Source organism: Gallinula chloropus, assembly GCF_964237585.1.
Source record: "Gallinula chloropus genome assembly, chromosome: 6".
Taxonomy (NCBI): Eukaryota; Metazoa; Chordata; class Aves; order Gruiformes; family Rallidae; genus Gallinula; species Gallinula chloropus.
In genome coordinates, this window is record NC_140091.1 from 25,490,332 (window position 1) to 25,972,732 (window position 482,401).

The following is a 482,401-nucleotide window of genomic DNA, read 5'->3' on the forward strand; positions in this document are numbered from 1 at the left end:
GCGACAGGACAAGGGGCAGTGGGTGCAAGCTGGAGCAGAGGAAGTTCCATGGGAATATAAAGAGGAATTTTTTCACTGTGAGAGTGACAGAGCCCTGGGACAGACTGCACAGAGAGATTCTGGAGTCTTCTCTGGAGACATTCAAACCACACCTGGATGTGTCCCTGTGGGATTTGGTCTGGTGATCCTGCTCTGGCTGGGGAATTGGAGTAGATGATCTTTCAAGGTCTCTTCCAACTCCTCACGTTCTGTGATTTGTTTTGTCTGCCTGAAACAACCTAAATTCATAAGCAGGAATGGCAAAAAGTGCCTTGGTACAAGGGGTAGGTGTGCATGTGACACAGACAGCAGGCAACAGTGCTGTTACAGGCTAACAGCCATGGACCCCTGCAGTCTCAAGGAGCCAGTGAATGGACAGCAGTGGGTGGCATCCAGAGATCCCAGTCATACCATTGCTTTTGGAAGCTTTGCCCAGCCTTTTCCCTCCTGGGCTGAGTACTGATCCCACCATCCCAGCCCTTTCTCCTGGGACGCTGTGTTACCTGCCACGCCGGCGTACGAACCGAGCTCTAACGGAGCCTGATAAAAATCACATGGCGCCTTTCACCGTTGTCTGAGCCAAGTCTCAGGGTGATTAATCGCACTATTCCTGCCTAAGTTTCCCCTCGTTCACAATTTTAATTCCTTTCATTTCACTTCTGGCTGGCGTGTTATGTTGAGCAGCACTGTTCTCATCTGTTAAATGCCTCCGTTTCACCCCAGAAAGTGCTCCCTTCTCCACAGCAAATGAGGTGTTTCCCCCGTGCCTCTTATTTCTTCCCAGGATGGTGGTGGGGATTAATAAGCAAGAATTTGCAAAGCACTTTGTGGTCCTTGGGGTAAAGGGTCTATACAAGGGGGAGGCGTTGCCCTTTATTAAGGGTCTATTTACTAAGGTCTGTTCACCTCGTGCTGGCGACTGGGTCAGACCAAGCTGTACGCGCCTGTCGGGCTGTAAGAGGGTGTGATGTGTCACGAGCACAGAGAGGGGAAGTTCTCTGCATTCCCCAGATGTGGCCCAACCCAGGATTGTCCCACGTGCCTGTGGTGTCAAAGCTTGGCTTGGCTTCCTGAGCCGATGGGGCTCAATCTGAGGGTGGGTGACAAGACAGCTGGGCTCTGTGGTGAGTTCAGGGCTTATGGAACCACTCACTGGGCTTTGCAAGGTGGAGGGAAATCTGCCTGCCTGGTTATGCTGTGAGTGTGACAGCAAAGTGAAGGGGCTCTTGGGGAGTGGGGGAGGAGAAAGAAGAACTCTAAAGAAGCTGGTTTCTACCCCAGGGATCGCTTCCAGCAGAAATGGAAAACAAGCCTTGTCCAAAAGATCCCTCAAACCAAAAAATGCACTGCAGGTACAGCCAGCTCCTGCCCAGGTGCTGTCTCTGCCTTTCAGCGGGTTGAGCTCATCAGGCTTGCACTGAGCAGACAACATGGACTTGGAAAGCAGTGCAGACCCCCAGGCAGCACTCAGGGACTGCTGGCTCCCAGCACCCAGAGCTGCCCTGAGCGGGGAGTTGCTCCCTGGGCTCCTGCACAGCTCTGGGATTGCTGCCAGGAGAGCAGCCCAGGAGAGCATCCATCCCTGTGCCTGTGTGACTCGGGTAACTCTTGGCAGACCTGTCGGAAGCTCTGACTCCTGCCCTGATGAGCTTAGGGTCAGAATAAGAATGACATGACATGCCTAATCTGTACCTATGAATTTGGTTGGGTTTTGAAACTCAGCCTAGCCTTTGCACTGAAGCAGAGCTATGAAAGCAAGTGAGATAGCATCCTGGCTTGTATCAAAAATGGTGTGGCCAGTAGGTCTAGGGCAGTGATTGTGCCCCTGTACTCGGCATTGGTGAGGCCACACCTCCAGTACTGTGTCCAGTTCTGGGCTCCTCACCATAAGAAGGACATTGAGGTCCTTGAATGAGTCCAGTGAAGGGCAACCAGGCTGGAGAAGGGGCTGGAGGGCAAATCCTATGAGGAGTGGCTGAGGGAGCTGGGGATGTTTAGTCTGGAGAAGAGGAGGCTGAGGGGAGACCTTATCACCACCTACAACTACCTGGAGGGAGGTTGTAGAGAGGTGGGTGATGGTTTCTTCAGCCAGGTGACAGGAGATGGGACAAGGGGAAATGGCAAGAAGCTGTGCCAGGGCAGGGGCAGATCAGATATTAGAAAAAAATTTTTTACTGAAAGAGTTGTTGGGGCCTGGAATATGGTTTAGCTTAGGATGGGAATGGTTGGACTTGATCTTTAGAGGTCTTTTCCAGTCTTGTGATTCTGTGAAATCAGTGAAGCCAGCTTTCCTACATCTACCTCCTGGTGACTAATAAAAGCGAGTTTAGCCACCTCCCCTTCACTTGGGGCCCTGGTTTGGATCTCTCTCCCCATGTAAGGATATTATATTGTCATTAATTTACTGCTTCTGAGGCGTCTGCCCCTCTGACCAGACTTCCCAACCTGGTCAAAACTGATGAGCAAACCCATGTAGAGTGTTAGCGCAGTAGTGGGGTTTCCCCCAGAAAATCCATCCAGCCCCCTTCCACCTGCCCTGTTTCAGCTTCGTTTCAGCTCAGCCTTGAAGTCCCTTGGTGAGCAGCAGCTCCCAGGAGTGGCAGAGACCAGCTCTGCCATGTGCAGCCATCACCTGGCACAGGTCTCCAGCCAGCTCGGTGTGTGCTCCAGCTGTCTTCAGTTCGCAAGGCTGTTTTGGGCAGCCACTCCCACCCAATGGAGCCACCCTGTGTCCCCTTCTCACCGCCCAGACCATGACCAACTTGGGGTGAAGTGTGTGAAGTGTTGCGGACGGGTCCCGCCTTTTATCAGGCTGGGTGGGTGGTGCTCCAGGGGCAGCACCAGGAGTCAGGGGTCTAACTCTCACCTTTCAGGGCTAGAGGGCTTTGGGGTTTTGAAGGGGTGTGATGAATCAGAGCAGACTGTAACTTCAGGCCACCTCTCCTCCCTCTGCCAGCTCAGCAGAAAAGCATGCAGAAACACAGGGACAGGCACAGAGGCAGGACAGGGCAGTCTGAGGGACCCTCTTGACCAACAAAGCGCAGCCCATCCTCCCTGGGTGACAGCGTCAGTCATCTCAGCAAAGGAGAAGAGCAGCAGCAGGGGAGATGCCGGTTGAGTCAGACACTTTGCCGAAGGCTGGGAAATCAGAGTGGAAGGCTCAGGGTTTCCAGGACTCCAATTAATTGCAGGGGGTGGGGGGAGTCATGGAAGGGGGAGAGGTCACTTACGCTGTATAATGCCTTGGCTTCAACTTTTCTAGGAAGCTGTGGCCCAGAAGATTTCTTTTCCCTGCCAAGCAAGAGCCGGCACAATGACACCCCCCAGGCCTCCACCCTCTGCAATGCAGCCAATGAAAAGGAAGATGGGGAGGTTTTCTGTGCCACACGTTAACTCTGCAGCTGTCAGAGCGGCATCGCTGTGCTGCACCCGTGCTGCTGCCGCGGGCTGGCAGTGCCGAGAGAGAACGTGCCTGCAGCCTTGGCTCTGCTCCTGCTCCAGGGATGTGGGATCAAGTGAATGGAACAGCATCGTGGCGGCCCCCAAAAAACCACTGCTGTGCTGAAGGCAGCAGCAAAGGGTGGGAGCCGCCTCTCTGCTGCTCACATCCCTGTCCCCTTAGCTCATAGCTGCTGAGCTCTGAGCTTCCACAGAAAGGCCTCTCTGCCTTTTTCTCCATGCTTGTTCCTCCCCTCTTGCCTTCCATGTCCTTTTTATCACTGCAGTGGGTCCAGGCTGCATGGATCAGGCTGGGAATCTGCTCAGAATTAAAACCAACCCGATGGAGGCTGCAGCTCAGCCCTCAGCAAAGCCAGGCTTGTGGGGCAGAGAGGTCTGAATTTCTATCTTAGGGGACTTCCCAAGATGTGAGCCAAGCTCAGCTCTCGGTGACTAGCCCGGGGATCCTGACGGAATGTGGAAGGTCCACCTGCAAGGACCAAAGCCCTGGCAAGGGGGATCCTTGGAGAATCCCACTCTCCTCCTGCCTGGGTAAGGCTGTGGAGAGCAGGGGGGAAAAGGTCCATCTCAGGCACCAGGGAAGCATCAGCTGGAGACACCATGTGTCTTGAATTTCTCCACTCTGTGCTGGTATTCTTTTTGGGAGGTGAATGGCTGGGGGGAGGTTGCTACTCCGCTTCCCTCAGAGATGAGCTGTGCTTGCCGATTCCCGTGTTCTGTTTCAAAGTGAGCTCCTCTCCCGGGTGCTCTTTGGGCACAGGGGAATAACCTAGAGCCCGGAGCAACGGCACAGTGCTCCACAACTACTGTGTGAGCCCTACACAAAGAAATTCGATTCATCTCAGACCACTGCTCCTGCTGAGAGCTCCTGAAAACAGTGCCGGGCTCACACCAGGGCCTCAGAGGCGAAGCGGATGCAATTGTTCACCCTGTGCCCAGAGGCCCTGGGGCAGCGGCTGCACAACCCAACCACTGCCCATTTCGTCACATGTCATCTGTCATGCCAGAGGGACAGGCAGTAATGTCATTGTGGACATCCCTGGCATGTCACAGCCACTGGGACTTCTTCCATGCAGCTTCTCAGGTCCCAGTGCAGGATGGGCAAGGGTGGGAGCCGGCTCTGCAGCTGCTCGTGGCGAGCGATGCTGCTTTCATCATCAAAGCGGGAACTCTGGCAGCATGTGTGGGGATTAGCGTCAGATCCTCCACTTGGACCAGAAGCTTCAAGGCCTCCCAGCTCCATCCTGTCACCCTCACCATCCATGTTTGCCCAAGCTGTGCCACTACTTCCCCGAAGAAAAGGAGGGTGGTCACGGGCTTCCCAGCCACGGCCACCAAGATGCACGAGGGGACGGGGACCCTGTGTGTGTCCCCCCCATCTCCAAGCGGGATGCGCCGGCGGCACGAAAGGGTTAAGCCGTGTTGTTGATTGTCACATGGTGCTGGGAATGCAAAGGGAGCAAGAGGCTGGGGAGCCCGGCGGCATCGGCACATCTTGACTGCACATGTGGCCTCTACCACAAACACTTCAAAGTGCTTCCCTCAGACTGACGGAACAGCCTGACGCCGACTGTAAATGCCCTTGACACGCAGAGTGGAAAATATCAAACGCTTCGGCATTCCCCCCGAAAGGCAGCCTGTTCTCGCTGGGGAAGGCCTTAATGAACCTGCGCGGGAGAGGAGGAGGAGGAGGGAGGACGGGAGGTGTGACGGGTGGTTCTCATTTAGCCCGTGTATGACTATGCGCCAGCCCGGGCAACTGCACTTAATCTGAGGCAAATCCAAGCGCTTGAGGACATTTTCAGAGAGGCCAGGACATCAGCTCCAGGCGGCTCCGTGTCAAGACCCCACCACACCTTCCCCCCCAGCCCCGCTGCCTGCCCCAAACTGCACCAGGAGGAACAAAAGGGTTTCCAGGAGGGAGGTTTCTCCCTTGCCTCGAGGAGCCCCCACCTCCTCCCATCCCTGTGCTGCCTCCACTCCATCGCTCCCAGCCCTGAAATGCCCACCCTGACCAGGTGCTTTCCTGCCACTGAAAACCTCTCAAACCACAGGACAGAGCAAGAGCCAGAAGAAACCTCTTCATGGCCCCCGTCCCCTTTCTTTGAGAAGGAGCAGACCTCTTTGTCCCAGCTGCTCAAAGCAGGACAGGCCTCTCCTGGGACATGGTCCTGCTCTGATGAGTGGAACAAGCCTTGAGAATTGCAAGGAAAGATCTCCATCTCAGGTAGCATCAGAGAGTCACTGGGGGCCCTCTGCTGTAACCCTTCCTGGGGGCAGCATCTTCCCTTGGGCACCCTTGACATACAGTCCTGGTTGGGATGCTCATATCTGGGTTCATCTCATACCTGGGTTCATCTCATATCTGCTGCTTGGGTGATGCCCACCAGGTCACTGCTCTGGGCTTTGCAGGTGGGCTGCCTCCAGCCATGAGAACAGAGGTACATGCCCATCCCATGAGGCCTGATCCACCTTGTGATGGGGGACACCAGGCTTGTGGTTGTGTGAGGAACCTGCTGAGTCATAAAGCCCAGGTAAACTGCAGTGGCTATGCTGTTTTGCTCCCAAAACAACTGATGCCTCCCCCAGGCTGTGCCTTCTCCTGGCCAAGGAAGGAGAGGGGCAGAGACGATGCCACGAAGCAGGGATGGCTGGGTTTGCCACCACTGTTGGGCCAGCAAGTCTCTCCATCCTAATCTCACACAGCCTCAAGATGCAAAAGCAATGCTTACAGTCACTGCAGCAAGATGAGGGATGACCCATCTTTGCTGATGGCTCCAGCTGCTGTGGCAGGGTTGCTGTCATCAGACAAGAGTGCAAGGGAGCAGGGGAGTGTGCCCCAAACCTTTGAGGCCATTTCCCCTGGGTGGAGCAAAGCAGGGACCTGGATCCAGGGAGAAAGCACCATGTTCTCCTTGCTGCATGGAAAATGGTGGGCAGGGGGCGGGTCTCTGCCAGTGTTGGTGGAGAAGACACAGGGTACTGAAGTGTGGCTCTTGGCCAGCAGCTCCTGACCCTGAACCACCTTCAGAACCATCTCCGATGGCCCCTTTTGGGCATGATCCCTCAGACTCAAGGGGAGCATGAGCACAAGCTGTGGCCAGTGGAGCCAACGTAGGCAGGCAGACACAAATCTTCTGCCCAGCCAGATGCAGAAGAGGGGACAGAGAGACAACAGGCCTGTGTGCGGTCTCCAGTGCAACACGCATCACCGGGAGGCTGAACGGGGCTCTGATGACTGTAGGCAGGGATCCATTGGTTATGACACATTTGGCATGAGCAAAATTGCCTCATAAAATACTTCTCAGATCAGCAAGAGCTTGAGGGACGTCAGGGGGGAATTGAAGGAGAGGAAAGTTCAGATGATCAGCAGTGTGATCCCTCCTCGCCTCTTGGAAGCAAAAGCAGACAGGGGAGGGAAGCCACCGAGGGGCAAAGGGTGTACAATGAAGGCAAACCAGAGATGTTTCAGGTCGTGGAGCATCGAGTCTGCTGTCTGAGGGAGCATATGAACTCCACCTCCATCACTTTGGGAGAGCAGCCAATATTCTGGATAGCAAACAAGGTAAAGCAGTTAAGAGGGCTTTAAAGGAGTATCTTTAGGGAACAATATTAAGAGGTAAACAGAAGACATAGGTGCTGCCATAAACTGCTGACTCCTGACAGCATGAACATTAAGAAGCAAACCTAGAAGCCTGGGCAGTAAACATCAGGAGGTGGAAATGGACACCAAAGGCAAAAAAAAAGCACCCTAGAATGACTTAGGATTTCTGAAACCTCATGGGACAGTTTGCCATACCCCCTGTTTGGAAAAGATTCTGTTGCCTTCTTGAGTGTTGCTGGGTTTTTAGAAGGGCGGGAGGTGGGATGCCCACTCTTACAGATCACGGAGGGGACCGTGAGGATGAACCAGCTTAGCCTGCTGGCGGCAAGACATGCTGGGGAGCACGAGGGGACAGTGCCGGAGATGGTGGGACCTCTTGCTCCAGAAGAGTGGGCAGTGAGGGAGATGGGGTCCAGTGCTGGTGAACCCCCCAGGCCCTGCCACAGCTGGCAAGGGATGGCAGGCTGGCACAGCCGGGGTCCTCCTGCGCCGGTCTTTGTGCTGACAGATAAAGATGGATTGATCGCTGAGTTGCAGATTGATGACTGCTGTCAGCTGGTGGCCTGCCTCACCAGCCAGGGAAGGGAAGCAGACTCCATGCCCCATCCTTTTAAAGGCTTTTTGCCTCAGGATATGATTTATTGTTAGAAAACAAAGGATGTTTAAGGAAAAAAGCCAACACAAAATAAAACATCTCAATTGATGAAAGCTGTCTTTGGTCCCCAGTGTCATTCCTCCCCTCTTCTTGAGCCTGAGAGCAGAGGAAGGATACAACTCCCCCCGGCAAATAACCCAAAACCAGCTTCCTCTGCCTTTTAGGTATGCAGCACTCTGGTCTCATGATGGGCAGGGACTCCATAACCTATTCCCAGGCTGCCTCCCTGCCAGTGAGCATGCCACTATGTGCAAACACAGAAGAGCTCTGACCGCTGCTATTTATAAGCGATGAGGGACAGGGTTTCTAGCAGCACAGAGGTACCCAGCTCTAGCCACTGGTTCTGCAAAAAGGAACAGCTTCCCTGGGCTGAAAGTGATTAACAATTAAATGAAAACGAGTTAAATTAAGGAGCAGAGGGAATTATTTAAACAGAATTGAATGGATGATGATTGGGAAGTGTTTTGTGAGATGCTGCAAGGTAGCTGCTGTCCTGGAAGCCTGGATACTCTCCTGCATAAGGAAGCTCAGCTGGGACAGAAGGTGGGAGTGGTTGTTCTGTAGGCTTAGCATGTATATACACTTAGATAAGTAGCATCGTGGGCATAAATGTGCCCATGGGTGTTAATGGTTGGTGTTAATGGTAAATAAAAAAGGAGGAAACTGAGTGGAAATTGGAGAGAACACAACTGGGAAGAGAAGCTAAAGGCAGGAGTGAAAATTCTCTGGCTGTGAGGGTCAGCAATAAAAGGGAATTGTTTGGGTGTATCAAGAGAAGCCATATCCTATAGTGAGGTCCCAGGCAGTGACAGGAGAATATTCGGCTGGCGTGTAGAAGAGGCGAAGTTATTTGTTCTCCATTTATTTGTCTCTTTGGAAAGGAGTAGGATGACACGCTCCTGCGCTGCGGAGATAACAGAGCACTCTGCGTTCTACCAGTGACAGAGCCCAACGCTGAGCAGCAGTGATTAAAGTTAGACGTTCTGCAGGATCAGATAACTCGCATCAAAGGGTAAACAAACTGGCCCCAGAGCTCTCTGAACCATTAGTGTCGGTTTTTAAACAAATCTGGGGACTCTGGGGAAGCTCCACAGGGCTGGGGGGGGGGGGGGGGGGGGGGGTAGGGGGGGTGAAGGGGGTGGGAAAATAATCTAACACCAGACTAATAAGGCAGTAAATAAGAGATGGGCTATGCATGGGCTATGCAAACAAGCGGCGTTTGGCAGGACACGGCTCCAGAAAGACTGATCATAAGAAAAACCTTTGTGGAACGCAGTCCATACGGACTCACAGTATGTCACATAAGTAACATCAGCCAGCTGTGGTTTGCAGAAGACAGAGCCTTGTTACTGTTTGTGATGGGATAGCGACCTGAAGTGACAAGGTGGCATCGTCCCCTCAGGTTTTTAGGTAGTCCTGGGCTTACATCTGCGTGGCATCCCAACAGTCACCCCTGTACAAAAGCCAGTGCAGTTAGGATTGCTTTTACAGCTCTGTAACTGAGCTAGCTGGAAATTAGGGGATGTTGTCTGGTTGGCTTGTTCCTTATGGGACCTTGCAGTGCTCTGATTGATACGAGGGATTGAGCATTGCTGGAGAAATGGGCAGATGTCTGGGGAAGGGTAAAGCTCTACGTGGCCAGACAGGTTGCTTGAGCTCTGTCTATGCAAACCTGTCCTCGTGTCTTGGTCTTCGGCCCTTGCGGGGCAGGGAGTTGTTGTGATGCTCCAGCACTCCCATCTGGGTTTCCTCTGTCTGCATGCCGAGGCTCTGGGGTTGCTGGTACATACCCAATCTGGATTTGGGATGCAGCCAGAGCATGCCTCCAGATCTAAGATTTGGGAAGCATTCTGGGATAACCTCATGTAGACGTGGTCCCTTGGCGCAGAGGACTCCCCTCAGCAGTACGTGTCTTAACCCAGCTGCATGCGGGGGGCAGGTCTTCTATAGTCTGAAGCTTCAGCCACTTGGCACCACCACAGCAAGTCCGTTCAGACCCTCAGAGCAGCATGGCTCCCTGCAGCCTCTCGAGCTTACGAGCAAGGGGAGCCATCAGCCGCAGTGCATGTGATAGCAGGCACTGCACACCGACCCCAGAGCTGCCCCGCAGTTCCAAACCGGCTGTTCCCACTCAGTCAGACCCATTTACTCTTTCAAGTCACAGTAACAGTCATCTCCATTTTGGCATGTGTGACAGTCTGGCTGTTCCCTTCAGCCAAGCTTCCACAGCAGTGGTATTTACAGTCGGATGCTTGGACCCACGAGTGTCGGCTGAAACTCTGGGGCCAATGCTGGTGGAAGCTGAGCCCCCAGAAATTCCAGCTGTGTTGTTTTCAACCTGCTATGTTTTTTGGAGTCCTAAATCTTTTTCTTAGAGACCTCCTTTATAAATTGCTAATTATAATTGCTGAGCACTTTCATTACTTACTCGCTGCAGGAGTAGCTTGTGGTGTCTTGGCGAGGTGGTGGGGCACAGGCCATAGCTACAAAGGGGACTTGCTGACCAGGTGGGGCATGGAGAAGGTCAGGCTAGGAAATAGCTTGGTTTTTACACAGTGCTTTTGAGCCTGGGAGCTTCCAGTGGTTGTAGGAACACCACCCCATGCTTGGCTGGGGTATGTCTGCCAACTCTGAGGAGCAGATGCGTGTGGAAAGTTGGGTAGGCAGAAGGTAACTAACCCAGCACAGCATCTCCCTGGGAGATGACCCCTTTTCCCTGTGAAATGGCCTGGCCAAGGGTGGTGTCATTTGTGGGGCGCTGGTGTCCATGCCCATCCAGCTCTGCAGTGCATTTGTGGGGTCAGCAGGACACGAAACCAAATTCCCTTTCCCTCGGCGAGCTGTGTGCTCCATAACTCAGGAATGCGAACAACCACATGCCTGGCTGAAAAATGATCGTCCTCAGGAAGAGAACAGGTCTGTCATGCTAGAGGAAGGGAACAACTCAAAGCATGATGTGCAGAAATGACACCTCGGGGCTTCAAATTTGTTCCCTGTCAATGCAGAGGAAGAAAACTGACCTAGACACTGTTGAGGTTGACAGGTCTTAAATTTAATCTCCTCTAAAGGCAAGATGTGACCCCGTTCCTGTGTGCTGTAAGGCTGCAGCTGTTTTACGCATTGCCTTTTCCTACTCCTTGGCCACCTCGTAACCTCTCCAGTGGAGTGGAGAAGCATTCCTGTCTGTCAAACATGGACTTCAGCTAGGATCATCGAAACTGAAACCCAGCTCCAAGGAGGGGGCTGGTGCCCGAGGGTACCTTCCATTCTTGGGATGTGGCGGCTCTCTGCTGAGCAGGAGCCTCTCCCCAGTGCTGAGGCTTTCCTGCCGAGCCATCTCAGAGCAAAGCCCCTCCGTTCACTGCCAAACCCCTTGGAAGTGGTCTGGCTGAGCTGGGCTTTTTCAGACCCCTCATTCCCTCCCTCCCGTGCTCAGCCTTACTCAAGGTGGGCACATTCCTTCCCAGTTAATTTTCCTGGAGCCCCCAGGCTGGGGTTTTTTGGGTTGTTTTATCTGCTTTTGCTGCTTTTGCCTTTTTCTCCCTCTTCATTACACATCAACAGGCAATTCTAATTTCAGACCCCGGTTCCTGCAGCCAAAACTGTGCTCTCGACCTGCTCAGAGCTGTGCCAGGGCAGCCTGACCCCCATGGCCCCAGGATGCTCTTGCCTGTGGTCCGTGTGATGCTTAAGCACCTGTGGGCCTAAGACCTGGCTGATGGTCCCATGGGACCCTGCAGTTTGTGGGGGCACAAAGGCTACCTGGATCGCACTTCAGCTCCAGCTGCTGGAATAACCACACAGGGGTGGGTTTTTTTTGTTTTACTGGCAAAGCCAAAGCCCTGAAGAAGAAAAGACCTTGCCAAGTCAGCAGAACACATCCATCTTCCCAGTGAAGTGAACAAAAACGGGTTTCAGGTTAATTGATCTGCCCCAAACGAAGCGTTTCGGTTTTGGCCTTCCCCATCTCCTCCTCCATTCTCCCATTGCGACTGTTTCGATTTAGGATATGCTGGATTCAACCCAAAGCCACAGAGGGGGCCAGTCCACTCAAATTAGTACTTCCCAGCAGACAAAATCCATCTTTGAAAAATTTGTGTGTGCCTTTAGGTTCAATAATTTCCTCCCATCATGAATTCCCTCCTTTGACCTTGGTCCAAACACTTGAGCTCTGCGGGACCTCTGTTTATTTGCATAAGATGCTCCTCTCTTGCAGCGCTGATTGTTCATCAAGGCAAGGACTATATTTAAGCCGTACCCTGTGTTTACGCATTTGGCCGATGTGTTGTTGTGAAACCCTTGATTGAGGCCCGTTGGAAGATGGAGAGCGCTCAGCACAGATGGACTCTGTGCTTCATCCATCTGCCAAACTCCAACCAGCCTCCGCTGCTCCAGAGGCTCGTGATCTGACCGACTTTGGGCGCTGTCACGGGGATGGAGGAAGGTCCGTCTTCTCACTCAAGGGACACTTCTTGCCAAGCCTGGAGGCAGCGCTGCTTCCCAGTAAAATGGTTGCAGTAATGTTTTAACATGGGCAGAAGAAAAATATAAAGAAAGAAAAGGCCTCCCTAAACCTTGTTCAAAGGGCTGGTGGAAATGGAGTCATGGAATTTTTTTGAAAAATACAAAACAAAACACAGCCCAGGGCAGAAACCCAGCATGGAAAATTGGAGCCTTGTTAAAGTCTGGCAGGGTTGTAAGTGGAGAAACTTCTTTTCTATTCTGATCCTAAAAAGCTGCTTGATGTCTTCTCTCTGCTGGGAGGAGAGAGTAGCTACATGGCGGGTACCCACCTTGGTGCACGACTGGAAGGTGTTTGCATTCATCATGCAAATGATGGTAGAAGAGCCCCAGAGAACAGAAGAGCCTGAGATGTTCACCAGGGGTTGAAGGCCTCAGGAAAGAAGTAGGAAATGAAGAAATGCAAAGTCCTGGCCTGATTCAGCCACTGACCCCGTGATACCAAGGGAGATGTCAGAATTCACCTTTCTGTCCTCCCTGCTGACTGTCCTTTGCACGTGAACCAAGCAAAGGACCTTCCTATGTTCCCGAGGCTGGTTTGCAGAGCAGGTGGGCGGGTAGGGTAAGAGGGGGCTTCAAGTATGGCCACAGCCCCCTGTGCCTCCATAACCCCATGCAAACTACACACCTCATCCCCAGCACGTCTTGTAGGGATGGTGGTGGAATTTACTGTGTAGGGGCGGTGGCACAGGGCATCTTCTTATTAAAGCCAGGAGGAAATGTGGCTTGTATCTGTAGGGAGATGGAGGCACCAAGTGATTTTCCCTGCTGGGATCTGTCTGGGCATTGCCATGAGCTCATGGTGAACAGGGAGGGCTGTGAGTTGTGCAGTGCTGGCACTGGCAGGACCTCTGCCTGCCCCAGGCCACGTCCTGCTTTCTCCATCTGGAGCATCCCTGGCTGGTGACTCAGAGGCCCTCAGGAATGCATGTCTGAGCCGCTTCCCCTCGGCCATCTGGGGAGCATCCTCCCCACCAAGAGTCATCTGTGTGAGGCAGAAAGTTGCCCCTTCCTCCACCATCAGTGGACCTCAGCAGCTCTCCTTCAGGCACATTCATGTGTGGCATCATCCCTCTGCTTGCTGTCCCCACAGCTGTGTGTCCGGAGCTCCTGGTGTGTGCCGTATGGACCCTGCCATGAGTGGGCTGCTCCATTGCCCTGATGAAATGAGACTTCTCCTCTCACTGTCCCAAACCTGGGCTTGGCAGGAGTCAGTCACAGGAGGAGACATGGGAGATACATCAAGCTGTGTGGGGCCATGGAATATCCCAACATGTAAAGGCAAGAAACAACAGGACCCCCAAAATTGCCTGGACCAGAGGAGGCTGGGAAGCAGAGAGGACATGGCTTCTGCTCACGGATGCACAAATAGTTCAGAGGAACTGGCCGGCAAGGGGCCAAAATGAACCCAGCTGGAGTTTGTACAAAACTTGATGGATGCCATTTCATATACCATTTGCTTTCAAGTCTCATGTGGAGACATCTGCCATTTGAACTGCTCCGAATGCTGTGGCACATGAAGGTGAAAATGAACTCTCCGTGTCCGGGTTGCTCAGACCCTGGGAACAGCAAGCTTTCAGCAAACAAAAATACTGTTAGGAGCCTTACTTGGAGTCTTGCCTTTTTTGGGGGGGGGATACCAACGTCCACCTCCACAAAGATGTGTCAGAAGTCCATCTCCTGTGGGAACCTTTATGGCCTCCCTTGATCCTGGAATGAGCTCCCACTCCTTTTTTTGTTTGTTTGTTTGCTTGGGACATTAATTCAGCATCATTCTGACCAGAGAACACTCAGCTAGGAGGACTGGGCTGTTTTTTGGTGCTTTATTGACAGAAAAGGTACTCTCTGGATGAAGACGGTGGAGTTTGACTGCAGACATACCAGGGTTGGTCTGTTGTACCTGGTCTGGACGGAAAGGGGACAGACTGCCAGCTAGAGCGCCTGGACAGACACGCTGTGGTTAGAGTAGTCTTGATTTTTAGATGGCAACGGTATTAAATGTGTGTAAAGCAGACAGACTGGTGCTAAAGTACTTACTGGGAACATTAATAAACCATAGACCACCCTTCCTCATCATATGATGTGGTTCTGTCTCTAGGCAAGATATGTAAAAACAATTTAAAATTAATTTAGCTTTTAAACCTTTTAAAAACTTATAAAAACCCCAACCTTTTGATATAGGATTGGGCTGTTTTTCCAAGTGGGAAAATGTTCACATCAGGATTGATTTAAATTTTTTTTTAGGGTTTGGTTTTTTTTTTTCCCCCTTTTAAATCATAAACAGCCCCGGTACAAGAAACAGTAGCTGTTATTGATTAAAAGTTCATTTGCCTTGTCTTTGCTGATGATTGATATTTGGGAAGGAGTGATAGAAGAAGGGAAGGGTGTTGTACTTTTGGAGAGAAAAAGAGAATGTGTCACATGTTACCTGCATCTTAGAATAATGTTAGTGTTGGAAGGCGCACGGGTTGCAAGGAGCAATAATTGGTTTAAGGTTCAGTGGATCCCGCTCCTTTTTTTTTGCCTGTGTTTTAGTGTGTGGGACGCGCCCTCCTTACAAAGGCAGCGTGATGCGGGAGGGGAGCGGGGCAACTGCATTTCCAAATGGGCTTTTTTACGGCCCGTTGAAGGAAAGCAGCGACCCACCGAGCGACGCCGCCCCGTTTCCAGCGGCAGGTTGTCAAGGCCGCCTTTCGTCAGCGCGTGTGCCGCGCTGCGAGCGCGGGATGTGCCGCTGGGATGCTCAGGGGGCCGGCGGGTTCACCCTGGCGCCTCTGAATTTTTATTGTAACCCCAAACTGGTGCATGAGAAACTGCAACAAGTTGGTTGTGCAGGATATAACTGGTGAGCTGCCTGGTCTCGAGCTGGGGCTGCAATGGACTGTGGGGAAAGGGGGTCCCTGCCCCAGGGATGGTGGGTGTGGGTGCACCCCTTGCCCCGGGTTCTGCTCCACGTGTGATAAGCTAGTGGCCAGGTTTTATAACATCTCTGACCTTCCAGTAATCTCTGGTTTCAGACAATTTCCATGGACACCACACCGGGATGCTGGAGGTGGAAGACCCACGTGCTCCTGGGCTTTCAAAGGACTCAGACTCGATGGGGCATGAAGGTATTTCTTGGCCAAAACATTTTCCAGGCAAAAAGGACGGATTCAGAGAAGGTGAAGTTCTGTGAATTCATTTTCATTCCCCAAATTGTTGAAATGGGGAAGAAAGGGGAAAGGGAAACATTTTGTTTAGATGTTTTCAAAGCGGAATGTTTCTGAGTTGTTTTTTTCCTTGACCTACTACTCTCTGGTTTCAGGACCTCCTTCAGTTTCAATAAGAAAAAAAAATAGAATTCTTATAAAAATATTTAAAACATCTGTCAAAACAGCCACTTGTCAGTAGAACCAAAACCTGCTTTTCCCAAGACTTTATAATTTACTGAAAATATTTGTGGCAAATTTTCTTCCTAGCTCGTTCCTGGTGCAAAATGCCTGTGAACTGGCGTTTGCAGACCTCTTGGGCACCTTTTCCCAGCACTTCTCTGAAGGTCCCTCAATGTGTGAAGAAACTGTGGCCAAAAATATCAACCAACCAACCAGCAAATTTCCCAATAAAGGAGTGCTGGGGTTGTATATCACAGACTTTCAGAGCGATTTAATGGAAATTTATTGATTACAAATGGAGATGTGGTATAATGTGAAGGTGGAACTTGTTTCCATCAGATTGACTTGATTTAGAAGTTAGACTTGATGGTGTTGCTGCCTTGAGTGTTCCTGCCCATCCTGAGGTTCTTGTTTTAGGGTGATGGGTGACTTGCCGCTCCTTCCCGTGGAAGCAGGGAGTGGATGCCCACAGAGGATTGATATCTGAGGAGATGGCTCTAGGATGACCCTGTCATGCATTATAGGATGACCCTGTCATGCATTACCCCCCTAAGAAACCCTTCGTTAACCCTGACTTACATCTCGGCGTGACGGAAGTTGACCATGCGTTGATGACACACAGCGAGTAGGCCAGAGTCAGGCTTCCCCATAAAAGGGCAGAGTTTAGGGTACCTTACCCTTAGGCTAAGGTAACTTTGGCTTAAGTTGATTCATTACACGTTCTCTAAAAATTATGATGTCCATAAGGCAGAGGCATCTGGCATTTTATTGCATTTCCCTGTTTTGAATTGATTTAAAAGCAGAAGAAGGGGAAGGCACTCCTCTGTCTGACACGTGTGGATGTTTTCTGGCCTGCTACCTGTGTCAGGGCAGGTTTCTTTACATCCTCCTGATTTTACTGCTGCTTTTCCCATAAACAACGTGCCCTGCCTGCTATTCCCTCACCCTGGGAACCCCACCCCACTCTTCTGAAGGGTTTTGTGGTAGTGAGAAGCAGAAACCCACCTGAGACACAGATCCAGAGCAAAGGTCCCTCCAGGGACCAGGTCTGCCCTCACCCCAGTGGTGCCAGATGAGGGGGCAGATCCTCTGCCATGGAAACTGGCTATTGACAGCGACACAGCCATGCTCATTTATGGGAGTGGGGATTTGGGCACATCAGTTCACCAGCCTGCACCTCTTCCAGTTTAGATGATGCAAAATCCCAGCGCAGAGGGTTCCAGGGTCTGGGATTTTTCAAAGTAGGACAACTTGAACTGAAAGAGATTGGGAAGAGCCCTCTCCTCCCTCATTAAGAACTTGTGTCAGTTACCGTTAACCCTTTACTTGGCCTGATATCACCCCCAGTGCCTTTCATCCCACACCACCAGGATTGTGTCCCATTCCCTTTGCATCCAGGATTGCGTCCACACTGCAGCATCCCTTTGCATCCAGGATCGCATCCTTTGTGTCCACCCACCCAGCCACCCCAAGAGACAGAGCAAAGCAAGGACAAGAGACCCCACCCAGCAGAGCAGCCTCAGTCCTACAAGCAAGCAAGGGGACCTGGGCGGGTGTGACAAGGGACAAATGACACGGGTGAGCCAACCCTTCGGTGAGACATCGGCCCATCGCTGCCCTGCGCCAAAGGGTCTGGCACTAACTCTGACCTGCCGGGACATCAGTCCCCCCAGCTCCCTCCCTTCTCCCTCTCTGGAGGAGATGGAGTTTCAGGCTTTGTAGCACACACACCCGTGCCAAATCCCCTCTCCAATGCAGGCGTTCCTAATCATGCATAAATACGGCGGTGGATATAGCCGTCTGTGTTGCTCCAGAGAGAGCCTTTGATCCTGGATTGAGAGCTCATGTTTCAGGTGTTTGGGCAAATCAAAAGTACAAAATAGAAACTCCAAATTGCCTTGTAATTTTTAAGAGGCAGATCAGGAAGACACTGCTCACTGGATGGGGAACAGATGTCTCTCCACCAATTTCAACGCTGTCCGGAGCCAGGAGGCAGCATGGCTTCCCTTTCCATGGGCTGGGATGGCGGGGAGGGGTGTTGGTGAACGTGACTGGGAGCTTGGCGGATCCTGTCTGGGGAGGGGACAAGTCTGTCTATCTGTCCAAGCACCAGCTTCAGTTCAGAGCTGGCCATGCCCTCCTGCTCCTTTTCACCTATGCATTTTTGGGACTGTAGCACCGGAGGCCCTTGCCCCAGGGACTTCACCAGAGGCTCAAGCCCTCCTGAGGAGTAAATCAACTCCTTGGGAAGCAGGTGGGGTTGGCAACAGGAACGTCTCTGGGCCAGAAACCAGGGAGAGGCTGATGGAACCACCTGAGTGATGCTATAAAAGGGGCGGGAGGAGGGTTTGCCCTCCCTTAGCAGTGGGAGCTGGAGGCAGATGGGGTGGGGAGGGATGCAGCTCAGCTTCCCCAACAGGTGTCTGGGGTTAGTCACCTCCCAGGCCTTGCCCTTCTGGAAGAGGATACAGTGCCCTTGTTCAAAAGCCCTCTTTGCTAGCCAAGGAGGATACAGAAGGGGCATCCCACGGCAGGGGTGGTCTGATGGTGCCTCGAGGATGTGCAGGTATGTGAATTGGGGGTGCACCAACGGGGGCAGCTGGCTGTGTTAGCAGCAGAAAGTGTATGGGGTGGTGTGCCTGGATGCCTTACTGCTTGGGGATTGCCCCTTGTGCCAGCAGTGGTGGCACAGCCTGGTGATCAGACAGTGCCCTGGAGCAAAGCCTGCAGAGCACCCCAGGGTGAGCCTGAGGCTGGCAGCTAGATGGTGCTCCAGCAAGCATGGTGCCTAATTCCCTCTACTCTCAGAGCCTCAGCTGGCTCTCCAAGCCACTTGAGAGGTGCTGGGTCTGGTACCCATTGCTGCCTGAGGCAATGGAGGAGGCAAGCGGGAGCCTTGAGGCCATGGCAGAGCCTGTGAGTCACAGCTGTGGGAGCTGCTGTGACAGAGCCAGGAGCAAAGATGGCTTTTGACAGAAAAGAGGAGAGAGAAAACCTGAGCGGGGCTAGGCCAAGGGGCTTCTTAGGGGACTGGAGGGGACAGTAGTGTTTCCTACCCCCCTGGAGACTTATGACCAAGGGAGGTCTTGTTACCTGAACAGTCCTGAGCTGCTGTGGTGTTGGTGTAGGAAAGGGCTTTCCTTTCCTCCCTGTTGAGCTGCTGCCTTGGACAGGCAGCTGTGTGAAGACCCGCTACAGCCATAGGGCTGGCCCTTGCCCAGGCACAGGAAGCCAAAGTTTTGGAGACAAATGGGATTGTGGGGGAGGATGGTGATTTTTTCCAGCAATAGTGGTTATTTTCTTCCCTTTGCCTGAAACTCTTGGCTGTGCCATGGGAAGTCCAGGTGACTCCACAAGACATGGTTTACACGGAATAACCCAGCATAGATCACTGGTGCCTGAAAGCAGGGACTGGCCTCGCTTGTACCAGGGCTGATGCCATGGAGGGCAAGCGTGACAGTCTGTGTGAAGGTGGTTCAGGGCCAAGAGGTGAGCAAAGGTTGTCCTTGCTGGGGTTGGGTTGTGGGTGGGATGAAGGGAGAAACCAGCTCTTGGGACTGGTGCTTGCGCAAGGAGAGCTGGTGGCTATCAGCACTAGGATCCCTGGGCTGGCTTTAAGGATGTGTTGGGAAGCCAGTGGTGTAGGCTTTGTCCCAAGATATCCCTGATTATATCAAGAGGGGGTCAGATGGGGTTTCCTGAACTAGGCTGGTGAGGAGTACCATCAACCTTGTCCCCAGCATGGTACCCACTGCCTGGTGCTCTGGAGAACTTGGGTCCATCTTGCTGGATTATGGCACAGTCCCCTTCATCACCCAGGGGGACCCTCTCTGCCTACTGCCCTGCAACCCCCCCACCCAATGAGGTGGTGTTGTGTTGCCTGCAGCCCCCAGAGCATGGGGTAGATCTGCTCATGCATTGGCCTTCATCAGCTGTGATTTATGCTCTGGGCAGGAGGCCTGTCACTGAGAGCACAGCTTGGCCACGATCCCTCGGCTGGGAGCAGACTGAGTGTCTCATCCATGCCGAGTCTGACCTCAAACTGACGGATGCCAGTGTCGTGTTTGTGGGACTGGAGTGCTGTGTTCCCCTAAACCCTCCAGAGTGTGGGGAGGGGGGTGTGGGATGTGAGGGGACAGCTGCTGTGAATTAGTCCCCTCAGCTAAATTGCCTCTGAGCCCTTCCCCTTCCCCGAAAGGCAAGCTGCAAACCCCTCTGAGTTTATGATCTGTGAGTTCATGCAGCCTCCATTAATTTTATGAGTAGATTTTCCTATATCTGCTCTCATATATCAGCCACGGGAGCAGGAGGTGGTGGCGGTGGGGGAGCATGACGTCAGCCCCCTCTGAAACACATCACTGCTGGGAGGAGGGCAGGCGAGCACCCGGCCTCAACCTGAGCAGCAGTGCTGGCTCTGCTGGTCTTCCCACCTCCTCCTGCTGATGTGGGGATCCCCATACACAAGGGGATGCTTCTGAATTGCCCACGGTGGAAGGGTGTCTTGTTGCCTGAGGACCCCAGGGAAAGGGCCCCTTGATGCTGTGGGGTGAGGGTCCTCCCTGCTGGTATCTTATCCTGCAGGATGAGGGACTATGGAAACCTCCATTCTTGGTCAAATCAGGATGAGAAATGGGAAATGACTGTGAATTACTACAGAAAGCAATAGAGCAGGGGACACAAAATGCTCCAGGTCCCAGACTGTAGAGTTAAGCCTCTTCTGAGCAGGGCCAGCTTCTGATCAGCAAGAGGGGTGTGACTTGGCCACCCTGTGTTAACCTAGCTTTTCAAAGACCTGAGTTATAATGGGAAGCTGGGAAGATATATTGAACCTGGGATGCTATGGGAGGTGTGAGTTGGGGACCTGCTGTAGGAGTCAGATGGGTGGCCCAGGCTGGTTTACTTTCCTTGGGAAGACTCAGGATGCTTTCCCAGTGGATAATGAGAAGGGGCTGGAAAAAAAGCCTTTTTCTCAGCTGTGTTCTGCCCAGCCTAGGCAGCATAGATGTGTGCAGGGAGTGCTGACCATCCCCAGAGTGGGTGGGGGAAACAGGCTGCAGGGGCAGAATGAGAGGAATATAAGACACCCCCCAGACCCCCCCAATAAACATGCAGGGTAATTGGCAGCATTGTTCTTGCTATGAAACCCAAGGAGGAGCTAAGCCCTCACATGGGGGAAAGCTTTGGGAGGAGGATGTGAGGGAGCCAGTTGGAAGCCCTGGTTGTAGTTTAGGCTTGGGTTCTCCTTTGCTTTCCCCTGGGGACCAGTTGCTTGTTTGTATCCATCCCAGGTGGGACTTGTTCCCCATCTTGGGGAGGAGCAACTGGGTCTGCAGGTGTGGGGAGCTCTGATGTGGGTCTTATGCCCTGACTGCTGCCAAGAAGTCCTTGTCTGGAGCTTTAATTCCTCAAACCACTCCATGTCTGAGCAGACTAATCCACCAGTAAATGCAGGCTTCAGTTTTCTTCTGGTATGTCATGATCTTTGTGTTATTGCATGGGGACTGTCTTGCCATGGGACTGGATGATTTTATGGGGCAGCATCCACAGAGCTGGGAGAAGGCACTTGGTGCTTGTGCCAGCTCCAAGGTGGTGGAGAACCTTCTCCATGCAGCTCAGGCAAAGGGTGTGTGGCTGAGATGAGCCTGGCTTCATCCTGGGTCTGCCAGGGACTTTTTTTTTTCCAGCAGTGCTTTGTTTCCACTGATTACCAGGGTGACATTCTTTGATGATCTGGTCATTCCTCTTGAACAAAACCTGACCATTTTTGTTCATCTTGCCAGCACTTTGTTTCCCGGTTGGCAACGCTTGGGAATTCTGTAGCAACTTTATGTTGAAAGACATTGGGGAAAATTTTTTTTTTCTGCCCCCCAGGATCAGTTTTGCAGTGGAAAAAAATCCCATTTTTCAGCTACCTCTGCCTGAGCACTCTCTCCCAAACCAACAGTAACCAAACCACAAAAATTGTTCTCAAAGAAGCACTGAAAAAAGGAAAGAAAAAGGCACCGACTGGGGACCTCTCCTTCTATATTCTGAGAAAGCATGTGAATTACCCTGCTTCCAATTCTTCCCAGAACACTGTAGTAACGTTACAAATTTAGTCATAAAGCTGTGGTTGAATTATAGTTATCATTGTAAAACAATAATAACTATGCAGATACTTATTATGGTGCATTAAGTTACAATGATAGTAAATCTGTCATAATAACCATGGCAACTCTCTGAGCCGCGCAGTAGGGATCCGGCAACGTGATTGATAAAATCTGCTGAACTCGCCTGTCTTACCCTCCACAGAGCCGCTGTCCTGGTTTATTGGGAATGGTGATTAAATGATGCAAACCATCTCTCCCCTGGCAGTCATTTGTTCCCCTTGCTCGTGTGGAGCCCTAAGAGACCAGGCATTAAATGCTCCCTCGTCTAACACATGGGACCAGCTGTAATTTGCAGACCTTGGGTGAGACTTGCCTCTCTGGGAGAGCAGTTTGTAGGATGGGCTCAGGCTGAAAGGAGTGGGGAGGAGGGTACGTTTGGCTTGCTGAGTGGGTTGGGTTTTTTTTTTGGGGGGGGGGGGGCTGGTGTTTGGCTGGGCTTCATGGGCTTTCTTCCATCTCTGCTGGTTTGAGTGCTGGGGTGGGTTTTGGGGCTGGGTCTGTGGGAAGAGAGGGATGGTGCCTGCACCTCAAACCAGGGAGGTGCCCCCCATGCCCCTTCTCAAAGCAACACAAGTGCAGGCACTTGGTCTGGAAGGTGCTGAGCCTTCCTTCAGACTGGAGATGGTTAATGGTGCTGGGCTGCCGGGGCTGAAGCTGGGATGGTGCTGGAGGCAGGTCAGCAGCGATGGGCTGACTCAGGCTGTGGTTGGGCTTGAGCGCCCTGCACAGAGACTTGCATCGTGTGGCTGCTGCTCTGACATGCTTTATGGTCCTGCACTGTTGTACTCCTGGTCCTGTCCAGCCCTGCCACTGCCAGAGCAGCCCACAAGAAAGGTTGCTCTCATGAAATTTCCTGACTTGTTTTGGGGTGAGGGCAGATCATGCTTCTTTGGATGCCTCTGGGAGCCAAACCACAGTGGCTCCTTCCTAGTTTCCATCGGTCTCATGCATGTGCAGTCTTACACAAATGTGTGGGGCAATGCCAGGGTGGGAATGTGTTTAGCCAGGCAGGGGTGTAATGTAGATGCACAAACAGCTTCCAGCACCTCCCAGTTGCATCAGTCCGGGCTGTGACTGCTCAGAGAACCACCTGCAGTCTGTCCCCTCTCTCCTGTGACAAGGCAGGGCCAGTTTTACCCTAGAACAGCCTGAGGTTTTGTTAACCTGCTTTCCTAAGGACTCTGCCATTGCTGGCTGCTTTCTGAGGCTGATTTTGGATGAGCTGGGGGCTGTATTTGTGGAGATGTGGGGAGCCAGTGAGCTTCTGGAGTGGCGAGAGGCTGCCTTCGTGCAAGGCAGGGGTGTTCCTCAGCTCAGCTTTATTATCCAGGGAGAAGCCAGGCCACTATGCTGGGCTCCACTTGAGCTGCAGCACAGCTGGCCGGAGGCTCTGGCACATGTGGGTTGCCTGGAGCTGGGCACCCAGGGGTGAGGGTGTGCCAGAAAAGAGCCAGGCTGAGACAGGCTCCGTCCTGGCCCCCACCATGCCGAGCTTCACCCCCATCCTCCTCCCTGCCGGCGCTGCTAAAAATGGGCATGTTTTGCCCTTTGTCATTTTTCCATTGTGATGTTTCCTGCTGATGGGGGGTGGGATGAGGGAGGCTAATAATTTATCACCATAATAAGGATTTTTCTGGCTGAAGAAAAGCCCATTAAGGTCTTGCTGAGTATAGGAACCCTGGTTCCGTTGTGAGTGTTTATATTTCCTAATTACTCACAGATTACTCCAATTGTGTCACTGTGCAGCTGGGTATTGGATTCAAAGTGCTAGAAGGTTTCCACCCCATTTGTTTACTGGCTACTTGGCACAAGTCTGACAGGAACTGAAGAGTCTGTTTGGGAAGGGGAGAAGATGCTGGGATGTGTCACCCTTAATGGGCTGCAGGATGCTCTCTGTATTTGCTGCTCTCTAACCACCCTCTTTGCCCCAGGAAGGGACAGTCCAGGATCTGCTGCTCCCTGAGCGTGGCTGGCATAGGTCAGTGATGCTGGAGGGACATGAGGCCACCTCAGCTTTTGCCAGTGGGATCTGGCCCTTCTGAGTAACACCTTGTGAAATGTAGCAATTAAAATTTAAAAAAAAAAATCCTTGAGGAAAAGGTTTTGTTCATTTTTGGGACCCAAGTATTCACACACACACACACACCAGGCTTGACAATAAAGCTAGTGGGGCATTCCCAGTACTTTGGTGATTTTGTTTAATTGTTAATTTGGGGGAAATGTGTCTTGATGAAAAGCAGCTTTCTCCATCCTTACACTGGGGAGTTCCCCAGCCCTATGGGGAACCTGCCTGGATCCTTGTGTGTACCAGCCGAGTCAGTGCACTCAGAAGGAAGGTGCACTGGGGTCACTGGCTGGAGGTGGGAATAGCTCCCATGGGGTGTTGAGATGCTCTCCCCATCTGAGCATCACACCTGCTGTTGCTCATGCTGGTGAGGTCAGCATAAGGCATGTAAGGGCTGGCCAAGGGCAGTCAGGCAGGATGGAGGTTGCACCCTTAGGTTTGTTTTGGCCAAGTCTGCAGACACTGTTTCAAGGGCTTTCAGATCTCAAGGAAACTTTCCACTGCACAGCAAAGGCTTGGAGAGATGTGCCATAGACAGGGGATGCTGCTGTGGAGCATGATGGCCTCATCCTGCCATTGCCACGGGGCCATGGTACGGTTGGGATCATCCTCAACTGAAAGAGTTGTTGGGATGTGGAACAGGCTGCCCAGGGAGGGGGCTGAGTCACTGACCCTGGATGTGTTTAAATTAAAAGATGGGTAGATAAGGTACTTAGAGACATGGTTTAGTAGAGAACAGGAATGGTTGGACTCAATGACCTTAAAGGTCTTTTCCAGTCTTGTGATTCTGAGTCCTTATTGCTCCTGTTGTACAGCTGGTGACTGCCTTCCCTTCTGAGCTGTACCATGCTCTGCTCCCAAAGACCCTCTGCAAATTTTGCTGTTGACTGCTGGGATCCCTTCAGTTCCATGTATGGACTTGTGGGCAGACTTTATCTTTGCTTGTTGCTGATGGGAACTTACCTGTCTGATCACACAAAGGTGTTTTATAGGCTGGGTACGAAATAGCAATTGGGTATTTACTGTAAGTTATGCTGTTACTGTTTAGCATTACAACAAATGCTGGCATAATTACTGACTGAGGGCCACTTCAAATTGCAGACTCCTTATATGTGCTGCTGTGCAATGCTTCTCACTGTAACTGGACTGAGCAAGGGGACCTCAAGTATCCGGGCTGCTTGATCTATTTATGTGGCTTAAAGGCATGATGGATTTCATATGTTGCAAAATCTGAGCTCTTATTTAAAACTAACTGGGTTCTCTGGGTTGTCAGGTCTGCTCAGTAGACTCTTTCCTCCTTACCTTGAGCATCAGGAGCCCCCCGGTAGCCAGCACACCTTTCACAGTGCCTGCACTCAATGAGTGCTTTGTGGTGTTGGGGTTGGGTTTGTTCTGCCCAAGTCTGCAGACAGTTTCAAGGGCTTTCAGCTCTCAAGGCAGCTTTCTGCTGCACAGCAAGGGCATGGAGAGATGTGCCATGGACAGGGGATGCTGCCATGGAGCATGATGGCCTCATCCTCCCATCCAGGGGGCTGTGTTAAGGTTGGGATCATCCTCATGGTGAAATGTGTGAAAGTGGGGGATCACTGTGGTGTGGCAATTCTCCATAGTGGTACCCTTGGAGCAGCCCTGTTGGGATGCTGCTTTCCATCAAGTCTGATGGGGAGGGAGGTCAGGGAAGCTGGAAAGGTTTGGTATGTCAGGAGAGCAGATATTTGGGAGCTTGTTAAATTGGGGAGGGGGGGGATATTGATTTTATAAAAAGGAACTCTAAATTACTCAGGATGTAATAAAAACTCTGTTTCCAGCTGAGTAGATTGGGTTACACTTTGGGTTGCAGAGCTGGGGAGGGGAGATAATAATCCTGTGCCTCTCATTTGGATGTGTGTGCAGGGACGGGGCATGACCTTCTCCTGGGCTCATGAGGGCTTAGAGGGAGATGAGATCTGGGGGCTGGAGCAGGTCTCAGGATCTCTCCTGCTCCATCCGCATGTGGGATGGCAGCAGCGCAGCCTCTGATGGCAGCTTATTAAGGAATGCGCCTTTGATGATATAGGGCACCTGGGAGCACTAAATAATGACTTATAATGGGCCATATAAAAATAAAAACTCATTTTGTTCTGGCCGTGGCTCACAAATGGAAGTTATCATCTCTCCAGGTCTCTGAAGGGCCTGGGAAGCCTTCGCTGTCTTAGTGATATGAAGCCTTGGGTCACAGGATGAGAACTGAGGGGGCTCAGGTCTTTTGTGTACCCGGGCTGCAGTATCTGTTTTGAAAAGCTTTCTTCCTTGCTTAGCTCTCTTGGAAGAAGATGGGTCTTGAGGAAGAGTCACCTGAAGGCCATGCTGAAGTCATCTGGCAGGGACCTGTGGTGGAACAGCTGTTCTGGGAACCTTAGTCACAGCTTCAGCAGCTGTACAGGGCTGCTCTGCTGGGCAGCTTGGGAAAGACACTTCTTGTGGCTTTCCTGGCTGTGGGACAAAGCAGATGACTGAGGCGAGCACCATCCATCCGTTCTGCTCATTAGGACACCTTGCCCCAAAGCCAGGAGGGGGTAAGGACTGAGCCTGTGTGCCGTTACACCACCCAACCCTGGAGCACTCGTCTGCCCTTGCCTAGCAGATACTGTCCCTGTAGGGTTGGCTTCTTTAGGTGGCCATGATAATTGGCTTTGGGCATCCTTGGCCAGCCACAGTGGGCAAGGGCTACGTGGAGAAGAGGCAGCTCGGGGCGGGGGGTGAGGAGGGTAACAGAGGAGCAGCCCTTGCTGTCATGGGAAGGCATCTCCCAAACCTGTGGGTTTAGGAAATCCTCTGGGACCAAATGAAGGGAAAGGTTCAGCACAGCAGTGTCCTGAGGATATCCCTGTGCATCCTGGCCCAGGGAGGGAGCATCCAGCTCCTTCTGCCTCAGGTTTGACTGACCCAAGAAGAATTGAAACCCCAGCTCACTGTGTGTATGCTAGTGCTGGAAACTCAGAGCTCACTGCACCTATCCTGCGTGCCTAGGCTGCTCTCCCAAGAAAATGAGCCTTCTGCAAACAGCCTGGTTTTTCTACCCCATAATTTGCTTCCACGTGTGACCCTCCTGACCGTGAGGGAGAGGTTTAAGGTTCCCATGAGCTCTGTGAGAAATAGGAGGTGGTGAGCAGGGTGATGCTGGGGATGTCCCCACTGAGGACAGGCTGTCATTGGACCTTGGCATCTACCCTCCCCCGAAGCCTGGGAGCTCATGCCCTGTGGCTTCAATCCTTGGGTGCTCCTGGCTGTGAGGGGCTGGGAAGTGATGCTGGGCTGCTCTGCCCTGAGCAAAACACAGCCCAGGGCATCCCTGTGAAGACATGAATGTGTGCTGCTTGTCCTCAAGGTGAAGATAGTGTTAAAGCCGTTCAGAAAAAGCTGCTTCTCTCCACCTTCCTCTCTGGAGAAGCAGTAAGGTGGATGGGGCAGACCTGCTGGCTCACCTGTGGCATGCTGCAGGGTGAGGGCATTGCCTGCCAGCCCTAAGGGCTAGTTAATTGAGTACTTTTTAGACATCTAATAGGACTAAAGAAAGGCAAATAGTCTGTGAGGAGTCTCCCAGACCATACAATATTGAAGTAACAGATGGAAATATTATATTTTTTTGAAACATTCTTGCTGCAGAACCAGTGCTTTGAAGTGCCTTTGAGCAGAACACACCGTGCCAAGAACGGGGGGAGAAATTATTTGTGTCAGCAGAGCTGGGAACTCACGTGTCCCAGATGCTGCAGAGCCCCAGCACGCTGGGTTACTCACCCTTGCCAGGGAAGATGATGAGGGTCTGGCAGGACCTGTGCTCTGCAGGCAAACCCATCAGCTGTGCCCAGGTGAGATGGTGAATATGGGGCTTTCCAGAGATGTTTCTCCCTGAGCGTGGTGCTCAGGGGCTGTGCTTGCTTGCAGTGCTGCCTGGCCAAGATTGTGTTGATGCTCCCCCCACCTGCAATGATGAGTGTCTTTTTGGTGAAGGGAAGGGGAGAGGATTAAAGGTTTGTGGGATCTTTCTCCAAAAAGCATAGGGGCATGGGTTCTCCTCCCACCTCATGCTATTGCTCTGGGCATGAAATGCTTCGTAGTAGATTTGTGGGAAGTAACTGGAGGGAGTGGCCACCCCTGGGGCCTGCCTGCTTGGGGATGCAGCTCTGGACCAGGGGCTGTGAGAAAGAGGTGAAGGATGTCACAGATGGTGACTGTGGCAGGTAGCAAGGAAAGAGTGGGCAGAGAGGTGTTCAGCTGGGGAGGTGTCCCATTGCCCAGCTCCTGCTGGGGTGGTTCTGCAGAGCTGGAGGACACCCAGCACCGAGTGCCTGAGCTCAGCACACAGGGCTCACCCCATCTGCTGGGGCATGGCTCTGCCCAGCTGGCAGGGAGGGGCTTGGGCTGGAAGAAGGGTCCTCCAAAACATTCAAGGAAAGATCAAAACAAGGTCGGGCAGGGTGACAAGGTGTACTCTGCTCTGTTCATGGGGTCCCTTTTGGGTGGAAAAAATGCTGCTTTGGTCTGTGGAAGCTTTTCCAAGCCCTGGCTGTGAAGGAAGGTGGCTCTTGGTGCTGGGCTGCTGATTTGCTTCAGAGGTGCTGCTGTGTGGTGGGACTGGCAAGCTTCCTTGGGAAGCAAGGAGGGCTGAAGCGCTGGGTGGGCTGTGACAGCCTGGTACACAGTGAACCTGAGCTGAAACTAGAGGCACTTTGTTCCTGCTGTCCTGTGGGCATGCTGGAGCAAGGAGAGTTTTGAGGTGCCATCCTTATCCAGCAGATCAGTCCCTGGGAACTGTGGGGTATGTTGAAGGAATTTCAAGGCAGAAGCAGCGCTGATGTTTCGTAGGTTCTGTTATTCCACCCTCTGCCCCTCCTCTCCCTCTGTCTGGGAGGACAGTAGTATATGCTGGGTGTGGGGAAGCTGTATCCCAGCTCAGGCTGGCCAAGTGGGACATCTGCACTCCCAGAAATATCTTCCTCCCTCTGAGCAGGCAGGTGTGACTGCCCTCGGAGCCGACATGCGCTATGGGTAAGTGGACATGTGTGGGTCCTGAAGGATGCTGTGCCTTCCAGGGGCTAGCAGGGGAGGCTGGTTTTGCACTGGTGGGTTCTCTGAGTTGGTCTGGCTGCACAACATCAGGATGAGTGTACACAGGTCCCCTCCAGTCATGCAGCTTCAGCATGTTTTCTCTTCACAGCGTGGAGCGGCACTAGCTGCTGGGGGCTGTCTTGTGACAGCAGGCTGCAATGCCATCCCATACCTGTTTGATCTCATGGTGCAAAGACGTGTGTGTTATGAGCTTGTGATAAAGTTCCTGTGATAAAGCAGTGAAGATGTGACAGCCCCAGACAGGCCCCAGCCCACACTCTGGGATACAGATGTTGGCTGTACCACTCCACATGCTGCTCGGGGGATGTTCCCAGCAGACCTGCACTAAGAACAACACTTAGGGCTTGCTGAGGTATTTGGAAATGTAGTTCCTTTCTGATGGGAAGTGAAGTTTGTGATGCTTTAGGGCTCTTTCTGAAGGGAAGTAGGGCATGGGAGCTGTTTGAGTTGCCTTGGTATGGTGGCCATGAGTCCTGCTCCATCTCATCCTTCCAGGAGCAAGAGTGGGCAGGTTTCCATCTCTGGCCTGGGCTACGGTGCTCATTAGCAAAGCTCCTGCTACTTCAGCAGGGGGATGTTGATTTGGATGAGGCTGCAGAGTGTGTGTTTGCTCAGGGCTTTCTCTTCCAACTCTGGCTCATCTTTTTTCAAGGGGATGGGGAAACTGAGGCATGGACACACTGCCAGCAGGCATGGACCAAGGTCCTTGTGTCCTGCCCTTGGTTCTGTGCAGAGGAGCAGCTGGACATGGCTCTGCTCTGAAGGAGTCCTCGTCTTCCCAGGTGCTCTAGTGAGCTGTTGGGCAGCCAGAGCCGTCTTCACTTCCACTGGCCTGATGGCAGTTCCGCTCCTAATAAGTTAATCTGATGGGTTTTGTCATGAGCAAAACAAGAAATCACGTTTTTAATAATAAAAAGGGGTCCTGCATCTTGTTAACATCTGGAGTTCAATCATTTCTGTGCTCAAAACTGTGGAATGCTTCAGCACAATATAAATCTTGCCACTTGCTGTACATGGGCTCCAGATGGAGAGGGAGAGTTCATATTCACTTGTAACCCATCTGGGTGCTGGCGGCGCTGAACGGAGCCACCACGGCGTGCAGCTCCCCTGGTCCCACGCCAGGGGATAGCTGCAAACCTCCCCAATGGGCTCTGGCAACGTGCTCCTCTGGCACAGCAGGGCTGCATCGTGGCACTCCCGTACCGGTGGCGCCCATCTGGAGAGGGCTGAGGTCTTTCCACTGCCTAAAAGATTGTGATACTGAAGATTTCCCAGCACAATGGGGTGATGGAGCTGCAGACCAACGCTCCCATGGGAAACCAGAGCAAGGGCCTGGCTGGACGTGGCCACTGCACAAACTGGGAGCCGGCAACAAGGCTGGAGCTCTGTCCCTCCAATGACAGCTCACACTTAGGGTGATAGAACCCTCATCCCCCATGGGCTTGTCATCCACAAGTGTTACCACCATGGTTTCCATCCAGATCTCACCCATAAATGTATTAAACCCCAGAGCAGAGCTCTGGGATGTCTGTCCATTAACATCAGGCAGAGAACAGAGGTTTGTCTCCACTGCTCCTTCGCCAGGCCGTAATCCCGACCGGCTCCTTCCCTTTTGCACAGCAGCTATTTCATTTCCTTAATAGTCTCTTGAGGTGGGCTTCTGAAAATCCTTGTGTAGCCATTGCACCACAAACACTTTTAATGAAAGCAAAAGAATTTATTCTCTCTGGAAGTTTTCTTTAATTTTCACTAAAGTTGAAAATTGCATTTTTTGGTTAAAACTGAGACTTTTGCAGCTCAAGGCCAGAACTTGATATTTTTTCTGGGGTTTCTTTTGACATTTCAGACAAGTCAGGCAAACTTCCACAAGAAGAGACTTGTTTGTGTGTGGTAAGTTTTTGTTGGGTTAGTTGTGGGTTTTTTTTTTTTTTGAAAGTTGCCTTTCAGTGAAAAATGACCTGCTAAAACCTGGTGAGATGGAAACTTTTCCAGCAGCTGCAGTCAGGGCAGCAGTGTGAGCAAAGCAGGAGTGGAGCTGCAGGAGGGAGTAGGAAATGTGTGCTCAGGAGGGCTGGGGAAGCTCCGTGCTGCTTGTGGTTTTGTTGGTGTTAGAGGTGGAGCCTGGCAGTTCCGCTTCTCCGTGGTTTTTAGGCATGTCTGGTCAAATAGGTCTGGGGAAAATTAAGATGAGGTGGGTCAAATGCAGCTCTGGGTAAAATCAAGTAGAGGAAGGGAGGCTGCGGGTGATGCACAACGAGCAGGGGTGCATGGCTGTGCTGAAATGGCAGGGCTCTGTGGCTGGGGGTGAGGGGAGATCTGGGGTGTTTTGGGGATGCCTAGAGTGGAAGCATCCTGTTGCATTAATAACTGGATGCTGCAAGGCTTGGCCTGCAGTGAGGCTGGACCTTGAGGGTGGTTTTCTATGATAACATGAAGGTTTCCAAGCCCTGCCACACAACGTTTGTGCCTAAACCTCCTCTCCTCAGGAAAACCACTGGAAGTGTGTTGGTTTATAAAGCACCTGTGTACTTCAAGACCTTATCCACAGAAATGCCTAAGCTCTCCATTAAAAGCCTTCTGTGCCTACGGATTTTGGGAGGCTCTGGGGTTCCCCAGCTGCTGTCTAGGTCTTATCTGTACCTTTAGGCATTTAGATATGGTCAAACTGCCTGGCCCTCAGTTCTCAGTGGCTTCAGAGGAGACTAAAGATGTGCCTGCTGGCTTTCCCAAATAGAGATGCTTTTCTGGACGAGGGCTACATCAGTGTTCTCTGTGTGGCTTTGATGGATGACCTGCTCTGACAGCCCTCTTCTCCCAGGCTCCATTGCTGCCTTATTTATGGGGGAAATAGAGCCTAGGCATATGAAAATAGTTTTTCATTTTTATCAGTTTGGCTGGAAAACTCAATCTACGCCTATGCAGCAGCTGATGTGAGTTCAGTGCTGCTTGTAGGCAGCTCTTGGTCAAGAGGACAGTGGTGAAGTGTGGGTCTTGAGCCTGGATGGGCTCATGTGCTCCATCCTGATGGATGGGACCTCTGCTTTCTTTTTCAGGTGGCCTGGCGAGCATTTTGGGATCTATGTGGGCTGAGATCACTGGTGGGTTTTGAGAGATGTGTTTTCCTGCATCAGGTGAAATTTGCAGGGGAAGTTCTTGAGGTCTGCTTTGAGGCATGGAGCTGGGGTGATGGTAGAGAGAGTGTGGGTGTCCCTGACACGAGTGGAGGGAGGATGCCAGCACCTTGGTATGAGCCTAGCAGAGGTGACTCTGCAGAAGTATGAGAAGGCAGACGCCAGCCAGGCTGGTGTGCTGGTCAAAACTTGGTGTTTGGCTCCTTTTTCTGTGCAAGAAGGCTTGACTTGTGTCAAAATGGCTCCACGTAAAATGTCAGATGTCTTTTTGAGGAGCTCTAGTTTTACCTGGAAAACAAAGATGACAAACTGGAAATGAAAGTATTTGGACTGGAAAACATTAGATTCCCAGAAATATAGTTGAAACCCAGGCCAAATTGTTTTGGTTTCAGTTTTCAGCTTTTTTTTTTCCTGGGAAACAATCTACCCCTCATTTGACAGAAGAAGAAAGAGGCAGGCAAAGTAAATCCATGGCAAGCTCTGCCAAGCTGATCTGGGGGGGAATATCCCTTCCTGGCCCTAAATTCAGAGATTTGGAAGCCCATATACTGGCAGGATGTGCACCCAACCGCTGTGGGTGTTTCCCAGCACTCCAAAGCCCACTTAGCACCTTCGCTAAGACCCCTGGAAAGGGAGAAAAAGGGTTAGAAATCCTCTCCCTCAGATCACAGTACTCTAGTGTCCATCAGGCTGAAGAAACAAAGGTTCAAGTTTTACATGTGGCTCACCCCAGCATGGATTTGTTGTTGCTGACCAGGCTGTGGCTCTTCCATGCACTGACAACCTGGTGAGGAGGAAGGGTCCCAGCTTCTTCCTCAGCTCTCATGTCAGCTCCCTCAGCTTGCCGTTCTCCTTGTCTATGGCTGAGTATGCGTTGATGTTGTTTGCTAAACAAGAGTGCCGGTGGCAGAGGAATTAGAAGAAATCCCTTCTTAATTGGAAACAGTGAGTTTGTGTATTTTTTCAGTTTGTCTATTTTGGGCCTTGTAAAATTAAAGTTATTAACTGTAATGCAGCGGTTTCCAGATTCCCACAGCCCTTTACAATAGCAGGGAAATTCATCCCAGGTCACTGGGAGCCTTTAATGAACGCATTAAGGCTTATTATTAAAATAAAGTATTTGCAGCTTTATGGGAGACATCTGGCAGGGATGCTTGTCTCTCCAAAGGCAGCAAGGCTCCCTGAGTGTCCTCTCCCAGCGTGCACCACGTCCACCCTGGTAGAGGCTTTCGGGAGCGATTCCCCACACAGGGAGTCCTGCAGGCAGGTCTCAGGGACAGAGAGGACTGTTGCTGGTATGTGACAGGGAGTAGCAGTACCAGACATGCCCTGTGATTGCTCTGTTGATGTTTCTAGAGCCGAATGGCCCCTCATTGGTGCTGCAGGTACTGGTGTGAGCCCTGCCAGGATGCTTGTGCTCAGCGGGGCAGTTACACCAGGGTCATGCTGCTTCATTCCCAGGGTAATGTGATCTGCAGGTAGAGCTGTGGTTAGGATAACCTTAGGTAGGAGGAGATGGGGCAGAGACAGCTGACCTGCATGCCAACAGGTCAGCTGGGAGCCAGCTGTTGGCCAGCTGTGCTCACCCAAAGTGCTGAACTAGCATGGTGCTGCATCTGATAAGTGGCTTTGTACCACATAGTGTGAGCTCACTGCTGTGGCTGTGCCCATGCAACATCTCTGTGCTGCACAGATACATCCCAAAACAGCTCCTCAGTGTGGTACAGAAAGCTGGGAGCCAGATCCCTGGGGGCTTAGTGCCATAAAGCTGCCTGAGATCCCTGGCCCGGCACCGATGGGAACAGGTAACTCACAGCCGGGGTGCTCGCGTGCCGATGGGAACAAACCGTGGCTGTGAAGGGGTCTGGAACAGTGTGTGATCTTATCGCTGCTTTATCTCTATCCAGGCTTGATCCCAGCAGAAAGCAGGGCCACGTGGCAGTAATTGTGTTAGGAAAACAAACTAATCTCCAAAGGGACAGAGAGCAGCTGTTGGGCTATCGGCGCTATCGGGGGAAATGGATGTGACCTGCCAACTCGCAGCACGGGGCTGCTTCGCTGCTGGGGCCAGGCAGGGGACGAGGGGGCAGAAGGGGAATAAAATAAGTTTGGGCTGCCAGGAGGGACTGAAGGAGTGTTTGGCATGGTGGGACCTGCCCTGCTTTGCCAAGGAACACTTTGCTTGACAGAAGGTTTGTGAAATGTGGGCTGGTGGGTCAGGTTCCTCTGTCCCTTGTCTAGTTAGGCAGTGCGTTTGCAGACTTTCCTCTTAATGTACTTTGTGAGAGTCTTATCCTGCACCCCAAAACCCACCGCTGACTGCAGCTGAGCCAGAGGGGAGCTGGGTTTACTCCCCTTCCCCACTCCCACCTCTTCAGCCTGCTCTGATGGGCTCCAGGCAAGGTCCCACTGGCAGGGCATCACCATGGGGTGTAAGGGCTTGATGCTGAAGGTCTTCTGGGCAAATGGGAGAGACTTACAGAGACCAGGCTGTAGCAGGAGGGAGACTTCCACCCTAAATTTGCAGTGGTTTGGCTATTTTTGAGTTTCTCCAGTAAAACTGATGGAAAAAATTAATTAGAGCAATCCCTGCCCACATCTCTGTCCCCAAGTCTTCACCTCGTCACCTCTGGCACGGCTGTGCAGTAAAACGCTAACATGGGATGGGGATTATCCACCCACCCACCCACCTACCCACCCTGCTGAAACCTAAGCATGAGCATCTTTGGGGTGGTGGAAGAGGGGAGGGAAGCAGATGGCAGAAGCAGGCCAGACCTACAAGTTACCCAGGAGCCCCCACCCTCAACAAGCCAAATCAAGCTGCTGGCTTAGAATAACCCCAAACTTGGGGAAGGTTAAAATCCAGCCCTGGAGCGTCTGGCTCCAACCCAAGTCAAACATTGTTGTTGTTTCTGGATTATGTAGTTTAACAGAAAAGAAAATCCTATCCTTAAGTAATGCCAACAAGATACACGCTTGTGTCTTGTATTTAGATTATCTGATGAACTCTACCAGGGCTCCAGACTTTAAAAAGGCCCAGGATTACACAGCTCCCAAAAGTTTTCCTGAAAATAATTTTTTGCCATGTTCTTCCCCAGCAGTTAATTAAGACTTCTATTAAATGCTGACAGGCACTTGATAATGTTATATATTGCAACAGGCTCTGTGCGTGGTGTTATAATTATGGCAGTAAAACAGTTTCCATTATAGCCCTTCTTTTCATAAGCTAATAACTTCTGAAAACATTCACTTTTCAGGTTGAAACGTTTGCATGCCTGGCCCATACCCAGTGGGGAATTTTTTTGGAAACTCTGAGCAAAATCCATCTAGTCTTTTTTTGAGTTATGGAATAGAGGGGGAGGGGAAAAACTGAACATTTCTTCAGTGGGAAGATAGGTGGGGGAAAAGGTAAGAGTTCTTCTAAATAGATGGGTAGCAAAAACAGTTGATACCAGGAGCTTGTTTTGGAAATTGATTGGGCAGGCTTTGTAGAGTGCCTGGGGCATGTCCCATCCAAAAAAATTCCTCTCTCTGGCTTAAAAGCTTTGTTGAAGTCAATGGCAGAGCCCTGAGAGAATCCGCTTGTTGCCCATGAGGAGTGACTCTTGGTTGCTGGTTAAAAATAGAGGTTGGTAATTAATAACTCTTTCCTTCTGGCAGCATTTTTGAGGTAGTGACAGGATTTCTCATCTCTCGTGGGGATGAAGAGTCAGTTCTGAAAAATTTTGTGAACTAAGAAACTGAAGGGTAGATCTTTTTAGGTCAATGAAAATATTTTGCTTTGATAATTTCAAGCTTCCTGTTTTGATAGGTTCCCCCCCCCTCCTACAAGCAGCCTAATTCTGAAGAGAAAAGACCTTTTCAAATAAAACCCTGGGATGTGTCACCGAAGGAAATGTAAAAGCCAAACATTTTAACAATTTGGAAACACGTGTCAATTTCTTTCCAAGTTGAAACAACTGTTGGAACTACCCTTGCCTGCGAAAAGTTCAACGGGCACTTTCCCACCAGCACCCCTCCCCTTCCCAAGCCCCTTGCACTGGGAGTTTCCCAGCTGGCCCACATTAGATGGTGGATAAGACAGAGTGATGGGGCAAATGCGATGGAACTGCATTGGCAGGAGCAACTCAAACCACTCTGAATCCTCACTGGACTCTTGATGGGTTTTAATTGTCTAGGGACAAAATCCCCATGTGGCTCTGAGATTCGTGCTTCTTCCATGATCAGGGTCCTTCAGGAGGGACTTCAAAGGCATGTGGGTCCCTCAAGACATTGAAGATAGAGATGAACCTCTACGGCAATGTTCACAAGCATCTAGGATTATTAATAGTTTACCTAGTGATGGGGCCTTTAGCCACACTGGAAAGTGGGATGTAGCCTCTTAAATTGTTTCTGTGGTTTTGAGAAATGCATGTTGTCCTTGTCAGGGCTGGTTCTTCTTGGTCGGTGGCTGCGGTCAAGGAAGGATGCATGGGAGCAGGGTTGGACAGACGTACAGCTGGAGAGCAGTGCCTTTGGAGCATCGTGTTGCTTTGTGTGTCGGGCTGCTTTGCAGGCAGAGTTGAAAGGAGAGGTGTGGATGTGGGCAATGAGTAGAGGCACAGACCTGCCTGAGAGACAAGGGGTTTGTTTCTGAGAGATGGCAAATGAATGTTGGTGATGCTAATGAGTGATAAAGCAGTAGTAAAAGGGCTCCCTTACTCAACCTCTTGTTTTTTAGAAGTGGATGGAGGGGGCACCTAGCACTAAACATTGTAGTTACATGGGTTTTTTCCTTCCTCTGTAAATTGGGGCCCTGACTGCTGAACTCAGTTGCATTCTTCTGTATGGCTTCACCTTCCCCAGTGATGGCTGCAGGGGCTTTCCAAAGACCCATTGCATTTCCTGCAAATCCTCTCCTAACCCGCTATAGAAGAGACAGCTGGTTAGTACAATCTGTGTGGCAGCTGGAGATTGGCCTGCTGTCTGTGCTGTCCCTTGTGAGATGGTTTTCCCCTCCACCATGTCCTTGCGTGAGCATCTGGAGAAACTGATGCTGTTCCTGATGCCCTGTGTGCAGCCCCTGGCTGGCCTGGCTGCTTTCTTTGGCATGGTGGGAGCTCATTTGGCTCTAGCAAAAAGCTCTGCCTTAACACTGATGTAATTGAATTCCAAATATCACTGAAGGAAGCTTATCTCCAAACAAGCCCAGCTCTGGAGCCAGCAGCTCCAGTGCAAACCCACTGCCTGAGGCAATGCCAGGAAGGTTGCATGGCTGGTGTTGAACAGTGGCAGGCAGCAGGGATTCATGGTGCATCCACAATGGAGCATATACACAGTGAGCTGAGGGTTGCACCTGTAGGCCTTTCAGTTTCAAATAGTCCTTACCAGATCAGCCTTCCTAGAATGTGAATTTATTCCTTCATCCTTCCACACCACTCCCTGGCATCACATGCCCTGGGACCCTGTGTATGTAGGGAAGAGGCTGTAGGTATTCCACAGCTGGTGGTGGCACATTGCAAATTTTCAGCTTCTTACCCCAAATTCCCAACAGAGGTGGAGGAAACTTCAACCACTGCTGGTTTTGGTGGGTCTGTATCCCCAGTCTCACTGTGCTCAAAGGGGGCTTGTCGCTGGGTGCTTCCCCCCACAGCAGCATCAGGATGTGGGGAGCTTGCTGGGCATCTCTCAAGTACATTCTGGTGCTGCACCACGTGGTTGGGATCCAACTTCCCCACTCTCCAGCTGAGCTGCTCCTCTGCCCCAATTGTTTTTCCAGACCGCAGCGATAATCGAATGCACAGAGGTAGCAGGGCATGGATCTGTGCCTGAGCCCCGCTCCCCTCCAACACCCTGGCATGCTTTTGGGGGAGGGAAGAGGAGAAGCCAGGGAGTGGAAGGCTTTTATCCCCTTCTGAAAAGCAGGAACATGGGATGTGCATTAGGTTTTCTTCTCCACAGAGTACTTCTGCGTTATGCCTCTCGGAGCCGTCCCTCGACGCGTGCGCACCCCGCACCCCTCCCTGCACATTCCTGCACAAACCCCTTTTGTTCGCTGCCCTCAGCCAATATACAGGCAGCAACAGCAGCCCAGATGTTCCCTATCAAACTCAGAGCCATGCCAACAAACTTTGGCACACATGAAAGTGTGCTGAGGAATGGGCCTCCGCAAATACCATTTATTTTCTCCAGACACCACCCCCCCACACACCCCCTCATCGTGTCCCCCCCACTCCCCACCTCCCCCCACCCTCCCATTCCTGCAAGTATTTTTAAATGTTAATGGCTTCCACGCTGCAGCAGCCGAGGGTGAGGGGGGGGGCTGCCAAGCTGGGCTCCAGGGGCATCCGGCAAATTAGTGGTTTAGGTATCCCCGGCGCCTCGTCGGGGCTGAGCTAACCTCCAGTCTCTGCCCTGCGTTTTCCCTGATGGCTTCCCAAGGACAGAGCTGAGCCAGTGGTGTATTCCCATGGGGAAGGCTGTCTGGAGGCAGTGACCCACAGCCCAGCCTGCAGTGGGAACGCAGATGATGTTTTGGGGGGATTTGCTGTAACTCTGCTCTCCTAGCATGGTTGGAGTGGGTTTGTGGTCACCTGGAAAAGGATGAAGATGCCACGGAGGCTGAGTGGCCCTGTTAGGCTTACTTCTGCCTCACACCTGGCACTTGGTAGGTGCTTGGAAGAGTGAGTTGGATTTTCTGCTGGTGCGGGATGAGGTTTTTCATCGTCTCTTTCCCAACATCTTCCCTGCAGGCAATTCCTGCTGCTGTGCTGCAGTTCTGAGCCCTGGGCTATCGTGCAGATGGGGCCACCGTGCTGCCCAGGAGCGCTGCCAGAGACCGCTGCTGCTGCATACCAGGGTGGACTGAGGAACAGTGTGGCCACGACTTGGCATAACAAATGGGAACTGGGCTGGCTTTGGCCTCGTGCAGGTGGGTGAGTCCAGGAGTGAAAACCTTTGTCTGTATGAGCAACAAATCTACTTCTGCTGAGTAAAATGCCATCTTGAGGCTGTGCATGCGTGTGCTTCAATGGAAGAGTCTATTCTTGTACCCTGGCACATAAACATGGTGAAAAGCTGCTACCAGTGGGAGCTGCCACCTATGTATGTGCTCCTGTGTGGGCTCAGCTCTGGCTCTTGCTGCAGATGTTTTCTCCTCAAGTGAAAGCACCATGTCCTGCTTCTCCATGTCTATCACTGAACCCCATACCACTGTGCCAGATTTGGTACCTGCTACCATAACTCTGGAAGGATGAGCTCAGGCAGGAGATGCCCCCTCACCCAAGTCCCTGTTTGCTGAAGCTAGCAAAGGCCATTTCTGCCTAGAAGATCCATTCTGGTTGAATTTAAACAAGAGAAGCTCATTTGTTTCAGCACCGGAGCTCTTCAAGGAGAGCCCAAACACCTTTTTTTTTCCCCCTCAGCTATAATGGCTGCAGTGTATTTTTTCACTCCTCTCTCACATTGTAAAGGCCAAAGCATTTTTGCTCAAATTTAAAAAAAAAAAAAAAAAAGGTAAAAAAAAAAAAAAATCCCCTCTGGATGAAGACCAGACCTTGCAAAATTTCCACAGAGGGTGGTGAACCTCTCCCCAGCAGTGGGCTTATCTGAGATCATCTCCTCCAGGCTCGTGCCAAGATTTCCATACTGGAAAAAGCCACTTCTTCAAGGGTTCTGCACAAGGTGGGATGGCACGAGCTGTTGCACGGCGGATCGGCTGAGAGAGGAGGAGGCAGGCAAGGTCCCAGGGGAGGGAGCACAGCTCTGTTTCCAGCCTGGAGTTGAACAGAGATGAAGAAATGATTGTGGGGAGGTTCAGAGAAACAACCAGATGTGCAGGCGATAGCCAGGACTGTGGAAGGGAGAGAAAATGGGTTTGCACAATCCAAGCGCGGGAGTCAGCGCTGGCTAAAAAGATGTGCCATGATAGGCAGCAACACCAGCTGCTGTGGAGGGCTCTGACTGGGTGAACTGGGCACGTACTGGGCTGAATGAGAGTGGGGGATGTTTTCAGAGAGACATTCCCCCTGGGCTTGTGCCTCTTGGAGCGGTGACAGTGACCCCCAAAAGACCATGTCAGCTGCACCCTCTATGTGCTGGTCCTGGCCATGGAGCTCTGGAAAATAACTGGCACCTTGGAAAAAAGGTTAAGAGAAAGAGGTAGTGAAAGAGAAGTGGTCTGAGCTGGTGAAAGCCCCCCTTCTCTGGGGGGGAGGGATTTGGGGGAAAGAAGGTTTGTGGTTATGCTTTTACAAAGGATTTGTAGGGACTGTTTCTAGAAAGCAGGAGAAATTGAGCACCATCCCTGGCCCCCTTCATTAAGGAGGGAAGGCAGCAGACTGAATTTGCCATTAAAACACTAATACTACTAACAATAAAACCCCACAGCCCCTAAATTATCCTATTTAAAAATAAAATAAAAAATTAAGAGGTAGTTGCCATTTCACATGTGGTCTGGTTTAAATCCTGGGAGCAACGTGGCCCCTGAGATCTAACCTGTCGGAGCAGATCCCCGCTGTGTTCAAAGGCAATGGCGAACCCTTGGATTTGCTTTCAAACTTGGGCAGGGGTTGCTAAGGTTTTTGAAGCCCTGAGCAAGAGGAAGATCTCTTTTCATGACCAAACAGTCTGTGGGAAAAATATATTGGTAGATTTGCATGAAGGGAACGGTTTGGGATGTGAGGCAAGTCTCTCCAGATGCTTGCTGGATCGTTTTGTGACTTACTCAGAAAGCCTGCAGTCTTTGGGGCTTTATATAAAGCCTGGAGGACAAAGGGTCCTCTCTGTGAGTGCAGACAGAGTCATATTGCCCCAAATGAGGCTGATTTCAACAGTTGATCTTCATTTAATGCTCCCAAGCCAGATGAAAAATTGCAGACTGAATCCAACCACGTGTACTTAAGAGAGTTTTCTAGTTGCTGGTGCGCAGGTGTTGCTGCAGGGAGGATGCAGGCATACCCTGATGTATGCTGGATAAATAACCCTGCTTTTCCAAGCTGGTCAGTCCATACTGGATTAAAAGTTAGTGTTGGCTTGTTCTCAGCTGCAAAACTCAGGATATCTGTCTGTCCTCTTCAGCTCATCTTTGGTTTCTGTTTGTGAGTGCATTGCTACATGAAGTACACGGACAGGGGTTGCCTTTTCTCCTGCTAGGAGCAGAATCTGGAAACAATTACAAGCTGCTCATGCTTAATCACTTGGGTATATCTTAAATGCCTGTCTTAATACTTTGCAGGACTGAAGATGGCATCTGAATTCTTGCGGTGTGCAGGTTACACGGCAGAGCACGCGGGCGTTGGCGGTTTTGCTCTGCGCATGTTTCAGGGGCGGCTGATACTGAGCACCCCATGGGCTCTCTGAAGTTCAGGTACAGTTTCAAAGAAAACCTAAAATGCAATCAACAATAACAACAACAACAAAAAACCAACCCCAAACAAGCCTGATGCTTGTGCAAATTGTTCTTATGAACCTTTGCTGAACCTGACTGTTTGTGGGGGAGAGAGCATTAAATTAGTTGGGGTTTGTGGGAGTTTTTTTTTAAGTCCCCTGTGAAAATAAAGGCAACCAAAATAACTTGCAAATCTGGGCTGAAGTCAGTCAATGACAAGACAAAACAATTGAAGTCTTTTTTTCCTGCCTTAAATATTGAAATGTTTCGCTTCAGCACTTTTAGGCTGAAGCAGTTTGCCTTATTGAAGATCGCTTAGTTTGAAGCCACCTTTTGCTTGTTTGTTTGTTTTCAAATGGACCAAAACTTATACGGAAAAGGGTTGTGGGATTTAGTTTAACTTTACTTTTTTTTTAAGATTAAATAGTCTCCAAGCAAGCCAGTACATTTTGTTACTGGTCAAGAAAATTGTTTTTGGTTTACACAACATGAAATTAGTTTTTCTTATTATATTGAAAGTCTTTCCTTGTCCCACCAGTCATCCTTGTTTTCACCTTAATGTTGGGTCTAATGTTGGTTGCCCCTACTTTAATCAGAGCTTGCTTTATTGACCTATCCATTTATTCTTAGCTGGAATCTGTGTGATACCGGTGTTTGCAGCAAGGGTGTGGTACCTACTGCTCTCCAGCCATCTCAGATACCTCATCAAAATGCTGCTAAGCTTCTATGGCCATCAGCCTGCTGAGTTACAATCTTTATAGCTATGGCTCAAATCCTGTAAGTGACACGGATGCTTGGAAATCTTCATTAGTACCTGGCCCTGGTAAGCCTGGTGGGTGTCAGTTGGGTGGCCAGTCATGGCCATATTCAAGAACTAAGGAGAACCCTCTCCTTCTGGAGAAACTGCTGGGAAACATCAATACCAATATTATGAAAGGCAGCTGCAGACTGATGGGGGTGACTTTCCAAATGTACTCACTAAAGCCTTGGTGAGAGCCAAGCACTTCACACAACCCCTTGAAAACCTCCTCCCAGATCCAGCCTCGGTGAGTAACAGTTCACTAAAAGCACCTATAAACACCTGGGGCTTCACATCTTTTTTTTTTTTTTTTATGCTTGCTGCAGAGAGATAGAATTAACATTTTGTGAACTTTACTGGAGGAAAGATGCAACATTTCATCTTAAAGACTTCCAAATCATAGCACATGTTATCTGTGGGGTGGCTGGTGGCCAAAGCTGCAGGTGGAAGCAGAAGACTGTCTTCTGGAGCTCAGCGAGCGCTCACAACCTGCCTGGGTGCAGATGCTCACAACATGGTGCCGAGGGTAACCTGGCTGACTTGGGCTCCCCAAACCTCTCACCAGGATTGTAGGACAGTACTGGGCAGCTGAGGGGACAGTGAGGTCCTAATCTTGCACATCTGTATTGCAGCTTAAGTGTTTGTATGATGGGGAAGTGAAGCAAGCTGGTGTGTGTCCTGAAGGGCCTGCAGTTTGCTGGTCTTCAAATGGGTTCCTCTACCGTGGGAGACGCGTGGTTGTTCCTCCTTAATGTTTGTGTTATGGGCACCTCCAGGGAACCTGACTGAGGAGGAGATTGCTCTTCTCTGGGCAAGACTCCACAGAGAAATATCTTACTACAAGCATACAGAACAGGTGAGGGGACAGCTTATTTTGCAAACATGTAGGGGTTATCAGGCATCTTCCTTTGGCACTGGGTGCATCACCTGAGCTAGTGTCCCTTTGCCCACCTGTCTTAACTATGGCAGCATTTCTGGGCTACCTTGTGGGGATGCAACAGGATGGGAACAGGGTCCTGCACAATTCCTTGAGTGTTGGACAGCATCATCCAGCACGTGGCTTGTGTAGCTGGAAGGAGACATGTGAACTGGCCCTACCACATGTTGGACCTGGCTGTCACATTGGGGTTATTTGGCACTTTAGGGTAATAAAGTGATTTTCACACCGTATAATACTCTACTGCAAACACATATTACAAGCACTGCTGGCTTTTGGGTTTGGCAATCATCTGTCCTTCTGTCTTGCTATGAAAAGATGGTGATTTCCCGCACAGACTTTTGCAGAGGTGGCAGGAGCTACACAGCTGGCTGGTACCAAAAGAGATATGTGTGTGCTCACAAGAAAAGGGTGATGGGGCTGTAACAGCAGCAGCAAGAGGTGGGAACAGGGTGGGAAGTGTCACTGGAACAAGGCTGGGAGATGCATCAAGAACTGTCCGGTTCTCAGCTGGGCTATCTTGAATGGGCCCACAAAAATGATCCAGCAAAGCAAGGGCAGAAATGTCACACAGCAGCCTGGACCCATGGGTTATCTGCAGGTCCCGCTTCCTCTGGAACCTGTGTGGGGATCCAAACACCCAAAGTCACCAAAAATCACATCTTCCTGTCCCAGGGCTGTGCTGACCTTGCCTCTGCCTTGCCCAGCCAATGCTTACTGTTAAAATACCTGGTGATGGAGACTCTGTGGTCACCTGAAGTCAGTTCTCTCCGTGTTTTGCTGCCTTAACTGGCAAGAAGCCCCTCCTCATCTCCACCCTTGCTCTCGCTCCCTTCTTCACCTCTCCACCAGGGACACTGAAAACACATTGTCATCTCTTTACAGCTGGGTTTTATATGTTTAAAGGCTATTATCATGTCTTCTCTACCACCCAGACTAAACAACTGCAGTTAGTTCACTTTGAGCATGTAATAAGAAGCTTGTTTGATGAAAACTCAATTTGTTTAGCACAGGGGCTCTAATCACTCCTGTGGTGCCAAAGATAACAAACATTTAGCAAATTTCTCTTCAAACCTCTAGTTTTATCAATTGTTTTGACAGTTAGATTACAGTTTTCACACAAATGGTTAGAATTAACACAGTTGCTTTCTAATTTTTCTACATAAACCTTTGAATTAGGACTTAGGTTAAGCAATGCTGTTAAAAAACAATTGAAAGTGTTCAAGAACTGTCATGAAATCAAAGCATTTTTGAAGATACTCAAAACTATTTAGAAAGTATCTAAAGTCATTAGCAGCAAAAATATTTCTTTAGCTACATGAAAATATATAGAAATAACTGGTCATTTCCAGTTGTTTTGCTCAGCTCTGGTTTTGCTGTTCAAAAGTGGTAAACTAATAACTTCCAGGATATTTCTGGTCAAGATAAATTTTCTGTTATTTTACCAGCTTTTTTTCTTAAAGTGCTTTTATTTAGCCAGATTTTAATCCTATTAGAAATAGGTAAGGTTGGATTTTTTTTTAAGGCAAATAATTTAAGATGAGGAATTACTAAGGAATATTTTTGCCTGTATGGAAAATTCATCTTAAAATAGTCTCATGGAGGGAAGAAAGACTCAATGTCAGGAAAAATTACTTTTTATTTTTTAAAAAAAGGAAATGTTGATGTTGCATGCTGAGCTTTCAGCTCAGACTTTGTTTCCTGAAAGCTGAACTTTATATTAAGGGGGAAAAAAAAAATCCCCCAAAACCGAAAGTTGAAACAAGAAACTGTGAGGTAGGGTCCTTAAAAGCCAAGGTGTTTTGAGGCTCGGCTTCAAAGCAAATGTATCACCATGACAAGCAGTGTCCTGGAAAAACAAGCCACTCTCTGCCCCCAGCTCTGCTTGCCACCAGCCCTGCCTGGGATGTGTAGAGGAGTGGGTTTGGCCCTGGTGTGCTGGGGAGTCGGGTCCCTCTCTTCCCCTGCTTTGGCTGCTGAAAGCCCCAGGCACCATTTGGGAGGGGAATTTGCAGCATGCTGGGGTCCGTGACAAAAATCCTACTGATTTGTGTCTTCATGCCCTGTTCCCCCAGCTGTACTGGGACCCTTGGGTTTTTTTTCCATCCAGCCCCATGGGTACTGTAGGTAACCCTGCAGCACCCTGCAAGATACTGGCCAAGAGCACTGCTGGGATGTGTCCACTGCACTGGGATTTGAGAAGCAAACTTTGGACCTTTTAAAGTCGTGAGTTTAAACTGCAGCCTCGGCCCAGGGGTCAAGAGACTACCCCTAAGGGCTCTGTGAAAGGTGGCTCAGAAGAAACAAGGTGACAGCACTGAACTGGCTGCTTGCGAGTCTGCCTCTTCATTAGAAAATGTGAAAAAAAAATAATCCACACATGAAAAGGTTTGAAAACTTACTGTTTTATTAGCTTAAAAAAGCAGATTTCCAATGTGGGGTCGTGTGTCCCCTCCCCCCCCCCCCCACTCTGTAGCTCTCTAGATAAGGGGAGTTGTGTTTCCCTCTAAGAAATTCTCACAATCCAAAAGACTGCCTTGGTCCCAGAAATGAAGGTGCTGACTTAATCCTACCTACAGCTACGGGGAACAGAAACAGAGACTGAACAGAAACTGTAGACTGGCTAATGCTATATTTTTAATGCAGTTTTCTCACCTCGCTCCAGAATGCAAATAACTTATTTTACAGTGGAAACACTATTTCCATCAGCTATACCTGCACTTCTGCATAAACCCTCAAGCCAGCCCATTGCCGTACAGACAGTAACTGCGGGACAGCGTTACAGCTCTGTTCTCGCAGCATTAGGGGGTTTGGATTGCTGGCTGCAGTTTTATATCCAGAATAAAGCAGCCAAGAGGCAGAATAAAGCACACAGCACCCACTCTTCACCTCTTCCAGAGCTGAGATGCTGTAACACTGTAATATTCCACTACCCTCTGAGCCTTACCTAGCCATGGGCTGAGCTCTGGGTTCCTGCTGCGTCCACGGCTTCAAGTACCTGGTTAGGAGCACACTGGTGCTGTGACAGGTATCCTGGAGCTTCCCTGGATGCGCCCAGTACAGCCCAGTTAACAAATGGGGTGTTAGCATGTTGTTGAGGTTAAAGATAGACTTGCACACTGATCTGAATCTGGGCCTGGGGGCCAGGCTCTGCCAGGCTTGTTTCCACCTCAGTTTCTGTCTGGGGTTTGTGCTCAGCCTTTGGGGTGTTTAACCAGTAAGAAAACTCCACTGCACACAGAGACCAGTATTGATACAAGGCTTGAGGCATAATGTAATCCACAGCCCACTGAAAAATGGACAAAACCAGACTGCCTTTAAGTATCTGTAGAGAAGTTACAGCTTTGTACATGGGCAGCCTCAGTGCCTGAAGTGCCCTCTCACTTTCAGTGCCAGGCTACGAAATTAAATTCCTCCTCTCAGGCTTAGAAGCTGCTTGGACTGTTCAGTAGAGAATCAGCAAAAATAAGCTTTCTCAGTGTGGATGGCAAAGGCATCCTTTAAAAGACAAATTAAATATGAGTGACTCTCCAAAGGCAGGACTTGCTCCTCGCTCGCAGAGTGCTGTGGCTTGGCTGGACACAGTGATTCTCCTGAAGCCAGCCAGCATTGTGCTCTGGTAAAAGATGGGGTAGTAGGGACATGGATAGAGTTTGATACACATTAATAAGAAAAATAAACAGATTTAGGAAATTTTTGGCTCTTTCAGGATGGCTTTTTCCCCCAGGCTCTTGAGTTATATGTCCAAGTCCTTGGGAGCTCACATCAGTGCCTGAAAAACAAACAAGCAGAAAGGTAAGTGTCCGTCTCTGTATCTCTGTTTCCCTGAGTTTCCCATCAGAGCTCAGTCTCCTGCTGGGAAAACGTTGCTTTGTGTGTTACTGTGATGGTGTGGAGAGAGCTGAGAAGAGTCAGGTTAAAAATACACGTCTACTTCAGGGAGCCCATTGCTGGAAGAGTTCCCTCAGCTCTGGAAAACCCCCAGAGTTTTCAGAGTGAACTAAACCGACACAAATTGAAGTTATGTCCTGGTACAAATTGTATCTGTCCTGGGTTGAAATGTCATCTGAGGTCTGACCCTGAGGTCTGACCTGGAGAGCACAATTTGCCAGCTATTGATGACATTTCCACAGTGATTTGTGAAACACACAAGAAAGGGGTGTGTTTGGGATCTGTTGGCACCTGCTGCTTGTCGAGCCACCAGACTCCAGGCTGGTTAGACCAACAGAAAAAGGACACAGTGGTCAAGATGCCTCCAGATTTGCTAGCAAGGTAGCAGCTCTTAAAGCACAAAAAGATAGGGGAGTGAAATCCAGCCCCAGATTTAAAAGAAAGGTTTGCCTTCTTGCTTGGGGTGTAGTTCCAGGGGATGGAAAAGGTTTCTATTTTCTCTTCTGCTGGCCTTGTCCAGCAAGGTCGTCTTGGGAAACGCTGTGTTCCTGGGTGGTGAATGCTCAGTGCCACGTATGCTCACAGGACTTGCACCAGCCTCTGTTCTGCTGTCGGTGGCTGCCCTGTGGAACGACTTCACCACGTTCTGACAGCCGTTCCTGGAGAGAGCTGGTAAGGAAACGTTCGGATGGGAACTGCTGAAATGGGTTGTCACTTTGCCTATAGCACTGTAGTTACCAACTCAGAAGTCTTTGTGCCTTTTTCTGTAAAACACAGGGCAGGGGGGAGGGGGGTTGTGCCTGGAATATCTGCAGCAGTAAAGGGAATACGGTGCTTTGGGTTTGTTTGTAGCATTGAAACTTGGAAGAGAAGGAAGAGCTAAGGTTCCAGAACGAGATCTGGCATCCGTACTTTGCAAAGCACATTTGGTCACTATCCATGAGTTTGGTACAGTCCATCAGAGTGATTTACATACCAGGGCAGATGCAGAGTCCTGATTCCTATATAGGCATCTAAAACATGAAATTCCATTCCTGTGCTGGTTTTTCTGGGATAGAATTAATTTTCTTCATAGTAGCCAGTATGGGGCTGTGGTTTGGAGTTGTGCTGAAAACAGATACTGATGACATAGAGATGTTTTTATTACTGCTAAGCAGTCCTTACACAGTCAAGGCATTTTCTGCTCCCCACACCAGCAAGGAGGCTGGGGCTGCACAAGAAGTGGGAAGGGGACACAGCCAGGACAGCTGATCCAAATGAGCAAAGGGATATTCCATACCATAGGGCATCATGCTCAGTATATAAAGCTGGGGGAACAAGTAGGAAGGGGGGGGGGGGGCACACACAGCAGTGGTGTTTTGTCTTCCCAATTCACCATTATACATGATGGAGCCCCGTTTTCCTGGGCACGACTGAACACCTGACACCAGAGAATGAATTCCTGGGTTTGCTTTGCTTGTGCATGCAGCTTTTGCTTTACCTATTGAACTGTCTTTATCTCAACCCATGAGTTTTCTCACTTTTACTCTCCACTTCTACCCCTGTCCCACCTGGGGGAACGAGTGGCTATGTGGGGTTCAGTGGCTGTGTGGGGCTAAACCACAGTGCCTACACCTTATTGTGGGACTGACCGATGCTGGTTCATTGTAAAATTCAAGCTGACACCTGGTTCTGCCCTCTGGACTCTGTGGAGTTTGAGAGCATTTGAGTCAAGGTTGGATTTCCATTCTTGTTTAGATCCTTTCTGTGCTCAGTCATGTTTCCCAGAGGAAGCTGTAATTCCATATGAAGGACCACTCAGCTCCCCTCACCACCTGGGAAGGACCTCCTGGTCAGTACCGACAGGGTTAACCGTGCTCTGCTTGTCCTCCACTAGATGCCTGCGATGCCTGCTCTCAACATCAAGGCCTATGGTTCAGCTGTGGGTGAAAAACGGGGGCACTTCAGTTCCCCAAAGGTGCTGAGCCAAATCCGATCAGGAACACTCAACGCCTGCCAGTGAGAGGCAGCTCAGGACTGCTGCTCCTCTGACCGGGGCTGGTATTTATGGGATGTGTTAGTCACACAGGAGCTGTTAGAAGTGCTGCCGCGATAAATTGTGAAGTCATACGTGGTCATCAAGTTATGAGTTTACTCTGGGAGACAGCAGTACTTTGCAGCTTGACTAATCCCTTACAGATTTGAAATTGGGAGGGATGAGGTTAGGCACTGAAAACGTCCCCGTTTTATTGCTGATGATGTATTATTTAAGCCTCCAGTCCCCTGGATGGCTTCAGCTAAGCTGGGGGCTCGTGCCCTTGTGTTCCAGACGGCTTTCTCCAGGTGGGAGGTAAACTCGTCTGCAAGACTTCCAGTAGGCTTAGAGTGGCCACAAGAATTTGGGCTGGGTGGAAAAAATCCCCACTTGTTTTCATGGCTACTGAGAGAAGGTTGCTGTATGCTTCAGTCTATACCTACGGAGGGGAGCATGTGTGTGTGTCCCTGCACATAATGGTCAAAGCAGACCTTCAGGAACATCAGTACGAGCAAAATAATACTTCGTTTTCCTTGGAAATGTCCTCGCAGTGATGACGCTGTGGCTTACTGGCCTTACCTGCCCCACAGGTCCCCTACTGCCCGGGGCCCCAGGACGTGGGGCAACAGATGCGCCGCAGCGGGTCCCTCACCTGGTCGTGTAACTACCTAACCACAGGCTGTCAATCCCCAGGGGGCAGCGGCGGCGCTCCTTTAAAGCTTGCTTTGTGGGGAAGCGGCTCCTCTTCGCCTGATGAGCCGGGGCTTCCCCAGCGCCTCACGGCACCGCCTCCTTAGGAGCTCCTGGGGCGCGCCCCCGGGCAGGCCCCGCCGGCGAGGGGCGGCTGGTGGCCCGTGGCCCCCGTCACCGCCCCTCAGCGTACCCCATCGGTCTCTAGGGCCCAGCAACCCCCACCAAGGGCCGGTCCCGCTCTCCCCGACCCCAAGGCCGCGGACTGCCCGCCCCTATCCTCTTCCCCTCCCCATCCCCTCCGGGCGCCATGTTCGCCGTCTCAGCAGCGTTGCCATGGAGGCGCGAGGCCCCCCACCCCCCCGGCTCTGCCGGCCGGGGCTGTCCGCGGCGTTCGCCTGCGGCGAGCGGGCGGCGATGGCGGGGCAGCCGCGGGCCCTGCCTGCCGCGGCGCCCCGTCAGCGGAAGGAGGAAGCGCCATGGCCGAGACCTGGGCCGGCTTCTCGCAGGAGGAGCTGCGGCGCCTGCGGTGCCAGCGCCCAGGTACGGACCGCGGGCCGGGCTCTGGCGGGGGCCGGGGCTCGGGGCCAGGCCGGCCGCAGTGCCTGCCCCGGTTAGCGGGGGGCAGCGGGGCCGTGATGGCGCGAAGGAGCCCTGGGCCTCCGACGCCCCGGCAGCTGCACCTCCGTCCGCCCCCCGCCACGCACCCGTCCGCCGCGGCCTTTCTGTGCAGCCCCGCGGCCTGCCCATCCCCCGTGGCTTCCCGCCCCCTTGGCCCTCGCGTTCAGCCGCCCGCGGCCTCCTCGTTCGGCCCCTCTGCCCCCTACATCCGCAACTCCGACCATCACCTCAAATGGCCCCATCCATCACTGCGGCAAAGGCCGCAGCTTCTCCGTGCAGCCCCTCGTTTCCTGCAGCCAGTCCCTCGGCCCCTCCTGACCAGGCTGCATCTCTGCCCCCCCCCGCCCCCCCAGCCAGGTCCTCTGTCTCTCCACCAACAATCTCTCTGTCACATTTCCAAGCTCAGTCCCTTGTCCTGCACCCATGTCTGTCTGTCCTCTACTCCACTTATGTTACCAGCTTCCTTTTTGTCTATCAGTCATCTTGCTCTTCCTCTGTTCTTCAATTCATAAACCCACAGTTTGCCCACCAGACTGCCTGGGATCCTGCAGCCATCTCTCCACGATGCCTCTAGGAGTTGTTTCCCTCATACCTAAGGTTCCTTCGTGAGTCCCAAAGTCCAGACCCCTTATTGCTTCCTCTCCTTGTTTTGGATGCTTAGATCCTCTAAAACTCTTTAGGCTAATGAGACGTTTCTAGGTTCCTCAGTTTCCCCCCAAGCTGCCTTCCCTTAACTCCCTGGTATGTCTTTTCCTGGGTCTTGCACCAGTTTGCTTGCCCGGAATAGCTAATTTACAGACTCTGTCTTTGGTTTTAAGATTTTACTTTAATCCTGTTTCTTTCATCTGTTGGTAGATTTGTATGAACCCTCGGAGCAGCAGCAGCAGCAGCATCGCCCACACACTGCAAGTAAGAGTCGGAAGCAATCCCAACGAGAAAAAGCCCTCCAGCAGCAATGCCAGAAGCTGGGACTGCAGGGTGGAGCAGCATCTGTTCCTCCTGAGCAGTTGCTCTCTGTACCAAAGCACAAGCCTTGTCATCCTCAGCAGCCTGTGCCTCAGCCTCCTTCAGGAGGAGATCAAAGGCAAAGCGACCACCAAGACCGTCAGAAAGAAGTGACACCGGTAGAGCCCTGTAATGGCAGTGACAGTGCCCAGACCCGCCCTGCAAAGCCCAGCTCTAACGTGGAGAAAAAGAAAGTGGAATTGTTAGTAAGTCAGTAAAATCAGGGGATGGGTTTTATGATTCTGTGTTGGTTCATTCGTTTGTGGTCAACTGTTCTATATCAGATAGGAAGGTTTGAGAGATCATGTTTGTTTCCTCTGCATCAAACCTTTGATTTTCATCTCTAGTGAGGTTAAACCTGATTCAGGACCATCATAAAGCGTTGTCTACACCTCTGGTTAGATCTGCCTGTAAGATCTTAGAGGGGACTGAAGGTGTCTGGAGGTGCTTGCCACTGGAGAGGCAGAACTGTAGCAGCCAGCAGCACTTGTGTGGTGAAGCAGCACGTGGCTTCTCTCAAATTCAGAACTCAGAAGGATCTGTGAGGTTCTGTTTTGTGCCTTGAGAGGCTGCAGCTGCTGGCCATGCTGCCTGCTATTTACCTGCCTGGCTCCTGGCTGGGATCACCTGTGTGCAGATAGCTGTCCTTTCACAGGAAGAGCAGCACATTGGAAGAACAGTGCCAAATTCCTCCTGTAGGTGCAGCTTACCTGTAGTACTGGCTATTCAGCTCCTTCCTGGTGGTGAAAAATGCAGGTACTGTTTGACTAGGGAGAAGATTGCCAGAGTTTCACAGGGAAATTTTTCACTCTGTGGGGAGCAAATGACATTTACCTGCAACAACCGCCCCCTGAATCTGCTGAATTCGTTTCAGCTTGTGCACTTGAATTTAAATCTTAATAAAAATCTTGCTCTATATGAGTCTTTAGAAATAGGGTGATATGAGGGGGAGTGTGAAGAGATATTCTTGTGCAGAAATGGTCATTAGGGTTAACATAACTGAGTCACTTGGGTATTTTAAGCTGAGACTTCTTCAGAGAGGGCATGAAGAACACAACAGGGTGAAAAAGTGGCAAAACAGCTTTTATTCCTCCTTAATCCTGCCCAGCTGTGTTGATGCAGGTTGTTGTTGCTCCTCTCAGCTGAGGTCTTGCCTTCCATCCTCTAGGGCTGGGAGTGGATGTAGCCCTTGGTGGATGTAGCCCTGGAAATGGAAATTCTGTGATTCTTTCCCTGGTGGTAAAAGTAAATAATTCTTCCTTGTTTTCATTATCACTTTTACCAGCCTTTCATTTGTATTGGTTTAATTATTTGGGTACTGTACTGTAAAGTGGATGTGTGAAAGGATCTGATTTATAGAAAAGAAAGTTTCCAAAAAAGAGGCTGTGTTGGCAGACTGAGCAGATAGTGCTTCTAGCAGCCAGTCAGAAACCTGAAACTGCATCTATCTAGTGGGAAAGCACATCCTTTGAATGAAAATTTCCACCCAGTTCTGAAGTATGTTCTTTCTTCCAGCAAAGCTGAATTAACCAACAGCTTGCTTGCTTATGAAGATCTTTGTTCTGATCAGCAGATTTCATCTGGAAGTGTTTTATCCGTCTGGATGACTTCTTGCAGATGATTCTTCTTTCCTCAGAACCAAAACCTGTTCGTTGTTCCTTTGATACTTTCAGAGTTTGCTCCAGGAAATAGGCTGGTGCACGTTCGTGTCGTTTGTGGGATGGGCAGGGACGTTATCTTGATGTTAATTTTTGATCTTAATGTCAACAAACAGGCAGGAAAAATCACGCTGGGAAATCCTGCAGCAAGAGCAGCGGCTGATAGAAGAGAAGAATAAACGCAAGAAGGCACTCCTGGCCAGGGCTATTGCTGAGAGGTAAGGGGCTATGCTGCAGCAGGGACTGCAGCTGAGGAAGGGATTACTTTTTATCTGCCACCAGTTACATGTCTTCTCTTTGCATCTCACTTTTTCCTCCTCTCCGTGCTCTGTACGTACTGCTCCACAAATGAGCAGCTGTGATCTGTGTTCCCCTTTGATGACAAGTGCTGGCCAAGAAGCTGTGACTAAACTTTTCACACTTCCAAAGGCTGCAGCTCTCTGCGCAGATGGAAAAGTTATTACACAGTTGGAGAATTAGCTGGAGCCCTTGTGCCTGTCAGTAGGGGCATGTTGGGAAGTTGGGGTGCTCGGATGCTCATCCCCGTTCTGTTCTTGATTTGCTTTCACTGGATTTAAAGGAAGTTTATTTGATTCCTAACATGTGAAGGGAAACTGTAGCTATTTCTGGTTGGGCTTCTGATGCTTTCTTGGCATGTGAAAAGCGTTTAAAAGAGTAGATCATCATTTTTAACAAAGGCCTATTTTGACTGATTAGAAATTATGAAAGTGCACATGTTGTCACAGTTGTTAGCTCTTGCTCTTCAGGTGACCTGACTTGAAGGTATTGTACAGTGCTGTCCACCATGATGGTTTAAGGCTATGGGCAAGGCAAGGTTTGTAGGGAAAGATGTTGAAGGAATGACTAACGCTAGATCAAGGAAGGAGATGTGAAGCTTTCAGGCTCACAGTGCTTGCTCTTACAGATGTGCATTAACCCATCTTCTGCCCAACAGAGTTTTTGGGTAGCACGGATGAAAACAGCCAGTACTGGACAGATTCTGATTGAGGTTCTAAAGATTTTGTTTTCTGTTGTCAGACAGATATAAAGCACAAGTACATTTGGTCTGAGTCGATGTAGGGTGGCAAACGTGGGTGTGACCACCAGGCTGTGTTCTTCCTCCTGGAAACAGAGCATGAGGAGAGAAAGGAAGACTTGGAAGGTGATAGGTAGGAAGGTGATAGGTCTGACATTCAGTGGGCTTCTTCAGGCCCTGAGCAGTACTACAGAAGTCTGTTTCTCTCCACTTGCATCAGCTGATCTATTGAGAGATGGTGGCACATCCTACTATTCTAGGCTTGCTTTCAAGTACCTGCTTAGGGTGTACAGCGGTGGCTGAAAAGCATGGTGGTGATGAACGGCAGCAAAGTGACCTGGTGTAAAAGCTTGTTGAAAGTTACTTAGCTTGCATGGGAGTGAAATCCATCAAAGCTTGCTGCCCTTAGCAACGTTTAGTTTTCAGAACTTAGGAATGAATGGGCTGAGTTGAAAAAGGTTACATAAGGCTTGATTGAAATCCTTTGTGTTTGATGTCAAACTTTCCATTGACTTCATTGGGGTTTGGCTGGGCCGTTTGGGAATAATTTTACAAAATGGAAATCAAGCCTAGGTTAGGTGACTTTTTGGCCCCTACTAACTGGGCTTCTTTGAAAGGGGATATTGGCAGGGCTAAATACCCTTCCCCCTCTCACTCCCCCCCCCAAGCCATTTCCTGTTTCCTTACACTGAGAACTACTTAGATACAGCAGCTTCTTGTGTGTTTCCACAGTGAAGAAACACAATCCATTTTAGGCACTTTGATTATAGTCATTACGTAATTTTGCTGTAGTCCTTTAATAGCAGGCATTTTAGATCCCTGTGGATATTAAAAAAGATCAAAAGTCTTAAACCATAAAGGAGAAACCTTCTGAATAGCTCTTAAAGAAGTTAGTTGCTCTGCAAATGAAATGGGGCCCATTATGTCAGGAAGAGAGTCTTGAAAAGAAAAAAAAAGCCCAAACAGAAAAGCATCTTCCTTTTGCAGATCCAAAAGAACTCAAGCTGAAACAGTGAAACTAAAAAGGATTCAGAAGGAGTTACAAGCTCTGGATGACATGGTATCTGCTGACATTGGCATCTTGCGGAACCGCATTGACCAGGCCAGCTTGGACTACTCCTATGCCCGGTAAGTGACAGACAGGGAGGAGGGGATAGCCCTGCTGGTTCCTGTCACCAAACCAGTAATGGAGTTACATCATTGTAATAACGTGTAGTTAAAGCAGTCACAGTCTGGGGAGCTTTCAAATATTGAGGTAAAAGGGTGCTTTTTATTTCTTAGTTTTTTCCTTGGAAGCTGGAAACTGAAGTAGGTTCTCTGCCTGCAGACTGTGCTTTCCAGCTTGGTGCTGTCACGAGACATACTAGCTGCTTTAACTCTGCAGTTGTCCATAAGCCCTGCTTTATTGTTTCTAAGTTGTTTATTTCTTCTCAAGGGAAAAGAGGTTTGCTTTTTTTTTAAAAAAAGTCCTAAAATGAAAGTCCTTTTCAGGGGTACTTGCTTGTTGATGACAGCTCTGGTCCTGTTGGAATCAATGGGACCAATTAAGCCTAAAACACATAATACTGCTGAAGTGCTTTTGGAACTGGGACCAAAAATTGAAGGAAAAAGCAAGCTTTCACCCTTCACAATGTGCCTTTAATCACTCTGGTTCTGATGAGTTCCTTAAATGCAAGAAATTAATCGGAACACCCTATTAGTTGTGGGCAAACCACAGCATCAGTAGATAAACATCAGCATGTTTATGTAGCCCTTTAATAAAATTGAAGTGTTCGGTTGCGGTTTTTGCTTCACGATTCAATGTGTTAAACGTGTATTTCTCCTTATGACTTCTGCTGTACGTTGACCACAGGCCAATAAACGTGCTAATTAGTCTTTAAAAAGAAAAAAAAAATAGCAGCAGTAGCTAAAAAATAAGGATTTCTTTTGTAATAATTATAATTTGAAATATCTGAGGTTAGCTGTAGTTTCAGTAGCTGAATGCTGAATTTTGTATCCTCAAAAGGAAAAATGTTTCCATGTATCTTAGCTTGAGTCCTGTTCCCCAAGCCAGGAAATGCTCCAGGAAACTTCCTTAGCAAGATTTTGTAATAATGTGTCTATTTGAAATGCTTGATGGCAAAAGATCGTGTAACACACGTGGCTCTGATGCTTGGAAAGCAGTTGTTAATAAAGATAACTGAAGGGGCTTAGCTTTACAAAACACTTGATGACTTTCATGAACTTAGTCTTTCTTTTGGTGAGGCAGCCCTTTGGACATATGAGTAAGTTTCAGTGTTGTAGCTTTTATGCATTATGAGCCAAAGCTAATTTAAGTGGTGTCTTTTAAAACATTTTTTTTTTTAGTTCTTGCCTTATATTTTAGGGCTAAACCACAAAATAATTTCAGTGGGTCAAAAAGTGCAATACTAAATAGTCCTGAGCACATACATAGTTTGGGGCTTTTGACAATTGCTGTGCACTGGACTTTTCATAAATATGTTGTGAAGAATATGTGTGAATTCAGCCCAAAGGTTTAACTGTGAAGAAGTTTCCAGCATAGCATTACTTTTTCCATTTCAGATACCTGGCACAGGGAAATCTTGGCTTTCTTGGGAGGAAAATGTAAGCGGGCATCTTCTGCTCACTGCAGACATTGCCTGTGCAGCTGGGTCAAAGTTTTGCCTTTATTATATAAAGGAACATACTTGGAAAGGCTTTTCTCTGTGTGTTTTCCTTCTGTTTCCCTGAGCAAAGGATCTTTCCTGTCTTTCTGTCACTTTGTTTAACCAGATATTTGAGTCTGGTTTTATAAACCAGCTGGATTCTTTATTCAGCCGCCTTCCTAACGTTAGTTTTACAAAGGCTCTCTAAGGTACCTCGCGTAATCATTCTGCAAAGCCCTTTGTATGTTCTCTTTCCTGGTGGGTGCAAGACTGCATCCATCTTTCTCTGAATTAAATCAGCATTAGTGCTCAGTTTCACCGACTGTACAGAAGATGCATCGCTAATGTAGACACCCACCACTGAAGTGCTACTTAGCCCGGATGTGTTAACCTCAGTAAATGTTTGGAATGTTTCCTTTTCGCTATATTTGTCGTGGCAGGAAGTGCACATTGGCAGGAGGGGTGTGTGTTGGGGGGCTGCTTACAGGAGAATTCTACATCTGCTGCCAAGCAGAAGTCGCGATCACTATTGACGTCATGTGCTGTGTCGATCTGTGCTGGTCCTGATTTTCTCAACCATATCTGTGAAGAGTAGACTTCTAGACCATACGTGTGACTGGCATTGCTGTGATGTCTGGACCAGTTGGGTGGATGGTTGGGTTAGAAAGACCACAACACTGCGTTGCAGCGTTTGGGTTTGCTGGATAGGTGTTCATTAGAAGCGTGAAAACGCTGCAATGTATGTCTGATGGTTTCTTTCTGCTCCTAGTGATGTCTCTCTTAAAACTGGTAGTAAAAATGCTGGTTTGTGATGCAGTCTGTAGACTTCAGATAAGCAAATTAACTCTTGGAATACAGCAGCAGTGGAGGTGAATGTGTCAAAGGGAGATTTCATCAATTCACACTTACTTTCTTCCCTCTTACTAACGCAGCAGCATGTCATGAATATCTTTGCAGAGCACACTGCGTTTCAGGGATGCTTAAAGTATCTGTCTGTGTTTCAGATTGTAAAGTGCTTTGAAAATTAACCCACTAGAAGTGATGATGATGATGATGATTTTGCAGGAAGCGGTACGATAAGGCTGAGTCAGAGTATGTGGCAGCCAAGCTGGACCTCCAGCATAAGACGGAGATTAAGGAGCACCTCACTGAGCACCTGTGCACCATCATACAGCAGAATGAGCTCCGCAAGGCCAAGAAGCTGGAGGAGTTAATGCAGCAGCTGGAAGTGGAGGCAGATGAGGAAAATCTGGAACTTGAGATAGAGGTGGAGCGGATGCTGCAGCAGCAGGAGGCAGAAGCGGGGAGACAAGCCAGCCAGTCACACAGTCATGCTGGGACAGCTAAGGAAAACCCCACTGCCAGTGGTATGGCACGGGAGAGTGAACATGCGAACCGTGCTGTTGCTTCTCCTGCCACCTCTGAACAGTTGGTGCAGTCTCAAAACTCGGGTACCAAATCCCTCTCCAATATGGACAGCCAAACTCAAGCAGTAAATGTGACTCCAGGAGACTCCCCAGCTTCTCCTGCTACATGACTACTGTATTCAGATATGCCAGCTGGTGGTGGGTGATATACTCTCTGTGGGCTTGTGTGCTGTATGTTATCTCTGGGCTTCTGCAGTGCCAGTAATACACACTTCATTTCTCTTTTCTTTTAATACTGTTTTAAAATTTTAAAGGCTTTTTATTTTTTTCCCCCACAAGACTGACGTTTGGCGTTCACCATCTGTCGTCATGATTCTGGTTTAAGTTCATGTTCTAGTGCCCAGCTTTTTGTGAGGCTTTGTACCTTCCTGAAACAGGAAACTTGGAAGCAAACAGCAGGGTTCTTCCAAAGGCTTTCAGCGTATCGATAGCGCAGATACCTGTTCGTAGCAGTGCACAAGAGGTACGTATCTGCAGGAGAGAAGAGCACAGCTTCCTCTGCTTCCGAACACATTCTGTCCCTTGACAACTGCGATAGGATGTTTGTCTTCCTTTGTATCCTTAGGGGATTAGTTTTCAACGGTTCTTAATCCCATGAAACCCAAAGTGCTTACTTTAATTGTCTTCATAGCTGATACTCTTTCCTGTACCTGATTTAAAGGAAATTCGCGTGAGGGCAAATGGCCAAGTCAGGTGTAGTATTTCCTATTTATCACTTCACCTGTTTATTTACAGTGCTCCCAGATCACACAAAGCTACACCTTGATAACATTGTCTATGAAATCACAGCAGCTATGATTTAATGAATACGACAGTTTAAGACGTTGCAAAATGTCTTAAAGTAGAAGTAGAAACACACAAAAAAAAGTGTGTTGCAATTAAAGCGGTTCTATTACAAACCTTTTCCTCTGTTGTAGTTGCCTCAACATTCCAATAGTTAGCCAGGGATCTTGTAATGAGTAATCCCCACGATATATCAGAATTGAGCCCATTTTAGTATGATCAATGCATTTTCTTGCCTGAATAGTGGGTTTGTACCCCACAAGAAGTTCAGCTGGTTTGCTCTGTTGCTGTTGAAAGGCTTTAAAAAGCTACTCCAGGTAGGGAAAGTATCAGGAGTTAAACTTGAGGACATAGAAAAACCTCCCGTGCACCGATGCATCTGCAAACCGTGGGGACAGTGTTCATAGCTGTCTGCTTTGTAACCTAGGAAGGCTGCTTTCCATGTGGAAATGGTTTCTGTAATGCCTGACCCGAATGCGTCGGTTGGAGTTTATGAATGAGTTACTGAATGACACTATCAAGTATATAAATGGGACACCGATTGTCTCTATGGCTTTAATAGTGGAAAAAAATGTCACTACATTTCACTTTTATTCTATTAATAAATCAGTGCATCTTCTACGCAGTGTGTTTACTTTCAGTTGTGATACCTGATACTAATACACGTATCCAAGACTGGTTTTCCACAGGAGGTGATAAATGACAGGATCAGATACGTCCTTTGGCAACTTTCCGCTGTGTGAAAGTAAAACTTCCAACCAGGCTGTTCCAGAATACGAAAAGGTATGAAGCAAAGACACGACAGGATACAGCTTCACAGGGATATTTTCAACCAACTGTGCCACAAGGCAGCAGTGAAAAATCTACTGGTGCCTCCCATACACAGGAGAGAGAGAGGTTAATCTCTAGAGAAGCCATTCATAATCAGGGCTGATTGAAGCTAGAAAACTCCACAGTAACATGTGAGATGGGTATGAGGCATTGCTCTGTTGTTGTTGATACACTGTGTTCCCTGTTGTTTTGCTGGAAGACTTGGTCTAAAAGATGAAGATTTGTTTGTATTGTGAGAAAATTGGGACCGACTTCCTTTGCTCTGTCTGCAGTTGCAGAACAGCTTGTCGCAACCTGATTATGGTTTTCAAAACTGGATACCAGTAAGTGCAATAATAATTTAATTGTACCACTCTTGTTTCCATCCTCTGCAGCTGTCCCCAGTTGCTCCTCAAGAGAATCTTAAGTCCTGGTGGATAGGTCTGTTCCTCATTACTGTTGTATTCAGCTCATCAGGGGACATACAGAAGAGCATCTGACAGAAGAGTTGAATTGCAGTGGTATTTACTGGAAGCACACGCATACCAGTTTGCATGCAGTTTGTGGTTCTCTGGTAGGTGAAGATGTAGTTGGAATAGGTTGAAATAGCCCTACTGATTGCACTTTGGTGTTACAGATAAGATTACTGTTTGAACTTCTCAAACCCAAACCGGCAAAAAGTTCTAAGTCGAAAGATCTTTGTGACAACTACCAAAGAATATGAGTTTCCTAGAAGGGAGTAAATTTATATCCAACAAAATTACTTAAAAGATGAAAAATTTTTATGTGCCATCCTGGTAGTGCTGGTGCTGTTTCTGCCAGACGGGGAAGATGATGTTGTTAGAGTCAGCAGTTTCTGTTCCCTTACAAGTCCCTCATCAAAGTTCTGGCCAGTTCTATCTGTCTTTAACTTCTGAGCTTGCAAAATGAAGTGAACTGGCTGGAAGCCACATGAAACAGCCATATGAAATAACAATAGGCAGCCTAGCATTTGATCACTCCCTTTAGACAGGGAGCTCAAGAGTTAAATTATTTGATCTGAGTTATGAAGCCTTTTGCTGACGCGTGATATAAACCACTACCACGGTGTCAGTTCCACTTTGGAAGTTCGCAAATGTTTTGATGGGTGCCAGTGTGCTGGTTTAACATTCCCCCTATGCCGGAGCCAAGCAGTCCAGTCGTAATTGTAACAACATGTGTGCTGGTCAGAAATGCCAGGAGATGATTCTGGTGCAATAGAAGGGCTGTGTTTTGGTTTTGCTGGCGTTTTTTTACCCCTTCTTTAAAGGAAAGAGAACAGTTGGACTTGAGGCTCTTCAAGTGAAAGCTATTTCTACCTTTGTAGGAGTTATGTATCTTACAGTTTGGCTCTGCTGTCACCAGAGTGCGTTGAAGGCAGGTGTGCTGTCTGCTCAGTTAGTGTGTTGTATCATGAGAAAAGTGGAAAAAATAAACTTCAATGTGAGTTGGGAATGGATTGGATGGGCAGATATTTTTTTCTTGCAGGTAGAGGCTGAAGGCTGAGTGTGAAGCTGAACACCCCTGAGAGGGGAAACAGAGCAACCTGTGATACCTGACAGTAACCCTGTAGGGCTCATTGCTGGGGTCTCGGTTTCTTCTGTGGCAACCAGGCCATTGCTGTGTTGGGCCACCACGTTACCATTATGGAATGAAGTGGGAAACACCAGTATATACCACTGTGAGAATGCTACAAAGCACAGTATAATTGCCCATGTTGCAGTTTGGCCAGGATGTCGGGATTAACACTCCCTTCTCTGTCAAGAAGTGTTTAAATGAGCACAGATGGTCATGGCTCAGCCTGGGGTTCCCATGGATGTGTAGTGCGTGGTGTAAAATACTTGGATGATCCCCAGTCTGATTGTATATCCAGCCAGCTGAAGTTGGGCTCTCAAGAGGTTTCAGTTTAGGGTTAGTTGTCTGGGGCGAGACTGAATTCTCCATCTCTTCTTCCTAATACCTTCTGCAGTGCAGTGGAGTCTTCCTTCTGAGCCTGTATCCCACCTACACAGAATGAGGAAAAAGTAAGAGTGAGAAATGGTGTCTGGCCTAGGGGTTGGCAGTGCTGTGTTTCCTGACTGGCTTTAAGAACATGCTAGAAAGGGTCGTGTGTGGGAACTTCCCCAGAATAGGGGAAGCCCCTAGAAGGGGCAGAGCACTATTGAATTACTTCCTGTGATGGGATTCTCTCTGTTCTGCATTTTCTGCTTAGGAGCTATATAGGCTTTCTGTTCCCAACATGCTTTTTTTCAAGGTTCAAACTTGGATCGAACCCCCTGTGATGCAGATTGTTCCAGCCCATGGCCTGGTACTTTACCATATGCCCCTTGTGTGGGATCTTTGAGCATTTGTGGGTCCAGGTCTGAGTTTGGTACTCTGGTGGGATTCTGCATAGATGTAGTGTCCTGGGTCTCCCTGCTCCAGTCCCGTGCCTGCTGTAGCTGTGTATAAGGGTTCATGCAGTTACTGAGAGCTAGATAAAATTTTCCTGCAGGCCTGAAATGTACGTTTAATACTTGGGTATTAATCATGGTCCTTCTCTAATTCTCTGGATATAAGCAGGTGTGGTGCACCAGGGACAAAGGGGTTTGCCAGTGGCAATGCAAACGGTGCGGAGATGTGGGCTGGTATAATAGAAACCACATGCTTGTTAAGCGCCCTATTTAGGCTTGTCTGCATGGTCCTATTAAAGGGAGTGTTGGCTCCTTTGATGGGGCACGAGACTGGTTTCCTTCATCATTTCCCCTGATTTATGTCCCAGCAGCAAACTTGTTCGTCAGTGGGGAAAGAGCAAGTAACGAGAGAAGTTAGCCAAGCCTCACCCCTTCAGCATGATAGGACATCAGATCCCTCAAATCCTTCCCTTTGGCAGCCTGTTAGTTACAGGGTTTAAATCATGCCTTTTAAGACACAGGTAGAGACACTAAAAAGCTTGGGACTTTCTGAATTAGGGCCTGGATTGTGTAGTTAAGAGTCATTTTCTCAATTAGCTAAACATAAATCAGTATAACGAGGCGCTTGGGAGTGCTGGGCAGGTTTAGTACCTTGTCTCTCCTGCCTCTCTGTCCATACCACTCCCACCTGCTTGTTTGGCCAGTGATTTTATTTTTCCACGCTGCTAGAGCTGAGCAGTGGGTTTTAATGTCTGAACTGGCTTTCACACCTGGCACCTGTGTGCGAGAGGTGAGACCTGGAAGAAATTGCCCTTGCGCAGTAACTGAAGCAGCCCTCGTGCATGGCAGAGGCCCGGCAGCCCCAGCACGCCACACCATGCCATGCCATCCTTCAGAGGACTGAATAGGCAGTGGTGGGTGGTGGCATGCGTGAAGAAAGTCTCGTGGCAGCAGGGGTGCTCCTTGATGTGATATCTGGGACTGGAAAGTGTGGCAGGGGGTACAGGTGCTGCATTTGTACTCTAGAACTGGGTAGCCAACCCATGACTCCCTTTTCCAGGGCGAACCCACGTAAGGGCTGTGCTGTTTTCTGGAGACTGCTGAGTAATTGAGATGGGGCAGGTGGTCCTGCAAGCCCAGTCCTGTGGTGGAGATGGTAGGATAAAAGCTTGGATGTTCCTTACAGCAAAGAATGAAACCTCAAGAGCTGAAATAACCCATTTTGTGCTTTGTGATCCCTCTGGAGTAGATACAATCATGTAATGTGAAAGCTGCTGTGCTAGGAACACCTCTTCAGTCTCTTGCCTCTGAAGAGTGGAGGAGGATGTGGCAAGGTGGCTGAATGAAGGAACAGAACCTCTGTTCACCCAGACCCTGCACAGGCTGAAGCCATGGCCCTCCCCGCCTCTGGTTTCGAGAGTTGGAGCTGAGTAAGACAAAACCACCCAAACCAACCTGAACTGCTGTGTGGATAATAACAGTGATAGACAGGTCATAAATAAATCCCTGGGTGACAGGCCCCTTCAACTTCCCCTACGCAGGGTTTCTTGCTTTTCTCTGAAGCAGTGATGGTGATGTATCTGAACGTATGATATCTGGTGTGATCCTCTCATTATCTGCCCCTTCAGATGGCTCTCTGATGTTTCTTGTCTCTGCAGTGAGCAGTTTGGGTCTTAGCTCTGGTTTGCAGCCGTTCCTTGATGCAAAGCCAAATTGAGCCCGAGATCTCAGTCTGCTTGTTTGATGGGAAGGTTCTGTAGCTGTTCAGGTGATGATTCTTGTTGATGATTTCATTGTCTGTAGGGCTGGTGATGTCCTGAATGTCGTGTCTCTGGCTTCACTATTGTGGGAGCTGCAGCTGGTCCCACGGTTTGGTGGTTAGCTTCGTGGCAGAGATGATGATACTACTTGGCATGAGGATGTGCTCGTAAAGAACCAGGTCCATTCCAGCATTTTTCTAACATGTTTCTCTGATCCTCCAAGTAGAACATCTTGCAGCTGTTTTGAAAAGTCATGCCTTGTTCTCTGCAGGCTTTTCTTCTTGCTTCCAGATCTTCCCCCCACCCCACCCCCCCCGCCGCCCCGTCTGCTAAAATACCAATTGTTTTCTTTTCCCTGTTCCTCAAATCAAAATATTTAGCGATGGACTTTTCTCCATGACATCCCACTGTATTCCCCTAACTACTGTGGAGTGTTCATCAGTCTCATTGACATTAACCAGTTCTCCAGAAACCAGCACTGCCAAGCAGGCAGGCTCCCACTCCTGGGCGTGATCAGCATATCTCGTATTGCCACTGATGGTCCCTCTGATGCGCTCACCAGCAGAACTTGAGGAGCTACTTTTCTTGGCCTGACAGTTGAACCAAGTCATGCCTGGACACTCGTGATGCTCCCTTTTGGCCTTGGCATCCACAAAGATAGATCTGCATTACCTAGAGGGGAGTGACGATTTGCTTTTCAAGGGGCTAGTCCATCTCCTCTGTCCCAACTGCCCGTGACACTGGAGTCTTCATTACTCAAACCCCTCCAAGCCACCAATGCATTTTCTCCTTCTGTCCTTCAACCAGTTTCCCTTCCTCCTTCCAGCAGCTGCCAAAAAACTTCCTGGACCCATCTGTCCTGCAGACTAGGCAAACAACCAGGGCCCCTCAGAGCCAACCGGCTGAGCAGAAAGTGGGTGAGCACAGGATGGTACTCTAAGTGCTTCGATCCACAGAATTATAACTCAGTAGCATTAAACTCACAGCCAGTTCCAGAAGCCCAAGTCCCTGCTGTTCTTCCCCCTTCTCACAGGCTTTGGGGTTTATCTGCATTCACCCTAAACACTTGGAGTCGGAAATCTTTGTTTTCACCGACTGTGTGTGCGACCCCAGAGGTGACTGTTGTGAGGTGGTCACCTCTGGAGAGGTGACAGATGATAACCCATCTGGGCATTCCTGGAGAGAGCCAGAGGGAGACTTCCTGATGGGGGTGAGGCCTGGGGAAGGCATTTGGGATGGCTGCCATCCACAAACACATCAAAGGTGTGAATGGCTTTTATCAAGAGGCAGTAAAACTTTAATCCAAAGACCACTTTAATGTATTTGCCACATATTTAAAAGGGAACTGATTTCAGAAATGCTTTCGAGAGTTTTAAAATTTCTCCTGGACCTGTGTCTTACAACTCTCTCCACTCTGGAAACCTGATGCTTTTGTTTCTGAGATCCCAGATGTTTGGGACTCGTGACTGAAGGGAGAATGGGAACTAAAACCATTTCTAAACCTTTTCTGAAACATGGGCACAACCACCTATTTTTTTTCTAGCTCTAAACCTCTGATAAACTCTTATTTGTTTTTAATCACAGACCATATATAGCAAATACCACCTCCTCTGTCAGAAAGTGATTCATCTTCCCGTTCCATTGTCAGAAATCCCTCATTTCCAGCTCAGCAAGGCAGCAAGACACTGGCCTTTTGACCTGCTGGGGTGCTTGCCTCTAGTCTGGAGCTTTAGGCCAGTCCTATTTTGCTGGAAGAAATCTACCTTTAGTGTGGAAAACGGGAGCAATTCCCTGGCAAGATCAGAGGAACCATAGCCTTTCATTTTTGTTCTTTCTTTTCTTTTTTTTCTGTGGGAGAGTTTAAACATCACTGCTTTAATTTGGAAAGGGCGAGTGACTTTCCCATGCCGTAATACCCAGCAAGTGTTGAGAGAATGTGGTTACATAAAACCATATTTTTAATACAACCGACAGACTGTCTTGAGAGCTAAGTGTTTTTTGACAGTTTTTATGCACCTGTTAATTCAAAGCTCTTAACATGTGCCAGTTAAAAAGAGCCAGGCACTAAAACATCCACCCCGTGGAACGGCAGGAGCTCAGCTGCACACCAGAGCACAGGGAAGCTGTGCAAGGTACAAACTTGGCTTTTCTTCCAGGACCGACTGGTGAGCGACTAGTTCAACTCGGAGTTTTTTGTTCCCCAGTCCTGCTTGGCCTTGAAGATTCCTGCTTCTGCTTTGGACCTGAAGAACAACTGACATTTCTTGGGATTCCTTCTGTGTGCTTTTCCCAGCTGGTGTAGTTATCAGAAAGAAAAGATGCTAAACATCCTGTGGGGGCTGTGTCCCTACAAGAGGTGCACTGGCAATAACTCCCTAGTTTAGTAGGGTTCCTCTACTAAATTTGTACCTCCTCATTTTCAGGATAATGGGGTTGCTCCTTATAATCAGTACCGAGGCAAGCATTGGCAAAGCCTGGATGGAAACCTGCTGTTCACTCCTCCAATGTGTCTGCTCAGGCCACACCATGCTCAGAGGAGGTAGGTGGGCTGTTTAGACACAGCCTTGCTGTACGTAACATAAGGGAAGGCTGGGAAGTCCTTCTCCTCTAACATTTCTTTCCACCCCTTCAGTATTATCAGTCTCTCAATTTAGAGATCTTTTTCTCAGCATTTTAAACCTCCCACACTCAGATCTTCCCTCTTCCTTCTAGGGCTCTCTGCCCATGCCCTATCTGCCCATGTCCCATCTCTGCAGAGTTTTGGCTGACCGTCCATACTGTGAGTCACTTGGTGGCCTTGGAAACCCAGCACACATCCAGCGTAAAGGCTCAAAAAAAACCCCAGAAAGCAGATACAACAAATACAAGAAAGCTTGAGAATTTTAAATACTTGCAGGTGCTGAAACAGGAGTTTCTGTGTTAGGACTGACCAGCTAACCCTGAAACGAGAGGCTGTTCATTTTCTGTGCAAGCCCTAGGCATGTGCAGCCGCGCATTTGGGATGCGTTTGTGACCTTACTGCTGCTTTTCTGCTGTGTTAGCTCAGTCAAGCTGATCACTGCACTGCCTTCGGATGGGGAGGTGGCATCTCTAGACCTCTCATTGGTCTCAAGTCCAAAAGGGGTAATGCCAGTCTCTAGTGTTGTGCCCAGACTTTGGGCTCTGCATCAGGGCAGAGCAGAGAGGTGTTTGAAGAAAGGAACGAACCTCCTATGGGGTTGGAGACATGGGTTGGAGAAGGAAGGGGATTGGAGCATTGGGGAATTTCAGTTCAGCTGTGGCATCCCTTCTGAAGCGGAGGTGAATCCAATGCTGCTGTCCTAGCTGGGTTATGAGCAAGGAGCGGGTTTGCCTGGGGCAGTGGGGTGCCAGGAGTGGCCCTTAACCCAGCTGAAGGGGAAGGTGCTCTCAGAGGACCCAAGAGCATGTACGTGGAGGACTTGGGTGCCTCGGTACATCCTGTGTGTTGGTGAGCCCTGGCTGAGGAGATCACTGCAAGGTGGTCAGTGGAGCTGATGGGACATGGACAGCAGGTGTGATGGGTACAGCCAAAGGTGGGAGAAAGCCCTGCTAGGGCCTAGCCTTGGGCACAGAAGGTGTGCTGGCTTTGCATACTACATCATGTTGATCCTCGGGTTACTGGGGACCTGCCTCAGTTGCCTACAAGTGGGCCAAGAGCAGATCAAGGGCTGTTTGTCTCATCTGCTGCTCAGAGCTGATGGCTGGGACTCTTCTGCTGGGTGTTCTTCTGTAACGGTTCTGAACATCCATGTTTTTTCTTGCATCTCTACTAAGAGGCATAAATCCCTTTCCCTACAAGCTGTGTTTGTAGGCCTGCTTGCTTGGTGGTGGGAAACCACATCATGAATAACTTTGTCAGGATGGTATTAGTATCTCTGAATGCTGCACATGAGTTTCAACCGGCATCAGGGTGGTTTTCTTAAACAGGAAACAGCAGATGAGGGCTTGTCAGCCAAGCATCAGAGGGGGCAATAGATGGGGCTGGGATTCCACATCATTAACACTCAGTCTGCATATTGCAGAATCACCTGGCAGGACAAATATGATCCAGATCAGGTGTGTGCACACTGTTGCTTTGTGTTGAATTAGCTAGAACATGCTATATAGTGTTTATATTGGCTTCATGTTTTACATCGGCTGCAGGAGGACATATGATACCCCATCTGGCATGAATTCTGTTGGACTAAAGTTACCCCATAACAATCCAGAGGGTAAATTTGACTAGGCAGAGTGGTATACACGGCATCAGGGTTTTGCTGTGTGGGGTCACAGCAGTTTTAATCCAGTCCTGGGCACCCTCAAGCAAAAGTTTCTGTCTCAGTATTGCTTAGCTGTGTAGGTATGTGTGATGCTCATGGGGATGTTGCCCTGAAGAAATGAGAGTTCTGTTCCCCCTGAAAGGTTACCTTAGAATTATTTCTTAGGTTCCTACTTCAGGAGCTGCTGTGCATGACTTTGACCTGCAGATGATGTCTTTTCAGGGTGCACCTTACAAACAAGATTAAGGGACAGGTAAAGTGACCTCCTGTCCTGAAATTATAAAACTGGAAATGATCTCAAGATGTCCACTGACTCAAAGCCTCAACCAAATCTACTCTATCTGTCCTGACAGGTAATTGTCTGATAGTTTCTGCACCCTGCAGTGATGGAGAATCTGTCTCTCAGCCGTAGAAGTATACCCCAAGGTCTAACTGCAAACTCTGCTGCTGCACTTTAAACCTGTGTCTTCTTGCCCCATTAACTGTGTTTGAGGAGAAAGGTTCTTTCTCTTCCTGAGGCACAGCCCTTTCTGTGTTACCCTGTAAAGCATTCACACACCAGGCTCTGCAGTGAGACAGGGAGTGAAGTATGCGTGGTGGGAAGCATCCAAAACTTGCTCAGATCCGCACTGAGTTTCCAACACTAATCGAGCCATCTGTGACTCATCTTCATGCTTGTGCATCAGCTCATGTAGATATCCTCAGAGCAAGCAAAGCACTGGATTGCTGCCTGCTCTCATGGACAACAGCACCAGGTTTTGTGGTGGTGGTCCTCATGAGGGGACAGAGCTATGAGGGAGGGTAAGTTGATAAGAAAAGTGTGGTGGTTGTTTTCTGCTGTATTCAAGCTCTGAAGCATGCTCAGTGTGCAGCTAGAAGAAAATGATGGGAGTCATAATCCTTGCTGAGAGCCTAACTACTTTGGAAAACAAGTCATCTCTCTTTCCATCTGATTTAAATTTGAGAGAACCGCACCATGTCCCAAAGCTGAATGATTTTATCACCCCTTCACCAGCCAGAGTATGTGATGACAGTTTTTTTGAACAAACTAAAGAATAACTTTGCTGAAAGATCTCTCAGTTTTCACCCATCTGAGAAGCCCTGATGTTCCCTCAGAATCCGCTCACCCTTTTGCTGCAGAGGTGGCTTGCTCTGAGTGCAAACCAGATCTTTAGGGCTGGAGAGCAAAGGGAGGATGCAAGAGCCTCCAGATCGAGCTCTCAGAGGTAGGAGCTTCATTCATTGTGCTCAAAAGAAGATGTGCAATTTTAAGTGTGCTGACTGCATTCAGCTGGAAGCTGAATCGGTTCTGCTCACGAGCTGAAGTGGTGTAAAGTTCATTTAGGATGCTAAAACAGTTACATTAATTGTGTTACTTAAAAAGGCACCGAGTAAAATAGAATAGGCCTTTTTCTCTGGCTTGCTTTTCTTCAGACAAGGCTCCTTCAGAGCCATTCCTTGGATCAGTGATCGTGAACCATCTCACAGCCAAAAAGCGCTTGGCAGAAAGGTAACGCGAACGTGACCTTCGGCATCAGAAGGCAGCAAAGCGCTTGAACGCTGCTGCGCTTCTCCCAGATGCTGCTGACAAATTAATTTCCAGAGCAGATGCAATAGCAGATCTATCTTGGACAAGGGTTTTCCCTTCCACAGCCACATGCAATAATGAAAACAGCAATTTCCAGTGATACTTTCTCCCCAGAAGAAAGTCTTGCAGGCTTCACATTCCCTCTCTTAAGGTATCTCAGAGTCCAAACTAGACAGCTTGGTTCCCTTGAAAATCAAGTGGCAACTTCAGAGTATGGCTTGTCCTAAGGATCTTGGGCTGGAATTTCTCACCGTCAGCTATAGAGAGAGCTTTGATGAGTAACTCAGATCTGGAAGGGACTTCTGCAGGATAGGAATTGCCTGGTTTGGAGGGAAAACTGAGTAGCCAGAGATGCAGGGAAAGCTGTACCGATCTATGTTTCTGGCCAGCCATGTCCTGAGGTGAATGATTGTGACCTGGGTACATAAAGGATGCTTTGTACTGTGGTCAGACTCAGGTACCTGGGGGAGGGTACCAGAAATGAAGCAATTCTGTTTGTTTTGAACCAAGACAGTCTTAAAAATGGGCGGGGGGAGGGTGTGGAGGTGGAGGGGGGAAGATAAAATAAATCAGAAATACTGAGTCAACCTAGGACACGGTGTTTGATCTGAAACACAATGTTCCATTTTACAGTTTAATTTCTTTTTTTTTTTTTTCTAAAGTTGGGGTTTTCAATAAAACCTCCAAAAGGCTCGTTTCAGAAACACCTACATGAAGTCAACCTCTTTGCTTTGAAAACACTTTGGAATGAAAGGTTTTGAAGTTTAAAAAAGAGCCTCCTGTATTAGGCTTGTTGGTTTTGTTTGTTTTTTTGGCAAAAGGTGCTTGTCAAATTCAGCCCAACTTTGTGAATGGTTTATGTCCCTCCAGAATTAAACTCTGGTCAAAGTTACTGTTCACAGCACAAATTCACCCCCTGTATCTATGAATCCGCCGAGGGCCAAAAACGGAGCCTGTGATTCAACCCTGAGCTGTTCCACCTCCTTGGAACCAGGGAGGAGAACCCAGGGCGTTTTCACAAAGGAAGCGATTCAGCTCTCAGTAATCAAAACCCAGGTCCTGCTTCCTTTCCAAGGGCATCTGGAGTCCCCTTGCTGCAAGTGGCCAAAATTCCCATTGTCTCCCCGAGGTGGCACAGCACATCCTGCCACCACCACATGAAGAAAAGAGAAGAGCACGGGGAGAAGTGGCCCAAACCCCTGTTATTTGTTATTTGTATTTAAAAAAAACACAAGCACAAGACATGAGGTTTCTCTTCAGGCACTTTCTAATGACTCGGATGATCCAAGGAAACAAATGAGAGCAGCCAGGAGAGCGCTCCGCTCCGAAAGGGCAGGGAAATATTTGCCAATGCAGCAGCTCTGCAAATGTGTGAGGCTGTTAAGCTCCTAATCCCATGTCTTATTTTTATGAATTTTCACACTAGTGGGATATAATGAACGCTGAGCCCAAAGACATTAATTACTCAGGTCCTTTTTTTGAGAGGAATTTCGATGGAGTGTAACGTTTTAAATTACAAGGTGTGAAATAAACTCTACAAAACTTACAGCTTTAGTGGAGGAACTCCAAAATCAAATAAAAATGCAAAACTGCTGATGAAGTCCAATTTACTGTAAAATGCCCTGGATCACGGTGTTCCAGTCATTTTTTGAAATTTTTTTCCCCCCCTACATACTTTGGTTAAAATAATTTATATCCGCTGCAGTGTTTATGTACCTTAAGCTTTATTTATTAAAGGATATGTATATTTCAAGCCCAGTTTTAATGAGACATGCTGAAATCTGTAAGGGTACAGAGCGACTTTTGTTCTAATCAGCACTAAATCTCTTCTCTTTACTTTTTCTGTGTTGAAAACACTCGTGTTGGACGGAAAGAGCCGTGTGTGTGTGTGTGTATGGGTACGTATATAAATTTCAGATATGTATAAATGCATATGTAAAGTAATAAGCTAAATTTATTTCTCTCTATCATCAGGGCAAATACTCCATCGCTGTTCAGTCTGAGCACTTAAAATCACGGATGGGTTTTATCCTTAATCCTTAGAATGGGACAATTACTTCTTTTTTTAGGCAAATTGTTTATTTGCCAAAGATTGTGCTTTAGGTTGGCTGAAAATGTTTGTGAATTCACATCAGCTTGACGAACTGTTCTGGCAAAGGAAGAAAAAGAAATTCAAGCCTTTGGCTTTGTTTTCTATTGAAATATTTTGAGATTTCATTTTGAAACAACACCCTTAAACTAAAGTTAACATCAACGGCGGAAAAAAATACTCTGGAAGCTTAGAAACTTCTTAAAACTGGGAATTAAATGGGGCCATAGGGATGTTCCTTGAGGGAGTTGCTTTGAAACTTTCTTCCTGTCCTTTCATTCTTGCAAGGAAATAGAAAATATTTTTTCTTAGATAGATGAATTTGAAAGCTGTAATGTTCCGTGGCCGTTTCATTATGACATTAGGAGTAAGTTCTAACAAGCCTGTTAGGAACTTAATCAAACTTAAGCCATATTTTCAAGATATTGTAGAAAGCCTGGCTTCCACTGACACCTCGGGACAAGATAAAAGGTATTTAACTGCTTAACCTTTACTGATAGTACTGCAATAGGGATGTGAAGCTGGTCAAGCAGAAGTCACTTGTAGTACCTAAGCTGCTCTTGAAAATGATCCTTAGGTTTCTAAACCCCTTTAAATGTAGGACTTAGGATGGATGTCATGGGCAGGAAAGTCACTGTCTTTCCTTACAAAACATTTTTTGATGAAGAAATACAGTTCTGCCAATTTTTGTTTCAATTTAATGAAAGAAGGAAATAGAAAAATCTTTAGTTTGAAGATGCCTGTCACAATGAGGGCAAAATAAAACCTCTTCTATTCTTAGCAAAGTGGAAAATTTCTGTTAAAAATCAGCCTTGCTAGGCTTTTACCCAATTATCTGTGTTTCAGAGGCTATCTGTAAAGTAGAGAAGGTTTCAGGTCTGGTGAGCTTGATCTCCTCCCCTTGCTTTCCTCTGTACGTAGAGCCACTTACTTTTCTGATGAAGTTAAAGACACAAGTTCCCAGCAGGGCGAAGTGAAGTCTGGGGTTAGAAGTAGGGGGAGACTTCCCTCTGTTTCATGGAACGTGTTTGCTTTAGAAGCGAACGCGCTTCTCAGCAGCGAACCCCGGAGCCCAGGAGTGGCTGACCAAGGAATTCAAAGGGAGCCATGCTCCGAGTCGGGGAGCGGAGTAATAAAGCGCAGGTTTGTTCTGTAACAAATTCCAGCGCTTGCGAGACTTTTTTAGACATATGGAAGTCCATTTAGGAGGAAAATTGGTTGCAGGCGCTGATTCAGAACCTATTGGAATCAGTGGAAATGTTTCCATTGTCTTCTGTCCTGAAGAAATGCTGTTTCTGTCCTTCCTTCCATCCCTAGCCTGCGCTCGCTCTCTGGGCCATATGGATTTCATCTCCCTCAAAGACATGTAAGAGAAGAGGGTTTGGCTGTTTAACGGCATGATGTAGCTATGTGGACAGGAATGGTTGATTTCTACTTGATTGGCTACAAATCAGGTACCCAACGCCTCAGTTTTGAGTGGCCGGCTTCAGGGGAGTTATCTGGGTGCATCTGGCTCTCCTATCGTGGAGCCGAATGTGGCTTTAATCACATCAGTGCGCTAATTGTGCCCCTCAAGAAGAGCTTGGAGGAATGAGGGTCTGTGTTTTGACAACCCTCAGATTTCTTTATTGCTGACCATAATTGCTGGGCTGTCCCTGGGAAAGCGCGCTGGCTAATTGCTTATCTGGATAGCAACCCCCTTCAGCTATTTTGGCTCAGAGACATTTCTAGTAATAAACCCCAGAGCCAGGCTGCCTGCGGAGGGTGGTGAACCAAACCCACCTAGAACTGATTGTAAAGGTTCAACCCCTGTTTCTGCAAGGTGGGCTCCCAAAGATGGGGGCATGGGAGGGGACAGATGCTTGCAAGCACTCCCTGTTCTTACAGGGTATCACCTCCAGATGTACTTTTGATCATCTCCACGATCTGCTTGCTACCACTGCGGCCAGGACAAGTTCCCACAGAAGGGCTGACAGCCTGCAGAGCAAGAAATGTTGAAGCTTTTCAGCCTCTAGAAGAAAACAGGGGTATTTTCTGACTGAACCATGAGATAAATGTGAGGTGCAGGACAGAGGTGGATTTCTGCCTTCAAACAACAACTGTTTTACTGGAACCAGTCTGAAAGAAGCCCCTACCAGGTACACCGAGTGTGTCAGCAAGCAGCTGAGTGGGGCTGAGACATGGGTGTGACACACTCCTTGCTGGCAGCAGAGGCAGAAACCTGGGGTTTGTGTTTTCTGGAGGAAATCACAACAAATCCGCAGGCTGAGAATGGAGGGTTGGGGCTCAGCTCCCCGCACCACCCTGGACCTGCCGCATGGCCCAGACAAGTCCCTTCACTGTCCCTCGTTCCCTTTCATCTGCCTCGGCCCTCTGATGCTCCACATCCTTTGGGATGCCTTATGCAGAGGCACCCATCTCCACCTCTTACTTGTAATGACAATCCCAGGGCTGCCGTCATCTCCAGCATAAGTGGATCTGCCAACAAGGAAATCTTCCCTGAAACTGATTCTGGGTATCAGCTGGCTCTGTTCCCATCCTCTCCCCACTGAAGTGCAAGTTTCGTGGTAATCTTCTCTGGGTATTCTGGACAATGAATGTGTTTCTTGCCATGTAATTAAATTATCCACTTTAGAAAGAAAAAGATGTGGTTTTGTTCCCATTACAAAAACAAACAAACAAGGACTGATATTTATTACAGGCCAAGGCTACTCAACAAGTGTTTTCTGGAACTCTAATAAATTGCTGAAGAAAGTTTACAGCTGAGCCCTAAAGATGGTTTAGTTTTCCAAGTGGCTGGAATGTATTTATTTCCCATTTTCTTAACCCACAGCATGGTGAACAACTTAACGTGCTCGTTCCAGGGTTCAGGCAGTGTCAACCCAACCCCATACTCTTCACCCCAAAACAGTTAACCGCTTTTTAATTAAAACCACGCCAATTATTCATTCTCAAGCTTTGCATTTATTTGTCCCCGTTTGCACAGCCTGCTATTTGGGTTTGCTTCCATTTCATTAGAACGGCTTCCAAAAAGAAAAAACACCCAACCCGTAATATAAAACCAAATCTAACCCCCACCCTTAGCCACGCACCCAAACCAAACAACACAACTGTCCAGCAAGGTGTTTTGGGTGCCAAGGACATATCTGAGAATCATAGGATCATAGAATCACAGACTGGTCTGGGTTGGAAGGGACCCCAAGGATCACAGAGTTCCAACCCCCCTGCCACAGGCAGGGACACCAACCTCCAGGCCTGGAGCTACACAAGGTTGCTCAGGGCCACGTCCAACCTGGCCTTGAACACCTCCAGGGATGGGGCATCCACCCCCTCTAAGAAGCAAAGAGCTGTACAGGTTAGTGATGATCCTGCTTTGTAGGGAAGGTCTTGTCCTTCAAACAGGGGCTGTAAAGAAGAGACAGGCTTTGAATGTTAGAAAGCAGCAATGCTGGAAACCCTGAGGGCATCAGTCTCAAGACTGTAGAAGGAGAGAGAGAGAGAGGGAGAGGACGGGTGGCCGTCAGCGAGTGGATCAGGACACCAGCGTGAAGCTGCTGTGGGGTCTCCATTGTGTTGTTGCCCGCGCAGTGAGTCGCTCAGCAGCCAGGCCCGGGGACTCTCATCCTGCAACAGCTCAAACACACTCCTCACTGTAAGCACCTCGTCTGTGCGTGAAGATGAGTGTGGACACATGTCCCCGTGGGAGCGAGGTACTTAAACACAAGTTGGTTGTTAAGCGCATGCTGAAGTATTTGGCTGGATTAGCAGGCTGGTATGGAAACGTTTGCTTTTTGAGAGAGCACCCCCCACCCCCCACACACATTAGAAAATGGACTTTTTTCAGTTCATTACTGGGCCTGCCAGTGACATCATTCGTTTGCAGGATGAGAGAAAGTGTTTAAATGAGATTGGGGGAAAAAAAAAAAAGAAATTAAACAAGATGCAATTTTAACGGCCACTTACGAAGGGGATTTATGGATGTGCAGAAAGCTGCTTTCCATGGAAGAGGGACTAAGCTCTTAACAGTCACCTTCCTTTGGATTCCACACCCCCCCCCCTTCTTGCAATATAATACCCACAAATATTTGTGAGTTGTGACTGTGTTCCAAGGGGTTAGTCGTCTTCCAGAAAGGGGGGTGGAGAGAGAAAAGACGAAAACAGTGGTGCCAATTTGTCTGCCCAGACTCTGATTATGGGAGGGTTGGGTTTTTTTTTTTCCTTTCCTGCAGGGGAGAGAAGCTGGTGGGACGCTTTCTCTCTCCAGGGTTAGGGATATCCGATATCCAGCCCAAAAGCCGTCCAGCAGACTGAACTTTCATCTCCAGCAGTGAGGGATTTAAAAAAAAAAAAAAAACCCCAACAAAACAAACCCAACAACCGAACCTTGTGGATAAACTTCTCAGCTAAATTTGCAGGAGACCTTGGAGTTTCTGCTGGGGAAATTAGGGCCATTTGAACGTCTGGTTGTAAAGAGCAGAGATCTCTGTAATGTGCGTGGAGAAAGGGGGAGAGAGAGAGAGAGAGAGAGGAGATCATCTGGGGGAACGGAGGCGGTTTCAATACGTCTATTTATTTATTTGTGTGCCCTGGGCCCTGCCCTCCTCCTGCCTAGCCTGCTATCCAGTGACCCTCGGTGCTGATTAAAGTTCCCGGGTGACCCCTGAGTGCTTTTGTTACCCTGCCTGGTAATAAAACCCCGGTTAATCGGCTGGCTTATCCAAACCCGCGGCTCTCACACTGCCGGCTCTGGAGCCAGCTCAAGTCTGAGCCCCTGGGAACACGTGGCTTAGCCCTGATTTAGCTTGGCCCTGGGGTGTTCCTGGTGGCCATCAACATTGTAGGTGAGCGGGCAACCTGAAAGGGCCATAGCCTGGTTCCTTACTAGGGCAGAGTCCTGGCTCCTGAGGCAGGTAAGCCCAATGAAATCCTTGAAGGGAACAGGGCAGGCTTAGTGAGATGAAGATGAGCACCATTCACCTGCAAGACCCTGGGCACTGGAGCAAAGCTGTAGTGGGGAGATGTTTGTGCTGATGCTGCTGCAGATTCCTGGTGGGATCTGTTAACACCCATCTTGTATTGCCTTGAGAGGCCATGATGGGTGTCCTCTGCACCTTCCACCTCAGGCATGATGCTGATCCTTGGGATCATCTCAGGGTGGTGCAGACACACGCCTACAGCAGAGGCAGCCTCTGGGGCCAGAGGGAAAGCTGATGGCCACACAGGGACTCCTACCAAGAGCAAAGCCAGGGAAGTGAAGAGCTGAATTCTAGTCCAGATCCAGAGACCATCCAGACTGGAAATGAGGGCATTCCCTTCCTCACAGCCCCTCTTCCATTTGGTGGAAAGTTATAGAAAAAGAAACCAGGAAACTAGTTCTTGCAGTTGCCAGCTGGTGAGTGCGCTTGTCATCCCTTCTGAAAGCTAGGTGGCAACTGTCAAAGCTCAGTCGGGCTTGAAATCTGAAAATTGGGACTTGTACAGACAAACTGGTGAGCGAATTTCCACTCTCCCAGCCCCCTCCTCCAGTTGTGTTTTATAAATGACGAGGCACGGGAAGAGCTCCAGCCCTAACTGCGTGTTGGGAGGTCTGGCCAGAGCAGATTTGAAAAGGTAGGAAGGAGTTCTGCTGGTGCTGCACAGACAGCCCAGCTGCCCCTACCCTGAAAACCAAACCTCTAAGGCTTGGGGGTACTCCCAGGGACTATCCATATGGGACTTGTCAGAAACACTATTCAGGAGAAAATTTCTGGGTGCATTTAGCCCAGGACTCCCTCCCCAACCCTTAGCTGACCATGCCACCAAGCCTGCTGTGTGGTGCCAGTCACGGTGATGGTTCTGTTGCTGTGAGTAACCACACACCTTCCCATCCTTCCTCGCTGCCACCCTCCTGACCAGAGGAGATTGACAGACAGAGGACCCCTTACGTGGTGTCCTGGGGCCACCTCCCTTATTACAGCTGGTACCCAGCAAAAAAAGAAATGTAAGCACATGGCCTCACCTCACCATCCACGTGGGGCTGGAGCTCCACACGTTGTGCATGTGTGCAAGAGCGCTCTCCTGCCTCAGGTTCTAAATCTTGTACAGTGTCAGTGCTGCGATATTCCTAAATAAGTTCCTGAAGCCTTGTATTTATCACCTCCATGAACCAGTAACAAACCACCTCACTGTGACTGGAGAAGTGATAGCACTTCCAGGAATGATTGTGTGTGATGTGAACTCAGCCCCCGGTTCAAAATATTATGCAGAAGAATAATAAATCTCAGTTTTAAATTGCTGCCCCATTTAAGCTTTGATTAGACTCTGATGGTCTGTTCACCCTGGAGCTGCTGGTATTAATCTGCATGCTAAACCCTAATTATAAACCGCTCATGGCATTTCCAGATGATATCAAGATGTTTGGGATTAAAAGAAACCCTGATGGTGAGTTTACAGCTTGAAATGACTGTAGACTACCTGATCCCCACAGATCTAATGACGACCTCTGTGTGGGGAGGAGAGGGGTTAAAGAGGGGTGTTTGGAGGTAGTGGGAGCTTGTGGGGTGGAGGTCTGGCTCCAGACTTGAATGTGTGCATCCATACCCAAAGCCTCACATGCACACCTCTATGTACACATGTGTTCCTGCAGGTGCTCTCTGTCTCCAGCTTGGGGTAGTTCTCAGCCAGCCCTGGGCTGAACAAGTGCAAAGAGGCTCCAGACCAGACATTTCAGTGAATCAGCTGGATGGGGGGGTGGGAGGAAAACTTTCCAGGGCACAAAGAGTTCTGGTTTGGCTCCCCAGCACCTGAGGGGGATATCACTGAGCTGGGCAAGGGACAGGATGTATGGATGCAGCCTGAGAAGTAGCCAGCAGCAGAGAGGTGCTCTGATCCAGTGCTTCTCACCAGCGTGCCCCTAATGAGCTGTGGCACATGTTTTGGGGTGCAAAGGGATGGAGATCTATCTCAGAGCACTCCCTCTGCAAAGTAGCTGCTGCTACGGGCCTAGGAGAGGACTATGCATCAGTTGTGCCCTTGGGAATAATTTATCTAAACAGCTTGCACCCCCTGGGCTTCCTCAGGAGAGCAGTGCTGGAGGGCATCCAGCATGTCTTAGAACAGCTGAGCACCTTGCACAGTTAAGGCCAAGGTGAGGTTTCCTAAAGGCACAGGCTCAGGCAACGGTCCTGGCTGTCAGCTCTCCTCCCTGCTGCCCTCCTGCAACATTAAACTGCTGGGATGAAACAAATTTGGCAGACCAGGAAAGGGCTCTAAGACATTACATGCTGCCAGGTTTAATGAGGTAAGGTAATGTAAGGTGCAGAAGAGGGACCCAAACTGCTTTCCTTCGCTGAGCAAAACGCTTCACCTGAGTGCAATGATGTTAATAGACTGCTGAGAATCCACAGCTGCATGTCACAGGTTATTCTGCCTGGTCTTTGTTGGGTTTGTTTTTTAACTGAGGTTGTTGAGAAGCTATTTAAGGAGTGGGTAGTCTATGCTGGAGCACGTGGGTGATGTGGTTGTTGACTCAGGCTGTGGGAGTAGTGTGAGTGATGACTTGGTGTCTTCCTGTATCCCCCTAATGCCACCTACAAGGAGTGGGAGATGCCCTGGTGATATTACCACTGCTCTGACTGTTTCTTGTTGGCTGTTGGGCCCTTGGGAAGGTTGTCAGCTTGTTTTTTGTACCTGAAAACTGTCAGTGAGACTGTGGTGCTAGGAAGCCCCTATTCAGGGAGATGTGAAGGTGAGGGGGATGCTTTTGAGGGCTCATAACATGCTTGGGTAGCCTATATGCTAGAGCTGGGAACCACAGGAGCTGCCAGAAATGGGTTTCATGGGAGGTTTCACAAGTTGTAGCAAGTTCTCAAGTTAGAGACTTTCTCACTGACACTGCAGGTTGAGCTTGTAACTTTCTATGAGAAAAGAAAGCAGAAGCAAGTGTGCTGGTGATCAGCAGAGGTGGAGGTCTTGGTTTTCCCCTTTGTGATATGCAACTGGGGGAGGGAGAATGGGCGGCTCTGGGGTTTCACCTAACCTTTTCTGAGCATCAGATATGGTTGCAGTGTAGAAGACAGGCTTTGAGACAAGGCTCCAGCTGGTGGCTCTCACTGATACCCTTCAAAATAACTACTTTTGGGAGCAGGAAGGGCCAGACTGAGCTCTGTCTGCAGTGTGAGGCTTGGCCTTGCAGCTGTGGCTGCTTTACCTAGCAGGCTTCTGGTTGTTTCTGGACCTTTGAGTTTTCTCCTTTCTCCTGTGACAGCAGTGGCTCAGATGTCCCTGCCTCACTGAGGGTGGGAGCAGAAGGCAATGGTTTTCTGGGCAGCCTGGGGAGGTTCAGGAATGGGGCTGTAAGCAGCTGCCAGGCAGGCGTGTGTTGGAGAGAAGGGAGATGGGAGGATGGTGGGGAATGGCAGCTACCTGTTCACCTTGACCCTGGGCCAGGAAATAGCTGTCTAGCTAATTAGTTGCTGGCCTGTGGGATGTTGAAATGGTGTGTATGCTTAGTGTCATGGGCTATGTGTGGCATGGGAATCCATTCCGGACCGAGGGTCATGAGAACTTGGGGTATCCTGTCACCTCTGCTTGGGGTTTGATACTGAGGACAAGCTGTCTTTGCACTGATTTTCTCATCTGAAACAGGGGCACATGTGTTGAGATCCTCAGTGTAGCCCATGCTGTAGCTCATTCCTGTCCCATGGCTTTTTATTCTGCAGAAATTCCTGCAGGCCCTAAAATGAGTGTGTGGGCTGGCGGATGCTCACACAGGAAGAAGCTGATGTGTCCAGGATACTCCTTCCTCTTCTGCCTTCACTGCTGGTGACTGGAGAGGGAGAACATGAACATGAGAAGGCAATACCCTTTACCTTTCAGGTAAAGTGATAATCTCTGCCTGTATTCTGCCCTGAATTTTTCTAAAACTTGGAATCAAGTTAAAGGAAACAGTTAACAAAGGCTACTTCATGCTCTTCTTGTAAAGGTAATCCTGGTTTAGTAGCAGCCTGAGTTCTGAAGCTCTATGGGGCTCTTGGCTTGCTCACCCAGGAGCTCAGAGAGCATGTCCTTAATGCCCTGCTCTCTTCATCGTTCTGGTTCTTTCTCTTCTGTTTCTCTCTTGCTCCTGATCTTTGTGGGCTACTTTGTTCCATCACTGTTCATGAGACTTATTTCCTGTATATGACAAGGTCCCTTCACCCATCCCACCTGTTCCCTCACACCTGGGCTGATCCCCAGTACAACTGGATACCCCTGTGCTACAAACAGCCCCTTCCACTACTTTGACCTGGTGGGGTTTTTCCCCACCCTGGTGCTTGCTCTACTTCTGCCTTCCTTAAGGTTCCCACAGGCAAACCATGCTCTCCACAGAGCAGAGTATCATGGATGCTGCACTAATTCTGCCTTCTGGCCCATGCAGAACAGGGCAGCAGTGCTTAGCAGTACTGGCTTGGGCTTAAAGGCACTACAGGTAATCTAGAGAGGCAGTTCATTATCTAAGGTGGCAACACAGTCACCATCCCTTTGAGAGCCTGGGGGCCCCTACCCTGCGTATTGGCACACTGCAGATGTGCCTTGGCCCAAGGCCTGCCTGTTAATAGCAAACGTGAAGAAGAGCTGCAGCCCTGTGTGTGGTGTTCTGTGCAGTCTTGGAGGTCTCTGGCTGTTCCTAACCCTCTTTCTTGTGAGACAGACGGAGCTGGAGGAGGTTCCCTTGGACTGTCCCTCAGCAGAGCTCTCCCAGCCAGTCACAGAAATGCAGTTGTGCTGCAGGAAAGGAAGTGTTCAGGCCACCTCCAGAATGTGAGCCTGGCATCCCATGCTGCTGAGGGTGCTGGATGTAGCAAGCTGGGCTCCTTTTACTGCCTTCCCTTGCAGGGAAGATGCTGCCTTTGTAGCAGATGCACACATGTTGGTGTGGTCACCCACAGCACCCTCGTGCTTTCACCCACCGTGTTTCCAGGGCAACTGTTGGTACTGGGATGCATTCCCAAACTCTGAGGCTGGGGGGAAGGGCTGTCTGAAGGATGCCCTTGGACATGGGAATATTTAAGATGAAATACTTCTTGCCAGGGAGGTCAGTGAGAGAATTGGTGAAGAGTGGCACAGAGAGTTCTTGTTCTGCTTTCTGTGGTTTCTGCTGTCACCCCCATAGCAGAGACTGTTTGGGGCTAAAAGCAGCTCCCCCTGCAGCTTCCCCAGTGGAAAGGGATGTCCTCAGCACCCCCTCAGAACACTAACAGGAGGAGGAGAGTAAAGCCTAGCTCACCAAGCAAGAAGGCAGCCAAATGACTGGGGAAGGCGGAGGAAAGGATTTTTTTCATACACTCTGTACACAGCCCCGTGAGCTACTGACAACTCAGAGCACAGAAGTACATACACACACCCATCCTGCTGTGCCTAAACCTGGAGACCCCAAGAGCCAGGGTATGAGATGCCAGCATGTAAGAGCCAGCCAGGCACAGCCCTGCACGCCCGTGTGAAGACACAGCTCCTTCCCCATCCAACGTGTGGGCATGTCCCACAGGCCATCACACTCAACTGCTCCCTCACGTGCAGAAGAATGGGCTGCACCAGTATGCAGTGAGGGGCACAGAGTGGGTTTTGGGTGTAGATACAGCCACGCATTTCTGTGCACTCATGCAACTGTGCCCCAGAGCTTTTCCTGGCCTTTGCAGCCTGTGCCCCATCAGCTTTACTCACCCCCAGGCCAAGGACTGCAGAGTGCTGCAGCCCTGCCATGCTTATTTGGGTCTTTGAGACTGCAAAGGGTAAACTGGGACTGGGGGGTGGGAGGGTGGCTGAAAGCAAACTAATGATGAAAATGTCTCCTCCATGCCTGTGCCTTAATTAAATGCATGGAGAGGCTTGGGGAAGCACATCTGTTTTCAATCTGGAGCCCTTTGATGGCATCAAATGTTCTTTCCCCAGATCAGGGGGGATGGAAATTCTGGGCTGGCTGTGGCAGCTCCGAGCCCAGGCAGGCTCCAGCCACTGAGATGCAGCGGCCTTTCCTGGCCTGCAGGACCCTGTGCCATTCACTGCCAGCCCTTCTGCCCTTGGGGTCCTCCTGCTCCCAGGGCCCAGGGGTACCTCCCTGTACCTCTACCTGTCCTTGGCCAAACTGCTGGGACCTCTTTACTTGATGGCCTGAGGACCTCTGAGTGCATCCACCTATCCACCTCCTGTCTCTGTCTCTTTGCTGGTTCTCTTTTTGGCTGGGTTTTTTTTTTTTTTTTCCTTTTTCTCTTCTGCTCTTGCTTTTGCTCTCCTTTGGTCTGTCTGCTCAGTCTTAGTTCTCTGTTGCACTTTTTCTTCCCCTTTCACTGTTTTTCCTCTTCCTTTCTTCTCTTTGTGTTTTCTCTTCCATTTCTCTGTCACCTTTCCCTCTGCATTTAGCATTTTCGCTGTTTCTCCCCTCTTGCTCCTCTCCTCTGCCCCAGGACCCCTCCCCAGGGCTGTGCCCACCCTCTCGTCCAGGTGCAGCTCCGGGTGACAAGGGGGGGGAAACAGGACCCCTGGGCCCCTCTCACCCCCTATTCGGGGGCTCTCCCAGCCACCCCCCACGAGGAGCTAATGAGAGCGGCGGGGCCGGCGCTGCCCGCCCTCGTCCCGGGGCGGGTGGGGGGGGGCGCCTGTGCCACGTCCCGGCGGGGCCCCCGCGGGCCGCCCTCCCCCGTGTGCCCGGCGCGGCCGGAGCGCCGCGGAGCCGCCCCCACCGTTTGAAGTGCGGGGCGGAGGGGAGGGGAGGGCAAGGCAACGCAGGGGCGGAGGGAGGGGAGCCGCCGGCAGCGGAGGCGGAGGGACGGGGCGCACCCGCCCCAGCGGCCCCACAGCCACCCTGCGCCTCCCGGCCGGCGGCAGCTCCCCGCACCGGCGCCCCGAGCCGGCCGCGCCGCCTCTTCCCTCCGGCATGTTTTAAGCTCGGCCCTGCCCGCTCCCCTTCGGGCTTCCCCTCCCGCTGCCGCCGTCGGGTCCCGTCCCGTTGCCCCCTCCCTCCTTTCCCGCCCCCCCCTCCGTTTCGGTCCTTGCGCATCCCCCCTCGAAGGGCCGGCGGCTGGGGGGGAGCGGGGGCGGTGGGCGCCCGGGGGGGGGCGAGGGCAGAAAAGCCCCGTTCGACACCATGGCGTCCAGCTATGCCCACGCCATGGAGAGGCAGGCCCTGCTGCCTGCCCGCCTCGACGGCCCCGCCGGCCTGGACAATTTACAAGCCAAGAAGAACTTCTCCGTGAGTCACCTGCTGGACCTGGAAGAAGCGGGTGACATGGTGGCCGCCCAGGCGGACGAAGGCGGCGGAGAGCCCGGCCGGAGCTTGTTGGAGTCCCCCGGGCTGACCAGCGGCAGCGACACCCCGCAGCAGGACAGTAAGTGCCGGGACACCAACCCCCCCCCCCTTCCCTTTCCATCCCCTTCCCGGGCAAGCGGCCGCTCCACGTGCGCTGCGCTCCCGGGGCGGAGCGGTCGGTGCCGGCCCCGAGGGGGGCTCCCGTGGGGAAGCGGCCGGGGGAGCCGCCGACCGGTCCCTGGACCGCCTCGCCCCGCTCCCGAACCACCCTTCCCCGCCGTGCCCCGTGCGGGGAGTCCGCGTCCTCCCAGCCCTCGGCGGGGCCGGCACCCGGCAGCGTACGAAAACGCCCGGTTTCCCCTAGTCGCGTCCCGGGAAACGGGGAGCAGCGAGTTGCCCTTCGTCGCCCTGCCGCGCTCGTCGGGTTCCGCGCCGCGCTGCTCCGTCTGCTTTCGGGGGAGCCGGGGAAGAAGAGTCCGGGGACCCGGGGCGGGCAGGATGGGGCCGGGGAGCTGAGACCCCTTTCCCATTGCTTGGAGAGGGGGTGCTGAACACGGGGTTTGGCAGGACGGAGTGAGGCAGGCGGCTGAACCTCCATCCGTCTGTCACTCCGGCCCGTCGGAGCTTAGACCGGCGCCGTGATTTGCGGGACACCGAGGAGCTCTTCGGGTGGGGGGGGACACAGGGTCTGGATGGGGACCGGACGATTATCCGACGGCCTGCCCCGAGCATCGCAGCTCTCAAAGAGCCCAGGGGTGCCTGCGCGGGTGCGGAGCGGAGCTCCCGAGCCCCGCTTCTCCCAGTGCGGGCCTGATCCAGGTTCTTTGCAGCCCCGGAGGGCAGGGCAGGACGCAGACTTGCGTCCGAACTGCCCGTTCGAACGGGTCCTCACTTGGGAGCGCAAGTAAAACAATAGTCCCGCGGCTGGAGGGCACGGGGATGGGCGCCGGCTTGCGCGGCGTTTTCCAAGCGCCGCTTATGATTCTCCAAGGGCAGGGCGGTCGGAAAGGGCGAGCCACAGCGGAGCGGGGTGAGGTGGGTGTGCAGGGCCAGCGAACCCTCCCTTCCCCTCCCTCTGCTTTCGGTTAAAAAAATAATAATTAAAATGTTGGAGGCCGCGGTCACTGGTCGTGAGTTTCGTTGCGGGTGGGGGCTGGCTGCGGCCGAGCCCTCCGTGTCTCCCGGGGTGTGGGCAGGGGCCACGGCTGCGGGAGCGGGGTCTCTTCCGAGGGAGCCCCCGCGGTGCCCGGCGTGCTGCCCTACGGCTGCCGGCGAAAGGCGGAAACACAGGGAGAAAAAAGAGTAATAAAGCGAACGAAATGTAACGAAAAGCGAACGCAGCTTATTTGTCTTTTGCCGCCGGGAGCTGCCTCTCTTTTCCCCGCCGGTCCGACGTGGCTTTCTCGGTATCCCGAAGGAAACCGGCCTGGGGAAGGGAGGAGCCCTCCAAAAAGCATCTGCTCCTTTCACTACCTACCCGTGGGTTCCCCCAGCTTAAACCCCGTAGGACGTTTCCTCCGGGCGCGGAAGCATCCCCCCGGGGCAGGTTTACTGCGGGAACGCGGTCGGGAAGGCGGCGGGCGGTGCGCGGCTGCCGGAGCGGCTCCTCTCCATCCTTCCCTCCCGGAGAGCCGGGCCGGGGCGCGGCTGAGAGACCGGCCGCCGCTGGGACACTGCTTGGAAAAATTTCACTTCCCAGGACAATGCCATTTCTCACTCAAAAGGTGTATATTTTAGCGGGGAAAGCAGTGATTACTGCTTTTCCGTGGTTCAGCTCTCTGTGCCGCAACGCTGTGGCCAGCGAGCCCCCGAAATATTAACCAACAAGTTACAGGGACAACTCTCCTGTTTCTTTCCCTTCCATTCCTCCCGCCGGCTTCGTTTATCACATTTTATTTGGACCCGATTTACTCCTGATGCTGCCCCTTTGCCAACTGCTGAGCTCTCCAGAGCTCAGTCTGCCGGCCTGGAAAAGAGGGAGTGTGTTTCCCCGACACCCACCCTATTCTTAGAGCGTGAAAAGGATCAAAAATCCTCATCAGAGAGCGTGTCTCCCAGCCAAGATTGCCAAGTAGGGACCAAACTACAGCTTCAAATAAATTAGAAGTTTTCTGAATGCTGTAGAAGTTTTAATGCCGTTGCGCTGAATTGAAACGTGTTAAAAGTATTATGAAGTAAGGAAAAAAAATACCGGGGATAAATTCTCCCAGGTTTATTGGGCAGAGCTGTCATCTGGGCTTTCTGGCTCTTTCACTGATGCATTTAGCAGATCCCATGAGTCTTCGTGCCTCAGTTTCCCCACCCATTGCACGCGTTTTGTGAAGCGTTTTGCAGTCCGTGCGAGGAAAGGACTGAGACAGTTCAGGGAGTGCAGCGGGGGTACGAGCTTTTCTCGCTGAAAAATGAGAGCTGGTTCAGTGGAAAAGCTTAAAAGAGAGCTCGGCTTTTCTCTGTGTTACTAAGGGAGAAAAGATAAAAGCCGTCTGGAGAAATTGTGGACTGTCTCAAGAACACTAAAAAATGGTCTTCCAACTTGGGGAAAGTCAGGTAGTCTGTCACTGATTGCTGTCCCAAGCCGAAGCGAAATTATCAGTGCTATTGTGCCCATCGGTTCCCATTTTGTCCCCAAAATTACGGGGAAAAAGTTTTAACACAGAAGTGACAAAAGGGTTTATGTGAACGTTTGGGATTGAAGGAACTGTTTCACCGCTAGCTCACTTGAAAGAGGTTCAGGAGAAAAGGTTTCTCTTCTTAAAAAAAGAAAAAAACCCACCCCACATCTCTGGGAGTAGCTGTGGCTGTAACCTTTTCAGGGAAAACTGTCAGCGTATCCAGGAGCTGATTTCTCATCGAGTTCAGTTCAACTTTCATCTCTGAAAATCGTACCCTAAAAGCTGATACCAGGAAGACTTTGCAATCCGAGTTCCTCTTCGTGGCAGAACCACCTGTTAAGATGCAAACCAACCCCTCCTTTGGCAGCAGGGCTTTCGCTGTCTCCGGCTAAAACTGGGGTGAAAATGCGGGTCAACGGAGGGGACCCCCTGAGCTTCCCAGCAATCCACTCCTGTTGCTCCTGTGCCCTTTGGGGGTGGCAGAAACCCGTCGGTGGGTCCCCAGAGCTCGTGGCTCTGTCCACGGTTAATTCTCCAAATCCAGAGCTGGTAAACTATCAGCTGGTGGTGGTGGTGGGTTTTTTTAGATGACATTTTTGACCTCTGTGTGTTTTTGTTTGTTTGAGTCTCACTGTTGATGGCTCATAAAATGATGGGGGGAAAGCATGAGAAGCGAAAGAAAAATTAGGCTTAGATTTCTTTTGTGAGGCGTGAGTAAGCCCTGCTTTGCTCCGGCACGCACACGAGCTCCGCGTGTTGCAGTTACTGCCGCCCTTTAATTTCTCCCCGGTGCAAAAGCGACGGCAGCGCCGGGGGCTGCGCATCTCTCCGGGGGCTGCGCATCTCTCCCAGGCCGGCGCATCACTTGGGGCTGTCAGAGCTGGGCTGCAGTTAAAGCTGGGGCGCGGGCTGCCTGCGGGTCCCCGCGATGCCTTCGCTCTCGGCAGGCGTGCTCGGCACTGCTGCTCCCTCCGAAGGAAGCAGAAACCCCGTCGTGGGCGTTAAAGGGGGGTGGGAGGAGGTGAGTTTCTGTGCTGGGTCAAGCAGGGCATCCCCGCCGGCTTCAGCTGCCTCTTCGGAGATCGAGAGGAAAGGCTTCCTCAGCCGGCGCGGTGTTTGGTGATGGAGCTCGTCGCCACAGGATTTGACGGAGACCAGAAATAGAAGCGGTTTCGGGAAAAGAACAAGGGAATTCGGGGAGGAGAGAGGAGCCGAGAGTGGCGATGGCCGGAAGGATGAGCGGGGGCACAGATCGCTCCGTCGCTGCCCGGGCTTGTGCCCTCCGACTCCGTGTCACCGGCGGTCTGAGGCAGGGTTCTGAGCTGAAGGACCTTTGTTCTGCTCCCGCCTGGCTGATGTCGGTGCTTTAGTTGTCTCTTTCTAATCAGAACAAGTGAGGCTGCTGCGGGAGTCAAGGGCTGTGTGTGTAAATAAGGGTTTCTCACTCTTTTTGCTGATCCCGAGGTTGTGTGCGGTCCCCACCCTTCACAAAAACAACCCCCCCAACCCACGCTGCCTTGAAGAGGTGGAAAAGCTCTGCCACTGCTTTGAAATGTGAAAAGCGACCGGGTGAGCTGCTGTGGGCAGGGAGGGTGAACTCACCAGAGGAGCTGCGGGGTTTTCTTTGCAAAGCTTTGCTTTGTCTTGAGGTGCTACCCGGCCCTCTGGCTAGTAAAGCACTGCCCTTACTCCCAGGAGATGCTCAGGCTCTACACCTGAGATGTGCAAAGAATAGAAAATGGGGGAGGGGGGTGTGCGGGAGGAGCGGGGTAAACAGGTATTTTCTTCCTTTCCAGTCCTGAATAGCTGATGGGCAAAGGGAGAGTCTGGAGGAAGCAGCAGCTGGCTGATGATGCTCACAGGTTACTCAGGGTGAGCAGGGAAACCAACCTGTGCCTTTAACCCCACATGCCACGGTGAGCAACCTTACAAGGTACAGAACTAATCTCCCCCTTTCCAGCAACGATGTGGGACAATCGAGGATCCGATCGGTATTGGTTTTAAGGCACTGGCTGTTTATGTCATTCGTGTGAGAAATAGGACAGCTTGGGTTTTTAACTTGCAGGAGTAATCTTTGTGCACACTGTTTGTACTGTGTGTATCTTAGAAAAAGTGTTCATTAAAGGCTGAGTAACAGACAGGTCACTAACAAGGAGCAGTTCAAAGTTTGATTAACTTCTTCCCATTTGCTTTCTTTGGGCACATCTATTTAATTTCAGGCTGGCTGGTGCACGGTTATTCCATCAAGTATCTCGCAGTGTTGAGTTGGGGTTGGGTTTTATATATATACATGTGTAGATCTGAATTTTATATATATATATCTGAATCCTGCAGTTTGAAGTGGAAACACATTTGTGTTTTTCACAGGGAGCTTCTGGATGCAGACAAAAGGTGGACAACATGACTCCAGCACACACCTGGAGTTGTAAATAAATAAAAATAAAGGCACTAAAAACACACACAAAACGGACACCATACTGTTATTAAAGAGGGGAAAGAGCCATGTGGATTTGAAGGAGGGAGCTGACTCTGTTCCTGAGCGCTGGCCTTGCTGCCCTCCTCTTGACGGGTGAAACCCGACTTTTATTTGTTGGTGAATTTCACTTTTTTTGGATGGTAATCAGTTTTGCTTCCTGGTTCTCATGGTCTCCTAATCTGCTGATGGTATTTGTGCTTTCAGTCCATCCGCACGAAGCTTCCAAGTTTTTAATTCGAAAAAGATTTCACTGTAGGTTTTTACTTTTTTTTTTCCCCCCTCCTTTAATGTAATGAAAACATTGCCATGAAAATTAGATTTTGAAATCTCTCATAAAACTTAAAGGTTTTGGTCTGAACTGCTAGAACACTTTTAATGAACATCAGCTTGCTGTCGTCTGCTCCGAGTTTCCACTACTAGCCCAGTCCTTTTTCCATCTCTCTGGTGATGTAGAAAGCGGTGATCGCATGGGAAAATATTATCTCAGGGTTAATTTGTGCAACCCTTACTCACACCAGTCCCTGCATGCGATTCAACGGGCTGCTTATATGTATGCCAGCAGATGAGTGTTAGTGCTTAAAGCCTTGACCAGCAGCCTTGAGTCATACAGAACAGTTCGAGGGGGGTGAGGTGGAATATTTCAGCACGGGCATGAAATAGTTTCACTGTCTGCATCCAGGGGCACGAGCCTTTTGCCTTTCAGCAGAGGTGCGGCGTGCATCAAAACATGTGACGTTAGGAAGCCTGGAAAGAAAGAGCAAGATGCTCGGACAGAATATGAGCAGGAGGGATGGGGAGAGATGAGTGTTTGACAAGGCAGACACAGAATTACAGGGTCATAATTCCTTTGAGGATAAATATATACTTTTCTCTTTTTGTCTCTCCCTCCCCCCCCCCACCCCCGCCTTGGTAACTGAGTATGCTCCTGTGGTTTTTGACATCACTAGAATGGCTTGACGGGATTATAGGTGTTTATTCCTGGTTCCAAGTTGTTTATGATATATTTAATAGTTTTTTGAAACCCATATTAAGTAGCCCCAAGGGAGCTGTGCTCCTGCTGGGCCTCTGTTGCATAATGAAGTACATCACGAGTATTTACCAAGTGTCACAATATTCCAGACTTGGGCCTCTGTTTCTGGGGAGGATGAATCACTACATTGCTGGTTCCCCACCCTACTCGCCTTTCCTAAAGGAGGCTTGGATTTTGGGGCAGGCTCCAGAGATGAGAAGTGAGAATCATCACAGCCTGGCTGGAGGAGCTGTTGTCTGAGGCTCCGATGGGACTTTCTGTTTGAACTGGTTTTGTGGCTCTACACGCAGGGTATGGGTTTTCACCCTGGTTCCCCCAAGAAGATCCTGTTGTATGGTCTCTGCATGTAGAAGGTACCTTCTGAGCCCACTGGCTGCTCTGGTGGGAGAGCAGGCAGCTTAAAGGGGTGTGCGAAGACCCGGTGGGATTTATGGCAGTCCCATGGGGTGTGGAGAAGGATGCTAGCGGTGCCTGCCCTCAATGGGGAGATGCAGCATAAATTCAACTGCTTACTAACCACTGGAGAGTCTCTGCAGAGACTCTGCATTACAGACTCTGTCAGTGGAATCTCACACGTGCATAGACCTGGGTGCCAACGGTCCATGGCACAGGTCTGTACAGCTTTGTCCTTTGTCACCCCATGTTGTGACTGCAGCAGTCTTAGTCAGGGGTCCGGGAGCCCTCCAGTGCCATCCTGCAGTTCTTGCTCCTAGATCTGTCATTCCCACATTGATCTGTACCTGACACACCATTTCCTTTCCATCGCTCTTCCTGCTGGACCCGGCTGGTACCTACAGCATCGCCCTCAGGATGCTGTGAGGTGGGGGTGGGAGCTCTGCAGAGGTGTGCTGTGTGTCTGCTGTGACTGTGGTGGCAGAATTTTGGGAGAGGTTTCTTGCAGACAAGAACATCTGGAGGATGCTGATGGGGGAAGGGAAGGAGCAGCGGCGCCAAAGCTGAGGGCCACCTCCTGCAATGGAAACCCTGGCATCTGCAGGGATGAGTCCATGAGGGCCAAAGCTGGGAAAAGAGGCCTGATGAGCAAGCCAGTGAGCATCCATTTCAGCTTACATAGCTTTCTGGGCTCCTCTCTCACCTCCAGAGGCCGAGAAGAGGTTAGGCCAGTGTTTAAAGCACTGTCCCAGACAGTCTGGGTTTGCCATGCCCATGTGAAGCGAACATTTGCCTTGGAGTGACAGTCCAGGACCTCCTGGTGCCTTGTGTTCCTGGAAGGGAAGGGTAGAGGAGAGGTGAAGGGAGCCAGCTGTGCTGTTAACAAGTCACTACATCCTATTGCAGCGTCTAGTTCAGATTCCACCTAAAATTTCCCCCCATTTCTGGCTAGAGAAATTTTCCTACAGAAGAAACTCCAGCCAGTCAGCAAGACTGCTGGGCAGGGCAGTCGTCCAAAGAGCCGCTCAGTATCTGGCTAGGACCTTCTCCACGTCTTGATGAGCTGCTCAGGCAGCAAAATTGCTTTTGCACCAAGAACTGGAATTCATCAGGAGCCTGGGGACGTTGCTTCCTGCTCTGAGCCCACCAGCGGATGAACTTCTCCTGTGGCCTTGACCAAAGTAAAACCGAAGTGATCCGTGGCCCTGGGCATCTGGGGCAAGGCGGAATTGCCAGCAGGGAAGGAGAATGGCACTGAGCTCCCAAGGGGACTAGAGGCACTGAGAACAAAGCAGGGCGCCTGAGGGTGATGGAGCTGGGTGGGTGGCTGCAGAAGGCAGCGTCCAAGTAGCTTCTAGCCCTCTCTTCTAGCCGGTGTAGGTGCTGGACCTGTCAAGGTTGGGTAGATTTTGAACCCATGGGGGTTCAAACTGCAGACCGCTACCTACAGTAGTTTGCTCTTGGATCTGTTGTGTTTGTGGCAGGTGAGCCAGGCTACCTCAGCAAAGCTGTGAAGACCTGCTCAGCACTTCTGGAGACCATCCTCTTTTTTGGATGCATCACTAAGCCAACATTTGGGGAGGGGGAAAGAAAAAAAATAGTAATAATAATGAAAAAATCACGCTCACAGCTTTCAAAGAGCCGTCACTTCTCCAGGTTAGCTCAGCTGAGTCAGGGCTCTGCGGGGGTGAATTGGACTTTAATAGTGCCTGAGCTGTAACAGTGAAAACAGAGTGTTAATGCTCTGGGCCTGGTGCTGCAGAAAGGGCTGCCCTTGTCGGTGGCTCTGTAGGCAGCTCCTGTGTCCCTGTGAGTTCTGGGCTGGTTTCCGGTAAAGCTTTACAGCGCTCTCCCCACCCTGTGGTGTGTAACGCTGGTAACACTCCATACCCATTATCCTCCTGCCCGTTTCCCCCTGGATGGAAGGTGTTGGGCAGAGGTTTGTGAATGCAGCACCCTGCTTGGGGTGGATGACTCCCGTGCTCACGGTGCTGGAGAAACCTGGTGACGAGTCTGCGTCTCGTTCCCGAGCGTGTTTGCTCCCGTTTGGCACTGGGAAGGCTGTCTCTAGACATGGATCTGGTAGCGCAGCCTGTCCGGTCTTGGGTGCTTGAGGTTGTCAGACCAAATGTATTGGTGATTTTTGCTGTGAGAGAGAGAAACAAAAGCTTTCAAGACCAGTCCCGGGGCCAAGCTTTGCATCCCACTGCCTTCACTCTGAATGCTGACAGGATTCTGTACCTCTCTGTGGATTCAGAGGTGGGGAGCCAAGGTGGTGGTGGGAACCTGGGTCTGGATTTCATGCACTCCCACCCTGCAACTTGCTGGGGAAGGTGTTTGTCTGCTCCGTGTGTTTCCCAGGCAGTGTAGGGCCACTCTGCCCGAGGGTACAGCAGGGCAGGGTTAGTGGGGTACGGTGTTCACTGGTGCTGGGAGCAGCCTGCCCAGCAAAGGCTTGCACCCCAAATCTAAATCAAACGGTGGGGCTTTATTGGGGGCTCTTTTTTTGTCTCCAGACGTCAGCAGAGGTGGTCCAGGAGGATGGCCCAGCCTGTCTTTTACTGCCTCAGAATGCCTTAGTGCCTCGGCCACTGAGCCTTGAGGTCAGGTTTTATTTCTCTATACTTGCTGCCATAGCTTGGCCGAGGTCACCTTGCCCGTGCCTCAGTTTTCCTGCCCATAGGGCTGGGTCTGATCCTGGCCTCTAATGAGAGCCTTTGAAATCTGCTGGATGTGTGTTGTGTAAGATCTTGGATCTAACAGCAATCTAGAAGGATTCTCCCTCCTCTGCATCACCCCCAGCTAATTGCTATTTCATCTGTGTCTGTAATCAACCACCTGCTGTGTTAATTAACTGATTAGCATTGAGGAGATCCCCTTCCACCAACTGGAGCAGCTTCCAGCAAGTTTGCTCCTGCCCGGAACCTGCCTTCTGCTTGGGCTCACCTGAGTGCACCCCCATGCCCTTGGGGCGAGTCATGAACCCCTCCACGGGGTGAAGCAACTTTTGGTGGCAAAATCTTGCACGTGGACTCAGATCTCCTGAATATCTTGAGATGCTTGGGCTCTCCATACACCCAAAGGATGCAAAGAGCAGCATGTGCCGGTAGGTCCCTGTAGCATTTGGCAGCAGGCAGTGAAATTCCCAGCGGCTGGTTGGGGCGGTCATGGTCTTTTTCTTGGTTAAAGCCTGGTCTTGGAGGGTTTGGCCAAAAAGATTGTCACTTGAACGTTTTGTTTCATTTGGACAACTGCTGATCATGGAAATTAGGGGAGCTGCTCTGGGAAGAAGCGTTTGCATTGCATTGTTTGTTTGTGATTTGGTTTTCATTGTTTCTTCTTTAAAAAAAAAAAAAAAGAAAAAAACCCAACCCAAACACAACCCAAAACTCAGCTAATCAGTAAAAAGAAACAATCACCTGTGATTTAGGAGAGGGATCTCTCATTGTAAATAATAAATTAGTGTCCAGAGACCGAGCAGACAGAATGGTTGATGAATATCCCGCAGGCTGAAAGTTGTTTATCAAGCCTGTTTGAAGACTTATGACTAACAAGCTCATTTGCAGAGTTTGGAGTGTGTTCATGAGCCGTTCCCCAGCTGGGAGGATGTGGGAATCATCAGAAAATGTATTCACAAGTTACTCGATCATTTAAAAAAAAAACGATCAAACAAACAAAGACTAGTTTTTTGGAAGAGAACTGTAAATTCCTCTTTCCCCCCTGCTGGGTTTTCCGAGGCATTCCCCTTAGGAAAACGAGGGGCCTGGAGAAGAATGAAGAACCCCACGTCACTTGCTAATGACCTATTTTGGTGCTAACCCTTCCTCTGAATGTCCCGCCGCTGGCCAAGCCCTCCAGCTGTGGGAGAGCCATGGGATGTGCTCTGCGAGGTCCGGACATGGGTGTCTGATGGGACAGATCCATCTTGTCTCCACCAGTGATTCCCAGTGGGGAAACTGGGCTTGCTGGGGGAAGTGGCTGGTTTCGTTCCCCTGACGAGCTTATGGAGCAGATCTCCTGCGTGTTACAGCCTGGTGCATTTCTGCATGGTGCCCTGTAACGGAGGGCAGCAGAGGACCCACTGTTACTGATCTGTCTATAGCTGGGGATGAATTTGGTGTAAGGAGCCTATGCTGGAGCACTGTGGCTCCATGCCCTTTAAAAATCTGCTTGCCTGGCCTTGAACCAACTCAATGCAAAATGCTGTATCTTTATGAGGAGAGACAGGTGTTTTCCACCCCCAGTATCTCCTGTAGTTCTGCCTCGTTTGTGGGACATCCCCTACTTGGCCATAGAGAAGGCTCCAGGTGGGCTCCCCTTCAGCATAAACTGAGTCAAAAAAAGTCCAGAGAAGAAAAGTACTAAGAACTACTCCAGCATCCAGTTTGGGAGGAAAGAAGAGGTGCTTAAGGTCAGGAAGAGGAGGTTATAAACTGATCTCCAAGCCCACCTAGTTCTGTTGTAGCACGGGAGATGTGAGACAGTAGGGACATCTTCCCAGGTCTAGTGAGGGTAGGGAAACACTAGAAAAGGTGGTGTGAGGATGCTGTGGAGACCCCAAATGCAGATCTGATGGAGACAAACACAGGAACAGTGTAGAGCTGGTCCTGTCTTGGGATGGGTCTCTTGGACATCCTTTCCCCAGGTTTCAGTGACTGGATGACTTAATTGGGAACATGTCTGTGTGTTTAACCCTGTGTTCTTTGCTCCTGGGCAGCACAATGATGCTGCCTCCAGTTTCCCCTCACTTTCCAAGCAGGTTGCCGTGCTGTGCTCAACTGGAGTGCCTGTGGGGCAAGCGGGACCCCTCCGGCTGAGGGAAAGCATGTGGGTGGGGAAGGGACACGCTCACCACGGTGACCCACTGCTGGGAAACGTGGCAACAGGTTTCCTAGACCTGCCTTTTGGGCTTGGGCATTGCGGGCTGGATGTAGCTGGTGAGATGGAAAAGACAGACTGGTCTGTGCTTAGACAGAACACCCCCCAAAAAGCTGTCCTTCATCTGTCTGGGGAGGCTTGCACCAGCCTTTGTGAAACCCGTGTGCTCCTGCAGCCAGACGGTTGGTGGCCAGAGCAGGTTGCAGTGTGCAGGCAAAGGGTTTTTTGCTGAGTGCTGAATCCTGATTTTCTCATCAGAAATGGTGCCAGGCTTCCCAGTCCTCCTTGCTACACACATGGTGCTGCCCTCCAGGCTTCCTCAGATGGGCTTTGCTCTCTGCTCCACTTCCCCATGTCTCCGCTGCGACTGGGAGCTGTTTTGCTCATGGATGTGTGCGGTCTCTCTTGGGCCACGCAATGCCAGGAGGTGTTTGAGACACTTGTGATGATAGATTTGAATCCTCATTTCTGTGACACTCTGGGAAGGGGTCTCTTCTCCCACTCCTCCCTTTAATCCATCACAGAAAGGTAGAACAAGGGCCAGTGGCCAGGAGCAAAAGCCAGGCACGCATTCAAAGGAGGTAGAAAACATGGATTTATTTTATTTTAACTATGGGATGCTATGTAATCATTAGAAATAACTCTGAAGGAGAGTTTTGGCTTCTCCAGCTGTGAATGCCTGGAAGCCCTTGTGGAAGAGCTGCCTTGGTCAGCCGTGAGCCGTTGGGCTTGCTCACGGGGGTAGCTGGGTGAAGCGCTACGGCTGGGTCTCGCGCAGAAGCCGGCGAGCCGGCGAGCTGGGCTCCGGCCGCGGGCCGGCCGGCCGCGCAGCAGCATTCCCCTGCAATCTGATGTCAGGGATATTCCTGCCAGGAAATTGGATCACAGGGCCAGATGGAGAACGCAGATCCACTCGGTGCGAGTCTGTTTACAGGTCTGAACCAAAACACAGCGAGAAACAAAAAAGGAAAGCAATGTCCTCATCTCTGATCCTATCTCAGGCTCTTATGTGAACCAGCTGCCACACTCGTTTATGGGACAATCTCCTCTCCAAAATCCCGCTCTTAAGAACAGCAGAGAGAGGAAAACCTCTGTGGAGCTATGAAGGGAGAACATCAGACACAGAAATAGCCCGACTGGCTCTCGTATTTCGGGATCTCTTCCGAGCTTACCGCGGCTCTGAAGAAAGCAGGCTGCTGCTGCTGGAGATTTCTGGTATTTCTGGCCAGGCTGAGGGTCCGTGTGAACCGTGTCTCCTGTAATCGTAACCCCGTCAGCTTTGGGTGGAATGAGGAAAACAGGGAGAGCTGCAAATCTAATCAATGGTGTGGAGGGGGGTTAAGCATACTTGGCATCCCCGCAGGGAAGAGGTGGTCCGTATTGGGCAGGCGGGCTCCCTGGGAAGGTCCGAGATGGCCGTGCAGGGCTGGCACCAAGGAACAGGAGCAAAAGGGTTTGCAGGGCTGTGATGGTGAGAGGCACCACTTGCTGCCTCTGTCTGCACCCCGTTTTGCTTTGTTCACTTGTCACCAGATGGGGAGGTGCCTGCTGGATTCGGGAACAGCCAAAGAACCACGTAAAGGTGGCTTTCCCTGGTATCATTTCTAGCACAAAACCCTCTTGGCTGGTCCTCTGCCACTGAACCCACGGGGACAGGAGCCTTCCTCCACCCCAGCAGGCTGGGCAATGCCCAGCACCGATGCTCAATGCTCAAGGCAGTGTGCTCGTGGACATGCCGTTGGCCAAGGAGGTTGGACTCAATGACCTCTTGAGGTCCTTTCTAACCCCTATAATTGTGAGGCATGGAAGTTTCCAGATGTATTCCAGCCCTAGAAGGGCTGTTAAATAAAAAGTGTGCTGAGGAATGATTCGGCAAATGGCTTTGTTTGGAGGAATTACGCTTTGCTTTGGTATAATTAATAGTAGGGATGGGGGAAAGATTGAAATAATTAAGCTCCTCTTAAAATTTTGCTGAGCTAAGCCATGTTCAAAACTCAGTCCCAGGTGTGATAAGTCAGAAGGTCTCTGAGTTTGTCCCAGAATGACTCCGGGCAGGATTCAGGCTTCTGAAAAGCTCCTGGTGCCTCCATGAGCACATTAAAACTCCTCCAGGCACAGCCGCAGCTTCAGCTCCGGGGTGTTTGGTGTCACTATGCAATGCTCAGCTACACCTCATCATTCTGAGCTGGGGGAGTCCTGTCTGTACTGCAGAGAGCGTCCCTGGAGACCACCATCATCTTTGCCCAGGTCCTCCTTCAGAAAACATGGCTATCCACTGCTGGAATCAGGAGGTACCGTGAGGCATGGATGTGGGTAGGGTCATCTTAAACTAGGCTGGATTTTGCTCCAGGCTGTGTCCTGGCTGATAATCCTGCTTTAGGGCAACTTCTCTGTAAAGAGAAAAATCCCTACAGGCCTGGTGTGTGTGAGAGAGAGAGGCTGGTACCTCCTGGGGGAAATGCCCACCCTGTCCAGAGCTGGTCCTGTTGTGTGTTTGGAGGGAGTTGAGAGGATGCTCAGCCCACTGGGCTGAAGGATGTGGTCATTAGCTGATACCACAAGCTGCTTGGGGAGAAGTATTAGACTTTTCATCTAACGTTGTTGACAGTCACAACGGCCAAAGAGAAGGGAACCTTATGCCTAAAAATGTAGCCAGGCACTTTTGGGGTGAATTTCTTACACACTGAGAAATGCGGGTGCTGTTCCACTGCAGCAGGCAGGAAATTTCTGTTGGTTCCAGCAGGAGAGGAGGGAAACCTCCAAATTAAAGCAATTAGGGAGAAAGCAGATGCTTTGATTCTGGTTTTTATTTAAAAGGGACTTCTATGTTGTGAGGAAAGTGAAGATTTTATAAGCCTCAAAGTAGAAAGAAGCCACTTGGACTTTTTGTTTTCTTTTTCTCTCATGAATTTCTTTGCTAAACCTTTTAGAAGTCCTGTTAGAGGTCATTTCCAAACAGGCTTTTAACATAGAGAGCTGAAAGTCGTTGGTGGGTGCCAGTGCCCCGTGCCCAGCGGTGTTTGGGGTGACACTGCGGAGGATTTGGGGAGAGGCGAGGGCAGAACGGAAGGGCTTTTCTGTAATTCTGGTGCCATCTACTGGTCTCAGCCCACAGAATCGTCTGTGGCAGCGGGGAAGGGGAGGGAAACAGGTGAGTGGATGAGGTGCCCCAGGAGTAGGTCTGCTCTCACCTCTTGTGCGGGGCACATGGATGGGGTCGGTGCTGTGCTCCCCACTGCCTTGGTCTCTGCTTTCTCTTGATTTAATAGTTAAAAAGATGGGTGCACCTCCAGTCTGGGATGTCTGAGGAGCAGAGGGCTGAGCTCTGCTGGGGTTTCTCTTTGCTTTGTCAGAGCAGCAACGGGCTCTGATCTGGATTCTAGAGGGTGTTGTGAGGGTGCTGTAAGTTGTTGGGCTCACTTGGCAGCTTTGTGTCTGGCTTTGGTTACTACCAGTAGTAATTTTTTTAACATCCTTGAGTTTCAAGCCTTGAAATTTCCCAGGTTTGTTTTCTGCAACAATTTGAGAGAAGTCAAAACCCTTCCTCTGTGAAAACTGGAGGCATGGCAGGGTTTTTGGTGATGGGTTTTGGCTGGAGAGGCTGGTGCTTGGGTACCAGAGACTGCCAGGCAGGAGAGGATACTCCAGAGCCACCCAGGCAGCTGCAGGGGTTCCACACGAGCATTTTTAATACATTTAGTGTTTTATTACTTCTGTGCATGGGTGATAGATCCAATAAAACAGCTAGAGCAACTGCAAAACAAATGCCCGAGCAAGAGACAGGGTTTGTGGGAGAAGCCTCACACAGCCTGGGCTCAGCAAGCAGGAGGACCGGGTGTAAATGGGGGTCTTTGGGAGCGCTTTTGTCTCCCTCTTCATGTAAGGTGAGACCAGAGTGCTGTTAGCCAGAGTGAAATGCAATATTTGCTTTAATAACCCATCCACCCTTCATCAGGGATGAATTCTCCAGCTTAAAAGGAGCTTTTAATCTCCAGCTCCTGCAATCCTTCCAGTGCTGGAAACGGATTTGGCCGAAATACTTCTTGGACTTAATTTATGTTAAGACTCGGGTTTTTCTTCCTCCCGCTTTCACTTCAGGGAAGCGTCTCTATTCATCAGGGGCACTTAAACTATCTGTGGAGTAAAAGCAGCGTCTGAGCTGGGAGCGGTCCCTGCGTCCGCTCTGAGCTGGGAGCGGTCCCTGCGTCCGCTCTGAGCTGGGCAGGCACTCACTCCGCAACGAGCCCGCGGCCGCAGGTGCCGTGTGGTTTGATGCTCTTCTTCCCGTCAGATGTTGGGAAGTAAAACACGATTCCGATACAATCGCTTGGTAACATTGGGCCCCTGGTGAGTCTCCGGGTAAGGAGCGTAAATTTAAAAGGCCTTTTTGTTCCCCCAGCAGAAAGATGGGAGGCGGCTGCCGGTGCTGCCCTGTGGGAACTGCTGCCTGGCCTCTGGAGTGGGAGGCGGTCGAGGTTTTCTGTGCGGCCACCTCGAGTTGGGCATTTCAGCCCATACTTAGTGCCTGACTGCAAGTGGCATGAGCATCAAAGTACTCTGCAGAGGGGCTCGGCTGTCACACTTGGGCGTTTAAAATGAGGCCAGCTGGCTAACTAATGACAGAGCACTGCTACCAGGATGCCAGCTTTCGCCTGGCTCCGTAACACTGTGCCTGAAGCCTTTCTGGGAGGGCTGCCACTTACCACCAGACCGAAGCCCAGACCTTGCTGTGACTCCCTGAAGGACAGAGGGTCTTCATTCTTTGGGTTTTGGTGGGTTTGGGTTTTATTAAGTTCCAGATTCTGGGCTCACGTGAGAACCTGTGGTGAAAGAAAAGTACATCTCTGGCAATGTATAAGTCAGAGGGTTGAGCCTCAGCCAGCTTCAAAGTTAAAAGAAGCAGAGAGTGCACCAAGAGAAGGCACAGTCTGTCCTGAGCCTGTCTTGACGCTGGGCTGCTGTGGAGGCGATGGTGCGATTCCGGGACGGTCCAGCTTAGGGACTGCGAATATTTAGGTTGGTCCCATTGGCAGCTGCTGCTGCAGTGTGTGAGCAGCACAGGATGGCACGGCCAGGGCAAGGCCAGGCCCTCTCCCCCAGCCTGGCAAGGCACCACACACACGCCCAGCCAAGTGATGATGTGGAGGGTGCGCCGGAGCAGGATTCACTCTGAGGCTGCAGATGCTGTGCAGGCACCTGGGTGTTACGAGTACTGGAGCAGCATGTGCGAATGTGGGGCAGGCTGCTGGCAGGAAGTCTCCTTTTCCCCCTTTCATTTCTGTCGTTGTGGCTGCACGAGTCCCATGGATGGTTAAATACCCTTCCAGGGCAAGGTAAACTGAGGGTCTTTACCCAATAACCCCCCCCTTGTTTGTAGGCCTGCTCTAGCTGTGCCTCTCTGACGTGGGCTGGGGAAGGAAGTAGGAAAGTTCTTGCGGAGCGCAGGGACACGGGAGCATTGTGCAGCTCGCTGAGCAGATGCCTTGCAGGTTTGAGGCAGGGAAACCTGGCTCAGGCTGACCTCTCGGAGAGCCAAGGCAGTGATTTTCTGGACTGAGAATCTCCTTCCAGGTTTAACTTGAGGTAGCGCTGGCCACTGCTGCAGGGGTCCAGGTGGTGGTCCTTCCCTTCCCCCGGCATACATGCTCTCTGCAGAGCATGTCAGCATGCACTCCTGCACGGACACCCTGCTCACCCCAAGTGAACACCAGGAAGGTTTCCCAAGTCTGAGCTTTCCTCTGGCAAACCGAAGTGGAAAGAGGTTGGAGGGCCTGGGGAGTTTGCTGGCAGAGCTCTTCCCTCCTCTCGGAAGGGTGGGAATAGTCCTGAGGGACAGAGACAGCATAGCTGTCTCTCATCCTGGGATGTAACTGAGCTGTGTGGGATCAGGAATTGATGGAGCTCCCAAATCACCACCTTGGGACAGGTAATGCACCCACTAGTTTCCATGCCCGGCTGACCCATCCATGCTTTTGGGTTCAGTCTGTCCCAGCTGAACGTCCAGCTCAGAGGAATGAGACACTTCCCTCTTACTCCCCTGTAGCGCTAATGAGCTGTAGGGCTAACGAGCCCAGGGTATATTGCTCCAAATCAAGCTCCAATGGCTCGGAGCTTCTTTGCAGCCTGGCTAGAGCCCTCGCAGAAAGCCACTTGCCATGTCTCTGTGGCTGAGCTTGGCAGCCACGTGAGCCAGAGGATCGGGAAGAGGGGCGTCACCAGTCCTAAACCATGAGGCAGCCCCCCTGAGAAGGGGCAGGAAGCGCTGAGTCCCCAGTCCCCCCAGTGAACTGGCAGCTCGCACCGAGCATTGTAGCTGAGCCTGTTTCCAGCGTTTTATGGGGCATAATCTGTTGTCATCGAAGCCGATGGCAAATTCCGTACTTTCTGCAGCTGACGCTAAATAGGTCTTTTGAAGGTTGTAATTTCTCGTTCAACTGATGCCAGTTGCACATACTTTGTGCTGAGGAATAACCCCTTAGCGCCAAATAAAACACAGTGGAAGTCTGTGGCATGTTTTTCAGCGTATTGTTAGTTACATCCCTCCTGACAGAGCACATTCTATGCTGAAGATAAATGCTTGGGAGCCTCTTGCCAATTTATGTCCAAAAGGGCTTTTCTTGGATGTCCTCTCTTCTGTGGAAAATGCTTTTCTGTTTTTCCAGCAAACATTTAATGAACTGTGCTTAGAAGAAAAAGAGGACCTATTTCAGGACCAAACCATTCTGCTTTAGTTCTCTGTGAGCTGGTCTGTGGCTCTTTGGGTGCTCCGGTTCTCATTACGGCACATTGCAATATGCATGTTCCTGGACCCCCACGAGGGATGTGTCAGTCTGCCCAGCACTGCCCTTGTCTTGTCCCCCGTGCCCAAAGTTGAAGGGTATTCCCACCTCAGAACATCCAGGCTCCAACCAGGCTGCAGGTACAGTTGCCAGCATATGAGGACACACCCTGGGATCTTGGTCTTCCCGTCTGTGACCAAGGGGGAGCCTGGAGAGCTGGTGTAAGTGCTCTGGGGCTGGTCAGAGGGATGTGCCCATGGGGAGGTGGGCTGGCAGTGGTCTGTGGCCAGGAGCTTCACTTCTGGCTGATCACCAGACTCAGCTTGGCAGTGCTGTCAGCATTTCCAGCGCCTGAGAGGGACATCAGTGGGGCTGTCAGGAGACAGCTTTCAGCCTAACCCATGGCAACCATCCCTGGTACTCCTTTCCAGGAGATGTACAGAGCTGCATGAGGAGGAGGGAGGAAGCCCACCTCTTCTAAGGGGTCACCTGCACATTCACTGATAACTTTACTCCTGTGACCAAAGAGGTTGCTGGACATCTCCCCAGTGAAGTCAAAGTCTCTTAGGGTTTCTGTGGGCAGGCAGGAGCAGCTGAGCTTTCTTCCCTAGGGATGAGATGATTTCAGAAGTCCCCTCATGGAATGCCATTGGTGCAGACGAGTAGAAATCACATCCCATGACCACTTCTGCCTAAACCAACCCAGACATCCAGGCCCCGGGATGATGGTTTGGTAGGCGGATGAGGCAGAGGGAGGCACTGCACTGCAGCAGTGGGGGGATTTGGGGTCCCAGGTGGGTGATGCTCAGTGCTCACCCACCATCACACGGCTGCAGCTGACCCAGAGTGGACTGAGCCTGAGCTTCAGGAGCTGTGTGCTGCCCTGGCTTGGGAAAGTCCCAATACAGGCACATGCCCATCAGCTGTTGGGGTGCCTTTAAACCTTGCTGTGGAGCTCTGTTAATCTGAAATAAATCCATCTGCCTTTATTTATGAATCTCAACCGGCAGCTTTCCTTCAAAGGGTTAAACACAGAGCCAGCATCGATGGGGAGCCTCACTGTTAGTGCAGATGATGGCTGGAAAACGTGGTCTGCAATGGGATACGAATACACCAGCTATTTCAGAAATGAAGTAGCTGCTGTCCACCTTTATACCATATGCTGAAAGCGTTTTAATTACTCACTGTTAATTTATTTTCTGCGCTGTGAAGCTGAACAGCATGAATGGCCCCACTGCAGTGCGAACGCATCCCACTCCTGGTTTGTTTTGAAGTGATCTGCTCTTTGCCTACACCCCTGTAAGTACAGGACTGGACTACCAGATGTGTTAGGAACAGGGAGAGTGGCACAGTGTGTCCTCCAAGAATGGGCTGTCTGAACAGATGGGCGAGGTGAAGCAGCGAAGGAAGTGGAGGAGCAGACTCGCTTGCTCACGGTCATTGGGAAAGCTGGAGCTGGGGAGTTTCCCTGGCTGCCTAATCCCACCCTGCTCCTCTACCTGCAGTCCCCAGCTCGGCTTTTGTGCTGGTTTTGTTGCCATCTCCCAAAGCACTTACCCGAAATTACAGCTTCACCAAGAGCTGGGAGCGTGGTGTGGGCTTCAGGGACATGATGCTGGCAGAGACCCGATGAAGTCATGTCAGTCCACCTTTCCCCAGGGCAAGATCAAATCACAATGCTGTTTGACTTATGCCAGTCCTGACACTGTGTTCCTGTAGCTTGTTTGAAGGACCTCTGATGATGAACTTGAATCTGGTGGAAGGTCATTTACTGATTTCAGGAGGGCTTTGGTCCCTCATCTGTGAGGGACTGGAGAGGGATGGTTTTAAAATGTCCCTTTCCATACGGTGTTGAATGTGGCCCTGAGCCTAGGCATGCTTTAAATGTCCTCAAGTGGTTTTCTAGTGGAGAAACATCACCTGGCTCCCACAGGTTTTGTTCAGTAGTTGGGGCTGGTTTTGAGAACTGTTTATTTCCAGCTTTTCCATTTCAGTTAACGTTCAAATATCAGTGTTTCTTGGCTTAATACTCCTTTGTACTTGTTTTATTTTTACTTTGTTAGTAAAAATGGACTTAATGAAATAACCAGCACATGATTTTGCCAGAGGCTTGATTAAAAAAAAAAAAAAGTATAAGATGTTTTCCACAGGGGGAATGGTGTGGTGCATGGAAATCCTGTTTAACAGTTTCTCAGTTAACATAATTGGCATTTATGGACATGACTGACACTAGGAAGTTTGAAAAAATGCTCATGCTCGTGGGCTGGGGGACAGGAGTTAGCTGAATTTGACACGCTGGATACAAGAAGGATGCAGTGCTGCAAACGCGGCAGCGTGGCTTTGCCAATGTGTCTAGACAGCCCATCTCCACGGGGGAAGAGAGGAGCTTATTGCTTGGACCCGCTCCATCTGTGGCTGCTCCGATGAGACCGGACCACTTACTGGTTTCCTTTATGGATGGAGATTCTGCGTCCCAGGCTTTGGGGTTATGTTTGAGCTTGCTCAACCCTTGTTGCATCGTGACCGGTTGTTTGCATGAACATCCACGGCTGGTGGGATGCGGCGGTGGGAGCAGGGGGACGGGGCGCCGCATGGGCTCGTCATCCTTTTCCTCTCACTGTGCTACCATCAAACCTGCTCCTGGTTTTGAGACCCTCCTGTGCGAGGTGAGGACATGCCTAGTCTGGCAATGGGTATGATGTGTTAGCTGTAGCCTTTAAAACCCCCTAAATTCTGTTAAAATTGTGCTGGAAGGGCAGCATTTAGCCAGCTAGCCCTGTGCTAGAGGGATGGCAGTGCCGGGTGGCTGAGAGACCCCACATCTCCCTTCACATCACCTAAATTGTCTGATCCTCCAGGCTGACATACCTGATGGTGCAGCCAGATTAAGGCCAGCAATGGGCAGATATCCTATAATATATTCATCACCCGGGGGCAAAGGTTATTGCTCCGTGTTAGGGGTTGTCATTTGCCCCAGTTTGTGGGAGCTCTGACAGCCATTACTCTGTCTCCTCTGCTGGGAGTTGTGCTTCTCAAGCTGCAGGGAACGTGGTGGAAATGCAGCAGTTCCCATTTTTTGGTCTTTTGATTTAAAAATCTCTAGATGATTGTTCAGCTCTGGCAGGGAACCATCCAAAATACATTCCAAAATATTCATCATTCCAGCAGGCTAAGAAACATAAGATGTAGCAATTTATTAGCTAATGCGAAATGCATTCGCCGGCCAGAAGAGGCTGAGGATGGAGGTGGATCTGAGCCTGATTTCCCTTCCTAACCCGCAGAGCTGGGGCGCGGAGCGCGCTGGAGCCTGTGGTCCATCCTGTCTCCCCCCGATTTCACTGGATGTTCCTGCATCCAGCGCCAAAGCCCAGCAGCTGCCCTGTCCCTCCTCCCTGGCTTTACAAGCCCAGGTTTTCACTACGGACCTGGGGAGGAGAAAGAGCAGTTTTGAAATGGCCCGTGACCTCCAGTAGTGACGCGGGATGTGAAGGCCCTTTATCCCCCATCAGAGAAACATGCTCCCAGTCGGGACACTCAGCCCTTGGAAGCGGCAGGTGGGCAGGATGCTGATAGCTGGGTTCAGGTTCTGTTATTTCTGGATCTCGGATGCCATCATTTTTCCAGTTGTGATCAGGAGGGACCCATAAAATGCGTCAGCGCTCAGAATCTGGATTTCTGAGCAAAGCTCTGCAGCAGCTCCAGGCCAGTTTGCTTGGTAAGGGGCGATGGCTGCGGTGGTCTGATTTGGTTGAAACACATTTCTTCTTGGATGCTAACAAAAGGGAAGCATGTTTCCATGTCCTCGCTGTCATTTGCACTTCCCCTTTTCCCGGCCTGTGGCACTCTGCGGTCCCGGCATGGTTGTCCTGTGCTATGCAGTTGGCAGCCCTGGATATTTCGGCACTAAACAGATGAAATATCCATCAAGGATAGCGTTCCTGCCCACTGGTGGGGCCAGCTGGCACGTGCATCCCACCGGCCGTTGTTCCCTCTGCTCGCGAAGGTCCCACATACCAAAAAAACCCCCAAAACCCCTCATGTCCAGGTGAATTTCCAGATCCAGTCAGGATGGGCCTGTTTAATAAGGGCACTTCTGAGCAGCGTGGCAGGTCTCTGCTGGGATCTGGACAAGTGGAGGCGTTCATGGAGGTGCTCAGCTGGAGTCGGGCTCTCCCTGCGCCGGCAGCAGATCGCGGGGTAACCTTCCCTGGCTCCCTCCGCTGCCACGGCGTTTGGAAACCAGCCGGTTCCAAGGCCCAAAATGCCAAGTGGTTCCTCTGCAACGTGGAGAAAAACCTCCACAATGCCCTTCAAAGCAGCCTTTTGCTGTCCCGGCAACTTTTTGGGGTTGTTTTTTCCTTTTTCCCTTTTTTCTTTTTTTTTTTTCTTTTTGGTCCCCTTTCTTTTTTATTCCTGGTTTGGGTTTTTTTTTCCCTCCTTTTACTCACTTCCCAGCTTCTTGCAAAAATATATCTCGTTTTCCCCAGTAGAAACTTATACTAGTGCTTTCTTCTCTTTTTTTTTGCCACTTTTTATAATTAGAAGGGAAAATTTTATAATTAAAGGGGAAAAATAATACATTTAATACATTTAATTTTTTAATTTAAAATAAAACATTTTTATTAAAATTTAAAATTTGATAAATTCTATAAATTTAATAAAAGCAGTGATGCCCAGAGTTGAGGTGGACAGCTCAACTCGGGACATCACTGCAGTGCCCCTCCCTTCATGGCTTTTGGCTGATGCATCCCTTCTATGTAAGTGCTTTCAGGGATGCTCAACCTTCTGAATCTGTGGCCATCAGAAGAGGGTAGACATGGTTTCCATCTATTTCTGTCTATTTCTATCTATTTAGATAGACAACAACTCTAGAGTGCTGGAGAGACCTTGAAAAGACTGAAGTGTGTCATCCCAAAGGGCTGGAGCAAGCACAGTACTGTCTGTGTTGTGCTCCTGCCTCCAATACACCCTTTAAGCACCAGCACTGCGTTGTTTCTGCTGTCTCTGAGGGACTCCTTCCTATGGAAGGAATCAAAATCCACCCCACACTTGGTCTGTGCAGTGGGACACTGGCCCTAATGCATCCTATATATTTATTTTAAAGTCTTGTCCCAGCAGCTTAGCAACAAAGGGCGTGTTGATCCCTGAAACCTGTGGCATGGGTGACGCCTGCTTGTGGTAGCTCTAGGTCTGTAGGTAAAGAGAAGAGGGGCACCAGGTAATTCCAACCATCAAACAGGTGGAAATACTACTTGTGTAGTAATGCGGGGCCCTGTGGAGCTCGCTGCGGATGGATACGAGTGAGGAAAATAGGTTAATAACTTGTCTTTTTCTAATTAGCTTGATGGTTTGTGGTCACTGCCTTTGAGGCAGCTGGTAGTATCCTGGTGGAAATGGATACTGGGCTTCCTGGTGCACCAGTCTGCTCCAGCACGGGAAGGTCTCACAGCATGGTCAAGCTGAAGGTAACTCTCAAGAAGAATACTGTTGTGCTGGTTTGGGTGTACATCCTGTGCATGTCAGAGTTAGAAGGGACAGTGTTACATGGCTTTTCAGGCCTCCGAAGAGAGGAGAAGAAAGGGTGCTGGAGAAGAGAGGAGAAATATGTTATCTGGAATGAACTGCAAGGGCAGGGATGCGGCCAAGAGCATAGAGAGGCAGCTTTGGAAATGAGAAAATACCGATGGAGCAGGGTGTAGATTAGGAAGTTTGATCTTGGCTGCATGATTGCCATTCCTAAGATGAAACATCAGGACACACGGCTTGGGAAGGAGAGCTGATGGGAAGAGGATGTGGGTGTTGGAAGTCATACCCCTGACTTTGCAAGGGCGTGACTTCGCACGTGTGTAGCCCTGCCAAAGGTGCTGATCCTGGGTCTTAACCAAAAGTGAGAAAGGGGCTGTGAAGGCTGAGGTGCTTCAGGGAAGGTCTGGTGGTCACACTGACACCAGTATCAGGACCTCATTGTGACTTAGGGCCATGCAGACCTGTTTGGGATGTGATACCTTTGGGTATGGTGGTGGGTTTGGCCGCTGGAGCTGCGCGATTGCATTTCTGCTCCTCTGTCACAGGCCCAATGCCTTTGCGGCGCATCAGGCTACCCTAACGAGGGATGCGGGGGGGACTGCAGGCCCCTTGGATCCTGTCCCCTCCCGAGCCTGGTAAATCCAACCCGCTGGATTGCTGCCACGGTCTGGTGGTTTGGTCTCTTTGTCAGTTACAAAGTGCAGCCTCACAGAACATGATTTGCCGCTGGCAGGCTTTTAAAATATGTGTTTGCTTTTGATTATTTTTTTTTTTTAAATTAATTTTCCGAGGATCAATGTGGTAATGCGTATAAAAATTACAATATGTAAAACAAAGTATAAAAGCATACAAGGAATTCCAAACACATAACACACTGTGCCTTGGAGCTTATGAGATCCATACAGCGCTTATTGTATTATGGGAACACTCTGACCCCAAGACCCAGCGGAAAGGCTTGTTAGGAGAGCAGGGCTGAGCCGTGCGCCTTATGAACCGTAGGATGCCCAGAAGGAAAACCCTAGTGAATATAAAAGCAGAGCTGTTACAGCACTCAGGCTGGTCTGTGGGATCTAGGGGGACTTTCAGTGGCTTTGTACCAATTTCTGGAGAGGGATGTATATACTTTTGCCCCCGCAAATATTGTTCTGCCAGTAATTAGCACTTGACGTCATGTCTGTCCAGGGAGACTCGCTGGATTTCCATTGGACCACAGTTACTTTTTTCCTTTCCCTCCAAACATCATTGCTTTTGTCAACTCCAGCAAGCGGGACCATTGACGCGGTTAGTGAGGACGCGCATCTCAGCCACTGTAACTGCCCATGTGCTCTGCAGGTTCCCACAAGATGCGAGGCAGGGCACCAATGCAGGAACCACCCTGAAAGGAGTTTTGTCTTATTCTTGGCACAGAGTAGGGCTCTTAGCTGCGACAGAGGAGCTCGTGCTGCCCTGGCTGTAGGTCAGGAGCAGAGAAGGTTGCGGTTGTGGGGGGGAACCCAATCCCCAGCTCTGCAGACCCCCAAAAGTGCAGAGCATTACGCAGGGGATGCCTATCCCAGCAACACCCCGTAAGTACAGGCGAAGGCTGTTTATGTGCTGGAAAACTAATCTTCAGGAGTTTGGAGGGGTCTACAGGCTCTCCACCAGGAAGGTGACAACCCCAAGACCACCTTCCTGATGGGCGAGAGTCACAAGCTGGTGCAGTGCCTTGAAGCCCACCTGGAAATGTCCCCTTTGGCCATGATGCAGGCGGGAGGTCCCTCCACTCGAGCGCCTGTCCTGGCAGGAAGGGATTCACCATCGGTGCTGGTGAAGCCGGGGTTGTGCAGGACCTCAGTGAGTTCCCCGAGTCTGGCAGGCGGAGCTGGGTGCAACGGGAGACCGTAGGCACGCTATCCATGCGAAAGCTATTCGCAGCTCTGTAATGATATGTAATTGTTTGTATGCGGTCAGCTAAAAATTACCCTGATAGGTTCCACATTGCAGACACTTCGGAGACGAGCTGCCATCGTCCCGTGGGTAATGCTGAAAATACACATGCTTTTCCATTTAATATATAAAACTCAGGTTTTGTAGGAAAAATTCAGTATCACCTTCCTGAAGTCCCGTGCTTGTGTGCAAAATCACTTATTTTTTTACTTGCAAAAATGGAACCAAATTATTTTATGAGATTATCAAAAGTGGAGGCTCTTAAAAAAACAAACAAAAAAAAGCATCTGTTTCTTTGTTGTTTGGGGGGTTTTTTTTCAGTGTTCTCAGTGATCTTACCAAGACTGGAACTTGAAATACTTGACTTTTCTGTGTAATTGAAGTAATTTGATGTCTTGTGCACAGATGGTGCAGAAATAAAACAAATAAACAGCGAAGCTTAGAAAAAAAAGCCCAGCCCATGTCATGTAATGGGAGGAAAATGATGGTTCAGACATCTCCATAGTCTGACCTGCGATCGCAAACGCAAAGCTGCTGTTACCGTGGTGCAGATGGGCTTGATATCACGGCTCTTGCTGGGCTTGCTTTCAGTGTGTTCCCTCATTCCTTATTGCCTGCATTTGTGATGGCTGGTGTAGGGTAATTCTCACTTCCCTGCGTAGCATTTGTGTACCCTGGTGTTTAACCTGATTTCCATTAGAAAATACTTTTTGTGCACGGGCGTACCTATAAACTGGGGTTTGTTCTCTGCTGGGAGCTTTTAGAAAGATACTCACAGCATCTCTGAGCATGAAATCTTACCCGTGTGGGTCCCCTCGTCCCTCTCCTGTCTTTGCTCACATCTGGCGAAGGTGACAGATGCTGCTGGGCGATGGGCTCCTGCTGCCAAGAGGAGCGGGGTCCTTCCAGGAGATGTTTGAGAAGGGAAGTTACAAAACCAGCAATGGACCTGGGTGTCCAGCCTGGTCAAAGGTGTGGAAAAACAAAATGAGGGCAAACAGAGGTGCCAAACCATGTTTTCAGGCTAGAAAGTGACTTTTCATGTGGAGATTGTCTCGTTTAGGGTGAACCTTGCTCCTTCTGGGCTCAGTGTTGGTGTCTGTCGGCTGGTTTAGATGGGATGCAATCACATGTTTGCATGAGTGATGGTGGTGGGACCCCCTGCCCCCAGGCAGCCCAGCTCTGCAGCGCGCTGACTCGGCTCCAGCACCCCACATGAATGAAAAATCACTTGAGACACAAATCAGATGGACTTTGTATGACCCTCTCCCTGCTTCCCACTCCCCGTCCTGGTGCCTTGTTTTAGCTTTCGTTAAACCTTTTGGGTTAGGGGTTTGTTTTTCCATGATAGGAGTTGACAAAACCGCCCTGTGCCCAAAGATTTGCAGTGTCTTGGAGGGATACAGTGAATCGAAAGCAAAGCAGAGCGCGAATAAAACTGGAACGTGAGTCCGCAGAGGGCTCTGACGGGTGATGTTGAGGAGAGGAGTCTGCCCAGAGCCAGGCAGCGGGGGGACCCACAGAAATATTTCTACTCAAGCTTCTTAAAGTTTAAACCCAATAAAAACCCCATTCCTCTCCCTTCTATTCTCCTTTTTCCTTTCTTTCTCCACCACTCTCTATAAAACTTTCTCCTCTTCTTTTTTTTGGCTTTCTGGGTTTGGGTTTTTTAGTTTAAGAGTTTTTAGTTGCTATGCTTTGCATTTCTAGATTTATGGTTTGTTTTTTTTTTCCAGTGAAATAATTTGTCTTTTACTTTTCTTTAATCTGGGTTCAAACTTCAGTGGTAAGTGCTTCTTCTGAAGGCTGTGATTATTGTGTGATTCCTTATTTGCTTCTTGGAATCCTTTCTCAGTTTACAGTTTATATAACTGATGTGACAAATCTTTCCTGCCTTACCGTATATGATACTGTGGTTAAATGTCTCTGTCCCTCACTTAATTAAATCCAATTGTTTGCTTTCAATTCGGATCCAATTAATGTGCTATAATAGCTGGTTCTGGACTTAATAGAACTGGTCAAAACTTTTCAAAAACTGCCCACACAATGTAAATCCCATCTGGAAATTCGTTTTTGTTCGGACCTGGAATGAAAGCAAGTATGCACAAGCATTCCTGCAAACTGGAAATCCAAAGTATGTTGCGGTTGCAAGTATTGGTGGAAAAAAAGACCCTGATCTTGTAACTTAGATGGAGGCATTTAGTTCTCAAGCCTGTTTTGCTTTATAATGTGTCGCGTTTTCAATGTGGCATCCCAACAGGAGCCGCCTGATGGTACCCCAGTGATCGTCACCGGCGCTAGGACAGCCGCTGTGTTGTAAGGGACGTAGATCAAAATGTCTTCAAGCGTGGATCTGCCTCCTTGTGAGGGGAGACAGGATGAGCAAGGGAAATAAAAGTAGGACGTTTCATAATGTATCAGTTAGGAGCAATCAAAAATGCCTTGGTGCATCTGAGAAGCGTGTTTTTGTGTTTGACACCAGGATTTGCCTGTCGTGGGCGAGTGTAGAAATAACACAGGGAAACACAACTGTGGATACAGGAAACAAAATCCCCCAGCCCAACATGAAAGGTTGGGATTTTGAAATGAAATTCCCAGATTTTCCAGCATCGGGTTCCGGAGAGGAGAACGTGCGTTTGGGTCTCTCTGGGGGATGCATTTGCAAGCAGCTCAGCGTTTGAGAACGCTGCTTTGTAATAAAATATTTCTGATTAAGAGAATGTTGATGAAAGACTCGTGACCCATCTAAAAAACTCGAGAGCTGTTTTCCTCTTCTCTCCGATTCTGCTGACTCCAGTCACTAGCGCTGTCAGCACCGTTTAGGAATACCATTTTTCAGTGTTCACCCTCGTTTCCTGATAAAGAAATAATGGCAGGAAGAAAGGGGGGAAAAAAATCCCAGCTGACATGTTGAAGGCAGCGGGTGCCTGCAGCGAGCAAGGTGACACTTGCAGGTACCTGGGGTTTAGGTGTCTGCAGTCCCTCGTTAGCAGTTTGTAATCAACATATGGCAGGTGTGCATGGCAAAATGCAAGGAGCGAGCAGCACAGCAGCACTCTGGGCTAATACAGCGATTATTAGTTGATTTTTTTTTTTCCCCTGCTACCCAAGTAATGCCTGTCCACGTTTGGATCTTGCTGTGGTGTGCTGTTCCAGGGGTGAAAGAAGATCTCAAAATCCCACCACCCACCTCCCCCCCCCACCCCCGTCATAGGTTGTACTTCTCTGTCGAGCCACCTCCATCCTGGAAAAGGGGGTGACTCATGTCCCCACTCTGTGCCAGCCGATGTTGGAGGTGCCTTGGCCAGCAATGACCCGACCGTGAGTCACTGCAGCACGGCCACTTGCCTGCAACTTTCCGTTTCTTGGCCCTGCTATTTTTGGGCCCGGTAATTACGAGGTGAGCTGTGAATCACCGGTGTCTCACTTGACGCCGGGAGGAAACCAGGCAAAGTGTGTTAACGTGCTTGGCAGGAGGGATTCTTGTTCTTCAGTGTTTTACGGGCTTTGGCCCTTCTTCTTGCTCCCCGGAGTGATGTGCTCACCCTTCCTCATGTGTAACTGTCACGCAGGATTGCAGCAATGGCCAGACAGCCTTGGGCTCATATTCCTTCATCTTCTGGGCAGGAACTGATGCTTCAGAGGCCTGGAAGGAATTCCCAAGGGGTGCCAGAGGCTTTTTATTGATTTGTTCACCCAGTCCATGTTGGCGGGGTTTAGATTAGGAAATAGCATCAAATGGATAGCTCAGAAGGTGGCCAGACACCCGTGTTGACGTTGGCCTCTGTGGCATCCTGTCTTGTGGCGTCGTTTCTGCCATTCAGGGGGATGATTGTGCCCTGAGGCTTGTTCTTTGCTGCCGCGTGGTGTGGTGCACAGCAGTGCAACTACATCAGAGCTCGCCAGTGGAGCCAGGGGGGAATCGCTGACCCTTTTTGTGAAGGCTTCGGTGGTGAGGCAAGAGGGGAGCACGCGGGACAGCAGACCCTGTGACAGCTGGTAGAAATGCACGTGTGGTGTTCAGCAGGTAAATCCCATCCCATCAGATGCACACGTAGCCTTGTTCTAATGCCCCAGGATGTGTTTGTTTCTCTTGCGTGCCCCAGCCTGTGCCAGCCCCTTCCCAGCTCAGCTTTATGGTTCAACATGCCACTTAAAAACTGGTCCCCGATACAAAAATAAAACCCCAAAGCCCAACAGAAAAATCGAGGGCATACTTTTGCATCCAGGAATCCGCAGGCTGGAAAGGAGTCTGCTGGGGATCAACAGGCTGTTGGAGAAGGACTGGGGACAGAAGAGCTGGAAACCTGCAGGGATTTGAGAAACCTACTTTAATTTAAGAGGAATGTCCTTTTGTTCCCAAATGGATGGGACTGGCTCCAAAGGCATTCAGGTGCAGTAACTGTTACCAGATGGGATGTGAAAAGCAACACAAACAGGTGGTGAGGACAACAACCGTAGACTTTAATTTCCTTGTCAGCTTCTCCCTGTGCCTTACATACCCCCTTGAGAACAGGAGGATGAGGGAAGCTGTCATAGCCGTATCTGGCAAGAGGAATGACTGTCGAGGGGATGTTCTGCAACTGTATACAACAGGTTGAGCCCTTGGACTCTCAGTGGTGGACTGTCATCCAGGCCAAGGCATGCAGTGATTAAATATGGTTTGCTAGCACATGCGTTTGTGTAGATACGATAGTCAATGTATTTTAGTGTGTGCTGATGTGTGTATTGGCTCAGATCCTCCCCGGTGTGTCTGCTGTTCTTCCACACCAGACAGCAGAGCCATGTGGACATTGCCCGGCCAGGGCTCTGCCCACTGTGCTAGGGAGCATTGAGGGCTGAGGCTGCAGGAGCCTGAGAAGCCTTGGTGGTTTTGGTGGGACCCCACACGTGCTGGAGCACTTGAAGAGGGACAGGTACAAGGTGATGGCATACCAGTCCTCCAGCCTCAAGAGAGCTGTTGTATGGAGGTGTTTTTGCCATTGAAATCATCTCCACAGGGAAGTGGTGGATTCCCCAGCCAGCATTGGACGCTTTTAGGAATCGGCTGGACGGGGTGCTGGACTATCTTGTCTAGATGGAGCTTTTGCCAAGACAGGCTGGACCAGATGATCCTCGAGATCCCTTCCAACCTGGTATTCCCAGTGGCCTCCTACTCCTGTGGGCTGGGGACTTGCTTTCCATGTCCTTCAGTGTGGCTTCCCACAGTAACTGGAGTGTTGGCTGTGCTGTGCCTGCTGTGATGAATGAACATACTTTGGTACAGGGAGGGTAGAAGCAAAACCAGTGCCACAGCCTCCAGCTTTGTCCTCATGAAGAGCACTCAACCCTCTGGAGCCGTTGCTCACTGCGTGCCAGTACCCGTGAGTGCCTGTGCATCACTGCTGCTGCATTGGCATGTGCAACAGCACTGGGTACAGGAGAGGTGACGTGGAGCAGATATAAGAAAAGCCATTTCCTTGCTATCCCAGCACCCACCAATGTTGCTCCAGTGACCGTAGGCATAGGCAGTAGTGGTTAGTCTGACTCCAGACATATAGATGCACTGATTTATTGCTGGGGTCAAAACAAACCCAGCACAAAACAGTATGTGCTCTTGTGGGATGCACAGTTTGTTGCTCTGGGCAAGGTTAAGGGAGGTGCTGGAGAATGTGCTACTGCTCTTCAGTCAGCAGCATCCAACACGCATATGCTCCATCTCCCTTACTGGGTTTGTGCTTCCTAGTTGCAATCCTGTCTGTGTCTGCAGTGGCATGCCCTTGGCTTTGCAGGTGTAGAAGTGAAAGTGGTTGTTGTTCATGTCTCTTGTGCAGGCCCTTGCTCAGTTGTGCTTCTATTCCACCGACACCTCTTTGCTTGCAGCTCCCCGTCTCTGCTTCTCGGTCTGGATTTGGGGAGGATAAGGGAATGCAGCCCTCACTTAAGCCAAATGGAGCTACGTACAGAGAAGAGCATTACCATGGCTGTGGTCAAGCCCAGAATAGTCGCCGTTTACTTGACTTTTCCTTACTCGGACACGGGCCTCGCAGTCAGTAGGAGCTGGTGCAGGACCCATGCTCACCCTGGAGAGCTGTATTATGTCCAAGTCAGGGCAGTCCTTGGAAATTTGAAGCAGAGGGAATGAGTGTTCATGATTCTTTATGGTCAGAAAAGGTTTCTAGGAATGTCAGGATTGGGGAGATGCATTTTGGCCTTTTTTGTTTCTTTTTAGGGGTGAGGAAGCTGAGGCATAGCATCACTTGTGAGAGCTGGTTCAAGTCTTATGCAGTTGAGCTGGGAAATAAATGCTTGGGGTCAATGCGCTTTCCACCTCCTTTTTATGTGGGGGCTAACACTGCATGGTTAAGGTGTAGTGTTGGAATTGTGCAGGTCCCTTCCTAAGCTCTTTCCATCTTGAAACTGTTGAGGTTATTCACCCTGTTGCTGTGGGCTCTTAGCTTTTACATCTCCAACTGTCTCTCCTAGATGATCAGCTGAATTCAGAAGAGAAGAAGAAGAGAAAGCAGAGAAGGAACAGGACTACCTTCAACAGCAGCCAGCTCCAGGCATTAGAGAGGGTCTTTGAGAGGACACACTACCCCGATGCCTTTGTACGGGAAGACCTTGCACGCAGAGTCAACCTCACTGAAGCCAGAGTTCAGGTAATCACCACAGCTTGTATTAAGACACACCTCATGTGGAGGGCAGTAGAAATCCTCAAGGTCTGCATGGCACACTAGGGTCCCCAGGCTTCTGGGTCATGCTGTATGTCAGTCCCAAGCATGCTGTGCCTTGAGGACTGCCAAGCCTGATCTACCTCCATACTTACCACATGCCCACTTAGATGGTCCGTTCAAGGCCAGGAGGTTGGATATCTTGTGCTCAAGGCTGCTTACGTTATCTCCAGTTGCTCAGCTCTTAACTTGCAAGCCTGTGCTTTCTGAAGAACAAAGCAGACCATGGAACATGATGACTTGTGCAGCATTCCCAGGCCTGGGAATGGCCCCACAGGGACCTACCCCACTGAGCCACTTCCTCACACGAGGGCTTCTCCAGGGCACACGTACGGATTGTCTTGCTGTTAGAGCTTCCAGTGACAGGCATGCCAGAGCAGCAGAGCTGGTTGTGATGGTTGGTGGGTATGTGCTCTTCCTTCCCCAGGTGTGGTTCCAGAACCGGAGAGCCAAGTTTCGCCGGAACGAGAGGGCGATGCTGGCCAGCAAGAATGCCTCTCTGCTCAAATCCTACTCAGGGGACGTGACCGCCGTGGAGCAGCCCATAGTACCTCGCCCAGCTCCAAGACCCACTGACTATCTCTCCTGGGGTACTGCCTCGCCTTACAGGTGAGTGAGCGACACCAGTTTCTGGCACAGTATGGATCCACCTGGGTGTGGCCCTCGGACAGCTCTAATGAGCTGTTTATATTTGCGTGGGACAACTGGAGGATACAGCATTTGACCACCCCACTGGTTTTCCTTACCTGTTGCCACACACCCCTTCTGGCTGCCAGGCCTGCAAAGTGGACTTGGTTGAGCATCCTCTTTGCTCTCCAGGCGTTGGGTTCATGGAAGGTCTGCAGATTTTTTGGTTATCTTTCTCTGCAGTTCAGAAAGTTTCAGAAGAGGTTCAGGTGTAAGGACATGAAGGCAGAAAGGGTTCCACTTGCTTCCCCAGTGCACCCAATTTAAAGCAAAGAGGAAACCTTTCCATGGGATGCAGATCCAGCTGCGGGGATGGCAGGGTGCTTGGGAAGGCTCAGCTACACATAGTGGCCAGAAGAGGGAGTTGTGTGGCTGTGCCATGGTAGTCACTGGGTGGGATGCCAGGAGGGGCTGGGAACAAGCTCCATGCACGCTGCTTCCAGCCCTCCCTCTCAATGGTCAGCACTGGTGAGCAGGTTTTTTCTAATTGCAAGAGCAGAAGCGTGAGCATGAAGGAGCTCTTGCCATCGTGTGGTGCTGTGGGTCCCCTGCAGTAAGGACCAGGTGTCTCTGGGTGGCTGACTGGTGTTCAGTGTCCATCTCCCATGGCCAGCACTGCTTAATGGGTGGCAGGAAAGAAGTGCAGATGTGACAGCCCCAGTCTGCTCAAAGGACCTGGGATGTCCATGCATGTCATAGGCGTCCCTGTCCTACTCTGTGACATCCAGTCCGGCAGGAGCTGGGTGTGGGTGCAATGATCCACAGGATTTGTTGGTCTGTGGGAAGCCAGCTGGCTTGTAGGCAGTTAAAAATTAGCTTGGTGGGTATTTTTTAGTGTAGTGACTTTGTTGTTGATCAGAACTTTGAAACCTTTGGCTGTATTTCTTCCTACACATATGGTGTGAACACAGCCAGCTTCCTGCTAGCTTCCAGGAGTTGCACCAGGCCCAGGACCTCTCTTCCTTGGTCACCTTGACCCCCTTCTTGCACCCCAGACATTGTTTGCTTAGTTAGGTCTGCAAACACGTGGATTCTCTGCTATGCTTCAGTGTCATAGGGTCTTCCTCATCCACCCTATAGCTCCAGAAGAACAAGTCATAGGTTCAGCCGCTTCAGATGCTGCTTAGGATGCTTTTGATGACAACCAGTTTTGTCTCAGAAATGGCCCTTATCCTTTGGATTTTATCTGAGGACTGCTGTCTGGCTAAATCCCACTTCTGGGGTTTAAAACATCTCTCTGTGAAGATCTCAGTGTTGTATCCTAGGGAGGAGTTTGGGTGGGTGAGTCCAAGGAAGAGAAGCACAGGTCCTTCTCCCTAAAGGAAAGCCTTGGAGATGGTTCTCTCCCCCTGAGGTCCAGACCTGGCTGTGCCTGTCCATGGTGTGAAGATGCATCCTCACTGTTTTGATGTCTTGTGTCCTTGACTTAAGTCAAGGCATTTCAGCAGAGATATTTGCAGGTTACAGCTGATATGCCAAACCAGGGTGGACTGTCACCCTCCCACTGCTCTGCAGAGGAGTAGGAGTGGTTGGCAGAGGAGCACAGCAGCTGGTTTCTGCAGTGTGAAGTGGTCAGGGCCCTGAGACACTTTATGCTCTCCAGGCTTTCTAACCCTGTTGGGCACCTCTTAGCGATCCCATTCATCTTAGTGGGCACCCCAGGCCAGGTTGTCACAGCTTTGTGAAGGCTTTGAACTGAGTAGGATTATTCAAGAATTGGAGACCTGGTGAAAAAGAGCCGTGCAGAGTGTTTGCATGGCCCTCTGCCCCCTCCCCATCTTCCCAGCTCCAATGTACCAGCCCCTGATTAACGGCTGCTCCGGGGAGAGGTCTGAGCTGCACTGGCCGGCGCTGTTCTGGCTCTTAGATCTGGGGAAAGTTTTCAATCAGGGTGTTTATTCTCCAAATACATTCAGCCGCAGGTCAACCAAAGCTATTTGCAGCTCTGTGTCACATAGATCGCCAAGTGGAGACTATTATTTTTTTGAAGTTGAAATGTTTTCCTTCGACATTTTTTAGCGTAGGTTCCTAAGAAAACAAGACTTGCAGCCGCGCTGTCAGCCGGCAATTCCCACTCCAACAACCTTTGACTCCGTGGGCCATTGAGAACCGTATTCGAAAGAAGGATTTTAGGTCTCAGAAACATGATGTTCCTCTGTGTTTCATGAAAGAGAGTAGAGGAAGGAGACTCCTTCTGTGCCTGAATGGAGCAGTGGGGTGACTTCAACCCTTTTTAGACCCTGGAGAGTTTCTGGAGCAGCTTTCAAGCTATACCAATGTTTTGAGAGAGCCTTCTTGCACTCTGATCCTTGTGGAATAACTTGCTAAGAGAGTGTTTCTAGAAATGTTTGGCTTAGCAGAGATTTTTCTGGGCAGCAAGAATTCCACCACCACCACCTCTGGGGAGCTGAGAGCAGGAGGTTCTTTGGAGTTTTAGACCAGACTTAGGCAGCAGTCTGGTTTTGAATGGAGACAGTTCACACCCAAGACTGAAAACTCCTGGTTTATCTAATCTAGAGTACCCTTGAGGCTCTTCTCATTTCTTCCAGCACAGAAACATGGTGGAGATGCACCCTGTGAAGTGGGTGGGAATAGGTGTGTAAGTAGCCACCAGCCACTCACCTTCTGGTTCTCACATTGCTGCTGACATACAGGCGAGGAGGAGGGTAAAGTCACCAACTTAGCCATGGAGAGGGAACTGAGGGGTATCTGCAGCGGGCTGGTGAGGGCTTCAGGCATGCCAATCCATCATGTCCTGGGCTCCATGGAAATGCAGCCGATGCACCCCAAGTTGGGGAGAGCTGAGCCTGTACTTCCATGTGTGTATTGGATTGTCCATCCTCCATGGGTGTTAGAGATCCTTGAAGTATCCTGAATGTTTGTGTTTCTGGGGAAAATTTTCCATGCTTCTCCCTGGACAGGTGTAAGTAGCTTTATGCCTACGGGTCTCACCTGTCCTTCCCACGTGTGTGAGCTGTTGTGTTTCCACTGGCCCTTATTGCAAAGATCACAGTTGCTCCACAAAGAAGTTCTTTTCTCTGATTTTAAAGTGAGAAATAGGAGCCATTTGGCCCGGGATGCCTGGGCAGAATCTCTAGGAAACTGAGGATTCGGACAGTGTGGAATTGCATTTAAACTCCTGGCAGGTCTCAGCTCTGCCCTGGGAAGTCAGAGATACCCCAGCATGCACACCCATGGCCAGGGTCTGTGTGTGCAGCAAACACACGCTTCCCTTGAAGGAATGGCTATTGCAAAGGCTCTTCCAGTTGTGGAGATCAGTGCTGGAACGAGGGGAAAAAAAGGAAAAGACAAAAAAAAAAAAAGAAAAAAAGCAAGCTATTGTATTCCTTGGGCTGTAGGAGATCATTTCCCAGAGCCTGAGACATGAGCCACCCAGGCAGGCAGTTGGGAAGGGTCAGCACCAGACCTGAGCTTGCCTCTGGGAAGAGCATTTATGGCTTCCTCCTGAACACACTGGCTGCCTTGAACAGGCATCTTGAGCTCACTCAGTGTTTTTCAACTCAGTGTTTTTATCTGTGGGCACAGATATGGGAAGTGCCACAGGTTAGATAGCTTGCTGGTTTTTGGGGTGGGGCAGAGTAGGGCCCATGCATTGAACAACTACAAATGTTGGGTAGGAAAGAAAGGAATTGGGATATCTTCTTTAGCCTCTGCTGACAAAAATGATGTTTTTCATGATTGGAAGGGAGCAAAAAAAAGGTGGGGTTTTCTTCCTTTCAGCCTCTAAGGCATGTTTTACATGATCAGCTGAAGTTTTGAGGGACAAAGTGTGGTAGTTTTCGGTCCCAAAGGCTGAAACTAAAAAAGCATCACAATTGTTGAAATGGGGCTTCCCCAGCGTGTTTCTTGAGTGTAACGTGCTTCAGAAGTGATGTGATTTCACAAGTGGTAAAACCAGCAAATTGCTCTCATCAAAAAGATGATTCCAATGGGAATACTTTTAAGGACCACGGTCTAACTGTCAGGTTGGGTGCCCTGACCTCACTGTAAACCTTTTGGGTTAGGAAATGGAAAAGTGCCCTATTGATTTCAAGCAACTTTGGTGTTGGCTGTCCCTGGGTAAGTGAACTGCAGAGGAGAGATTTTCAGGGGCGTTAAATAAAAAGCAGGGGTAATTCCCTGCTTCTGTAAGAGATACATCCCACAGGTATGGAAACCCTGGGGCTTCACCTCAGTGTGATGCACATCTGCTCTCCATGTGGTGTGAAGACCACGTCTTGATGTGACATTTCTCTCTCTTTCTGCCCCACAGCGCCATGGCCACCTACTCCGCCACGTGTACCAATGCCAGCCCAGCACAGGGCATGAACATGGCCAACAGTATTGCCAACCTGAGACTGAAGGCAAAGGAATATAGTTTACAGAGGAATCAAGTGCCCACAGTCAATTAACGACCGGAGGCAGCTTGCAGAAGGAGAACATACGACAGCACCCGTCCTGCTTTGCAATTTGTGCTGAAAAAAGAAAAAAAAAAAAAAAAAAGAAGAAAAAAAACCCCACACCAAAAAAAAAACCCACCAAAAAAAAAAAAGATTAAAAAAGAAGAAAAAATGCCAACCCTAACCCAGAACTGAACGTGGGGTCCAAACTGAACCGCTCGTGAGTGACAAGGTTCCTCCTTCCTTTTGGGATAATGCCACCGTTTGTTTTTTCTTTCTTGTTATTGTCAGGTTTATTGCTTCTGCTCATTATACTACGAGCTTCTTCAGTAAAGGACAGTCTCACCCTTGTTGGTTTCCATTTTTTGAATGGGACTGCAAAAAGACACCTGTGTGCCGATCTCAGCCCACGGACGTGTCCCACCTGCCATCGTGCTGAGATGCAAAGCTTGCTCCTCTCCCACCCGCCCCAGCTCACCCTAGAAGAAGTTGTTTGGCCACCGCTTTCCCATGTTATCCACCTGACCCTTCATCCCTCAAGTCCCTTGTGCCAGAGAGGCAGCGCTGTGACCCTTCAATCTGTGAGAAGCCCGCTAGTACAACGAGTTGGGGTCACCTGGACCAGTTTGAGATCTGAGGAATTGCCTCCTTGGGCTTCACGGCGCTTCGTTGCTTCTTGAATATTCCTGGCATTGCCGCCTCGAAAAGCCAAAAAGCCAAAGAAGAGAGGAAAGCCAGTGTGGGGGTGTGAGCGGGGGGGACAGAGTGAGAGGGGCTGCTCTGTAGTGCCAAGAATAGGACTGTTAGGACACTCCTTTCTATGCCTTACAGTTTGCGACACGGGGAAAGGTGTTGTCCAGATGCCTTTGTTTTATATATACTGTATATATTTATATATATAAGATATACATGCAAGCTTGGTTGGTGTTTTTTATTAAACAAAATAAAATTCCTTGAAAAGTGAGTGGGATGTTTGTGCTGTTCCTGGGGCCACACGTTGAAATTCCAGCCACAGCCTCCCTCACCCTTGGTCAGAGTTCTTCCCAGTAGCCTCCAGCAGCACTTGAACTGGTTGGCTCACCCCTTCCCATGAGAAACCCCGAAGAAGTGGAGCTGGAGGGAGCCACACTCCTTTGCAGATTTTCCCCGTGGGCATTTGTATTTTCATAAATAAGATGAGGATCTCTTCTCCAATCAGAGAGGTTTGTGTGGCTCTTGGGAATGTCCTCATGGCAAGCCTCTGAGGGTGGGTAATGTTTAAGCAAGGAGTATCCTACGTGTAGACCATATCTCCCCCTGGTTCCCATAACATTGCCCAGTAAGACTTGTTCTGTAGCCTTAACCACTCTCCTTTGGTCTCCCTACCTGCTGCCCTCGCTCCCCTGTGGTCTGGAGAGTTACTTGGGAGCTAATTTCCTTCCTTCCATGAAGAGCAGAGGAGTTGCAGTCCAAAAGAGGTTTCTTCCGTGCAAGCACCCCAAGGAAACTGGGATCTTTCATGTTGCTGGTGATGCTTCTCACAAATTTTGGCAGAGGAGGGGGGTTTATTTATGGCAAGTAGTGCTTGTGCAGGAGAGCTGCCCCGAGCAGGTGGGACCTCACAGTGGAATAGTCCCACTGAAGGTAGCAGAGCTACTCTGTGGCCCAGGGAAGGAGAATGAAGCTCAGTCATGAGGGTTATTTATGGTAGAGTGGATTAGGTCTCCATCTTTGTGTTTGCTGCAGACGTGCTGGGCACGTGTAGATGTCTGATAGTGGGCTTTGATGTGCTAAACTAGCACGTTGGAGGAAATGAAAAATAAATCTCTTTAAAGTGAAGGTGAAAATTAAACTGGCGGAGGGCGAATGGAAATCCAGCCAAAGTATTAGAGGTAACGCTGGGGAAAAAGCCCCACATCCAGGTTGGGGTAAGTTGTGCTGGTGATGGTGTGTGGTGCTGTTGGAACTTTTTTTCTCCCTGGATGTTGAGGGGGGGAAAAAACATCTTTATTGTGCTCAGGACAAAAAGCTAGCAGTGGCAGGTGACGCTTGCAGACAGAACACCAGTGGGAAAAGTGAGGCTGGACAACACTGCGATTTAAGAAATGCATGATGTTCTGTTTGATCCCTTTTCTTGGCCTTGCCTTCTGTAGTCTGGAGACGCTAACATCTCTAAATCAAAATATTTCTATCGTGAGGAGTGTGGTTCCAGCTCCTGGAGCCAAACAATCATGCTGGAAATCTCAACCTTCACTTAGAAACTCGCTCTTGGTTCCCGTGCCTACACAAACAAACTGTTCAAGAACATGTCCTGCACGATCAGAAAGAAAAAGGACCCGGTGCAATGTACCATTACTCAGAGGTTGAACTGGTCATGGAGTGCCTTAGCCTGGTGCCCTCCCCTCTCCTCTGCAGACCAACAAGGTCCCAGCAGTGACAGCAGCCTGAATGTACTCCTCTGTGGTGGCCCTAAGCTGCCACAATGTCCTCATTGGAGATTTCAGCTGTTTCCTTCATCATCTTGGTGGCCTGTGGCTTTCCTCTAGTCTTTGCTCACCTTTTCTGCAGTAAAGACATCACCTCGAGCAGCTTGCTTTGATGTCTGTCTGTGTACAAGCACCCACTGCTGAAACCAGTAAGGAGAGAGGTCAGAGACAGTGAACCTCTGGGTACCCCATTACCCATCTGTGGGTAACCAACATACCCATCCCTACTCACACACTGTGACATTTGCACCTTTCACACAAATGTCTGTGCAAACCCTTGTTCACCCCCCTCGCTTCATTCACGTGAGGAGCTGTGTTGGCTCCCATGGCAAGGCTGTGTCAGCTTCTACCCTTCAGTTTTAGTTGGGTTTTGCCTTCTGTTGGGCTGCTTGGCTGGGGATGCCATCACAGCGAGCTGGGCTGTCGCCAGTTGCGATGAGACCTTTACATCACCTTCGAGCTGGGTGACATCAAGATGTAAACCAGAGCATCTGAGATAATATTGTTTCATTTACATGGATTTGCTGGAGTCCAGATGGATGAGTGAACAGGTTTTGCTGTTTGTTTCTTAATTGCTGCTGCCCTCAGCTAACACGCAAAGCCGAGTTGTCTATCAAGCCAAAGTGGCATATGATTCCATATGCTTAATCAGTATTCTATTGAAACATGTAAATATATGTGCAAACTAAGAGCCTTATCCTGAAAGCATGGAGTTCTCCAGGGTTTTATTGGATTTTAGTCACAGCTCCTAGGAAGTTGCCATGGCTACCCTGGTTATCAGTAAGTTTGGGGAGAAAACGGTCCTGAGGCACCTTCCTCTCTCCTGCTCTGTAGGAACACTGTTGTCTCAGGCCTCCCCTTTCCCACCACAGAGAGGTGGCTGGTTCCCTCCAAGTGAGATTTTTCAGCACGACAGGGATGGGTGATCGGTGAGGCTGGTGGAGCTCGATGTGTGAAGCCAAAGGATGGATTACCAGGTGGAAATATATCCTGTAAATTATCTCTTGCTTTGTGATGTAAAATGTACAGTGTTTGCACTAGACTAGAAATGATAATTTTCAATAAAAGGGGGAAAAGGCTCCCCAGTCCTTTCTATGAGCTGCCACATACGTGTTGCGTGTTGCTGACCTGAGGTGTCCGACAGCATTGGCTGGGGCTGGGAACATTCCAGAACCTTTGGGGAGGGTGCAGGGAGACCAGGGCCAGTGGAGCAGGGGTCAGGGCTGCCCTGCCCATCAGGCTTATCCTGGTGATGCCTTGCAGCTGCCTGGGAGACCACAGAGAGACCCCAGCAGAGATGGGGACCCCACTACAGCACATACTGTGCGAGCCAGATGGTGAGTCAGGCAGAGGTGGATGCTGTGTCCAGACCCCTGCCTGCACCACAGGATCCTTCTGGCAGCTGCAAACAGCAGCAGGACCATAAGGCAGGAAGCACCCATGAAGAATTCTCCCAAGAGATGGTTTTCAGGAAGAGATGAGGTGAACCCATGGCTTTGCCACTGGCTCCCTCCTCTGCACCAGGCTGGTGAGACACCAGTGTGAGGGATGAAAATGGGGCAGGAGAGGTATGAGGGGAACCTCCCTTCAAAAAGGGGAAGGGAAGCTGGGTATCCTGAGGGCTGGGGCAGAAGGATAAAGCATAAAGGGGCAGAAGGAGGAAAGCCACAAGTGAGAAGAAAAAGGTTGAGTCCCACCACCTGTATAGGGAGCAAAAAGAGGTGGGTTAAGAAGAGGAAATAGTCCACTGAAGAGCAAGGGGGATGAATGGTCAGAAGGAGCTCAGGGGCTGATGAGAGTTAATTAGTGCAGGCTATTAAAGGGGTGGGGCAGGTACTAGGGAGGAGTTTTTCCCTGGGGAAGGTGCTGAGCTGGGCTGGAGTTGGTGAGTTGTGATTGAGAGAGTAGGTCCCTGGGGGGAACTGTGGGGTGGTGTATGTGTGTGGGCACGTGAACATGCACAAGATGTTGGGGGACTGGTGGCTTTCTGTGACTTCATTTCTTAGTCTGAAGCGTTTTGTTCAGGTTTGAGCCAAAATCTGGGAACTCTGAGCATGTCTGTATTGGGTTCCTGTTTCCCTGCTGGTCTGGCTCCTCATCCTCCACGAGCAGCATGTGCAAGGGTTGGTAACCAGGGGTACTGCTGAATGTGAGGGGCAGGTAGGTAATGGTCAGCATCCCAGCCTGTGGGGAGACCCTGTGAAGGGGTGATGGGTATCTCTGCAAAGCCCTTAGCAGTCAGCTGAGCTTGTGTTCCCTGCAAAGCTGATTATTCACCCCTCTGAAGCTGAAATAACACCAGCCTCTTGCTTATTATTTTCTGGTTGCCAAAACAAGTAGACTTGCAAATGGCATAGCTTCCAAGGTTTTCTTTGAGACTGGAGTGGCTTGGACTGAGTTGAAACAAGCCTTGGATGCCCATCCAGACCTGCAGCCAGCTCATCTGAGCTCCTTCCGGGCAGGTCTCCATCCCCCTACCTGTTGCTACTGTGCTGTGACTTCTGATGGCTCAGTCACTGATGCACCAGGAGTTACCATCTCACAGAGCTCCAGCTCCCGGTTTGGTCTGGATTTCCCAGCAGGAACCATAAAAACTATGGCAAAAGTGTGGAAAGCAGTTAATGCTGTGTGCAGGGAGGTTGTCCCGTGCTGCTTCTTCAAGTATTTGCCGAACATCTAGCCATACACTATACCCATGTAACATTTCTCCTGTCCCTCATTGGAGCAGATACCAAATTCATTTGCACTTCATCTCTCTAGGAAAGTCACATTTCCTGCTTACCACTTACTGCTAAGGAGTGACACTGCTTATCTTTGTTACAACCTGCCTTTGGGATCAGGAGGAGATCCAGCCCTTCTTCCTCTGATTGTCTTAGGTGTCAGGCTACTCTTCAGCTAGGAAGTCTTGATGACAAACATGTGGATGCAGGGCCTGAATGAGGCTTCTGCATTGAGGTTTCCTCCCAGCAAGAACCCAACAGCCATGGGAATGCTGGAAAAGGGACTCACCTGGCTGGCATAGCTTTGAGCTTGCCCTTTGCAGTGTGCTGAAAGGAGCTGAGGCTGTCAGGTGAGGTCATGGGGGCCCTTCACCCTCTTGGCTTTCTCTGCAGCACCCTTTGCTGCTTCCAGGAATGTTTGGAAGTGATGCAGCTAATCCCTGCGGCTGTCTGTCAGATTCCTCATCCACCCCACAGAGATACCCTGCCTCTTCCCATGGAGGGCTTTCTTCTTGACCCCATGGCTGGTCACAGCTCAGAGGTGACAGACCTGCAATGTAGATGAAGCTGCATCACCTTGAAAACAGAGGCTGACCCACAGTGCTGCCCTCCCTCTCTGCCCTTAGGTGGTGGGAAAGAACAAGATGCTGCTGTGCCCAAACCCCCTTCCACACCCTGCAGTGCCTGTTGTGGGGCAGGAGGACATCTGTGAGGCTGCTGGGACTGGAGTGCCCCAAGTGAGGGGAACCCCAGCAAGACTGTGGTATCATCTAAGAGCCAAGTGTTGATTTTTGAATGAAGCTGAAAAAATAAGGGATGGTCCCCTACCAAGGAAGAGGCCAGGAGGTGGCTGGACCTTACCCTGTGCTCCCCTGCAGCCTCCCAGCCCACATGCTGGGATTCTGGGGTCAATACTGGGATGGGGCCCTGAGGCCTCTGGCTGTGAAGATGAAGCTCAAATGACTTTGGGGCAGGAGGGGTAGACATCTCTTCATGGCTGGCAGAGGTGTGGTGGGAGTTAACAGCAGGCTGAAGGATGACAAATGGCAACCAGCGTCTTATAATGTCTCATCCTTTTTTAATAATGTTTTTGAGATTAGACTTACTCTTTCCAGTGCCTTGGCCAAATTCCTCTCTCTGTCTAGCTGGAGTCCCTCGGCAGCCTCGGACAGATGCTGTTTTCCTTTGCTTCCTGCCTCTGCCTGGCCGAGTGATGCCAGATGTTGTCTTACAGCTGCTATTTTCCAGCCCAGAGGTAGTTTCAATGTGGGGCTGGGTGGGGCCCTCCTTGTGAATGGGAGGTGCTAAAATTAGCCAGGCTATAAACACATTTCAGATCCCACCTGCCCAAAAGAAGATGATTGCTCCTCCATGGCTTACTCCAACGAGAGGAGGAGAAGGTGAGCTCTCTTTCCCAGGAAGGTGAGTGCAGGTGAAGAGCCATCCTCCCTGGGAGATGCTGCACGGAGTGGGCCAGGAGGACAAACCAAGTCCATGCCACAGCGGAAGGGGGTGACTTCCTTGACTCCTGAGGCAGGGGCTTTGCCTGTGGGACTGCAGCCCACAAACCCACACCCGCTGTTATAGCGGTGTGGGTAGGAAAGGTTTCTGGATGAGCTGTGTTGGGGGTTCTTTAGCAGATGTGTGGGTTATGGTGGCTGAGCTGAGGCTGGTCCTTGTGTAGAGCTGGGAATGGAGCTTCTTCCAAGCCAGCTCCATCATCTCCTCCCCTGCCTTAGCAACAAGATGTGAGTCTTGGAGATAAGGGACCCTTGGGGAACATGGCTGCCTTGGAGGGAAGCATGGGGAGATAGCGGGGCTCTCCACTCCTCTGGCTGGGACAAGGAGCCAGAGATCTCCTTGCTGTTGCATCTCACCAGAGAAGCAGCCTCCTGTGGGAAGCTTCAGCCCATCCTTAGAGGGGTGGGACAGCAGCACCTCCCTAGTCTGGCTGGGGAACAAAGACCTTCTGGACCATGTTAGACCCTTATCTGGGAGGCGAGTGCAGCTCTCCAGGCTGGCAGAAGATTTATCGCTGTGGCTGAAGGCCGTATCTAAAGCTGATTGACAAATGGAGTTTCTTTTCCTGTGGCAGCTTCCAAGATTTCACATATTTGACTTCATCCCAAATCAGGCCAAGGAGTGGAAATCTCTAAAAATACTGTAAGGAAAATGCAAACATGCTCAGGCATGGCAGGAGCACTGACTGGATAGATTTTTCCAGCCTTGCTGAAGCAGAACATGTTGAGCCTTTGGAATGCAAACTCCAAGAAATCTCCTGTATTTCTGCTGTGTCTTCATGGCCCAGGTGAGATGTCCAAGCAGAATGCTTCAAGCCCTGAGTTTAGTGGGATGTAGACTGTTCTCTCTAATGTATCTGCTGTGGGTGTCTCCTCCAACTGCATGACAAGCCCTGTAGTCAGGCTGGGTGGCTGGATCTCACCCGTCATCTCTACAATCATGGTATGTGCAGACAAAACCCATGCTAGAGGTTTCCAGGAGACCCTGGGAGCTTGTTCCTTTCCCATCATCCACCTTGCTTAAGGCTTTGTGACCCCACAGTGCTGTCCAGATTGAGATGCAGGGCAGGAAGAGCAGAAGCCCAGGAGAACAGGCTGCCCAAGGTCACAGGGACCAGGGCTGGGAGTTTATGCTGGTCACTCACCAGTTATTTTGTCAATCTGTGATACTTGAGTTTTTTTCCCTTTACAAGCTGTTGGTGAAGGTGGGGTTCCACTGGTGGAGCACAAGTGTCCAAGGAGGTTTTCAGAGGTGAATAAGGGGAACCCTTCCTTGCCTCTTGCACGAGATGACGTATGAAGCTCCTAAGAGGTGTTGAGTACGTGCAGCAGTAACACATCCCTTGTGGCATAAGGTGACTTCTCTCTCCTGTATCTGTAGGAGGCAGCTGTAGCCATCCTCGCTTTACCAAGGAGAGCTGGCTAGCCAAACGTGGCAGCTTTTAATAAATAATAATAATAATCTGTCTTTAATTTCCCCTCCTTCTTTTTGGTGATGAATAGCTCCCATTGCAGTGTGTGGAAGAGAAGCAGCTGTTGATGGGGAACAGGGTGGCTTCTCTGGGGTTTATTGTTTTAATCATGGCCTGAGTGAAAGTGACAGCCCGAAGATGAAATATCTGCTGAAAGGAAATCATAACTCTGGGTGACTCCACTTAGCTCCATGACTATTAAGAACGTATTTTTGTTGGACACGGAGGAACGTGATTTCAACTGGCTAGGCACTTAGTGCAGACAGAAACAGCATTTAATGCAAATGGGCTTGCAAAGCCTCTGGTGCCCTGGTTGGGAGCTCTTAGATGTACCTGGAGCCTCTTGTCTGAGCCTCCCCAGTCTCCACCAGTCTGGATTTTCAGATGGATCTGTGCTGTGTTGAAGAAGGGAAGCCACAGGCCTTTATAATCCCGGAAGGGGAATGGTGGCAAAGACAATGGGCATGGGGTCTGCTCCTTGGTCAGGAGGAAGGACCTGAAGGATGCCAGCAAAGGGGGAAAAATGCATTAGGTGACACCTGATCAACTTGCACCCACCTGGTGACCATCCTCACCAGCCTCCTCTCACTCTGCCCTGGTTCTCCTGTCCCCCTCCACATATTTGCAGTGCTCAGCACAACCAGACTCTGCTGCTGGGCTGGAGCCATCACCAAAAGGTGCATTTTGAGGCTGGATGGTGGGGCACAGAGCATTGTGCCATGTCCTGATGGTGATAGTCTTGGTGGTGGGTACTGCAAAGCTGTAAATTGATGGGCAGCAGGGAAACCCACCCACAATGAGCACGGTGATCCCACCACCCAGCTGCTAGGCTGGCACTTGTCATGCCTCCTCCGTGGCACAGAGGGAGTTAAATGGCACATGCTGCTGCAACATGTTTAAACTGGCGCATCTTTCCTACAGGCACCATAAATATGGGGGGGGAACAGTTAAAAATAACATCATCTTTGGTTGTGAAAAAATGTTCTCATGTGCTCGGCTGGCTGCAGCCACTGTTATGAAACAAAATATTTCCCATTGATGGCATCACAGCCCAGACACGAGGGCTTATGACTGTTTATTGCAATAAGAGCTGTGAACGGAACAGGATTAGAATAGAAGAGGCAGCAAAGTCAGTATTTTTCCTAATTAAAACAGCGCATCCTAGACCACTAATGATGCCAGGGCGTTTGCTCCCCTTCCATGGGGTTGGAGCTCTGGCAGACCTGCTGTTGCTGTGGTCAGCCTTCAGCCCCTGCTGTCCCAGCGCAGGGGGTCGAGGTGGCACAGGGAGGTTCTCAGTGTGAGCACACACACGTGTGTGCCCATGCACATGGCCTGTGGAAGCTGCACGTGCAAAGGTGGGTCCCAGTCAATACTATTCCTGGGAGGCAACGGTGTTGCTGTGTGTGTGTGACCTCAAGCTGACTGTGGCTTTGCTGGAAGCCCCTGGGAAGGAAGCGCGGGCTGAACGGCGGTGGGAAGGTGCTTGTGCCAGGAAGTGTGTGTCTGGAGAGTGCATTGTGTGTGCTCCAGGCTACTGCTGTTTGCATGTGCTGTGCTAATGACTGCAGGTACTTCCTGAGCTGTGGCTGGAGTTGGGGCAGCAGTGGTGGGATGTGGTTTGTTTGGTTAGCCTATCTGCCCTCTGGTAGGCTCTCATCCTGCCTGGAGGAGCCCTAATTGGACCTTGCCTGAGAATACTAGACAGTGTGGGCAATGGCCTCAAGTTGGAGCACGGGAAGCTCCACACCAATATGCGGAATAACTTCTTCCCAGTGAGGGTGACAGAGCCCTGGGACAGGCTGCCCAAGGGGGTGTGGAGTCTCCTTTTCCTGAGATATTCCAGACCTGCCTGAACCCTGACCTGTGCAACCTGTCCTAGGGAACCTGCTTTGGCAGGGGGCTTGGACTTGATCTCTGGAGGTCCGTTCCAGTCCCTACGATTCTGTGATCCCTCAGCAGAGCACGGGGCCATGCCATGCACCTTGTGTTGCTGCATGGGGGACAGTTTGCATGTGGACCTGCAACAGAGCTGTAACGTTTCCTCCAATGCCTGTGGTTGCCCTCTGAGGATCCAGGCTCTTTTCTCCTATGTGTCCTTTTCTTCATCAAACACTCACAGGTAGCGTGGCTCTGCTGGGGCAGCAAAAGGAGGAAGGGAAAAGAGAAAGTGATGGAGTGGTGGGGAGGTCCTGGGGTGGGATGTGGTGAGTGTGAGCAAAGCATGGAGAGAGGGTCTGCTGTGTACTGATGTTAGGACTGTGCAAGGGCTGGGGGACCCGTTAGAGAGAGCTGGGATGAGTCCTGCTATCCCTGCTCCTAGCTGTCGCACTGGGGCTTTGGTCCCACATGGTCATCTTCTGGAAGGGTGGAAAGGAGGGTTTGTGTTGTTAGTGTGGCTGAAAAGCTGCTTTCATTCTGTGGGTTTTGTTCACCTTTCCTGGTCGGGTTTTTTTGCTGGTTTGCTTTTTTTAAAAGAGCTGGAGGGACTTGTTTAAAAAATATTAAACAAATATTTTTCCTGGCCAGAACACAGTGAACAAACAAATCCCAAATCTTTCAAGAGAAGGCTGAGAAGGTGAAACCTCCAAAGCTCTTATGCACTCAGATGTCGTAGCTTTAATGAAACTTAACATCCAGGGTTTATTTGACACTGGGTGACTCTGCCTACGCTTATTTTTCCTGGGATACCTTCAAGGTATGGGTCATTAACCAAACACTGCTTGAAGAAGCTGGCTGGGATGGCAGCACGGTCATCCGTGTCTCATTATGAATGAGTAACGGGGACACGTACACTGGGTGATTAACAGCAATTCCCACACTAACAACAGAAGCCATTGAGCTGGAAGGAACTGTGTTTCAAAGCGTGGTGTCCCAGCTTGCTAACCTGGGGAGCGTTGGCTCCTTCTGGTGCTGGAGCCTGCTCAGAGCAGTTCATCAAGAATTGAAGGAGTTTTTATCTTTTTTGATACCCTTTCATGATTTTTGTGGTCATTCCTAGAAGGTGTAAGTTGCTTTACTCAATCTCTCAGCATCTCAGGTTTGGACATATCCATCCTGATATTGTATGGATGTGTCCAACCATGCAAAAGGTTTCTTTCCTCCCAGCTGAGCTCTGGAGATCAGTGGAGGGTCTGGACAATTCTGCAATTAGTAAATGCTACCCTTGAGCTGGATGGAGCAGCTGAAGGAGGTCCTGGTCTCCTTTTGATGGGACTGAAGAAGTTATGGTGCTGCCAGACACAGTGTCCTTAGAGGAAATTCAGTGCCTCTGTTTGCAGAAGTCCAAAACTGCCAGGAGTAAAACAACATCTCAAGTTATTTAATTGTCACCAAACCTGACCTGTTTCATGCTGGCACCGTGAGAGCTCACAAGTAAAGATGATGTGGCTCCCAGCATTGTGGTCAATCAGCTCAGCAGCTCCAAGACTCTGCTCCGAAGCCCCATTTCTCCCTCCAGCACCTGCTTCTTGCAAAACAAATCAGTTCATTACACTTATTCTAATCATATGGATGTTGCTGATGATGTATGTCTAGGCTGAGACCCAGCAGGGAACAATTTCAGCCCAAAGAAATTTGCCTTGGGAAGTACATCAGCTGTTCAGATGCAAAGAAGAGTGATGCTCTCGAGCTCCTGGGATCCAGCTGAGCCTCTTGCAGCTCTATCATGCTTTGAGATGTTTTCAGACTTTGCCAGCTCTCCTAGACAAAGGGGAAAAAAAATATCTTTCCTTCCATCTCCCTTCTACTTCCAAGGATTTCTTTGGTTTGATTTCTGGCAGGGAACCCCTGACAGGGAGGTTAAAAATGCACCAGTCAAACCTCTTGCAATCAAAAGCCAGTGGGTAGGCTGTCCCAGCAGAGAAAGATCTCCTGACCTTGCTAGTGATGAGGATCTGTTTCCTAGCCAGCATCCCCTGGGAAAGCCCAGACACAGGCTCTGTCATACCAGGAGTGCTCTGGGAAGCCACCTGCAGCACTGAAGGAGGAATGTCTGTAACACAGCTTGCCATAACTCACGTGGCTTGCACTTAAATGCCAGTCTTGTGAAATGTTTGGTTTGGGGCATGACTGGGAGCTGTGGTCCTTCTCCATCTCTTGGAAGAGGATGTCCCATAGGCTCATTGATGCCTCCCAGGCTTCATCTCTGCTCCAGGCATGCTGCTGCCGCCTCCAGCCCCTCGACAACAGCTAGATGTGACCCTTTGGAGGGCTGAAGCATGGTCACCTCTGGCATCTTCCCAGAGAGAATAGGAGCTCAGGTCTCTCTCCTGGGCGCTGGGTCACGGTGGGTGCCCCACTGCCCTTCCTCACCTGTCCCAGTGCTGGAAGAAAGGAAGCACATTACAAAATCCTTTCCATCACCAGGCAGCTCCCTTAGCCTGTGCTGAGTTTTATTAAGAAAAGACATTAGCAGAGCAGTATGTCAGCAGGCTGCAGTGCTCCAGGACTTGGTTTCTCTGAGGAATTGCCCACAAGCAGCATGACACTGGGCTCTTGGTGCATCTCAGACAGCTCCTCCTGCAACCCTATCTCTGACAGACCCTATACATCCCTCTTGGATTGGCAGAAGTGTCTCCCAAAACTTGGTGCTTTTTGCTGTTTATTCAGCAAAATATCCACGGCTCTCAAGTTAAATGAGTCAAGGCAGCTACTTAACTGTTCCCCAATGTTAGCTCATGAAAATGCAGGTGAGGAGCACACGAGGAGCAGCACAGAGGAGATGTTTTTCTGAGCAGCTGTTTGTACAAGAAGCCATAAACAGGTCTAAGGCTTTTGGCTGTGCCTTAGATTTCCAGGAATGGCGATACGGCCAGGAAGAGCGGATTTGGGAGGGTCTGTTCCCACGGAGGATGTTGGGGCACCGGCCCAATTGCTGGGGTAAGGACCATTTTCCTGCTGCAGCCAGATGGTGCTATGGTATTTGCAGTTTCCACTTCTCGGGGAAAGGAAAGGGGGTGGGGGGGGAGGTCCCTGGCGGGCAACAGAGATACGCATGCACAAGGAGGGCTTATGGGAACTGGGCAGCTCAAAAACCCTACCCCCAAACCCTAATGACCTTAACCCTAACCCTATGTGCCAAATTAAATACCGTGTGCTATCATGGCTAAGAAATAATGGAGCTTTTTGACAGCTTGGGTGAGGAAAAAAGAAGCCCTGCCTTTCTGTGCTGTACTTTTGCATCCCAGGATGCAAACAGATCCCCATCTCAAACTGGAGCAGAGTCCTTAGTAGCAGTGCCCAGGCTGGAAATCATGGATCCACCCACATAGTTGCAGCAGGCATCTCCATAACAGGGAGGATTGAAAGCATCTTGTTCCTGTTACCCTCTCCCTCAGCTGGAGAGCTCCTTTGCATTCTGCTTTTTCTCACAGAGGCTGGTTTTTGCCCCTGAAGTGCAGGTGAAATCGTTATTCTGCATCAGCCTTTCAACCCACCATCACCCATGATGGTGTCCCAGGGGGCCTGGCAGGCACCGGTGGGCGGTGGCAGAGACTCTCAGGACCCAGTCCTTCTGCAGGTGCTGGAAACAGAGCCAGGACCGCCGAGTCTCTTTGCACAACCAGCCAGAGTGATCTCCCCACAGGAAAATGAATCAAGCCCGTCGCCAACTAGGACAACCCAATTATGTGTTGTTTGCTTGAGGTCAGGGGCTAAGGAAGGGAAGATTTAAAACCCCTTCTTTCCAGGACATGAAGCCTCCTGATTTGGCCGCTCTGGCGACTGCTACAGCCCACGAGAGTGTGAAATGTCAGCACAGTTGCTCTGTGAGGCCTGTTTGAACCGGTGACGTGGGAGCGTCGCATGGGCGGGCGCCTGAGTCAGCACCCAGCACTGGGAACGTGCCCAGGGTTTATGTAAACCCTGAACTGTGTATGGCCGCCGAGCTGAGCTATAAATCTCCCACAAAGTAGCTCTCACAAAGATGCTGGGCTTTGCAGGAGGAGCTGGAACTAGAGGGATAATAAACTTTCCTGCCATTCGTCACTACGTGGACCTGGATGGAGCAACCTCCTGGGGGGATGCCCAAGGTGATGCTGCCCTTGGAGAGTCTCCAGGGCTGTGCTCAGGACTGGTCCAAATGCTCCCTCAGGATGCCTTGGGGCAGAAAGCAGCATCCTATTAGGACTCAAGCTACCCCAGCCCCAAAAGGCTGGGATTGCTAAGGGAACGCTTGCACATGCAAGCCATCAAAGCCAACAAATATTTTCATCACCAACAATGCTGTGCTTACCTCAACAACAAAACAAAACCAACAAAACAAAAGAACCCCAAATTATTGCAACATGATTGGAAAAGCTCAGGAAGTCAACCCATCAGTTAACCCCACTCAGCGTGTCCAAAATATGGAGGACCAGGTGAGTGAAACAGCTTGTGAGCTCTCTTGGTGCATGCAGCCCCTCTGAATGCTTCAAAGTTTAAAAAGGACTTTTTTTTTTCTATGGGGGGAAAAAAAAAACCAAACCACAAGAACTGCTGGTAACTTGTTTGTAGGGTCCCATCTGTTGCCTCACATCCTCTTTTAAAGACTCTTTAAAAATTGTAATAAAACAGCAAAACATCTTGCGAGTGCCCTGAGAGCATTAGGAAACTGTTTTCAAAAGGAAGTGTCTCCTGGGAGGCAATGTCCTCAAAAATCAATTGCTTTTGAAAGTGGGAGTTTGTCATATGTGGAAGACTGTCAAATAGCAGTTGTAAAACCACCACCACAGTCCTGAAAGTGTGTTAAAAGGAGATACACAGCATAATGTCACTTACGTAGACCAGACCTATGGTCCCAGTCTCCTGGGCTGCACCATCTTACCAATGCTCACCCTGACTGCGCCCTGTGGACAAGAAGCTCTTGTGCTTTGTCTAGTAAAATTGCCCAACAGAGCTGCCAGCTAGGTGACCCGTGCCCAAAATCTAAGCAACAGTCTCAGGCATGAGCTGCTCTGTGGTGTTGGAAGGAGAGGCACCACCATCCCCAGTGGGGGTAGAGAGAGCAAGTGGGTCCAGACTTGTATTCACAAGTGCAGGAAAAATGCAGCCTAGGGGATGTCATAAAATTAACAAACCAAGCAGTTCCTCCTCAAAAAAAAAAGCTCTGCTGGCTTCTTCCTGTCCAGCTGGGCTTTACTCTGTGGGCTTGACCCCTTTCCTCAGGGCTGGAGTCCAAGTGACCTACATCTAATTTCTCACCGCCTTCTGATAAGTGTTTTTGTAACACTTTTTTTCCTTCCCAGCTCTGGGGACCTGCCAGAGCTCAGCCAGGGCTGAAATCCTTCTGCTCTTTGACATCTAATTTTGTTCTCCATGGGATATTTCCTGGAGGGCTCATTGGAGTCTTGGGAGAGGCCACCCGGCCCCGTGGTGGGAGGAATTGGTGCCGACTGGGATCGCAGTGATGCTTTTGTGGTCTTTCAGATGGTTGGCAAGTGCCAGGACTGCCTCAGGCCCATGCCAGGGTAACACTGTGCACCTCTACGTCTGATCGCCGCCTGGCAGTGATGCAGAGGATCTGGAGTGCCTGACGTGCAAGAAGGGAAGAACATGGGCAGGAGTGTGGGAGGGTAGTGCAACTCTTGCCCAGCCAAGTCCTCTCCTCCTCTGGCAGTGGGTGACCCCTGGGATTTAATGCAGGATCATGGGCCAGTGCCCGTGCATGGACCTGGGGTGCTTGAGGCTGGTCCTGCGGCCCCAGCTCTGCCTTGATCCAGAAGGATCAAGAGCTTTTAGCCCAACAGTCACCCAAGAGCTGCTAACAGCATGAAATCACCACAGGTTTAGGCTTATTTAACCCAATCTGGGTTGCTTTGTGCTTTTTCCCTCTCCTACTAGCTCTTGTGGTATGTTTGGAGGCATTGTGGCAGAGATGGAGCCCTCTGAGCCTCTCATGCTGCCTGAAGCTCTGGAGATATGAAGAACTTTGCTCCACCATTGGCACAGTAGGAAGCCCATCCCTTACAGCCTGTTCATTGCCCATCAGTTGTTTTGTGGGTCGGGGAAACTGTCCTGTGTGCTCTGGACCCAGGAGCTGTTCATTTGGAAATGCCTCTGGTCCATGCACATGGAGATGAGCCATCTTTTGGTTCCTCTGCTCATTAGACATCTCCACAGTCATTCCTTTTGCGTACAAGAGTCTGAGCCTGTGCCAACAGCCCTGCACTTTGACATGGAAGCGGCCAAACTCCATTTTTGGTGTCTTTGGTTCTCTTTGATGTGTTGCCTTGCTGCCCCAAGCTTATGCACCCCAACCCATGCTATTCCCTGAGGTGGACCCCTCTTTCATAACAGCCATGAGAAACATCCTCCTTGCGGTGTTTCCAAAAGGAAAAATGTGTCCTTGGTGGCTGTAAATAGCGCAGGGAAATGAATTCTCATGATCTTGCTAGGACCAGTGTTTCTGTTGCTGGAGCCTCATAAGCTCCCTGGGCAAATGTCAGTGGAGAGCCCTTCTCACCACTCTGTGGCTGAGCCCTTCCCATGCGGTGACTTCACACAGGCTTTTAGGAGCCTCTGGGGATCCAGGACCCTGACTGTCCCAGGTACTGTGAGAAACAGCCCTTTCCTATGGGAAGTCCAGCCCTGCAAAGGGATGTTGAACATACATGTGCCAAGCAAAGCTTGGAGACCCTCATTGAACTTAAGTTGCCTGGTAATTAGGTGTTGAACCTGCAGGTATGAGTCTGGGATCCTTTCATATGGATAGTAACCAACATCTCTGATTGTCTGTCCTATGATAGGTTTCTCAAGATGTTCAGCCCTGAGATGTCTGTGTCTGGGTGAGATGATCTCATCCCACTTGGGTATGTTACAATGCTTACAGTGTGACTGCCCCATGTTACCATGGGTTTCTTACACCCCAGACTGTGTCCTATCCACATACTGGGAACGGTGGGGAGGGAAAATAAAACAAACCTGTCTCACCCTTTCTGGGCCCATTTCTAGCCTTGTGCAGAAGCTCTACACCTGCAGCCCAGAGAAGGTTTCCCAGGCAAAGGTCGTGGATGCTGCTCCGCTCTTGTGATTAACTCCAGTCTCATCCCCTTTCTGAAGGTACAGGCTGAGCCGGGGAAGGCTGAAGACAGCATCTTTTTACTGCCGTGGTGACTATGGTGAAACAGCATCTTCCAGCCACCCATGTGGCCACCGGCAGAACAGACTGTCCCAAATTCATACCCTGGGGCTCGTGCTGTGCAGCAATACAGCAGCAAGTCACAAGGCTCAGAGGTACAGCTGGCCTGGCCAAGGAAAGCACATCGATTAAGGGAGCCATCGCTCTCTCCATGGAAGGGCATTCCCATCTGAAGGTAACAGCAATGTGTCCCCAGAGCACCCCAGACACAGGCTGGTCCCCAGACAAGTCCCATGCAGTGTGTTCCTCATGTCTGAGGTTGCCCTGTGCATCACTCGCAGGCTGGCACAGAGAGAAAGCTGGCCAGGGAAAGAAAAGGGGGTATTTCCCATACAGAAATGTGCCCATATGTAGGGAGCTCTGCTCCCAGCTCCCATGCCACTACGAATCACCTGCTTCCCAGCCCCCTGGGGGAAGCGACGCCAGAGGCAAACCTGGCATATGGAAATTTCAAGCCCTTAATTCAAATATTATTTCAAAGCTAATGACAAACAACATCTATTTTTGCAGTGGTCTCACTTAAAATATTTCCCCTTAATCCTCTTGCAGTGGCGGTAATTGAAAGCGGTTCCTGGGGATACCAGTGCAGCTTGCTTTGATTACGCCCCACGCTGCCTGTTTCCAATGAAAGGGCTCTATCTGTTTGCACTTACTGGCCTTATGAAAACCAGGCTCGGGCCCAAGTCAGCAGGAACCAAAATAAGAAACATTTCCCTTCAGAGGCATCGTTTGAGCTAATTAACTTTAATCAGCCCAGTAACATCTCCTTGAGATTTCTTACCCCACCTCTGAGCTGGTGCGCATCCAAGCAGCCCCATGGGTGAAGGCTGGCAGGTCAGTGTCCTGCCCTTTGTCCCTGCATCCCCAGGTGACAGGCACTGTGGTGGACCCACATAGCCTTAGGGAGATGCTGACCATGGCTGCAAATTCGTAGCTTGATGGAAGGGAAAGGGAAACCCTTTTCTGGAGCAAAAACTTGGGGCTTTGCAGGCAGTGTGAGTGGGATGGAGCTGCCCACCTGCAGTGGGAAAGAGTGTTTTTACAAACTGGCACTGGTGATGTTACAAAGAAGGAACAATGAGCCACTGGCCAGAGCCACTGTCATCTTTCGGGGGTGAGGGCCTGGCCTTCAGGAGAGGGAGTTTTCTGGGTGGGGAGCTGCCACACTGCGTTGCCAGTGCATGAGCCAGAACATTGCCTGTGGGTTGATGTTTGAAAGCCCAGGCAGCAAGAGGGGAGCAGGTAAAAGCAAGTGCCCTGGGCTGGCACACAAGCCAGAGGGCTGCTCCAAGTTCTGCACAGGCTGCTTGTTGCAGCAGGGGTAAAACAGCACCCATAGTTGATTATAAAGAGCATCACTGTGCCTAAATCTTTGTGCTTTCACTCCTCTCTTTCAGTGGAGAAGGTGGGATCGTGGTGATGCTGTCACGCCGGGGCATGCGGGGCTGCCCCCGCTTTACTGGGTGATGGCTTCGGGTGCGCTGCTGGTGGGGTGGGGGGCGAGGTGGCTGCGTTCGGTCCTCCCGCCTCAGCACAAACCCGGGGTCGACAGCTCCGTGCCGGACCAGGGGCAGCTCCGCTAAAAGCCGGAGCTCGGCGGTGCCGGAGCCGCCTCTCCACGGCCCGCAGAGGGAGCCGAGCGCCCGCGGCTGCCGCGATGCCTCCGGCTCCAGCCCGGCCCCCGCCCCCTGAGCAAGGGGCAGGCTGAAAGCCAAACCCACTCGAGTTAGGTACCGCCCGATCTCCCCGCGCGGGCTGCGGGGATGCTGAGGTACCGGTGCGGTTGCGGATGCTGCGGGAGGTGGTACCCGCAGCGCAGAGCTGGGTTCCTGCAGGCGAAGGAAGGAGGGGAGAGGCAGGGGTACCCCTCACGTGTTTTCCACCCACCCGTGTTTGGTGCCCAGGCTGTGTGTGGGGTGGAGCTGCTGGGTTCCCCCATGGCCTGTACCTGGCCTGGGCTCACTCAAGACCCTGGCTGTGGGCACTGGGGGGACTGGACGTGCCCCAGCAGGCTGTATCTGTCCCAGACAGAGCCTGGGGTTGATAACCCTTCCAGCCATAACAATCTCTTGCCTCACCTCAGTCGTTTTGGCCAGGAGCTGGATTAATTTCAAATTTCACCAAAATGTTTCTTACCTGCACCACAGTTAAGCCTGAGGAAGGAACTGACCTCATTAGCCTGAGTGCTGAAGCCCCGAGGCCTTTCAAGAGCTTTAATTGACCCAAGAAGTTTCACCTGAGACACCCCACCCCCCCAATCCACTATCGGGGGCCTCATTAAAGCTCAGGCTCAGACACTTCCCTCCTTCTCCAGCATTTTTTTTAGACCTACAGTGACTTATGAGAATGGAAGATCTAGTTTTGATACCCTTCCTACTGGGCTTGGGGTTTTTCTTTGGTTAGGATGCATCCCTAACCAGTGGCAGTAAACTGTGATTTTTGACTAAATTCAGGCAAAGTGGCACCTAGAAGGCTCCTGCTAGGGTGGGTGTATGCTCCAGCGCTCTCCTGGCCAAGCCTGAATGCCTGCAGACCCAGCAAAGAGCTGTGCTAACCTGAAAAGCAACCGGCAGACCTTGCTGTCCCATTGCATGTCCCTGAGCTGACCCAGGCAGAGGCAGTGTGAGAAGAGCAACCCATGAAGGGCAACCTCTGTGCCACCTGTAGAAGCCTCCAGGCTGTTTCGGGGTCTTAAAAATTCAACGGGTAAGTTAATTGGTAACTTAATGCAAACGAACTCAGCCTTACAGGCAACATCTTCCACCAGCTCCTTAAAGCCCTGGAGGGGATGGGCTCTTAGTCCCACGAGCACAGATGTTGGTGTTACAGAGTTGCCCTGCGTGGTGCTGACTGCAGGCTCCCTGGGACAGCCAAGTGCTCAGGGCCAGCAGCGTGAGCGATGGCTTGTAACGTTACCAGAGGCTTCAGAAGGGGATTCTTGATTTATTTTTTAACTTTTTAGGGTGGTTTGGGGTTTTTTTTTGCAAGCTGCCAGAGATTATAAAGGATTCCCTGGGAAGGAGCTTTGGGAGTGGGAGATGCTGCAGCAGCCCAGTGAGTCCCAGCACAAACTGGGTCCTAGGCACAGTGTTACAGGTGCCCAGCAGGCAGCGTTTGGGCTGGCAGCAGCCTGCTTTGAGACTGGGGGCTTTTCTGCCCTGGGTACCCAAATATCTTAAGGCTGCTTCAGTTAGGGTGCCTAGCTCTGTCTCCCAGGCTGGTGATCCAGGGAAATCCAAGGACAGGAGATGTTGGCTGTGAAAAGAAAGGTGTGGTACAGGAAAAAAATGGGGGAAATATTCTTTGTCATCTTGTTTGCTGGGGCATTTAAAAATAGTTCCAGGAGAAGAAATGAGCGATTGCTCACTTTGCTGCCTGCTCCCTGCGTACTTGGAGAGATTTATTGACTGGCAGCAGCAGATCAGATTCAGATCCCCCTGTTCCAGACTGCCTGTGCAACTGAGAGCTAATTATGGTTAACGGTTGTACTGAAGTGGGTAATTTTTTTCCTAGCCTGACAGCAAGAATAATGTGATTTAGCAACATCCCTACAGCAAAAAGGGCTAGAAACTGTTGTGAGGTTATTTCTGCAAGGTTTGCACAACAGCCAGAGAAATGGCAAGAAGACAATGGGAAAGGGCATTGGCATGGGAGGCCATCAGCCCCACCAATCCAGGGCTTAGGATGGATTTAGCCAAGAGAGCTGCTCATCTGTCTGGGTACAGCGAAACTTTTGGGGCAGGAAGCCACGGGGGAACAGCCTCAGCGATGTTTTGTCATATGGAGATGTTTTTCTCCAGCTTCCTAGGCTGCAAGGGGCTTAGGAGTGTGTGGAGGAGACAGGAGTCTGCTTTTGGGGAGGTGCATATGGAGAGTGATGGCCACCAGCCCTCTCCACCTGAAAGCTGCCAGCTCCTGCTCAGTAGACATGTGGTGGAGAAGAAGAGGACAGAAGTACATAACTGCATGAAAGCTCAGGTCCCAAAGAACAAGGGGGTTGTGTTTCATCTGTTGCTGGTCAAAGTCTTTCACTTCATACTGTGAGGAACTGGGCCTTTTCACTTCAAAACCATCCTGGTCATCAGGGCTGTCTGGGGGTGCAGGTGGGCTGCAGGTGCAAAGATGAACAGAATAAATAATGCAGACATGAAGACACCTTGGCAGTAGGGATATTGCTTTTGGATCTGTGATATGGGCAAGTTATAAAGCACATAAATACATACAGTGGCTCACAGATGTAAATAAAATGTGAGGCAGCTCCTTCAGGCTGCCTGCCCCAGGGCAGCATTGATTTAGCATCCTGAAAGGGCAGAGGTAGCTGGAATTGGAGTGGGGATATGAAAACCCGGGATGCCAGGGGGGTTGTTATGTGACATCTGGATTTTGAATGGAAAAGGCAGCAGGATTTCACCTATTGAATCAGTTTGTCCCAGTTTCATCGGACAAGTTGGATCGTGGGTGTGATGCCAATGCCCATTTCAGCATCTGGGCCCGGGCTGCTGTATAAGCATGTTATGTAATTCCGGTGTGATTGGGGACTATGAATATTCCCCTAGTGACAGTAGGATGCCACTTAGTAAAGCTTTATCCAGCCCAGGTTTAGAGCAGCCTGTGCACAAGAGTCGCAGGAGGGAGCTAGCGAGGACCTTCGGGCTTTTCCTTACGGTCTGCGAGGGTCCTTTTTTTCCTTCATAAGAGGCAGAAATCTCTGCTGTAAGGAAAGCTGACATTCCTCTCTAATTGAGGAGCTTTGCCTGAGGCAGCAGGGCTGTCTCTTGCCAGAGCTATTTTCCATGGCTTGAGCTCTCTCTTCCCTCCTAGTACAAAAATCTCCTGCAAACAAAGCTCTAATTACCTGCCTGGCAGAGATTAAGGTTTGTGGGCTGGTTTTGAAGGTAACCTGCTTCCCCTGGCTCCTGCTCCAAGCAGCTCTTGAGGCTGCACAGCATTTCCATCAGCTGGGTCAGGAGCTCTGGGTGTGGGGAAAACCCCTTTACCCTTCTCAGTGGTGGATCTGCACCTTGATGCTTGATCTATCCCCAGACTTGGAGGGGGGAACTTGGACATGATCCCACTAGCATCCCTCTGTTCCCTTCTAGGAGGGTTTGTGTGACTTCTTCCTTGGTGGGCCTCACAAATGACCAAGCCCATGACAAATTTGTGCAGAGGGAGGAGAAATCCAGAAATAATCCCAGCCTATAGGTCGGGTGGGTGCTGTGGAGTTGGGCTGCTGCACCCAGAGACCATCTCCTGAGCACGTACTCGTGCCTGGAGCAGCCTTCCAAAGAGGATATGGTCTGCTCCAGGTGAGGTTCTTTTAGCTGGCAATTAGCATAAAAACCATAACGAGGAAACTTGACTCCCTGCTACTGGGGAGCAGTGGTGGCCTGAGGAAAGGGAACTTGCGCTGTGTCCCAGGAGGGACAAGCATGAGGACCTGGATGGATGTTCTGCTCCACCTCGGAAGCAGCAGCCAGGTTAGTGTTGAAGATGTTCAGCTTGCAAGAGCCCATCTCCTCTGGCTCCTGAGCACCACCTCTTTCTCCCAGCCCTGGGCAGTGGCAGCATCATAGGGAGAGCTTGCAGGCTGTGGGTTTGCACCACCCCGCACCTTGGGATTTGCGATCTCCACTGGAGGAGGTGGGACAAAAGCTGCCCGCTTGGAAATGCAGCCCTGGAGGTGCTGGGCTCATCAAGCCTTCCTTCTTTTGCAGCCTTCATCTCACCAAGCATCCTAAACCTCTGGCAAATTTCCTCCACAGAAGCAAGGAGGGGATCCTTGCCTTTCCAAGAGGCATCTGAATGAAGTGCAGTGGTTGATCCCACATGTGGCAACTTGCAACTCATCCATGCCCCTGGGGCTGGAAGGCAGGAGGTGAGTACCAGCATATGCCTGCAGAGGTTTGCTCTGGTGCCTTCCAGCTCCAGGGTAGTTAAACCAGACACTTTCTGCTGGGTCTCTCTCCTGAGGACAAAAGGGAAAACAAGGTTAATTAGCAGGAATTACGTGATTGTTAAATTCACAAAGCCTGTTCCAGGCAGGTGCAGTCACCTGGAACAGTTTTGTGCTGAGACCTGAGCTGCTGGTGTCCTGTTCACTGAACAAAGGCTGTGTTTGTCCCTTCTCCAGTGGGGCTGAGCAGAAAAACAGCTCAGTCCTTTCCACCCCAGACTGGGACCTCACCAAGACTTGGGGCTCTGAGCAAGGCTTGCACATTTGTGATGGAGGACAGCCCTTCCCCTGGGGATGTCCCTGCCAAAAGACTGCAGCAGGAGGAAGGGGTTTTGTGAGCAAGGAGTAACCCTTGGGATGATTCCCATGTTTGGGAGCAGATCCTATGGGCTGCCTGTGTCCATAGCACCTCTGGCCCCAGGCGAGCCGCAGCAGTGGCTGCATGGCAAGAGCTGTGTCTCCCCAGCTGGAGTAGCACTTTGCCTGGGTTGCGGCGAAGGCATTTGGCACACGTGTACTGGTGGGATGCCATTCCTGCCTGCCAGGTTATGTAAGGCTTGGAGCAGAGCAGAAGCCGAGCAAACACTTGGGTCCCTTCGTGCCAGGTGATTGCCCAAGCAAAGGACAATCCTGTGTGAGGGCCAGGTCCCACTGAGCAGGTTATGTATGCTGCAGTAGGGGCAGCGGTGGCTTCCCGTGAGGTTTTGCCTGATGCTCTCAGCAGTTTCTTAGAGCTCTCAGCTCTAAGAGATCCTGCCTGCATCCAGACAGAAAATAGCACATGAGTAGGGTTAAAAATGAGGGTGGACAGAGGGAGGCTATGCCTAAGGGTGAATCACAGGGTGGGCATGGAGATGGACTGGAGGTCTGCAGGGCACCAAGGTCCAAGGCTGGGCAGTAATGTAGGAGGAAAGAGTTTAAAGAAGTGTCTCTGAGATAGGTGCAGTGAAATGTGTTATCCTGATGTTCCTGCTGTACCTAAAAAAAGACTTAATGAGAGGCACAATGAGGTTTTTTTGCTGAGGACAAGTGATGCCCTCAGAGCTCCCACCTCTGCTGAAAGGTTGCAGAGCAGAACAGCTCCCCAGGGAACAGCAAACCCAATTTTCAGCACTGATGGGAGGGTTAAGGAGAGCGAAGAGATGCTGTTAGATTTGTTCCCATTAGCGTTCCTTGGGGATGGTCCATCTGCCAACCCTGAATCAAATGGGCACAGTCCTGCAGCCCTTTCCTGGAAGGATTTTTAAAACAGGGAAGAGGGGTGTGGAAAAGCAGATGAAAAATGTAACTTTAGCCACATCCAAGAAAAACAAGAGCTGGCCTGAGAAGCTCTCGGATGCAGCTAGCAAAGAGCAAACAGGAGGTGAACACTCTTGTTTATTGCCTTACTTCATGTAGCTCCAGCTGCAGATTTATTTTCCCCCAACCAGCCTGGCTGCTGGCTGCTCCCAAGGGCTCTACCCAGCCTCCCGTCTGGTCTGGGGTGTTTCTCATTTCACACTTCAAAGATAGTTGAACAATGTGTCTGCACATCAAAGAGCCATGTAGACTAGGGGAGGGGGGGGATGTTTGAGGACAAGAGGATCCCTAATCCCACAGGAGTCACAGGGGCCTGGGGGGTGTGGGGTCCTGCTGCTCCCCAGCTTGGCCAGCAGCCCTTCTGGCAACTCCAGTTCAGCTCTGCAGTTGTGCTGGGAGCCATGCTCTGGCCAAGATCAGAGGTGTCCCTCAGGATGTGCCCTCTGTGAGGCCAAAGGCTGCTCCTGGCCAGTGTGGTGGCTGATTGCAGCCATCAAGGCACAGCACTGGGGCTTGCTCCCCTTCTGTATGCCCAGGGACCTTCCTCTACTTGGCTGTTGCAACTGAAATGCTCCTCCTCGGGGAAGCACCTGGCTCTTGCTGCAGGTGTTGTGCTGGATCCAGCAGTGCAGAGCTTGCTCCAGCTGCAGTAGAGCAGCACTGTGCGTGGGCAAGCCGCTGCCTGGCCTTGCAGGGTCTGTGCCAAGCACCCCTCCAGCTGCTCTCTTGGGGAGCCTTTGCACGTGGCCGAGGGGTCAAAACTGGAGGATCTCCCACCCCCTGCTTTGCTGCCACTACCAGCAGGAGGGTTGAGAGTGGCTGCATGGAGACTGGCTGTGATGGCCAGTGACCCCTACCCGCTATCCGCACCGGCCTGGGGTTAATGAATACGTGTCCCCCTTGGTGCAGCCGGAGACTGGGGTCAGGGTCACGGTATGCACCAAGGCAAGCTGTGCCGTCAGCCTCTCATGGCTCCTGTCACTGCAGGATGCCCCAGGAGGATCCCTGTTGTCACGCTGTGACCCCCTCTGAGCATTGCAGGATAATACCTTTAGCCTCAGCCATCCCACCGGTGCCAGGCAGCTCTGACCTGGAAGAAGGCAAGTTCCTGTAGGAAAGACTGCTTTTCCCCAACTGTCCTTGCTCCTTTTGGAGGGTAGGAGCCCTCTTCTCTTCCTTTCCTGTAGCATATGCTAAAAAGTCAAACAGGAGTTTGCAAATGTTGGGCAGAGCTACTTCTTTTTGCCTTCCCACACCTGCAGTTCTCCTTCCCTTTCCTTTTCCTTTTTAGAAAGGGAAGGAAAAATGTCCAAAATATTTTCTTCTTTTTTTTTTTTTCTTTTTAGAAAAATGGCAGTTGGGAAATGATGAGTCAAGAAGCCCATGGCCTTTTCATCTTTCAGATGACAGCTGTGTCACCCCAGGTAAATGATTGACTGTTCCTGCACCTTTGTTCCTCTCCCTCTGCCTTGGGTTGATCTTTCCTGTACCAGCGCCAGGAGCAGGCATACTCTCTCCCACTGTGCATTGCTCCTGAGTGTCACTTCTGTGAGTGAAAACACTTCTCAAAGTCCTCCTTCTTCAGACCATGTTCTGCAGGGAAGATCAACACCTCTATCTATCCAGCTTGGTAGTTTATTTGCGTTAAGTCAAATTAACCACGACTCCAAAGCTGATCCCTTGGAAAATCCAACCAGTTCCAGAGAGTGGGAAAATCAGCCATGTCCTACTTCTTTACTTTGGTTGTTCAATCATTTTTTTCCTGGGCATTCTCTGCTCTGTCTTATTTCAAGTCACTTTTGTGTGAATTAACATCCCAGCTTAGCTTTAGAGGCTCCAGTGCCGGCATGCTGCTGGTTTCAGGCCGGCGCATTCCCAGCTGAACGCTTGTTGCCCAGGACTTGTCCACACACAGGGATTTGATGGACAAGCTCATGCAGTGACACTTAGATGGATTGTGCAGAGATGGATTTGGATCTGCAAACAGACTCCTCTGTGCTTGTCGTGCTCTGTCCTTCCTTGCAGATGTCCTCTGAAACACGCCATCCCCTCTTATTAGAAGGGGGGAAAGCAGTTAGGGGTTAAAGGATGAGGTGAGGTTAGGCAGCCTGGTCCTACCTGCTGCTCTCGATGACATGGGCAATGCTGTGTCATTTTGGAGAGGGTTGTGTGAGACATGCCACTCATCCCCAGGGGCCAGAGGTGGCTGCCACTGCTCAGTGACCCTGGGCTTATTGCTGTAACTTCAGTCCAAAGCTTTATTTCCTAATTTAGGAGCTCTGTGCCCACAGCTGCTCCTCACATTACATTTTCAGGGTTACTAAAGTCCAAACGACGCAAAGCTCATTGAAACAACCCCCCAGTGCTGGCCCTGCCTCCTGCGCAACGCCGCGTAAGAGAGCTTTGCTCTTTTTGAGGAGTTCCTCCCAAAACACAACTCCTCTCAGCACGAGAGCTGCTGGGCACCAGGGGAAGTTCTTCTACCCTGTCCAAACCTCTTAGGCTTGTACCTGGGGGCTGCCGGGGAAGCAGGTGAGCCACGATCAGCAAGAAACCCCTTGGGTTATTCAAGGAGCCACTGTGCTGGGGAGGAGGTGCCTTCCTCCTGCAGGGCATTGCTGGGACCTGCAGACCCACCTGGGCCCAGCTGGTCTCCACCACAACCGCGTTTGCCCACAGGTAGGACGGCATGGTGCGGCGTGTGGCGGTGGTGGGCGCCGGCGTCAGCGGGCTGGCAGCCACCAAGTGCTGCCTGGAAGAGGGGCTGGAGCCCACCTGCTTTGAGCAGAGCCAGGACATTGGGGGACTCTGGCACTACACGGTGAGTGGCTGCGGCTGCCTGGCTTTGCAGGTGGCTGGGGAAAGCTGGGTCCCTGGGGCTGGGTGTCTGCACCCGCTTGCTCTGCTGCATGTGGGAGGGCTCAGCTGCTTACATGCAGGTCCCTGTGTCTACTCCCTTACCCTAGGGACAACCTGGTTGTCCCTTGGCTTGCTGAGTAAAGTCCCCTGAGAACTGCCAACGCCTCCCCTTTGGGGACAGAGGGACCTGCCAGCTTCTCCCCAGCTAAGGGGCTGCAAACTCCTTGGGACTGCACTGTAGACATGGTTCTGCTCCCTTCAAAGCTCATGGAGACAGGGATTGCTCTAAAATGTGAGTCTTCAGGCTGTGCTAACATCACCCTGTGGGGCTGTCAGCAGTCACCACCCCGGGGAGCATTCGCTGCTGCTCAGGGTAGCTCTTAGCATGCCTTTTGCATCACGGCCATGCACCATGGAGCCAAAAAGGAGCTCAAAATAATAATTACAGAGTTGGACCCAGAGCTATCTTGTGCCATGTGCCCACTTGAGGCAGGCTGGGGCCGAGAGGAAGGTTTGGGGTGTGATCACAGCCACGGGAGCAGCTCAGGGTGCTGTTACAGAAAAAGGAATTGAGCCTGTGTGAGTTAAACCCCAGGACAGAGGGGGAAGGTGGAGAGCTTGTTCCAGGTGATCTGAAACATTTGATTTATCTCAAAACATGGAGCACATGTTTTCTGTCTGTTCTGGGGAGGGCTCCAGGAAATTCTTCCAGAAAGTTTGGCAATACTTTTTGATAAGTATAATGCAGAATTTCAGAACAGAGTACCACTATCAAGGGGAAAAGCAAAAGAGAAAAAAACACTTCAACTCCTTATCTGTTTAGGTCTTTTATTGAAAGTCAGTAACCACTTGGCCAACTCAAACGTCAATTTTTCCATCACAGAAACCTTGCTGTGTTTTTCCCAGCTCTGTCCTGACACTAAAGCCATCAGGGAGAGAGAAATGCCTAGCCCATGTTTTGTGCTGATACGTGCCAAGCATCAGAGCAGGCGTAGCAGAGGGTCCTCCCCTGGTGGGACGGGGTAATGCCTGGGGTTGGCCTCTTCAGGCACAACCAGCCCAGGCCAGTCCAGGTTGGTCTTGTGGATTTTGGCAGATCCCACGTGTCACAGGCTTCTTGATGTCAGCAGGGTGCTGGCCAGCACAGATGTTGCTGGGCAGTAGACACGAGTCTCTGTCCCTGTCCCTGGACAGACTTGCCCTTCAGTTGCATAAAGGACAGGCGGCTGAGCTGCTGCACCAAAGCAAACATGCCTGACTGGGCTTCTGCCTTTGCTTGTGCAGTTGCCAAGACTGTGTGCTCACAGGAGTAATGCCCAGGAGCGCCCACAGGAGTTTGGAAGCTTTACAGGCAGACCAGGAGGAAGCTGTACACTGGGAGGTCCCATGTTATATGTTCTGTGTGATATTTTGTGTGTACGAGGGGTACCTATGTCACACTTGACCTCCTGAGGCTTTCTGAACATGCAGTGGAGAGGTTCCAGCATGGTCCTTCCACAGCACTCCCTTCCCCTGAGGTTTCTGCCTTCCCTGGCAGAGGTGCATGTAACCAGCTCCTAAATGCCTCCGGGGATGCAGACCCCTCTCCTGCCTGTTAGGACACTTCTGTTCTCAGAGGGGTTACTTGGTTACTTCACTTGATGGCTTCTGTAGTTTTTCCCTGGCTCCAGCTTGAAGGTGGAGGCTGGGGGCTGATGGTATCTGGAGGAGCTGGTGTAGGGCTCCGGGACAGGCAAGCATCACAGGCATCCCCACTAACGGGACAGGTTCACACTCCTTTCCCTCCAGGACCAGGTGGAGGAAGGCAGAGCCAGCATCTACCGCACTGTCTTCACCAACTCCTGCAAAGAGATGATGTGTTACTCTGACTTCCCCTTCCCCGATGACCACCCCAACTACATGCACAATGCCAGACTCCAGCACTACATCTGCAAGTACGCTGAGCACTTCAACCTGCGCCGGCACGTGCAGTTCAAGGTAAAAAGCCTGGAGTGGAGAGAGACAGCAAGGAGGAAGCAGACCTGGGCAGGAGGGACAACAGCAGGGAGCAAGGGCACCTGGGCAGGAAGGACATCTCAGTGCCTGGGGTTTCCTGCTGCAGGGAAATCCCTGGGAAAGAACATTCTGTTGAGAATCAATCCTGGTTTTACAGAATCACAGGTTTTATTAAAGCAGGTCCCATCAGTTCTCTTTACGCGCTCCCAGAGCTGCCAGCCGAAAAATCACAGGGAGAAACTTCCCCTGGGCTCCCCAGAACCTCCAAACCCCACGGATTCCCTCAACCTCTCGGTGTGCTCCACGGACACCCACTGATGTCTGTCTTTGTTTCCTTTAAGACCCTGGTCACCAAGGTTAGAAAGCGCCCTGACTTCTCTGTGACGGGGCAATGGGAGGTGGTGACCCGGAGAGACGGGAAGGAAGAGACAGCGGTTTTTGATGCTGTTATGGTGTGTTCTGGGCATCACGTCTACCCAAACCTCCCTCTCGACGACTTCCCAGGTAAGCTGCATCTCTTGGGACTCAGCCAGGCAAGTACTTTCCATCGCAACACTCTTCCCTGGAAAAATGCCTTTTTTAGTGTTAAAAGGAGAGCGATGTTTTTTGGGGATGAGCTTCTGAACAGAAGCAATAAAAACCTGTGGGGTTTTGGGGGTGTGGTGTGGTGTGGTGGGTTTTGGGTTTCTTTTAAGAAAAAGCTTGGTATGAAAACTGTATCAAGCCAGGGACAATGCTAATCCTCCCCTCAAAAAAATACATTGACCTATTTCATTTACCAGAAGATTTTGATTAAAAGGATTTTGCAAAGCATTTGTGGGGGGGGGGAAGGCTGTTTTGCCATGATTATTAGTACAAATATCATCTTTGTCACCCATCCTTTGCCTCTCGGTGAACAAGCACATTACTGGGGAAAAACTTTCTCTCTGGCCAGAAATATTTGGTGCTGGGGGTCTGTTTGGAGTACATGGACATGAGGCACCAGCTGGCCAGGAAAACTTCCTTCAGGTCCTTTGCCATCTTCTCTTTTGAAAACAAAAGCCACGTCCCTGTGGCTCACTATCACAAGGGTGAAAAGCCACACCAGTGAAGCTGTCCAGATACCTTGGGGCAATGTCAGGGCTGCAGTAGTACCCTTTTGGGATACAGAAGCACCGTGCAAAGGTTTTCTGTGGTTGCACACTCTTTCTGTTTGAATATCAAATGAAGCTAGAGACAGATCTCATCCAACCACTGGTTCACAGCATCCCAGGAGACACCTACTACTGTGAGAAGGTCACTGGGAAGGGGAGATCCCAAGGTCAGCATAGCCTCCCCTTTTCATTCCTGGAGTGAATTATGACTCTTTCTACTCTTCTCACCAGGAATTCATAAGTTTAAAGGCTGCTACTTCCACAGCCGAGACTACAAGGAGCCAGAGAAGTTCAGAGGGAAGAAGGTGCTGGTCATAGGCTTGGGCAACTCTGGCTCTGACATTGCTGTGGAGCTCAGCACCGTGGCATCACAGGTACAGGGACCTATACCAGAGCTACTGGGGAAGGGAGTTGGTGGGGTCCCCATCTACTCGAGCGTGTGCCACCAGCTCTGTGAGACATCCCTGGGGACCTGCAGCCATTACAGGGCAGCTCACCCACACCTGGCCATCCCCCCAGGTCTACCTGAGCTCCCGAAGTGGGTCCTGGGTGATGAGCCGTGTCTGGGACAATGGCTACCCCTGGGACATGCTGGTCATCACTCGTTTCCGGACCTGGCTGGGGAACATCCTTCCAACAGCACTCAGTGACTGGCTGTATGTGAGAGGCATGAACCGGTCCTTCAAGCACGAGAACTTTGGCCTTATGCCACTGAACAGGTAAGCACGGGGCCATCCATCCTCAAACCCCCCAGGGGATGCTGTTTCTGGATGTGCCTGGCCCATGCCTATCCTGGGTCCGCAGCAGCAGCCACCTCTGTGACAGCCCCACCACCTTTGCCCTTGCAGAACTTCCCGCAAGGAGCCAGTGTTCAATGACGACCTCCCGAGCCGCATCGCCTGCGGTGTGGTAGTGATGAAGCCAAACGTGAAGGAGTTCAGAGAAACGTCTGTCTTGTTCCAAGATGGGACCGTGCAGGATGATGTTGATGTAGTAGTCTTTGCTACTGGTTACAGTTACGCCTACCCTTTCATGGAGGATGATTCCATCATCAAAAGCAGGGATAATCAGGTCACCCTCTACAAAGGCATCCTCCCTCCTCATCTTGAGAAACCAACCATGGCAGTCATTGGGCTGGTCCAGTCCCTTGGGCCCATCATCCCAACAGCTGATCTCCAGTGCCGCTGGGCAGTCAAGGTGCTTCAGGGTAGGTGGATGGACACGTGCTGGAAGAAGGTCTATTTTCTGTTAATGGGAAGTAGCATTTCCCAGGAGCAGTGGGCAGTCCCAAACTGCACATCAGGGAAGGGCCCGAGTGCTGAGGAACACAACGGGGTTTCACCAGAAATACCAATAAATGGGTTCTCTGTGTGATGGGGGTGCTTTCCACTGTGGGAGCAAGTCACTTTTCAGCCCATGGCATATATCAGTGAAGTCCCTGTGGTGGGGTTGAAGAGTATCTTGGGCATCACTGCACAGCTTTAAGGACAGGGGAGCCAGTGTTGTCACATCCTCAATACCTGAGCTGGACCCAAGCCCAGCTCTTAACGCCAGAGGGGGGAAAGAGGGGCACCCAAGAGCTCAGCTGATCCTTGCAAACACCATTTGCTGCAGGATGCATCTCCTGGGCATCACTTCCCTTTGCTCTTTCTGGTTTTCAGGACAATGCATACTCCCTCCAGTCAGTGAGATGATGGATGACATTGATGAGAAGATGGGGAAGAAGCTCAAATGGTAAGTGCAACTCGTGGGACTCCCTGAGCTGGTAGAAGAGCCCCACCATCACCTCAGCCCCAAGTGGGTTGGATAGAGGCACCACAGAGACCTGACTCAGAAGAGTGTGGGTAGAAAACTCAGGATGGAAAGATTTCCTGCCTGAAAACACTTGTTTGCTATCACTGTTACCAGGCTAAGAAAGCATTCCTCATTCCCTCACAATCAGGGTGAGGTTCCAGCAGAAATAGAACATTTCCAACATTATTCTTCAAAGTGTGGCTTTCTTGTTTCATGAAGTCAGTGGAAGCGCCTCGCTTTCCCTGTCTCTCGGTGCACCTGATGTTATACTGGAGTGACCCTTTAAAAATACGACTATAACAGTGAAAGCTGAACCTGGCCCAAGCAATGTTTTCTTTGGTTTTTAGAAACTGTTGCACTGTAGGAAGTTTCAACATCCAATGTACTTTTGTGGGCCAGATTCCTCTGCTCACAACAGCAATGATGCACGTCCCCTGGAGCTGTGCCTCCCCAGACCCCCAGACAACTCCACTCACTGGGTTTGATGGGGGAGAGCAGAGGACACACTTTGCCTTCACTGTGCTTAAAAAGGAAAAAAAAAAAAAAACAACCCAAAACTTAAAAACACATTAAAGGGGCTGGGGATGATGACCTAAAGCAGCCCCTCTTTTCTTCCCCTCTCTCCCCTGAAGGTTTGGGAACAGCACCACGCTGCAGACAGATTACATCACCTACATGGACGAGCTGGCCTCAGCCATCGGCGTGAAGCCCAGGATGCTGAAGCTCCTGCTGACAGACCCACAGCTGGCCCTGAAGGTCATCTTTGGCCCCTGTACCCCCTACCAATTTCGGCTGACGGGCCCAGGGAGGTGGAGTGGGGCCAGAAGGGCCATCCTCACCCAGTGGGACCGCACGCTGCAGGCCACGCGGACGCGCATCACCCCCGCTGCCCCCATCACATTCCCCTACCTGGCTGTGCTGGGGGTGCTCTTCATTCCACTCTTCCTCCTTCTCCTCGCCACCTTCTACTACTAGGACCTCCCTGGGGGATGCGGTGAGGATGGGGAGGGATGCAGCAGTACTGACTGATACGTGCTTGGGCTGTTTTCTCCCACTGGGCAATGTGTTCTGCTGCCTTGCTTCTTACCCCCCCCCCCCCCCCCCCAAAAAAAAATAATCAAGAGCTCCCTAAAGAGTGGCAGTGATGAATCAGGTGCTGTCTTAATGCCTGGTAAATTTGGGAGGTTTCTCAGCTGGGGCTATGAAAGAATTGGAAGTACCAGTCCCAGTAAGTAACGCTGGTTATTTTATCCCTCTAAATGTGTGATACATCACTACATGTTTTTAAATCTCCCTCTCTACTGTTGGTTTTCCTGGTGGAAAACTGGGGTCACTGTGTGTGGTTTTTGAGAGGAGCTTTGGTGTTGCCCTTGTGCCCTCGCTAAAATGAGCTTGTGTGAATTGGCCCTTTTGAAAACTAATTTTCATAACAAGAAAAGAAAAACACCCCAGTCTTTCTCCAGTGGTAAAAGGTGCCCAAATGGAAAAAGTGCAGATTAAAAAAGCAAGAGGAACACTCTGGCATGTAAATAAATGACCCACCCCCTCTCAGAACAACATCTGGACTTTGCTGGATGGTGTGAAGTCCAAAACCTGAGATGAACCATGTCTGGCAGCCAAAATGCCCAGCAAGGGCTGTGTAACCCAGCCAGGGCGAGAGCATCCTCAGAGCAATCCCTCTCTGAGCTCCTTGGTTTTCTCCTGGGCCCTGCTGCAACAGCTTGGATGGACACCCGCTGCCTTGGCTCACCCCTCTCTGCAGCCTGAGGTTTGTCTGGTGGTTATGGGGATGTTGCCACCTGCCCACCCACAGCAGGGGAGGCAAAGCCTCCAAGATTCCCCCTCACCTGAGCAAGTGGGGAGGAACTGGACTGACCCTGATTTGGCTAAATCCTGTGGCTTTTTCCTTTGCATCCATCTGTTGGGGGTGGAACCAGCCCATGGCATCATTTTGGTGTTCCTATGACTGTGATCTGACTTGGGAGATCTCAGAGCCCTCCCCTGTCTGAAATGCAAATAAAAATATCATGGCCTCATCTGATCAGTTCTTTAAAATCCTTTTGCATTTACCCAGCTGTGTGCAGTGTGGTGCTGTGATTTTTCTCTCTGGCTACTGCTGACAGCCTTTTTAACTGGCTCGGGAGGGGAGATGCTGCTGCATACCTTGTGCTGAGCTCATGGGGTGCTGCAAAAACCCATAATAAAGGCAATGGGGGCTGGGAGACCTTACCTTTCAGAAGGGGAGGACAAGAGGCAGCTGTTGGTGCTGGGAGCTGTGGGATGCACTGGGGAGGGGTTGGGGTGCCAATGGGGCGAGCGGAACTGATGTCAGGGAATGAATGAAGAGGGTTTGTGAGGTGCTGGCTGGACAGCCCCCCTTCCCCAGCTACGGTCAGTATATGGATGTGAGCCAAGCTGTCACAAGGGCTCTCTGGGGCTGGGTTACGTCTGCAGAATGGGTTGAATGACCTCATCGTTATCAGACGTGAGGTCACAGACTCTGTCTGCACTGCCAGCTGCGATCTTCTCCAGCAGCTTGCAGCACATTACTGGTGGCCGGGGAGGATCGTGGGGAAGATGTACCTGGCTTTTGGATTCCTCTGTTCTGCAGCTGGTGTCCTCTGGGCTGAGCCCCCAACCCCAGCAGCGTCTCTCCAAATGTGTCCCATGTTCCCTTTTTACACCAGGTTCCCCTTTTCTCTGCTATTCAAACAATTACTTAACAGGTGCAGAAGCAGTAGCCACCCATGAGACTTTCAGCCATTTCCAGTCTGCTCTGAACAGCCAGAATTTTACCCTGCGTTTCACGCCAGCGCTACTGTGATAGGCCTTGGGGATGCCAACACCGGGACTGGCTGCTGGGTGAAGATCAAGTGAACCGTTATTTTTGCTTTCCTGGGGAAATGGTCCGCCTAGAAAGGACTGGTTTTCCAGCCCAGCCTGCATCCCATGGCCCAGGGATGGCTGGAATGGTGGGATGTAACAGCGAAGGCGCTGGGGAGTGCCTGTGCAGCATGCCATCAGGGTCAGGGGCTCTGTCCCTGCGTGAGTCAGTAAATGCTTTTTTTCCCAGAAACCCCCCCCACCAGTTCAAGGGGGCTGGGGTGGGAGGCCCCAAGCTATCCCATCACTCACAGCTCTTTTAAGATATTTGAAAGTGAGTGTGGATGTGAAGCGCAGCTGAGCACCCAGCTCTGCCTGCTTCACATCGGCATCGCATGGGGACCTGTGTGTTGCATTTGCTACGGTTTCCTTTCAGCCTTACAGTCACTGGGATGCAAATAACTAAATGCCAGGACTTCCAAACCACCTGCCAGCAGGTTGTTGTCACCGCAACTAACGGGAAGGAGGAACCAGCTAGTTTTGATGCTGTGGTGATTGTGGTGCCAGTCACCATGTACGTCTGTCTGTGTGTCCTGCTGGAGTCCATCCGAAGCAACAGCTGTTTATAGAGTGCTGCTGTAGACACATGGCTAGGAGCACATCTAGGGTTAACAAGCACATATGTACCAGCTGGGGAAGCTATCTGCGGGACAACCGAGGCTGAGCAGCTAAGGTGGGAAGCCAGGGAAGCAGCTGGCCTGTTGGCAGGGCTGCTAGTGCCTGGGACCCAGCCTATACCCCACCGGAGGAGCTGAAACCTAAGGCTTTGGCCTGCCTTTGGCTGGAAGCAAGGGGAGATTCACTACAAAACCGGAAAGACAGCATCCCACACGGTCTGGGGAAAAGCAGAGGAACAGCCCAAACCCTCAGCCAGCACCGTCTCCTTCCAACACCTTTGTGCTGCATCCAATACCACGGGGCTACAGCCGGGCTGTGGCAGCTCTACTTGACTGTTAACAGAAAAGCTGCGTGGCACGAGGGGAATGATTCACCCCTCTTGGATTATTCCTTCCTTATGCCTTGCAAAACGAGACTTGGACCTTCGCAAACACATTGCATCTGTCTGTGCTTGTTTTTCTGGTTCCGTTGGTTAAAGCCCAGCACTGACGAGATTCTTGGAGACCATGTGGCCGTCACTGGGAGGCCAGGCCAGGCCCTGCAGCAGGCAGGCGCTGCAGACTCATCGTCCCCAAATGCTCTCACGCTTCTCCAGAAAAGCCCACCTAAGCCTTGAAGGGGCAGCAACGTAAAGAGGCTGCTGCAGCCGCTTTACCCTCTTTCTTGCCAGCTCAACCCTGGCTGTGACCTGTTGTCAGAGATGCTGGTGAAGTCCCAGCCAGTGGTCAGGACAGGAGGCACCATCTGGATTTACTGCAAAAAGGCTGTTTGCAATCCAAGCTGGTTTTTTTCCACACGTATCCCTGCCATTCTGCAGCGGTAGTGCTGCGCGAGTCCCACGGGTCGCACTGGGAAACGGGGTGCCAGGAGTTGGTTTTGGAGCTTGAGGTCTTTATGGTCTTCTTGGAAGAGGAGGGTGGTGAGGACCAGTATGTTTCTGAGCTGGTCCCATCACCACGTGATGTGGCATTTTACAGGAGAGCTGCTGGGGACGAGCATGTGTTTCTGGTTCTCCTCCTCCAGCCAGTTTTTAGATGTCTGCCAAAAACTGTCGTGGCTCTTTTGCAATACCCAGCAAGCAGCAGTTCCCATTTGTGCTGCCTCAGCAGCAAGATGACATTTCAGTAGTTCTCACAGGCCATTTACACGCTTTCCTGAAAACTCACATTTACTGTGTTCATTCCTTTCTCACAGCTCCCTGTTTTTCAAGGATGGATGTGTTTCTCATGAACCACCTGAGCTCGGGCAAAGGCAGCTCTGTAACGCAGTGGTCCTGAAGCCAGCAATGAAATGGACCCCTAAACCCAGCTCTGGCTTCACCCACCTTTCCTCTGTCTCCTGACAGAATACATATAATCTGCCATGTCACCACCACCAAAGCCCAGGTCCCGGTACCCTGGTGTTTTAGGTTGTACCCAAAGTTGTGCTGAATATTGCTGTTCAAGGCAGCTGGAGCCCTGGGCACTCCCTTCCATCTCTTCTCCTTGCAGATGTTGAGAAGTTCAAAGGCCAGTATTTCCACGAGACCCCCAAGGAATGTGAAGGGAAGACCATTTTGGCTTTTAGTGAGGGGGATTTGGGGTTGGACAAGGGCATGGAGCTCTCAGCAGAGACCAAGGAGAAGATGGACCCCTCCAGAGCAGAGGGGTCCAGTCAGTCCCAGCCAGTCCCAATGGTGCCCTTCCATATGCACTATGGTTACCTCCCAGGGCTCATGTTTTGCAAGGCTGCTATCTCTAAAAATGTCTTCAAGAAAAACAGGCACAACAGTGATTATCAGAATTACTGTGACACACAGAGCATGATAATGCTGGGGTTTGTGTCCTGCAGATCAACACCGTTTCAGGCAGCATAGTCTCTTTAGATAAAAGGAAAAATATTGTTATTATGCATTTGCCATCATGAATTTTGTTGCTCTTTGTGATCAAGGTGTTACAGACATGCTTTCACCTCAAGGACCATGTCCCAGTCCCACGCTGCAGCTATTCCTGAGTGCGGGGGGCGGAGGAGGTCCTCCCTAGGAAGACAGGAATGGAGAGAAGTCTTGTCTCCAGATCTGACCAGCCCATGATTTACTCTCTGGACAAAAAAAGTTCATTCCAGACAAAAGAAGTTCTGTAGTTGTTGTCATATTGTGGATTTGATTAAGTATTTTGCAGCCCCAACATTACCACGGGGGTCCTTCAGCAAGCGTGAAGACAGGGTCATTGGGAAGAAGCACTGGAGAGCCAGTATTGATTTATAAGAGGCAGATAGGAGGTGTCTGGTCTCAGGTTTTGCCTGTCCTGGGTCTGATTCAGATCAAGATACTCATTACAAGCAGCCATTGACAGGTTATTCACAGATCCATGTTGTAGGGATTAAACTGGAGGTCTCAGGCTCTTTTCTTTCCATCTCCAAGGTCAGTGTGTCCCTTTTCCATCCAGCCAGAGGGAACAAAAGGAGCACAGCTTGGCTCACAAGCTCCTCCAGCAGCATCACACCCCTGTGCTGTTTGTCCTCCTGCCACTCACACCCCTCACGCCATCAGTCTGTTTTCTTATTGTCTGGCTCCCTCAGCCACAATGGTCCAACCTCTCCCAACCCTGATCTTGTAAGATGTGTGAAACTCTCAAATAAATAACCCAACACTGTGACCCCTGCAGAACAACTTCTTCATAAAGGATGATTTCCAGAATATAAATAGGAAACACCAGTCAGGGGGGCTAATCCTCAGTGGTGGAGGGCAGCCCCAAAACCTCAAGACCATCTGCGAGTGCTCAGCAGCTTCTCAGGCTAATTAGCAAACCAAGGGTGAGCCAGGCAGAGCCCCTCTATCAACTTCATCTGAAGTGTTCCCACTTAAACTGATTAAGAGGCAGTGCTGCTGAATATCTCAATTATCTCCTAATGTCAGATAACAGCTTCTCTCTGCTGTGGAGATAAGAGGAAACTTGACAGCCACTCCAAAAGCAAAGTTGTGTGGGAGGTGCTGGAATCTCTATCACCAGAGATTTTTAAAACAGGTGAAGGAAACAAGGTGGTAAAAGTCAGTTAGAGCTGCTTTTGGAGAAGAAGATGGGTGAGATGTTTCTGAGATCCCTTCCCATCCTGTCTCATAATGTCTGGTGAAGCCATTGGAGGTGAAAGATCTGCTAGCTGATGGTGAGCTAACACAGCTCCATAGTGCCTGTGTTTGTGGGGGGTTTTGTCCTCTTATAAAATTAATTTCTGGGAAATTTATGTGTGAAAGAACTTCTAGCTGGGAAGCTGGGGTGGTGCAGGATCTTGTCTCTGTCTGAATTAGGAGTCCTGCTGTGTCCTCATGCTGGGGTACAGGAATGTCAGCCATGGGCACACCTCTGCTGGAGATGTCCTTGGAGAGGCTGCAGGAATTGAAAGTATTTGAATTGCCTGGCCTGGGAGCACGGTCAATATTTACAGAAAGGGGTCAACTGATTTTTTGAAAACACCTGAAGGGTGATGGAGGATGTCTTCACCTGGTGCTGGTGGTGGTAGGAAGGCGCCTACTAGTCGGGCTGTGTGTGTCTTAACCACGTGCTGTCCAAGCAGCTTTTCCTCAGGTTTATTTGTGACAAGTTACTTCATCTGCACTCCTGGTTACTCTGACAGTCTCTTCAGTAGTTACATTTTATTATCTGTGGAATGACAGACCCCTTAACTCAGGTTTAGCTGAGCTGAGCAGGGTCTAAAGCCCTTCCTAGAGCATGTTGTTTATGTGCATCTCCCATAGCCCTTGTGTTTATCTGCTCTGGGCCCTGGTACAAAGACATGGTGAGCAAGGGAGGGTGGATGCATCAGTCAGAGTTGTTCTTGTGAAGTTTTTTGGGTAGTTATGTGGGGAAACTCTTAACTGTGCAGTTTAAAACCTCCAAATCCAAGAAGTTAAAGCCTGCAGGTCTCCAGAGGCTGTTAACATAATGGGCTTAACAAGGGCAGCAGTTTCCTCTTGACAAATTCCACAAGTTACATGCCTGGAAAGCACAGTGACTTATTAAGTCATATTAAACATTACCAAGTACGTTGGGGTAAAATGCTTGTGCCCTCCACGCAGGGACCTCCTCACCTAGAGAACAAATCCCTCTCCCCTAGTAGCTACTGCAGCCCATGTCTGCTCCAGCACATACTTTGGGTCTCCTTAATAGTGATGCCTCTTGAGAGGTTTCCTGAGGAGTTCAGGACACTGAACATGCCCAGCTATGATTAAAAAGAAATGTAAGTGTGTGTCCCTGTCAGTGTGCTCTGTGTGCTGAGAACTGGAAGCAGGGAAACAGCCCCTGCAGCTTGGGGTAGAGGTTCTGTGCTGGGTTTGGGGGTTTTGAAGCAGAAAAGTTGCACTGGGGCCAGAGCCTTAGCAATTTTTTTTCCCCCCCAGAGACAAAATCCAGGCTCTAAGAAAGGGGGAGGAAAATGTGTTGTCCCATCAGCAGCCGTTTGCAGCCTCTGTTCACCCTGCAGATGGATCACCCAGCAGCTTTGTGAGGAGCAGTGGGAGGTGATAGCTGCCTCTGGGGCAGCCCCACCTCCACCTGCAGCCAAGGAATGGTGATTGAAGCCCTCTGGTCAGTGAGGATATTAGAGAGGGGAAAATGAAGCATTTAACTGATGAGCCCAGACCCCACATCCCATCAGCTCCTGAGCATGAGTGGCAGCAGTGGCTGCTTGCTGGTGAGCACCCTGCTTTGCCTAGAGTCTGGTTTAACAAGAAATTCCACTTTTCCTTTTTTTTTTTTAAATTTTTCTTGTCCCCCTTCACCATGACACAGGCCAAAAGCTGCTGACACAAAGAAACAGCAAAGCTGGCTGTGCTAAGGCTTGTCTGTACATGGACTTGCCCCTCCTAAAATAACACAGGGTTACTTTAACCAGAGATGATAAAACTGGTGCTGGAGGTTTGCAGAGAAGGTGCTTTTACCATCTGATTAAGACTATTTGGATACATTGAGTTTCTCCTCCTCTCTCCTTTAAGGACAGAAAGCCCAGCTCGTGCCAGAGTGCCAAGGAGCTTTGCTCTTCAAGGGGAGAAGGGGCTCACCAGCAGGCAGGGGCATGGGCATCCCATTCCCTGTGCTACCCCTAAGCTACCACCAGTTATTTATGACTCCTGGCTTTCCCCATGGACCCCTGTAACTGGTACATGCCCAGCATCTAACAAGGTTTGTGTCCCAGCATGTGAGGATGTGGAAAAACCCATCTGCTTGGTGTTCCAGCCCTGGGCAGGGGCAAGGTGGTAAAATAATTCCCCAAGTTATGTGTGTGTGATGGTAGCAGGGTGCCCCTCTTTCCCTGACAGGGTGGCAGCAGATCTCACTTGCTCAGAAAGGGGGACAGGGACCTCTGCAAGGTGGCTGCTTCTGCCCTCACAAGGACAGAAATTCAGGGGGACCTTCCCACCAAGGGATGCTGTGCTTGAACACCAGGCCACAAAGGCTTTTTTTCAGCCTTGAGAACGTATTTTATCCAACCCCCACATGCTTGTTCTTCTCTATTCTGCAGACTGTCCCTGGAGAGATGGGTCCCAGGTGTCCCTGCCAGGGGATGGCAGAGCACAGGGTAGGATGCCATCCCCTGTCATCGCAGCAGCAGGGGTTAGTAAAGCAACCAGAATTTCACTGCATGTTTCCAAGGATTTTTGAGTGCCCTGGGCATGTACATGCATAGTTGCAATAATTACCTCCCTGCTATCACACTGTCCATCTCCACTGCTGCTTTGTTCTGCATAGCTGGCCATCACAGGAGTATTTGTGGGGGAGCATGCTGCAGACCTGAGGCAGATCACAGGAAACTGAGTTTTAATCCCACAGTATGGTGGCTTTGGAAGTGTTTTTACCCTAGAGTCATGTGGTACCATTCACTGCATCTCATCCTGCACCTCCAGATCAAATCCCCCACCACGGATGGACAAAACCACGGCTGCTCTAACAGCTGCAGCAAAGGTATCTGGCCCTAATTTCGTGCCAGCAGCTCATCTACACAAAAATGCAACTTGCTTTTTTAGAAAGTTTCCCTGAACTGCCCTCCTAAAAGCGCTACCAGTGCTCCCAGGAAGTTGCCACAGCATCTCTCCAACTGCAAGTCACTGGGATCCCTGCTGGTAAACTCAGAAAAGCAGGAGCAGGTAAGGAACAAAATGTTTGCCTTCCTGGATTTCCTACTGTCTTGCTGAGTACTGGCAGGTGCCTGTGCCGGTGTAAAATTTAATGCATCTGGAGAAGAGTCCAGTGGGAAGCAGGGCTGGGAGATGTAACCTCTGCAAACCCCAACAGCATGGATGGCACAGCTGGCTCCAATCCCAGCGTGTGCTCCGAGCCCTATGGGGCCAAACCCAGGAGCAGAAACCCTGGATTGATGGCTCCTCATGGTGCTGCAGATGGGTGGCAGCCAAGGTAATGAATCCTGTCCCTCTGCAAACCAATCATGCTTTGTTCAAGTGCTTGGGTCTGCCACAAAGCTCGGCAGACTTTTCATGTGGCTCATTACCTTCCTCATTACCAAGGTGCAATCTTATTTCCACTTTTAGTTTCAATTCCCAGCTACGGGCCCACCTCGTGCCCGTGCAGCTTTGAAGACAGGCCTTTGAGCAGACATCTCTCTTGGATGGAGCTGATTTATTTACCACCCTCTCTGCTCTGCAGGCCTGGAGTGGATTTTCTCCCCCTCCCACGCACCCTCCTTGGCTACTCAAACAGCAAAAAGAGCTGATGGCAAATTTTGGATCGTTTGCCCTTGGATGGGTGCTGTGCCCTGTACTGATGCTTCAGCTGACGCTTCCACATGCTTTGTGTTTGGAGGTGTTTCTCCCCTAGACTGGTGTGGGTGCCACTGGCTGCATCTTGCCCTGCACCTCCAGGTAGCTACACTGGTGTTCGTGGCCATTCCATGCTCTCCCAGTTTGCACAGGGACTCTCCTGCCTGCCATCCCTGCAGCCGATGGCACGACAGCCTCTGCGAGCACTGCCCACAAATCCAGCTTGCTCTTTTTTTCCTGTTTAAATTATTCTTGGAAGGTGCCCTGGGTGCAAAGTCCTGCCGAAACCCTGCTGTCCATCAGCCGCTTCGGCTCCCTTTTGGTAGGCAGCCAAGAGGCAAGCGCCAACACCCCACAGTGGGAGCTGCCTCCATGCACACAAGTCCTCCTGCACGGATGCAGGATGCATCTGGATCAGTCCAGGCTCTCACACCTATTTGATCCCCTTTAGGGATCACCAGCTGAGCGCTCCAGCTCACCCCGCAGGAGAGCAGGAGCGTCCGGCCGCCCCTCCCACTGCAAGCCCTGGTTGTGCAACCGCCGTGGGAGTGGGGTGGCCGTGTCGGGGCGGAGGGGGAGAGCACACCCGCCCTCCCCTGCCTCTGCCAAAGCTGAGAGGCAAGACTGTGTCTTGCCTATAAATCAGGAGCAGGAGGGAATCTCCCTGCGGCAGCGGTGGGACAGAGCACGGGCAGCTGAGGTTAGGAGGTAAGTGTCCCCAGAGGGGTACTAAGCCTCCCCATCCCTCCCTGCCCCATGCAGATGCCCCACAGCGTCAGACTTCTGAGATTAGTTGTTACCCAGGTTTGCAGGGACAGTGCGGGAAGTATGGCAGCAAGAGGCATGGGGTGGCCGAGACAGGGATTCCCTGGGTGTTGTTCCTTGCTTCTCTGCAAAAGGGGAGGGGGATGTTTGTGATACAACTCCCACCATGCACAGGAACCCCACCCAGAAGAGGGGAAACAATAGACAGCTCAGGCTGGCGCTTTCCTCAGTTAAAAAGGAAAACTCCAGTTTTCATTTCAACCTTGGGAAGCAGAGTGTTTGTCAGGTGCTGCCTTCCTCCTCAAAGCTGAAACTGTTCATGGGGAATTTGGTGTTTTGTAGGAAAAAAAACCTGCCCCGACCTCATTCTTCTACTGAGGACTTCTTTTTTTTTCTTTTTAATTTCCTCCTTCTCCCCCCCACTCCTCCCCAGGCAAATACACCAGCCCCTGTGCATGGTGGAAGCTGAAGGTTCTCAGGGCAGAGAAGCTGGTGCCACCCTGCCATAGTGCTGTCCCAGTGTGACAGTTAATAACTCAGCCAAGCAGGGTGCTGCCTGCTGGCACTGGGGTTAAACCAGGGGTTGCTACAGCCCCCTGGGGTACCTGCATGGAGGACCTCTCCCCTCCAGCAATGTCCAGCCTGAGCTATGGCTTGTGGCCACCATCCCTTGTTTCATTGCCTGGCTCTATCAGGTAGGGTTTGGGTCCACCATCCTCAAGGCAGCACCCCAAAGGGCTAGATGCCAGCTCGGGAGGGCTGCTGCCTTTTGTGCTCTGGTGCTGAGGGGTTTGCAGCCCTGCACCAGACTATCTGTCTAGCTTGGAGCTCCACAGAGAACTGAGGAGACTCATCACAGCAGTGACGGCTGTGGGAGACTGACACAAAACTGTTCCTAAATCCAAGGTGTGCTACATCTGCAGCCACTCCACCACCCTCAGCAGCTGTGTCTGTTGGCAGCATCTTCCCCAGGGATGCGGGATGGGAAACAGCACCCAGTCAGCTACGCAGAGTCCGAACAGTCAGGGTGCATGTTTTGTTTCTGCTAAGAAAAGCAAGGGCAGATCTCCAAAGATGAAATACAAATATTTGCAAGGCTGATAAGGAGAGATAGTTTAAACACAATTTGTAAATATAATCTGGCAGAGATTTGTGGCTTAACCACATACTTTCAAATTGAGTTTCCAGGGCAACTGCAGGTTTTGAAAGCAGCCTGGCAAGTGTGCTGCAGAGATGGGTGGTTTTATTTTACCAAAAAAAAAAAAGATTTAGAGTCACTTAATCTACTTGTAAATTAAGAGCCCAGATTGCTGGTAAAGGGCATGAAGGTTTGGGGACGGCAGACAGAGAAATCCCCTATGGGATGGCTATGCTGGCAGCTGAGATCCGAGGGGTGGTGGTGACTCTCTGCAGGGTTTCTTCCAGATTCGCAGCCCGGGTGCCTGGCAGACAGCAGGGATGAGAGTGGCAGTGGTGGGTGCGGGTGTCAGTGGGCTGACAGCCACCAAGTGCTGCCTGGATGAGGGGCTGGAGCCTGTCTGCTTCGAGCAGAGCCAGGACATCGGTGGACTCTGGCGCTACACGGTGAGTGGGCAACATCTGTCCGTCCCATGGGAGCTGCAGCTTGCAGGCAGGGGGAAGGGGTGTGAGAACTTACTGGGTGCTGACCTCCCCCAGCTGTGCTTCCCAAGACCAGGGGAAGGGGAGTAGGGAGACAGCCCCCACCCCAGGACACAGAGCTGATGTTCCCTGGGGTGCCATGCTAGGAGCATATCGAGGCTGGCCGACCAAGCCTCTACCCATCAGTCATCAGCAACACCTCGAAGGAGATGTCAGCGTTCTCCGATTTTCCCTACCCTGAGGATTTCCCAGTGTTCCTGCCCAACGCCCGGCTCCTGGACTACCTCCGGCGCTACGCCGAGCGCTTCGGACTCCTGAAACACATCAGGTTTGGGGTGAGTGATGGGTGCCCTGGCGCCGCCCTGCTCCCTGAGCACGCTGGGTGCTGGCAGTAACTCTGCTTCACTTCTACTGTTTCAGACCACCGTTGTCAGTGTCAGAAAAGGCCCTGAATTTGCCAGCACAGGCCAGTGGAATGTGATTACAGAAATGGATGGGAAGCAGACACTGCATGAGTTCGATGCTGTTATGGTTTGCAGCGGCAATTTCTCTGAGCCATCCCTCCCCCTGCACTGTTTTCCTGGTACGAATCACAGCTACCTGTGGCTACCTGCTTCCAGGGCCTGGGAGGAGAAGGATTAGCTGTTCCGCAGCCAAAACGCTTCCTTCCTCTCCTTGCTTCTGTTTTTCAACCCTGCTGGCATGCACAGCAAAACATCCCTGTGCTTCAGTAGCTTTGTCCTTGCAGACACTGGTCGCTTCAGAGCAAGCTTCCAAGGTAGGATGGTTTAGCTGTAGAGAAACTGTTGCACAGTATGCGAGATGGGATAAGGTCTGCCCAGCAAAGCTCTGTTATCTATGGTGGGGCTGTATTCATCACTGCTGTGATGAATCTCCTCAGGTCTCAGCATAGAGGGGCTTGCCTTGTCATCTGTGTTATCAGGTGCTTCCAAAGCTGCTTGCAGGACAGGAAATCTGCAGGCTTTCCTCAACCTCTGCATCTCCATCTTGTAGAGGCTGAACCTTGAGGCTGCTCCAGCTCAGCTCTTGCACGTAACTGTCTTCCAAGTCCCACCCAGCACATGTGTCCCTGCTTGCTGCTGGGCAGGCACGTGTGAGACCCCGTTTTGGAGAGGAAGCACCAAGTCTGCGTGCGTGGGATGGAGAGCTGGACCTCCCCAGGTCCCCAGTGGCCACCAAATGTGCTTCCTTGCTCTTGCCATCTGGATTGTTTCTACACCAGTTCTCCCAGCAAAACCCACAAGTGTTCAAGTAATTAAAAGCTTTGTTTCTTTTTCCCCCAAGGCATTGAGGAGTTTCAAGGCCAGTACTTCCACAGCCGGCAGTACAAGTGTCCCGACGTGTTTCAGGGGAAGCGCGTCCTCGTAGTCGGCATGGGCAATTCGGGAGTGGACATTGCAGTGGAGGCCAGCCGCGTAGCTGCCAAGGTATCACCACCCAGCCACCCCAGAGGCGTGGGGAGGGTGATGCTGGGGGCAAATTCGTCACCCCCATCGTTAATTCTCCCCTCTCTCCCAGGTGACTATTTCGACTGGCCGAGGTGCCTGGGTGCTCAGCCGTGTGTTTGACCATGGCTACCCATGGGACATGGTTTTCAACACTCGCCTGATGAGCTTGATAAGAAACATCCTTCCCGGACCCCTTTCGCGGGGGCTGATTAACTACAGGGTGAACCAGTGGTTCAAGCATGAAAACTATGGCCTTCAGCCAGAGAAGAGGTACTTCTTGGTGGCTCCCATCCCATAAGGGGTACTATGGGGTTGGGGGGGGAGGGGAAAGATCTCCAGCAACCAACATTGAGAAATGCAGAAAATGGGACCTGGACTGGGGTGATCTTCAGCAGGGAGTCTGTAGCCCAAAAGAAGATAAGCTGTAGCCCCCTTTGGTGGTGTGAGATGGAACACCTTCCTGGAAAAGCCCAGGAAGGACCAGAGGAGTTTTCTTCATGAGGCTCCCTGGGAAAAAAGGAGGAGGGGGGCTTAAAGTATGGATCAGCTCTGAAAGAAAATGGTTTGAAGAGTAGCTGAGTGAATGGAGGAAGAAGGCAGGAGATGTCCACAAGTTGCTCAGGCTGTGGGACAGGGTAGTATTGCTGCAGGGGTGAAATGCGTGTCTATTTGGAGAGGGGGAGGCAGGGCTGTTTACTCAGATCAAATGACACCAGGAGGTCTCAGGGCTGGAGGTCCCAGTGGAAGGCAAGGGGGCACTGGCAGGGCTTGTTCATGATCTCCAACCTTAAGAGCCTCTCGGCTCTCCGCAGCTGCTTGGTGCGTGAGCCTGTGCTGAACGATGACCTTCCAAGCTACATCCTGACAGGGAGGATCACCATCAAGCCAGGCGTGAAAGAGTTCAAGGACAACTCTGTTGTCTTCCACAACTGCCCTGAGGAGGAGCCCATCGATATTGTCGTCTTCTGCACGGGCTACAACGTCGTCTTCCCCTTCCTAGAAGAGGAAGTCGTTAAGGTGGAAAACAAGCATGCATCCCTCTACAAATACGTGTTCCCCACCCACCTGCAGAAGCCCACCCTGGCTGTCCTTGGGCTGATCAAGCCATTGGGAGCCATCATGCCCGTGACAGAGATGCAAGCACGCTGGGTGACCCGTGTCTTCAAAGGTAGGAGAGCTAACAGGAGCTCTCCCGTATACTGAATCACAGTTCAAAACGGACACGTCTTGTGCCCGTTGCAGCAAGAGGGATCTCAGTCCTTGGGGACCCCAAGCTCACTTCAAAGTGGACAAGGGAGCATTTCTTAAGTCTCAGAATTCCCAACTTAGTTCACTTCAGCTGAGCTACAGCAGCAGGAGTGCATGACTGGGCCAAGCTACATCCAAGTTCATGACATCTACCTTAAATCAACTTTTCTCTGCCCGTTAAGCTGATGCTTTTAAGCTAATGCTTTGTACCCTGCCTGCTGCAAGCTGAGAGCATGTGCTCTGCTCCTCGCTGTGACTCAGCTGATGTGAGGTCCTGCATTCCAGCCTACAAACCATGGCCAAAGCTGGGTGGTTCAACACGGTACTTTGTCTCCAAAATGTTTTAGAAGTCGGAGCGCAGAGTGGGATACGTAAACCTGGATGTACAGATAGGAGCAGCCTTTAAGATGCTGTTGGGATCCATCCTAGTGGAATTCACTGCTCTTTACGGGGCAGCATGGTTTGTCCACCATGACTGCCAGAGGAGTGTCCCCTTGCTCCATTTTTTGCAGTTACTGGGGTGAGGAAAGAAACCTACTGGTGGTTTGTGCTTTGGTTTGGGCTGTTTCGGGGAGGGGGCGGGGTTAAAATATAAATAATGGTGATAACCACCCAGTGGGCTGGTGTGGAGGGCTGCATCAAGGCTCCTCCACAAAACCAGGGGACCTTTGGGGTTTCTTTTTGGGATGGTGCTGCCTGGGGCTTCTCACCCCACACCACCTGCCTGTGCCCCTGCAGCACAAACCTGTAAGAGCAGGAAGAAGTGCAGGTAAATTTGTGCCACTGGGGCTGGTCTCTGGCAGGTTGCCACTGCCACTGAGCTAAATCTGGCAATGAGGCTTTTCTGCTCCCTGGGAAAGGGCTTCCCATGCTTTAGATTGCTAAATGAATTCCCAAGTGCCCCCGGGAGTTAAAATCTGCAAGATGCTCTCCTCTCTTCCAGGCTTGTGTCAGTTGCCACCGCAGTCTGTCATGGAGAAGGAAGTAAATGAGAAGAAGAAAAACCAAGTGCGAAGGTAAGCTGTTCCCTGGAGTCCCAAAGGGGTTTTTGTGGATTAAAAAGCTCCTGGAATTTAGGGGAAGGGGGTACAACAGCAACACAGCTCAAACTCCGTGGCTGCTCCCTGCATGTATAGTGTGTGTGTGGGGGGAAGTGCTCAGACCCAGCCACCCCCTTTTTTATTTGCATGTAGGAAATGTAACCTTTGATTTGAAGCTGGTACTCTGATGATAGGAAGAAATGAATTCAGGGTAGTTGAGCCTAAAGCTTGTTTGGGAGTTGGGGAAGCGTGCCAGGGTCCCCAGAGGCTGAGACAAAATGGCAGAGAAATTAATGGTAATAAATGCAAAGTAATTCAGCAGGGGATAAAAAGGCCAGCCTGAGGTGTATGTACAAACTGCCACCTCTCAGTAGAGGGATCTGAATGGCTGTGAACTGGCATCATGGCATACTGCCTCACGGGTAGGCAAAAGATCAGATTGGAGGCTAAGGATGGTTAGGAGATGAATGAGACAAAACCAGAAGCTAGCCAATATATTAAGCCATCGTTCACCCAGATTATGGTGGTAGAAAAGTACAGAGGGGGGAGATACAGAACCACACGTCCCAGTCACTGTGTGGTACCAGGCTGAGCAGCCGAAGGTGCGGGATGGGACGTGCTTCAGTCTGCAGCCAAGGTGAACTGGCAGCGATTCTGTAATTCACCACATGTCTTTGCAATACTGTGTGGAAATGATCATGAGGGAAACTAAAGGGTGATGCCTTTCCCCTGTCCTACAGCTCCTCTGTAGAGAGCAAAGTGAAATGAGTTTAAAAAAACAACCAAGCAAACCCAAACAAACAAAAAACCCCACAAAACACAAACAAAACCCGTTTGACAAAGTTTTCTAGAAACTAGATCCACCGAAGTGATGAGAGGAGGTCCACATACAGCTTGAAGGATCAATTGAAGCACCTGAGCCAGGTGTGTACCAGAGCCAGCATCACTTTACAGGGGAAGGATTTGGGCCGGGACAGACTCTGATTCCAGTCCTTTCCTAAGAGGAACCAAATTAGATTTGGATAAAATAATCTGGATGCAAAGGATCTGACCTCTGGTTCCTGCCAGCCCCACTGACACCAATCCTTCTCCCACCTCTTTTTCTCCCTCAATTCATTAAGGTTTGGTCTGTCCTTTGATGAAGTCCTCAAAACCGACTGCCTGGTCTACATGGACAAGCTTGCCTCCTTCATCGGTGCCAAGCCCAGCGTACTGGGGCTGCTCTGCAGTGACCCCCAACTGGCCCTCACCATTTTCTTTGGCCCCTGCACCCCTTATCAGTACCGACTGGGGGGACCTGGGCACTGGGAGGGGGCACGCCAGGCCATCCTCACCCAGTGGGACCGGACCCTGAAGCCCACCAGAACACGAGTTCCTGCAGGCTCCTCCAGCCCATGGCTTTCTCTCCTGACTGTGGTGGGATTCCTTCTCCTCCTGGCTGCTGTGGTTTTGGGTTTCCAGTAGATTTTGGAGCCTATTTAGGGGTTGGGTTTCTTTCTTGTCTTGGAGGGTTTCTCTCAGGTCAGAGTGCCACAGGGGGAAACAGACTTCAGCACATGGCAATGACTTAAAAACTTTAACCAGCCTTAGAAATCTCTCTGCTCTAGCTCACCCATCACCACAGCTTTGCAGACCTGATTACCCAGGGATGACAGCCTCCCTCTATCACTTGTTCCCCCTTTCCTGCCTGCTGCTATGAGCAGAGCACAGCTGTGCAGCATGGCCAGGAGGCAGCAAGGACAAGACCAGCAGAAATGGCTGTGGGAGTCACAGCCAGGATAGAGCACAGGGGCCCAGTTCTGCCAAGAAAGGGAGTCTTTGGTCCAGCAAGGGGTCATCTGGGATGGGATTGCAGGTCAGATGTCCCTTCTTCAACCTTAGGCAGTATGAACCGAAAATCCCAGTTTGGTTTGAGTTGGTGCATCTTTGCAGGGAAGGAACCCAGAGACTCGTACCCTGTGGGGCTGAGTGCTCCTGGCTCTGCTTCCCTGTACTCCCCACCACAGGGCAAGCCCAGGCCTCTGCTTTGTGCAGCGAGAGATTTTAAATCAATAAAATTTCCTTGGCCATGGCAGAAGCATGCTGCAGGCTGCTGCCTTGTCATCTCCTTGTGTGTGCAGGAAGAGCTGGGGGGTCCCATGCCCTGGGCTGGGGCTGTGCCAGCAGGTACACACCCACCCTCCCCCCCGCCCCCCCCCCCCCCCCCAAGCCTGGGGCTGTGAGGGCTTTTGTTTGCCACCAAAATTGAGGGTGCCCCACGCATCGTGTCCCCCCTCCCTGCCATGTGCTGGCATGCAAGCGAAGTGAGCCTGCTTTGCTGACTTCTGGGGATGCCAAGTGAGCGTCTGCCCAGCGCAGGCAGCACACAGGGTAACAGATCAGGACATCCCCAAGCTGAGGGTGGAGGTGAGCTGCAGTGTGGGGAGTCTTTGCAAGCATGGCCCCGTTGGGACCAAGGCCTGGCTTTCCACCCAGCGTTGCTCTGGGGAGGGGGAGAACTTTCTGCCAGCACAGACAAGCAGCGTAGAGTGGGGGAGTGTGGGTGTAAAGGTCAGTGGTGCAAGAGCTGTGGCAAGCTGCCCAGACATCAGCTTTTCCTCTAAACCTGTGGCTAGAGAAAACGCGAAGCAAAGTTCAGGCGAAGCCTGAGCGGCGAAGGCACAGCGCTGCCCTGCCAAGGTTGGCTCCTCACTTCTCCGGGTTTTGCAGGCTTTGCAAGCCGGCACCCAGCTCTCCAGGGTTTTCCTGTTTGCTGCCAGCTTCGCCTCGCTGCTGGTGGGAGGAGAGGGAGTTTCGGGGGGGACCCTCCGGTGTGAAGCTATCTGTAGGCAGCGCTGGGAGGGAGAAGTGACCTCATCAGCCCAGGCCCATTGTTGCCCTTTCCCAAAGCCAAGGGAGGCTCCGGAAACGGGAGGTGGGTGCGTGTCGGTATGTCCTGTCCCGCTTCCGCAGATCAGGGAGTGGCTTGGGTTGGAGGAACTGGCTTTTGGATTTGGGAAGGGGAGGGGGGTGGGGGTGGAGAGAGTGGGGGGAGTGGAAGGGTGTTGTGTCTCCCTCGCTTTTCCCTGCGTTTCTGCGGCTTCCTCCATCTTGTTGAAGTCAATTTACTCTTTTAACACAAAACCAGGCTGAAAAGAAGTTATAAACGCCTCTGCCTTCCCACTGCGCAGTTAGGAGCGTTTGCTATCCAAGCAAAGTTCATGAGGAAGCCTTTTTTTTTCCCCTGGTTTCCTTGCTTTCCAGTCAAGCTCGGCGCAGCTTAGTTTACACACACGCGGAGCTCTGAGTTCCTCCCATTTATACCCCGCGTTTCCCGGGTTTCTTACCTTTTGTGCAATCTGTAATCCCAGGGGCGCTTTCACAGAGCGCTCCAGCTCCTGAATTGCTGGGCTGTGCTCCTGCTCACTCAGGCGTTAGTTGGGTTGGGTATGAGGTTTGGTTGTTTTTTTAAAAAAAAAAAACAAAACAAGAAAACACCCTTTTTTGTTTTCTGAGGGAATGCCTTTTAATGGGAAAATAAACAGGAAAGCGGGAATACGAGCCAGCTTAGCTGAAACTGTTTCTTGAAAGGGTTTCAGAAGGATCACTTTGCACAGGCAGAAGCGGATAGCTGCAACCCCTTCCCCTCCTTCACACACCCTGGTTTTGGACAGGGAAGGAAACAAATAGAAGCAGCAGAGCGGTGAGGTTTCAGAGTTCCTCCGTTTCCTCTGCCCATGGGAAGGGAATCACTGGGATCCTGATGTGGGCTTAGCACAGTGGGAAGGTAATGAGCAGCAGCCATCCACAACACTTGAGTCAGGAGCTGGTGATGGCTTTCTCTGAGGACGGTTTTCCTCCAGGGACACCAGCAGCTAGAGAACAAGGGGTGTTTTCCCAGGATGGGAAGGGGGGGACCTGTGTTTTGGTAATCCCTGGGCTGTTTCATTTGCAGTCCTTCCTACGCTGGTGCGTTGCCTGCTGCCCGACGGCATGGTGCGGCGTGTGGCTGTTATAGGGGCTGGGGCCGGTGGGTTGGCCTCCATCAAGTGCTGTCTGGATGAGGGGCTGGAGCCCACCTGCTTTGAGAGGAGCGAGGACATCGGGGGGATCTGGCGCTATACGGTCAGTGGACTCTGCCTGCACAGGGAGCATTGACCGCGGGTTTGTCCCCTCCCTTGGATGCCCTGTGCCCACAGCACAGAAGGTGGCCATGCCCTTGGGGACCATCCCTGTCCCAAGCACAGGGCTCCCCCCCAGCTCCAAGGTGGAGAAGGAGATAGAGGGATCAGAAGCCATGGTCACCAGGTGCTGGTCCTAGTTTATTCCTTGTACCTGAATACAAGGAGGAAAAATACTCAGAGACTTTGGGGGAAGAAAGTCCTTCCCTGCACACCTGCAAATGGCACTGCTGGATTCACACAGGACTCCACGGATGGCGGGAGGGTCAGCGTGTACCACTCGGTCATCACCAACACCTCCAAGGAGATGTCCTGCTTCAGCGACTTCCCCTGTCCAGAAGATTTTCCCAGTTTCCTACCCCACGGGCTCCTCCTGGAGTACTTTCGGATGTACGCCCGGCACTTCGACCTACTGCGGCACATACGCTTCAAGGTGAGCGGGGACCCCGAGCACCATGGGACAAAGAGCCATCAGTGGCTGCAGACACCAGGGCATCGCCCGGGTGGGATGGGACAATGCCAGGTGCAATTCCACAAGGACCTTTTGCATCCTGAACGCAGCTTTTTGGCTCTGTTTTTTAAATTAGGCTGCTTGAACGTGGGCTGCCTGGTGCATCCTCCTCATCAATGCTGTCACCAGGGGCAGGGTTCAGGGTGGGATTTAACAGTTTCAGAGGGGACCTTTGCAGGCAGGTTCTTTCTGAAACACAGCACAGTCCTTGACTGCTGTTCTGTTGGGCTTTGGTGCAAGACAACGGCTCTCAGCGTGAGGAAGCGCCCAGATTTTGCCACCTCAGGCCAGTGGGAGGTGGTGACTGAGACTGATGGTGTCCAGGAGTCGCACGTCTTTGATGCTGTCATGGTTTGCACCGGCCATTACCAGAAGCCCTACTTACCATTGGCTTCTTTCCCAGGTAAGGCCTGCCTTGGCAGCAGGGTGGGATGGGGCTGACCTCCAGGGTTTGACCCAGCACTCCTGAGTCCCTTGGCTACATTTCCCTGTGCAAGCCTGTCTGCTCCACAAAGGCCCCGCACTGGGGCAGGTGGGACCCCCACCCCATGGGAATGGCCATGGGCATTCCTGGGAAGGGGAAAAACGCCTTGTAAAGATGCAGCCTGGCTCTTGCGTTAGAATTTGCAAAGCAGAACCATGGACATGCAGGAGTGTGACACCACTTGGGGAGCCAAGACCCCCACAGGCTTCTCAGCTGCAAGGAGAGGCAGAGGGTCCAGGCACAAGGTTGGGACAAGCAAACTCATCTGGTGGTAAGAGATGCTCCCTGCTCTCTGCCCAGGTATTGAGACCCGCTTCAAAGGCCGGTACCTTCACAGCCAGGAATACAAAGACATGGAGGCATTTCGGGGAAAGCGAGTCCTCGTGATTGGCATCGGCAACACCGGCGGTGACCTCTCTGTGGAGCTGAGCCACGTGGCTGCAAAGGTACTTCAACCTCCCACAGCACATACACACATACATTACTGAGCCTGGCTGGGCACCGCAATAGCTGGTGGCTGGGGATATGTGCAGGGAAGCTTTTCCCACTAGCTGGCTCAACAAACAGCACTTCAGCAGCAACTGGAGAAGCTCTGCACTCTCTGGAAGAGTTTGGGCCACCTGAAGAGTTCAGCAGGTGTGGGAATTTTGTGGAAGCTGTCACGAGCTGTTTGGTTCATCCCAACGCCGTGTCCTTCCCTCAGGATAACCTTCTCAGCTCCCAAGTGTATAGGAGATGAGATTTGCTGTGCCGGGCATCCCCAGCAATAGGCTGTCTGGGCAGGGGGCTGAGATCTGTCTTCTCCCCCAGGTGTTTCTGAGCGCCAGGACCAGCACGTGGGTGTTCAGCCGGATCTCAGACCACGGCTTCCCCTTTGATATGGTCAACACCACCCGCTTCAACCACTTCCTCGACTGGCTTCTCCCATCAGCCCTCACGAAGAGAATCAGGTTTCGGAAGTTCAATTCATGGTTTAACCACGCAAACTATGGCTTGGCTTCCACCAAAAGGTGTTTGTTCTGACTCTTCTGTTGGGGGGTTTAATGGCATGAAACACTCTAGTTTTAATCTCGGGGAATATTTATGGAGTAAACCATTGGAGGGGAACTCTGGCCACAAAGTATGTTTCGGGTCCCCCCCATATACTAACACTGCTGTCCTCTTTTCCACCTGCCAGCTCCAACTTTAAGATAATTATCAATGAAGAGCTGCCATTCTGCCTCCTCTCTGGGACCATTGTGTTGAAGCCAAGTGTGAAGGAGTTCACCGAAAGCTCTGCTGTTTTTGAAGATGGGACAACAGAAGAAAACATCGATGTGGTGATTTTTGCCACGGGTTACATCTTCTCGTTTCCCTTCCTTGAAGAGTCAGTTCGCAGCCTCTTTGATGATAACCGGTCCCTCTATAAACGCATCTTCCTTCCCCAGCTGGAAAAGCAGACGCTGGCCATCATCGGCTTAGTTCAGCTGACTGGTTCTGTGATGGTGGGAACAGAAATGCAGGCTCGCTGGGTGACGGGGATCTTTGCAGGTGGGAGACAGGTTCAGGGATGGGGGGAATCTGCCAGGGTGGGACGTCTGGGGCAGCCTGACCTGCCGTCCTAGGGCATATTTCATCTCTTGTCAGAGTGCCTTGGGTGGCCATAAGCATTAGTAACAACCTAGCCTTTGCCTTCCAACTGCATCCCTATATTCCTGCTGCTCCACACATGCCATGCTGCCATAGCCAGCAAGCATGAACACACTTGCTAAAGGGGCTGGGAGCATGGGAAAGGAGTGAACTTTTCAGATTGAGGTGCTGCTGGAGGTCTCTGGTGTCTCTGTTCTTCTCAGGCTGGAACAAGCTCCCTCCCACCAGCAGGATGATGGCTGATGTTCTGAAGAAGAAGCCACCAGTCAAAAGGTGAGTGATGCTCCTGTGTTTGGGGTGCAGTGGGCATCTTGTGCTAGGGTAATGCCAGGGAAATGGGGTCCCTATGGCTATCCTATAGTGGGAGGGACCCATCTAGGATACCTAACTCTTCTTGGATGCATGTATTCCCTCACCACCCACAGCGAGGTAGGGAAATGTTCTTGTGTCTCCTTTATGGAGACACCAAGGCCACAGCGCTTTGGAGCAGCGCATTGCAAGATTCAGGACCTGCAGGTCCTCTTCACCAGGCCTCCAAGCCGTGTCCCTATCACCAGCGTGTCACAATGGAGGGTGGTTTCCTCCAGAGAAAGGGTGCCATCTCGTGGCTTCTCCCTCCCACATCCACGCAGCAGGGAGCGCTGGGGTCAAGGCCAAGCTCCAGCCAGAAACTCCACTGAAGCAAGTGGGTGCAGGTAGGGAACGAGGCGGGGATTTTTTTGGTGGCAGTTTTTGATGGAACTTGTCTGTTGCGCACATGGGAGCTAACACCCTGCCTTGTAGCCACTGGGATTTTACAGAAGGTTGAGACATGTCCTCAAGGCTGTGGGACGGGTGAACATGCGTGCTGCCTTGCAGCAGCTTTCCAGAGCGAGGAGGGGACATCAGGCTAGGCAGGGTGCAGGCTGGGTGAGGTCTGGGACAAAACAGTTTGGTTGTCTCTTTCATGGTCCATTGAAGGAATCCATCCGAGAGGGAGAACTTGAAAATAAGTTTCATCAGCTATACCGATGAAATTGCTTCATGTGCTGGTGTAAAGCCTAACCTGCTGCAGTTGCTCCTGACGGACCCCCGGCTGGCTCTGGCCATCTTCTTTGGCCCCTGCACACCCTACCAGTACCGGCTGGTGGGACGGGGGAAGTGGAGCGGGGCCAGAGACGCCATCCTGACTCAGTGGCAGCGGACGCTGAAGCCCTTGAGAACTCGGGTGGTGGATGACTCCTCCAGCAGCTCTGACCGCTGGCGCTGGATGTGCCTTCTGGCCCTGCCACTGGCTCTCTCAGCAGGTTTCCTCCTGTCTAAGTACCCCCAGCTAGGCTGGAGCCTCCGGGCAGGTCCCCAGCTGTAGAAGAAACCCAGTGAGACCCTGTCCCGGGCATGGTGGGAAGCCGTGCGGCTGGCTGCTGTCAGCAGGGCTAAACCTGGGCCAGTGCCATCAGGAGCCCAGACTCCCGTGCTGCCTGATGTCCGGCCTCCTCCTGCCACCCATCAAGGTGGGTACGGAGTGTTTGCTATACCAGGCACCGGGCTGGATCTCCAGAGGGCTTTAGGAAGAGGCGTTTTGGGGCTGGCTGGTGTGCAGAGGGCCAGCCTGCCCCCCACCTCCCGCCCGTGCTCACCCTGAGCTTCCTCCACACAAGCTCGGCAAGACCCCTGGGGCCAGGCTGGGGTGTTGTGAAGCGCCGGCTCTGGAGATCTCTGCCTGACACCCGGCCGCCAAGCAGGCAGCCACAAATAAACCTCGCGGGTTTCGTTCCCCTCTCCCCGGTGGTGTTATTAACGGTTTACTGGCGGGGGCGGAGCAAGTGCACCCGGGACCCCGAGAGTGCCGGCGGAGCAGAGCGCCCCGTCCTAAGGAACAATACAGGCGGCGGCAGAGCCAGGCGGGGGAGCGCTGCCGCCATCGCCCAAACAGCCTTGGGGGAGGCTTGCAGGGAGCCCCGCGGCCCCCGGGGAGAGGGCAGAGGCTCCCCCAGAGCCTGCACCAAGGGGTTTTCCCGCAGGGCGGCCGCTCCGCGCCTGCGCTCGGGCTGCCGCCGCTTCCCTCCGGGAAAGCGTGTCCGCACTCCCCGCCCCGCAGGGCTCCCGCACGGCGGCAGCGGGCGCAGGGCGCTGCCAGTGCCAGCGCCTGGGCACGGCACGGCACTCCCCTCCCTCCCGGCCCCGCGCCGCCCCGCCAGGGGGCGCGCTGGGCGCCGCGCTACCGCCCGACTGCGGCACGGCGTGACCACGTGAGCGGCTGTGCGCGCGCGCGGCGCGGTGGCGTCAGACGTCGTTGGCGCCGGCTTGGCCGCCCGCCATCTTGGCCCCTGTGTGGAAGCGGCTGTGAGGCGCGGCGTCGCGGCGCCGGGAGCGGCAGCGGCTTCGCCGAGTCCGGGAGCTCCGGGTAGGCCGGAGCACCGGCCAGCCCCGCTGCGCGCCAGGTAAGCGGCGGCGCCGCCTCGCCGCCTCCCGCAGCGACCCGCTTGCTTGCGGCGCGGAGCGGTACCGGGAGGAGCGGGTGAGCGGCCTGCGCCGCATGGCCCCGGGCGGGGGCGGCTTCCGCTTGGCCTGGCGGCGGCAGGCCCCGAGCCGGTGGGCAACGGGGTGTGCCCGGGGGCCGGGCCCCCCGCCGGGGCCGCGCTGAGGGAAGCGGTGCGGCGGTGGGTTGCGGCGGCCGGGCGGGCCGGGCGGGCTGGGCCGCGCCGCACCGCATTGCCGCCTGGGGCCGGCCGCACCCCGCGCCGGGCACAGCGCCGGGCCTGGCCCGGGGGCGGCGGGAGGGGGCTGCAGTGGTGGGGGCGGCTGAGGACCGCTCTTGCGGGTGTGTTGCTTCGCCCCTCTCCTCTCCCCCCGCCTCATTTGCCGTCCCCCATTTCCCTCCCCCACTTTTTTTTTTTTAAAGGGATCCTGGTCTCTCTGTTTCGAGGGAGACCACTCGAGAAATGTGCCGTCTCCTTCGTGCGTTTGTGCTCTCTTTGCGGCTGTGATTCTTCCTCTAGAAGCGGGGGGGGGGGGGTGGTGGTGGTGGTGGTGGTGGTGGTGGTGGGGAGTCTTTTCTTATGGGATGCTGAAGGCACATGGGGAGCACGGCACTTTGATTCTCTAACTGAAATATTCATCCACAGTTGCTGAGGTGTGCGGTAAAAAGCTCTTCCTGGGTTATTTGATGTAGGACTGGGTGAAGCACCGTTCAGGAAGGAATTGTTTCTGCTCCTATGGACAAGATTTGTAGGAGTGGGGTGAGCAGAGGCAGGGGTGTTTTTACTGATAGCACTTAAAGATGCTCTGAGCAGCCTTACGTGACACGGCTAAAATTCAGGTAGCTGGTCTGCAGTGGGGATAATGGGAGCCATCAGTTAAAGGATGGATGCTGGTGTTGAAAATTTGGAGGCTTGGGTAGTTTTCAGTTCAGGCACCCTTTATGGGGAAGGGGGAGCATGTATGAGAGCGTAGTGCTGGGCATTGAATGGAACATTTTTCAAATTCTTTTCCTTTTTATGTCTCTCATTAGTGTTTAGTAAGGTTGTTCCTTTGTGAAAGGTCTTGAACTCTGTATCACTGAGAAAGGCCTTTTCCCTTTTTGCTCTTTGATTACTGCGGTCAGATGGGTGCACTAGTAGAAATTAGCATTATTTCCAACAGAAGGATCAGGACTCTGGTATTTAATAGCTTTGTTTCCTCTGCAGTGAAGCATCAGGCCTATCCGTTTTCCAGTCTTACGAGCTCTGCTCAGACAAGAAACTGCTTTTGAAGGAGGAAACAGGACATGATCTCATTTGTCTATCAGCAAGAAACAAAAAGATTACCATGTAATACTGACTGCCAGGACCTGAATGGCTGACAGTTTTCCTTTAATTACATAGTTTAGGGATTTTTTATTCCAAGTTAAATTTAAGGTGTTTTAGTGCATCTCTCCTATAGTCTACTTGGGCCCATTGAATCTCCAAGTTTAGGGAGTTCTTTGAGCTTGGTGAATGTGCAAAGAAAAGGCAATTTGTCCTTCAAAGTACTGTGCTCAGTGAGTGAGTAGTATGACTGCTTTGGAGGTGTGTGTGCTTGAGGTGGCTGGTGAAACTGAAGGGAGAGCTGGTACAGACCAGTACTTCTATGTGGAGACTGGGATTATGGCCTCTGTAGAGCTCTGCTTCTGTGTATATGTGTTTCTTGCATGAAATATTTTGCTTTGGTAAGCAATAGCTTGTAAAACATGTATAAATCAATAGTCATTTCTGCGAGTTCTGCTAATAGAAATATTCTGTCTCACTGCACTTTAGTAGCAAATTATAATTTGTTTGCTCTTTTTTAGGCTTCATAATGGGAGCCTAGGTTTTTGTAGAGCAACTGGTAAAAATAGTTACATCAGCCTACAGAGTTAACTTGGCTGCTGGAGTCCTTGTTCAGTGATACAGTTTTATGGTATGCATCTTCTCTGGGTCCTGTTTCCCTGCTAGGGAAAGTGAAGTGGGCCAGGAAAAGATGACACAGTGAAGAAGGGAGCTCTTGAGAGCGTTTTTTGTCGAGTGAATGCTGTATGTCAGTGAAGAGACAGAATGTAAGTTAAAGCAGTGGGTATCTTGTATGGGGTTGACCTCAGCCAGATGGTCCTAGGTTACTGAAAGTGCAAGCTCTCTTTATTCCAGAGGAATTTTCCAGGCTAACAGGAGTGAAGCGAAAGTGGAGGGAGGGTGGAACATGTAGTCCGAATACCACGCAGGGTGGCGTGGATAAGAGACTTAGATGTGGAGATAGGAAAAGGTGAAGGGTTAAACCTTTGTGTAGGGCATAGGGTGTGAGCAAAGGAAGAACGCTCCTCTGATTACTCTGTGAAGGGTGAGTGGGGCATCTTCAGAGGCCAGATCCAGTAACCGAGGGTTTGAGGGGATTGGAAAAACCCACCTCAGCCCTGAAAATGCACCATCTTTCCACTAGTTGGGGTTGGATGTTGGGCTTGTAATGACGGGACTGCCAGTGGTGTTTTACTGGTAGAACCAGTTGTTCATCTTCTGTAGCACAATTTTTTTCTCTGCTCAGCTTCATGCTCTCTTTTTTTTTTCCCCTTTTTTATATGGGAGAGGTGGGAGTCTGGTTTTCACGGAACCCCATGGAAACTTCTCAGAGGTGAAAGCGGGTGTAAAAATAAAAGCTGAGACTTGTGTGAGGTGGGAGAAAATAGTCCTCTGTGTGTTGGTGACATGAAAAAGAAATGGACAGCAGTCTTAAAAATGCATAAAAAGCAGAGGAAGATGAAGTCCTAATAAAAATCAGATGAAGACAGCTCTTACGTCTTTGAAGAACGGGCTAACAGAAATAGACTGTTTTTATTACAAATACCTCAACCATTACATAACATTCTAACTCACTGCTAACGAACTAGGCTGTTACAGATTGCAAACACGTATTAAAGGGAGAAGCTGTGCTATCCTTCACATTATTCATGTTTTTAACTGATGCTGTCTTTCTTGGTGGTGGTGAAATTGTAGTGCAGGATCAACATTAATACTCTTCAGTCCCGAATGTGGTGGTGATACGTATTAACTGATGTGTATTTGAAGATAAGGGTGGGCTACACTTGGGTGGATTTACAACATCAGAGGCAGGAACTACTGCGCTTTATATTCGGGTACATCAAATGCACAAGTAGTGCATGAAGAACACTGGCATCACCCAGTGGGTAGTTACTAAGAGAAAAGGGGTCTGTTAAATGTCTCTCTAAATCAGTGTAGAACTGACTTCTAAGTGAAGTGTCAGGTTTACTCAGTTTTTAGTTAGTTGGGATATAAGAGGTAGTTCTTCATGCTCAGAGGTAACAAGTGATTTTTCGTAGTAAAACTAGCTATGGTCAAGCTGTCTGCTTTTTGCTGCAGTGCTTGCTTAAGCTGGGAAATCAAACTTTCTCTGCTTTGGAAAGTGAACCTTTTCAGGCTACCCTCATTAAATTGTATAAACAGCTACAGCTTCTTTTAAAATTAATATTTTGTAAGCATGTGGCGTAATATTCCTAAATTTTGGTGTTTGTAATTTTTAACTTATACTTTAAAATTATGACTGTAGATGTAAATCACATTTGCAATAATCAACCTGCAGTTAGTCTTGACAAAAGAAACATTATTTAACTGATTTGAATCAGTTAAATTCATTGGTAGTACAGAAACAGTTATTTTCTCCCAATTTAATACTTGATGTGCTTTAGGACTTGCTCTGTTTCAAACTAGCTGAAGGACCTCACTGTCTTTAGATCAATGTATTGAGACTTTTATTTTGAAAAAAAATGTATTTATAGGGCTTGTTTTATAATAGTGTTTAGAGCAGTTTGTGCTTCCTGTAGAAGGCTGTCTAGATGTATATATAGGTGCACAGCAGAAATGTTCTAATGAGGAGGAACAATAACGTTTTCCCTTGCCAATGTGTATAAATAGTCTGTAGGAAAGGCTGCATACTAGTAAGGAAAACTTCCTTTTGGCTTGTGATACAACTAATTGGTTAATTTGCTGGACTCACCTTGGTTAGGAGAACCTTTTATGCCACAGATCAAGCTATCAGCAGGGACAGAGCTTTGTAGTTTTTGCTTTGGATAAAGAAAAGTTTCTTTAAGTATCTGGATAATATATTGAGCCTTTTTAATTATTTACCTACTGCAGAAAGCAGAGTATCAAGGGACACAAGCAATTTTTTTTTTCCCCTAAGCAGAATAAACAGAACCAAGAGCAAGAGAAGATGTTAAACTTCACGTGGAGCCATTTGGCAGATGCAATTTAACTCCCATGGAAAATGGGTTCTGTAATGCTGAGAGGCAGATTTATAAAGCTGGGTATGCTGATAAAGCTTTTCTAATTTAGCTCCTCATCTTTTTTATCTTTCTTTTTTTTTAACAAAACATGAATGAGTCCAGTCTAAAGCAGAGGGCTGAAGTTGACCCTTAATTAACCAGTGTTGTCCAGAACTGTTGTTGGTGTGGTTTTTGCAACTGCATCTCTTACATGCTGAGAATTCTGCTACTGAAGGAGGAGGTGGTCTGTTCTCTAGGAAACTAGAGGATCACAGGGTAAAACCCAGCTAACCAGAGATCCAAAGGATTAGCAGGCAGCAGATAAAGAAACTGTGAGCAGGAGCCATCAGATCTCTCCAGGCTGGACCTGTCCAAGAAGCAAATTCTACCATACACAATTCTTTGTACATTCAGGAGTCAATTTTCCTTTTTATTGATGCTGTCAAGGCTGTGCTCTAATCTGGTACACTTGGCAGTTTACCATTTGGTGGATTAAAAACTGATACATTTGGTATTATCACAGTGGTTGTATCTTTGATAGCATTAAAAGCAAATAGGCTGCACCATTGCTTAATGCAGGGGAGAAATGATTTTTTGTTTGTTTTAATTAGGTTAGTAATATGGTAGGAGGTACAGGCAACACGTAATTTGGGTTTTGAACATGGAAGTTTTGAAGGTGGTTACAAGTAGCTTAAGTCATTACATAACTGATTAGAGTAACTGGTTTTGAACAGGGTTTTTCATGGTGCTAGGGTTCTCCAGAAGTCTGTATAAAATTGTTTATTGTGTGGGTGCTTATTGGTGACTGTGCTTCCATCTTCAGGTTGGACCCTTCAATAACAGAAGTATCTTGAACAGAAAAAGCAGCTAGAGAAGAGGGAATTAATTTTGGCACATATGTTCTAAAGAGGAATAAAAATCCTTAAGGTTGTAGCTCTAGACTAGTTCTTATGTACTTCCAAAATATTCTGAAAGAGCACATGAACATTATTTCAAAGCAACATCTAACAGATTTTTAAGTCAAAAGCCTTAGTTGTAGCTATGTGTTACCTAAGGACTGATCTGTGAATAGGGGCTTTGGAAAAACAAGTTTTGTATGATGTGGAAAAAAAATCCATTGCTCAGTGAGTCGTGATTCCTTGGGAAGAATGCTAAAACTAAGCGTTGCTTCCTTTGTCACAAAATGTTAATTATTACAGTGGGGCTTGGAAATTGTTGTAAAGGATCAGGAAATGGAAGTGTTGAAAAAGATTCGAGTTATTCACAGCAAGGAATGGCTCTGTGTTTCTCTTAATCTGCCCTGTCCTCCTCCACTGTAATTCAACATGGGGTGGGGTGAGGAGGGTTGAAAATATGCCACCAGTTTAAATGGCATCATTTCAGAGTTTGTAATAATGTGCAAGTGCTTCTGCAGTAAGGGTATTAAATTGAAAGGGGGAAGATGGAACAGTGGAGAGATCAGTAGTTTTAAATGGCTGCGTTTTCTGCTGTGCATCTGTTGGGAATCTGATCTGTTTTCACGTACTCATTGATTATCTTGCATCAGCTTCCTAAAATGAAGTGTGTTTTGCACCAAACACTGCAACTGACTGAAGGAGTCACCTCTTGTTCAGCTCGGCTGTTGTTTCTGGTAAGTTATCCCAGACAGCCGCATGCAGAGGAATAGATCTGGAGCGTTTTTCAGCTTGTATCTGGAATTAGACCTGCTGAAGTGCGGTTGGAAAGGTACCACAGCTCACCAGTGCACCCTGTGTTTAGGGGTAAGAGGAGGTGCAGTAATACATGGAGACTTCTTCTTCATACTTTTTTTTGCCATAGGGTACAAGCAATTCTACTTCCTTTATTCTTGCAAATGGATCCTCAAACCCACTATTCACCACCAGTTCTGGTTATTCTTTCTGTGCAGTGAAATCTAAATGTAGGAAGTGCAGGGAAGCGCTGGACACTTGAGCATTTTCTGCACCCTCATTTGAACAGACACAAGAACATCTGTATGTCATCAGTTGGGTAGCTTCTTTGGCAGCCCCACTGGGGGCTTCCCTTCTGCTGCCCTGTTCTCAGCCTGACAGAGCAAATGCTACTCAGGATGCTGCTAAAGAGGAGACTCCCCATGTCACCTTCTTTGTGCGTGGAGACAATGGGTGTGCTAGTATTTTTGCCTTCCCAGGCCTCTGCCTGGTGGCGTGATGCAGTTGAACAAGAAACGAAGTGGTACTTGTGGCGGCATACTCAGTGTGTTTGTAATTTTTTTTTAAGGGACTGTTTGTGATCTTAAACATTAACAGATGCCTTTGCAGAGAGCAGCTGCGGTCAGGATAAACTGACCTAAATTAGTTTGTAAGAAGCCTGGTGAATAGTTACAACTTTCTCAGTTAAAACATAATTCTGAAAGGTAAGACAGATCCGATTAGTTTTCTGTATGCAGTCAAGAGCGCTGCCTGCCAAGCTACTCTTTGAATATTGTATTTTGATAGCAGATCCATGGCTTTTTTTTCTGCAAGAATTTGCTTTAATTTGTTCCCTTTTTCTCAAATAGGCAGTGATTCAGTTTTGAGAGCGTTGAAGTTTTCTTACTCTTCTAAATAATGGGAATTTCTTTAATAAAAGCTTTTGCAAATCTTGAAAATAAAAATCTCATTTGGCATCTGCAAGTTGAAAAGCTAATTGGGTGAAAGCACTTACATTGTTCTGTTCCCAGAACGCATCTCATTATGATGCTTTCTTTAATTGTATAGAAACTGGTTTTGGGTTGGTTGGGTTTTTTTTTTTCAGGTCCTGGCTTCCTTCCAGCACTTCAAAACTCCTGTCACGATTTAAAAATGTACAGTTTTGAAAAAGTTTCGTAACTAACTGCACAAAACTGGAAAACAAAAAATCTGTCTTGCAAGAAGTTTGTTCTAATGCTTAGTGACAAAGAAATAAAGACGGGTAAAGAGATTGGCAGGCTAAGGAGGAATAGTCTGCCTTGGATGTGAGATGCAAAGAAGTTTTGGATCTTAAATTTTCAGAAATGAATAAATTTTTACTTGAAATATTTTTGTTAATCCTGCAAAACATCTAAATTATTCTAATTTATGTTTGAGGATTATCCGAACACGGCAAGAATAGCTGTGTTGTGTTAGAGCATTAGCTGGCTGGTGTGCTAGTTCTGCCTTGCGTGTGGCACGTACTGTCAGTCTCCCTACTGAAATAGCTTGAAAACTCCTTTCTGGCAAAGAAGGTGTTTAAATGTACTTCGGTGACTTGAAAATGGGACGGTACTTGAAGGAATGCTTCTACAGTACAGTTAGTGGTAGTTAATCGCTGTCATTTTTACTTGGGCTGTAGTGGTGGTGTGTTTTCCCACTAGTCTGGTTTGTGGAGAACAAATCAGTGAAGGAGCTAGACATTTGTCAAATATACTATAGCCTTACTACATCATCACTGTACCCCACTGGTGAAATTTTGGTTCTAGTAACTGTGTTCCCCACATGTAATACAGACTTTTCAGGTTCTGGAAGCTTTTTATTCACGTATCAATAAGGTATATTTTACATTGCTGCTTTGTTGTTCCTCCATCTGAACTGGGAATTTAGTCTTAAAAAGAAAGCTTATTTCACTAGCCTGTCAGTCATGAGTACTTGAGTTTGCCAGCAGACACGCAGAGAACTATTTCTTTAAGCATGTGTCTAAGTATACTTCAGTCATCAGTGGGAAGCTGTCTGGGGCAAATGAAATCTTCCAAAACTATGGCTGTAAGGACACAAGATATGCTGGATCGGCCTTGAGGTGGTTGTGTTTATACCAAGATCATTCTGCTCTGTTCCAGTAGAGACGAATGCTGAACCCAGCGTGCCTCTGGTCAGAAACTCCCACATGCAGCGTTCTGATCTCATAATTTTATAGAGCTCATGACACATGCAACTGTAGAGTCCAACTTCAGCCTTCATGTCCATTCACTTCATTATTTGGTTGTGTGTGTGTGTGTGTGTGTGAATTCAATCAGTGTGTTAGTCTAAAGACCTTTCCCTCATGTTGCAAATACATTTGGAAAGGTGACCACAGTAAATTTGCTAAACTAAAATTAAAATCACTTCTGTCTGGATCTTTTAAGCCAGACTTTTTCTTTTCTGTACACAGAAGATAGGGGCTTAGGGCTGAGTCTGGACATTGTGTTGAATTTCTTGAGTGCTGGAGTAAGTATGAGAGAGGATTTCTGTATGAGTATTGTGTGCCTGAAGGTCCTGCTGCTGGAGATAATAGTTGTTGGATTCTCAGTTCAGAATTCAGTTGTAGATATTCTAAGCAGAATGGTTTTTAGGGAGCTTGCATATTTAATTTAGCATAAGCTGTACAGTTACTCTTGAATTTAGGTGTTTGGAGGAGAGACTATGCATGGCTCTGCGTGAATGGTGGAACATGGAGGTGAAGTGAGAAGCCTAGTGATATTTGAATTGTACAGGCTTTGTGTGTGTGTGTTAAAGCTCCATGCTTAAACTTGTACCCTTCTTCATTATTTAACTTCTGGTAATTCAAAGAATTACATTCCACTCCTGTTACTTTGTAGAATTCTGGAAATTGTGTTTAATGTGACAGGTGAGAGGGGGGAGCTTAAGATCTTGTAAGTGTATCGTCTGTATCTAGGTTGAAGATAGGAAATACCTTTGGTCCCCTGTTCATCTGCTGACCCCTTGGGTCCCCTGTTCATCAGCTGCTGGTTAGTAGGTGTCTGCACTCCAGACGATCTGCTGCCTACTGCTCGGAAGCAGCTGTGGCTTTCTTAGATCTCCTCTCTGCTGATGTGCTGCCTCCTTGCCAGTTTGTTTCTTGTCGAGGAAGCCCCAATGAGTCTATTTGTATCTTAGTAGCTACAAAGTAAAAGTTAGATATGTTGCTGATTCTTGGTGAGCCCTGAGTGGTAACAGTGAAACTACCCATTTAAAAGTTGCTAGCTGCTCTGGTAATTTGAGTCCTGGGAAATCCTTGGCTGTAGGAACTTGGTTCCCAGTGACTGTAGCAGGAGATACATGCCTAAATACATTGGAAACATTGTGACTTTAGACTAAAATTTAAACCAAAACTTAATATCATCAGTTGCTTCCAGTGAGAGAGGTGGTGCCTGTGCTTTGTCCTGCCAGCATTTTTCCTTGGAAAACAGTGGGTTTGGGTTTTTTGTTTTGTTCGGGGTTTGTTTTTCATTTGAACCACTTTTTTGCTATCTTTATTCTCCTTGATGTGATAAGAATGTAAAGACCTTCACTGGATGTTATCACAGCTAAAAGAATTCTGTGCAGAGCTTTGCAGAAAACCCACTTTCAGTTTCAAGATAATTTGCTTTATTTCAAAAAAGTGTTTTTAAAAAAAGTAGTAATTGATTGTTCTTTTAGTACCTATCAGGCTTTAAAACCTGCTAACTTAGGCACATGGCTTCTTGTTCATTGATAATTTGAAATGTGCCTTCTGTGTAGCCAGCATTGTGCTATTTCTTTTAAAAGCTGCATTGATAGCACTTTGTAGGTTTTAACTTTGAATCTCCTCCAGTGACAAAACTGGGCTTCTCTGTCAAATGGAAAGAATCTGCAGTCAGTAGAGAAATTAAAAGTGTAGCTATAAAGCTGAACTGGACAGAGGTATTAATCTTCTGTATGTACAGTAGTTGAGAACTGAGTAAAGTTTTTAGGGAGCTGCTTACTAATGTCAGCATTTTGTTCATAAGTATAGCTATATTTATATCTGAGTGCCTCTTTATCCCCTTCCCTCCTTCCTTCCTTCCTTGCAAAAGGCAAAAGAGCTGTGTTGATGAACAGATTCTCTTACCCAGTAAATAGAGGAGACTGCAATTGGGCCACTGGTTTAAAAAGATGGAAGAAAATGACATATATAAACACTGAATCCCTGGGTAACAGTGTTGCCTTAATATTTTGACACATAGTGGCTAATATTATGTAACAACTTCAGTTGATACTCTGAATATACACATACAAACAAATTGGTTTATAACTAAATTAAATGAAAACTGACCCTTCTTTTTCTAGAGTTCTTAACTAGTGGTATGGGCATCGTTTTGCCTGTGAGGGGAAGGGACTATCACCTCTGTTACCTGAGGTCATATCAGGAGGAGAGAATTTCATAAACAGTACAGGTATCAGAAATTGTTTTAGCTGAAATAAAGCAGTTGTGTGGCACATGAATATATTTAGTGCAAACTTCATGAAGTTCAACAAGGCTATGTGCAAGGTCCCACACATGAGACAGTGCAATCCCAAGCACAAATACAGGCTGAAAAGAGAATGGGTTGAGAGCAGCCTTGAGGAGAAGGACTTGGTGGATGAGAAGCTCAATGTGAGCTGTCAATGTGCGCTTGCAGACAGGAAAGCCAACTGTGTGCTGGGCATCAATAAGAAGTGTGACCAGCAGGTTGAGAGAGGTGACTCTGTCCTCCTACTCTGCTCTGGTGAAATCCCACCTGGACTACTGCATCCAGCTCTGGGGTCCCCAACAGAAAAAGCAGATGGACCTGTTTGAGAGAATCCAAAGAACATGCATGAAGACAATCCAAGGGCTGGAACCTCTCTCATATGACGTCAGTCTGAGAGAGTTGGGGTTGTTCAGCCTGGAGCAGAAGTCTTCTAGAAGACCTTATGGCACCTTCCAGTACGTAAAGGGGGCCTACAAGAGAGCTGGCAATGGACTGTTTACAAGGGCATGGAGTGATAGGACAAGTGAGAATGGCCTTAAGCAGGAGGAGGGGAGGTTTAGATACTGGGAAGAAATTCTTCCCTGTGAGGGTAGTGAGGCTGTGGCACAGGTTGCCTAGAGAAGCTGTGGCTGCCCCAGCAGTGTTCAAGGCCAGGTTGGGTAGGGCAGTTTGGGATAGTGGAAGTCTCTGCCTCTGGCAGGGAGTTCAGAACTAGATTGTCTTTAAGGTCGCTTCCAACCAAAAGCAATTTCTGACAGTTTTACTGTCAGTGTGAGTTACCCTGTTTGTGGTTTTTTGATCCTTTGTTATATGGGCACATTTAAAAAGACATGCTGATCATGATTGATCCCATGGATTAAGCTGCTTTTGGCAGAGCTTTTCCACGGGAATATGATTTCTGTGCACGTTAAGTGAACTATTCATGTACATATAGTTAAATACATATTCAGATCTGTGGACAGAGACTAACTTGAGGTTTGCTGTCCTATCTGTGGTTTTTTACTCCAGCCAGCTGCTCTTAACTAATTTTTTGTTTTGTTCTCAAGAATGCACTGGAAAAAAAATTAATAGAACTGACAGATTATTTTAGTCCATGCTAATATTCTTCTGCTGCTAGATGTGCCCTAGAAGTTTATTTTAAAAGTATTAGTCACAGCTATTAATGCCATCTTAGAACTGAGCAACTCTTAATAAAAGTTCTCTGAGATGTTGTGGTTTGTTTCTGGTTGTCCTGTTGGAAGGACATGTTTTAAGTGACTAGTGTATTTCAGAGAAGAGAATTCAACGAGCTGCCCTACAGTCTTTCTAATGCAGCAGAAGATTTGCTTGCTGTATAGATTGCTAGCTTAAACTAACATCGCTTTGTGGTAAGTTAGGTTCTGTGGAGACTATTTGTGGGTGGCTAATTTTGGTTGTTTTTCATTACTTAGCTTAGTAGCTCTCTTTAGACTGTCGCTCGTTAGGTGTCTCAGAACTGATGCAGGCATATTTGTGGATGCTCATTTCTGGCACCCACCAACTGCATTTTTATAAGATGCGTCTGTGGGATAATATCCTAAAATGGCTTTCTTCTGTCATGCTCTGTTTTCCACCTGACATATCTAGGTTTAGGTAGTGTTTTGGAACGACTTTGGGCTTTAAGGAGGAGTCATTTGAAGAACGATAGAACTAGCAAAGCCTGTGTTGCTACAGTTATGTCCATGACAGAGTGCTTTGATTCTAATGAACAAAACTAATTTTGATTTTCTGTTTGGTGGCCATTAACAGTACTCTGTGGATTTCTTTAGTGCTTCAGGGATTGGCCTGTGCTGCAGTTTTTCCTCTGGAGGTGATAGGTGCAGAAGAACTGGTGATTAAAAAGGTTTTTATATTCCTGCGTGGCCAGCTACTGTTACAGAGTTTATAGAGTCAATGGAATCTGCATTGTGTGCCCTCTTTCAAGCTCTGCTGAAAACCTAATCTAGAGATTAGGGAGAAAAATGGAGGTGGAAATGTGTATTAGTTCGTCTTTCTAAGGAGATAAAACTTCATATAGATGTTGCTGAAGAATAAGTTGTAGCCAGGTCTTCGTAGAACTCTTTGAAGATCTGGAGAGCTTCTGTTCTTGTAGGTCATAGAGCCATGTCTGAGGTACACGAAATAGCTCAGAAGTCCTCAAAATCTTTAAGCAGACAGAAAATGGCAGTAACAACTTACTTAATGGTGAACCCTGCTGCAAATTGCTCTTGGGGGGAAGAGAAATCCTGACCTTAGAGCTTTTTTCTTTTCTGGATGCTTTGATCTGATAGAGACTTGCTATTTAAGTGTTACTTAAGGAGGGTTTTGGAGCTTTTTTTCATGTCCTAACAAGCTGAATAGGGGTGAAGTTATTAAGAATTATTAGTGGAATAAATGACCAAAACATTTGTGTGGGGGTTGTGTTGTGTGTGGGGTTTTTTCATTTAAAAAAAAAAAGCAAAACAAACCCCCTTAGTCACAGAAACTCAAAAACCTGAAAACCTCAGTCCCAGAAAGCTGCCTTGGACACTAAAAAGTTGTAAATATAAGGTCATCAGTAAGAGATTGTTTGTGTGCATTTTTTATAAACATCCATGTCAGAGAAGTGAAGTCAGTATGTTTAGCCATAATTCCAATTATTATTTGTGTGCAACCTTCTCTGCACAGACCACATTTAATAATTACACAATGGTTTTGAGTGTTTATTTTAGGTAACGGGACTCCTTGATAATGGGTTACAAACAAAGTGTGAAGAAGGCTTTTCTTTTGGTTCCAGGTACATTGAACCCAGTATCCTGTGTTTCTCTTCTTTTAAATTGGCTTTGCATTTCTGTAAATAGTTCAAATTTGTCTCTTCTGAAGATCACACAGGTTTTTTGAATTTAATATCTACCTGCAGATTATACTTAGGTCCTACAGTTAGGAGGCAACTTTTTCAGTGAGGGTCTAGAATCTGAGTATGCCAAACTTAGGCTTGAAACCTTTCCTTTCTAACTGAAATTTCTAATGCCTTGTTACTTTTCTGGGGGTTTGACCACAATGGTCTTTTGAAGTTAGTAACGCTGAATTTGGGAACATCTGCCTCTAACATCAATCAGGCACATGGTAATAAAGCTTAGTTTTGCAGTTGCCTTAGTTCAAGAACTTACCAGAACCACATTCTTAAGTGTGCCAGAAACAAAGCTACTCTAAAAAAAGTGGAGCTATGGCTGGATACAGATGACGAATTTGTATGTGAGAGTTTCTGTGCCTTAACCACTTCAATGTGCTTAAAATAGCATATGAAAAGTCATTCTGGATTTTTTCTTTTCTGTTTTGAGAGAGGTGCTAATGTGTCCCAGTTATGAATTAACTTTCATGTAGTGTTTTTTACGATGTTTCCCACTTCACAGATGGGCATTTCAGGCACTGAAAGTTGAAGGTTTTGGGAAATCATCATCAGGTTTGAGTCTTGAATAGTGTGTTTTGCCTTGGGTCATTCCAGCTCATCCTTTACCAAATTTAACCAAAGTGTAGCCCTTGGGGCGGAGGTGGCAGGGACTAGATATCCTGACATTGTTGAATAGGGAATGTGGGAATTATTCTAGGATTCACATAACATTTTAAAGACTTCAAATTGCTGGAAAGCTAATGTACAAGTTACCTGTCCTGACTGTGTGCTTGTAGGCTAAATATTTGTAGAGTGTGGGATTTAAGAAGGTGGGACTGCATAAAAGGTTAACTGTAACACAGCTGGAGAAGTCTTTTGGTATGTTACACTTGTGTAGAAAATCAAGGCTGCTTTTGTCTAGAGGTTTAAAAATACAGTGTATAAAATATGGGTCTAGAGAGTTTCTCATGCAGTTGTCTGTGCTTACGTCAGCTGGGATGAGATGTCTGAACAAGGCAGGGAAGAGTAATCTTCCAAAAGCAAGGGGTGGTGTATGCTGTGCATCAGATGCATACAGAAACATACCAGTTGGAAGACCATAACATAGAGAATGCAGTTGATAGTAAGAGCTGATTTGCCCCTGCCAAGAATCTCTGGATAAAGCAGCTAACTTTCTACCTGAACCTTTACACAATGTTCTTCCCCTTTCCATGCCTTTCAGTACTTCTTCACCATGACAATGAAATAAAGTAACTTACACACAATGTTCTGCTGTTCTTAGGTGTACGTAAAACCTTTTTTATATGTGTAATAAAACTGCAAAATACCAAAGTGAACAAGGTAGGAGAAGAGGAAGGAAACCAGACAAGAATTGCTAAACTAGTATTGTCAAATTCTAAACAAGTTGTTTTAGGGAACTCTGAAGTGTTCAGGAGAGAGCTAGGAACTTGATGGGAAAGATCTGTGGTGTGCATGGGGGTTTTGTTTCCTGGGGTTTTATTACTATTTTAAAAATACTGTTCTGCAGTCTGGAATATAACTACATTCTGTTTTCTGCCACCTTGAAGTATCTAAGAGGGCACAAGAAAATATTCATGAACAAAGACCAAGATGCACAGAATTTGTGGCACTGCTTAGCATGCTAATTTCTAACACACATACTTCGAGTTCATTGCAGGATCTAAATAAGTTGACCAGTTGCAGTCTGAAAAAATAGGCTGGTACCAAAATTACAGTAATAATTTTAACCTTAACGGCCACAGCAAAGGTCAGTTAACTTACTTGATAACATCACAGAGCAACTGAAAGGTAATCTTGATTTCAGAATTTTGGGAGCATTGTGCCTTCTGTAATTATTCGTAACAGTAACTCTAGTTGTTCAAAATGAACTGTTGGCTTACTTAAATTTCTTAGTAGTGCAGGGAACCCTGCCAGCTGCCATTATTGGTTGTCTTGTACTGTTGCCTGTCCTTCTGTTCCCTATCAATGTAGTTACTTAATTCTGGTAAGTAGTTCTGACATCTTTTATATGTTGCTACTGTTCAGAGGTATACAGCTGTCTCGTGTTCTCACTTACATGACAATGAGTCTAAACCTAGTGGACAGCAACACTTTGCTTTTAAGGATTTGACAAATAGAGTTCAGACTAACAGCTTAATAGACTTATCAGCCTTACTGATAATAGCAAAAGATATAAATATTAGGGCAAATTGGAAATCTGTGAGTTAAGTACTTGCCAGCCTAGTATATGCACAAATTAAACATGTCCCATGTTAAAATACCTTGGAGGTGATGCTACAGAGGGAGCATTTCCAGTGCTCTGATACAGGAGTGTAGCGTCTACAACTGAAGTTTGAGTGAAAAGGCAGAAGACTTAGAGCTGGATACATTTCATATGACTCGAAACTGTGCAAGTGTACCTTTATAACAGTTAAGTGGCACTGAGTGCTTGCTTAACATGTGACCTGGCAGGTATGTTTGTAGAGGGCCACATGGGCTCTTCAGAGGGAGGATTTGTCATCCCTGGCTTGAGTAGCTGGTCTAAAGTCTAATTTTGCAAGTATATAATCTTTGGCAATCAGTATCAGGTTTAAACTTAGTTAAATATGAATATATTGACTGGTACTGTTGGCAGTGCTTGATTGATTTTCTGCAAGTCAGAAAACTGAGGAACACACAATTTTAATAAATCTAAACTACTGTTTCTTTTTCTTCATAGTGTGACTTTGGGGAGAAAACTTGTAAAAGTATGAATTTTAAAACTGTAAAAGGCATAGAGTTCAGCTATAACAAGCGGACCAATTTTGTATAAATTTGACGTAAAAAGCATTGTTGGGGAACAGGATCACTGCCTCCTGTTCTTTAGGCTATCAAATGTTCTACAAAGAACAGTTTCTACAATTAAGAGTTGTCCAGGTGTGAATTCTGTCTTACTCTGTGAATAGAAGAGTTATGATTAAGATTTTCTATGTTTCATCTCTAGAAGAGGTCCAGGCTTTTGAAAGTATGACAAAACCTCAGCATTATCTTAAAGAGTCCTCAAAATGCTTTCTGCTCTGCCTGCATCTGTTAAGACTTTGATGCTTTTGTGAATTGGGGGGGGGAGTGTGTGCAAGAAATTACTTAAGTCATAAACTTATTTTCTTTTTTTCACCCTCTTCTGTGCCAACTTCTAGGTTCTTCACCATTGTGAAGCTACTTCTTGTTTACAAAATCTGGGACTGGGATGAGTCTTGGGCTGAAAATTAAAACTGTGTATGAGTTCTCACTTGAAAGAGACTGTGTGCATAGCTAGGTATGATGTAATTATAGTGTATTACTTGATATGGTTATATTCACACCTGAAATCTTGTTTGCCACCTATGTGGTCCTGGTAACTTTCTGCCCAGTACCTTCTGTGATGCTTCAGGGTGGTTGTGGTGGACTCCTTATCATAAATACAAGTCTGGGAACAACAAGTAACAGGACAATTGAAGGGAAAGAATCTACCAGTTTTTCAGACTGTTCATTGAAGACCTTAGGATAAACTGAGTTTCCTCTTAGAAGAATAGGCTAATACAAGATCTACTGTCTGATTTAGACTCCAGCTTGATAAACTAGTTTGCTTGGAATCAGGTCTCCAGACTAGCTGAAAGCAGTTGCGTGGCCATGAATAATAATAATACCAAAGCCTGACATGTTGTTGAATTGCAAATAAGCACTGGGGCAGCTGTGAAGAGTGAATGGTTGCTTGAAATCTGCTTGATTGATAGCTCCAAAGATAAGCTTGTCTAAATTTGTATATCAGGCTGTTTGGGTGTTTTTCTTCCCTGTGCCTGTGATGTTCGAGTAGTGAGCTGTGGCTTCCTTGCAGCCTCTATGCAGTTTTTTGGATAGATAAGGGCTAGCCTAACAACCGTATCTGACATCTGTTGGTTGCAGTCTACTTGGTGAGCTGAGCTCCATCTCCTTCCATTCTGTATTTCGTGTTTTTAGATGACAGGAAGAATGGCTGTTGATGTAGCACACGTTGAAACTGCCAAATGCTGACTAATTTGGTGAAAAAATGTGAGATGCTTTCTCTTTAGGAGAGGGGAGGATATATTTCTTAGCTAAGCATGTGGCCCCATGTGAAGCTGAAGACTGTCCTGGGGGGATTGTAGTGGAACAGCATCTGGCCTAAATCCTACTGATGCTGGACCATCCTGAGGTTATTTGCCATCTTTATTTCTTAGTCTAGTTAATGGATCATGGCTTGTAAATTGAGGTAGAAGGCAGAGGAGAGTGGGAGTGTTACTGTTTTTATATAAATAAAGCTTCCTTTTTGGTGATGGTTAATGTCTGTTGCGACAAAGCTTTTTATTGTTTGGACTGCTTGGCCTTGTAGAGTTCTTGATACTGAAGTACCTTGTGTGCAAATCAAGTTCTTTTTGAGTATCTTCTGAGTTTGACCAGATAATTGGTCACTGGAGGGTTGTAGCACAGTATACAGCTCTGTCTTGTTTATGACTGTCTGCTCTTAGAATGAAATGCAAGAATATTTGAGTGTACATAGCTCTTCTGGAGTTCATATGGAAATACATTAAAAATTGTTATTGCAAGGAGGGTAGCAGGGATTTTGGGTGGTGTTAAGTATATAATGTTACATTTAAATGAATCCTCAATTGTGTTCCTGCTTGGCAATGAACAGCAACTCTGTCAAGATCCTTTTAAGAACTTCTAGTGAAATATCAGTGATAAATACTAGCTTGCTTTTTTTTTTTTAAGGCCTGTTATTCTGGGGAAAGGAAGGGAGAAAAGGGATGACCTGCTCTAACAGCCCTGTAATTTAATTTTACAAGAAGAATAGTGTTGCACTTGGTTTAATACTTTGCTCTCCATGCCTGAACATAGAGTGATATTTGTTTTGATAAAGAAAACTTGTGAATTGGTGTATTTAATTTCTCTGCTGAGTTCACGATGATTTTAATTGGAAAACAAATTCCAGAAATACTGCAGTTAATGGTAACTCAGTGCTTGGCTGCTGAAGTAGGTGAAGTCATTGAGCTTTCCTCATAGGGAGCTAGCTGCTGATAGAAACACTGCATGCTGATTTTATTTTTTAAATTTTTTTAAATTTTTTTTTTCAGTGAGGTCATGGACAATTTTTACCACTTCTGGGGCATGTGTGTGAGATACTAATTAAATGCATATTACATAATGCCTGGGGCTCTAGGGGCTAATGGGGCATCTCCAGAATGCTTAAATGAAACAGTGCTAACTGTTAAATACACTGGACACTTTTATTTTACAAACTGTCTTAAGTATTGGCTAGCATTCAAATAGCTTTACTTTTCTGGTGCTTTCCTTTTCAGGCAAACTTTGAGGGGTGAGCAGGAGGTACCAGACTCGATGAGTTTCCATCGAAATGTCGGAAAAGCCAGGCCAGAGCACAAAAGCAAAGGATGGAAAAACAAAGTATGCAACACTCAGTCTGTTTAATACTTACAAAGGAAAGTCACTGGAAACTCAGAAAACCACAGGTGAGTAAACTGGCTTGAGTTTTACCTCCTTTTTCATTATTGCTGTAGTGCAGAGTATGTGTGTGCTTAACCACAGCCAGACTTTTGAACTGCTTGATAGAATTTAAGTGGAGGAATTCTGGAAAGTGGTCTTGGTTACATTTTTTGATTAGGTGTAAGTAAGCAAGCATAGTGGTTCAGGGAGACCATGTTTTTAGCCTAGTAGGAAGTAGAATGCAGGTAAATAAAATGTTTTATAGCTCCGGTCTCCATTTGTTATCAGCATGTGACGTGACTATTTCAGAAAACATTTCTGATGCTGAATGTGTGGGATTAACAAGAAGGCAATGCTTACTTTCAGATGAGGTGCTGTGTCTATTTTGCAGAACAATACTGGGTGAAAATTACACTGGATTTTCGAACTAGGCTACTGTGGGCCTGCTTTTTAATAATTGATTGGATTGAGAACCAGGAGGGAATGGCACTCTGAAGGCTTTGAATTTGATTTGACATAGCTGCCTAAACTGGGGGTGTGTAAAAGGGTGCTCAAACTTCATTAAAGCTTGCCACAATATTATCTTTTAAGGGTTGAAACTGAGATGTTTGTAATGTTACAACATGCCTAGGATAATATCTTGTACATGATCACTTGAGCGAGTTGTTTGATAGGTTGAATTTCCCTGTGTAATACATAGCTTCATACTGCTGCTTCATACTTGTGGTCTGGAGTAAATGCAGTTTGTAGGAATGTGGGTTTTTTGCAAGAGAGGCACCTGCCAACTGAAACTATCTGCATAAAAGAAATGGGCTGGACTCATGTAGGTATTCCTGGACTCAACAGGGTACATTAGATCCCAAAAGGAGCGGGAGAATGATGCTTAACGACATTACAAACTATTAAAGACATCAATGTAATATTTTAAATAGCTCCTCTAGCTTTCTGTTACTGAGTATTGTGTATAAAGGTGGGGCTGTATATATCATTTTTAATCTCTGGAATCAGCCAACCATAGTGACTCACTATTGTAAAAGTACTCAAGTTTTCCCTAACCGAGTATTTCTAATTACCTTTTTTGTTTAATTAAATTATAAGGAATTCTGAATTTCTGTTTCTTATAATCTTAAATTTTCTCAGTTTCTTGCAGAACATTTTTAGTGCTAAACATACAGCTTTGCAAGAGCACTGCCTCATAATCAGCATTGTTAACTTGTGTTTTCTGTTTTGGCATGCAGTTGCTGCACGCCATGGATTACAGAGTCTTGGAAAAGTTGCTATTTCAAGGAGGATGCCTCCCCCTGCAAACCTCCCCAGTCTCAAAGCAGAGAACAAAGGCAATGACCCTAATGTGAACATTGTGCCTAAAGATGGCACAGGATGGGCTTCAAAACAAGAACAGCATGAAGAAGAAAAGTAAGTGACCATTGAGGTCAGGGTTGTTTTGCTGTGCCATTTATCTCAAGTTTTCTTAAAACCAGGGGTAGGCAGGGCATGGGAAGAAATTGGCTAGACTTGACCACTGTCCTCAAGATAGCTACCAGAGAAAAAATAGCACCACTGTTAACTTACATGAGGAAGAATTTTGCTTTTAGGGAGAATAGTGTAAAGAAAGAAAAAAAAAACCTGTTAAATTGAAAGCAGTATGCTTATAAACTCCCTATGAAGGGATGAGAGTTTCCTTTAGCTTCCCTTAGGTGCCTACCCTTGTGCAAGCTTTAGTGGTGCTTAAAGGAAGAACTATAGCAGGTTTTTGTAAGAACAGGGTAATAATCACCTTAGCAAGGAGGAACCCTTAGATATGCAACAGCTAAATTGAGGAAAAATTTGCAAATTTGTGAAAACATGCATACAGTTGCTTAATTTATTGTGATTGTGGTGACGTATGGCAGAGAAAGCTCAAACGTTGTTGGTTTATATCTATTTGTTTGAATCTCTGCTTTATTTTCTTAATGGTTCTTAAAATTGTTTAGTTAATATGCAAGGAATTCTACAGACTCTTAAATTTCTAGCTTAAAGTGTTTCACACTCACTCAATATGTGATATAAACAAAATAGAAGTGATGGGGTGGTGTTAATACGCTGCTGTCTGCCATGTATAATATAATTCCCCTAGCTCATCACAGTTTATCTGGTAAGTTTGTTTCACACTTGTATAGGAGGTCAGCTAAAGGAAATAGAGACTAGAACTTCTCATTAATCTAATTAGAAAGGATTTCATAGCCATTTTCTTGCCATGCAAGCTTAAAATAGGATATGATTCTCACTGAAGTGAGTTTTAAGTGTTTACTCTTTGACATATATAAATGGCTTTGAAAAAACACTTCAAGATAGGGGCACTGATTGCATGTTGTAGGGAGTTCTGAAAGCAAAATGTGATTAAAGGTTTTCTTCCTCTTCTTGCTGTCCCCTTATTTCTCCCGCTATACTTTTTCTACATTTAAATACCAGTTTTTTACATGTCTCTGAAATGCTCTTAAACTCCAGGACTATACTGTTTTGTATAGCTTTTGATTTTTAAGCTTATGAAACTGCAGATTTACAATTCTTTTCCCCAGTGTTTTGTATGGCACTTTAACAACATCTTCCTGTACTCCAAGGTGACTTATGCTTTGTCTAGTTAAATCTGTGTTGAGCCAGTAGTTTGTTTGACTAAAACACACTTCATCTGCCTCTCTTACCTGCCTTTCCATAGCCTGTTGCATGTGTTAGAAGTGTATTGCAGTAGCTGATGTTCTGTTTAAAAATAAATAAACAGCTGTCCCTCATCTGTAATTGGAAAGTATTTTCCTTTGGATTGTCATAGGCATTATTCTGATAAAGGCCTTAAAGTTCACAGACAAGTGAAACGTGGGGGGGTTAGGAACAGGTATGTATGCCCAGGCCAAGAGGAAATTCTCCAAAATTCAGAACATGTCCTGCTTCTCCTCAAGTCTTCAGACCATGTTTGTAACTACTGATAGATTTCTTCAGTATTTCAATACGCTTATAAATACAGCAGTTTTTGTAAGTAGAGTATTCTTCTCACAAATCTTGTGGATAAAGTTAACATTTTGGTATCAGCTTGCCTTAGTTTAATTACTGTATTGAAGTTCGCATGAGTGAACTGCTTTCCCAAGGGTACTGCCTTGGTCCTTTTCTCCTGGCTAGGGCAGTCTCTCATGTATTGATTTAATTCATCTAGCACCAAACTGAATTCTTTCCTCTGTCAAATGGACAGTGTCTGGATAACTCAATGTGAAGTTGGCTTTGAAACAGTAGAACTGCAAGAAATCTCTTAATAGTCTGGTTCCTTGTTCTGCTTCTGTGTAACAAAGTACATCCACGTAACTTCCAACTTCCCCAAAGTCTGTTTAGTTGTAAGAGAACTAAGAGGAAATTGGAGATGGGTTGTTCTTAGTTTATATTTCAGCAGTCAATGGGAACAACTAAATGGCACTCTCTTATCCTTGTGAGAAGCCAGTGTGCTTCCCCCAGTAGTGATTCTTCTTTTCTTGGTGCTGTTTACCTCTATGTCGGTTCTGAGACCTCTGCAGAACCCAGATGGAACAGGCTGCTTGGTTGCAGTCCTCCAAAATTCAGAATTACTTTAGGATCTATTTAAAGTATTTATGATGTTTATTTTAAGTTAACTGACACTAGTTGTCTCAAACAATTCTAAACTACTGGATTTGCCCCAGTATTCCTGTTTTATCAACATTTCCTACCAATGGTCTGGAGGTCTTGACTTGTAGACACTAATGCTTTGAAGTCTTTATGTTACCTGAATATGCAGATTGCCGAAATGGCTGGTTTTGAAAGAAGTTAAACATCATCACTGAATCTGGAAAGGTCTTCAAGAATATGCCTGGTTTTTATATTGGACAAAATGAATCCTTATGTCCTCCTTTTCATTGTTAAGATGGTAAAATGGTGACTGGCATCTTAATAGATGTGAATTTCTGGGTTCTAGTTTGTAGTACCCATATTTTTTTTTCACTATGTCTTTAGCTTTGCTTACCAGTCCCTCATTATAATTTCTGACATATATTTGCCTTATTTCAGTTCTTGGTGGTCTTGAAGTACTTTATTCCTGAGGCAAGAGGACAGTGTTCCAAATTATTCCTTTCCACAGTTGCAGTTTGATTGTTTTTTATCATCTCATACACGCTTCAGAAGTTACAATTCTGTTCATGCCTGGCTGCGTTTTCTGCCCAGCCATTTTCATTCATCCCTCTCCACTTTGGGAAATCTACTCTTGAAAGAATTAGCTAATTTATTCCAATTTTTAACTGTTACTATAACAACTCCTTTTGTGTAAGAAAATGGGTTGTCTGCAGGAAAGTAGTTAATGGTTCTTCAACTTACACAGCTACCTCATTTCATTCACTTGTCTGTGGTAGTAATCCTGACGGTCTTACTCTGTGCTCACCCTCTTATATTCATAAGTATTTTCCTTTTAATTCCAGACAGCCAGACGTGCCGCAGACACAGCCAAAACCTGCTGTTCCTGCTCCCCCAGAAGCAGCTCCTGTTGCCAAATCATGGGCCAACACCAAACCAGGTGGACAAGATGGTAAGTGACCTTCAAGGTGGAAGGGTACTTGACTGGCGTAGCAGGCTACGAATGCTGCTGTGAGAGACCCAGGCGCAGCAACTACTTGAGCCTGGACGGGACCAGTTGGGGCTAGGAATGCTGTGGAAGCAACTTTCTTGGCCAGAAGGTGAACAGGTCTCCTGTCACTCAAGTGAGCACCAGCCTGATTTAGCAGCCTTGTAAAGGACTGGTTTAGTCACCTCTCTTGAGTTGAGAGGGAAATGGTGGTGACAGCTTAAGGTCTTCATGTGGTTGTGGGGAGGAGAGAAACATCTCGGTCACTAGTTATACTGCCTGCAATTTTGGCACGTGGGAAGAAGAACCATAAGCAGTTGTTATTCTCATCATCATTTTGCATCATTTTGTGCAAAATGTGTGTAGTCTTCTGTTTAAATGTACTTTTCCCCTTATTTTATAGATTTCTTGGTTATTTTAGTTTCACGGTGATAGTGTTCGAGTAGGGTTTTTCTGGGAAGAGCATTAAAGGTGTATTTTGGCTTTTCTTGACATAATTGTATGAAAGAATGGAGAGCTATTTCCATCAGCGTGAATCTTAGCTTGACTTGAGTGTTTTCATTACAGATGTAAGATCAGAGCTAAATCTTCAGCAGATTTTCTTAAATTGCTGTTGAAGTGAGAATTCCTGTGTCTCCATTGTGGAAAATAACCTATGATGTGTTTTATTCCTTACATTGGAGACTTGCAAACTTTCTATGGCTATAAAATAGAGTTTTTGCTTCCAAGCTGAAGAAATGGTTTCTTTTCTGGATAGAGATGTTAGAACAGCAGAATTTGTATTGCGTGGAGGTAACTTGCAAGTTATTATGTGGAGTTTAATGTTGCATATGTAATGCTTTTGTCTCTTTCTGCAGTATTAGAAGGACAATTCTATATTCTCCACTTCTTGCTCTCGTCTCTGATGTTCAGTGTTTCCTTCATTGTCAAATACAGGAACTCTCCTTTAAGCTTTTGCAGGAGTTTTGTAGAATAAAAAAGAGGAATTAACAGTGGTGTGAAGTGATCTGCATTCCAGCCTTTCTACATGAGCTGATAAGATCATCTCTGTGACACAGGAAATAGTGATTCAGCTCAATGGCTTCAAAATGCATTTAGCTAATTATTTTGTAGTTACCATGGCAGCTTGTGTGCCAAGCCCAGATGGTGCCCTCATTTCATTCAATTAATGCAGTAGTGGGTTTGCTGGTTCAAGAAGAAATACAGAATGTGAATTGGCATCAGCTGCATGCTGTCCTCAGTTTGGAACCTGGGATACACCTGTTGTGCTTGTGCTTTCCTGGTCTGCTGGTGGAACTTGTAGTTTTTTCAGCTGCCTTGTACATACTCCAGCAGTCAGCCAGCTGCCTCATGCTCTTCAGTTGAGTGAGACTCAATCCTTCTCTGATGCTGTTGGCCATGTAGAAAGGAAAGACTCTAAAATGTAATGGCAGCATGTATTTTTCATGTCATGCATAGGCTAAAAGAGGGTTAATTGCCACCATCTGAATTGTTCTTCCTGAACTGTTGGCTGACAATCTGGCTACTTCAGGTTGATAGCTTAAGCGCTGTCAGGCTGGTCACTGAGGATACTGGTACTTTCCAATTAAAACATTGCTGCTGTTACTGTGTAGGTTTGAGCAGAAAAGCATTTTTTCAAGATATGTAAAATTCCTAAATGTTGCATGCCACAGGACCTCTGAATAGGGTCCCTTGCCTGGCAGGACATCAGACATCAGTGACTCTGGTTTTCAGTCCTGTGAAGCGAGGCATTGCATGTAACTGCTGGGGAATGTCAAGTGTCCGCTGTCCCTTAACAAAAAACCAAGTTAATGTGATCTGTAGTACGTGAAGTTGGAATGAAGACTGAGAGACATCAAGGTACTATGTGTGAACAGGGATAAATAGTGGTTGCTATTGGATGCCATGAGGTACGAAGGCTAAGGAGTTTATTCTGTGCTTGCTTGACTCTGTCTTAAATAAATGAATCAGGGTCCCTGTGTTCTTTTATGAATGATTCACAGATTAGAAAGAACAGAAAGTCTTCTAGCTGTTAGCTTAAGGAAAAAAGCGTCATGGGGGGTTTCGGATGGCACATGTTTAGATTCTTTTCTGTGAGTTTGCCTGATATTCCGTGCAGCTGAGTATCATGTCTCTTACAGTAGCCAGTAGTGAAGACAGGGATATGAACAGGGTGTTTTTCAGCCTGTTGGAATAGAAATAATCCCTTTTAAGTGACTTGGTAGTAGAATGCTATTGACCTGATAGGTCAATGTCCATTATGTGTGTGTGGGGGGGGAATTGTTTCAAAGTAGGTAACAAAATCCTCTAAAGAGGAACACAGTCTATATGTTTGGCTTTTCTACCATGTGTAACAGAAGTCTTAAATTCCAACCCAGAGTTATGATGGCAAGGGTTTTAGAAACCAAAGAATGCTACAATTCTGATTCTTCTCTCATAACGTAAAAGCTGTGGCATTTTAAAGACCTGAAGAATTATTTGTTACTGTAGCAGTAATTATTCTTAAGGGCTTTTGCAATAACATAGGTGTCTGCAGTCAGATTGACTTGTAGAGTAAAATGAGGGGTATCTTTGGAAGCAGAGGGGTGTGAGTAAGAAAAAGTATTAACAGCTGAGGAACTTCAGGTATTCCTTGTGTTAACTCTTGTTCTGTTGTCCATTATTGTGCTCTGTTGCTTCTGGATTTTTCTCAGCCCCCAAGTGCTGTGGTGTGAGGTTTGACCTAGTAAATTTAACAACTTCGGTAGCAAATATGAATGCTTTACAAGGACTACTCTTAATTCATGTGAATTGTGTTGCCAGGAAATGAATGTGGCTTTAATGTTCACCCTTGAAGAATGATCAGGCTTTTATCACTTTCTGAGCTGATTGACTATGGAAAGTTGTGACTTGGTGAATATCTTCCTGTGTAGGTCCAGCTATTCAAGTAAATAGTTATTTCCAGCAAGAGTTTCCCAGTCTGCCGGCAGCTGGGGATCAGGAAAAGTCAGGCAAAGAGAAAGATACACCTGAAGAACAACATGGATCAGGACCCAGCTTGCGACCACAAAGTAAGTATATACTACAAACCTTTGTGGAATTGCCTGGGTTTGTGTGGAACTTGTTTCTTTCTTGTGCCATGAACAAAATAGATTGATGAATTCATTGCTTTTATCAACATACTCCTACACTGAAGAAACAAATTTTTCTTTGCTTTCTTCTGCTTTATGCTGTTCCTGGTGTGTGGAAAATAGGGTATTTAATCCTATCCTGCAGTTCACTTTCTGTTTTCCCAATGTAGTTAGTACTCGACTTGTGGTCTGAGAAATATTTGTCAGTTGCACAATGCTGGCATTTTCTTACTTCCAGCTGCAATGTGTCACAACAGCTGAAATAAGTGTTTAAAGAACTCTCTTAATATTAACCAATTACACAAATCATCATTAGGCTTGTCCCCAAATGGTTAGTAAGAGAGTAGCCTGAAAAGCCCTTAATAGGAAGCTCAATCTAGAGGATACCAAAAGAGCAGACTGTCATTTGAAAGGCATTGGCATCTTTAGCTCACAGCTGAGGTGCTCTGACTAGCTGGGTGTCTTTTAGCTGAGAGGGACTAGAGCTAGTGAAAATGACTAACAGTGTTGGTTTTACAGACTTCAGGGAAGAAATGTGTATTGCATCCCCAGATGCTTTTAATGGGGAGGCATTTGGGATTGTGCTCATTTCCAGTGAAAAACAGGATTCTGTTCTTCCTCTAAAGTTTGTTTTCAGTGAGGTTGATGGTTCCTTTCCAGCACTGTAGGTGGCCCTGTCTTGTGCACTGCTTTTAGAGAGCTTGAGCTCTCAGGGAATCTGTAACCCCCTTCTGTGTTACTGGCCTTGGTTTTTCTTAATTTGCTTGTCCTGCAGACTGAGGCCGTGTGCTTGTTCAGGTCCTCACTTCATTTTGAATGTAAAGAATAAGTTGTCAAGAAATTTGAGATGTCCAGCCTCCTACAGGCAGTTACAGTATTGGTCAGCACTGTAAATGCTATACTAAGCCCTTCTTTAAGTCTGACAGCAGAAAGCTGAAAGAACTTGGCCGGTAGGTACTGCCCCTTTAGCAGCTGTGTTCCCCAGCAGAGAGAAGTGGAAGAACTGTAATGGATACTTAGGAGCACAGTTTAACACTTCTTAAAGTTTGTGCTGCTAAAGGAACGTTATTTACAGTGTGTGCCTGAACTGTGGGTCTCCATGGATCTGAGCACTGCTGCTATGTTTATTCTTTGGGGTTTTTTGTCCTGACCCATACTCTGTAAGCAGAAGCCCCTAAATAAATGGGCTGCCCTGCTACAAGTGATAGGTCATTAAAATCTCTTGCTTTTCCTGAACTTTTTGCTAGATACTCACCCCCCAGAATTATGGCCCTAATCACCTCTATTCCATCCTTATCAGATACAGATACAAGCTAAATTCTGGATACCTCTCTCCCCTTGGAAAGATAATGAGCATGTATTAGGTTATTTTGAGCTGTTTGAGAGTTTTGTGGCAGGTCTTTGCGGCCTGAGAAGTTTGAGCTGTACACTGGCAGCATCTTCACACTGAGTCACTAGTGGCTCACTTACCACAGCTAAATTTGTTTTCTCTCCTGTGCTGTTATCAGTAGCCTTCTTAAAAGGCTTTGTGCTTTGGGAGGTAGTGCAGGACAACTAGAGTAGTCTATAAATTTAGTTCTTATTGTTTGGGAGCACAGTTGGATGTAGGGCTGAAGAGGATTAGAAAACAGCCGCTGTGTTCTCAAGTGGTCATTGCTTGCTTCAGTACCAAATATGAACGTGGGTCTGCACAGATTGCAGTGTCACTGAAAACAGGGTAGGAAGAATGTGTTTTTCATCATGCCTGTCTGTAAATCTGTAATATAAAGTCTGTCTATTTTTTCTCGTACTGATTCTGTCCATGCAGATGCTACTAGCTGGAGAGAAGGTGGCAATAAAAGCAACCTGCCTGGTTCTCCAGCCGATCAAGAAGCTAAGGCTCTTGGACAAGAAGATGGCAATGCTACACCAGCTGACCAAAATGATGGCCAGAAGGCAGCAGAGAAGAGGGATGTGAGGTTACCACAGATCCCTCAGCCCAAGCTGAATGGCCAACAGCAACCACCTATCTCGTCTCAGTACAGAGCAATGATGCCACCTTATGTAAGTGATGGTTACATGAAAGTTTTTAAGCAGCAGGCATTGGTTACTGACCGGTGTGATTCCCTTATGCCTCTCTCTGTAGAATGCTTAGCAGCTCTCATAGGAGGGTGGAATCACAACCAACTCAAAGGATGTGGCTACGTTTTGCTGCTCCTGCTGTACTGAGTTTGAACTTGTCGGGAGCTGATTAACACTTGTAATCATTCCAGCTTGGTGACTTGATGTCACATCCTTGTGATATTAAGCAAACTGTATTAAGTGAAGATTCTTACTTCACTTCCATTGTGATTTCTTGAATGGCCTCAGTGTGCTTAATGCAATAATATTTTTTAACAAATGGCTTCTCTTTTTAAACCACAGATGTTTAATCAGTATCCTAGAATGGCATATCCTCCTTCCATGCAAGGTCCGACAAGGTTTCCCAATTCTGAGCCTAGCAGGTAAGAAATGTTACAAGTGTCAGCATGTGGGTATGAAGTCTGTGACTCAGTGGAGAGGTGGCAAAAAAGTGTGCACTGAGTGTCTCGATTATGGTCATACACTGCTGCTGTTAATCTCCCCAGTTTGGCTTGTGGAAGCAGTGCCATGGAGTGGCTGGTGTTTGACAGTTCACCAGTAAAACTTGAGGGAATTCTGCACATTACAGGAGTTTTGACTGGAAAGAGCAGGAGTCACTTGGGGACACTTTTGAAACTTCAATCAGTATTTTGCCCGAAAAAGGACTAAATATTCCGTTGTTATAACTAAAGTAGCTAGTTCCTGGTTCTGAACTCTGCTGCTGTCAAATTAAAGTAGAATTGCAATGCTGTACAAAATCAGCTTTCCTTTTCTCTGTGCATTTCTGTGTAGCTGAGGATGGCTGTGCACATGCATGGGGAAATAGGGGATGATATAGGCATTACAGTATGAACTTTCACAGGTGATTTTTGGCTGGAATTGGGGACAGAAGCGGGGCTGAGCAAGATGACTGGGAGAACTCAAGTGTAGGAGTGAAGTGAGCAAGCAAGGTTATAGAATCTTATCTTTTTCTTCAGTAAAGGACCATGTGGTAGTGTATCAGTAATTCTTTGAACTACAGTAGTAAAATGTTGATGGGAGTTGATATTTAACTGGATTTGAGAGTATAGTAGCGTATACTTCAAATAACTGTCGTGCAACTTAACTTTTTATCTAGTAATTTTGCTGGATAGTGACGATGGCCTTTGTTTCTCTCTCTTCAGAGGGCCAAGGGGAAGAGGACCGCCTTCATGGTGTTCAGAACCTATTGAGCGCCCATCTATTCTTAGTGCTAGTGAACTGAAAGAACTTGATAAATTTGATAATCTAGATGCTGAGGCTGATGAAGGCTGGGCAGGTAAGAGCCTCAGACTAATAGTTTTCATTATTTTGTACGTGGAATCTTTCTGAATGACTAATTGAATGTTTGCTTATGTATCAGGTGCTCAGAGTGAAGTGGATTACACTGAGCAGTTGAACTTCAGTGATGATGATGAACAAGGGAGTAGTCAAAAAGAGAAGGAAAGTGGGTGAGTTCGTGTTGCCAGTTGTGTGTGAATGCCACTTAAGTTAGCTTAACTTTTGGGGTAGTTGAATTAAATTAGCACAAGCACTTATTCCAATATTCCAGGAATTCAACACCATATTGAATTGTATAACTGCCTGTGGACTCCAGTTAGCTGGACATGTGATAGGAATGATCCTTGCCATGAAGAAATTTCACTGTTGATAAGAAATGTTGAGGATAGAAGGTAATTCACCAAATAACTGTCAAATACACCTTGTCTTCTTTGCACATAGTGATGAACAAACACCATCAAAAGATTCCCAGAGTCCCGATGGCCAGAAGGAAGGAGAAGAACAGACAAGTGCTAAGTCTGCCATCCAGGCTTCTACAGCAGCAGCCAAAGGGACTTATGGCAAAAGTTCTCAGCTTGATCAGGTCGGTTTGTTTTTCTCCTCAGCAGTTCTGGCAACAGTCTCATCCAGAGAGGTCTGACTCAGGTGTCTTTCCAAACAGCCAGGTCAATTGAGGTTATGAACATGAGTGAAAGCATTAGCTTCTGCTTATTTGAGCTGTGACAACTGATCAGGTGCTGCTTAGTCAACTTTAGCTGCTTCTGGTTGCAAAATAAAAATAGCATGTCTTTAGTGTGTTCTGATCCACAGTTGTGAGGGGTTGAGAACTCTTGTGTCAGTTACTGTGACTTATGTGATGGGCTTTAACTCCGTGCTCTTGCCTGTCCATCCGTGTAACAGTGAATGAAACCGTTCTCGTGCCCATCGTGCTTTGGAGTGCACAGAGTCAAATAGCACCCAGTTGGCCAGCACATTTTCCCTGGCCGTGGGAGGGGCTTTTTGTATCATGACCCACTTTCTTCAGTGCAACTTGGCAGTTCCATGTCAGCTCACTTCTGACAGCAGGCAGACAGACTGTATACAGACCAGGTAGAATTTATCAGCTCAGCCATTTTGGGTTTTGGTTTATCCTTCAGTAGAGGAAGACTGGCAGCCACCTCAGCTTAAGCCTGCTTCAGCCCTATTCTTATTTTTCCAGGAAAAGCTACTGTTGGCTTTGACACATTCCCAGAAATGTGTTTTCTTAATGCCAGTAGTAATGAAGATGGGGGAATCTTAAATTGTTTCCTTCCACTAACTTCATATGTAAAAGAACACATTGTGTCTTTCAGGGTTTCGAATCTGAGGAAAAACAGTGTAAACATAAACACTGAAGTTTGGTTGTGTGACTTTTTTTATAGTTTAGCCAGGAGCATGAAGTGGAAATGGTCCTGCACTTGTTTTACATGCAAAGATATATTGCATGCAGATGGTTAAGTAGGTGTAGTACCTTAATGAAGTAGAAAACAGTAAATCTAAAACTTGTCAGCTTGACTGTTGTTAGGCACTTGCTTAACCCCAGTACTGTGTGTGACCCCACAGGATCGAAGTGCAGCACAGCCTTCTATACATGAAAGAGGTGGCCCCGCTCTTCATCCAAAATCTATTCTACCACTGGTAAGGAAGATTAGAATTGTCCTTCTTTCCTTGAGTTAAATTCTTTAATGCTGTGGTGGAGGGATTTAGACTAAGAAAAGTAAAAATATGCTTCACATATGCCTTTTCTTAACAATTAAAATGCTTATAGTCCAGGGGCCAGGAAAAGGGGGACCCCAATGTGACCGGGCTGCTAATTGTGTAGAGCGGCCCCATCTTGTCAGTGGCGTATAAAATGCACGAGAATTTGAGGAGATTTCAGCTCTCCAGACACATTTGGGAACTAGAGAGGACTGGGGCATGGGTTTAGGAATGGTGCTGGAGGGGTGGCTGCCAAGGCAAGAAGTCTTAAATTAAGTGAATACCTAGTAACTTTTGACAAATTTTCATCAGTCCTTGTTAAAATCTCTGGTATCCTGCGCTTCCTTGAATTTCATGGGCTCCTCATGGGGGGGTATTTTGCCTGAGATCTGCTCTGAGTCTCTGATCTAGAGCAGCCGGTAACCCAATCTAAAAGCTGTTTGTCATCCTTGCTGTCACTTTGCCTTAAAGATGAGAAGGAAGTGTGACCTGAGCCCAACTTTCTAAGCTCAGGTTGCATGAGTCTGAACTAGAACAGGGAGATGAATTTTGCTATTTCTTCCAAATCTTGCTTTTTGAAGCTGACATGTAAATACATGTGTGGACAGATAATAAACACTTACTTTAATATTGCAGCACCCTCCTCCCCCTGATCGCCAGGTAGGACCTGGAAGGCAAGGACCCTTTCCCCCTAAACCGGTACCAGATGAAGATGAAATTTGGAAACAGAGGAGAAGACAGCAGTCAGAAATCTCTGCCGCAGTTGAGAGAGCCCGTAAGCGGCGAGAAGAGGAAGAAAGAAGAATGGAAGAACAGCGAAAAGCAGCCTGTGCTGAGAAGCTGAAACGGTTAAACGAGAAATTCGGCTGCGCGACAAAACCCTCCCGGGAAGACCCTCTGAAAGAGAGAGAGCGGGAAAGGGAGAGAGAAAGGGAGCGGGAAAGGGAAAGAGAGAGGGAACGGGAGAGGGAAAAGGAGAGAGAGCGGGAGAGAGAGCGGGAAAGGGAGAAAGAGAGGGAAAAGGAAAAGGAAAAAGAGCGGGAGAGGGAGAAGGAAAAGGAAAAAGAAGAAAAAGAAAAACTGGAGAAGGCTAAAGAGCAAGAAAGGGAAAAAGAGAAAGAAAAGGAGTTGGAGAAGGAAGAGGAGAATGAAAAAGAGCAAGAGGAGGAGAAACCAACACATGAGGCTCCTGAGCCTGTAGAACCTGTGACAACACCTGTAGTAGAAAAACAAGAAAGTGAAACCAGGAATAACAAGGAAGAAAAAGGTAGGCTTGCATGCAAGTAGGAGTTGCCTGTCTTAAAGCTGAGCCACAGAGCATAGTTGTAATCTAGGAGTCTAATTTACACCCCTAATTAACCTGGTGCATTCAGACTACTGATTTTCCTGGCACATTACAACTGCTAACTGTCCTTTGAGCTAGACCTGTTTGCCCAACTCATCAAAGCATTAAAGGAAAAACTGAGCTCTGTGGTTTAGGCTGGACTTTAAAGACTCCAGAAAGAAAAATAAGATTTCTTTCCTTGCTAAATGAGGGTTGGCAAATCTCATGGCTAAGAAGCAATGGAAATGATTTCAGCTACTCTGTTCTTTCAGCAAGCCTAGAGAAGTAGACACAAAGAGTGTGTATTTAAACTTGGTGCATTTTTGGTAGTGGACCCTGAACACCACAAGAGAATTGTCTGACTGCTTAATAAGGTTGTGTTATCCTTTAAATGGGTAAAAGCAGTTGTAAAATCGAAGCTGGGTTCATAACAGCTCTTCTGAATCACCTGATTGTTACAACCTAAGCGTCTGTGGTTGGTTACCCCCAGTATATCTGAGTTGAAAAGGGACACAGAGATGTATTAACAACAATTGTTCTGTTTTGAGAGGTTACCCTTAACTTTCTTTGCCTTCAACGATTTTTGGAAACTAAGGTTAGAGAAGGGGAACTGTATTCATTTTAGAACATCCTTCATCTGACTTTGGTTAAAACTGTCATAGTTGTAAGATTCACTCTTGTCTCCCACTTGTTTTCTTTTCAGAAGATCAAGCAGTCTTTACCCGACAAGATAGTGGTCGGAATGAGAAAGAGATTTCACAGGTGACTCATGAGAGTGAGCCAGATTCAGGATCTCAGCCTCGTCCTGCTGTTTCCTCAGGCTATTCTAAACAGTTCCAGAAATCATTACCACCAAGATTTCAGAGGCAGCAGGTAAATAAACAGTTCGTTAGAAGAAGGAAGTTAATTGAAAGAATGTCTTATGAATAAGAGGGTGATCACAGAAGTTTCAAAAAGCTTACATTGTTGGTGTCCAGCTTCTGGAAATCAGTATTGGCAGGAACTCTTGTCACTTGCAAAGTATATATATGTGAACAGAAGGCAAGAGAGATTTTTAAAACTGGGTTGGTTTTGCATCAGTTGCTGAAGAGCAGCAGCATTGCCCTGTGGTTACCTGTGGAACCTGGGGTTTGATGATCGTTATTTCTGCAGCTTTTCTTTGAAGAGCGTGAAACTCAAATGTGATTTGGACTTGGGTCCTGCTGTCTCAAGAGCAGTTTGCATTAGTGACATGGATGAAGTAGAGGTGGTTGTCCATCTCAGTTGGACACCAGCAAAACTTTAACCTGTTGTAAATTGTGCAGTCTGGTTTTCCCCCGTTTCTCCTAGTTCATCCTGACACATTTGTAATTAACTGGCAGGATGCCTAGTGTCCTGGAGATAGCTGTATTTGTTGTTTCTGAGGGTTATTTGAATTCTCATCAATTCTTCATCTCAACAAAGCTGTTTTCTGTTACGCAGGAGCAAATGAAACAGCAGCAGTGGCAGCAACAGCAGCAAGGTGTCCTTCCGCAGTCTGCTCCCTCGCAGCCTGCTAGCGGCCCTGTCCCACCTCCTCAGCATAGACCCCTTTACCAGCCCATGCAACCACATCCTCAGCATTTAGCTTCCATGGGCTTTGATCCACGGTGGCTTATGATGCAGTCCTACATGGACCCACGAATGATGTCAGGAAGACCTGCGATGGACATGCCTCCTATTCATCCAGGTAAAACCTGGCAGTGGTTTTTGAATGCTGAATTTTCTTGTGTTTGAAATAGAAGTCTTTTCCTAACCACACGATATGTATAGTAACAGCAAATGGGTGTGTTTTTAAAAGAAAACTGTTATATTCTTGGTTGAGACAAAATAGATTTTAGTAACACTGGAAAAAATGTCATGTGTCGCTGTATATCCTTGACTATAAAGTTAAAATCAGCTTTCTTCTATTTTGAGGCATGTTAGTGACAGGATGTGTCCAGAATGTCAACATAAGCTCTACTTTGTTACAGATTATAAGGCTGGTATGAGTTAGGTTGAACTGAGAAAAATAGTGTATTTGCCATTTGTGTTTCATTACATATTAGTGCTTGATACATTACACTGCTTATTTAAAAATGGTGAAAATTTGTGATTTTATTTGCGTATTAACATCTCTAGAGTCTTAATAAACTTATGTTTTCAGACTCTTGGCACAACAAAACCCATTTCACAAATTAAAGAGGACATGTTGCAGTTAGGAAAGCTATTGTGCATAAATAATACAAGTCTGGCATGTAGTGTAATGGAGATACCTGTTCACTTGCTCATTAGCTGAATAAGTACCCTGTGTGTGTGCAAGGAGTGAGCAGAGGAAATAGCAGGCTAAGCAAAGACAGTGCAAACTGTAAAATTTCTTTGAGGTATTAACAAAATTAGGGCCCAGAGTCCTTAACAGAGTACAAAACAGCTTTTGCCATTCAGATCACATCAAAAATTTCACCTACAAGTTTACAGGTCTGCAGACTTGGTTCATCCCATTACAGTGGAAGCAGACAGCTTTTTCTTTTGCTGGTACATAGGGTACTACTGGTGAATAGGATTTAGTTGTTCTGAAGTCAGCCGGGAGTGAATAGAGATTTGGTTCTAGCAAAGGAAGGTACAGAGGAAAGCAGGTTGGAGGAGAGAGAAGAGTGTTCTTTGATATGTCCTGATGTACTTTGTCTGTCTTGAACTTAAATCTGTTACAGGAATTATGCCTCCCAAACCACTGATGAGAAGAGACCAGATGGAGGGATCAGCAGCTAGTTCAGATTCATTTGAACATATAGCCCGCTCAGCGAGAGAGCATGCTGTTCCTCTGTCAGAGCCCCGTGTGATGTGGGGGTCAGACCCGTATCCCCACACAGAACCTCAGCAGTCTAGTTCTCCTCCCAAAGTGTTAGAAGAGCCTGATGATTTGAGGTAAGCCTGAGTTATGTACTCCATGTCACTTCTCTGAGCTGTGCATATGAATATGCTTGGCTGTACAACTTGCATTGCAGACCACAGTTTAAGCCAAGTTAGAGCTGCTCTTCACACGCATACTTTTAAAAGAAGTTACAGCTGGGCAATGCAGTGTACTTGATACTGTTGCATAAAACAAGACATGCCTGCTTGGTAGTTGTGTATAGAATGGGTTTATGCCTTGTTTATAGTCTTAATTTGATGAGTGGTGATTGCTATAATATTTTGAATTTACAGTTATGTAGAATGCTCCTGTAGCACTATCCTGTTTTCTGTCTGCTCTCCCAGTATCAGAGAACTTCCCTGATTTGTATTTCAAAAGTGCAGTGTTAAGTACCAGTGGTATAAACCAAGACAGTTGCACCTGACCTTTGAATGGTCAGGAAGGCTTCATCTGCATCTTAAAAGTACCCCAGAATTCTTTTTGCTGTGCTGTTGTCTGGGTAGTGCCTGTGATACTACCCTGCTAACTCGGAGGCTCCATTTAAAATTGCATGTATAGCTATTAACAGTAATAGATTCTTAAAGCTAATTGTACATTTGACACAACTCTTAATCAAGGTAGAATAACATTGAGCTTTATAACCAGCAGCCACTATGAAAACTAGTACCTGTTATTTCCTTAAACTGATGCTAATCCTTCGTAGACAAAAATTAAGTAAATATTTCAGTATATATTTTTTGTGTGCACCCTAACATTCTTAATGGCACATTGCTTAGGTCTGAGTCACACTTGGAGCAAGAACGAGTTGCTGTCCCTGCCACTGCTTATCCTGTAGAGCACAACCAGTTGGACTCTCATGCAAAGACAGACTTCTTCAGAGAACCAGGAGAGGTGGAGGTACAGAAGTTCCCAAGCAGGCCTTTGGAAGATGTACAGCCTCTCCAAACAGACACACCTAACACGACAGTTAATTTTGAAGGGGCGAATGAGAAAGTTACACGTAGCTCTCCAGAAGAATTGGTGCCTGTGGGGGAAAGTCACTCTTCACTAAAGAGAAGCATTTCCCATGGTTCAAGTCACTCTCTAAAGTCAGAAGACCAGAGGAATGAGACAGTAACAGGCATCTCTAAACTAAATAACAGGCCTGTTGAAACAAAGGAGATAATTGAGAGACTTGAGATTAAGCCAAAAAAAGAAATTTTGATCAGTAATAGAACATCAGAAGGACCAAAACCTGAAAAAACTTTCAAACCTAAGTCTGAAACAAGATGGGGTCCTAGGCCAGGTTATGGCAGAAGAGATGACGGTGGTGATAGACCAGTAAGAAGATCAGGTCCTATTAAAAAACCAGTACTTAGGGATATGAAGGAAGAGCGTGAGCAGAGAGAAGAGCGTGAGCAGAGGAAGGAGAAAGAAGGAGAGAAAACAGCCAGCGAAAAAACCAACAAGTCTGAAAAAACTGACAAAAAGGAAGCACCTCAAGTGCCACTGCCTCAGGCTGAGCCAGAGACCTCCACCTCCAGCAGCGCTCCTCTGGCTAAGAAGATAACCCAGGATGCTGCTCCGACACCAGCAAGCCAAGAGAGCAGTCAAACTGAGACCACAGCTAAAGCTGTGGTTCCGCCACCCGTACCTCCAGCCCAGCAGCAGCTACCTGCTGCCCAGCCTGCTGCTCCACAGCTTCCCCCTGCAGTGCAACAGCAGCCGCCTGCTCAACCGGCAGCGCAGCAGCAGCCCCATGTTCAGCAGCCAGCTACTGCAGTGAAGGAGGAAAAGCAGACTGAGAAGGTAGCTAGCAAGGAGGTCATTGAGAAACCCCGCTTAGAAACCAGACCAGTAAAAAGAGAGCCTGGCTTACCACCTAGGACATACTGGAAAGAGGCTAGGGATAGAGATTGGTTCCCAGATCAGGGATACAGAGGCAGAGGCCGTGGGGAGTATTATTCTAGAGGTCGTAGCTACAGGGGTTCTTATGGAGGACGTGGTCGGGGCAGTAGAGGCCATAATAGAGAATACCCACACTACAGAGATCCTAAGCCTAGGTCAGACCATGTGCCTTCAGGGCCTGGTAGGCAGAGAGAAGAGAGTGAAACTCGTAGTGAGAGTTCTGACTTTGAAGTAATCCCAAAACGGCGGCGACAGCATGGTTCAGAGACGGATTCTGACAGCGAAGTTCATGAAAGCGCAAGTGACACACTGCTTTCGGACAAAGACAGTCTAGTCAAAGGCAAGCACCCAAAAAGAGAAGAGAGAGCTGATGGCAAGAAGCCCCCAAAGCCCCTGTCATTCAAACCTGAAAACAGTATCAGAGTGGACAACAGATCCCTAGAAAAATCATATATAAGAGATGATGAGAACAAACCCAAACCGGGATTTCTCCCTAAAGGAGAGCCTTCTAGACGAGGCAGAGGGGGAATGTATAGACGCGGTGGCAGGGATCCTGGCGGGCGTCCTCCACGTCCGTCTACAATAAGGAGACCAGCCTACAGAGACAATCAGTGGAACCCTAGGCAAACAGAGATCATTAAACCAGAAGATGGGGAGCCTCCAAGAAGAAATGAACATTATGGTCCTATGCCAGTTGATAAAAGACCTCCAAAATTTGAGAGAAAGTTTGATCCAAACAGAGAGAGGCCACGAAGACAAAGGCCTGCTCGACCTCCGAGGCAAGATAAGCCACCACGCTTTAGGCGCCTAAAGGAAAGGGAGGCCGCATCGAAGATAAGTGAGGCAGTAACCAGCTCAACAACAAGTGCCACAGTTAGTAATGCAGTTAATGAGCCCTCCAACGCTGCTCTGGATGTGTCTGGAAGTAAGACACCAGACTTGTCCAACCAGAATTCTTCAGACCAGGCAAACGAAGAATGGGAAACAGCCTCAGAAAGCAGCGACTTCAATGAGAGGCGGGAGAGAGATGAGAAGAAAACAGCAGATGTGGCAGCACAAGTGGCAGCAAAGGCAGGAGAAAACGCTGGAGCTCCAAAAAGGGAAATAGCCAAGAGAAGTTTCTCTAGTCAGCGGCCTGGGATAGACCGTCAAAACCGACGTGGCAACAATGGGCCAGCTAAACCAGGGAGGAACTTCTCAGGGCCTAGGGGTGAGCGGCGGAGTGGTCCTCCACCCAGAAGTGGAAAAAGAGGGTGAGTATCAGCTCCTCTTAGGAAGCACGTATGGTCTTAGTCTTCTGTTGTCCTCTTGTGGCTCAAAATTATTAGTAATTATTTCAGATTTGCATTAACTGGTGGAAAAGAGAATAAGACAGAACCATGCAGCTGTGGCTGTGACCTTCTGGTTCTTCTGTTTGTTATACAGACAGTTGGAACATGGAGCTGAGAGCAGAGTATTCTTATACGTGGGCGTTAAGATGAGCACGTTTGCCATTCAGTACATGCACTGCTATGTTGCATTCAGATTTTTGTATCCTTGGATCACTTCCTTAACAGACAAACAAGTTCAGAAATGCTTGCTGTTGATTGCTTTGTTTTTCTATATGCTGAAACTGACTGAAACTTCATAACAACTTACTGTTACTATTTGCCCACTGTTTTGTAGCCACAGTCCACAGTAGTCTGATATGTAGGAGGCATGACAAAACATTTCTTCATTGAATGCCTGTTCTGTACTCTAGGACTCCCTTGTACTTGTAAGTTGCTGTATTCTACATTCAGGTGTTGCCTGGGCTTAAGATTCTCTAATGGCTGAGTTAAAACTGTTAAGAGTGTCTTTGGCTAGTTACTTAAAGGTGATGTTGCAGCAGAAGTTTCCAGGTTCCACAGCAAAGTCAGAATGCTGCAAATCTGATTCATGCAGCCTCAGGTAGCTTTTGGCAAGCAAACCTGTGGAGCAAGTATATTGTATCTTGCTTTATTTTGTTCCCGTTGCATACTGTAAGCCTTTGGTTTGTTTTTCCCATGGAAGGCTTTTTAGGAGTTCTGAACTACCTATCTGTTGAATTTGGTGTCTCTGTATAGACTAAACCAGAGTTCACCTTAAATTATGCTGCTTTTTTGTTGTTGTTTTCCTGGTGTTCCTGTTGGCACCAAAGCATTTGATGTCCTCAAAACAGCTGTTTTTGTTAAGCTTCTGCTCACTGAGAAGCTGAAAGTAAACATCTGGAGCCCACTAAGAAACTACACATTTAACACCTGTTAGATTTGTGTGATCTGTATTAGATTGTTAGCTCCCTTCTGAGGGTTCTCTGTTGCCTGGTCATTAATTTAATTTTTTTTTTTTTAATACAGGCCATTTGAAGAGCAGACAGCAGCAGTGCCTGGTGTTGATCCCACCACCAGCAGCTCTTTACATCAGGAAGATGGAGGTGTTACTGCTGCAGGACAAAAGAGCACCAAGGATGCAAGTGGCAAAAAGAGAGAAGAACCTAAGGCTGGCCCAAAGAAACCTAAAGAAAAAGTGGATGCCTTGTCTCAATTTGATCTTAATAATTACGCAAGTATGTATTGATAACCAGAATTTGTAATTCTGCTAGCTTTGTGGTATGTAGAGCTAGATGTTTGAAAACTTCAAAAACGGAAAGGTAGTTTGTTTTTTTTAAAACACCAGAGTAATTGTGATTTAACAACCTGACCGCCTCTAAAAGGTGGTAAATGTCATTGTGTGGTTTTAGGTATAGATAAAAACAGTGTGGTTCTGTCTCCTAATCTTAACTCTGTCATTCAGACCACTTTGCACCACATGCTTAACCTTCATAAGCAAAGGCAGTAGATATCACTGATAAGCTTATGGCTAATATTTGTGAAGGCTGTTCATGGTTATATTTCAGCTCCTATTTCCCAAAGAGTCTATACTGGAACCTCCCATTTTTCACTTCTTTAAGTCCTTGTCTTCAGACTCAGCAGCAAAGCACTTGGCAAGCAGAAGCTTACCTTTAATCAGGGCCCACCTCTGTACGAGTGGAGAAGTGACTCCCACTCTGAAGCAGACTGTGGCTTGGTGCGCTGCAGCTGAAGCTGTTAAAACAGCAGCATCTATACCTGTCCTTTTTCTATAGGTGTTGTGATCATTGATGATCACCCTGAAGTGACAGTAGTTGAAGACTCCCAATCTAACTTGAATGATGATGGTTTCACAGAAGTGGTGTCTAAGAAGCAACAAAAACGTTTGCAAGACGAAGAGCGCAGAAAGAAGGAAGAACAAACAGTGCAGGTACAAGACCAGCATTTACAGTGGGAAAGAGCTCCTTGCAGTACTGGGAATGCTATGGTGTGTGCAGAATCTTCCTTTCAAGGAAGCCGTTTGTTCATCTTACAGATACATCTGTGTAGTTGTGTTGATTTTAAGTTGTTCAGAACTAGTAAATGAAATTTTTCATTTAATCATCCTAGGATTCTGTACTTTCTGATGGGGCACTGTCAGGTGCATGGCAAACAAACCCATCAGTTTTCATACCGTGATATGGGTTTATACTATGGCTTGTATATTACTTGATTCGATGAGGAAAATGGGTGAGAAATTGCCATTCTTGTGGGTAAACGCCCCTAAAAACAGACTTTTCAGACAGGGTTAATCAGCTTGCTTTTTGTCCATGCAGCTCTTGAGCAGTAAGGCTAAAATTGGTTTCTGCTTACAGGTTTGGCCTAAAAAAGGATCAAGTGAAAAAGGCCGAGGCCAGAATTCCAAGCTCCCACCCAGATTTGCCAAAAAGCAACAGCAGCAGGCAGCAGCCGCAGCCGCGCAGCAGGCACAAGCTCAGGCGCAAGCTCAGGCACAGCCTCCGTGTACCACACCGGCTCCCGGCCAGCCTCCGGCTTCCGTGCAGACGCAGAGCCAGGCCGCAGGAGGGACAGCCAGCACGGAATACACAGTGTCAGGCAAAGTGCTGCAGAACACCCAGGCTCATAATGGTCTGGGAACTGAGTTATGGGAAAACAAGGTGCCTCCTACAGTGGTTCTGAATGACATCTCCAAAAAATGTAAGTGCCGTCTTTTGAATTTAAGGCAGGGACAGGCATTGTAACAAGAGAATGCTGATTGCCAGCTCGCTCTGTTAATGCCTCATTTATATCTGCAGATGTATTTTGCACAGGGAATACAGGGCAGCATTCCCAGGTGCAGCATTGTAACCTATGAATACCAGAAAAGACATGTTTGCAGTATGATATTACTCAGTATTTCACGTTATCATGTAGTGCATTCATAGTGAATGAAGAGCTGTAACTTCGTTCAGGAGTCTGTGCTTTGTCAGGCTTGGTCATGCTGCCAAACATGACAGTTGCCACAGGTGAAAGCAACTAAATAGGTTAACAGGTTCTCAAACAAAGCTTATTTAATCAAGACATCTATAGTGTAATTCTCAGTCAATTGATAACTGTAGTTGAAGGCATTTAGCAACACTGGGTTGTTTTTTTTTTTTAACTCTCTCTGTTCTTAATTGTCAGTGGGACCCATTAGCCCACCTCAGCCACCTTCAGTCAGTGCTTGGAACAAGCCTTTGACATCTTTTGGCTCAGCTTCATCTCCAGAGGTAAGAATGAAGGGAAGCTTACCCAAATTGTGGATCGGGTACAGATTATTATCCATTTATTCAGGGGCGCACATTCTTAAACCAGTGCTTGTAGAATTCCATGAAGTCAGGAGATCGTACAGAAACACAGGATACAGGCTAGTGCTTTGATTGCAGCATGAAAATTCTGTTATCTTACTAACATCACAGCTGTTTGCTGAGAGAGCTGTTTTTCGCTTCATTTTTTAAAGTAAAAGAAAATACTGCCTTGTTTGCATGGGAACACTTGTGTACAGTTCAGTAACATAGAAACAGATGTCTCAAAGGAATTAAAGGGGTTTTTGTCTCCATTCTTAAATCAGAGATACAGAAAGCAGTAGGTGCTTTCTAACTACTCTACTTAGCCCAGGTAATTTGCATATCCCTAAATCTTACATTTGAAGTCCTGTGGTTTTGTTTTCTTGGGCTTTTTCTGGTCTCATATTTATTGTTTTAAATGGTGAGAATGTGACGTGACTCCTAAACAGTTTTAACTGAACAAGGAGAACTGGAAGTATTTTTATATTTCTTGTCGTTGCTCTTGAATATTGATTTTTCAACTTTCAGGAGAATGTTATGGACATTTGGATATTGCACTTGTCCCTCACTCCCTTCTCTCCCAGTTCATTATCTGGATCTTGTTTGCATATTTCTTCACTTTTTTTTCTTGCTCTTGAGCTTGTATAAACAATAGGGACTTGAGGAAGTGTATATTCATACCTTGTGTATTCTTGCAAATCTGTTGCTGTCACAGATAATGCTTTTGCTGTCAGAAGGTAAAAATACCCTTTTAGTTGTCTTCTGCTGTGCTCTTTTCTGAACCAATGGCATTCTACGATGTAGAAATCTTAAAAATGTGTTACATGTTTACCTTTAGGGGACAAAGCCTGGGCAAGAAGGTGGAGTTGATCTTGGTATAGAAACTATTCAGTTTGGAGCCCCAGCTTCCAGTGGCAGTGACAATGAAGTTGGCCCTGTACTTGCTGAGAAGTCCACTGACAAGCTACCAGAACCAAAGGAACAAAGACAGAAACAGCCTCGGGCTGGACCCATCAAAGCACAAAAGGTAAAAGGTCATATCTTCAGTACAGACTTTTAAACTTAAAAGTTCAGCCAAAAAGAAGTTACCAGTAATGGAATACTCATTCTGTTAGGACTAGGACCAGGCTTTGAGAGCTGTTTTGAAGGAGGCATTCAGTTTCTGCCCTGATTATGTTTCCAGTTTCAGTAGTTGTTCCTGCTGCTGTGCCTGCCTTACCCTCCTCTAAATGATGCATGATACTGTGCTTAGTATCATAGCCACATGACCAAGATGAATAATACATCAAGTTGCAGGAAAATAAGTGTTTTGAAGAAAGGGAGGAATGTTAGAGCCACTATCACTGGCCCTCCAGAGATTAAGGAGCTCCATTCAGTCATCACCTTGTATTTCTATTGTTACCACTCATAAGGAGTAATATATTCTCCTTCTGTTATTTAGATTGCACTTAGTGATCTTTCACATTGATTAAATCTGCTTTCCTGTTATTTCCACCTCCAGCACACATTTACCAGCTCGCAGCAAGTTATAGCAGGTAAACTTGGCTGATGACTTACAGAACCAGCTGTTTCAGCCCCTCTTGATGCGCAAGGTGTGGTGGCAGCCCTGGTGTAATTAAAAGCACTTTGACTTCTAAAGACAAGGTGTTTCTTTGTGGTTTATTTGGGATTTCTTTTTTGTCCAAGAAAAGCTGCAAGCCGAGAGTGCAGTCACACAGGATGAATTTAACTTTGCTGCGTGAGGCACTCAGTGGATATGCTGCAGTTCCTCCCTTTCATTGCAAAATACAAAACCTCTACAGCACAGGGAATTGCAGTAGTTAATACTGCTGGTGAATTGTAGCAACCCAGCACATTCAAAACCTGTATCTCAGATAACCTTAGCAGCGTGCCTAAAACTGCCCCCATGAAATCACTTAAAGATACTGACTCCACAGTTAAATATATAGGCTACTTTACAGTGTATAGGAAGTTCCCTTTTCTGCTTAGTAATGTCTGTCAAGACTCCTGTAGATTCTGTTGTTGACATTTTTATGTGCTCTTCTGAATGAGGGCTGTAATCCTTGAAATGTCTTTATGACAAGGAAAAAAGCCCACAAACAGTTCCCACACACCCATCACCCCCACAGTGATATTGTTTGCTGTGAAACCAAAAAGGCAGCTTATGGTCAGGGTTTGAGGCTAGTATTGTAGAGCTAACATGGGCAGTGTAAGTGGACTGTACTTGAAACAAAGCACTTTACCTTCCCAAAAGTGTCTGGAGGAATTTCTGCCTCTCTAAACTGCTAGAGCAAAAAAATAGTTGGGATGAGATGGGTCTGATGCTCCAGATTGCTGCATTGCAGAGCTGAGGCGCCTGTTCCTGCTGTTGTTTTCTTCCTTCCCTCTGAAAGCTAGTCTCTGCTGGCCTCCTGCGGGTACCAAATACCTTTGGGAAACTCCACCCTCCCCAAAGGCATTGTGTTGTAGAGAGTCTTCCTTTGCTCCTGAAATAGCTGGCTTGTATTCATAAGAGACAAAGCCAGCAGGTTGTGTCTTTTTGCTATCCAAGATGAAGAAATAGGATTTTAAGAGCTGCCTTTAAGGAATTTTTGTGCTGTTCTGCAGTGAAATAGGCTCGGCAGTCTCAGCCAGAAAGGATATGGCTGTTTAAACAGCAGAGCATTCAGGTTCCCTGAGGCACTTCGTTCTGCTTTCAGCACACAAAAAGGAACTATTGAATTGCAGCAGTTAGTCCAACCATGGTGTCTGCAGTAAAAGGCAATGGCTTGTGCGTAGGTGTGTTTGTTTTTTCTGGATATCCCCTTAGTGCTCAGTTTCTAGGGAAAAATTCTGCTAACTCCCTACATCCAGATATCTTCATATGAAGGTGGTGTCTTCTGTTGTAGTTTCCTGGGGCCCTGTAAGATCCTCAATATCTGAAAATTAAGCCACCCTGCATGTATACAAAGTCTTGTTGCTCCTATGGATTTTTGTACTTTTACTGTAAGAAGTGTTAAGCTGGCTTTCTTCAGTTTTGGGAAGTGTTCTTACTTTAGTTGAACTCTGCCACTTCAAACAAAAAATGTATTGCTTGAAAATAATGGTTTAGATTGCTAATGTTCACAGTGAATGTGTTTCATTTATGTATTGCTACCGTTCAGGAAAGCTTTGTTGGACTTAAAACTTGAAAGCTTGTTAGAATGTTCATGTGAGACAGGTCGTAGAGGGAAGACATAACTGACAAGTTAACGCTAACTTAGCTTCCAGACTTGAGTCCAGTAGAAAACAAAGAGTATAAACCTGGTCCTATTGGGAAAGAGCGTTCCTTAAAGAACAGGAAGGTGAAGGATGCCCAACAGGGAGAGCCTGAGGGCCAGGAGAAGCCATCTCCCACCTCTGTCAGAAGCCCAGAACCTGTCACTACAAAGGAAACCAAAGCCGCAAGTGAACTGAGCACGGAAATAGGAACAATGATATCTGTGTCTGCTCCAGAATTTGGAACAAACACAAAGGTAAGGAAAATATTGACAAATTACTGAGCACTGTGTAAAATATGTTTAGAGTGATGTAATTGAGACTTCGTTACCTGCTGGTGGTCATTATGTGGACAGCAGAGCCCACTGAATAGGAGATACGAAACACATCGGTACTGCTTGAATGAAACACTTCTCCAGAAGTGGTAGAGATTCATGCTGTTTGTCATAAGCCTGTGCAGATGTCAACTTGGAAGGTTTTCAACTTTTTTGCTGCCCTGTGAATATTAAAACTGTTCTGAGCCTTGCTATGGAGGGTAGTAGTGGAGCCTGGTGTAGGCAGAATCTGAAGTCATAGATGTGAGATTAGTGCTTGATTTTTAGCAGAGGACTGGAGGAGTTTGTGTGATCATTTGTTGGGTGCATGGATGATCTGAAGCTGTGAATGGTTCTGTGAAAAAAGAAATCTCTAGACTAGGGATGTGCTGAGGCATTGGGTAAGGTTTGTTCTGTCTGTACAGCGAAACTGTTGGCCTTGGATATAGTCATGGTATCCTTGCAGAACTCTCTTGGGCTGTTAAAGGCTCCTCAGCTGAGAACTTAGTTGTCTGCGTGGAACTACACTGCACAACATTGAGATAGCAACTTGCTGTTTGGATTCATTGTTGTACATCATTGATAGCACTGCCTGAACAATACCAATAGAGGTGCTGTCCTTGTTGCTGAAGGACCTGCAAAAACAACTGTGGTCGTCATCTCTTGAACATAAAGAAACCGTGCAGCTTCAGGAGCTGCTATTGAATAGTTACACCGGCTTTGGTGAAGGAAGAATGCTTCTTGTATGTTCGTAAGGTAGCTCTGTGAGCTTAGACTCGAGTTTGTGGCATGCAGTCTCATCTTTCTTTTCCTAGTCTTAAAAAGAAATTTTCTGATGGCATTTAGGAAGACTGATCCTGTGCAAATGTTGCATTAATAGTTGAAGAATCCGAAATGTAGATCACTCGCAATCTCTCTTTGTCAGCCTCAGTTGGGGGTGAAAAATAAGGAAAATTTTGGCAGTTTGCCAAGGTGTCATGCAAGCAGAAGATGCTGCCTCAATGAGGTGTTGTTACAGACCAAGTGTTAAGGAGGGTATTTGTCTCCAACATGGTAACTGCAAACTTGATTTTTGAGTGGAGTGGCAAATACCTGAGAAGAAATCAGTGCTGGTATTTCTGATCCTTCCTGGCAGTTTCCATCTTGCTTACGATGATACTGGAAATGGATAAAGTGCCTGTCCTGTATGTGTTCAGAATCAGAAGTGTAGAGTCATAAACAGCTTTCTCAGATACTTGGCAAGAAGGCTATTTGTATACGTCATATATTTTCTCACCATCTTTTAAGCTCCTGTGACCAAAGTTCAAGAGGAGAAGGCTACTTCTAAGCCACATACAGAATAGGAAATGTATCTTTGGTTACTCCAGGCTAACCCGTTATAGAGGAGCTCTACTAAAACCTGCTTAATTACCTCTCTACAATTGTATTTTTAAAGTATGAGATCTCCAAAAGGGAATTCTGGTCTTTGTGCCTTTCTGGCCTTAGTTAAAGAGCGGTTGTCAAGGTTCTGAGAACTACCACAGAACTGAAGCACTAAGCTTCTGTCTTCTGGAGGGAAGAGCAGAGTGAAAGGAAACTTTGTGCTTTGCTGGATATGAAAATTCCCAGTAATTTCCTTATGAAGCAGTTCCTATAGAAGCATTTAATAATAGGCCTAAACATTCCTGTCTCAACAGTTCCAGGTTTGCTTTTGAATTCCTTTGTCACAAGTAGCTCCTGGGGCATCAGTAAGGATTTAGGGTTTATGTTTTTCCCTAGGAAAGGGGTGGTCATATTATTATTTTAATTCTATGCAAGTTGAACCAACAACCTGCAGATTTATTGGATAAGATGAGCTTCATCTACGTTTTGCAGGAATAAACCAGTCTTGCTACACTGGCTTTTAAAATGGGTTCAAATACTGCTTCAGCCTTGGAGTCCCTGTAGTGATTGGTATTGCAACTGCTTTCTCTTGTCTTTGTACTCTTTCCATTGCTCAGTAATGAGGGAACAAGTGATGACATCTTTAATCTGTTGTTTCAGTGTCAAGTGAAGTTTTAGCAAACTTAACTGATTTCTCTCTTGATGTTTTTTACCAGTGTCTCCTGAAGGCACACTTTCTTTAGTGTATTTGCTGACTTAAATATCTGTGGAAGTCAAGCCAGCTGTCCTCCTTGGGAAGCATGACCTTTGTAAGAGTCCATCTCAAATCAAACATCTTTATAAGAGTGTGTGTGTTTAATCAGACAAGACTTGGGAATTGTTTAAATACAAATCTACTTGTACTGGTGAGACGTTTAAGTTCAGAAGATAAGCATGATGCTCCAAAATTATTGGAGCTGTTTCTCTTGGGGTTCTGGAGTAAATGCAGTCAGATGTCTGAGTCTCTGAATTGGATAAAACAGCTTACCCCTTCCTTTCCCCATCCTACCATCTCTAAGTTTTTGAAGCTTTCACATTGCAGGAGCAATCTGTACCTGGTGTGGACATGGAAATGAAATGCTTGCACGGGTAGTTGATAACAGTTCTGTCTTAGAGATGAGCTCTGAAGTGATGCAGGCAGTACTTGAGAATAAGTTTTGAGTATCTGAGAAGCTGTCTGCTTTGAGTTATTTACATAAACCAGGCATCAATCAAATAGCAAGTTGATCCCATCTAATACCCCTGTCCTTTACTGCAAGGTCAGCTCTGAGGTCTGCCTTGTTCTTTTCATGAAATCATGTCAGGTTTTGTGTTCCTTTTCTTCAGGTATAAGTAACATGTACATGCTTTTTTGGAATTATCCACATCTTTTTGTTATCACTACTATTACTCTTACTAGTGTATTGTAAGGTAATCGGTTTCTTCAGTAAAACAGTTGTACATAGAATCTCCTGAGTTGGAAGGGACCCATAAGGATCATCGAGTCCAACTCCTGGATCCACCCAGGGCCAGCCAAGTCAGAGCATGGGACTGATAATCATCCAGATGGTTCTTGACCTCAGCCAAGCTCAGTGCTGTGACTGCCTCCCTGGGGCCTGTTCCAGTGCCTGACCACCCTCTCAGTAAAGAGCCCCTTCCTAACATCAACCTAAGCCTCTCCTGTCACAGCTTCATGCTGTTCCCTCAGGTTCTATCACTGGTTGCCAAAGAGAGGAGATTGGCACCTGCCCCTTCGCTCCCCCTTGTCCGGAAGCCGTAGACCATGATGAGGTCTCCCCTCAGCCTCCTCTTCTTCAGGCTGTACAAACCAAGGGACTTCAGCATCTCCTCCAGAACCTTCACCGTCCTTGTTGCCCTCCTCTGGACACTCTAATATTTTTATGTCCCTCCTGTGGTGCCCAAAACTGCACCTAGAGTGCTCAAGGTGAGGCCACACCAGCACAGTGTAGAGTAGGACAGTCACCTCCCTGGACTGGCTGGCCATGCTGTGCTTGGTGTACGCCAGGATACAATTGGTCCTTCTGGCTGCCTGGGCATGCTGCTGGCTCATGTTTAACTTTCTGTTGACCAAGATCCCCAAATGCCTCTCAGCATGGGTGGTTTCCAGCATCTGATCCACTAGTCTGTATGTGTACCCAGGGTTGCCCCTTCTCAGGTGCAGAATCCAGTACTCGCCCTTGTTAAACTTCATGCTGTTGGTGATTGTATAGGAGAATCACTTTAAAATGACAAAGCCATTCCTAACAGATTCCTAGGCTTAATATACCAGTAAATGGAGGACTGTGGTTAACTTACAGTTTATGGAGTGATGTTCCTATGGCTGTGTTATCTGCATGTTACTCATGTAGAATGGTTCAGCCTTGCACGTACACTTCTAAGGGCACCAGAGTTGCTACAGTGCTTTGGTTTTAATTTTAGTGAAAAAACATTTTTGTGCTGTAAGTTTGCAAAGAAAGCAAGCCAGCAATAGTCTGTAAGGACTTCTGTAAGGAATTATAGCGCTGAGACCCTGTAAAATTTGCATCAAAACCTTGAAGGAATTTTAATAACGTTCTATTAAGAGCTTCCTCTTATGCAGTAAACCATCTTAAAAAAAACACAACCAACCAAGAAGCCAGAAGGACCTCGTGATTAAAGCAGCCTTGTGTGCTTGCCTTGTTCTACCCAAATTAAGGTTGCTATTGACATCAGCTGCAAAATGTGTAACTTGCAGTTTGGTGGGTCAGATTGTGGGAAACACCATGTATCTTATTTCAGCAGTTTAACAAGCAAAGGAAATAACTAAATGGAGAAACAAGTTCTCCCTGTTTCCTTCATAAACACAAAAATAAGTCAACGTGCACATTGTGTCCTCTCTTGCCCCGTTATGTTTTAGCTTGTGCTAGTCTTTTACCAAAACGAGCTTGTCCTTCTAAAGGAAGGTTCTTTATTGTTTGCCTGTTAGTATCTTGATGCTGAATTGCCCTTTTAGGAGACATTGCCATAGGCTTGAGGAGTAAATTGAGTGTGTGCTTTCTTAACTGCTTATCTTACTGGTTGGATGCAATTAAACAGGCATTATGCTGTTTGTGCCTTCAAAATGATTGTGTTGGCAAGTCCAGGCACTTACCAATAGCCCTGCTGCTAACTTGTCCTTTGGTTCCTTCTTGGTGTTTGATTCTGTATAAACGATAGAGCCTTTCATGAGCTTTGGACATGCGAAGCTTTGGAGTTTGTAGTGCTTGCTAGAGAGTGGATCTCTGCTAATTCAGGGTCACACCATTTATCTAACAGTCTGTGGCTCAGGTTCTGGAAATACTTGTTTTCCTGTTTAGAATCTGCTCAGATATCCAATGACAAGAACTAAAAACTTCACAGGAGTGCCAGTGCCTTTTTATTTGTCATCAGACATTCTCTAGAGGGCTGGCAGTGTCACCAGAGACACTTTCCTCAGGCAGTTTATACCTACAGCTGCAGTAGTCACTGGCCACAGCTGTGTCCATGAAAGTGGGCCTTATTCATTGAGCACATGAAGGTCCACTGAACTGTGACAAGCTTCAAGGAAAGCCTCCAGGTAGACCAGAAATTTAAGTGCAGTTCTTCCTTGGAATTTCCTGCCCAGTGCAGAAGTTGGGAGGCAGCCTTCACCATGGAGAGAAAGTGAGTCTTGTGACTTGGGGACAAGATTTAAAGGAATGAAAATTGTTTGCAACCTTCCCTATGTGCTATTTGTAATCTAGAGGACATTACTTGTCATAGGTTTACCCAAGAAGTTGCTGTATTTATTTAAAGCTACAGAAAGCTTTCGGCTAACGTATTTTACTACTTAAACAGGCTAATAGTGCCCAAAAGTGGCTAAAGCATCTTGGGTGACAAGTGATGTTACACCACCACAGTTCAGTACATCTAGTGCCCATATGTCACTGTCTATTCTTGTTCTACAGACTGTATTTTAACTTATCCCCAGATGTACGCTGTGAGGTCACGAGGCAGACTGTACTCTCCCAAGAATTCCTCTGACCTCAGTAGCAGCAAGGGTTGCTGGATGGGTCTTCTAAGAAAAAAAAAAATGGTGTGAAATTCTTACCTTCTGTGGCTTGGTGAACTCTTCCTGTAGAAAGGCAGAGTCTGTCCAAGAAACTTAAAAATCTGATTTAGGTAAGGGAGATATTTTAATGGAATTATTTTTCTTCACAGGAGTCTGTAACAGACTACACTACACCTTCTTCTCATCCTAACACAGTGGCTACTAGCAGTACAAAAATGGAGGAGACTTTGGTGACGAACGTAAGTCTGTTGCAGTGATCACCTTGACTTTGAAGACAAGAAAATATTTCCACACTTCCTTAAAGCAGAGAACAGTGCCTTCAGTAAAGAAGTCACTAGTCTTTCTTTCATGTTACCTAGCCAGTAATCGTGCTCTGAAGGACAGCTGGTTTGATAAGTATCTGTTCTGGAATTCTTCAGGTATACTCTTGTCTTGTGAAACAAGCACAATGAGCTAAAGAGCACAGAAAGTGAAGATGTTTCTAGGGACAATTCTACAAAAGCAAAGATAGGCATAAGGATAGAGCATGCTTACAGCAGTGGTTGGGACTTGAAACTGGTACCAGTAGCAAAGCTCTGTAGGTGAGTTTGAAGAAAGGCTTTTACAAAGAAAACAACTTTAAACTGTAGCCTGAAATCACAGCAACCACATGTAAAGGGAGCAGCTTAATGGCTTCTGAAAGCAGACAACGGGGCTTTCAGCTGCTACAGAGATGAGATGCTTGCAGTCCTCAAAGCCAGTGATCCTGACTGTGTGAGCGTTGTGCAGTGACTGAGAGCACTGGTTGGGTTGTGACTTGTAGCAGATTCAGGTTTGTCTTGAGTGTGCTGGGTTGTCAGGTTGGGATCTTGGATCTTGTGATTTTTGTTGTTTGAGTTGCAGAAATAGAATTAGCTCACAGCTGTTGATTGTGGGAGGAAGGAATCATACAGTAGCTCTCAGGTTTTTGTGAAGGTGTCTTGTGAATTCCATCTAAGAAATGCTTTTCAGCTTACTGCAGTGTCCTTTGTTGCAGTTTGGAGACAATTCTGGTTGATCTTACTTGTGTGCTGGACTTTCTGGCGGTGGTGTGCTTTGTGCCTTTCGCGGTTAGCGTGGAAGACTGAATTCTTTTGAGTTAATGATGTTAGCCTGTGCTCCCTGTGGTGTGTTGGAGTTGGATTTGCAACATAGAAAACGGGGGTCCTGGCTGCAAAGGATCTGTGCTATGACCTCTTTCAAAGCTTTGGTATCTCTGTCTTTTGGATTAGCTTCATCTCATTCAGTGGAAGTCTGAATGGAGAAGGAAGTGGTTTGAAGTCATAGCGTGTCCACTGCACGATCTTTTTTAGTATTTCGTTTAAAACTTCCAGGAACTCCACTCAGTGTTTTCTTAGGCAAAGCTAGCAATAGCATTGTTGAGTTTATTTCCTTAAGCTTCATAACTTTCATCATTTGGAAGAGAAGATAACTTGAGCTCAGTTATTGGATGGCAAATCTGTTTTGGTTTGGTTTGTGCCCCTGCTGTGACTTTGGAGGTTTATAGCGAATCTGAATCTTGGAACTCAAGGTCACAAAGCTGCATGTACTGTATTGGTACAAAGGGGGCCAAACTTGGCTTGGGAAGAATTTTTGCATATCAGTAAACTGAAATAGCCCTCTAAAGTAAATCCCAAAGCAGAAAATTGGTATTTGTTTAGGCAGAAGATATGGACACTTTAGAACCTTAGTCTTCAGCCTCTTTAAAGAGAGATCTATCTCAGCATGTGCTGAATGGCCTTTCCCCACCTACCAAATTTTCACCTTATCAAAATCTCCCTGCCAAATGCTCAAGCCTTGAAGAAATTGTAGCTCACTTTAATAAAGCTTGAGCTTTGCTTTTCTGGGGCTTTTGTAGTAGACGTAGTTAGAATGTGATGTGTGTTGCCTGCCTTTCAGGTGCCCCTGCCCCACACCCTTCCCCTCCCTAGGAGGGAGACTCTACAACAGAGCTCCAGCCTAACTCCAGTTTCTCCCGCTACCGTCGACCTCACCCTCAAGGTATGTACCACATCCCTCTAAGGGTCGTTTTCTTGCATGCAGGGGAAAAAGTTGATGGAGAACTTGCTGGTGAACCTTTTTTTAAGAGCCTTCCTTTGTTTCCTCTGCTAAACTGCTTTTGCATATAAACGGATGGCTGAAACACAAGACTCTATCAAAGGATGCATTTAAATTATAAATCTCTAACCCTGTTTTGCATTAACACTTTGGCATCTCAACCAATCTTGGCTCCCACTGCCCTGAAAAAAAAAGATCCTAGCATTTTAGCATTGTAGCATAGCATTCATGACAGACCATCAGAATCTGGCTGAGGGGTTTTTTTGAGAGTTTAGCTAAAGTTGAGTTGCCTGGTTTGGTATTAAAGGCTGTAAGGAGTTGCTTGACAAGCTGAGCTTGATTTCTTTTTAGCTGTAGGATTTTGGTGCAGTGATGATGTGGTTTTGAGTTGGATTGTTAAAGTTCTAAGTAAGGAAATGCAGGTGGTGTGTTGGAGGCTGTGAAGGGCAGTTCGGTCAGCTAGTTGGAACGTGTTTTGTTGTGTTATAAATGTTCTGTTGGTTTTGCTCCCCAGTGTAGAGCAAGTGTGCAGAATATTTTGAATGGTGTTTTCCCACGTTGTTGGATTTGGGACTGTGTGCATCGTGTAACTCACTAACATAGAGTTGGGCTGTACCTTTGCTACTCTATCTTTAGAAGTTTTTGGTCCTTTTTGTGTGTGTGTCCTCTAGATTGGCTTTGTAATTGTGCCTGCAGGTGACTGAACCACTACAAATACTGTTGCTGCCTCTAGCGTTACAGAAGAGTGATGTTTGAACTTAGGTTTTCTACATTTTAAAGCAAGAACTGAAACTAGGGACTGGATGCAGAACTAACGCTTTGGAGAAACTTGCTTGTCAGTCCCAGTGAGACCTGCATCTTGCTGGCATGGTTTGACAGCTGCTTGCTCATGTTCTCTACAGAAGATAGTTATTAATGATCTCTTGTTTACTCTTTGCTTTTCTTTTGTTAACGCTTTATTGCCTGGGGAAAAAAAGTAGTGTCACTTTAAAACAACAGACAAGCCAAAATGGGGAGAGGAACAAGTGATTTTTAAAAAACCCCAAGTTTCTGTTGCATTCTTGTGTAATAAATTACCATAATCTTACATTCTGGTGCCAGAAAGCATTTTTCTCAAGCAGCAGTCTCTGACTGTTTAGCAGCTGGATACCTGATTTACATGTCATACAGGTGGGAATGCTACTGTAGCGTGATGCTGCAGAGAATGTGGCAATGCTCAGTCAGAGCAACCTGCAGTGTTTGTGTCCTTCATCCTGCAGTTCCTGCTGTTTTGGTGTAGGTGATTTGATTGCTTTTTTGATGATAGATCTTGGATGAGTGCTAACAAAGTATGTTAAAGATCCATTTTGTGAAGCTAGCTTGAAGAACGCTGTGACCAAAATCTGAATGGAAAGGCATTTGGAAGCAGCATTGTTTCTAACTTATCTGTTCCAGCCACTAGAGCTCTGTCTCCTTTTTGCAAGTGCTGGCGTCAGCAAGCTCTCTTTGAAGCACACACCGAGACTTTCACAACAGGCCTGGTCCAGACAGAGCAGCACTGCTCCTTATGTCATCCTCTTCAATATAATCCTTGCTTCTTTTCAAAGATACTTTTGGAGCAGCAGAGAGGAAAGCATTTCCTTCCTCCCCTTAGAAGAACAAAATCTCCAGGCTCTGCCTCCATAAAGGAATAACCCTTACATCTCCTTTTTCTTCCATGCCCTATCACACAGAGCTGAGAGGAAACTCAGCAGGGGGAACTCAGACACAATTTCAGCTGATACTTGGCATCATTCTGCAGGGCTGTTAGGTGTAAGGTGCTCATATGAGAAAGCATGTTGAGATCTCTTGTTTCCTTGGAGTAACTTTGCTAAAGACACCTTTATTAAAGCAGACACCATCTTAAGAATTTAGTTGGTAAGGTAAGGAACTGGGCGAAAGTCCAAAGTGATCTTAAACTCTCCCTCCTTGTTCTGAGGTGCCATCTAAAATTTCTGTGTAGGCATCTGGCCCAGAATCTGACAGCTTTCAACTCTTTTTTTTTTTTTTTTTTTTTCTGATCAATTAAACTTTGGCATACTGAAGGATATGTGCCTTGGTATTTGTCTCCAGTGAAGTTTTTGGGTAATGTGTACAGGATCATTATTATAATGTGATGGTCCCAGTGTGTCAGTGGTGAAGAGAAGCCTCAAGCACCCTCCTTTTCTCCTATCTAAGATAGCAGTGAAATTACAGCACTTTCCCCAGCCTCACTTAATTAAGAACCTCTTAACTCCTTCATGTCTGGTCTGCTGTTGGTGCTGCATAGGCATGTCTAGAGTCTGTTTTGCATCTCTCTTTTTTGACTTAAGCTAGAAAGTTAAGGACTCTCTAAAAGCAAAGCTGTTCAAAAACTCAGGACTCTGTTCTGTGCCCTTTATTGCAAATGGGATGGAGTGTGGTAAGATCTTGGGAGCTTGGCAGTGGTTGGGTTTAAAAAAAAAAAAAAACCACAGTATGTAGACTATAGCTTTTGCTATCAATAGCTTCTCCAGAACATGGTGAAATTTGTTGAATGAAACCTCTACACCTTTACTATTCAGACATCCACAGGTATTTCTTCACTTTCTTTTTAATACCAATGCAGTATGAGCTGTTACCCTGTCTTACCAAGACTGGTGTTCAGAAAGGAGCCTCTGGTCACCTGTGCTCCACCTTAAGCAAAATCCTTTCCAGCAGATCAGTAATAAATTTTGGAGATTGCCCTGTCTGCAGGAATCAGAATCAATGTAGAGGAAAATGTGGAGAGGAAACAGGAGAATGATTGCTGGGGAAGATGGTCTCAAAAAAAGGACAATAGGTGACCTGCCTCCAAATAAATAATTGTGTAACAGTTTCCCTCTCCCCCATTTACTCTTGAGGAATACAAAACTGACTTTCCATGTCAGTGTGTATTTATTGATCACCTGCTACCCGCTTCTCTGGATATTGCTTTGCATTTTTTACCACTTCTGAAGCATCTAAAACCAAATGACCCAAGTCATGTTTGGTCTGTCCAGACACTGGCAAACTCATGTAAAATGGGGTAGGTTGAAAGTACGACTTTGAGAGACTGCAAGCTAGGGACTTCTGTTGATCCAGGCAATGAGATCAGGTTCATTGTTGAATAGGTATTTGTCCCTTTACATATATTATTAAAGACGACACCGAGCCTTGAGAAGCTCACAGCTGAAGCCTGTAGAGAAGTCCATGGGCTGTGTTTGAGCCTTTAAATGAGCGGGTGTAGTCTGAGCATTAATATTTCATTTCCAGGAGTCCCTCAAATGTGTTGCAGTTCAAAGAACTGGCACTGTGTCTAATGTAGCGATAATTAGGTTGTTACTGGGCATGGCAAAACAATACAGTGCTTTCCACTTTTGGTGGAGGAGAATTGTGCATACAGTATTTAAATTAGTTCCATCTTCCTTGCTGTGCAAGACTTAAAGTTTATGATTATTATAGGAATAGAGGAGCATGAAGCACTGTTAGCATTAATGTGAAGCAGCGTGCACAGGCTGCGTCAGCTCGTGATTGCTCCTTGAACAGCACTTGCTTTGGGAATCTGACCTTTACTCCTGTCACGTTTCCTGAAGCGTGCATTAGATATTTTGGGTGGTCAATCAAGAGTGGATGAGTTACCAGGAAAGCAAGGGGCTGTTTCATTTAAGTGGCCCAAATAATTTGTAAGTAAAGGACTTTGTGGAAATGCTCAGAGGTTTTATTTTACAGTATGTTTTGCTCTTCATGTCAAACAAAATTACACCAAATTAGCGTGGGTGAATTCTCTTTTTGAGCATCGAATGTTAAGAGGGACTGTGCACGTGTGCAGTTGGAACAGATAAGGAGCTCCAACTGAAGGCTGTATGCTTTTTGCATGAACAGAATTGCACGATGAGGGTGACTTTTTTTAAGAGACTGGCATGAAGCCTGAATTGCCTTTTGAACTAAAGAACTGTTAAACGAGAAGTGTTGGACTAGTTGAAATTTCCTAATAGATGAGGAAATTTTGTTTTCTTTTATTTAGATGGAGTCTGCACGCAAAGCATGGGAGAATTCCCCAAACATGGGGGAGAAGAGTTCGCCAGTGACCTCAGCAGCGTCTCCCATTGCTGGTGTCAGTGGCAGTAGCAGCAGCAGCAGCAACACCGGGCCAAGCAGTGGTACTTACAGCTCTTTCTCTAGTGCGTCAATGCCGCCTATCCCTGTGGCCTCAGTTACACCAACAACTTCGCTATCAGGTATCAGATGTCAAGGTTGTAGGAGCCTGATGTAGTGTTCCTTGGTTATGATTTTCAAGAGATTAGATTCCCTTTGGAATTGTTTCATGCAAAGCGAACAGATGATTTATGCTAGTATGCAATGTTGGCTCTGAAGAGTGGATTCCCTGATATCTTTTAATTAACGAGATGCTTCATCTGTCTCACTTCAGTCAGCTGAAAAAATATTAAGGCAGCATCTCTCTGCCTATGGACTTGAAAGAGGAGATTAATTTCTCCTCTTGCCTGCTTTACTGGTTTCATTTTGTTGAGCTGAATGAAGGCAAGAAAGTAGATTTTTGAGCAGATGCTAGTTCTGATACCCAGCTAGTCCACAGTCTTGCTTTTGGAGTCCAAGCTCTGGCAGCTTGTACAAAGACCACCCCACACCAGGCAGAGTAAATGTCCAGCTGCTCTTCAGAAACAGTGCTGTTTTCCACCTTGGTTCTTTGCAGCAAACAGATGCTGTATCCAATTAAATCGGCACAGCTTTGAACATTAGAATGTGTGCCCAAATCTCAGCTGGGGTACTTGAAAAAGACCTCGCTTTGGCTCTCAATGGTGAGAGGCACAACCACTGTACATTGCAGTGTTTTGTTGCATAACTAACCAAGACGTCTACTTCAGTGTTCCTCTGTGCTCCTGTACTTAAGAAGGGAGATGTATTAAGGTTGCAGTGCTTCCTAAAGTGAACTTAACCTGGTTGTCCTACCTTTCCATCTGATGTTGATGAAAACAGCTGCATTAGGTGTCAGTGGTCTTACCTGGTTGTGGCTCTGCTTGCACAGCTGTCCTAAAATTTTGACTGTTGAAAAGATGAGGCTTTAAAATAACCTTCAGCTGTTTTAATATGCTTCACTTACTTTTCTCCTAGGAGCTGGAACATACACCACCTCTTCACTGAGTACGAAGACTGCAAGCACCTCAGACCCTCCTAATATATGTAAAGTGAAGCCACAGCAGTTGCAGACAAGCAGCCTAGCTTCTGCCAGTCACTTTTCCCAGCTGAGCTGCATGCCATCCCTCATTGCCCAACAGCAGCAAAGCCCCCAGGTCTATGTGTCTCAGTCTGCAGCAGGTAATAGTGTTTGTGACTGGGAAGCAATATGTCTGAGTTTCTGGAGTTCTGAAACTGGATAATTTAATTCAGTTCTGAGTTTGTCTTCAGTAAAGGCAGAATGATGGAGAGCATTCTGTAAGGAAATATTCACTAATTGTGCCTTTAAATATGCACATTTATTGGTAACAGAGATAATTCCGCTGTTAGTTATTGTTAAGAAAGTATGTCTGAATCTCTTGAGGTGCCATTGTTCTATTGCAGAATGTTAAATAGCTGTTTAAGACCAAGAATGACCTAGTCTTGACTTCTCTGTTAAAGTGCTACAGTAGTTTAAAGAAAAATGTCACGGTTCTATAGAAAAACCTACATACATATAGCTAACCTAAATTGCATGACAGTGTAAAATGCTTTTCCTTCCTTCACCTAAACACCTGCTATGGCCAGAATCAGGTGCTTGTCCCTGAAGAGCTGCATGAAATTAAAGATGCATATGCAAGACTGATGGGTTCTGGGGGTGAATTGGAAAATATTCCAAAGCTGGTTAGGTGCCCAGCTCTTCAATTGTGTCTTCTCCCAGTGTCTCTGGTAGCTGTCACGATGGGAGGTTTTGACAGTGTCTGGCAGGGAAATGTTTGTAATCAGGTAGTAACTGTATTGCTCTTTCTGAGGTACTGCAGCTCAAATACCAGCGTTTTATATGGATACAAGTCACCTGTTCAACACCCAACATGCACGTTTGGCACCACCTTCTCTGGCCCAACAGCAAGGCTTTCAACCAGGGCTTTCTCAGGTACTTGAGCGTTTTCTTTTTTCCTTCCCCACCCACCCCCTGTCTTCTTGCCCATATTGCCTTTAAAGCTCTACTGGTGAGCACGGGGAAGAAGGGGATTAAAGACTGCAAAAATGAGGTCATGCCCGCCCTTGCTATTTCATTCTGGTGCATCCAGGCAGTGTTTGATCTCTGTTTTTCCTGAGGATGAAAGTATTTCTCATGAAAGCTGAAAGAATCAGCTTTCACTTGCAAACTTAATTTACGTAAAAGTACATATTCATGGGAGCTGAGACTTATCCAACTTCTGTAGTACAAAATTGCATGCGATCTTCTGCAGTTGTTTAGTACACAAATCTAATTGATTCCTTCTGTTTCGGCTGGTTATTTGCAAGGGAAAGCGTAAAATTCAACTAAAAACTAATTCTTTGAGTGGGAGCAATACCAGCTCTGCCTGCAGTCCTGGGATTTGACATTTGCTGTTTACCTCTTAGTGTCACACAGATCCTGGTGCACATTTAACTGTAGCTTTTCTATGCGACTTTTGTCCTTGGATAGCTGATGGTTTCTTTTTTATGCAGCCTGCTTCAGTTCAGCAGATCCCCATCCCCATCTATGCACCCCTGCAAGGACAGCATCAAGCTCAGCTGAGTTTAGGTGCAGCACCAGCTGTTTCACAAGCCCAAGAGTTGTTCAACTCCTCCTTACAACCGTACAGGTAGGTAGTGTAAGCAAATTTCTGTGCTTTTTCAGTAGCAGAATTTCTAGAGCTCGCTTCCCTCCAGACTTCTGTTCTGTGCTCAGTAACTGCCTCGTCTGGCTGTTTTCCCCAAATATCTTTTGTAAATTTGGTTGCTAACTCTGTATGTGGATTTTCTGGCTAATCTGCATGTGCAGGTGTAGGTGTGAAATCGTGGATTCAAAAATTGTGCATCATACCTGTAGCTGGAAGAAACCAGGCTAAAAAGCTGCAACCAGTCTTTCATACTAAGAAAACAGAAGAAAGAGGACTCTGTCGCTTTAATTCAGTAATTTGTTTGTTGTTTTCCAATCAAACCAATGCTGGAGTTCTGAAAGGCTTTGAAATTCTAGTTTGAGCCCCAAAAGTGGCACAAACATTGTTGGAGATGCATGGGGAATAGCAGGGTGTGTTTTAGCAAGCGGAAAAGACTTAGTCTACAAAAGGTAATAGGAGGACCTGTATCTGTCAGATGATGTTGGTAGCCAGACAGATTTCCACTGTAAGCCTTTCCAAAGCTTTCTTGCAGTTCCTATCAAAACTGAACAACAGTGGTATAATTCTGACAAATTTGGCTAGTTTCACCTTGAGAAAGTTTCTTTGGAAACTTCGAGTTTTGCACGTGCCGTAGGAGAACCTGCTTGTTGCAAGGTAAAGACTGAAGCCTCATTTGCTACAAGCATATCCTGACTTCGTGCTTGGCTGATGTTGGAACAAATACTGCTTGTCCTGCCATAGCTGACAAAAACTGGTGCAAGCAGTTGGCTAGTTGCAGAAACACAATCAGTCTGGCATGCCATCGAGGTTCAATAAATGTTTCTGGCTCCTCTGGTCATGCACAAACCCAATATGAAGAGTTTTGGGCTGTGATGTTTGTAAGAGTGTGAATGCTTTTCCTATGTCTTTAGAGGATGAGGGGAACATAAGCTTTGAGATGCCCAGGTTACTGGGTTAAAATAACAGCAACAAAAAAAAACCCTTGTGAATGTGTTTTTGGCTCCATTGAAGACAGCCCACTGCATGCATTCTGGAAGAGTTTCTTCAGTGCTCAGAGTGCAAGTGTAAGAATGTTTTGCAATTGAGGAACAGTACAGAACAAAGTTAACCTGGTGTTCTGTCAGGCAAGCACGTGGCTGCTATGCTAACAAGTAACCAGGACTGCTGCTGCACTGGTTTATATTGACCAAGTGATAAAGTGAAGGTTTTTTACATCCAAAATATTCTCCTCTGAGCCGGAGAGCTTTTGAGATGGTTGTATATTTAAAAGCTCTGATTCCTCAGTCTGAGAGTGGATATTCAGCAGGCTTGTAATGGAACATTTGGATAAATTACTGATGAGCTAAACCTGTCTGTGGTGCTTTGCTCTACAGGGACTGGTCCTTGTTTTTTAAACAAGCTGCAGCTTCCCCATGCGGGTGACAGGGCAGCGGAATATCTAGGTAAAATTAAAGCCTGTAGTTTCTGGCTGTGTTACTGGCTTGAGGCCAAAGTATTCATTTGGAAACTAGAGTTGTCAGCACCCAGTGATTTAACCTGTACATATTAAAAGTTATGCTGTGGAGATCTGTGAAGTTAAGAGAACAGAGCAATTTAGTTGATGACCTAAGTGGAGCTGCTAGCATGTGGTGCTTCTCCACTGTCCGACCTTATAGCACAGGAACTAAGAACTGGTTTCTTCTATATATTACAGCTAAGTTAGGCAGGTATGCACATCTCAATAGCTAAGTGTACTTGAAGATTGAAATAAAAGACCTAGTTAACGTTTTTCCTGTGGCCTTTAGTAGCATCTGTTTTGTGGTGTGCAGAGTGAATAGAAAAATCTACCTTTCTGAGGTGAAAATGTGTTCAGTAGAGCCAAGTGTTCACTCCAGTTCCATTTAAAGTATATAATCTGTGTCCATAACTTTTGGTGGCTCATTGTTGAGCTCTGTCTGCTTTTTTAAGTATAATGCTTCAATCTCTTGCAGATCCCAGCAAGCTTTTATGCAGAGTGGTCTGTCTCAGCCGTCACCAGTAGTTCTGTCTGGTACAGCCTTGCACAACTTCCCAGCGGTGCAACACCAGGAGCTTGCTAAGGCGCAGTCAAGCCTGGCATTTCAGCAGACTTCTAACACCCAGCCTATTCCCATCTTATACGACCATCAGCTCGGTCAGGCTTCAGGACTGGGAGGCTCTCAGCTTATTGATACACACATCCTCCAGGTAGGAAGTGCTCTGAAGTGCAAAGCTTCTGCAATCGTTTGGTACAGGCAATGCAATACTAAATCAAGTGTTGCTTAGCTTGGGAAAAGCCTGCCTGTCAAGGTGGCAGGAAACCTAAGATGCTTGGAAGACGATGTTCTTTTTGTTTCTTACATTAGCATGATGCGTGAATTGAGACTTGTTTCCCAAACTACAGGGCTCCTTGGGCTTCTATCACTAATTGGAGCTTCAGATGTAATTTCTGTAGTGGTAGGTGATAGAGGGTTATTCTCCCACTTGCAAATGCGCACTTTATCACAAGCAGAAACCTTCAGGATGTCGGCTTCCTAGTAGGAAGTAGGAAACCACAGAAACCTGCTATGGTTTCTACTGTACAGGTACAGAATGATGTGCCATGCTGTCTCTGAACCGCTCTCCTAAGTATTCGTAACGTAATGGTGCCTTCCACTCTTCCTAGGCCAGAGCTACCCTCACTCAGGCTTCAAATCTGTACTCTGGGCAAGTTCAGCAGCCTGGCCAGAGCAATTTCTACAACACTGCACAGTCTCCCAGCGCTCTCCAGCAGGTAAACTATGGCATGGTAAATTTCCCCAATTGTATTCTTCTTAAAAGCATGTTCTTGTTGATGGGTTTTGTGAGATGGGGGCTGAAGCAAACCGCAATTCTTCTAAAATGCGAGAACTGGTCACTGACAGCAGAGGAGAGCTACTGCACCAGCACTGAAATGCTGAATTGCTGACATAAGTTGGGTGGCCTGCAAGTTCACGTTGATCGTTTGTCTCTGGTACCCTTTTAAATAGTGTTCAGTGACAGGCAAAGATATAGTTGGCATGGTGATGTTGCCATTCAGGTGTGTGCTGTCTTTATGGGGGCAGGTATGAGCGGTGGTGGAGAGCGACCCAAACTCCAGGTGCTTACTGCAGCCAAATACACCACATCTTTGAGGTGAAAGCTCAGAGCCACTACATATGTCAGTGATACCAAATACATAGAAAGGCAATGAGAAGTCAACAGGTAGATGATGGTCATACAGACCACTGGGACTGCCAAGTCAGTAACCGGTGTCAAGGGGTTATTTGTGAAAGATCTGTTGATTTGCTGTGTTCAGCATCCCATCACATTTACAGGGTGCTGTCTAGTGGTTTTTCTTTGCTTAATTTTCAGCAGTCTTTTTTTTTAAGAGAAAAAATAAAGCTGATGTGTGAAAGTCTTAAAAAATTGGATCTCATGTGTTGAAATCTAGCATAAAGTTTTAAGGACCTTTCAGAAGGGTTAGTGTTTACACCTCCATACTTTTAATCTGTGTTATCCTTCAGAGCAGAACCTCAGTAAGTCTGGAGAAGTGTATTGTTCTAGTCACATTCAGGGTATAATTTTGCAGGTTGTGAGTTGATGGAAATGGAGCAGTTCCTGCTGGTTGGGTCACTGCTGTGGTATTTTCACGTTCATTGCTACCATTCTGTGGCGGTTTCAGCCCACAGTGCTCCCTGTTAATCCAAATAAGGGACAGGGTGTCATTGGTGGTTGTTAGGGGTTTTTTTAACCTCAGAAATGCTGGCTTGTTAGGACACCCAAAAAGTAAGATCTAGCTTTCATCACAAGCAGTGTCCTGGCTCTTTCATTCTAGTTGTATGTTCTAATTTGAACTGCATTTATTTTTTCATACAGTGAAGTCCTGTTGAGTGATGTTGGATTTCAGAGCTAGCATGCAGCTTGCTCTCTGAAAAGCAGAGACCCAAATGCCATTAGAACTGATTATAAACATAGACTAATCAATAAATTCAGTTGTTTTGCTTGCAACTGTCTGAGTAAATGTATGAACTCCTTAAGCTGTTGCTTTGAATGCAGCTGAAATCATAGAGCTAGTAAAGAAAGATGAAGAAGGGCCCTTGTGTATATGTTACTGGTGATTTTGTTGGGGTTTTTTTCCAGGTGACAGTACCTTTGCCAGGATCACAGATTTCTTTGCCTAACTTCGGATCCACGGCACAGCCACTTATTGCCCTCCCCCAGTCTTTACAACCACCACTACAGCACACACCACCGCAAGCACAGGCTCAGAATCTAAGCAGACCTGCACAAGTCACCCAGCCTTTCAGAGGATTAATCCCAGCAGGAACTCAACACAGCATGATTGCTGCAACTGGAAAGGTAACAGTGCTCTGCTGCACAGCAACACATACTGACCCCTGCATCTGAAAACTGCCTCCACTTTGAAGTGTAGGGAAGGAACAGTAAAAAGCCAGTCAAGGTCAGTTCCTTAGTGACTGGGTCTGTGTCTTTTGTGAAGGTTTAGCTGAGTTTATGTTGTAGCTTACTTGCTGCTAGCTCATGTGAGCTGTAGGAATGCCTAGCTTGATAGTGACTTCGTGGACTAGTAGGATGCTTTGTGTGGAGGCCATGTAGAAAATAGTACAGAGCCATCGTTAGAGCAGGAGGCAAACACCATTGCACTGTCAGGGCTGGCTTCTGACTGTGGCCAGGCGTGTGTCCCTGCTGGTGTTGCTGGGGATCTGCTCTTCTCACTGGCACAGCACCGCATGTTCTGAGAGCGCAGCATTGCATGCAAGGCAGGACCTTTGACTGGGGGAAGGAAAAGAAGAGGGAAAGAAAGGGTTGGTCTTGCAGCTGAAGAAAACTCTCCATGACCGACAGCTCCAGTAAGGAGGAAACACTGAAACAGTCCAAGAAACTTCAATACCGGGGAGGGAATTCTCTCCTCTCCTTTTCCTGGAGCTGCTGTTGGTAACTGCTAACGAGGGCATGTGTGGAGCTCGCTTCCAGTCACAAGCTCTCTTGTCTTAGATGGAATCACAGATATACAGGCACCTGGGATTTTCAGATAGTGTGCAGCACAACACAGTTGCAGTGTACTTTCAGGTGAGCAGTGGGTGATAACACTGGACAGAAACAGATTCACAGAATTGCAGGGGTTGGAAGGGACCTCCAGAGATCAAGTCCAATCCCCCTGCCAAACCAGATTCTCTAGGACAAGGTCACACAGGTGGCCTTTGTCAGATACAGCAAAGTCTTTCCCCAGAGCAGGGAGAAATGTAGCTCTGGAGCTGTGCCTGAAATCCTTACAGGCTGTGGCATAGATTTTTTTAGGGTCTTTTTGAGTCTAAAATGACCCTGCTGTCCCTATGGTTTACAGCTGTGATAAGAATTCTCTCTTGGCTGTTAATTCTATGTCTTGGATAGTAATGGCAGCCAGAATTCCCCATCACCTAGGTGAAGTTTCCATCCTGTCACCCACCAGAGTTTAGGGTGATTTTGGCATTGTGCAGTTTTATAACTTCATAAGATCTGACCAAAGCTTTTCACCTTTCCACTTTTTATGAGCACATCTTCTGAGCAGCAGTGTGTTTCTTTCTATGGTCACTGGAAAATCATCACCCATTTCAACAATAAATGTGGGATGGTGGCTTTAGGTAGTTTTCCTGCCCTGTTTTCAGGGTTCTGTTATATTCCTTCTAAGGAAAGTCAACATAAAGCAGTTGCTTGCTTTAACTGATTTACTGTTGTCATTACGCTTCACAGCTGTGTTTGGAAAGATACTGTTCTAGAGACTAATTTATTCTGTTGAGTGTATCCACAAAAGAATACACAAGAGTCATTGCTCTGTTTAGAGCTTGCAGACTTTTTGCCTGAATGACAGCTCCATTTTTGCTGGGCTTTTGCTATTTTATAGAACTGTTACGGCACTTTTCGCTTCAGCGCTTTTCAGGATTGTCTCTAAATATTTTCCTGTGGTACCTCAGGTGGAGAAGGAAATTTCAATCCTGAAATTCTTTATTTTTAGGGCCAAACATGGAAAATGAGTCACAAATCCCTTTTCTTTATGCAGGAAGATCAAATTATAAATCCAGTACCATTGCTGGAAGCACCAAATAGTGCAGAAACATTGTTCACAGAGGTGCTTATGGTGCTGGGGTTGTCCTAATTATAAGAAGTTGGTTTGCAGTCTGGTTTTCACCTCCACTTAACTGACCTGTTTACATTGAGAATAACATGAGGTAAGCAAAGACTTGTTCAAAGAAAAATCCTTGTACTAAGAACTGACCTGTCAACTGCTGTGTGTTTCAGATATCCGAAATGGACCTGAAGGCCTTTGGAGGTGGCATTGATGTTAAACCTGGAACCCCACCAGTTACTGGTAGAAGTACTACTCCAACCTCCAGTCCCTTCCGGTAAATCTCCCTTAAGCTCAAAATTCCTTGAAATCAGAGCTAGAAAATGTACCTAGTCATGCATGAGCCAGTTCTGAAAGGTATGAGGTGAGGGGCTACTAGTGCAGAATACAGTGCTTAATCTTCGCTTCAAAGCAGCATTCCAGTAGGGCATCATCTGCTCCAGTAGCAGATAGCTCTGAAATAAAACATTAAAAATCAGTTCTGGTTTAACCAAAAATGTAACAAGTCAGGTAAAATGACCTGGGGTTGGACCAGGAAAGTGTGGAAAATGTCCTGGAGTTTTACCTCAAAGTGCAGATTCTGAACTGCCATGCTGGAAGGAGAAGCCCATAAAGGCCGTTGTGGCAGCACTTCTGTTAGGGGATTAACAAGCTTCTCAAGTGACATTGCTAAGCTGTTCACAGGTCATCTTTGTTAACTGATGGAATTAAGAGTCTTGCTCATTGTGGGTTTACCCTGCTTGTGAGTGAAGTTACTGGTGGGCTGACAGAACTTGGCTACAAGATGGTTTTGTCCTTGAAAGCTCTGCCCCAGTGGGGTGGTGTTCATGGTAACTGGCTGGTGGCGTTCACACGAGTTTGAACTCGGTGCTGAAGTTGTGCTTCCAGAAGCTCACCTAAGAAAAATGAAGGGATGAGGAAAAAGGAACTTGAATTTTCAAGCTTGTCAGCACTTAGGTCAGTTGATTCAAGGGCTTCTATCTTAGATTCTACATGTGAGATAAGTCTTCAACCAACCAAAGCAAGATTCTCTATAAGATTCTGCTCTTAAGTGTAGAGATCCTGAGAAGGTTGACTGAAGATCTCGGGAGTTCAAAGTGAAGAAGACTAAGCAAAGACCTCTTTAAGTTTGCAGAATGTTGGTGTCTGTTGTGTTTAGTTGGTTTCCCTGACACTGGTGCCCCATGGCTCATTTTTACATTAAGTGTATCACTCACTCTCTGCATGGGAACTCTCCAAATCAAATTCTTTCCTAAAGAAGGCTGGTCACACTTTTTTCTTCCCAGGGCTGCTTGGTGCCCTTCCCCCAGAGAAGCTTTCAGGTTTCATTTAATTCATTGTGATTATGGAGGGTCATGTTCTTAGCCATATAGAACAGGGGAGAGTGTGTTCTCTGAGCTCTTGGAATCTGCTCAAAGGCATTTTGGAATGTTTTTGACAAGAGGTCAGAGTGGAAGCAGCTGCACATCACAGCTTTGCCATGTGTGCTTAATGCCTGTTGTGACAGGCTCTGAACTCGATGTGATAGACAGCTTAAAAGGGTAGGACTGAGTGTAAAGATGGGGGGGACACACTTCTAACATTGGTATTTATGGTGTGAATACTTTGGAGAAAGCTCACCTGCACACAGGCTTTACCATGGAATCTTTCTGTGTCTTAAACGTTTCTGATTATGTTTTTCCTTTGTGTTCTTAACTTCTGAGTTTGGGTCTGAAACTGCCAGAAGGTCCAGAAGAATATCTGATTTTTTCCATGCAGTGCTGGATTTCTAGTGAAGCTTTAACTAAAGGCAGAAACACCCTTTGAGTGAGGGCAGTGTGATTCTAACTGGTGGTCTTTTCTTCAGGGCCAGTTCTACAAGTCCTAACAATCAGTCCAATAAAATGAACAGCATTGTCTACCAGAAGCAGTTTCAGTCAGCTGCTGCTGCTGTGAGAATGACACAGCCGTTTCCTGCACAGTTTGCACCACAGGTAGGTGACCAGTTGCTTCCTACAGATAAATCTGTTTCTCTGTGTGACCTGGTGACTCTCTGAACCCAGCTGTGATTCCTCAGGCTTTCTTGTGGGGAGATACCGAATGGAATCCTTGAGCTGAAATGGTGTGTGAAAACTGATCTCCAGATGAAAGAGGGGAAAAAAAAGACACCCCCCCAAAACCAAACCAACCTTTGCTGATCTTGCTACTTGGTAGCATAGGTTTTGTGGTGTAGTGAACTTCAAGAGTCCTGTGCACACTGAGGAATTGAGAAGTTGTGGAACAGGCCAGTGTTCTGTGGGCTTCCCCATGCAGCCGTAGCGCACACTCGCCCTGCCAGAACCAGGGGAGAAGCTTCGTGTCTCAGAAGGGTCCCAGTGCGTACTGTAGGTGTGAAAGGCAACGCGGCTGTTTGAGATGCACTCTGAAGCATTGCTGGAGAGGAGCTGAGGTTGGAAAGGATCTCTGCAGGTCATGCAGCCCATACAAAGCAGGGTGTTGGCAGAGGGTTTGATTTGCCTCTGGCATTCTGGGGAGCACAACCTCAAAGGTCGGGCATCCCCGGTACAGGTGACTGTAGCCAGGCTGCTAGGGAAATACAGCCTCTGTAAAAACAGAGGAGGTTTCTGTCTGCCTTTTAGCATTTGGACCACAGGGCTTGAGGCTGGATTTTTGGATCGTCGCTAGCAGAGACTATCTTGCCTTTCACTGCCTTGCATGGGTCTGCTCCCTTACTACAAACTGGTTTGAAGAGGTTGGTACTGCTTTGAGGCACGGCAGCACAACAGGACTGGGTTTTTTGAAGCTGAAACATGGCCTCTCCCAACATAAAAGCCTATTTTCTTGGCATCAGTTTGACAGCAGAGTAGCAGCTTCTTTCCCCTTGAAGGTAATGCCAACATGCAGCCTGGTTGGCAATTTTCTAATTGCAAAATGTCTCTTCTTGTTGTTTTTCCCCCACTTAGATCCTCTCTCAGCCTAACCTGCTCCCTCCATTGGTAAGAGCCCCATATACTAACACCTTCCCAGCGCCTGTTCAGAGGCTGCCGGTAGTACTGCATAGTCAGATGCCGTCTCAGATGACCACAGGCCCTATGAGCCACCCTCGGTTACCGCGTGTGGCCAGAGGTCTTAGTGGATCAGTATCTGGAGCCAGAGGCAATCAGGCCCAGGCTGCGATGAAGGCTGAACGAGACATGAAGGTTAGTATTTGAGCAGCAGCGCTCTTAACACCACTTCAGTCTTGCCAGCTGGTAGGGCAGGAATGTGTCTGTAAATCATGTCTTCATTAAAATGCCTCTGGACCCAAGCCAGTAGCCGGGCCTTTAGCAGCTGAACACAGACCTCTTCAAAGCCCTGGGGCTTTTTTTAAAATAAGAACTTTAGACTAAAAATCTTGTAGGGAGCTTCCTTTCTCAGGTGGTCTTGTGGCCAGCAGTTGGGAAGCTGCCACTGCTGTCAAAGCCAATCTGACAATTAGGCTTCAAGAGCCTGGATTATTATTTTTTTTTTTTTTTGAAGGAGTGATGAAGCCTGCAGACCTGGCTGTTGGCTGTCACCTAACATCTGCCTCCCCAGCTCTGAGCAGCAGTATGAACCCTCCCATTCCAGCCAGCAGTGACTCTGGAGATCCATTTCCCAGTGGTTTGAAATGCCTGTGATGGATTCTCCCTGGTAGAATGCAGTAGCATGGTACACGCCACAGAAGAGGTGGCTGCGTTTCAGTGGCAGGCAGTGAGAATCATCTGACTTGGGTTAAAGCACTTTGGGACCCTTCAGGTTGAGGCAAATTCGTCTTATGAAGGCAGGACCTCAGTGTGGGGTGTCTGAGAAGGGACAGCGTTGTACATTTGCCCTGTTCGCTGCAGAATAAGTTGCTTGTGTGAATAGATGGCCCTGAGGAGCAACTTGAGCTGCTGTCACTTGCCCTAACCCAGGCAGTGAGGTGTAAAAGCAAGAGGGTGTTTTTCCTGGTTGTGTCTGGTTATAGGAGAAAGGATTATCCCTTAAATTCCAGGTGTTTGGTCCATTCAGTTTTCTACTGCCAGTTTCCTCTAGCTAAAGCCTTACTTGGTGACGCTTAGTGTATCTTCCTCAGCTCATGTTATGAGCTGCATCTGGCCAGTCACAGCCAACGCCGTGCACAGTCCTGGTTTTCTGAATCTGCAGAGACTCAGAACAACATGAGTTACCCTGTCATGCTCGGTTACTTGTGAGCAAGCTCATCCAGCCTTCTAGCTGTGACCTCAGGGCATGGCTGAAGTGATGCAAGAGATTTCAGGTGTCCCTGTGGCTCCAGTGAAATCAGTCTGGTGCTGCAGTGCAGCACACCGGAGTTCACAGGCTTGTTTTCTGCTGATGGTTGAGTTACTTGGAGCAACTACATGGTATTATAGCCAAGATCTCTTATTCCAGGGTGTTTTTTCCCCCATGTTGTGCCCTTGTCACCCTCCAGTCCCATTTTCTGTTAAAAAAAAAAAAAACAACACATAAAATACTTGGAGAGGTACACGGAGGCTTCGTGTCTACTGTAGTTGGGGTTCCTCATGTGAACATAATGCTGCCTTAATTAAAAACAGGGCATGTGTCTGCATTGGATGTAGTTACGCAGCTTCCAAAAAGATTGAGCTCTGAATCCCAAAGGTTGACCCCTGCTTTGCCTGAGTCTGGGCAGGAGAGCTGAGTGCTTGGTTGGAAGCATCTGCTCAGCACCGTGTCTCACAGGTGGATTTACACCACGGTGTAAAATGCAGCTGAAAGAGGGAAGCGCGAAGGCTGAGCTGAGCGTCACAGCCACACGGCAAGGCTGTCGGTAGGATTTGGAGCAGGGAGTGGAAGGAAGCCAGGTGCTTCCCTCTGTGAAACCTTCTCTCTCAGCTTGTGTATAACGCAGCCTTGAGTCTGGTTCACTTCTATCCCTGTTGCAGACCCTGAAGTCTGTGTCCAGAACAAGTTGGGGGCAGGGGGAAGATGGGTGCTCGGAGCAGACCGGGGTGCTGTGATACAGCCCCTGTGCTCGAGAAATGAGACGACGTGTCAGGAGATGACAGCTGTCACGGCCCTCAGTGCCGGCAGTGGCGCAGACACTCCTGCCTTCTGCTCATGTCTGCCTGAGATCTGTGGTGCAAAGCTTTGTGCTGAGCCCGGTGCAGGCAGCGTTCGCGCTCTTTAAGCTCTGCAGTGAGCACAGCATGAAAAGATGCTGGGTAATGCTTCTGGCTGTTGGTTCTCCATTCTGGGGTGAGCACAGGAGACTGAGGCATGACAGGCTACTCCTGAGGAGCCAGGCACTCAGGTGTGGTGATGTCTGGGAAGCAACGGGGGGGACTTTGCCTTTCTAGGAACATCTGCCCACTGCGGTCAGTCCTGTCACTTAGGAAATACTCTTTGAGAAGTCACTCTTACTCCAGCTCTTCAGTAAACGTATTTTCTCCCTCTCTTAAGGCAAAGCAGAGAGCAGAGGTACTTCAGTCCACCCAGAGATTCTTTTCTGAGCAGCAGCAGAGCAAACCCATAGGAGGCAAAGCACAGAAGGTGGAGGAGAACGGGAGCAAACCCGCCGAGGCGATTGCCGACTCCTCGGGTGTCTGCCAGGACAAAGCGGAGGAGAAGCCGGCCCCTGCGCCTGCCACCACCACGAAACCTGTTAGAACTGGACCAATCAAACCTCAGGCAATCAAAACCGAAGAAACAAAATCTTAGAGCCTGCATTTCTGTGGGGGAAGAGGGGAGGGCGGGTGAGGTGACAGCAGCATGAATTCGTAGCCCACGGGATGAGACAACAGGGCTCTGGGCGGCGTAAAGGGACACAGCTGTCAGCAGTTACGGGTGCGAACTGCGGCGTATCCACCTGAGCTCCGGGGCTTTTTGGGCTTGTACCTTCTCTGACAGCACGTGGGCCGCTTCTGGTACGTGCGCCTTCCGCACGTGCGTTTCGGCTTAACGTGCCTGCATGCTTCCCAGAGTGGGGAAAAATGAGTTGGAGAGATAGCAGCGGTGGGGAAGAAGGTGGTTGGGTGTTCCTAGCTGATGAGAATAATGCTCTTATTTTCTCCAGGCTCTGATCTTCATCTGCTGTTTGTCTTTTTATAAACCCATGAGTATGAGAACATGCAGATCTGGAGATGGTGCTGGGCCAAAGTCATGTGTGTTAATTCTTAGTGACTCGAGCTTCTGTCCTGTAATAAACAGAGGAGTTGGTATCAGCTGGCAAAAACTGCCTTTGCCATGCAACACCTGTCCTAACAGAGTACCGCTGCTGCTGCCGAGTGTCCCTCTGCAGGCAGCGCTTTGCTGGCTGCTGCTTCTCGGGTGACAATATACTGTATGAAAACGCTCCCTGGCCACCCATGTTCTCTACACCCGCTCCCCCCACCCCCCTCAGCCCTTCACCTCCAGTCCAGAGGTTCCGTTGCATCAATAGTTGAAATCTGTTCCGTTCACCTCTGTCCAGCCACCTTTCTATGATGCGAGTGATCTCCAAAACGGTTTCCAGCTTAGTGTCTGTTGCCCAACAGTGAGCACCCAGAACGTGCCACGGGAGTAAGAGACCTTGTTGGATCAAAGAGGGTTTATCGGGAAGGGGCATCCTTTATATCGAGCGCTGCGTCGCACCACCTCCTTGCCCACAGCGTGCTGGAAAGTAGAATCAAGTGAAATAAATGCCTTTTTAATTGTATCCTCTAGTATTATAGCTGTAGGACAGTACTGTATGATACTTCTGTGAATGTAAGATATCCTGTACCTGCTTATGATATGTAGTAGTGACTGTGCTATACTGGAGCTGGTTTTAATAATGTTATTCTAGAGGGGGGTTGTTTTTCTTTTTTTCCAGACAATGATTGAAAAAGCTAATAAAAAGCACCAGGTACCACATCAGTAGCAGAATTTGCTGGTTTTTTCTGGGATTTTTTTTTTTTTTACATTTTTTTGGAAGGAAGAGTGAGTTGAAAGTCTAATGTGTATAATTTTGTTCAAATGACTGCAGAAGCTGGAAAGGCTGTTGCTGCTATTGATGCCTAGTGAATCGCTATTGGTTATCTTTTTATATAAATATATATATAATTTGAATTTTTGGAAACTCTAGCTGTGATGTCAACTTTGGAAAAAAGTATCCCACTTGTAGTGTGAGTTGGCATTGTACAGAAATTAACAGCCATATTGGTCTAGAAATGTTAAACTTAATTTTTTTTCCATTTGTACAGGGGTAACGCACTGTATTAAATATGTACGGTCTTATTTACATGGGTTTGATTACAGAAACTAATAAAGTATTCTCTAAATAAAGCCTGGGGTGATCTCATGATTGGCAAGGCCCCGCAGGAGGCAAGGAGGCCGCCCGAACACCGCGCGCCGAGCGAAGAGCGAACACTACAGCCGGACTTCAGAGACAGAACGGGGTTCGATGGTTCTCCGGCGGTTCTCCGGCAAAGCTCTCGCAGGACCTGGCTTGCACCGAGCTCTGGAAGCTGTGGCTGTAACAGAGGAGCAGAAGGCACCGAGCGAGTGGTGACACCGCAGGTAAACCAGGGGCTGTACCCGCTACAGCCAACGCGTGGGGAGCGGGAGGGTGAGGTGGGGGAACCGAGCGGGTCGAGCCGAACGTGTCCTGCACCAGGTGGGTTTGGTGGTAGCCCAGTTCTGCTGCTGCTGTTCCCCTGGTTGGAGGCTGTCTTATGGTTCGTCGTGGAAGGACCCCCTGAACCTGAGACTGTTCCTGATTTCCATGGAGTGCTTCCAGAAGGATTCATCTTAAATTCTCCAACGAAGCCACTAGAAGAGGCAGCCGGATTCCCCACAGTCAGCAGGGGAACTCACCAAGCTCCTGGCTGTTTCCTGCACTGAGCAACAAGGGTAATACTGCTGCAGAAACTTAATTAAAAGCAAATGCTTCAGCACCTCGTGCACCCTGCTAACCCCACTTTGCTGCGTGTCTCCCCAAAACAGCCCCCAACCACCCTGGCTGCCTTTGGGCCAGTTTGAACTGTCAGTTGCTGACTCGGATTCATTGAATATCTTCATGACATCCAACCAGATTAACTGGCTCCTGGCTGCTTATGCTGGACTAGATCTTTGCCTGTTTAATTCAAGCTGGCTCCGGTGAGTGATCTCCAGGCTCACGGATAATTGGGCTGAGCCCCCTGTAAATTAGGCAACGGTTTTGTTGGGGCAATTCAGGTGGGTTTTATTCCTTAATAATGCTCAGTTTGTGAAACGATGGTAACTTTAATCAGGAGTGAGAGCAGAAGGGGGTTAATGTGACTGGGCCCAGATCCAGCAGCAGCCTCCTGGGCACAGGCTGCCTTCTCACTGGGACGCAGGCGGGGAGGGACTGGGACTCCCCGCTTGCTTTGCGGAGCCTGTTAAGTAAGGCTGTGTATTCAGCGCTGCTCAGCTCCAGCCTGGCTTTCTGGAAAATCTCTGAACAGTGGCTGCTCTTGGTTTATTTGTTTTTATACTCAATTAAGCGATGGACTCCCAAGCCTGAGCAGAGCTGGGAGCTGGCAGAGCACGGGGTGGTGGGAAGGGCTGGGACTGGGGCTGGTTGCCCTCAGTGCCTTGGCTCACTGAGAAGCCTTTGGTGCTGCTGCTCCCCTGGGACCTTGGAACAAGCCCTCCCTTTATGCTCCCAGGAGCTATGGGGTGAAGGAGGGTTCCAGCCTGGCCTCCCTTCCTCTTCTGGGATAGAAACACGCTGTTATCCCCTCTCCATGGGTGGGTGGATTTTCTGTGTGCCCTGGTTGGGACAGTGCAACAGGCAGGGGCTGCCTGCTCCTGGGAGACTGTCAGGGATTGGAGATGCCCCTTAAAAATTGCAGACAGACCTGTGTCGTGTTCCCCCCGCCCCTTTCCCCTCTCTCTGGGTGACCATAAAACCTCATCCCCACGGCACCCGCACAACAGAGACTTCCAGCTGGCAGGAGCAGGTGTGCATCTTGTGCATCTCAAAGTGGGGCTTATCTCCAAGCATGAGCCCCGCTCCTCTGCCCGCGCGCCCAGGCCAGGGGTCAGCTGGAGGACAACATCTGAGGGGGCTCAGACCCTCTCGAACTTTGGGGGACCCTCTGGAGACAGCAGTGAGCATCTTGTGTCCCACAGCCAGGTGGAAGGTGTCTATGGCAAGGACTTTCAGATTCTGCAATGAGGTAACGCTGTCAAAAGGCAAGGCTGACAAAGGTGAATGTTCACCCGCCAGACCTGAAGCCATCAGACTGACAGGATGCTGTAGACCTGTGATGGGAGCTACTGCATGCTCTCTCCTCCTCTTTTCCACTCTTTTCTCTTTCTCCTTTCCTCTTCCATGTTTGTTATGGGCCAAAGTGACTTGACACATGACTCTGTTCTGAGCCTTGATTCTGTTCCCCAGAGCTGGGAAGGCCTGTCACCACAGAACACCTAACTGAGCCTCACTCAGGGGTCCCAGCTGTCCCTGGCCACCCCAAGCAGTCTGAGGTCAGTGGGAACACAAGGGGCTTCAACCTCTGCCAAACTGCTCTGTCTGGTCATGGGTGGTGACAGTGACCCCCAGTGCTACCTTCATGCCCTGCCTCTGGCCCTTTGTGCCTTGCTCCTCTGCACCAGGGCCCAAACACCCACCTGTCCTGGGTGGCTTTTTGCAGCAGGACAGAAAAGGATGCTCCTGGGGGTAGGGCTGTGCACCCATGTTTTCTGAGGCCAGGAGAGCCCGGAATGCATCACGGCTTCATTGCCCACAGCTTAGTTGGTCACAGGGGCTGCCTCTGCCCCATGTGATGGGATGAGAGCATCCAGCTCCTCCAGCATCCAGCTGACAGAGAGGGTGGGCGTGGGGCTGCAGCTACCCCCAGTCAGGAGGGTGGGAAGGTGTCACCCTGGGGCACAGCTTGTGGCACTCTGTGCCCTATGAGGAGCAGGGTGCTGCACACAGCCTGCTGCAGGGTGTAGGTGACGCAGCGCTGGGTTTGTGAGGAGTCCTGCTGCGACCTCTGCCCCTGGCAGGGCCCATGGGCCCTGGAGCTGGATGTGGTGATGATCCTCCTCAGCTGGGCTGCTGCACAGGGACAGGCCCGGGGGTCCACAAGGGCTTATTGTGGGGAGCAGGGGGGCTGCCGGGCAGCACCGCACTGGCTGCACTGGCACATCCCTGGCCAGAGGGTCACCTTTGCAGGGTGTGCACCCCAGCCTTGTACTGGCCTGTTGGGGAGTGAGAAAGGGTCTTGGCCTCCTGTCTGTGCAGAGGTCGCCCCTGCTGCCCACCCTGCGGGCCCAGATTGGTTCCCCACAGGGACTCCTCCCAGCCCCTCCCAGTGGTTTGGGAGGGCTCTTCCCCAGTTCCCTCCACCAGACTCACCTTGGAGGAGCGTGTGCTTCCTGCAGCCCCCACCCTGCCTTCCCCACCAGGCACCCCCGTGTCTCCTGCTCTTCTAGACCGGGGCAGTTCTGAGCTGGGGCCCATCCCCTTGGCCCCAGGGCTCCAAGTGCTGCCATTAATCTTTCCCAGATGGCAGCTCCTGGAGGTTCAGCACTGAAGCTTTGACTTTTATTTGATACAATGTTGTGGGCATGTTCTAGCCCCTCTTCCTGCTAAATAAGGGTGCTTTGGGGGTCAGCTGTGCCAGCAGTCACCTCCCACCTGTTTTCTTGCCAAAGCATTCCCGCCTTCCCCCCCCCCACCACCCCCCCCCCACCCCCCCCACCCCCCACCCCGTTCCCTTCAGCCGCCTGGTGCATTGAGGGGGAGGCACCAGCACCTCCCACCCCTTCAAGCTCCAGCCCACCAAACCTCAGGAAAACCCAGGCTCAGAAAGATGAAGGTGCAAGGCAGCGGCGGTGGGTGATGTTTATTGGACTGGGACCTTGTGTATCTCCTGGGGAACATGGCCACTGCTGCCCCATCTGCCCCAAACGCTGGGGTGGGGGTGGGGGAAAAGCCTCCTACAGCTTTTCTACAATAAATAGTTAAATTAGCATGTTTTGGATCGGTGTAGGGAGCTGCCACGCTGTGTCAGGGGCTGGAAGCACGTGGGACCCTTCAGCTGCAGGATGCTCCGCCAGCGCTCCTCGCCACAGCTCACTTGGCTGCTTTTCTTTTCCTCCAGTAACATAAGGCTTGTGCAACTAGTGTCTGTATTCCCTGCTGCTTCTGATCCCACAGGATGGTTTTTGGAGGTGACTGAGCTCCAGGATGCCCACCCCCTCCCCTGGCACCAGTGGCATGGGATGGAGTGTGGCTCGTGGGCTCTCAGAGGGGCGCTTGGCTCTGGGTGAATGCTGCTCTCCTTGGCAAAGCTGGAGCCTGGAGACACGGAGCCTGGCCCCGTGGAGGGGATGGTTGTGTGCAGCCAGGAAAAACCTCTCCTTCCAGGTGCGACCCTCCAGGGAAGCCTTTCCCCATCTCTGCCTCCTGCCCTATGCAGCCTTCACTGCGCCAGAGCCCTCCCTGCTCCGAATTCAGGGTGCCCAGGCTGGGGTGTGCTCCAGGTGCCTTGAGAGGATTCAGGTACAGCTGGTGGCCCAACCGAAACCCTCTGAGGCCATGGAGAGGGGCTTCACTGGCTCAACCAGGATCTAGGAAAGCACTGGATTTCTCTCTGCTTTGCCCGAGCACAATGGGATGGAGCCAGCAGGGACTCGGAGTGCCCTATCATATTGTAGCTGGTTGGCATGTGGCCCCCACTGTTTCCTGGGGCCATCTGAGGAGCCGGTGCTCCTGGCCGTGCTGGAGGGAGCTGGGGAGCAAAGCGGGATGCTGGGGAGCGTGTGCAGGGGTCACGGGGACTAAGCTCACGCCTTGGAGAGGCGCACGGGGTAGGTGACCATGTTGAAGTTGTCCCAGGCGAAGAGCTGCCGCTCAGCAGGGTTGTAGTCCACCATGCTGAGGTAGCGGAAGCGGTTCTCGAAGGGGATGCTGAGGGCCCGGCTGGTGCTGGTGGCCGTGTTGTAGGCAAAGTTGATGGTGGTGTTGGGTGCCGAGTAGCTGTTGACGGTGTAGAGGGTGCCGCAGATGATGAAGGAGTTGGCCACCCCCCGCTTGCGGATGTTGGTCTCCCAGGTGCGCTGGATCTCCAGCGTCTCGGGGTCCAGCTTGGAGAGGACGATGGCCCCCCTGGCCTTCTCAGTGCTGTAGATCACCCAGAGCCCCGTCTCGTCCACTGCCAGGTCGATGTCAGTGTAGCCTCCCCAGGAGTAGGGGTACTGCCCGTGGTAGCCAGCGCCGGGGATCTCCCTCTCGCCCGTCACGGTCTCTCCCCGCAGGTCATAGCGGGCCACGGCGTGGGAGCGGCGGGGCTGGAAGAAGAACCCGCCACGGTAGACGACGGCCCCGGTGCTCTCCAGGGGCCGCGGCAGGATGTGCACCTTGGTGGGGTATCCCTGGGCCAGCTGCTCGGCCGCATCGTACTGCAAGAGCTGGCGCACCCCCGTGCCCACCGCGTCCACGCGCCAGGTGGTCTCCTGCGTGAAGGGGGACACGGGCTCCGGGTCCTTCATCCACACGCCGTACTTGCCAGCGATGGACTCTGCCTGGCCGAAGACAACGGGCTCCCCCACCCACACCAGCTCGCCACAGCCTGCTTGGGGAGAGGAGGGGGGAGAAAGGGGTTATTGCTCTGCGGGGCCGAGAGGCATTTCTGAGAGGCAGAGCAGGGGGCCGGCCGTGCCAGTGACTGTACCTGAGTCCTCGCTCCCTGGGCGGCTGAGGGCGGTCTCCTCCAGCAGCCGGGATGCGGGAACCTCCGTTCTCTCTGCTTGCAGCTCCTGGTAGGCTACAGGCTGTGGGTCCCAGCGGGAAGCTACAGCAAGGACAGGTGGAGCATGAGCAGGGGTCAAGCAAGTCCCCCCCTCACCGCCGCACCTGCCCTTGAGGGGGTCTGGGTCCCAAAATGCCAACACCTCAGTCGGGAGCCCAGTGCTGAGACAACAGCTCCATGGCCACTGATGCCCTTGTCCCCTAAGTGCTCCTTGGGGGAGACCCCTACTTCCCCTGGGTTAGCGCAGTCCCCAATCTGCTGCAGGACAGAGAATGGGCTGAGGAGGGCTCCAGCCACCAGCCCTCATTTAGGGACCGGGAGGGGGCTGGTGACACGGGCTGCGACCTCCCGGCGGGCAGCAAAGGGACTTGACCGGTGCCTGGGGGAGACGCAGTGTCGGGGATGCACAAGGGGTCCTGGCACTTACCTTTGCCGGGGGCACGCAGGGGGTCTCGGCCGGGCCCCTGTCCGCCGGGAGGGCAGCGGGAGGCCCGCAGCTGGGCGATCTCCTGGGCGCTGCTCTCCAGCCGCCTCCTCAGCTCCTCTTTCTCCCGCTCCAGCCGCCCCTTCTCCTCCTCCAGCCGGGACTTGGCCCGCAGCAGCTCGCCGTAGGCAGCCTCCAGGCGAGCGGCCGGGGCGGTTTGCTGGGGGTCCCGTGTCTCACTTCCCCGCGGCCCCGAGCCCCCCACTCCTCTCTCCAGCCGGCTCAAGCGGGAGGAGAGAGCCACCAGCTCAGCCCTCAGCTCCGGTACGCCGCTGGCATCAGGGCAACCGGCCTCGACAGGGCTGGCCACGGTGAAGGAGTAGGTGCAGCGTCCCGAGCTGTCATCAGCACGCCGGAGAAAAGCCGTCTCTCCCCGACAGCCCAGGGCCAAGCCCCCCAAAAGCAGCAGCCAGGTCCCCAGCATGGTACCGCCCGGACTTCTCAGCGTCCCGTCTCCGCGCCACCGCCACCCGCATTTATAGGGCGGGAGGGGAGAGGTTCGGGGAAGGGGGGGGAGCGGGGGGAGGGGAAGAGGGGGAACGGGGATGGACGAGCCGGAACCTTCCAGATGCCTGCGGTGGCTTTTTTGCCCGGAGCCAGCCGGCTCCCCGCACCCTCCCCATCCCACCCCCCACCCGCCTCCTCCCTCCTTTCCCGCTGGCCGGGGTCCGGCAACCTGTGGCCGCTGCCAGCGGCTGAGTGCCAGGGGTGATGCTGGGGGGGCGAGGCGGACGGACACCCGCCCTCTCCCTCCTGACTGCTGGCCGGGCGGCCCCAGCCCGGGACCTGGCTGGCTCGGGAGCCCGGGGGCCGGCCAACGCCGGGCTGGGGCCGCCCCGCTGCTCCCTTCCCCTCCCCGCTCCCGCCTCCCAATCCATAGCTCGGCGCTGCGGGCGGAGCGCCGATGCAGTCGATGGGACAGCTGACTCGCCGCCGCTGCCGTACCGGCCATTTCCCGCCGGCCCATCCTGGAGCGGAGCCCGGTGAGCGGAAAGGGGAAGGAGGAGGTGGGGGTTCCGGGGTCTCGCAGCGGCTGTAGGGATGGTGGGGGGGGTGTCTCGCCTAGGCACCCCCTCTGCCTGCCTGCGGCTTTGGGAAGGGACGCGGCGGGGCCGGGCGGAAGAGCGCATCCCCGGGTACCGGCTGTCCTCGCATCCCCCTTCTCCCAGGGCTGCTACATCACCGCGTCCCGGCGTCTTTTCCCTTCGTCTCCCCGCACACACCGGTTTGGGGGGCTCCTGGGCCGCCTGCGATGCCCTGTCACCCTCCCCGCCCCCGGTTAGGGGTCGTGCGGAGGGACGCGGGGATCCGGTACCGGGCAGGGAGGTGACCCGGCCCGTTCCCTGCGCATTCCCTTCCAGGTTTCTCGTCCCGGGCACGAAGCCGCCTCTCCCGCCGGTAGAGAACATGCCTCCGAAATTCAAGCGGCACCTCAACGACGACGAGGTGACGGGCTCGGTGAAGAGCGAGCGGGTGAGTGCCGGCGGGCCGGGGGAACGGCCGGTCCCTCGGTGCCGGCGGCCGTGGCGGGGCCGTTACGGGCTGCTGCTCGCACAGGGATGCCCGGGGCGGGTGCGCGGGGCAGGCAGGCCGGTGTTAACGTGCCCTGGGCACCCCGAGGCCCCGGGAGTTGCCCCATGATGTAGTGGCTCGGAGGTGGGGTACAGCCGCCCTGCCCGGAGGGGCCCGGTATGGCTGTTGATAGCGGGTGTTTGGTTCGTGGGGGGACTGTCCGTGCAGCAGACCCAGCCGTTGTATTTTAAAACGAACCCTGTTAGGCTCTTCCAGTACCCCCTTTGAGTTCCTTTAGCCTGCTCTGGTCTCCAGCCTCTCCTCAGAGCTGGGCCTGGGCAGGTTGCTGGGCCCAGGCTGAAGGACTCCTGTGAAGTTACCCCACACTTTCCTACTGCATTCTTTCCATTGCCACGGTCCCCAGATGTTTCAGGCTTTGAAATACAGGCCAAAGTGCTGCCTGGCTTGGAGAAAGTGGATTTAACCTGCTGTTCCTGTCCTGGGGTCATACTGTGCCCCAGCTGTAGCCTGGGATGCTGCCGCAGCAGCCGCCCGGGAGCTGGGGACCGCGAGCGCATCGCTCGGCCCTGCGGGGAGGCGGCGGTGGCTGAAATCACTGCCTGGTCTCCCGGGTTGCTTCAGCTGCTTGAGCAAATGTGACAAGGATGGAAATGTAGGTGAGCTTCAAAAGAAGAGTGCCATGTGGGGGCCCCTCATTGATGCCCCGGGGGAAGCAGCAGCTGTTGGTACCCTTGGGACCCTCCGTTGTGTTCCTTGTCCCACACATTTAGGGTGCAAGTCATTGCTCGTGGTTATTTTTGACCCAAGTAGGTGTTACTGGGAGTCCTCAGCTCAGCTGGAAGATTTGTGCTGCCCTGGTATGAGGAATGAATGAACTCCTAAAACAATGTGTTCATTCGAAACTTTGGGGCTTAAGTGGGGTTGAGGGGTCGCTTTCCAAAATCGTCCTTCGGGTCATTTGGTGGGGCACAGTGAACAGCAGCCTGAGCCTGGGAGGAGCCCTGTGGTGCAAAGCAGAGGAGCTGTGAGACTGCTCTGCTTTCCAGCCCAGCAGTAGCCTTTGCTCGGGTCGGGGGGGTTGGAGGGGCCGACCCCTCTGGATGCGCTGCGCAGGGAGCCCGTCATGTTTCCTTGCAGCCATCCTGGCTGGAGAAAGCACATCTGAATTGTACCAGTCCCTGGAACTGGGATCTGAACCTGCCAGGGAACTGGCCACTGATGGAAGTGTAGCTTGGCTGGGTGGCAGAGGTAAGAGTGACCCCAGATCAGAGCTGCGGAGCTGCGCGTTGGTCTGTGCTGTACCAAGCCAGCAGACACCACTGAGGTGACAGTCGCAGCACAGAGATGTCCAGCTCAGCCCTGGGTCACAGGCAGAGAGGAACAGTGTGGCTTCAGTACCGTTGATGCTCTCCCAAGGTGGGCTCGCATAACCTGCGCTTGGGGGATGCTGGCTGCGCCCTGAGAGCTGGACATCTGTGTATGTGTGTGTGTGTGTGTGTGTGTGTGTGTGTGAAGAGGTGGTTGCTTACTGACCAGGTGGTTTGGGGTTTTTTTTCTGTGTTTTTACAGAGGAACCTATTGGAGGAAGATTCAGATGAAGAGGAAGACTTTTTCCTGTGAGTTTCTGAAGGGCCACTGTTGGGGACGTGATATCTTCGCTGCCCATGTCTCTGAGACTGGAGGTGTCGAATACCAGAGGCTGCTCCCTGACACATAGGTGGAGGCTTGGGAATCAAAACCTTTGATTCCTTCGAGATGATCTCCCAGAGCCTTGGCATGGAGCCTTGGAATTAAGCCTTAATGTGTGTGACCTCTGAAAGAGTGGGGTGTCCCACGTATCCTAAGGTGTGTGAGGGGCTGATGGGAGGTAGGAGAACTGTCTTCCCTCCGCAAGGGTGTTGGTTCTCTCCTGCATATCTTTGGAATCTGGTTTAAAAACAAGGTTTTGTTTTGTCTTCCATCCTGATCCCTCTCTTCTCTGCCTGCAGGAGAGGGCCGTCCGGACCAAGATTTGGACCCAGGAATGACAAGATCAGGCAGTAAGTTGTTGTTCCTCAGCGTTACACAGATAGAATTGTATTTGGGCATCGTGAGCTCCTGCGGCTGCTTTACCAAGGGATTTCTGTGTGTTCTCAATACAAGCACAGCTTGTGCTTTCTTCCTTCCCTGCATGTCCCCAGCTAAGGGGCAGCTCAAAGATGATTCAAGCCATCAAGAAATGGTGTGTTGACAGATGCAAAGGCGCGAGCATTGTGTCACAGTAGCTTAGTGGAGTTTTTAAAGCCTTTGCTGTATTCTGGTGATGACCTGGTCCATGGGTTTGTGGGGCTCTTTTCCTGGAGCGTTAACTTTTAACCTTCACACACAACTCTTTTCATGTTCTGTTGCTTTTTTACTTCATCCCATAACTTTCTTCTCAGTGTTCTGAGAAAGCAAGTGGCTAGGAATGCACCAGGACCATGTTTTTTGGGCAGCAGCTGGTCCTCTGGCCTTTTCTTCTCCAGGTAAAAACGTGAGGCAGGTGACCTGGAGATGAGCAGTGACTCAGTGGGTCAGGGCTGCTGGACAAACAGGAAGCCATTACAGCTGGGGGAGGATTACTGACTGTGTACTGGGGCAAGAAGGGAGGAGCAAATGCTCTTGATCTTTCTCCCATCAAGTCATTTCCTGCATGATGATGCTTCTGGGCTCCAGTTTGCCCTGTCCTTTCCTATGAGGGATAGGATGGTTGTTCTTAGTGGAAGTGGGGGGTATTCCCAGACCCCTGGTTTGCATTGTGCCGTTCCCTTTGCTGTCCTTCATGGGGTCAGAACAGAGCTCTGTGTGGGGACTGACAACCAGGCATTGATCAGACTGGGTTGCCTTGCGTGCAGCCTGAGTATCCCTCTTCGTTAGGGAGCTTTTTCATGCCAGGGGGAAGTCAGAGCAGCTTGGAGATGACTCATTGCCAACGTCAGCATTAGGCAGCACTTGCTTGTGCTCCCACTTGCCACGTTATCTCGAGGGGCAAAGTGCATTTGGGTTACCAGGAGGCAGCGGGTCAGTCACTGCACCGTGAGATTTTGGAGGGGGGCTGTGTTCCCCCCAGGGTGGGAGGGGGCTGTTGGTAGAGGGACACTGCTCCTTACAGTAAGCCACTGTGGATAAAATCTTTCTTGTAGGGTAGGGCCAGGCTGATCTGGGGTGAATGAGAAGGATGACAACTGGTTTTATGAGTGGGGTCCCGCCCCCCTAAAAAGGTGGCGAGGGGCTGACATCTGCCCCTTCTTCCCTGCGTGCAGGGGAACACAGGAGCTCCTTTCTCACCGTTCTCTTGGCTGGGCAGAAACGAGAGGGACCTTAGGTAGAAGATAGCACTGCAGCTGTGAAGGGGAAGAAAACCAAAAGAAGAGTTCACCCAGAAGCTGGTGGGTTCATGGGTGTGATGTGACTAAAGCCCACCACACCTGAGGCCCGCCCAGTGCCAGAGACTTCCTGTCCTGTAGAGCTGGTATATCCCTCTGGGTAGCACGTGGCTACATCTATCTAGTATCTAGAGCATCTGTTAATCTGTTTTCTGCTCTCACCACCGTTGATTGCTCTGTTTAATGAGCACTTAGAGCGTGCAGTTGTCATTTCTTGTCATGGAGCTTATTAAGTTTCTGATCAGAAACCCTTGTGCTGGATGGATCGGTGCCTGGTCTCCTAATGATGCAGCTCGCTCTGGTGTGAACAGAGGAGGAGAAGGAGGGTCGGGCTGCTGCTCAAGCACTGTAAGGAAAAGACATTTTAAAGAGGAATTTGAGCATTTGGAGAGCTGAGGCATAGCTGGGCAAAGCCAGAGAGACTGTAGCTGTGCAGGGCTGGAGGAACGAGGTGTGAAGACAGGCGTAAAAGGGAACTGGATGGGGGATTGGGTAGAGGAAAAAGTGATGGGATTATGGGAACAAAGGGATGGAACATGTGGAATGTGAGGGGCAAGGGTGGAAACTTCTAGCTGTCCCTGGCAGTGAAGGGACTTGGGTCAGTTTGGAGAGTTTGGCAGCAGAGACCCTCGAGTCTGGCTCAGTTGCAGAATGAGACGGTGGGAAGCGCTGCAAACCTCGCAGGGGCAGGAGGTGAGGTAGAGCCAGCAATAGTCCTGATGCGTTTGGAGCTTTAGACTCTTGTCCCAACAGCTACTTGGTTGGGGTAGAAGCTCCTCTGGTGACTAAGGGGCCACATGGGGACCTTCCCACTCCCTCTGAGACCTCCCTGTGCCTCAGCTGGGCAGGAGCTGAAAGGTGGCTTGTAACAGGCTCTTGTCCTTTTCCCCAGAGTCATGAGGATCAGGCAGCTGATCTCTCTTAGCTGCCTTCACTTCCAGGCCTTGGGAGAAGTCCTGAATGTGCACAGTGAGAGGTCTTAGTGCCTTTTTTGTGAAGGTGAGGCATTTGCCTTCCACCTGGGTTTCCTTTGTTTAGAATAGGAGCCTCTTATCACAGGTCATGACTTCAGAAACATTGCCAAAATCCCCCGTTCTCTGCACTCCTTGACTTTCTTCACTCCTGGTGGCTTTCTGCTCTCAGGCAACCGTGCTGCTGGATTCAGGTTCCTGCTTGTGCTGGCAGTGAGGCCCAGCACACGGCTGTGGTTCTACAGCAGCCAGGTCTTGGTCCCTGTGATTCCTCTGCTGTGCTCCTGGAGTGGCCAGCATCCCCCTGCAGTGGCTCTGTCTGGCCCCAAATTGCGTCTGGAGGAGGTAGAGGGTTTGGGGAATGGTTTGAAGGCAAGAGTTGACAGCAGCTTCCCAGGGTCTGGCTGCTTGTTGCATGTGCCTGGATGCACAGTGGACCCCCTCTGCAGTCCAGGCTTTCATCTGAGGGTGATGCTGAGACTGTGTTGTCAGGCATCCGTGCTGGGTGTAACCCTTTCAAGGACTGAGAGGCTTTGGGGCAGCACTGACCGCTGTCTCCCTCACGGCTGGGATGAAGCAGCAACTTAAAGCCAAGGATTCACAGCAGGGTTCAGCGCTGACTCCCCTGTTGCTGAGTACAGCAGGGCTGTCTGCTGGGCAGCCCCTCTGCAAAGCCAGGCTTCAGGGAGCGCTGTGCTGGCCGCCGGCCTTTGCACCATCTGTCCTGCTTGGCTCTCTGTCCTGTTCCCTCTTCCCTGGGTTACTGCCGCAGTGAGGGGTGTTTGGGTGTAATTTGCACCAAAACACACAGCAACATTAATATCTCTGGGGTGGAAAACAGAGGTGTGTCATGCTGGCTGTAAACAGCCGGCCTGGAGACAAGCAGCAGCCTTGAGCAGCACATCCCATGGTGTGTGCGCGGCCTGTTTACGGCGCCTGAAGAATGTGGCTCTCTGGTTTAGCCCAATGCTGTGACCAACCCCGGGGAGCTTTTCGGTACCTAACCCAGTACAGCCAAAACGGGAAGGCTTATTTTTACCCCACTGTGGACCCAGCAAAGCACAGGAAGAGAGGAGTCTAAAGCAAGCAAAGCGCGGTTGGGCCTCTTGTTGTTGTTGTTGTGACGGTGTGTGCTCGCCCTCCTTGTTTAAAAGCATCAAACCTGCAGTAATCAATAAGGAGAAGGGTCGCCAGGAGATGTATTTTCATGAGTTTGTCTTGCTCCCTTTCCTGGCAGGTATCAATTCTACTTTATTTCTCTTGGAAATCTGGCAGGAGCGAAGCACATGAAATGCATGTGTCAAAAGCCAGTCGCTCCCTAACAGGAAATAGGCTTCGGATTAGAGGATTCCTTCTCCCTTGCCAAATCAAACAAGAAAGTGTTTTCTTCTTGATGCGACTTGAGTTTCCAACCTCAAGCATGCCAAACGAGTAGGGAATTGTTGAATTTGCTCTGAAACTGCAGGGCTGGTGCACAGGCCGGGCATCTTCCAGCCCCGCTCTGGAGCAGCAGTTCTTGCAGCAGTGATGGGTGGGAAAGCAGAAAGCAAGGATGCTCACAGTCTGGTTAAGGCACTGCGTGGAGATCAGAGTTTCGTTCCTGGTTTGGTCTCTTCCTTCATGGTTTTGGGGGTTGTTTGGGTTTGGTTTTGTTTTGTTGTATTTTTCTGAGGGTTCTACCTTACATCAGATACAAGAAGGTATTTGGGTGCTCAAATGTGTCTGTGGGAATTAAACACCTCAGTGTCTGCGAGAGTTTAAGCCTTAATTTCTCTGTGCCTCTGTTCTGTCACACACGCTGCCTTTCACCAGCAGCTCAAGTGAATAGGGGTGGGATGCTTGGATGGTGGGGGGGCTGAGCCCCTCTCTCTGTCCATCTGTGGAGCTGTTTCCCAAATGCTGGTACACAGCAGAGCAGCTTGAAGTTATGTACCTGCCCACTCTGAAAGTTTGTGGGGTGCCCTGGGGCTGCAGCAGCACGTCTCCAGGCTCTGACCTGTACTGGTGAGAATACAGGCAGCGTTGCATCGTGCCATGTGTTCCCAGATGTGTTGTAACCTTGGGTGCTCCCACTTGTTAGCTGTACCAAGATAACTTGGTTACAGATCTGCTGTAGGAGGAAACCTCTTTATTTTGAAGCCAGTAAATGTCTCTAGAAACATTTACATACCGCAGATATAGTCTCCTGCCTGTGAAACTGATGTTTAAGGCCTGAGAGTTTTTGCCAAGTTGGCTTGTTCAGGTGAGCAGCTGTTTCTGCTTTTCCTCTCACCCCAAGCTGTAGCAGTGTTGCTGGTGGCTCAGAGCCGGCACCCGTCCCTCACGGAGTGTGCCGCCTCCTCGTGTCCCTGGGAAGGGCCAGGAGGGTGTGGGGGTCCCACATGGGGTGGATGCTTTGCTCCATGGGATACAGCCACACGCTTCCCAGGCAGTATCCTCAGGGCCACCTTCTGCGTTTCCCCACCAGTGGCAGCTCTTGTACCCTGGGAAAGAAACAGCATATGAGAACAAGCCCGTGGGCACGGGGCAGCGTCCTGGGAGGTGTTCTGGAGATTATCTGTGCCTTTCCCCTCCCGGCAGGCAGCTGCTGCTGATGTGGCAGGCGGGAGCTGCCACTGCACTTTGTGGGTGGGTGTGGAGAGAGGCTGCTCCCACAGACTCTGCGATGCAGCTCGGAGAAGACAGGCTCCTTTCCTGCGGTATCTTAAATAAAGCAAGTCTTCACGTGCGCTGCTGGGAGGTGAGCATGTGCCGTATGAGGGCTGTTGAGTCAGAAACTGGCTTCAGAGGGGCTGTCGGGCTGTTCCAGGTCTGGAAGCCCCAGTGCAGTGGTGCTGCAGAGCCTGAAACGCTGAGTTGGAAAGCCCCTTCACGTTCAAAGATCTGGAGTTAGAGCTTTCTGGGGAGAAAAAATGCCTTTTCTTTTACCAACTTCCCTTGCCTGGCTTTGGGATGATAAGTAAACTGGAGCTTTTTTCCCTGTGCCTGCGGCCACTTGTTGCTCCTCCCGTGTGTCTTGGCACAGGTGTCTGCTTGGTGAGAAGCACGTAGCTGGGTGGGAGATGGGGGAATTGGAGCCAGAGGTTTGCAGTGACCTAATTAGAGGCATGGTGGCTAGAACACAGCCCTCGTCCTGGTTCTGCAGTGTCCCATTCCTGGGCGCTGGGCAAGCTGGTCTGCGTCTCCCTTGGCCCCAGCTTCCTGGCCTGCAGTGGAGGGGATGGTGTCCTGTCACCGAGTGCTCTGGGGCTGGATGATGGCCCTGTAAGTGGTGGAGTTGGGTCTGGTGCTGATGTAAACCCCCCTGATTTAGCTGATAACATCTTTGAGCTGCTGCATCTCTGAGATGGCAGTGGGGAAGAGAGGGGAGGGTTTTGTGTGTGCCTGAAGATGGTGTGACTGGACTCAGGGAGCAGGGTAGCGTGGGCACTAAAGGTGAGGTGCTGGCAGTCCTTCTTTGCCTTGGGGACACCAGTGGCACGCTCTGAAGAGGAGGGGACACGTATTTCTGGTAATGTGGAGAGCTGCTGAAGCAGCCCATTCATGCTGCATCATTAGCAAAGGCCAGATGCGTTTTGATGTGCCTGAAGTGCTTAAATGGTTTTTAATCCATGTGACCAAAGTCGTCAGACCCCAGACTTACGGAGAGTGAGTGGCCTGGAGCTGTTCCTGTTTTGTTGCCCCGTGTGTAGTGTCCCCTCCAAGACATTGGTGTTCCCATTTACTTTCTGGGAACGGTATGTCTCAAACAATGTCTTGTCTCCCTAGGGCCCCAAGACATTTCTTATTTCCATCTCCAGGAAAATTAAAGTGTGCTCGCTCCAAAACACCGACCAGAATGTAGCAGTATTTTTCCACCAGGAGAATATTTTCTTTTATTTTTTTCCCTCTTACCAGTGTGGCTTTTTTATGGAGTGAATAAATGCATTTATAATAACCCCACGGGTGTGATTTAGGCTACTGTTCGCTGGAGCGACTACCCACAGAGTTGCGTAACCGCCCAGCAGATGGATTATAATCACTTGGGTTAGTTCGTATCAGCCGTTTCTTCACTGTCCTCTTGATGCCCCTGGCAGAGTGGATTTCATTTAGCAGCTCTGTGCCCGCAGTGGGGAGCGCACCTTGCTTGTGATTTTGCCCCAAGTTATTTAGCAGAGGTGCAGCACGAGGCTCTGTTGAATCTGGAGAGATAAGGTGCAGGCTTTTGTATTATTTCTCCCCTTTGATGTGAGCTCTTCTGCAGCAGAAGTGCCCACTGACAGCAACCGGTGCCTTTTCATGCTGTGTTAAAGCTGTTACAGAGGGTGTCTCGCTTTTGCTGACTTCCCAGTGCTCTCTTTGAGCTCTGTGTCCTTCCTGGAATTGCTGGAGGCCTGCCCCAGGTGATGCTGTCCCTCTGGCTTTCCCTGCAGCCCATCAGTCTCCCTCCCCTTTGATTTTTGTTGGTGAGCGCTCTGGTCGTGCCAGCCCGGGCAGCTCCGGTGCTGCGATGCAAAGCAGGTGGTGCTCACTTCTGCTCCTCACGCTGCCTTTGCTCTGCTCTAGTGTCCAGAACCAGGTGGACGAGGTCATCGATGTTATGCAGGAGAACATCACAAAGGTGATTGAAAGAGGCGAGCGGCTGGACGACCTGCAGGATAAATCAGGTGTGATGCTAAATGCAGCTCTGCTGGCCTCTCCCCCGCGCCCCTTCCCCAGTGCTGGGCCAGCTTCCTCGGTTTCTGTTCAGAAAACACCTATCGAGACCTGGTACCTCCATCCTTGGGCTGCAAATGTTCCGCTACTCTGCGCACAGGCGTTAGATCACAGCACCCAGACACCTCCAAACTAGTTGCTTCTTCAAGCTAAGGTAGACTGGGCTGCCTTCCAACAGCCCCAAGCCCTCCAGCTGCCCACAGGCTGGCAGAGTGAACGCCTGTCCTCAGAGGGCCGCCCAGTACAAAGGGGGCTCAGTGGGAGGCGGCAGGTCTGTGTGTGCTCTAGTGACGGGCGTCACGTTGGCGCCTGCTGTGGCTTTGGTGAATCACGCTGTGGCCGGGCCTTTTCCCCTGATGCCCAGTTTATTGCTTCAGTGGTCAGTGGAAGGAGCGGAGGCTGCGGCTGCCTGCGCGCCCCTGAATCGCCTCTTTCCTTTCCTGCCACAGAAAGTTTATCGGACAACGCGACAGCCTTTAGCAACAGAGCCAAGCAGCTGCGGAGACAGATGTGGTGGCGAGGCTGCAAGGTGAGCAAGAACTGGGGGAGAGGCAGGGGTGGGTTTGTGAAGGGGCAGCTTCACCTGCCCTCCCCTGGGAGGGGATGGAGCAGCACAGCTTTGTGGCTGAGAAGACGCTGGAAGCCAAAGGCCTCCTTGCAGGTGGCACCCCGAGTAACTGCGCCTCTGTGCTCCCCTTGCAGATGAAGGCAATCATAGCGCTGGTGGCAGTCGTTCTCCTGCTGGTGATCATCGGTGAGTAGCTCTGGGTCAGCTGAGCCGTGTCTGGCGTCCATGCCCTGCAGCATGAATGACAGCGTGGCGCTGAGCTCCCTGCGGGAAGCCACTCGCATAGTGCCCTATTCTGCCTTTCAGGGGTCGTAAGCAGTGACTGTAGAACACCCTGTGCTCCTCTCAGAGCATGTTTAAACCCTGCTAGAAGGGGTCAAACAGGCCCTACTGACTGTGGCCAACAAAAGCCAATGCTGAACTGGTCCATGGCTGGCACCAACCAATCCTGAGGCTGGTGGGAGTCAATGGAAGAGTTACAGAACAGAGCAATGCCTTCAAAAGGCTGCTCTACAGTTACCAACCATTTTGCAACAGGTCTTCTCCCAGCAAATGCTCCTCTCCAAAACTGCCAAGCTGCTCAGTTTTCAAGTAGCTGTTGCAACTTTACCAGGGGTTGCTTTCCCCACCCTTCCTACTCAGTCTGGGTCTCTCTGGAGCTTCCCAGAGCAGAGATGTTACTGCTTTTCCTACCAAACAGGTGATAACAACCAGGGCATGCGTCTTCCAGGCAGGATTTCAGCCCTCTGGCTGTGGACCGATGTGCTCCAGGGATCCAAGCAGCCCAGCCCAGCTATTCTGTACCACTGGGTTCGGAGGGTTTTCTTCCCACTGACAGTGGTCTGGGGGTAGCTCTGTAACCATGGTCATTTCAGCAAAACCCTCACAGCCAGTTGCCCTGCTGACACAGGGCCTGCAGTGGGAGAGGCAGCTGGCAGTAGGGTTAGCAACCTTTTGGAGAGAAGAGAGTGATGGAAAATCCCATCTGGTTTAATTTTGGGAAGCTGGAAGCAGATGAAGGTGGCAGGAAATGTTGTTTAGTGTGTGTGTGCGGGCAGCAGATCACATTAGCCTGAGCTTGGAAACACACCTTCCCTTGCAGCTGCTTGGCATTTGTCACCATGGGGTGGGTGGGGGTGTGGTGGTGGGGTGTCTCTCTGGCAGGGAGACAATGTGGCTGTGTGTGGCTGAGCGCTTGTTTCTTTGTTTTCCAGTACCCATAGTCCTGAAGTACCATACCTGACGGGGCAGCTGGAGGCTTTGGCAGAGCTGGCTCTGGGATAACCAAACTGCTGTGTAATTTAAGTGAGATATCTGTATATAGCTTTGAAGTTGTTTTTCTCCAAGGAGTTGAGGTGGCGGCAAGTATCCAGCTCTGACAGAGCGTTTTAAGAACTGCCACATGACCCTTTTTCTTTTTACTGTTATTGTTTTGACCACGTACCTGTTCCTGCTGTCAGACCCTTTTTATAACACAAGATTCAGGTCCCAAACTGCCTGTTTTGTGGAACTCTGGGTCTCCAGTTTGGAGCTGGCTACTTGCCACTACAGTTTATCTGTATATATGTACGAGCTGCAATATTAATAATAATAACCCTGTTGGAGCAGTTCCCCGCTGCCTGTTGTGGGAGGCAGAGGGGACTCTGTCCTTTCGTCGGAGGAAAGGAGGGGAAAAACATCTGAAAAGACATGTACCATTATGCTACTGGGAACTGACCCTTCTGGGGACAACTGCAGGGGTGATGTTTCTCATTTAAAAGGAGAAAAAAACAAAACAAAACAAAAAAACAAATTAAAAAAAAAAAAGGAAAAAAACAATTAGGTTTTTTCAGTCCAGAAGAGTTTCTGGTCCTGCCGTGGGAATGCACAAGCTCGGTGTTTTCAGTATTGCTGCTTACAGCTGTGACTAAAGACATTCCAGTAAACCTATTTTTGACTGTACCTGTGGAGTTCCTGCACATTTTCATAGTGTTCCAGAGGATGCTGACGGCTCCCCATGGCTGGGAGCCCCAAGGGAAGGGCTGCTTCTGTGTTTTCGTAGCCAGAAGCAAGATGTGCATGTAAAGCCCAATGATACAAGACGTGCCAGGAGGACACCGCCTCTCCTGAGACCACTCCATGGTGAATGAGCCCATTTCATGTTTGACACCTTGATGGGGTGGTTGTGGTCCTGAACACCAGCCCATCTCGCGTCCCCGTGATCCAGTGGGGTGGGGGTTGTTCCTGGACAGATATACTGGGGTGTGCTGGGAGGTGTAGGGGCTCCTGTGCTCGACTAAACAGGAGCTGAGCTCCTCCATCCTGCATGGGATGACTGCGTTTTGGCTGCCTCTAACTTTGGGTCTCTGGTGTTGGTGGTGTTTCTGCCTGCCCTTTGTTTTGGGTACCCTTCTTCCTTCCAGCCCTGAGCCCAGGACTTCAGCTGAGCTGAGATCAGGTCCTGATGGCTCCTTTTTTTTTTGCTTGCTCTTTTCTGATGAGAGCAGCGTTGTGGTGCTCAGTGTGTGCCTGGAGCCATGCTGGAGAGGGGAAAACAGCACCCCAGAGCTCAGTCCCACCGTGGTTTTTTTGAACCTGCCTCCAGTACCATGCAGGCAGTTTCCACCTGAGTTGGTGGTGCTGCCTCGAGCAGAGAAGGGGATTAAAAGTGGGCACAGCAGGTGGGAGGGTCGGATGTGATTACAAGCTCTGCTTGCCCAGCTGGAATATAAACAGGGCTTTTCCCCTCTGTGAGGCCTGTCTCTCCAGGGGGGAACCAGAAAGCCAAGCTGGGTTTTTCCTCCTGGGGCATAGCCTGGTTTTAAGATCATGCACCCAGTGGAAGGGACAAAAACCATCTGGTCTATGCCTTGGCTACTCTCCACCTGCAAGGGAACAAGAGGGTGGATGAAGGGGGACTGGGTCTGTCTTCAGGGTGAATGTAGGTCTTGCTGAGCTACCAGGCATGTTCCCTCCAGCTGGAAAGCAGGTTACTGGTGCTGTGCCTGCTAGGGCCTGCCTGCTAGGGCAGGCTTCGCTTCTGCTGCTGGGGAGTCCCGCCAGCACCTCTGGCTTTCTCTCCCAGCCCCATCTTGCTTTTGCTGCTGCTCCTTGGTGCCACAACAGCGTGTAAGGACTTCAGACCCCTGCTGGCACCAGGTCTGAGCAAGAGAGGTTAGTTTTGCACTTGCTAGCTAGAAGGAAAGCCTGGCTTTGGAGCTGGGCCAAGGGCCTTGGAAATCAGGTGCTGGTAGGACAAAGGCTTCATGGCAACCCTGCTGAACTAACAGCTGCTGAATTCGGGAGGCCCTGTGAGCCCTGTCCTTGCTGGGCTGAGCAGATCCGTCAGCAGCGTGTCCTTAGGGAGAGTTTCCAGGTTGGGCTGAGCTCTGCTCAGCGCAGGCACTAGTGCACCACCCCAGAGAAGCTCTGTGTTACCACCGTGCTGGCAGCGTGCTGCTTCGGGCGGGCACAAATGCTTTTCCAGCTCCCCAGGATCCATGGAAGACAAAGAGGCAGCACCCTTTGTGTCTTGTGCCTGCCATGGACTCACCCCTCGGTACCAAAGGGATGGGTCCACCCTGGGCAGCTGAGCATGGGCAGCAGGCTGTCGCCCTGGAGAAGCTCGCTCTCCTCTGCAGCACTGCGAGAGTGCTTCCACAGGCTCCCTCAGGGGGCTGGGGTGCAAATGACTGTACTGGAGAAGCTGTGCAGGGAAAGGTGCCATGGCCAGATCCTTCAGCGTGCTTTGCTGTGTTGTCAGCATGAAGCATTGATCAGTTTTCTGTCCAAGTCTCTGAATTCCAAGGTCATCCCCAGCACAGACCTTCCCCTGGCACCAGCAGCAGCAAATCAACAGCCCTGGTCAATAACCTCACAGTAACAGAATTTATTGAGCAAGTTTTATATACATATATATATTTTTTTCCCAAGGCTGAAGAGACCATTGCAGTGTCTGGCCTAGGGTACAGTATAAAGCAGAGTCTCGTTTATGTTCCTTTGAGATACCATGGTCTTAATGCTGCAGCCTGTGCTGTCCCACCCTGGACTGGTAGCAGGAAAACTCTAGTTGGTTGTTGTTTCCAGAAACGCCTGCGTGCCTTGGGGTAGGTTTTCACTTAAGAGATGTTATGAAGGAGATTTTACAACAAAAACAACTCCTTCACCCGAGGTCGGGGTCTGTTTTATCCATTCCCTCTTTTTGCAGAAGACAAGAGCTCTTCATTAGGGGCTGTTTTCCACATGATCACTCCTTTTACAAGGAATGGCGTGTTTTGGCTGGAGTCGTGCGTTCCTTCTGCAGGGCTGGTTCCACCTCCCAGGCTCGCTCCCAGGCAGCGAGACCCCCAGGCACCCGAGGGCAGGGGAGGGAGGAGGCATCGCTGGCTACAGCCCTGCTGCGGGCGGGGAGAAGCCTCCCCACCCCTAACTCTGGGAGCTGGCCACAGCAGAGGGGAGTACGTTCCCTTTGCAAAACAGGAGCTTCCAGGGGTCCGAGCGCGGGGAGGACACCTGGGTACCACGCTGGGCGCGCTCCCGGCTCCCCTCAGGCTGCGCCAGGCCCGAGGCCTGGCCGGTCAGGGAGCGAGCTGCGGCCGCACCGCCCAAGTAAACCGGCAGGCGGCCCCCCCGCCCCGCTGGAGGGACCGGCACCCGCTGGAGGCCGGGCCTCAGCTGGCGGAGACCGGCGGCCGCGGGGCGGTGAGGAAGCTCGGGGCCGGCCCAGGGCGAGGGACGGGGCCTCTGCGGCCGCCCCGCCACAGTAACGGCTCCAGCCGCCCGCCCCCGCGGCTCTCGCGAGACCCTGCGGGACGGCCCCGCGCAGCGCACCGGTGAACGGCAGCGCCCTCCCTCGGGGAGCCGGAAGTCGCGCGTCTGCGGCAGGGGCAGCAGCCTTCCCCATTGGCTGTCGTCAATGGCGCTGCCGCCGGCGGTGACTGGCGGCTCAGCGCGCAGGCGCCAGGAGGGGTGAGGATGGCGGCGCCGGCCCGGCGCAGTGTGGTGTTCGTGACGGGCAACGCCAAAAAGCTGGAGGAGGTGGGCGCGCTTGTCAGGCGGGGCCGGGCCGGGGGGGCTGGGGCTGGGGCCTGACGGGCGGGTGTCCTTCCCTTCTCCCCCCCCCCAGGTCACTCAGATCCTCGGGGACTCCTCTCCCTACACGCTGGTGGCGAAGAAGATTGACCGTAAGTTGGCGGCGGGCCCCGGGGGGACGCGGCGGCGAGGCCCGGCCCGGCCGCCTCCTGATCGCCGGCCTTTGTGTCCCCAGTGCCGGAGTACCAGGGGGAGCCGGACGAGATCTCCGTGCAGAAGTGCTGCGAGGCCGCCCGGCAGGTCGGTCGCTTCCTCCTCGCCGTTTCGGAGCGGGGTGAGGGTGCGGGGGGACCCCCTGTCCTGGCAGCCGGGAGCGTCGGGGCTTCCGACTCGGGGCCGTGTCCGGGCCGAGCCGTGCTCCCGTCACCTGTCTGCATCAGGCCCGTGCTGGGGGGCGATGGCATGTTGCTGGTGACACGGTGCTTGCTTAGGCAGCCCCGCTGCAGCCTCTCCAGCCCCTCGTGTCACTCGAGCAGCAGGAGGATGTGACAGATCCTTCAGCCCAGCCCCGGCAGCTGCAGGAGTTTGCTGTCAGCTGGAGCTCCTGATGCTTCACCTTACAGAGCCGGCTCAGGGACTGATGTCCTGAAAGAATGGAGTGAGGACTGAGACTTGAGAATATTGGGCGTGCATCCAGGATACATGCAGCACCTCAGGGTGGGGAGGGGGGACACGGTGTTCAGCTCTGCTGATTTTTCTCCATATGAGATCTTCCTCTCACACTTCAGCCACTCTGGCCTGCCTGGGGAGAGCACAGGTTTAGTTGTGTCTGTCTGGCATGGATTGCCTCCAAGATTGAGTGCTTTAGTGGCCAATGGATTTTTGTGATGTTCCTGTTGTCATGGAAAATTGAAGGTGGGAGAGAGGAAGAAAATGGGGTTGGAGGCAGTGCCTTCCTGTGCATCTAATGTTTCTGCCCCTTGGGCTTTCGCTGTAGGTTCGGGGACCTGTTATAGTAGAGGATACCTGTTTGTGCTTCAATGCCCTGGGAGGACTTCCAGGACCATACATGTAAGTAGGAAGGCACTTGCTTCACCTTTGTCATAGTTAGGAGTGTGGGCTGGCAGCTTATGCTTCACGAGGGATTCTCCACACACCAGGAGCAATAAGGTCAGGGAAGTGATTACTGGTCTGTGTTCTCAGCTTTATCCTGCACCCCAGGGGCTGCACTTGAACTCCTCGAGTCTTGCTGTAGGTCATGGTGCAGGACGAGAGAAACTGACATGAATCTCCTGATCTGCAGTCCCTGCTCCTGCAGCCAGCTTGGGAACCTGGCCCCACAGTGGGCTCTGCAGAATTAAGGCACTGTGTGTTTCAGCAGGACGCTGGGATGAGTGTCCCGTAGGTCCTCACAGGGACACCTTGGGACACCTTTAATCGGGCAGATAAAAAGACTATTCCATTACAGTGTAACTCCTCTAACAAAATACCACCTGCCCTAGCTCCTGGAATTAACTGTTAGCATGATTAATTCTTCCAACCTATCTCTGCTGAGCTAAGCAGGATGAAGTTGTCACTATAACTGGGTGTAAGATATCATCCAGTTTTGCTGGGAAGGCTGTTTTGGCGTGTTGCTGCTCACGAGTGAGAACTGGGTGACTTGCAGAGACCCTGGTACTGCAGTAAACTCAGAACCCCACTGCTGGTGTCACTGTCCCCTGGGCAGTTCAGGAGCTCAGCCTGTTGTTTTTGGTAAATAGTCCAGAATGAGGTGATATGACAGCACACTTCAGAGGGATTCAAAGGACTATGAAAACGTAGGCAACTGGATCTCAAGGATGCCTGTTTTTCTGCAAAGTAATAGCAAAAATAAATCTTTCCTCTCTTCTTTCCTTTCAGAAAATGGTTCCTGGAAAAGCTCAAACCTGAAGGTACTGCCCTCTTCCCCACCCCTGTTACTGCTCTGCAGGTGACTCGTTCCTTTCCAAATGAAATGGGTCCCTGTTGAGCATGCTGGGCTCTGCTGAGAGTGCCTGCCCACCCACCGTGCTGCCTGTTTTGTATCTGGTTCCTCTCCTGCCCTGTGCCCTTCCTCGTGGGATATTGTTTTACCTCAGTAGCTTCAGCATCATCCCTGGATTCCCAGACTCCTGCTTCTGCAGGCTGGTTGCCAGGGCTTATGGGAACTTCTTGTCATCAGTGTGACCTGGAAGACCTGCTGCTCCCTTTGATTCAAAGACCCGGGAGCTGCTAAATTTGGCAGGGGGGGGTTTCGACCCTTTACTTCAATTAACAGTATGACCGCAAATCCCACGCTGGTGTCACAACCACGAGTGAATCACACTAATTCAGTGTGAACTTCAGGTCTCTGGTGCCAGGCACTTGTTTGTTCCCAAATAAATATCAGGGCCCTGCGCTATGGCTCAGCTTTGTCACCCCTGTAGTCATTCTTCTCCCCGAATGGAGAATGCTCCCTTGATCCCTCTTGAGGTGGGTGGGTGTGTGGTGCTCCGAGGGGAAGGCAGTAACGCTGGGATCCTTTCTTTCCGTGTCGCTCAGGCCTGTACAAGCTGCTGGCTGGGTTTGAAGACAAATCAGCCTACGCGCTCTGTACCTTCGCGTTCAGTACTGGGAACCCGGAGGAGCCAGTGAAGCTGTTCAAAGGCCAGACTCATGTAGGTGGTGTGCCTGGGGATGGGGGCAGGGCTGTAACGGGAATTCTGTGATGGCATTGGCTCTGGTGAGGGCAGTTTTCAAAGAATCCCAGGGGTTGGAAGGGATCTCGAGAGATCATTGAGTCCAACGCCCCTGCTAAATGCAGCAGCTCTTTGAATGCCTTCGGAGCTGTTGGGGAACAGGCTGAGGGAGAGCGTGGGTGGTGTGTGCTGAACGCTGCAGCCCTTTTGCCCTGCTGTGCATACCGAATGCTTTGCATGTAACTTCAGGCTCTTCAGCCTCCTCATCTCCCTCTGGCAGGGTGATATCTGAATATTATTTCTGTTAATTGCGGGGGTAAAGGTGCTGTCAGCATAGGGCAGCACCATGGAGCGCCCGAGTTTAGGGCTGCTGATGTGGGTTGCCTCCTGGGGAGGTGGTGTGAATGAGGAGAGCACCATGCACTGCGCCTGCGGCAGCTGCAGCATGAGATACGGCTGTGTGTGTGTTGCTCTTGGGGCTGTGTTTCTAATGCGACTGCGAGGGAAGCGCTGGGAAACCACAGCTTATGGGGTTTGCCTTGCTATCTCTTGGCAGGGGCTGATAGTGGAGCCCAGAGGTCCTCGGGATTTCGGCTGGGACCCCTGCTTTCAGCCGGACGGCTACAACCAGACGTAAGCGATGGGGCTTTTACCTATAGCTCGGTGCAGGCGAAAAGCCGGGGATGTGGTTGCGTGCAGGGAGGGCGGGAGGGAGGGAGAGAACATGCTCCTGGAGCTGAGCACAGGGGTGTGCCGGCTCCGCCGTTCGCACACCCTGACACCTGTGGCTTTCCTCCCGCCCAGGTACGCTGAGCTGCCCAAGGCCGTGAAGAACTCCATCTCGCACCGTTACCGAGCGCTGAGCCAGCTCTCCGCCTTTCTGCAGAGCAGCTGCACAGAGCCCTGCCCGGGCCCCAGCTAGCTGCGCCCCGGCCGCCAATAAACCCGCGCCTCTGGAAAACACCTCTACCCACTCGTTGTGTGTTTTTGCGCCCGGCAGCATTGAACCCACCGAGGAGGGCAGGGCAGGGCAGGGCAGGGCCCCGGTCCGGTCCAGCTCAGCCCGGCCCGGCTCGGCCCGGCCGCCCGCGGAGCCGGCAGGGACCCGAGGAGCGGAGGGGGACCGGCGTTCTCCCGCGCGGAGATGCGGTCGAGCCAATGGGAAGCGGCCGGGGGAGGGAAGAGGAGGGAAGCGACAGCCAATCGGCTGCGGAGTTGCCGCGTCCAACGAGCGCGTGGCGCCCCCGGGTGAGGTCATCGCGCGGCGCGGCGGGCAGCGCCGCGTGGGGCGAGAGTGGCCCCGGGCCCGAGCCGGCCCGGCCATGGACCTTCTGCCCCGGAGCCCCGGCGAGTTCGGCTCGGCCCGGTACTGGGATCGGTTCTTCCGGCAGCGCGGGCGACGGCCCTTCGAGTGGTACGGGGCCTTCCCGGAGCTCTGCCCCGTGCTGCACAAGTACGTCCGGCCCCGCGATAAGGTGAGAGCCCCGGCCGGTGCCCGCCCCGAACCTCCCCCGCGCCGGGCTCCGTACGGGCGGCGAGCTGGGGGCCGCCGTGTCCCGGCTTCAACGCCCAGCGTACGTTGACGCGGGCGGTGCGAAGCCCCCGCCGTGCCGCGGTGAGAGAACGGGAGACCCGCGAGTATCCCCGGGACGGGGGCTCCGAGGATGAAGACACCCGCCCCGCCCCGAAGGAGCCGCGGAGGGCGCAGCGCTGCCGCGCCTGTGAGGCTCTCCCGCCTGGAAACGTTGCCTCGGGGCCGCGGAGGGTGGGTTTGCGGGTGCGCGGTCTTTGCGGCGGGCGTGTGGCCGGTGTTTGCTGGCAAAACGCTTTGGGGCGCGTTGCCAGGGCGCTCTCGCCCTCACGCTGCTCTTGTGCCGCTCCTCAGGTGCTGGTGGTGGGCTGCGGGAACTCGGAGCTGAGCGAGCAGATGTACGACACGGGCATGTGTGAGGATGTCGTGAACATCGACGTCAGCGACACAGTGATCCGGCAGATGCGAGAGCGGAGCGGGAGCAAGAGACCCAAGATGAGTTACCTGGTGATGGACATGCTTCAGATGGACTTCCCTGACGCCGGTTTCCAGGTTGTCCTGGACAAAGGCACACTGGATGCCATCCTCACTGATGAAGAGGAGGCCACTCTAGCCAAGGTGGACAAGATGTTTGCCGAGATCAGCCGGGTCCTGCAGGTAGGAGGGCGCTACCTCTGTGTCTCCTTGGCTCAAGCCCACGTGCTGAAGAAGGCAGTGGACTACTTCTCCCAGGAAGGCTGGGTCGTGCGCATCCATCAGGTTGCTGCCAGTGGGGACAAGCAGCAGTTTGTCCTACCGGTTTTTGTCTACGTCATGACGAAGTTCAGGAAGATCTCTGGCTCAGCACCACAGATTCTGGAGATCTGCTCCGAGGAGCAGGACAAGCCAATGCGGGTGGAGAGCGCAGAGCGGCTGGTGGCAGCAGTGAAGGACAGGCAGCATTACGCCCTGCTCTGCAGCCAGCTCAGCAAAACGCCCTGTGGGGAGCAGGTTTCCCTGGATCTGTGTGACAGGGCGAGTGGGAAGCCTCGCTACACACTGCATGTGTTTGATAGTCCCTTGGTGAGACCTTCCCGGGACAATCACTTTGCCATCTTCATCAGTGAGTACAGCCTCTCCTGCCTGCAATGAGACAGTGCTCTGGCCAGGAGCTGCCAGATGGCCAGCAGTCCTGGCCGTGCTGGAATCAGGGCTGGAGAGGGAACTAACCCACCTGGGCAGGGTTCAGTTGATGTTTTAGTCCTGGCTCTGTGCTGGGACATGGGAGTTGCTTGGAGGTGCAAGTAGAGATCTCACCCAGAGCTTGCTGGCTGAGTGGATGCCCATCTGGCAGCAGAGGGATGCTACCAGCCCTGCCTCCAAGGTGGTGGTTCCTACCTCTGTGCTGGTGACAGCCACCATTGCATGTTGCTGCATAGAGCTGGAGCTTGGCAGGCGCAGCTGAAATGTTGGTGCTGATCTCTGTGGGTGCCTTGGCTGTCTGGGACCAGGCTGCCCAGGGCTGTGCTTCACTCTTGTGCTCACACCTGTGGAGACATGTCAGGCCGTGCCAGCAGCACTGTTCCCTCCTTGTGTGCCTGCAAAGCTGGGGCTTAGCACAGCCTGGAGATGGGTTATGAGGCCGTTGGATGCCCCCCTGTTATGGGACACGGCTTTTCTAGCCTCCTGCATGAGCCTGCCCCAAATGGGAAAGTTCCCAACTCTGGTGATGGTTGCAGAGCATGGCTCTAGGCATGCAGTGGTAGCTCCTTGTGATGCCTTGCTGTTCCCTGCGGCTTCTCTCTCGGAGGTTGGGGTGACTCAGGGGCTGGGACTGGCCCAGGCTGACGGCAGCCCCTTCTGCAGTCCCACAGGGCAGAGAAACGGAGTGGCTCTTTGGGACCGAGGAAGGGCGGAGGCAGCTGGCTGCCAGCGCGGGCTTCAGGCGCCTGGTCACTGTGGCCCTGCACAGGGAGCAGTGCTACGAGGGCATGGCCGGCATCCAGGCGGAGCTGTCGGGGAAGGTGATGGAGCTGGCCCCGCCGGGCCTCCCTGCCCGGCAGCAGGTGAGCCCCACCACCCGCCCCCCTCGCTTGGCTTCCCCAAAGCTGGGGCCAAGCTGTGTGTCGGCAGCGAATCCCCTTCTCCAAGGGACACCAGGCTGCAAGGAGTGAGCTGGCAGCCCTGGCTGGGAGGAGACTGGCCTCTGGTTTAGCTCCTCCCGCTCTCCTCCAACTGGCCGCCTTTGCTTGGCGGCAGGATTCAGTGTTAAAGTCCTTGCCCTCCAAAACCCAGCATCCCAAGAAAACCAGGCATTCTGAAACCCTGAGAGCATCTGGCCTCTTCTTAATCCTGGCTTTAACTTCTCCTGTCTCTTCTGTCTCCTTCTTGCCCCAACTCCCCAACCTTGAGTTCATGCAGAAAAGTCTTGGGGTGTCTGCACCCTGTATCCCAGCACATGTATGGGAGGGGAGCTGGTGTCCCATGTGCTGGTCCCCAGCTCCTCTGCTCTGTGTCCACTTCATCCTGGTTCTTCATCAATAGCTAGGGCAGTGGGAATGCCAGGGTCTGTTCCTGTTGGATTTCCTTCCCCACAGCAGTCCCTGTTCTCCCTGCAGGTGCCTTTCCTGTCCGTAGGAGGGGACATCGGGGTGCGCACGGTGCAGCACTGTGACACCAGCCCCATGAGTGGGGAGTATGTCGTGGAGGATGTGAAGGGGGACGGCACCTGCTACTTCCGCCGCCTCATCTTCCTCAGCAACAGGAACGTGGTGCAGTCGGAGGCTCGGCTCCTGGCCCCCACACCTCTACCAGGTAGCGGCAGAGGGTGACTTTTTGGGGTGGCAGAGAGTGAGATTGTTGCAGGAGGAAGATTAGAGTCCCGCTGGGACCTTCCTGCCTTGTCCTGGAGCAGCTCTGGGAGTGTTTTTACACTCTGCTGCTGACCTTGTGGGTGAGACGGGCTGGGGGTGGCTAGTCCCTGGGAATCACCCTGTCTCCCACCTTGCCTTACCACCTGATGCCTCCTGTCGTTCAGGCCAGAGGAAGCGGAGGAAGGACAAGAAGCAGCCCAGCCCTGCTGAGCTACCCACAACCATTGACAAGAGCTACCTGTGCTGCGAGCACCACAAGGCCATGGTGGCAGGGCTCTGCCTGCTGGGGAGCCCCGACCCTTTCCCAGGTGATGAGGCTGTGCTGGGGGCATGCACACGTGTGTCCCCATGCCCCTGCTCTTTGGGGAAGGGCTTCCTTGGCCCCGGGCACCCTTTGCAAAGCTGTTTGGGGCTGCTGGGTGGGATGAGCATTGGGAGTGTGACCATCCTGATGTCTCACTGGGTGCTCTCCATTGGCAGGAGCCTTGCTGGCGGTGCTCGTGGTGGGGCTTGGTGGGGGCAGCCTGCCCCTCTTCATCCATGACTACTTCTCAAAGGCCCATGTGACCGTGGTGGAGATCGACCCCACCATGCTGGAAGTGGCCACACACTGGTTCGGCTTCTCCCAGGGTGACCGGATGCAGGTGCACGTCTCTGATGGCCTGGACTATGTGGCCAGGCTGGCAGCTGAAGGTACCGTCTTGCAGAGCATCCCGGGTGCCCCGTTGAACCCACTGGGTGACGTGTCAAGGACCAGAGTCCTGGGCTGCTTTTGCCCTCTACTTCCTGTCCCTGTCCATCTCCTGCTGTGTGTCATGAGCTCCAGCTTAGCCAGGGTTCTGCAGCTCACAGGCCTGTCCTTGCCCATGTGTGCATGCAGGGCATTTGCTGCCTCCCCTGGTGCCGGGGGCTGCTGCCAGGTGTTCCATTTAGCAAGTGAAGCCCCAGGAGAGAGAAGTGTCTGTAGCACAGCAGAGAGGGTGTCTCGACCACCCTGTTGCCTCCCCACTGTGCATGGCTCATCTTTGTCCCATGGGATAACAAGTCTCTGCACTCCCTCCTGCAGCCCAAGTCCAGTACGACGCCATCATGTTTGATGTAGACAGCAAAGACCTCACGGTGGGGATGAGCTGCCCACCCCCAGCCTTCGTGGAAAAGCCCTTTCTGCAGAAGGTTAAAACCATCCTCAAGCCAGAAGGTAGGAGAGGAGATGTGGCTGTGCCTCTGCGGCCAGGCTGGATGGACCTGTGTGGGGTTTGAGTAATGGGGCTGTGCCACTGTTCCTCATCCTGGAGAACAGTGACTGGGATTGCTGTGTGGCATCTGCCGCTCCTGGTGGATCCCAGATCCGGGTGTTTCAGTGGGCGTTGTGACAGCAGGGAGCAGGGTGGAATGGGTGGCCTGTACGCTGCTGGGTCAGGCAGGCTGAGACATCCCGGGGGGATGAGGAAGGTGGCAGGAAGGCAGAGGGTGTAGGCGGTACCTGGGAACAGATAGTGTGGCCACCCATGACCCGCGTGGCAGCAGGGATGTGGAGCTGGGCCAAGGGCACCGTGGGGGTGCCAGTACTCCTCGTGCTGCTGCAGGGCAGGCGTTTGCACCCGGGTGGTACCGATTCAGCTGCGTTCCCGGGGGGGGGATGGGGAGCAGGGTGCTCTGAAGGGCTGATCTGAACTCCCATCCCTCTCATCCTGCTGCAGGAGTCTTTGTGCTCAACTTGGTGTGCCGTGACGCCCAGCTGAAGGAGTCTGTCCTGGCCACGCTCAGGGAGGTCTTTCCCCTGCTCTATGCCCGCCGGATCGAAGGCGAGGTCAACGAGATCCTGTTCTGCCAGCCCAGCCCTGAGCAGCGGCGGGACCCCACAGAGCTGGGGGCACGTGCCCAGGCGCTGGAGGGGGCCCTGCGGCAGCCTGGGCGCCCCTGGGACAGTTCGTACGTGCTGGCGGACATGCTGCAGGCTGTCAAGATCCTGTGAGAGGGGCTCTGATGCCACTTGAACGAGAGAGGCCCTCACATGGATGCTGTGGGGGGCCACCGTGGCCCGGGTCTGCCTGAAGGATGGGCATGGGGAGGTGCTCCCCAGGAAAGGGTCTGGGATAGTGGAGGGCTGTGCAGCCCAAGGGGCAGCATTGCAGGGGTGAGGGGAGGAAGGTGCTGCTGGCTCTGGCAGTACTGCGGGTTTGGGTCTGTCCCCATTGCTTTTCTTCTGGGGGAAAAATGCCCCTCCGTGTGTTCCCTTCCCCTTGAGCACAGCTCCTTCCCTCTGATGCTGCCTCCTGATGCATCTCCAGCATCCACAGTTGCTGATGTCTTCAGATCTCCAGTCCTGTCCCAAACCTGGCTGAGGGCTGTGAAAATAAAGTACTCAGGTTTGCTCTGAGGCACACAGTGCTTTGCTGGACTTATTTCTGGCATGCTCAGCACTCCTGGAAAAGGTACGGTCACCCCTTCTCCTCAAGGGTACTCTGTGGGGGCAGGCACCTTCCCCTTGTACCCCACTGCCCCCTCCTTACTGGACACAGTCCCCTGCCCCCATGTGTCTGCCCCTCCTGTGCATCTCTCCAACCGTTGCCCCTGTGAACTGGGCCCTGTAACCCCCTGGCCCCAAATCCATTCTCCACTGGGCACACCAACCCTGGTGCAGGTCAGCCTTCCTCCAGGGGGAAAAGGCAGCAGGAGCATTCCCGTTGCGGTGTTCCCAAAGACCTAGTTCCTGCCCAGGCAGCTCATTTTTTCTCTCATAAAGCTTTCAAAGCCTGGTCCCTCCTTGCTGAGTTTACCTGAAGTGTGTCCTGGCTGTTTACACAGCAGCTCCCACATACAGCAGAAGTCATTCTGGGGTGGGCTGCGTCTTCTCCCCTCCAACAGCTGGTAACAAAACAAGTCTGAGATGTGATATCAGTGATCAGCTTGCAGACATCAAAGCAACAACCTACTTGGGCATTGTGATGCTTTGTCCCTGGCCCCACACCCTTATCCCATGCTCCCTTCTGCCCCTGGCACCCCGAGTGAGGATGTCTTTCTGTCAGCTGCCTCCCAAAGCAACTCCTCCCCAGCCCAGGGTGCTAACAGCACCCCAGAAGGATCTCCAGGAGGGATCTGACCTAACCATGGATGTTTGACACAACAGTAGCCACATCTGAGCACCGCTGATGGAGCCATCTCACCAACTTTGCAGTTCATGTACTCTGTTCTACCAGGCTTGTTGTGGCCTGCAGCTCCTTCCTCAGCAGGACTCACCTCTCCTCTGCCTGGGGAAAATACTCCTTTAATTGGAAAGCAGAGTGAGAGGGTGCAGGAGCCTGAGGGTTTGCAGTTCTCCAGCCCTGTGGGGTCTGTGGAATGGGTCTCTGATCCAGTGGGGACCCTGGCCATTGGCAACTGTGGCTGTATTTTAATTTCCCAGCAGTTTCTGCTTTAGAAACCAGCCTGCTGAGATCCCTCTGATGCTCCCTGCCTTACTCCCCTGCACAGAGGGACAGATCAGTGCCCTACTTTCTCGCTGGGCTGGGCTGCTTCTACACAGAGGGAGCAGATGCTTTTTTTAAATAAGTGCTTTTGATGGTTTCCAGGCACTGGAGAGCAGGGCTGGCCTCCTCCCTGCCTCAGATAAAGGATGGCAGCATGGGCACATGCTCTCTGTATGTTGCTCACCACCCTGTCGCTCCTCTGCGCCGTAGTGGTTTTGGGGCAGCACGTGGATGCTGGTGAAGGGGAGAGAAAAGCCTGGAGCTCGAACTGGGTGGACTTCTGCCTGCCCTCACACAGTTATTTTCTAAAGTTCTTCCGTGATGAACACTTTTTTTTGGAAGTTATTATCCATACAGCTTAGGGATGGCAAATCTCTCTGCTGGATCAGCAGTGCTGCATTTAGTCCACTCTTAACTTAGTTTTCAATTCTCAACGTAATTCCAGTGACACAGGTTTCTCTGTGTGTGCCCTTTATTTTACCAAACCCATCTCCTTTCTTCCCCAGGAACTCACACAAAGGCTGCGTTCATCCCTCCCTCACCCAGTTCTGCCTTTCTGTTGTGCTTCCTAATCGCTGTGGAAGGCCACATCCTGGTGGGAAAACAAAAGCCATCTATTAGAAACAATGTAAAGACGAAATCTCAGTCCGTTGCAGCTGTCCTTGCAGCTACCGACAGCCCTACCAGTTTGGTCTAGAAATACATCTCAGCTGGAAAAATTGGCAAATCCCTGAGTGCTGCAAGTACCTGAAATCTTCCTCTTGCAGGTAAAATGCTCTGAGGCTGGAGTAATTGACGTGTAGTAAATATTTCTCCCCTGGCAGCCAAAACGTTCAGCTAATGTGTATGTTTTGGCAACTGTGTTTCTGTTGAGTGTTGTAGCAATATACTCATGTTTACATCTCTTACTCCTCACTTCCTTCCTTTGCAGCGTAGGCATGCTCTACGTACGGAGATGGGAACAAGCACTTCTGTCACTTAGCAACCTCTGCTGGCTTTGAGATGCTGACTTTCCCTTTCTGGATTTCCCAGCACAAAAAGAGATGGCTGGGAAACTCATCACATGGCTCAGGTGTGAGGCTGCAGCCAGCTCGGGATAAGTTGGGATGGCCCAGCCTGAACACCTCTCAAAGCATCACATCCGTGTTCCTCTGCTGCCCCAGTGAGAAAGGCAGCGGGAGCTGATGGGTCACCTCTGGGTTTCATGATTTTAGGCGCAGAGATGCAACTGGTCATGCCCAATCCTGGAAGCTCTTTGGCCCAGGGTGAAGCTGTGGCCAGGCAGCTGGGCAGGACGGTGATCTGTGAGGCAGGCAGCAGTGGAGTCCCACATGTATACCCCATATGGTATAACCTCCTCAGGTGTCAGAGCCCCGATCCCTGCTCTGCAGAAGGACTGGAAGTGCTGGGCTCTCAGGAAGAGTGTGGGAGCAGGAGGACCACGTACTGTGACCAGCAGCTGAGACAGATAATGCAATAATAAAAGTTACTGATTCTCTCCAGCTGGGAAGAGCTTTGCTGGGGGAGCTTGGTCTTGTTTGCTGCTGCCTGAACATGCAGGGTTACAGTACAGCAAAGGGCTGCCCCAGCCACGTCCAGGAAGCACTTGGGAAATGTTTTGTCCATGAAATCTTTCCCTGGGGAGGCAGTTGTCTTGCCTGGCTTTGTGACCAAGGAAGCAGGCGTGCTGCCAGGTTGTGGTGATGGAATATGGCTCTTTCCTGGGGTGCTCAGGGCTGCAAGGAAACATCTCCGTGGGCTGCAACACAACATGGTGGCCTTTTCCTACCCTGGAAGTGGATGCACTTGATCAAAGAATGCAGTTGGAGGTCACAGGAGAGAGGTCAGTATGCCAGACAGGACAAGGGATTAGGGTGTCGCTGTCCTGAGACTGGGTCAGCAGTGTCCCAGGCACAGGGGAGAGGCAGAAAGTGCCTCTTCTGTACAGGGGGAAACGCTGCAGCCACTACTGCTAATCACAGCTCTGCAGTTACTCTGGCTTTCTTTCACTGGCTTTAATTCTACCTTTTGCAGCTTCGCAGTCTGAGCTTTCCTCCTGGCAGCTATGCAGCCATAATGCTGACTGGCACCTTCATGCCAGCGCTGCGGAGCCAGGTGCTGCTGAGAACCTGGGAGCTCCCCATGCGTGGGGCTCCTTGCCCACACCTCCTCCTGCTTTGTGCCCATCAGCTGCCTGAAAAGCTCCACAAGACTCTGGGTTTGTATCTGAGGCAAGAAGTGGGTGAGGAAGGTCCCTGGAGAGAAGAAAATCGTGTGTGAAGGAGCTTGCCTCTTCTAAATGTTTCCTCGAGGGAGGACGCAGCCTCATCTGTGCTTTGCTCAGCCGGGGGTCCTGCCTGCTCTCCTGGCAGGGGAGCGTGCCTGGCTCTTCCCTGCAGGCATCTGCAAATCTCTCTGGTAGTTTATACATAACCCATTTTTCATGAGGGGAACTGCACTGGTGTGTGTTTATAAAGCAGCCTGGGGACCTGATCCAAATGTCCTCAGTTTTAACGTCATGCTGCCTGGTTAGGAAGAAGCGTCTGTGGGTCAGTTCGTAGGCTCACATGCTACAGCTGCACCCTGAAGCCAGGCTATTTTTGCCATATATTTTTCTGGAAGTCAGGACAGGACAAACTTGCTGTCCATAGGCTTGATCTGAAATGCACCAGAGGCTTTGACAGGGCTGGGGGCCCCAGGCAGGCTGTGCTGGAGCTGGCAACATCTGGAAGTGAACAGCTGTGCTGACAGAGTTGGTGGTGCCAGTGTGTCACCCTGGGGAGCAGGGTACCCTTCCTGACATGCTGGGAAGAGGAGGTCAGCGAAGGTCTGCTGTCCTTGCCAAGCTGGTCACGTGCCAAAAGGAAATGATAAATATCATAGGCCACATCTGAGTGCAGGGTGAAAATATAGAGCGTGTTTAGCTGGCTAAGCAATGAGCAGCACACCTGGGGATTGCACCTGCTGCTCCCCAGGAAAACACGGCCCTCTGATGCTGGTTTGGGTCTGCTTTTTTCAGGGTTATTCATTGCAAGAAGCTTTGCAATGGTCATAGAATCGTTAAGGCTGGAAAAGACCTCCAAGATCATCTAGTCCAACCATCCCCCCTTATTACTATCTCATCCAACCTTTCCTTAAACGCCCTGAGGGACAGTGACTCCACCACCTCCCTGGGCAACCCATTCCAATGCTTAATTTCTCCTAATTTCCAACCTGAACCTCCCCTGCTGCAACTTGCATCTCTTCCCTCGTGTCCTGTCGCTAGCATTACCCCTGGTTAGCTTAGCCACTCTGAATCCTGATAATTCAGAAAGCCAGGCTGGGCTCTGCACGGGGGTCTGGAACAAGCTGCCTGGAGAAGTCTGTTAAAAAAAGCAGAGACCTGAAGATGCACTTGGGTGCCCTTCCTCTCTTCTTCACTGCTCTCTTTGAGTCATTGGAAAAACAAGTATCCTTATGATAACGTGGGCATGCATAATGAAAATATTAATGCTTTTTCCAGGAGGTGGGAAATCTATACTTGGCTGCTTGTGGCTTTTTTTCTGTGGGGAAGAGTGGATTTTTGTGTGGAGTGATGGAGTTACAGGGTGAGTGTGGTCACTTAGTGGCTTTAACTCAGCTTCAATAGACAAAAAAGTCTGGTTTGGAAACTTCCCATGCTCAGGGCAATAACTCAAACTTTTCCTAATTGTAGATGGTTTTTGTTGGGTTTTGGTTTGGTTTTTTTTTTTTTATTTTTTAATTGTGGAAGCAAAGATGTAACTTAAAGAATTAAAATATGTATTTGAAGAATGGAAAAAACAGCTCCCTAAATTATAAATTGAAGAAGCCCATAGCGTTTCTTCTGAAGGCATGGTGCCTTTTTTAATTTTCATCTGACTCTTGTGGAGATGCAGCCCTATCGCCAGGCTCCTCTTCCACCAGTCTTGATTATTTCACTGGGGCAGCACAAAGTGCTCTGACACTCAGACAGGGCGGACTTCCAGCCTCCATAGAAACCTATGAACTGGAGGAAGGCCAGGCAGCTACTCTAGTGCCTCCTGGCATAGCCCACTCACTTAGGAATGGGGAAAAAAATAGCCATGCTGCTAATTGGCATAATTATGTCAATAATCCCCAGGCTCCATCTAGATAGAAATGATTCAAGGCTTTTCCCAGAGGTTGGGATGCTGAGGAGGTGTTCTAACTTCAGTGACAAAGCCACTGCTAGAGAAGCCATCTCTGCCTTATGCCCATTAAAAACTTTTTAATCTGTTAATTTGTTTCCAGGGTTAGAAGTCAGTCTGTTGTAGGGAGTAAATTTTTATGCTTATTGAGAGCTCTGGCCAAGAAGTTTTGATAATCCTCCAGATCGTTAGTGTCTGTCAGCCTGTGGGATGATCACAGTTCCCTTTTGTTTTGCTTTTCACACTGAGCGAGGCTGGTGTCTGGTTTAACACAGAGGTTTAACTTCCGTTGCCGCAGGACTCCAAAGCCTCTGGTTTGGATATTTTCGTGCTGTGACTGCTGCCAGTAATCACAGATAGTAAATCTCATCTCTGCTGTTCGCCTGCGCTTTTAGCTCAGCCTCACTGTGCATTTTTGATTGAACCCACTACAATGACACGGCTCGGAGCTTGTTACCGCTTCACAGCCTGTGCCTGAACTACCCACCTGATACCAGCCCGGTCAGACCTGGCTTCTCGGGCCTGTCCTGATGCGGTTCCCGTGAACGCCGTGGCTGAGTGTCGGAGCTGTTTGCCAGGGCCCCTCGCGTGCTGCAGGGATGGATGCAGGGACAGATCATGGATCCTACTGCTCGTGTTCCCGCTGCGGGAGGGAGTCGGGAGGAATTCAGCCACCGAGACTGCCCCAGAACACCTTGCACGGTGGATCGGGAAGCGCTGAAGCCGGCTGGCTGCCAGGCCCCAGGGCGGTGAGCAGAACCCCGCTTCTCCGCGTGCTCCCAGTGTGGTGCCAAACTTGCAGAGGAGGAGTGCGTGCTGCCTCCCCTCTGCTGGGTGCCTGGGGGTGGCACGGCCCGGCCCCTCGCCTCACTGGGGGCTCACAGGGGACACTGCAGGCCTTTCGGACAGCGGGAGGGGGCAGCCGGCTGCGCTCGGGGGAGAGGGGCAGTGCGGCGGGCTCAGCGCACGGGCCCAGCACAAGGGTCCCGGCACTGAGGGCGGCGGGGGGGCTCGAGGCTGCCGGGAGGACCCTATGGGTGCTCCCTGCAAGCTGCGGGCCAGTGCCCGTCAGGAGGCTCAGTCGGTGCCAGACTGCAGAGGGGCTCCCAGGATTCAGCCCTGTCCACCGGGTCCCGCACCGGGCGGGGGCGTGGCCCTTCCGCGGAGGCCCCGCCTCCAGGCTCGGGGGTGGGCGCATGCGCAGTGCGCCGGCCGTTACCTGTCAGCGGCGGCGGGCGAAGGAGAGGAGGTGGGGAGGGCACGGCCGCGGCGGGATGGAGGGGCTCATCCCGCTCGTCAACCGGCTGCAGGATGCTTTCGCGGCGCTGGGCCAGAGCTGCCTGCTCGACCTGCCGCAGATCGCGGTGGTGGGCGGGCAGAGCGCCGGCAAGAGCTCCGTCTTGGAGAACTGCGTCTCCAGGTGAGGCGGCGGGCGCGAGCCCCCTTCGGCGGCCGCCCGGCTGCGCGCGCCGTTCCTCGCGGTTGTTTCCCACCCCCTCGACCCTCCCCGACCCCAAACGGCCGCCGCGCGCGCTCCCCACCCTTCCCGCGCTGCGCCCCCGCGGCGGCGGGGAGAGGCCGGGTGCCCGCGGGGGCGCACGAAGTGGCGGGTGTGTGTGTGGGGGATGTGTGTGTGTTCGTAGCTCCGCGCCCACCGGTGCCGCTCGGTACGTCCCGTCCACCCCCCTCCTGCTGCCGCGGGGGCGGCGAGGCGGGCCCTGGCACGACAGCGTCCTTGGCTTGCGCGCTGCGGGGATGCCGCCGCCGCGACTCCGCTGTGGGCGCCTTCGTGTGCCCAGTGTAACCGCCGTCGGGGTCGGAGGGGGGGAGCAAAAAGGTGTTGCAGCCCCAGATGCGGTGGGGTTGGTGGGTCTGGTCGGTTCGCGGGTCCTTGGCGCCGTCCGAGTGCGCGCCTGGGTGTGAGCTCTTAGGAAAGATGCTGTCGGGGGGAAGAAAGGAGAAGCCGGCTGGTTCGGGCGGCCCTTCTGGCGGGCCCGCCGCGTCCCCGAGGATCTCCGGAGGTAAAGCTGAACTTCACCTGCTGTTTGATGAAGTTTCTGCTGCGTTCGCCGCAAATAGCGGGCGGGCTCCTGGAGTTGGGGGGTGGGGGGGCGTGGGGCAGGGGGTGTGGAGCCTGGCTGCAGTCGTTAGTCAGCGAGCGGGGAAGTTAAAATGCGCGGAGGTCTTCTGTAAAGGTAACATGGAATTCTGGCTCTCTCCACAGCCTGGCCGTGTGTCAGACTGAGATAGCTCTTGATGCAATCTGTAAAAATACTGTGTGGTGGTTCTTTATCTCCCTTTCAGAGCTCACTCTTGCCGTGTTCAATTGTAGTTTTCTCTCTACTTGAAGACTGTAGTGAGCTGCTTATGTTGACGGTGCTGCCAGGCTCTCCAGTTTAGAAAGCACAGTGAGACCTTCAGAAATCACTGCTAGCCCTCAAAGGATTAATTTTCTTTAAACAAGCAATAAAGTATTTTTGTTATCTTTTGGTTGTTTTCATCTGTGTGACTGGGAAGCTGTGCAAAGCACATGTGCTGATGAGGAAAGGCATCTCCATCTTTCTTGTCAGTAAGGATGGTTTTGTTCCTCTGTCAAATCCTTGTCTGGGGTGGCACCGTGCCCTGGGATCGGGGCTGAGTGTGGTGGACCGTGGGCTGATGTCTTTATCTGGATCCAGCCGGGCCGATGGAAGAGGTGACTGCTCCCAGATGCTTGTTATCGCTCCCCTGCTAGAGGGATCTGCTCCATCTGATCCGCAGGTGGAGCTGCAGTGCGCTCCCGCTCCTGCTGCCCGGATGCGCCTGGCTGGATCAAGAGGTGAAAAGGAGCGGTTTGTGCTAATGTGGCCCGTTTGGACTAGCGACTGGAACTCACACAAACAGGAGGTAGACATTTCTAGCAAGGGTTACGTAGAAAAGCAACGGGCAATGACTTTTTTCTCACCCACATAGTTATTTGTAGTGCCAACAGTGGACGTTGCAAGAGAGTCTCTTCAGTGAAGAATTTGGATTCTTTCAACTAGAGTTCCACATCATTGGTTTATGCACTAACTTCTTGACAGATAGTATCAGCTGATCTGTAGTGCCTCCTGATTTGCAAAGCTTGGAGCCTATTGCAGATGTGACATTGAAATGTGGTACTTCAGACCTCTTCCATGAGACTTAAGCAGCTGTGTTTTACTCGCGCCTCTCCTCTGGAGTGAGTGTGTTGGTCAGCAGATGTGTGGCTACTTGTGAAGCTGTGATAACTTCATTGTGAATCCTGGGAACCAGATTAATAAATATCTGGGAGATAAGAAGAATGTTTTGCTTGTCAGACCAGCAGCCGAAATGGTCGGTGGTTCTGTTTAGTAAGCCATAGGACGTTCCTGGTTTTGTGGGATAATGAAGCTGCTTTCTGTAGACAAGAAGTTTATTATATCTGTGTCTCTGTTAACATGGCTTATAGAGGTAGCAGGTCTCATTGTAGAGACACATTGCACTCATTTCTTTTTGTTACTGGTATACTGAATGCAGTGTGATTAACCATGGGGCAAACATTAACTAATAGCAGTAAAGCTTTGAAATTCACATCAAAATAAAATGGTCCCAACATTGCTCTGAATTTTGAATGTCAATTCTCTCTCTTTTTTTTTTTTTTTCCCCTTGGTTTGTGTTGTGGTTGGTTTGTTGTTTTTTTGTGTGGGTTTGTTTTTTTTTTTACCATGTCAGTGTCTATAATTAGTAGATTTTGTACTCTTAGCCTTCAGAGAGATGCCTAAGATCTCTTCGCCTTCAGGAATAGCTATAATTGATAAGAGGAAGGCCTCCTATTCTCCATGTGGAGGGCAGTATTTGCTATAAACATGCTGTTGGTTGATAACCTGAGTATTAGTGGAGCTCTAGTCAGGTTAGTAAGGCTGTTCTCAACTCCAGGATCAGATTGTTCTCTGCTGTCCTGTAGCTCTAGACCATTGTGCTTGTTTCAGGTCTTCACAGGGTCCTTGCTTTTGCAAGGATGACATTTTCCCCCACGCTTGGACAGTGGAAACCTATTTGCTAGCTTGGTGGTAGCATCAGAGCTGGAGTTCTTCCTAACTGCCCGGGAGACGTGCTGGGCTGTACAGCGTTACCCACCATCTAGCACATGCGCTGACATAATTGTTCAGAAGGGTTGTGAGGAATGTGGTTCTGGCATAGCTCTCGGCTTGGCAGATGGTTCTGCAAGTGGGATCCAAGTCCTGTTACTTCTGAAGCGCTGTGTGACATGCATCCATTGCTGTCCCAAGGGTGGCACCAAGCCTTGTTTAGGTGCATGCGTCCTTAATTACTAACAACAGTCAGTGAATGGGTAGGGATTAGAGCATGTTCGATCTGCATCAGTGCTGGTATTGTGTGAGGTTTGCCTGCTCCAGGAATTGTGTGCCACCCAGAGTTACATAGGGCATTGTCAGTTGGCTGGGAGCAAGGCTGGAGTGGAACAGTGTCAGGTCTCCCAGTGTAGCTGTTACGGTACTATTTGGATTGGCATTCACTAAGGTATTTGGAAAGTTTGCTTTTATGGCCCCTCTGTGTGCAAGGAGACTTTGCTTCATTTTTATAGTCAAGGACTGTGTTTGAAGGGTTTCCTTTCAGATTCTGGTTATATTTAGGGATTCCAGAGAGCACCTGAGGACAATAGCTACTTCCACTTACGGGTTAGACCTTCATGTGTTCCGAACTGGAGCTCATGGCACTCATTTCAGGAAATGGTATTGTCTGAAGAGCAAATGTTCCTCTTACCTGTTTCTCTCTATAACGGAAGTAAATTTGTCTTTAAAATAGTGAGGCAGTGTTCGAAGCAAAGGATCTAGTGCAATCTTCTGGCAGAAGCTGGCAAGAGAGAGATTCAAGAGTGCAAACGGGAGCCAAATGTGTAGTGCCAACAGAGTGCTGGTGGGAGATAGGCGCTTTCCCTGCTCTTACTCCTTTCCTACAGATGAGTGGAGGACCGTGACCTTATATGTTGTTTGTGCTTTTTAAACATCTTGTTCTTGATAATAATAGTGTTACTTAAAACTAATGGCAGGAAGCAATCCGTGGAAACTGTGTTTGGAAAGAAAGCATTTTCTATTATTTCATATACCCAAATGGGTTTTTAAGGTAACTAAAGGCACAGATGGCAAGCTACCCTGTCAGGGCATTTTTCTCCATATCTGAGTCAGAGTCTTGTTTTATTCTTACAAAATAGTGAGAAATTAATAATTAGATTTCAAACCTGAAAGCTCTTTACTTCCTTCCCTGCTTAATATAATATAAACTGCATGTGGCCAAATAATTGTTTTATATGAGATGTGAACTCTTGATTGTAAGCCCGTCAGTCAGAATCAACCAAGCACTTTAGATTTAAGAGCCTGAGGTCTGGTTTTGTACTACAGCTTTGCAGCTTTTTGATCCCAGACGCTTTTGATAGCCTTACAGCCACTGTATAGCTATTTATAATGCCATGTGTACCTTTTATTTTCTTTCTTTTTTTTTCCAAATCATGATTCCTCATGCGCTCAGCTTGTTCTTTCTCCTTGAGATGGCGGTTGTGAAAAGACTGCGTTGAGTCATTAGGGGAAGAGAAAGGACTTTAAATCTGGCTGTAGAAGCAGAGAATCGCTTCGAAGAAAGTAGACACATACGTAGATTACCAGCTTCCTGGGGGAGATACAGTTAAAATCCGTGCAGATATTTTATTCTTTCAGTTGCTAGTCATCAACAGAAAAACTTCTTTTTTTTTCCAGAAAATTCTTCTGTTTTTGTGAAACTGACATGAAAAAAATCTAAGTAGTCAGAGATACAAACTAAAGTGTGGTGGTGTGTTTTCTTTTTAAAATCTTAAGGATCTTCTGGAAATGAGAATCAGCCACTCCTTTTCCTGACTAATTAAGCCATTGTACAGCTGTATTGAATGTATCAGTCTAGTTGTCAAAGTACTCTGGTGCACTGAAAGCAAGAATTGTTTCTGGATATTCCATTAAATAGAAACAGCAGCAAGACAGTGGCTTATTTAAGTTTCTTCTCCAAATACACGTTTACTTTTGTTGCAGAACAAATACAGCCATTTGGATAGGATATAGATGGCCTAGTTTTGTCCTTAAATTTAACTCTGATGTGGATTTTAAGTTCATTTTTATACCAAGTTTTGAAAATTGATATATACAAAGTAAAGCAAACGTGTAGTTAAAACCAGACATGAAAACAAATATGCTGGGCATTGTTCTTTTTTTCCTTCCATCACATGAAAAGCACAAGTTTTCCTTTGTTTCACATTTCTAGCATTTAAATTTTACCAATTAAAAGATTTCTTCTACTTTAAGAAAAGCTGTAGTCTGTAATGCGGCATAGTACAGGGAGCTCTGACCTATGTTCTGGCATTTAAGATGAGTGTATCAAGCACTTTAGAGATGTTAAATCAGTGAGTAATACTTAATACTCTTGTAACGTGTACTTGTGAGAAGACATATACACATGGCCTTAACAGAACTTTGGCATACTATATATGATTAGTATATTGAGGTGGTTTATATGAGGAAAGGCTGAGTGACCTGGGACTGTTCAGCCTGGAGAAAAGAAGACTAAGGGGGGACCTTATTAATGTTTATAAATATCTTAAGCATGGGATGGAGGGGGAATGGCCAGCCCCTTTTCAGTGCTCTGTGGAGACAGGACAAGGGGCAATGGCTGCAAGTTGGGGCACAGGAAGTTCCGCACCAACAGGCGGAAGAACTTTTACACAGCAAGGGTGAGGGAGCCCTGGGACAGGCTGCCCAGGGAGGTGGTGGAGTCTCTTTCTCTGGAGAGATTCAAGACCCGTCTGGATGCCTCCCTGTGCAATATGAGCTGGGCAGCTGCTTTGGCAGGGCGGTTGGACCCGATGATCTCTTGAGGTCCCTTCCAACCCCTATGATTCTATGATTTTGTGATATGAAGTGTGAGACACAGATTTCAGAAAGACCTCAAAACCCTGCAAAAAACAACCCTCAAAAACCTCCACTCTGGTCTTGAGTACCTTCTGAGAAATCTGTGCTATAAACTCAGTGACAATTCTTATGGGAAGTTCATTTAGTGAGAGGTTTATGTAGTGGGCTTGTTTTGTTTTTTATTTTTTGACCATAGATATTAACTTAAATCAGATAAGAATCAGCAAAGTTTAATGCAGAAACACTTCTGGGAATTCAATAGATTGACTCTCTGGGCTCTTGTATAACATTGTAAATCCCAATTCTCATCGCCTTCAGGAACGAGCCTGAATTTGGGATTTGGTGGTGTTGAAATCAACAAATAACATGCAGCTTTGATGTCTTTGTTTCTTGCTGGGCATTCCTCCTGGTAATGTTTCAAGCTTATGTTATTTGTCTTTGTAAATGAAATAGAAAACAAAGCTTTCTAGTTGAGATATATACATGTTAACAGTAATCCTATTGTTGGGATCCACCTGTAAGCATAGGAAGTGGTGTGGACTGCAGCAGAGAAGTATGGACACTGTTATCTTATGTGTGAGTGATTTACTGCCTGACCTCAAACAGGTTTTTTTAAACATAGCTTGCATCTGTATCCAGGTGTGTATGCCTTGAGCCTCTACTCTTGTCTGAACTGTATGGAGGATTTAGATTTTTATTCCTTTATTTTTTAAGATGCTTCTGTTTCTAAAGGAAGAGGTTAGCATGTAATCTTAAAATCAGTGTGGGATAACTCTGATTGTAGTCTAAAACTTGCTGTTATGCATTTCTCTTTGTGTGATGGCTGCTTTTGATACCTACGCGGCACCAAAACTGAGTATTGGATTCTGTTCTGTACACCTGAGACATAGCAGTGTTTCTTCTCAAAAAGGGACCCTTGCTGGTGTTTCGTTTGTGCCTCTAACAGCTTGGTTGTGAAGAGAGCTTGTGTTTGTGGTTTGCTGTCCATCAGCTGATCACTGAGAAAACTAATGATCTTCATTTAAGTATTCATGGGTTTCTTAAACAACGTCTACCCATTTGCAAGCACAGAGGGACAGAGAAGCCATTTTTTGCCTTTTCTACTCCTTCTGTTTTTTTTTAAAACTTATTTTTATTTTTTTTTAAACAATGCATTTCAGAATAAGATTTTCTAGTAAACAGAAGCCCATGAAATCCCTGTTTGCTGCACTCATGTAACGGGTTACTAGGAATCGTTTTGATGCTGCGTGTCTGCAGTGTAAAGCCTTTAGTGTAAATATGCTGAGAACAGGAAATGAGCATTATTTAACTGTGACCTTGCATCTTTTTTCTTCAGTAAGTTGCATTGAGATAAACAAGGCAGCATTATTGAACTAGAGAGCAGCACAATCCCATTTAACTGCATGCTGGGCTTTGATGTACTGCCAAGTACTGTTGTCTGTGATAGCCTCTGGGATGCAAAGGAGACTGCAGCTATAGATAAGAGAGTTTTCAACTGAAGTGTCTAGCGATAATGTCAGCTTTTATAATTTGGCTGTGGAAATCATGCCTTTAATACAGTACCTTGCAGGGTATTTCTGCATCAAGAATCGCCAAGACTTCATTCTTCAGATGGGCAGGAGATTCCCTATTTGCTGTAATGCAGCTGGGGCTCATAGACGGTATGGTCAGAGCTAGATTAACCTTAAAAGCATCAGCACTTTGTTTACTGTGTACAGTGTAGATGCCTAAAAATGTATACATATTTTCAGTGGTGCTTAGCTATAGGGATGCTCTAAAATGATCTGTAACTCACCTGCAGAGAGTAGGCAAGGCACAGTGTGGCAAGTGTGAGAACAACTGTGAGACATTAGCCTCTGCTGCACGGCACTGGGTGAATAGGTTATGTCAACAACCAAGCTGGAAGCTGCTGGAGATATTTCTGCATAATCCATCAGAGGCAGTCTTGTGCCCTTGTGTGCTCACCTGTTAGTTTGTACAGCTGCTAAATAAATGTTGACAGATGATCCCCAACGTCCATCACATCTGGGAAATAGACTGCAAAGCCTTAGGAGTCTGGGCTGAGACGTCTAGCATTATGACTTTGTTGGTTTCTGGGAAGTAGCAGCATAAAACAGTGTTTTGGTCACTCTTAGTATAACATTTTCTAGTGGTAGTAATTCAGTTTCTGGTGAGCAGAGAGATGTGACATCCTGGCTGATGCTGACTTTCAACATTCAGGTAAGCAGACTTTACATTGACATGGACAATATATATGTTTGCACATGCTACAGGCTAAAAGCAAGATGGTTTGGAAACAATTCTCCTTTCTGTAGCTGTCTGTCTATAAAAGCAGGCTGTCTTTACACTGCAGTTCCCACTGTGTATACCTTCTGGAGAAAGTAGAAGAATCCAGTTAAACTCCATCTTTGCAAAATAATCTGAAATTGCTTGTATTGTACCAAGAAAAGTAATTGTACAGTTTGACACCTTGTCCACCACAAAAGAGATAAATATATTTTCACAATGCTGCTGAAGAAGCAGAGGTTTTTTGGACTTGACTAGGACATGACATAACTGACTGTGTGCTGTGCCACTGTTTAAAGAAATCTGTATTGATGGAGCTGAGCTCAGGACAGTGTAATTTGAGAGGAAGGGCAGGAGCTTATTTTGTCTGGTTTTTTGATGACAGCACTGAAATTTGCAGTATCTGAAAGCTTTGTTGTGACAGAGTATCCAGAGCTGAATTATTTGCTAAATGCAAGTGACTCTGTAGTTGTTGGTTAGCTTCATGCAGAGGGCAGGCCCGCTGTGTTGGGGATGTGCTGTTTTCTTTCTGATCCCTGCAACTAGAATTGTTTTCTATTTAGATCTGATTATATTATAAAATACCCCCCCTTTTCCTCAAATCTCTTCTAAAGAAACGTTGTTAATAGCATTTGGCAGCTATAAGTGATACCTCCCCAACTTCTAAAGAATTTTTGTTGTTCATTTCTTGCATTGGGATACAGAATCTCGCTGCATTAGTATTCATCCTGAGAATGGATGGGCTTTTATGTACCAACATCCTATGCAAATGAGTCCTTTCCTAAGAGCAAACATATCTGATTAGGGAGAATAGCGTTGTCCTGCAAAGTCTGCTTTATTCCTTTTGACACGCAAATCCTGAGAGTCGTTTGGAGAGGGGGTGTGTGTGTTGTGTTTTCTGGTTTCCCTACCCCCACCCCCTGGGTAGAACTGATGGAGAGCACCGTTGGGCAGGAAATAGCAGAGGCTTTTGTCAAATCTTAAAAGAGAAAGAGGAAAGGGGCATTTTCACAAATAGAATTAGGATGATGCAGCAAAGTTTTGGATGCCTGCCAGGGAGGACAGATGCATCGTGCATACAGTGGCTTGCCGAGGAGTTTGCACACGGGCAGCTTCCCAATCTGTTAATATAGCAAGCCTACAGCCTGAGCGAAATCACTGCAAACACAGCACTGTTCATCTTACCACTTCTCTGGTTTTGCCTGGCAAGTTTTCATAGATGTGTATGACAAGTTTTCAGTCCTATAAACATTGAGACCTGAAAACTTCCTGTGATGTAAAAGATAATTTTTTTTAATACTCAGAAGTGCATTTTCTTTCCTTGTGTCAGTGCCCAGGCTTGCCTCTCCCTGTGCAGAAATGTGAGGTACTCTCACTGCTGTCAAAATGTGACACTATATTTGGGGTACTAGTAATGATCTGTGCCTTCTTAGACCTATGTTTCAGTGTCCCCTACTTTGGAGAACCTTTTGACTCCAGTCATGCTTAATGGAATACTTCACCAATTTGGACTAGAGAAATTTTTGGCATTGATTTTTCTCATAGCCCTATAATGTTTAATATTCTGGCTGCTCTTTGAGCAGAGATGATGCTGCTACTTGAAAAAGCACGTTTCAGATGTGAGAGAAGTATAATGACAGTGTTTTTAAACATGCTCTGTCTCCAGTCATCCTTGTGAAGAGCAAAACTTAAGCGTTGCTTGTTCACTTTAATGGTATCTAAGTGTTGTCACAGAACTTGGTTGGTGCCTAGCTAGTGTGACTGAAATCCCATGCCATCCTATCCGAAGTTCTTCAAGGACTTTACAAAAATGTGCTTTATTTTTCACCTTCAGCATCAATGCTCTCACCATATTCCCATGGTTAGGTCTGTTTCAGTGGATTGTTTTGTGTCGTTCCCCTCTGGATTTTTGTATAGTTGGTCGCAGCTCTATAAAGGAGTGGGGCAAGGAGGACTCAGAAGCATTTTTAGGTTGTTAGGTTAGTCCTGTGTGTGAGATTCAAGACTTTTTTTTTTTTTAATGATCCTTGGCTCAGCTTGTGTGCTCACCTAAAAGTGATGGATAGGATAATGGGGGGATTGCTGCTTTGGCTGTTCAGTATCACCATCAATGGTGATGAAGGACACCAGCTTCTCAAAGACACCAAGTTTATCCACCCTGCTTGAAAGTGAGAGATAGTTAAAAGCCTTAAGGTCTCTGGATACTCAGTTTTTCACCCCTAAAGACATGTCCAAACTGCATGGGCTGCAGTTTGTAGTTACAACAGATTAATTGTTAATCTGTTGTAACAGATTAATTGTTAATCCGTTGTAGTTTCAACAGATTAATTAAAAGGATCTCTTAGTTGAAAGAAGATTTACCTTGAAAGAATGGTTACTGCAAACTGAGACCAAACTTCATAAGAGAACTTGATCTAGGCACTAAAGTGTCATGATAAGGATCCAGCATCTATGCTGTACAGTTTACAAAAAACCCTGGAAAGAGTGGTGTTGAGCTTTAGGAGCTGATGTATCAGAGGTCACTAAAAATACACAGCCTCTGAATACATTCAGCTTGCCTAGTAGGTCTAGCTAAGATAGGTATAATTGGTCTTCAGTAAAAAAGATTAACTATTTTGCACATCTTGATGTAAGCCCCATTATCTTAGGCTGAGATTTTGCAGAGGTTTAACAAAGCTGTGGGAGCCTCCTCTTGATTGACAGATATTGTGCCAAAACAAAAAGCATTTACTCTCTTGTAGCTAATGAAAGGTGAGGGAGGGATCAAGTGGTGACTGATAAGAAGAATTGGTCTCTGTACTTTGAGCTTATGAGGGAGAACATATATAGCCAAATATCAGTGTGATGTGGAAAGTGATGTACAAGGCAGTATTACTGGGGAAAAAAAAGAAAAAAAGTGGTAGAAAAAGCACAGAACAGAGGTAGTGCCTTAAAGATTTTGTGACTTCCTGAAAATATGTCCCTTAGTTGTCGTATTGTCACTTGGAGGGTAGAGGAGTTGTACTTCCAAAGCCACCGAGAAAGAAAAAATAGTGATGTTTAGTGTCAGTGGTGACAAACTTCCTCTGAGAAAGCACTTCACTCAACACTAGGAATTTAATTCCTAAGGAAGCCTCTGCTCAAATGCAAAGTACACTTCCCCTTGCCTGGGCCTACTGTGCTTTGTAATGAACCAAAGAGCATTAAGAATCAACTGCTGCCTCTTCTGGGGTGAGCACAGGAGCAAGAACAGGTGAGATAGAACATACCTGCCAAAAGAGGTCTTCAGATGTATAGTTTTAACACGAAGAGCTCATTGGTTGTAGGTTAACTGGTTTTGGTGTATGGGCTTTTGAAAATGAGCCTGAGGAAAGAAGTTAGTTATTAACGTGTCCCTTGTGCTGTCTTGCAGCAGACCATGCTTTTTTGGGTTTTGTGCTTTTGTAGCACTTTGCTCTGAGGCTACACGTGATAAATGCCAGGAAGAGGAAAGCCTTTTGTAGTACAGGGTGAGTTTGCTGCAGAACCAGGGGGGTGCTTGGCCGTACGGGCGCGTGTAGGTGTTCACTGCAAAACGCTGCCTGCGTTCTTCGGCCTGTACGAGCCACGGGTGCCACAGGTGTTTATAGTGTGCCAAGCTGGACCTGTGTAAACAATAAATGCTCTTTTGGAAAGAGGCCCAGGAAAACTGTTGAATTTTGGCAGAATTGCTTCCTGTTGCAACTGGAGCTGCAGTGCAGTCCTGGGCAAACCTTGGAAATAAAGGCCTGTCGGGAACAGTGCTGCAGCCTGTGGAATACGGCCTTTCTGTGTTTGAGGGAAGGCTAGTGGAAAGCTTGCCTAGGTAACATTACCAATGTTCTTTGCCAAAATTAATTAGATTTATATAGGTCATTTGTGCTCTACTTCTTCCATAAGGGAATTGCAGTTCTTGTCCTGAGCCTGTCTTGTTTCTGCCCTCAGTGAAAAATGTGGAGGCTTTTTCGGTGGAGGGACTTCTGATACTTGTTTTTCTTTGAGAAGTCATCACTATCAGCTTTACTTATTGCTAGCTCTTTAGTGCAGTTGCTGTGTAATCCTTGACACATTCCTCCTTTATTTAATTTCCTGGATTCCCCTTATGTTTTATATGAATTAATTATATTGGTAGTAATTTAAATTAGTCACCCTTTATCCTGTATAATGCTGACCATGTAACTGATCTAAGTATAGAATGTTTCTCAGTACTACACTAGCAAAGTAAAGCAGATTTAAGTTAGTCTTTTGAAACTATGGTTAAGTTTTAATTAGTGATACATCATCACTTTTCACACAAACTGGGGATTCTTCTCTTTTGCCTTTTACCACTTAGTGTGCTCCAAAGCTCCTAAATGTAGATTCTTCCGCTACAAGGAAATTCCCTTGGAACACATGTCTATATTTTTTTGTTTATGTGGGGCTTTTTTCTCTGTAAGCTATATAGTCCTGCATCATAATGAGACAAGCCTCACTGAAGGAGCCCCTGCCTGATTTGATTTTCAGTGTTTCACTGTGTTTTCTGCCCTTGCTGAAATTTGAATGGGTGTTCCCATCTCTTCCATGGGATTTTTCCTGTTAATGAATTGGCTAATTACTTTTTCAGCTTATTTCCTTTCTGACTGTTGGTCAGAGAGGGTGGTATGATAAAAGAAGGACAACATACAGAGACATGAACTCTTATTTTTCTTACCCCCCACCCTCCTTGCAGTAAAGTTTTCCGCTGTAGCGGAGATCAGATCCCTCGCTGTTGTTACAAACTGCTGAGGCATTAGTGTGGAAATCAATAACTTGTTTCACCGTGCTGTGACATTGATTTTTGAGCTCTGGGTTTTAGCAAGTCAAATTCAAACTAACACCTATTGCCCTTACACATTAAACAACCATTTTATCAGATACACTTGCCCACATCTTTGATACTGGAAACGTGCACTATTAGAGAGTTGTCATGGTTTCAATCAGGATGGAGTTAACTTATTTTGTACCAGCGGATGGAATGCTGTGTTTGGGTGTTAAAATGGGAGCAGTGCTGATAACACCCTGATGTGTTTAGTTGTGTCAAGCAGTCAAGGACTTTCTCAGCTCTTCATATTTCTCTATTAATGAGAAAGGAGGGGACAAGCCAGGACAGGTGGCCCAAACTGGCCAAAGAGGGTATTCCATGCCAATTACGTCCTGCTCATTATAAAGGGGGCTGGTGGGAGGAGGAGCAGGGGCGGCTCCTGGACGCGTGGTTCTTGGGGGACAGTCGGGTCCAGGACGGCTCTGCGTGGCACGGCCTGAGCTGTGGGTTCGGTGAGAAACTGCATCCTGTATCAACAGCTTCATATATTTTTTTTTTTCTCTAAAGTGCTGTTATCATTGTTATATTTTATCTTTCTGTAATTCTAGTAAACTATCCTTATCCCAGCCCACGGGCTTTTGGTTTCTTGGGTTTGGATTGTTATTTGCCCCTTCCTTTTCCCCTCCCTTCCCTCACCTCTCCCCTCCCGCCCTCCCCCCCCTCCCCCCTTCTTCCCCTCCTCTTTTCCTTTAAAGAGCAGGCAGCTGCATGGATCTCAGCTCTCAGCCTGGGTAAAACCACGACAAGAGTGAAGACAGTACAGTTTATGTTGTACAGTAAGATGTGAGTAACTTTTAGGGTAAAAATTATTTGGCCCTGAAAATATTTTGCTCTTGAAAATATTCATTAATATTCTAACAGATGGGTACATTCTAAGATTGAAGAGCTATTGAAGTGATGTTCTGGAAGACCTTGCTGCTTGCATCTTATTTGCATTAGTTATATTCAGTACTGGTGAGGCAGCGCTGGACAGGTTTTGTTGCTGGTCTCTGACCTGTCATGTCACAGCAGCACTGCTGCTGAGCTGGTATAGCTGTTGACAACTGAGAACCTTCAGCAAAAAATGCTCTGAGAATAAAGATGTAGAAGTAGTTTGATTCTTAATGTAGGTTGTGTAGCTTTTAACAGACCATATTGGTCATTCCCACCTTTGTTGTTGCATCATGTCTTTCATTCTTGTTTCCTCCAGCTGGTCTTTGTGAAGTGGTCTTGCAGTTGTGCACACTCCCAAGCTCACTCATAGGATCATAGTATTGTCTTGGAAGAAACCCTTTAGATTGGCAAGTCCAACCAACCTGCCATCCACTACTAAACCATGTCCCTCAGCACCACATCTAACCATCTCTTTAATATCTCCAGGGATGGGGACTCCACTACTTCCCTGGGCAGCCCGTTCCAGTGCCTTCCCACTGCCACAGAAGACATTGTCTTTTCCCTCTCTTGTCGGTGTCTTTGTGCACAAATTCTCAGACATGTCCTTTTTTCTGGAGAGATTTCTTTGCAGCCACTTCAATGTGGATGTGATTTTTCTCCAAGTTCTCACAAAACCTACCTGTACCTGCTGACCAAAAGGTGTGGAAAAGCAGCTGTCTTTAAAAGGTTAAGTGTGTCCAGGACATTAAGGGCATCATCTTCCTTTGGTCAGAGGGATCCCTGGTGACTTGGCTGTGTTCAGTCCTATTATATTTCTTGCTGCTGAAGCTACTTTTTCTCCTTCAAGAAACATTTTATTTAAGTAAGGTTTTTTTTTTTTGGAAAATGAGAGTCTGGGGCCATTCCTAATACACAGGTTTGGGTTCATTTTTCAGCACCACTAACAAACCATGGGTGTGGGGGCAGAAGACCTGCATCCTGTCTTGTGAATGTCAAAATAGGTGTTTCTGCAGAAGCAGTTGTAAGGTATTTCATCTGATTCCCTTGCTGCTAGAATTCTAATGGGGTATTGTGTTGCCTTTCATAAAAGAGTGCAAGTTATGTCTCAGATTTGACTGATGTTTCTGTGTGTGTTTAAAGAACTGCCTTTTTATGGAAGTAGTTTATGTGTCTATTTGTAACATCTGGTTTGGGCTGCACAGATGCCATTGCCTTGGGTTGGAGCTGAAATTTCTTTTTTCTCTTTTTTTTTTTTTTTAATAAAATGCCCTGTCTCTGTGGGGGCAGATTTATTAATTTAGGTTGGTGTATCTTTCAAAGAAAAATACCCATTTTGCATTCAAGAGGATGGAGAAGTTTTCTTCTGAACTTTCCCCTTGAAGCCCTTGTTACCCTCGTTCTTTGTCACTTTTTCCTCTTCAAACTGTGAATTTGAAGCAGAAACCTTATGTCCTTCTGCCACACGTTATTTAGACAGTTATGTGATCAACACAGCTTGCCCTCCCACCAAGCACCCCTCTCTGCTGACACTTGCTTGAACAGATGATGGGCTTTTTTGATTTATTAGAGAAGGTTATTGAGCACCATCTATTTTGGACATATTAAGAGGATCTTCTGAAGGATTTTTTTTTTTTTTTTTGCAATTTTGCTATTGAGGAAAGGTCAATGTTGTATAACTAGGAGTTATATTAATGCAGTGCTCTTTATCTCTGAATAAGCAGAAAATCAATAAGTCTTTTCAGCCTTTGACTCCCTGAAGAAGGATTTTAGTGCCTCATGTGGTCTTACAGAGGACATTAGTTTGTTTTGTGTGATGGGTTTGTCCTGAATGGCAACTCCTTTTAGCTTCTTGTTGGGGAAATGATTTATTTAAGTCACATATGAATTGCCTGAAAATCAATGTGTGAAATTTCAACCTCAATAGGCATTTTCTATATCCCAGGCTACTGTCATTTCAGTACATACAGAGGGATGAGTATGTTCTTATTAAAATTTTCTCCTCTTCCCTGTGAGAAAATATCAGTAGATGGCACTGAGACACAGGTTTCTCTCCTTATATCACGTGCTTCAGCTTGAAGAGTAACATGTACTGAGAAAGTGAGAGTTTTATTTTAGCTCAAAATTAACATGTTTTTTCTTTCAAAATGCTGGGGAGTTCAAAAGTGGTGTGGGGCACAGCTGGCAGCCAGTCTTGTTCCTTAGAACAAGAAGTGCCTCTAGAACTGCTTGCTTATGTGATTGTTTTATAGGTAGATGTTAGGTTGGGAAGGAAACCTTCAGAGCTTGTTAGCACTGCTACCATTTGCCATATTTCTCTTCTGCAGGCTGCCAAAGCCTTGTTACCTTGTTGGTGCTTGAGGAAAGAGTTTCACTGTTGTTGCATTCCAGAGCTTGCTTTGACCTGGGACTCCTCAGACCTAATATCTTCTGATTTTCAAAAATATCCTGAAACTGGAAATACTTGTGTGGTTTATTTTTCATAGATGTGCCCTCCAGGGTTGTCTTAAACCTTGTAGGTTTGTGTGCTGCCTTTAAGGAACTGGTAAAATCAGGCATCTGTTAAGTAGCACAAGGACAATTTGAAGATATGCAATTGTAATTGGTAAGATGTGTTTTCTCAAGTGGCTTGAGCAGTCCCATCTAAGCAGCTCTGTCTAAAGGACAGTATATGTTTTCCATTTGATATTTTTTGCCCTTCTCCCCATCCCTCCAAACACACTGTATGTTCCTGCCTCACCTTTCATACTGGTGCTAGCACATGTCACAACGTGGTCACCCAGGTCAGCTCTGAGCCTGCTGAATGTTTGTGCTGCATTGATTTACACTTGACTTGGAGAGTTAACAGTGCTGCTAAGGCAGGCAAGAAAGGGATTCAGCATCCCTGCTAAAGCAGGAAAAAGAGGGTTTCAATAAGCTGATGCTCATTGTGAAACTGTTTACCTCTGAATTTTGTTCATTTAATTCCTATGAAGGTACTTACTTATTTTGAAGGGAGCGCTCTTCCAAGCCTCTCACTGAACCTCTTCTTGAGGTTTGTAAGAGTTTAATAAGTCTGGCAACTGGGGAAGACCCTGGGGAAAAAAGCCTGTTACTTCACTTTGGGTTTCTGTTCAATGGTTTTGCAAATAATGGTTCAAAGTTGTTTTTTTCTGGGGTTTGGGTGCACAGGGAGCCTCTCTGTTCTGGGGTTTGGGTGCACAGGGAGCCTCTCTGTCTTTGGAGGCGTGGAAAGGATCATGGCAATGCATAATGTTAGAACAGAGTTGCCATCTTTGCTTTGTTGCTTGCTTTCTGGTCCAAGGATGTTCCCTCCTGCTGTCCCACAGTACTTCTAGCATTCAACTTTCACTCAAAATCATCTGGGCAGATGTGCTACTGGAAGCACCATCTGAGGGTGAAAGAGAAGGAGGGAGAGTGCTGGCAATTTGGTTTGGCCAGAGGTTTGGCATAGTGTGTGTGTATTCATAGGCCCTTATCCTCTTCAAGTATAGGGTGAGGATGTGTTTAGAGATCATGTAGGTATGGCTTCAGATACTTTTACTATGCAAGGTGAGTTTTGACATGTTATATACAGTTGTGATGAAAAAAGAGAATTGGTTATACCTGGAGACAGTATTTTTAGTTTTTATGTATTTGCCTAATGACCTGCTATTGTGAACAAAATTAACAGCACCACTTGATATCAGTGTCTGATGTAAATCTGTCCCCACTACTTCCCATTTCCATTGAAGTCAGAGGTTTAGATGAGGTTCCAAATTCATCCAGTATGTGTGTAATGGGCCAGTGCTTTCTGGGTAGTAACTCTTTATTTTTTTTTTAAATATTTCCAGAGATTTTCTTCCACGAGGTTCTGGAATTGTAACACGACGACCATTGGTTTTACAACTCATCACTGCCAAAACAGGTAACCACTTTCTTTCTTGGTTCAGTGCCTGGACAAAGTACTAATTTGCTTCAGCAGGAGGAAAAAACAATCTAGGGAGACTTAAGCAGTGTGAAGAAAGATGCAACTAGTCTGTCTGGAACAAAGGGTCGTTGCCTCAAAACTGTGTGCTTAAGACCAGTAATCTCATTGTCCTGTCTTGGAAAGCAGTAAAATCTAAATCCTAGAGTACATAGTAAATCTTAAGATCAGACTTGAAGCAGTGGAGAAACGTTATTGCATACAAAGTGTTTTAAAAATTAGCTTTGATTTATTCCTCTCTTTATTAACTTTACAGTTGTATTTGTTAACACACCAAAACTGCTGTACTTCTACCTTTAACTCTTGCTCCAGTGCACACAGATTTGCTTCCACACAACTTGTTTTCCTGACTTGTCTTTTTTGGTTGGGCTCACTGCACTAAGTAGAGCAGAAGGCAGACTGGGGGAGAACAAGGCTTCTGTATATTTATCTGGTCAAAAATAAATTACAGTATGTGTGTACTGCTGAGCTATGTGAAGTATTGAGATCTTTCATCAGAATTCACTGCTTTGTGTTCTTCCAAGGGGCACTTAACCTGCTGTTGTGTAGCTCAGTTTGTTAGTGTGTGTATAAAAGCTTTCCCTCATTCAAATTTTGCTGTTGCTTCTAAAGTAATGTAAGCAACAAGATAACTGTTTACTATTGACTTCTACTTAAAATAGTAAAAAGAAATTAAATAACACCCAAAAAAGCATTTAAATTAAAAAGTGCTCTTTGAATAATGGAACACGATGAAACTGGGGAAGAAACAAAATTGAAGCTGCCTGTAGAATTTTAAGTCTCCCCTGTGTGTGAGGTATGATTAAGTTTTTGTGTGTGTACCTGGATTAATGCAGAGCATTTGACATCCAGTACAATATCCTTGTCTCTGAATTGGAGAGGCATGGATTTGATGGATGGATGGACCACTCTATGAATAAAGAACTGGTTGGATGGCTGCACTCAGAGTTGTGGTCAACAGTTTGATGTCTAAGTGAAGACCAGTGATAAGTGACGTTTTCTCAGGCAGCGTTTAACATCTTTGTCAGAGACATGGACAGTGGGATCAAGTGCACCCTCAGCAAGTTTGCTGACAGCACCAAGCCGAGGGGTGCAGTCTACACACTGGAGGGAAGGGATGCCATCCAGAGGGACCTGGACAGGTGTTACAGCACCTTCCAGTACCTAAAGGGGCCTATGAGAAAGCTGGTGAGAGACTGTTTGCAAGGGCATGGAGGGATAGGACAAGGGGAGATGGCTTTAAGGTGAAAGAGGGGAGATTGAGATTAGATATTAGGAAGAAATTCTGCCCTGTGAGGGTGATGAGACCCTGGCACAGGTTGCTCAGAGAAGCTGTGGCTGCTGCTGGATCCCTGGTAGTGTTCAGGGCCAGGTTGGATGGGGCTTTGGGCAGCCTGGACTAGGGGAGTGTGTCTTTGCCCATGGCAGGGGTTAGGAATAGATTATCTGTGAGGTCCCTTCCACCCTAAACCATTCTGTGATTCCGTAATTATTTTTTCCAGAAAGATCTTGAGCAGGAAGGTAGACTTCAGTCTGCCTGGGCTCCAGGTTTTGTTTTGCTTTGGGGTTTTTGTTTTTCTTTTTTTCTGAATTGCTGCCTTTAAAGCACATTGATCCTTTCAATGCCTCTATGAAACTTTGAATGTCTTTATGCTGTGGAAGAGAAGGAAAGAACTGTGGAATCCAGTATTTCTTTCTGCTCACCTTAGAAATCTTAAGATTTTCAAGTGTGTAGTATGCTCATCTCTCTCTCTCTCTCTCTCTCTCTATATATATATATATATATGAAATTTTAGTTGGAGATACAAACACTTGCCTTTTCTGCATATCTGGCTTTTGATCTCTGACAGAGTGTGCAGAAATGCATAATAAGGCCTAGCTATGGAGAATCCTCATCTACTTTTCCCAGCACCATATAAGAGCAGAAGAAAAGAATTGAATTCCATGCTGGATTGCCTAACAAAATGACTAACTGTGGGGACAGATGAATTAGTAGGTGAACTCTTACACTCTGACCTGAGGTGGTTAAATACTCATTCTTAGACATCCATGCTGATCTTACCCCAGCTGGTCTGCACTGCACTATTTTGTGAAATCTTAGCTGTCCGTTGGTGAAAAGGGCAGTGAAAGGGCTTCTTGCTCTTTCTGGTATTTTCCCCACTAATATTTTTACACAGTATTCCTAGCTTTAGGTAGGTCTTTAGGTTTTTGTATAGGTACCTTCTCTGCAGAAAAGTAGTTCTTCATGACAACTTCATTAACATCAAAAAAACTTTAAAAATTCTGGAAACTGAGCTTCAGCCTAATTTCATGTTTCCTGGATGTCAAGACATATTTTTCCCTTTGGGAAATGCTGTCTGTTTCTTGTTTGAGATTAGATGCCAAGACCTTTAAAATGCAAGCTTTAATTATTTTGTTTCTTTCTTTAAATGTTGTTCTGCTGTTGTTGTTTTTGACAGTAAAATTCCTCATAACTTTATCTTTTAAGCCACCTTTATCTTTCTGAACTAACTTTAAAAAAAAGAAAATAAACTGCTTAGAGAAACACTGTGTTCTTTTACAGGAAGCAGATGCTGGACTGATTTTTATCAAGTCCATAATTATATAAAATGTTATAGAAAGTAATCAGAGGACTGTATCAGGTTCTTGCTGCTGTAGCAAGCTTAACTGATCTCTAGTCCTAGGATCTTTCTTGACTCCTAAAAGTAACTACTCTTAACCTTGCAGTATTCCTTTGGAGGGAGAGGGCACTTTCTATACAGGCACGCAGAGATAACTGCAAGATATTTTAGCAACATTTTGGAACTTGCTGAGAATCTTTGGAATGTGAATTTGATTGACAGAGGAGGCTAAAGCTGCATTTAACTTTGAGTCATTGCACTAAGGGATAAAGATTGGCAGCTGAGACATTTGTGCACACCTGAGAAAAAAGGCACTTTGACCACTCTGGATTAGGGTTGGACGTGTCATGGAAAGGTGCAGAAGGATTGGGTTGTGAGTTTTCAGGGGCCCTCCAACATCTGAAAGATGTGACACATCTGGGTAAAGAGCTGTTACCCCCTGTAAATACGCAAGGGAAAACATGAAACAATTAAATTCTAAGAGTTTTATTTCATGAGTTGTTGAATTCTTTTTAGAATTTTGTTTATTTCACCTTTTAAAAAAATTCTGTGCAGTTAGTACAAAGCTGGTTTGTAGTGACCTGTTGACCTCCTTTAATCACTAACATATTTTGGTGGGAGCAGAACAATTCCAGAACAGCTCTGTCATGTACTTCCACACTCATGGGAATACTGTGCTCTACTGGAATCTTGGAGGCACAGACAAAGGTTTCAATTAAATACTGCAACTGACAAGTCACTCTTCACTAGTTTTGACTCTTCCTCTGAGTCTGATAATATGAGAAATACCTAGTAGCATAGAATAAGTCAAAACGTGGGTGTTAAAAATAACTTGCAGTCTTCTGAAGGACTCTGACTTGTTCTTGTCTATCCTACTTTGAGTGTCTTTTGGGACTGCCCAGCTGCATTTCAAATGAAATTGTAAAAGTGGCCTGTATTCAATGAATTACTGTACTGGCTAGAGGAGAGAGGGGGAAAAAATATCAGTGTCATGGAATGGGCTGAGTTGAAAGGAACCGTAAAGACCATCTAGTCCTAATGCGCTGCCATGGGCAGGGTCATCCTTCATTAGACCAGCCTGCCCAAAGCCCCATCCAACCCAGCCTTGAACAGTGCCAAGGATCTAGGGGCATCCATAGCTTCTCTGTGCAACCTGTGCCAGGGCCTCCCTGCCCTCATAGCGAAGAATTTCCTTTTAAGGCCTAAACTAAATCTGCCCTGGTTTAGTTTGAACCCTTTTCCTGTCACGACATTCCCTGAGAGAGAGTCCCTCTCCAGCTTTCTTGTAGGCCCCTCCAGGTACTGGATGCCATCCTGGAAGGTGCCATGCTGGAAGGTGCCATAGGGTCTCCCTGGAGTCTTCTCTTCTGCAGGCTTCTAAATATTTTGAGGATCTAAAGTGGCTTTCTTCTTGTGGTGAGAGGCTGATCCTCATTACTTGTCCTAAAGCACGTAATTGGCAATCACAATTTTTCATTCTTCGTCTCACGTTTGTGGTTCGGTTGCTCCTCTTCTGCTGAATAAAAATGGCATATATGGTGTCTTGCTCAAAGAGAGAATTGAACTAAATAAGCATGCAGTCTTTGTTCTGTAATAAACAGACTTAAATTCTGGTAAAGCAGCTTTCTGTCTTATCCAGAAGTCACAACTAAAAAATGTTCCCATCTAACATCAAGCACACTAAGCAATCCAAGCACACCTTGGTGTTCTCTCTGGTCACTGCACTTGGCCCAGGGCGATTCCACAGTGTGGGAATGTCTAGTGTCAGGTCTAACAAGACTCTTGTGCTTTCGTTGCTGCTAATCTCTGAAGGAGCTCAGAGTAGAGAATGGTTTTGGAGAAAACAGTCTCATCATCTGGGAAGATGCAATTTGGTGAGGTTTTAGAAGGCACTGATGAGTGTAGAGTGCTGGTATCTCTCTTGCGATTCCGTTTCAGGAGGAGGAATGCATTACGTGTTCCTGTAGTTGTGCTTTTAGAAGGATTTTTGTCCTTGTGTCTTTAAGATGTGTTGGCACACAGATGACCCTGGGCAAGAATTTTACAGCTGCATTAGTGTTCAGTAGTCTTGAAGTGACATAACTGAATTCTGTGTAAGGTACATGAGTTCCCTTTCAGCTCTCAACCTTTTCTCAGCAAGTTTTGCCAAGTGAGCATGCTAACCTGTAGAGATTTGGCATGTGTTACCATAATTTCTTAAAGGAGGGCGAGTGAGCTGGTAGGTTTTTCTTCCTTTGAGTTTGGTTTGGCTTCAGTGATGTGTTAAAACCTGTTTCTTAAACATTCCAAAGTTTTGTTCCACGACTTGCATCATATTTCTTAGCTTGGTGATTCTTTGATGTAATACAAAATGTATTTAATCTTACTGATGTAGGAGTTAAAGATACTTTTAAATGGTGCTGCTGAGAAAGCTTTGAGAAGCTAATGGCTTGAAATGCTTGAGAAGGTCTAGAGAGGTGGGGGGTGTTTGTTCTTCCCCCCTGTTGCCATGCATTCTGTGTGTCCTTAGATGATCTGCCTGTGGAATTAAAATCATTACCTAGGTTTCTTGAGACTGGGTAGTATGTGTTCTAAATAGTAGTGACAACAGAACATGTACTTGGGTTTTGGATGAAGCCTTAGTTGTATATCTTCTGTTTGTTAAAAAAGCATTGCCTGCTAGGTAAATCCTGTTATTTGTTTTTTACAAATTAGAATATCTTGTCTCTAGGAGGTTAATTTCCTCACCTTGATAACTGATTTTGGAGGAATTTCAGATTTTCTCTGTGGTCTTGCTTCAGTTTATTTGCTAAAAACGTGGCAGATTAAGAGGCTTGGAAAATCATTACTGAGGTGGACATTTATAGATGAATGAGTCATAGGTGTAATACCCACACTTTCAGTTCTGTTAATTAGAATGCTAAATGGAAAGCAAATCACCATAAGGTTCAAAAGACATTCTGCTGTGTCTCAAATGCTCTCTTGTATTGAAGCTGCTGAGCTTTAGTGTAAGTATGTTTTGTTGTGAGACTACTCCTCAAACATGCCCATCTCTTATTGCCATCTGGTGGCAAAACCTGTCCTCTTGGAGAAAAGGAAAAATTTATGGAAAGAACTGAGAACAAGATCACTTGTGTAGGCTGAAGTAAGCAGAGCCATCAGCAGGAAGTCCTCAAGGACAAAAACTAGAAAGGTGCCACAGCACCAACAGTAGGGAAGGTGTTGGGCACTTCAGGGAGGAAAGGAAGGCAGTGGCTGCCATCTTCTGGATCCCACTCTCTGGCAGGTACTCATTCAGACAACTAACAGGGATGCTGTACAGACCAGTAAAGATGTGGAAGGTATGTACCCCAAAAGATAAAAAGTGACATTGCCACAGGGAAAAGGTAGTAGTGACTGATGACCCCTCCCTGACACATTGAAAGACCCAAACAGGACCGGGGAGCCAGAAGAGGAATAGCCCTGCTGCCCTGAAAGCTGAATTTAAGGTGCTAGCATAAGCTTGCAGAGGCTGCAAATCTTCCTCGCTGCTAGCTGGGCGTGTGTACCAGTACCAGTGCCTGGAGTAACCTGAGCTGGTCAGCCGTGAGTGCTGTGGTCTGGCAGCACACTTTTGAGGGCTCAGTCAGTTCCTCAAACGGGGTATGGGCTTCAGCTCATGTTGGGATAAACAGGAAATATTAAATGATAAATGAATCGTGCTCACTAGTACTGGGTTTTACAAGTGGCTTAGACTGGAGGGTTTTGTTTCCCTGAACCCAGGTTGATTCTTAGTGAGATCATGAAAGATGGGTATTTGCCCATCCTCAAAAAGATAAGGAAAAGTGACAGAAAAATAGCTCCAAGTTTACTTTTAGGAAAAAGAAATCTGTAATTAGCCATTAACTGACAATCTGAAATATACTCGAGGTGAACGGCAGCCAACACAAATCCATCAAGGGAAAAACTCCTGTCGTATCACTCTAATTTATCTTTTTATTACAAGGTAGCAGCCTTGTAAATAAATTTGTGGTAGATGTCTTATCTTGGGTACAGTAAGGGGCTTTATCTTGATGGGTGTTTTTTAAAAATATAATAAGCAATTTCAGGAACCATGTTCTAGAAAGGACTACGGGAAGATGAATGTGCAATTGTTTACAGAGTGGAAGGGACATGTCTCCAGGCCATGCTTGGTATTTTGTATTACTGACAGGATGACAGAACAGAGTGTGTTTATTATGTTTGTATTTAGCAAATATTCTATGAAATATACTGGAGGGTAGAGTTGGAATCCAAATTGCTTGCAAAGGAAGAGAAATGCCTCAAAGTAGTAAGTTCAGTGGGGATAAGGGCTGTTTCTGTGCTGAAAGGCTAGAGTTTAATTAGAAAGCTGGTTTTCAGATGTGAATCAAGGATGTTTTCCAAAAAACTTCTCATGTATTTCTAAGGGCCATTCCATATCTTGTTACGTGGTGTTAGAGACAGATTTATGAAGGATCTCAAGTGTTTATGTCATTTAAGTGGTTCGAAGATAACGTCTATTTATTGTGAAGAACAATACAGCATTGTCCTAAGTTAAATTGTAAAAGCATAGGAAGAAATAACTCACAGGAAAAAATGGGGAGCATTTTCAAAAATGTTATCCCACAACACTTGTTTGTATGATTTGTCTAATTTATTCAAAATTGAAGAGATAAAGAGTCACTTATGACATTTGTGGTTGGATGCACTGAAGAGCACTACGCTATGGTAGCTTTTTCATTCTGTGTTGTGCATGGTGCTTTTGAATGAGTCTGGGAAAACATTGTCTTTGCACGTAGAATTCTTATTTAAATTTTTTAATCAAATTGTTTTTTCATGTAATTTTAATGTTTATCAGTTTTATAACAGAAAACGCATGTCTGAAATGGCAGGATCACTTTTTTTGTCTGTTGCCTTGTTCTTTCCCACAAAAATGTAAATAAAACGTTGTCCTAGCATTATTCTGTCTGAAAGCTGAGAACTGAAGATTGCATTAAAGCCTGTGCTTATCCAGCCTGGCTAAAAGGCATCATTGCCAAGGGCAGGCAAAGGGCTGAAAGGAGCAAAAACAAAGCACTGCTTGTTCATTTGAATTTTTATTCTGTAGGCTGCGTGTGGCACCACAGGTTATGAACCGTTGTAAAGTCTATTCCTTCCGAACTAGTGCGGTCACAGATGTCACTGGGGGGAATGAGATATTGATAAATACTAACACAGCTAAAAAGTAGTAAGCATTTTCATTTGATTTACCTCGAAGGCATTTCAGATAGGGACTCTTTCTGTTACTGGGTGTTAAGTGGAACAAACTAAAAAGCTTCCTGGACTATCAACTGAGTCAGTCAACTGATTAGGACTAAGCATCAAGTATTAACAATTGAATTGTGCAATATTTTCCTGAGAAAGTCTCATGAACCACTGGAAAAAGTAACTAAAAAATGTTATTTTGTGCCAGGAGCAGTACATGAAAGACTCAGACAAAATAAGAACTACTTGCCAGCTCTTCAGTAGCTAGCTATTGCCCATTTTTGAGATGGCAGGTTTTACAAATGTGAATCCTCAATTGCGCTAGAGCAGCTGTTTTATTTTGTGCACAATAGTATCTTTCACTATCCAATATTTGAATATTTTTAATAAACAGTTGACAAAAAACCATAGAAACCCCCCATTCATTGTCATTTTGCTGTCAGAGCTCAGAAGGAATGCCAGATACTCTGGAGTTCTTGTCAGAAGTAAGATAGAGGTTTTTGTTAGGTATTTTTCTGTTTTTAAAGTAAGAGATGTATTATTTTTGTCTCAATAAGGCTGGGTTTCCCTGTCCATTGAACTTTGTATCTGGAGGAATTACAGTATTGCAGGGCAGAAAGGTTTGTTGTTTTCCCCTCCCTTCTCTCCTTTTTTGGCTCTTGGTTTGCTTTAACAATTGTGCTTCATGTGTGTTTTGACTATGTATTATTTTTTTTTAACAGCTCTGTTAACAATAGTAATAAAGTGACCTTTGGGAATCAGACTTTGGTACCGATACAAAAGGCCCTCTAATCTGTGTTCTTGGATCAGGTTTCCTAAAGTGCTGTTCTCTGAGTCCCAAGCAAACTCTTTGCCCTGATGCTTGAGGGCTTTTTACAGAGAAATGTGTTCTAGGGAAGAAATGCCTAAATGGAATTTTGAGATCAGGTCTTGGTTGTGGGATGAAATGAACATACAGGACTCTGACCAGCATTTCTCCAGTCCTACTGCTTAAACCTTGAGGGGACAGGATGTGAGCTTCTACCCATGACTGCCATTTACGTCTTTATTTCTGACTGCAACCTTTCTATGTCAGTTAAACTCTTGTGTTCCTTTTTTCACTATTTGAAGGAAGAAGCTCCAGTTTTTTAAAATCCTGAGATGTGCTTTTGGTTATGCACCTCAAGTGCAGGAAATTCAGAAGAATACAATAACTAGTATCAGTGTTCGGATTCCAGAGTTGAAACGGGGACCTGGTGTCAAGTTCAAGTGTAACAAATTAGACTGTATCTATCCCTGATTCCTGGTTGATGCCCTTTTTGGGTAAGGGAGCAAGGTGTATGATATTGAAGACTTAGGAATTCATTCTGTTCTCCCACTTCAGAAAAATCACAGCTATATCTATAGACGTTTTTGTGAATTACTTAAGCGTGGTTTGGATTTAGACTACAAGAAGTCTTTAGGAAATGAGGAGCTGTGTTTAAAAACATTGCAGTGTTTTAAGTGATCATATTTTCATGATAAAGTTGTAAAAATCTATAGAGCTCATCTGTTAAAATTGTGTAATATGGGATGATAGATTTTTAAAAACAAATACTAATAGTCTTGCATGATGCAGAATTTGAATTACTTTACTTGAATTGATGTATTACAGGCAAATGTAATCAGATGAAAACTCAGGATCTGATTCACAATTTGTTCCTTATTCTATTAATGGAGACGGTATCTACTTGAATCTTTCAGGTTGTTCTGGAAGATGGTGTGCTAAAGATAAGAGCAGTAAATCATATCCAGTCCAACTGACTTTTTCATAATACTTCCTTTTTGTAGGCTGGTTTTCATCTACATGTGCACATTGGTAATGCTTTCCCGCTATCCACGATGGCACCCTTTAGTGCATACACTTCTGATGAATACTAGGGGCTTGCAAGTGGGTGTCAGAGTCTATAAGCCTGTGAAATACAGAGGTGCTATTGATATTTTTCAGAGTATGCTGAATTTCTGCACTGCAAAGGGAGGAAGTTTACTGATTTTGATGAAGTTCGTCAGGAAATTGAAGTAGAAACAGATAGAATAACAGGAGTGAATAAAGGCATTTCTTCAATTCCAATTAATTTAAGAATATATTCTCCACATGGTAGGTAAAATCATTCTACTTTTATGTTTCTCTTAGGCAATGTATTTTTTAGCTCTGTCTAGCTATCTCCTTTTGTATGTCTTCTTGCTCAATCAGAAGTGTCCTGGGATGAAAAAACTTCTGAGGTTGAGTGAAACCAAAAGTGGGTGTATATCTGGAAGAATCCTCGACTTGGCCTGTGTTACAAAACCACTCTGTTGTGGAGAGCTGTTGCCATTAGAGCTGTGCAGAATGCAGACTCTCTGTCCTATTTAATATTCTCAGGATTTAAAAATATTCTCACTCTGCCTCAGGATAAACCCTGTCTCTCCCCCAGTGTTAGTGCCATTCATTAGCTTGCTAGTGAAGACAAATAATAGGAAACTTCTTTTTGCCCCCCTCTGGGTGGATTCTCCGTTCAGTGATCTAGGAAGTTGTCATGTCTCCCTGCCCCATTGGCTGATTATTGTTTGCTGTCACTAAAAATATATTACACAATAAAGGTGTTTGAAGCTGCTTTCTGTTGTAGACCCCCAGTATAGATTAAAGTTAGTTCCTCTGGTTGCCACTTGCACGATTTAACGAAGACAATCTAGAGAAAGTGTTCTGTATTGAGTCTGTCTTGGGCGCAAGAGTAAAGCGATACATTTGGCTGAAGCACTTTATTTTTCAAACCACCTCTTCTAATGGCTTCACTGTGAATCAAAGGATAGAAAGATTAAAATAATAGGAGAGGTAATTAGAGATGCTGACCCTCCCTTTGATAAACCCTGAGCAGCCTCAGCTCTAAACGCATGCCCTGAGCCCTTCCCTGCTACACAGATGCAGCTTAGCCAACTGGAGAGGAGCTGAACTAAATGCCTTTAAATTTGTTGTTTGAACATTCTGACTCCAGGAGAAAGTGAAAATTTCCTATCTAATGCTCTTTGTCTTATTATGATCTGTCTTCTAGTTCAGCAACCTTTGTCTATGTTAGCAAGACCCCAAATACACTTTTGGTGTTTCATTCCTAGGAATAGGATACCCTGTTATCTCAGTACTGGCTGACCAAGCTAGGATGCTTCTAGTTGGCATGGTGGCCTGTACTGGGGAAATCATGCTAGAGCAAACCAGGTTTTATTAATGGATAATCTTTTCCACGTTTCTTACTTCCCTTAAGAAGCTGGAGTTAAAAACCAAAATCCAAAATGACCCAGAAAACCAAAACAACATACCCCCAAACTCTTCAACAACAGTCTTGTTGTATAAGTTAGGCTACCTATTGACTTCTTGTAAATGTCTTAATTTGAGACACAGTTGAAAGCATGACTAGAGAAGTCTTGTGCTTTTCTTTTTTTAAAGCAGAGCCTGGTTTGGGTTGATTTGAAAGATGCAATGGGAATAATCCATTGTCTGTGCTCCTGTTGGTGGAAAAAACTCAGAAAGACATGCTTGTTTGTCTAAGAGCCTTCAAGGCTGTTCGGTATAAGTATCATTCTGCCAGTTGTAATGTTTAAAGTATTAAATAGTAGTAACAAATCCAGAGATAAAAGACAGACAGAGAAACAAGTGTGCTTTTCAGATGGTCAGGCATTTTGCTTAAAACTTTGAAAACATTTCCATACCTATAAAGGTAATTAGGTGGGGTTTTATGTGACTAAAATTTGTGTGCAGCCTTAGATGTGTAGACCTCTTCAGACATGTCTGCCATGCTCACCAGTTTTCTGATCCGTGTTTTCCCCACAGTGCTAAGCCTGACTCTTATCGATTTGCCCGGAATCACTAAAGTGCCAGTAGGGGATCAGCCTGCAGATATTGAGCAGCAGATCAGAGACATGATAATGCAATTTATCTCTCGAGAAAACTGTCTGATACTGGCTGTGACCCCAGCTAACACTGACCTGGCCAACTCGGATGCACTGAAGTTAGCTAAGGAAGTGGACCCTCAAGGTAAGCATGATTGAGCATAACTGCTTTTTGCTCTTGAGTGTAACAACAATTTGGAGTAATAGACCGACTCTTGTGTGAAATATAACTTATAGTATCTAACACAGATTTGTATATATACATTCTTATATAGGCTTCAACATGACCATAACTGTTTCTTAGCTCAGTACCATTTAGGTAATAAACGAATTTTTAAAACTTTGTTTCTTATGAGCAAGTGGGGTAATGTCTGTCTAGGAATTTTTGTAGCACCCACCAAAAGGGACTGTAGTGATGATGGGATTTCTGGGTACTTGCATCTCAGATTTTATACAGCCTTGTTTTAGAGGAATGCTGAACCTTGTTAAGGAGATTTGAGAAACACATTTTAGCACTGGCAGTGATGATACCTTCTTTTCCAGACATACTGTAACGTGCAGTTGTAGCTGGTATTGTGTGATACAAGCTTTGAGAATGCTGCATATCTGTTATTACATAGTTGTAAGATGGAATTTTTCTTCCTGAATATAAATGATTCTTCGCTATCCTTTTCTTCCTGCCCCCACCCTGGTCAGGCCTTAGGACCATTGGTGTGATCACAAAGTTGGATCTGATGGATGAAGGAACAGATGCAAGAGAAATTCTAGAAAACAAATTACTCCCTCTTCGTAGAGGTGAGAATATGTGGTTACCTATATTCTTTACAATCCAGAAAGTGGTTTGGATAAGGGTGATGTTTGGAAGTCCTGGGAAGGAATGAAAGTTTATGCTGAACTTGATGAGTTCCCTAGCTTTTATCATTATCTATTCAACAAATCTAAAAGCAGCTGTGCAAAAAATATCCTGCATATTCCAGAAGAAACAAGAATTGTCTGCACAAGTTGTTAGCCAGTTTTCTCTTCTGAGCTGTTGCTTGTAATAATAAAAAAAAAATCATCTTTTTTCTTTGCATATGACAGAAGTGAGCACCAGAGCATTGGTAATCTCACTGTAAACCAAGTTTTGACCCCTTCCAGAAATTTTCCATGTGATTGTGCTGGCAATATCTGTATAAAGAATTTTGATTCCAGTTATTATTTATTGGTGAGACCACAATCTCCTCCCATGAAGCAGAATCCAGCAAACAAGCAGAATTCTTTTTTGTATTTTGCTAATACAAAGTCTACTTAGACATCTGTGTGTGTTTTGATTTTGTTTTGGGGTTTGTTTGGTTTTTTTTTGGAGTGGTTTCTTTGGGGTACACTGGAGCTTCAGATATTTCTGTATTTGAATCAGTGATTTAAAAGGAAGTATGTCTGTTATGTATAAATAGGATGAGCAATTAGACACTATTAATGCCATTATAGTACTAAACAGTATCTGAAATGCCTAAATGGGAAAGTTTTGTTTGAACTGAGGCAGTCTAGTTCTATTTAATATGGATTCAGTAGTTCAGGCAATAGCTGTGTTGATTTACCCGTTGGTTTTGTGTTGGTTTAGGTTATATTGGTGTTGTAAACAGGAGCCAGAAAGACATTGATGGGAAGAAGGACATAAAGGCAGCTCTTCTGGCAGAAAGGAAATTCTTTCTTTCCCACCCAGCATATAGGCACATGGCAGATCGGATGGGAACACCCTATCTCCAAAAAGTTCTAAACCAGGTAAAATCTGAAGCCTTTGTGGTGAAAGCCACCTTTTATTATGATAGGACCAATATAAAATCTTTATTAAAATGAATGTTGGTCAGTGAACCTCACTTGCACTTTCCTGCTTTCAATCTTTTTAATTTTTACAGTGTAAAGAACAAAGCAGTGTGTTAATTGTAGCTTATGAAAACTTACTGTGAGCTGTAGTTTCTTACTGACAGCTCTGCACTTGCCTGTTCTCTTGAACACTAAATATGAACATAAAAAATATTGCTTTTCTTCCTCCCTGTAAGTGTAGAATCCTATTCTTTAATTATCATATTTCTACTAACTTAACAGGATTTTTAGAATTCAAATCTAGAAATTAGGAAAAATAAAAGTCTTTAGGAATTATGCATCCAGAGGGTTCACTGTCCATACTCTAACCTGAAAACCTACACTTTATTGTAGTTCTTAATAGAAACAGTATACTGTATTCTGATGATACAAATAACAAATACAGTAATGGGAACACTTTTTTCATGCTACCTTTATTTTTGTGCAAGCCATGTCAGATCACAGCTTCGTTCAGTAGGAAACAGAGGTCCATTTCTCAGTCATCTGGAGGAGAAACCCATAACTTAGTTTCCTAATGAAGACACTGCATACAGCAGACTCAGAGGAGAATATAATTCTCTTCACTTTTTTGTGCCTTTGGGTATTGTTGGTTTCATGGTGCCATCCCTTAGCTTGAACAGCATGTGACCCTAATGATGGTACATCTCAGCAGCTTTGAAGAGGACAAGATCGAGTCATGGCTGCCTCTCTAAAATTACTGGTGGTGCCATGATTTTATTTTTTTTTTAAGACTTAGCTGACCAGTGTCCTTGGCATTCTTACAAGTCAAACCTGTCAGGGTTTTTTCCAGTTTGCTGACAAATTGCAGCCTTTGGTCTGGAATAGGTAAAGGCCAGGTCAGCCTGGCTCTGTCTGTTTTGGACAGCAGCTGGAAACAGCAGAGAAGTTTTTGATTAAGGAAGGAAACTAAGGGGCTGACCTGCTTAATTTCTTGCTACAGTGACTTTGCAGCTGTACCTTGACAGCCAGGTTATGGCATGTCCTGGACTTGCTCAAAAAGACCTCTAATGCCATTTATTTGTGTCTTGGAACCAAAGTCTTCAGCAGGATGCAAGAACTCACTTGTATCCTGCATTGTTGCCTGTTTAGGCTGTTTCTTGTCTCTTTAAACCTTGAAAGTTTAATCCCTGTGTCTTAAGTTTTGAGACTGAAGGATGAGTGGCATATTATATGCATTTGGACTGTCTTATCTGTCTGGACTTGCATTACTTTGTGTACTATTAACTTCTTTGTGAGCTGTTTTGCAAATTTACCTATTACAGTATGAACTATTGGTCTTCTGTTGCTATTAGTGTGCCAAAAACATTATATATGGGAAGATCTATTTAAGTATGTAGGATCTATCCCCAGGAGCCTAAACACAGATGGAGCATTTCTGGTTTCAGGCAATACATAATTTCTCGACGTCCACAAGATGGTGCTGCAGGGAAAGTCCAGCTTAGGTCTCTCGAACAGCTTCTGTATTGAGTTTACATATTTTGGTGTATGACATGCTTCATTTAGAGCTTGTCTGACTGGGGATGGGAAGAGGGTTTGCAGCATAGTGCAGGAAGTTTGCTTTGGTTTTAATCAATGAATAGATACAGTGCATGAGAAATTATGGCACAGGTGAGACATTGGTAGTGCTGTCTAAACAGGATGATATCAAACACACACACACACACACACATATATATATATGCAAATGTAGGTGAAGTAAGTTAAACATAGGTCTGACGAGTCTTTTTCTACTCTCCTTTGGTTTATATTCCAGTACTTTAGGCCTATTTTCATAAAAGAAACCCCATGGTCTTGAGTAGTAGGACCTTTTTGAACCAAAAATCAAGTGCTTAAGAAAGGTAAAATTCTATAATAGAATATGAGAGAAAAATTCCTTCCCTTTCTTATACTTCGTTCAAGGGAGCAGAAATCATGTGAAGGTGATTTTTCACCAAAGGTGAGTGGGTGTTCTGTATGTCTGCATTTCCCCAGTGGGCTGGGGGTGCTCAGAATCTCTTCTGTGTCCCACATTGCCTTGTGGCTGTAACTATGTGTGTGTGTATATATATATATATGTGTGTGTGTGTGTGTATGTGTATATATATATATATTTATACACACACACTTGTGAACAAGTATATTGGGAACTGGGAACTCCTGCAGGAAAACCAACAGAATGAAAGTGGTGGCATGTGTACCAAGTGATGAAAGGTCATTTTAAATTATATATAATGTTTATAATTTTTTTGTGTGTAACTAAACAAGGATGTAGTAACAGGGCTCAATGAGTGAGAGGACAAAGGAATTTTTCAAGCCTCCTTATAATGTGTATGCAAAAGTGATATTGTATTGTTCCTTAGCAGTCTCCATTGCTTTGAAGATCAAAAGAACTATGCTGCTAAACTAGCACAGGTCATGGCTGATACGCTTGGCATGGTTGTGCTCTTGATTTCATCTTTATTAATAGTATAAGAGGACCTTTATTTGCTTTTTAGCAACTTACCAATCATATTCGGGATACCCTGCCAGCTTTCAGAAGCAAACTCCAGAGCCAGCTGCTTTCCATAGAACATGAAGTAGAGGTATACAAGAACTTCAGGCCAGAAGATCCAACCAGAAAAACAAAAGCCCTGTTGCAGTGAGTGTCCAGTCTTTTGTCTGCCTTTCTGCTTTGTGTAGGCTTGTTCTGCTTTTTTTTTCTTCTTTCTTTCTAATGGCTTTAAATTTAAAGGTTAGGATACAGTTAAGGATTCTATATGCAAACTCCAAAGAATTCTGTGCCTGATGTTCCAGAACACTTTATATACTCTACAATTTCATCAAGATTTTCCCTAAATTAATTTCAGTAATCCTAGAAAAGAGAGAAAGCAGAACAGGAAAAGGTAAAAAGATGGGCAAAAGATGATCAAAGGTAAGAAACTGCTGATTGTATAGGTTTCTTCTTCAGCCTGACCAAAAAGTTGACCTTAGGCAAGGAGAGGAGGTTGTGTTTAGAAGTCTGTAAGATGAGTGTGAAAGGAGAATGGGTATTCTTCTTTTTCCAGTATAAAAACTTGGCTATCTATAGAATTTGAAGATTCCAAGATCAAAGGTAACAATAGATGGTAGTCCTTCATGTGATGTGTAATTAATCCACAGAACTATTTGCTGCAGGAGCCTATACTAAAATTTGTGAGCTTTCAGAAAGCAGCTAGGCAAATTCTTGGGACTGGGGAAGACATTTATGTTTACTGAGTACAAGGACAAATTCCTGCTGTATGTGACCCACAAACAGCAATTTATTGAGGCCAAGAGCATATTCTGGACAAATATTACTGGCTGTTTGCTCTGTTCTTCTAGGTGCTTATTGTTGGTGACTGCCATGATATGGTTTTATTTCTGATACAGTACAGCCATTCTTATGTTCAAGTGATAGTGTATTGGGGTGGGTGCAAACCTCTTCCTTGTGGTTTTCCTCTCTGGGCATGCATCTGACCATTAGCAGCAAACTAGATGATGTGATGTGCCACCTGTACTGGGGTTACAACAGACCTGGCAAATGTTGACCCCAAGAAGTCATGGGTTGAACGCTGTTGTTTGCCAGAGGAGTAGCAGTGATTTCTGGAGCTACAATACGATTCTGTGTTCCAAACTAGAAGACTTTTTCATTGCTGAAGTCACTGTCCAGTTTGTCTCTTATCCACAAAATAAGTCTGTCTGACAAGACTTTGGTAACACTGTTATAATGTGATGGAACAGAGGTGACTGTTCACCTGACTTCAAATCAAGTGGAAGTGGTGTCCTTTCTTTATTGTGGGTTTAGCACTAGGAAAAAGGGCAATGCTGATTGAAACCCAGTTAGCACCCACTGCTTGGCTTCGGGCAGCTTCCTTCCTAGGTCTGTTTCCAGGGATGCATATTCCGTATTGTGCACCCTGTCACCCCAAAGGTCTCCCATTCTCTCACCTCTCTCTTTGAAGTTCTAGCCCTCTGCAGCCCCAGTTATGTAGTACTGAAGCAAGAGTTGGTAGCTGACATAGGCAAAAGTGTTTTTCAATTTTTTTTCTCTCCCTTTTCAAATTTAGGATGGTACAACAGTTTTCAGTGGACTTTGAAAAAAGAATTGAAGGATCAGGAGATCAGGTTGATACACTAGAACTTTCAGGAGGTGCCAAAATCAATCGTATTTTCCACGAACGTTTTCCTTTTGAACTAGTGAAGGTATTTATCCATCTTCCTGGTGTGCTTTCTGTTTTATTTATGTGCTCTTACATTCATGTTGATAGCAGTAAAGCCAAGATAAAGTGTGATCCTCTTAACTGGGAAAGAAATTACATGAAATTATAATTCAGCTTCATTTCTAGTTTCGGATACTGAAATGTGCTAAGAATTCTGAAACACAGTAATTAGAATATAATTGTTATATTATAGTTGTTACTGTTTACTGTGCTTTTTTATTGTTTTATAACAAATGGCATCTTTCTTCTTGTTAAATGGGGCAGGGAAACAACTATAGTTGGTAGATTTAAGTTGTTGTGTTCGAGTTGCTAGTACCTATTAAAGTTAGAGTTATGGCAAATAGCAGTTTTCTGTGTTTTCTGCTTCATCTGTTCACAAACTTAAATCAACTCCAGTTTTCAGTCCTACATAGTGGGAGGTGAAGCAAGTTAGGTGTTTTGTGATAACATTTCTTCTCTTGATACATGTTGTCTTCTTTAACCATCCTTTGGGTAACAGAATAAATGGAGGTTCCGTGGAGCGTGAACCAATGAAACCTGGTTTCCTATGGATTTGTGTTACATATTCTGTGATACTTTTTTTCACTGCAGGGAATTCAGCTTCCCCTCACCATGAACCCTACTGTACCCATAGTCCACATTCTTTTAAACTTTTCCTAAGCTTCCTTTCTACCTGTTTTATATTCAACTGCCTTGATATCCCCTAATTTTCAGTTGGATAAGAACCAGAAAGGGTTGTGGCAAGTTCCAAGGTTCCAAATACCAACTGGCAGCCCAACAGGACAGGTAACAGTTGGGCTTTAGGTAATGACCCATTCATTTGTGATAGCACTAACTTTTCTTCCAGCTAACTGGCTTTCAAGAAAATGAAAGAAAAACTTTACAATCTCATAACTGAGACCACTCCTCTCTTAAATTTGATTGAAAAACAATAGGATGGGAATGAAAATATAGACAGAACATGATCATAGAAGTTGCACTGCTTTTTAGGAAATCAGATTTAACATCAACAAAAAAAAATACATCTTCCAAATCATTTTTCTGTCAACTCATGTCTCTGTTGGGATGTTCTGCAAAAGTGTTCTAGCTGTTGGTATATTTGGAATGGGAGGTTGCAGAATTTTCAACAATCTTTGCTGCTGCCTATAGCCTTACTGTTAAAATATTTAAACATACATATGCTTTGTTTAGTGTAAATAGAAATTACTCTTTTTCCAGTTGAACTTGCCTGTCTTCCAGTTATGTTGTGATGGTGATATTTTCTGTTTTATTCAAAAACTGCCCCTAATATGATGTTGCATATTTTTGCTCCTCTAGATGGAGTTCAACGAGAAGGAGCTACGGAGGGAAATAAGTTATGCAATCAAGAACATACACGGTATCAGGCAAGTGCTCCCAGGTTTTCAAGCCTACTCACACTGTAGACACTGTGGTCTTTCTCTTGAAAGCTGATTACTGATGGGTAAAATATATTCTTAATGCACCGCTCCCAGCAACTGGGTTGTTTTTTTTCTCTTCCGCTCCTTCACACTTGTGTTTTTGAGGTAGCTATTTTTTGCCAGAAAGCTGGTTTGTCTGAACAGGTTTAACTTACTTGGAAATCCTGGAAAATTATTTTACCAGAAAAAAAAGTAATTAATATTTCGCTGTAGTAAGTGTCTGCAGTTCCACTGGGCCTGTATTCCTGAAAAGTCATAATTTTTAGAGGGAAAAGTTGTGCCTTGATATGGGGAAGAAAACTTTTCAGCTTGTGTTGCAGCATAGTCTTTGCACTATCTTACTCTCCTTTAGTCTCAACTATTTCTTGTAATGACTAATTTACAAGTGACTTTGCTGAGGTTTCACTTTGTCAATATGTCTGCAGTTTATTATTAAGCTTGGGAAGAGGAGATACTTGCTTTGGAATGACCTAATTATGCCCCTTTGGAATGATCGGTCTGTTTTGGAGGGATACTGTATCAGATGTGTACCTAATTCTTTTTTTTTTTTTTTTTCTCCTTTTGACAACAGAACAGGTTCCAAAAGGCTTGTGTGGTTCTTTTGTGAGCTTTTTGGGTTGTTTTTGTGGGTTTTTTTCCTTCCTCCTCTTACCTACATGTGAGTTCATAATATCTTTTGAAAGCATTGCTTACAAGCTTTGCTGTTCTTGGTGTTTTGGAATGTGTTCTTTGTGTTGCAGTGTTAGCAAGGTGACTTGGTGAGTTCTTAAACTTTGAAGCAATGGAATACTTTGCACCAGCAAATGATGATGCAAACTGTCTGTAGTCCATTTCTACCTTTATTTGAATGGGATATCTTTTCAGAAGAAGTAACATGAAATAGGCTAGTCCAATTTTTCCAAAGGTGTGGGGAAAACAGTATTTTAGGCCAAGATAAAGGGCTGAGGTGGGCAGATACCATTTTTCCCTTATCTAAGGCTTGATGCGCTGTTGACAAGTTTTTAATGCATTATATCAGAACTGTAAAGAGTTCTTGCAATCAACTTGAAGCAGGAGGGCACTTCTATATTCTTACTCATGATGGCACTTTGTTTTTTAAGGAGAAAGAAGCAAATATAGTTTTGCAGAAGGTTGTGTTAGGGGTTGCTATTGCTCAGCTCTAAGCCTCTGAAAAAAAGATATGAGCAGTTTGGTAAAAAAATATACGTTTTCCTTACGTGGTGTTTGCATTAGTGTTTTATATATTCTGTTATCTCCACAGAACAGGTTTGTTTACTCCAGATATGGCATTCGAAGCCATTGTTAAAAAACAGATAGTCAAGCTGAAAGGACCTTGCTTAAAAAGTGTGGATCTAGTGATGCAAGAGTTAATCAACACTGTCAAGAAGTGCACTAAAAAGGTAACTTGCAAATTAATCTATTAACATAAGTATAATGTAATGGTAACACAAAGTCTGTCTTACATTTTATTGTATTGCAGGAGATTTTTGATCTAGTGGCTTGGTGTACACAGTAAGTACCTATAAAGTAATTGCAATTTCTGCTGAAAATATTCTTTTTGTGAATTCCTGAATTTTGAGTACGTATAATCCTCATGATTGAAGTTCTGTTGAGCTGCCCCTGCTTTTCTCTTTAAAGCCATATTTTCATTGGTACCGATAATGGAATGAAGGCAGCAATTCTGTGGACATGTACATCAGCAAAAAAATCCAGTTTGAAGTTTTTTCCAGTGCTAATAAGTGAAACTTTTCTAAATCAAAGTCCTCAAACATGTTCAGAGATGTCTACCAAAAAGAGAAAAAGGTTCTTTGTCTATTGAAACTTTATGGGCTAGCAGTGCAGTTCTTTACATCAAAGGGCCTACAATTTCACCTGAGCTTGTTTTGTACATAACCTGATCTCCAGTGGTCAAGAAGTCAGAAGTGGACAGCTGGGAAGACTTTGCCTGTACATCCTTGTATTATTGTTGATGAATGACTTTGCTGCACAGAAATGTTGAACATTTAAGTGGCAAGAATTGTGCTAAGCACTGAACTTCCTGGTGTGAAAGTTGTGCACATCAATTAAACTTATAATTCAGCATCCTGCAAGTGTACTGAGTTAAGAAATAGGATAATCAAAACTAAATTTAGCATTACTTATCAGCATTTGGGAATGGCTTTCCTGAAGTGTATGCTTGTGTTGGTGTATGCTCTTAGATTGAAACCTCAATCCTCACACCCCCTAGCTGTGACTAAAGAAGCATGTGTGGTATATTAAAATGAAGCTTTTTTCCCCCCTTGCATTTTTCCTCTTCATGGGAGAGTTATCTGCCAATACTGTGATCACTTGTCTAGAGCACTGACAACTTTTCTCCCATTACTCTGTGATATCCTAGAAGATCCCATTGACTCTTGCAGATTTTCTTAACTAATTGTCCTCACCTTCTGTTCATCTGTTTTACCCATCATCTCAAGGGTGCAGGGCACCCTGATAGCAGCGCGTGCAGGAGTGGTTCTGGGATGTGACCACAGATACACCGAAATCATTGAGAAATAGTGTCTCACGTCTGTTGCATTCTCGTGAATCATGCAGTTCCTTTTTGTACCACTGAGCAGGTGAAGGAGCTGTTTCTCAATACAGGAAAGAATTACGATCTTTTGACAAAGATCACAGAGAAGCAGTGTCAATGCAATATTTAGAGCAGAGTTTCCAGGTTTTGTGTGTTTTGAAGTGTTGTTATTGTGATGTAAGGATGGTGCCACAAGGTGGAGCTGGCAAAGAACAAGAAACTTGGAAATTATTTAGCACGTCACACTGGAATTAGGCACAGAAGAGGAGAGGCATGGAGAAACCTCACCCCAAAGGCTGATAAACTGTGGTTCACACAGTGTGATGCAAAACTGTCTTTTCCTCAATGTTCCATGAAGTAAAGCACAGAGACAATCCAGGGATTAGGTCTTCAGTTTCTCTAGAAAATGACCATTAGTATCAAGTAAGGCTTGCTATGTGGTGTAGTTAACTTTTAGCCCAAGCATTTACAATAAATGCTTTCCCCCAGGAGCTGGAGGCTCCTCTGTGTTCTGCTGAAGCCACCCCCAGGTGTAAATATCTATTAATTTTGCTTTTCAGTTGGCAACATATCCAAGGTTGTGTGAGGAAACAGAAAGAATTGTTGCTGGCTACATTCGTGAAAGAGAAGAGAAGACCAAGGATCAGGTGAGAATAAATAGGAGGTCTAGCAGTTTGGGGAGTTATGTGGAGGAGGAAAGGTCTTATGTACAATGTATAGGAATGCAATAAAAAGTTCTGGGGTTTTTGTTTTGTTTTCAGCAGGCTGTACACTCTCAGTAGGGGAGAAAAGTTGCTGCTCTAACACTGAGCTTTGACAGAGGAAACTGGAGTTGTTACAGAAAATCCTAATCTGGTCTTTCAGGATTAGGATTGGTGTTTAAAGCCGTGTCGGCTCATTCCGAAGCCACAATGTGCCATCTGCTTGGCTGTGCCACAGCAGCAGTTTGTGGGAAATGGAGTCACCATTACACAAACGTACACAGAAATACTCAGCCTTTTTTCTATTTGGTTTCCATTTATTTTTAACATACCAATCCCATGTTCTAATTACAGTGAGGCCCCAAAAGCAATTGTACTGGGACTCTTGCAGGAGAGAAAAGCCATGTAGTAGATGAGTGAGCTCCAGCAAGCGTTGCTGCTGAAGTTCTGTGTCACTGAACAATAGCTTCAGCACACAGGCTGAGCTGAGCAGCTTGGCCCCGTCTGTCTTGGGCCATGTTGACAGGCTCACTGTGGTGTGTAGTGTAGAACCACTGGAACTGACCCCTGAGGGCTGTTAATGTGCTTTGAAAGGCAGCATCTTGTATCTGAGAGTGAATAAAGTAATTTCTCCTTCAGATTTTAAAGTCAGCATGACAATGTTCCTTCTATGGCCATTGTAAAAGGCAGGGACTGCTAGCAAGTTGATAATTGTAGGTTGTGGTATCTTAAATTCAGAATTTTAAGTATTGTTAACCAGCACCATTTCAGGTTCATGGATGTACAGCTCTTCTGACCCTTGCTTTCCTTGAAGTTTAAACAAAAAAAAAAAATCAGAGAAACTTCTTCAGAACATTCATCACCCAGCTAAGCACTCTAAGTCCAGGAAACTTCAAACCTTAGATTACATATGAGAAAATCCACTGGATGTGGAAACAGGAATTATTGTCTGGAGAGTGCAAAAAGTATGTGGGGAAGAAGGGCTAGGCAGAGCTCCTAAATTGTCTTGGACTCCTGGCTCTTTAATCCTGTCCCTGTGTGAGCTAGGAGGCTGTGCAGCACATCCTGCTTCTTTTCCTTTAATCTGTTCTGTGAATGTCATCTTAAAACCAAATTTTTAAAAGATTGTATTTGCTGGGCTTGTACTTGCAGGGAATTCTAGTTAACATGCTCAGTTTGGAAGAAGGTACAAGTTCCTTAAAGTAATAATTTTCTCTTCTTACTCCACTTTTCATTGTGTGCACATAATCAGCAATTTCCCAGAACAAAGTACAAAATACCAGCTTTCTGTAAATGACAAGAGTCAAGATGATGGTCACGTGTTTGCATCACTGCTTACACTCTTGTTATCATTAATAAATCCAAACATTAGTGAGGCTATTTTTAGAGGTAAGAGCTAGACACAGATCCCTTCTGTTTCTTGCTCTGAGGCACTTCAACATCTTCTGGAAATTGTGAAGAATTTGGGTGTGATGCTGTGTTTGAGGAGCTCTATAAAAATAACTGTGCACTTTGAGGAGGTTAAATGCTGCCGTTTGGTAGCAACAGGCTTGTTTCTTGCTCCCTGCTGATAAATGGGAGTCTGAGAAGATGGGGCAAAGTGCAGTCTTATGCCCGTTCAATAAGCTGTTCAAGGTTGGGAGTGAGCTTTCACTAATACCAGGTTCTTTGAGTTAGATCATCAAGTTTGAATCAAAGTCCATCTCTGGGCTACTGAAGAAGGCCTGGCAAGTGATAAATGTGGAAACCGTTCATTCTGTTAGATCATTGTCTGCCCTATGTGTGCACCAGACTGGCTGCCTAGTAGAGGGCTAGCTTACCCACCACTTCTTTGGGTAGTACCTAGACAAAGTGTAGGTACCCTGATTTTATGTTTCAGGTTGGAGCTCCTTGCTGGCTTGGCTGGAATGCTGCAAAGAGGCAGAATTTTGCTTAACTTGCAAAACGTAGCACTAGAATCTGTGAGATATTATTAGAGCATTATTAAATGCTCTCTGGCCATGTATGGCTGATCTTAATAAAGCAGGCAAGGGCCAAGATAGTAAAAACAAATGAGGTCTGTCAGGAAAAAAATAGGAAGAGGGAATAGCTCTTCTGTAGTCTTAACTTAATAAACAAGCACACAAACAGAAGCGGTGGGATTTAGAAAATACTGCTGCTTTTGGCTTGAATGGTTATGAAGGGAATACTCAATAATACAGAAAACTAAGAAGTTCTATTCTTTTCTCCCATGGTTTTTTTCTCTCTTTCTCTCTCATCTGCGTTACCCTGCCTTTATTTTCTTCCTCTTCTGTATCCCATAATAGGTGCTGCTGCTGATTGATATCCAGGTTTCTTACATCAACACCAACCATGAAGACTTCATTGGCTTTGCAAAGTAAGTATATAGAGACTTCATTATACAGAGTCAGTTGTTTGTGTTTTTTTTTTTTTTTAAACCAGGTTCAAAACACAAGTTCTGAAGTGTGACAGTGAAGATGTGAGCTGCAGCATCCCAAAGGTGTGGGAGTGTGTTCTTAATGAACACTTGGTTGTGCTCCTGGGCTGGAATCGCATGCATCACAGGAAGCAGCTTTGGCAGGCCGATGCCCAAACTTTAAGTCTTTGTTTTAGGACCACAGAAATGTATAATATTAGTGGTCTTTCCACATTGCTGCAAATGCATATTTTGAGAGCTGTGATTCTGTATGGAACAGTCTTGCTTGGAGTAAAGGATGTCACTGAATTGTAAGTGTGCCTGCTGTTTGGCTGTAGAGAATAATAGTAGCAGAATGCCCTGCAGGGCCTGGTTTGACGTTCTCCTTGCTAAATTGAAAAGGCTGTGAGAATATTCTCCAGAATGTTCTCCCTTGGCTTCCAGCAATTTGTGCCTCTGGGACTTCATACCAAGGTTTTGACACTAGTAAAAACATGAAAGATGTCTTCACTCTGAAAAATAACTGTTCCTTCAGTCGTCTTCATGCCGTATTTGCTATAATGGTGTTTGGAATCACAACAGGTTTCACCCATGTGGGATGCTGGCAACAAAGTTTGGCACCACAGTATGTATTATACTATGGCCTGTTCTAGTTGGCACTGTGAAGGAAGGTCTACATCTTTGACAGTATGACTTGAAGGTTCAGTGAGGTTTAACACATGGAGTTCAGTAAGCTGAGAGAGGGAGAAGGCAAAGCCAGGCACTGTTTGTGTCTGATTTTAACAACTTTCTCTAGAATTGTTTGCAGGTCCTAGATATCTTTATCAGTTCTCTTGACAAATGACAGGATGTTGTAGGAATGGTAGCTGGCCTTCTAGAGGTCAAGATAACAGCCTGCCTGCTATTTACTTCTCATCCTTTTCTGACAGGAAAAAGCCTGCTAAAAACACTCCATGTATATTCATGGTGTGTGTTGTGACCTTGGGAAGTCGCCTAGTCCAACCTCCTGCTCAAAGCAGGGTCAATGCTGCGTTCAGACCAGGTTACTCAAAGCTTTGTCCAGTCAGATCTGGAAAACTTCCAAAACTGGAGATTCTCCAGGGTCTCCATGCAGCCTGTTCCAATGCTTGCCTCTCCTCCTCTGAAGAGACTTTTTGCATGTGAGAAGTTGGAGCCTTCAATGTTGTAGTCTTGGATTATGGAGTGCCAGGCGTGTCTGGAACTGTTCTGTTATCTGTTCCTGGGAAAAATCCCCCTCATGAATGCTGTTGCTGGGGCCTGTAGTTCAGACCATGGTTCACTGCTGTGTCTTTTACAAGGAGTTGCAATTCCTGAGTTCAATTTCTTGGGAAAGCTGCTCCCTCTTTTGCCAGTTGAGATGTAGAAATCCCCAGCTGCTGTGTGTGGGGTGTAAGCAGATAATAAATGGCTCTTTGCTTAAACTTATCAGTGAAGTTAAGCAAATGATTCTGTAAGATGAAACTGATGGGAAGGGAAATATCTCTGTCAACTTATACTCAACTGGGATAGAAAACTTTGATAGCTAAGAACAAATTAAAGTGTAAAATATATTAATTTATGAGCTAAACAGTAGAAAATACACATTTCTAACTACAATCATATGGTTCCAGTTCTAACATAAATGCTGTAAACCAAAATAATTTTGGGGTAGCATATGGGCTTCTGCAGTATCCAGAGATCCTGGACTGTGGACTCACCAGGTTTCCTAGTGTTTCCTTTCTTAGGCTGAGTCTTGTAGCCAGTTGTCTCCTGTGACTGCAGTATTTTAGAAATGTAAGTCCTGTGAACCTTGCTCACAAGAAAGAACATAAAGCATTTCAAACTACCTTGGAGCATTTTAGGGCCTCAGGCAGGTACAGTGTGGTGTGAATTGACTTGAGAAGGACTTAAGAATGACAGTTTTTAGATCAACTTGGCAGCACTATGAAATTGTGAAATATTGGAGTATTAACGTCTGTCTCATTTAGCAGAATGAGTGGTAAAATGTTTGTTTCCAGTTGGTGTAACTCAGACATAGCTACATGCTTCAATCTCCATAAAAAGTAATTAGTAGTTAAAACAGTAAATAGAGGGCCAATTGCCAGGCTGTTTCTCAGAGGCCTGTGATTCTTAGATGTTAGTGGTCTAATTAGCTTTCCTAAGGTGATAAAATAAAATTTAAAAAACCCCAAACAAACCCCAAACCAAAAGCATGGCAATTAGGTTTCCTAAAGCCATTTTGTGTGTTTCCCAAACAACAGATCAAAATTGTTGAGGGGTTAGTGCTGTGTTTCCACTTCATTTAATCACAGCGTATGCACCAAGGCTTATGCAACTCAAATGATGCACCGGAGACACGCAGGGTTAGTTGCTCCAGAAGATCAGGATGACAGAGGGCTAGGCCCAGGGAATAGGCACAGGGCATAAACATCCTGTGGCTCTTCCCATGGAGAGCATGTGGACGGCTGGTTGGATGCAGTATGGTCCAACAGGCAGGATCAGAATTGGGACAGGGATGAGTCTGGTGCTGCTGCAATTCTTTGGAAGAGCAGCTGTGCACGGAACAGTTGCAGGATTAGCCCATAGGCTGTGATTCAAGAACACCTTTTTCAGAGCAGTATTTGTAGCTGATCTAGTATATATGCTTGTTTCTTCAGTTAATCAATGCCTGCTGAAATGGCATAGTCTAATCCAACAAAAAATTCCTCTCACCAGTGCCCATTCTGATGATCAAGTACCCAAAGCCTGCTGGTTGAACATTTTTTTTCCCCCTCTTTCCTGCAATATTTTAATTTTTTGGTCTAACAAAAATGTGCATTATGCACCACATAATGCAAATACTTTCAGAATTAATGGCAACTTGTATGTGTTCAAGACAGGCAGCATGTTTTGTTTCAGGAACTGGGATTACCATTGAGCAAAATATTTAAAATGTGTTTTAATTTCAAATATTCTCTATTCTTATAAGAGTCCAGCTTTTTGAATCGGCTTTGTGACGGCTTCATCCATTGGTTATATTTACACCCTCGAAGTGCACATAAATATTAGAATAATATCCAAAACAAACTGTCAAGACAAAGCTATTAAGGAGCCTCTAGCAGGGGAGGATTTTGTTGTACTGTGCTAAATAACAGAAATGACTTGCTTTTTGTCTCTCTTGAATATTTATAGAGGCTAATGTTTCCAAAGCGACCCACGCCAGCCATCATTTCTCTGTGCTTTTAGTAACCTTTACCAATCCAAGTTGTTACAGACGGGATGATTAGAAAGAGCTGTCTGCTGTGCATGTCCCTTCTGCCCTAAGCAGGCATTCCTATGCTGTAAGAAAAAGTAGTTGAAATATGCACATGTATGGGATGATTTTGCTGTGTTTCTTTGTTACTCTGGTTTTCTGTGCAGGAATCGGAAATAACTGTTGCCACTAAAAGTTATTCCTTGGCCTTAATTCCAGTTTCTTCAGTGTAACTCTCTTCCTCTGCTTTCCTTAGTGCCCAACAGAGAAGCAGTCAGGTTAACAAAAGTGCAGTGGGAAATCAGGTAGGCACCTAACAGAGAATGGATAATGGCATGTGCAAGTTAATCCAAGCCCTTTGGTTTTCTTGGCTGTGTTCGTGTCATAAGCGTATCGTTTACCTTCTCAGCTTCAGACATACACAACATGCATCATCATCATCATCACCTTGTTTTACTGGGTTTTTTAGAGCCACCCAACTTTCATCCTTATCATTTGTTGTTTAATATCTCTTGCTACTGCTTGCACCGCTGGTTAGCATCTCCCCTCCCATGCTGTTCAGAGCATTGAAGCTTTCACCTTACACCCCGATGTGTTTTCTCATTAACTGTAAACTTGTGAATTTCAGAATGCAAAAGGCTGGTGAGTACTTGCTTGTGTGTGCTTTTGCCATGGTGGTATTACCAGTTCTTCCGTGTTCACAGCTTCACAGCAGCGAGGGGGCAATTCAACAAGCAAAAGTGGGTTTGCCTTCACCTCTCCTGAAAACATTGAGTTGACTTGACAAAGAGGTTGACTATGTACCATAGTCCTCTCTCAAAACAGAGTAACTGGTTGATGTTCTCAGATGAATTAACGCTTCCCCTGAGATTCATTAATCAAATTACTCATTTGTTTCTTTTGATCACATCAGAATGTTGGATTGATTCTGCAAGATGCTAAGTGCTCCTGAGCTTTGCTTCTTTCTTGCTTTTGTGTGGGCCAGCGGTGCTCAGTCCTTCACAGGATCAGTCCTGGTTTTTATATGAGGTGAAGTAATGAAAATGCCTTGACTTTGAGGGTTTCTGTTCACTTTAAGGGTTTTGCAAAGTCTTAAACAGAAAGAAAATTCATATGTTATTTAAAAGCATATTTAAAAAGCTAGTAAAAATCATACCATGACATTTTGTGTAAATAATTACCTGAACTGAATGTCTTCCTGATGTTTTCATGTGCAATTTGGTCAGTCAGTGCTCAGGAGTTGGAAGGTCAAGGTCTTCAAATGTGACCACTGAGTTTAGATCCTTCTGGGTGATTTCAGAAAGTCTCCTGTTCTGCTGTTGTAAATGAGTTCTAGCACTTTTTGTAACACATAGTCTTCTTTTTGGGGATAGAAATCCAACCTCTTCCTCCCACCAAGAGCCTGCTAGTTATTTTTGAACTGTTAGTTAAAATAATCCATTGACTTCTTGGATGTGATGGTCCCCCAGAGCCTGTCCAGCCATGAGTAGCATTTTTAATGTAATATATGGTTTGGATTAAAATGAAAAAAAGTTGAAAGGTCTAAACAGTGAAATGGCTTCAAAGGATAATGCCTCCTCTCTGAGGAGAGATTTCCTTCTTATCTAGCTGTGCTGGAACATGTGTCAAACACAACAACTATCATCACTTTGGAGTGTCCCATAAAAGGAAAATCAACCAATTATCTTACTCTTCAAAAATACACAAATAAAATGAATGATTTTTTAATTAAGTGAATGTTGTCTCTCCAAAGAAGTGGAGAAGCTGCTTGGCATTTTAAATTAAATGTTGAAATGGCATTACTTTTGGTATAAAGGACTTTGCTGAACCTTTTATTTTAGAGATAATAAACAGCTCTGTTTAAGTTAATTGTTTGGGGTTGAAAAGAATGAGGAAATGTCTGAAATAAAACTTCATTTCTGCAATTTGCTATTTCAGGGAACCAATCTACCGCCTTCAAGGCAAATTGTACGAGCTAAGTTCTGTAAGCTTTATTGTTGCTTTTTCATTTAGCTTCTCAGAGGGCAAAGTTTGTCTCTAACTCACTGGTTTGTGAAATACTTGCTACTAAACTACTTACTGTTAAACTGTCGTGTCTGTAACATTTCCTCAACAAGGTGTAATTGCAGTTCATCCCTTAACTGCTCCTAACCTGCAAGTATGAACTAGTATAACTTAATGTTATAGAAAACTGAATGAACTCACCTTTTTATAATTTACTGAGTTTCTCAAACTAAAATGACTAATTGATGTTTATTTTATTATACAACTGGAAGCAGTATTTATCTGTTGTAAGTGCCTCTATTAATAGGAAACCTCTTTTTGAAAGGTGGGCAAATAAGTTTCTGGTAACTGAAAGGAAATATTAGCTATTGCTTAAATGAACTTACTGTTTACAGGTACAGATACTGTTTCTGCTATTTTGTTTATACAAAGGCATTACTTCTGATTAGAAAAAGTGAGTTTTATTGGTAGACTTAGAAGTATTTAAAGTCTCTGTAGCATTCTTTTCATAGCACCAGGAGGATCAATATATCAGGGACAGACTCCTTTCTAACCCCTCCACCTCAATGGTAAATAAACAGGCGAATGCCTTTAATATCACTAATTAGAATTAATTGTATAAACGGTAGTGAATTTTATAACAAGTTACTCCTGGTTCAGTGATGGTTAGGTGTAAGAAGTAAATCTCTATCGTGCATTCTGTGGTAATGTCTATGATGAACATACACATTTTTCCAGTTTGTTGCTATATCATCAAATTATATGCATTATTTCAAACAAATTTAAACTAACCTTTAAGGAAAAAGGACTAGGTGACACTGATTCTAACAGCAGTTGAGTTGAATCTCTTAAGAGTTCAAGATCATTACGTTTTCCCAAAATATTGGGATGCTCATTTGCAATCCATTGCTTTTTTTCTTTGCTTTTTTTTTTTTTTGTAGCTTGCTTTGAACTGGATTGATGCAGATAACTATTAACTATTTGTGTATATCATTGAAATAAGATCAGTGCAGCAATATTGCATTTTTGGGAGAAGTGTAATGCTGATTCTTCTTAACCTGTTTTTGCTCCTTTTTCCTCTACTACTAATTTATCCTCTCATGCTTAATCTTTGGCCTTTTTTGTTTGTCTTTTCTTTGCTACCGCCTGAGGTTTTGACCTGACTCCACAAAGTTTCTTTTTAAGCCACAGGTTAGTCTGTCTTCTAATTTGCTTGAAATAATCAGTGTAATGGTTGGTTTTACACAGCTCCATTAGCAAGATCTGAAAGCTGACCCACTGTTAAACTGTGTATTTTGTGTATTGAGATTTGTTTTGTTGACTAAAACTCAGTGTTTAAAACTCCCCTTTGTGATAAACCTTTGGAGATGAAGGTGTCAATGCTCCATGTGCCCAACTGATACTCCATGTGTGAGAATGCAAGATACTTAAATGAAAATCATAGAGGATTACTTCTGCAGCAGAGCTTGCTGCTGTGCTTGAAGGAGCCCCTGTAATTGGAGAAGGGGTTTAATCTGAACTCTACGATTCCAGTCACTGTCCGAGTGATTTGGAGGTTTGTGTTGGAAGACTTCTTGACCTGCCTCTTTTACAACATTACAGCAGCGATCTGGTTTGCTTGTTCTGGATGCAAGTAGCATTCAGATCCCATCAGTTGCCCTGAACAATTGTGCTAATAAGTAACTTTTTTCCCTAGTAACCCCTTTTTTCTTTTTGATCCTGCTTTGTAGTGTACTTTGCTGCTGCTTTTCTTCAGATACACTTAAATCCTGTTACCTTGCATGACCCAGGAAAAAATATGTTTATGGAAGTTTTTTAAGCAAGTAGGTAGGAATGAAAACTTGTCAGTGAGGTGGTCATGAAAAATCGTAACAGAATTGTTCTGTTAAGAAATGTTGGTGTTTCTGTTTCTGCCCATGGACAACCACATGAAGCTAAATTTTGGAGTATCTTTGAATGAGACATGCTACTGTTTAATTTTCACCTTATCAAGATTAGAGAAGTATTGCTGATCTAAATCACCTTTAACTGTATTTATTTTTTTAGGTTAGCATTTCTTTATGATTGGCTTAAATCATCTTTGTTTAACTACATTGGGAATTGTGTTTCAATTTTTAGAGTGCTTTGCTTCAATAAAGGCTGAATTTTTCTTTGAAGCAGATCTCTGTTTAGGACTGCTGTCATTTTTAAGTTATGTGATAATTTGTGCTGGGTTTTTTTTCTTTATTGGGTGGTAGAGGGGAAGCAGTGTCACAGGATCTCACTTGTGTTCAGCATCAGGACAGCTCTGATCAGTTTATGCTCTGACATTTGACAATTACAGTGAAAATACTGTATTAGGTTTCCTTTCTAATCTCTTGTTCCTTTTTAGCCTCTGTAGTGTGAGAATCATTATATTTGAACTCAGAGAACCAATAGCTTGTAAGGATGCCTCAGGCTAGTTACTGAAGTTTGTGTTATCTCAGTGTGCTTTCTGTTTGGTAATGGGTGCTGGTATCGCAGTGATGAGACGACAGCCTAGTGCTGGGAGCAGTGCTGTGCAGTCAAGATGATTTCAGTGGGGTTATATAGCATAACTCTCTATTACAGTTACATTAACTCCAATGCTGCCACTGGTAATGCTGCAGGAATAGCCAGTCTCACGATTTTCACACTTGTATTTATGTCTGCCCAGTCAATTTCCTTTCTCTCTTGCTTATCATGAAATCACCTTCCAAATACTTCTTTAGAAGAACTGGAACACTTTCTGACTCTCTGATGTTATGTCTTTTGCAACTATCCTTATTTGATGTAATGGAATGACTAAGTCATGTAGCAATACCTAAACTGTACCTACTGTGTCAAATCCTGCTTTCCTGTTTATCTGTGAAGTGGCAGAGAATAAGAACAACAGATATGATTGGGGTTTTGTGCAGCTGTATTATCAGAAAATGGCTTCCTTCTGGCTTGTTCATGTGCATTCGTACCCTCTAAGTTTCATTTTTCAGACACCCAGATTAGCTATCAGGACCCTGAAGGAAGGAACTGTGTCATCTCTTGTTCATCCTGTACATGGAATCCGACTACCGGTCAGAATATTGTCTTCACTAGCTTCTGGCAATGCCCATACTGTTCACCTTCCTGAGGTTCATAACTCCTGTCACCAACATCCGGTTTGCACAGAGTGACGTTTGGAAATACAACAGAAAATACTAAAAGGGATCTCTTAAACCCAAACAACCAGAAAATGAACTAGTGAAAACCATAATGAAACACATTGTTTCCATTTTTTGAGCTGAAGTGTAATATAGCACAGTGAACACAATTGTTAGAAATAAACCCACACAATGCAAAAGAAACACCCCCCATCAGAGCTTTCTTTTAACTTCAGAAGTCCGTTGGAAAATATTTGTTGCTTGTTGCCCATGAAAAGACACTTATTTCTCAAACAGAGCTTGATTTTTTTTTTTTTGGTTTTTTTTTGAGAAATGGACTGGGATCTAAGGTGTCATTCAGCTTCTCTTTGGCTTGCTTGCATTTTGTTTTGCACTTATACCTTGATCCGACACCTCCCTCATCCTGATCCCAACGCTGGTACTGTTTTGAAAGTGTAGCTTTTTATAGTTTACAAAATGTGCTTGGGAAATGGGAGCAATTCAGTGAAAAGAACATGAGGTGTAGTACACTAAACTTATCTTCTCTCTGTTGATGTCTCCCTGAAACCATTTCCATGTATTTTGGATGATCGTAGTCCAGGCTGTGCTAGAGAACACAGTACCCCTTTTTCCCAGAGGGTTGTAGGTGAATGGGTTTGGAAATCTGCACATGAAAAACATGCTCCTGAGCTACTGCTAGAGCTTGGTTCCCTGCACTTCACACACTGTTGTGTGGGAATGACAGCTGGATCTTATCCTCAGTGCACAGGATTTTTGAGGAAACAACTAGCAAATTCCTTCCTTTACAAGGCAGTGACCAATGCTTGTATTAGCAAGTCAGCTTGTCCACACCCAGTGATGATTACACATCTGTGGGGACATGTGTTAGACTGGAGCAAGACAGTCTTATGGAGCTATGTAAAGCTATGCAATGAATGTAGCTCCTGTGTTAGATGTATTAAGAGCTTCATTACTTCTTAAATGGGTTGTATACTTCAGATTTTAAAATCTTGCCTTGGTCTTTTCTGAGATCTCTACCACAAAGGAGTTCTTGTCAAATGGAGAAAATGTGACTTCATTACATGCTACAAAGTCTATAGTAATGGTGAGGGAAAGCACTCAACAGAAAAATCTCTTTTAAGTGCTCATCACCTATAAGGTTCTGGAACGTGCTAGTCACTGGTTTGCTTCCAAAACCCACCTCTCTATCCCCGCTGTGACTTCTGCCTTCAGGTCTTTTACCCGAAGATGTGCATCCAGACCAGTTTTCAGTGCTGGTACAACTACTTGTGCTTCCAGTGTGTGGACATGTGCTTTATAGGAGCAACGCAGCATTTCCAGTTGCAGATACTGTGGTTCAACAGCCGCTTCTCTCACAGTCCATTTCAGTTTCTTTCTAACACAGAAGAACCACCTTTGCGTGTTTTGCTGTGAAGTATTTACTCTGCTGTATGAATACAGCTCACATTGCTGCAGAGCTAATTTTGAGGGGTTGGGGAATTTTAATTTCCTGGATTTCTCCCTAAATTTTCTTCAGTTGGTGTAGTGCAGCACAGGAAAAAAAAAGTAAAAAGAAATTAGCTTGGTTCTAGAGCTTGTTCTGCGGTAGCTGCCTGAAGGCCAGTACACTGGCTGTGTGTGCATGTCACTTGTTTTCTCTTAAAAGTTTAATAAACACCATAAAATTAAACGAGGATCTGATGGGTAATCAAGTTTGTATCAGTTTATTTCCCTTAACTTGCACTTGCATGAACATTCTGTGTCTATTTGTAAACAGCAATGCCCCCTTGCTGCTTTTCTTTCTTTTAAATGAACATCAGTATTAAAAATAATAACAAAGCTCTGCAGAAACCTTTGTGATCCAGGCTATTCTGTCCAGTCTGCTTGTGCTATGGCCTTGAGTCTCAACAGGAGTCATGCCCAGTTCCCTCACAGCTTACCAAAGTCAATGTTCTTAGCAATTTCCTTACAGTCTGAAACCCCACAATTTTTGATCTTCAGTGGTTTTGTTACTACTATGAAATGAAACGACTGATCTTGGTTTATGTGCATTACCAATACTATACCCAGCTTTTCAGGTGCAACTTCTGATCCCCTTCTTTGGTTTAGTTATCAAATATAACTTAGTCCCTTGCTCTGTGTAATACCAAAGCTGATTTCTTCAGGGAGCTTACACTAACATGCATGTTGAATGGGAGGGAGGCCTATTTCTGAAACTGTTACAGAGGGCAAGGAATAGATACTGAGCAATGTTTTTACTCTGGCTATCTTTGGTATTGGAGTTACTAGTCTTGTAAAGCCCTGTGAGAAGAACGTCAGCCTCATGCATTTCCCTAAAAGCAGAAGGGAAGTCAGGTTTGGTCATTTGCATCCATGCTTGTGGGAGTTATTGGGGGAATTCTGAAGAGCTGCTCTGAACTGCTTTTCTTTCAATCTCAATGAGTCATAGGCAAGTAAAGGGTGTTGATGCGGAGAGAAACAGAATAGCTGAGGTTCCCCCCATCTGTGTGATTGGGAGAGTTCTTCTATGGCTTACATGAGAAAGTAAACATTACTTCTGAGCATGTATTAGAAAGCAATAAATGTTTCAATAAAACTGAAATTTTCTATCTGTATGATCCACAAACCAGTTCTCGTGACCATTCTCTTCATCTCTGGAGCTGTTTCATTCCTCTAGTTTTCTTTCGTCCCTCTCCCTCTTTGCATGATGTAGGCTCCTGGCCTTAGTATCTGCAAGTATGCTTTCCCATCTGTCCTTTCATCTTTGACTTGTATCTATCTTACAAACTTCTGCTTTATCCATTTTTCCTCAGATTTTTATTCCTGCCTTAAGTTTTTGTGGGTTTTTTTCCCTCTCTTCTACCTTATGAGAGGAAACTATCTCTCATACACTTCTCCTTACTATTTCCTCTCTTAATTTCTAATTAAGATATCTCCACTTAGTCACTTGATTCAACCCATTCTGAAAATACCATGCAGGGTAGAAACCACTTGCTACACCAGAAAGTAGGTGCTGTTCCTAGTGTCCAACTTTACAAGTGTCTTTTAACAATTAGACTAGAATGGTCAGACTAGTTATAATTTGTATGGATGTTTACAATGTGTTGTTATACAGCAGGTTTATGTGATTCTTCCCGTAAGTAGTTGTACTTACAACAGTACTTAGGCTTTTCTCTTTCTCCAGACTTTTGACTGAAAACACTACATTCACTTTATGTTACTTTTTTTTTTCCCTTGAATGATAGGAACCTGCCAAGTCTCTGATTTGAATTTGCCAGAGACTGAAAAAAATGCATCTGTTCAGCTTTATTTAGCAAGTCGTTATTAAAAAGAATGAATTCAGCAGCAAAATTATGTCAAGTGAGTAATGAACTAAACTTGTGCCTGACTGCACCTCTGTACAGGTCATCCGGAAAGGCTGGCTGACTATCAACAACATTGGCATCATGAAAGGAGGATCTAAGGAATACTGGTTCGTTCTAACTGCAGAAAGCTTGTCCTGGTATAAAGATGATGAGGTAAGGAATGAAGAACTCTCTTTCTACGGGGGGAACAGTACTTATTCAGCTCTTTTATATCAGCTTGAAATAATCATTCGGGTTGTACAGACTTGAACTGAAAAAAAAATGTTTTAAGGTTTTACCTGTGTCCTTTAAATATCCCAGGTTTGATTTATGGTGCATGCTAACCCTCTGAGGCTTCTGTTGAGATGTTGATAACATAAATACGAAGTTGTATGGGGGAGGTGTTAGTTTCTTTTTTGTTTTTCCTTTTTTCCTCTTGTAGTTTCCACACAATGGTCTAAAATGTTTTGGAATGACCTGGTTATTGTCCTTTGCCTGTTTAGACTCCTCTTACATACCTGTAAGTCGATAGTAAATTATCCAGCTAAAGGTACTGCTAAAAGTACCTACGGTAGTTGATGTCATGATAAGAGTTATTCTCTGGCCTCATATTCTGCAAGGCCAGAGAATTCTGCAGAGTTCTGCAGCTGGTCTGTTTGGATTTTCCAATTTGCTAATGAAAATCAAAAATCATTTTGGTAAGAAGTATCACTGATGATCAGGAAGTCTGAGGTGAGTAATATCAGAACTGGAAAAAGCATTTCTGTGGTAAACAGGATATCCAGCTTGCTTCATTTGAATGTATTGTTAGGCAGGTTGGGGGACCAAGTTTTTGTTTCTCTGTTTTCAGCAATGTTGGTAATGATGCTCTCTATCCAAAATTCATCAGTAGTCCTAGTGTTAATTTTTGAAGGTTGAAATGGAATTATTAGGTGCACTGTCAGCTCTACAGACTTGTATTGTTTTAAAGGGTTGTGTTGATTTTCATTTAAAAATTTGGCTACATTAAAAAAATATATTCACAAAAGAGCTTGTTGTTTTCTGAATATTTTACTGGGTTTTTGGTTGGTTTCTTTTCTTGGGGTCTGTGTTGGGGCGGGGGAGAGGTGTATGTGAACAAGTTCATTGGATGAAAAAGGCACAGGTGAAGAGAGTTTTGAGTGATCTCTAAACCAATCACTCAGTCGTTATTCTAAGTAATTGTTATTCTAAGTAATAATCAAAACACTGTCTTACCCCAACAAAACAAGGAGTTGGTTGATGCAGACTGTGTGGAGAACTCATATTCTGTTTAAAGGAACTTAGTGTTTTACTGCAGAGTGCTAGACAAATGTGCTTCATATTAGATATGGACAAGGTGATCTTTCGAGGTCCCTTCCAACCCCTGACACTGTGTGATTCTCTGTGTGTGATTCTAGAACTGCTGGGCAGAGGTCCTGCAGTGCGTGTACGCAGCAGGGCTCAGCAGAGCTGCGGTACTTCCCACAGGTAGTTACGGCAGTTACGCAGCTGATGGTGGAAACTGCTCTGCTCGGTATCAGGTTTTTTCCTGAGTCAATAGCCATTTGGGATAAAGTTTGAGTGATGAATTAGGTTAATATGGAAGATTTTGCCCCTTACCATTTACTTAAATTATAAAAGGATTCAAATGTATTTACTATAGCAGGAAAATAAGTTTGTGTTGGTCGGGAGGAGCCAGGTGCTAGGTGTCAAGATTACTGAAATATACTTGGAAGTATGTTATTGTGATGACATAAAAATGAATTAAAAAGAAATGGAAAGGTGCCTTGATGAATTTGAAAATTTGAAGCTTTTTTTTTTTTTTAATGTGACTTACCCTGAAGCTACTAGAACTTGTCATCTTAGATTAGGTACCAGTAACTGTACCTAAAATAGTGATGTGCTGTGATTAACAGTCCTTGCTATGTTCTGTCTCAGGCACATGGAGGTGCAGCTAGGATGTGCTGTGTCAATTTCTGAGGTAGTTCTGGTGTTGTTTTTTTGAGTCTGATCTTTGTTTAGCCTGCAATATAAAAATTCCTGAAAATATTTATGGAATGTCTTCTGTTATGGAACTTTAGCAGACTATCAAAACAATTTATTTGTAGGGAGTGTCACCTGGGAATGTCAAAATAGCACACGGAGGGAATTGGTCACTGTTTGATTTCCATATGCATGTTTAAAAATAATGTCTCTTAATTGCCAAACAGTTGTGTTTTGAGAGTCATGAAAATAAGAGTAGTTCATTCAGGCCAATATGAGAGATCACTCAGGAATTTCTTAGAGTGGTAAGCTCCATATTCCATGCTTTGCTAGTGGCAGAAGTTCCTCTGTAAGTACAGATTTGCTGTAAAATTTGATTATTCTGTGCTGGGAAAGAGTTCACAAAATTATGTTGGATTTTTTTTTTTTACAGTACCTTTTTCAGTAGAACTTAAAATAAATTAATAAACTCTGTTTTAGATAATTGGTGAAGATTGTCAGAGCCACAGCTTGACCATTACGTTAATCAAAAGACCAGTGACGTATTTCAGAAACAGATCTGCTGGCTTCTGAAACTAAAGAAGCAAATATTTGATCTCCTGGCTGAATTCCAAGTTTTATAATTACACTTCTTCTCCTTAAAATGTTCTCGTGGCTTTCAGCTTGGCTTGGTAGTTGTCACATCCTGTTCTCGGATGATTATCGAAATGGCTGCAGGCTGGTGTATTCCTGCCCTGGTGAGATACGTTGTCTTCCGTGATGTGTGAAGTGATACCCGTGTTTATGTGTCTGGGCTGTGCCCGGGCTCAGTAGTGCTGTGCACGCTGTGAGGTCGTAAGGAGTTCAGATCCCCTGCGCCTCCTGCTCGGCCCGTCGCTTCTGCGGTCCTTGCACAGTAGCAAGAGCCTCTCCGTCGCAGCTGGGGAAGATGCAGAAAGGCAGGTCTCACCTTTGTTCTCTTGCCACAGTGATGAGTTTGTTCCCCCTGTGCCTCGACCCCTGAGTAAGGAATGTTGTAGCAGCTTATGTACCGGAGAGCTCTGACGATGTACTTAAAAAAGCTACAGCGCTTGCTCGGACCTCTTAGGGCTGTGTACCCCCTCTAGTGTAAGCTGAGCCCGTTTTCTCTACTCTGGAATTTACCAGAGATGAAATCTCTCTCTGAATGTGAGTGGCTGCTGGCTAGTGCTGTTAGAAGGATGTAAATGATTTCCTTTATTTGCGAGCTGCAGCTTTTATAAGTGAAGAATCCACAGTGGAATGTATTTTGAAGCAAGTTACTTTGGCAAAAGATTTCAAATTTTGTTTTGTGATATCAGCATTGCAAAAGAAACAATTGTATTTTTGATGTGGTTTTGTTGCTGCTCAAACATGCAACAGGATTTTTTTCTGAGGAGATGGGAATCTGTGCCTAACAATGCCTTTTAGGCTTGTAATTATGGAAACAGCAAGTCGATGTTTAAAGATTGTGGTTAAAGCAGTTCTAGCTTCAGTTACGTGCATACTAATCTGGCTTAGTGTCTGACCCTGCATGCATTTGGTTGTGTTTGTAACTTTGCTGTGTGACCAGGACCATGATTTTGTGCTTTCTCACTTGCTGAACTTGAAGCGAGGAAAATAGTGTGTCCCACTCTGAGGCTGTTGTGAATAAGAGCAAGATTAGTGCATTTATTGCCCTCACAAACACCCATTTCTTTCACAGGGTATTCTGTGTCATACTAGCTAGACTATTATAAGGTGTACCTCAACACACACAAGATTAAACCTGAGCATCTTAGCTCTCAGTTGTTACTGATAAGTAGCATAAGAACTGTAAGGTTTTGTGCTAAGGCTGGTTTGAGAGTCAACCTGCAAATCAGAGTTTGTGAATTAGCCACTTCTACTTCAGGATAAAATAGACTTTGGGAATGCAGAATGCCACCCTAGCTTATGAATCAAAAAGTTCTTTGTTGTGAACAGAAGGATGCCATTTCTAAAGCGGTGTAGGACACTTGCAGGGAATGCTCAGAGAATGTGACTTTATTATTCTTTACAAAGCATCCAGAGATTTCGCTGGCATTATTGGTGTGCAAAGGATGCTAAACTGGCCTCTACGATAAGAACGTCTAAAAAACTGAAATTCACATTTCTTGGAAATATCCCGATTAGCCTTATTTCCAAATAAACTATCTTTGTCCTGTTTCAGTAGGAGAGGGTAGTGTTGTCAACATTCAGTGACAGATGCAGCTTGTATCACGATTTCACAGTTATTCCCAATTGTAAAATTCTGTGTCAATTGGGAGGGAAATATGAAAACAAGTGAGGAGGTGAGAGAGTGCAAAGGGGAGAAGTTACTCTAAGGCTGGACAACATGTGTGTGTACAGAATTAACTTGCCACACAATAAGCTGCTCTTGGCTCCTGTGGCTAGCAGGAATGTTAGTGATTTTTATACCGACGACAGTCTAACAGTGCAAGTTGCTGGAGTTATGCCTGAGAAGTAAATGGGGGGACGAGACATACAGTGGTGCCGCAAAGCTGCGTATAAATAAAACTTGTTGTTAGTGAGTTAATGAGAACAACTAGGAAAAGAGTACTATAGGAAGCACAGTAAAAATTTCAGCAGTGGGTTTTATTGTATTTTATAGGCAGTGTTGGTTTGACTCTAGGTGGGTTGCAGTACGCGGCTTGGTTACTGACCGGCCGTCTGAGATCCAGAGTGACTCTTGACTGGAGCTGTTGGTGAAGATGCTCTGGTGTGTCAGAGCGGTTTCCCACTGGCGGCTGTCCCTCAGGCTGGGTTGTCATGCGACTGCCTGTCTGTGCCTGCTGTACAGGTGAGAGGATGTTCTGCACAGCAAGTGTAGACAGGCAGACACATGACAACTCCGTCCAGCCAGTCCCTTGGAGCCATCACCGCTGGTGTGCAACAGTTTGTACCATTCCGGTTTGGGGGGCTTTGTTGGGGTGGGGGGGGAAACACACATAACAGAATTAAACTTTAAAACATTGGGAGCTGCAGAACAAGAACAGAACTTGATTTTATTCGGAAAAGAAGCGTTTCGGTACATCGGTTGTTATTGTGCTGACATGTATCAGAGATGGGATTTTAACAGACTGGTCACACTGAACGTTTGGGAAAACAAAGGGTTGAAGCCATAGTTTATTTTATATGCAATTCATACAGGGGTTTGCCTGCATATTGTGCTCACACACAGTAATTTAACCAGATGTTTTTACTCTTCTTGGAAGCACAGAAATACTGAAGTTCAAGATAAAGGATATGTTTATACAGTACATATTTTCTAGGAGCAGATAAGTACAATAATCTGGCATGTTAAAAATAAAAATCTTTCTGTGTAAATGGAAGCAACCATGTGCACATTAACCCAGCTAAAGGGAATGTGGTGGGAAGGAAACCGGTTGCATTTTATATAAATTTTGCTAATATGGGAGAGCTGTGCATGTCTGGTATTTCTTTTAGTATTTTTCTTTGCATAGTATTTAAATCTGGCTTTCTCTCAGAATCCGTACTTCCTATGAAAACAAACTAATTTTCTAGAACTTCAATAAGTTTTTTTCAGTTAAATATTGACTATTTTATAGATCAAAAGCATACAAGTAGCTTAATTTCACATCCCAAGATGTGCTGCTTTGCTAAACTTTCCTGTTTATAAAACACACACAGTGACCGAAATCCAATTTAGTAGTGACATTTGCAACATCACTGGGGTGTTTCAAAAAAGCCCAAAACATATTGGAGGCTTAAAAGGGCAGAAAAAAAAAATACTTGTAATGCTTGTCTATGCAGATGAAATGATTCTCTTTTATAATGATATTCTTAAATCACTGTTGCTCGCTAGTGCCACCATAGGTAAGCAGCAAAACTGGTGCTTTCAAACCCTTAAACATCTCCCCATGCAGAATAGCAGCAAAACACCTTTAATTCCAGACTGAAAACTGCTAATAAAAGGCATGAATTTACAAAAAGGCTAAAGGTGGAGATAGTGTCGAGGTTTTAAGTTATGCTACTAATAAATTAATATGACTATTCAGATGTTCTAGCTGTAATCATTATTTTGCCATAAAGATGCATTTTAGCTTGTATACAAATCAAAATGTACAAATTAAGTTTATCAGTTATAAGAAGACAATTTTCTTTGAACCTATCAATATGAAATAAGTTGCCTTAAAGAAATTAATCAAGCACAAAACATAACTAGCTAATTCAGACATGAAAAAATTATTCCAAGAGATAAAATATTCTTACTTGGACTTTATAATGTGCTTGCTTAAATTTTGGTAGCTCAGTGTAAAATTTTAAGTGTATACTTTAAGTTTCCATGTCTTCCTGCCTGATTGACCATTTTAAAGAAAAATAAAAGTGGAAAATTAGATGCACTTCTAAAAGAAATGTTAAAAACCGCTGGTTTTATAGAGTTAATCAAATTTAATTTCTGCATCTTTAGTTGTTAAAAGAAATGAAGGACCTTTAGCCTGGGAGAAATTTAGGTCTCAGTTGTTTCTATGTTATGAATCCTTCTTGAAATAGCAAAGAATTGGATGGAAAAATTCACTGGCAACCTAGAGTATAAAAGGATTGAAAGAACAGAAATACGCCTTTTAATTAATAAGGTTTATATTAGGAACTACAAAGGAAGTTGTGCTGGGGATAAAAGCTGTAAGTGGAAAGATTGCGCGGTCTTTCTAATAACTGTATACAAGGAGAACTCGACAAAAAGTCAGCAAAGAGCTTTACATCTCGAACTGAGGCAAACTTACTTTGCCTTCGGTTAATTAACTGAGCACTACTAATGGCTGGTTAGTTATCTCCACTTGATTCTTCTTTAAACACTGATATTCCTTGAAGTTGTAGTTGATTTGCTAAAAGGGCATAATGTTTTTGTGTGCTGTATCTGGCTGATTCATTGAGTCAGTAAAGGGATCGAAAATATTTTAGACACTTATAAAAAAAAATCCCTTGATTGCCAATATTATATTTACAGAAAGCTATATTAAGGATCTGACTCGAAATATTGGTAGCTTGGAAATTGAGTTGAGAATCGTACTCTCCAACTGTGATCAGGACTTTTTATTTAAGGGCAGGTTGTTATTTTTAGATACTCTTTAGCAATGCAGCGTAAAATGCAGTACAGAAGTACCAGAAGCATTATTCAGGAAAGTTTCATTCTTAACTATGGCATTTCCTGTCTTTGTAGGTTTAAACCTGACCCTTAATATTCTTTCAATTAGGATTTTTTTTTTCCACCCCCAATAAAGTACAGTTCAGGGAGCAAAGCCTTTTGCAAGTAAAAATAAAGTTATGCTCTCGAGTAAAACTTTAGTATTTTCAAATCCACACATTAAAATTTGGGAGTTTTTATTTTTCAATCCGCTTAACAGATTTTGAATAAAATATTAGACTAATAGAACACTTTTTTTTTCTTTTTTAATGCAATTATTTTGGTGATAACCTTTTCCATACAGCAGTGATACTTGGGTGGTCCGCAGAAATGTCTGTGGACGCATGGTGATAGTACAGGAAGGGGGACAAGGAGCGTGGAGAGGATGGCAGTGTCTTTTAGTCTTCTGAAAATTTAACGGAGGTGTTAAATAGCACTAGTCATGGTAATACAGAAGACAACATGCAACTTAATCGCTAGGCAGAAAAATGTCAAATGTCTATTTTTTTTCTTTCCTTTAGAGTAACTAGTTTTGTTCACATTTGGATGCTTATTTGCTCTATATTTATTTCTGTAAAATTAAGTGACTTGCTTCCACCCTTCTTTGCCTTTTTCCTTTTCTAAAAAGGTTTGATCTATTTTCTTCCTCTTCCCTATTTAATTTCATTGAGTGTGCTGAAAACAAATTATGCTCCTTAAAGATGCAATAAGTCCACTGTATCTAAACACTCAGCTATTTAAATGTTTGCACTGGCTTTAATTTGCTTTTGCTGGTTTTGTGCATTCTGTGGAAATATGAACTGTATCTTTTAGCTCATACAACAGGCTTAAGCACTGGTACCATCCTAGACTTTTCCTTAGTGTGCATTAAATCCTGCTAAGTTGGTTTAAGTCATTACAAAAATTAATGCCTGGGATTCTTTTTTTTTTTCTCTTGAAATATTTGTACACAGCTATCTTGTGTTTGTTGACATGCATATTTAAAGCATTTAAGATGTTTTCTAACTATGAAAAACTTTTCTGTTTGATTCCGACCAATTAGAACTTATTTCAACTAAACCAGCGCTGTTTTAATAGCTGCAGAATCACTTAATTCACTTTGAAAATGTTTTGATTACTGAGCCGAAGCAGATATACTTCCTTATTCATTCCTAACAATACAGGCTTTCTTTCCGTATCTGTTGCTTTGCACACTGCATTCCCCCCCCACAACTCCCCCCCCTTTCCAAGCCCCATGCCAAGGGGCCTCCTAGACTCCTCAGCCTTACAGTCTAAAAATGTAACTTTGAAGAGTCATGAGTCTATGGGAGGGGAATCACTTCCTAAATCTAGAAAGGTCATTTAAAATAAAGATTAATGCAAATAGTGGACTAGAGATAAGTGAAACACTCATTCTGTATGTTTTCATTGTCCTTGCTTATTTAGCAAAAGCTAACGCAGGCTATCTTCAACAGTGTGTTCACCGAAAGCCTATTATTCACTGGATAACAATACTTCCTTTCTTAATTGCTAGACCAGAATTATAAAAAACACAACAGTTGCTATGTAAGTAAGCGCTAGATAGGAAAAATATTTGCAAATGATCATATTCCTTTTGCAAGCACAACCGAGCGAGGTTCTTAACAAGATTTGAAGACGTTTTCCTACCGCTTAAACAAAATCTGTCACAAAACTTTTCAGGTTTGTTATGCCTGAAAGAGTGATCATACATAGACTGAGAAATAATACTGCAAGTTTGAATCTGGTCCCTTTCCTTTAATTTCTTCCTGTATCTACATATTTTCTATTAATAACTACATCTAACTCTGTGTTGTAACTCCACTTCAAAGTAGAAGAAAAAAAAATTCCCTCCACTCATACTATAATGGATTAAACCCCACTTATCTTAAAAACAATCTTCCGTGGAATAAAGGAAGAAAGGGTGGATAACCTATAAGGGTCTGCGTACATTAAAAAAGAATCAGTCAAAATACAGAAGCTTTGGTGGGAGGCTGGGGGAAATAACAGTGCTAGTTCTTGCTTCGTAGGTTTTAAGGCAGCTGGTATAGACACAGTCACACTAATGCTACGTGGTCATCTTCCCCCCCCAGCAGGACTTCTATTGATTATTTAAGGAGCAATGAAAAAGGTAATAATAATATACATCTTTTAAAAAAATATAATGGTACGGCATCAAAGCTGTCTGAAATATACCATGCATCCTGTAAAATTGCCCAGTTACAATACCAATGGCTGCATAATTTATGTTAATTTTTTTAATATAGCTATTCAAAGCCTTCCTGGCAATAATGAGCACCGTATAGATGGGATTTTTTTCCCCAGTTGCAGTAGTTTACTAGTGTTAACTTTAGGGGAGCTGACTCTGGAGTTCAGCTGGTATCAAGTTGCAGCCCAGACTTTTTGTATTATTTTGTCCGTGGGGATTTCATTCAGCCTGAGGGGTTTTTTTCCCCTATCAGGACAGCTGGAAATTCACCAAAGCAAACTTCTGCATTCGTTTACAAATTCCATTTTTATCAGTGGGATTCAGGACAAAGTAACTTAAAATTTTGAATCTTAGAAGAAGTAACAGCGATTCAAAGTATACATGAGAGCGGCAACAATCAGTCGGTGCTGATCACTTACAGGCAATGGCCAGCCAAGTATTGGGATGGAAGGCTGTTTGTTCAGTTTTATTTATTTATTGGGTTTTTTTCCATCGCATCCTGAACTTTCAGAGGTAATTTTTCCTGACAATTAACGATTTCATATTCTAAACGGCAGAAGCCTCACACAGAGCAGCCATAGATTTCCTATGGTTTCCCTCCCAGTTTTCATTAGCACATAGAGCATAGGTTACTTGCAAAGAAGTTTCAGCTGCACATAAAATCAAAGTACAGTTTTTGCAAAGATTACAGTAATTTAAAATAATATTCATGCATTATTTTCTATTATTTTATTACTTTAAAAGAAAATAGTTTCTTAAAACTGATCTTCAGATCATAGTTCACAACAGGAGCTATTCAGAATACATACTTCTAGCAAGCCTTTTCGGCATTAAAAAAAATTATATACTCCTTAAATATTTATACTGATTGCTACAATTAAAAAAAAATTAAATTTACCTTTTTAGTTTGTGGGGGAAAAAAAAAGCTTTATTTTAAATTTAAAAAAAAAAGAAATGACCAACTTTAAAACTCTACTCTTGTACACTTCTCTAGGTAGTATACCTCTAGGCAATATACCTCTCTCATTTCTTGCACAGGGTTTAGTAAACCATCAGAGGTCCATCTTTCTTGCAGTGATGACTGGAGGAAGGGGGGAGGGGAGTCACCTAGGTTCGCCAGGTCATAGGCCAGGTGTTCTTCCAAAGTAGGCCTTACCAGAATGTCTTCCCCGCTTTATTCTGAAGTCCTCCTTTTTCACAGTGTCCCTTAGCGTTTCTTATTCCCTAGTGTGCAAAACCTGCGAAGAAAAATACTGTATATGAGATCTGAAAGGAGCAAATAGTGTCTTCTCCTTGGCAATAGCAACTTGCGTCCCCAATAGTCCATGCCGCTGCTTTCCCTTGCCCAGTCTAACCAATGTGCAGACTACTGTACAACAGCATTGTCCTGAACAGGTAGTCTGAACACTGGGGCGACGGAGCAGGATCTCCGGACGCGTCTATTTATTTATTTTAAATCCTCTTTTAGTCTCGGGGAAAAACTGCCTTCCTGCATCACGGGTTGTGCTCGGCTCTCCCTCACACTCTGCAGCACTCACTGAAACACACTGAAGTGCTGTGATTTCCAGTCTTGACGTGGCACATTTGCAGCAGACTGGGGATCTGGCAATGAATTTAGGACCAGGAAAAGGGGGAGGGTTGGGCCTGAGAGTCCATATATGGGATGATGTCACCCTGGGGAGGTTTGGGTATGCACTGTGCCGCTGGTGAGACCGCTAGAATTGCCTGCTCTCAGACATGGGTCTGTGTATAAAATGGTACCAGATGTTTCAGTGTAATGTTAAGCAGTCATTTCATCTTCAGGCCAGATTTTTTTCTTCAACTGGGCAGGAAGTGGGCCCCAGTATGGAAAAGCTGTAAAAAGTCAAGATGTACAGTTTTACTGCAGCCAACGGAGAGCGAGTTAATGTAGACGCAGAATTTGCTGGTTTGCGAAGGCTGAAAAACTGAATTTATAAAAAGGATTCTGCTCGGGAAGCTAATGCAATAACCCAGTGCTTATTTTGTTTCTTTTTAATGACTCTAGTTGTGCTTTTCTATTTTGGCATTTCAGACCAAGAAAAGGGCAAATAGGTTCATTTTTTCTTGGAACTGTCAGCGGCATGCAGGCTGCCGAGACTTGAACAGTAATTAGAGTTACTTCCTGAAAGTGAAGCCCCCATGAAAAGTCTGGAGAAATGTTCTTTGTCATAGCCTCTACATGAGTAATTAGTTCCACATGTGGCCTTCCTATTTCCCTTCAGCTATTTTGGCTGGCTGGTTGAATACTTTGCTATAGCTCAAGACTTAAAGAAGCTTTAAAGTTTTCATTTCAAGCATCCACTGTGAAAATAGCTATTTCTGGTGTCATAATAAATTGCTTCTGGTAGATCAGTGCTATTAGGCCTGGCATTGTTTTTTGCTGGTAACCCTGCTGGTCCCATTTTTCTTTTAATGGTGCTTGGTGGAATTATCCTGCTAAATTTTATCTTTGATGTTTACCAGATCTATTGAATTTTGCCAAGTATGACTTTACCGTAGGTTTTAAGAAATTCTCCCCACAGGCAACTATCCTTATTCTCCTGTAAACTTTTTTTTTCCTTTGTTACTCGTACTGTTGAATCGAAGTGTCGTACTTGGTTGTTGCTGGGGTTTTTTTGTGGTTTGGGGTTTTTTTTTTCTGTGTGTATGTGGGGTTTTTTTTTAATCTGCCTTAGCCTATGGTCTAAAACAACAGCTAACATATCTTAGCTCTTCTGAAGTCAAACCTGGAGGTGACTGTGTACAGGTCTGCACATGCACTATATGGAATTGTGGCCAGTAGCTCTTATTCTGCCCATAAGTCTGAGACAAATGTCGGTATTGGAAGTATATTCTGAAAGGTAAATCAGTGATTCAGTTCTTCCTAGGTGATGGCAGATTCCAAGTGCACTGTAGTTCCTCGAGGCAGGCACAGGACAGGTTGCAGAGCTCTAATTTCAGGGAGAACGAATTCAGTAAACTTGAATTCTGGGGAAGTTGGAATCCAAAACTCAGGCCAAGGACAAGGAAAAGGGACCTCCAGGCTCCTTTGTGATGATGGTGGCAGGCCAAGCACTGCATGTCCATTTCAGATTGTGTGTCTGACTTACTGGTTGGATTCGCTGTGAATCCAACGTGTGTCAAAGCAGTTGGATTTGTGGTGTTTTAATTAGTAAAAGTAGAGGTTTGAAGAAGCAATAGAAAGAAGTTTACCTTGCAAAGTGCTTGGCTTTTGTAGAAACAGCAGCACCACATCGGTCTCTAAGAGAAAGTGAGTTGGTGGGCAAAGAGCTTTCAGAGCTGTTACAATGGAGAAAGTAGAGCACGCTATGGATAAACCAGGAGGGCTCCTTCTCTGCATATCCCTGCATGTGTAGGAGCTGGCTTTTTTATCGTATTCCTACTTGGCACTTGCCTTGTGGAAGAAGAATATAGTTTTGGAAAGATTGAGTATCAAGAGACTTTTGAGAGTGGGACCCTCAATATAGTGGGTCAGATTTTCCTCAGTGAGGAACCACCAGAGATTAATTGCGCATGTGCCACCATGAGCACGAAATAATGTTGTCAAGAAGAGGCTTTTCCAGGGATCTTCTTTCCATACCAGTAGAAGGGAGGAGGTAGGCTGAATAAAACAGGAGGCAATGCATTAATGAGCCAAGCAGGCTTAGGGGCTGAGGGAAGTGAAGTTTGGAATCTTGCTGCCGAGTGCCGCAGCATTAGTCTGCGAATGTCTCCCGAGATGGTTAAATAGAACCAGAATAGCTCACCACATTGTGGCCTGGAAATTCATCCCCTGTAAATTTTATTTCCTGGCAAAAGCAGAGCTCTGGAGGAATGGAGTACAAGAAAGGGGCGTTTGGGTTGTTCTGGGTGCCCAGAAAGATGCTAAACCCTTTTTGGGGAGAACCTCTAATATAGTGCAGAGCTATTAGGACCTCTTGTGCACTTTTTTTTTCCCTTCCTGAGGGCTGCTCAGCTAGTTATGTGCATCTCTGATAGAGATTTAGAGCCAATCCTTCCTTTTCCACTTGATCTCTACTTGGAAAGGAATAGACCCAAAAAGCAATTGATATTTCCATTTCTTCTGATACCAAGTTCACACTATACTTGAAATCTTCCACTAAATAGCTGTTGAGCTATATGCTGTGGGATTTGAAACTGGTTCCAGTCAAGTCCCAAGGCTCTCATTTAGCTGTAGTTTCTTAAATGGCATCTGCCGCCATGGTATCAGTAAACTTGACTCAGAGAGTCTATGTCAATAACGAATTGTTACCTGGAGCTTATCCTAAGTGCATTCCAAAGGTGGTGATAAACCTTCATTTTTCGTCAGTTTACCATCATACTGTCACTTCTGTCACACCTCAACTCGGCCCAGTGATTAAATTATTTTTTCTTTGATTTTTAAGTTGGAGGAAACGACAGATTCTTCGTTAACACTTATTTGGAGGGCTATCATGAAAAAAGAAAATAGCTCTATTTCTGCTTAATTGTTTTCTTTTCCTGGCAGACCACAGTGTAGTGCCTGGCCACTCTTCACAATGAGCGGGATGGGCATCTTTGAATCGGGTAGGAAGTGTGGAGCTAGCATGGGACCTACATGCTGCTTCTTATTTGCAAAACATTCCAGGCTACATTTACACCATCAGAGTGGCTCAATTTCTTCTAATGTATTATTGTAGGAAGTGTCTGGACAGCTATAAATTTTGTATCACCATTTTTTGAGCACCCTAGATACAATCCAGGGAACGACAGAACAGTAAGTGGGATGTCTGCAGCTAATAAATGCGTTGAAATAATAGCAGACAATTGAACCATAGTTGCTTTTGAAATTCTGCAACAGAAAGTTGTCTGCCATGATTTGTTCTAGATTTTATTTTTTTCTATTTTGGCCATCCAGCAGTACAGGTTGATCCTTTTCAGCTAAATCATGATGTAAGAGGATTAGGACCAGGTGGGCACAGGACACAGGCAACAGTACGGATAGGCTGCTGTTGCTGTTGTAGCCAGAACCCATGTGAAACTCCCTCCAGGGTCTGATTTTGTAGCTGACTGAACAAAGGGAAAGGAGAATTATATACCAATGAGAGTGAACAAATGCAAAGGAGTAGTTTCAATTAGCAGAAAATCCCCAAGTTGAGCTGTGAAATTATGTTACTTTTATCCAAAATGCTGGCAGTATGGATCCAAGAAAGAAGGTAAGGATAATGTGGGGAGAGAAGAGGTGGAGGAAATGACAACGTGTGGGCCAAGAGCATCTGAGACTTTCATCTATAGAGTTTGTCACCTTTCTGTTAATCAATGAGTATCATTGATGGTTGGGCAAGTTCTAATGCAGTCTTGCAACCCTGTTGGTTTTGGTACTCTACTGCAATCTGACTCCTGAGGGGTTTGTTTTAAATTATTTTTTGTAACATTTTCTCCTTAGTAATCTTGTTACTTCTGGCACATAGGAATGATCTGTACTTGTAAGTAAGTGGCTGTGCTCATGAGTATGAGAACACATTATGAGGCCTGGTGCTCATTTTGCGTGTTGAGCTTGTACCACCTGATCGTAATGTTATTCATGATGTCTGGGAAAACTACAAGGCTGGTGGCAGTTTATCAGTGCTACCCAAAGACCCCTTTGGTAGGGACCCCTGTATGAAAGTTATATGGCTGCTAAGAGCCACATCTAGAAGTGCTGCCTAATTTTCCAAGCAGTCTGGTCTTGGTATTGCACACAGTGATTTGCTCTCTTATAAATTACTTTAGTCCAGCTCAGTACGTGCTGGATAATGTTCCAGCCTAATGCCCCTCTGTTGTGTAGTTCCTGTGAGAAAAACATAATGGACAGGAGAAAACTGTAGCCTCTAAACGCTCTGTTCCCTGCTCCTGGTCCTTTTCCCTTCCCCTGCCTCTTTCTCACTTCCCCCTCTGACCTGCTTCCCCCTCCTCATGAACATATAAGGTGGATGCTTTACTCTGTGTACTCTTCCACCTCTTCTGTAACACAGCTTTTCCCTTTCTCTCCCTGATCCCACTTTTTTGCTCCGCTTATGTGCTTTGCCTCACACTTATCAAGAGTTTGTGTGAGACACATGAATGGGGAGAAAGCAGAGCTGGAAGTGGTCAGTCCAGCTATTTTGGGCATCTAACAGCACTGAAATTCGTAACAGCTAAGTTTTGGAGCCTGTATTTCCTCTGTCTTCAGTGAGCAGGGGACAACTTGGTGCCTTCGAGGTGGGTACCTGTAGCTGGTGGGTGCTGATTTCTGTCGAAATGCCCCCTTAGATGGAAGGAACAGAACAGGAGCTTCAGTGATGCCACTTTTTCTTCCCTCAGTAGCAGTCTGATTATTTTCATCCTGCTTGTAAGGTGTGCATCATTGTATGTTCTGTATTGATTGGTGTTTTTATTGCCTTTCTAGCCAGTGGTCAAAATTTACCAATGCGTAATCAGAAACACTGGAAAATAACCTGAGTCCCATAGGGCAGGAATCTTCATATACGGGGTGAGTTTGTGCTCACAGTGTATTTTCCAGCTTAAATTCTGTGTATGCATTTGTGCATACATTAGAACTTCTGAACTGATTTTTGGGGGAACCGTGTGTGCTCAGCATGGTGATAACAAGTGATTATAGTGATTGGCACTATTTAGATCGCCTATAGGTTACTTCATTCCTGCTATAACAGCTGCCTGGTTGAATTGTTGTGGCCTAATGGAAGGTATTCTCTCTGCCTGTCATGTTTTTCTTCAGGAAAAGAACAGGATATGGAATAGCTTTGACATTTCCTTAGTCATTGCTTACTCATACACAACACACAATTAGTGGAGATGCAAAATTAGCTGAGCTAAGTTAATTTTCAGAGTGGTGAAGAGCATGATATGCCCTGGATTAACACTGTCTTCTTTCTTGACTGCTGTGATCTCCTCAGACTTTGTTTTAGCCCTGAAGCATGTTAGTGTTAAGCTTTTGGACCCTTTATAAAACCCAGATGTGCAGCTGAATCAAGTGTTCTTTTTCCCCACTCAGGCTCAAATGATTCAGTCAGGTTACCACATCAGTGGAAGATCATTGCCTCTCTCATAGAGGATGCCACTTCTGCTATGAAGTGATTGTAGTATTCAGTAAAGCAAAATAACTGGACAATAAAGGGGGACAAAGCATCTGAGTGAGCATAGGGACATACTGCTGACTGTGTGACCAAAGCACAGATATATAATGCATTGATTTGTGGAGTGTTTTTTTTTTTTAAACTTCTTTATTTCATTCCTTTCTAGGAAAAAAACCCAACCAGTTTTGAAAATAGAACTCTCTGGGTGACCAAGAAAAGTGTGCACTTTATAGAAGTTTCTAGCTAAAAATCCTTTGTCTTGTTGGGTTAAAACTGCTGGTTTTTCCTAATTAGAATTTGGGGTTTGATTTACCCCTCAAACATTTTTTTATAAACATTCTTTCTTCTGCCCAACTGAGAGACAGTTTGTTGTTACTTTTGTGTGTTTTTTTCTGGCAAAATTTTGTGTTGCAGCTATTTCTATGTTTCAGTAACATAATACACTCTGGGGGCAGATCTTGGAGATCTTTGACTCTAATGAATACCAGTCACGTGAGAGCAAATACATGATTTATTACTTGAGTATATTTTCAATAGTAATGCCTGGAGATTTTTTTAGTGGGGGGAAGGGACATCAGGAAAGTGAAGGATGCAGTTGAAAGAAATTAGTGGCAAAATGATGTTAACTCTCACCTCAGTTCAAGCCTGTGGTTGCAATGCCAACATTGTGAATGATCCCAAAACAAAAACATCCATCCTTTTCACATTTAAGAATAATCTCCAGGGAATTGTGTTGTAGAGGCAGATCTTAAAATGAACACCAGCAATATTGCTCAGGGCCTCTAAAACTGAAAGCCATTTCTTCTAGTATTTATTGTCTTTGGCAGAACTATTATCCTCTCTTTATATTAACTGCTGCATGAAGTGTCGTCTTTGTCTTGCCAAAACTTCTGTTCATAATACAATTTTTTCTTAGGTTGACTTGCTTTAGATAAAGACTTAACAATAACGAGCCAGGTTCTTGAACATGAAGCTGAGGGTTGCTTTCCTGGGGCTGAATATAGAAACCGGCCGTTTGTGCTGTGCAGAGCTGGGTGCTCTGAGAGGGCTGTCAAAGAGCTTCGGGGAGCTGTATTGCTCCAGTTCCAAGAAATCTGTTGAGTGTCCCCATGTAACAGAACCATTCCTCCTCTTTTATGACTGACTTCTAAACCACGTTTCCAAAGATTAATAAGTGATAGTCAAGGACAAGATATGTAAGTAATATTTTGTCTTGTTTTTCTTTAGGTTTTGATGATTCGATCATCTATTGTTACTATCCAATATAAACATTGAATTTGGAATTCATGGTCAACTTAAAAGTATTTTGGTTGCCCCAAGATTTTGAGATCTCCTGTGAGATCTGACTTCTTGTGAAGTGAAATTCTTGTGAATTTTCCTGTGAATTCATGTATTCTGATGCATAACTTACGTATTTAATTTTTGAGGGAGGTTGTTTCTTGAAAATGTGTGAAACAGAGGAGTTAATAACAGAATGTCATTGGGGTTTTTTTTGTTAAAGTATCCCTGATATTTGTGGTTACAGGGTTTTATCAGTGTCTTCCAGGAAGAGAGGTTTCAAAATGACTCATCACTCTACTGTATCTTCCAGTTTATAAGAGGGAAATTTTTACTTGCTTCTTGAGCTTCCCTAGCCAAAAGAAGAGATTGTGTCCTGCTTTTATGGCAGTAGTTGGTGGTAGTTGTTAGTCAGTTAACCAAGGTATGATTTATCACTTTAAAATCCTCATAAAGCTGAGGTGCTAACAGATTTTCTGTATGTTATTTACTTCACCTGATTACTTTACAAAGAAAAGTTTAGTGCTTTGTGCTGGCTGTTGTTTTACATAGAAGAAAACGAGTGTTTATCGTGGCTTCACTAACACGCTCTTAGTAGTCGAGACAAGTTGTGTTCTAGAAACCTGTGAGTAGTTGTGTTGGTCAGGTGGATGTTTCTAAGTGTTTGACAACACCCACCTGTCTACATTCACTGCAGTCTAAATTCACTGCAGCTACTAACCAGTAGTTTAGTAAAATATACTCTGCTTAGGCCTGTTATGTCCTTAGTAGTTTCCTTTTCTTGAGTTACTAAGCGTTTCAAGTGTTTATGTGAAGTTTCAAAGAAACTAAACAAGTTACTGAGATAGTTTGAGAGACGGAGCCATGTGAGAGAGACTATGAAGAGCTTTTTAACAGTTAGTTGGGTTAGGTCCTTTGCCTTGTGGATCTTCTTAATCACAGGGGATGCTTTAAAACTGTCTGGTGTGTGGTGTGCTCATGACAGACACCTCAATTGATGCCTCTTGGCTCACACTCCTCAGAGGTCAAAAAGTTCTTCCCCCTCTGTGTTATTGTGTAAGTTCATAGCAGTAACTTAACCTCTGCAGCACAGAACCCAAAAGGAACAGCGTTGCTGCTTTGAAGTCTGTCTTTCTGCTTCAATGTATTTTTTTTTTTCTGTGGTATCTCTCATGCCTCTCTTCTTCCCTTTCATGTTCTTGCTATGCTGATCTATGCACTGTCATCTCTGCCTGACAGTAACCTTCTCTGCGAATCGATTGGTTCCTTTCTTGGCAGTCGCCACAGCTTCGTTTCAGGCCTCCCTTTTGCTGGTGGAACCACCTTGTCTTGGATGTACCCCCTCTGCTGTCCAACATCCTGACTACCACATCCTAACACAACAAAGACTTTAAGTCTTTTATGCTTGGCAATTAACATCTTAAGGATACAATCTTAATAATTAAAGAAAAAACCCCAAACAACATCAAAATCCCACGCCCCTCTCTGGGTGCTACTGTAACGCCTAAGATCAATTTCCCCATATTGTTCCTTGTATTTCACGTATCTGCAGTGGTTTCCTTTGTTATTTTACAGGTTTCCTTCAGATATGTGAATCGTGGTGTATTCTGAAGATTGCCTAAAGTTTAGGGATGAAGTAGACAGCTCTGTGCTTGATTCCCTGATAGATATCCTGTTATATTTTTCTCCAGCTACTAGGTGTGTTTATTCAATGTGCCTTTCCTACAGCCTTACAATAGTGGTTTTGGTTTAGCACTCAACCAAAACGTTGCCTTGCAGGGAATGCAGAAAATGCAGAAGAAGCAGCAACGTTTTATGGTTGCTTACAATATTATTCACAGATGGAATGCATGTAGGATGAGACCTGAAAAAGCAGTTTAGTGGCTTGTTTTTTCAAGAGAGATCCAGGAAGATGATAATAGATGCCTGAGACATTATGGATGTCTAAGCATACTTTTGAAAATCACTGCAACCAAGCAGGTTTCACAAACCTAATTGAGCTGAGCATTTTTACTGCTGAAAAATCTCACCTAACTGATGTCTGTATTTAAATAAAAGTAATAAAAAAATCATAGTACAGTATTATATTTCCAGTTGGTGTTTTTTCTATGCTCTGTTATGGAATGTTTGAACAAGACTTTTAATTGTTAGTAGATGTGTTAGTCTTCTGTATAACTTCTATACCCTATGGGTTCAATAATTTTGGCTTTTTGTGACCTGTAACGTGTTTTATCCATATGTCAGATGGTTATTTTGAGGAAATCAGAAAACACCATGGAATCTTACAGCACTCGCCTTTCAGGCTGCACGCAAAGCACGTTGTACAAGTGTAGATTCCAAAAACCATAGCAAAGCCAGCAGATCAAACACTCATGTCATATCGCTGCACACAGAGGAAGGTTTTCAGACTGTGTGCCTCGTAGGCCAGAACTGGCTGAGAAACACTAGGGAGAGGTCCTGGGTTATCCCACAGCTTCCCTCCACAGGTAGACCTATGCGTGGAGGTCACAGGGCAAAGAAAACACTTGACAGTAGACTTCACACTAAAAATCAGCAAATTGAAAAGTGTTATCAGGTATCTGAGGATTCTCTGAACACAGATTCAGAGTTTGGGAAGTTACAAACTTAAGACTGGAAAAACAGCAATGGAGGAGTGGAAGGGAATAACGGATGGTAAGGTTTGCTCATGCGAGTTTGGCTTTGCCTGGTAGTGTATTTAATGTGAAGACCCTGGGATTAGAAGGGGGTGCCTCAAGCCTTAAATACCTGCTGCTGTTTCGGCAGCCTGACCCACCCTGGGCTCTGGGTCAGCACTCAAGAATGCAAAGATCTGAAATGCCAGGTCAAACTGGCATCCCCACAAACTAGCCTTTTGTGGGGATGCTGGGTCTGGTATTAGATAGGGGAGCACGTGATACCCTACAGATAGCTCGCCAGGTTAAAATGTACCAAAAATGTACTTACATATATGACATAATTGTGTATTTTATAGTTTTCCTCTAACTGCTGCTTTCTCTCAGTAACAGTTTTCCTTTTTTTAATGCACAAACATAAGAATACATTGAGTCAGCAAAACTTTCTTTTCTTTTTTTAACATATCAAGGAATTCTCAGTCTGCAAGTCTCCATCAAAAAAAGACCTGCATAACAGGTAACCATTGTGCTCTTGATTTTTCTGAGCAGGCCTGTAAGTGGAGAGGTGCTGAGCACCTCTTAAAACAGAGGCTACATCTGTCAGGCAAGAAGACGTGTTCATCCCATGCTTGTGCACATTTTCCCAAGACAAGATAGTGCCATATGTGGTTTTCCTAAATTTTTCTATACTTGGTCTTTGCTTCTACTTTGCAACTGTGCAATACTTGTGTCATGTCTTTACAGGGTTCAGTGCTGTGTCATTCTGATGTGCTAACCAAGTAATGCTTCTTGAGAATGTTGTTTTCTCCGTGCACATCCCCTCCTACTTGCACTTTTACCTTGAATGGGAAAAAGGGGAGGAGCTCCAAGTTTTCTTGTATTGCATTTTTGCATCCCACTCATGCCCCTCTTAAAGCCCGTCTCAAAAGGGGAAAAAATCCAAACAATTGTTAACTTATGGAAACAAAAAATGCATCTGACAAACAGCAGCTCATCATTCATTCTCTCCCATTGTAAGTCCCCTGAGAGTGTCTGTCCAGGGAAAGGAGGAGCTTGCTGCTTTGTAAACCTGCCTTGGTGTCTGATACAAACACCAAGACAAGCATGTTGTGTTTCTATGTCACTGGGAACTGCTGAGAATCCAGGAGAAAAAATAAATCAGGATAGGTGATGAGGAATAGGAGGAGAAGATGTGTTTTCTGTAAACAAAGTCAGAAAGACCTTGTTTAAATCGGCTAGGAGGGCTGATGGAATATAACCATTATGGAGGCCTTTTGGCAGGAATAGTATTTATTGGCTGGGTTTAGTATAGCGTGGGCCATGTTGACTAGGTACAAAGTTGTTAGCGCTGGAAAACTCTGTGTGTTGTGAACAGGCATAAAATGCAACAAGCTGTGTGGCGTGGACCAAACTCAGAATGCCTAAAGCCAGAAAACTCTGTGGCAGGTTCACACAGACACAGCCAGCCTCATCTGAGTGGGCATATTCTATCCATACTGATTTATTAGCCAGATCCAATGGTACTTTTTAGGAATGATTTACCCTAACGAGATAGTGCCCAGACATATTGTAGGATTTTCATGCACAGAGAGTTGTCTCCTAACTCCTGTGCTGACAAGATTCTGAAAGTGGGCTTCAGATCCGGATTTGTGGGAGGGATTTCTTCGTTGACTGTCTATGAAACATTGCATGAAGGAAAATGGAAACCATATGCAATTCACTACACAGATCTGTTTTTCATTTAAATCTTTTCCTGTATTACATTTTCTGCTAGTAGGAGAGAGAGAAGCAAACTGCTAGATGAATAGTATGGAGCTTAAAATAAAAGGCAGTGGATTTTTTTTTTTTTAAGCTGAGGAAAAAATGGTATGTGATCAGTAGTACAATTTCATGTAGGATTCTACAGAAAGAGGACAATTTGTATATAATACGCTGGAACATCTGTTGTTTTAAGTCTTAGTGGATTGAATTGATATGACATCAACAGAACTGCGAGTTTGCTGAGTTAATAGAGCTGTACTATTCCAGCAGTGGCCCCACAACGTAAAAGTTTTGATGAACTCTGCATGCAGCGCTAAAGCATTTGGTAGTTTATAATACTGTTCAAAAAAGTCTTAATCTGCTGTGGAGTTGTGGAAAATTTCCCCATCTCTGAAAACAGTCCAGTTGATTCACTCAGTCTCAGGGCTTGGGGGTTTTATTTCTTGGGGTTTTTTTTCCCCCCTAGTTTTGAACAGAAGTGCAATTTTTAAAAGTTCACTGAGACTCTTTAGCACCAAGGCAGCTCCTCCTTTCTTTTTGTCTGGAGCCTGAGAAAAGAAGAGCCACAGGACAAATAAAATAGAATACAGTGCTTTTACAAAAAGCTGAGCTTTTGATTGTGCTGGAGGTGTTATACTTTAAGTTCAGTCCGTGAATGAAGGACTCTAACTGGCTTGAAAGGGAAGTCGTGAAGATCTTCTGCCTCTTGGACTTTTTGGAAGCTGTACAAAATGGAGATCTTCAGTGATGCTTGCCAGGCGCTCAGCAGCCTGTGCGCATGGTAAACGCCTCCATTTGCCCCGTGATTTCAAGCCCTGCTCTCCAGCAGTGTAAACAGTGTGGTAAGGAATCTCTTTCATTTGAACGGGCTAGTAGTGAAACTTAAGCAAAGGAGGTGGATCCCTCAATCCAGTTTTCCAAGGATAACATTGTCTAAATCTGCTTGAAAAGTAACACCTCTCTCACAGGCACATTGCAGGCGTTCAGAAGTCTTTCTGCACCTCCTGGCACAGATTAGGGAAGGTCGAAGGACCAGTTTCAGTTGCTAGATAGATCTCTTTAAAGAGACTTTCAGTATTTTAATGTAACTGTTGTAAGGATGTTTAAAATAGCTTCCGAGCACTAGAAATGCAGAGAACCAATCTCAGTACCCACTTCATGCAGCCAGGAACTGCACAAAGAGGCACTAAACTCACAGAAGGAATTAGAGGGACTTTCAGAAAGCCTCAGCAGATTGCATGCTGATGACGCTGCTGTCATGCAGTTGGTTGAAATCTGGCTTAATTAAATTAACAGCAAAAACCTGAAGGCACATAAGGGCATAACCGAAAAGCAAGTTGGAGAAGTTACTGCATGTTTCTGCTGCTTTGTCAGTGTAGCACAACTCAGATGTTCTCTCAGAGTATTAGAATTCCAAGCAGGAAAAGAAACTGAAATGTGATTTGATGGAATGTAATTCTGAATTCCTGGCTGTTTATTATTTTTTTTAAACGTTAAATACAGAGGAGAATTATTTCTACTTCATTCTTTTTGAAGAGGTGTTAATGAGGTATACCTCATTCCTGTACTTGCTCTGTTTTTTTAGAAGCATTGAGATTCCTGCCCTGTGAGTAGCTATAGTGTGATTTGGAGTGGGTGTAGTCAGGCTTGATAGAAAACCCTGAACTGAGAATAGGGGGTGGGAAAAAAAGGTTACTTTTATTTATGAAAATGCCAAATGGACAAGGAGATATAATTATTGTATTCTTCTTTCTTATTGACAAAGCATATAAGATCTTATTATGATTACTGTGGAATAATTTGTAAACATGTTCCCCTCCTCAAAAATCCCAAGTTAAACAACTCTAACAAAATTCTGCTGATTCTTATAAGAATATCTTTGCCTGGTGTGTATCGTTCCCATTGGATGCTCTTTACTTGTGTCTTTAAGCTGTAAGTGCTTCAAAATACTGATTGTCTCGGTGTGCACTGAGATGTGAATTTAAGTTAAGGCATTCAGATCCTGCTATAACTAAAATATTTGCTACCAATAATGTCAACATTTGGCTTGTGCTTTGTTTCACAAAATCTCTTTTGTTTTTAGACGTTTTCTTTTGGGTTCCTTAATTTTGGAGGGCTGGGAAATATTTTGGTTTTCAGGTTGGATAAATCACAATGCTGTCTTTGGTCTGAAGTTTTCCAGTTAGCTAGAGAGAAACATGTTTTTCTGTGGAAAATTTAGCTGTTTGAATGTATTTGAATTATCTGAAATTTTATTTATATACTTTCCACCTGTTGAGAAATATTTGTGGTGTTCTTTTAGCTTTCGTTCATAATTCAAACCCCTGTTTTGAAACTTCATATTTGGCATACTCTGAGGTATTGACAGAATGCTGCCTTGACTAGGAAAAACAATCATGGGCATTTAAAAAAACATTCTTGGTGGCGTCCTTCCCTTCTTCACTTTGAAGATTCACCAGGCATTTAATTATGTAAAGTCAATATGCTGCTATTTTGGAAGTCTCAGTTCTGTTTAAAGATACTGTGCGTTCAGTTCCAGGGCTGTTCGTGTTTTGCTCATTCAGAGAGGGGCTGATAGAAGATTTCTGTGCAAGACTGCAAGCCTGTATAAATGCCCATGTCACGTGGATATTTCTTTTCATGAGTACAGCTTCCTGTCTGTTTATTACTCCATTAGCTTTCCTTTTTTAAGATCTTGCAATCAGAATGGAATCATAACATAGGAGTAGGAACAAGTGTTTGAGTTGATCAGGGATAGGAGATAGTAATGTATAAAGGCAGTATTTAATTGCTTGAAAAGGGATGGCCACAGCACAGTCAGGTGTGACAGATTACACCATCCTCCCAGCAACCACATCCCCCCTGCAAATCAACCTGTCCGTGAAGCCAGCTGGGAAAACCAGGGAAGCTGTTGCCTCTAGTTGCAGATGGTACCCCAAAGGGAGGCTGTAGCCCTGTGTGAGGTCTGAGACTACATGTGTGTGTACACACACAGTGCTTCATGTAATGGAGAAATCAGTGGGGTCTATTGTGGTTTTGGGGGGTATTTTTTTTTGTCCCCACGAGTTGTTAATTTTCCCTGCAGTACAGACTTGGGGGTTTAAAGGTGCAATGATAACAACTCCTTCCACGGAAGGAGATGCTGAAAAAGCAGTAGCTCAGAAAAGATAGAACGGAAGGAAGCTTCATAATTCACCAGAGCTGGAAATACTTAGTGGAATTAAATGCATTGAATGATGATAACGCATTGAGAATAAAGGTATGATTGAAGTGGAAATTGAATCAAGATTTTTGCTTTTGTATCACCTGTTTGTTGTATCATAGGGAACAATTTTTCTGCTTTAGGTTCTTTTTTCTGTAAAGCCTTCAGAACAAGACCATGTTACTATGTGATGCAAAGTACTTGTCTGGAGCTGCAGAGAGCAACAAAACCAGGTAGTAGGGAACGCTTAAGTTATCCAATATATGCTAGATAAGTATGCAATGGGAGATGGATTGTGTGTTCACAGTTACGTTTTATTAGCTCTAAGACTGATTTCTGTCCCACAAAAACTTCTGCAGTGTCCCCTCTAGGATAACTCTTGGAAGCCCTGCATTTGAAAAGCTAGAGATTGCTTTGGTTTGGGGAGAAGAGGTTTACAGAAAGGTCATGATTGGATACAGTCTGGTTTTGGAATATAATGTCAGTAAGTCCTTCTGGAGTCTTACACCTGTAAAATTTGGCTAAGACTCTTTCGGACTTCTCTGAACTGGGTTCAGTTTGGAACTTTGGTAGAGTCTCCTTTGCCATGTGGCCATCTCTCTGAATCTGTTAGAAAACATATTGCCTGTGGCACCTTGCAGATGGTCTCTTGAACTGATTCTGCCAAGCTAACTCCTTGTTCCACTGCTCTGAACCAGAGAGGTGTTTCCTTTCCCTTCCAACTGTCTCAATCATACTACTATCACCATTTATCAATCCCTTCCTTCGAGGACCTTCAATTCCTTCCCCCAGTGACTTTCTCCCTTCTGCTGTCATAGTTGCAAGCCTCAGTCTCCTAACAGCTGCCGTCTAGAAGGTGTAATACTGCAATTCTTTATGCACCCAGTCCCTTTATTTCCCTGAACCAGTCTTTTCCCACTGAAGCATTTCTGCACTCCTCTGCTTGTCCAGTTTGTCTGTCACATCAGAAACTTCAGTGGCAAATAGCTCCTTTGGTGAAACATTCACCAGTACTTCATCAAAAGGTCATTGCCTGTGACATTACTGCAGTTCCTAAGGAACCTCCTCCAATCTGGTTATTCTATGCAAACTTTTCTGCTCTCTCCATGGATTTCTCATGAATGTTTAAAGGAGTTTAATAGTTCATTCACTGGGCAATAGAAATACAGTATCCCTAGAACTATGTATTTTGAGGGGAAATAATTACTGGTAGCCCAAAAAGGGTGGCTATATTTCTCATATGAGATTGAGTTACAGAAGGATTGTTTTCAATAAGGAATGAGTGTTCTAAACAACGAACATTTCTCTCAGGGCTTTGATCTACATGGTGTTGTGCCTACTTGTGATGGACTTGTGTATTCTGCTGGAGATCTGGCTTTTATTTTTCCTTTTATATTTTGTTGCTTTGCACTCAACTATCATACCAAAGAAAAACTATTAGTTTGGGACCAATTGGTCATGGTCTGAGACCTCACTATAACATGTGGTTAAGTTTGGAAAGAACATTCTCTAGGAAAGGAACCTGTGGAAATTGTGCCCTATTTAGTCATCTAATTGCAGCTGCAGTCTGGTCTCCCACAGAGTTTCTTCTAACATATCAGTTACATTTATCTTCACCACCTATCATAATTTCAGTGTTTTAAAGTCATTAATAAAGTTGTCTCATAAAGGCCAAAACGTTAACGGTAAATTCCTTTTACATAGGGTATGTACATATAAATTAAAAATAACATTCTCTCAGGAAGTCAGAAATGGGGCCTTCCTTTCTGGTATTGGGAGGTAACATTGGGAAGAGCTGTTAAACGCATGCCCCATTTATAGTCTTCTGTGCACTACCTGGTACATCACATCCCGCTCATGTTTATGAAGGTGTTGGCTTTTAATGTAGCTCTACTACTGTCTATGACTTTTTTCTTTTTATTGTGTATCTGAAAATGCTTGCATAACTATATTAAAAACAAAAAAATATCTTTCATGATCTTTGAGATTAACTCTTTTATATAGGCAAATCAGAACTGTGTTTAACAAATTTTGCCTATATTCTCCAAGGTAACTTGTGACTTGATTTGCAGTGATAGTGATAGACCTGATTTGAGGTCTAAAGAATCAAGGAACAAGGACAAACTGGCCATCCCAGTTTTTATCCAGGGGTATCCCTGGTAAAACCCTCAAAATCAGGATACCTAAACATACTTCTATTGTTCCTACCTGTAAGTGTGAACTGGTTCCTGTCATTGTTTGTTTTCAAATTCTAGAAAGGGAGTTAGAATTACTTTTTCCAAGAATTTCACCAGATCCCAAGAAGAGGCAGTGAAAATTGTTCAGTGTTGTCTTATGAGAGTAAATGTTATTGAATGAGCCTCTCCAGGTTCTTATTTCTGTGAGTCTTGGGATACAACTGTGAAGACAGGAAAAGTGGAGCCTACATCAGTACAGTGAAGGAAAAACAGTGGGGAAAAATGCTGAGCAAATACCATCCAACGGAAGGAGATTGGAAAAGTGGGGACAGGAAGCTTGGGAAGGAAGAGTTGGAGATGGAGCGCAGTCCTTAGTGGAGACTGTCTTGTGTGGAACAGGTGGCACTGCAAGGCTGGGTATGTGTTGTTAGAAGATACTGCGCTCCAAAGTCCTGTGCTGCATCTCCTAATCCAGTTAAGCACATACATAGACTTTAGGTGCAGCAGACCATAAGGAGCCTGAATAATATTGTTGGCCTTACAGAAATCTTTGTGTGGTGGTTGTAAGGTTAATGGTAAAAATTAAACTTGCTGATAACAGCTAAGCTTTCCAAGGGTTGTGGCACAAATGCAAGTGTTAGACACTGAAAGAACATCCAAAGTTTCAAATAAGTATGTTTACAGATCATGTTAGCTGACCAAGGAATGAGGAGGTTGCTCTTTAGTTATCCTTCTGTCTTAGCTAGGTGTCTGCTGAGTAATGAGCTCAGTTCATTAGTTATCTCTTCCATTGTGTACAAACACAGATCATCAAAATCAACACTGTGTCTATTGTACCTGAAGATGTTCACCTTGAACTCATTTGAGCCCGCAAAGGACATTGCTTGAACAGGCTTGCTAGGCAATTAAAGTCTGGCCTTGAAGAGCTCTTTCTCTGTGTTCTTGCTGTTCAAACTGGTTTGCTGATATTGTTTTGAACAGTATTGATTTTGAATCAAAGATGTTGCTCTTGTGTGGGTGTGGGGAAAAATCTTGCTTTCCTGTCCTCTAATCATTACCTATGATTTCTGGAAATGAATGACCCTGGTTGCAGTTTTTGGCACAGAGGATACGTACTGAGACTATTGCTAATGTATGGTTATGTATATTACCAGAAGTCTCTACTTTCTTCCATTCTGCTTTTGTAACAAAGTCAAATTTTACCTGAAAATGCTGCATTCTGGTTTCCATCTCCATTAAGACCCATTGTAAGCCACGTAATGAAAATTCCTGAATGAACTGCAATATTGGCAACCTGCTTCCCTGTTTCCAATAGAAACGACAAGCCCAATTTACCTGAAATATTTTGTTTATCTAGTAAAAAACATGATTTTGGCATATCTGCTTCAGAACTCTGTCCCAGCATTTTCCCTTTGTCAAAGGGGAAGTTTAGGAATTCCTGCAGGTGCTGGATAGCATGGAAAGCAACTAGGAGACAGACATTCAGGGAAATATCACACCTCTGCTTGTAGTCTTCTCAACACTGACTTAATTATTTGATGTTTGGATTTTAATGCTTTCTTCTGCTTGCTGCCCTGTTCGCTTGCACAGCTAAGAGAGAGGGTGTCAACAGTAGTTTGCAAAGTTCTGTTTGCTTCTGCCTGGTACAAATGCCCAAATGGATAAAGGAGTTAACGAGCTGGACTTTGGTGAGTATCTGAAACTGCAGGATATAGGACTTCTGGAGATGCGGCAGAGGTCCCCAGCTGACTTGGCAGGGTTTTCCTGTTAAAGCAGAATCAATGAGACCTGGTAAGATGTGACCCTTCAGTACTATTGTTATGGTTGTTTCTCAGAGTAGCACCACGGTTTCCTAGCCAGTGTTTGTAGCTGCCTGAGAAATCTGCCTGGGGGCTATGGAGCAAAAATATCATATCTGTATTAATCCAGTGCCACCTGCTGAGCCAGCAACTGCATTGTGCACTGTGTCTTTTCTCATCGTGGAGTTGTGTTGAACCAGCTGATGCTCTGGTAGTCTGACTTGGTTCTGAAAGATGCTGCCTTTGAAGACGTGTTTCAGGACGTTTGTAAGAGGTGCCTTCTGCTTTCCTCTTGAGTTGTGGTGGGTAAGATTTGTGCCCTGTCCTCTAGCTCTCACCTTCTGCTTTACTAAAAACAGCCCCACATTCTCTAGTAGTTTTAAAGAGGAAACGAGCCTTATTTTACGTATCACTGTTTTCCTTATGTGTTTTTTGCAAGAGTACAATTAAAATACTATTTGCTATAGGTTGCCCTCCATCCCCCACCCCTGTCCTTAATTGTTTACTTGGAGCTCAGAGAACGCAGTTCATTGTTAGGAAGAAAGAGAATAATTCCGAAAACGGTCAATCAGCGTGCAGCTTGTTTTAATTTTTACACTGCCTCTATTGTGTGGAAAAAATGACTTTTATAAGCATGATAGTGCAACCCTGAAATGAGAGGTTTTGAAAATGTTTCATCCATAAAATGAGAAGGCTTCAGGAGTTGATTATGTAGTCTTAGACAATACTGGACGTTGTTGCCGTGTTCTTTAGGTGTATGCTGTACAGTTCTTATAACCAAAAAGTTCTACATGAAAGGAACATTGTTTGCAAAGTCAAGTACTCAGAAGCTGGGAAATACTGGATTTATGGTTGTTTGCACAAATGTAATTCTCCAGTCTTGTATGTGCTTTCTGCACACTGAATGAGGCAAGAGTCCTGGAGAAACACAGCGTGCAATCACGTAATCAGATACTTAATCACAATGAATACACACAAGGAGCGGAATTAGGGTTGTATGTGCAACCATAAATCTGACATTCCCTGACTCTCAGGTACCTGATGTTGAAAGAATTTAAGTTGCAACAGTTATTGTTTTTTTAGGTATGATTTCCTGACTTTAAAAAGGTAAAGGCTAAAACGCTTTATGCAGCTCTGAAGGTTGGAAGTTCAGGGCTGAACTTTATAGCTGGTCCCATTCTCAAGTAACATGGTGTGAGCTACTTGAGATTGGAGTAGAGCAGTGCTGGGGACATCAGTTGTGCTTGCCCCAGTAATTAACTGCTGCAACTGTAACTACCCTCCTGCAATAGAAGTCATTGCCAAAGGAGCTGTAGGGATTAGCAGTGGTGGCTGGCAGGACAGGAAAATTGTCATTGTGCAGTGGTGATTATTTCCCAGATTCAGGTATGAATGGCAAACTCAATCTCTTTTCCTTCTGGGTGGAGGGAATTGGACCAGAATTTCTTGGGTTGGGGAGAAAAAACAAGATCCTAGCTTGAGGAGGTGGTGTTTTTTTCTTCTTCTTCTATGTATTATCAAGTGTCTACTACAAACTGCACAGACTTGAGACACCTTCAAAGATAAATCCACAAGATGGATTAATAATGGGAAACGTGGGGGAGTTAAAATATTTTATAGTGCCATCAAGCTGCTAATTTGAAATGGTGTGCCTAGAATGCCTATCTTACAGTGCAGTAAGACTTTTGGAAAAGAGTTAGGGGGTTGTAAGAAGGTTTCAGTTCAATTCATCTTCCATGAATAGCCCATCAAACCTGACAGACAACCGTTCAGAAATATAATGGCCATCTTGCACAAAACAAGCCAACCCACAACAACCTATAGCAACTACTCCTGCCAGCAGCTAACTGCTGTTGGAAGAGCTTTGGAAACTGGGCACAACTCGGCTCCCTGGTCACCCTGCCTTGACAGCTACATCACAACACAGAACTGCCTGTGCTGCTGGAGTGCAAGTGGGATTTGTGCATCCAGCACGGCATTTGGGTCCGAAAGCTTGCAGTCAAGTGAGTAGATTCTTGGCCTTCGACCCCTCGCTTTTTAATACATCACCTCAGTTCTGTAGCTCTCATGTGGAACTGCGCTGATCAGAAGTGTAATGTGAAACTGATTTTGCAAAACAATAAATTGCAGAGAGCTTGAGGAAGCAGGTGGTTTTGGTTAGTAAATTGCACATAAAATACAAAACATCAGTAAATGGAAGTCTCGGTCCCAGGAGAGGAGAAGCGGTGTTTAGCCCCCTTGCTTTCCCTGTTCTGGTGATTGGTTTAAGCTCACTTGCCTTGGCCCCGAAGGGGGCTGTTCCAGCAGCCTCGAATAGCCAGAGCACTGCCGAAGCCCAGTCGCAACCTTCCTGCCCGCGTTTGCTGAGGACTGTGAATAGTAAGTTACAGCAGCAAGGAATCAGCGCTTCACGTGGGGATACGGGGGTTCCCGAGTTGCTGCCAGTGGCCAGAGGGGCATAGTCTGCTAGGTTATCTTGGACCTCTTTGGGGGTTTACAATGCTGTTCATCTCTGTGACGGCATATCGTTCACAAGGACAAATGAAAGCCTACCAAGAAAAACTAAAAGCTAGCAAAACCCAAAAACCAAACCCTAAAAAAAAATAAATAATAATAATTTAAAAAATCCTTCATTTGCAATTTACACTGAATAACTTTTCCATGAGGCTCAAACTAACTGCGGTAATAAAATGTAGTCGATATTGAATTAATCTTACCAATTTGATGCATGTGGTAAGGATGACGCTTGCTTCAATCCTTACTGTACCAAAGATGTGTAAATTGTGTTTTCTGAACTGGAGCTCTCTTTAATGTTGACTTCTAGCTGTGTTGCAGCTAAACCCGTGCCCAGATCCAAGACTGCAGACACTCACACACAATTAATCTCACAAATTTATGAATGCCAGAGCATGGAGCAAAATGAAAACAACTGGAGGAATGTATAAGGGGAATAATTGGACTGTATCCAGATGTGCATGTGTAAAACATCACCGATTGACTCCTCCCCCATATCCTGTCTGAAGAAAGGAATTTTTTCAAAAATAAACTGGGGTTATTTGAAAGAAGTTGTGGTGTCTGAATGAAATCTAATAGGCAGGATTAGTGGTAATTAGGTACGTTCTTTGCTCCCTGGTTTTTGTTTTGGTTTGTGTTGGGTTTTTTTTCCCCCCAACTCTTTTGGTATCATTGAATTTAGCAGATTCATTGCTAGTTTCAGTGCTATGGCTGGAGCTTTTGCTGTAAATAATTGAGCTGCAGGATAGAAGAGGAGACTCACAAGGAGTCTGTGAGGGTGTGTGGTGTGCACTGAAAGCTTTGAGTAGCGGCAGGCACTTGTAAGTTGTCTGTCAGGGTATTTTTGTAGTGAAGGCTGGTTATGAGGCAGAGGGACACATGAACGGCTTTATATAGAGGAACTTAACTGGATAACAGAGAAAGAAATGGCCCTTTCTTGTGTTGAATTTGCAGACTGGAGCAGCAATGAAAGTAACAAACATGGTCTTATACAGATTTTGTTAGACCTCTGGCTTTCAGGGACAGAGGACTGTCGCAGAGCGTACGGGTAGGGCCAGTGTCTTTCCTCTGAGCCACCGCTGTACACTTTCTGACAGCTCTGTGATTCCAGCAGGGATGGGAAGAGAAGAAAAGGGGAAGGGAAGGAGAAACGTTGAGACTGGAGAAAAAAGTAAACTTTTGCTTTACTGCTTTGTTGATTTAAAACCCAAAAGATAAATCTGTTGTTCCCCTAATTAGTCTCACAAACTTTTTTACATTGTTCTTCTCTAATAAATTGCATTGCCCGCTTTAAAATTCTTGTGTGCTTTCTCAGCACAATCTTTTCCTAGACATTTTGTAACACTTATTTTTCTCCTCAAATTAAAATAGCAGGACCCTTGGCTGAGTTTCACAAAACACTCTTACAGGCTTGCTCTACTGTCCTATGTTTACTTTGGTTCTAGACCCAAATAGGTTGAGAAAAAAAATAAAGAAGTAGCACTGAATCTTCTTAAAAGCTGCGATTGATACTTACTGCGGGGAAGGCTCGTAATGTTCTGAGTCTTTTTCTAGTCCTTGCTCACACAGCAGTGTCCCTGCAGCCAAGGACATAAAAATAAAAAAAAAATCTTTGGGGTTTGGACCACGAGACTCTAGCCACCTCCCTCCACCAAAGCCTTTATCACAGAAGCACTCTGTGCCGATTTCTTTTCACAAAAATCTTGGTTTGGATTTTCAACCTTTATTTTAGCTCTGCTTAAAATGGAGTTGAAGCAACATTACGATCTGGCTTCTGTTGAAGGGATGGGTTAGAACTTGGGCTTTCTGTGCTTCAAGGAGTTAGACTTCCCTCCCTCCTCCTTCTGATGGAAAAGGACATGCTAAGCTGTCCAGGCAGGCTCATATTGTTGCCAGAGATGTAAAATTCTTGCACTTAAACTGAATGAACACAGGGGCACGAGGCTGTTTTTACACCAGGTATAAAATCGCCAGACACAAATCTGATTTAGCAGAATACAGTTTTGAACTCAGTGTCACAGCGTTTCCACTAGAATACAGTGAGAGATATTTTTGAGAAATACCTGATAGTCCTTGGATAAAGAGCCCCAGAGGTTCATCTGAAAATGCTTCATAGTTGGAAAGACTCTTTAAAAATAAAAAATAATAAAAATTCAGAATTGCCACAGCTCGTCATGTTGATTCACTGAAGTTGCGGCAGCTGCCGAGGTGAGGTGGCGTTGCCCTGGCAACAGCACATATTGTATAACAGCACCGCACCACCATCAAACCACGGAGGTGAGAAGTAGTTTAAAAGCGTTACTAAATTTTTATGATACGTCTGCTACATTTTCAACCTTGTGGTTGGCTGAATTTACCCAGCTCAGCCGCCTTGGAGCCCTGAAAGCTCAGCTGCTGAATACTCTTTGGTGAAGAAAGAGGGGGAGGAAAGAAAATAAAAATCCTTAATTTGTGTGTGTTTTGTGAGGTTGGGGGCTTTTTTTGTGTGTTGTTTTTGAATGCTGAAGTTAAGCTGGCTCTATATAGCTGTTGTTAATTATGCTCACACATGATGCTGAGTTGCTGCTGTGTGTAAATACATTTTTCTCTCCTTTTTATACCTTCTATTACAAGCAAGAGGGACTTTTTTTTTCATTGTTTTGGCTAATGAAAGCAGAAGATATTCAGAAAAATCTATTAAAAATTGGCAGAGAGCACCGCCAAAAATGAACTTGGCCTGGTTTTATAGTTGCATTACAAATTTGGGTTAAAATCCCTACAGCATTCAAATGGCGAGGTTTCTGGGATTTTGTGACGACACCTAGGCAGTGTGCTTTCTTCCCAGTCTGCTTGCTTTCTGATCCTTTGCGCTTCCCACAGCTGTTTAAGAGAATATAGGATCCCTTCCAGCTGCATTATTCACAAGAGATATCTGCATGCCCCACCCTGTATATCATACATTCAACTGGAGATCTTCAAATCTATTTGGCAGTCCAGCGGCCTCTGAAAGACCTTTAAGGCTCTTTCTGGAATTTCTTTATTAACAAGCCTGTGTCTTGGTGGAATGATTGGTTGTGTAAGTTTTTCATCTACTGTTTGCTTCTTTTTGGTTAGTTTTGATAAAGATTCAGATCACCTTGAGTCTTTATTTTGGCTGTGGTATTCAGATGGCTTTAATTAAAAAATGGGCAAAAACCCCATTGACTAGGTTGTTTCATGCTTTTAGATGTAAGTCTGAAAACAAAAAACATGGTCTCAACCTTAAGCCAAGGGGAAGGAAGCAGCCAGAGGAGCAAGTGTTGGGAAAGCCCTGCGGATCACAGCCACCTGGTTTGAGTAGTGAGTCCCATGTAACTTAAAGAAGAACTGACTTCAGTTGCGATGTCCAAAAAACCCCTGTGAGATGCTGCCCAAAGCACTAGTTAGTAATTATTGCATACAGCTTGGAGTCAGCCCAGATTCTACAGTGCTGTTGGATCCTCTCATGGGTTCATGCATACCGCAGTGATTATTGAATGCTTTCTCAGGGTCCATTGTATGTTCTCACTCGTGGGATTTGGTGCCTCTAGTGTTGAGCTCTGGAACTATTTAATGAAGCTGTGTCATCCGCAGGTATGGTAGCACTTCTGCTCTGTAGTGATCTCATGTTCTGTGGAAGTTCAGTTGGCTTTTAATGTGCCATACAGACCTGAGTAGAGTGATTTCTTGTGCCTGGGAGCTGGTCTGGCTACAGGAGATTCTGTAAAAGCTGTTCACAGCATGTGTAAATGTTGTCAGAGTCACGTGCCACTGCTGTCCTTCAGAATCAGAGGATGCTCAAAAGGTCTCTCTCCTACTCACCTGCATTTCTGGGGGCTGGCTGGCATGTTCAGTATCGTTTGTGGTTGGTAAAGGGAGGCTCGAGGGGTGTCCTTGGGCAAGGTTTGTTCTGCTGCCACGCGTGGAGCAAGAGCAGCAGGGCCAGGCCATGTCACTCAGCGCTGCTGTAATCTGAAAGCACTGGTATCACACCTGTGGATAACCTGGCTAGAAGCTGGGGCTTGCTGACCTGGGTGTAGCCCCTTGGAAACAGCTCTGTACTAGTTCCAGATTTGTGCTCAGGATCTGCCCTGTGCAGAGTGATCCCATGCTGACGAAAAGCAGTTTGGCAGGGCTTCCTGAGGTTCTCTGGTCCTCAACGCCAGTGATGCTGTATTAGTTTTTTCCAGTATTGGTTGGTCTAGCAAAGGATATTTGACATTTGTGGGTTTTGAAGACTGGGAAGAAGAAACTGAAGTAATAGTGGTGAGGGAAGAATCTTTCCCTACAGTGGACTTTAAAGGCTATTAAACTGTGTAGCCCAAGTACTGCTCTGTTCCTGGCAGATGCAGTTTTGTTGTGAGGCTGTACAGCTTGATGCTCTGTACTGCATTTCAGCGAGGCTGCATGGAAGCGAGTCTTAAAAAACAGTTACAGTTTGTAAATAATCCTCATTTTCCTAACCTTACCTTGCTTTGCAGCTTTGGGAATAGTTGCAACATTAGAGGAAAGAGTGTGTTGCTGGAAGACTGCCAGATGACCTCCAAGCTTTTAGTCAGGGTGACAAGGACTGCTGGTCCTTGGGGCAAGAAATGTTATGAGTACGTTTATAGTGCCAGTGTGAAATATTCTCTAGGTGCTCCTACAGTGCAAGTGATGATAATGGTCCTGTTAGTAGTCTTGAGTTTAACAACAGACTGACAATATCTGCATGTTCTAGACCTGCCTACCTCCTCCTGCGCTCCTGTGGCATCATCAACCTACATATTTCAATGTATATTTTTACCACTAATCAGGATATGACTGAGTTCCACTAAGCTATCTCTCTCTCTTCACCACAAGTAACAAACCTAATAACTAGAGCATTTTTTTGTCTGAAACATTTTGTTAATTGCTCATTTTAGCTGCTTGGGTGAGCGAGCTAGCCTTTCAAATCTTCTGGTAGCTTTAAATAGTAATTTGATCTTTGGAAGCTATTTTCTATTATCTGAGGCAAACAAATTATTGTCTTGGCAGTCAGACCACAACATATGTACCAGAGCAAAAACTGTTAGGAAAGGGATGGGGAAACTGATTAGTACATCAGGCTGTTAACTGTTACGAAGGTTCCTGTATTCTCTGCAGGAGCAGAGTTCTCTTTTCCCTTTCCCTCCCACCTGTACCAGCTTTGAAGGCAATTTATCCTCATCTGAGAGAAAAGGCATCACTGTCTTTGATTTGTTGATAACCCACCATCGGGGAATTGTATAGCAGCTGCACTCCTTCGTTCCTTTTTTCCATTCATTGGAGGTTGGATCCTTAAAGAAGTGGGATTTGAATTAATTCTGTCTCTATAATGGCAAATGAGGCTGGTATTTGAAAACGCTTATTTTGGAAGAATTACCATAATACTTTCTTTTGCATTAAAGTCCTTTCTCTGGTAGTACTGGGGGCATGGACCACCATCTGTCTATGCAGCAGAGTTGATAAATTGTCTACTAGCTTGCTTGTATTTCAGGTCTTGCTGTCTGTCTCCCTGTGTGTCTGTGCACATGGTCATCATCACCATCAGAGGTAACATCCTCTCTTCTCGAGGAAGTGAATATCTATCCGTTACGATCTGTAGCTCAGTGGATTTTTGTCATGATGGCCATCTTGGCATATCTAATTACAGTAGAATGACAATATTCCTAAAGCCTCCTGTCTCAAACTTGATGCTGTTTTCAGCAGCAGTAGCAATCATGCTTTGACTGCCCCCGCTGAAGCTCCATAGGTCCAAGTGGGAAAAGCCAGGCAGGTAGTTACGTGCATAGCGAGTCCAGAACTGTGACAGCACTGGTCCAATACCTCCTGCAGAACATGCATGCCATGAAGCATTGCTTGTTCCCTGTGGATGTAGGCTGGTTCAGATGTGCGTGCAGTCTGTCTGCAAGAGCTTTGATTTGGATACCTGGTTTCTGGGCATCCAGAATAAGTGACTATGGTCCTTCTTTTCCAGTTATGGAAGGTTTCCATGGGGGTAAATGAGTATTTCCGGGGAAGTGGTGCCATATGGTGCCTTGGCTAGAACACATTGAATTTACTGATTACTAGAATGTGGGATCTCAACAAAATTAACACAGTGAAACAGGAATAGAAAGAAAGAATTTAAGTATGAGTTGGTGTATACTTGTGTTTTGTTAAAGTGAAATTTGCTGTTTTCCCATTCCTGGAGTCAGTAAGCTGGAGAGACTGGCGATGGCGTGTGGATGGTAAAAAGCATCAGTGTAAGGATGACAGTGACTCCAGCATGAAAATAAGGGTTGAACAAATAGGAATGTTCTTGTTTGATTTAATAATGTGGGAGTAATCACTGCAGACGAGAGAGGTCACAGCGCAGGGTATGGCATCTCCTCTGTTACTTGTTTTCCTATAACTTCTAGTCAATCCGTGGCTATTAATAAAGGTCATGAAAACAGCCGATAACTTTCATCGGTGTGAGCAGCTTTTATGAGAGATGTCATCTGTCACCAGAGATGTGCCATGTGCTAATCCCTGAATCTAAGCATATCTAATGTCCTATCTGTTTATCTCTATCTTTTCCTTTTGAGTTCCCACTTTTGCACTACCCTTTTAATTTTATTACCTGGCTAACAAGTGAGAAGTAAACTCAGGGCAGCCATTTAAACATTTTGCAAGAAAGAATAGTCTGGTAACTAAAACAGAGGATGAGAAGTTAAAAGCGATGATTCAGATCCTGTTTCTACTGTTTATCTTGTTGTTAAACTCACTATGAGGAGATAGTGTCGACTTAAAATTAGACTTCAGTCTGCAGTTTTGTTATCTATGAGATGTAAACAAAACTTTACCACAATGAAAAAGCTAAAGAAAAAAAAAATCTCAGCTTTTGACATTGTGTATGTGACAACATTTTGAAAAGTAGCAAGTCCTATCCTGAATCAGATCAGCGTGTTTGGGAAAGCAGCAAATGCCAGATGCTGAAGAGGAGCTAAATCGAATTGACTACTGCAGTCCCCACAGCAGATGGGTGGGCAGCCTTTGCCTTGCTCCCTGGATTTACGAAACTTTATTTGCCTTGCGTGGGTTTCCTTTTTTTTCTTTTCTAATGCAGCTGGTGGCATCCATAGGAAAGGTTTCCTGGAATTGCACTGAATTGTCTCAAGGATGCTCGGCATCAGTTGGAGGTCATAGCTTAAGTATGTGCTTTGTTTAAAGAAACTGCTGTTTATTGGCTTTCACAGAGGAAATGCAAGAGTCACTCACTTGTTTGATTTCATCTTTTGTTTGTGTTTGAGAAAACAATATTCACAAACAAATTTAATTTTAAAGCTACGCAACAGTAGTTGGGTGGAGGAACAGGTAGAACCTCACAGTTCTGACTACAATATTGGGTTTGTTTTAAATAAAAACATCAAATTAATGTCTCTGTGATTGCAAACTCTCTTGTGCATAAAATATTGTGCATCTTCCCTTTAAGACTTCAATACAATAATTGATATTTATAGAGAGCACTTAGATCCCTTATGAAGTGCTTAAAGGCAAAAAGTAAATGGTGGCTAAATATTTAAATGCCAGTGCTCCAAAATGGGTTAAAAACGCTGCACATCTTGGGCAGTGTCAGAAGCCCAGCTGGGTGGAGTGCAGCAATGGGCGTTTTAGTGTAGATGGGTTTACTAACCCTTTGCTGTACAGCTGCAGTGCAAAAAGGCCAAAGTCATGGCCAGCAAGAAGGTGGATTCTCCACAAGCTGGGTTTGATGAAGCCTGTTTGAAACCTTTTCTGCACAAAAGAGATGTAGGGTTTGCTGCTGCAGTAGGGAATGAGGGTTTTGACCATTTTCTAATTGCTAGCTTTTTCTTGTTAAATACTGTAGGAAAGGCATTGCAAGAACAGCTTTAAAGAGTTAGGAAAGCTCATTAGCAACCAGTTGCCAGAATATCTGTTTCTACATAGTCTACCCAAGTTAGAATAATCAAATTAAATGAAAGATGGTTTTTACATCTGGTTTTGGATCTGGAAATAAGTTGATACAGACAGAGATTCACTGGACAGTTTAATTGCTGTAATAAATTTGCAGTAAACCTTGTGGAATATTTTCTTTCTTCAATGGAGATGGGTACATCCTTACGTCAAGAGAAGCCTGCTTCCATCTTTGTATCATTGTTGAAAACTATAAATTTTGGTTAGACTTTTGTAATGGGCAACTACACATAAGAAATCCCACCTGTAGGAAAAACCATGAGAAGCGTAGGCGTCCACAGAGGTGGTCAATAAGCTGCACTGCTAACAACGGAGATGCAAGGAAGAAATGCATTTTTACTATGCTCTGAAAAACAGCCTCTGAAGATGCCACACAGGCACTGTGTGGGAGGGCATTGCCTGCTGTGGGAGCAGAACAAGTAGGTGCCTTTAAGCATCAGTGGTCAAAACGTGAACAAGGGCTTCAAACATTTTTAATTGTGCTTCTCCCAGTTTATGAAATAAAAATAAATCTCAAAAGTTTAGGGATGTTTTATAGAGCAAGCTTGATTTGGGGATAGCCAACACTTTATTAGCACATGTTACATGAAAATTAGACTTTTAAGTTCACTAATGTTTCCATAATGACCTTTTTTGCTGTGCATAGTGCACATGTTCCTATAGCCTTCGTGTAAGAAATGATGCTTCTCTATAATTATTTGCCACAGAGACGATGGACCAACACCCTGCTCTACAGAGTGGAAAAGATGAGCAACTACTCCTAGGCCTAGGCTGGTACCCATCCAGGAGTGGGATAAAGGAAGGTGTGGTCTGTTATTTCCCAGGGTCCTGACCAGTTTGGTTTTGGATCTGAACCAGAAGTTGACCTGTTCTCTGGAAAATGAAGGTGCTTCTGTGGATTGAGTCTCCCTTTCAGCTGGATTTGCCATTGTGTGGTGGAAAGCAGGTGCCCCACTACTTGGGTTTTTCTCTGTACTTGTACCTTATTCTGTAGACTGGCAGTTCTTGTGCTGGGTGAGCTGGGGGTGCTGTTACCTTTCAGCCCTGCACCGATGAGCAGTCGCATCATTCCTAGTAAATGGAGTCCTTGAGTTCTGTGGTTAGAGGCCCTGGCTCATGCCCCTGGCTCAAACACCTCTGCCAAGTTGTGTCTAACACTGGTCCAAGCACCTTCCTGGGGAGCTGCATGGGAGCTGGGACTCTGAAAAAGCAATTCTGGAGAGAAGGAACAAGCAGATGCAGACCTAGAGTATGGAAACTGTCTCTGTGGGGGTAGATCCAAGAGGACAGAATGGACTTAAAATAGAAAAACATTTGAGAATCTCTGAGTTTAGGCTGTGTTGTTGATGAAGATTGCATGTCATCTTGTACAGCAAAGATGCTAGCAGCAGTGTAAATAGCAGAGTAACAGTAGGGCATAGCTCCAAGGAGCTTGTGTGCTTTTTAAGTCAGGTTTGCTTTTCTGTTACCTCTGTGTAATCTAGATAAGAGGCTCACACACATCAGTTGCAGAGGCTTTCCTCTTATGACTTTAAGCTCTTGATTCAAAACTGAGGCACTTGAGAGAACTGGAGGAATGGGGGTTATTGAGCTTAGCAATGTAAACCAGTGCTTCTTTCTTTAACCTATTTTTTTATCATTTGTAATAATTTTTACTGCTTCTTAGGCTTTTTAGTGAAGACTGTGTGAAAGGAGGACTGAATACTGAAGCTTTCTTGACATGGCCTATTAATAGGTGTCCCACTCAACCCAGCAGTGGGTCAGCGGTTTCCATGGTGTGTCTCTCAAGTCCTGTACCACAAATCACTATAGTGATTGCTGAGAGTCCTGGTGATGCAGGTGTTCTTTGTTCCTTAGTTGCCTCCAGGAATTTTCAGAGCCTCTCTCTCCTTTTTCCTGTCAATGCCACACCAATATGTGTGCTTCTGATATGAAAGACGATGCTTTCCCAATTATTTGCTGTCTCATACACATCAGTTACACAGAGATACCCGAGTTTTCCAGATGATATAAATTCCACTATGTCTCCCTTATTAAGTAATAATTTTGATTGTGTGTTGAAAATGTCTAACTTCTCCTGTTTGTTTCTACTTATTCCCATTAGTAAGTCAGTCTACAGACATTCTGGATATCTGTGCAGCAGTTTCTTCCATAACTCATCCCTAACCTTACTCCCACCTCTTCAGGACATATTATTACATTGCATTTATCAGTTGTATTTATCAGTTGATCTTTCTACATTCTCATTTTCATCTTTGAGGTACTATAAACTGCCCTGAAGTCCTCCTCACCAGCCTGTTCTCCCTCACACCCTCACCTCCCATTTAGGAGATGGATAAATAGGGAACAAGTGTTGGGGTTCTGTAATTAACAGCTTTTTTTCTTTTTAAGCAGCAAGGTTTCTGTGTGGATGAGGGCAGTGAGGTTTTTCTTAGATTGCAGAGTAAGTTGACAATTTACAGCCTAATTCAAAATAATTAGAAATGTATTCTGATGAAACTCAGTGCCTGATATCAGTCAATGATCATAGTATTGAAATAATGAAGATCTTTTCAGCTGTGGTGTTTAAGCTCAGAGAATTTTGAATCCAACGGTAATTAGAGTATAATTATTTTAGATAAAGATTTATAGGCCTGTTGTTAAATAGAAAATTTTCCTCCTTGGTGAGCATGAGAAAAGTTCCATTATGTGCTTCTCATCAAGGTGATCTTGCATCCTTGTGTTCTGAAAGGGCCTAGGGTTTTGTATATGGCTGCTGAAAATACCAGAGGCTTCTGTGTTCCTGTCTTCGCTTACCTTGAAGAAGGAGGCAGTGTCTGTTCAGTAAGATGGCAACATATGGTTTCAGTCTCTTTATAACCAGTGACCTTGTCTGCAAAAAGTCCCTAGGAGTCGTGGTCTTTGTCCACAAGCAATCTGTGGCTGAAGTTGCCTTTGCATTTGAGTAGTTCCCATCTTTAAAAACACTTCTTGTGTCAGATGTCCTCAGCAGGAGATGTGAGAGGTGAGTGGGGAAATAGAAGTGAACGCAAGAAAAGCAAAGGAATTGGGGTGCATCTGGAAAGGCTCTGTGCAGCTGCCTGATGAATTTAGTTTTAAAAATCTTCATTTTGTGTTCTTGGACTAAAGTGTATTTTTCCTCTGTCTGAATTAGGTTTTCCCCTTCCCCATTTCTAAAGTGCAATTTCAGGGCAGATTGAAATGCAGTTGAGGTGTTCCGCTTCCATTGGGGACTGCCAATTTCTTCTAACTGTAAATTTTCCAGGCTTCTAACACTTGGTATGGTTGGAGTTCTTTTGAGTAAGGGCAATGGTTCTGTAATGTATTTAATTCAAATATATGTGCATTTAGTCTTGTCTATTGCCATGCCCTTTTTTCTTGGAATTAGGAGTAATTATATAATTTGGTCATGTATTAGTATAAACCCCTCATTTCAGTGTAATATGTTATTAGACATTTAAAATAAATGTAAACTGCTAGACAGTCTAGTTTTTACAACCTTGAAAATATTCTCAAAGGGGATTAGAGTGTTATCTCAGCAAAATGAATGGAGAAAATAATTAGAATAAACGTACAGTTTGGGTAATGTACATGTAAAACTGATTACAGAAAATCAGATTGCTTCATACGGTATTTAAATAGGCAGATTTGGAATATTTTTAATTAACTTCTTTTCAGCATTTTAGTTAATTTTTTTGAGGATTTGGGAGAGCAGAGGACTGAAACATTTTGATTTGTGTTGTATTTTTAAATGTTTTGTTGCATGGGCAACTTTGCAATAAGCTGTCCTCCCTGCTTTCTGTCTTTGGCTTGAAAACAAAATGGGTGGAAAAATGTTTGTCTGGAATGTTGCTCTTTCCTCCTTTGAAACAGGTTAAAAGATTGTATTAAGAATCAGTGTGTGTGTAATTAGTTCACTGACTACTGCTGAGATGTGTTACACCAGTGAGGCTTAGTTGCATGAATTCAGGCTTCAGAATCAGCCCTAGAATGAATCTATATGTGGAAAATTATAAACTTGGGGGTGTTATACTTGATAGCTTCGCTATTATAGATTCCTTACTGAAATTAATGTTTGTACCCATGTCTGTGAAGTAGTTACCTCCTCCTTCCTTGGACTGTAGTTGTCACCGTGCCTCTTTCCCATTGAAACAATCTCAGTATGGCAGTGTTGTGATACCTTTTCTTCAGCAGCAGTTCTTTGCTGCTTGCAGTATGTGTAAAAGCTAACGGTGTTAAGGAGTAATGGAGTATGTCTTTCAAAGCACGAGGAACGAGTAATAGGAGTGTTTTGACAGAGTGTTTAAAAAAAATAAATAAATTAAAAGAAACCATGGAATTTGGTTTCCTGCCCAGAGCTTTGACTGACTGTCTGGGAATTCAGTGCCGTATATCAGTGCTATTTAGAATTAGTGCATGTACTCTGGAGTGAGTCTCTGCAAATAGAATAGTGTCCTGCCAGTGTATTGATAGTCTACAATATTTTGAGTCAGCACTGGTGAAGACCTATATTCTTGAGGAAATGCTGTGTTTCCTAATAAATATTTCACTTTCTTCCAAGGCAGCAGAAGTGTTATCATTCTCATCTGTAATACAACTGTATACTATACAAATTAAGCGGTCCTGCAGGCGCGTTTCACCTTTCTGATTTCAGGGTGCCTTTTGTTGTCTTTTCTGTGTTTGCAATAATGCCAATACCTCTTGCATTGTAAATGAGTTTAGTTCTGAAACCCCTGGAGACTTTTTAAGACATTGCATGTTTCCCAGGATAGCTGAGGTGAAGCATGTAGAGTTAGTTCTACTGCAGAACAAATTAGCATCTTGTATATTGACTCTTTATTTCCGTAGTATTGCTGCACCAGTGATAGCTATCCAAGCTGCACGTTGCAGATTTTGAGAGCGTGATGAAGATAGTTCATACAGCTATTTGATCAGTGGTTAGTGTGGGGGTTTTTTCTTAGGAAAGAGCTCCTTCCCTAATTGTATTCCTGGGAAGTCCAACTGGCAGTATCTTAACAGAGATGATTAAGTGAATGCAGGTGTTCGTCATCTTAATGCAACTTCTAGTCTACACAATGGTGCATTCAATTCTATTTTCCTCCCTAAGCAAAATAAAAGAGGAACAGAAGAGGGTGTTAAGTATGAATCTGAATAATACTTGATTGCAGGAATCCAGGCACAGGGGATGTGGAATTCTTTAAAGATGATGTTATTTTATACAGAGAAATGACATAATTTAAAATGTCATAGCAAGAAGAGACTAGGTTTGATGTTAGTTTGGATTGGAAGAGAAAAGTAGAAAAACAATTTAAAGTATTTTTTCACAGTTATCAAGGATGTTATTTAGCGATAGCAAAGGAATATAACTGCAAGATTCTCAGTCTGGCAGCTACTCAAGACCTTCATCCATGGTGCAGGAGCAAGGGAAATGCCTCCTCCCAGGTGCCGGTACCCTTGAGAGATACTCTCATTGCCCGGTTTCTGCGCTCATTGCTCACAGCGCTGATAACGGAGTCTCTGGTTGGCGGAGCCTTTGTGGCTGCTTTGGTGGAAATTAATCTGGCAGCCAGAACCATCCCAGATGTCGTCTCCTGACATCAGCACCCCGCTTCCCTCTGCACGATGCCTCTCACACTGCACAGTGGCAGTCCAGCTTTGTTCATAGGACTGGGTTGTGGCAGTGCACGATCTGTGTCTTAGCAGAAGCCTCTTTCTGTCACCTCCAATGCAGAGAAACTAAAAACACATGACTGAAAACTTGGTTTAAGTTTATGGTTGCAGAGCATTTCACTAGCCTGTTTCTTGTCTGTTCTACCCAGCTGTAAACCAGTTTGGATAATCTGTTACTGGGCATAAGCGCTGTCTGCTCTGGGCCTGCAGGAGGACTGCCTTCCATGATGAGTTTGTGACAGTCTTTGATATTTTTGATACTTTCTGTATTTGACTTTGGTGTGCAGGTATTATCCCGCTGCTCTGATTCAGCAAGGGCACAGAGGTGAATGTGTAGGGAACTGTTGAAGGTGATCTGTCAAGAAATTAATCAAGCTCTGCCATCACACAAAAGCGCAGTGATGACACTTGGACAGGCGTGCCTCTTTCTTTGAGGCTGTTCCTGCCTTCCCAGGGGTGCTGCTCTATGTTTCCCCAAACTGTGGCACCGCCTGCTGAACCTCTATCCAAGATAACCACAGCATTTAAAAGAGAGTGTGGGGCCAAGGCAGTAGTTTCAGTTGTTAAGGTGTGTGGTAAGCTTGAAGTGCTTTTCTTTTAGGGTGCTCTTGGGCAGGACCTCTCTTTTCCAGGTAGTGCTGCAAGGGAACAGCTGAGTGGTGCAGTCAAAAGAGCTAGCAACACGTCGGGTGTCCTTCATGGTACACATGTTCACACGTGAAAAGCCAACATGGGAAGAGTTGGTGAGTGGCACTGCGACATTAACACGCAGCATTGGCAGACAGAGAGCCACCATGTCGGCCAGCTCCGCTACACACACTTCCCTCCACACATAGATCGTGGTGGTGGGAGTCAGTCACAGACCAAGACTGCCTAGTGCCTCACAGGCACTTTTTTAATGGCAGTAGCTTTAAAGAATGCTTTGATGTTGCATCTTTTGCTGCTGCCCGTGCTTGTTTCTAAGCTGTGATAGTTTCATGATGTCTTGGATGTTCTGCTAACCTCTTTCTCCACGTTCCCATGTCTGTCCTTGTCAGGCTCCTTTTTCTGAGTTCAGTTATTAAAGCAGGCTTCAGTGTAATAACCATTAATTTCCAGGGGCAGAGGGTTGCAGGTTTTTCTGCAAATCAACATAATTACTTTAGGATTTTTTTTTTTTTGTCCAGTTCTGAGACACATTTCAAAACTTGGTCCTTGGAAGGTTTGATGGCCTGTGTTGCTTAGCATTTGAAGGTAATGTTGTTTATATGAAGTAGAAACGGTGCTTGAAGATTATGGTGTATTCAGTTTTATTTGTTTAATATGGGAACATCCCCAGGACTACTTATTTTACCAAAAAACAGAAATGCTGTTATGATAGAGTAAGCAGGTGGTTTTCTCCTTCTTTTGTTATGATTCAACAGTTCTTCTTTTGAAATTAAAATGCCAGAGTACATTTATGCATATGTTGTAGAGCAGGGAAGGAGATACCTTCAGACAGTTGTCTCAGAAGTTAACATTTTCCATTATCCAAGTATCTTGGCTTGCTTAAAAAAAAAAACCCAAAAACTAAAAAGTAGAGTGAAAGAAACCTGAAATGTACCTTTCAAAAAATGCTGCTATTAAAAAAAAAAAAAAAGAAAGAGGGGCGGTTGGGGAGAAGTCTTGACACCAGAAGTTCTGTCACAGCAGAGTTTCTCTCGGATGTCTGGAAAAAGTCTTATACTTCTGGGATGCTTTCCAAAATATTTTCAGTGACCATTGCCACAGGCGTGAACTTCTTAATGCATTTTGCAGTAATCTCCACCACAGTAAAATTGATTACTGTCTGAAAGCTTTTAATGATAACAAGCAAGTAGGGCAGCGTAAATGCCATGAACTAATTTGTGTGTGTGTGTTTTGTTGCATTTTCAGGAGTCTTGCAGAGACAGATGTGTCGCCTCAGGAAAATCCTGCTTAATGTTTTTTAACATAATTATGTAATTGTGTATTTATCATTTTTATTTTAGGAAGAAGGATTTTCCTCCCTCCCCCCCAGCATACGCACGCATGCGCGTGCACAAAGGGTCTAGTGTCTGTTCAGCTGCTTTAGTTGGTACCCAAAGAAAAGTGGTGGCTTCCTGAGTTTGAGTTTTTCTAGGATCCATTTTATAGAAACTGAAATGCATTCAAAAGCTAGAAGACATTTAAGAAATGCCTTAACTTAGTATTCCTAATGCAAGAGGTTGTTAGAACTGGAGTGGTTCATCCACCCAGACCATCACCTTCTCAAGGCTGAAATCTGAGCTGCACTTCTATTCAAAGAGAATAGTTTTCAGGAATTATGTCTTTAAAGATTAAAAAAATATCCTAAATGTGTGTACACATATATAAAAACAAAGTATTCTTATGCAAACACACATGTGTAATAAGTAAAATTGTAAACTGAATGAGTGGAGAGCTGTACCCAACTGAAAAAGCAATCTAGTGGGTATGTTGTTGTCACTCTGTGCTTTGTGCCAGCACAGACGTGCTGCACCAAAGCCCTTCCTCCTGCACTGTCGCTCCCACAAACCCATGTGCTTGTTGGATGATCAGCAGTAGGTGAGGAGTGAAAAATAAAGCCTTGAGCACCGGTAGAGAAAAGCAAGCTGTCATAAGCAGGCTTCATTACAAGGGATAGAAAGGTCAAAGGATACTTCCCCACCACCACCACCTTCAGAGCAGCCAGTAGACACATCCAGCAGAATTTTTCCAGACTGTCAACTGGTTCATCAGTTGGGGCTTTCTCTCAATTTTAAATGCCAGCACCACTTCAGTTCAGAGGAATTGCTGGCTGCTTTCCCAGACAAGATTTCCCAAATTCAAAATGACCTTTCAAGATCCTAACTAATAGGAGCTAAACAGATATTTCCTCTTCATCAGGCCCTTTCTCAGATTGATCCTTTTACTGACAGCACATCCCAACAGCACAGAACAGTGAAAGATCAGCCCTTCCACCTGTGAAAATTGTCTAGCTTTAACCTGGCAGGCAGCTAAAACAACCATGGAGCTGTTTGCTCACTCCTCCCTCATCCCACTGCCTGGGGGGAAATCAGAAAAAAAGGTAATACTTTTGTAGGTTGAGATTAAGACAGTTTAATGGACAGAAAAGGAAGAGAATAATAAAAAAAAGAATATGCAAAACAAGTGGTGCACAGCACAATTGCTTACCACCCAGAACCAATGCCCAGCTAGTCCTGAGCCACATCTCCTTCTGGCCATTTCCTCCCCAGGTCCATACTGAGCATGACAACATATGGTGTGGAATATCCCTTTGGGCAGTTTGGGTCAGCTGTCCTGGCTGTGTCCCCTTCCAGCTTCTGTGGTGCCCCCGCCACCTTGTTGACAGGGCAGCATGAGAAGCTGAAGAGTCCCTCACTGCTTGGCAATGACTACAAATATCCATGTGTTATCAACATTACGCTCATCCTAAATCCAAAGCACTGGAACAGCTGCTAGGAAGAAAATTAACTCTATCCAAGCTAAGAATGAACTTTATTCTAACTCTGAGCAGGTGGGCTGTGAGGTTCTACTCTGGTGTGTGCTGTGTGAATGCAAGCTGCATCTTTAGCTCCTTGTAAACCCTCAAATTAAAGCTAGACGGCTGTGCTGCAAAACAGTGCTGTAAAGACACCCTATATTGGTGTCCTGTGAAGTCTTGAAATGTATCAGGATAGTAAACTGCTTTCAAGAAAGACACCAGTGACCATTTCTTGAAAGGATGAAGTATTTCAAATAGAGTTGTGGACTCTTGTGGTTCTATTCCTGAAGAAGTCTGGGCAGAAGGAAAGTGCAGAAACAAATATAATACTTGTTCTTATGAGAGGAAAAAAAAAGGAATAACACTGTGGGAAATGAGTAAGGCGTTGACAAGACTGAGGACTGATTTAACATTAGCATCAGGCTTAATCACCATAGCTGAATTCAGAAGAAACACCAGGGATATAACACACTTCTTGAATATTTTTAATAATACGTCATGAGAAAAGGTACCAAAAGATCGGGGAAAAACAAGCAGATGTGTAAAGAGAAGTTAGGAAACACTGCCAGGAGTGCTCATAATTACCTAGAAAAAAACATTGCAGATGCAGAATTGAAAAAGTTACTAGCTTAAACCTTCAGACCTGTAATAGGTCGATTCGGTCATCAGATCTTCCTTTTTCAGCTGCAGTTTCAGGTTTGGCATTTTAAGGCTTGAATTGTATAAGGAACTCACTCCGTGGCAGAGAGTAAAACCATGAAACACTGAGGGATGTAAGGTTTGGTATTTGTGCTCTGTGCCACGTGCTCCTTTCTTCCTGTAATCAGACAATACCGTTGCACTTCCGTATAGTGAATTTCAATTTGGAGCTCACATTTTATCCTCTAGCATTTTCCTAGGGTTGTATCTCTTAACATTGCATAATGGTTCTTCTGTGTCATTGATGACACTTAATTGTGTGTTAGAGAACCACCACATATGGGGATTTATTTCATACTGGATTGTTCTTGTCAATACAGAGATATATTCTATGTGAATGTAAGGAGAAGCTTTTTCACTGTGAGGGTGACTGAGCCCTGGGACAGGCTGCCCCGATAGGTTGTGGTGTCTCTTTCTCTGGAGACATTCAAACCCAGGCTGGATGCATACCTGTGTGATTAGTCTGGTGATCCTGCTCTGGCAGGGGGGTTGGACTAGATGATCCTTTGAGGTCCCTTCGAACTCCTAATGTTCTGTGATTCTGTGATATGATAAAACTCTCCAGCTGGGGTACGTCTGTTGTGGTGTGGCACAACTACGGAGTTCTCCTGGCACAGAGACAGCAGGGCAGGAAGGGCAATAGTGGGGCATAGTGGAACTGTGACCCAACTGTCTGGGGAGGACTCTCAGGGAGTGAGATGATAATTGTTCAGTTTTTGTCTGAAAGCTGACGCTTTGGCATGTAGGGAATCATTTATATATGTGAGAGTGCTTCTTGATGCCCCCGTGGGGGGCTGGCTTTATCGAGGAGTCAGTGTCTGTGGTGGTTTGAATCTGCTTTCAGTGGTCAAAGAGAAGAAACTGTTGGAAAAGTGCTTGGCTTCAATGCTTTATTATCAACCAACCAAAACCATGTAGGAGCTGATGGTAGAAGTCTGGAGGGAGAGGTATGTAGGTGGAAGAAACATGGTCTTGTCATCTGCAGCTTATTAAGTATTCTTTTGCAGAGCCTTTCATAAAAACGTTGGGCTGTTTATGGACGCATTGTTTTTCTGTTAGAGCAGCTCCTGCATTTTATAGACAGTTTAGAATTATGTTTTCTACAGCTGTACCCAGGAGCGTGTTCAGGCCTGAATCCCACATTGCTAAGTTGTCTGTAATAAAATAACTTGCCTTGTTTTCCTTCAAAAGTTTGCAGCAATATGAAAGTATCTCATGATTCATTTTTCAGAGCATGCTTTAAAGCCAAGTGTGGTAAAGCAGAGACCATTGTCAAGATGCTGTGTGGCTTTCTAAACTGAGAGAGAAAAATAAACTGAAATAGAAACACAGTAAAATTCTCTTGGGTATATATAAAGTTAGAATATGGTTAACTCTTGGATACTGATTTAAATGCTGTAAAAGTTGCTATGAGACATCTTAATAGTTTGCATTTTTGTCAGATGCCACAGAGCAGGCTGTTCTGCACAGGCAGTGAGAGCAGCTCCCGTCTGTAAGATGGGGCTAGTGATCCCGCCGTCTAGCAGGGAACGGTGCTGTAGAACATCTTCATTTTGGTATTATTGTCTGCCTCTGCTGGAAAATTGCTTTGCTAAGTAAGTGCTTGGCTCTGGTGTCCCACCTATGTGTTTTAGTACCCTGATTGCAGGGTACACTAATCAGGCCTCTCCCATCATGAGCCCGGCAGCTCGCAAACCCAAGGTCTAGCGCAGTGCCCATGGGTCAGGTATTGGACCTGAGTTACTGACCTGGAGATAAGTACAGAGTAGTGATTGCCACTCTGGCAATCCAGTTCAGGGGCAGAAATGTCAGCCTTTTTTGTCTGCTGTTCCTAAGCTCTAATTCAAAGCTGTCCTTCCTCTGTTGGTGATTTTAAAGTAGTTTTTCATTCTGTTCCTGAATGTTGGTAGCTGTTCATGCCTAGTACTAGTGGTGGATCCATGGGTACCTATGTTTGCTACCCGTAAGCAGTGATTGCTCTTGAGACTTGTACTTTCAGTACTGAATCCTGCTCTAAACCAGCTTTTGTTCCAACTTTTCTGGCGTGTCCTTCACTTCCAGTTGGACATTTGATTTCTTTGGGTTTGTGATCCTGACAGTTGGAATAGACAGGTTTGGGTTGGTGGCCTGACCCCCAGATTGGAAGCTGATATTCTAAAAAGCATTACAAACCAAGCAGGCTCAGTCCCCCATGGTGTAACTGGAGGTGCACTTAGGCCAATGCTCTGGCTCAGACATGCCTTTCAGAGCATCATATATTTGAGTTGTCCTACATGAATTTTGGTTCTGTTCCTCAGGCTATGAAATGGGGAGCAGAGTTTGTCTTGCATACTGCTGTTGTGTGGTAACCACTTTGCAAATAAAAATGAGAATTACCTTTGCTAACTGCAAGAATTTAATGATTCCTTTGAAGCAGATGAATTCTGCTCCCCTCGTAATCCAGCTAGCTGGCATTGGGTCCAAGGTTTCTTCTTCTGTTCTGATGGAGCCCGCAAAGTTCCCAAAGCAGAGAATAATTTCTGCCCCTGGCTGGAAATGAAGTTCATTAGCTTGGAAGTGCTGGCTGAGACCTCGCTGGGGGGCAGGGAGCTGCTGTTGTATTTCTTGCATCCCTTGTGCCATTTTGAACTTCAGCAGTATTTATTTTTAGTACGTTTAAACACTGCAGAAGGAAGGGGCAGTTGTAATATGGCATATTTACATCATGCTGTCAGTTCCTGGCAGCTTACTCGCCTGTCAGAGAACAGGACTAGTCCATTAGGATGTGAGCACTACTTATGCCCGCGAGCGGTGAAACATCGTCTCGAGGGTGGGAAGGCCTCCCCAGGCTAGCAGGTTGGTTTGTTTTTCTAATGTGCATTATGGAGGTGTTTTTTCATGTCACAGAGACAGGAATGGGCAGTGCTACCGCCTGTTTTTTCCTTCTTCTCTGCTCTGTATAGGAAAAAGAGAGGCAAAGTCTCTACATGAGATCAGCGTGTGCTGGTTTTTCCCCTTGTGTCACGCTTAAGTTCTCTGCCCCATTATAAAAATAAAAATCTATAAATAAAAAAGAACAAATGCTGAGGGGGACAAACTGGACCCACAGTTATGTACATGTCATCACTTTTAGAAGTATGCCTAGCCCCATTCCTCCCAGGCTTCATACATTCCCTGTTTCTTATGTTCTCAGCCTCTCAGGATGGGAGACGCACACAGATAGTCCTGGCTGAAGGGGGTTTTTGCCCTGCCATAACAATATTAATTGCACCAAGGCTGAAATGATGTGGGGCTTATCTGCTGTTGAATTGGCTCATGCTCCACTCGTGTATTTTTTTTTTTTTCATCTTTGTTTGAAAAAAAGGGACATGTTGCTGTAGGCTTTGCTGCCAGGCTTTAATGTTGCAGCAATACCTTTCTCCTGGCATTAAGCGGTATTTAGGTCTGATCTCTTGTATGTGACACGCTGTCTCTGTTAGCTTCAAGCATAGGCACCCTATGATTTCCCGTTCTTGGAAGCTGCCCTGTCTCAGCATGTGGGTAGGAGGCCATGTAAATAAATACCAACCATCTCTTAGCCTTCAGTAGGCATTTCCTTTTTCCTGGTGGCTGCAGAAGAAACACTTTCTCACAGTTTGGCATCAGACATTTATACAACTTTCCTGCTTGTGGAATTTTTGTTTAGACAATCGGATTCTTGGTATAGTTTTTTCATCGGTTTCTATTTTTACTCATCTGTGGTTGCTTGGTTTGTCAGTAAATAGTATCTGTTAGAACAAACACTTCATCAGAAACTTCTTAAAATTCTCGTAAATGAATAGTAAATCATTATAAGCATATTCTGTAAGAGTGAAAGATGAGTTTTAAAGAATAAACATTAAAGTCATCTAGGGTTTTTAATTAGTTATGATGGAATAAATGAGATTGATCTTTCTGCCCCAATTTTTTTTTATATAGCCTGTCTTAAGTGTTTGAAACTGAAAACAAAGTATCTTACCATGCAGTGAGGCTTCCAGCTGAAAAGGATGGGTTGCTTTTACTACGAAGTTTGGTCTGTGTCCTCCTGAGTGTCTGTGCTAGGATAATTTTCAAGTGTCTGTCACTTTGCCATGGGAGCGAAACTATCACATTGTTAGCTTTTAAATGCTACCACAGCTACTCAGGACATAAGCTTAGAATACCAAAGCAGTTCATATCAATAAAAGTCAGTATTAGAGGACAGTGTGCTTCTAATTTTTATACATAAATATTTGATCTAGATGGTCTTTATTGAGTTTTGTTTGCTATTATTTGTTTGCTTCTTTTATTGGTAAATCATGACTTTAGTTTGTTTAGGTGGTTTTCTTTCAGTGGTCATGCTTATTGAGTGGAATGACAGCATAGTCTCCCTTCAGGGAGAACCCCAAAGGTTCAGACCATATATACTCCCTGGAAGCAGAATATAGACACGTCTGGAGATATTCAAGACCCATCTGGAGACCTATCTGTGCAATACGAGCTGGGGACCTGCTTTGCCAGGGGGTTGGACCCGATGATCTCTTGAGGTCCCTTCCAACCTCTATGATTCTATGATTCTATTCTATGACCTGTGATAAATAGCTAGAGACTGGCACAGAATTAGACTTCTTCATCGGAATTGTTGTTAGGTGAGGGTGTTAAGTAAAAGAAAATATTACATACGATCTTTTGTGGGTAATAACTCTAGGATACGGCTAAGCTAGAGGCAGTTTGAAAATCCATCAGATACTTATGTAATACTTCCACATTGGATTTGATAACTTTTGTATTCAAAAAGACAAGACAGTAGAAATGGTGCTTTTCCAGACCAGCCTTTAAAATATGCTTTTTCCTCTTCTGAAGCCTGTTATGAAGCTGTCTAGGAAAGTGAGCTGTTGTTGGACATGTCACTGTATTTTTATAGTTTCACTCTTAGGTACATTTGCATCCAGTCTAGTTTTGCAATCTGCTGAAGATTAGCCAAGTGGAATTGCATCTGCCGTCACAGTACGCACATCTCAGTCTAGTTAGGACTTCTTCCAGTTCTGTGCAGTGGAAATTACATGTGTGTATTTCTTTTGAGAAATATATACTGAGAAAAAAATGAGTCCTAGTTTGGTTTGTCCCTCTTGTCCTGCTTTAGGGCATACAACGAACTATTATCACACGCATACTCCTTCCTTTAGCTGACCACCCTAAGTGATGTCCCATTTCACCTCCGTCCCTGGAGGTGTTCAAGGCCAGGTTGGATGGGGCCCTGGGCAACCTTGTGTAGATCCAGGCTGGAGGTTGGTGGCCCTGCCTATGGCAGGGGCATTGGAGCTCTATGATCCTTGGGGTCCCTTGAAACCCATGCCATTCTATGATTCTATGATAATGGATGTGAATGAATCCTAAGCTTCCCATCTTTGGTGATTTATTGAACTTCTGTAGTCACAGAGCAGCCATGAGTATCTGCTACACGAATTCAGGGCATAAATCTCGCCCTGCTCCATTGCTGCCATGGTATTGGCACCGTGTACTGTGGTAGTACCATCATCAGCAAAACTATGATGTTCAAAACGAGGACTGGGGTTGCCCCTTTTGTCCTTGAATTACTTCTACTCATCAGTTGTATTTGCAAAGCAAAATTGAGAGTTTTGCCCTGGTTTATCTGTCTGTATGAGGACTTCAAGGAAGTTTAATGCAATAGGAACAGCTCATTATCTTAGGGCTTTTTTGTTCTGATGTCATAAGGTAGCTTAACTCCTTAATTTGGAGTGACAGGGAGCAAGAAATCCAGAAAAGGTGAAACTATAGTGTTTGTGCTGTAAACTAGAATTGTGAAGGAAATGTGAAAGCACTGGGCTAACCCAGTGTGCATAGATCATTCCGGCTGTTTGGAGAATGACCTGGTTAGATTAGAGTCTGTGGGGTATATATAAAACTTTGATGATGGTATGATTTTGATTGACTTGTATGATGTTTGTATTTTCCACTGGAGGGAAGAAAGTTTATCTCTGGGATCATCAAAATGCTACCCCTAAATAATTAGTAATGGTAATTCTAGACAAAGATTAATTTTATGTCACAGGTTACTCCAGTTGCTACACAGACGTGGGAGAAGAGTTCTGTATTGATTAGATACTTTTGCTTTAGTTAATTCTGACCCGTTTCTTTTTAGAACTCAGAGGAATGAAGAAGAATAAATGTAGATGCTTATGTGTTTGAGAGGGAATTTTTTAATGCAGAAATGTTTTATAAGGGTCAGTGAAAAAGAGAACTGGAATTGAGGTTTGATTTCTCTTGCAGATATGTCCGTGAAAGATCAGCAGACATTTCAGTTTTGGGTATTCCCTTATGATATTAAATGTTCCAAAGGTTTTACCAACTAAACAGAACTTGCTGAGCTCAGGCTTCTTTGAGACTTCTCGCGTAGTGTTGTTTTATTCTGTGGCTTTTTTTTTCCCTAGGAAAAAGAGAAGAAGTATATGCTTCCTTTGGACAACCTGAAAGTACGAGATGTTGAAAAGAGCTTTATGTCAAGCAAACATATCTTTGCATTGTTTAACACAGAGCAGAGGTAAGAAATTTTGCTATTCTGCAGATACTTCTATAAAGCTCTATCCAATCGAGCATTTTAATAACTGGGAGCGCAGTTCTGGTATTTCCACTATGTTGAGTGAACAAAGATCTCAGTACTCCTGATTTATCTGCTGCTTGGCTGTTGCATAACCATGGGATGAAAAGCTAGTGTCTTCCAAGCCACTCATGGGGTAAAACAGCTCCATGATTAGTCATCTAGTTCTTCTGTATGGCTGAATAATCATCTCCTGATCCTATTTTTGTTTTGTTTGGCAGTCACCTAGGCTTACCAAAACATTCATGACTTCTGTACCTTGTGACCAGATTCAACTGGTGTAAATCACAAAAGCTTCATTGCTCTTCACTTTCTCCTGTGGAAAAACTTGCCTGTCTAATCTTGGGAGTCATTCTGTTGTTTGTTTGGTTTAAATACTGCTGAATGGAGAACAAATGAGACTCCTCTGCTTCCCTAATTAATTAGAAACTTTGCTTTGTAGTTTTTGCCTCATAGTTTTCCTTTCAGACTCCATCCTCTGATTTAAGTGGTGTGGGTACTCGATGGAAGCCTACTCCTTACACACAGCCGATTCAGATTACTGTGCACTTAGACATAGAAATGACCTGTAAATTTTAGGGTTTTTTTACTGAAGAGGAGAGTTGCCTTTGCAGCTGTCTCAGCAGAATTACACTTCAGCAGAAGATGTGCAATTTCTCTTAAGTTATTTTTCAGGAAAAGAAGTAAAATTAATTGTAGTGGTAGCATGGAGAGATGCCCTTGTTTTCCTCTTCTGCTAAGTTCCTTCACCCCTGCTCTCCCCTTGCATCGCCAAAGCTTAGCAATACGTTCAGATGCTCAAGATGATGAGGGCTGGATGTGGCTTCCTGCAAAGCCAGCTGTTGTGGCTCCTGAACTGGCCAGAAATAGTCCTTTGAGAAGCAAGGAATGCCCCTCCCTCCCTCCTGCAAAACAAAAGCAAAGTACAGGATTTCTGGGCTGTCAAGTTTCTGCTGGCCCCAGAAACATGAGGACGCAATGTGAGTCTCGCTCCGAACTACCCCACGACAGCTTTGCCAACATCTGCTGACATCTCGGCTAGCCTACATGTGGACATTGTCTGCCAGGAGATGCCCTTTGAAAGTATGTCACACACATACTTGGTGGGAATAAGGTTTCAAACACTTGACCACTTGCATTTCTGGAACACAGGAAAAAAGCTTTCAAAACCTTGTTGTCTTTTTAAAAACACAATTGAGCTTCAGATGCTGGAAATTAATGTAATTATGATTATTCTGCTATAGATATGTGAATTGTCCCAATGTTGCACGTGCTTCAGTCAAGAAAGGTAATTTTGTCCTGCTGGCTTGTTATCAGCTGTACAGCTGAACATATTAAGTTCCTTCCATGAGAAATCTGTTAATTTTAGCTCATTGTTTTTCCTTCAGCTATCGGCTTTGAATATTTTAATAGTCTTAAATATTAATTGGTGAACTGCTGTAAAAACTCAAGAGAAGTGTTTCCATTGGCAAGTGTGGGATTTTTTTAGGTGTTATAGAGCTGCACATTCACATTTTCACTGGATCTTCATACGCACCGGCCAGCAAGGGCTTCAGAATCAGATGTCTAAAATGTTTGCCGTGTCTATATTAACCCTGCCTGTTCGGGCTGAGGAGACCTTCCAGCATCTGCAAGCTGCTCTAAAAACATCTTTCTATCTATATGGGCATGTCAAGACATGACAGCACAGCGATAAGATGACAAAATAACTTTGCCTCGGGAGCGGCTGTTTATGAAGACAGCCTTCCAGCCCGTTCTCGAGGAAATATTTATTGAATTCTAATTACAGCAGCAATTCTGCCAGTTGATATTTCTAAAAAATTGCTGCTGGCACAAATTGGTCAAATGAAGTTGAGTATCACTTTTCACTGCTTCCTAAATTCACAGGTTGTGTCAGCGGGAGCAGGGATTTTTGGGCTTGAGTGAAGTGATCTGGCCCTCAACTAGGGACTGTGTTCCCTGTCCCAGACTCTTAGGAAAACCGAAACAGGGAATCAGTAAAATCTGTTGAAAAAAGAGTCTCCTCATTGTTTTACTTTATTCTAATCCGTTGAGTGCTGGTTTCAGACTGTGTGTGTGAATACAGCTTGCTTTTCAAAATGAACGTAGTTTCTGAGTGGGTTTCTTATTTTGTTTCAGTTTGGGTTTTTTTTTGGGGGGGGAGAAGTGGGGGAGGGGTGTTGGTGTTTGTTTTTTCAATTAGAAAAAAAAAACCCTTTAGCTGTTGAGAAAGAAATCAGCTTTCTCTTTCTGAGTTTGCCCACTGAGCGTTCTGGTTATGGAACCATTTTTGCTATTTAAGATGTAGATCATTAAAGAACAAAGGCAAAAACTTCTGTTCCAGCTTCCCTGATAGCATGGAGATTATTCTGTATCTCTTCTCCCCTTCCCTGCCCCCACCTAATCTGCAGCAGCTTGTTATTTGTTTCTGTTTTGGGGGTATTTGTTGGGTTTTTTGGGTTTTTTTAAAATTAACTGCTCAAACTTCCTTAACGTTCAATTAAAGCATTTTAATTTTCAAACAGAAATCCTTTTAGGAGAAAAATTTTAATAAGCTTGTTCTCTTTTTCATTCCCAGCCCCTCACTGCATAGGTATTTGCTACAGCCATATGTTTCTGATACTGTAGGTTTCAATAGTTTCCTGGATTATGCACTGCATTTTTTCCATTTATGAAAACCTTTCCAGTTCTGAAATATAGTTACCAGGAAAATGCTTGTTTCACTGCAGAGAAGGAAAAACCATCTTGAGTTAGCTGGGGCTTGCGGAGAGATGCCGAAGGAAACTAACAGTATCTGTCACTTTGATTTACTGCAGAAGTCAACAGTTCTCTGACAGGAATCAAATGTGACTTGGTAATGTATAGTAAATGGAGACTGTGACGATTGATTTCATGGTGAAGATGAATTCTCATGAAATGAACATAATTGTATGTTTATGAAAAGGCTGCTTTGTGAAGTAATTAAACTCTCTTCCTGTTAATTTCCAATTAAATCTTTGGGGTTTTTTAAAAAGGGGGGGGGGGAGAGGGGAAAACTCTTGGTGTTAAATAGTTACAGTATTGCTTAAAGAACGGGGGAGTGAGTGTTACTTCTCAGCAAACTAAATTATTTTAAGTTTTTGAATGGGCCCATCTACTTAATTTAGAGGCACCACGGAAGGCCTCTGGAGATGGACACCTCTTCTTTACCTACTTCAGTGGTACCTGATACTGCAGCAAAGTATATTAGAGAGAGTGCCCTTTGTCTCCTGGATCAGTATTGTCCCTGTCCATCTACATGAGTCTGCCTTTAAGCAACACAAGCTGGGCTGTAGGATCAAGGAGTACATGTCTAAACCTAAAGCTGTCAAGAAAGTGAGTGACATTTTGTGCTGACCATCCTTTTCTCCTCCACAATAAGCTGCTGGCAAGTCTTTTAGGCTGGAGAAGAGGCCAAATATAGTAAAAGAATTTGAAAATAATTATATTGTAGGGGAAAAAAGAATGTTTGCAGTACTGCTGTAGAACTTACTTTGAAGTTGTGTAGATAGAGCTGCTGACTGACTTTGCCAGGCAGAGCTAAGAATGGAGGAGAAAGGGTTTGAGCCTGCGCTTCCATACAGTAGATTAACCTGTGATGTCCTCGTTGGTGAGCGTGTAAGACTCTTGTGTAGCATTCAGGAACAAACAAAACAAATTGTGCCCATCCCCAAAAGTTTGCTTTCCTTCTAGGATTTCATTCCAAACACTTTGCCAATTGCCTGTGTATTTCCTGTAAAAATCATTCGCTGATTGGTGCTTTTCCTTTTAGCTAAGTACTGTAGTCTGGGACAGGAACAGTAGTCTGAAAAGTGCCCCCCTTTCAGATCTATGTAATGGTCCCATCTCTCCCTAACTGAGAAGGGCAAGCAGTCATCGTTTCCATGATCTTGCCCAGTTGAGTACAGGATCCACGTGGCACAATTTGACTGGGTTCTGTGTCGTTCAAAAGCAGTCCTTTGCCTTTGCAGTAGAACAGTTGCATTCTTTTCCTGGTCTGTTGGACAATAAATTGTATTGCTGTATTACAACTCCATCTGAATACTATTTCTTTTTTAAGTAAAGGAGAAATTATGAGTAAAAACTCTCTTCTGTTGCTACAAGCAGAGAATAGGCTTCCCTTCCACCTCTTCCCCAAGTCTGAAGAGCTGAATTCTTTCTTGTGGGAAAAGATATTCTACTAGGTAAAGATTTTTGGTGTTATAAAATGGTAGTAGGCTGAGCTGGTGAATATTCAGGCCTTTCCTACCAATACTGGGAATAGCAACTGTATAGTGAGGTTGGAGCGTCATTTCTCAGTATTCCATCTTATGCACGAATGTCTCTTCCTCTTCAGACTCATTCTTTTCCATGGAGCCAAAGCAGCAGAACCTGTATGAGAAATACTCCCTTCCTTGCAGAGGAAGATCCCACCAAGTCTCACTGTCTTTTGCTTACCTGCAAAAAAATGGTGCTGCTTTTCTCACCTCTATGATAGGGAGGTGTGAGGAAACACACTCGAAGCACAAAATAATTCCTCTTTGCTGTCACAAGAATAGGCTCCCAAGAGCTCAATGCTCCTCAGTAATCCTGAAGGAGTGTGACAGCACTTACTACCCCTGCATGAGAGCTGACTGTCTGGGGCAGGCTCATTGTAGAAACAGATCCTTGATCCGAGAAAGAGATGAATCTTCAGAGAGCCCTCAGGAGGAAGTTTTGAGGGCACACAATAGGATTGGAAATAGAGCTGCCAGATGATAAATTTTAGCTCCTGGCTCCTTGAATGCACTCTGACTGTAAGGAGTTGTATTGCACAAGAAACTGTGTTGTCTAGTAGGACCCAGGGAAGTACGTTCTGTCTACTAAGTGAAAGGTACAACAGCATTTATTTTGGGTGCATGTTGTTGGCTGAATCTTGGTGTAGAAGGAGGTGGAGCACAAGTCTTCTCTGGGGCTCCAAATGCACTAGAGCTTTAAGTACTGAATTTCTTCTTATGGACAGCAAGTAGTTAACTGCTATCCATATATAAGGGAAATTGGGCAAAAGCCAAAATAAAGGGAACTAGTGAAAGGAGACTGGGTCAGAGGAGGTGTTGGATGGAAGCCAGGCTAAAGGAGAAAGCCTAAGATGAGATGTATGTTTAGTTACTGTTTTTGAATTACTCGGCAAGCTAAGCCTCAGGAAGAGCTGGACTGTGAGCTGTTCAGAGCCCTCTCTGTTAGAAATGGAAGAATGCGAATCTATTTAATTAAAAAAAACCCCAGAAATTTAATAAAAAAAAAAAGCTGCTAACAACCTTCTAAGATGCTGGTGGGTATAGTATTTAAGAACAGGAAAAATACGCAAACCCAAGGAATAACTATCCTTTATCTCCCAAGTCTGTTCCATTTAAAAGCAAAAATAACGAAGAAAAAGATTGAGGGATTTTTTTAAAAAAAATCTCCATTTTGTCATTATTGACAGGAATTCTTTGTCTAATAAATAAAACATAGTATGGTGGATAGGTGACACCAGTACTGAGGTTTAAAACTGGTATTACAGAGCAAAAAGAGGTTCTCAGGGAAAGGAAACAGCAATGCTGAACCCACACATGGAATAGGATAGTTACAACGTACCTTGAGAAAACTCCCTAAGTGATTGTGTGGGATCTGAATCGATAGTGACGCCGGCCAGAGACGCAGGTGTTGTAAGCATGGCTGGGTCATGGCCGGTTAACTTGCCTCAGCCACAGGACAGCTTCATCTTGATTCCTCTCCCTGACCCAGCAAGGTCTGGGTCCCACTGCCCCATCCAGAGCAGCCCCGGGCCGGAGCAGGAGACGTGTTCTCTGTGCGTGAAAGGAGGCTGACAGCTGTAAGCAGCTTTTGCGTCTGTGTGGCCCCGAGGCAGGTCCAAAGCAGGCTTCCATGCCTCACCACGGAAAGGATCAAACCTTCCCCAACACAGGGAGTTATGGAATGGTTTAGTGCCAGTTACTATTACTACTGCAGATGTTGGCCTATGTGATGTTAGTTTTGGCTGCATTTCGGTTCTGGATTGCATATAGAGCTCTAGATACTTGGTTATCCAGGCTTGGCTATATACCAATCAGCGTATCTTCTGTTCATTTTCACCTTAAAATGGTGCGAATTTGTGTGTGTGAACTTGAAGGGATCCTTACACTTCTGGGAGACCACTTATGTAAGCTAGGTGGAAAAGAGCTTAAGTGCTTTTATGTCATGACATTGTCTCAGACACTGTCTCTTTGGCTTTTCTGGATATTAAGGAAAAAGTCTTCAGAGACATATGTAATTAATTTTAATTAGCACTCACATTGGACTGATCTGAAATGGCACGCCTTGATAGAAAATGTTAGTCATTGCTGTTAACTCAGAGCAGATGGTCATTTTTGTTTCCTTATAATATATGATTTGTGGAGCTTCTAGGGGAGCTTTCTTGTATGAAAAATAGTGCATGTATTCAAACCTGCCATTGTGGAGTTACAGGTGTCTAAAAGGGGAGACCGAGACCGAGACTGAATAAGCAGTGTGTACATGGAGGAGCTGCAGGTTGAATGAGGAAACACTCAATAGAGTTTCATCCAAGATTATCTTTCCCAATTGCACATATATATTTGGAGCATCTGGATTATGTTATTTTCTCCCTTTTTTGTATCAGGTGACTATTTATGAAACCCCTATTCTGTATGATTTCAATTTCAATCAAATAAGAAATATCTAAGAATTGAATCTTTTGTGGTTTTCACAGAATAAAATTGGCTCAATTTGCAGCTGGTTCTAGATTTGTAATGTTCATTTTTAATTCTGCTTTCAGCCTAATCAACAGATGTTTACCAAAAAATTGTTTGAGGTGCTAAGTATAGTTGTTTGAAATCCTTGTAGAAGAAGATACTCCTTTATCTTTCAGTCTGTGAGTAGCCTCACTTGTTCCAGTGCAACATGGGTTTGTGTTCTTTGGAGGATTAAAGTGGCTTATAGGCACACATAAACATTTCACTAGTACTCTTGCTCTGTAATTGCTGTTCTGTCTCCTCCTATATTGGCAAGAATAAATATATCTTCATTTAATCTTGGTTTGTATTTTCTCTATATATAAAAAAGACAGGCATTTAGAGTACATCCTTGTCTACTGAAACGTTCCAGATCCAACTCAATCTAAAAGCTGTCTATACATATGGTTAATATGTGGATATGCATTAATACGTGTGTGTGTGTGTGTATCAACTGGATTTGTAATGTGTCTACAGTGGTTGTCCTTAAAATCTTTCCATGTTTGTTGGAGAGGAATATTTTAATCATAGCATTAAGAAATGGCAAGGGATACTATACCTCTTGAGGTTTAACAGTTGAGTCTGCTCAGATAGCAAGTAGGTTTGTTGTGCAGCTGCTGTGGAGTGAAACCTACTGGGATTGCCTCTATTGCAGTAGGCAAGTGGAAAGTCCTTTCTCTGGGATTTTCAGTTGTGTGTCATTGACCTGTAAGTCCTGGACTGTTTTATAGGCAATTGAACCTTCCCTATGTAGTGTTGGCAGCCCAGGTTGGGACAGGAATCTCAGTAGTGCTCAGCCAGGCTGTTTTCAAACCTACCTGGAGCTTCTCCATTTCCTTTTGTATTCTTTCCAATACCCTACTCCATCCCTGCATTTTCATATTGGGATTCTTCTGTGATGGGAGGGGTTAAAGGAATAACTATGGACAATGTAAAGGTCATTTATGCATTAGGAAGTTCACTGTCGGCCCTGAAATATATGGGGGGGTGTGGGGTGGGGTGTGTGTGGGGATGGGAAGGAAACCAGTATGCTGGAGACAAAGTAATAAAAAATTGAAGTTGTTGGACAAGCAAAGTTACAGCTGGGTGTCTGCTGGACTCTCAAGTAATGAGCCTGGGCTAGACAAGGTACGTCCTGAGAGCGGAACCATGCTGGAATCGGAAATGGTGCCTTTAGTCCAATGGTCGGTTCGTGTCCATAAGCAGTTACGTTGTGGTTTTTCTGGAATGCAGTTCTTGAGGTTGATTTATCTGGAGTGTAATAAACCTTCCAGATAACAAATGGTAATCTTTTGTGGTTTTCACTCTGGAAAAAGAAGAGTAGTAGCTTAGTATTGTGTTAATTACTTTGCAGTAATGCCACTATAGATATATTTTCCTGTACTATGCAGGATGTTGAGTTACAGTGGTGAGACTCCTGTGGAGGGGGGTAGAAGTGGTGTATGCATGTAGCTTTGCACACAGCTTCCCCGTGTGTGTGCTCACGTTCGAAAAATGTGAAATATTCGATGGAAATGTCGCACACAGACTGTGCTTCCAGGCCTGTTCCCATTTGTTGTATCTGTTTTGTTTCTACAGTCCTTTAGATGTAAAGATGCCTGAATATCAACAAGATTTGTCTTGTTGAGAGTTCTTTTTTTTTTTTTTTACTTCTTGCTATCCTGTATTATATCATTCTCTTTGATGTGTAGCATCCCATTTAGCTGCTAGAGAGATGACAATGATAACATGACCTCACTGTATTCCATATGGAGTAAGTAGGTGAGGATTGAGAAGTAACTGTTTCTGTGCTGATATCTTCAGCAAATATAAAAAGTGGAAGAGAGAACAAAACAGAAAATCTGAATTTCTTTCAAGAACGTTTTTACAGCTTTCCATGAGACGCCAGTGGATTCCTAATGAGTAAAACATGTTAACGTGTTTCTGTAAGATTCCACTAGTAACAGAAAAAGGACACACTCTTTTCAGAAGTTACTTTGTGGGGGCTTTATGCCTTTGAAAAGTTTCTGTGCCTGTCGCCCTTGCTGGAAGAAAGAAAGGCAAAGGGGGGTCTAGTAGAGCTGATTTCAGAGGCCAGCACCCACTTACCCTACAGCAAGCTTCCCATGAGTTCTGACTCGGTGTGTGGGTCCTTCAGTTCCTCCCTTGCTGAAACTTGTCATTTCTGGTGGCAGTGGGGTAAGATTGGCTACAGTAAAATGGTGGAGCGCTCAGATACCACAGGTTGAGGGACCTTGGAGAGCTGGAGACATCAGCTGCTTGCTTGTCACATGTCCCAGATACATGAAAAGTCTTGGTATGAAGCCGGCAATGCCAGGATTGCCAGCTTCCCCACGTTCAAAGCGGTTGGCTAAAATCCCTTCCTGTACGACTGTGATGTGGAAAGTCAGAAATGGCAAAAAGTTAAATATATAACATGACAGTCATGAAAAAATGTTTTCACAAGCTGGTGTTGTGTTGTTTTGCTCTTGAAGATGAGTATTTTTGGAACTTCCCTATCATTACATTTCACAACCTTTATTTGCTCTATTGTTATTTTTAGTCATTTTTTCTACATTTCAGCTTCCTATTTCTTGAAAGTTGTAGCTGCCTTAGCCAAAAAACTTATCTCAGTAGAAGTTTCTCCTAACAGTAAATTTTAAAGCATTTTTCCCTGGCAATTTTGTTTTGCTTCTCTCTTTATCGAGTTCTTTGTTTTGTTTGGTAAATGTTGAATTGGAGTTCCACAATATTGTAAATTGAATAAAATTCAAGTGTGTTGTCATGAGTTTAAGATAATGGCATCTGAGGAGGTCATCCAGGCTGTTATTTGCATTAAGGCAGGATTAGTACATTTCAGGGGGAAAAAAGTTTCAATTTTCAATCTCTAATCAATGAAATAACCCGTTGAGTTTTCAGTCATTCACACTGTCAGTGGCTTTGCCCAAACTATGGGACCTGACCCTGTAGCATCTCTTTGTCCCCTTGCGAACTTCTTCGTGCTCAGGCACAAACACACAGTGTTCAATAACAGTTTTTTCTACCTGTCTGTTTCCTGAGACTGCCCCAAAAAAGCAGGGCAAGGGGCTGTCTGGTGACATTGCTGCTGAGGGAGAAGCCCTTCTCTGAGTGGGAATTACATCAAGTCGGTTGTATTCTGGGAGCATGATGGTGAAATCCCACCAGTCCCTGCATGCTAAAGAAATTTGTCTAGGCAGTGATAATAGCTTTATGTCCTGGCTCTGTAGTGTATTCACATTTATTTTCTCAAAATAGGGGGTAGAAATGACCTCTGTAGTTGCATAATGAAACCAGAGAACCCCTTGTTGTTGCTGTCTCTGAAAATGAAGTGATCTCCATCAACCCCCCTCCCCATCCCCGCTCTCTCTTCTCCGCAGCTTGCTAAGGAAAGAAAACAGTCTGGTTGCGATGGAAGATTGATTCTTGTACAACTGTTAAGATCCAGCAAAATGTGGTTTCCTAACCTTTGTCAGCTAAAGCTTGTGGCCTTTCCTAAAAAGACTGTTGGCTGACAAATTTACAGCGATCTGGTCTGTATATAGAGTCTGAATTCGGAAACTAATGGCTAAACCGTAAGGGGAAAATCTGTCCTGTTTATTGGAGAATTTACAAGTACCACCTTCCTACGTATTATGTCTTTTTCCTCCTTTCTCTTTTCTTCCATTAAGTGATTCCCTGTGTTTATCTAGTTATATGAATTACCTGCAAGAGATGTTATTTAAACATGTCCCAGTTTTACTATGATGACGAGAGAGGTTTGTTGTGCTTGTTTAGAATATCTGATTATCATAGTTTTCTTTCCCATTTACTGCTAATGTCTAAAGGCTGACAGGGGTATGTAATGCACTGAAAGGACTTAAAATGGGAAAACATCATGTCATTAATTATTTTGATGTGTATTGGTTTCAGCAGGAATCAGTCACGAGATGTGCAGTTTTGTTGGCGTGTCTTATGTGTTTGTCCTCTGCATCACAACAGCCTCGTTTCCCTAAAAGTGTTCTATTTTGGCAAAAGCTGGAAATTTGATTTTAAGTAGTTTCACGGTGCTTTCAGATGATTATTATTTCCAGAGCTGTACTGTAGCATTCTAAGATATTTTTAAGTTCTCTATGTAATTATTAAACAAACACCTGTCCCATAAAATCTGTTGTCCAAAACAATTACCAAGTAATTTCTGATACCAAAGGATTTTTAATTTAAAATGCTGTGTGCATGATACAGAGTAGTAAAATGCTACTTTTACAATGTGGTCCTCTTTGTTCTAGGAATGTTTACAAGGATTACCGCTTCCTTGAGCTAGCCTGTGACTCCCAAGAGGAGGTGGATAGCTGGAAGGCATCTCTGCTACGAGCCGGTGTCTATCCTGATAAATCCTCAGTAAGTTAAACAGTTCACTAGTTTTCCAGTAGCTGCTCTGTTTGAGTCAGAAAAAAACAATCGTATCCTCTGGGAAAACACAAAGTCTGCAAGATATCTCAAGAAATAGAAGCCTTTTCCTTACAGACTTTGGTGGTAATTTTGAAATATTCATAATGAAATATTTTAAGATCCAATTTTTGCATCAAACCTCAATAGGGCAAAACCAAACATGTAAAGAGAAAAACCCACCCCACCTAAACCAAACAGCCAAACCTTCCAAAATGTTATTAATTGGAAGCGTGTAGTAAAAGCGTTGAGCAATTTGGGTTTGCCTGAGCTTCATTGTTTCTATTAATGTCTCCTAAGGTAAAGATGTGCTTTGAAGCGTTTGTTCCCTCAAGCTCTGTATCACCGACCTGACAGAAGCATTCCAGACAATCATGTGTATTTATTTTACTGATTCACTGCATGGTTTTTGTGTATGAAACATATGCTAAACCTTTCCAAAGGCAGTTTTACTCAGCTAATCGTCACGTGGAGCAAATTGAACAGGATAATGTAAAAAAAGTCTCTATTAATTTAACAGAAAGGACAGAAAGTCAGGAAATGGAATATGCCCAACAACCATTTCATATTTTTTTGGACTTAGTTATTTTGATATTTAGTATCGAGTGAAGTTTTGAGGAGCTGTATCCAGAGAGGAGGCTGTCTATGAAAAATACCTGTCATTTGAGGTTTGGAAAGTTTCTCCAATGCATGGTTTGCCTTTCGTCAGTAAGTCTGCTGGTCTGCTAGATTCCTTCAGCAGAAGATCTGTTCTGAGAAATGCTGCTTTGATGTTGATGGAATTTGTTCTTCTTCCTGCTTGTTTCCCATGGGAAGGCCAGGCCTCTTGAGTGCAGGTCTTGTGCTGTCTTCCACCTTTCTCATCTTTCTATGCTCCAAATTTCCCTTATCCTTGTGATTCCTCCGTGGCTTCTGGTATAACTCTGTGTCCCCTCCAGCTGCTACTTCTGCACATAAACAGTCCTCAGGTCTTCTCTCATACCAAATTTCAAGGCTAGGATCGAAAAATAAACCAGAGAACTTTTGAACTTCTGCATCCTCCAGTTACTGGAGGAATAAAAAGTGATGATGCTGATAATTATGATGATTTTTTAAAAATAGGTCAAATATGAATTTAGACTTTAAGTCTTTTTAATAAAAATTTGATTGTTCTTCAGTATGTTGCCTGTCTGAGTAGATTAGTTCTTCCCTAAGATAATCAGATGTCATTTTACAAAGATTAGTTTTGAGAGGTTGTCTACTTAATTATTAGGATCAAAACAGTGTATTGTTTTTTTTCTTGCTCAGGTTTTAATAATGATGTCAAAACAGCATGTTGCCTCCTCTGGTTTAATCTTGTATTCTGGAACATGTTTATCATATTCATATATCTGTTACTTTTTATTTCAATGAGACAAACTAGTTGGGTTTCTAAACGTCTGTATTCCTCTCTCTCCCTTCCCCCGAAAAATATTTTGTATCCAAAATATGTTTTTGAAGAATTCCTGGTTTTGTTTAAGTTAGTCTGTCAAAGAAGTCTTAGACACAAGATGAGAGACTTCCTTGAAAGACAAAAGTGGGAGGAGTCAAAATTCAGTTCTCCTTTGAGCTGGAATTATCTTTACATTCCAAAAAAAGTACTATTGTTCCAAACCCCTTTTCATTTGAAATTCACCCAGTAGTCTGTCCAGCTGTGCAGGAATGATGCTTGATGCTACTCTGGTCTTGCAAAGGAAATGTGGGCTTGAAGTCTGCTCTTAAAGTTCTGATTTTCGTAAAGCCAAAGCTCCCCAGCCCAGGGTACCTGAGAGGCTTCAGTGGAGCTTAACGGAAAATCAGCGGCAGTTCATTAAAATCCTGTGTGTGCACAGCTTCACACCTTCTTCAGACAATATCAAATAGTTTTAGACACCCCCCCAACCAGTCTTTTATTCTCCTTCAAAGATTTAGCGACTGTATTTCTCTGTAAGAGCAACTGCCAGGAAATGGCAGCAACTTGTGTTTACTCCAGTGCTTCCCCACAGCTCTGCGATCCTGATGTTAAAAAGGCAGAGAGGTACCCCAGCCCCTTCCCACACTGACCTCCTCGCTCTTTTTCACGTGCGAATCGCAGCTGGTGACTCTGAGTATCCACGGCTTTGGCACAAGAAGTAGAAAAAAAGTGCTCCTTAGAAATGAAAAATAGATGAATAGCGCTGTAAACCTGGAGCGCTGCGGTGCTGGAGCTGGCCTGCTCTCTCTAACTGCCTGGGCTTGGAGAGCGAAGCCCTGCTCGTGTGCAAGGACGCAGATGTGAAACCCAGAGCAGTTGCCCCTACCTGGGTTCCTTCTGCAGTAGCAGAAGGCGTCGAAATTTGTCCCTGAATTAGAGAGAGTTGCTCTGAATTCTCACCAAGAGCAAATCTCTCAACTAAGAATATTAATTTTTCTGTTGTTTTTTTAGTAACTCCTCTTAAAATTGTATGATTATAATGGTAATAGGGCTCAGCACTTACTTCCACTAATACAAAGTCTGTAGTGCTAATTTAATGATGTAAGAGAAGTCCAAGGTTGTTGATTTTCAATTTTTCCTTTTTGCCTAAACAAATCTCATTAATATATTAAAAAATGAAGTCCAGCTATCGCCCCATCCCTCCATATCCTTACTTCCTTTTGCCTGACTTCCCATGCCCCTCTGCACACAGAGATGCACACCCACGTTCATATATTCATTCTCTTGTTAACTACCTTTAATCACCTTGCAGTGTGGCTCTATGAGCTCCCAAATTATTTTGTGGTTTGCCAGGTCACCTCCTGCCCCCGGGAGATTTGCTTTTGTCAGGCCGTGGGCTTTGACAGCCACCCGGATAGGCATGAATCAGTGTTTTTATTTTTCCGACCCATATGCACGTCAGCTTGCTCGATATAAATCACACTGTGGCCAATTCACTTTGAAACGGGATATCCATTTACCAGCTGACTGTACTGCTGGGTTTCTGGACTGATGCATCCAAAACCCGCCTTTTTTTTCCAAAAAAAAAAAAAAAAAAAAAAAGACTACAACTTTGTGACCAGCCTTTCCAGACTGCATTTCCCAACTGTAGGCTGGCGTTTATTTTGGCTGACTTCCCACTGTATAATATATGCCATTCGTGCCAGCTCATGGCAAAACTCACAATTAAAAACATTATAATAGCGCAGATGTTTGTCATAACTCGCTCCGCACACTTCACCTTGCTAGCACCATGCATCCCTTTCCCCCCCCTCCCCTTCTCCCCTAGTGCCATCCCCTCCTTATTTTTATTGCTAATCTAAAAGTTCAGTATTTGCTTTTTGAAAAAGCATGGGGTGGTGAAACTTTCCGTTGGTTGGCACGTCGCAGGGAGTGGCTGTCATGCAAGGGCGAGCAGACCTCTTCAGCCGGCTGCTTTGCATACTGGAAGTTCGGTATTACCAGCGCACGAGAATCCCTCTGGCTTCCGTCCCATCCCTAGATCGTTTCGGGCCTCGTTCTCTTCTCCCTTGTGTTAGCGTCCACCGACTTCCCAGGAGCTGCTCTTGATTTACGCTGGAGGAAGCAAAAGTGGAATCAGAATGTTTGTGTAGAGAGGAAACTTGAAAAACAGCATGAATTTACAACTCCGCCAAATGCTTTAAATCCTTTGCGAATGTCCTGTGCTCCCCTGGAAGCTGTCTAGCTAACTAAAGGATTCAGGGAAAGTTCTTTAAGTCAGCTCCTCAGATAATTTGAGCTCTTTCCAGCACTGTATGAGTTAGACTGAATGCATGTAAAATAAACCTGTCTAATATTTTTTTTTCTCTTTTTCCCCCCCTCTTTCCTCCTTGCTGCATCCCGCAAAGGGGAACAACAGAGTAAGTTCTTTGTCCTTTTACAAAATCCTTTTGTGTCCTGTCTCCAGGGTTTTATCAGGAAAATCAGTTTCTCTTCTGGTTCACACAAGTATTGCCTGCATACTTGCCTTAACAGAAAACTGCCCTTTCAAATGTGGGTGCAAAAGTGTCTTCTAGAAAACTATTAACAGCTCTTTGTTTTAATTTTGGGGATGGAGGTGTGTTCAGTGCTGCCGAGTTGTTTTTTAAAGCAGCTCGGTAAGAATGATACCATAAACCAGTACTGGGACCAAGGATTATGAAGGTATAGTAATAAAGACCTTCTGAGGAAAGGTTACTACAGTCTGATGAAACTCATTACAGCTGGATTTTTTGACCATACATCAAAGCTTGTATTAATGGGCAGTTATAAAAACCCAGCACTAAGGTCTTAAATAACAGATTTGCTGGCGTTCTTGGCTAAGCTGAACTAGATCAGTGTACTGGCTTTGAAGGTGCCTTAAAATGGATGGAGGAGGGTGGGGTCAACATTTGACTTGGCTTCTAGACCCTTGATGTGTTCCAGCTGGACAGCAGCAGAAGGGTGTGGGGTGTGGAGAGGGAGAACTGAAATATGCATGCTCGGGGTTTGGTTGGGTTTTGTTGGGGTTTTTTTTTGAAACTAAGCAGCACATAAAAAGGCAGTTTTGCTGATGTTGATCTGATAAACTAATAATCAAGCAGTTCCCAGGGTTTGTACTTTTCACACCATTTTTACTGAGCTTAAGAATGGAAATTGCACATCTCACACTTTGGAATATGCTGCAGAGAGAGTTTGTCATACCACGGAAAGAAGTTACACAGCTTTTGTGCCTTTTTTATTTTTTTACCCCCTTTTCCTGTTTCGGTTTGTTAACCCTTAGGAAGACGTGTCTGGAGCATCAAAAGGTGCTTCTTAGCAAATGTTGAGACCAGCCCCTGAAATAGTGTCTGCAGCATCTCATAGTGAGCTTGAAGTGTTTCTGGGGTATTTGGAAAAGACCCAGGTGGGGTTTAAAATGCCCCAAAGATTGGAGAATTTTGTTTCTTTTGAATTTTTATATTTTTAACCAGGTTTTGGCTGCTTCTTTCGCCACAATAGCTGGGCTCAGAAGTACCAGAAATTTTCTCTGTTGTTGGCCCGCCTGAGAAAAGGGGCCCTTGGTGTTGAGTGGGGAGGGGTTAAGAGCAGTGCTGTATTGATGGCACAGAGAGAGGGGTTTTACACAGGAGGTGGTGTGAAATGTAAACGTTAACTGTGTACACTAAAATGTCAAGGTAATGTTTATAATGTTTCTTTACGATATGCTGACTTGAGGCTTTGCTGCTGTAGTGGATGCTGATCTGATCCCCAGAAGAGAGAGGTTGGACTGTAGATGCTCTGTCATGGCAATGGGGATAGAAGGGGGCACCAAAGAACTCTGGGGGCTGGCAGACTTGGACGCTGGAGGGCAGGAGGTGCTCTGTTCCCCAGAGATGGGAGCTATGGGCCATCCTAGGGAATTGAGGGCCAGCAGCATCTGACACAGTTGCTGGCACAAGACAGGACACACATAAGCAAACAGAAGGGAAACCTGTGAGATGTGTGGACTGGTTGAAGCCGTTCGCTCTCCTTTCTCTCTGAGCAAAGGGCAGTCCTCGCTGTGGGTTCAGAAACATTCTGTCTCTGGCCTGGGCTGTCAGCCAGAAGGTAACTCCAAAAGAAATCTCCATGAAAACCATCCTGATCTTTCTCTTGGACCCAGTTTCTTGTAAAGATCCTTGTATCCTCATCTGTCCATCCCCCACCCTTTCTCATTCCCACAGGTCATTTGCACTGGATTCCAGAGGTTACATCATCCCAGACAGACAGGCAGAATTAACCTGCAGCTGACTTCAGGGGCTCAAACCCCACAAACAGCTTGAGGCTTCTGCACTTGGTGGCATGGAAAATGAAATGTGCAAACCTGATGGGAGGTGGCCGGAAAGTTTTTGAGAAGGGGCTGGAGGAAGAGAAGAGTGGCAGGTTGAGGATGATGGTGGTTTCTCAAAGTTGCATTATCCTTCCTTACTGTGCTGGTACAGATTTGCTGAGAGGGTAGCAGAGCTGTGACCTCCTACCAGTGCTGCCTGGTCTGGCATTCATACTGTGGATCATGTCATACGTTCACACATGTAAAGTTCCTGTACCCACCTACCCATTCAAGTTGTGGATGCTTTATACCTCTGCTTTTAGTGCTGCACTCTCAGATTTACAAAAGTAAAAATAAACATTGGAGTAATGAGTTCCTAAAAAAAAGGGGGAGAAGGGAAGTGAAGAGGGTTTATAATCGTCTGCGGACTACTAATCATTTTTATTTTTACTTTTTATTGTTGCACAGCCGTTAACGTAAGTGAGATTTCTAACATGCTTAAAGATAAATATATCTTCAAAAGCTTTCTTGGATAAAATCTGTGAAGGGGTTGCACAGAATGAGGTAGTGGAGACCCACCTCACGCAGCAAGCTCGTGTTGGCAAGCCCCATCTTACTGATATTAAAACCAAACTCCACAGCCTTGCGCAGAGGGAGAGCGTAGCATTGCACAGGAGGCTGTGGCTTCAGTCTGGGTATTGAAGACAGAGGATCTGAATGCCTCTGGGTTTCTTAATCCTCCATTGTGACCTTGCTTCCTTCCCTGCATGTCTTCATCACCCTCATTTAAAAAAGAGAAGGCTCCCCATCCTGCAACAGCCCTGCAGAGCCTGCAGTTTGGAAACAGCTGGAAGCCTGTAATGCTCTTGTGAAGTCCACTTTCAGTATGTTCCTAACATTGTTAGGTTGAAAGAGTAGATGGATGCTGTGTCATGTTTATTCCAAATCCCTAGGTACTCAGTAGTAAAATAACAACAACAACAAATCCACCCCCAAAAACCCTAAGTGACGCTTTTTAATATAAAATGAACTTTTCCTTTGTCATCCTTAATTCCTGAGTTAGCCAGTCATTTCTGCTTAATTTATAGGCTCAAACACTTTAATGCTGAGCTCAGACTTGAGAAAATCCAACTTGGAAAATAAAACTTTAATCAAATTACTTTTTGTGGATAAAGTGAGTGCAAAGGTTTCATCTTTGAATTATTTTGCATTGCTGTGCTTGCTGGTAGCCTTTACAAAACACAAACTCCTGTATTCACACCTCAGGTAGTGGGGTGGTCACAGTGCAGATAATGCTGCGCACGGGAACATTCACCCAATATAAAGTCAGTGTAATTTAGTTTGAATTTTCTCTTGGGAAGAAACAGAACTCCCTTTGAAAGGAGAAGGAAAATACTCTCTCTGCCAGGTCAGTTTGTGTTTTATTCCTTAAAATACTTCTTGGTGACATATTAATTACTTAAAGTCTCTTTTTTTATTTTGGAGGGGGGGAGAGGGGTGGGTAGTTTTACTAAAACCAGATTCCAGATCAGCTACTTCATTAAGACAGCCAGATGTCCTACTGTCTCCTGAGACAGTCCTGGAAAATGGGAACTTAGTAAAGTCTGATACTCCTTCTACCTAGGTATATGCCAACAGCACTCTGCTCTCAGTTCATCTATTTCATTCTTGACCATTGACATGTAAATGCAGCTGTAGTGCCAGAAGCCACTTGTATCTTTGCATTATAATAAGGCTTCGAAGATTTCTTTTTCAAATTCAGCCATGAAGGGTCTTCAGTTCCCTCCCAGACAAAAACTCTGGCTCAGCCAGTCACTGGCTGTGGTGATGCTCCAGTCAGATTCAAACTGGAAGTAGTTCTGCTCTGGGATTGCTGGGTTCGAGTGAAGTTCCTAAAGCAGAAAAAGCAAAGCCTTGTTTGGGTTGGGTGCGTAGTGGTAAGTTGAGAAACTGTGCTGATACGGCAGAGGGTAACGGGGTGTAGACATGTGTAAACTGTGTTTACTGGTTTCCCTTTTTATTTTTTCCTTTAGAAAAACAAACAACCACTATATTTAAGAGAAGGGAGGCACTGAATTCTAGGAAAAGAAGAATCCGCTTTAGTTATGACTAAAATTGGCTTCAGGCCAACGAGGTTTAAAAATAACTTTCAAATGAAGAAGTGTTAAATTATTTTTATTTTTTTTTTAAAGTGGAAAAATGCCATAATTTTATAGACAGTGTTTCAGTCATTGCTTCAAACAGATGAATTGGATTTTACAATGAAGTCACGGTGCAAAGGAGCAGACCCAGTGAGCGGGTGTGCGTGCGCACATGTGCTGGGTCACAAGCAGTCCAAAATACAGGCAGGAAACGAAACGGCCGCCTGACTCTCAGTCCCCTCCTTGCTGCCTCGCTGTTTCAAGGCTGTGCAGGCACCTTTCAGATCAAAAAACCCTCTCTTCTCCTAAATATTAACAAAAATTAGATGCAACCTTGTTCTCCCAGTGTTCCCCAAGAAACAGAGCAGCCCTGGGTTGTATTTTTGAAACAACTCCTGGCACGAGAGAGTTAAAAATATACAGGGCAAGAGAGATTCATAGTATTACATCAGTTGTGCTGACTGTAACAAGATGCAGGCTAACGGATGGGCTGATTTCAAAACCAGTCCCAGCAAAGCTGGTAGCTGCCTATCAGGGGTCGCGGGTTCAGTAGCTGTCACGGGGTTTTACGTTGCTGCTGTTAAACGGGACCGCTGACACTGAGCAAACTCCAGGAAATTTAGGACTGAGGGAGCATTATTTGTTTATTTTGTGTTTCTGTAACGTATTCACGGTGGGCTCTTTACTGTGCCTTTGGCAAGGCAGCTGCAGATTGAAAATATTTCTAAATTCTTCACTCTTTATGGTGCAGCTCATTTTTTGCGCCGCTTCCGCTCTGATGAAGCATTTCCTTGAAGCTCTACAGAAAGGTGAAAACTCTCTGGTCCAGAAGATTCAGCTCATGGAGTGTGAGTGTCAGCCCTATCCTGGACATATGCTGAGATTTGCCCTGGATGAGGCAGCGAAAGCAGCCAGCCTCCAAGGATCCTTTCCCAGCCCTGGTCAGTGAGTGCTGAGAGTTGGCTGGTGGAGAGGAAGGTGCTTCTGGACTATGCTGCACCAACATCTACCTCAAACGTGCTTTGGACTCCAGCATGATACTGGCTGCTGGAGTCCCTGTGTCTCCTCCAGTCAGGAAGGTCAGACCGTGTCCCTTTAGCGTAACAGTATGGGGTCACCTGTGAGCAGGACCCAACAGTAGGGGAAACACACTCATGGGTATCACAAAGCTTTGGGACTATCCTAAAATATTCCAAGTCACAAAAACCTACTCCCGAGTAGTCATTGGGAGTAAATAAAGATTTGAAAGATTTTTTTTCTGCCAAAAATGTCACCAGGCTCACCCTTCCGTAGCATTTACAGTGTAACAGGAAATGTAGTCATTGGACACAAGGGTGGAGGGCAGCTGGTGAACAGCCATATACTTCTTTTTTTTCCTCATTCACAAGGGAAAACAAGATGTTCGGGAGAAACTGAATGTCATTTTCCCTGACTGTGCTCTGGACAGAACCCAAGATATGCAATGTCTAGTCTGATGCATAGTTCATCCTGGATTTCTTTAACCTTTCCTACTTATCTTTTTTTGTGGAGATAGGTTTATAATTACTGCTCTTCATGTAAAATCCTCCATTCTGGAACTTCATTCTCCGCTCATGTAACTCTCCTTCCGTGATGTCATATGTTCCTGTTCTGTGGTCACTCTTCAGCTCCTATCCCACCTCTTTCCCAGCCCCATTGTGGCCTGTGATTGACTCATGCCTTCCCTGTCCCTCTCTTGTTTGTTGTGTTGCGTGGCACTCGATGTATTGAGTGTGCTGATTTAGGAGAGCTGGGATTTCCCATTAGGAATGGCTGGCCATGGACATTTTGTGGTGTTTGATCAGTGCAATTCTTTAGTGACTTTCATGCTCTTGTTCCTAAAACCTGTGTTCCTGCAGTTGAAAAACAAGTGGTCTGTTCCCTTCACATAACTTTCTCTTTTAAATTCAACCTCTGCTTTTCCTCTTTTAGTCAAAATATTTGTAATTCAAAGAGATAATTACATGTCATTGAGCGTGTTACAAAGCTCAAATAATTTATATTAAATTATTTGGGTAGGTACAAGCTCAGGGGTGGGTAGAAAAAGAAGTTACCATGAGGTGTCAGGCCTGTATCAGGCCCTTTAAATAGCGGACACTAAAACTTTACAGTGATGTTTGTTGCACAGCGTTATTGTGACCTGCTCAGCAGTCAGGGTCTCTCTGCTGAGTGGCAACATGTCTAAGGGCACTTAGGGAAATCAACTAAAGAAACTATCCCAGAGCATGGTAGCTAAAGTCCGTGAGAAGAATCAGTCCCGTGCTATGTAATTTGGTGTGCAGTTGTAGTTTGGTGGTTAAAAGCTCTGCTTGATTTGTAGACCTAGATATTTTCCAGTGGAAACATGAACCTGCATATAATGAATATAACTCTTTCCATCCTGGGCTTCAGTGTAGGTAATGGTGTGACTCTGAACCGTGACACCATCCGGCAGGCTCAAATGCATTGGTGTTTAGAGCTGTGGGATTATACTGGAGCCAGAGCTGGTATATTTGTATGTGGGCCAATGTATGTCTCTGTATGTATGAGCAAGTGCCCAACTAAATTCTTACCTGCATTTGTAAGACTACTTTACTTCTAGAATAATGCCTTCTGGTTAAGGGCTCACTACTCATTAAAATAGCAAAGCTAAGAGCACCAAATACAGCATTTCCTGCAGTCCTTAACACTATGCATAACCCTTGGTATGGTGAAACTCAAGGTTCTTGCTGTAGGAAGCTCATCCTTCACTTGTCTTCAATAGTTTGAAAGCATCAACTCTCTCTTTGTGCTCTTTGTTATGTACTGCTCTGCAGGAAAATACCTCTTAACCTGATGAGTGTGTGCCTATACTCAGAATTGGTTTAGTTACAACCAGTCTAGGTCATGGAAAGGTTGGAAGATGGGCATGGTGAAGTCAATGGCATCAGCTTCCAGGGAGTTAGAAATTCACCCCTTGTGAGTGGGTGTGTTGTCCTTAGTGCTGTATGAATTCAGGGCACTGTTGGGTTTTTTCTGTGCTTTCTGTAGTCTGATTAGTGTTCCGCCAAAATAAAATTCTCCTTTCCTAGAACCAGTCCTGGCATTGTCTGATTGGGGCTGTGATTGATGCCCCGTGTCGTATTTCTTTTATTTAGTTCCATCTTATTTGTACAGTTTCTTTTGTAAGCCACAGCATGATGCCTTTCCAGCAGCTGGTTTTAATACTGTCAACAGATATTATTTGTCTAGAAGCTGCTGTTGTGGACCAGGATCCTGTTTAACAAATTTAGAGTAAAAACATGGTTCCTTATAGTCAAAGAATGACACAAGAGAACTGATGGATAGTTAAGGAACGGTGTCCTGTCTGGTTTTTGTTAAAGTTTTGTCCCTAGCCATTGAGTACCTCTGGAAATGGTGGGTCATGAGGCAAACTACCTATTTGTCAGTAGGCTGACTTGCCGAGGACGTGGGATTTAGGATTATTTTGTCACTAATGAATTTTGTAAAGAAGGAGTGTAAGGAGTTCTCTCTTCAAGCCTGAGAAGGCAGTATTATGGTTGGTTTGGAGCAGGTTTGGCAAGATGTCTTCATCTTTTGTTCTTTAAAAATATTGCAGTCCAACTTCTTTTGAGATTGCAGGGATTTCTTTCTGCCTGTCTTTTAAGAAAAGGTGATTAATCCTCCTGTTCTGGTTCTTTATCAGGCTCTTTTCAATTTATCTCAAATCAGACACTAGTCATTTGAGTGTCTGTCCTTACATGCTGGAAGCATCTCGGCTTAAAATTTGATTGGAAGTTTGCTCAAGTGGTTTTGTTGGGTCAGTTGTTCAAGTGATTTAAAACCAGTAATCCTTGTGAACTCGCATACGTGTAAGCATGTCTATGAAGTTCTCCAGCCTCTTGTTTCCCAAGACAGTTTGCAGAGAACCTTGGTGTCTTTTCCCAGTGTGCTGAATGGATTTCCTTTAGTGTATACAAATATCAACATTTCCCCATCTTTTCTGATGGGATCCCATTGAGGAATTGCACGTATTTCTAGGGATCTGTGTCTAGAGGAATCTGTAATCTATTCCTTTCAAGTCTGGATCTCTTGAGTGTAGACTGCTTCATCTTCCCTTTGTAGCCAGTGGGTCCTTAGCAGCAGAATCTCAGCTGTCCTGAGTGCCGTGTTCCTAGGTAGCTGTCTGTGGGCAACATGACAGCAACACAAGGGAACTCAGATTTACAATGGAGCACTTGAATACACATGTCTTCTCCAGTAAGGCTCAGCAATATTGCTGTTCCATGAAGGATAAAAGGATGCAGCACTTTGCAGTGTGACCTGTTTGTCTTACATGCATTGCTGGGTTTCCAGGCAAAGTCATTCCTGCATATGCTCTTCCTAGCTGTATCTTCTGTTTCAGACATCAAAATGGTTTACTTGACCTAAGAGATGCTCCTGTTTTAAAGCAGTTCCTTTTATCTTACTTGCAGCTGGTGGTCTTTAGGCTGCTTTTCTGCAGCTTTTAATAAAATATTTTCCATCATATATAGAAGAGCATTAAGCTATATACCAGGGTTTACAGATAGTCACAAATACTCGAAAGATTGTCATGTATACCTTGTTCCTTCCAAATTCAAGCCCCCAACTGACAGTGGAAAATTACAGTTCAAATCTCAGTGATGCTACCTCTTTTGTTGCTGAGCATTTTGGTAAAAACACTCCTTTACTATGGTAACTCCACAGTCCCTCGGGAATGACTCTTCAACACTTCCAACCTTCAGTATTTTTCTTGACAAGTTTCTGGATATACTCTGAAAAAATTTCTGGAGTCTGCTGTGGATCTACAGCAGCAGAAAATAATGGGGAGCACCATTAACTAAACCACTTTTGTGTTCTGTATGAAAAAGAGTAACTTGGCCAGGGAGGTTTCCAGTGCAAATATTGTCTACATTCACACTTAGCAAGCTGAAAACTCATTAGAGTGCTAGGTAAAATTACCAAGGAGTTGCTACCAAGTTTCCACTCTGTCCTCCTGGTCATCTGCAAAAACTAAGCTACAGAATATAAGTTCTGCTTGACACAGAATACTTTTATTAATGTTCCTACCTGGATTCTCCCAAAAGTAGAGGTTTTCTTTTTAAGTCAGTCCAAGTTCAGGCATCACTGTGGTCATTTATTTGGAAACCACTGTCATTTCTCTTATTTTTATGAATTTACTGAGTTTAAAGTCTCTTTGCTGGACGATATGCTTAAAAACACACAGCATGCTTCCAAAATGTTGTGTTAATTTAGAAAAAAAAATTAAAAAATAAAGAAAACAGAAAAAAAAAAACCCAACCAACCTCACAGCTAAAGAGATTCTACATGACAAGTTATATCCATCCCTTCTTTGGATAAAGGACTATTTCTTGCACAGCCTGCTGTGTGCTTGGCAACATACTCCAGAGGGGCTGTGCATGCAGCGAGCTGTTCACGCAGTTTCTTTGGGCGTAGTACGGCAGGATGTTCGAATCCGTAATGTTTAGTTATAAAAGATGCAGAATGTGTTGAAATCCAGGCATTTGTGTATCTTGAGAGTATGACTGCACATCGTCAGCAGAGAAGCACTCTCCAGTGGTGTAAGGAGAAGCATTCTCTTCTTCACTTTTCTTCCCAGTTTGCGTTAAGATGTGTCATACAAGAGCTAGAACATGAGGAGGACTTTGCAAGCAGTCACGGCAGTTCTTAGTGTTTTTTTGGGTTTCCCAAAGAGAACTGTGCTTGGTAGGTTGCTCTGCTGCCAAAGGTTTTATCATGTGGACTGAGTATTGTAACGGAACAGACAGCACCATCTTCGTGTGTTTTTAGACATGTTATTTACTGGGGTTTCCCTGAAGAAAGCTTAGGGATTCTTTCCTTATGAGTCACTAACCAAGTGATTGTTTTTATATAAACTTTCCTTCAGCTGGTTAGAGTTGGAACACAGTGTCTTCTGCTCCTTCTGGGGTCTGACTTTTCTCTTAATTTCTTTTAATAGTTGTTCCTGCAGCCAATGGGATGGTTTGAACCTTGTGGCCTTCCCCCCACACCCTCTCTGAGCTCCATAGTCTTGAAAATTGCTGGTCTAGCCAGCAGAAGTGCTGATGGTGAGCACTATTTGCCTGTAACTCCTTTCTTTCAGCTTTCTACCTTGTGTGGTGCTTTTCCAACTCTGCACCTTGCTGGAAGCTCAGGGAGAATGTGCTGTTGACATGAGCCAAACCGGAGTTTGCGTTTTATGTGCTGAAATGAAAACAAAAAGTTGATATTTAACTTCAGTGGCAGAAAGGTTAAAAGCTGTAAAGCACTGTGTTTCCATAATGGAAATCACTACAGCTGGAGACACACATCCCTTCCCTTACATACCTCTGAATCCTTTCCCACCCTCTTTCGGTGGCTGCAGCAGAGTCGTCCTTTGCCAGCGGAGTGGTGCGGAGTCACTTTTAATTACCTCCTTCCACTGCTTTTGATTTCAAGCCCAACTGATGGCGCCAGGGGCTGAACCACAGGGAGATCTCCAGGCAAGTCCTGCCTACATCAGGCAGATGCTATACAGCCCGCTACGCTTCCGTGTGGTCGGGGTTTTTTTATTACATGTTAATTTTTTTTCAGCCTGAAACAGGAGCTATGTGAACATCCAGTAACTTTGTAATGTACTCCTACATCTGAAATTCTAGGTTATGGTCAGGAGCTTCTTTTCCACTCCCTGACCTTCAGATACTTACATATGCAGGATGTAGTTACATGTATGTTTGACTTCACAGGTAGCAGATTTGTGAAAATGCATGGCATTATTTTAAGCCAACAAGCATGCGGGGCGTTCTGAGTCTTTTTCATAACCCAAGATTGGATTTCTTTATTTTTACAGGAGCAGGAATGGTTTAGCTGGAATGAAAATGTTCATTCCACTGCATCATTAGCTACGGGCAATCTTCAGTTGAAGCCTAGCCCATTTTTCATGCTAAAGCTCTAATAGTTTGACTATTAATCAACATGTAGGGTGAATTTCTGGGGCTGAGAGCGCTTGTCTGCATGCCTGTAATTTAAGCTGTACTCCTTTTTCTTTCTTTTTTTTTTTTTCCTTTTTCCTTATGAAAGGGAGGTACCCAGAAAATAAATTATATTTTAAAGACTTCACCTCCCTCTCACCCCCTTCTACCATTCCTCTTCTGATAAACACCCCAAAAGCTTTCACGACATGGATAAGTAGACTTAGCTGGACTAGCAGGTCAATGTGTTGTTAGATCCTCCAGTAATTCTAAAACAATTTTCTGCTAGATGGGCTGGTTGCTGACACAGGGATTGTCTCAGGTGTGATATTTAGTACCTGAGGGTCTAGTCCAGCTTGCTTTTATTAATCTGAATGTCAGTTTTAGGCTCTCAGATAAATATTTTCCTTCCCTTCTCCATTATGGAATCTGTAACCTGGTTGATCAGTGTGTGCATGGGAGTTTTTGGAGGCCACTTCATCCTTTCCTCCCAGATTCACTCCCCAGCTTAATGGGAGAGCTGATGCAAAGCCCATTCCAGCTCGGAGGCAAGGGAGAATGGTTTGAAATGTGGACAAGGGGAGGAAGGAGGAGAGCCATGTAGTTCATGTCAGATGTAGAGCTATTTCCATTTAACTGTCTAGGGCTCTCGAAGCCTGCAGAGCTCTACGCCATGTAGGCTGAAAAGCAGTTTCAAAGCTATTGTAATAAAAGCCTCTTGTTCTAGCCATGCAGATCCATTTGACTCTTGAGGAAGCAGTGCAGCAGCCCTGGAAACAGGGGAGATGTAAAGTGTTATCTTTCACCAGAAGGTATATGGCTTTCTCCATCAGCAATCCAGGCAAGATTATGCTAGTACCATACAGGACGGTGTCCCCTTTATCGGACCTGCCTTGCTGATAACAAAGACTACCAATTCATTTGATCTTCTCATGGCCACATCATACCACTGTCTTAAAATCATCTGATGCTCAGTTTTGAGGTATTTGGGCTTTCTTTTCCTTTGTTATTGCTAGCTGATTAGTTCCTGGTCCAGTGCAGGAGCTGTCATTAGTCTGTCAGCACATGACTCTTACTTCCTCCTGTTTCTGTTTTTTCAGTCCTTTCAGTTATCCGTGTCTTCCAGGACACTGTGTTGAGAGTACCTCACAATTTTGTGTTACAGGCAGAAACAAATTTAACTTTCCTGTAAGGATAGGCTGAGAGAGTTGGGCTTGTTCAGCCTGGAGAAGCAAAGGTTCCAGGGAGACCTTATTGCAGCCTTCCCAGTATCTTAAGGGGCTCCAGGAAAGCTGGCGAGGGACTGTTTACAAGGGCATAGAGTAATTGGACAAGGGGTGTGATAATTCTAAACTTAAAACAGGGTAGGTTTAGAATAGACTTTAGGAAAAAATTCTTCACTGTGGTGGTGGTGAGGTACTGGCATGTTCAAAAGCCTTGCAGACAGCCCTGGTTTGACTGACATACCTGTATTTGCCTCACTTTTCTTCCCATTTTGTTCAATGCAAATGCTGCACTTGCTGTTCCACAGACCTGAGTGCCATGCTGATACCTTCCTAAGGTGATTCTGCACCCTGTGAGGCAGTAGCAGGAGCTGTTCCCTTACTGGGAGTTGGTAGCTGGATGTGGGCGTATATCAACAGTGCTTTAGGAGATTCTACACAATGGATCTTTCTTTTTTGAGGGCAGTGATTTATTCTCTTGCTGCTGCCCTTTGCATCTCCTGTCCTCGTTAGGAACAAATGATAATGATACAATTTTGTTTCACCTGAGACAGCTGGTACAAGTGAGGAAGAGCTTTTGTCTGTGAAAGCTTGGTACCCAAAAATACTTGGCTCTGAAGAACACGATGGAAATCATCGTGTCAAATAGCAAGCTTCAGGGCTGATGACTCAGGTTTTCCCTGTGGTCTGGATGACAAGAAACTGCCCATGACAGCCATGAGGAGCATTTTCTCCCTTGATGTTATCAGTAAATTGCACCCCAAAATCCAGCCTGTGATTCCAGACCATTGACTTTCCTCCTCTGCTCTTGCCTGAGCCTCCTTTGCTGTTTGCCTGACCATTGACTGGTTTTCCTTTTCAGGTCTTTTCTTTTTTCTACTGGTTCAGTTCCCATTCCTCTTCCAGTGCCTCAAAACATAGTGTTGCATTCCCTCAGGCTGGTTGACCTATTAGTGTGTGTTTCATTCAAGCCTTTACTTTCTCCAACCATGGTCATTCAAGGTTCACATCGCTGCAGATTTTCTTGCCAATAACCACTGCCCCGTGTGTGGTATCTGTATGTGGGTGTAAGGAGGGAGTACGTGTGTTTGTAGGTATCTGAATTCAGATTGTTCTAGTTTGTGCTGAGGTATGTTTCTCTCTAGAGAACAAATAAGAATTTTTTAATGTGGAATCTGTAATTATTGATTGAAAAATCTCTCCCCTTTCAGATGCCTTGTCAACACTTCATGTCTCAAAATGCGTAGTATCCAGAAAACTTTGGTGTTAAACTTTTTGAGTCCATGCTGAACACATGAAAAATCAGTCCTTTTTGTGTTTGCATGGGACCTTTGTTCGCTGTGATTAATGGGCCACTAACAGTGTCCAATACAAGTTCAGTGCAATGTACAAAGTGCCTTTGATGCCAGACATTCTACAGCGCTGTGCAGAAACTAAAGCTAATAGTTGTAAGCCTGAGAGGACTGGAATGTTTTCAATTTACTTTTAAACAAATGACTTTATTGTGCCATTCTCACATGGGAGTAAATTCCACAGCCTTAGTGCCACAGTAGACAAAACTTTTTTACCTGCTGATTTCTGTTTATACTCGGAGAAAAGAAATTAACCTCGGTTAGGGACTGGGGAGAATAGGACAGGACTGTTGAACTTGGGAATTTTGCCAGGGGCTTTGCTGGGAGCAGTGAGATGCAGGAGTACAGGGTGTAGCTGAAGAATGACTTGTGGTGTAGAGTGGAGTTCAGGAATTCTGTCTGCCTGAAAATCAAACTCGTGAAGGACACCTGTAGGAAAAGCTTGTAACTGGTTTTCCCACTCCTAAAATGTTAGGTTGTGCTCTGAGCAAATGGGAAGAAGATTCCTTGTGTCTGCAGTTGGGGATGGGTAAGGCACAGCTCCTGGAAGAAGCATTCCTCAAATAATGGGTGTCTGTAGCTGTATAGGAATGACATCCCTTGACCCCAAGGAAAGAAAGTGTCTCTGAACTCACCATGTTACTATTGTAATGGTAAAGATTTGCAGACTAAGACTGGGAAGTTTTGAAAGAATGAGTCTTTATTGTTTATAGGACAGTCTAATACCATGGATGTGCAGAAATATAAAATACCTGCAAAATGCTGAATGATGGACCGTGGATCCATTGGATCCACTCAGCATTGCTTCAAGTGGGAAACCCACTGATGCTAATCAGTGCATCGTAGCCTTCTGAAAGGTATAGCACAGAACCCATTCCAGTAACTCCTTTTGATTGAGACAAGAGTGGGCATTAATTACTTTACTAACAGAACCAAGAATATGGGATTATTTTTTTAACTGCTCACTGCACCAATTATACTAAACTCTTTTCAGTTTTTTACAAGGCTTTTGCTTTGTGCATGTTATGTGGTTTTATTGCTTGATAAATCCATAAGCAATCAAGAAAAGGCTTTTTCTTACTCTTGTTTTACTTTGGCCCTCTACAATTAGTATTTTACGTTGCATGTCACTGCACAGGCATCAAAATGGAAAACAATAACCAGTTTAGGTGATGGTTAAGTAAATGTGCAGTTGCAGAAGTTGAACAAATAAACCCACTCACCTGAAAACAGTCTTCCTCTGATGGTTAACACCACTGTCCTGTCTTTTCCAAAATAACCGCTCATCTCCGTGCCATGGCTTCCCATAAAACCGTACCTTGGTGACAGAATGAACGATGTCAGTGGTGCAAATCGTTTCGCAGTGCCCTCGGAGCCCTCAAGCCTTTGCTGCCACTGATTTGGCCTCTAGAGGAAGACACAGCTAAAGCTTTTGTAGGCTGTCGAGAACGATAGTGGAAAGGGTCTGAGAGCTGTTTCCAATCCGACTTGTAAGGCAAGTAAAGTCTCTCCGGTTGGTTTCTCCTTACTTGGTGGCGGCTTTTTTCCTTTTTCAAACAAATAGTGTGTGTTGATCATTACTGAAAAGAAACCAGAGGGTGACAGTTTTGACATTGCCAAATGCTGCCATGAGACAAATCTGAGATCAGGAGTGTTTCTTGGCAGTGCTGGGAAGCCTGTGGGAGCAAAGGCGGTGCCAGCTTCTCCCCAGGTGATGCCTGTATGTGGTCTTCTTTCCAAGAGAACAATGATTTTATTACCAATCAGGATTTTCTAAAACACTGAAGATGTGTTTCAGGAGTCGTTGTAAATCCTCTCTCCCTGAGGTGGGGAAAAAACTGCGTAGGAGAGGGCAGGATTGGGTTTTGTTTAAACCAGGCTGAATGTTCCTGAGCAGCAGCTCTCCATCCTGTCCCAGTAGCAGGTGCCCATCTGCCCTCTTCAGATGGGAAACACCACCGCTTGGAGGGAGTATTGCCAGGGCCTGAGGCTGTATCAGCTTTCCAGTCTGGGTAGAGTAAGGAGCAATTATGTGCTTTTGCCTAAGGCTCTCTCTAACCCCCTCGATTCCGGCCTGTCTGGAAAAGCAGGCCCTTTGCTTGCAAAATGTCTTGGGGAAAGAGAGGAGGTGGGAGGACATTGCAATGGAAGCACCTCATCCCCTTTGTCTCCCAAACACCTCTCTAGCAGGGGTATAATCTGTGCTTAAAGGTGAGTCCCTGGGGAACCCCAGTTTGGTGGGGTCTGGGACCCAAGCTCTGAAGGCAGAGGGTGTCTCAGATGAAATGGTACTTGAATCTTGCTGTGCAGGTCTTCACAGTCCCTGAGTCTTAATATGGCCATAAGGCTATAAATTCAGGGATTTTGACCTCAAAGTCTATGAGTGTGTTTAAAAATAGCTCACCAGTCCTCATTTTATCACTTCATATACTCTGACACAATTTTGGAACCTGTCTCCATCCCATCTAGCAGGGGAACACTATAATTAAGAATCAGTTTTGAGAGGCTGCTCTCCCTTAGCTTAAGGCAGAATAAGGCTTTATGTATTTTGCAGGAGATTATAAACAATTCATCGGCTAAAATTAGCAGTAAAAAGGGAGCCCCAGCTCTTTCCTGCGCTGTGGTTTGTACCACAAAGACTTAGTGTTTTTAAAGCATGACAGAGCTCTCTAAAAACCTTGAAAGCATATTATGTATGTGTCACTTTGGCTCGGTTAGGAATAGTCTCACCTCTAAGCCAGAAGGCCATGGGTTCAAGTTCCATGCCCGCCCTTGGATCCAGCTGTCTCACAGTAATTTTATTACTGAAAACATTTTAAAATAGAGCCGTAGGGGAAGAAGAGCAAAACTTTTGTATCTGTAACTGCACCATGAGACGTTCAGTTGTTGGGATGATACGTTAAACCACTACTCTCACTACCCAGCTTTGCTCAGCAGGTATAAACCCTCTAATAAGAGAGGGGCTAGACCTAATGGTGTGGTGGTTTGTTCTCCTCTTGACAAAACCAGTCGTGATCCTTGGAGTACATGTCCGAGCTACTGTTCCCTGGCTGAAGGGAGTTTGGGTTTTCATGGTGCTGCCACAGGGATGGGGTTCCTTGATTGTGTGCTGCTGTGCAAGAGCTGAAAAATGAAAACAGGCAAATGAGGCTTGACTTCACCTTTTGCTGCTGACCAGTAATGGAAGGGGAAAGAAAATAAATCAGTCCTTTGGACTGAAAATGTCATAGGTCGTTTAAGAAGTTAATTTGCAAAAACATCCAATTGAAGTGTGAGGTTAGGGTTGTTTGTGGCAATGATAAAGCCAGGTGATCTTAACCACAGGGGAAAACTCTGTCCTGTGTCTGCATAGACCTCGGGATAGAGTGCTGATCCCTGATGTCCTTTAACCTCCTCATAGAGAGGACGTCAGAAAGACATAAGGTTTAAACTTCATTGTTTCATTTTGGTTTGTGCCAACAAGTGTGTAGTATTATAACATGAAGCATTTATGTTTGTTGCTTAGGGACATGTGTATTAACTTACCAGAATCTTACTCTCTTGTAAATATAACTTATTTTTTATTTTTTGGCTGGGGGGTGTGTGTGTGTGTGTGTGAGCAATAATCTTTTGTTTTCTACTGGCTTTGTAGAATATTTAGAAGGGCTTTGGCATATGTGTATGAAATGGAAGCCATATCACAAAGCAGTATCTAACTTCATTTGGTCCACTATTATGTGCAGCATAGTTGCTCACAACTCATTTCTTCTCCTGAAAATAATTTTACCCAATAATTTTTGGTTTCTGTTCTTCTGGCATGAATCCAAAATGCTCCCGGATGGATGATTTTTCTTTTGTTAACAATATTTGTTAAACTTCAGTAAAGGTCTCAGTGTTTTCAAATTCCTCTTCTGACCTGTTTTGAGGGTTTCCTGCTACAGGAATGTTGCAGCTCGAATTTTTGCTTGCAGAGTTAAAGGAGGTCTTAAATGGGTCATAGGGATGGTGGTGATTATTGATGCTTTACTGGGGTAGGAGTTCCTGCCAGAATTTGTAGACCACTGTCACTCTGCCTGATGGAGGGCTTATGGAAAACACATCAATGTGTAGGAGAGCTTTCAATCTTAGGACCTGAATTATCATATGAAATGTTTGATGAGAACTCTGGCCAAGATATGTTTGGCGTATATATGGCTAACATCTGGGAAAGGTAGATTTATCTACATAAGATGTTGGTGGTTCTTGTATGTCTGCTTGCTAAGTTAGATTAAATACACTTCTGTTGTTAAATTTTATTCTGGTAAGTAATTACTGTGGGTGCTACACAGACTATGCGAATTGGAGCAAGAGATGGAGGGATAATCCATCTTGTGGCAGGAATGTCAGCCCACTTAGTCACATCTGGGGGTGCGGGTGGGGTGGTCTGTTCAAGGCTGGAGTTGGTAATGGTCTGTCAAAAATCAGGGTAAAGGGTGGGCTGTCCTGCGAGGGGAGGTGTCCACAAGACAGATTTCTGTACTAAGATGCAGTCTGTGCTGGGAGAAGAAGATTGAGACTCCTTCCCATAGAGCCTGGCTTAGCAGTATTGCCTGAACGCGAGGCAAAGGGGAAAGGAAATGGTGCTGCTCCAGAGCACAGTGATCCAACTGTGTGCAATCAGTGTGGGTGCTATTAAAATGCCATCTTCCTCTGCCTGCCCCTTTCCTCCCTCCCTCCCCCTCCACTGTCAGCCTGGCTGAGGAAAAGTCAAATAACGTACGACTGTGTTCCTTGGCATCACAACTGCTTTTTCCCTTTAGGGGCTTCAAACTTGAGAATGGGAGGTTTTAAATCTTGCTGATTCGTGCTATTCCAGCAAGCATATGTGTGAAGAGAAAGAACAATGCCAGTTCAAAACAGAAATCACAAGTGAGAAATCATTGCTGCTAAATCAGGTGTTGCAGAGGCCAGTGGAAAAAATCAGACGCTAAGAAAAGAAGGAAATTACTTTGTTTGGAGCTGGGAAGGTTAATGAGAATGAATTAGAAAGTGCTCTCTGTGTATTCAGCCCCCAAGGATTTGAGGAAAGTTAGCGGGATTTATTTACTGATTATCCAGACTATACAACTGGCAATAAGATTAAGTGAGGAATTTTGGAACATGCTGACATTTCTTATTTGCATCATTTACTATGGAGATCATTTGTCGGTACTGCACTGAGTTTGTGGTGAACCAGGGCTTAGTCTGGCCCAGCAGAGACGGATCTGGTACTTCTCATGGCTCGAGGGATGTGGGGGTGAAAACAGTTTAACGTCCTCTTTTGCATCTCGGAGAGGAAACATCAAGTTTGTCTAGGTGCTTATCAGAGGAGAGTTTCAGAATATTTTCCTAGACATCATTAATTATGGAAAAGAGTGTAGTTATAGGTGACACATTGCATTAGATCAACTAAAAATAAAAGACAAGGCTGTAATTTATAGAGCCCCTGCATTGGACGCTGTACAGAGCTCCCCCACTACAAGGCCTCCTCCAAGTCCGCTCCTCCCAGCATGCACACAGATCTGCACGCTGCCCTTCTCCTGTAGTCAAATTTCTTTAAACCAGGCTGGTAAGCACTGAAAAGGTACCATCTCCACTGTAAGAAATGAAGGGAAGATGTGGGAATGGGATAGGAGCTCAGTACAGGATCTAGGAAAAACAGAATTGGGATTTTAATTCTTTATTCTAGGTGCCCGCCCCTAAAATGGTGACATTTTGTGGAGAAGTGTGGCTCTTCTATATTACAGACACACAAAGTCATAAGCTGTTTTAAACATTTAATCCTGTGCAATGTGTTTTCCACAATTTGCCTTCCCCAAGCCTCTGTCTGTGCACTGAGCACTTACTTATTCCATCTTCATCTCATAAAACAAGACAATTCCTTGGCCCTAAAGGAATCCTTCAGTTGAATCTTCTGCGCTGTTGCTGGAATAATGAAACTTTTGTTAGTGATGCTCTCTTGCATGGTTACTGCTAAGTAGAAGTCCTCAATAGCATCACTTCTGGTGGCATTCCTTCTAGGAGTGGTTTTGGTAAGGAGGTAAATAACAGAGCTGAAAGGCAAGGTGTTCTTTCAGTCTTCATGATGACTCTTTATACTTCTTTGACCATCATCATGGATGGCTGATTCTCCTGCTTTCTGTTTTTGTCGTCTTTGGTACAAGCTCCAAGACTTCTATTTGTTTTCCTTCTTAGGGGAACTGCATACCACAGTCAGTAGCTTTAATCCTTTAATCCACAGATGTCCGGTTGATCCTCCACCCATTGATTATCTCCTTTCATAGCAAATGATCCCCTTCTGGCCCTTCACAATTAATGTCCCCTGCTGGATGAGGCTGTTGTCTCTGGGAACGTGTTTCATGCATTTGGTAACAAATGCACAATAAATTTCAGCCTGAACATCTTCTGGGATAATCATCTTTATCATCATGACTTCATCTCTAGGGTAACTCACCGCTGCTTGAGTCTTCCCAATACCCCTTGACCTCCCTCCACACTGAAATAATGGCAAATATCACGCCAACAGTATCTCACATCCTAGGTTTTGGTGTTTTTTTTTTCTTAATGCACTCTTATAAATATGGGGCACTTCATGTGTTGTTATGACAAGGAAATTCTTTGACTGAAAAGTTTGCAAATTCCAAAGTAGTATTTGTTTTATAAACAAAGGTGCTGTTTTCCTTATGCCAGCCTCTTTCTGCTTTTGCTTGTCCAGCAGTCTGTTCTGAAAGGCACGAAGCAGCTGTTGGCCCCGAATCAAGACTTGCAGCGCAGGGAGGGTTATGTAAAAGTCCTTTGTGTGAGAGGTACATGGCAGCAAATGGTGAAACTGGAGTGCAGATTCTTTATGGGGAGATGGCAGTTCATGGCAGTGGTGTATTTTTTTTACTTGAGTTCTGCACAGAACAAAAAGAAAAGTAGATGATATTGTAATTTTTTTTTTTTTTTTTGTATTTTCAGCAGTGTGTTCTTGTTGCAGTGTTGTGAGCTCATAATTTCATGCTGCTTTGCACCCAGTATCACACACTGGATGGAAGGGCTGCAAGAAGTCAGCTAGTTCTGTCCCCTGCCCCAAGACAGGATCTCTGGGGGATGTTGGTCTAATCTTGGAGGAGATGCTACAACTCCCCATGTCCATCTATTTCTGTGCTTCTCTGTTCTTGCCATATAACACTCTCCAAATATTTTTTGACAGCTTCTCCTATCGGCAAAGACATCCGTCTCCCCTTCCACAGGTTGTTTCTTTTGAACTTGTCAGTCCCCAATGATCTTTGCTTTTCCTTTCAGATAATATTTTACAGAGCCCTGAAATTCATCTTCAGTGTTTTCCTCAGCACTTTGAAAATGTGCCACAAATTTCTGGTAGTGTGATAACGAGAACTGGATGAACAATTCATGTACTGGTTTCATAATAGCAAGACACTGTTGACTAATAGTTTTCTTACATTGCACTGTAGACACCGTTCCCTTCCTGTTGAACTGCTCCTTAAGCAGCCATTCTCATGCTGTATGTCTGCAACTGACTTATTCCTGCCCAAATCTATTCCTAATGACTGTCATCTAGATTTTTAAACTGTTTCTCCAGATCGTTGTGAACGATCTGTCTTGTCATCTAACCTATTCACATGCCCTTCCAGTTTCTTCTCATCTGTAAATGTAATAAGTACAGGCTATAATCCACCATCCTGAGCGTTAAGGCATTAGTAAGCATGTTAAAAGATACAGCCCATATGAAAGTTGCTTGATAGAGCTTTCCAGTTTGACCAGAGGCCATTGACAGCTTTCCTGTGGAAATGAGGATCCAAGCAGTAGCTGCAGGGAGAACACACTCCTGTTAATGAAAACGTCACTTGAGATCGTGTCAAAAGGCTTTACTGAAGTCTGGAACGTGTGGCATCTCCTGTTCATACGTTACCCACAGGATCTGAATCCCTGCTCCAAAGGGAGGTGGGGTTGATGTGACATGATTAGTTGTTGACCTGTTACAAACTTTAAGACAAAAGTAACGCCACATGTGTCAGAGTTCAGGTAATGCATCGCTCCTTTCTGTCTCACAGTTCCAAATCAGCTTTGTGATTGAAGAAGGCAGGCAGAACCTAACATAGACTGTGATGTTCAGGATTGTTAAAGCTCTCTCAATATCTGGGGAGCTGTATGTGGCTTCAGCAGAAGGTTTTAACTAACGCTCTGTACTACAGGGTGTCTGAAACCACCAAGAAGAATCTGCGTGGATGATTGTTTAAGCTCATCCAGACAGTTAAACAAATTGAGCCTGGTTATATCTTCTTTCTGCGTGGGTATGAAGTGAGAGAGATGGCGTGTGCAAGGGAAAGCTGGATCGTACCCTCTGCTTGGAGCAGCTCAAGGCTGATGATAAAAGCAGCCGAAAGGGGCAGCCTGTGGGTGGCTCAGTAAAGGCACCGGCAGCACAAAGCCAGGAGATGCTGAAAGCATGGAAGAGAGTAGCAAAGTCACCCTCTGTGAGGGAAAAGGACAGCTTCCAAGCTACCCGGGAAATGTTCTTTTTCTGCTGCTTGCTTTGTTGTAAATACACAAAAGTAATGTATTGTCATTTACTTGTGGTTCCTTCCAGTAAGAAAACCTCACTGTGTGAAGCCATCATGTGGTTTCAGCAGCCCTCTGGCAGAAGGCACGCTATGTACGGCTGAGAGCGCCTTAGCTAAGTTAAGTTATATATACAGCACCAGGCTGCAATGAGGAGAATAGTAAGAATCCGTTGTAAAGACTGAGGAAAAGTAGAGGGGTTTGGGACAACCACAGTGTGCCGAGTGCTGGAGCTTTAAAGAAAAACCTCACTTGGACAGGAAGAGGTGAAATAGATTTTATGTTGGGCAGCTGTGAATGAAAACATAAATGCAGTCTGGAGAGTCTAATGAATTTTCAGGTGGTGGCTATTGTTAAGAACTTGCATCCGTAAATGAAAGAGGTGACAGCAGCTTTTAAAGGGTTGGTTTCTCACTGCAGCCATGGACTTCTGTCACAGCATACAGAGCACGGCTTTGCTGCTGCTGCTTTGACTTTTAAACTGCAGTCAGTCACCTTCCCACCTGCTTCCTCCCCGTCATTTTTAATAGAACGCCTTTTTGATTACTGAGAGCTGGCTGATGCACTGCTCTAATGAAAACGCTGGGCAACTGCTCCTGCTTGAAGCTGACTTCGGGAATGTTATACAAGACATTCTTAAATATGCTGGCAGCTGCCCTGAATGTAATGAAATCATGGAAATTAGAAGTACTGCGCTCTCTGTGTGGTCAGCTCAGGGCTGGTTTCAGTATGTTACCCAGTTTTTCTCTGAATTTCAAAAGGAATCACTTTTCCTGATTTATTTTGTTTTCCTCAGGACATTCTTCAACGTGCTTTTAATTCTCATGACCGGGAAAGTTATCCTGATATTTTGAGGCACCATTCCTTTTTTTTTTTTTTTATTGCACACAATTCCTTGTGCCTACATCCCTTTTTGCCATATGAAATCATCCTTCTTCAAGCAGGGAGTTTACAGTCTTCAGAAGACCGATAATTTTTATGGTAGAAACGCACGTGAAGGTGAAATCCTTTTCCCACTGCAGCCAGTGGGAAAATTCCCCAAAACTGAAGTGGTTTGGATTTGCATGTAGTTTTTAAGTCTTCTCTTGTATGACACTGTAGTTCGTCTGCAATTCTTTCTTAGCACGGGTGGTGTCCAAGTGCAGGGAAGGTAGGAGAACAGCAGTGATGTGTGCCTGGTGTTTCACTAGCACCTTTCCACACAAGGATCACAAAGCAGCTTATGAGTGACAGCTGAGCCCTCTGCAGAGTGAAAGGAGTTGATATTATTTTAATCCTTCTGAAGCGCAGAGAAATTAGGAGGGAAGGGCCTTATCTTCACTGTGGCACTGTGTATATAAATGGAAGCACCATCCTGACTTCCATGTTACCTCCCCTTTATCCATATGTTTTTCACCTATTTCTTCTCTGTGGCTTTGGTGTATTTTCATCAGATAGTCTGAAACTGAATTTTCCAAGATGAATCTAATTTTCTTTACCTGTTTGGGGTTTTTTTGTTGGGTTTTTTGCTACTTTAGATTCTTCCATAATTTCTTGGCTGGAGTCTTGCAAAGGTTCCTAAAGTAACCGTAGTTGTGTTCCTTTGAAATCCCAATATTCCATTCCTGTCAACAATTAATTGCAGTATTAAGCAACAGTCAGCTGAACGAAAACTTAGCCCAGAGTCATACGCTGTCGCTTAACACTTGCTATTGGAACTAGCAAGTTCTGGCTCGAGGATGAGGAGCACTGAAAGGGGACTGTGGCTGCTGGGAAAGCAGGCGCAGAGACCTGTTTCCAACTTCTTTCTTCTCCCTTTCTGTTCAACAGGAACATTCTGTTCAAGAGCAGTAAGAGATATGAAGAGTTTTCTTAGTTACTCTGGTTTGGGTTTATTCATTACAACAGAGTTGCAAAAGCCTTTCTAGAACACAGAGTGGCAGGGATGTGGGCTGAGGGGAGGCTTGTGCTGGAGCTGGTCACCATGACGCTGGGTGAGAAAACCAGCTATTTTGAAAGGATGATCACTCCTGTCTTGTTGTGACACCCAGAAACCTCATTCTCAGATGCTGCTGTTGGCTCAATGCAGGGGCGGCTTACAAAAGAAAGCTCAATGACACTGTTTGGATGTGCAGTGTGACACGGTGTTGTGCTTTAACCCCAGCTGGTATCTGAGCACCATGCAGCATTTGCTCACCCCCATTCCCCAATGGGATAGGGAAGCAAATGGGAAAACCCCTTGTGGGTTGAGATAAAGGCAGTTTGATAGGATAACCAAGGAAGAAAATAATAATAATTAATGGTAACAACAATAATAGTAATAAAACAAGTGATGCACAAGTGCAATTGCTCACCACTGGTGAAAAAACTCCCAAATGATGCCCAGCCTGTCTCCAAGCAGCGATCCTGCCTCCCAGCTCACTCCCCCAGTTATATCCGGAGCACGACGTCCTGTGGCAGGGAATGTCCCTCTGCCCAGCCCAGGTCAGCTGTCCTGGCTGGGCTCTCCCAGCTTCTTGTGCTCTTGGCAGAGTCTGGGAAGCTGAAAAGTCCTTGACTTGGTGTAGATGCTAAAACTACCCAGCAACAGCTACAAACATGGGTGTGCTACCAACATTGTCCCCCTTTTAAACCCAAAGCACAGCGCTGTGCCTGCTGCTGGAAAGGAAATGAGCTTTATCCCAGCCGAAACCGGGACACACAGAAATCTGTTAGAAGCACATTTCCCTGTGCATGATGCGATGCAAACAAGATGGTTTCTGGCATGAAAAGCCTCAGTTGAGACATCAAATCATTAAGACTGCCATGGCCAGAAGCTTTCATAATAAATTATTGTAACTCACGAAAGATTGATCTTTTCTGATTTCAGAGAAAATAAATCGACTTTATGAAGTCAGGTCTATTAGTTTCAAATGAGAGACGGACTCCTAAAGTATTATCCACTTTCTGTAAATATCACCTATGAGCCTGTATGTAAAAGGTTAAATGTTTGCTGGCTATTACCCTTTGCCTAAAAGATCAGAGACAAATTACTATTTTTACTTTACATTCTCTTGATGAGGATAATGATAAACATCTGTCACTTTGCTTCTTAGCCAGCTAGGAATCTTATTGCAATCTGTAATTTAAACAGCAAAGAAAAAAAAAAAAGAAAGAAGGGAAAAAACCCCAAACACAGACAAACTGTACTTTATATAGACGATGAAGAAGGTGGCAAATGCAGAACTGTAAAGGAGGGGTCATTTTTGGGTCAGTTACTAGTCTAAAAATCTGTGGATGTGTGATAGACAGGATTTTCCATTTATTTGCTTTTTATTTTCACAGGGAAAACTGCAGTTGCTTTCTTTTCAGAGGTGGAGGCGAAGGAACGTACTCAATCTGCATGCTGTGACGTTTTGGCACATGCAGTTTATTAACAAAATGATTAAGGTTTGTAGGGTTCTGTATCCACCAGTGTTAAAGAACTGAAAACACTATTTTCATCAAGAGCTATTTCAGTGTCCTCTAGAGTCCCAGCGCTTTTAGGAAGCGCTGATAACTATTATTAAGGTTCATAGATTAGCTGGTTCTCCAGTAATTTGTCTGTAATTAAAAACAATCTGAACTTTAAAAATTATTTTACAAATGTTTAGTTTTCTTTCTAAATAATACATTGCATCTTGTTTCTTGACAAAACTGTAACTTAACAAATCCCAACCATCACCATTTCATTTGGACTGGACTGATAGAGCCATAGTTTACAAGGAGTAGATACAAAGTGGTTTACCTGCAGGAGCAGAAGCAGCCCCTGCGTTAGGAGATTAAATTAGGAATCTCTTTTTGGCCCAGCAAGAATGGGTTTTGTGGGGAAGAAAAGCCTCTCAGGTGGCATGTTGGCATGTCCAGGTCTAACGGTCTTATGCTAATTAGTTTGCTACCAATTTGAACTGCTCAGGGAATCTGTAAAGTACTCGTGGTGTGTAAGTTCTAGTTAAACCCAATGTTGTAAATGGAGCTGTGCCGACAGGGCTCATGTTGGTACAAAATCACTTCACATTAACTGGGTTATTCACCTTTTGCAAGTAATTTCTGTTTCTTAATACGATGCTTCTAGGTGCAGAACAGGTTTAGGTTTTATAGTTCATGCTAATATGGCTTTGGTGGTCGTTTTCAGGGAGTATTATATGTCAGAGTGCCGGGAAAGGACATTGTTCTTTGTACTTTCCAGGTTGAAATTCCATTCTTCTGGCATCTTTGAGCCTCAGAAAGCAGTTTGCTTCTTGCCAAAAGGCTACTATTCCTTTTTTTAGGTTTCCTTATATTTATACAGGCTAGACCAAAGTAAAATACATACCTTTTAGCTTCCAGTTAAAGTTCCTGGTATTTTCTTTAATTAGGTCAGCTGTTTACATACAAAGAAGGGTGGTTTTCTTCTGTTCTATGAAAAAAGAGACCTCTAATATATAATCCAGCCGATGCTGTGCTGAGCCCTGAGCCCTGGAACCAGTGATGCTTTTGCCGTTATCCTTCATAAATCCTTTGTTTACATAGGTGCTATTTGCATCTAACAAGTGTGAGGCTGAGCTGCAAAATTGGTCACAACTGCGTCAGCCTTAAATAACAAGGATGGTTTTACCCACAGGAGGGTAAAATTAAAAATCCAGACTTATGGAGCTGCTTTCTCATAGGGGTCAAGCTGACTGAATCGGAACAGTAAAAGATTTGATGATGTCTGTTGCAGTAAGTGATCTGAGAGGGTTTCTTGGGAGTTCCATTTATCACCACACATCTTTACCTGAAAATTTTCTTTAATGCAAAACTGCAGATTTGTGTGGAATTATGTGATGCACTTGGTGAAAAAGCTTTTGTACCTTCTATGGCATTAACATCTAAAAGTCTGTATTTTGTCTTATTAAACACTGATGTTAAACAGGTGGGTACTTCATATTTTAACCTCCAGACGTGCTTCCTATGAGTTATATTGCTGGATTATTGCTGTATAAGTCCAAGTATATTTCCAGTTTGCTGCTCTCTCAAATACTTTTTTTTTTCCTTTTCTCTGCAGACTGAAAATGATGAGAATGACCAAGCAGACAATTTCTCAATGGACCCCCAGCTGGAGAGACAGGTGGAGACAATTCGAAACCTCGTGGATTCCTACATGTCGATTATCAATAAATGTATCCGAGATTTGATACCCAAAACAATCATGCATCTCATGATCAATAATGTAAGTAACAGCCAGGGTTCTAAATTATTTTAACATGTCTGTCAAATCTCTTCTGCTCATACAAACACACCTCCAGAATGCAGCAGCAACAGAGAGACGAATGTGCTCCCATAAATGCCACACTGAGACAAAATATCCTGATCATCCTTAGTACTAGGAAGCTCTGCAGCCCTAGGAGAGGCTGGTGCACTGCCCTGAGCGCTTGCTCCAAAATGCTAATGATTGAATTCATTTCACATCTTAGTCAGAATATAAGTTGTTATTATTTAAAGGTAAATAAAGGAATTCTTTTTCTGTCTTGCTTTTGAAATAAAAGGAAAAGGGAGATGGGAGCTCCAACTAGGCATCCTGAGAGCAGCAGAGCAGAGTTGTGCTTCCTTGAGTTTCCATCTGTAGCCCTTTGTCATGGCTTCTTACAGCAGTTCTTATTTTATTTGGGTTTCTTTATATTTTCAGGTTACTGTTTTCAAGGAATAAATCTAGAAGCCTTGGACACTGTTGTTTAGATAAGCAGACGTGGTTGGTTGATTGATTGTCTGCGTCTTTCTTAGATCTGAAGAATATTTGATTAAAGAAAGGGCTTTGAGATACCCTGGTTTTTCCATTGCGCTGGTATCTCAGCCTCTGCTTCCTGGTGGAGTTTGGAATGGGCCTTGTTGAAAACTAAGCTTAATATTAGCGCCGCTGATGCCGTATAAATTAATGATGGAGAGTACAGCTCCTGCTAGTAGCACCTTTTCTGTCAGGTCGTGAAACCAATCGACTTTTAAGAACCAATATGATATAAGGAAAATCTGATTAGAAAGCAGCATTTACTTTTGACTCAGAGCCACCTCTACCCTTAGTCTGATGGATTTCATTAGTCCTGTGGAATTTGTGTTGCGCTTAAGAGGTAGGTGGTTGGACAGGAAATTTCACTGGGATTTCCTGGTACATACAATACGAGCACAATATTTGTGTGAGGCAAGAGATATTCCATTAACTTTAAGTTTAGGGGAGTCAGGCTCCAAATAATACTCCAGTCATGAGTGAGTTCTTACAAAAGAGCATGGGAACAACAGAACCCCCTCTTTTTTTCCCCCCAAAAGCAGCCATGCTCTCTAATTTATAGGGTGCACGTGTTCCTCCTGCTGTTTTTGGATCATTGCTAGCAACTTGCTCAAGGTTGGTGCCTTTTGGAAGGGCTGGGTTGCGTTCTCTTTTCATAAACTGCAGAGTTTGGTGAGCAGTTCCTTTTGAAAGTTTACATTAAATTTTCTGCCACTCACCTCCTCATATGGAATAGTTTAAGGGTCTCTGAAGCGGGTGCTTTACTCAGAAGTACTCTAAGATTTTGTCCTTTCAATCTCATCAGCCATGCCAGCTGACTGGGGCACACGGATGCAATATACTTACAACATCATCTACCATTTGGTTGACCACATAGTCCATAGCTGTGCTTGGGCTTGCTAAGACCTACACCTCAATCCTAGACTTTAAATCTGTGGCAAAGAATCAAACCATTTTCAAACGCTGTGAAGAGTGCGACTAAAAATGTTAAACACCCTCGTTTGTGCACAGCGTAGGCAGTAAAACACAGTATTAAAAGCAACAGCTAAAAAATCAATTAAAAAAACAAACAACCCAGTGCTATTAAAAGGAGAAATAAATGCTTGAATTAAGACTGCTGAGCCCCACATCAAGAGATTGCACAAAGTCCTGGAAAGCAGTGGAGCTGCTGCGGAAGGTAGGTCCTGTGGAGTAGTGTGTGTGTATGTTCCTCAGAGTCTTCAAAAATCCAACCCATGCACCAGGAGTTAAAGGAAAACCCCCTCCCTGCTCCGTACCGAACATATTCTGTACTTTCTGCTGCCCCATCGTGTCGCCCCCAAAACTCTGGAAACAAACTGATCCCAAGGAGTTTGTTTCCATGACAATTGTAACCTCCCAAGCCCTCCTAGAACTTCCTTTCCACTTTGTGGGCCTGTAAATGAGCACTTACAATTCAAGGGAAGTATCGGATTCAAACTTTGTGTACAGAAAATAATTAGATGCTGTCCCTCCACATATTTGGAGGGCTAAGCCTAGACTGTTGTGTTCCAAATGCATCCCTTGTTCTTCCCTTAGGGTGGATGTTGATTACCTTATAAGAAAACACATTTACCAGGCGGAACTGCATTGAGTTACCGTCAGCCATTCAAACATGCACAAACAAACCCCATATTTCAGAATCCACATTTCATGGTGCCTGGGTAGCACAGATCATATGAGAGGGGTGGGTTTGCAGCAGACAGCATATACGCCATAAGCAGCGCTGCTATTTATCTCAGCTGAGTAGTAAAACTCTGAGTAAAGTACTTGATGCTCTCCAAGCTGATGTTGCAAGGGCATCTTCCCCTGCTTAGGAGTGATGGGGCAGGGTTTGGACACTTGCTGTGGTTCAGCACTGACCGCAGGGCTGGTGCCTGTGAAGGAAAATGTTTTCTACCATTCTAGAAAGGAGAAAAGGTGTGAGTAAGTGTCACTTTCCTTTTCTTTTCCAAGCTGGAGAAAGTGGCTATTGTGAAACATCTTCCTCTGTCTAGTACAGCACATCTGATGGAAGACGGAAGGAGGCTGATCCAAGAACCATCCTAAATGCAGCAGCCTTCCCCTTCCAGAAGAGTTTGGGGAGTTCCTTGTGCCTCCTTCTAGTGGCAGACAGGGATCTCATGATAATTGTCACAGGCTCGGTTTTTTTCAAACAGATATTTGTGGTTTAACAATGCTTTTACAATCAGCTCTGGCCTTAATCTAATTTTAGGACTACTTCTTGTTTTGAAGTGATGCCATTAAAATGCTCATTTCATCGAGTAGAATGTGATGCTGTTTAACTATGATATCTGGTTTTAATGTGGAGGTTTTGGCAATCATGAGGAAACTAGTGTACTCTGGCTCTTGATCAGTACCATCTACTGGAAAACAGCGTGAGACTCATGGAAAATTTTTGCAGGCTTTGCTAAGAATTTGTGCATCTCCTGTCATACGTGAATGGGAAATGACAGCCAAGCCCAGGCAGTATGGTTTTGTTTCCCTTCGAGGTCTGTCCTGGCCGCCTGTTCATTGCTAGATGACCGTGAAGGTCCCCATGCCTGTGCAGTTCAACTGCTCTCACCAACCTTGTCTGAACACCAGTTTTGCCTTAAGCTGACTGTCAGGATTTAAAACAAACCCCTGTGCAAATGGAGCTCAGGTTTATGTAAGCACAGTCTTGGGGCTGTATTATCATCAGTATTTCCGGTGCAAAAAAAAGCTCTATAAAGCAAAAAGCCAGATGAGAAATAGGTGATTCCAGCAATGAAAGCCTCCAGTGCAAGGAATTAGTAGGTCAGCAGTTGGTCCATTTACCACAGTCTTACTTAATCAGAGTACCTCTAGCTTTTTATCTCTCCAAGTGCGGCCTGGGTTCCCACAGCGAGGGCAGGCGTGGGGGAAATCAGTACAGTCAATTAGATTACTTCGAGACTTCTCCCGCAGTTGGGATGTGTGTGGATGGGGTGTTTGGAATCTGACCAAGATTTTGGGGATGGAAGAACATCATCTAGAGTAGGGTGAATTGTTGCTAAGAAAATAATTGACTGAGATGCTATAAAACCTGAAAATTCCTATTCCAAGGGGAATTTAATCTATCTAACGATATTACTAATAGCTGCTATTTACCTCTGAGCCATTTAGAACTGGATCAAAATGCCTGCTGCCTCCTGAGAGCTGCTGGGAAGCCTGTTTGAAATTCACTGTAAGCACAGATGACACCTTTGAGACACAGAGCAATGTTACAGGGCGATGTGGAGTGACTGCACAGACCCATCTTATGGCCACACGTGAATCATTGTCTCAGAATGTGGCTTCATAATTGCATTAAGCCCGTCTGGATACAGACACCTGCTAAAAGGTCTGGCCCATCCTGCCCAGCTGTATGTGCCACACTTTCCTTGGGCCACGGCAAGACCTCAGGCTCCTGCATCATCAGCTCAATCTGATGCCAGCATTTCTTTAGTCCCTATCTAACCAGTGGAACTGATGTAAGGTAGTGGGAGAAGCAGATTAAATTCAGGTATGTCTGTCTCCCAGTTCCATGGATCTCACACTGTGTTTGTTTGGAATTGTATTTTCAGCAGTTTGGGGATTTTGTTTATTATTTCTTTCTTGGATTTTTTTGGGTTGTTGTTTTGTTTTGTTTTTTATCTGATGCTATAGGTAAAAGAATTTATCAACGCAGAGCTCCTGGCTCACTTGTACTCTTCTGAGGACCAAAACACCCTGATGGAGGAGTCAGCGGAACAGGCGCAGAGGCGAGATGAAATGCTCCGCATGTACCAAGCACTGAAGGAAGCCCTGGCCATCATTGGTGACATCAGCACCAGCACCGTCTCAACCCCCGCGCCCCCTCCTGTAGACGACTCTTGGCTTCAGCAGGCCCGCAGGTAAAGATACTCACATCTGGGCTGCAATGAAATTTAGGACAGCATCAGCACCTCCCTTCCTGCATGCCTTTTTGTCCAGGACTTTAATGACATTTGTGAGAGAAATAAAAATATTTTCCCAGGTTCTGTGGATCTTTATGTACACACCAGACAAGGTATTTGCCTTGTAGAAGACCATCCATTTATAGCTTGTCTGATGCTTCATATAGTAGCCACTTCTGCCACCCCCATGGTGGATCCACAAGGTCTCTTCTTGTAGACTGCTATAATAACTCAGCATCTCAGACTCTTTGTCCTAGAAAACCCACTTAATTGGACTTTATCAGAACTCCGATATTAGAACCCATTACACCGGCCTCTCTGCTCATATCTTTGTGACTATCATAAGGCATGCGGTCTGTGGGAAGGGGAAGTGTGAGATAGAAGTATATGTGGTGCTCTGATACTGACAGCAAAAGAGAATGCCAAGAAAAAACAATTGTCACAGGCATAAAAAAAGTTCTAACTTCTGTCATAAAATAATGAAACAAACCAAATCCCAAAGGTCACCTTACTGAACTTCCTAAATCTCTTGATATTTCACTAGATCACCTCCTCCAAGTCCCTCAACTCAGAGGAGACCTACATTAAACAATCCCCCAACCAGACCTTTATCTGGCCGAGGACCCGCTCCTGCAATCCCATCTCCAGGCCCTCAGTCAGGGGCTCCCCCGGTCCCATTCCGCCCAGGACCACTGCCTCCGTTTCCAAGTGGCGGTGAAGCCCTCGGAGGACCTCCCCAGGTTCCCTCTCGGCCAACTCGTGCTCCTCCCAGTGTCCCAAGGTAAGATGTCTACTCTTCCTGGTGGTGGGCATGGTTCTCTCCCTCTAGCATAACAGACAGGTGTAGCACTGCGTCAGAAAGCTGAGCACCAGTGTTGAAAAAGTCTTGTAACAAAGCCAAATTGGGCATTCCCTGCAGAGCACCAGAGGTGATTTGAGGAACAATTTGTAGTGCAAACAGGACTTTTTGAAAAGAGAAAAAGTTTTTTAGTGAAAAAAAAAAATTATTGGTCAGTCTGAAGAGCCTGGATTATCTACCTTTAAATTAAGACCCCCTGTTCTGGGTGTGGTATGCCCACATTAGGGTTCACAGAGGTGGAACCAGCAGGGTGGTACACCACGGATACAGCGACTCACTTCTGCTGTTCTGAGTCCTCACTAGTGGAAGTACTGCAGTCCTTGTAGAACCAGTGGTACAAACTGCTAGGACTCCGATCCTTGTTCCACGAGGCAAGTAATTTACAGCCAGTTGAAAAACATCCATAGCTGTCTAACAGAGCACATCATACAGTACAGAACAATTAGTTAAGGAACAGGATTTTTATCACCCCATCGTTTCCTTTCCTCCCAGGGCTTTGCATTTATCAGTGCTTTTGAAAGTAGCTTTGCATATTTTACAATTAAGTGGATTTTATGTAAGTTATAGGAATAAAATGTCCTTAATATTTATTTTCACAATGACATAATACATATAATATCTTTCTCTATATGTAGGTATATCCATCTGAAAGCCTCTGATTCTGAGAGCTTTTGTAACTACCTAAATTATGAGAGGCAACATTGGAATGAAGGGGGTTTCTCCATTTTTTAATAAATTAACTCTTACATTAAAATTAGTCACAGCTTGCAAAAGAAATGCCAGTTAAGTAGAAACAAAAAGAAAATACACAGATTTTCAATTTTAGAGCTGGTAATTGAGGCGAGAGCTTTCTTTTAAATAGATGAGATCTGTTGTAGTTGTCAGTAACTTAAATTTGAGGCTCAACGTTTCTAATATAATTACCCTTTATAAGATGAATAATAAGTAAATGAGGTATATCAAAGGAATTAAGTGCTTTTCTATGTCTGCTATGAAAAGGGCCTTGTTGCCTCAGTGCCCAACCATGAAACGTGCTCTTTCATCTCAGCGGGTATCCCGTAGCTTGCAGTAGGACCGCTGGGGATAAACCTAGGATTGCCTTCCTGGGAACTAAACTGAAAGGGAAGAAGTCCAAGCAGCATCCCCTCGCTGGGAGAGCCTGGGACTGAGCCAGAAGCACTGACTGGCCCCAGAGCTCCCCCTGTGCCCACAGGGTCTGAATCACACGGTAGATAGAGAAGTGAGGTGGAGTGTGGTGTCGGTTGTACTACTGGAGAGAACCATAGCTCCCTGGCATCCCTCGCCTTGCAAATGAGCATGTCTCCGTGGTCCTGCCTGGCTGCGACTCTGCATGAACGCTGCTTTGCTGCGGTGGCTACCAAGAGCATGCCTGATGATCAGCTGCCTGATGCTAAGGTGATAGGCAGCTTGGAGACCAGAAAGGAACTTTCCAGGGCACAAAGACACTTGGGTCAGCAGCCTGCAAACAACTTGATTTGTGGCTGCCGCTGGCAGTGTGCGACGCGGTGGCTGATAAAGGAGGTGGGTGGTTTTAAAAGGCTGTGGCTGGATCTGTAGTTGAATGTACGACTACCTGACAGTTCCACGGAAAAAAGATCTGTGATCTAGGACCCAGGCCAGAAGGTGTGGATGTCTTTTTCGGAGCTAAGAAAGCCTCAGATGTAGGGAAGAAGAAAAAAATCTCAGCTGCTTAGGAATGAAGGAAGGGTTTGCTGTTTTGCTGAAACTTCAGGTTTCTCCTGCTGGCTAAACTCGGAGAGAGGAAATCCCAGGGAAGGGGCTGCAGGGGAAAGCACCTGAGGGGGACAGTGTGGCCGGCTCCTGCGCCTATTAAACCTTCCTTTTGAGCCCTGGAATTTCTGCTACGCTTGGTCTGGTTTTAATAACAGCCTTCGCAGGATCATAGGAAATTGACTCAGAAAATGGGTCCGAGACATTAAAAGGGGGGAAAAATACCCCAACCAGTTTTGAGGAAGAGTTCCTGTAGAAACTTGAGCTTTCTCTGTGACTTATTTTTGAACCAGGGCTTTGTGCTCTGACTGCTCTACCACCATTTTCTGCAATGATTCCTTGAAGTGTCAGGATATCTCAGTTTAGCTTCCTGAGAAGAAGTTGTATTTTTAGAATTCATTTAGCTTTCCTAAGAGCTTTTTGTTGCAGCCCCTGTCAGTGTCACATGGACCTGAAAACCCTGACATGCTGAAGAAATATAAACTTTCTGTTTTCTCCTGTTCTGCCTTAAGATTAAAAAAAAAATAATTCATTTCCAGGGACTTGGACCATCCTTTTCCAATGAGTGGCTGAACATACACGTGGTTTGGAGAACTGGGCGCTTTATACTGAGATACAGCCCCTGCCTTTAAAACAAAAAAATCCTTTTTTCTTTTATTTTTTTCCCCCTTAGGTCTCTTAGCATTTAATTAAAAGAATTGTATGGAAATGGTGAGCTCTCAGCATTTTCTTGCTGTTCCTGGCTTACTGTATGGGGAAAGGAAAAGGGTTAGGGGAGCAGGACATAATTTTCTTCCTTGCTTCGTTCTGATTTTAAAGCTGGTTTGGGTTATGTGCTCTGAATATTTCTGTAAGGAAACAGAAACTATTTGCATGATACATGCCTCTTTTAATTAATCCCACTTGAGGTGGGTGGATCTCTCCCAGCAAAGCCTGTGAGTAAAGGCCCCTAGCTTTAAGGGCTCGATGCCAAAGCATATATGATTTGTGAAATATTCCCCGCTGCCAGAATTTAGATTATTCCACTTCTCTCTTAAAAGGCTGCTGTAGTATTTTGAAAGAAAATGCAGCTGTGCGCTCGCTTTGGTAAGATGGCTTTAAACAGGCACTAGAGCCACTTCAGCTTACCATGATGCCTGTTTGCCTGCCTGTTGGAAAGCCTGATCTTTACCAATTTTAGTTCTACTGTGGAGGCTTTGATTGATGGCTTTTAAATGGCCTGAACTGGAATCTCAGCTTTGCCACAAGGAAAAAGAAAAGGAATTGGAAATGCTTTCCTCCTGGCAGCGGAGCCCACAGTGTTAGTGGGTGCTCCCCTTTTCTCTCTGTGTCCTGCTGTAGACTCAGGAAAACATTCCCAGCGAAGCACCCAAAGCTGTTACTCGCTCTGCCATTAAAACATACATGACCCCACTCCATGTGGGACCCTGGGCCCTGGTTAAACAGGGGTCTTGAAGGGCTGAACCATCCGCTCAAGGAAGCAGGAACAAAAATGCTCTTGAGCACGTGTGTCTCGCCCTCTGGCCTGTTGGTTCTTGGTCCCCAGGGGCTGAAGGTGGTCTGCACATGAGAGGCAAGCAGCAGGGAGAGAACTCCTGTTGTGCTCCTCACGAATAGTCCCACACCCTCCCTACAATTCACTTCAACCCACAGCTGGAAGGGGTGATGGCTGCTACGCAGGACGTTTTGTTATACCACTGAGGTTAATTACACAGCCTGTTGTGTTTGTAACTAATCAACGTGGCACTGTCGTGGGGTATTTCTGCAGACCTGGCACAGGAAAAGTACTTCTGCTTGACAGTAATTACAGTTAGAAATTTCCAACGTGTGAAAGGCTGCAGACAGCATCACTGCCTAACAACTCCTGCTCCTCAGGCTCTGTACTCAGCTCTCTGGTTGCCAAATATCAACTGTTAAGTAAGTCTTCCATGATGGATTTTTATGGATTAGAGTTCTTTGGAAAGATTTAACATAATGTCTAATGCTGGGCACTGAAAGATAAGGGGATCCCTTGCAAAAATTGCACGTCATCCTCTGATTAAAATCTGTCACAGTGCACAGGCATATAAGGCCAGAGGGGTTATCCTGCCTTAGCCTGGGAATCTCCTCTCATCTGAAAGCTTGACCCTATAGCCTTAAAATCTTACCACTCTATTTTTCATGGAATATAAATAATAATCAAATAGCCATCGCTTCAAACTCTTCTGGCAGGTTAAGTGACCACCTTCAAGCATTTCCATGCTGGACTGGGTGATCTCAGTCTGAACACTCAAGAAGAAGAGCACAGGTCCATCCAGCAGTAGCATCCATTTGTCCTCTCTGAATGGATCTTCAGGGAAGGTTGTATTCTATAAGTATAACCAGCAGTTAGGAGCGTGTCATGCAAACAGAGAGACAAGAGTGTTATATAGAGGGATTTCAAAATCCTGCTGAATTTCAGGGGAAAAAGAAAGCCAAATAATAATTGAATTCTGTACTTCCTGGCTGTGATCATAACAGTACACAGCTACTGGGATGATGCAAAGCCAGCACCCATCACAGGAGGGGATGCTGCTCTTCCATAGTCAGTATGTTGCCATCTCTGCCTGTCCAAAGAACCCCAAAATCACAAGCCATAAGAGAACATCAGTTATTCTTGCTGTGATTTGTGGCCTGGGGGAAGACAGCCCTGTGTAATTTGTTACCAGGCTAATTTACATTTCTTGTGGAAATGCACACCCAGCAATACGTTCCTTTTGCTGCTGGCTGCTTCAGGCAGGAGACTCCATTTATTTTCCTTTATCTCTTAGAAAGGAGCTCTGCTTTTTCCTCTCCTCCACTGGCTCTTTTAGCAGTACTTTGCTTCCCCTTTTTTCTGCCCTCCCTTCGCTGTCCCTTTCTTGACCATCCTGTTTGCTTCCTCTTTCACATTCTCCCCTCGCTTGGGTTCCTGCCCAGTACATATGTCTCCCTTCCCCACATCTTCCCTCCTTTTCCTTCTCACTGTCTTCTCTTGGTTTCTTTCCAACTTACCCCTTCCCTGGCACCTTTGTAAATCTGTCTCCTGCTCCTTGCATTTCTGTCTTCTTTTAAAACTCTTCAGACAGTTTTCAAACCGTAAAATGCACTGTTTGGCAATCTTTGCCACTGGCTGTGACAACAGAAACATGGGCTACATGGCATCACTTAGCCCTGCTGCCATGTGCAAAACCAGTTGAGCAATACTGGTCGTCTTACCTGGGGTCAGGTCCTAAGAGAAGCAATGAAAGGAGTGGCATTCTGAATAAGGATAAATATTGGAGGGATTGGCCAAAAAGCAGGTCTCAGCAGGCTTTAAAAACATGCAAAACAGCACAATACAACAACGCCTGTGGTTTCATTATAATTCTGTAATATCCATTTTATGAGACATTTGAAAGGGCATTTGCACAGAACTGATTCTTCAGCTGCCTGAACTGTAACGCTGTGAGAGATCTGGGAGAGTCTCCACTCTGCTCAGGAGCTTCATTGATTGTTGTCCCTGAAAGGATGGCTTTCCTCTCAACTAGGAATAGGATTTTGATTGCCTTCCTTTGTGTGCCTCTCCTCCAGATGACTGCCCTGAAGGTCAAGTAAAACAAAGTTCATGGGGTGTCAGACACTGCAGCCTAGGTCCTACATCTGCTGTCATCCGCATCTCCTTTCATCAGCAGGGACAGGCTCTCCACTTCCCATCTTTAGTGGTCTAGAAACTTTCTGATGGGCAATACACTATGGCAATTGAAAAAATTGCATCTGTAGAGTCGCTTGTTCTACCTAGAGTTCAAGTGTGATCTTATTTATTGCATCTCAGCTAGTTCTGATTGTCTTTAGTATTGCTCCTGAGCTACTTGCTCCTGCCTTATTCAACAACAGAGTGGTGAACTGGGAGAGATCTGTTTGCTTACAACTCTTGCAACTGATTTTCAAAGTTCATCAAAGAGGATCAGGCTGGGAGACAACTCTTCACTGCTCTCAGTATAGACCAGTCCCATGTGATGGGGGAAGGGCAAGTAAAGGTGATGCAAGAGAGAGGAAGATGGAAAAAGAAGGAACCCGAAAGGAGCTGAAAGAAGTGATTCTGGGATAAAGGTGATGATGTGGATACTTGCTTTGGGAGTGTCAGCTGGTGAACTGGATAAGTAATTTATTCTGCTCTGTATTTTCAGCAAGAGCTTCTCTTTGTTATTTCCTTAGCTTTTCTCTCCAAGATGCTGTTATTAGAAGGAAGTGGTTGGGTTTTAGTTTTGCTGTATCTCAACTTGAAAAAGGAAAGTAGAGTCAAACCTTAGCAAGTGTTGTTAGCCAGGAATACAGGAACCCAAAGATGTGTTTTGTCCCCAGTCATTATTTAATCTCGTAACAGAGAGTGGTTTAGTAACAATTGCCATGAAAGCTATCCAGGATTAGAGCAGGGGTGTTGAGCAGGGAATCCTTGCCTTATCTGAAAGAGTGGGCATTTCTAGCCTTCCTCATGCTAGAAGAGGAATGTATAATAGTGAATAGAGAGAAAGCGGTGATGATTTGAACTTCCTGAACCTGCAGGCACATTGCAAGGCTCTCCTTGAAACTCTCTGGTCCCTGCAAACTGTACTGGGTCGTTAGTGATGAGGGCACTCAATGGCTACGTTAACAACAGTGACACTGATAGTCATGTTAGTTGTCATCGTGGACAAAATGAGGTGCAACTCTAGCTGGAGGTGACAAGCAGGACGTTTCCTCCCTTTCGAACACCAAGGAAAAAAGGAAAGAAACAAAAAGGCAGAGGAAGGTTAAAGTTGAGTAGAAAGGAAGAACTGAGAGGGCAGAAGTAGATGTGGTGTTCCAAGACAAGGTATGTAGTTCATGTTGATGCTGAGCAGTAGTTAGGCCAGTACATAAGACTTAAAGTCATAGAATCATAGAACGATTTGGGTCGGAAGGGACCTCAATGATCATCTAGTTCTAACCTCCCTGCTATGGACTTGAGCTACTATGCAAAAATTTAGATTTCTTCCTGCTGATTTTGTGTCCTTTTTGTTGGCATCTTCTGTGAGCAGAGGAAGGTAGAGCAGCACTCCTAACTCTCTTCTTCCGTGGGCAGTTTTCAGATCCTCTTGACCACCCTGACCTGGGGTTTCTGAAAGGTTGGGCAGGTCCTCCAATAATGTGTTGCATGCTTGCTTGCTTGGCATGTTCCCTGCTGAAGGGCAAACTAGAACACTCAGTGTGTTAAGAATAATGGCCTTTCTTGGTCGCTCCATTGAATTAATATTTTTGTTTATTCAAGCTGTTTTCCATATGACACATTAATTCCCTGAAATGACTAATTAAAAAATGCAGCATAAACATGTAAACATATTTATATATGTGTGTGTGTGATGGTCATATAGGAAACATAGCTCGAGTTGCAAACAGTAAATTAATCTAGTGGAGCATCATCTTTTGAACCTCTTTGCCTCTGAAAGGAGTATCTGTATTAAGTGGAATCATGCACAGTGGAACCTCAGTAATCCTAATGCTTTGGAACTGTGTTAGCATTTGAATTAATGGAGATTTACATTGCTGCAGCGTAGTGGTGGCTACTGAAAGGGCACATTCTTCCAGTTCAACCTCAGTTTTTTGTTTCTTTCAGTTAAAAGAAGTAGGTATAGGGTAAAACTGCACACTCTTAACAACTTTAACTTGCTTGCACTTAACACACAAATCCTTCCACTGAGTATTGTGCAGCTGGGTCATTTGAAATCGCGGGGTTCAGCTGCATGTGTGGCGTGCAAGCATCTGGCAGGACAGTCGCAGTACGCCCTCTACGCGCCTGTGGAGCCCGTACGTGTGTGTGCAGCTGCGGAGCTGCTTCGGAACTGGCGTGCATCCCCGAGCGCCGTGCTGTGTGCCTCGGGCCTTCCGTTCCTGACCTGCCCAACAGGCATCCTGTGGGCATGCTTACCACAGACACTTCGTGCTTGGCAAAATTACATTTTTCAGTATGGAAAAAATGTGAGAATTTTTCACGCTCTTGGGCCACTTCATTGGGGTAAGGGACCATCTCAGGCAGGTATTTCCCAACTACTTTTTCCTTTCATTACCACTGCGTGCTGCTTCTCATTTCTCCCATAATCATCATCCTCTCCTGACTCTTGTCCATGATTCCCACTTTACTCCTCTTAATGTCATCATCCCCTTTCCGCTTTTCCTACTTTCTATTGACCTGTGTCACTAGTGTCAAATGCCCTTCCTCCTCTTTGTTTTCCCACTTCCACTCAAGATCCCTTCTCCTCAGCTGATGTTCAGGAGACTCCGCAGCAGCCATGCTACATCTGCTGCAGACCAACACGATCGTTATGTGCACATCGATTGTAAACTGACTGATCAGGCCTACAAACCATGCTTTGTCTCTGCTATTCAACCGTGATGGCTACAGTAGCTTTGCTTCTGGTTTGGCTTTTCTTCTAAATCCAGAGGCTGGTGGAGGTTGAGAGGTACTGTGTAAGAGTTAGACAGGTTGACACAAGCACCGGGAGTAGAAGAGGCTGGGCTGTATGGGTCTCTGGGATATTACTGAGACAGAGAAAACTGTATAAAAATAAATCAGTCAAGGCATTATAATTATCCCAAGAACAAACTGCTTTATCTCTTTAAATAATCACCCAACAAGAAACTCCAGTTGTTCCTGGCCGCTTTTATCCTCTCACCGTATGCCTCACCTCCTGGTTTGTATCCTCACCTAAAATGAAATTTGCCTGCAGCCAGGCTTAAATCTGCTTGGAGATGTTATTTAACTGTTTTCTCCTTAAATTCTGCAAAGACAGTGTCGCATATTGGGGCAGTCCAAGGGGGCTGCCTTACAGGGAAACCAAGATCATGGAAAAGAGAGAGAATAGGGCACTGTTGTTTACAATTTCAGATCTAGAAGATGTATCATAAAATATATATACACGCATGCCTTCCCCAAGTGTTCTCTGGTGGTCACAAGCAAACAGGGATGTGTAAAACGTAGGTGTAAGTAAAAGCCTTTTATTTAGAAGTAGGTTAGCTGTGCTCTGGAAAGAGAAGCCATCTTCTCAGAGCGGGGCCTCCCGTGGTAATTACAGCCATGCTTTCCTGAAGGCGTGTTTTGTGCACTGTGTGTGCAGAGCGATAGCACTTCTCAAAAGGCGAATGCTTCAAGAGCTCCCATATGTTTCTGATCGACATTTTAAGTCTAGACTTGCTTTATTTAGTTTCTTTTGCTCCACGTTTGCCTAGCTGAAGCTTTTAGGAGTTCTTTTCAAAGTGGAAAAACGGGGTGTGCTGCTCAGGGTAAAAAGAAGTGTAAAACTTTTCCTTTTCTGAAAAGTTTTTGCATGGGGGGTAAGAGTTACCCTCTGTTCAAAACCCCACGCAGCTCTTCAAAGGAGGAGTCTCTGCAGCAACATCAGGGAGTTATTAAATACATACTCAGTCCGCAATTTTCGTTGGTAAATTCTTTATGTCTGCTTAGTGTGTGCTAGTTAGAAGAACTGATTCTTTCTGCAGACTCGTTTACTCAACCCTGGGGACCTATGATCTCCTGCCCCTTTAGCACTAACTTTTACAAACACTCTTTCCTTTTTTTTTTGGGGGGGGGGGGGGGGAAGCGCCACCGCCACCCCCCCCACCCCCACCCCCAACCAGACGTTAAAGGGGCCAGGCAGCGGGACTCGGCCCCAGAAATCAAAAGCCCGGCTGAAATGCTGGAGACAAAACCCAAACTGGAGTTACGGCAGCAGTGACACTTTTATAAGGAGCTTTCTATGAATCGGGAGCCGCCTTCCGCGCCTGGGAACCGCTCGGCACCGCGAACGCACCCCCGGGCTGCCCGAGTCGCTCCGATAACGCAGAGAAAACGCGCTCTACGCCGTCTCTGCTGCTATCATCTTCTGGCCTCAGACTAAACATTTAATTGGGTTTAGTCACATATTTACTCACTGACAGGGCAGCGAGTTGCGGAGCTGGGCGCTGGGGGAGGTTGTTTTCCGCTGGTTTTCCCCTGCTCTGCCCACAGACAGGCTGGAGCTCCCCCTGCCGCTGTGCGCGCCGGGTTGCCGCCCGGTTTTTCCACGTTATCCCACATTTGGAGGGTCTGGCAACCCTCGTGTGCGTTAATTTTGGCTCGGAAAGCGATGGTGCTCAAATCACGCTAGGCTTTCCTAAAGAAAAAGAGGTTTTCTTTAAAGAGGTGCCCAGAACAGAGGGGAAGGGGGAGGGGGGGGCTACATTCACAGGGAGCAGCATAGCGCTGGTTATTGGGTTTGGTTTGGGTCCCTGGGCTCCTGCACCCCTCCATTCTCAGCCACTGCTCTGGGCATAAAGCAGGGGAAGAGGCAAAAGATGGGATGAGATTACTCTTAGAGGAATGAAAAGATCTGAATCCTACTGCTGGTGTGAAAATGGCCCCACAAGGACTTGTCACTTTGATGGGGAAGTCTAGTGACAGGCAACTTCTGGGCTTGGCCTTTCCCTCGCTTTGACTTGAGCTTCAGCTGGTGCCAGTTGTTGCTGTGTGCTGGTGGCTGACGCAGCCAAGGTGTCATGAGCTGAACCCCACACTGCTCTGTCTGGGGGCTCAGAACCATGGCCCCTCTCCCTGCACTACTGGCCCAGGGAACCAGACACTGCCCTGGAGACCTTTGCAGGCCTTTTCCCAAACAGCCGCCACTCCTCTGGAAGTCATCTCTGATTTCCAGGGTGCAGCTTCCACCCCCCTAATCACAGCATGTGGGGTTAAAGAGCTGGCAGGAAGCCCTGTGCGACTGCTTGGGAGCTGGGCAGCACCCTCACAGGGCAGAGGAGAGGGGCTGGAGCTAAGGAGAGGTCTACCCATTCCTCCTGTGAACCCCTTGGGAAGACCCACGCAAGTGTACGTATGCAGAGCATCCCAGACACATGGGTGCATCTCTGCACAGAGGTACTTGCTGCTCAGATCTGGACTGGGCTGGAATGGCAATTCAACATAATGGTCAGCGTGCAGTAACAGCTCCAGTCCAAGGAGGAGACGAGGCTCAGACCTGATTTTGGTTCAGGTTTGGTTGGCCTGATTATACCCAGGAAAACCTCCCACTGCACTTTCCAGTTTCTGATCCTGCTGGGCTAAATAGCAATTTGACTAAATTACATCGTTTTAATCCAGTGTGCTGCATTCAACCTGGTATTAAAATGTATCTTTTAAATTTGATATGAAGACAGCTGTATGCATTTTTCCCTTGTTTGTAAATTGTATACACATGATACAAAGTTTTCAGTAAGTGCTAAACAATGCAATGTGAGGCATTTCAACAAAGGAATAATTTAATGCAACCCAGCAGAAATGCAGAGCCTTAGAAGTGGTTCTTTATGAAACTACACATTTTGGAAACGGGTCCAGAAGACCTACACTGGAGCAACACAAGAAACAATAGTTAACACAGCAGCGTTTTTTTTCTCTAAGAAATATACACCATGAGGAAATGATGTTTTGCCTTTTGCTCTTTTTTTTTTGTAGCTTGTTGATTTACTTGAATGCTTCGGTTGGCATAGTTTGTATCCATTGCGTGTTAGAGATTAAAATTCTCATTTCTTCACCAAAAGAGAGTACTGTTGTACCAGACACACTGCGAGCCAAGCAAGGCTTTTTTTGTCAAGTGTAAATTTGTCTTCTATATGATGTCCCAGTTCAAAGATGATTATTGCATTGTTACATTCTTTTCATCTTCTGTTTAGCTTTAACAGAATGAGACGTGTTCCCTTTGTAATCTCCAGAGCCAGGAGCGGTTCCCGCTTCCTCAGGTGGAGGACAGAGCTAGGGAGAGCTGTGCAGTGTGTCTCAGCCAGTAACGAGCTCTGACGAAGGTGGATGGGACCTGCAGAGCCCTCAGCTCCGCACCGTGTACAGACCCTGGGTTCATGCCTCTCACAGGGTGTGGGTTGAGGAAGAGAGAGAGAGGTCGTACTTCCCAGTAAAGAAAACAGGGAGCAGTGCTGGGGAGCTAGCAGAGAGAGCAGGCTGGCTCTAGGGAACAGTCTCCTAGGTACATCTGTATAGCACAAGGCAGGGCGGGCAGAACTGTCTGAGCTGCTGAAGGGGCTGGAGGCCAAACAGGTATTGTCCTCTCAGGCTCTGGTGTGTGCTGGGGTGTTTCAGCCTGGCATTAACCAAATACTCTGTGTAGCTAAGCTGACAGAGGTACCTCCCTATGGTGACCACAGACCCTAAATACACACAAAACCACAAACGGCGACTAGGTATCTACCAGGGGAAAGCTGTCCACACCTCCAGCAGGGTTGGGTGAGGTGAGGGAGGGGAAGGTCTGAGCCAGGACTACCCCTGCTCAGCCTGGGCTGCAGCTGGAATTGCTCAGGGGTCATACTGCCTTACTATTGCACTGTGGTCTCTTACCAGATGACGATGCAGTCGGAATCGGTATGTGGGACCTTGCAGTATACAGGAGCCTGTGGTGAATAAGCTGAGTGAAATAAGGGAATAAACACCTGTCAGCCCTCCTAAAAACTCTGGGACTCCCTTAGCAGTTACCGAAGTTGACAGAGGAGCGGTTAAGGGTAAACAAATGAATCCAGAAGCCATAGCCATGGTTAGCATTTTCATAACTGGCCATTGATATAAAGCTTGTAATCTGTGCCTCAAATTCAGGCACAGCAGCACGGCTCTGGTTGGCCCAGCCATACAAGAAGCTGCAGGTTTTTCTGCCTCTGCAAACAGCAGCTGAAGTCACCACAGGCTGTCTCCTTCAGTCCGGTTCCCCACTCTGAAACGTGCCTGTAAGTCCACTCTGTGTCTGTCCAGGCTGGGACTGACCCCTGGGAAAACAGAACGGTATTTGGAGAAACCCAAGGCTGTGGAGTGGGGAGAAGAGCTGTCTGATAGGCAAGAGCTGAGGCACAGCACGCATGTGGCGAGCCTGTTGCTTTGTTCCTAGTTGTAGATGCATAGAGCTGTCGTGCCTTGGTGTCCACAGAAATCCTTGTTGTGTTTGGATGCTTGTGCATGTTCACGGCGCGACGGGAAGAGGCACCAGGTTTGTTTTCAGTGTTTGTGCTTACTGTTTCTTCTCTCTCTCTCTCCAGTCGAAGACCACCCCCTTCACCTACTCGTCCCACTGTAATTCGTCCGTTAGATTCATCCCTGTTAGACTAAAAGAAGTTTCTGGCATGTCACTCATTGTTAACCAACCATGTGGAAGCAAGTTGCTTGATAACTGTTGCAATAACCAATGTATAGTCGCATGTACGGACACCTCTCGGCAAGTAACCAATTTCACTGATATACTCTCTGTCCATTCTGCATTGTTTATGAGGTCTTAAATGTTCTGGGAAGGTCTGTGCTGCCCTGACTTTTCCATTTGCAATAGCTGATGTTGGCTAACTTACTGACACACGTGTTCACCCAGGCAGCTGTGCCTACAGTCGAAGGAGGGCTTGACTTCGTGTTTGTTTGTGCACCTGTCAATCTGCTGCCTCGTTTCCTCTTGTCTGAAAGGAATCCTGCTTTTATTTGTACCTTTCAGGGTCTCTGTCACCTGGAATTACAGAGTTATGCCCATTTTCTTTTTGAACGGCTAAACTGGGCAGAGAAAACCAACGTGGGTTCTTATCAAGCCCTTCTGAAGGCCCCTCACTCCCATGTTTTGGAAGCTTGCTGGGTGGCTGCTTCTCTTATAATTTCTCCTTATCCAAACTCTAGTTTTGAAGGAATTGTTGTTAAACAAGAAGGGTGTGTATGGAACAGAGCATGTTTTGCTTTCTTTCCACGTTGGCAGCTGATATGCAGAGTTGGTGGGGTGGTTGGTGAGGACCAGGCTGTGGTATCCTGGCTTGCAAGGCTCTGTGTGGAGCTGTCTCACCCTGCAGCTTGAAGAACCGCTTCAGGACAGAGCGGCCTGAGCCAGCTTGCTTTGTCCTCTGCTAGTGCTTGTTCGCAGGCCTACACCTGCTGAAGCCTTGGGGGTATGTGAGTGTGTGTAGGATGTGTAAGAGATGCAGAGATGTAGGATGCAGAGAACAACCTAGTGCGTCAGGATGCAGAGAACTGGGTGTTGCTGTTGGTCATTCTGTGACGCGGGAGGAGGTACAGATTTACACACAGCTGGAAATGGGCTCCTGCCCTCCTCTGTGTGAGCCAACCCCTGAGCTTTCCAAGGGTCCAGTTTGGGTTTGAGATACTTGCTCACACCAGTGGATAAAGTTCTGCTGTGCCTCCTGTGTAAAGATTTTCTTTTCACATCACTTGAAGTCCTGCACACCTCAGTTTAGGGTTATGTTTCTCCAGCCAGGTACTGAGAAGTGCTCAGCAGTGCATCCTGGCAATGTGTTGTTTTAGCAGGTGGTCACTTGCAGAGGCCCTCTCTGCTTGTTGTTTTACATGTGATCTATTAATGCGTTACAAAAACCTGTTTACTTAACTGCATCACTTCACTTTAAATGCTCAGGGTCAGCATCACCCTTGCAGCTTAAAACTTACTGAGTCTACAGACTTTAAAACTAGAGATGAATCTGCCCTTGTGTCTTCAGAAAATTTCAGTTGCTGTTATTGCAATTGTGGTTACACATCCCTAGGCAAAGCAATTGGTGGTTTCAAAGGCTCCCAGTACAATCAGTCTAATAAATCCATTTATTGAGACTACATGTGCAGCTCCAGTACTGTGTAGCCCCGTGGTTAGGAAGAATCCAATCAAAGAGCCACAACAAATGGTGATTTAGGCTATTAAGTATTCCCAGACTGCTGATTAACTAACCGTTGTGTTCACCACTGAAGTGAGTCGTGTTTCAGCTTGCGGAAGAGAGACGAGCTTGGGAAAGCATCGCGATTAGTGCGTTAACTTTAATTTCCTGTCACACCTCATACTCGAGGCACACCTGGGGAGTCTCAAGGACAGCCTCTGAGGGACAGAGAAGATGGAGCTCACCAGAGCACCACCATCTTGGTGATCTCAGAAGGCTGCCTAAGTGGCCAGCGTTCGTTTGGAGAACAGGCCGAGATCTCCAAGGCCAAGTGCACAAAACAGCTTTCAGGGGGGGAAAAAGAAAGAAAGAAAGAAAAAAGGTTGCAAACCCAACCACGTTGTATTGATTTTTACTACATAAAAAGAAAACACATTTTGAAGATTTTTCTTCTGTTCTGCAGTATTCCACCGTGCAGCACTCTTATCTGTGGCACACAATGCATCTGAGGTGTATTTTTATAGCTATATGCTTACAGCAAGGCTGCGTACCGGTGGTCAGCACTCTGTTCCTGACTGGCAGCTGCCCGCTGACAGAAAGCCAAGCTCTGCTCCTCCTCCACTTCAGCCACAGGAAGTCGCTTTAACCCCAGATTTTGAGATTCGTTCAGCGATACTGCAAGGCCACGGTCCAGGGTTATCCCACCACACCGTGAACACTTCACTTAGCTGTTGGAGGTCCCCTGTGTTCAGTGGCAAGCGGCAGCACCTCCAGAAGGTGACTCAGCCCAGCGTGACTGGATGGGAGGTGAGGGTGGTAATGCTGGTAAGGTGGGAGCCTCAATTAGATGACACAGATCCTGGCCTAAAAACATGTTTTTAAATCCTCTGTAGCTGAGACTCCTTAATTTCCTTTAATGACTGTTTCTGTTGAGAATAAGGAAGCAGGTAGCACAGTTCAGCACTGGCCTTACCTCTGTCCTCCAGTAAATTCCATTCCTCAGCAGTAACCCTGGGTGTGAATGAAGCTCTCAAAGGTGATTTAACCGAAGGAGGAGGAGGAGGCAGCGAAGCGCCTGTGGCCCCACTGTCAGCACCAGCTTGATGCTGAAGTTGTGAGACACAGCTGCACAGCCCATCCTTCCTCTGCATCCTCATTTAGCTCACATCTGAACCTGGCCCTGCACCTGAAATGCAATGCTTCCAGGCATGCAGGTTAATAATCACCCTTGAGCACAGATCCAGAGTTTGATGGTTTTACCTCTAACTTCTTGCATATATGCTTTTCAGAATAAACTCTTTAGGATTGTTGTTTCTTAAAAAAAATGCAAAGTGCTTCCCGAAATTCCCACACCCTATTAAGTACTGTCCTCCCAGCCTCAGCTGCTTCCTCCTGCTGTACAGTGCTGCAACCAGTTTGTTTGTCCTGCTCGCTCCTGCTGCTGGTGAGTCATGTCTCTCCAGTCCCCTGTTCTCAGAGGAGCAGCCTTGGCAGCAGCTTGCTCCACACCAAAGGACAGCAGGATGAGCACCCAATGGATCTGCCAGAGGGACTGGCCACCTCTGACTGGCCACTGCCTCCTCACAGACACCCTTACACAGGGCTAGCTAAGCTCAAACTCCCAGAGCGGGGAAGCACTGGTTGCTCTCCCTTTCTTTGATTCCCTCTGAGAAAGCTCAGAAGGTTTCCAGGGAGCAGTGGAGATGCCTGCTAAGCAACAGCAGAGTTTCGGGTCGTAGGTGAGGTGTGGAATTAGCTGGGTGACGTACGTAGCTAAGTTTCAGGAGGGTGCTCAACTAGTACTGCACTTAGGCTAAGCCTGGGTCTCTGCCTAGAGCACACGTTCCTCCTCACCTTGCACAGCTGACCAACAACTGAAGAGTTTGCAGGTGCCATAAATAGCTCTTGGCCTTTCTCCTCAAGGGATCTGGTGTTCAGATTAAGAAGATTGTATGTTCAATGGAAAGGCTTATGTACATAGTTAATGTGTGTTTATTTTATTGCTGATCTTGTTGCACTTTCTGAGCAAGCCTCATAAAAGTAGATTATTTATTATATTAAAGGAGACACATTATAGGTTGTGGCATCTGGTGTTACAGCATAACATAGAAAACGTTCTACTCTCTATCGCCGACAGCTGCCCCAAACAATGTGCACACAGCCTATCACAGTTACTGGCTGCTCCTGTCTTTCTGTCTTAAAAGTAGTCCAAAGCTCCTGAATTGAGAGCAGACCTGGTTTGCACCAGAGACACCAGGGAAGCATTCGACCTCGCGTGCGTACCGTGCAGTTCCTGCCGCCGCGGCACTGAACCCCCTCCCCGGGCTCTAGCGGAACAGCTCCCTGGTGTAAATGAATGTTACTCTGCCTGTCTTTCCTCTTGCTTTGTCTGCAGGCGAGCTGATACCGATGGCTCCTCCCGACCAGACAGTCCTCCACTCTTGCTTGATATCTGATTTGTCCGTCTTGCCGGCCGTTTGCTTTACTGCCTCTTTGCTTTTCCAGGACGGTGTAAACGATGACTTCTTTTTGTAAGAAGCTTAATTTCCTTCTGAATTCTGCTCTGTATGTTAATGCCCTGCTTCATACGAGCCACAACATCTGCCTTCGGTTTCATACTCTGTAAATGATTCCCGGTGTTGACCTTTGAGCACAGCAAGTTGATTCCTGAAACCATGGTCATTACTGAGCACCACATACACCCGCTGTAAAAATGTTATGCCACATTTCTGAACCTGAAATAAACTGTAACTCCTGATGGGCTTTTATCATTGCTTTCTGCATGCGCACGAGTGGTCGCCTGTCTCTCTCACCATCATCTTGGCATGCCGAGCTCCGCCTCTGTTGGGACTGCAGTGAGGGTTTATCAGAGACATATTGCATTGGGATCACTGGAGAAGATGCTAAAAGGGGTGAAGGGGGAGAAGTAACCTGTGGGAAGCTTTCAGCCTGCTGCCTGGGAGGGGCTGGGAGTGTTGCAGAGTGGTTTTGCTGGGAAATGGGTAAATGTTTGGGTAATCACAGAATCACAGACTGGTTTGGGTTAGAAGGAACCTCAGAGATCATCCTCTTCCAATCCCCTGCCACGGGTAGGGACACCCTCCATTAGCTCAGGTTGTCCAAAGTCTCATCCAACCTGGCCTTGAACCCTGCCAGGGAGGGAGCTTTCACAGCCTCTCTCCTCATATTACTGGGGAAAGCATCTTTTAGGGCACATTCCGAGCCGAGCAAAAGGGCAGACAGACCGAGACCTCCAGAGCAGGAGCTGGAATAAAACTCTGCATGTGTACATAGTATGTCTGGAAGGGATTTCCCCCAAAAGTGGCTGTGTACAAAAGCACAGATGTCTTGATGACTCAGTTCCTCCTTCAGAGCAGTATGAGCCAAGCAGCCGCCATCGGTGCTGGGGGGAGATGGTCTGTGTGTCCCAACAGCTGCCAGCAGGAGAGGGCCTTTCTCACCGAGCCAGCGGTCAGCACCTTGGTCCTTGAGCTTTGGGAGAGGAGGGGGACGAAAGGTGGGATGAGCAAAGCAGCGACATTCTTGTTATCACTTGCTGTCATGGTTGGGGACACAGCTATGCCTGTGCCCAGCCCGCAGTGACCAGCAGTGTCACACGTGTCCCATCCAGCTGGAGTGCGTTACGTGCCCCGGCATGGCGGTCAGCAAGGCGTCAGTGCCGTACGCTGGGTAACAGGAGGAGCAGCCGCTCCTTAACTGCTGCGCCAGCCATCAGCTGCTGAGGGTCTCCCCTGGTAGGGCTGCCATCCACGTTTGTCACCTTCCCAGCAAGGTCCCCTCCAGATACAGCCCACAGGCCACTTTGATCATTCCCGGTGTCAACGGCTGACTTCAGGACCAGCGTTTGAAGCTGATAGTGGTGCAGATATTAATGCTGGCTGGGGAAGAGCTTTTCCAGAGGATATTATTTGCTTCCAGAAAATTAGAAAGCCTGTGACCAGCGACCTCCACGCTTGTGATGTGACTGTCTGAGTCAGCTGGGACGCGGTGAGGATGACAGCCGAGGCTGTGCCGACAGCCAGCTGAGTCTAATCCGGCTCTTAACGTGCATGTTCTGCGCCTCCTACTCTTAACCCCTTTTATTAAGATTATTTTGTCTATGAGTCATTTTACTGTATCTTGACCTTTTGGTTTAAATGTCCTCCCCTCCCCATGAATTTTGGGTTATTTTTTGTCTTTTTCCTAGGCGACCTCCACCGGCTGTCCCGGGAAGATCATCCTAACACCCGCATTTCTTTTTTGATACATGAAATCCATCTCTTTTTTTTTTTTTTTTTCCTATTTTTCCCCCAAAAGCTCTCTTTAAATTGCACTAGCCCACTTGTGAAGGAAAGATTTTATTTTCAGATGTCATTGATAAGCCCCGATATAAAGAAAATTAAAAACCTGACTAGAAAACAAATGTGTGCCGGTTTTCTATCGAAGGCTCTGCCCGCTCTTCCTCAAACGGAGCCACTGACACCCCAAGGAAGTAACTGCCTGGGCTCTCTGGAGACTCCCACCCTCTGAGGTGATGGAGGGAGGGACACACCATCACTTCCGAATTTGTTCCCCACCAGGATTGCTCCATGGCGATGGCTTTGGCTCAGCATTAGCAGGAAGAAGGGCAGCCAGCTGCTTTAATGACAAGAGAGTCCTAAAAGGTGGCTGATGCGCCAGCGGCAGCACCCGGCTGCGTGCGGAGCGGAAAAGCCCTAGGAGGAGATTGCAGCAGTCTCTCCACTGATGAATCTGCACAGTTACAACTAAATCACAGCTCCTCTGACCCTTTTTTCCCCCTCAAGATAAACCCCTGAATTCTCCACCTCACTGGAGCATCTGAGCTCAAATAGCTGTAAGTCGCCAGCTCCGTGGGAAAGGTAAAATCTGGGATTTAATGTTTAGAAGATGTACTTGCTTTTGGTGTCAGGGAAAAAGAGTAAGTCTAAAAAGGGAAAATTGATGGGGTTTATTGACTTGTTTTCTCATGTGAAACCAAAGAAGGGATGTCTCACAAACCCCTATGGATAAATCCCAGGGAGCTGCACAGATAGGAGCTGGAGGTACAACGCAGCATCAGGACTCCAGCCTGGCATTTCAGGAGCATAAACAAGATGTTTCTTTGCAGTAGGAAGTTCAGGGTGAGAGAGCTGTGGAGGACATCGATGTCCTGTGCAGGAGGGGCCTGACAACACACAGACTGAGCTCAGTTTCAAGCACAGCTTTTCTGAGTTTGGGCAATTTCTCCTCCAGCTGATGTAGGTCCCTGCTAATCTCTCGTATACCCAGAGAGCTGCTGAACCACCTGCATCTGCTGGTAAATGACAGGCACTGAGTTTGCCCAGATTAAAAGGAGGTGCAAGCCTGTGGGGCTGGTTCAGGTTAGAAATTAGGAGAAATTTCTTCTCAGAAAGAGTGATTGGGCATTGGAGAGGGCTGCCCAGGGAGGTGGTGGAGCTGCTGTCCCTCAGGGTGCTCAACAAAAGGTTGGATGAGGTACTTAGGGGGACATGGTTTCATGGTTTAGTAAGTAACAGAGGTGGTACGGGGGTGGTTGGACTAGATCTTGGAGGTCTTTTCCAACCTTAATGATTCTGTGATTCTGTTTTTTCTTTCTTCTTGCTTAGACTTTGTCTTTTGGGAGAGGCCAACAGAAGAAACAGGAATGGTATTAGCAAAAAGGGGGGGGGGGCGGGGGAGGAGGGAAGATGACCAACCCCAAATACAGTGGTTCTTAGGAGAGGGAGATAAATAATGCTTCCTGTTAGGTCACTGAACAGCGTGTGCTAAACTGGGAATTGCTGGAGCTGGAAGGCATGCAGTGATGGGCAGTGTGTTTCCCAGCACCCTCTGGGAAAGGGGCAAGTGGAGGCTCCAAACAGGGCTGTGAACACAGCTGTGCCAAGAGCAGGGTGTGAGGAGGGGAGCTCCAACCATCGGTGTCTCATTGCTGCAGGTATGAGGCAAACGAACCCCAGCAGCATCCAGGGACTGTGTGTTTTCAGGGTGTTTGTACCCAGCGGGCTCTGCTGGAGGTTCTGGCCGCGCTTCTCTCCTCAGGTAAGAGGGAACGTGAACAGGCTGCATTTCTCCAGCTGCTCTTTTCCCAGCTTGTTCAGGAATGTGTTTTGCACTGGGGGAGGTCTCGCCACATTCCCTCTGGGATACAGTGTGGCACTAACAGAGGAACCAACAACAAATAGGAGGTGGCTGATATTCTTGTCAGATGTCCTTACCTACAGCATCCCAGCCAGGAGCTGCTGCAGCTCCCTGGCTGCTGGCTGACCAGGTGCTGTAAAGGCACAAACATCTGTCATGGGGCATTTTGTGGGTTAAACCTCTCACCAAACTCCTTCCCTTCTTTTGGAGGATTTGATAAAAAAATGCTGTTGGAAGCAGGACTCTGCACTTCATGGTTTTCTGGTCGCTGTTCCTGAGGACAAAGCATTGGTTTGCTGGGAACCCTCGGCACACTTCCCACCACCTGCTCACGGGATGACTTTTTGAAGAAGCTCTTTAACCTTGTCCATGCCATTCCCACCCTGCAGTGGGATACCTCCTGTGGCTAGGTGGAGAAGGCTAAGGGTGCTGCAGCTGGTGGCATCATGTGTCCTAGGCTGCTTTCCAGTGGGTGGGTTCCAACCAAAATCCCACTTTGGTTTCCTGACCATCATGTTGTTGCTATTGCCTCTCACATCACGAAGCTGAGAGGAGCTACTGCAGGAACTGAGGAGATACAAAGACCTTACCTTCAAAGACTAAAGCTTTGCTCTTTCCAGTCTTTCCAAGATCCAGCCTCCCACGCAGGGAGGGACATGGGCAGTGTTGGTGGCCAACACTTGCCTTTCCCTGGGGCAGAAGCTCTGGATGGAGATTCCAGATGGCACGTGGCAGCAGCTCCCCCAGGAGTGGGGCTTATCCCCAGCCAGTTTACAATTACTCTGGCCAGCTTCAAACCAAAAGGAAACGTCCCACTGAAGCACTCAATCTCAGCAGGCTCAGAAACTTAAAGGAACTGTGCTTCTTGTAATGCCAAGTGACACTGAACTATGGAGTTGGCTGATGATGACTTGGTGGCATGTGCACTGGGAAGGACCTACTTTTCTGCTCTGGGCATGTGCTCCATCAGAGGACAAAGTTGTCTTCTGTAGAGCGTATCCTGACCTCAGGTATAAAGACCTACTGATAATGGCCGTTTATTTGGGATTTTAAGTAACTTGAGCAGCACTGCAGAGCCTGTGTCCTCAGGAGCGGGTCAGAGAAGTCGCAGGGCAACTGCCTGGCTCTTGCACCTCCTGCCTGGCTGCCCTTTGCATCCTTCCCACCTTCCAGATCCCTTCATCCATCCAGGCCGTGGACTAGGCTGTACCTTTTTAAAGGCTGTAGGTTAGGGAGGGCAGGGCATCATGTGGGCAAGCGAAGGGAATCTCTGGGCAAGGACCAAGGCTGAGGTGAAGGGATGGAGCTGGGTGGAGCAGAGGCCGGGGGCTGTGGGCAGGGACAACCCTGCCTGCAGTGGGCTGGATGGGGCACATCCTGCCTTCCATCTGGAGCTGGTGGATACAGCCTGCTGAAGCGACCGAGGCCTGGGGATCTACACTGCTGGGCCAGTGGGTTCCAGCTGCAGCAGGGGCGGTGCTGGCAGTCTGCACACAGGGCCACTGGAGTGGTGCCTGGGTAGCTTATGCCTGTGCTTTTCCTAATGCTGAGCTGGTTTGGAGAGGCTGGATTTGGGAAGAGTGTTTTGGGGGAATACTTCTCCTCAGGAGAACGGATGTGTCAGAAGCTGCTTTCTCTTAACCCTGCCATGACAGGCGGTACCCACAGGAGCCAGGCAGGGCAGAGTTGATTCATTTTGGACTTCTCATGCTCGAGCCTCAATGCACCCTGTGCATTGGCTTCAGGTGGCAGCGGTACCGTGGCATTAGCCCAGCACGAGATGGGGCATCCTGCCTGCTGAGCCGCTCTCTGGGAAACATCCCTGGGGAAAATCAGTCTTGGCAGTGGGCTAAAATCTGTTGTCCTCACTGGGAGCTCCTCTGTGCTCTCTGTGAGGCTGGAGTGCATGTGTTAAACCTCTGCAGATTGTCTTTTAATTAAAAGCAAAATGAGATGTAGTCATCACCATGACAACAACAGCAACATCTGACACTTGGCAAGAGCCCTAACAAAGCACTGGAGGTGTTGGGGGACAGGGTTGGGGGGCTGCTCACTTCCCAGAAAGCCCAAGGAGTGCACGGCAAGCGCCTGCCCGCGTGCTGGGGTGAGAGGCCAGCGCCCCACAGATCGGGGTGAATCAAGCAGAAAGCTGCACTGCTGCAGTGCTGGCTTTCCCAAAGAGAAAAGCTCCAGGAAAACCCAGGTAATGCCCAAGGCACCCCTGCCAGGTGGGGCTGGGGCAGGGGTGTGCTCCCCTCCCTTCCTGTGCTGCTGGCTCTGGTGGGCTCCCCTCCCTGGGACAGCCGGAGCAGAGCTGAGCTGCCGAGGGATGTATGGGCTGGGAGCCGGGAAGGTGATGGGAAAGCCCGGCACAGGGCCAGCTCGGCCTGGCCTCCAGTGGGACTTGTTTGCCGGCAGCGCCCTCTGTTGCAGTGTGTGCAGCGCCAGGCAGACGGATGCTGGACAGATGGACGGTGCTGGACAGATGGATGGCGCTGGACAGGACCTCGGTGAGCCCTGCTGCTGTCACAGCAGCCTGGCATCTCCCCAGACAGGGGGCTGTGCCGATCTCCATCCCTCTGGCTCAGGGTCTGGCTCTGCGGTGAGGCCAGATCCAGCTCTGGGAGGGGTCTGGGGCCAGGAGGAAAGCATCTTGCCTCCTCATCCCCCCTCTAACCCGGCATCAGCGACAGGTGGGGTGCAGTCAGCAGCACTCTGCACTTTACCCATCCCAGGTGCCCTCACGCTCAGTCCCATGGGTCTGGCAGCACCCACTGCTGCCCCCCTGCCCGCAGTGACCCTCACCCAGGCACTCCCCCAGCCCTCCTGGTGAAGTGCTGCCAGTCCCCATCGACACGCTGAGGTCCCTGAGCTGAGGGTCCCTGTGGGCAATGCTGGGGGGACCTCAGCTCTGAGCCAGGCGTGTTATCACATGGCATTTCCACTCAGGTGATGCCCAGCCCCCCCTGCACCCCTCTGAACACCAGTACAGGTCTGCATAGCTGGGGCACACACCATGGTGCTCGCCTCTGCCCCAAGCAGCTGAATGGACTGGACGATCTGTGGGGTTCAGCCCCTTCCTGTGCCATAAGCAAGCAGGAAATTGATGCTGAGGGTAACAAATGTGGCCCTCATTGCTGTGTGACAGGCTTTATTGGGCTGGTGTCCTCCTCCCTAGGGTTGTCCATGCAACAAAGGGCCCCCCGAGCCAGGCCTACATAAGGAACCTGGAAAGGTCCTCCTTGATTTCTGCCTCATCCCATGGCCCGTGGATGTTGTCCTTGAGCAGCTGAAGGCGGATGAGGCAGTAAGGGCAGAGGCAGGAGATGGCGAGCAGCAGCGAGGCGAAGAGCACAGCACCCACGCTGGAGACAGTGGCCAGCCCCGCCAGCGCTGCCAGCGCGAAGAGCACCGTCACCCCCACGTAGCATCGGGGGGTCTGGGCCTTCAGCTTCTTCTGCAGCATGGGCCAGAGGGCGAAGATCTGCATGGCGAAGGTGACCATGACAAAGGCATGGAGGGAGCGAGGCAGGCGGGAGGCCAGGCACACGGAGGCGAAGATGGCCATGTTGAGGGACAGCGTGCTGGAGACGATGGCGGCGTTGGCGCCGTAGTCGAAGAAGATGAGGTGACCGAGCAGCATGAGGGCTGACATGGCATAGATGGTGTCCGTGCTGATGGACTCGGTCAGTGTCTTCAGCACCGGCGAGAAGCCGTAGGTGAAGGCAGCGAACACCAGGGTGCTCTTCAGGTCAGCCCACCGTGCCCGCCCGCTCTCCAGCCGCCCGGCCCCGCCGTCCACGGCGTCGAACAGGACGTAGCCCAGCAGGGAGGAGGCCAGAGCCGCCCCAAAAAGCCCCTGCGGGCTCAGCACCCCGGCGTCCATGTACCACCAGGTGACAACGAAGATGCAGACGCTGCACAGCTGCTGCACCACGGCTCCCGACTGGAAGACGACGGCCCCGTACCGGTACCGGCGGGCGTGCACGTTCTTCCGCAGCTCCTCCAGGAACCGCTGGTCCACGTAGTTATCGGGGAAGGGCTGCCGCTCGTACAGCACCTTCTGCCACCGCCGCCCGGACACCGGCTCCATCCCCCCGGCCCGGCTCGGGGGAGGGGGCTCCACCGCTCCACACACGCCCCGGACGGGCCGCGGAGCCTCCGCCGGGCCCCGGCCGCGGCGCAGGGGACGCCGGGGCGCTCGGCGCTGCCACCTGCCGGCGGGAGGCCCCGGCACACGGGCTGCGCACCCGGAACAAGCCACAAACAGCGGCAGCTGCGCCGGGGTCCGGCCCCGCGCTGGGCTGGGGGCTGCCGGGGAGCGGGGGGGTTGGGGAGGGGGCGGCAGCGCTGGGCACCGTCGGGCCGGCGAGGGCTTCCCCTCTGGGATGAGCCCGCCCGCCCTGGGCTGCCCTCCCGCAGGGGAGGCACCGAGGCGGGCGCGGCCGGTCAGGGGGGTCTGGGCCGGTCTGGGCCGCTCCCCGCACGGTGCGTGCTCAGCCCGGCTGCTCGGGTACTGACCCCGGCCGGCGCCGCCGGCCCCACGCCCTGTCCCAGCACACGGGGCTCCTGCTTTTCCGGCCGAACCAGGAGCGCGGGGGTGATGCTGCGAGCGGAGGTCGCCGTTCCTTTGCGGCTCCCGCCCCACTCTCCTGGCCTCCCAGCGCCCTTGAGAAGCGGGGGGGAGGAAAGGGAGATGCTGCAGCTTGGGGTGGGGTGGGGTGGGGGGGCGAGCAGGGCGGCTCTGCAGAGACCCCCATCTCCTACGCTGCCTGCTGCCTCCGCAAAGGGACCAAGCTAGCATGTGCTGAGGGGACTGGGGAATAGAAAAGGGGTGAGGGAAGGTTTTGCAGAGTCAAGAGGTGTTTTCCCTAACTGTGTGCTCCTTCATGCTCAGGTCGGATGCTTCCCAGCCCCGGAGAGGTGCTTGCTGCGGAGGAGCTGCTTACTTTGGCCATAGCTGAGGCCATGACTGGCACCTGGGAGGCCCCATCCCGGGGTAGCGCAGTCCGAACACTGCCCTGCCTGTGCTCGGGAAGGGGTGTTCGTGGCTGTTTGGTCTCCGAGGCAGCACACAAGGAGCCCACGGTGGGGTTTTTGCTCTCAGGCATTGCCCTGCACAGAGCAGGACCCGGCCACGAGGGATTCTCCAAACAGGCCCCCACCTTGTCCAGATGCATGCAGAGCAGCAGGTAACCCCCACAGCGCTGGTGTGCGTGTGGGGTGCTGGGGCTGAGCTACCCCTCGGTGACATCTAAAAAGTGCCACCTGGCTCCCCAGCCCCATGCCGCCACGCTTCCTACCCAGGGCAGGAGCTGTTGCTTATGCTGTGCTGAGGGGCAGGGCTGGCAGCCTCTGAGCCAGTTCTGGCTGCACCACCTAAAACCCCCCATCCCTGTCCCCTGTGTGGGGCCACGTGTGTGGCTCTGTGCATGTGCCACTTCCACGTGCGCAGGCTGGTGCCCGCAGGGACAGGGAGCGCTGCCAGCTCCCAGCATGGCTGGCATCGCTTGGAAGCCCAGGGCCTGGGAACTCCAGACTTTGAAGGAAATGCTGTTTTCCCAAAGGCACGGAGTACAGCTAGGAGCGCATTCAGAGGTCGCCATGCCCCTCCTGCTCCCCCAGGAAGTGACGGAACGCCACATCCCGCAGGCACAGGCAGGGCAGCAAGTGGGTTGTGGCAGGTTTGGTTTGACTTGGCCTTGGGCTCTTACATGTAACTGTGGTGCTCTAGGGACCAGGAACAGTGAGCTGGGGCACGATGCTGCCTCTGTGCCATCAGGTGCATCTGGAAACCCCAGAGGAGGGGGAAAATGGGTGCTTCTTGCACCCCTTTACATCTCCTCTGCTGTGGGCCACTGAAGACTCCTCAGAGGCAGGGAGAGGCAGGAGACCATCACTGTTCGGTGACCCTCTGTGTCCCCAAGCCACATCAGGTGATGCTGGGCATGGCAGCAGCAGCAAAGCCACCACCAGACAAGGGGATCATCCTGGCTCTGCACCCTTGGCAGTGCTGAAACCGGCTGGGCCAGGCTCCAGCTCAGTGCTCGGGGGGCCCCAACGGACACGAAGTGGCTGCTGGGGTTGTCTCTGTGTCCCCACGTGTGCTCTGCTGCTGCAGTGCGACCGTACCGCCCACAGTCCAAAGGGCAGCTCAGCCCTGCTGGGTGGCCCAGACTTTGTCTGCAGGGGAATGACTCACCCACTTGCACCACAGTCCTAGCAGGATCTGCCACGGAACCAGCCACGTCACCATCTGTCCTCGCCAGTCAGAGGGGAACGTGGAGTCGCCCTCAGCACTCCTGGGGCTACGTGGCCCATGGGCCTCTCAGCAGGGACAGACTAAGAGAAGCAAACACCCCTTTGTGAGCATCTCGGTTCCCCCTCTGGATTCCATGCAACAAGACCGCCCTCACCTCCTGATGAGGTGTCCCCAGGTGCCACTTGGAGAAGTTGTAAGTGCTGTGCCGCCCTCTGATGAAGTGCAGGAATGAGGACCTGGACACTGTGGCACCACAAACCCCTCGTAGGTGGAGGGCCTGTGGCTTGGATGTCCCCTCCCATTTGCAAAGAGACCACACTGCAGATTTGTTTTGCTTCTGCTGGGCAGCAAATGTTTGAATATTTGGAAGGAAGGCTGGAAAAGGTGCTGGGCTGGCTCTGGAATAGCTGTGACTGAGCTAGGCCTGGAGATGCATGGGTATCGATGGGTGGAGGGCACTGCACCCCCACTGCTGGCTTGGGGCCGCCCCCAGGTCTGTCTGCTTGTCCTCAGGCCGGGATCGTTGCTCATGTTGCAGGGAAGTAGGCTTTGGAATAACAGCACACCCTCCTTTGGGCTCAAGCTTGCCTGAGGCTGCATGGACAATGGTTGATCCTGCACCTCTTGGTGTCCCTCAGCTGGGGCTGCTCCCCTGCATCCCGCCCACATCACCCTGCATAGGTCGTGCTGTGCATCCCAGGTCGCTGCGGCAGAGCTGGGTCCATCCATGGGCCAGGGGCAGCAGCAGGGTGCTTGGGGTTTCTCTACTGGGAGATCCCCCAGCCTTCCCCTCTGACCTTGGAGTGGAAGCCTCCCTCCACAGGAATGTTTTTTGGGGGAGAGGTTTGCATAGCTTTAGCTGGTGAATTTCTCCATGCCAAGAGACCGTCTCCTGCCTTCACTTGCCCCAAACGTGGCTGCGTCTGCTTCCCACAGGTATCTCTTTAAGGAGTTTTTTAATCCAGTCCCTGGTGTGGAGTGGGACAACAGAAGTAGCTGAGCCCCATGGGGTGATGTGGGGGCACCCAGGGCTGGTCCCCACAACGGTGTGCCCAAGCACAGGGGGTCCTGTGCTGCTCCACCTCTCCCAAGCGTCTCCCTTCCCTGTGGACAGGGCAGGTCTCCTGGGTCCAGGTCCACATCCCAGTCCCAGGGTGGCGCGCTCCGAGGTGGGACCGGTCCAAACTTCAGCTGCCCAGGTAAGCTCGGCTCAACCTTCAGCTCTGTGTGACACGTCCTTAACACACAGGTAAACATAGACCCTGCCTGAGGGTCCTGAGCGTGGTTCTCATGGGTGCTGGAAGGTGCAAAATGCTGGAGATTCGAGATTCAGGGGTGAGGACGGTGTCACGGTTCACACGCGTGTCCCCAAGACCTGGCACGGCCATGACCAGGGCCACACACCAGCTCTCCACTGCCTGAGCCTTGTCCCATGGCCGCTTCCCTCCCCTCACAGCTCTGGGAGCAGAGCGAGGGGGATGAAGGCACCAGGCATCTCCCATGGAGAGTTCTACCCTCTGCTCAGGTGATACGCTCATCCTCCAGCTGTGTAAGCACAGACAAAGCCCGAAGCAGATGGGAGGGGGGACACTGGATGGAACGGTGCATGTGGAGGTGCTGGCTTTTTAGGAAGTGTCACTAGGAAAAGACTGGAATGCGCGGGCCACGAGGGGCTGTAAGTCCCTCCTTCGGTGTGATGCGCTGCAATGGGATCCTGCTCTGCGCCCGCCTTCCCAGTTGGGTAGGAAAGAAGCACTTGTTCAAGCCCAGCATGGCTTCAGCCCAGGAACCCAGCAGGTTTGGAGGAGCCTTTCCTTCCCTCTTCCCCTAAACATCAGCATGTTCCCCTGTAAGCGTGTGGGTCCCCAAGGAGTGCCGCTGCCCGGCACCCCCCTCATCCACCTCCCTGTTTTTACAGACCTGCCAGGGACAGGATGGAGGCAGGTGGGAATGTGGTTTGTGTTAGTGCTCGGCGGGAGGGGAAGGGAAGCAGCCGAGCCCGTGGTGTCCCCTGCACGTCCCCAACCAGCCCTTCTCCTCCCTTACCCCACCACTTGCATCTGGCGGAGGTGCTGGTGCTCCGGCGCTGGCTGTGACAGGGGCTGGGTGTCTCAGTTTTGGTTTGGCACCAGGAAAGCCACAGGTGCACGGCCGGCCAGGTCACACAGGTGCCTTCCCAGCCCCTCCACTTGCCCCTGGTTCTTGTGCGCGCCTTTGGGCCACACTGTCCTCCCAAAAATACTCCCCCCACCCCACCCCCACCCCCCCCAAATAACTTCACACCTCCTCCAGGAAACGCTGCTGTGTCTCGGTTTCTGTAGCAAGATCTGCTCTTTCCCCAGGGGGGCTCAGCCAGTGGCCGCAGGAAGTGCTGAGGGACCGGCAGGCACCCACTGCAGTGGGTCACCCCGCAGGGCAGCTGTGGGAAGCCCCCGGCCCCACACCGCATTTCCATCATGTGACTGAGAGTTCCTCTTGAGGCTCAGCGGCCGTTTGGACTTTCCCAACACCATCGTTTCCTCCCTGGGTAGCAAGAGCAGCTGCCAGCCACGCACCACACTCGGCGGGGTCTTCTCTGGCTGGCAGCGGGCAGGGGCTTCCACACTGGGCTGACAGCATCATGCCAAGGTGCTACTGAGGCAGCTGCCTGCCAGCCCAGCGAGGAGAAGGGGGGGGGTCTCTTCTCCTTGGAGCCGTTTCCCATCCGCTGGCTGTAGGAGAAGGTGTTTTGTGTCACGTGGGGGGTCTGTGCTCCTGGGGCGGGGAGACAAAGAACTGGTTTTGTCTCCTTCTCCCTGCCAAAGCTGAAATCCAAATGAAGGCCGAAACATGAACAAACTGAACACCCCCAGTTTCAAGGGGGGGTGGGGGGGTGGGGTGTGTCCCATTTCAACTCCCCTTCTCTGTTTTGTGCAGATTTTAAGGTTTTTGTGCTGCTGAAGAGGAAAATCTCTGTCCATGCTGGCGGGATCCACAGGACCACGCCACCGCCGACCTGTGCCAGACTCCAAGGCTTGCTCGGACGGGATCCGGGCTGGCTGGCTGGAGATCAGTCGCTGTCCTGCACCAGGGTCACGTCGCCCCCGCCGCCACACGATACGAGCCCAACGCGGCTCGGCGCAGAGCGGGCGTTTCGGTGACCCAGCCTGTTTGATCGGCTGGTCACTGTGACCGTGGTCACAGCCCCGCAGCCTGGAGCACCATCCCCCAGGGGAGGGAGCAGGAATCAGCACCCAGGACCCATATTTGGGGCTGCTCACACAGAGGGGGTCGGCCCCAGCTGCCCAGAACACAATCGCCAGTGCAAAACCCCCACCGAGGGTCCCTGCTGCCTCAGCCCAGGGGTGAAAGTTGGCAGCAACCCTCCCCAAAAACCCCGTCCCTCGCAGCGTTGCCCCTGCTTGGTTTTGCAAGGACGAATTTAGCTTTGTTTGTTTCCCTTCAGCCTGAGTTGCAGAAGAAATAGAAGAAATTCAGGATTTTTTAATTTTTTTTTTTTTTTAATGTTTTACACTTGTGCACTGGACTGTGCCCTGCAAATGGTTATGGGCTCAGTGGAAACACCCTGGCACAACCCTGCAGTTTACAGCTTTTCCTTCACAAAGTAAGGAACAGCCAGGAAATGAAACAGGAAATTGTGTCTGGAAGGGACAAAAGTTGCGTTGTCAGAATCTGCTTATGAAGGATTTGCTTTGTTTGAACCAGTAAGGAGCTGAGATCAACAGTTGGAAGGGGAAGGAGTTGGTGTGAATTAAACCACGTGTGGAAGAACCCCTCACTGCAACCACCTGGGAAAACAAGAAGCCTTTGTAAGGAGCAGGTGGATGGGAGAGAAGGCAGCTCAGCAACTCCAGCAGCCAAGTGCTGGAAGACGAAGGCTCCCGGTGTGATGTGGGATGAGGTGTCTCCCCAGAAGTCAAATATCGATGCCGTGGTGGCCCCAGTGCCCAAACCCCTGGGAGACAGCCTACAGCTGCCTGTGGCTGAGTGCTAAGTGTGCAACAGGCGTCACCCCAGCGCTGGGCAGTGCTTGCAGGGTTAAAAAGAGACCATGAAAGGGTGGTGCAGCAGCTTGAATTCAGCCCTGCAGCACAGCTGACCCTTCGTGGGAACTGCCCCAGCACGCTTTGCCCTGGGATGTGGCCAAGAGCAAGGCGAAACCCTGCTGGGACCGCGCCGAGCTTTTTGAGAATCCCACGCCAGTATTTGCTCCCGGGTTACCCTGTGGTACGTTGGGTTTGAGGGCCCCAGAGATTGGCTAATTATACTGCTCATCTTATCAGGGGTTGAGAAACAAGCTCAGCAGGCGCTGGTATGCGGGCGCGTCAGAGGTGAGAGGGCTCGAGGCCTCTGGCTGGCGGCACACCACAGCTCTTGCAGGGACTGACTTGATGGGGCTTTCTCTCCAAGCCCCTGGGCAGTCGCTGTCACCGGTCCCCGAAATGACCCATCCCCTGTGACAGCTCTGTGGCTGCCTTTGCCCTGAGCTGCGTGCTGTGAACCCCCCAGCAGAGACAGCGGCAGACCCAGCCGCACACTGTGACGTAGCCCTCGGCAAAGCACCGAGTGCCGAGGCAAGTGCCCGGGCTGGAATACTTGGCAATGGGTTAATAAAGGTTCCCTGGCTCATGTAGCCGGCAGCTACACAGTTAAAATCATCTCTTAATGCTTTATGGATGAATTTCTCTACCGCTCAGGTCCCGACTGTCCCCAGAGCACAGAGTCTGCGGCCGGAGCTGCGCCGGTGGGCCGGGGAAGCACGCTCTGGCTACTGGGTGAGTAGCCACGGGTGGATTCTCCAGCTGGAGGCAGGACACAGCAGATGCTCCCGTTCCCCTGCCTCTCTGCAGCACCCTCCAGCCCTGAAGGAGGAGATTTGGGGCATTCCCTGTCATGGGTAAAGGAGCCACAGGTGGCACGTGCACAGTCACTCCCCCAGCTCAGGGAATTTCCCTCCACCCTTTCTGTGCCCATGTAGCCGGGCCCTGTGCACCCTGTCTCTGCTCCTAACGCTCTGCAGCACAACGTGGTGCCTGTGCAGCCGCAGATCCACGCTACCAACGTGCCACAACGTCTTGGCTCCGGCGTTTCCGAAGGCCGCAGCAAACCCGTGCGGGGAGGGCGCTGGCTCACAGCACGCCGGTGCTGCGGAGCAGTTTCACAGAGGTTGTCAGGATTCACCTCGCTCCCACAGCCGGCTGCGCAGCTCCTCTGTCATCCTGCTCCTGGGGCGGCTGGGCTGACTGCTGACCCACAGGGAGAGCTGCCAGCAGGATCTGCAGGGGGATTGCTCTGGGGACACAAAGCCAAGCCGCTGCCAGAACTACCCCTTCCAGCTCAGTGCAGTCAGTTCGGGGGGTCAGCGAGCTCATTCTCCTCTGCCAGAGATTAAGCTGAAATCCCACTGGCTTCCTCAAAACCTCCTAGTGACTCAACACCGAGCCACAGCCTTGCCCAGCAGCTCCAAGGTGTGGGGTATGGGGCACCCTGTCTCACTGCCACCTCTGCTATCATCCCCCGTTTTCCAAAAAGACACAGCAGGGATGTGCCGTGCAGGGACCCTCCTGCGACAGCCCTGTCCTCGAGTGCTGCAGGACAGGCTGTTTGTGTCACTGGGCAGCCCGCGGTTTGCTGTCTGGGCCAGGGGCTTAAGCCCAGGCTGTGGAGATGGGGCACAAAGCTGGAGCTGCTCCTTTTTCCCTTCTCCTAAGTGTGCTGGCACACAGGGCTGGCTGCTGTCTGCGGCACTGACAGCTGGAGCCCAGGAAGGCCCCGCTCCTGCCAGGATCACTGGGATTCACAGCCTGCCGTGCCTCCCTCTGGGCAAAGTAGTTCTTCCGTCTTCGGAGCCCTGGCGTGGGCACGTTTCCAGCAGCAGGCCGGCCGTGCCAGCGCCAGGGCCGGCGGCTCCCGCAGCGCCGGGCTGCGGGGATGGATCACACCCGCAGCTGCCCGGCCTGCGGGTCTCCAAGGGGCGGCTCAGAGGGAGAGCGCTCCCCGGGGTGGGCCTCGGCACGGGCCAGGGCCGGTTGCGGGCGGAACCGCCTCAGCCCCACCGCCGGGCACCCCGCACACCCGACCCCAACGCAGCCTCCCGGCCCCCCTCAGGCCGCCCCAAAATGGCCGCCGGCGCCCCGCCCCCGCGCTTGGAACTACAGCTCCCAGC

The 482,401-nt window shown here is 46.9% G+C and overlaps 12 protein-coding genes and 1 long non-coding RNA gene across 16 annotated transcripts; 11 read left to right on the top strand and 2 right to left on the bottom strand.

Annotated features, from left to right (window-relative positions):
• The first annotated feature begins 46,836 nt into the window (after positions 1–46,836).
• Positions 46,837–49,090, top strand: LOC311193286. Its single transcript, XR_014617381.1, has 3 exons — positions 46,837–47,001; positions 47,618–47,769; positions 48,974–49,090. It is a non-coding gene; the product is annotated as an uncharacterized lncRNA (long non-coding RNA).
• A 1,190-nt stretch (positions 49,091–50,280) lies between these two features.
• On the top strand, positions 50,281–58,463 carry GORAB (golgin, RAB6 interacting; the record flags this gene model as incomplete). The annotated part of the gene is made up of 5 exons (XM_084266193.1): positions 50,281–50,344; positions 51,278–51,629; positions 53,202–53,303; positions 55,109–55,249; positions 57,832–58,463. 5 exons carry the CDS (start codon positions 50,281–50,283, stop codon positions 58,301–58,303), a joined length of 1,131 nt encoding a protein of 376 aa, XP_084122319.1. The 3' UTR covers positions 58,304–58,463.
• Positions 58,464–84,014: 25,551 nt separating this feature from the next.
• PRRX1 (paired related homeobox 1) lies at positions 84,015–122,334 on the top strand (the record flags this gene model as incomplete). The annotated part of the gene is made up of 4 exons (XM_084266006.1): positions 84,015–84,255; positions 116,262–116,437; positions 116,937–117,118; positions 121,470–122,334. 4 exons carry the CDS (start codon positions 84,015–84,017, stop codon positions 121,606–121,608), a joined length of 738 nt encoding a protein of 245 aa, XP_084122132.1. The 3' UTR covers positions 121,609–122,334.
• A 26,498-nt stretch (positions 122,335–148,832) lies between these two features.
• On the top strand, positions 148,833–155,965 carry LOC311193189 (flavin-containing monooxygenase 3-like; the record flags this gene model as incomplete). Its single annotated transcript, XM_084265922.1, has 8 exons — positions 148,833–148,964; positions 150,791–150,979; positions 151,339–151,501; positions 152,362–152,504; positions 152,650–152,849; positions 152,979–153,337; positions 153,792–153,864; positions 154,557–155,965. The coding sequence occupies 8 exons, from the start codon at positions 148,833–148,835 to the stop codon at positions 154,897–154,899; spliced, it is 1,602 nt and encodes a 533-aa protein (XP_084122048.1). The 3' UTR covers positions 154,900–155,965.
• Positions 155,966–164,826: 8,861 nt separating this feature from the next.
• Positions 164,827–172,349, top strand: FMO1 (flavin containing dimethylaniline monoxygenase 1). Its single transcript, XM_084266452.1, has 9 exons — positions 164,827–164,881; positions 166,352–166,522; positions 166,705–166,893; positions 166,979–167,141; positions 167,864–168,006; positions 168,098–168,297; positions 168,840–169,195; positions 170,219–170,291; positions 171,437–172,349. The coding sequence occupies exons 2-9, from the start codon at positions 166,397–166,399 to the stop codon at positions 171,777–171,779; spliced, it is 1,593 nt and encodes a 530-aa protein (XP_084122578.1). The 5' UTR covers positions 164,827–164,881; positions 166,352–166,396; the 3' UTR covers positions 171,780–172,349.
• Positions 172,350–174,287: 1,938 nt separating this feature from the next.
• Positions 174,288–178,858, top strand: LOC311193593 (dimethylaniline monooxygenase [N-oxide-forming] 4-like; the record flags this gene model as incomplete). The annotated part of the gene is made up of 8 exons (XM_084266450.1): positions 174,288–174,419; positions 174,720–174,908; positions 175,227–175,389; positions 175,771–175,916; positions 176,281–176,480; positions 176,648–177,000; positions 177,303–177,372; positions 178,060–178,858. 8 exons carry the CDS (start codon positions 174,288–174,290, stop codon positions 178,445–178,447), a joined length of 1,641 nt encoding a protein of 546 aa, XP_084122576.1. The 3' UTR covers positions 178,448–178,858.
• Positions 178,859–179,414: 556 nt separating this feature from the next.
• PRRC2C (proline rich coiled-coil 2C) lies at positions 179,415–252,795 on the top strand. Its single transcript, XM_084265921.1, has 34 exons — positions 179,415–179,522; positions 198,225–198,392; positions 199,605–199,782; positions 202,815–202,921; positions 205,870–206,007; positions 207,875–208,110; positions 208,471–208,550; positions 209,331–209,464; positions 209,549–209,636; positions 209,908–210,049; positions 211,048–211,122; positions 211,819–212,449; positions 213,210–213,379; positions 213,968–214,214; positions 215,215–215,428; positions 216,191–218,554; positions 219,656–219,864; positions 220,423–220,577; positions 221,002–221,344; positions 221,810–221,895; positions 222,791–222,979; positions 225,195–225,446; positions 231,081–231,170; positions 232,849–232,950; positions 237,029–237,242; positions 238,135–238,338; positions 238,998–239,110; positions 239,671–239,807; positions 241,796–242,030; positions 242,488–242,595; positions 243,963–244,181; positions 246,117–246,220; positions 247,790–247,916; positions 251,365–252,795. Exons 2-34 carry the CDS (start codon positions 198,278–198,280, stop codon positions 251,620–251,622), a joined length of 8,064 nt encoding a protein of 2,687 aa, XP_084122047.1. The 5' UTR covers positions 179,415–179,522; positions 198,225–198,277; the 3' UTR covers positions 251,623–252,795.
• Positions 252,796–257,682: 4,887 nt separating this feature from the next.
• Positions 257,683–259,672, bottom strand: MYOC (myocilin; the record flags this gene model as incomplete). Its single annotated transcript, XM_084266219.1, has 3 exons — positions 259,075–259,672; positions 258,570–258,689; positions 257,683–258,467 (listed from the first exon to the last, which is right to left on the bottom strand). The coding sequence occupies exons 1-3, from the start codon at positions 259,553–259,555 to the stop codon at positions 257,683–257,685; spliced, it is 1,386 nt and encodes a 461-aa protein (XP_084122345.1). The 5' UTR covers positions 259,556–259,672.
• Positions 259,673–260,058: 386 nt separating this feature from the next.
• Positions 260,059–272,284, top strand: VAMP4 (vesicle associated membrane protein 4). Its single transcript, XM_084265836.1, has 8 exons — positions 260,059–260,114; positions 260,493–260,604; positions 262,234–262,280; positions 262,653–262,703; positions 269,585–269,685; positions 270,184–270,263; positions 270,437–270,488; positions 271,517–272,284. Exons 2-8 carry the CDS (start codon positions 260,539–260,541, stop codon positions 271,543–271,545), a joined length of 426 nt encoding a protein of 141 aa, XP_084121962.1. The 5' UTR covers positions 260,059–260,114; positions 260,493–260,538; the 3' UTR covers positions 271,546–272,284.
• Positions 272,285–275,198: 2,914 nt separating this feature from the next.
• On the top strand, positions 275,199–278,971 carry ITPA (inosine triphosphatase). Its single transcript, XM_084265824.1, has 8 exons — positions 275,199–275,318; positions 275,407–275,464; positions 275,548–275,612; positions 276,310–276,383; positions 277,212–277,243; positions 277,872–277,987; positions 278,565–278,641; positions 278,813–278,971. The coding sequence occupies exons 1-8, from the start codon at positions 275,256–275,258 to the stop codon at positions 278,928–278,930; spliced, it is 603 nt and encodes a 200-aa protein (XP_084121950.1). The 5' UTR covers positions 275,199–275,255; the 3' UTR covers positions 278,931–278,971.
• Positions 278,972–279,303: 332 nt separating this feature from the next.
• METTL13 (methyltransferase 13, eEF1A N-terminus and K55) lies at positions 279,304–284,726 on the top strand. The gene is made up of 8 exons (XM_084266183.1): positions 279,304–279,483; positions 279,894–280,641; positions 281,385–281,584; positions 282,137–282,332; positions 282,556–282,699; positions 282,872–283,084; positions 283,458–283,589; positions 284,092–284,726. Exons 1-8 carry the CDS (start codon positions 279,331–279,333, stop codon positions 284,364–284,366), a joined length of 2,061 nt encoding a protein of 686 aa, XP_084122309.1. The 5' UTR covers positions 279,304–279,330; the 3' UTR covers positions 284,367–284,726.
• A 6,575-nt stretch (positions 284,727–291,301) lies between these two features.
• On the top strand, positions 291,302–468,123 carry DNM3 (dynamin 3; the record flags this gene model as incomplete). Of its 4 annotated transcripts, XM_084266458.1 has the most annotated exons (22): positions 291,302–291,447; positions 308,780–308,853; positions 318,724–318,873; positions 320,578–320,781; positions 321,333–321,431; positions 322,237–322,397; positions 324,974–325,116; positions 326,543–326,678; positions 328,013–328,080; positions 329,396–329,534; positions 331,246–331,332; positions 333,693–333,763; positions 337,291–337,339; positions 338,973–339,002; positions 345,577–345,690; positions 401,559–401,668; positions 412,758–412,869; positions 416,737–416,748; positions 443,907–444,071; positions 448,287–448,513; positions 449,100–449,336; positions 462,222–462,291. In XM_084266458.1, the coding sequence occupies 22 exons, from the start codon at positions 291,302–291,304 to the stop codon at positions 462,289–462,291; spliced, it is 2,604 nt and encodes an 867-aa protein (XP_084122584.1). The 4 variants fall into 4 exon arrangements, with proteins under 4 accessions (XP_084122584.1, XP_084122583.1, XP_084122581.1 ...); XM_084266457.1 differs by lacking the exons at positions 416,737–416,748; positions 462,222–462,291 and adding an exon at positions 468,022–468,123; XM_084266455.1 differs by lacking the exon at positions 416,737–416,748.
• Positions 468,124–473,115: 4,992 nt separating this feature from the next.
• On the bottom strand, positions 473,116–474,231 carry PIGC (phosphatidylinositol glycan anchor biosynthesis class C). Its single transcript, XM_084265967.1, has one exon. It carries the CDS (start codon positions 474,064–474,066, stop codon positions 473,188–473,190), a length of 879 nt encoding a protein of 292 aa, XP_084122093.1. The 5' UTR covers positions 474,067–474,231; the 3' UTR covers positions 473,116–473,187.
• Positions 474,232–482,401: the final 8,170 nt, after the last annotated feature.

Coding starts and splice junctions, on each gene's coding strand:
- FMO1 (XM_084266452.1), top strand. CDS start 166,397: ATGAGAGTGGCAGTGGTGGGTGCGGGTGTCAGTGGGCTGACAGCCACC. Junction 167,142..167,863: donor CCCCCTGCACTGTTTTCCTG/GTACGAATCACA, acceptor TTTTCCCCCAAG/GCATTGAGGAGTTTCAAGGC. Junction 169,196..170,218: donor GGTGACCCGTGTCTTCAAAG/GTAGGAGAGCTA, acceptor CCTCTCTTCCAG/GCTTGTGTCAGTTGCCACCG.
- PRRC2C (XM_084265921.1), top strand. CDS start 198,278: ATGTCGGAAAAGCCAGGCCAGAGCACAAAAGCAAAGGATGGAAAAACA. Junction 215,429..216,190: donor GAAGAGCCTGATGATTTGAG/GTAAGCCTGAGT, acceptor CACATTGCTTAG/GTCTGAGTCACACTTGGAGC. Junction 247,917..251,364: donor CTGCACAGTTTGCACCACAG/GTAGGTGACCAG, acceptor CCCTCTCTTAAG/GCAAAGCAGAGAGCAGAGGT.
- VAMP4 (XM_084265836.1), top strand. CDS start 260,539: ATGCCTCCGAAATTCAAGCGGCACCTCAACGACGACGAGGTGACGGGC. Junction 262,704..269,584: donor AGGAATGACAAGATCAGGCA/GTAAGTTGTTGT, acceptor GCTCTGCTCTAG/TGTCCAGAACCAGGTGGACG. Junction 270,489..271,516: donor TCTCCTGCTGGTGATCATCG/GTGAGTAGCTCT, acceptor TTTGTTTTCCAG/TACCCATAGTCCTGAAGTAC.
- ITPA (XM_084265824.1), top strand. CDS start 275,256: ATGGCGGCGCCGGCCCGGCGCAGTGTGGTGTTCGTGACGGGCAACGCC. Junction 275,465..275,547: donor GGTGGCGAAGAAGATTGACC/GTAAGTTGGCGG, acceptor TTGTGTCCCCAG/TGCCGGAGTACCAGGGGGAG. Junction 275,613..276,309: donor GCTGCGAGGCCGCCCGGCAG/GTCGGTCGCTTC, acceptor CTTTCGCTGTAG/GTTCGGGGACCTGTTATAGT.
- METTL13 (XM_084266183.1), top strand. CDS start 279,331: ATGGACCTTCTGCCCCGGAGCCCCGGCGAGTTCGGCTCGGCCCGGTAC. Junction 282,333..282,555: donor GGCCCCCACACCTCTACCAG/GTAGCGGCAGAG, acceptor CCTGTCGTTCAG/GCCAGAGGAAGCGGAGGAAG. Junction 283,085..283,457: donor GGCCAGGCTGGCAGCTGAAG/GTACCGTCTTGC, acceptor TCCCTCCTGCAG/CCCAAGTCCAGTACGACGCC.
- PIGC (XM_084265967.1), bottom strand. CDS start 474,066: ATGGAGCCGGTGTCCGGGCGGCGGTGGCAGAAGGTGCTGTACGAGCGG.